Source organism: Mobula hypostoma, chromosome 18 (genome assembly GCF_963921235.1).
Source record: "Mobula hypostoma chromosome 18, sMobHyp1.1, whole genome shotgun sequence".
NCBI lineage: Eukaryota > Metazoa > Chordata > Chondrichthyes > Myliobatiformes > Myliobatidae > Mobula > Mobula hypostoma.
Window position 1 is genome coordinate 61541057 of NC_086114.1, and position 576716 is coordinate 62117772.

The 576716-nt window shown below is 43.2% G+C and overlaps 1 protein-coding gene and 1 long non-coding RNA gene across 3 annotated transcripts; both read right to left on the reverse strand.

Annotated features, from left to right (window-relative positions):
* Nucleotides 1-26649: 26649 nt before the first annotated feature.
* vps13c (vacuolar protein sorting 13 homolog C) lies at nucleotides 26650-414300 on the reverse strand. Of its 2 annotated transcripts, XM_063070973.1 has the most exons (83): nucleotides 414145-414300; nucleotides 404734-404777; nucleotides 388111-388153; nucleotides 382202-382297; nucleotides 381172-381273; nucleotides 350175-350284; nucleotides 349932-349991; nucleotides 346128-346187; nucleotides 343579-343659; nucleotides 336916-336973; nucleotides 331646-331773; nucleotides 326229-326335; nucleotides 325761-325932; nucleotides 323435-323497; nucleotides 322688-322817; nucleotides 316859-316953; nucleotides 315025-315167; nucleotides 309168-309360; nucleotides 301822-301936; nucleotides 301552-301688; nucleotides 300269-300398; nucleotides 298744-298861; nucleotides 297937-298072; nucleotides 294886-294964; nucleotides 292363-292532; nucleotides 286803-286956; nucleotides 281712-281791; nucleotides 280154-280213; nucleotides 271595-271760; nucleotides 268692-268799; nucleotides 266579-266682; nucleotides 265842-266009; nucleotides 263729-264033; nucleotides 258266-258413; nucleotides 257732-257843; nucleotides 255039-255184; nucleotides 253428-253584; nucleotides 244790-244869; nucleotides 243434-243493; nucleotides 238516-238672; nucleotides 236556-236669; nucleotides 235622-235725; nucleotides 230719-230886; nucleotides 226683-226987; nucleotides 221880-222027; nucleotides 220166-220313; nucleotides 217995-218128; nucleotides 216491-216660; nucleotides 214230-214462; nucleotides 212872-213104; nucleotides 205888-205980; nucleotides 197818-198183; nucleotides 183569-183658; nucleotides 181198-181353; nucleotides 178486-178750; nucleotides 169799-169959; nucleotides 167795-167916; nucleotides 155214-155511; nucleotides 154380-154763; nucleotides 143640-143744; nucleotides 133365-133529; nucleotides 132437-132565; nucleotides 129684-129817; nucleotides 119645-119771; nucleotides 113148-113383; nucleotides 106578-106722; nucleotides 105746-105880; nucleotides 97692-97773; nucleotides 97540-97609; nucleotides 96579-96690; nucleotides 93467-93580; nucleotides 89631-89770; nucleotides 79869-79950; nucleotides 76004-76117; nucleotides 75839-75914; nucleotides 75504-75667; nucleotides 71526-71571; nucleotides 62301-62424; nucleotides 59268-59382; nucleotides 39066-39157; nucleotides 36702-36822; nucleotides 35261-35350; nucleotides 26650-27032 (listed from the first exon to the last, which is right to left on the reverse strand). In XM_063070973.1, the coding sequence occupies exons 1-83, from the start codon at nucleotides 414242-414244 to the stop codon at nucleotides 26943-26945; spliced, it is 11175 nt and encodes a 3724-aa protein (XP_062927043.1). In that variant the 5' UTR covers nucleotides 414245-414300; the 3' UTR covers nucleotides 26650-26942. The 2 variants fall into 2 exon arrangements, with proteins under 2 accessions (XP_062927043.1, XP_062927045.1); XM_063070975.1 differs by lacking the exons at nucleotides 26650-27032; nucleotides 35261-35350; nucleotides 36702-36822; nucleotides 39066-39157 and adding an exon at nucleotides 51823-53189.
* On the reverse strand, nucleotides 362109-375519 carry LOC134358585 (uncharacterized). The gene is made up of 3 exons (XR_010020903.1): nucleotides 372934-375519; nucleotides 363799-363822; nucleotides 362109-362171 (listed from the first exon to the last, which is right to left on the reverse strand). It is a non-coding gene; the product is annotated as an uncharacterized LOC134358585 (long non-coding RNA).
* Nucleotides 414301-576716: the final 162416 nt, after the last annotated feature.

Below are 576716 nucleotides of genomic sequence, written 5' to 3' on the forward strand. Positions count from 1 at the left end.
CCAACGATCACGGAAGAAGAAGAGGATGTACCCACAATACTAACGCAAGTCGACAGCGATGACGGCCCATTCACCATTGAGGAACTGAAGGAGGCCAAATATGCACTCAAACAGGGCAGGAGCGCTGGACCAGATGGGATACCACCAGATGTTCTGAAGAACTGTGACCTGGACGACATGTTGCTGGACATATGTAATACGGCATTGATGAAAGGTGATAAACCAGAACAGTGGTCACTCTCAAACATTATCCCAGTCCCCAAGTCTGGATCCCTCACGAAGACAGATAACTACCACGGTATCAGCTTGACCTGCATCTTAGCAAAGTTATACAATCGGATGACCTTGAACAGGATTCGCACCGCCATTGACCCTAAGCTAAGATTCAATCAGAATGGTTTTCGGCAGACGCGCACAACAGTAAAGCAACTACTTGCTCTCTGTAGAATCATCGAGGAAGTCAAGGAGAACAACCTACCAGCCGAGCTTACTTACATCAATTTTTGCAAAGCTTTTGACTCCACTCACCGAGGTAAAATGCTGAAGATGCTGAAAGCTTACGGAGTGCCAGACCATCTACTGAGAGCAATAGAGTCCAGCTATAGCAAAACCATGGCGAAAGTTATATCACCAGACTGAGAAACAGCCAATCCCATTTACCCTATCTACACCAATCCCACTTACCCAATCTGCCCCGATCCCACCAAAGGCATCAAAGGTTATGGTGAGAAGGTGGGGGAGTGGGACAAAATGGGAGAATGGATCAGCTCATGATAAGATGGCAGAGCAGAAACGATGGGCCGAATGGCCGACTTCTGCTCCTTTGTCTTATAGTCTTATGGTCTTATGGATCCCATCTACACATTCTGCACCGGACCCACTTACCCAATCTACACCAATTCCATTTACCCACATAGGGTCTGTGTGTTCTGCACCCTCCCCTGCCCCGGTGCAGTTCCGCACCCGCCCTTGTCCCAGCAAAGCTCCGCACCCCCGCCCGGGCCCGGCGCAGTTCCGCACCCCCGCCCGATCCCGCTGCAGTTCCGCACCCCGCCACGTCCCAGCGCAGATGCGCACCCTGCCCCGTCCCGGTGCAGTTCTCCACCCTGCCCCGTCCCTGTGCAGTTCTACACCCCGCCCTGTCCCACTGTAGTTCCACACCCCGCCCTGTCCCGTTGTAGTTCCACACCCTGCCCTGTCCCGGTGTAGATCCACACCCTGCCCTGTCCTGGAGTAGTTCCACACCCTGCCCTGTCCCGGTGTAGTTCCACACCCCGCCCTGTCCCGGTGTAGTTCCACACCCTTCCCTGTCCCGGTGTAGTTCCACACCCTGCCCTGTCCCGGTGTAGTTCCACACCCTTCCCTGTCCCGGTGTAGTTCCACACCCCGCCCTGTCCCTGTGTAGTTCCACACCCCGCCCTGTCCCGGTGTAGATCCACACCCCGCCCTGTCCCGGTGTAGTTCCACATCCTGCCCTGTCCCGGTGTAGATCCACACCCCGCCCTGTCCCGGTGTAGATCCACACCCCGCCCTGTCCCGGTGTAGTTCCACACCCTGCCCTGTCCCGGTGTAGATCCGCACCCTGCCCTGTCCCGGTGTAGTTCCGCACCCTGCCCTGTCCCGGTGTAGATCCGCACCCTGCCCTGTCCCGGTGTAGATCCGCACCCTGCCCTGTCCCGGTGTAGATCCGCACCCTGCCCTGTCCCGGTGTAGTTCCGCACCCTGCCCTGTCCCGGTGTAGATCCGCACCCTGCCCTGTCCCGGTGTAGTTCCGCACCCTGCCCTGTCCCGGTGTAGTTCCGCACCCTGCCCTGTCCCGGTGTAGATCCACACCCTGCCCTGTCCCGGTGTAGTTCCACACCCTGCCCTGTCCCGGTGCTGATCTAATTATGTCATAAATGCTGCAACTGTGCTTATTCAACCACTTCCTCTGGCAACAAGTTGCAGATGTCACCCACTCTCTGTGTAAAAACTTTTACCCCTTATATCTCCTTGAAAGCTCCTTCCTCCCAGCTTGAACCTCTGCCCTCTTGTTTTTGATGTCATTGCTATGGACTTATCCAGGCCTCTCAGTTTTAAACACTTCTATCAGGCCACTGTCAGCCTCCGTTGCTTTGGGGAAAACAAGCCCAACCCGTCCACCGTCCTCCAATCCAGGTGACGTTCTCTGCACTCAAACACATCCTCAGAAGACAGGTTATATTTCCTGTGTTCATTCAGGCTACAGCTAACTTTACCTGTCCATGGTTTCTGCATGCTGAAGATTCAGGGACACAGGTCACATGCAATGCGTCCAGCTCAGTTAGCCTACTTCTTTGGCATGGAATGAGTTGGGTTGAGGGGCCTGTTTTCTGTGTCCTATGACTCTGTGAAACAAGGCAAGAACTCAGGAACTAGTTTATGGGCATAAGCTACAAGATACAGTGCTCTTGCCCAAGTGTTGTACAGAGCTGAAAATAATTTGGTTTAGATTTGCTGACTGGAGAGCAGACTCTGTGTTAACCATTGGTTGTATGAGACAGTTGAACTGTCAGGAGGGCAGGTAGTTTACAACCCCTATCAGGGTCACAGCTAAGTAGGTAATTGGCAGGGGTGCCTCAGCGCAGCCATGCTGAATCTGGGGAAATGCTGCCTTGCAATTCAATGCCCTTTCTGTCTCTGGTCAGATTTCATAACCAGAGGAGCAGCAGGTGCCTGCAGGGGATGACCAAGATCCAACACCCTGCCAACAGAGAATATTCAATCCTCCAGAACTTATAGCACAGAGTTTTCTTTGGGGAAAAATAGTGAAGTAAGTAGGACTGAGAATATTTTGAAGAATCAAAATGCAGATGACTAAAGCCGAGCAACACACACAATATGCTGGAGGAACTCAACAGGCCAGGCAACATCTGTGGAAAAAAGAATGGTCGATGTTTTGGGCCACAACCTTCAGCAGGACCCGACACATCAACTGTACTTTTTCCATTGTTGCTGCCTGACCTGCTGAGTTCCTCCAGCATCTCGTGTGTGTTGCTTGGATTTCCAGCATCTGCAGATTTTCTCATGTTTGTGACTAAAGCCTACTTAGCCAAGGAACTGGTCGATGAACACACACAAAATGCTGGATGAACTCAGCCAGTCAGGCAGCATCTGTGGAGAGAAATAAGCGGTCTACATCTCAGGCCAAGTATCTTCATCAGGACTGATGGGGATAGGACATTGGAATGGATATCCATTGTGAAAACAAGGCAGTCCTGGCCATGGAACTGAAAATGATTGCTGTGATGGAGAGCACATGAAGTGTCACAGATGTAGGTAGGAAGGGAGACAAAATGGAGTTGAGGCATGCAGACACAAGTTCAGGGGGGAGCAGGAGCAGGCAGAAACAATGGGTCTACCTGGACAATCAAGTTTGTGGATCTTGGGTAGGAGGTAGAAACAAACAGTGTGACGTATGGGAACCATGAGGTTGGTGGCAGTGGATGGGAGATCACCAGAGTTGATGAGGTTGGTGGTGGTGCAGGACACACTGGCCTGGTGGGATCTCACGCAAGGGAGAGGAGGAAAGTTGATGTATGGCCTCAGAAAAGTCAAGGTCAGCCCACCAGACTACAACAGCACCACTCTTGTCTGGGGGTTTCATGGTGCGGTGGAGATTGCTGCAGAGAGAGTGGAGGGCAGTGTGTTCAGAGAGGTGTGCTGAAATCAAGACATCTGATGTTTTGACGGCAGTTAGAGATGAAAAGGTCCAGACTGGGCAGAAGGCCAAAGTTGGTCGTCCAAGAAGAGGAGGTGAGTTGAAGATGGGAGAAGGGGTTATTGGTAGGGATTGGAGAATCCTTGACAAAGAAATAGTCTCAGAGACAGAGGTGACAGAAGAGCTCGCATCATGGCAGGCATAGAGCTCAGTGAGGTGTGGGTGTAAGGGTCAAAATAAGGCCCTTGCTAGGACAGAACATTCAGAGAAGGGTCGAGGTCTGGAGGGTTCAGGGAAGGGTCGACGTCTCGAGGGTTCAGAGAAGGGTCAAGGTCTGGAGGGTTCAGAGAAGGGTCGAGGTCTGGAGGGTTCAGGGAAGGGTCGAGGTCTGGAGGGTTCAGGGAAGGGTCGAGGTCTGGAGGGTTCAGGGAAGGGTCGAGGTCCGGAGGGTTCAGGGAAGGGTCGAGGGCTGGAGGGTTCAGGGAAGGCTCGAGGTCCGGAGGGTTCAGAGGAGGGTTGAGGTCTGGAGGGTTCAGCGGAGGGTCGAGGTCTGGAGGGTTCAGAGGGGGGTCCAGGTCTGGAGGGTTCAGGGAAGGGTCGAGGTCTGGAGAGTTCATGGAAGGATCAAGGTCTGGAGAGTTCAGAGGAGGGTCGATGTCTGGAGGGTTCAGAGAAGGGTCGAGGTCTGGAGGGTTCAGAGGAGGGTCGAGGTCTGGAAGGTTAAGGGAAGGGTCGAGGTCTGGAGGGTTCAGGGAAGGGTCGAGGTCTGGAGGGTTCAGAGGAGGGTCGAGGTCTGGAGGGTTCAGGGAAGGGTCGAGGTCTGGAGGGTTCAGGGAAGGGTCGAGGTCTGGAGGGTTCAGGGAAGGGTCGAGATCTGGATGGTTCAGGGAAGGGTCGAGGTCTGGAGGGTTCAGGGAAGGGTCGAGATCTGGATGGTTCAGGGAAGGGTCGAGGTCTGGAGGGTTCAGGGAAGGGTCGAGGTCTGGAGAGTTCTGAGAAGGGTCGAGGTCTGGAGGGTTCAGAACACGGATGAGATCTGGAGTTTTCAGAGAAGGGTCAAGGTCTGGAGGGTTCAGGGAAGCGTCAAGGTCTGGAGGGTTCAGGGAAACGTCAAGGTCTGGAGGGTTCAGAGAAGGGTCGAGGTCTGGAGGGTTCAGAGGAGGGTCGAGGTCTGGAAAGTTCAGGGAAGGGTCGAGGTCTGGAGGGTTCAGGGAAGGGTCGAGGTCCAGAGGGTTCAGGGAAGGGTCGAGGTCTGGTGGGTTCAGGGAAGGGTCGAGGTCTGGAGGGTTCAGGGAAGGGTCGAGGTCTGGAGGGTTCAGGGAAGGGTCGAGGTCCAGTGGGTTCAGAGAAGGCTCGAGGTCTGGTGGGTTCAGGGAAGGGTCGAGGTCTGGAGGGTTCAGGGAAGGGTCGAGGTCTGGAGGGTTCAGGGAAGGGTCGAGGTCTGGAGGGTTCAGAGGAGGGTCGAGGTCCAGAGGGTTCAGGGAAGGGTCGAGGTCCAGAGGGTTCAGGGAAGGGTCGAGGTCTGGATGGCTCAGGGAAGGGTTGAGGTCTGGAGAGTTCTGAGGAGGGTCGAGGTCTGGAGGGTTCAGAACGCGGTCGAGGTCTGGAGTTTTCAGAGAAGGGTCAATGTCTCGAGGGTTCAGGGAAGCGTCAAGGTCTGGAGGGTTCAGGGAAGGGTTGCAGTCTGGAGGGTTTAGAGAAGGGTCAAGGTCTGGAGGGTTCAGGGAAGGGTCGAGGTCCGGAGGGTTCAGGGAAGGGTCGAGGTCTGGAGGGTTCAGATAAGGGTCGAAGTCTGGAGGGTTCAGGGAAGGGTTGAGGTCTGGAGGGTTCAGGGAAGGGTCGAGGTCTGGAGGGTTCAGAGGAGGGTCGAGGTCTGGAGGGTTCAGAGGAGGGTCGAGGTCTGGAGGGTTCAGGGAAGGGTCGAGGTCTGGAGGGTCCAGGGAAGGGTCGAGGTCTGGAGGGTTCAGAGAGTGATCGAGGTCTGGAGAGTTCAGGGAAAGGTCGCAGTCTGGAAGGTTCAGGGAAGGGTCGAGGTCTGGAGGGTTCAGAGGAGGGTCGAAGTCTGGAAGGTTCAGAGAAGGGTCGAGGTCTGGAGGGTTCAGGGAAAGGTCGCAGTCTGGAGGGTTCAGGGAAGGGTCGAGGTCTGGAGGGTTCAGAGGAGGGTCGAAGTCTGGAGGGTTCAGGGAAGGGTCGAGGTCTGGAGGGTTCAGAGGAGGTTCGAGGTCTGGAGGGTTCTGGGAAGGGTCGAGGTCTCGAGCGTTCAGGGAAGGGTCGAGGTCTGGAGGGTTCAGAGAAGGGTCGCGGTCAGTTGGGTTCAGGGAAGGGTCGAGGTCTGGAGGGTTCAGGGAAGGGTCGCGGTCTGGAGGGTTCAGAGGAGGTTCGAGGTCTGGAGGGTTCAGGGAAGGGTCGAGGTCTGGAGGGTTCAGGGAAGGGTCGAGGTCTGGAGGGTTCAGAGAAGGGTCGCGGTCAGTTGGGTTCAGGGAAGGGTCGCGGTCTGGAGGGTTCAGGGAAGGGTCGAGATCTGGAGGGTTCAGGGAAGGGTCGAGATCTGGAGGGTTCAGGGAAGGGTCAAGGTCTGGAGGGTTCAGGGAAGGGTCGAGGTCTGTTGGGTTCAGGGAAGGGTCGAGGTCTGGAGGGTTCAGGGAGGAATCGAGGTCTGGAGGGTTCAGAGAGGGATCGAGGTCTGGAGGGTTCAGTGGAGGGAGAGTGTCGGGGAGTTCATGGAAAGTGGAGTGGAAGGAAGATGGGGACTCAGGAAAATGAAGGAGGTGGAAAGATGGGGACTCAGGAAGATGAAGGAGGGGGAAAGATTTGAAAGGGTGCCTGAGAGACTAAGAGTGTGTGGGAGTAGTGGTGGAAGAAGAGGAAAAGTAGGGTCCAGTGGCAGTTACAAAGGTCAAGGCCGAGGTTGGAGCTGGAGTTGGAAGTGGAAGGAGGAAAACCAGAGGCTGAAATGAGGATTCGGCAGCGGACAAAGAGTTGGAGAAGCCCGTGGCAGTCAGTGAAGCCTGAGGTCCAGAGATATGGCATAGGAGGACCGTAAGACATAGGAGCAGAATTAGGCCATTCAGCCCATCGAGTCTGTTCCACCATTCCATCATGCCTGATCCCGGATCCCACTCAACCCCATACACCTGCCTTCTCACCACATCCTTCCACCTTAAATATACACTCGGACTTGGCCTCCACCACAGTCACTGGCAGAGCATTCCACAGACTCACTACTCTCTGGCTAAAAAAATTCCTCCTTACCTCTGTTCTAAAAGGTCACCCCTCAATTTTGAGACTGTGCCCTCGAGTTCTGGATGCCCCCAGCATAAGAAACATCCTCTCCACATCCACCCTATCTAGTCCTTTCAACATTCGGTAGGTTTCAGTGAGGTGCCCCCGCATTTTCTAAAGTCCAGTGAGTACAGGCCCAAAGCTGCCAAACGCTCCTCATATGTTAACCCCTTCATTCCCAGAATCATCCTGGTGAACTTTATCTGGACTCTCTCCAATGACAACACATCCTTTCTGAGATAAAAAATCAGGTGTCTCCACATGGCAGTGAGGGTTATATGTTGTTAGTTTTCAGTGGTCTTTCCATGATACATGGGTCCTGAGTAGACTCCTTTGCTGCACTGGAAACTGCCCGACTGATGCAAGAATTTAACAAATGCATTCTTTGTTCCCTGCAGATGCTGCTTGAATCACTGATTTCCTCCAGCCATTTGTCGCTCCAGATCCCAGTCTTCTGTCTTCATATGATTTTATTATACTTGGCATAATAACAACTAAATCTGTTCATAAAGTTGATTTAACATACATTTTTGATATATGAGTTAAGAAATTGGCTGTTGAACTTACCAGTCAATAAGGCTGATTAGTTACCTCAGATTTTCTCTCCTCCCACAATACTTTGATTCCATTACCGTTAACATCCAAGCTAAACCAGAGAAGACAACGCACAAGAGCTTCAATATACATTCTTTTCTAAGGACTTCGAAGGAGATTTCTCCTTCAGAGGGAACTTGATGGGTTTAATGTCTTTCGGCTTCAAGTTTATTGCAACATATGGGGTTGAGGTGCCCCCGTGTGGTAGGCCGAGTTACTACAACTGATATTGGGAGCTCCGTCAAGCACCCTGGCTCTGGTTGGCGCTACAGCCAGGATTAACCGCAGGCTGCGAATTGCAATTTGTCTTTCCATTCCCACACTGACATGTCTGTCCATGGCCTCCTCTACCGCCATGATGAGGCCAAACCCAGACTGGACAAGTAAAACCTTTTATTCCGTCTGGGTGGTTTACAGCTTGATGGTATGAACATCGATTTATCTAACTTCCGATAATCACCACCTCTTGCCCTTTTTCCCTTTTTCCATTCCCCATTCTGGTTACTCTCTCACTCTTTCTCTTCTCTTCACCTGCCCTTCATGCCCCTCTGGTGCCCTTCCTCATCCCTTTCTCACGTCGTACTCTCTCTTCTCCTATTAGATTCCTTCTTCACCCATCACCCGGATCCTCCCCCCACACACCCACCTTGATCCTGACTGGGGTTCACCCATCATCTGTCAGCTTGTACTCCTTCCCCTCCCCTACCTTCTTATTCTGCCTCCTGCCCCTCCTGTTCCCGTCTGGATGAAAGGCCTCGGCCCAAAACGCTGACTGTCTATTTCCCTCCATAGATGCTGCCCGGCCTGCTGAGATCCTCCAGCATCTTGGGTGTACTGCTTTGGATCAAGCCGCTGTAAATGAGTCTCCTGGGCAGTGGGAATGGCAAGGGTGAACTGCTCTGTCTGGTAACGCAAACACGAGGAAATATGCAGATGCTGGAATTTCAAGCAACACACATCAAAGTTGCTGGTGAACGCAGCAGGCCAGGCAGCATCTCTAGGAAGAGGTACAGTTAATGTTTCGGGCCGAGACCCTTCGTCAGGACTAACTGAAGGAAGAGCTAGTAAGAGATTTGAAAATGGGAGGGGGAAGGGGAGGGGGAGATCTAAAATAATAGGAGAAGACAGGAGGGGGAGGGATGGAGCCAAGAGCTGGACAGGTGATTGGCAAAAGGGATATGAGAGGATCATGGGGGCCTAGGGAGAAAGAAAGGGGGAGGGGGGAAGCCCAGAGGATGGGCAATAACAGATGGGGTACGAGGGGGAGGTGGGCCATTAGCGGAAGTTAGAGAAGTCAATGTTCATGCCATCAGGTTGGAGGTTACCCAGACGGAATGTAAGGTGTTGTTCCTCCAACCTGAGTGTGGCTTCATCTTTACAGTAGAGGAGGCTGTGGATAGACATGTCAGAATGGGAATGTGATGTGGAATTAAAATGTGTGGCCACTGGGAGATCCTGCTTTCTCTGGCGGACAGAGCGTAGGTGTTCAGCAAAGCGGTCTCCCAGTCTGCGTCGGGTCTCACCAATATATAGAAGGCCGCATCGGGAGCACCAGACATAGTATATCACCCCAGTCGACTCACAGGTGAAGTGTCGCCTCACCTGGAAGGACTGTCTGGGGCCATGAATGGTGGTGAGGGAGGAAGTGTAAGGGCAAGTGTAGCACTTGTTCCGCTTACAAGGATAAGTGCCAGGAGGGATATCAGTAGGGAGGGATGCTCAGTTAGTCCTGACGAAGGGTCTCGGCCCGAAACGTCGACTGTACCTCTTCCTATAGATGCTGCCTGGCCTGCTGCGTTCACCAGCAACTTTGATGTGTGTTGCTCTGTATGGTGACAGATTGCCCAGCAAAACACCAACAAATTAAAGCATTTAACATACAAGTTACACAGAAACCTCTTCACATGGCCTTTGGCAAAGTTCTGCTCCACTTTCCATTCTTCACAAAGCTGTCAAATAGTTCAGTCTGTATGTTTCCCATTTCCACTGGATGGGAATGAAGACTGTAAACCATATTGACATCACATTCTTCCTGCAAAACCAACTATGATTTACCTGAGCCAACATTAAGAATGGAATTAACTCATTAAATATTTAGAGTTTTTGAATCATACAGCATGGAAGCAAGCCATTTGGCCCACAGTATCCACACTAACCAGTGAGCACCCTTCCTTATTAATCCCCTCTCCCAACGCTTGCAAATAGTTTTCTCTGCCAGGGTGATTCTGGACAGTTCCTAACTGCTCTCAGCAGTTCTGCTTCCAGCATCTGCAATGAGATCCAGGTCCTCATCTCCCTCTGGGTGAAGAAGATCCCCTTTAGAATATTTCTGAATCATGCCACCCTCTTACTCCTCCCCATAAATCTGTGCCCTCTAGTTTTATTTACCTCTGATGTGGGGAACGTTTCCTGCGGCCCATCCTATCTACACCCTTCGTAACTGTAAAACTCTGTCATGTCCCTCAAACTCCCACTCCAGACAAGACAAAGCTAATGGAATTATTTAAAGCCATAAAGAAATCCCAATCTCCAGTCACTCTTTGTGCTTATCCAGCTTGGGGTTGATATATTTTGGCAGCTTGGGTCCATAACGAGTGACCCACCTTTCTACACTCTGCTGCTTCACAGTCTTCCTAAGGAAATACACTCCCCTAACATTAACCTCCAAACTGACCCCAGGGCCCAAAAAGAACAAGCAGCTGGAAGAGCTCAGAGGGTCAGGCAGAGGGACTCTACATCAGGGCTGAGAGAGCAGAGGGGAGACAGCCAGTATAAGAGAGGTGGGCGGCAGGAAGTGGCAGGTGACAGGTGGATCCAGGTAAAGAGGGGAGCCAGGTGGGGAAAGAGTGCTGGAGATGGCGAAGGGCTGTGAGGTGATAAGTGCAGACAATGAGAGGCTACAGATGATGGAATCTGACAATGAACGAAAGCGAAGAGAGGAAGCAAGTAAGGGAAGAACAGTGGGGACAGGGGACCTGATGGGGGAACCAAGATGGTTGAGTATGCAGGTGATAGGGCAAGTGGAACCAGATGGGAGAGGGCAAAGAATTGAGCAATGGGGGAGGGGGTAGGTGAGTGGTGCAAAAGAAAGGAACAGAGGAGGAGGTAGGGATATGTGCGACTGCAACGTTTCAAAGACATTTGGACTGGTTGTTGTTCGTCCATCGTTGACGTCGATGAGGACCTCGACACCATAATGATGGTGTCAAGACTAGCGCGTGATTTGGATTTAAGTGAGGGAGAGTTGCGCAGCGTCAGCCTCACTCTCTCTTCCCAATTCCCATCTGGATCCAGTGGCAAGACAGAGTCTAGACGGCTGGAGATGGGACTAGGCGCAGTGTATGACCAGGACGTCTTCTGAGTCTTGTCGTGCTCTACACGTTCCACAACACTTGCAGAGACCGCCTTCTTGACCGTTGGACCTTCCATTGGTCTCGTCCGCTCAATCCGCCGGAGTCTGTCTTCACATGCTGGGATAGACAACTCCCTATCTCACCGAGGGTTTGAGACCCCTCGGCTACCCTCACCTGGTTTAGCTGGCTTGTCGAAGCCGTTGCCCGGGGTGTGGCCGCTGTCGCATGCAAACAGCTACGGGGAGCCACAGGTGAGAGCTGAGTGCCAGGTGGGGACCAAAGGTGGACTAACCGCCCTGAAAAGGACGTGACATGTTCCCCCACCAGAGGTGCTACCCTTCCCTGACACCCCATATACCCCTTTGGACTGGTACTTGGATAGGAAAGGTGTAGATGGATTCAGGCAACCAGTGCCCCACCCTCTCTCCAAAGCCCAATAACTTCTGCCATCTCCCTAATCCACAACTCTCTCTCTTCCAACAAATCTCTCAACTTTATATTAATCCCATTATATCAGCCTCTCCTCACTCACCTCTCTCTAGCAATGCCAACGTCACATCATACACTGGAAGCTCTCCTGGGCCACCCAGAGAGGCTTCAGTCCGAAGCTGATCCCTGCTCTTGCTCGGGTGGTTCTGATGGGAGCGGCAGCAACGCCTCCAACACCTGTGATGGCAGTGTGCACTGGCCGAGAGCGAGAGGCTGCAGAATTGGCATTCTTGACGGCTCTTTCCAACTCGCAGATCACCACCACCAGGATGGACAGGGCAGAAGATCCATGGGAACTCCAAGCGCAGGGTTCTCTCCACCTTGCTGGTGTTTCATCATTGTGGAGCCTAAAGCCCAGAACTCCCTGCCAAGTAGCACTGGGAGTAGGTTTCACAGGACTGCAGCCGTCTACCAGCACCTTCTCAAAGGGCAATAAACACTGAGCATGCCAGTGAGACCCCCCGAACATAAATCAGTAAATAAATCTGGGTGCTCTGTTCTTCCCAAATACTTCTCACAAGTCCAGTATCAACACGACACCAAACTAGTTCCACCTCCCCGGTCTCTCTCCAAAGCCTTGCAATCAGATCGCAAGCCAATCCCATTGCACCGCTTTGTCGCCGGTGAACTCTGCCTCTCCCAAATTCCCTGAAACATTTTCAACTACCACTCGCCCTCACCCCACATCAACCTTAAACTAGTCCGCTCTCTCTATCTATCCATCTTTAAAAAATTCAACAGCCCTTCTTTCTCGCGGTGGCCCTGCAGCAACCCAGAATTTATCTCCTTACCCTGATTTCACACCCACGCTGAAGCAGTACAGCAGGTACAGGCCGTTCAGCTCAACAAGTCTATGCCAACTGTGCACGTGCTCAGCTAGTCCCAGTGTCCTGCTGTCAGCCCCCAAGTCCCACTAAGCTCTGCTCCTCCATGTACCTATCGAGGAGTTTCGTAAATAATACCATAGCTGCCTCAACCACTTCCGCTAGCCGGCCAGTGGTAGAGTGCCGTCTGCACTGGACTTCCAGGTGAGCGGTCCTGGGTTCGAATCCGGCTGGCTCCTTGCACGCTGTCCGTCCGTGCTGGGTTGAGCGCCGAGCTAGCAACTCGGCCTCATAAAAAAACAGGCAAATGCTAAAGAACCAGCAAGGTTGCTGCCCGGAGAGCCATAAGGCGCGGAGTGGAACAGCAACAACCACTTGCTCTGGCAGCTCATTCCCCATACTCTCCACCCTCTGTATGAAAAAGGTGTCTCTCAGGCCCCTTTTAAATCTTTTTAATCTCACCTTCAATCTAAGCACCCGAGCTTTGAACTCCCCCACCCTGAGTTACCGTCCATCATATCTGTGCCCCTCATTACTTAGAACAAGGTCACCCTTCACTGTCCTGCGTTCCAAGGAATAAAGACCTTGCCTGACTAGCCTTCCCTATACCTCGGGCCCGCTTGTCCTGGCAACGTTCTTGTTAATCTTCTCTGCCCTCTTTCCAGTTTAACCATATCATTCCTTTTACCAGGTGACCAAAGCTGTACACAGTACTCCAGGGGTAGCCTCAGCAATGACTTACGCAAGTGGAACATAATGTGCTTAGTACCCTGACCGAAGGACAGCATGCTAAATGCTTTTGTCACCACCCTGTCCACCTGTGACGCTGATTTCAATCAGTTATGCCCTTGTACTTAACGGTCCCTGCGTTCCATTACACTCCCTAGTGTCTTACCATTAATAGTATGTCCTGCACTGGGATGACTTCCCAAAGTGCATCATCTCAACACTTAACGACAAGAAAAATAGAAACATAGAAACATAGAAAATAGGTGCAGGAGTAGGCCATTCGGCCCTTCGAGCCTGCACCGCCATTTATTATGATCATGGCTGATCATCCAACTCAGAACCCAGCCTTCCCTCCATACCCCCTGACCCCTGTAGCCACAAGGGCCATATCTAACTTCCTTTTAAACATAGCTAATGAACTGGCCTCAACAGTTTGCTGTGGCAGAGAATTCCACAGATTCACCACTCTCTGTGTGAAGAAGTTTTTCCTAACCTCGGTCCTAAAAGGCTTCCCCTCTATCCTCAAACTGTGACCCCTCGTTCTAGACCTCCCCAACATCGGGAACAATCTTCCCGCATCTAGCCTGTCCAATCCCTTTAGGATCTTATACGTTTCAATCAGATCCCCCCTCAATCTTCTAAATTCCAACGAGTACAAGCCCAGTTCATCCAGTCTTTCTTCATATGAAAGACCTGCCATCCCAGGAATCAATCTGGTGAACCTTCTTTGTACTCCCTCTATGGCAAAGATGTCTTTCCTCAGATTAGTGGACCAAAACTGCACACAATACTCCAGGTGTGGTCTCACCAAGGCCTTGTACAACTGCAGTAGTACCTCCCTGCTCCTGTACTCGAATCCTCTCGCTATAAATGCAGTTGCTACTCCTCTACCCACTTTTCTTTTTATCATACCTTTCATTCACATCTAATAAATCAATGCAGTCTCTGTGACCCCATCACTAAAATTAAATGGGACATAACAGGAATCATAGTAGCTGTTCAAACTGGCAGGCTCATCCCGGTTTCCTTGGGCTTGTGGCTGGATCAGAAGGGCCACCATCGATGGCTCTTGTTAGGTGGCATCAGCCCTGGCTGGCTCCAAGCCCGGGCCCAGTCAGTACACTCCCCATGACCCCTCCGGCCCACTGCCACCCCTGCTGTTGAACCATCAGGCCGGAATGCTGGGGTGGACAGGTATAGAGGAACACAGCTGGAGGAGTGGGGGGGGGGGGGTGGGGGGGAGTGGCTTGGAAGGAGCAGGGGGGTGCAGCCACTCTGAACCCAATTTCCTAACTAACCATAACCTGTAATCTACAATAACCTTTTTCACTATCAACAACATCTTCTAATTTCGAGTCAGCTGCAGACTTACTGATGAAGCCTTGCCCATTTGCATCCTATTTATTTATATATGTAGCAAATAACAAGAGTCCCAACACCAACTCCTGTGGCACACGTCTAGTTGCCGGCCTCCACTCCAACTGGCAGGTGTGTTTACAGACATTTTTAATCGCTCCCTCTCCCAGTGTAGAGTGCCCTCCTGCTTCAAACTGCCCACCATTGTCCCTGTACCAAAAGAGACCAAGGTAACATGCCTGGACGACTGGTGCCCTGTTGCACTCACCTCAATAATAAGCAAATGCTTTGGGAGGCTGGTCAAGGATTACATCTGCAGCTTGCTACCACCCACACTGGACCCCCTACAATTTGCCTACCAACACAACCAATCAACAGATGACGTAATAGCCACTGCTCTACATACCGTCCTTACACATCTGAGGAAGAAGGATGCTTATGTGAGAATGCTGTTCTTGGACTACAGTTCAGCATTCAATACCATAATTCCATCCAGACTCGACAAGAAGCTCAGAGACCTCGGCCTTGACCCTGCCTTGTGCAGCTGGATCCTGGACTTCCTGTCAGGTTGCCAGCAGGTTGTAAGAGTGGGCTCCCTCACCTCCAGCCCTCTGACTCTCAATACAGGAGCCCCTCAGGGCTGCGTACTGAGTCCCCTCCTTTACTCCCTGTATTGCCACAGCTCAAATGTGCTAATTAAATTTGCTGATGACACTACATTGATTGGCCGAATCTCAAACAATAACAAGGTGGCCTACAGGGAAGAAGTCATTTCTCTGACACAGTGGTGTCAAGAAAACAACTTCTCCCTCAATGTTGCAAAAACAAAGGAGCTAGTTGTGGATTATAGGAGGAATGGAGATGGGCTAACCACTATTGACATCAATGGATCTGGGGTTGAGAGGGTAAACAGCTTTATGTTCCTTGGCATCCACATCACCGAGGACCTCACGTGGTCTGTGCACACCAGCTGTGTGGTGAAAAAGGCACAACAGCGCATCTTTCACTTCAGATGGTTGAGTAAGTTTGGTAATGGGCCCTCAAATCATAAGGACTTTCTACAGGGGCACAAACGAGAGCATCCTGACTGGCTGCATCACTGCCTGGTATGGGAACTGTACCTCCCTTAATCGCAGGACTCTGCAGAGAGTGGTGCGGACAGCCCAGCACATCTGTAGATGTGAACTTCCCATGATTCAGGACATTTACAAGGACAGGTGTGTAAAAAGGACCTGTAGGATCATTGGGGACCCAACCCATCCCAACCACAGTCTATTCCAGCTGCTACCATCCGGGAAGCGGTACCACAGCAAAAAAGCCAGGACCAATAGGCTCTGGGGCAGCTTCTTCCACCAGGCCATCAGACTGATGAACTCACGCTGATTTGAGTGTACTCTATATTACATTGACTGTTCTATTTATTATAAATTACTATGATTGCACATTTAGATGGAGATGTAATGTAAAGAGTTTTACTCCTCATGTATGTGAAGGATATAAGAAATAAAGTCAATTCAATTCAATTCATTTCAATCACCACCCTCTGCTTCCACCACTGAGAAAACCTCCCTGGATTCCACAGGAGTCTACGTTCCAGACAAGCCTTCCCAAATGGGATCTTATTGAAGGCCTTGCTAAAGTCCAAATAGACAACTTTCGTTGCCCTGCCTTCATCTACACTTTTGGTTACCCATTCAAAAAACTCTAAATGAATCATCAAATGTGACTTCCCATGCATGAAGCCATGTTGGCTTCTCCCAATCACACTTTGCCTATGCAAATCCTGCTGCCCTACAAATAGGAGGCACAGCAGTGTAGCCTAACATTATTACAGCACCAGCGACCTGGAATCAATACTGCCGCAGTTTGTAAGAAGTTTATAACATTTTCCCTGTGACTGCGAGGGTAAGGGCCTGTTACTGAACTCTATCTCCAAACAAAATAAATAAACTGAATTCCCGCCAGTAACTTCCCAATCACTGATGTCAGGCTAACTTACCTGTAGTCAGTCTTATTTTCTTACATATAGAATGCTTTAGAATTTTCTTTAGAATTCTACTTGCCAAGAAGTTTTCATCAGCTCTCCTGGCCTTCCTAATTCCTTTCTTAATTTATTTTTTGGCTTCATTATAATCCTTAAAGTTTCAATTTGGATTTAGCTTCCTAAAGCTGACACATGTTTCTTTTTCCTTCTGGACTAAATTTACCACCTCTCTCAGTATCCAAGGTTCCCTTACATTGCCATTCTTGTCCTTCCTTCAGACTGGAACATGCCTGTCCTGTGCAGTTCGACTTTAAACACCCTCCACGTCAGATCCCAATGCTTTAGCCTCACCTCGTCGTTCTGTGTCAGTTCCAAATCAACCAGACCACACTGATCTCTCCCCTGAGTTGTACCCATCTCAAATGAATACTGCTGCCCTCCTCTCTGCCTCATTCCTTTGAAGATTAATGCACTCATGGAGAGTCAATTATACTTCATACTTTATACTTTATGGTCACCAAACAATTGATACTAGAACATAAATCGTCACAGCAATATTTGATTCTGCGCTTCCCACTCCCTCGATTACAAATTGATATTAAATATTAAAAATTTAAATTATAAATCAGAAATAGAAAATAGAAAAATGGAAAGTAAGATAGTGCAAAAAAACCGAGAGGCAGGTCTGGATATTTGGAGGGTACGGCCCAGATCCGGGTCAGGATCCGTTCAGCAGTCTTAACACACACACAGTTGGAAAGAAGCTGTTCCCAAATCTGGCCTTACAAGTCTTCATGCTCCTGAACCTTCTCCCGGAGGGAAGAGGGACGAAAAGTGTGTTGGCTGGGTGGGTCGTGTCCTTGATTATCCTGGCAGCACTGCTCTGACAGCGTGCGGTGTAAAGTGAGCCCAAGGATGGAAGATTGGTTTGTGTGACGTGCTGCGCTGTGTTCACGATCTTCTGCAGCTTCTTCTGGTCTTGGACAGGACAACTTCCATACCAGGTTGTGATGCACTCTAGAAGAATGCTTTCTATGGTGCATCTATAAAAATTAGTGAGGGTTTTAGGGGACAGGTTTAGCTTGCACTCAAGCTCTGTCCCAAAGTGTAGACAGGCAGGGAGGTGCAGACTGTTAAAGGGGCTTTCAGTGTTTTAGGTACAGTAAAGTACCCTATGCAAGGCTTATTGAGAAAGTAAGGAGGCATGGGATCCAAGGGGACATTGCTTTGTGGATCCAGAACTGGCTTGCCAACAGAAGGCAAAGAGTGGTTGCAGATGGGTCATATTCTGCATGGAGGTCGGTCACCAGTGGGGTGCCTCAGGGATCTGTTCTGGGACCCTTACTCTTTGTGATTTTTATAAATGACCTGGATGAGGAAGTGGAGGGATGGGTTAGTAAGTTTGCTGATGACACAAAGGTTGGGGGTGTTGTGGATAGTGTGGAGGGTTGTCAGAGGTTACAGCAGGACATTGATAGGATGCAAAACTGGGCTAAGAAGTGGCAGGTGGAGTTCAACACAGGTAAGTGTGAAGTGGTTCATTTTGGTAGGTCAAATATGATGGCAGAATATAGTATTGATGGTAAGACTCTTGGCAGTGTGGAGGATCAGAGGGATCTTGGGGTCTGAGTCCATAGGACTTCCAATCTGCACCTTGTAAGGCAGCTACGCAGGTTGACTCTGTGGTTAAGAAGGGGTACGGTGTATTGGCCTTCATCAATCATGGAATTAAATTGAGGAGCCGAGAGGTAATGTTGCAGCTGTATAGAACCCTAGTCAGACCCCACTTGGAGTACTGTGCTCAGTTCTGGTCGCCTCACTACGGGAAGGATGTGGAAGCCATAGAAAGGGTGCAGAGGAGATTTACAAGGATGTTGCCTGGATTGGGGAGCATGCCTTATGAGAATAGGTTGAGTGAACTCGGCCTTTTCTCCTTGGAGTGACGGAGGATGAGAGGTGACCTGATAGAGGTGTATAAGATGATGAGAGGCATTGATCGTGTATATAGTCAGAGGCTTTTTCCCAGGGCTGAAATGGTTGCACAAGAAGGACACAGGTTTAAGGTGCTGGGGGTAGGTACAGAGGAGATGTCAGGGGTAAGTTTTTTACCCAGAGAGTGGTGAGTGCGTGGAATGGGCTGCCGGTAATGGTGGTGAAGGTGGATATGATAGGGTCTTTTAAGAGACATTTAGATAGGTACATGGAGCTTAGTAAAATAGAGGGCTATAGGTAGGCCTAGTAATTTCTAAGGTAGGGACATGCTCGGTAGAACTTTGTGGGCCGAATGGCCTGCATTGTGCTGTAGGTTTTCTATGTTTCTTCTAAAACATTGATAACCTTATTATTCAGAAATTCTGTGCGTCACAGCTTCCAAGGAGATGTTGGACCATGTGGCAGAAGAGAGAGTTAAAAGAAGCAAGCTGGGGCAGCTGGGACATTCTGTGTGCCACAGTTCATGAGTAGAGGTTGGATTGCATAGCAGGAGAGAGAGTTAAAAGAAGTGGGGACAATTGGGATTTTCTGCGCACCACAGTTCGCGAATAGAAGCTGAATTGCATAGCGGGAGAGAAAGTTCAAAAGGAGTGAGCGGGGCAGCTGGGACATTCTGTGTGCCACAGTTCCTGTGGGGACATTGGATTGTGCATAATTAGGCACTTGGCAAGGACCAATGAAAAGGTTAGGTTTAAGCGGAGCGATCATTGTGGGAGCAGCCATAGTGTGAATAGGCCGGTGTTAAGAGTGGGGAGTTTTGGTTTCGACTCAGAGGTTTTGGCAAGGGTAGGTGGAGGCTCTAGGTAGATTATTTCTGTTAAGAATTTTTTTTCTTTCTTGTTGCACAGTTGGAGCAGTGGGGATACAAGGCAGGATACTGGAATTCTCCTCTTGCAGAGCGTGGGAAGGAAGGGAGACCTCCACCGTCCCCGACGACTGCATCTGCAAGAAGTACATCCAGCCGCAGCTTCTTCCGGACTGTTTAAAGGATTTGTAGCTGGAACGGGATGAATTCCGGATCATTCAGGAAGCTGGTGGTGTTGGGCACGTGGCCAAGTGGTTAAGGCATTCGTCTAGCGATCTGAAGGTCACTAGTTCGAGCCTCAGCTGTGGCAGCGTGTTTGTGTCCTTGAGCAAGGCACTTAACCACACTTTGCTCTAGTGTCTGTGCGAGGAGTGGTGCCCCACACAGACTCCAATCTGCGCCTTGTAAGGCATGAAAATGCCCGACGCAGGCCTCTCATGGTCCAAGTCGACGTTCTCTCCTTCCTCCCCCAGGAAGCTGAGGGGTTGATCGATAGGACATACAAGGAGGTAGTTACACCAAAGGTGCAGAATAGGGATAACTGGGTGACATCAGGAAGGGGAAAGGAATAGGTAATCAGTGCATAACATTCCTGTGGCTGCTCCTCTTCTCAACTGGTATACTACTGCTTTGGATACTGATGACCAAGCAAAGGGAAGCCACAGCGGTCAGGCCTCTGGCTCTGTTGCTCAGATGGGTAAAGGTGGAGAAAAGGCAGGATTTATTGGTTAGGGGAACAGGCAGGAAGTTCAGTGGATAAGAATGAATTTCCTGGATGGTATGTTGCTCCCCCCCCCCCCAGGTGCCAAGGACAAGAACATCATGGATCAAGTATATAGCATTCTTAAGTGGGAGAGCGAGCAGCCAGAGGTCGTGATCCATGTCGGTACCAATGACATGGGTAGGAAGGGAGACAAGGGTCTGCAAAGTGAGCTCAGGGAGTCAGGTGTTAAGTAAAAAGTTGTGATTTCAGGATTGCTACCCGTGCCACAAGCCAGTGGAGCCAGAAATAGGAAGATCATACAGTTTAACACGTAGCTAAGGAGGTGGATCAGGAGGGAGTGCTTCAGGTTTTTGGCTGTCGTACAGGGAAGGTGGGACCTGTACAGAAGGGACAGTTTGCACCTGAACTGGAGCGAGACTTGCCCTTGCGGGAAGGTTTGCTAGTGCTGCACAGGGTGGGGGTGGGTTAAACTAGAGTAGTAGGGGGAAGGAAACCAGAGTGCCAGAGCAGACAGGGGAGTGTTTGTGGCAAAAAAATGTTGTTAAGCCTACATACAAAGTCAGGTATCGAAAGGCTGAGCTTGGTGGGACTAATGTTCTGAGTTGTATGTATTTCAATGCAATGAGTTTTACAGGAAAGGCGGATGAGTTTAAGGCATGGATCAGCATGTAGAATTATGATATTGAAGCTATCAGTGAAACTTGGCTGCAGGAGGGAAAGGACTGGCAGCTCATTGTTCCAGGGATCTGTTATTTAGACATGATAGAGCAAGAGGAATTAAAGAGGGAGGCATGATATTACTAGTCAGGGAAAATGTCATGGTAGCACTCAGAGACAGGACAGACTGGAGAGCTCGTCTACTGAGGCTATATGGGTGGAACTGAGAAATAAGAAAGGGATGACCACGTTAATGGGATTACATTGTAGACCACACAACAGACTGCAAGAATTAGAGGAGCAAATTTGTAGGGAGATTGCAGACTGTTACAAAAAAATAAGGTTGTGAGAGTAGGTCATTTTAGTTTTCCACATATTGACTGGGACTCCCATACTGTGAAAAGGCTGAATGGAATGGAGTTTGTTAAATGTGTTCGGGACAGTTTCCCTAATCAATATACAGAGGCCCCAACTAGCAATACTAGATCTCCTATTAGGGAATGAGACGGGGTAGCTGACAGAAGTTTGTGCAGGGGAACACTTTGCATCTAGTGATCATAATGCCACTAGTTTCAAGATAATTACGGAGAAGGATAGGTCTGGTCCTTGGGTTGAGATTCCAAACTGGAGAAAGGCCAATTTTAATAGTATCAGAAAGGGTTTGGCAAGTGTGGCTGGGACAGGCTGTTTTCTGGCAAATGTGTACTTGGTTAAGTGTGAGGCCCTTCAGAAGTGAACGTTCCTGTCAGAATAAAAGGCAAGGGTAACAGGTCTAGGGAGCTTTGGTTTTCGAGAGATCTTGAGGGCCTGGTTAAGGAAAAGGAGGAGTTCCGCAGATATAGGCAGGAAGGAGCAAATGAGGAATATAAGAAATACAAGAGAACACTTAAAAAAGAAATCAGGAGGGCTAAAGGCCACACGAGGTTGCTCTAGCAGACAAGGTGAAGGACAATCCCAGGGGCTTCTACAGATATGTTAAGAGCAAAAGGATAACAAGGGATGAAATTGGTCTTCTGGAAGATCAGAGGTGTTATCTATGCTTGGAGCCAAAAGAGATGGAGGAGATTCCAAATATATTTACTTGAGAGACAGGTATAGAGTCTATAGAAGTGAGGCAAAGCAGCAGTGAGGCCATGGACCCTCTACAGATTACAGAGGAGGAGGTGTTTGCTGTCTTGAGGCAAATTAGGGTGAATAAATTCCCAGGGCCTAACAAGGTGTTCCCTCGGATCCTGTGGGAGCATAGTCCAAAATTTGCAGAAGCCCTAGAAGAGATATTTAAAATAGCCTTAGCAATTGGTGAGGTGCTGGACGATTGGAGGATAGCTAATGTTGTTCCATTGTTTGAGAAAGGCTCTAAGAATAAGCCAAGAAATTATTGAACAGTGAGCCTGACATCAGTAGTGGGAAAGTTATTGGAAGGGATTCTAAGGGACTGGATATTTAAGTATTTGCATAGACAGGGACTGATTAGGGATAGTCAACATGGCTTCATGTGTTTGGTTGTGCCTAACTAATATAGAGCTTTTCGAGAAAGTTACCAGGAACGTTGATGAAGGCAAGGCACTGAATGCTGTCTGTTTAGACTTTAGCAAAGCCTTTGACAAGGTTATTCACAGAGGTTCAGTTGCTTGTCATTCAAGATGGGGTAGAAAATTGGCTTAGACATTGGCTTCACAGGAGAAGCCAGAGAGTGGTAGTAAATGGCTGCTTCTCTAACTGGGATCCTGTGACTAGTGGTTCAAGTTCATTGCCATTCAACCATACCGATAGGTTCTGCCAAATGAAACGACGTTCCTCTGGACCAAGGTGCACAACACGGTATATACAACTCACATACGTAACACATAAAGTAATATTACCACAAATAAATTAACAAATAAAAAGGTGCAAATATGATACAAGTTAAAAAGGATATAGTATATCAGTACTGGTGCTTCATACGTACGAGACCTGGGTTGTGGCAGGGGGTTCAGTAGACTTGCGGCCTGGAGGGAAGAATCTGTATCCCTCCTGCCTGATGGTAGGGAGTCAAAGAGATTGTTGGACTATGGGAAGGGGACACTAATGATGCTAAAGGCCCTGCGTACACAGTGCTCCTGATAAATATCCCCAATGGGTGGAAAAGAGAGTCCTCACAATCCTTGCAGTCAGATACTTTGCAATGCCCATACAGATGGTCAGGACACTCTCGACGGTGCTCCTGGAAAAGCTGGCTAAAATGGGAAGCTTCACTCACTTCCATCTCCTTAGCAAGTGGAGACACTGCCCCGATGGAGAGGTATTTGGATAGACAGGGACTGATTACAGATGGTCAACATGGCTTTGTGCATGCTGGTGGTGTTGAGATCATCCGATATGTGCTCTCTCAGAAACCTGATGCTCCGAACTCTCTGCACGGAGCAGCCGTGTATTTGCAGTAAGGAGCGGTCAGCCTGAACCTTCCTCAAGTCCACAATCATCTCTTTGGTCTTGTCCACATTGAGACACAAGCTACTGTGCTCACACCGTTCTGCCAGCTGCTCTAACCCTGTGCGCCATCTCATTGTCATTGTTGATGAGGCCAACCACTGTTGTGTCATTAGCAAACGTGATGGTTTGGTTTGAACTGGATCAAGGAGTACAGTCGTGAGTTACAGGCTGAGCTTACAGCCCAGTGAGCACTGGTGCTCAGCATGATGGAGCTAGAAATGTTCATGCCAACACGGACCAACTTGACCCCTCATCCAGGATCCAGTTAGAGTTGTGCCGCGGGGTCCATTGTTTGTCATCTATATCAACGATCTGGATGATAATGTAGTAAACATGATCAGCAAATTTGCAGATGACACCAAGATTGGGCGTGTAGTGGACAGTGAGGAAGACTATTAAAGCTTGCAGTGGGATCCCAACCAACTGGAAAAATAGGCTGAAAAATGGCAGATGGAATTTAATGCAGACAAGTGTGAGATGTTGCACTTTCGGAGGACAAACCAGGGTAGGACTTGTTAGGGCACTGAGGAGTGTGGTAGAACAGAGGGATCTGGGAATACAGGCCTATGATTCCTTGAAAGTGGTGTCACAGGTAGATGGGGTCGTAAAGAAAGCTTCTGACACATTGGTCTTCATAAATCAATGTATTGAGTACAGGAATTAGGATGTTATGTTAAAGTTGTATAAGACATTGACGAAGCCCAATTTGGAGTATTGTGGCAGCTTTGGTCATTTACCTACAGGAAAAGTGTCAATATTATTGAAGGAGTACAGAGAAAATTTATAAGGATTTTGTCAGGACTTTGGGACCTGAGTTATAGGGAAAGGTTGAGAAAGTTATGACTTTACTCCCTGGAGCATAGAAGAATGAAGGGAGATTTGATAGAGGTATACAAAATTATGAGGGCTATAGGATAGGGTCAATGTAAGCACGATTCTTCCACTGATGCTGGGTGAGACTAGAACTAGGGTTAAGGGTGAAAGGTGAAATGTTGAAGAGAACAGAGGGGGTATTTCTTCACTCAGAGGGTGGTGAGAGTGTGGAATGAGCTGTCAACGGAAGTTGTGGATGCAGATTTGATTACACTATTAAAGAGAAATTTGGATAGGTACATGGATGGGAGAGGTGTAGAGGGCTGTGGTCTGGGTGCAGGTCGATGGGCCTAGGCAGTTTAATAGTTTGGAAAGGACTGGATGGGCCAAAGGGCTTGTTTCTGTATTCTATGGCTCTAAATCCCAATGGTTCAGCATCACCTAGTTATTTCCCACACTCCCTTTAAACTCACAGTCTATTCACACCTTGCTCCTATCTATCACCACCTCATACTTCTGTATGAGCTGAAGGTCATCGAGTTGCAAGCTCCAGTTCCTTTATATGTTCTGTCAGGAGCTGCAGCTCGGTGCACCTGAAGGTCTCCCAGACTTCCCACACCTCACACAGAGTACAAAACACTGCCCTTGGAGCCATTCTCACTAAACTACTATGCCCTAACGTAAGGAATGAACAAATAAGAACAGAGAGAGTAACTAACAAGATACTGTACGTCACGCAACCCTGATGAGCCAAAGCCACTCTAATCAGTAGCACACTCAAAAGAATAGCCACTCCACTTGCAGCTGTGTTTTTCTTGGCCCTTTGGCTGATTGGTCGCTCAACTCATCACAGATATTCATCACTCCTTTAAAACTCATCACATTCCTGTTTGAATCCACACTGTGATTACAACCACTGAAGACAATAAAGGACAAAAGAAAGCCAACGTGGGCTCTAGTGCTCCTGGCGCTCATTGTCCTGTTCATGGGTCCACAGTCACCATGGTTCCTACCAGGAGTTGAACTGGGGTCACAGTCGTTTTACTCTGAGTGAGATACACCCACTCAACTCCCTTCGTCCTCGAATGGGCCACCTAGAACTCCTCCCTCCAGCTCTCAGGCACCTCATTCACACACAGACTTCACTTTTGTTTTAAGTTCTTCTGAGTAATTAAAAGACTATTCCACTGTGTAACATCTTAAAAATGTGAAGTAACAGTGTTGGCAATACAAGATTATCAAAGTATCACACATAGCCCTCTATTTTTCTAAGCTCCATGTACCCATCCAGGAATCTCTTAAAAGACCCTATTGTATCCGTCTCCACCACTGTCGCTGGCAGCCCATTCCACACACTCACCACTCTCTGCATAAAAAACCTACCCCTGACATCTCCTCTGTACTTACTTCCAAGGACCTTAGAACTGTGCCCTCTCGGTGTTAGCCATTTCAGTCCTAGAAAAAAGCCTCTGACTATCCACATGATCAATGCCTCTCATTATCTTGTACACCTCTATCAGGTCACCTCTCATCCTCTGTTGCTCCAGAGAGAAAAGGCCGAGTTCACTCAACCTATTCTCATAAGGCATGCTCCCCAATCCAGGAAACATCCTTGTAAATCTCCTCTGCACCCTTTGTATGGTTTCCACATCCTTCCAGAACTGAGCACAGTACTCCAAGTGGGGTCTGACCAGGGATGATTAGACAAGTGGACTAAATCTCTAATTCAAGACGACTGATCTGAAGGGTCCCTAAATTTCATAGAACATAGAACAGACAACACAGGAACAGGCTCTTTAGTCACAATGTTGTGCCAAACTGATTAAATTAGTAACAAAATGGCCAACTAAACTTCTCTCTTCCACCTATACACCCATATCCTTCCATTTCCATCACATCCATGTGCCTATCTAAACATCTCTTAAGAGTCCCTAATATGTCTGCCCCTCAGGCAGTGCATTCCAGGCACCCTCCACTCTCAGTGTAAAAACCTTGCCTCTCACATCTCCTTTGAACTTATCCCCACTCTCCTTAAATGCATGCTTCTGGTATTAGACACTTCAACCCTGGGAAAAATAAACTCTCTGTCTACTCTCTCTATGCTTCTTACAATCTTATAAAGTTCTATCAGATCTCCCCTCAGCATCCGTCACTGCAGAGAAAACAACCAAATCAACCTCTCATTGTAGCACGTGCCCTCTAATCAAGGTAGCATCCTGGTAAACCTCTTCTGCACGCTCTCAAAACCTCGATATCCTTACTGTGATGGGGGTGACCAGAGTCCTGAACGCAATACTCTAGATGCGATCGAAAGCTGCAACATAACTTCCTGACTTTTGACCTCGGTGCCTCAACTAATAAAGGCAAGCATGCCATATGCCTTCTTAATCATTCTATCACCCTTAATCACCCCATGTAGCCACTTTCAGGGATCTCAAGACCCCCTGCTCATCAACACTGTTAAGGGTCTTACCTTTAACAGTGTACTGTCTCTTCACATTTGACCTACCAAGGTGCAAAAACTTCTCATTTGTCCTGGTTAAGCTCCACCTATTTCTCTGTCCAAATCTGCAACTCATCTATATCTCACTGTATTCTTTGCCAGTCTTCTACACTATCCACAACACCATATGATTGGCAAACTTACTAACCTACCCATCTACATTTATATCCAGATCATTTATACACATCAGAAGTGTGAACTTAAATGTAAATTTTAAATTATATATATTCCAAAGCCAACCCAAAATAGCAGTGGTCAAGCTATACAAGTTAAAGATATTATTTATTTTATTTGAATAATCAGAATGGTCGTTCATAATTCAATGTTCTGTAAACGTGACTAGTTGTAGTGTATTTGAGATCAGATAAAAAAGACAAAATTCAAATACTCAGTTTTATTTTATTTGCAATGTATTATATAAATTCAATTCGAGCAAATAGATCAATTTTGATAGTGCAAAAATGAGCATAAAATTATTGACTGAATTCCACAAAATACAGAGGCACAATGTACACTGATTTTGATACCAATCCATCTCTCTATGGATGGAAGAGAACACAGTATTAATACTTCTGAGAATTTGTATTTCATTAGAGTAAGAAAATAAAATTGCAGCGCAAATGAAAATGTAATAGAAAAGAAGTGGATATTAATCCCAGTGCAACACAGAGGCTGTGCAAAAAAAGTCAAGGTTTAGAAAACCTGAGCGATTTCTGTTTCACCAGACGTTGCTGTTGTCTTGCTAGTCGAGCTTCTTCAAGTGTATCAAATATCATCTGAAACAACACAAACACACTCATATTAAATTGTCCTTTTAAACTAGAGAAATTCAAGAATCAACACATAATTCATAGATGTATTGCAAAGTCAGAAGTTCAATTGTTAATCATTTTAAAATACAACAATAAGAATGCTCTAGACGCAAGCTGTTATTTGACAATGTTTAAGAAATTTGAAGTTTCGAATTGCACACAAATAAATTAAAAGCAACACACAAAATGCTGGAGGAATTCAGTGGGTCAGGCAGCATCTGTGGAGAGAAATTTCCAGCCAAGACCCTTCATCAGAACTGAAAGAAAGATGGAAGATAGCCCATGTAAAATGCTGGGGAGGAGTGGAGCAGGAGCTGGCAAGTGATTGGTGGATCCAGGTGAGGAGTGATAAGGTGTGGAATGAGAACAAGGTAAGAAGCTGTAAGGGTTGTAAGGGTGGAAGTGAAAAACAGTTGAAGAAGATAGAATCTGATAGAAGACGATGGTAGATCATGGAATAAAGGGAAAGTGATGGGGAGGGTTAATGGCTGGAGGAAGCTGTGGGCAATAGGCAGATGGAAAGGATAAGTAGAGGAAAGGTATCATGATGATGGGGATGGTGGGATAAAGGAAAAAAGGTAATGGACAGAGGAATTGGTTACTGGAAATTAGAGAAATCAATGTTGGAAACTGCCAAGGGGAATATGAGGTGCTGTTCCTCTAATCTGTGTCTGGCCTCAACTCAGCAGTGGACGAGGTTGTGGACCAACATGTTGGTGCGGGAATTGAAATGGCTGGCCACTGAAGATCCCAGCTGGCACAGCGAATGGAGCGAAGGTGTTCAGTGAAGCAGTCCTCCAGTCTGTGTTAGGTCTCACTGATGTAGAGGCTGCACTGGCAGCACTGAATGCAATGAATGACACTGATGGATTCGCTTGGGAAGGACAGCTTAGGGCCCTGAATGGTGGCAAGGGCCTCCTCCTCACCTTTATTCCACGGTCCCCACCTATCACCTCCCAGTGTGTTACATCAATCCCACTCTCTCCCCCTTCCACATTCATATCTACCCATCACCTGCCAGCTCTTGCTCCACCATTCTCTCCACCTTTTTACACCAGCTGTCTCCCCTCTTTCATTCCAGTCCTGATGGCCTGAAATGTTGACTATCCATTTCCCTCCATAGGTGTTGACTGACACACTGAGCTCCTCCAGCATTGTGTATGTTGCTCCAGATTTCTGTAGTCTCTTGTCTCTCCTCAAACAAATTTAATGTCCCTCTGTGAACATCTTGACTTCAGTATCTACATACTGCACTCCAGGTGACTTGCACAGTACAGGACAAACCAAAAAAGCTGCAGGGAAGTTCAGGGTATACTTCATTCTTGGTTGGTGCAACTGTAACGAAAACCAGTTTCCCTTGGGATCAATAAAGTATGACTATGACTATGACTACTATAGGTTAACCATGAACCTTACTTGGACAGATCACAACCCTGTTACTGGACCAGTTTCATGGAATATCCCACCAAACACTTTCTGGGTACACATATCCGGGTGCTAAAGGTCCATTAGACACCCTTCATGAGGAGTTCCAAACATCAAAACTGGCAGCATCACCTATAACCCCGAAACATTCCTTCCTAAATAACCACGATAGTTGTGATTTTTTGAAGATTACAATTTTTAAAAATTCTATTTGAGAATTGATCCAAGTCTGAGCACATCACTGTTGTTAACGTCATACTCTCTGAAATGAGTACAGATAAACGATCGAAAAGAAATCCACAGTGCAGTGCTGTAGATTGTAATGCTGCTGTTCAAAGGGACCAACTCCAAACCTGTACAGAGCTCGTGTCAGAAGGCACACAGCGTAGAACTTGCAGTAAATGATCGGGGTAAGCAAGGAGTATGAAAAGAAATTTCACTCATTCACTTTATCCAGCCAACTCCATTGTGCCTCAGACCCAGGAGACAGTTTCCCAATTAGAACCAACGAAGCCATTCAAATATTAAGAACATAACAGAGAAAAAGAACCATATTGCCCGTCAAGCCTCCCATTCCATTCAACAAGCTCAGAGGAAATGATGACCTTCGAACCAGACCAGACAAACATGGCACAGGAGGATGTTCTCAGTGGCTGGAGGCAAGTCCCCAACTGCCAATCACAACCTCAGCAAACAGAGATCAGGAGAAATTACTTCAACCTGTAGCATAGGAACCTGTGGAAGCCAAGCCATTTAACATAGTGAAACATTTTTCTACCAAAGGGATTCCAGAATAAGGTGATGGTGGGGTAGGTATGGGAGGTGGTTATCAGCCATGGCACTGCTGCCTGGTGGAGCAGGTCTGAAAGGACTGCTCTACTCTCATTTTCTGTTTTATCTCATCACCACTCTGTTGCCTAATCCCCACATCAACTCAGGCCTTTCATTTCTAGAAACCCTATTGGATTGGAATTGGTGACTAAGTCCCCTGAGGATGAAAATTCCTAACATTCACTGCTCTGCATCAAGGCATCACCCCTGGTTTCCATTTCAAAGGCCAACTCTTCATGTTGAGATTGTGGCCCATGATTCAAGATTTCAGTGAGAGAAACACCTTCCCTGTTGAGCCTCCTCAGTTTCAGTAAGTGCCATGTTATTTTAAACCGGAGAGAGTACAGGTCTGGCATTTTCAGTATCTCCTCATGTGACAGATGTACCATTTCTGGTGAACTTTTGCTACTCTCCCTTCATTACAAGTGTATCTTTTTCAGGTAAGGAGACCCATACAGTACACAATACTGCCAGAATGGTCTCACCAGAACCCCACACAACTGTAGTAAGACACCTCCTGTACTCAAGTGCAAGTATTTTCTTTTACACAGCATGGTGAGAGCCTGGAATGCACTGCCGGGGGGGTGGGGGGGGGTGGTAGAGGTAGATGGCATAAGAGACTCTTAGTTCAGCACATGATATGGACAGAAGTGGGGGGCGGGGGGCTATAGCCAATGTGCAGGGATGAAGGATTAGATTAACGGGAGTCTAAATGGTTTAATTAGTTTCAGAAAACATCAAGGGCTGAATGGCCTGGCCTGTCCTGTGCTGTACTACGTTCAGTGTTAACTCTGTACTCAAGTGAAGGCCAAAATACGATCTGCCCTTACAACTGCCTGCTCCACCTACATGTTAACTTTCAGTGACTTTGAAGCTCAACACTGCCCAAACTCTCACAAACACTATGCCTTCTGTCAAGTGCACAGTGGATAACCAGACTAATTCTCCACATTATACTCCACCCGCCACACTCTTTCTCCTTCTCTCAGCTTGTCTGTATCCCCTTGAAGCCCCTTTACCTCCTCCTCTGCACTCACAGCCCACCCAGTTTACTATCATCAGCAAACTTGGAAATTTAACTTTTCACTGATCAGCCAAATCACCGACAGAAATGTTAAACAGCTGTGGCCCAAGCACTGACACCAGGATTTCCCTGCTGGTCACTCTGACAATTGCTCCTACCCTTTCTCAACCTGGCTAAAGGATCAAGGATCAACTTTATTCCTCCATATGGGTACATTTATATGTAGGAATTTGCTGTGGTGTATTGTCAGGGCACGGCATGCAACAAAACCATTTAACAATGATAAAGAATAAAGAATTATATAAAAATACACCACGGGTTAGAACTGAGCTAGAAATACTGGCAGCAAGTCACCAGTGTACATTGTGAGCAGATGAGACTGAAGCACTGATCACTGTAGTGCCCTTCTGACCTCTGATCACAGCAGGACACTTTGGAAGAATCGTCAATTCCCGGTCTCCAATTCCTGCCTGTAAACTAGTTTACAATCCAGGTCGGTATATTTCCCCAATTCCACATTAGCCTCATGTGCGCCTTTAATAAAGGCCAAAGAGCCAGAAGTGAAATGCGGATGTTTTTAAGTAGCATGTTTGGGACTGGTATACGTTGCCGGAGTAGATAGGGAAGCTGATGCAATTCTATTGGTTCAGAAGGCAGCTGGATCACTCCTGGGGGGAAGGAATTTACAGGACCATGGGAGAGGGCAGGACGTGCGATTATTTGGAATGCTCTTACACAGATCTCACTGCAGCCTCCCGTTGTGTAACCACTCTGTGAAGAAGAACATTAATTGGATCTTGTGCAGTCCCACCAGCAGAGGGAGTGTGTCACTGTAACACAATAAACTTACAATGATCTTGAATGTGGCTGAAATCTGCATGGGGGAATCAGCAAGAAATCAGAGTGGGCCAGAACAGAACAAACAGAAACAGGCCCTTCAGCCCACCGTGTCCATGCTGATCCTTTTGCCCATCTACTTGAACCCAATTGCCTACATTACAATAGTATACTTAAATACCTTGCATGTTTAAGTGTCTGTCTAAATGTCTCTTAAATGTAGTAATTGTAAGCATGTGTGTCACCTTCTCTGACAGCACATTCTTGACATCAACCACTCTGTGTGTGAAAAGAAATTCATCCCTCAGGTTCCCTATAAATCTCCTACCACTCACCTTAAATCTCTGCCCTCTGTAGTTTTTGATAACCCTTATGCCCTTATGATGGGAAAAAGATTTTAACTATTCACCCTATCCATATCTCTCCTAGACACGTAATTCCATCAGATCACTCCCTCCCACCCCCCCCCCACCGAGTCTCCTTCACCCCAGGGAAAACAGTCTATCCAATCTCTCCATGGAGCTAATGTCCTCCAATCCAGGTAAATCTCCTCTTCATTCTCTCCAACATAACCACATCCTTCCTAAAGCGTAGTGACAGGAACTGAACAGAACATTCCAGTGAGAGCTCATAAGTATTTTATAAACATGCAAATTACTGCCCCAACTCCTATATTCTAAAATACACCCATTAAGACAAGTGTGCCATGTACTTTCTTCACTACCATGTCAACTGTGAAAAACCCAGTTCAAAGCAAATTCATTATCAAAGTACATATATATGTGCAGTACTGCGCAAAAGTCATAAGCACACATATATAGCTAAGGTGCCTAAGACATTTGCAAAGTACTGTTGCAATTTTCTGTATTGCACTGTACTGCTGCCGCAAAAAAATATTCATGGCATAGCTGAGTGATGGTAAATCTGAATCTGATAGATAGGGGTCTCTACCATGGACTGAGAGTGGGAAAAAAGCAGGGAGAAGGGAATCATAGTTGGGAAAAGTGGACGGGGAGAGCATGGGAGCAGCACAGAGTCATTCTGTTTTGGAAAAATAAACCAATTGCTTGGAATCAAATAACCTTGTCTGGTGTCTCAGGGCTGGTGCCACCCGTGTCACCTCCTACCCTCTGGCACTCCTTCTCTGCCACCTGTCCCACAGCGCTCTACCCTTGCCATTCCCAACATCCTTTGCTCCTGTCAGATTTACAAACAAGCTTCATGTTCACAAATACAGTATAGTGCAAAAGTCTTTTAAGGCATCCGTTAGTCTTACGAGACCATGGATCTGTGCCTGGAAAGTCTTCACTCTCCAGGACGCAGGCCTGGGCAAGGTTGTATGGAAGACCAGCAGTTGCCCATGCTGCAAGTCTCTCCTCTCCATGACACCGATGTTGTCCAAGGGAAGGGCATTAGGACCCATACAGCTTGGCATCGATGTTGTCGCAGAGCAATGTGTGATTAAGTGCCTCGCTCAAGGACACAACACGTTGCCTCGGCTGGGGCTCGAGCTCATGACCTTCAGGTCGCTAGCCCAATGCCTTAACCACTTGGCCACATGCCCACACAAAAAGTCTTAGGCACCCTAGATATACATATGTGTCTAAGACTTTGGCACTGTACTGTATCACCATATACAACTCTGAGGTTCTTCTCCTTGTGGGCATACACAGTAAATCCAAGAAATACAATAGAATCAATGAAAAACCGCACCCAACAGGATGGACAAAGAACCAATGTGCAAATACAATAAATATTGAGAACATGAGATGAAGAGACCCTGAAAGTGGGTCCATAGGTTCTGGAAACAGTTCAGTGATGGGGCGAGTGAAGTGAACTCCTCTGGTTTAAAAGCCTGATGGTTGAGGGGTCATAACTGTTCCTGATCTTGGTGGTGTGGGTCCTGGGACTCCTGTACTTTCTTCCTGATAGCAGCAGCGAGAAGCGAGTATGGCCTGGGTGGTGGGAGTTTTTCATGATGGATGCTACTTTCCTGCAATTGCGCTCCAGGTAGACGTGCTTTACCTGTGATGGAGTGGGCCGTATCCATTACTTTTAGTAGGTTTTCTGTTCAAGGCCATTGGTGTTTCCATACCAGGCTGTGATGCAACCAGTCAATATACTCTCCACCACACATCTATGAGAATTTGTCAAAGTTTTAGATGTCATGCCGAATCTTCACAAATCTCTAAGGAAGCAGAGGCACTGCAGAGCTTTCTTTGTAATTGCACATGTGCTGGGCCCAGGATATATCCTCTGAAATGATAACACTGAAGAATTTAAAGTTGCTAACCCTCTCCTCTTCTGATCCTCAAATGAGGACTGTCTCATCAACCATCCGTTTCCTTCTCCCGGAGTCTATAATCAGCTCTTTGGTCTTGCTGACATTGAGTAAGAGGTTGCTGTTATGACACTACTCAGCCTGATTTACAATCTCTCTCTTATATGCTGTTTAATCACCAACTTTGATTCGGCCTATGACAGTGGTGTTGTCAGCAAATTTAGATATGGCATTGAAGCTGTGCACTGTACACTTAGTCATAAGTACACTGCAAATAGAGCAGGAGTCTAAGTACACAGCCTTGTAGTGCACCTGTGCTGATGAAGATTGTGGAGATGTTGCCAATCCAAACTGACTGGGGTCTGCAAATGAGGGATTCGAGGATGCAGTTGCACAAGGAGGTATTGACGGTTAATGATTAGCTTTGAAGGGGATGATAGTATTGAATGCCAAGCTGTAGTTGACAAGAAGCATCCTGATGTATACATCTTTGTTCTCCAGACGTTCCAGGGTTCAGCGAAGAGCCAATCAAATAGCATCTACTGTGGACTGGTGCCAGTAGGCAAACTGAAGCTAATCCAAGTTGTCTGTCAGGCAGGAGTTGGTATGTTTCATCAACGAGCTCTCAAAGCACTTTGTCATTGAGCTCATCTGGGAGCGAAGCCTCGTTATCACCTATGTTGCCTGCTTTCACTTTGTAAGAGGTGACAGCATTGAAGCCCTGCCACAGCTGTCAAGCATCCTTCAGTGATTCGAGTTTGGCCCAGAATTGTCACTTCACACATGAGGTGGCTTTCTGGAGATCTCGTATCTTATTTGTTCATCATTATTGAATGGCAGTGATCTGGTCCTCAGCAGATTGTGGATCTCATTGTTCATCCAGAGCTTCTGTTCAGGGAAGACTCTAAATGATTTTGTGGGGACACACTCATTTACGACTGCTTTTATAAAGCACATAACAACTGCGGTGTATTCATTCATATCCTCTGATGAGTCCTTCAACACAGTCCAGCCCACCAACTCGAAGCAATCCCGTAGACACTCCTCTGTCTCCCTTGACCATCTCTATGTTGTCTTTATATCAGGAACCCTGCTCTTTAGCCTCTGCCTGTATGCAGAGAGGAAAAGGACAGTCAAGTAATCTGATTCCCAAATGCAGTCTAGGCATGGAATGGTAGCAGTGATCGAGTGTGTTGGGACTCCTGGTGCTGTCGCTTATATGCTGTTGATAATTGGGCAGGGATTTCTTCAAACAAGGCTGATTGAAGCCCTGAACTATGATATGAAATGTGTTGGGATAGGCTGTTTCTTGTTTGGTGATGGCAGCATTCAATACCTCGAGTGCCTGATTAATGTCGGCTTTTGGCAGTATTTAAACTGCAGTCAGAATCATGGAGGAGAACTCTCTTGGTAAATAGAATGGTCAGCACTTAATCATTATATGTTCCAGGTCAGGGGAACAATGGTAAAAGACCACCAAATCCAAGCACCACAGACCCTCATCCTTTCCTTTTTCTGAATCAGCAGTCTGATCTATCCAGTGTATCAAGAAGCCTTGAGATCTTACCAACGCATCTGGGGTGAGCCATGTCTCCGTGAAACACAGAACACAACAATTCCCCATTGTCCTCCAATACAGCAATTTTGCCCTTAGGTCCTCAATCTTACTTAAACTAGAAACTCATTTAAGATTGGAACATGGCTGGGTATACACAGTAACTAATAAAGATATCTTCCAAAAACAAATTGCACTAACATAACATGTCAAATCTCTGTTGAGATGAAAATATTTACCTGAGCCATATTCTCATCCTGGAGAGCCACTTTCTTCACAAAGCTTTCAGTCTCACTTTTTGCGCTTGTAAAACTGATTAATGTTTGATCCTGTAAAACCACCCAAATACATCATTGTCATTGTTAATGTTGGTTCCATTTTTGTACATTTCTCATGGAAATATTTCAGATCTGTATTTTAAATGGACTGACATGCCACAGCTGAGATAGTGGAAGAGCAGATAATGCACAGCAGGAAGATAGTCCCTGATAACCAGACCTCCAGTTCTGGGACCAGCAAATGGATTATGGGTACATAGAGCTCTAAACCTTGTCAGAGGAAGTAAAAGGGAACAGGTAAGATCCTCCTTCTTTCATAAAACAAACTCCAGATTTCTCATACTGACAAGGCCACATTTTGTCACTGACTGTCTACAATTCCTACTGAACAATGATTAATACTTCAATGTGCTTTATTTCACTGGCTGATTTTGGAAGTTGGTGACTCCATTTAAATAACATAAGTCAAGATTGTGCAATTAACTTGCTGATCAGACCATAAGATATAGGAACAGAATTAGGCTATTGGTCCCATTGAGTCTGCTCCACCATTCAATCATGGCTTTTGTTTTAATCTTCTTCTCCACTTCTTCCCATAACCCTTAACCCCTTCACCAATCAAGAATCTATCATAGAGTCACCACCCTCTGGTTGAAAAAATGTCTTGTCATTTCTGTTTTGAAAGGACATCCCTTTATTCTAAAGCTGTGCCCTTGGATCCTTGATGTTCCTATTGGTGATAATGTCCTCTCCATGTCTACTCTATCCAGGCCTTTCAGTATCCAGTAGGTACCAATGAGATCCCTTTTCATCCTTTTGAGCCCTGTCAAGCACAGACCCAGAGGCATCAAACACTCCTCATACATTAAGTGTTTAATTTCTGGGATCATTCTTGTGAACTTTCTCTGGAACCTCCCCAGGGTCAGCACATCACTTTCTAGATATGGGGCCTAAAGTTGCTCACAATATTCCAAATGTGGTCTGACCAATACCTTAGGAAGCCTCGACAGTACACCCTTGGTTTTATATTCTACATATACTCATCTTGTAACTTAGACAGACCACTGTTCTAATTCTCACACAGATGAACCATTCATAGCGGCATATATTTTTTGATTCTTTATGTATTCTTGCAGGAAAGATTAAAAAAAAAGTTCAAAGACTTCTCTATTTATGATGAAAGCTCTCAATTAAATTTTAAATCACAAGACTTGAAAAGTTCTGACCAGGAACACTGGAGGCCTATGTTTACTTTGAAAAGACAATGGCCCCTTGATTGTCACTTATTAAAATTCACTTAGCATCATAATTAACAATGTAATATCATGTAAAGGATGTTAATTCATGCTTCCATCAAACATCAAGTGATGCCACATAAAGATCCAGTATCCCACACACGTACCTTGATATACAAGCTCAGTACATTCCCTTCCAAAGTTGGTGGTTGAATAAACTCATCAAATACATAATTCCAATCACAACCAAGATGGCAGAGAATCTCATCGGATGCGCAGATCACTCTCCTAAAAGAACAAAGTATTTGAAAACAAGAGGAGAAGAGGTCACTGCATATGTGGAGTCAAGGACTCACACCAGTTGACAGTTGTTAAATATTTGGGGTTTCATTTATTCTAATAATTGTCACTTATAGTAGTTTTATAAAAATGAATTATTACCAATTTTCTAAAAGCTCAAGTGTATATTTAATCATAAAATTAAATTTAAACTTATTTTATCCAATATGAACTTAATAAATTAAGCTATATTTATTTTTTTAACTCAAGTTGCAGGCACTGTACAACAGTAAATACCCTCAACTTGACACTTTTTCCAGTCTCTGTGTTCTTAATGTTTAATTTCAGTAGTGTGTGCCTCACTGGTGCTGACAAATTTGTAAATAATGCTCTTACATTTTTCCTTCAAACAGGCTTAGTTATTCTTCACCAAACAGTTAATAATTTCTGGCTTTCTGACATAGATCTATAAAAAACCTTGGAGCTACGTTCAGAATGGTGCTCTAATGAGTGTAGAATCAGCTCTTCAGACAAGTGCTACCTTTTCTAACAAGCTATTAACTTAGTCCCATAACTTGAAATGCTCCTGCAGTTCCCTTCAGAAAGATATCACTAAACCAACTTCCATTCCCTTTAAGAAAGTACTTCTAATTCACAATTCATTACTTAACCCCTCTTTCTTCATAAGGCAAAATGGCATGAGCCATTTCCTTCCACACTTCGATCTTGACTGCAGACTGGTGTTGCTGTAACTACTGCTGAAATGGAATTCCCATTCTCAAAGCCTCCGGATCAGTTAAATCCCTGAGACAGTTGAAAATTAGCTTGAAGTTTTGAGGTGCAGCTGCTGCCAAACGTGCTTTTGACTTTGTATGATGAGTTCAAAGAACAAACACATTAAACACAAACTGCAAATCAGTAAGAAATGAGTCCATGTTGTCCAAGCTCTTCCAGCACCAGAACCAGGAAAACAGAGGGAAGGGCCAGGAACAAAATTGATAAGATTGAAGATGGACATTAAAGCAGGAAGGAATGAAACTAAGTTTCAAAAAGCTGTTATTAGCCACAAAGACATACAGCTCCCTTGTCCAACCCTATTCTAAAATCCGCTCTGCCACTACCAACAATGATCCATGAACAGCCTTCCTGACTATAAACACTAGAAATTCTGTGACTGTAATCAAACAAGGACAGGCTGTTGGTGAAGCTACAAGAAATTATATTCTGTAGCAGAAAATCCTGGGAATAGCAGAGATTGTTTCCTGTAGCTGTGAACATCACATGAAAGGATATTAAGTGAGCGAAAGGGAAATATACAAGGGGTGATTGATAAGTTCGTAGCCTAAGGTAGAAGGAGTCAATTTTAGAAAACCTAGTACATTTATTTTTCAACATAGTCCCCTCCTACATTTACACACTTAGTCCAGCGGTCGTGGTGCATATGGATCTTGGACCTCCACAGCAGGGGTGATTGATAGGTTCATGGCTTAAGGTAGAAAGAGATGAGTTATACAGCTCTCGTTACATGCACATGTAGGTCAACTCCTTGAGTGATTATGCAGAAAGTTTGAAGTTAATCACTCATCAGGGATGATTGATAAGTTCATAGCCTAAGGTAGAAGAGATGAGTTATTAACTTCCAACTTTCTGCATGATCACTCAAAGAGTTGACCTGTATGTGCATGTAACGAGAGCTGTATAACTCATCTCCTTCTACCTTAGGCCATGAACTTATCAGTCACCCATCTGTGGACACTTTCTGGAGGTCCAAGATCCGTATGCTCCACTACCGCTGGACTAAGTGTGTAAATGTAGGAGGGGACTATGTTGAAAAATAAATGTGCTAGGTTTTCTAAAATTGACTCCGTCTACCTTAGGCCGGAAACATATCAATCACCCCTCGTAATCGACCAGTTTCTGAAATTGTCCTTGAGACACTACACTTTGGCCCATCTTGAAAAAGCATATCAAAGCCCATCCCTTTCTCCAAAACTCAGCTAGCTCACACTGTGAACCAAAAAACACAAAGGTTAAGAATGGGAGGAAGTCATTCAGCCCTTTGAATTTTCTCTGACATTTAATGATCATGGCTAATCACTCTAATCTAATATCCTGGTCTATCCCGCCCCCCCCATATCCCTTGACCCCTTTGGTATTAAGAAATTTATCTGCATTCTTTATGATCACATTTAATGACTTGCTCCCTTGTCTTGTCATTCTGGCCCCTCGATCAAGATGATTATTTTCTGTACCTGTTTGTGATGAGCAGATTTGTTCTTTTCTTCCCATACAAAAGACAATGCGAACGATATCGCTCTCCATTAAGCTTTGCAATCTCCAACCTCTGCAAGAAAAGTCAGATTATTTTCTCCAGCAACACTTAATCAAAGGTGAGAATTTAAATATGGTGCATACAACTCACTGACATCATGTGCAGTCAGTAGCTTGTGTCAGAATGGGTAAGTCTTAGCTTCAGCCACACAACCACATGTAAGTTGAAAGTTAAGGTGAGGTATTTGATGTGTTGTAGTAAACCATCAGAGCCAAATAACTGAGACACAGACTCCATCCCTACCAGTTCCTGCTCTCACCAAAATTCTGTTTGATTAGGCATTGTGTACATTGGCAAGAGTTGAGGAAAATTGATTTTGCAATGCATCACATAATTCCCAATGACTGCATGCAAATTAACTACTTTTAAAATATTTCTTCCCTGTTAATCAAATCCGTCACACACAAGTCAAGTATTAAAATATGTTTATTTAAAAATAGCTATATTCAAAGCAGGTTTTGTACAAAAGATGCAAACTTAGAGGAAGGACCCATGCTGATGAAAACTGCCATAAAATTAGATTTGAAATAGAGGCACTGTTGTACCATGGGAAACGCAGCAACACACTCATACACAAACAGCAGTGTTCCACTACAATTGGAACCATCAAACATTAATTATAATTAGGCACATTTGCCAAGTGATCAAGATCAAAATGGGTATTGATATTAACAGACTGAATTGTTAGAGCAACAGTCAGTGGTCTGAAGGGAATTAATATTAGGTAATGGTTGAAGCCTTGAGCAATGATTTTCTGCAGGTCTTCATTGTGAGGACACATATTAACATACCAAAGGGAGATGTTATGGATGCAGTGGGAGGTGAGGATCTCAATACAATCACTGACACTAAAGAGGGAGTGATGAGCAAAAAGGTAGACAAGTTCTTTTGTCCTAATGAAACACATTCCAAGGTACTGAAAGTAATGGCGTAAGTTAGACGTGTTTGTGATAAGTTACCAAAATTCTCTGCATTCTGTGCAGGTCCCAGCAGAATGAAACACATACAATGACATGGCACTGTTTAAAGAAAAGTTGTAGGGAATAAGTGGGCAAATATAGCTAGTTAGCTTAACGTCTGTAGTTGAGAAAATACTTGAAGTTATCATCACAGTGAGACATCGGGATAGAAGTTCCATCAGGCAGACACAACACGGATTCATGAAGGACAGGTTCTGCTTGACAAGCTTAGTGGAGTTCTTTGAGAAGATAAGCAGAGTGAACAGAGAACAGGTGGATGCTGTACACTTGGACTTCCAGAAGGTATTCGATAAGGTGTTGAATAAAAAATACATCGAGTTAGAGGTAATGTGGTTAACCAGTGGAAGACAGATTATGATTAATGGCATTTCTCTTGTTTCAAGTAGTGAGCAGAGTGCCATTGGGCTGGGTCCTGGGCCAGCAATATTTATACATTAACTAAGATTAGGAAGAGAGGACAGAGTGTAATGCACCCAAGTTTGATGATGACACTAAACTGAGTGGAAAAGCAAATTTGTGCAGAGATGTTGAGAGTCTACAAGAAACATAGATAGGTTAACTAAGTGGGCAAGGGTCTGGCAGATGGAGTACTATGTGGGTAAATGACAGATCATCCACTTTGGAAGGAAAAATAGAAGATCAGATTACTTACTTAATGTCCATACAGTATTCAGCCCCCTTGAAAGTTTTCGTGTTTTATTGTTTTAGAAACAAGGAAAATAGGTGCAGGAGTAGGCCATTCGGCCCTTCGAGCCTGCACTGCCATTCAGTATGATCATGGCTGATCATCCAACTCAGAACCCTGCACCTGCCTTCTCTCCATACCCCCGATCCCTTTAGCCACAAGAGCCACATCTAACTCCCTCTTAAATATAGCCAATGAACTGGTTTCAACTGTTTCCTGTGGCAGAGAATTCCACAGATTCACCACTCTCTGTGTGAAGAAGTTTTTCCTCATCTCGGTCCTAAAAGGCTTCCCCTTTATCCTTAAACTGTGACCCCTCGTTCTGGACTTCCCCAACATCAGGAACAATCTTCCTGCATCTAGCCTGTCCAATCCCTTTACAATTTTATACATTTCAATAAGATCCCCCCTCAATCTTCTAAATTCCAGCGAGTATAAGCCTAGACGATCCAGTCTTTCATCATATGAAAGTCCTGCCATCCCAGGAATCAATCTGGTGAACCTCCTTCATACTCCCTCTATGGCAAGAATGTCTTTCCTCAGATTAGGGGACCAAAACTGCACACAATACTCCAGGTGTAGTCTCACCAAGGCCTTGTACAACTGCAGTAGTACCTCCCTGCTCCTGTACTCGAATCCTCTTGCTATGAATGCCAGCATACCATTCGCCTTTTTCACCGCCTGCTGTACCTGCATGCCCACTTTCAATGACTGGTGTGTAATGACACCCAGGTCTCGTTGCACCTCCCCTTTTCCTAATTGGCCACCATTCAGATAATAATCTGTTTTCCCTTTTTTGCCACCAAAGTGGATAACCTCACATTTATCCACATTAAATTGCATCTGCCATGAATTTGCCCACTCACCTAACTTATCCGAGTCACCCTGCATCCTCTTAGCATCCTCCTCACAGCTAACACTGCCGCCCAGCTTCATGTCATCCGCAAACTTGGAGATGCTGCATTGAATTCCCTCATCTAAGTCATTAATATATATTGTAAACAACTGGAGTCCCAGCACTGAGCCTTGCGGTACCCCACTAGTCACTGCTTGCCATTCTGAAAAGGTCCTATTTATTCCCACTCTTTGTTTCCTGTCTGCCAACCAATTCTCTATCTACATCAATACCATACCCCCAATACCGTGTGCTTTAAGTCTGCACACTAATCTCCTGTGTGGGACCTTTCAAAAACCTTTTGAAAATCCAAGTATACCACATCCACTGATTCTCCCCTATCCACACTACTAGTTACATCCTCAAAAAATTCTAAGAAATTCGTCAGACATGATTTTCCTTTCACAAATCCATGCTGACTTTGTCCGATGATTTCACCGCTTTCCAAATGTGCTGTTATCACATCTTTGATAACTGACTCTAGCATTTTCCCCACCACCGATGTTAGGCTAACCGGTCTATAATTCCCCGGTTTCTCTCTCCCTCCTTTTTTAAAAAGCACGGTTACATTAGCCACCCTCCAATCCTCAGGAACTAGTCCAGAATCTAAAGAGTTTTGAAAAATTATCACTAATGCATCCACTATTTCTTGGCCTGCTTCCTAAAGCACTCTGGGATGCAGACCATCTGGCCCTGGGGATTCATCTGCCTTTAATCCCTTCAATTTACCTAACACCACTTCCCTACTAACATGTATTTCGCTCAGTTCCTCCATCTCACTAGACCTTCTGTCCCCTACTATTTCTGGAAGATTATTATGTCCTCCTTAGTGAAGACAGAACCAAAGTAGTTATTCAATTGGTCTGCTATGTCCTTGTTCCCCATAATCAATTCATCTGTTTCTGTCTGTAAGGGACCTACATTTGTCTTAACCAATCTTTTTCTTTTCACATATCTATAAAAGCTTTTACAGTCAGTTTTTATGTTCCCTGCCAGTTTTCTCCCATAACCTTTCTTCCCTTTCCTAATTAAGCCCTTTGTCCTCCTCTGCTGGACTCTGAATTTCTCCCAGACCTCAGGTGTGCCACTTTTTCTGGCTAATTTGTATGTTTCTTCTTTGGAATTGATACTGTCCCTAATTTCCCTTGTCAGCCACGGGTGCACTACTTTCCCTGGTTTATTCTTTTGCCAAACTGGGATGAACAATAGTTGTAGTTTATCCATGCGATCTTTAAATGCTTGCCATTGCATATCCACCGTCAACCCTTTAAGTGTCATTTGCCAGTCTATCTTAGCTAATTCACGTCTCATACCTTCAAAGTTACCCTTAAGTTCTGAACCGTTGTTTCTGAATTAATTATGTCACTCTCCATCTTAATGAAGAATTCCACCATACTATGGTCACTCTTACCCAAGGGGCCTCTCATGACAAGATTGCTAATTAACCCTTTCTCATTGCTCAATACCCAGTCTACCTGCTCTCTAGTTGGTTCCTTGACATGTTGGTTCAGAAAACCGTCCCGCATACATTCCAAGAAATCCTCTTCCTCAGCACCCTTACCAATTTGGTTCACCCAATCGATACGTAGATTGAAGTCACCCATTATAACTGCTGTTCCTTTATGGCACGCATTTCTAATTTCCTGTTTAATGTCATCTCCAACCTCACTACTACTGTTAGGTGGCCTGTACACAACTCCCACCAGTGTTTTCTGCCCCTTAGTGTTATGCAGCTCTACCCATATCGATTCCACATCCTCCCGGCTAATGTCCTTCCTTTCTATTTCGTTAATCTCCTCTCTAACCAGCAATGTTACCCCTCCTGAATATTAAATATCCCTGAATGTTGAGCTCCCATCCTTGGTCACCCTGGAGTCATGTCTCTGTGATCCCAACTATATCATAATCATTAATAACTATCTGCACTTTCAATTCATCCACCTTGTTACGAATGCTCCTTGCATTGACACACAAAGCCTTCAGGCTTGCTTTTACAACACTCTTAGCCCTTATACAATTATGTTGAAAAGTGGTCCTTTTTGATTTTTGTCCTGGGTTTGCCTGCCTGCCACTTTTACTTTTCACCTTACTACTTTTTGCTTCTACCCTCATTTTACACCCCTCTGTCTCTGCACTTGTTCCCATCCCCTGCCACATTAGGCTTCGTCCACACTACTCTGGATAATTTTGAAAACACCGGTTTCGAGTAAAAATGACAGGCGTACACACTAAGCGTTTTTCAAAATATCTCTGTCCACATTACACGGATATTCGGGTGAATCTCCTCTACTGGGCACACGCAGGACACACAGAAAACAAGCGAAGAGGGAACGGTATACTTGGAGCGCGTTTGTCCAGTTACAGACTAGAAAAACTTAAAAGGAATTGCTCTTGGTTCTCGCGCAGGAGGACTTAAAACTTAAAAAAAACAAATACTGGAGTGTACAGAGGCAACCGACAGGGAGTTCACGGACAGTATGACCCGGCTGACGACGAACATTGAAAAACTGACCAACTTTGTTGCATTAATAAAGCACCTTGTTAAATGTATAAAACATGTCTGCATCAGTGTTATCTTGTATTTCCATACAATATTACATTAGGCTGTTACACATCTATTGTCAGAGAAGTACTTGCATAAATGGGTAAACCACCTTCATACAAGCAAGGACAGAAAACAGGGCAAAGTGAGTATACTTATTTATTCAGTAAGCTATTGGTCAAAGTATTTGGTGAGTACGTTTCTAACTCTTGCTTCAGTCTCGTTGCTGTCCGTTCTGAAATTGTTTGGTTCTGCAAAGCGCAGAATCAAATATCGCTGTGATGATTGTACACTCTAGTATCAATTGTTTGACGACAATAAAGTAGTAGTAGTAATAATAATAATAAGAAGAAGAAAACAATGAAATGCCGCGCTGTCTCCATCTGTTGCGGCACGTCATGACAGCGGTTTTAAAAAGCTCCGGTTACCCCGTACACACTGCAACGGATATTAGGTGTCTTCAGATTTATTCACTCTGGAGACCGTTTCTGAAAATCTCCGTTTTCGGGGGATGAAAACGCTGTTTTAGTGTGGACAGAGGGTCAAAACGAAGAGAAAAAGTTTTGTTTTCAAAATTATCCAGCGGTAGTGTGGACGTAGCCTTAGTTTAAATCCTCCTGAACAACAGTAGCAAATGCTCTGAATAACAATGTGTATTGAATAACAGTGGATTTAATTTGAGTTTTTTTGAACTGATCAACAGAAAGACTCTTTTGTGTCAAAGTGTAAACAGATCTCTACAACGTGATCTAAATTAAATACAAATATAAAACACAAAATAATTATTGTATAAGTATTCACCCCCTTCAAGTCAGTATTTAGTAGCTGCACCTTTGGCAGCAATTACAGCTTGAATCTGTGTGGATAGGTCTTTATCAGCTTTACACACCTGGACACTGCAATTTTTCCCCATTCTTCCTTACAAAAGGGTTCAAGCTCTGTCAGATTGCCTGGGGAACTTGAGTGAACAGCCCTTTTCAAATCCAGCCACAAATTCTCAATTGGATTGAGGCCTGGACTCTGACTTGGCCACTCCAGGACATTAACTTTGTTGTTTTTAAGCCATTCCTGTATAGCTTTGGCTTTATGCTTGGGGTCATTGTCTTCCAGGAAAACAAATCTACTCCCAAGTCGCAGTTTTCTTGTGGACTGCATCAGGCTTTCCTCCAGGATCTCCCTGTATTTTGCTGCAAATCATTTTACCCTCTTCACAAACCTTCCAGGGCCCACTGCAGTGAAGCATTCCCACAGCATGATGCAGCCACTACCATGATTCATGGTAGGGATGATGTGTGCTGTTTGGCTTAACCAAAGATATCGTTTAGTCTGATGGATAAAAAACTCAATTTTGGTTTCATCATACCATAGAATCTTCTTTCAGCTGATTTCACAATCTCTAAATAATATATATTTTTAAAACTGTACATAAGACTCCTGGATAACAAGGTTTTGTACAACTGTACTACCACATCTTGTGCATATGCCCAAGCCTTTTGCATTGAAGGCCAACACTTCAATTGTTTTCTTTACTGTCTGGGGCACTTGTATGTTTACTTTAAAGTGTGCTGCACAAGGACACCCAGAGCCTTTTGTTCCACATTTCTCAATCAGTCACCATTTAAATAATACACTGCTTCAGAAGCTATGCTCACCCTTATCCGCAGTGTACCCACTCTGCCATGTACCTGCCCACATACGTAGCTTGTGGAATCATGTTCAGATCTGTTTGCACCCCATCGTCTCATGTTGTTGGTAAAGACGTTGCAAAACTTCATACATTTAACGTATACGGTGATTAGTGGGGTCACAAGCACTGATCCCTGCAGTACTTCACTAGTCACCACTTGCCATCCCCACAAAGCCCCATTTATTACTGTTCCCAATTTCAAGTCGGTTAACCAATTTTCATTCTATGGCAATAAAGTACCCCCAATCCCACAGGCTCACATTCACCATTAATGTGGGACTTTATAAAAGGTTCCGTTAAGATGTCGGCGCATTGGATCGCAGCAGGTTCTACAGGGTCAACAAAAAGTGTTATTATCCTTTTTAAACGTATTTTTTATGATCGCCAGACCCGTTAGACATTAAGAACTTAAAAGTACTGTAGGTCTACCCCATCAGCGAGTTGCTTATTAGTAGAGAAAATGAGGGAGCTGTGCATCATGCTGCTGCCTGTGTCGAAGGCGGCATAAGGTCTAATGGCAATTTTGGTCGTCTTGGTCAATTTTGACCATCTTGGTTGCAAGATTTGGATATTGTTAATATGGTATGCCACAAGTTCAATTCACTGATTTATTGGCAAAGCGTAGGGGCCATTTTTTTTTTGCATGATTGTATTTTACTGATAACTTAATATGCTTGTTATATCGTATGTACGAGGACTAAGCCTCAAGCTGCGGTGACGCCTGTTTACAACAGGCAGGAGAGAGGGATCGGAGCCAGTGCACTCCCCCAAGGGCAGTGTGGTGCCGCGTCCAGATTGGAGTTGGTGCTGCTACCTAGCGTTCACTTGGCAAAAGACAAATTGTGTTGTAGTCAACTGCAGATTTTGGCAGCATTCATGGCTAAGGTCTGGACTATTTTTAAATTGTGTGGCTGAATCTCACAAATATCTTTATGTGAGTAAAATGGTTGAATGACAATTAAACTTGAATCAAATGGAACTGAATTGAAAACCCAAATGCGCCATGCCCACTGGTTCTCCATCATCTATTTCACCACATACATGCTCAAGTAACTCTAGGAAGTTTGTCCAACACAATTTCCCTTGCATGTTCCATCTCATGCCTCTTCATCAGGAGTCAGCCTCAGGATGCTCATCCAACAGCCCAACATTACACTGACATATGACAGTGCCAGGAAATTACAGAATTTAGTTTTTGACAGTAGACTTGCTGGTTCAAGAAGAACCAATACACTAAAATGTGAACAGAAGTAATGCATTTTAAAGATAAGATTGAAGGTTTTTATTTTGTTTTGGCAGTTGTATATATGAACAGAAAATGCACCTATGCTATCTAATTTCAAATTTATTTCCAAATATAAAGGAATCACTGATTGTTTTCAATGGCCAAGGTCTTAAATGAATATATAATATTATCAAAATTTACTGTGGAAAAGATCAAGGAAGCAGACAGTAATGTCCTAACATATAGGCATGAAAGTGGAGGAGTTGGCAGTGTTGAGGCACATAAAAGTGGATAAATCCCTTAAGTTTAACCAACTCTGGGATTCTTAACCTTACAATCTACCTCATTATGATTTTGCACTTTATTGTTTACCTGCACTGCACTTTTTTGGCAGCTTTTACATTTTATTCTGCATTGTTATTGTTTTTCCTTATTCTGGCTCAATGTATTGTGTAATGATTTGATCTGTACAAACAGTATGTAAGAGAAGGTTTTCACTCCATCTTGATACCAATAACTATATACTATGACATTATAGGAAGCAAGGTAAATCTGCTGGGATCCTGGCAGAGATCTTTACAACTTGTTTAGCCACAATTGAAGTAATGAAAGAGTGGCGGGACCTGAAAGTTGGCCCTTCATTTAAGACAGCGTACAAGAACAAAAGAAACTAATATCAGTGGTGGGAAAGTTACTGGGCAGAATCAGAGATAAGATCTTTCTGCATTTGGGAGGGCAAGTACTGATCAAGGATAATCCGCATAAGTTTGTGGGTGGGAAATAGTGTCTCACAAGTTTGAATGAACTTCTTTCAAGAAGTGATCAAGAGGATTGATGAGGGCAGGGCAGTAGTCATTGCAATGGACTTTACAATGTAAAGCCCTACATGGACTTTAGCAATGCTTTGGACAAGGTGCAGCATGCTAGGCTGGTCCAGAGCAAAATCATGACCTGGCCAACTGGATACAGAATTGGCTTGATGGAAGTAGTCAGAGGGCAGTAGAGGAGGGTCACTTTTCTGAATGGTGGTCTGTTACCAGTGGTGTGCTGCAGAGATCAGTGCTGGGTCTTCTGTTGTTTGTCATATATATTAATGACTTGGATGAGAATGTATGTGACACAAATAGTCATTTGAAGATGACACCAAAATTGATGGCTGTCTAAGTTTACAACAGAATCTAGATTAACTGCAAAAGTGGGCAAAAAAAAACAGGAATGGAATTTGTTGTGCATTTAATGTTTCAATAATATTTGAGTAATATTGTAAGTATGTTGTTGATTAAGCATTCTTTGTTTAAATAATTTATTACTGTTTTATATGTAAAAATAAGTGAATTGCATATATCATGACACTACCACATGATTGTGTGCACATCGCTTAAAGTAAACACAAAATTAAAACTCGAATTCCCTGCTCTGTGTATTTTTGCTTTTAATTAATTTTATGTTTTGGATTTACAAAACATAACAGAGTTTAAGTCAGACAACTATCAATTTATGCATTTTGGAAAGCTACACAAGGCAGAACATTCACAGTGGTCTTGGGGAATACTGCAGAACAGAAAGACTTTGGGGTAAAAGGGCCTGGAGACAAAGGTAAACAGGGTGGGGAAGAGAGTATATTGCATGCTTGCCTTCATTGGAAAGGGCATTTGGCACGATAGCTGGGATGTCATATTACAGCTGTAAAGTTTTCTGATAATTTTTAAGTTTTTCCAAGCTTTTTATAAAATACTCCTCAGGGTCATTTTAAAAAACCTCACATAGATTTCAAAGTAGTTATGGAAATAAGACAGTGATACACACAAAACGCACATTATGTGTTGCTTCGTATTTCCTGCAATTTTCTCATGTTTAAGATAGTGATATATCAGGAATAAAATGAGGGAAGGTCAATTTGATTAAAATAAGCAAGAGCTCGCAAAGGTAGACTGGGAGCACCTACTTGCAGGGAAGTCTACATCTGCAGTGTAAGCATTTAAAAGAAAAGTAATGACTATTCGGGTAAAAGTTTTCCTGTAAGGGTGAAAATCCTGGCTAACAAGTACAGGAAATCTTGGTTACTGAACATAAAAAAACATATAGCAGGCATAGAGGGGGAGGCTGGTCAGGAGTGTAAAGGTTATAGGGAGATGCTTGGAAAGGAAATTAGCAAGTCCGAGAGGGGTCATGAAATATCACTGGCAGGTAGGATTAAGGTAAATTCAAAGGTATTTTATAATTATAAAAAAGAAAAATGACTAACGAGACAAAAAGTAGAGTCTGTTAGGAACAATGCAAGCAAGAACTAGAAGGTATGGGTGAATACTATTCACAAGGGGCACAGACTTTATAGTTGGAGGATTCAGCAAAGGGGAAGGTGAAACTCAACTGAAAGTCTACATGAAGAGAGGAGGTATTCAATACCTTAGATAAATAAATCCCTTGGGCCCAATGAGGTTTATCCCAGACTTATGAGAGGTAAGAGAAGAGATTACTTGCACTCTGCTGAGATTTTTAAACCTTTGTTGAGCACAACTGAGGTATCAGTTTGACTGGAAGACTGTTCTCTACTTTCAAGGCAACAGGTAAAAGCCTTGTAATTATAGACCAGACATCAGTGGGAGTGGTACAGAAGTGTAGTAGTAAGCACGATGCTTTACAGTATCAGCGACGCGGGTTCATTTCCTCCTGCTGTCTATGAGGAGTTTGTACGCTCTCTTCATGACCTCTTGGGTCTCCTCTGGTTTCCCCCCACAGTCCAACAACGCACTGGTTTGTAGGTTAATTGGTTATTGTAAATTGCCCTGTGATTAGTCTAGCATTAAATTGGGACATTGCTGGGCTCAAAGGGCCTACACCACACTCTGTCTCAATAAATAAATCAGTGGTAAGGGTTTCTGGAAAAGATTTCCGAGGGAGAGGATTAATGATCATTTGGAAAGGCAGGGAATAATCAGAGACAGCATGACTTTTTCAAGGGCTGATTTTGTTTGACCAATCTGATTGACTTTGATAAAAAGGTAAAGAAGTATATTGAAGAGGGCAGCGCAGTAGATGTGTCTGCATGAACTTCAGTAAGACCTTCAACAAGCTCCACATGGGAGACTAGTTGAAAAGGTCAAGGCCCATGGGATCCAGGATAGGTTGGCAGATCCAATCCAAAAATTGGTTTAGTGACAGGAGACAGAGGGTGATGGTAGAGGGTTGTTTTTGTGATTGGATGGCTGTGACTGTTGGTGTATCACAGGTATCAGTGCTAGGACCCTTACTGTTTCTAATATACGTGAATGATTTGGATGTGGATGTGGGAGGAAGGATCAGTAAGTTTACAAATGACATGAAGACTGGTGGATTGTTGAAAGTGTGTATGGTGGTCTTAGGCTACAGGGCGATATTGATGTGTTGGTGAAGCACGATTAATGAGGTAGTGTATTCTGGGAGCACTAATAAAGCTGGTCGAAGAACACTGAGGCTGTCTACAAGAAGGGTCAGAGCCGTCTCTATTTCCTGCCGGACGATGCTGAGGATGTTCTACAAGGTCTGTGGTGCCCAGTGCTATCATGTTTGCTGTTGTGTGCTGGGGCAGCAGGCTGAGGGTAGCAGACACCAACAGAATCAACAATCTCATTCGTAAGGCCAGTGATGTTGTGGGGATGGAACTGGACTCTCTGACGGTGGTGTCTGAAAAGAGGATGCTGTCCAAGTTGCATGCCATCTTGGACAATGTCTCCCATCCACTACATAATGTTCTGGGTGGGCACAGGAGTACATTCAGCCAGAGACTCATTCCACCGAGATGCAACACAGAGCATCATAGGAAGTCATTCCTGCCTGTGGCCATCAAACTTTACAACTCCTCCCTTGGAGGGTCAGACACCCTGAGCCAACAGGCTGGTCCTGGACTTATTTCATAATTTACTGGCATAATTTACATATTACTATTTAACTATTTATGGTTTTATTATTATTTATTATTTATGGTGCAACTGTAACGAAAACCAATTTCCCCCGGGATCAATACAGTATGACTATGACTACGGCTAGGACATACATCACAAATGGTAAGGTCCTACAGAGTATTGAGGAACAGATGGACCTTGGTGTGCAAGTCCAAAGTTCCCTGTAGGTGTCAGTACAGAGATAATACAAAGCCGCATATGGGCTACAGGCCTTTACCAGTTGAAGCATTGAATACAAGATCAACAAGGTTATGCTCCCATTTCACAAGATCTTTGTCAAACCTCAGATGGAGTACTATGTACAGTTCAGTTCACCACATTACAGGAAAGATATGACACTGCTGGAGAGGGTGCAGAGAAGATTCATCAGGAAGTTGTCTGTGATGGAAATGAGGACTGACTGTTTTCTTTGGAAAGAAGGAGGTTAACAGCAAATATGATTGAGGTATATTTAATTATGAAGTGTATAAGGCATATTACAGGAAACTTTATCCCTTATTGAAGGTAGGTAAAATGAGAGGACACAGATTTAGTTTTGGGGTAAGAGAATTAGAGGAGATTTGAGGGAGACTCAGTGAGTGATGAGTACCTGAACTGCATTGGCTGAGAAGCAGAGTCACTGAAGTGTGTAAACAAACATTTGCATTGCCCCTGATAGAAGGCAATAGGCCAAGTACTGGAAGATGGGATTAATGTGGATGGGTGCCCACTGGTCAGCATGAGCCAAATGGTCTGTTTCTGCATTGTCTGACTTAATCATCTAAATGTCATTTTACAATATTTCAGATCATGTAAACATTGGTCTATTATTCAACTGTAGAGCAAGACCAACAAAATAAAGATATTTCTCAAAAAAATCAAACTATAACTGAATACAATAAAGCAAACTATAGAATCACAATTAAAATACAATCCATGTTTATTTTAAATATAGGTGATGATTATTATTCATACAATATATGTGGAAATTAATAACCAGAATAGAAAAAGAACCAGCCAGACAGGAGGGTCATAAGATTAACTATTAGTGTTTCAGAATATACAATGGATTCCAGTTAATTAGGACACTTCATGACCAGTACATTTTGGCCCCGTTAAGTTTCATGGAAAGAGATACAAGGGTATTAACATTTAAAAGAGTAACAAATTACATATTTAAATGAAATACAGAACAAATAAGAACATTACAATGCTACTGCAACATTATAAAACTGTGTATTGACTCTTAATAGTTATCCATGGAGGAATTCATTCAGTGTATGCTGTCATGTTCTTTTGATTGACTATAATTATCAAAATCAGCACAAACACCTAGTGCAGAAAATGGACTACCTTCATACAATGCTTTCAACGACTGCATCATCCAAATCTTAATCTTAAAGATGATTGTTGACACCTTTATATTCTTTGTAGATCCTACTTGTTGAAGTAGTGAAATTGTTTCATTTTCACTCCTGGCCATTTCTGGCATTTCCAAGCCTGAATGCTTGAAGCCACGGTGAGCAAATTAGTTCTGAGTTGTCTTCCTGTTTATTTCTTTCCAACTATCAGTGATGAAAATCACTGCTTTTTTAATGCAAACACATGCAACTAATGCTATTTAAAAACTGTTCACTCTAAGCACAGTGTAGTGTCTAACAGTCACACAAGTGCATGCAAGTGATGCTAGTTAGAAACTGGTCGACAATCATCTCATGTTCCAATTTAGCACCATAGTGTCCCAAATAAAACAAAGGGAATCCCAGCTATTTTCTCAATTAGTTTTGTTCTTTAAGAGTTGGCCTAAATAAGCGGCTGCCCCAATTAACTAAAATCCACTGTATTTCCTTCATGGAATTTCTTTCATGGACTTTACAATTGGAATGTTTACTGTTGAGATGACAGATTCGTTTGTTTTGTCAAGTTTATCCAAAATGCAGAGTGACTCAAAATGGAATATAACACTGTAATATATGATAGATTCAATAAATTTATATATTACAAATCTAAATGTATTTACATTTGGTGCCAATATGCAAAAATAAACAGATTACGAAAAGCAGAAAGGTAAAAAGTCTGAAAGACATTTGAAATCTCAATCCATATCGTGCTGCATGTGTAAAGAGAAAAGGGAAAGACATTAGAATTTTGCCATATTAAAAGGTAAAGGATCATACGTTTTTCATTCAGCAATTTTTGGCAGAAGTAAAATAAACAAGGATTCAAAGTGAAAAGAAAGCTATTTATGTTGGGGCAGAGAGAGAGATCGTTTAGAAGGGGAGGCACAAGAAGGCATTAACCATAACAAAGCAGCCTCCCATCTATTCCCATGATCATTGTAAGTCGCATTTAATTTCTAATACTAGCAATTACACTGTTAAGTATGTACAGTACTCTGTAAAGTCTTAGGGTGCCTAAGGCTTTTGCACAGTACTGCATTTGTCAACGTGGAGTGGAGATCAGGCTTGTAAATCTGGTAGGAGCAAAGGATATTGGGGATGGCGAGGGTGAAGCACCACAGGAGGGGCAAGGGACAGGTGGCGAAGGACTGCCAGTGGCAGGGCGTGGCATGGGTGCAGACATACCCAGCCCCAAGGCACCAGGCAAGGTCATTTGATTCCAAACAATTGGTTTACTGATCGTTGCAGAATGTGTCTTTGGTGCTTCCCACAACCTCTCCTCTCCTTTCCACTTTTCCCAACCATGATTCCCTTCTCCCTGCCCCTTCCAACTCTCAGTCCACAGCAGAGACCCACATCAGAATCAGGTTTATCATCACTCATATGATTTTTTTTTTTTGCAGCAGTACAGAGCAATACATAAAATTACTACAGTACTGTGCAAAAGTCTTAGGCACCCTAGCTATATTTTATATATGTATGTGTGTGCCTTTGAACAAAATAAAAATAAACTACAAATGTGAAAAATCTAATAAATATAAAATACAACAAACCCATCAGACTAAACCGTGACAGGGCTCGAAGTGTCAATCCTCTGTACTGTAACCTCACTTGTAACCTGCGTGTTCCTTTTTTGGCAGCTTTTATATCCTCTTAACAACTTACTTTTTTACCACCTTTGTTTAATCAACATAATTAGCAATGGTACCTTTATTGCCTTCATGAATATCATGAATAAATAGAGGTCCCAGCAACAATCCTTACAGTAAACCATTTGTTATATCTCATCAGCCAGAAAAAAAGACTCATTTATAACTCTGGTACCACAAATCTCTGGTAGTCACAAGGGATTACGATATGCAGGTACAGGTAGATTGGGAAAATCAGGTGGGTGCTTGTTGCCAAGAAAGAGACGGTAATAGGGGATAAGGAAATAAGGAAATGGCAGACGAACTAAATAAGTATTATCTTCACTGTGAAAGACACTAACAGAATGCCAGAAGATTGAGAGCATCAGGAGACAGAAGTGAATGCAATTGCTATTACTAGAGAGAAGGTGCTTGGGAAGCTGAAAGGTCTGGTTGATAAGTCACATGGACCAGATGGACTACACTTCAAGCTTCTGAAAGAGGTAGCTGAAGAAGTTGTGGAAACATTAATAAAAGTCTAGTTTCTGTCAAGGTTCTGGAGGACTAGAAAATTGCAAATTCACTCTTTCAAAAAGGAGGCAGAGGAAAGGAAATTATAGGCCAGTTAGCCTGACAATGGTTGGAAAAATATCGGAGTTGTAGGCACATGATAAAATAGACCAAAGTTAGCATGGCTTCTTTAAGGAAAAATCTGTGGAAATCTTTGAGAAAATAATAAGCAGGATAGACAAAGGAGAATTGGTAGATATTGTGTACTTGGATATTCAGAAGGCCTTTGACAAGGTTCCACACGAGGCTGCTTAACAAGATACAAGCCAAGGGTATTACAGGAAAAACTAGCATAGACAAAGGATTGGCTGATTGGCAGAAGTTGAAGAGTAGGAATAAAGGAAGCATTTTCTGGTCGACTGCTGGTGACTAGAGATTGGTTCTGCAGGGGTCGATATTGGGACTGCTCCTTTTTACATTATATGCCAATAATTTGGATAATGGAATTGATGGCTGAGATGAAGATCTTATCTAAGTAAAAATGTTTTTCATCATTGAAGTCTATCCATCAGTAGGTTCAGGGGGTATGATGTGGAACATTTATTTCTCATTTGAAATAGAGGAGGCCCTTAGCCCAATGAGTATTTGTTGGCTGTCAGGGAGATTGCATCAGTCACTTTCTCTGCATTTCTTATAAATATTCTCTCTCTCACAAGACAATCAAGACCACCCAATTCTCCTGCAACCCACCTGTTACAAGATCAACTTGAAGTTAATCTAATAGCGCTCTTTGAAGCGTTGAAGAAAACTGGAGCACTGGAGGAAAATAACAGTGAGAACCGATTGCTGGGCCACCCTAATGCTACATTTTCTTAAACAGGAATAAATTGCATTTTGAACTGTTTTATGAGAGAAGTGAGCTTATGATGGAATAAAGTGAGGAAAACAGAGTGGTGAAGGAATCGTTGGAAATGCTTGAGATGGCAGGCTACAAATTTGGGTGCTGAAGGCCTACATCACAGAATGGAGAATATTAAGTAGCAGAAGAAACTGCAGATGTACATATAGAGCAACAAACAGTCTGCTGAAGGAAGGTGTGTCAAGCATGCTGTGGGGGGTGTGGAGGTAGGAAGGATCTGTCTAAATGTAGGAAAATTCATTTCCTCCCACAGATGCTGCTTGACCCACTGAATTCCTTCAGTAGATCGTTCGTTGAATTTCAAGTGATGGCAGAGACACATTATGTTCTATTTTACAGAGAAAGGCATCACAAAACTGTGACTTAGAAGAAAGCAGAGTGGTGCCACTTTGTGGTCTGTGACCACAGTACCAGTCCCATTGGATTGAAGGAGAGAAAGCCCTTTTTTTTGGGAAGAAGACTGAGAAAAGGATTCTGAGAACAAATGCGCACTGGTTTCTCCACTCACTATGATCCTGCCAGACACAATGCATTCCTATCATATGTATTCAAAGACTCAAAGTACATTTATTATCAAAGAATACATAAATTATACAACCTTGAGATTTATTTTGCTTACAGGTAGCCACAAAGGAAGAAACACGAAAAAAATCCAAATTAAAGAAAAAAATAGAAAGTCCAACACCCAATGTGCAAAAGAAAGTGAAAAAATACAAACCATGCAAACAACTGAAGTGAGCAACAAGTGTATTGCAACAAGTGATATATTACAATAGCCAATGTCTAGAGAGAAAGATACAGAGGACAATAGATACTACTCAACAAAATACACTGCTATGGTACTGGGACTTCCCAGGTGTAGACTGTGTGGCATGGATTTTGAGTTAATGACCCTGTTTTTAAGATGGAATAGCTCATATTCCACATTCTGTGTGCCACTGCAGAACTGTCAAACATGGGGAGAGCACTCAGCAACAATTAGAGGGCAGCATTCGAGGATATAATACATGCCCAAAGTTAAATCCATTATAAAAGTGTTAGAAGCTAATCACAAACAAGAGAAAATCTGCAGATGCTGGAAATCCAAACACACACAAAATGCTGGAGGAACTTGGCATCTATGGAAAAGAGTACAGTTGACGTTTTGGGGCCAAATCCTTCATCAGGACTGGGGAAAAATATGAGGAGTCAGAGTAAGAAGATGGGGGAGAAGGGAGGAAGAAACACAAGGTGATAGGTGAAACTGGGGGGGAAGGGGGGACAAGGGGAAGGGAGGGGGGAAGGGAGACAGGGGAAAGTAAAGAGCTGGGAAGTTGAATGGTGAAAGAGATACACGGCTGGAGAAGGGGGAAACTGATTGGAGAGGGCAGAAGGCCATGGAAGAAAGAAAAGGAGGAGGGGCACCAGGAGGTGATGGGCAGGTAAGGAGATAAGGTGAGAGGGGGAAATGGGAATGGGGAATGGTGAGGGGGGGGGAGGCATTACTGGAAGTTTGAGAAATTGATGCTCATGCCATCGGGTTGGAGGCTACCCAGATGGAATATAAGGTATTGCTCCTCCAAACTGAGTGTGGCCTCATCGTGACAGTAGGGGAGGCCATGGACTGACATGTTGGAATGGAAATGGAAAGTAGAATTAAAATGGGTGGCCACTGGGAGATCCTGTTTTTTCTGGCAGACAGAGCGTAGGTGCTCAGTGAAGCAGTCTCCCAATCTACGCGGGGTCTCACTACACCAGGAGCACCGCACACCGTAGATGACCCCAACAGACTCACAGGTGAAGTGTCGCCTCATAGTAGTGAGTGAGAAGGTGAGTAGTGAGCAGGTGTAGTACTTGTTCTGCTTGCAAAGAAAATGCCAGGAGGGAGATCAATGGGGAGGGACAAACGGACAAGGGAGTTGCATAGGGAGCAGTCCCTGCGGAAAGCAGAAAGCAGGGAGAGGAGGGTGGAGGTAAAGATGTGCTTGGTGGTAGGATCCCACTTGAGAAGGTGTAAGTTACAGGGAGAATTATGTGCTGGACGCGGAAGCTCGTGGGGTGGTAGGTGAGGCCAAGAGGAACCCTGTCCCTGGTGGGCTGGCGGGAGAATGAAGTGAGGGCAAACGTGCGCGAAGTGGAAGAGATGCGGTTGAGGGCAGCATTGATGGTGGAGGAAGGGAATCCTCTTTCTTTGAAGGAGGAGAACATCTTCTTAGTTCTGGAATGAAAAGCCTCATTTTGAGTGCAGATGCAGGTGAATCGGAGGAATTGAGAGAAGGGGATGGCATTTTCACAAGTTACAAGGTGGGAAGAGGTATAGTCCAGGAAGCTGTGAAAGTCAGTGGGTTTATAATAGACATCAGTAGAAAAGCTGTCTCCAGAGATAGAGACAGAGAGATCGAGAAAGGGGAGTGAGGTGTCAGAAATAGACCAGGTACATTTGAAGGCAGGGTGGACTGTTGGCTTCTGATGGCCTGCTGATCTCCTCCACCATTTTGTGTGTGTTGCATAAATGTGTTAGATACTGGAGAAGGAATCACCTAGGAAGAGAAAGTTAGGTCCAAGAACATTTTTAGTAGGACAGATAGAAGAGGTTTCAACAGATGAGTGCTTGCTACATAGAGATAGAGAGCCACAGGCCACATGGATGAGCTGTCAGCAACAGGAAAGGAGCTCATGGGGGCAGTGCTGCTGGCTGGATCCTCCACTGTGGTGGCAGAACTGGTGGCTCTAAAGGGGGCTAATGTCATGGGAAGGGTTGACATTAAACTAAAATTAAAGTTGTCTTGCTGGATTAGTGCACAAATGAAATACAACAATTAATGGAAATTGCACAAGATAATTGGTAACTGACATCTTCCACTGTCCCAGCAAATCAGCTAACAATTTACAATTAATGGTGAAATCCCAACAACAGACTTTTGAGCAATATCTTGGGACATAATGAGAGTGGTCAGATTCATAGATATTACTAAAATGGGAGCACTTGTGATCAGCAAACAAAACATCAAAAAAAATGAGGGCAATTAAAGAAATAAAATTCTCTTCAAGCAGTACGTCAGAACTTCAGCAAATGAAGCTAATGACAGTTTTTAGGTTGTGGAAATATGCCCTCAACAGAGTCACAAATCTCTCCCCAAAAATGAGATACAGAACAAAAGTCAAGAAAATTGTATGGATGAAAAGGTAAATACATCAACACAAAATTTATTTTAGCAACCTGCATTTCCTGGTGCATGCACAGATGATATCGTTGTACTCTGGAAAATCACCACCAGTACAGGTGCCACACATGAGAAAAATGAGACATAAAATCTATGGTGATATTACACTCAGCCATGACCAAGCACACCCATTCCACAGCAGCAGTCAAAGCAGGGAAAATGCAGAAAAAGGCTATTCAACCTTTGATGGTATGAACAAACACAGTTCAGAGAAAGGGGCAGCGGGGATGGACCCAACTAAATGAGAGGACAACGGGAATGGAACCAGCTCAGAGAGGGCAGTGGAAACACACCCAGAGAGGGGAGCGGAAATACACCCAGAGTGCAGAGCTGGGAAGGACCAATCAGCAAGTTCAAAGCAGTCAATGCCATCATGTGTTTCACTTATGCCATTTTAAATGCCAGAATTTGATGGCAGAACAACTTGAGAGTTGAAGCTTCATGTTTCAGAAAACTCAGATTTTATATATCTATTATAATTCAGCAATTTAATTTTTCTGCTTTTCGATGATTAGCAGCTCAGCTTACCTCAAACAGGTGACAACCCTCAGATTCTCTTCGATTGTAGGGCCTGATAATCCCATCCTCACGAATATATCGAGGAGGGCGGAGTTTACTCACATCTTCAGTTGATTCCGCCACCCTGTATAAACAAGTGATGGTTAACTCTAATTCCTAGTCCCATGAACACTACCTCATCCATGAACACTACCTCACTTTTTGAACATATTATTTGTTTTTGCAGGATTTTTAATTTATTCAATATACATATACTGTAATTTCTTTCTTTCTTTCTTTCTTTTTATTTTATTTTTCTTCTATATTATGTATTCTATTGAACTGCTGCTGCTAAGTTAACAAATTTTACGACACATGGCGGTGATAATAAACTTGATTCTGTTTAACTCTATTTTATTTAAACTAACTTTAAATTGCTTTTTTAAAAAAGAGATAATTACACAAAATTACAACAATAATTACACAAAAGGGATACTTCAAAAGCAGAGCCACTGAAGACAGTAACTAAGAGACTAAGGCCAGCTGTCTTCACGTCTGCCATAAGGAATTAAAAAGAAGCCATTATTAAAGATACAGGGTACTTTGAAAAATTCAAATGGGAAATTGTCTTCGGCCTATTTATTTGAGCACTTTTCAGAAATAAATGTAGCAAAAAATGACTTGTGGATGTTCTATACATTGATAAGGTGTTAAAGTTCATGGAAGTTACATACGGGTGTGAGTTCAAGATTAACAAGCTAATAGGGAAGTATAGGCACAAATGTCTTTCTTCTGTAGTTGGCAAAATTAACCAGTGTGTAGCACAGCCACCTTTTATAACTTAGATGAACGTGTTGGATGAAGGAAACTAAGTTGTGAAGAGGACACATGGAGGATACTAAAGCAATATTGATAGGTTAAGCCAATGGGAAAAGATCCAGGAAATTAAATATAATGTAGGAAGACTTGAAACTACCCAATTTGGAAGAAAAATAAATTATTAGTTTATTTTTGAAATGGTGAGAGACTGCAGAGCTCTGAGATACAGACGGATCTCAGTGTTTCCTATTCATGGATCTCAATGTCAGCAAAACAAAAGAGCTCGTCATTGACTTCAGTGAAAGGGGGGAGTGCAGCCATTCCCATTTATATTAACGGTGCTGAGGTGGAGAAGATTGAGAGCTTCAAATTCCTAGGAGTGAACAGCACCATAGCCTGCCTCGGTTCATAAGACCATAAGAGACTGGAGCAGAATTAGGCCATTCAGCCCATCTAATCTGCTCCACAACCATGTTGAAGCCACAGTCATCAAGCTTACCACCATCTCTACTTCCAAAGAAATTTTACATGTCCTCCTTCAACCCTCAGATTTTTATTGATGCATCATAAGATTCTATCTGGAAACACAATGGCTTGGAATGGCAACTGCTCCATACATGACCACAAGCTCACCGCTTAGCACATCACGAAAACCACCCTCCACTAAGTGAACTCTGTCTATTCTTCTCACCCGCTCTGGAAGAGAGCTAGTATAAATCAAAGAAACCACCCACCCTGGACATCTCTCTTCTCCCCTCCCATTGGGCAGAGGATACAAAAACCTGGAAGCACATACCACCAGGTTGAAGGACAGCTACTATCCCACTGTTATAAGACTACTGAACTGTTTCACAGTATGATTAAACAAATTCTTGACTTCGCGACCTACTTTGTTTTGACCTTGCACTTTACTGTCTACTTGCATTGCACTTCCACTGTAACACGTCATTGTGCAGTTTGTTACTGTTTTACCTTGTGCTACCTCAGTGCACTGTTAAAATGAATTGATCTGTATGAATGGAATGCAAGACAAATTTTCACTATACCTCAGTATGTGTGACAATAATAAACCAAATTAGAGTAATTTACAAGTAATTAAAAAACTAACAAAACATGATTATTTATTGCTATGGGATTTGCATAAAAATAGGAACGGTATATTGAGTACTGTGAACAGTATAAAAGTGTCCTTATTTAATTATAACTTGAAAAGCATTAGATTTAATAATCTAATACCGGGAATGGCTGGAATAGAGGTCATACAAGGAAAGGTTGTACAAGCCAGGCTTGTATCCACTAAAGTCTGGAAGAAGGATTGAAACATAAAGTCCTGAGGGGTCTTGACAGGGTGGGTATGGAGAGGACATTAGTCACTGCTTAAAAATAAGGGGTCACCAGCTGAAGACACACGAGGAAACACATTCTCTTGGAAAATATGAGCTTTTGGAACACTAACTCAGTTGGCACTAGAAGCAGAGTCTTTTAAGGTAGAGGGGGCCTGATAGCCTGAAAGCCTGGACATAGGGCGTGAGTCCATGATGGACTTCATTACTTCTCTCCAACTGAGGCAAAGTTGAGGTCAATGATGATGAGAGCAGAGGATGTTCAGGTGTTTAGCGCCCTCTGCCTAAGTTTGACCAGTCTTCCTCTCCCTCTCGCTAGCTGCTGTTAGAGGAAAGATTCTTGGGATCCATGTTACCAGGATTAATCGATGAGGCTGTGGACTCGTTTTGAGAGATTTTGGGGTTCATATTGCATGTGTTCCTGGATTACGATTATTCTTCCGTTTGCTGTTTTTGAGCGGTTTGATGCGGACTGGGGCACTTTGGCGAAGAATGTCCCTGTGGCCTGCAGTGGGCTTGTGGCATGGCGCTGAACTGAACTAAACTAAACTGATTACTACTTGTGTCCTGGTTTGACGTTTGATATTCCATGTGTTGTTTGCTCATTTTTTGCTGTTTGTGCAATTTGTTCTTATTTTTAGGTGTTTGATGTTTTCTTTGAACAGGTTCCATTGTGCTTCTTTGTTTTGTAGCTGCCTATGGGAGGACGAATTTCAGAGTTGTATTCTGTACTTTGATAATAAATCTACTTTAGTCAGCAAGAGGCAGAAATGCTTTGTGGGCTGTTAAAGCTTACAATCAGATCAGTAATGCTTGAGGGAATGGTTTCAGGGGCCAAGTGGCCATCTCCTGTTCTAAATTCTATCATCTGAATGGACTCTGTTGGTGCAGCACATCTTACTTTTTGATTCCCTGGAAAGTGCTGCTTGCCATGTCAATGATTCCACCAGTTGGCCGTGCAACGACTCCAACTAGACCTTTGCCAACCCCTTTAAAGAAACCAGCTGCACCTTCTTTCTTGGCACCTGTTGAGGGAATTGTTGCAAACTGGTCAGCATTGCTCTTCCTCCCATCTGTTCTCACACAAATGTAAAACATAGTGGTTAATAAAAATTGGTTTAATGGCATAAAATGCAAAACTATTAATATGAACACTACAGATTAAGGCCCAGACTAATCCTGGACAGGAAACATAGTTCAGGAAAAGAGATTTGCATATTTTCTGTACTCAATGAATTTAAAGTGGTAATTCATTCAGCAGGTCAAGGAAAGATGTTTTATGCCCTCAAGGGTCGAACTCCGGTGGTCTGAAAGCAAAGTCCATAAGATAGATGGACAGGTTAAAGGCCAGGTCCTCCATGGAAGAAAAACTACCTGACAAATTGGTCTGTTTTGTTGACGTTATAACTAGCAATAATATTGGGGAGACAAATAAAATGGAAAACAAATTAAATAATATGAAAGAACACAGAATTGGAGCCAATATACTGGATGATTGCTTATCAGATGGCAAGCCTGTCAAGTCATCTTTTTCACTTGAAGGGCCATGATAATAGAGGGTCATAGAGTTACACAGCATAAAAAAGGTGTTTTCCCGAGGTAGTTTCATTTGCCTGTATTTGGCTTACATACCCACAAATCTTTTCCATCCAAAAGTCTTTTACACATACAGAGCCCATAAACAGTATTCACCCCTTGAAAGTTTTCATGTTTTGTTTTGCAACACTGAATCACAGAGGATTCAATTTAGCTTTTTTTGACACTGATCAACAGAAAAAGACTCGTTCATGTCAAAGTGAAAACAGATCTCTACAAAGTGATCCAAGTTAATTACAAATATAAAACACAAAGTAATTGATTGCATAAGTATTCGGCCCCTTTAAGTCAGTATTTAGTAAATGCACCTCTGGCAGCAATTACAGCCTTGAGTCTGTGTGGATATAGACACTGTAATTTTTCCTCATTCTTCTTTACAAAACTGCTTAAACTCTGTCAGACTGCATGGGGATAGTGAGTGAACAGCCCTTTTCAAGTCCAACCACAATCCTCAATTGGATTGAAGTCTGGACTCTGACTTGGCCACTTCTAGGACATTAACTTTGTTTTTAAGCCATTCCTGTGTAGTTTTGGCTGTATGCTTGGGGTCACTGTCTTCCTGGAAAATCTTCTCACAAGTCACAGTTCTCTTGCAGACTGCATCAGGTTTTCCTCCAGGATTTCCCTGTATTTTGCTGCATTCATTTTAGACTCTACCTTCACAAACCTTCTGGGGCCTGCTGCAGTGAGCATTCCCACAGCATGATGCAGCCACCAACATGCTTCATGGCAGGGATGGTGTTATTTTGAAGATGTACGATGTTTGGCTTATGCCAAATATAGTATTTAGTCTGATGGCCAAAGAGCTTAATTTTGGTTTCATCAGACCATAGAAACTTCTTCCAGCTGACTTCAGAATTTTGCACATGCCTTCTGACAAACTCTGGCGGAGATCTCATGTGAGCTTTTTTTCAACAGTGGTTTTCTCTTTGCCACTCTCCCATAAAGCTGACTGGTGATGCACCTGAGCAACAATTGTATGCACAGTCTCTCTCATCTCAACCATTGCATCTTGTAACTCCTCTAGAGTTGGTGGCTTCAGTCACTAATTCCCTTCTTGCACAATCATTCAGTTTTTGAGGATGGCCTGCTCTAGGCAGATTTACAGCTGTGCCATATTCTTTCCATTTCTTGATGATTGACCTAACTGTACTCCAAGGGATATTCAGTGACTTGGAAATTTTCTTGTATCCATCTCCTGACTTGTGCTTTTCAATAACCTTTTCGCAGAGCTGGCTTTTGCCTTCAGGACGAGGAAAGAGGGTAACCGTGCACTTGTATGCATTGGGGGATTGGTGGTGTAGAGAGTCAGCAGCTTTAAACTCCAAAGCATTAACATACCAGATGGCTTGTACTGGGGCTAACATATAGTTGAGTCACAAGGGAAGTGTGCCAATGTCTTTCCTTTCATACAAGGTGGAGGTTCAGCTTTTCGCTGAACACTCTAACAAACTTTCACATAAGCATTGGGAAAGTACCCTGATGGTTGCATCATGGACTGTACAGTGATTTGAATATAAGGTCCAGTGACACCCGAATTTAGAGGACAAATATCTTTATGGGCAGATTTGCTACAGCTCTTCAGGAGGGTTTAAACTAATTTGGGAAGGAAATGGAACTGCAGTGATAAAGGCAGAAGATGGGGCAGTTGGTATACAAGTAGATACAGCATGTAGTGAGACTGTGAGGAAGGATAGCCAGTTTTTTGGCTCAATTGCAGTCAGTGGGACTGTGTGTCTTTAAAATAAATAGTAAGGATTGGGTTCGACAGTTCTGAAAAGTGAGGATAAAGTAAAAGGGAAGGAGAGTGCAGGAGAAGTTATGAAATTCTCCAGATGAAATAAAAAGACAGTTTAGAAAGGGATAAGAATTTAACTTCTGGTGATGTGGAGGCAAAATTGAAAGGGTAATCAATATTGGAGATAGAAAAGGTATGTAAAAAGAACAATGTTTCGATAGTCATGGGGATTTCAATATGCAGGTAGATTGGGAAAATCAGGTTGGTGCTGGATCTCGAGAAAAGGAATTTGTAGAATGCCTGCAAGATGGCTTTTTAGAGCACCTTGTGCGAGGCCACTTGGGAAATGGTAATTCTGGATTGGGTGTTGTGTAATGAACCATATTTGATTAGGGAGTTTAAGATAAAGGAACCTCAGAAGGGTAGGGAAAGGAAGAGGATGGCAGCAGTGATAGGGGACTCTCTGGTTAGGGGGTCAGATAGGCGATTCTGTGGATGCATGAAAGAAACGCGGATGGTAGTTTGCCTCACAGCTGCCAGGGTCCAGGATGTCTCTGATCGTGTCCATGATATTTTGAAGTGGGAAGGAGAACAACCAGAGGTCGTGGTACATGTTGGTACCAACGAATTTGGTAGGAGAAGGGAGGAGGTTCTGAAAAAAGACTTACAGGGAGTTAGGAAAGAAGTTGAGAAGCAGGACCTCAAAGGTAGTAATCTCGGGATTACTGCCTGTGCCACGTATAGGAATATAGGAATAGAATGAGGTGGAGGATAAATGCGTAGCTGAGGAATTGAAGCAGGGGGCAGGGATTCAGATTTCTGGATCATTGGGACCTCGTCTGGGGAAGATGTGGCCTGTACAAAAAGGGTGGGTTGCACTTGAATCGGAGGGGGACCAATATCCTGGTGGGAAGGTTTGCTAAGACTGTTGGGGAGAGTTTAAACTAGAATTGCTGGGGGGTGGGAAACGAACTGAAGTGACGGAGGAAAGGGAGGTTGGCTCACAAATAGAGAAAGTTTGAAGACAGTGCGAAAGGGAGGACAGGCAGGTGATAGAGAAGGGATGTGCTTAGTCCGATGGTTTGAAATGTGTCTATTTTAATGCAAGGAGTATCATGAATAAAGTGAATGAGCTTACAGCGTGGATCAGTACTTGGAGCTATGAAGTTGTGGCCATTTGCAGAGACTTGGATAGTGTAGGGGCAAGAATAGCTACTTCAAGTGCCAGGCTTGAGATGTTTCAGAAAGGGAGGCAAAAGAGGTGGGGGCGTGGCACTGTTGATCAGAGATAGTGTCACGGCTGCAGAAAAAGAGGAAGTCATGGAGGGATAGTCTCCGGAGTCTCTGTGGGTGGAAGTTAGGAATAGGAAGGGGTCAATAACTCTACTGGGTGTTTTTTAATAGACCACCCAACAGTAACAGAGACATCGAGGAGCAGATAGGGAGACAGATTCTGGAAAGGAGTAATAATAACAGGGCTGTTGTGGTGGGAGATATAAATTTATCAAATATTGATTGGCATCTCCCTAGAGTGAAGGGTTTAGATGGGGTGGAGTTTATTAGGTGTGTTCAGGAAGGTTTCTTGACATAATGTGTAGATAAGCCTACAAGAGGAGAGGCTATACTTGATCTGGTATTGGGAAATGAACCTGGTCAGGTTTCAGGTCTCTCAGTGGGAGAGCATTTTGGAGATAGTGATCACAATTCTATCTCCTTTACCACAGCATTGGAGAGGGATAGGAACAGACAAGTTAGGAAAACACTTAATTGGAGTAAGGGGAACTATGAAGCTATCAGGCAGGAACTTGGAAGCGTTAATTGGAAACAGATATTCTCAGGGAAATGTACCAAAGAAATGTGGCAAATGTTTAGGGGATATTTGCATGGGGTTCTGAGTAGGTAGGTTCCAATGTGACATGTAAAGGATGGTAGGGTACAAGATCCGTGGTGCACAAAGGCTGTTGTAAATCTATTCAAGAAGAAAAGAAGAACTTACAAAAATTTCAAAAAACTAGATAATGATATGAATCTATAAGATTATAAGGCTAGCAGGAAGAAGCTTAAGAATGAAATTAGGAGAGCCAGAAGGGGCCATGAGAAGGCCTTGGTGGACAGGATTAAGAAAAACCCCAAGGCATTCTACAAGTATGTGAAGAGCAAGAGGATAAGACGTGAGAGAATAGGACCAATCAAGTGTGACAATGGAAAAGTGTGTATAGAACAGGAGGAAATAGCAAAGGTATTTAATAAATACTTTGCTTCAGTATTCACTACGGAAAAGGATCTTGGCGATTAGAGGGATGACTTGCAGTGGACTGAAAAGCTTGAGCATGTAGATATTAAGGAAAAGGATGTGCTAGAGCTTTTGGAAAGCATCAAGTTGGATAAGTCACCAGGACTGGACGGGATGTACCCCAGGCTACTGTGGGAAGTGAGGGAGGAGATTGCTGAGCCTCTGGCAATAATCTTTGCATCAGCAATGAGGAAGGGAGAGGTTCCAGAGGACTGGAGGGTTGCGGATGTTGTTCCATTATTCAAGAAAGGAAGTAGAGATAGCCCAGGAAACTATAGGCCAGCGAGTCTTACTTCAGTGGTTAGTAAGTTGTTGGAGAAGATCCTGAGAGGCAGGATTTATGAACATTTGGAAAGGCATAATATGATTAGTAGTCAGCGTGGCTTTGTCAAAGGCAGGTCATGCCTTACGAGCCTGATTGAATTTTTTGAGGATGTGACTAAGCACATTGATGAAGATAGAGCCGTAGATGTAGTGTATATGGATTTTAGCAAGGCATTTGATAAGGTTCCCCATGCAATGCTTATTGAGAAAGTAAGGAGGTATGGGATCCAAGGGGACATTGCTTTGTGGATCCAGAACTGGCTTGCCCACAGAAGGCAAAGAGTGGTTGTAGACAGGTCATATTCTGCATGAAGGCCGGTGACCAGTGGTGTGCCTCAGGGATCTGTACTGGGACTCCTACTCTTTGTGATGTTTATAAATGACCTGGATGAGGAAGTGCAGGGATGGGTTAGTAAATCTGCTGATGACACAAAGGTTGGGGGTGTTGTAGATAGTGTGGAGGCCTGTCAGAGGTTACAGCGGAACATTGATAGGATGCAAAACCTGGGCTGAGAAGTGGCAGATGGAGTTCAACCCAGATAAGTGTGAGGTGGTTCATTTTGGTAGGTCAAATATGATGGCAGAATATAGTATTAAAGGTAAGACTCTTGGCAGTGTGGAGGATCAGAGGGATCTTGGGGTCCGAGTCCATAGGACACTCAAAGCTACTATGCAGGTTGACTCTGTGGTTAAAAAGGTATACAGTGCATTGGCCGTTATCAATCATGGGATTGAGTTTAGAAGCCGGGAGGTAATGTTGCAGCTATATAGCACCCTGATCAGACCCCACTTGGAGTACTGTGCTCAATTCTGGTTGCCTCACTACAGGAAGGACATGGAAACCATAGAAAGAGTGCAGAGGAGGTTTACAAGGATGTTGCCTGGATTGGGGAGCATGCCTTATGAGAAAAGGTTGACTAAACTTGGCCTTTTCTCCTTGGAGCGACGGAGGGTGAGAGGTGACTTAATAGAGGTGTATAAGATAATGAGAGGCATTGATCATGTGGGTAGCCAGAGGCTGAAGCGGCTAGCACGAGAGGGCATAGTTTTAAGGTGCTTGGAAACAGGTTCAGAGGAGATATCAGGAGTAAGTTTTTTTACGCAGAGAGTAATGAGTGCGTGGAATCGGTTGCCGGTGGCAGCAGTGGAGTTCGAAATGATAGGTTCTTTTAAGAGACTCCTGGATGGCTGCATGGAGCTTAGAAAAATAAAGGGCTACGGGTAAAGCCTAGGTAGCTCTAAGGTAGAGACATGTTTGGCACAGCTTTGTGGGCTGAAGGGCCTGTATCATGCTGTATGTTTTCTAATTTTTATGAACCCTGAGGATGCAGTGTTCATAATACTGAGGCTGAGTACAGGGCTACGGGAGGAAACTTTGTCACATGGTATGAGCAGAATTATCTGCAGCTTAATGTGAAAAAGACTAAGGAGCTGGTGGTAGACCTGAGAAGAGCTAAGGTACTGGCGACCCGTTTCCATCCAGGGGGTCAGTGTGGACATGGTGGAGGATTACAAATACCTGGGGATACGAATTGACAATAAACTGGACTGGTCAAAGAACACTGAGGCTGTCTACAAGAAGGGTCAGGGCCGTCTCCATTTCCTGAGGAGACTGAGGTCCTTTAACATCTGCCGGACGATGCTGAGGATGTTCTACGAGCCTGTGGTGGCCAGTGCGATCATGTTTGCTGTTGTGTGCTGGGGCAGCAGGCTGAGGGTAGCAGACACCATCAGAATCACAAACTCATTCATAAGGCCAGTGATGTTGTGGGGATGGAACTGGACTCTCTCATGGTGGTGTCTGAAAAGAGGATGCTGTCCAAGTTGCATGCCATCTTGGTCAATGTCTCCCATCCACTACATAATGTACTCGTTGGGCACAGGAGTACATTCAGCCAGAGACTCATTCCACCGAGATGCAACACAGAGCGTCATAGGAAGTCATTCCTGCCTGTGGCCATCAAACTTTACAACTCCTCCCTTGGAGGGTCAGACACCCTGAGCCAATAGGCTGGTCCTGGACTTATTTCCTGGCATAATTTACATATTACTATTTAACTATTTATAGTTTTATTATTACTATTTAATTATTTATGGTGCAACTGTAATGAAAACCAATTTCCCCCGGGATCAATAAAGTATGACTAATATGATAGAATTCACACTGCATGTTGAGAGGGAGAAGCTAATATCAAACATATTAATTTACAGTGGAGTAAAGGGAATTACAGCAGCTAGCCAAGGTTGATTGTCAGAGGATACTCCCAGGGATGACGGCTGGAGTTTCTGGGAGCAATTCAGAGGGTAATTCATAGATACATCTGAAAGAAGTAGTATTGTAATGGGGGTATATGATAACAGTGGCTGACAAGGGAAGTCAAAGACAGCATAAAAGCAAAAGAGAGGGCGTATAATTTAGCAAAAAAAATAGTGGGAAAGTAGAGGATTGGGAAGCTTTTAACAACCAACAGAAGGCAATTAAAACAAAATAAGGAGAGAAAAAATGAAATATGAAGGTAAACTAGCCAATGATATAAAAGAGGATACCAAAAGCTTTTTTTCTGATAAATAAATAGTGAGAAAGGAAAGATTGGAAATCAGACCATTGGAAAACGTGGGACGAAGAAATGATGGACAAACACAGTAAGCATTTTGTGTATTCTTCACTGTGGAAGGCACTAACAGTATGCCAGAAATTTGAAAGTGTCAGGGGGCAGGAGTGAGTGATGGTGTCTATTGCTAAGGAGAACGTACTTGGGCAGCTAAAAGGTCTAAAGGTAGACAAGTCACCTGGACCAGGTGGACTACATTGCAGAGTTACGGGCCAGTTAGCCTGACTTCAGTGGGTGGGAAGATGTTGGAGTCCATTATTAAGAATAAGGCTTCAGGGTACATTATAAAATAGGCCAAAATCAGCATGATTTCCTAAAGGGGAAATCTTGCCTGACAAATCTTTTGGAATTCTTTGATGAAATAACAGGCAAAATCAACAAAGGGAAATCAGTGGATGCTGTTTACTTGCATTTTCAGAAGAAGTTTGACAAAATGTTATAATGCTTCTTTCAAGATAAGAGCCAATGATACTACAGGAAAGATACTCGCATGGATGGAAGATTGAGTGACTAACAGAAGGCAAATAGTGGGAATGAAGGGAGCCTTTTCCGGTTGGCTGCTGGTGACTACTTAAGTTCCTCGGTCATTGATACATAACGTGAAAAGAAGCTGTCCCAACTCAGGGGGTCAAGGTTGGGACCGCTTCTTTTCACGTTATATATCAGTGACTTGGATGGCAAAATCATTAACTTTGTGGCTAAGTTCGCAGATACAGAAATAGGTCAGACCACACTTAGAATATTGTGAGCAGTTTTGAACCCCTTATCTAAGAAAGGATGTGCTTGTATTGGACAGGGTCCAGAGGAGGTTCATGAGAATGATGTCAGGGATGAAAAAGTTAATGCATGAGGAGCTTTTGATGACTCTGAGCTGTACTTGCTTTGAGTTTAGAAGGGAGGGGGTGGGGGGGGGTTATCTCACTAAAACCTATCGAATATTGAATATTAAGTGGATGTGGAGAGGATGTTTCCTATAGTGAGGGTGTTTAGGACTAGAGGGCACAGCCTCATAATATAGTGCCGCCCCTTTAGAAGATAAGACGAATTTCTTTAGCCAAAGAGTGGTAAATCTGTGAAATTCACTGACACAGACAGCTCTGGGTGCGCAGTCACTGGATATATTTAAAGTGGAGGTTGATAATTTCTTGATTAGGACGGGTGTCAAAGGGAGAAGGCAGGAGAAAGAGGTTGAGAGGGATAATAAATCAGCCATGATAGATTGGCGAAGCATAATCCTGCTCCTATGTGGTATGGTCTTATATGATGGTATGTGCCAATGATGCTACTGCACCTATGCACACATGCACTTATATATATGGCAATAAACTCAAGTTGTGCAGCAGAATTGAGGAATTCATTAACACAAAGGATCAATTTATATCAATATCACAAACACAAGAAAATCTGCAGATGTTGGAAATCCAAAACAACACACAAAAACATGCAGGAGGAAAAATGCTTGAAACGAGCTAACAGTCAACATTACGGGCTGAGACCCTTCATCAGAATTTATATCAATAATACATTTCAATTATCTACCACAATTCACACCTGGACACGTACCTTCGACTGGCTTTGTGACTATTCCTGTAAATCCTCCCACTACTCCCTGAAAAAACAAACATTTAGAAATAATTTTTTTACATGATGCAATATTGCAAACAACATAATGAGCCATCATGGAAAGCGGCTCAAAATATATATATGATAAGTTTTATAGAGCAATGAAAAAAAATAAGTCTCAAAACAAGGGAAGATAATGAAAATTTTCTGATTGACAGAATTAATGTTGGGTTGGAAAGGCAAGGCCTAATCAGGGACAATCAACATTGCTTTGTCAAGGGAAGATCCTGTCAAGTTAAGTTGACTAAATTCTTTGAAGAAATAACAGTGTATTGATGAGGTAAGTAGATGTGATGTGACAGACTTTGATTAGGTCCTACATGGAAGACCGGTTTAAAAGCTTAGGGACTATGAAATCCAGGGAAAGTTAACAAACTGGATCCAAAATTAGCTTGGCATTAGAGAAAGATGTGATGGTAGAGGGCTGTTTTGTAATTGGGTGCCTGTAATTAGTAGTGTCCCATACGGACCAGTGCTGAGATCCAAGCTGTTCATATTTCCAAATGTGAATATGGGGAGGATGATCAATAAGTGTGCAGACAACACAAAGACTGACAAAACTGTTGATGGAGTAAAAGGCTTAGGCTGTCGAGACATACTGATGCATTACAGAAATGGCTGAACAACGCAGCTGGAGTGTAATCCAGACATTTTGAGAGTACAAATGAGGCTCAGATATACACCATGAGTGGTAGGGTCTTGGAGAGCTTTAAGGAACAGTAGGACCTTGAAGCAAAAGCCCAGAGATCATTGAAGGTAAAAATGCAGACAGACAACGTGGGTAGGAAGGCTTATAGGATACTGGCATGGGATTAATGGAATACAGAAGTAGGGAGGTTGTGCTTCAACTTCATAAAATCTTGATCGCATTTCATCTGCGAACTGTTCATTCTTCTGGTAATCAAACTACAGATGATGCAGAGGAGATTCAACAGGATATTGCCTGGGATGGAGCAGTTTGATCTGTTCTCCCTGGAGCAGAGGAGTTTAATAGGGGAATGACTAAGGTATATAAAATTGAGGGGTAGGGTAGGCTGCAGGATAATTATCTCTATATTTGATGCAGTTAAAATTGAGGACATATTTAGGGTAAGGAGGAAGAGACTTGGAGTGGATCTCAAGAGGACAATACCTGGAATGCACTGCCTGTGAGAGTGGTTTAAATTGGGACACAAACCCTATTTAAGGAATGTATAGATGCATGTTTCAGACATAGAAGGCCTTCCACTTGCTAGGATGAAGTGCAAGGAGATGGAAAGTCCCTTACTAGTCAACATGAATAACTAGGGCCGAGTGACCCATTTCTATGCTGAATGATTCTATGACTATGACCCCATGACAAAAAAAACTTTAATAACTTCGAAATGAAGATTGATTAGTACAGTTGTCCTGCTCAATGATCTGCATGAGCTGTTCTTTGGCCTGTAGAACAGTATCAGCTATACCACTGAAGGGAGTGGAAATGGGAAGCAAAAAAAAACCAAAGGTCTGAAATAGTTTTGAATATTTTGCCATGTACTCTAATTAAGTTCAGATACCAAAAATAAAAACCTGTCCTCTAAGAAGCTCCCTGCCAAAGTTTAAGGTGCAGGTTGCTGTTTTACTGATGTTACATAGGCTAACAGTCTAAAAGCGAAAACTCCTCCTTGACATGTTGCATACAAAACACATTTTGACCATTCTTTGTACTTCAAATGACATGAAGTCAGTGCTTTCCCACGAAGAAAAAAGGGTACTAAGGTGCCTTCCATTCCTGAAGAAGGAGGCAAGGTAACTTAAGGCAACACAAAGCTAGTAACTTCAGACCAAATTATACTGTCGGCACTGATTCAGTATCTTGGAACATATAACAGCAACAAAGAACAAAGAAATGCAGTCAACTAATAAAATAAGTCACCTCCCATAACAGCTAATTTCCACCCTAGTAAGATAGTGATGCAAAGTCTTCTGAAGAGCACCAGTGATTTCTCAGTTTCATTTGCATCTCTCCAAGAGCTGGAAGTCATAAGTAGTGTATCGGGGGGGGGGGGCGTGGAGTGGAGGGGAGCGCGGGATAGCTAGCTGCGGATAGGCCAGATTTTCTCAGCTACGCAGGCATGGTAAGTGTCGCTTCAGATGCCTAAACACAGCAGCAAGTAAAAGGAAGGTAGGGTCAAGCGGAGCAGCCATTGTCGAAATGTGTCAATGTTAGAGTGGGAAGGCTTTGGTTTAACAGGCTTTGGCAAGAACAGATGAGAAAATGCAAGATTTTTTTTTCCATTGACTGTAAAGTTCTGTATTTTTTTTTTGGTACAGAGTAGTCAGGATGGAATGCTCCTCCTGTCGCTATTTGGGAATTCAGGATATCTGGTGGTTTCCCTGATAAATACATCAGTGGGAAGTGCACCCAACTTCAACTCCTGACTGATCAAATCAAGGAACTGTAACTGGAGTTGGATGTACTCAGGGTCGTCTGGGAAGCTGAAGACATTACAGATGAGACTTTTGATTATACCCAGAACACATTAGAGAACTTTAAGAGACACTTAGATAAGCACATGAATATGAGGAAGATGGAGAGATATGGACATTGTTTAGGTAGGAGGAACACACACAAAATGCTGGTGGAATGCAGCAGGCCAGACAGCATCCATAGGAAGAAGCACAGTCGACGTTTCAGGTCGAGACCCTTCGTCAGGACTAACTGAAAGAAGAGATAGTAAGAGATTTGAAAGTGGAAGGGGGAGGAGGAGATCCAAAATGAAAGGAGAAGACACTGGGTTACAGCCACCCAGGGGAGATGACACCGTAGGCAGTGTGGGAAAGAGCAGAAGCACAGCAGGTGCACTGACGCCATGCCCCAGGACCAGGCCCTGGCCCTCATGCCACAGCATCGCCCGTAATAGCTACCCACCAACATGGCTAGAGGACACTATCAAACCAGGCGCTTTTATAGAGATACAGCGCAGAACAGGCCTTTCTGGACCAACAAGCCGTACCACCCAGCAACACACATTTTTAACCTTAGCCTAATTACAGGACAATTTCCAATGTCCAATCAACCTACTAACCGATACACCTTTGAAGAATGGGAGTAAACCGGAGCACCTGGAGGAAACCCACACACTCTCAGGAAGAACATGACATTAAAACTGAACTCCAAACTCTGATGCCTTGAGCTGTAATAGCATCTCATTAACTGCTACGCTAATACTATTTTATATGTGCTAAACAACAGGAATTCTACAGATGCTGGAAATTCAAGCAACACCCATAAAAGTTGCTGGTGAATGCAGCAGGCCAGGCAGCATCTCTAGGAAGAGGTGCAGTCGACGTTTCAGGCCGACTGCACCTCTTCCTAGAGATGCTGCCTGGCCTGCTGCGTTCATCAGCAACTTTTATTTATATGTGCTAATATTATTTTGTGACTATATGCACTATTGTGTGGTTGTATGTACTGTGTTTTGCACCTTGGTGCTGGAGGAACACTGTTTTGTTTAGCTGTATACATGTGTATGGCTGAATGACAATTTAACTTGAACTAGGTTAATAATGGGCACACCACCAATATCTGTGCAGTTTTGAGATATATCAAAAAAGAAATCAAAGTAATTAGTGTTGATATGATTAATATTGTTAATATACCGGGGCCTGATGGGGCAGTCACGGAGAGGAAGACACAATCTTCAAGTACAAATTTAAAATCTTACTTCAAGACAGCACTTGATGCTGTGTCAATTGTTGACTTTAAACTGGAGTTGACTTTGAAGCTATTAACCAGAGGGACTAGGGACATGGGTAGAAGATGGCGTAAGGATTCACGGTTTCATCCAATGACACAACTGGACCAAAGACCAGATCGTCTTTGCTGTTGTCCTCAACTTTTACAATTAGTGTTGCACAAAACTGTCCTCTTTGAAAAACAGGAATTCTACTTGCCCGTAAAAAGCCTTTTCCTCCTTTGGCCAAACTTTCCCCAAAGTCCTTGGGTTGACGGTTCATTTCTTCCCTACGTTTCTGCTGATACTCTTTATCCATTGTGATAGCAGCTAAACCTTTTCCAACTGAGCCTGTGATTCGCGATACCACACCAGCTGCACCGCCTGCAGAGAATGAAACAACATGTATTCTGCATCAGCGTTGTGGCAGAAGTTAGGTTCAAATCTAGTGTACAATAGAGTGATTATGAAACTATCTGAGAGACACAGATTTCAAATATCAGCTCGGAAATGCATCTGAGCTGAAGGCTTATTCAGTAGAATTCTGCCACTTACCCAATGTGTGCCCAAGCAAACTCCTCACTCCTATAACAAGGCCCTCAGCAAATTCTTCTGGTCCCTGAACTGCACCCTGCAACATTTACAATGTACATGAGCATTAAAACATAAACAAACTTCTCAAAATCATAGACATTTTCAATTCTTTTCTCACGGACTTACCTGGAAGGGTTCATAAAAAAATGCTTCTACACCTTCTGAAAGTCCTCTAATAAGGCCAAATGGGTTTCCAAGAACATCCAATCCCAGAACAAGCACATACATTTGTTTTAGAAACTGGGAGAAACCATGAGAAAGTTCTGTTAGTGATTTTTAACCAGTTTAGATCATGTACACTGTAATAGCAAGACTGTTCTGCACATTTTGGAAAGCAGCAAAAGTAGGTGAGTGTAAGTGGTAGCATCCAGGGAAAGTAAAACTAGATGAATATAAATAGGTGGATCATGGTCAGTAGATACTCAGTGAGCTGAACAGCCGGTTTCCATATCATAACATAATGCAGGTCAGACAGTAGTTGGTGGCCTTCTCAAAGACAGTAGTTCTGGTGAAAGTTCACCAGCCTAAAATGTTAACTTTCTCTATCCACAGATACTGCTTGTGGAGAGGCATTAATGCTGAGCGTTTCTGGCAGATACTGCACTAGTTAAATTGTTCACCAACACTGGTCAGAACATAAACATTCATTGGGGCTTCTGCATCAACCCGACAAGAGGCAGGACCTGTACATTCTATCATTCTATCTGAATACAGCACCTTTGGCTGCGTGAATGTTTTATGTTCATGAGGTTTGACAGGGATGATGAAATATCTCTGCCGTCATTTAGACAAAACTGATAAGGTTCAGCACAACTTTTTGCTTCTCTTTTTAGACTGACTGGTCTTGCTTCAATTCTGAAATTTATTCTCTTGCTCAGTTTAACTCTTACTATAATGCACATATTAAAGTTCTTACAATGGTGTTAGCAAGTTTGTGAACCCTTTAGAATGTTCTCTATTTCTGCATAAATGTGACCTAAAGTGTAATCAGATCTTCACACGTCCTAAAAACTAGATAAGAGAACCCAGTTAAATAACACAAAAGAACCAACGTACTTGTTCATGTATTTATTGAGAAAAATGATCCAATATTACATGTATTTGTTGGAAAATGTACGTGAACCTTTAGGATTATCAGTTCATTTAAAGGGGCAATTACAGTCAGGTGTTTCAGTCAATGGGATGACAATCAGGTGGGGGGGGGTTGTGTATGTGTAAGTGAAAGGCCCTGCCCTATTAGTGAGAATATAATATTCTTATTAAGGCCCTATTAAGAATATAAACCTGGATCTTCACTATCAAAGTCTGATCTTCACAACACAGGCTTTTGGAAATGTTCCATGCCTTGATCAAAGGAGATTTCTGAGGACCTCAGAAAAAAAGTTGTTGATGCTCACCAGGTTGGAAAAGGATACAAAACACTTTCGAAAGAGTTTGGGCTCCACCAATCCACAGTCAGGCAGTCAGTGTACAAATGGAGGAAATTCAACACCATTGCCACTCTCCCCAGGAGCAGTCGACCAACAAATCACCTCAACAGCAAGGTGTGTAATATTCCAGGAGCTCACAAAGAACCCCAGGGTAACATCTAAGGGGTCTCTCTTGCATTGGCTAATGCTCATGAGTCTACCATCAGGAAAACACCGAACAACAATGGTGTGCAGGGCAGGATTGCAAGGAGGAAGCCACTACTCTCCAAGAAGACCACTGCTGCCCATCTAAAGTTTGCTAAAGACCACGTGGATACGTCAGAAGGCTTTAGGAAGAATATTCGTGGATAGATGAGTCCAAAATAGAACTTCTTGGCTTAAATGAAAAGTGTCATTTTGGTGAAAAGTAAACTCTGCATTCCAGCATAAGAACGCCATCCCATCTGTGAAACATGGTGGTGGCAGTGTCATGGTTTGGGCCTGCTTTGCTGCCTCGGGACCAAGACAGCTTGCCATCATTGATGAAACTATGAATTTTGAATTGTACCAGCAAATTATACAGGAAAATGTGAAGGTATCCATCCATGAACTGAAGCTCAAGAAAAAGTACCCTAAATGCACAAGTCAGTCTACCACTGTATTTCTGTTATATTGACTGTCCTGTTGTACATACTATTTATTATAAATTACTATAGAGATGGAGATGTAACATAAAGATTTTTAATCCTCATGAATATAAGGATGTAAGTAATAAAGTCAATTCAATTCAATTCAGAGAATGTTTACAGCAGAAGAAACTTCACATTTGGGAATGGCTGAGTCACAGTCCTGACCTTAATCCTATAGGAATGTTGTAGAAAATCTGAAGAAAGCAGTTCATGCAAGGAAGCCCACCAACATCCCAGAGTTGAAGCAGTTTTGTAAAGAGAAATGGCCTAAAGTTCCTCCAAACCGATGTGCAGGACTGATCAACAGTTACTGGAAATGTTTGGTTGAAATAATTGCTTAGAAGTTACTGAAGACAAAGGTTCACATACTTTTCCCAACAAATACATGCAATATTGGATCATTTTTCTCAATAAATAAATGAACAAGTATAATGTTATGTTTGTGTTATTTATTTGAGTTCTCATCTAGTTTTAGGACACGTGAAGATCTGATCACATTTTAGGCTATATTTATATAGAAATAGAGAAAATTCTAAAGGGTCCACAAACTTTCTAGCACCACTGTATATCAGAAGAATCAGAATCAGGTTTATTATCACTGGTGTATGATGTGAAATTTGTTAACTTAGCAGCAGCAGTTCAATGCAATACATAATATAGAAGGAAAAAATAATAAATAAATAAGTAAACCAATTACAGCATATGTTAATGAATATATCAAAATGGTGCAAAAACATAAATAATATATATTTTAAAAGTCAGGTAGTGTTTACAGGTTCAAGGTCCATTTAGGAATTGGATGGCAGACGGGAAGAAGCTGTTCCTGAATCGCTGAATGTGTGCCTTCAGGCTTCTGTACCTCCTACCTGATGGTAACAATGAGAAAAGGGCATGCCCTGGGTGCTGGGGGTCCTTAATAATGGATGCTGCCTTTCTGAGACACCGCTCCTTGAAGATGTCCTGGATACCTTGTAGGCTAGTACCCAAGACAGAGCCGACTAAATTCACGATCCTCCGCAGCTTCTTTTGGTCCTGTGCAGTAGTCACCCCATACCAGACAAGGATGCAGCCTGTAAGAATGCTCTCCATGGTACATATATAGAAGTTTTTGAGTGTTTTTGTTGACACACCAAATCTTTTCAAATTCCTAATGAAGTGTAGTCACTGTCCTGCTTTCTTTCTAGCTGCATCAATATGTTGGGGCCAGGTTAGGTCCTCAGAGATGTTTAGTGTGCTTTATTAACCAATTGAATGTATTTTTAAATTGCGATGAATCATCATGTTAGAGTTGCAAGGAATGGAAACAGGCCTTTAGGTTATCAAACACCCATCTACACTCATCCTACTTTGTTCCTTGTGGAGCTTCATTAAACGTCCCCATGATTCTTCTGCCATCCACTTATGCAGGGGCTTAAAGTTTGGGAGTTCTGAAAATTAATCAGATCATACTTTCAAGTACATAGAGACAAACAACTTTCACAAAAATAGTTTTGATGGTGGAGGCAGGTAAATGTGGTGAACAATGCAAATTAAATGAAGTTAAGGAAACTGATTATGGTAATCAAAGTACAAAATGAGGATTTAGATCACATTTGTTGCTTGTTTCTATGGTCAAGTTGCTCAGCATTGCTTGCTAACTGCTTACAGCCCCAGTTAATTAAGACACGTTGCTACCTGCCATCATGTGGATGGAACAGGGGAGTCCATTGGTTAGTGTAAAGGTGGAAGACAAACAACAGCCACTTCCTGTCACAAATCTTTCTTGTACTAACGAAGAACAACGTACAAGGAAACCATCAGGAATGTCAGCATCCGTGGACATTTATACCGAGGCAAAGTGATCGTTCTGACAGCAGAAAACTGCTGGTGCAATTGGAAAGAGAAAGCACTTACTTGTTCACCATAATGTCTACCTGCAGCAAGCATCAACTCATTTCTTTTGTAGAACTGGCATTTAATTTCAAAGAATGCAAGCCTGTAATCCAAGACACTTGTTAAGTATTTCTTCAAAACTGACAGACGTAAATACTTGATCACACATATTTATAAAACAACTGGTTCTTTCAATCGACAGACACGCTATCTAACGCAAATGCTCTCCGTATTGTTTAACCCGAGTTACACCAACAGAATATCCAAGAAATTAAAACTTTAACAACTGATCCTGCTGAAGTGTAAGAAGAGCAAAAATTCCCAATCAGCCGGAAGACTTGAAGCCCAGCTACCTCATTCCCATCTGTATGCTAGTCCAAGGTCATCCTGAAGGCAGAGATAGCCCTCACCACCTTTCCTTTCTTCCTCCCAACACATGGCCCTCGGTTGGTCGAGGCCAACCATGGATGTTGCATCTTATCTATCTATGTTGTTGGTGCAGCACCGTCTGTGGCTGATGAAAACTTAAAGGTCACATCTAAAAGTTGTCTCAGCTCTGCTGGAGGTGCAGCATTCCTTTCTGTAGGCCTGCTTGTCTTCTGCTGCTTTCAAGAATTTTTTCTTGCCTGACTTAAGGTGTTGTTTCAGGGAGCTTCTCCATTTGGTGCAGTTGGCTGCAAGTTTCTCCTACAACTCTATGTTAACATCCAGCACTTTCATACAGACTTGCAGTGCAGTTGCGTGCGGACAGCGCTTCTCTTGCCTGAAGCCAGCTCACTAAAGAAGATGGCTTTTGGCATTGGGCCATCCTGCATGGGGCAGACATGGCCCAGTCAGCTCAGCCTACACTGCCTGAGCAGGGTGTAATACTAGGGAGGCCAACATAATAGAGAACCTCAGCATCGGGTACTCTACCTCTCCAAAAAATGCCCCAGATGTGATGAAGGCACCTTAAATAGAAAGTGTTGAGCCTTCTCTCCTGCTTAGCATATGTTGTCCAGGTCTCACTGCTGTAAAGATGCAGGAAGATTGTTCCCGATGTTGGGGAAGTCCAGAACGAGGATCACAGTTTGAGGATAAAGGCGAAGCCTTTTAGGACTGAGATTAGGAAAAACTTCTTCACACAGAGAGTGGTGAATCTGTGGAATTCTCTGCCACAAGAAACAGTTGAGGCCAGTTCATTGGCTATATTTAAGAGGGAGTTAGATATGGCCCTTGTGGCTAGGGGGATCAGAGGGTATGGAGGGAAGGCTGGTGCAGGGTTCTGAGTTGGATGATCAGCCATGATCATAATAAATGGCGGTGCAGGCTCGAAGGGCCGAATGGCCTACTCCTGCACCTATTTTCTATGTTTCTAAGTTTCTATGTATTGGCGAGCAAGCATTATACACTGCCATCTTTGCTTCCCAACATACCGTAAATTCCAGTGTATAATCTGAAAATTTGATCCTAAAATTAGGGGGTCGGCTTATACAGAGGGTGCCAACTTTGGAAAAACAAATACATGGAAGACAGGTCGTATTTATTGGCTGTTTTTGAGTCAAATACAAAAGAAAAGATCTACAAAACACATTCTGTTTCTCAATTTACTTGTACACACAGTTGTCGTCAAATGTTCAGAGCTTGAAACTTTCACCTTCTTCATTATCTGACTCTCCGAAAATCGTGTCCCATTCTTCGGCAGTCACCATATCATCGTAAGGATTGTCAATTTTTGCTTCGACATCATCATTTGCAGCTTTACTGGCTGCCAAATCTCCATCGTCTTCTTCCTAAAGCAAACGATCTTCAGTGCCATCCACAGCATTGCTGATGCTGCACTTCTTGAAGGCCTTCACAAAGCACTCGGCCTTCGTTTTCTCCCACGATTGCACTATCCACTCGCCAACTGTAGCTAGAGATGTGGCCCTCATATTTCTCACTGGAGTGAATGACTGATTTCCAGACATCATCCATTCGTTCCACTATCGACGCATTAATTCTTTGAATGGTTTGTTTAAACTCACATCTAGTGGCTGGAGCATGGACGTCAAATCGCCGGGGATGACTGCAATGTCCGTATTTTTAGCTTTCAATGCTGCTTTTGTCTCACCTGACAAGTGCGCTTTGAACATGTCCCAGACAAGTAGCGACTTTTCCTTCCTGAAACCTTCGGGATGTGGACGCCACACCTCTTTAACCCACTTCGTCCATCCAGCCGCATTCCTCAACGTAAACAACAACATCCCGTGGGAATTTTTCTTTCCTTGGGAATGTTTTCCTCTTAAAGATCACCATCGGTGGTAGTTTGGTCCCAACAGCCATATACTTTAACACGACAGTAAAATGTTGCTTCTCGTGTCCAGTTGTTTTAACAAGGACTGTTTTCTCCCCCCTCTGATTGACAGTGCGGTTGCCAGCAAAATCAAAAAACATTGGTGTCTCGTCCACGTTACCAATCAGTGAGAGCGGGTAAGAATGTGCTTTTCGATGCTTGATTACAAACGACTGGAAGGCCGTAATCTTATTCTCAAGGTCGTTCGGCAACTTCTGAGCAATCTTTGTTTTTTGTCTCAACACAAGATCACATCTATTCATAAATCGGGTGCACCAACTTCACGTAGCTTTGAAATTTTCGCTGACCTGACGGTGTTTTTTGTCCCATTTCAACACTTAACTCGAATCATTTCTCCGGTAACAATGTATCCAGACGATCGCTGGTGATTCACCCACTCTAAAACTTTTTCTTCCAGTTCTGGCCACTGGCATGTTTTCCCACAGTTTGCACATTTCTTTTTTGGCATTTCCCTCAGCATGTCCTCTGCCTTTCTCCACTCTCTCACTTGTTTCTCATTTACACTAAACTTCTTAGCAGCTGCAGAATTATTCGTTCCTTTAGCAAAATCAACAACGTTCAGCTTGAGCCAGCATCATATCGCATTCGTTTTAATCTTTTGTACATGGTGGTTGTAAACTCCATACTGAGTACACATACTGATCCCATCACCCCATGTTATGTTTTAACGAGATTACGATGGGTGCTAAATGGTTTCATGAGGGTTATATTTCAGAGGATTCTTTACCATTGGGAACCTAACCAAAAACTTCCCTCCCTGATCCAAAACCTCTACAAAAGGGGTTGGCTTATACAAAGGTAACATGAAAAAGTCACTTTGTTAAGGGGGCTCGGCATATACACCGGAATTTACAGTACCTTCTTCAATCACCAATAATAATTAGGAGCTGGCAGATTTCTTTTTAACAAATAAAAGTTTAAGGTGAAAGTGTCAGACCTGTGGGGCAACTTCTCCACGTAGATTTTGGTGTATACATGTATGGAACAAGTGACTGAGGCAGGTACAATAGTAACATTTAAGAGACATTCATACAGGTACATGTTAGAAGAAGAAGAAGAAGAATATCTTTATTGTCATTGTTGTGGAGCAATGAAACACAGTTTAGCAGCTCAACATTTTGCAGCATGACAAAGAATATATACATAAAATAAACTCTAAAACCTCAGGAGTGCAGTCCAAAATTAATAATATATGGATGGGGGGGTAGGACTATTGCACACCTGCCATTCCTGGAAGTGTGATGCATTTAGCTGCCATTGCCTTAGGAGGGGGGCAGGAGAAGGGAAGCGGGTGTTATACATCTCACTGCTTGTGGGTAGAAGCGGTTAAGGAGTCTCTTTGTTTTCATCCTTAATGCTCTGTATCTCTTCCCAGAAGGTAGAGGGGAAAACAGGTGATGTCCAGGATGAGTGGGATCCTTTGAAATACAAGTAGCCTTCTTTTGAAGTCTGCCAGTATAAATGTCTCTGAGGGAGGGTAATGTTGTGCCAATAACCCGCTCTGCTACCCTCACCACCCGCTGCAAGTCCTTCCTGTTCTGTTCCGTGCAGCTGGTAAACCACACTGCACAGCAATACGTCAGTAGGCTCTCTATAGTTGTCCGATAGAAGTTGATCAGCAGGTGATGAGGGAGGAGAGCATGCTTTAGCTTCCTTAGGAAGTAGAGCCTCTGTTGGGCCTTCCCCACCTGATAAGAGATATGGGCAGTCCAGGTGAGGTCAGCCGAGACGTGGACGCCGAGGAACTTGAAACTCTCTACTCTCTCCACCTCTTTCCCGTATATGTGCAGAGCAGAGTGCTCGACGCGCTTTGATTTCCTGAAGTCTACTATCAGCTCCTTGGTTTTTGTGATGTTCAAGTCCAGGTTATTATGACAACACCATTCTGTCAAATGCTGTACCTCCTCCCTATAGGCTGTCTCATCACAGTCTGATATGATACCCATTAGGGTGGTATCGTCAGCAAATTTGACAATGATGTTGGTGGAGTGAATGGTAGAGCAGTCATGGGTGAAAAGAAAATAGAGGATGGGGCTGAGAACACACCCCCGTGGTGTACCGGTGTTCAGGATGAAAGTAGATGATGTGTGTTCTCCCATCCTGACACTTTGGGGTCTGTTACTCAGAAAATCTAGTATCCGTGAGCACAGTGAGCTGCCAAGGCCCAGGTTGCTCAGTTTCTGCACCAGTTTGTAGGAAAGGGTTAGAGGGAAATGGGCCAAATACTGGTAAATGAGACTAACTTAGATGGATATCTTGGTTGGCATGAATGAGCTGGGCTGAAAGAATTGCTTCTTTGCTATATCACTATAGCTTTATATAATACTTGGAATTTTCCCCTCTAGCCATTGTACCAACAATACGCTATTTGACTATTTGGAAATTTTAATACTCTGGTACCTGGTTCACCCTCTGATCTTCACACCTTCTGTTCACCTGGACCTGGTTCCCGCACTCTCTTCTACTCACCCGAGTCTCCAGATCCCATTCTCCCCAGCCACTTGGTGGGCCCCAGATCCTACACTCGCTTTAGCTTACTGGGTTCTGTTCAGCCCTCCCTTGAAACTTACCTGGTTTTGAGAAAGGATCAGGTACTTTCCTGGCGTATAGGACAAATAAAATCTCCTCGGGCTACCTCAAGTACAGCTATCGATAATTACTGATGTTTCGTCATCTCTAATGAAGACGGTGAATTTGCCATCGAAACATCGGTTATAATTGTTAACTGTACCCGGCTTACTTGGTTTTGTTTCCTGCACTCTCTTGTGGCTTGAAAAAGTGAATTAAGTTTGTATAAGAATGTTATTAAAATAACATCTGATAGTCAAGAAAATCCAACACTAAAGTCTCAAATATTCCAGATCAATGGAGCTACACTGGCATTAAATTCCCCATCATTCCACACAAAACTGGTTACCTATTCTACACTGTCTTCCGAACACAACCCCAAAATCTTATCCATGTGGTTGGTTCCTTCAAATATGAACAGTCCACTTTAGTGATCCTGCCTCCTATTTTCATAAAATAAAACAAATAACTGCGTGCAGAAGAACTAAAAGTAAAACTTACTGTAAACACCTAACAGAAAGAGAAACAGTTAACACTTCAAACTGAAAGCCCCTTTGAACGAAATGGGAAGGACAGGGAAACAACTTAATTTCAAACTGCAGAGAGAATGGGAGAAGTATGGATAGACAGAACAGAGGAAATATATGACAGGGTGAGACTGGGTTCGCTATGGGGATAAATTGTAGAGATCATCCAGTTGATGAGTTTACAAGGAGATCTTGATCAGCTGGGGAAGTGAGCCAAGAAATGGCAAATGGCATTCAGTCAAGATAAATGCATCATGTTGCATTTGGGGAAGATAAATGAGGATAGGACCTTCACAGTGAACAGTAGTGCCCTGGGGAGGATTGGTAAACAGTGGGACCTAGGAGTGCAGGTACATTGTTCAAAAGTGGCATTACAAGTAAACAGGATGGAAAAGGAGGTGTTTAGCACTCTAGTCTTTATCAATTAGGTCAATAACTGCAGGTGTTGGGACATTATGTTGCAGTTCAACAAACATTGGTGAAGCCACGCTTGGACACTCCATTATTAGAAAGACAAAATTTAGGTGGAAAGATTGCAAAAAAGATTTACTGGAAGGTTGCAAGCAAAGTTGAAAAGGTGACGGTTACTTCTTCAGCAGTTTGAACTGTGCTAGCACGTGGAGGTCAGCCAGTGAGAACAGCGGGAAGAGTTTAAAAGGAAGACAGATTTACAGAGTGGGCATCAGAGGAGTGGGTGATGGAGTAGTACAAAAAAGGACAGGTTGCACTTGAATCAGAGGGGGACTAATATCCTGGTGGGAAGGTTTGCTAAGGCTGTTGGGGAGAGTTTAAACTAGAATTGCTGAGGGGTGGGAACCAAACTGAAGTGACAGAGGAAAGGGAGGTTGGTTCACAAATAGAGAAAGCTTGGAGACAGTGCGAAAGGGAGGATAGACAGGTGACAGAGAAGGGACGCACTCAGTCCGATGGTTTGAGATGTGTCTATTTTAATGCAAGGAGTATCATGAATAAAGCGGATGAGTTTAGAGCGTGGATCAGCACTTGGAGCTATGATGTTGAGGCCATTACAGAGATCTGAATGGTGCAGGGGCAGGAATGGCTACTTCAAGTGCCAGGCTTTAGATGTTTCAGGAAGGATAGGGAGGGAGGTAGTAGAGGTGGGGGCATGGCACTGTTGATCAGAGATAGTGTCACAGCTGCAGAAAAGGAGGAAGTCATCGAGGGGTTGTCTACGGAGTCTCTGTGGGTGGAAATTAGGAATAGGAAGGGGTCAATAACTCTACTGGGTGTTTTTTTATAGACCACCCAATAGTAACAGGAACACCGAGGAGCAGATAGGGAGACAGATTCTGGAAAGGAGTAATAATAACAGGGTTGTTGTGGTGGGAGATTTTAATTTCCCAAATATTGATTGGCATCTTCCTAGAGTGAGGGGTTTAGATGGGGTAAAATTTGGTAGGTGTGTTCAGGAAAGTTTCTTGACACAATATGTAGATAAGCCTGCAAGATTAGAGGTGTACTTGATCTGGTATTGGGAAATGAACCTGGTCAGGTGTCAGGTCTCTCAGTAGGAGAGCATTTTGGAGATAGTGATCACAATTCTATCTCATTTACTGTAGCATTGGAGACGGATAGGAACAGACAAGTTAGGGAAACATTTAATTGGAGTAAGGGGAACTATGAGGCTATCAGTTAGGAACTTGAAAGCATAAATTGGAAACAGATGTCCTCAGGGAAACGTATAGAATAAATGTGGCAAATGTTCAGGGGATATTAGCATGGGGCTCTCAGTAGGTACTTTCCAATGAGATATGGAAAGGACGGTAGGGTACAAGATCCGTGGGGTACAAAGGCTGTTGTAAATCTATTCAAGAAGAGCTTACGAAAGGTTCAAAAAACTGGGTAATGATAGGAATCTAGAAGATTATAAGGCTAGCAGGAAGAAGCTTAAGAATGAAATTAGCAGAGCCAGAAGGGGCCATGAGAAGGCCTTGGGGGACAGGATTAAGGAAAACCCCAAGGCACTCTACAAGTATGTGAAGTGCAAGAGGATAAGACATGAGAGAATAGGACCAATCAAGTGTGACAGTGGAAAAGTGTGTATGGAACCGGAGGAAACAACTGAGGTACTTAATGAATACTTTGCTTCAGTATTCACTACGGAAAAGGATCTTGGCGATTGTAGGGATGACTTGCAGTGGACTGACAAGCTTGAGAATGTAGATATTAAGGAAAAGGATGTGCTGGAGCTTTTGGAAAGCATCAAGTTGGATAAGTCAGCGGGACCGGATGGGATGTACCTCAGGCTACTGTGGGAAGCGAGGGAGGAGATTGCTGAGCCTCTGGCAATGATCTTTGCATCATCAAAGAGGACGGGAGAGAATCCGGAGGATTGGAGGGTTGCGGATGTTGTTCTCTTATTCAAAAAAGGGAGTAGGGATAGCCCAGGAAATTATAGGCCTGTGAGTCTTACTTCAGTGGTTGGTAAGTTGATGGAGAAGATCCTGAGAGGCAGGATTTATGAATATTTGGAGAGGCATAACGTGATTAGGAATAGTCAGCATGGCTTTGTCAAAGGTAGGTCGTGCCTTATGAGCCTGATGAATTTTTTGAGGAAGTGACTAAGCACATTGATGAAGGTCGAGCCGTAGATGTAGTGTATATGGATTTTAGCAAGGCATTTGATAAGGTACCCCATGCAAGGCTCATTAAGAAAGTAAGGAGGCATAGGATCCAAGGGGACATTGCTTTGTGGATCCAGAACTGACTTGCCCACAGAAGGCAAAGAGTGGTTGTAGATGGGTCATATTCTACATGGAGGCCGGTGACCAGTGGTGCGCCTCAGGGATCTGTTCCGGGACCTCTACTCTTCATGAGTTTTATAAATGACCTGGATGAGGAAGTGGAGGGAAGGGTTAGTAAATTTGCATACGGTACATTGGCCTTCATACATCGTGGGATTGAATTTAAGAGCCAAGAGGTATTGTTGCAGCTATATAGGACTCTGGTCAGACCCCACTTGGAGTACTGTGCTCAGTTCTGGTCGCCTCACTACAGGAAGGACGTGGAAACTATAGAAAGGATACAGAGGAGATTTACAAGGATGTTGCCTGGAATGGGAAGCATGCCTTATGAGAATAGGTTGAGTGAACTTGGCCTTTTCTCCTTGGAGCGACAGAGGATGAGAGGTAACCTGATAGAGGTGTATAAGATAATGAGAGGCATTGATCATGTGGATAGTCAGAGGCTTTTCCCCAGGGCTGAAATGGCTAGCACGAGAGGCCATAGTTTTAAGGTGCTTGGAAGTAGGTACAGAGGAGATATCAGGGGTAAGTTTTTTTTACGCAGAGAGTGGTGAGTGCATGGAATGGGCTGCCAACGGCCGTGGTGGATGCGGAAACTGTAGGGTCTTTTAAGAGACCCCTGGATGACTACATGGAGCTTAGAAAAATAGAGGGCTATGGGCAAAGCCTAGGTAGTTCTAAAGTAGGGACTTTGTGGGTCGAAGGACCTGTATTGTGCTGTAAGTTTCCTATGTTTCTATGTTGCCAGGCACTGAAGACCTGAGTTACAGAGAAAGAGAATTTCATTCCTTGGAACATCAGACTGAGGTGGTGACTTTATAGTGGTGTACAAAATCATGAGGGGCATAGATAGGATGAATGGAGGTAGTCTTTTGTACTGGGAAAGAGAATGAAAAAACTAGGTGGTGTAGGCTTAAGGTGATAGGGGAAAAAATTAAAAGGGATGACAGGCAACCTGTTTACATGGAGAGTGATGCGTATATGGAATGAGCTGCGTGAGGCAGGACAAGAACAATAGTTAAAAGATTCTATGACAGGTACGTGGAAAGGAAAGGTTTAGAGCAGGGGTTCCCCACCTTTTTTATACCATGGACCCCAAGTTGGGAACCTTTAGAGGAATACAAGATAAACAGGGGTAAATTGCACAGGTTTATAAGATCATCTAGGTTGGCATGGGGGATGTTGGTTCTATGTTGTATGACGATGAGACAGCAGCTCCACTAACTGCGCCACTGTGCTGCCCCATTTGTCCAAAGCCTACTTGCTTTGTGCTTTTCGTTCTGATGAAGGGTCTTTGACCTGAAACATTAACTTTGCTTCTATTTCCATTGATATGGCCTGACCTGTTGATATTCCAGATCTGCGCTTTTTTCACATTTTATTTAGTGTTACCAGCTTTTTTAGTATTTTCAATTCCCTTTCTCCATCCTCGATAAATTTTAGCTCATCATAAACTGAAATGAAATTAAATTTCATTTATATACATATTTCTGCAATTATACAGAAATATTAAAATAAACTCTCTTCATACAACAATCTCCCCACTTTTATATTACCCCAATTGTTTAAAGCAGCATGTTCCACTTACTTAAAGATAAGGTCATCAACATCTGTTAATGTAGCTCCAATACTTTTGAGCAAAATGTGGATAGACTGGAGTCGTGCTGCCTCTTGCTTTTCTTTAGTAGACTCCTCTCCCCCCGAGTCCAAAGACAAGCTTAGATGCAACTGTTTAGAAAAGAACAGAATGGCTAAATTCACCAACAACTTCTGCGGCGGAATCTTGGCTTGGATTATGCTTTTAACACAGTGCCTATAAAAAGTATTCACCGTCTTTGGAAGTATTCAATGTGTTATTGTTTTATAACATTGAACTGCAGTGGATTTAACTTGTCAACAGAAAAGACTCTTTCATGTCAAAGTGAAAACAAACTTCTACAAATTAGTCTAAATTTATTACAATTATTAAACACAAAATAATCAATTGCATAATTACTCACCCCTTCCAAGTCAGCATTTAGTAGGTGTACCTTTGGCAGCAATTACAGCCTTGAGTCTGTGTGGATAGGTCTCTATCAGCTTTGCACATTCTTTACAAAACTGCTCAAGCTCTGCCAGATTGCATGGGGATCATGAGTGAATAGCCTGTTTCAAGTCCAGTCACAAATTCTCAATTGGATTGAGATCTGGACTCTGTCTTGGCCACTCCAGGACATTAACTGTGTTGTTTTTAAGTCATTCCTGTGTAGCTTTAGCTTTATGCTTGGGGTCATTGTCTTGCTGGAAAATAAATCTTCTCCTAAATTGCAGTTCTCTTGCAGACTGCATCACATTTTCCTCCAGGATTTCCCTGTATTATTCTGCATTCATTTTACCCTTTACCTTCACAAGCCTTCCAGAGCCTGCTGCAGCGAAGCATCTCCGCGACATGATGCAGCCACCACGTTTCGCAGTACGGATGGTGTGGTTTTGATGATGTACGGTGTTTGGCTTACGCCAAATATAGCATTTAGTCTGGTGGCGAAAAAGCCCAATTTTGGTTTCATCAGACTATAGACCTTCTTCAAGCTGACTTTAGAGTCTTCCACGCCTTCTGGCAACCTCCAGCCGAGATTTTAAGTGAGTTTTTTTTTCAAACAGTGGCTTTCTTTTTGTCTCTCCCATCTCAGCAACTGAAGCTTGGAACTCCTCCGGAGTTGTCATAGGTCTCTTGGTGGCCTCTCTCACTAGTCCCCTTCTTGCATGGTCACTCAATAGCCTGCTCTAGGCAGATTTACAGCTGTGCCATATTCCATTTCTATTCCATTCCATTTTTTTCCATTTCTTGATGATTGACTTAACTGTATTTCAAAGGATATTCAGTGACTTGAAAATTTTCTTGTATCCATCTCCTGACTTGTGCTTTTCAATAAACTTCTTGCAGAATTGCTTGTTGTGTTATTTTATCTTCATGGTGTAGTTTTTGCCAGGATACTGACTCACCAGCAGAGGACCTTCCAGATACAGATGTATTTTTTATTACAATCAATTGAAACACCTTGACTGTACACGGTGATCTCCATTTAACTAATTATGTGACTTCTAAAACCAATTAGCTGCACCAGTGTGTCATATTAAAGGGGGTGAATACTTATACAATCATTTTGTGTTTTATACTTGTAATAAATTTTGTTTCACTTTGTAGAGATCTGTTTGCACTTTGACATGAAAGAGTCTTTTCTGTTGATCAGTGTCACAAAAAGCAAAATTAAATCCATTATTCAATGTTGTAAAACAATAAAACATGAAAACTTCCAAGGGGTTGGGGTGAATACTTTTTATATACACTATACCAGTTAACCTCACCTCCGCTTATGTGCTTTTATTTAATTGATAAGTATTTGTACAGACCACAACAATATCGATAATCATCTTGAATGTAAATGAAGATTTGGAGGATGCAACAGTTCCTGACTAGTGTAGTCGTGTGCACCTGTGTGGCCATTAGACACTACACACGCTAACCAGTTTTTAATCAGAATCAGGTTTCATATCACTGGCGTATGTGGTGTAATTTGTTATTTTGTGGCAGCAGTATATTGCAATATAGAATATTAAAAGCAATAAATTACATAAAGCAATATTTAAAAAATAAATTTAATAATTAGTGCAAAAAGAGAGGAAAAAATATTGAGGTAGTGTTCGTGGATTCATTGTCCATTCAGAAATCTGATGGTGGAGGGGGAGAAGCTGTTCCTGTTACTTTGAGTGTGTGTCTTCAGGCTCCCGTACCTCCTCCTTGAGGGCAGCAATGAGAAAAGGGCATGTCCTGGGCAATGGAGGTCCTTAATGATGGATGCCGCCTTTTATACATATCACCTTTTGAAGATGTCCTGGATCCTGAAGAGGCTAGCGCCCATGATGGAGGTGACTGAGTTCATAACTTTCTGCAGTTTTTCCGATCCTTTTCAGCGGCCCCGCCATACTAGCTGGTGATGCAACCAGTTAGAATGTTCTCCATGATATATCTGTATAAATGTGCAAGTGTCTTTGGTGACATACCAAGTCTCCTCAAACTCCTAACGAAATATAGCTGCTGTTCTACCTTCATTGCAATTACAGCAATATGTTGGGCCCAGGATAGATCCTCAGAGACGTTGAAACATGCTAGGTTTCACTTTGTAGGAAGTAATAAGCTGCAAACCCAGTTAAAGCTAATGTGCATCTGATTCCGCCTCTAACCTCAATGGGAATCATTTTTTTGCCCTTGAAATAGCCTTCCATAGGTCACACCTGTCCCCCTTGTATAGTTCTGGATCACCAGTCTTGAATGCCACATCTAGTCCTTAGCAGACTGAGAATCTCCTGGTTCGAGTATGTCAGGTATGTTCTTGAAGGCACAGACTCACTTACACAAGTCTTGATGAAGTTGGTGACAACTGTGGCGTATCTATTCAGACTTGAAGATGAATCCCTGAATATTGTCCAGCCTATTGACTCAAAAGTCCTGTAAGCACTGCTCTGCCTCCTTGACCATACCCTCTTGGTCCTTAGCCTCTGCCTATACACTGGGAGTATATGTACAGCCAGGTGATTGGACTTTATAAGAGTATGGATATCATGGCACAGTAAATGTTATGATGGAGTATAATGCTTGTCAAATGTGTTGGCTCCTCTGGTTCTACAGGCAATATGTTGGCAGTAGTTGTTCAGAGACTTCTTCAAGCTGGCCTGGTTAAAATCTCCCGCAATGAGAGGGAAGATATCAGGTTGCACAGTAAACAGTGTCAGTTGCATATACTTATGTTATATTATTCACTTGGGCTGACCGACACTGAATTAAAAAGCTGTGATTTTTTACACTACTTCATACAGGAAAGCAATGAAAACAACCCTCATCTGCATTGATATTGTTAATTTACAGTTGATCAAAAGAACAGCACAGTGTACACTGTATGAATTCCTCCATCGATAACTATTGGGAACTAATACACAGTTTTATAGTCCTGTAGTAACATTGGTAGTGTTCTAATTTGTTTTGTACTTCATTTAAATACATAATTTGTTACTCAGTTAACGGGAGTTTGCCTTTTTTAAACTATTTCCATGAAAATTTGGCTAATTAGGACAGCCACCTAATTGGGCCAAAATCTGAAGTTCCCAATGTGTCCTAATTAATCAGAATCCACTGTATATGCGCAAAGCTCTCAAGCTAGTGCAAACTTGGGAAAAGAACTCAATTTCAGCTGATGAATAAAACACTTACATTCAAGAGAGAAAACAAAAATAATGGCCAACATAAGTTAATATTAAACCCATATACAAGAAAAAGGAGCAAAAGTGAATGAGGTATCAAATCTAGCACAAAATTACTACCATAGTTATCGTTAACTTTTTTATAAATGTAACTTCTTCATTAAACTGAAAATGAGTTGATTATTCTACCTTTATTGGCGAGATGTGGAAATACTCAAAGAAACTCAGGCTTGAAGCATCAGTCATTGATGTTTCTATCAGTTCTGCCTTTATCGATTCCATATCTCGATCTATCAAATTGGTCTACAAAAGTAAACAAAATAACATTAACTGAATCATATCAATGCCAGCTGTGTCAACAAAACTATTGTGCAAATAAGCAATAAACAAATTAACCATAGTCATGTCTCATTTCTGTGATGCAAATCTTTTATCCAAGGGTAATTTTCATCTTTAGAGCTTTTCTTCCCTTTACTCCACTGTAATACAGATACGTCTGACTTTATCTTCTCCCTCTCAAACTGCAGGGTGAATTCTATCATATTATGATCATTGTCTCCCAAGGGTTCCGTTACCTTAAACTCCCATAACTGATCTGGTTCATTACACAACAGTCAATCCAGAATTGCCTTTCCCAATAGTGGGCTCAATACAAGCTGCTCTAAAAACCCATCTCATGGGCATTCTACAAATTCTATCTCTTGGGATCCAACACCAACCTGATTTTCCAAATCTACCTGCATATTGAAATCCTCCATGACTATATCTTCCCATTCTACGTCACCTTCCTCTTAGGATTTAATTTCACTTATTTTTACCTACAGAGCCACTCGATCCCCCCTACCTATCTGCCTGTCCTGACGATACAAAGTGCATCGATGGATGTTAAGCTCCCAACTGTGATCTTCTTACAGCCACAACTCAGTGAGGACAACAACATCACACCAGCTAATCTTTTAATGTTCTACAGGAACAACTACCTTATTCCATATATTGTGCACATTCAAACATAACACCTTCGATCCTCTATTCATCACACTTTTCAATTTTGCCACCACGTTAAACTTCAACATCCCACTATCTGCAATTCTACCCTACCAACTGCCCAAACTCAGCCCCATTACTCTGGTTTCTTTCCCCTTACCAATTTAGTTTAAACCCTCCCCAACAACTCTAACAAATCTGCCTGCAAAGATATTGGTCCCGCTCAAGTTCAGGTGTATCCCATCCCTTTTGTACAGGTCATATCTTTCCAGAAGAGATCCCAATGATCTAGAAAACTCGAATGCTATACCCTGCACCAGTGTTCCTCAGTCACTCATTTATCTATACCACCACCCTATTCCTGCCCTGATTAGCACGTGACATTGGGAGTAATTCAGAGATTACTACACTGGAGGTCCTGCTTTTTAGCCTCTTCCCCAACTCCCTGCACACGATCTCTTCCTCCTTTCTACCTATTGGTGCCAGCGTGCACCACAAACTCTGACTGTTCATGCTCCCTCTTGTGAATATGCTGCAGCCACTCTGAAACATCCTTGACCCTAGCACCTGGGAAGCAACACACCATCATAGCCACAGAATCTCCTGTCTGTCCCCTAACTTTTGAGTCTTCAATCACTATCACTCTACCTGACCTTACTTTTCCCTGCTAAGCCTCAGAGCTGGCCTGGCTGCTGGTGCAGTGGCCTGATAGGTCATTCCCCCCACCCCTGCTCCCCAGCAGTATCCAAATGGGCATACTCAGCGCTGAGGGAAATGACACAGAGGAACCCTGCACTAACTGCTTACTCTCCTTACTTCTCCCAGTAGTCCCTCACCCACTATCTGAGGCCTGCACTCTGCGTGTAACCACCTCAGTAAACGCCTCATCAATGAGGTTTTCGGCCTCCTAGATGGTCCTGAGTATATGCAGCACCAGTTCTTTGACCTTGTCAGTCAGGAGTTGAGATTGCATGCACTTCCTGCAGATGTAGTTATCACAGAGACTGTTAGGTCCCCTGCAATCCCACATTTTACAGCAGGAGCATGTTACTGTCTGAAGTACCATCCTGCCTGCACTTGTTATATCTTTGGCTCTAACGTCTTAAGCTTAAGTTCGTCAATCAACCAATTGAGTCCAAGTGACCTAGGATGTTTAGCATCTGCCTGTTCTTGCCTAAGCTGTTGAGCCAATGCCTGACCATTCTAACATTGGCCCCCATCAGCAATGGCCCTGATTTTATAGTTTTGTCCCACGAGGGATCTTCGCCATCTATAAGGGAAACTCTTTGCTGACTTGTCTAAATAAATCTAAACAGTGAAAATGTTTGAGTACTTGACTGAAAAGATTCATAGCCATTCAATTCCATCAACTAATGGTCAATTCTCTTTGTAAATAAAAGCCTAGATAAAAACTAAGTAGTGCATGTATTTAAGATAAAAATCCATCTTAGCCCTCTGAAGTTGATCACAAGTAAGTAAGGGCTTTAATATGGCACTAAAATGGTTGAATAATCTATCTTTGTTTAGGTGAAGCTCCAAAATATCGTCTCTTATTTTCATTGATAGCGTTTTCTAATCTCTCTTTCAAATTCATTGCTCATTCTCTTTACATTTACCAGGTTCACTTTTATGGTGTGCATTGCACTAATCTGAATTTCACTACCATTTAGTATTTAACTGTTTGATTTCCCATGGCATTGTCACAAAGAGTGAAGGCCTATTTAATCTGCAGTGAAATGAGTTTAAATGGGTTCTGATATGATTCTTTCATTACTTGATATGACATTCAAGGATCTTGGCCCAAACAATAAGGATGTAACGGTGCTTTCGCATCCAAATCAGGATGGTACACAATTCAGAGTAAGATGTGATTCCTATAAAACTGTACGCAGTAATTATTGCATCCACTGTGCACTCATAATGATGAACTAAACTTGTGTAGGTTCACATCAGAGCAGCAGCTGGTCAAAGAAGGCAATAAGACAAAACGTTCTCTCTTCCTAGCCAACCTAGGCCACCATTTAAAAGCTGAGAAAGATAACGGAAACCTATTAAATCCTAGTATATATCTACCTCATCTTTGTTAACATATATTTGCCAAAAACTGGTCAAGGCAATATATTTTATTTGCAAAATAGCCATTACACAAACAGATTCAGATGAAAGTTGGTGAGCTTCAGAAAGCTAAATAAGCCATGTCATAATTACCAGGAACAACTTTCATCTAACGAGGCTGCTCTAACAACTGCTCATGGCTAAGGAATTGTTGCAGTACCACCAATTAATAAGCACTTAACATACATTGTGCTGAGATTACCTTCTGTGTCCCTGCAAGAAGATCGGAGGTTGGAGTAAACAATGCAACAACAGCACTGAGAAAGCCCTGATCGATCTTCACAGCCATTTCCTGAATCAAAACCATGAAGTATCTGAAAGTTAAATAGAGGGAAAAAAACTTAGTTTAAAGTTTTGGGTCTCGACCCGAAACGTCGACTGTACTTCTTCCTATAGATGCTGCCTGGCCTGCTGCATTCCACCAACATTTTGTGTGTGTTAGTTTGAACAGCATGTTTTTTCCATAATATCTTTATTTCAGCAACAAAATAAGGGCATATCACAAAAGTACTTATTATTCTGATTGTATTAGCTTTAGTTTTAAGAGATCCCCATGTGGCACAAAGGAGTAATTGATGAAGTTTAACACTGTTCCTAATCTGCTGAACTTTTCCCTAACAGTTTGCCTTGTCCAATTTCAGAAAGATGCCAGAAAGAGGAACAGATTCATGGTTCAGGAATAACGATAATTAAAAAGTTGGAAAAAATAGCATTTGGTTTTCCTTTAATTATGTACAGGAAATTTCTAGTCATTCAATTGCTGATATTGGACAAGTTAAAACACAATGAAGAAGTTTAGAATTGTGATTGTGCAGTAAAGCTGGGTGTGATCAGGACAGGTGAAAAATAACTCTATTTGATGATGATATCAATGAGAAATAGTCTGTGATTAAGGATAGATCCTGCTGACAAGTATACAAAAATGGAATAGTGACAGGATGGAATGAAGATAGGTGGGCAGTGGTTAGCATGTAGCATAAATATCAAAAGAGAACTACTATACTTACAAAATTTGCAATAAACTTAATTGGACCCCATTTAAAGCGGAGTATAGATCCAAATCCCCAGAAAATATAACTGAGTATCCGCTAAATAATGTTTTAAAACTGCACATTAGCATCAATAAATTGAACAACTACAAATGAGAAAGATACTTTACTCACTTGAACTGTGTCACTTGACTGTGTTCATTAAATCTTGTGATGATACTTATGTCAATGAATGGCTTTGGTTCTGAAAAGAGCATAGATGAAACATGAACATTTGCAATGATATCTGCAGATAATACACTGTTTGGGGATATAAGTAAATTCACCTGAATCCAATGCAATTGACTTGGGCGGAAGTACAGGATAGAATGCAGTTGGAAATATTGCTCCAGTAAGCTGATTGTCAACCTGCAACAGAAAAACAGATGAAGTAGTCTGAAAGTATTAGAGCTATTTATTTGGTCATTTCAGAAAAAAGTATCATGGTGTTTGGGCCACTAATGCCCAATTGTCCTGAAAAAGGGACAATGTAAATCATCTCTATTTCTCTTTCGAATGTTACTGTCTGACCTGCTCATTGCTTCCATTGTTTTGAGTCGAGGTTTCAAACATCTATAGAAATCTTGATTTTTATTTTATGTCTAAGGTTTATTATTCATGGATATATAAATAATAATATCAACATTTCAATGTATTTCTTTTGAGGCCTCAAAGACCAAAAATGCAATGATAAACTAGAACTGAAGCACAAATATCTCCACTCTCAGAAGTACTTAAAAGATATTCAGATGAAAGCCTTTATTAACTGTAAACAACTTAAAACATTTCAGAACATAGAACAGTACAGCACAGTACAGTACAGGTAATTCAGGCCACAATGTTGTGCCAACCTTTTCACCTATTCCAAGATCAATCTAACCTTTACCTTCCACAAAGTTCTCCATTTTTCTTTCATTCAAGTGACTACCTAAGAGATTCTTAAATGTTTCTAACGTACCTACCTCTACCACCACCATGCACTCCAGCACTTACCACTCTCTGTGTAGAATACCTAACTCTAACATCCGCCCTATACTTTCCTCCAATCAGCTTCAAAGTATGCCCTCTCACATTAGCCATTTCCTCCTTGTAAAAATGTGTGAGCTGTCCACTCCATCTATGCCTCTTATCATCTTATACACCTCTACTAAGTTGTTCTTCACTCCAAAGAGGAAAAAGCCTAGCTTGCTCAATCTTTCCTCATAAGACATATTCTCCAATCCAGGAAGCATCTGGTAAATCTCCTCTGCACACTCTCTAAATTTTTCACATCGTTCCTACAATGAGTCAACCAGAAATGAACTTCAAAAGTGAATAAGTAATTTTAGAGTACCTATTGTTCTAATATAGGCAAATGCCATCTAACAGCGCCATATCAATGAATGCAGAATCTTGTTTAGTGATGCAGATTGTAGGGTAAATATTGGACAGGATACCCTATATTGTGACCTGAACCCACAACTTCTGTCTCAGTGAGGAAATTTGTCAAGAGTTGTGAATCTCCCTAATGGAGTCACTGGACAGTGAGCAAGCAGTAGACAGGAAACTGTATAGGTATACTACTGAATAGTTAAAAAGAGCTTTAATAGTCTTAGAAAACTGTAGATCCATTGGTCTTACATAAATCTTGTGTAAAATATCAAATCATATAATCAGTAACAAACTTGACAATATGAGTAAAATTTTAACCAACATGACTTTAAACAGGGGCCATTCCAGCATTGAAATATTATGCCTTGCCTTGCCCTGCACCCTTAACTCCTGGTGGAGTCATCGGGATGCCGTCACGACAAGCTTTGCACCAGTCTGTTCCATCTGTCACGGTTGTGTGCCAGAGCCTGGGTCACCGCAGATGTTTTCCTTGTCCATTCTTTAATTTTGTCCAACCATCTTTTCCTCTGTCTACCCCTCCTTTTCCACTCCACAGTTCCTCGTAGAATGGTCTTTGCAAGGCCACTGGATCTTGTTACGTGGCTGTACCATCTCAGTTTCCTTTTCTTCACCATTGTGAGAAAGTCTTCATGGGGGCCAATGTGGAGCCGAATGGTCTTGCAGAACTGCTCATTTGTGATGTAGTCCAAGTATGAGAAGCCCAAGATGTTGCGATAGCATCTCATTTCCAATGCCTCTATCTTCCTCTGTAGCTCTGCTGTGAGAGTCCATCTCTCACATGCGTACAAGAAGATGAAGAATACCAATGCACACAAGAGTCTGATCTTGTACTTCATGGTGATGTTGCTGTCCCTCCATATTGTCTTGAGTTTGGATAGTGCAGTCATTGTCTGTGTGGTTCTTGCCAGGACTTCTGGTCTTGATCCTTCACACTGATGATTGCCCCCAGGTATTTGAACTGCTGCACTGTCTCAAGTTTCTGACCATGGACTGAGATGTCTGTTGTGATGGCACCATTGGCATTTGCCATGAGCTTGGTTTTCTCGGCACTTATTTCCATTCCAAACTTTGTGGAGGCTCTGTCAAGATGGCTGACCAGGTTGGCCAGTTTGTCCTCTTTTCCTGCAAGTCCATCAATGTCGTCAGCAAATCTTAGGTTTGTGATGCTCTTCCCTCCGATGCTGACTGTGCCCACATGATCTTCAAAGGCAACACTCATGATTCGTTCCAGGAAGACGTTGAAGAGAGTTGGGGAGAGGAGGCAGCCCTGATGGGACTCCTACAGAGGTACGGAACCACTCCCCGATGGTGCCCTGAGCAAGTACTACACTGGTTGCCTTGGCGTAAAGCTGATGGATTGTATGAATGAGGTTCTGCCCCATGCTGAATTTCTTCATGGTGGCCCATAAGGCATCATGCCAGACTCTGTCAAACGCCTTCTTGAAGTTTATGAAGACATGGTTGAACTCTCTCTGGTGCTGAAGGTGTTTCTCACAGAGGGTGCAGAGATTGAAAATCTGCTAAGTGGTGCTTCTGCCCTTAAGGAAGCCTGCTTGTTCCTTGGCAATGATGTCTTCTGCCTGTTCTTCCCTCTGTTGTGTTTTTATCTTTCTTTAATTTACTTCTTGAGTCACACATATCCAGTATCTTGTTAGTGACCCATCATTTAGACTTGCGGCGGCTTTAAAATATTATACCACCACCTTAACCACCAATATACTTATTGTCAGACCTCCTTAAGTTTAAGGTGACAAACCAGTGATCAGTTTGACCGCAGAATATCAGATGGAAGAGCCAATCTAAACCCATAAGACCATAAGATATAGGAGCAGAATTAGGCCATTTGGCCTATTAAGTCTTCTCCACTATTTCATCATGGCTGATCCATTTTTTCTCTCAACCTCATTACCCTGCCTTCTCCTCGTAACTTTTCACGCCCTGACTAATCAAGAACCTATCAAGCTCCGGCTTAAATACATCCAATAACTGGGTCTCCACAGATTGAACATCCTCTGGTTCAAGGAATCCCTCATCCCCTTTCTAAATAGACATCCCTTGATTGTGAGACAGTGCCCTCTGGTCTAAGACTCCCCCACTACAGGAAAAGTCCTCTCCACATCTACTCTAGCAGGGTTTTTCAACATTTGATATGTTTCAATGAGATCCCCACTCATTCTTCGAAATTCCAGCAAGTACAGGCCCAGAGCCACCAAACACTCCTCACACGATAACACTTTCATTCTCGGAATCATTCTTGTAAACCTTGTCTGAACCCTCTATAGTGTCAGCACATCTTTTCCTAGATAAGGCGCACAGAACTGCTCGCAATACTCCAAGTGAGGCCTCCACCAGTGCCTTGTAAAGCCTCAGCATTACATCCTTGCTTTTATATTCTAGTTATCTCAAAATGAATGCTAAGGTTGCATTTCCCTTCCTAAACACCAACTCAAACTGCAAGTTAAACTTTAGGGAGTCCTGCATAAGGACTCCCAAATCCCTCTGCACCTTGGAATTTTGAAGTTTATGCCCATTTAGAAAATAGTCTATGCTTTTGTTCTATCAAAGTGAATGACCATACATTTCCTGACACTATATTCCATCTGCCACTTCTCTGCCCATTCTCCTAATCTAATTTCTTCTGCAGCCTCTTCTCCTTCCTCTCAACGCAACCTGTCCCTCCACAAACTGTCTTATTGTCCGCAAACATGCCCACAAAGACATTAAGTCACCCATAAAAGCATTATGTTATATGCTTTTATACTTATATAACATAAAAGCAATCCCAACACCACTACTCACTAGCAGCCAACTAGAAAAGGCTCCCTTTATCCACACTCTCTGCCTTCTGTCAATCAGCCGATGCTTTATCCATGCTAGAATCTTTCCTGTAATACTATACTTGGGCACGTGGCCAAGTGGTTAAGGCATTGGACTAACGACCTGAGGGTCGTAAGTTCGAGCCCCAGCCAAGGTACTTAATCACACATTGCTCTGCAACAACACTGGTGCCAAGTTGTATGGGTCCTAATGCCCTTCCCTTGGACAACATTGGTGTCGTGGAGACTGCAGCATAGGCAACTGCTGGTCTTCCATACAACCTTGCCCAGGCCTGCGCCCTGGACAGTGAAGACTTTCCAGGCGCAGATCCATGGTCTCGCAAGTCTAATGGATGCTTTAATATACTATAGGCTTGTAGCTTGTTAAGCAGCCTCATGTGTGGCACCTTGTGAAAGGAATTCCAAAAATCCAAGTGTGCAACATCTACCTTTGTCTATCCTGTTGTTATTTCCTCAAAGAATTTCAACAGATTTGTCAAGCAAGATTTTCCATTAAGGAAACCATGCTGACTTTGGCCTATTTTATTATGTGCTTCCAAGTACCCTGAGACCTCGTCCTTCACAATCGACTCCAAAAACTTCCCAATCACTGCAGTCAGACTAACTGGCCTATAACTTCCTTTCTTCTGCCTCCTCCTCCTTATTGTACCTTTGAACCATCCATGTACCTATCCAAATTTCTCATAAATGTTGAAATCAAGCTCGCATGGACCACTTCTGCTGGCATCTCATTCCACACCTTCACGACACTCTGAGTGAAGAAGTTTCCCCTCAAACTTCTCATTTTTCACCCTTAAGGCACGACCTCTGGTTGTAAACCCACCCAACCTCAGTGGAAAAATCCTGCTTATATTTACCCTACCTATACCCCTCATAATTTTGTATACCTCTATCAAATCTCCTCTCAATCTTCTACATTTTAAAGAATAAAGTCCTAGCCTATTCAATCTTACCTTATAACTCAGGTCCTCCAGACCTGGCAACATCCTTGTGAATTTTCTCTGCACTCTTTCAATCTTGTTTACATCTTTCCTGACTAAAACTGCACACAATACTCCAAATTAGGCTTCACCAACGTCCTATACAACTTCAACCTAACATCCCATCTTCTGTACTCAATACATTGATCTATGAAGACCAATGTGCCAAAAACTTTCTTTACGATCCTATCTACCCGTGACACCACTTTCAACTGATTATGTACCTGTATTCCCAGATCCCTTTGTTCTACACACTCCTTAGTGCCCTACCATTCACTGTGTAAGATCTACCCTGGTTGGTCCCACTGAAGTGCAACACCTCACACTTGTCTGCATTAATTTCCATCTGCCATTTTTCAGCCCATTTTTCCATGTGATGCAGATCCCTTTGCAAGCCATGATAGCCTTCCTCACTGTCCACTACACCCTGAATTTTGGTGTTATTCGCAAATTTGCTGATCCAGTTAACCACATTTTCATCCAGAAATAGATGACAAATAACAAAGGACCCAGCACTGATACCTGTGGCACACCACTAGTCAGGAGCCACCAGTCAGAGAGGCAACCCTCCTTGACCACTCTCAGGCTTCTCTGACAAAGCCAATGTCAAATCTAATCTACCACCTCATCTTGAGTGCCAAGTGACTGAACCTTCTTGACCAGCCTCCTATGCGGGGACCTTGTCAAATACCTTACTAAAATCCATGTAGACAAAATCCACTGCCTTGCCTTAATCCACTTTCCTCGTAACTTCCTCAAAAATTTCTAAAAAATTGGTTAGACATGACTTTTCACGCATTAAGCCATGCTAACTATTCTTAATCAGTCCATGTCGATCCAAATACTTACATATCCAGTCCCTTAGAGTCCTCCTGAGAGTTCCTTGACCTTAAGCTCCCTCGTTAAATCTGGTTCAATACACAACAACCAATCCAGAATAGCCTTTCCCCTAGTGGACTCCACCATAAGCTGCTCTCAAAAGCCAGCTCACAGGCATTCCGCAAATGGTCTCTCTCAGGATCAAGCACCAACCTGATTTTCCCAATCCACCTGCATATTGAAATTCTTTGTGACTATTTTAACACTGTCTTTTTGACATGCGTTTTTTAAAATCTCCTGGTATATTGGGCAGCACTGTAGCATAGAAGTTAGCACAATGCTTTACAATACCAGCAACCTGTGTTCAATTCCCTCCGCCGTCTAAAAGGAATTTGTACGTTCTCCCTCTGACCATGTGGGTTTCCTCTGGATACTCCAGTTTCCTCCCAAGTCCAGAGACGTACCAGTTGGCAGATTAATTGGTCATTATATATTGTCCCATAATTAGTCTGTGGTTAAATTGGAGGTTGCTGCGGCTCGAAAGGCTAGAAGGGCCTATTTTGCACTGTATCTCAATAAATAAATAAATAATATATTAATTAATTTGCAGCCCACATCCTGGCAACTGTTTGGAGGACTGTATTACAGTTCCTTGATGCTACCCACAAAGATTCTACATCCTCCAATCCTATGTTACCTCTTTCTAAGGATTTGATTTCTTTTTTTTTACCAACAGAGCCACCACACCCCTTCTACCAACCTGCTTGTCCTTTTGATACAATCTGTATCCTTGGATTCTAAGCTCCCAAATATGATTTTCTTACAACTCTATGATGCTCACATCACATCTGCCAATCTCTAATTATGCTACAAGATCACCTATCTTATTCTGTATACTGCGTGTGTTCAAATATAACACTTTCAGTCATGTATTCATCACTATTTTCAACTTTGCCCCCATGTTACGCTTGAGCTCCTCCCACTGACTGCAATTTTGCTCCATCATCTGCCTGTTCTTTCCTCACAGACTCACTACAGACTGCATCTAGTTGTATACAAACTGCCCCATCTTCAGCCTTATCACTACGGTTCCCATGTCCTTGACAACTGTTTAAATTCTCCCCAACAGCTCTAGCAAACCTACCTGCTTTTTTTTTTCACAGATCATAACTACCCAGAAGATAAAACTCAATGATCCAGAAATTTGAACCCCTGCCCTCTGCACCAGCTCCTCAGCCACGCATTCATCAGCCAAATCATCCTATCTTTACCTTCACTGGCACGCGGCACAGGCAGCAATCCAGAGATTACTATCCTGGAGCTCCTGTTTTTCAGCTTTCTACGCAATTCCCTAAATTTTCTCTTCAGGATCTCCTTCCTTTTCCTACCTATATCATTGGTGCCAATATGTACCAAGACTTCTGGCTGCTCACCCTCGCACTTTAGAATACCGTGCACCCGATCCAAGACATCCCAGACCCTAGCAACTGGGAGGCAAAATACCATTCGGGTGTCTCTTTCATGTCCACAGAGTCTCATGTCTACTCCTCTAATTGTGGAATCCCCTGTCAGTACTGCAGTCCTCTTCTCCCCCCTTCCCTTCTGAGCCACCGCACCAGACTCAGTGTCAGAAACTCGGTCACTGCTGCTCACTCTGGTAGGTCGTCCTCCTCAACAGAATCCAAAGTGGTATACTTATTATTGAGGGGAATGTCCACAGGGGTACTCTGCACTGGCTGCCCATTTCCTTTCCCTCTCCTGACAGTACCTGCCTTTTGCAACTTAGGAGTGACTCCTGTAGCTCCTATCAACTCCTAACATTTTCCTACGAGCTGAAGATCTTTGAGCTGCAGCTCTAGTTCCTTAACATGTTCTCTGAGGAATTGCATCTCGGTGCACCTGATGCAGATGTAGTTATCTGGGAGACTGGAGGTCTTTCAGAATTCTCACACCTCAAAGAACACAACACTGTCTCTGGATCCATTTTCATGCCACTAACTATGCACTAACAGATGAAGAATGAAGATGCTGCTTAACAGAATCTTACCTCACCCAAGCCTGCTGTGCCAAAGCTTCCCCACTCTAACACTGGTCCACTCACACAACAGCTGCTCTGCTTGTCCCTACCGTGGCTTTATTTGCCCTTGCTTAAGAATTGCGATTCGATTGGGCTGCCTGGAAAGTTAAAAACCTGCAAACGCTCATTTTTAAATCTCTCACCTTGACCTGTGTGTAGTCTTCTTTCTTAACTTCAAAACTAAGCCGACCTTAATAAAACAATACCATCAGAATGCAAGAGGATTGAAACTTTACCTGTAGCCAATATAATTGTGCACGTAAGCTCCTATGATGAGCTGACTGTTTATATTCAACATGAATTCCTGATATAAAGTCTCGCTTGATACTCATTTGCTGAGGCAATCGAGTTTCCATCCGGTGAAAATTAGCCTAAAATAAAAAAGCAGGGTAATCTTGCATCAAACAGAAATGGCACCACAGTAGCAAATCAACTGTGGGTACATTATCCTGTACCCAGATCACTGCATGGCTTTCACTCACTTAAAGTGTTTCACTGCTGTTAGACAAACATAAATGAGTACGCGTTCCTTCAAGAATGCTATCAAAAAGACAAGTAATTGAAAGGCAAAGTTACATTAAAGAATTATTCTGCATGACCACCAAGGACTGAAGATTTCTGTTCTATGTGTAATCTATAAATGCAGTTTTCAAATTGGCATTATCTTTTATGTCAGAATTCCCACAGGTTGAAAGCAGAGAAAAGGAGAAAAAGTTTTCCTATTAGCCAACGGAACTTAATTAGAAACAGGAAATGTGCTTGTGCTGATTCCTTTAGACAGGTTGATTTGTTTCCCAATATACTATATATATCTATTCTCTGTACATAGCACAAATATATGGTGGAAGTGCAAATGATGGATCAATAATTTTCGTAGTGGTAATTTTAGAGAAGTATACAGAAAACAATATTCCAAATGTTGTTGAATGTCACTCACGAAAGGGAAATCATCAAGTGACTTACTGACTTCTGGAGTTTGGAATGTTCCAATGAAAAAGTCAAGAACTATTGTTGTGAGACATATTCACCAGAACCCAGGCTCAGTTAGACAAGAGCTCTTTATGTTACCTCTAAGTTACTATCCAACTTTATCCAGTGCTCTTCAGTCCTTGTCGTCAGATGTTTTTGATAGGCCCGTTCCAAAAGATTGATGTGCTTTTGACTAAATGGCTTCCACCGCTGCTTGCGTTTCATTTCCCAGACAACACCAGAGCTGAAGATAGAATGAAGACTGATTAAAAATTAAATAATGCTTAAACATTTTACTGAGCTGTGTGGCGTCAAGGTAGCGTAGGGGTTAAGCGCAATGCTATTTCAGCTCACGGCATTGTGGAGTACAGAGTTCAATTCCAGCATCATATGTAAGGAATTGTATATTCTCCCCCTGACTGCATGGGTTTCCTCTGGGTGCTCTGGTTTACTCCCACTGTCCAAAGATGGACAAGTTAGTAGGTTAATCAGTCATTGTAAAATTCTCGTGTGTTTAGGCTAAGGTTAAATAAGTGGGCTGCTGGATGGAGCAGCTCTTTGGGCTGAAAGGACTTGTTCTGGCCTGTCTCTAAATAAAATAAATAAAGGGATAGAAAACCTTCAGAAATAATTCTTCCTCCACACCAACTTTACTTACCTATTTTTTAATGTTTCAATACTTCAAAAACAAAATATTAATTATAGAGACGGCTTCAGAGAATAACTTTGACATACCAATCTTCAACAAATGTATTCAGCTGAACTTTTCCACTTTTTGTTTCCAAAAATTTTACATTTGTATTTTGTGTTTTTTGACCATTTACTGCTATGATGAACGTTTCAAAAATACAGTTAACCTCAACATTTCTCAAAAGTTGTAGCAACCTTCCAAATTTAACTAAGAACTGTATATAGGGTAGTACTACTCAGCACTGTTCCAGGGAAACAGGTCCAATCAGGTACTGTCTGCACATTTCTTAACTGTGCGCATTTCCTATGCATGCTCCAGTTTCCTCTCTGAACCAAAAGGTTAATTGGCAACTGTAGATGCCCAAAGATTCAAAGGGGAAGAAGATGTGCATGAAAGTGTAAAACAGAGGCAAGAGAGGATACTGGACCACTCAAAAACAATGCTAGAGCGGTAGTAATGGGGGACAAGGAAATGACGGACAAACTGAGTAAGTATTTTGTATCAGTCTTCACTGTAGAAGACAGAAGTTATTGAGTGGAAGTTCTGGGAGTCAGAAATCATGAGGTGTCTGAGATTACCATGACTACAGAGAAGTTCTTGGGAAACGGAAAGGTCTGAAGATAGATAAGTCCCCTGGACTAGATGGTGTACACCCCAGGGTTCTGAAAGAGGTGGCTGAAGAGATCGTGAAGGCATTAGCAATTATCTTTCAAAAATCTCTAGATTCCAGAATGGTTCCAGAAGACGGGAAAATTGCAAATGTCACTTCAGTCTTCAAGAAGGGAAATAGGCAGAAGAAAGCAAACTATAGACCAGTTAGTTTGATCTCAGTGGTTGGCAAAATGTTGGAGTCAATTATTAAGGATGAGGTCTCAGGGAACTTGGAGGCACATGATAAAATAGGCCGTAGTTTCCTCAAGGAAAATCTTGCCTGACAAATCTGTTGAAATTCTTTGAAGAAATAACAAGCAGGACAGGTAGAAGAGAATCAGTTGATGTTGCATTCTTGGATTTTAAGAAGGCCTTTGACAAGGTGACACACGTGACAGTGCTTAACAAGCTACAATCCCATGGTATTACAGGAAAGATTCTTGCTTTGGTAAAGCAGTGACTGACTGGCAAGAGGCAAAGAGTGGGATTAAAGCGATCCTTTCTGGTTGGCTGCCAGTGACTAGTGGTGTTCCACATGGGTCTGTGTTGGGACTGATTCTTTTTATGTTATATGTCAATGATTTGGATGATGGAATTGATGGCTTAGTTGTAAAGTTTGCAGACGATATGAAGACAGGTGGAGGAGCAGGTAGTTTTGAGGAAATAGAGAGGCTATATAAGGACTTAGACAGATTAGGAGAATGGGCAAAGAAGAGGCAGATGGAATACAGTGTTCAGAATTGTATGGTCATGCACTTTGGTAGAAGAAATAGAAGAGTAGATTATTTTCTAAATGGAGAGAAAATACAAAAAACTGAAGCGCAAAGGGACTGGTGCAGGATTCCCTAAAGTTCAATTTGCAGGTTGAGTCTGTGGTGAGGAAGTCAAATGCAACGACGTTAGCATTGATTTCAAGTGGACTAAAATATAAAAGCAAGGATGTAATGTTGAGACTTTATAAAGCAATGTGAGGCCTCACTTAGATTATTGTGTGCAGTTTTGGGCCCATTATCTTAGAAAGTATGTTCTGAAACTGGAGCGGGTTCAAAGAAGGCTCACGAAAATGGTTCCAGGTTTGAACAGCTTGTCATATGAAGAGCATTTGATGGCTCTGGGCTTGTGTTCACTAGAATTCAAAAGAATGATGGGTGACCTTATTGAAACCTATTGAATAGCAAAAGGCCTTGATCGAGTGGATGTGGAGAGGATGTTTCCTGTGGAGGGACAGTCTAAGACCAGAGGACACAGCCTGAGAATAGAGGGGCCTCCTATTATAACAGAGATGAGGTGGAATTTCATTAGCCAGAGAGTGGTGAATCTGTGGAACTCTTTGCCACAGGCAGCTGTGGGGGCAAAGTCTATATGTATATTTACGGCAGAGATTGATAGATTCTTGATCAGTTAGAGTATGAAGGGATACCAGGGCATGGCAGGACATTGGGGCTGCCAGGGAAAATGAATCAGCCGTGATGAAATGGCTGAGCATAGTCAATGGGCGAAATGGACTAATTCTGCTCCTATATTTTATGGTCTTTCCTTATAACTCAGGATGTGCTGGCATTGTCGGGGGTTCAGAGGAGGTTCACAAGGATGATTCCAGGAATGAAAGGGTCATCATACAAGGAACATTTGATGGCTCTGGGTCTGTACTCACTGGAATTGAAACCTTTCGAATGTTAAAAGGCCAACACAGAGCAGATATGAAAAGGATGTTTCCAATGGTGGAGCAGTCTAGGGCAAGAGGGCCTTCCACTGGTTCAGCCTAATTCTGCACATATGTCTTATGGTCTCATGGACTCTAGTCCCAGCAACATTCTTATAAATTTTCTCTGCACTCTTTCAATTTTATTCATATCTTCCCTGCAGTTAGGTGACCAAAACTGCACACAATACTCCAAATTAGGCCTCACCTACGTCTTATACAACTTCAACATAGCATCCAAACTCCTGTACTCAATACCTTGATCTATGAAGACAAATGTGCCAAAAGCTTTCTTTACAACCCTATCTACCTGTGATGCCACTTTCAATGAATTCGGGGCCAGTATTCCTGGATTCCTTTGTTCTACCGCACTTCTCAGTGCCTTACTGTTCACTATGTAAGATCCATCCTGGTTGGACTTTACAACGTGCAACATCTCACACTTGCCAGCATTAAATTCCATCTGCCATTTTTCAGCCTATTTCTCCAGCTGGTTCAGATCTTGCTGCAAGCTCTGAAAGTCTTCCTCACTGCTCACTGCACCCCCAATCTTGGTGTCATCTACTAATTTGCTAACCTAGTTAACCACATTATCATCCAGATCATTGATATCTATGACAAACAATAGAAGACCCAGCACTGAATCCTGTGGCACTCTACTAGTGACAGGCCTCCACTCAGAGAGGCAACCATCTACTCTCACTCACTGGCTTCACCCGCAAAGACAACATCTAACCCAATTTACCACCTCAGCTTGAATGCCAAGCAACTGACCCTACTTCATCAACCTGCCATGTGGGACCTTGTCAAATACCTTGCTAAAGTCCATGTAGACAACATCCACTGCCTTGCTTTCAGCAACTTTCCTGGTTACTTCCCCAAAATCTCTCAAGCATTGGTTAGACACAATCTACCACACACAAAGCCATACTGACTATCCCTAATCAGCTTCTTTCCATCCAAATGCTTATATATCCAGTCACTTAGAATAACTTCCAGTAACTTTCTCACTACTGATGTAATGCTCACCAGCCTGTAATTTCCTGGTTTATTCTTGAAACCTTTCTTAAACGATGTAATACTAGCTATCTTCCAATCCTCTGGGACCCCATCTGTCACTAAAGATGATTTAAATATCTCTGCTGGGGCCCCTGCGATTTCTGCATTTGCCTCCCACAGGGTCCAAGGGAACACCTTGCAAGGCCCTGGGGATTTGTCCACCCTAATTTGCCTCAAGACAGCAAACACATCCTTATTTATAATCTGTATGTGGCCATGACCTTGCTGCTGTTTTGCCTCACTTCTATAGACACTGCCTGTTTTTTGAGTAAATACAAATGCAAAAAAAAACATTTAAGATCTTCCCCCATCTCTTTTGTCTTCACGCATAGATTACCATTCTGATCTTCCAGAGGACCAATTTTGTCCCTTGCAATCCTATTGCTCTTAACTCATCTGTAGAAGCCATTAGGATTCTACTTCACCACCTTAACCAGGGCCTCAATATCTCTCAAAAACCAAGGTTCCCTAAACCTGTTTTCTCTTACCTTTTATTCTGACAAGCTTTCTGCTCTCAAAATTTCACTTTTGAAGGCTTTCCATTTACCCAGTACACCATTGACAAGAAACAGCCTGCCCCAATCCACTTGCCAGATCCTTTCTGATACCATCAAAATTGGCCTTTCTCCAATTTAACATGTCAACCCGAGGACTAGAACTAACCTTTTTTCATAATTACCTTGAAACTATTGGCATTAAGATCACTAGTGATAGTAATTTATCATTACCATCATAAACTGATAGCAATCTATCAATTTATAATTAAAAATGTGTATATCAGGAGGACTGGGAAAATAGGTTTATAAATCAAAGACATGTAATCTTAACAGAGCAAAAATGCATACATTAAATAATCAAATTGCAATATTCAAACTGCAATAATATTTTGAACATAATATTATAAATCCTCAATACCACAAATTCACAATACAACATGCTCTAAATCTCAAGGGAGACATAAGGGATTGCAGGTGCTGGAATATGGAGCAACAAACAAACTGATGGAGGAACTCAGCTCAACCCACTAAGTTCGTCGAGCAGATTGTTTGTTCTACCTATATCTCACTGTCATAATAAGGTGATTAAATGAACTAGCCGTATCAAACACTGCACAGGTTTGTCACAAGGGAATTGATCTCCATATCTTTATTTTATTTTTGATCAAGTGGCTTTAGACAAAACGTCTAAAATACATTTCAAAAACTTGTGATGGTAAGTTTGTGATTCACTGTAAGTCAGAATTATGACTTCTGGTAATTGTTCACTTAAAAATAAAATTCCCATGTACCTGTATTTCATTTAAAAATATGTATCATTATGAAACAAAGTAAAAATCTCTTCTCTCTTTCAATAGTTCATGTTGAATCCGAAAAAAAATGTTTGCAGATGATTACAACAGCAAACAGCAAATCTGTGAGGATTATTCCATGTGTAGCATTGTAACAGAGCCCTCCATTATCATCAGGTCAGTACAAATTCTAAGAGGCTTTTGTCTGCAGAGTTCAGGGATGATGTTTCTTTGCTAAAACTGCAGAAGTGGAGAAAGTAACCCAGCATACAGTCCTGGTTAGATGAATCAAAATGCATTGGATAATTCTTCTGAGGTGGCAATGTTATTAACAAGGCCAGTAATGCTAACAAGTAAACAAGCAGAAAGATGGGGAGTCTCAGGAAAATTGTGAGATTGAGGAAATTTATTTGTAATTTTTATAATCAGAGTGAGAGCTGGATTTGTTACATTCCATTTTTTCTGTACTTTTAATGATGCAAACTATGATTTTTTTTGTTTAATTAATTTTAAATTCGAAATCAAAAGATGCTGTAGATGCTGGATATCTGAAATAAAACCTGAAAATGTTCGAAACTCAATAGGCCAGTCAGCATCTATGTAAAAGCAGAGGGAAGAGAATTGTTATCAGGGTCTTCATTACTACCAGACCTGAAACATTTAACGATTTTCTTTCTATAGATCTTGTCCAATAGCTAAGTCATGGAGTCATAGAAACCGGTATTTAGCCCCCCGTGTCTGCACCAATCATCAACCATGTATTTACACCAATCTTAACCAATTCCACTTTATTCTCCTCACATTTCCATCAACTTCCCGCAGATTCAACCATTCGCACACACCATAATGGCCAAGCAGCCTGACAACCTGTGTGTCCTTAAGGTTAAGAAGAAAATTGGAACTTCAGAGACAAATCATGCAGCCACAATGAGAACATGCAACCTCCACGCAAACAGCAGTAGAGGTCAGGATAGAACTGTATCTAAAGAAGAATGTTTCTAGAATTTTCTGGTTTTATTCCCATTAATTTAAAACTGCTTATTTTCATTATGCGTTAATTATTTTCAAGGTACAAAGCACCTTTTACTTAAAATGTTCAATTCAAATTATTGAATGAGCCAAATGTTTTCAAGCCCTAACAACTGAGAGACATTACTCACAAAACATCATAGTTGTTGACCTTAGACCATAAGACACAGGAGCAGAATTAGGATCTTCTATTAAATTCATTCAAACTATTTGCTTAAACCAGTTTTATTGAAGAAAAGCAAAGCTAACCTGGTAATTCCAATGTAAGCAATTTCTTGTTTACTTTCATTGTTAACAAGTGATAAGCCAAGGCTATGAAGAGAAACCGTAATTCCTTTTTCAAACTGTTTCAAGTCTTCAGCTTGCTGTGCTTTAGAAACAATGGCCACATCTTCAGTAAAAAGCAACACACGCTGTCGCCCATCAAGGAAGGAAATCCAGTAAATCTGATTATTGGTATTCCAAGGGAATTGTCCAAACTGATCCTGTAAAATGTAAACAACTCGATCAATAAGACAACTGGAATAAAGCTATTACTTAAAGATTTTGTATGTTTTACTGATCAAAAATAACTGCATTTTCTGGAATTCTAAAATTAAAGTTCTGATGATTTGACATGTTAACTCTTCCCACAGATGCTGCCTGACCTGCTGAGTATTTCCATTATCTACCTTTCTAGTACTGTATTGTCTCACGACTTCATTTAGAAACAGGAAATTTATTGGAAGTAGCTTTCTTCCTGTTTTGTATCAGACTGCATTTGACATATGACAGAGTAGTATAGCACAGGAACAGACCCTTTGGCCACAATGTTGTAATGTCGTGCCAAACTAATTAACCTAATTAAATCTAATTACACTAAACCCTTCTGCTCACACATAGTCTACATCACCCCCTATTCTCTGCATATTTATGAAAGAATTAAAGATTAGCTTTATTTGTCACATGATCATCAAAATCTACAGTGAAATCTGTCGTTTGCATCAACACAGTCTGAGGATTATGCCTACCAGTGTCGTCACACTTTCGACATCAAAATAGCATGCCCACAACTCACTAACCCTAACAGTACATCTTTGGAATTGTAGGAGAAAACTGAAGCACCTGGAGGAAACCCAAGCAATCACAGAGAGATCATATGAACAGTGAGGGAACTGAACCCTAATTGGTGATCGCTGATGCCATAAAGCTTTACACTAACCACTATGCTAATTTACCATCTAAGTGCCTCTTAACAACCACCATATTTGCCTTCAGCACCACCCCAGTCAGCACAGTCCAGGCGTCCATCACTCTGCGTAAAAAAAAACTTGCCCTGCTCAATTCCTTTGTACTTTCACACCCTCATCTTAACGTATGCTCTCTAGTATTATTTATTTTGACACTGGGAAAAAAGATATCAGCCCTCTGCTCTATGACTCTCAAAATTTTATAAACTTCTATCAGGCTTTCTCACAGCATTCATCACTCCATAGTAAACAAACCAAGTTATTAACAAGTATGCCACATGTCATCTTTACCATGCTTTACATTAGCTTTCAGAGAGCTACGGACCTGGATTCCACACATCTTAATCTTGTGAATGAGCCTCTCGCATGAGGGACCTTTTCAAATGCCTTACTGAAATACATATGGACAACATCCACTGCTCTGTCTACCTTTGTCACCTCTTTGAAAACTCAGTCGACAATAAGACAACCTACCCCATACAAATCCAAGCAGATTGTCCCTAATTAGGTCATGTTTTTCCATATGCTCATAAATCCGATCCCTAACCATCTTCTCCAACAGAACGCCTTCAGATACTCTTTAATTCAACTTACTAACTACATTTCATGGCTGCTCCTAATCCTCCCAATTCCCATTTAAGTTCTTTTCAGACTTCTTCATATCCTTTTTTGGGGCCCTGTTCAATTTCAACTTCCTAAACATTACATATACATCCTTTTACTTCTTGACTGAATTTATAACTTCTCGCATCATCTCTAATCTTGCCTTGCTTGCCCTTTCTTTTCATTAGAACATATTGGTTCTGTACTCTGTGCAGTTGGTCTTTAAACACCCACAATGTCAGATATAGATTTGCCCAGATACAGCTGTCCCCAAATAACACTCTCCAGCTCCTGCATAACTCTGTCATAATTTCCCCCCTCCTCTAATTTAACACTTTCCCTTGAGATCTAGACTTATCTTTATTAACAGAGCAAAGTAGATGAAAGGCTCAGAGACTTGTGAGATCCAATTAATGGTTTGGTGGTAAATCCCATCCCAAGTAACACATACAAAATGCTGGAGGAACTCAGCAGGTCAGGTAGCATCTATGGAAAGGATGTTTTGGGCCGAGACCCTTCATCAGGACTGTTGAGAGTTTCCTGGCCAGCTGCATCACCATCTGATACAGAAATTGCGAGGCATCTGACCACAAATCCCTACAAAGGATTGTAAGTACTGCTAAGAGGATCATCTAGTTCTGCCTTCCACCTATAAGGAGCACTGTGTATGCAGGGCCCTTAGTGCTGTCAAGGATCCCTCCCAACCGTCACACAATCTCTTTGACCACCCACCAATAAGCAATAGGTTGATGGTATCAGTAATAGCATTAGGACAAGGACTATTAAGATGTGAAGCAGCTTCTTCCCCCAGACGGTGAGAATACTGAACTTTATGCTGTCACCCATGTCTCATCACTTCTGAAGCATCAGTAGCGTTATACTGTTACTTTTTAACTTGTGTCGTGTCATAAATTTGTGTTATTCATTTAGTTAGTGAGATATAGCATGGAGTAGGCCCCTCCTGCCCTTCAGACCACGCTGCACAGCAATCCAACAATTCAGTGCTAGCCTAATCACAGGACAATTTACAATGACCAATTAACCTCCCAAAGGAAACCCACACGGTTATGGGGTGAACATACAAACTCCTTACAGACAGCAGTGGGAATTAAACCTGAGTCACCTATACTGTAAAGCGTAGTGCTAACCACCACACTACCGTGCTGCCCAATGACAATCCTCTGGTATATTTTTTATTATTAAGTGTGTGTGTGTGTGTGTGTGTGTGTGTGTGTGTGTTTTGCATCTTGGTCCAGAGGTACATTGTTCCATTTGGTCGTGTACTCATATACGGTTCAGTGACAATAAACTTGAAATTACTGAGATTATTTCTACCATGCTCTTTGAAAGGGAGCAGAACCCAGGCAGCTGATGATGAGTACTTGAGCTTCTCCCAAGGGGGTGATAGATTGCCTCTTGGACCACTCCAGTGCACCAACTAATGGCCTGCTGCAAGAACAGGGCTTGGTAGCTCATTACAGAAAGAAGTCACAAGTTATACTTGTTTGTGCAGACTGGCCAGGTATAGGCATCTGGTTTCCTTTCTGAAAAACTCTTGGTGCAATCTGCAAAACCACCTTCCATCATCACCCTCTACTTCCTACCACCAACCCAAATTCTGTATTCAGTTACAAAGTTCTCCCATGTGATCTAACTTACCCTACCTTACCAAAGGCCCATACAGACCATATCTCTCGCCCTGCCCTCGTCATCCTTCTTGTTTATTTCTTCATAAAACTCAATCAAATTCATGAGACACGATCTCCCATGCACAAAGCTATGTTGGCTTAATCAACCCCTGACTTTCCAAATGCTTGTACATCTTATCCCACAGAATCCCTTACAGTAACATACCAACCACAGATGTTAGCTTTACTGGTCAAAATTCCCAAGTTTTAAATATTTATTTGTTTAGAGATATGGCTGTAACATCCAGCAGCCCCTGACATCCTCTATTTAACCCTAACCTAATACCAAGACAAGTTATAATAATCTACTAAGATAACTAGTACATCTCTGGACTGTGGAAGGTAACTGGAGCATGCAGAGAAAACCCACACATTCCATGGGGAGGATGTACAAAGGATCCTTACAGAGAAAACCGGAATTGAACTACAATGCCCCAAGCTAAAGTCATGTCGCACCACTCCACTACTTATGGCATCCAGGGCATCTGTACTTATACGATGGTGCAACACCAGCCACCTTCCACTCTCAGCAGGGTTTCCTCCCACAGATGCTGGTCGACTCAACAGATTCTTTCAACAGATTGTTTGTCGCAAATACTTTGTACTTTTCTGTTAATGCACGTTGGGAACTGAACTACCATCAAACAGTTAATCTGCACTTTCTCTGTCATTATGATATTGGATTAATAATCCTGACAGATTTCATTAAAATTAGGAGACAAAAGAGACCACAGATGCTGTAATCAGCTGCAGGAGCTCAGTGGTTCATGCAGCAACTGCGAATCCTGACATACGGTTTCAAGTTCAAAATACATTTATTATCGAGGGATGTATACTTTATACAACCTTGAGATTCATCTCCTTACAAAACAAAGAAACACCAAAGGACTCATTAAAAAAGAGGGTCAAACATCTAATGTGCACAGAAAAAAACAATTACATAGAAAACCTATAGCACTATACAGGCTTTTCAGCCCACAATGCTGTGCTGAACACGTACTTACAATAGACAATAGGTGCAGGAGTAGGTCATTCAGCCCTTCGAGCCAGCACCACCATTCACTGTGATCATGGCTGATCATCCACAATCAGTACCCTGTTCCTGCCTTCTCCCCATCCCTTCACTCTGCTATCTTTAAGAGCTCTATCTAACTCTTTCTTGAAAGAATCCAGAGAATTGGCCTCCACTGCCTTCTGAGGCAGAGCATTCCACAGAACCACAACCCTCTGTGTGAAAAAGTTTTTCCTCAACTCCGTTCTAAATTGTCTACCCCTTATTCTTAAAACTGTGACCTCTAGTTCTGGACTCCCCCAACATCGGGAACATGTTTCCTGCCTCTAGCGTGTCCAATCTCTTAATAATCTTATATGTTTCAATCAGATCCCCACTCATCCTTCTTACGTGCGAAATTACCTAGTTTAATTAGACAAACAGTAAACGCAAGCAAATAGCATTCTGAACTGAAATCCACAAAGAGAATCTTTCCACAGACACTTAGTTCAGTGCAGAGCCGAGTAAACGTCACAGAGCAACCAGCTGAACCTGCCTGTCCCTTGCCTCAGGCCCCAACACTGATCTTTTCAGTTGGCCCGGCACCCAAATCATTGTCCAAACATCAGGCTCAGTCGGTTTGATACGCTCTGGGGTCTGCAGCCCGTACCCCATTGCCTCGATTCAGCCTGTATCCAACCTTTCCAATTTGGCCTGGTCCTTAAATCGTCATTTAAGTAAAGGAGGAGCTTAGGAGGGAACAATGGCACCTAATGGCGACTCCTTCGCTTGCATCTTCGGAAACAGCTCTATTGCCATCTTTAATATCTCTGTTTTTCCCTTTCAGGGTTCTTTTGAAGACCCTGACCTGGAGTTACACGCTGATTTTGGATCTTTGCGGGAATGGGACCTGCTCTCGGGGTTTCATGACTGTCCGTTATTCGGTATGTCAAGGATATGGCCTAAGAGATTAGCTCGCCTTCGGAGTTCCGGGATCTCGTGGCCCTGGAGACTGGTGGACCGAAGGTTGGTGTCTCTGCAGGAATCCAGTGTGTCACGGGAGACAGAAGATCGAAAGTAGCCAGCTGGCTCCTGGCTGCGTGCCCAGAGACCCGAGTTCTTTAGGAGCAGAGCTTGGAAAAAGCAACGCAACATACTTTTAACATCGTAAATCAGCAAGTTGTTTGTTATGTCTCCCCTCTCACTGTGAAACAATTCTTTCTCTCTTATTAGGGAGAGAGAGAGCCTGTGGTATGTCGAATACCGGTTGAACGAGCAGTCTTTGGGGTACTGCAAGTCTGTGTCTTTGCTGATGCTTTGCTGCATGTTTGAGTGCTCGGTGGTGGATGCCGATGCTTTTTTCCTGCTGGTTGGGGCGGGGGGGATCATTGTTTTGCTGATGCTTATGAGTGGGATGGGGGAGCTGGGAGGGGCTTTGGGGTTCTAACATTTAACTGTCATTCATTCTTTGGGGCACGCTTCTGTTTTTGTGGATGGTTGCGCAGAAAAAGTATTTCAGGATGTATATTGTATACACTTCTCTGACATTAAATGTACCTTTGAAACCTTTGAAATATCGGGTTCAATCACTTCCATATGCTTTGGGGCCTGTACCTCAATGCCTCGAGTTGGCCTATACTTTCCAATTCAGCCCAGCACTTAAATTATTCGAACCTCGGGTCTTCCTTGCTCTGACGAGTCCACTGCCCTTCAGGCTATTGTTTACAATGATTGTTAATTGCACTTTTTCTGCCAAACAAAGTATTTCGTTGTTTTCATTGTTTCATTTGCCACCAGCCAGAAGTCACTGAGATTCACCACCACCATCTTAAACCAGAATATCAATAGATGGGTGGCCACCAGTAGGGGCAGACAGGTAGTGCTTTTCCTGTGACTGATCCACTTTCAAACAAGCCCATCAGTTTGGATACTGCTGGATGGGAACAGTGTCCTCTCAAGAGAGCACGACGGCAGCAATCAGATCAACAGCACCATGACTGGCCCTGCTGTAAAGCTGGGCAGTTCATGAACTATGTAATAGCGATAAGGGGCATTTCTGTGGCCTGTCTGTCTACAATTCCTTTCCTCCTACAGATGCTGCTTAACCCACTGAGTTCTTCCAGCAGATTACTGCTGCAAAAAATACATCAATGTAGCCTTGAGGCCCAAATGGTCACAGAATAAACTGCAAAGACTTTCCTCAGGCATTCATTTTTATACATAATATCTACAGACCTTTAACAAGTCAAGTTCCCCCGTTTTCCATGCACAGCCCCAGTCAAGCTTCCTGATGCCTGTAGGATCGCTCCATGCAAACAATTGAGTTTTTCCTGGATCAAGTATCATCTCTTCCTGGACTTCACTGCAGTGGAGAAAAAAAAATTAATGGGTAATTTTAATAACAAAATAATTATAACGTAAGTTTATTCAGCAATCAAATAATACCTCCCCTTGAAGTACTTTGTTTTTAGAAACCACATTAGTCTGCATTACTTGGCAAATATTAAAGAATCACAAAGGACAAGTCTGTTATCCATGCCAAGAATCAAATACCATCTCTACTAATTCATGAACTTGGCCCATAGTTTCTATGCCTTGGCAATTCAAGTTCTCCTCTACATACTTGGATGTCTTGAGATTATCTGCTTCCAGCACCTTCTCACTACATTTAAAATCTACTTTTACAAAATGACAAACGATGATTCAAAATAGCATAGTCATATTCAAAAAACTGCACAATATATACCAAGGCAAGCTTTACATAAACAGTCAACTATTACAATTTTACAACATGTTAATATATAGGTGTAGTAATGTGGATTATTTCTCTCAGCAGGGCAATCCTGCATCTCTGAAAAACGCTACGTAAAGTAAACTCACGGTTATAGAAGTAAGTAACTGATGTGCATGAGAAAAGATGATGAAGAATGGGAAGAATGCCATGGAAGATTTTTTTGTAATACTAAATTATACTCTGTAAATTTTCTCCAAATTCTGAGAATTAAAAATATGGATCTCTCCATGTTTTTATCATTGTTCCAAAGCACTTTGTAGCCTTTTACTGTTTCACTGGCAAAAGGTTGTACAAAGTGTCTCAGACAAAGTACCACAAATATACTTTGATGGCCTTGACTGAAGAGTGATATGGGCTAGTACAGCAGGATAGTTTAATTCTTGTATCAGAATAAACAGAAGAAACTGAGAAACCAGAGCATGTGTAGGCCATCCAACCCTACACATTTCCTCCATTATTCATAACCATAATTTCTGATCTTTTATCTCAGTCCAATTTTCCTACGTTAACCCTGTGACGGAGGGCACTCAGAAAACGCACTCCTTAAACACACACATTTGCACAGGTGAACATTGCCTAGTCATTCTGCTGTCGCTGTGCTAAGTGTCTCCCTCTGTGTGTTGTCATAATGGGTCCTAAACCAAGCTGATGTGCTTGGGTTGGCTTTATGGTGCTTGTCCCACCACACCTGGCAGAATGTTCCATTTCTTTAGTAATGGGGATGTGTAGATGTTGTTTGTATACAGTATTTAAGGGAGATACTTCTGTTTGTTTTGTAAAATGATTGTAACTATATTGTGGGGTGCATCATACACTAATTCAAGACTGAGGGGAGTAGATTTAGGACAGAGATGAGGAGGAACTGCTTTTCCCAGAGAGTGGTGAATCTATGGAATTTATGCCCAATGAAGCAGTGGAGGCTAGCTCAGTAAATATACGTAAGATAAGATTGGATAGATTTTTGCATAGTAGGGGAATTAAGGGTTATGGGGAAAAGGTAGGTAGGTGGAGATGAGTCCATGGCCAGATCAGCTATGATCTTATTGAATGATGGAGCAGGCTCGAAGGGCCAGATGGCCTACTCCTGCTCCTATTTCTTACGTTCTTATGCATAGTCTTAAAATACCTTTGTGGGTAATTAAAGGTGGCATGTCCTGTGCCTCAGTAGGGGAAAGAGACTGGGACTACCAGGAGTTCACACTAGACAAAGTACGGAGCTGTTACAGTGTTTTCTGGTATGGTAGATATCATTTTGCAAACATTAGCAGTTTTCTTTTCACTATTTTCACTAGTTTTTGCAAGTTTGATTTTTGATGCACCTAATAAACACCCTTGCACTAAAGTGCTAAGAAACTCCAGCCATTTCTCCTTTGGTCATAACACATGCATCTAACAAACCCACATCTTCTATTCTATTTATATCTAAGATATCTAAATCAACCTCTTTTGAATATCATGAGCCTTTATAGCACTTTTGGGTAGAGTTCCATTCTTTTGGTGGAAAACTTTCTTCTCTTCCCTGTCCTGAAAGACCAACCCTTTATTTAAAGACTAATCCTTAGATGTAAACATCCCAGCCAAGGGAAACTTCACTCTAAGATGGTGCCGTGTTGCGAGCTTCCTACCAACTTCACAGTGTATTGCTAATTTCTGTAATTTCCTTGGCATTTCTTGTTCAAGAAGCTGAAAGTCACATCAGATATGATCGACTGACTCTTCTGAACATTGGGAAGTTGGCATTTACCCACAATGTGCCGCCTTTTCTACACTGAGAACCCCTGCTTACACGATCCATGGCAGGCTCATTTATTACACCACCACCACCACCTCAGAAGCAGTGCCGGAGGCGAGGGAGAGGGCCCTGTGTCCTGGTGAGGTTGAGGTGATAATTGGCCGCTGCTCCCTAGCATACTACTGGCTAACTGTCAGTACCTGGATAATAAGCTGTGTGAACTGAGAGCCAGAATCTCCTATCAACAGGAAACAAAGGACTGTAATGTTTTGTGATTCGTGGAGACCTGGTTGATGGAGGAGATACCAGATCATGCCATCGAGCCCTCTGGGTTCTCCCTGTTCCATGCGGACAGGTCTAAAAGCCACTCTGGGAAGAATAAAGGGGGTGGGATGTGCCTCATGATCAATAATACTTGGTGCGACCCCTAGAATGTGCATGCTCTCAAATCCCGGATCTGGAGTACCTTATGCTGCTGTGTAGACCTTTCTGGCTGCCTAGGGGGTTCACAGCTGTTATTATCACAGCTGTGTATATTCTGTTACAAGCTGATACTGATCTGGCTCTCAATGAACTGTACGAGACCATCAGCATCCTGGAAACTATACACCCACTGGCTGCTTTCATCGTCACCAGAGACTTTAATAAAGTATCGCTGTCTAAAGTCTCTCCGAAGTTTTGTCAACACATCCAGATGGGCACATGGGAAAATAGCATACTCAACCACTGCTACTCTCTGTTCCGCAATGCTTACAAAGCGCTCCTTCATCCGGCATTTGGGAAGTTGGATCATTCCTCTATCTTAGTTCTGTCGATGTACAGGCAGAAGCTGAAACAAGAGGCAGCCATAGTTAAAACTGTCCACTGTTGGTCCAACCAATCGGTCTCCATGCTACAGGACTGCTTTGATGACGTCAACTGGAATGTCTTTCGTGATCAGGATGTTTCCAAGTTCACGGATGGGGTCACGAGCTTCATTGGGAAGTGCAGAGAATGTTGTCCCACAAAAATTGGTCAAGGTCTATCCAAACCAGAAACCCTGGATCAACAGTTCCATGTGCGCTGCACTAACCACACAAGACAGAGCTTACATTGCCGGTAACCAACTGGAACTCAAGAAATATAGCTACAATCTAGGCAAAGTCATCAAGGCAGAGAAACAACAATACAGGGAGAAGATCCAGACACAACTCTCTACCAACACATGCAACTTATGGCAAGGCCTGCACACCATCGCAAACTTCAAACCTAAACACAGTGGTGCTGCCAACATCACTGCCTCTCTCCCAGATGAGCTAAATCTTTTTTAAGCTTGGTTCAATGTCACCTACACTGAGCCCCCGAGGAGAGCTGCTTAAGTGACCTGCACCCTGGTCATCTCTGAGGCTGAAGTATGCAGGTGTTTCCAATGGGTGGACAGTCGCGAGGCTACGGGACCAAACGGCCTCCCAGGGCAGGTACTCAGGATGTGCGCAGCACAACTGACAGGTGTGTTTACAGACATTTTTAATCTCTCCCTCTCCTGCTTCAAAACATCCACAATTGAGTGCCCTCTTGCTTCAAAACATCCACCATTGTTCCTGTACCTAAAAAGACCAAGGTAACATGTCTGAACAACTGGTGTCCTGTCGCACTCACCTCAATAATAAGCAAATGCTTTGAGAGGCTGGTCAAGGACTTCTACTGCAGCTTGCTACCACCATGTTGGGCTCCCTCCAATGCGCCTTCTGACACAACCGATCGACAGATGATGTAACAGCCACAGCTCTACAAACCGTCCTTATACATCTGGAGAAGAAGGATACTTATGTGAGAATGCTGTTCTTGGACTACAGATCAGCATTCAACACCATAATTCCTTCTAGGGCAGACAGGAAGCTCAGAGACCTTGGCCTTCACCATGCCTTGTGCAGCTGGATCCTGGACTTCCTGTCAGATCGTCAGCAGGTGGTAAGACTGGGCTCCCTCACCTCTGCACCTCAACACAGGAGCCCCTCAGGGCTGTGTCCTAAGCCCCCTCCTTTACTCTCTGTATACCCATGACTGTGTCACCACCCACATCTCCAATCTGCTAATAAAATTTGCTGGCAATACTATACTGATTGGCCTTATCTCAAATAATAATGAGGCAGCCTACAGAGAAGAAGTCATCACCCTGACACAGTGATGTCAAGAGAACAACCTCTCCCTCAATGTCACAAAAACAAAGGAGCTGTTTGTGGACTTCAGGAGGAATGAAGACAGGCTAACCCCTATTGACATCAATGGATCTGGGGTTCAGAGGGTGAACAACTTTAAGTTCCTCGGCATACACATCATTGAGGATCTCACGTGGTCTGTACCTACCAGCTGTGTGGTGAAAAAAACACAACAGTACCTCTTTCACTTCAGACGGTTGAAGAAGTTTGGCATGAGTCCCCAAATCCTGAGGACTTTCTACAGGGGCACAATTGAGAGCACCCTGACTGGCTGCATTACTGCCTGGTATGGGAACTGTAATTGCCTCAACCACAGGACTCTGCAGAGAGTGGTGCGGACAGCCCAGCACATCTGTAGATGTGAACTTCCCGCCATTCAGGACATTTACAGAGATAGGTGCTTAAAAAGGGCTTGAAGGATAATTGGGGACCCGAGTCACCCCAACCACAAACTGTTCCTGCTGCTACCATCTGAGAAATGGTACCGCAGCATTAAAGCCAGGACCAACAGGCTCCGGGACAGCTTCTTCCACCAGGCCATCGGACTGCTTAATTCACGCTGATACATTGCATTTTATGCTACACTGACTGTCCTGCTGTACATATTACTTATTACAAATTACAGGTGCACATTCCTTTATCCGAAATTCTGAAATCCAAAAAGCTCCAAAAACCGAAGTTGTTTTCGCCAACAGCTGACGTCACTCAGGTGTGACGTGGCAGCACTAGCAGAGGCCGCCAGACGTCAGTTGCGGCTCAGCGCTCGTACTGGTTACATGTGCATTTGTTGTTCGCTGATATTTTGTGTTCATTGTTGACTTTGTGTTTAATTTCACTGTGAAAATGTCAAAAAGAGCTGGAGATACCCCTACAGGTAACAATGAGATAAAGAGAAGGAAGCATCTATCATTATCAATAATGCAAAAAGTAGAATTATTACAGAAGCTTGATCGTGGTGTGTCTGTGCGGCGTCTTACTGAAGAAAATAGTGTCAGAACTACCACTGTATATGATTTAAATAAACAGAAAGACAAGTTACTGAAGTTTGATAGTGACAGTGACGTTCTACATTTATTCCAATAAGTCATTTACCATGTGTTTGATTCAGTTGGTTTGAAGCTGTATATTTTCATGTTTTATTGAATGTTTTTGTTGGAAATAAAATTTTTTCTTGTCATTATTCTCTAAACAATACAGTATAACAACTATTTACATAGCATTTACATTGTATTAAGTATTATAAGTAATCCAGAGATGATTTAAAGTATATGGGAGGATGTGTGTAGGTTTGGTGCGCCGCCGGGTCCTAAAGTCCAGCACACTGAGACAGGTTAAATAAGGGACTTGAGCATATGTGTTTTTTGGTATCGGGAGTGGGGGGGGGGGGGGGATCTGAAATCCAAAAAAATCTGAATTCCGAAATGCAACTGGCCCCAAGCATATCGGATAAGGGATTGTGGACCTATACTAAAAATTGTACATTACACATTTAGACAGAGACGTAATGGAAAGATTTTTACTCCTCATGTATGTGAAAGATGTAAGAAATAAATTCAATTCAATTCAGTTCATTAAATCTGTATGTACCCTGATAAGGCCACAAGAATTTTAAACTGTACATTTCAATGAGATCACCTTCTATCACGCTATATCTTCTCATCCATTTACTGGAAAAGTTCCCAGAGGAAAAACCAATCACCATCACAGCAACAGGTAGCAAGTATGAAAAACTGGACATCACCAGGGCCTGAAATGATCCATGCCTATTGGCTGAAGAAACTAACAGCATTACATACACGGCTGGCAGCTCAAATGAACCAGCTGCTTGAAACAGGCTCTCAACCCTAACTAGCTAACTCAAGGAAGGACAGTACTCATAACAAAGGATCCTCACAAGGGAGCAACACCATCAAACTACCGGTCTATAGCTTGCCTGTCAACAACATGGAAGGTCCTATCAGGCATCATAGCCACCAAGCTGAATGAACATGTGTGCAAATTCCAGGGCTCTGCTCAGAGGTGGATTGGTAAAAGAACCAGAGGCTGTTAAGCACCAACTACTGGTAGACAAAGCAGTCGTGCAAGTCTCCAAAACCAGGCAAACCAACCTAAGCACCGCGTGAATCAACTACCAGAAAGCATAATGACATGCCCTACACATGGATACTGGACTGCCCGTCTCTGTACAAGATCAACAAGGCAATAACGACCTTCATCAAGAACAATTGTCCATTGCAGGACAACGTTGGAAATTATCTCAAAGCCAATAGCACAAGTGACTATTAGATGTAGAATATACCAGGGTGATGCACTTTCCCCACCGCTGTTCTGCATAGGCTTGAATCTCCTCAGCCAGATCATCTCAAATAGTGGATATGGTTACAGGTTCAAGATTGGAGTGACCATCAGCCACCTGCTGTACCTGGATGATATCAAGCTGTATGCCAGAAATGAAAGAGACATTGATTCACTCACCCACCTGACAAGGGTGTACAGCAGAGACATCGGGATGTCATTTGGACTGGAAATACAGCCAGATGGTAGTGAAAAGAGGCAAACTCATCAAGACTGAGGGAGTCGAACTACCTAAAGACCACATGCCAGATGTACAGGACAGCTACAGATAGGCATGGAAGCCACAATGAGGACAAAAGGAAGACTGCAACACCCAAGTACCTCCAAAGAGTAAGACAGGTCCTAAAAAGCCAGCTGAATAGGAAAAACAAGATCAGAGCCATCAACACATTCACCCTACCAGTCATAAGATACCCAGCTACAATAGTGTGCTGGCCAAGGAACGAACTGGAAACTGCTGACATCAAGACCCGGAAACTACAAACAACACATGGAGGATTCATTCCAAAGTCTAATGTTAAGCGAATGTACACCCACCAGAATAAAGGAGGACGGGGACTTGGAAGTGTCAAGGCCACAGTCCTTGAAGTGGAAGTACAGGTTAATAGAGTGGGAGCAGAATTAAGAATTGAGATGTTATGTTGCAATTTTACGATTAATTTGTTGCAATTGGGAGTACTGAGTGCTGACCTGGTCACCACTGAAGGATATGATTGTACTAGAGAGTGCAGAAGAGATATTTCTTGGATCAGAGAGATTGGATAGGTCAGCATTGTATTCCCTGGAGTGAAATATATAAAGTTACGAGGCATAGATATGGGGTAGACAGTCAATATCTTGTCCCTTGGTAGAGGTATCAAAAATAAGAGGGCTTACTTTTAAGGTAAGAGGTAGGGGGTTTAAAAAGAACCTTAGAGGTGAGCTTTTCTTTATTTTCTGGAATTCATTACCAAAGGTGGGGGTGGAATCAGATACAATTACACTTAAACAGGCAAGTGCATAGAAGGATGTGGTCCTAATGCAGGCAAATAGAATTAGTGTAGAGATGGTCAAAAAGGTCAGCATGGATGTCGTGCTCCAAAAGAGTCTGTTTCTTGACATGTAACTGTGGCTCTATTACTTACAGAAGTTATTTTTCCACCGTAGCAATCAGGGCAATACTAGGCACGGACAGAAACATTGTACTAAGTTTTCCAATACAGGTGTCCCCTGCTTTTCGAACTTTCGCTTTATGAAACCTCACTGTTACGAAAGACCTACATTAGTACCCTGTTTTCGCTTTCAGGTGGTGTTTTTCACTGTTACAAAAAAAAAAGCAGCGTGCGACCCAAGCAGCCGCTTTCCCCTGGCTTCGGAACTGCATTCTCGCCGGCATTCCTTAAACACGTGCCTGTGAGCAGCCATTTGCAAGATGAGTTCTATGGTATCGGAAAAGCATATAAGAGCTCGAAAGGGTGTTACACTTAGCGTAAAACTAGACATAATTAAGCGTTTCGATCGTGGTGAACGAAGTAAGGACAAAGTGAGTTTGACTTGTGGAAGCTGACAAACATGATGTTGAAGAGGTTTTGGCATCCCATGACCAAGAACTGACAGATGAATAGCTGATGTTCCCTTTTGAAAGGGTACGTCGGTTTTGGGGATATTTGGAGGATGGTTTGAGTCCTTATTAAAGAACTGTGTGATAGAAAAATGCACGAGGCTCAGCAGTCAAGCAAGCCTTCCACATTAGCCACAGCAGACGACGAACCTCGACCTTCGACATCGAGGCGGGCAGAGATAGAAGAAGATGAGCTGCCTGCTCTAATGGAAACAGAGGATGACGAGATGACACCCCGGTGTCCCACCACCCCAATCCCCAGGCCATGGACAGATACCGATTCGCGAAGAATGCAACGGTAGCTGGGAGGCACACAGCACATCTTTAAGAAAAAAGCCGAAATCAACATATTAATTAATTTGCTGCCACCGACACGTAATTGTCGGCCCAGATCAGAGACGACGCAATCGGAAATCGGCACTGATCTGGGCCAACAATTACGTGCCGGGCAGCACCTAATTAATTAGCATGTTTGTTTCGGTTTTTTTCTTAAAGATGTGCTGGGTGCCTTCCGGCTACCTTGGATCCCTGCGTGCTTCGTGGCAATGTATCATTCAGCGGCCTGGAGGGTGGGGGCCACTGCACCACCCAAACTCCAACTCAGCCTAACACACCACCATCAGTGTGTTTGGCGCTGTCTTCCCAATTCCGGTAAGTGATACTCCACCGTACATACATTATTTCTACTTTATAAAGGTTGTGTATTTTTACGTGTTATTTGGTATGATTTGGCAGCTTCATAGCTTAAGGGTTACTGGAGAGCGCTTGTGCGGTGTTTTTCCCAACAGCGCTTGCATGAGATTTTCTGCCGACGGCGCTTGCGTGAGATTTTCGCTACAGAGAACAGTTCAGTAATGATTGTGGGGAAGTATTTCTACTTTATATAGGCTGTGTATTTATCATATCATTCCTGCTTTTACTATATGTTACTGTTATTTTAGGTTTTGTGTGTTATTTGGCATGATTTGGTAGGTTATTTTTTGTCTGCGAACGCTCACAGAATTTTCCCATATAAATAAATGGTAATTGCTTCTTCGCTTTACGACATTTCGGCTTACGAACCGTTTCATAGGAACGCTCTACCTTTGGATGGCGGAGGAAACCTGTAATTTCACTCAGTCTTTTCAATTACAAATTTAGTTTCACATGTTTTCTGGGTACACATTCAGAAAATCTAGACTCAATGGAAGAAGGGTGATAAAAAGTCCTGATGAAAGGTCTCAGCCCAAAACATCGACTGTTTATTCCTTTCCATGGATGCTGCCTGACTTGCTGCATTCCTCCAGCATTTTGTGTATTTTTCTCAATGGAAGAAGCTGTTTTAGGAACAGCTTCTTCCCCTCTGCCATCAGATTTCTGAACCTGAACCTGAACCTCCTATTCCTCTAATGCACTATTATTTATTTATTGTAACTTACAGTAATTTCTATATTTCTTGCACTGCCCTGCTGCCAGAAAACAATGAATTTCATGTCATACCTCAGTGACAATAAACCTGACTCTGATTCCGTAATGGCTGTAACTGATTATGTACCACATTGTCATTTGCTTATATTTACTGCAGTTTTGAAAAATTACGCGCAGATTTTACAGACCTTTGCTTGAAGCGGAACTTCAGTGCTGCAGTAGAATTAATGATGAGAGCAGGTGCAGCACCTTCATAGTAGTCTGTGAAAGTGATCACTGTGGCATGCTCTGCAACATTCACATCCACTATAACTCCACCATACTGCCAAAGCAAAAACTGTGTCAGATTATTTCATTCTAAAATAACTGCAAAACTTGTACAGATTTTGTATCCAAAATGAGTTGTATAGAAAAAAATACTCAAAGAAGCTTGGTAATATTTACAAGATGAAAGATGCATCATACACTGGAGAGAGATCGAGAATTTTGTCCTGCAACTAATGATATTTGCAATTTTTACTCTTTTCACTTGCTAATTAAAATCACAATTCTTATTCAGTTTAATTGGTCTATTAATCCTGCTGCTTAGAAGGTCACAAATTGTGTTCTCATTTCTGTGCATTACATTGCACGTTAATTGACAATGCAGGTTCATGTCTGTAAATGTTGACCAATCTAAGAAAATCATAAAAATATTTAGAGAATATGGTTACTCTTGGATTATATGATGGACATAATGAATAACATCAATCATGACATCAGTGTATAAAGAACACAACACATATAGCTGCAGGTAGGCATAAAGTGTCAAGAATTGCCTCTAAAATCTTGCTGCTTTTATTCCATTATTTTTTCAAGTTTTGTTCCTGCTCTTATTACAACTTCAGGGTAGCAAGATGGCACAACCAGTACAACTGCTGTCTAATAGCTCTTGTAACTCAAGTTCAATCCTGATCTCTGGTGCTGGATGCATGGGCTTTGCACCTTCTACCTGTGATTTTGCACCACTGGGTGCACCATCTTCCTCCTACATCCCACAGAATGTATGAGGTTTGTTGGCCTACTGGCTACCATAACTTGCTCCTGATGTTTAGACTGAGTGGAAGAAACTGGTAATCATATAAACTGCAGATGCTGGATATCTGAAATAAAAATAGTAAACCCTGAAATACTCAGCAGTGAGTGGCATCTCACTACAACCTGACCTGTGAGTATTTGCAGCATTTTGTTTTTAGGTAAAATCTGGGAATGAGGTGAGAATAACACTGGACAGTGTAAATGGATGAGCCCTTTTCTGTGTTACATGACTATGAGGTGTTACAGTTGCTATCAAACTCATGTTTTTCTCTCATCACACTGTGAGATGACAAAAAATTATTTATTCTCTCTCTCTCTCTCCCTTCTACAACCTCCTGTGATGGTTGCCAACTGCTAACCTTCTGACTAGTCTGTCATTCCCTTCCCACAGGGTCAGCGATTATGTACAGAAACTGATCTCTTTGCCTGCCCATCTATACTAATCCCATTTACTAGGACTTGGTCTTCTGAAATCTTGGCAATTCAACATAGAATGTTACAACTCTTTGCCCACGATGTTGTCCCAAGCTTTTAATCTACTCTCTCATGCTCATCTGATTACTGATTAAATGTAATGCTGCTATTACACCTTCAAGCAACGTTCTCCAACTTATCCTCTGTGAAAGAAACTTATTCTCAGATTTTCTCTAAATGTATTACCTTTCAATCTAACCTATGCCCTCTTTTAATTTTCTAATATTGATAGGAATTATTTAAGGTTGCCCAAGAGGGTTTATTGAAGCAGTAGGTAGAGTGTTCTATAGCGAGGGGTTGCACAAGACCTTATCTTATGGAATGAGAATGGGTAAAGGATTGAGATATCTGTGTAGGAACCCTTTGGAAACAGCAATCATTGCTCAGTAAGCTACAAGGCGCTCATGGAAAAAGATTAGGTTGGTGATAAAGCACTAATCTGGTGCAGGTGGATTTCAACAACTAATAGACTGGGACAGCTGCTAACGGAAAATAACATCTGATAAACGGGAGGCACTTAAAAGCAAAATGGTCAGAGCTGACAATCATCAAGTGCAAAGAAGGTAAGTTGAACTAATCCTAGTTAACAAAGGATATGAAAAATTTGATCAGATGAATCAAGAAAGCAGATATCAGGTATGGGAAGTTGAATCTTTGAGGTTTTCAGGGGTTATAAGCAAGAACCTCAGAAAGAAATTAAGAGGACAAGAAGAAGCCTTTGTCTCCACAAGGACAGCATGACAGTCTCTTTGACAAATGTCACGGCCAGATGCAGTGCAGATTTATAGGGAATGGTAGGGATGAAGCTTGTATCTATCTATCATGTGTTGCCTTGCTCACTACCTACTATAAGCATGTTCTAGCAGCTCTGTCCTTCACAGCTTACCTAATTCAGTCAGAGGTGTTGCCTCAGAGATGGACTCGGTGCTGGCTACTGAACCCATGCCCCTTACAAGTTGTGGTACTTTTCAAATGTTTTTCCAAAGTACAGTGACCATGCCTTGCTACTGCCAGATGGTTGGTCAGGTTTTGTTTCTTTTGTGCTCTAACGTAGCAGTCACAGTACACCTGAGTGGACTGTAAATCTTTTCACTTTGAGCTGGTAGCTTCTTATAATCTAGACTGTTAAAGATGGCAAATCTCCTCCTCTGAAGAAAACCAGTGCTGGATAACTTCATACAAAAATTCAGCATCAATGTACAGTATATATATTTTATTTTTAATTCCAGATTATTAACTGAGACCACAACCTCTGGACAATTCCCGGTCCAGTAACTTCAACCAATCAACCAGCACCATACCTGTTTTTTTTCACACCTGATTCTATATTACCAAGATCCAAGTGCTGTCATTAATGCGCATATAAACAACAGCGAATATACAGACCTACCACATAGTCAAGCTTCAGCAATGTGCCATTGTCTTGCTTGTTATAGAAGATTGATTTTGATGTCAGTTCAGACCCAACTACTCTGACACAAAGCTTGTTTGATGCGGTTTCAGGCCAGAAAGGAAGACACTGCAATAAAATTACAGAAATGTTAGTGGCCACTAAGCATAAGGAACTATTTAATAACACATCTGGGTTTTTAAATATCAACATGAAACAGGGGCCACGAGTTATTTGTGTCAAACATAACCCAAAACAATCTTCTCCATCATAAACAGCTAAAATAATAACAAAGAATTAAAACCACCTTCAACAACAGACATATGCAGTCATCTGGAAAGTGCCACATTTGAAGTTTTCTGATGTTACAGAATCTAGACTGTCAAAGCCCATGACAGTTTAGTTAAGGGAAGCACTGGAAGATGTTACTCCCATGTTCAATAAATAGAAGTACTGCAGGAACAGATCAATCTGTTCAACCTCAGCAATGGAAAACAGTTAACACTGCAGATATTGAAATGTGAAACAAAATCAGTAATGCTGGTAGAATAGTAAAGCAGCATGTGTGGAAGAGGACTCAGTAAACATTGCAGGGCAAAGATTCTTCATCAGAACTGAAAGTAGGCAGGATGGTCTCTATAATGGAGGAGCTACAAAGAGAGGCTGGGACTGCATTTTCTAAAGAAGACTGAATGAAGATCTGACAAATATAAAATAATGAGGGTTCTAAACAGAGATGGTAGTGGGGAGCTGTAGATGGATACCGGACTAGAAGGGAAGAGAATTTGTCTTAAATATGCTCTACCAGCACAGTAATCTGAATATCACTGGCAATGCAATATGCTAGGAATTTTATGCTGTTACAATAGATTTTATTGTTCAAATGGGTGGCACAAGCATATTGAAAAACTGAAATCCCGCACTCTACCTCTGTTGCTGAAATGTAAATCCATTTACCACCTTCCGACAAGGCACAAAACTGCTCTTCTCCAACCTCCAGCTCATACGAAGACTTATTGACCAACGTGTAGAATGGAGTTAAGGTGACAACCTTCGTCATGTTGAAACTGCTCATTTTAATGGCTACTCCAATCTGTAGTTCAGAAAAAAAATTTGATATTAACTGTCAAGTTTACACACTTTGATGTACAAAATGCCATGTAATTTTTTTTAAGTTGTTTCCAACGAAGGACCAGCAATATACTGAGCTTGAAAGTAAAGGAAAATTAACATTATACTTCTTAACAAGGGAAGATGAAAACTTTATTTCTGACTTTACCAAATCCCTTAACAGGCCCTCACAAGACAGGCTAGGCCACATCAGCTAGCCAAATGAATATAAAGGTGGCTTGGTGGAAGGAATCAGAGGGGAGTGAAGGGTTGTATTTTTTTTCCCCAAACCAGCGGCCGTGGCCAGTGCTGTGCCATTAGGATTGGTGCTAAGTCCCATGTTATTCGTCGGATAAATCAGTGACTTGGATGAGAAATATGGGGACTGGAGGTGAAGCTCAACACACTTGGGGTCATCTAAGATGCTGAAAGTATCATAGATAGGAGCTTTAGCAACGTGATTGTACCCAAGACACAAGGTACAGGTATAAAGTAATTTAGTACTTGTATTTAAGAAGGGTGGTAAAGGAAAACCTGGGAATAGTAACTCTATGGTAGGTTAAGTTACTGAAGAGGATTCTGAGGGATAAGATGTGCATACATCTGGAAAGACAAATATATATTGATTTGTATCTTATTTATTATTTATATACTCCTTGTTGTAGCTGTAAATGGATTATTCCTATGTCACTCTGTCAGACACGCCCACATGGGAGGATTTCACATATTGTACATTCAGTGTTGTCAATAAAGTGCAGTTGAATAGCCTGCCTGCCTGCTGATGCACTGAATTTGCAGCCTATGTTCTTGTTCGCATATATCTGTGGAAGGTGTCCAGGAACTTGTCGGCCTGAACTGTCTATGCTCGATGCTAACTGTACGCACCGAGGCTGAGCTGAGACCTAGCCAGAGTTGCTAGGCAACACCTTTGAGCTACACCCAAAAGTGGATACATTGTAGTAATCTGTGGGCCACTGGCCTCGGGGAGCGCACAGACACAGCAGAGAAGTCAAAGGAGTCAATCAAACTCTCAGGCTGCAATAATCTGTGCGCCACTGGCCTGGGGGAGTGCACAGACACAACAGAGATGTCAGTCAAACTTGCAGGCTGCAATAATCTGTGGGCCACTGGCTTGGGGAAGTGCACAGACACAGCAGAGAAGTCAGTCAAACTCACAGGTTGTAATAATCTGTGGGCCCAAACTGTAATAATCTGTTGGCCACTGGCCTGGGAAATGCACCGACACAGCAGAGAAGTCAGTCAAACTCTCTGGGAGAATAAAAAAGATTTTTGTAGTACAAATAAAATACTAAACAAAGAAAAAGGAAAATTATGCAAATATCTGCAGTATGTACATCTACTTACCTAATAAAGCCCTCCACCCTGAGATATTTGATTTCACTAAACCAGGGGGCTGTGAGAAATGGCTCAGACTCTTTAAGAGATTTAGCATTGCAAGCAATCTCACTCAGGCTTCAGAAGAGCATCAACTAAGCAAACTACAGCATAGGTTACAAAGCAGATGACATCAAGGATTAGGGCTGACAGATCCTCATAAAAAGGAGTACAAAACAGTGCAGGGCAAAGTTAAAGACTATTTCACAGGAAAGTGAAATGTGACATTCGAGAGGGCAAAGTTCCACTTCAGAAAACAGGAGCCAAATGAAAGTGTAAGTGAGTTCATCTCAGCATTGTATGTCCTGTCAGAACACTGTACATATGGAAATATGAGAGACGAGCTCATTAGAGACAGGATTTGTGTTGGGTTACTTGAAACAAAATTGTCACAGAGACTTCAGTTACAGGTAAATCTCACACTAGAGAAAGCTATTACTATGATCAGGCAGAGTGAGAATGTCACCCAGGCATAAAAACAATGTTGAGGTAAAGCTAGAAATTGTACAAAAAGAAGGCTACAAACAAGGTGCACTCTAAAAGACTACAGAAAGAGATGACAATAGAGTTCAGCTCAAACAAACAGACAAGCAAAACAAAGAGCAAGTAAAATGTCCATCTGCAGTAGATTCAGCAAGTCTCCATTCCACATTGAAGAGCTCTGTCCAGTAAAAGAAGTGAAATGCCTCTAAAGCAACAGAATTGCAGTAGAGTCAAGAACAGTATTTCAGGTCAAAGACATCCACGATACAGAAGAGTGTCCAGATTCTAGATTCAAATAGACAAGGCTAATGTACTATGGTTCAGTTGCAAAATGAGGCAGTGATGTTCAAAATGGACACTGGGGCATATGTTACAGCCATTCCCAAATGTCTGTTCACAAAACTGGCAAAGAAAACAGGCTAAACCCTACAAAGAATATGCTCATAGGCCTAGAGAAACACAAGTTCAGTGTGAAAGGAATACTTCCATCTGTAAAAATGAGAAACAGTTAAAAGATGATGTCCATGCTGTTCAAAATCTCTTTTTATAACTACTGTGTTGACATGCCATTGAGAAGCTGAACCTCACTGTAAGGATAGATTCGCTAAATAATGTTCAGAGGCAGCAGATGTACCCGGAGTTGCTCACAGGCCTGAGGGTACTGAAAAAAAGAGCATCTTATCCAACTGAGGCTAGGATTGACGCCCTACTCTCTGACCACAGCAAGGCACTTACCATTCCCATTGATGATAAAGTCAAAGTTGAACTTGAGAGAATGGAGATGCTTGACATCATAACTAGAATGAATGGATTTATTGACTGATGTCTGGGCATTGTTTCTGATCCCAAACCAGATGACACAGTGAGGATTTGCACTGATCTAACAAAACTGAATAAAGCAGTGAGATGGGAGAAGTTTATTCCGTCCTCTATTGAGCACACACGGGGTATGCTGGGTGGAGCAAAGTTCTTCTCCAAACTAGATGCAAACTCAGGGGCTGGCAGATCCGTTTAGCTCCTGAGTCACAGAAGCTCCCAATCTTTATCACACCATATGGATGCTATGCCTTCAAGAGACTCCCTTTTTGCGTTTCATCAACCCTTGAACTCTTTCAGATGGTGGGCAGGAGACTGAGCATAAGCCTGTCTGTTCTTCCTTCCCTTCTCTAACCTCACTTACTGGATTTAGTTTACTTTACTGTTGCCAAACAATTGATACTACAGCGTACAATCATCACAGCGATATTTGATTCTGCACTTCACACTCCCTGGATTACAAATCAATAGTAAATATTAAAAATTTAAATTATAAATCATAAATAGAAAAGGGAAAGTAAGGCAGTGCAAAAAAAAACCGAGAGGCAGGTCCGGATATTTGGAGGGTACGGCTCAGATCTGGGTCAGGATCCGTTCAGCAGTCTTATCACAGTTGGAAAGAAGCTGTTCCCAAATCTGGCCGTACGAGTCTTCAAGCTCCTGAGCTTTCTCCCCGAGGGAAGAGGGACAAAAAGTGTGTTGGCTGGGTGGGTCGTGTCCTTGATTATCTCGGCAGCACTGCTCCGACAGCATGCGGTGTAAAGTGAGTCCAAGGACAGAAGATTGGTTTGTGTGATGTGCTGCGCTGTGTTCACGATCTTCTGCAGCTTCTTCCAGTCTTGGATAGGACAACTTCCATACCAGGTTGTGATGCACCCTAGAAGAGTGCATCTATAAAAAATTAATAAGGGTTTTAGGGGACAGGCCAAATTTCTTTAGCTTTCTCAGGAAGTAAAGGCGCTGGTAGGCTTTCTTGGCAGTGGACTCTGCTTGGTCGGACCAAGTCAGATGATTTGTGATATTGACCCCAAGGAACTTAAAGCTTTTGACCTGTTCCACTTGCGCACCAATGATGTAGATTGGGTCGTGCCGTCTGCTACTCCTTCTGAAGTCAACAACCAATTCCTTTGTCTTGCTGACGTTGAGGGATAGGTTATTGTCTTCCCACCATGCCACCAGGTTCTTAATTTCCTCCCTGTACTCAAACTCATCATTACCCGAGATACAGCCTACAATTGTGGTGTCATCAGCAAACTTATATATTGAGTTCGATGGAAACTTGGCTACACAATCATGGGTGTACAGTGAGTACAGCAGGGGGCTGAGTACACAGCCTTGTGGGGCACCGGTGCTCAGAGTGATTATAGAAGAGAGCTTGTCCCCTATTTTTACAGCCTGGGTCCTGTCTGTGAGGAAGGTGAAGATCCAGCTGCAGATCTGAGTGCTAAGGCCCAGGTTCCAGAGTTTAAGAATCAGTTTATTTGGAATGATGGTATTAAAGGCAGAGCTGTAGTCAATGAAAAGGAGCCTTACGTATGCGTCCTTATTCTCCAGGTATTCTAAGGAGGAATGTAGGGCCAGAGAGATGGCATCTGCCGTTGACTTGTTGCTCCGGTAGGTGAATTGCAAAGCATCAAGGTTGACCGGTAGGCTGTGGTTGATGTGTGCCATAACCAATTGCTCAAAGCACTTTATAGCAATTGATGTCAGAGCCACAGGTCGATAGTCATTCAGGCATGCCGCCTTGCTCTTCTTCGGCACTGGGATTATCGTTGCCTTCTTAAAACACGAGGGGATCTTAGACTGAAGCAAGGAGCTGTTGAAGATGTCAGCAAACAGTCCAGCTAGCTCGCTTGGACAGGCCTGGAGAACCCGTCCCGGGACGCCATCTGGGCCCGTTGCCTTCCTTGGATTTATCTTCAGGAAGGCCTTTCTAACGTCCACCTCGGTGACAATTAATCTCGATGCCACCAGGTCCAGTTCATCCGGAGGGAGCGGGACGCTCCTCTTCTGTTCGAATCTTGCGTAGAATACGTTAAGTTCGTCAGGAAGAGAAGCGCCACAGTTATTGATATTCTCAGCCTTTTCTTTGCGCCCAGTTATCTCATTTAGACCCTGCCATAGTCTATTGGCATCCCTCTGGTTAGCCTGGGCTTCCAACTTGGCTCGATATTGCCTCTTGGCGCCCTAATGGCTTTCCGGAGTTCACGCCTGGATTCTGTGTAGCGACTGGTATCCCCGGACCTAAAAGTCACAGCTCTAGCCTTCAAAAGGGACTTGACCTCATAATTCATCCAAGGTTTCCGGTTAGGGAATACCCGGATCGTCTTGCGAGCCACACAGTCCTCTGTGCATTTCCAAATAAAGTCCGTGACAGCTGAGGCATACTCATCAAGGTTAGCTGCCGAGTCCTTGAATACTAACCAATCCACCGATTCAAAGCAGTCACGGAGGACCTCATCCATTTCCTCCGTCCAACGCGACACCACTTTTGACACCATGACCTCCTGCTTCAGTTTCTGTTTGTAAGCCGGGAGGAGGAGTACGGTCTGATGGTCCAATTTTCTGAAGTGAGGTCGTGGGATGGAACAGTAGGCATCCTTGACTGCTGCGTAGCAGTGGTCAAGTATATTTGGGCCTCTAGTGGGGCAGGAGAAATGTTGGTATAACTTTGGCAGTGCCTTTCTGAGGTTGGCCTGGTTAAAGTCCCCAGCTGTAATGAGCAAAGCCTCTGGATACCTCAAGTTCACTGATTTTGGCATACAGTATGTTCAGAGCACACTCCACGGCTGCCTGGGGGGGAATGTAGACCGCTGTCAGTATGACCGAGGTGAATTCCCGTGGCAGATAGTAGGGACGACCCTTCACCGACAGGTGTTCCAGGTCCGGGCTGCAGGAGCTTGTCAGTGCCACTGTGTCCAAGCACCACGTAGTGTTGATCAGTAGGCAGACACCACCTCCCCTCGTCTTGCCCGAAGACGCCATGCGGTCCATCTGATGGATCGAAAATCTCTCTGGTCGGATGGCACAGTCGGGGGTGACAGGGGAGAGCCAGATCTCGGTGAAACAGAATACACAGCAGTTCTGCATCTCCCTGCAGCAGGTGAGTCTCCCTTTAAGATCATCCACCTTGTTCTCTATGGCTTGCACATTAGCTAGTAGGATGGTGGGCATAGGGACCCTGAAGCCCCTCAGCTTCAATCTGACCAGCAGCCCAGCTCTTTTCCCACGCTTCCTCAGTAAATAGTGCATCTTTCCAGGTTTCCATCAGTGCAGTGTGTTGTTGTCATCTCTTTGAGGTTGGTGGACGCATCCCACGGGGATCGATCGGTGGGTCACATCGTCGGGCGCTCTGGGTCGGGCCGAGTGACGGGGGAGGCTCCGCTGCCACTTCCAGCTGCCGGGGGCCCGGGCTGTCGATTGGGTCGGGCCCCGAAGCCGAAACTTAATCCCAGAGGGCTGGGCTCCTGGCTGAAATAAGTCCGTGAGCTGAGTCACGGTTGCGGAGGCCTCCGCTCCAGCTGAGCCTCGGGCTCGATTTCTGAGGTCGGCGGCGGAGGCCCCACTTCCGGCAGCTGTGGATGGTCACCAATGGGGCTTTACAGTGGTCACTCCGGGGAAGCGTCTGGGGCACCTTGAGGTCTCCCATGTCACTTCTGCGTGGTCGTCTGCTCCGGAGAGGTGCTGGTCGGAATGGGCCGCATCTCCAAGTGCTCCAGCACGGTAGCAGGCCGTGGGTCTCCGGGAACGTGGTGGGCCTCGGACCAGGTCTCACTGGTCGGGTCCAGGTGCGGTCTTGAGTTTAAGAAGGAATTCTGGCGCAGTGATCTCCAGCTGGGTCAGTAGCTTCGCCAGGGTGTTGTTGATCTAGCTGGATGTAGCAGATTGGAGGTTTAGAAGGGTTTCTCGGGTATAGGATAGTGTAGAGGGCAGTTTCCTCCGGAGAGCAGGCGCAGAGTCGCCAGATACCGGCGCCATCTTGAAATATGTCTTTGGATTTAGACAAAGTGAGAAATTTTGAGACAAAACAGCAGGAGAAAACGAAAAGCATGCATGATCTCAAACGCAGAGCAAAATCTTTGTCGCTGCTCAGAAGTGGAGAAACTGTTTGGGTTTCAGACCAATCCATCAAAGGAACAACAGCATGCAACAAGGTGAAATCAGGTAGAACACACATGCGTTTCTGTGCCTTCAAAGTCCACAAAAAGTAAAGGAAGAACTAGAGTGGCCTGATCCTTATGGCAAGAGGTGTACCTGAGGTGGATGCACCTGTTCAAGGATCTCCATCCACTCCCAACACTTCCAGGAACCTATACTAGGTATGGTCATTTATCCTTTCCACTACAGAGATGTACTCCATAGACTAATAGCTTAGGGCAATTGACTAAAGAGGCAAAATAATCCTCTCACTTTTTCCAGAGTGTTCAGGTAATCTACCCTGACCTCCATTAGATTTCATTGCTTTTTTTAAAAGAAGTTCTAATGTTGAAAACATTTCACAAAATGAGACTGTTGTGAAAAAGATGAATTGGTAAAAAAGGATAACGAGGAGGGAGGAAGGAGGAGGGAGGGGAGAGGGGGAGAGGGGGAGAGGGGGAGAGGGGGAGAGGGGGAGAGGGGGAGAGGGGGAGAGGGGGAGAGGGGGAGAGGGGGAGGGGGGAGAGGGGGAGAGGGGGAGAGGGGGAGAGGGGGAGGGGGGAGAGGGGGAGAGGGGGAGAGGGGGAGGGGGGAGAGGGGGAGAGGGGAGAGGATTGAAAACAAAGAGAAAGACCTTTACAATGTTGGCAATTCTCTTTTATGTTTATGTAAGGTACAGAAGTTCCGTGCTCTGGGTAAAATGAACCGAATCGCTCAATTTCAGTGACTAATTTCAATGCACGAACACGAGGAAATCTGCAGATGCTGGAATTTCAAGCAACACACATAACGTTCTCGGCCTGAAACTTCGACTGTACCTCTTCCTAGAGATGATGCCTGGCCTGCTGTGTTCACCAGCAACTTTTATGTGTGTTGCATAATTTCAATGCAGTTCTTTAGAGAAATACATACCTGTTTTATTTTCTTTTTTCCCCCAAGTTGTGTAGTTAATGGATTAATCCAATGTCACTCAGTTAGCCACTCTCACATGGAAAGAGTTCACATATTGTACATGCAGTATTGTCAGTAAAGTGCAGTTAAATAGCCTGCCCTGCTGCTGTGCTGGTGTGCCCTCTGCGCTCTCTCTCAATATCGAACACAACACTCCTAGTCAGGCAACACACATCAAAGTTGCTAGTGAACGCAGCAGGCCAAGCAGCATCTATAGGAAGAGGCGCAGTCGACGTTTCAGGCCGAGACCCTTCGTCAGGACTAACTGAAGGAAGAGTGAGTAAGGGATTTGAAAGCTGGAGTCAGCATGGCTTTGTGTATGGGAGAATCAGATCTTAGAAACTTAACTAAAATTTTTGATGATGCGACCCAAGAGGTTGATGAGGGCAGGGCAGTACAGGTGGTTTATTTTGCCTTTGATAAGGTTCCATATAGTACGCTGTCCTGGAAGAATAGATCACATGGAATCCACAGAAAACTGGCTAATTTAGTACACTATTAGCTTGATATGAGGGTGGTGGTAGAAGGTTACTTCTTGGGCTGGAAGCCTGTGGCTAATGGTGTGCCTCAGGGAGTAGTGCTGGCCCTTTCTTATTTGTCAACCATATCAAAGGTTTGGACAAGAAAGTATAAGGGTACAAGGCATGCAGATGATAGTAAAGTAGGTCATATCGTAGACAATGAAGAAAGTTAGCAAAAATTACATTGGGGGATCTTGATTAGCTGAATAGGTGGGCTGAGGAATGACAAATGCGAGTTTAATTTGGAAAAATGAAAATAGCTGCATTTTGGGAAGTTAAACGCAAGTAGGACTTTCACAGAGGACAGCACGGACCTTAGACCTTGGGGTATAAGTACATCATTCACTGAAAGTAGAGTCACAGATAAACAGGGTGATGAAGAAGGCCTTTGGCATGCTGGCTGCTGTAGTTAGGGCCTCAAGTATAAAAGCTTGGAGGTCATGGTGTAATTGCACAGGACACTAGTAAGGCCATACTTGGAGTATTGTTTTGGTCATGCTGCTATAGGAAGGATGTTATTAAACTGGAAAAAGTGCAGGAAAGACTTAGAAGTATGTTAGCAGGATTTGAGGTACTGAGTTATTCGGAGAGTTCAAGTTCAAATTTAATTGTCATTCAACCATACATGAATACCCATGAATACAGCCTAACAAAACAGCATTTATAGCATATATAGAGCGCAAGTCCCCGACTGACAAGTGAGAGGTTGGAGAGGCTGAGATTTTATTTCTTGAAGCACACAAGACTAAGAGGTAACCTTGCAGAGGTGTATGAAAACATGAAGGGCACAGACAAAGTGAATGCACTCAGTCTTTTTCCCAAGGCTGTAAAGTCAAGAACTAGAAGGCACAGGTTTAAGGTGAGCGGGAAAGTATTTAATAGGAGCCTGAAGGGCAATATTTTCACCTGGAGAGTAGTCAGTATATGGAATAAGCTAACAGAGGAAGTGGTTGAAGTAGGTACAATATTAAATTTTAAAAGAAAACTAGACAGGTCACGGATAGGAAAGAGGAATAGGGGTCAAATACCGTCAAATGAGTCTAGCTCAGATGAAAACCTTGGTCATAATGGGACAAATAGCCTGTTTCCATGCTGAATCAACATAGCATGGCTAGTAGGCTTGCAGATGACACAAACATTGGTGTTATAGGAGACAGGTGGTATAGGAAGGTTGTCTAAGGTTATAACAAGATCTAGACCTAGATCAGCTGAAAAAGATGGGCAAAGTAATAGGAGATGGATCTCATCTCAGGCAAGTGTGAAGTGATGCATTTTAAGTTAAACCAGAGCAGAACGTACATAGTGAATGATGGCCCTGTGGAGTGTTGTTAAACAGAAGATTCTAAGAGTTACAATATCCTGATGAAGAGTCTTGGCCAAAAAATTGACTGTTTATTCATTTTCATAGATTCTGCCTGACCTACTGATTTTCACCAGCATTTTGTGTATGTTGCTTTGGATTTCCAGCATCTACAGAATCTCTTGTGTTGAAACAGGTACATCATATGGAAAGGCTTAGAGGGATATTGACCAAATTCAGGAAAATGCAACTGTGCACATTGGTAAACATGGATATTGGATCACAGGGCCTGTTTCCCTGCTGTATAACTCTATAAGGCAGTTACATAGGGTGAGCATTCTTTACAACACATTAATCAAACCAAAAGTGGAAAATTATATAACCATAATGATAGCATAGTATTGATAACAAAAAATAATTATAACTGCATACCTGTTCAATACTTTTAGGCTAAGAATGTTCAAACTGCAGTACAACTGTGATCACTCACCAAATATTCCTTGTTTGTTGCAGGACACTTGACACATCCATAACTTCCCACAGTGTCTAAGGAAAAACCATTAGACCAGCCGCTGGTAGATATGCAGAGTTGAATCTGTTAGTGAAAAGAAAAATATATTTCATTTATTTTGACCAGCAGCTAATCCAGACATTAGATGTTGAGAGGAGGAGATATCACTTGGGTCCGCTGCCCAACTAGAAAAGGGAGCAGCAGGTCACAGCAACATAATAGAGGTTTGACCAGCGAATTGTTGCGAGGAACATAAGATTGTTACAGTAGGTGATTTTAACTTTCTACATCTTGATTGGGAATCCCATACTGTAAAAGTACTAGATGGACAGAGTTTGTCAAACGTGTTCAGGGAAGTTTCCATCATCAATATGTAGAAGTCCAAATGAGAGAGTATACAATACTGGATCTGCTATTAGGGAATAAGACAGGGCAAGTGACAGAAGTTTGTGTAGGGGAAAACTTTGTATCCAATGACCACAATGCAATTAGCTTCAAAGTAAATATGCAAAGAGATGGGTCTAGTCTGCAAATTGAGATTCTAAATTGGAGAATGGCTAGTTTTGATGGTATCGGAAATAATCTGGCAAATGTGCACTGGGACAGCTGTTTTCTGGCAAAGGTATACTAGGAAAGTGGGAGGCCTTCAAAAATGAAATTTTGAGAGTACAAACTTATATGTGCCTGTCAGAATAAAAGGTAAAAAAAAGAACAAGTGTTGGGAAACTTTGTTTTCAAGAGATATTAAGGCCTTGGTTAAGAGAAAAAAAGAGGTACATAGCAGGTATAGGCAAGTAAGAACAAATGAGGTGCTTATGGAATACAAGAAGTGAAAGTAAACACAAGAAAGAAATTAGTAAGGCTAAAAGAAGGCATAAAATTGCTCTCACAGACAAGGTGAAGGAGAATCCCAAGGGATTCTTCACATATGTTAAGAGCAAAAGGATTGCCAAGGACAAATTGGTCCTCTGGAAGACCAGAATGGTAATCCGTGTGTGGAGCCAAAGCAGATGGGGGAGATCTTAAATGCATTCTTTGCATTGTATTCATTCAGGAGACAGATACAGAGTCTATAGAAGTGAGGCAAAGCAGCATCAACTTCATGGACCCTGTACAGATTACAGAGGAGGAGGTGATTGCTACCCTGAGGCAAATCAGGGTCGATAAATTCCCCAGGGCCTGACAAGGTGTACCCTTGGACCCTACGGGAGGCAAGTGCAGAAACTGCCAGGGCCCAAGCAGGGATATTTAAAATATCTTCAGCAACAGGATAGCTACCAGAAGACTGGAGGATAGCCAATGTTGATCCGCTGTTTAAAAAAGTTCTAAACAAGGAAAACAGGAAATTAAAGGCTGGTGAGTTTGGCATCAGTTGTTGAAAGTTACTGGAAGGTATTCTAAAGGACCACATATATAAGTACTTGGAAAGACATGGGCTGATTAAAGATAGTCAACATGGCTTTGGGTGCGGTAGGTCATGTCTAACCAATCTTATAAAGTTTGTCGAGGAAGTTACCAGGAAAGTGGATGAAAACAAGGCAGTGGATGTTGTCTACATGGACTTTAGTAAGATATTTGTCAAGGTTCCGCATGGGACACTGGTCAAGGTTCAGCTGCATTAAGGTTGAGGTAGTAAATTGGATTAGACATTGGCTTTGTGGGAGAAGTCAGAGAGTGGTCATAGAAGGTTGCCTCTCTAACTGGGGGCCTGTGACTAGTGGTGCGCCACAAGTAGCGGTACTGAGTTCTTTGTTGTTTGTCATCCATATCAATAACTTGGATGAAAATGTGGTTAACTAGATCAGCAAATTTGTGGATGACACGAAGTTTGGGGGTGTAGTGGACAGTGAGAAAGTCTATCATGGCTTGGAGAGGGATTTACGTAAGCTGGAAAAATGGGCCAAATGGTAGATGGAAGTTAATGCAGACAAGGTGAGGTTTTGCACTTCAGTAGGACCAAACAGGGTAAATCTTACACAGTGAACGGTAGGGCACGGGGGAGTGTGGCAGAACAAAGGGAACAAAAGGTACATAATTCGCTGAAAGTGGCATCACATATAGATAAGGTCGTAAAAATGCTTTTGGTACATTGGCACTCATAAATCAAAGTACTGAATACAGAAGATGGGATGAAAAAGGATTTAGTGTTTTCCTAGCATATATGTCAAATAAACTCTCCTGATGCTTCCAGCTGAGTATAGGTATTGACTATAACCGACATTTTGATGACAGATTCTGCCATCTTCTTCAGGGATAATGCCTGGGTATGTCTAGACCCGTGGTATTTATTACCACCCCCCGCCCATAGTGTGTCCCTCCTGATTGGTTAGTTCTCATCTAATCAAGTGTCCGCTCTCCCACCTTGTTTATAATTGAATTCCAGTTCTTACTTAGAGTGAGACCTTCGGTTTTGTTAAAATTCTTTTCTTCTAGTTTCATTTCAATGGCTTCCTTTATCAGGCAGTCCCAAAAGCCAATGGCACGGCACAGTAGTTTTGTGTTGCCAAAGTCAATCCTACAGTCATTGTGAATGCAGTGTTCTGTCCAGGTAACCCAAACAGATACACCTCCTGTGCTCCTTGATACTGGTTTCCACTGTGTGTCCCATCTGGCCATTATATGCTTCTCCCTGTTCATAGGGAAGGTCTTTATGGGATGTGGGCGTCACCAACTAAGCCAGCATTTATTGCCCATCCCTAGTTGCCCTTGAGAAGGTGTTCATGAGCAGCCTTCTTGACCTATTGCAGTTCCTGAATAAGTTAGGGCTGTATTTACAACGTAGAAGACTGAGAGGAGATTTGATATTTATATAGATAGGGCAAATGCAACCAGGCTTTTTTCACTGAGGCTGGGTGCGACTACAATCAGATGTCATCGGTTATGGGCAAAAGGTAAAAAGTTTAAAGGGAATATAAGGGAAAACTTCTTCACTCAGAGGGTCGTGAGAGTGTGGAATGAGCTGTCAGCACAAGTGGTCCACACGAGTTTGATTTCAATGTTTAAGAAAAATTTGGATAGGTACATGGATAGTAGGGATATGGAGGGCCATGGTCCCGGTGCTGGTTGTACGGAGCAGGCAGTTTAAATGGTTTTCGGCATGGACTTCCAGTCAAGATGGTGCCAGCAAACAACATTTCCTCAGATAACATCTCCCAGATAGCAAATCTGCCCAATCATTCCATTTTTTCTACTCCTTGTTTTTTTTTTGACTTGTGTTACAGAAACTGTTGAAGCCTGTGATATACAGTTTGAAACTCAAACGAAGGATCCAGTGCTGTGCTGTGCCTGGAGAGCTGCTTTGTGGAGATCAGAGACCCGGGGGCGGTGGGGGGGGGGGGGGTTACGAAAAGGTCCAAGAACACAAGCTGACTCATGGAAAAGATCAGATAAAACCAGAGACAAGGTGCGCGGTCATGAACAACTCCATCTCAAGGAAGATTGAACCATCAAGGTGAATGCGGAGGGGGTCAGGGATGGCTCCCAACAGAGACCAACAGCAGCCGGATCGGCAGTGTTCAACCCCAAGTTGGCAACACTCGGACCCTTTCTGCGGTCACTCTGCGGAAGTTGCAGAAATAGTGCTCTCCTCGTATGCAGACAAAAAGATGTTTCCCATATTCTGAGATTTGTGTGATTATTGGACTGTATCTTCCTTCAGGTTTTCGGTGTTTTCTTTCTTGTTGATGATGGCGGGTGGGCGATCTGCTACTTTTTGTGTTGGGGGGTTTAGGGGGTTCGGTGTTACGGTTGCTGTTCTTTTCTACGAGTGAGGGGGTCGGACTGTTGCGTATCAGGGGTTGGTGATGTTATTGTGGCTGGGTTTTTTTGCTGCAGGGGAGGGGGATTTTGAGGTCCACAAGTTTCTTCTCTTTTCCGTGCCGGTGGGGGTGGGGTAGTTGATGTCTTTTCATTCATCTATAACCATGGTAATTCTGCACTTAATGGTGATCTGGAGTAGACAAATATCAGAGTTGAATTGTACATGGATACTTTGACAATAAATGAACCCTTGAAACATTGACTAGATGGGCCAAAGGGCCTGATTCTGTGCTGTACTTCTCTATGACCCTATTAATAAATGACACACATTGTGATAGTATGGAAGGATAATAGAGCGCTTTAGTTAACACATGGACCTATAACAATGAAACCTCATCCAAATCCTCACCAACTTCGTAACCTCTATTTTCTATCACTGTAACCTGATGAGCAACACACTGGATAGTGGGGCAAAAGATTCTGACTGCTCATGATCTCTGATGCCTTTCATGAGGGGAATACATTTGATATTATTTACGGAATTTTATAGAGGTTAGCTTTATAATTACATGGACATTGAAATAAACGGTGAAATGCGGTCATTTGTGTCAATTCAAATTGGCAAGGATTGTGCCAGGCAGCCCACAAGTGTCACCACTCTTTCAGCATCCACACAGCATGCCCAAAACTTACCAACCCTAACCATATAGTACTGTGCAAAAGGCTGAGGCGCCCCAGATTTTTTATATAATTTCTGTTTTAAGATGTAGGGAATAGAAGAGGGGAGGGAATTTTTTTTTTAACCGGAAGGAGGTATTGGGCCACATTGGGAGCACCGGATACAATGGACAACCCCAGCAGAATTGCTAGTGTAGGACTACCTCACCTTGAAGAACTGTTTGGAGCCATAAATGGCAGTGAGGGAGGAGGTGAATGAGCAGTTGTAGCACTTTGGATCCTTGCAGGGGTAAGTGATGGGAGGGGCGAATTGATAAGGGAATCACAGAGGGAGTGATCTCTGTGAAAACTGGGAAGTAGTGGGGAGGGGTGGTAAAGACATGTTTGGTGATAGGATCCCCTTGGAGATGACGGAAGTTGCGGAGGAAGATGTGTTGGATGAAGATACTTATGGGGTGGTAGGTTAAGGACAAGAGGATCTCTATCACTGTTAAGGTGGCGGAAAGATGGAGTGAGCGCAGATGTCTGGGAAATGGAGGAGATATGGGTGAGGGCAACATCAATGATGGAGGAAGGGAAAGCCCATTCTTTGAAGGAGAAGGACATTTTAATTCCCATTCCGACATGATGCTCATGACCTCCTCATGTGCCACAATAAGGCTACCTTCAAGGTGGAGCAACACCATATAATCTGCCTGAGTAGCCTTCAACTTGATGGCACGAACATCGATTTCTCCTTTTAGTCCTGAAGAAGGTTCTCGGCTAAAACGTCAACTGTTCATTTCTACGAATGCTGCCTGAACTACTGAATTCCTCCAGCATTTCCTGTGTGTTGCTTTGGATTTCCAGCATCTGCAGAATTTTTTGTTTTTACAGACCACTTTTCAAATAAATACTTGATTACTTAGTAGGTAATAGTCCAATGAATGAATCATCATAAATAAAAACAGGTGCTAATGATCAATGACACAGTGAGCTATTGAACTAAAATGATTAACTGAAACAGGTATAGAAGGAATCAAAGTGGGTGAAGGACAACCTAACTAAAAGGTGAGGGTGTGGCAGATGTGACAACTTATCATCAACTCTTACACCATAGCAACAATGAGCACAGCAACAAGACACAAAGTAGTTATCCTGCATCAACAAAAATTTCGCGGCAGGCAGGATATGCTCTCCAAGCTCTTCTGAAGAAGCGCAAAGGAACGGGCAAGGTTGAGGACCAGAAATGCAGTGGTCGGTCATGGAGATTGAGTGCAGCAGATGAGAGACAGATCAAATTGTGTCTCTTCTAAATTGGAAGAAGTCCGCCCCACTTGAGAAGTCTTGGCAAAAGTGGACTTCACGGAAGAGTGCGCTGCCAAAAAGCCATTCCTCCAAATGGAAACAAGGCTAAGAGACTCACCTATGCACAAAAACACAAGGACTGGGGTGCTGAACAATGGCAGCAGGTGCTCTGGATTGACGAGACAAAATTTGAAATTTTTGGGTCAAACAGGAGGCAGTTTGTCCATAGAAAAGCTGGAGAGCACTACATGGATGAGTGTCTGCAGCCAACAGTGAAGCAAGGTGGAGGTTCCCTGAAGGTTTGGGGCTGCACTTCTGCAAATGCAGTTGGTGATCTGGTCAGAATTAATGGAATGCTCAATACTGAGAAGTGCAAGCAGCTTCTCATCCATCACACAATACCATCAGGAAGGCATCAGATGGGTCCCAACTTCAATCTGCAGCAGAACAGTGACCCCAAACACATGGCCAAGGTCATAAAGAACAATTATCAGTGGGAAAAAAAATAAGGGAGTTTTGCAACAGATGGCATGGTCTCCACAGAGCCCTGATCTCAACATTATCAAGGCTGTCTGGGATTACCTGGAGCGACAGAAGCAAATGAGACAACCAAAGTCTGAAGCAGAACTGTGGCAAGTTCTCCAAGATGCTTGGAACAACCTACCAGCCAATTTTCTTATAAAACTGCATGACAGTGTACCCAAGAGAAGTGATGCAGTTTTAAAGGCAAAAGATGGTCAAAACGAATATTGATTTGATGTAGTGTTTTACTGTTTACTGCTCTTTAAAGTATTTTTTTGATATTTCAAAACTTTTCATTTCATTATTTTTGAAAGCATCTTTACAGAATTTTTTTTACATGTGTCTGAGACTTTTAAACAGTCCTGTATGCCTTTGGCATTTGGGAGGAACCAGGAGCACTCAGAGGAAGCCCATGTGGTCATGTGGAAAATGTACGAATTTCCTACAGGCAGCAGCAACCTGTAAAGCATTATGCTAACTAGGTTACTATGCATTTTGACCACAAGAATTTTTTATTTTGTTTTTAGTTCACAAGGAAAATTGTGATACTTCTGTATCTTGTTTTAATTTATTTCTGGATTGGAGATGGTTAATTGGGTGTAGCTTGATTTGTAATAACATTTCATATTTATCATTTAGACATCACCCTGGGTTTCCTTCTAGTTCTCTCTTTACAGTCCCGCTTGGTGGCGCAATAATATCAGCACCGGACTCCAGAGCAAAGGTTCCCGAGTTCGAATCCAAGTCAGGTTGAGCATCGAGCTAGCAACTCGGCCTTGTAAAAACAAGAATAGCTTGCTACGAAAACACCATCATGACAGTGCCCCAATAATTCCACTGCTGAGTTAAGGGCTATTCTTCTTCTTCTTCTCTCTTTACAAGCCGCATTCTGTGTATCCTGGTCCTCAACATCTGCTTAGTCCTGACGAAGCGTCTCGGCCTGAAACGTCGACTGCGCCTCTTCCTATAGATGCTGCTTGGCCTGCTGCGTTCACCAGCAACTTTGATGTATGTTGCTCAACATCTGCTCTTGGTTCACTGCTACATGCCTTCCACTTAAACCAACAGATGATCAAAACTAAATATTTTGGCATCACATCAGGAGTACATGTATTAGTTGGGGTCAAAAGACCTTTAACATTCTGGTGACCACCGTGGTTTAAGGGCTTTAGTAAAGTTGGAGGACAAGTGGATCAGAATGTACTGGAGAGTTGTTAGTGGAGCAAAAGAGGATGAGAGGACATTTGACAGCAATAAACTGTGGTGACTTAATCAGAATAATTTACTGAATATTGTTGCCATTAATAGTTGGTTCAATCACAAGGAGTGATTGATTTTAAATGTTGGGGAAAATATCCAAGGGAATTATAAAGAAAAAAAATTTAATGGAATGCAAGTATCATTTGGAATTTCTTATGTGTTGGGGTGATTGGAACTGAAATGGACAAGACTTAAGAGAATATTATTGCAAGGCCTTGGGGTGGGGGGAAGATGAAACAGAAGAGACACACTATCCTCTTCCAGGAGCTGTGTGATTCTATTCCAATAAGTGTGAATATCCCCCACCAATCCTTCATGAGCTGGTAGAGTTTCCTAATGAAAAAGAACCCAAGGCAACACTAAATGCAGAAAAAGTGAAGAGAGAATGACAGAAGAAATGCACAGAACTTGGGAAGGAAGTCATAAAAACTACAAAAGTCAAAGAGGAATAGCTCATTCCACTTCACCTCCTGGGATGAAGAAGCCAACACACTGAATTGAAAAAAGGCTGCACAGTGTTATAATTTCAGCCAGCTCTATCATGGGCACTAGCCTCCTCCACCATCTTCAAAAAATGATGCCTCAAGAAGGCAACTTCCATCATTAAGGACCCCTAGCATTCAGGACATATCCTCTTCTCATTATTCCCATCAGAGAGAAGGTACAGGAGCCTGAAGACAGATACTCAAATGTTTTAGGAGCAGCTTCTTCCTCTTCGCCATCAGATTTCTATACGATCCATGAACCCATGAACATTACCTCATTTTTTTTCTCTCTTTTTGCACTACTTGTTTATTTGTTTTGTACTTTCTGTTAAAACTTAAGAGTGTTTTTAAAATGGTGACTGGTAGAATCTGGGGGGAGGTGATGAAAATGTGGAGAAGGAATAGATAAGTGTAGTCTCATGTAAATGCATGCTTGATGGTTAGTTGAAGGGCCTGTTTCTGTGCTCTCTCTCTCTCTCTCTCTCTGACTCCGACCGGCACAATGACACAGTTGGCAGCTTACGGACCCGAGTTCAATCCTGACCCTGGTAACAGTCAGTGTTGAGTTTGCAAATTCTCGCTATGACTGTGTGGGTTTCTTCCAGGTACACCAGCTTCCTCTCACATCCCTAAGATATCTGGGGGAGGAGGAAATGTGGGAAAGTTAATTGGCCACTGTAAACTGCCCCAGTATTAATTTTTATTTGGAGATACAGTGCAGAATAGGCCCAACGAGCTGCACCACCTAGCAACCTAGTCTCATTCCCAATTACAGAATTTGGTTCTTTAAGGCTGTTGTAGACCTGTTTGGGTGGGGGGGGGGGCGTAGAGAAGGTAGTGGAGACAAGCTCCCTCTACCTATTAAATGATCACAAAGGCACACGTCTCAAATAGCCTCTGAAAATCAAGTCCAGCTCTTGGACTTGACGTGTGGCTTAACTATTAAGCCTGGCAAAACCGTTTCTACTGACCAGAGAAGGGGCAAAGGCAGGTTGCTGGCGCCTTTAAAATCAGTTGCTTTGGGTAGATGGGGCTCATCAGCTATGGTTAACAGCTCATCAAGGAGCTCAAACCTCTGTTACCTTGTGCTATATGCACTCATGGAGAAGGCTTTATTAGTAAACCCCACGGAAAAGTCCGGAGCTGGAGACCTTAACACAGTCCTACGTTGAGTTCAGCACTGATTGGCATCTCCTGCAACAGTGTTGATGCCAAACTGCATTGGTCTCTGCCGTTTCTTTGGATTCATCAGCTGTGTGGAGAGGTGGAGCCTGCTGCAGGGTCAATCACATAGACAACTAGTACACAACCTCCATGGTCCACCCTGACCTATGTGAATCATAGAGCAATTTACAATAACCAATTAACCTACTAACCAGTATGTCTTTGTATGTAAGGGGTAGATCTGAGGGTGGCAGAACAAAATACATGGAGTATAAACCGTGATGAATGTCTATCTCTACTGCCTGTTACACCGCTGGTGATTCGGGTAGCAATGAAGGTCCTCCATCTCTGGCGGTCTTCAGGGCATCATTCAATGTGTCAGTAGCTTGGTTTTCACTACTGTCAATTGTGCAAGTTCTGGGTGGATACTCAGTAATACTGTCACATTCAGATGTAGAAGGATTCTTCATTGCCATTTCTCTAACAAATTTTGTTTTCCCAGTCAGGGTTCTTAGCCCTGAGCTGAACCACCAAACCTGGAGAACCAATGGACCACTCTTAGACTGGCCTCTACCTTTTGACCTGTTTGACATGGGTGATCCTACCAAGAGCCAAAGCATAAAACCCTGACTCCAGCCAAAATAGCTCTCCAGGTCATTGAAGCACACAAGCCTCCAAACCCCACGACAAGTTTGTGGTCCTCTTGGAGGTGCAATTAGTGTAGGGCTAGTGTAAACTGTACTTGATAATTGGCGTAGATGTACATTTTAGATACAATGACATATGGCTATCTCAGACTTACAAATAAACATGCAGAAGTGCATCACTTCTGGGATATGAACATTGATGCAAGATCAGCAATGCACAATTTCAAAAACTCCAATGAACCATTTCATTTGCCATGCTATTTCACAGGATATCACACTTGAACAGGGAGGATATTTGTCTACCCTCATACAGGTTTCGCATGCTTGGTGCTTTTAAACTTGAGTTCCATCATTTTGCATTTATAAAAAACTGATGAAAGGAGGTTTAAAATAAAGTTACAAGAGACTACAGATACTGAAATCTGGAGCAACAAACAAGATGCTGGAGGAACTCAACAGGTCGGGAAGTATTTGTGGAGGGAAATCAACAGTCGACGTTTCAAATTGATCCTTTCATCTGGATCATTCATCTCAGTCGAGAGAGAAGGTCTCACCTCAAAACGACACTCCATATCCTTCCACAGACACTGAGATCACCCAGCATCCTTTTGGTTCTTGCAAGAGATTTAAAACAGTGAAGGAAGATCTTCAATAAATTGAAAACAACAGGAAGTCTGTAGATGCTGGAAATTCAAGCAACACACATCAAAGTTGCTGGTGAACGCAGCAGGCCAGGCAGCATCTGTAGGAAGAGGTGCAGTCGACGTTTCAGGCCGAGACCCTTCGTCAGGTCAATAAAATGATACTGTTTGTTATCCTTTGTACCCTTATACCTTTCCCTTTTCAGAATTAAATATTTTAAATGGAATATTTCATTGTTTCCTTGAAATGATGTATCCTAAAGAAATAGTACATACCTTATTTTTGCTGAAAATATTTTTTCGTTTGAAAGAAAACAGGATGACATCAGAGAAGTCAGCAGGATGCTTCACATGTATATCCTCTGCCCGATACTGCAGAACTCTTGAGGTTTTATTAATGATCCAGTATGGGCTGTAAACAGACAAAACCAGAAGGCCACTAACTTTCCCAACATGTATAAGCAAATCAATGCTCATGCCAATTTCATCAGTGAAGCACACTGGGAAAAACTCAGGCAGCCCATCTTCAATTTTAACACGGCCAATCCAGTTCCTGCCTTGATATTTAACGAGCCCTAGTTCCAAGATCTCCCCTCTGATTCTGCAGCACAGTATATCTGCTGAGCATCCTTCAGCTAGTTCATAAGTTTCAGCAGTAGCCTGTAGTGAAAAAAAACATGGATAAGTGCAAGTTCAAATCTTTTCAGAGAAAAAATAACCTTAAAGGCAGTTGCTGCTACATTTTGGAAGAAAAATTCAAGAGAATTTCAAGAAGGTGCAAGAGCACCAGGACCAAAAGGTACCTTTTTTCAGAAGTGGCAGAAATAAATGAATTAAAATGTGGATTCCAAGAAATTATAAACAAGAGACAAGGAATACAAAAGCAAATTAGTTAATCTAACTCAGAAAATAGGATTTTCTAGGATCATCATTACTAGGCTGCTCTGCTATATAACAAGATCAGATCAGGGCTGATCAACCACTGCAATACCACATTCTCACCATCTTCCTGTACTCCCTGATATTCACCCATCTTAAACATTCAGACTAAAGCTATGCTAACAAGCCGACAAAAAGAAGAAAGTTTTTATTTTCATGAGATGTATTCACCTCTAACATATAAGTGAGACGATATGGCAGAAGATTCTTGATGGTAACTGTGGGGCGGAGATGAATGATGTAGGCTGGATCCCATTCCACTTCATCATGGCTATTAATGAAGTTCAGTTCATCAGGAATAGCAATGGTGTTTATTATGAGTGGTAAACAGCCTATGTCACTTGAAGGACATTGCAGTGTACATTGGATTTCTGAGCTCCTGTGAAGTTCTTCCTTCCATGTAATATATGTTGTTGATGCTTTGAATTTATTCTCCACTTCTCCCGATGGTTTTAAAAACAAGCGGTCTCTAAAACAAAACACATGACTTAATACTTCATACAATGTAGCAAAATTTATGTACCTTACACTGTCTCTAGCTTGAGAGGAAAAATAAAGTTCTGCTAAGTAAACAAGCTGCATATTCTTAGTATTCTCAGGGCTCCAGATATTAATGTTTCACGTTATAACACAATACCTAACATATAATGGACATTAATAACAGTAGTTTTTAAAAAAACATTTGGATTGAAGTTTCAGAGGAATATGGGAAAAGCATGGGCAAATGGGAACAGTTTACTCGGCACCATGGCCAACATGAATGAGTTAAACCAAAGAACCTGCTTCTCTGCTGAATTACTCTGTGATGCTGATCTATACATCCATCCCATTTCCAACCTGGAGATTCATTCTTCATCCCTGACTGCCTCCAGCTCCCTCAGTCCACCAATCATTGATGGCTCCTGCCTCAGCATTCCCCCTCTTCTCTTTATATTGTCCATTTTCCCTCTCCACAATTAATCCTGATGCAGGGCTTTGACCTGAAAAGTTGAGAATTCCTTCCTCCACTCCCGCATTTGCTCCTCAAACTGCTGAGTTCACTCAGCATATTGTTTGTTGCTAATTTAGAGCAACATGCACAAAATGCTGGAGGAACTTAAATCAGCTAACATCAATAGAGAGGAATAAACAGTCGATGGATCGGGCCAAGACCCTTCATAAGAGCTGGAAAGGAAGGGGGAATAAGCCAAAATAAAGTGGTAGGAGAAGGGGAAGGAGTACAAGCTGGAAGGTGATAGGTGTACCCAGGTGAGGGGCAAGGTAGGTGGCTGTGGGAGGGGGGGATGAAGTGAGAATTAGGGAGGAGATAGGTAGAAAAGGTAAAGAGCTTAAGGAGGAATCTGATAGGAGAAGAGCGTGGACCAAGGAAGAAAGGGCAGAGGGGCATTGGAGGGAGGTGAGGAGAAGAGAAGGAGTAAGAGGGGAGCCAGAATGGGAATTGCAAAAAGACAAAATGGGGAGGGGGGAGGAATTACTGGAAGTTAGAGCAACCAATGTTCATGCCATCAGGTTGGAGAATATCCAGATTGAACAGGTGTTCCTCCTCTAACCTGTGAATGGCCTCATTATGGCAACAGAGGTAGCCATGGACTAACACACCAGAATGGGAATGGAAAGTAGAATTAAAATAGGTAGCCACCAGAAAATCCCACCTGTTATGGCAGGCAGAGCAAAGGACCTCAATGAAATGGATTCCAAACTATGTTAAGTCTCACCTATGAAGAGGAAGCCACAAGGGGAGAATTGGATACAGCAGATGACCCTGACAGGCATGCAGGTGAAGTGTTGCCTTACCTGGAAGGACTATTTGATGCCATGAATGATAGTGAAGATGAGGTGAAGGAGCAGATGCAGGATTAAATACCAGGAGGGAGATCACTGAGGAGAGACAAATGGACAAGGGAATCAAGGGAGAGCAATCCCTACTGAAAGCAGAAAATGGGGGAGAGGAAAAGATGTGTTTAGTGGTAAAATCCAATTAGAGATGACACAATTACAAGAATGATGGCCAGGATGCAGAAGAGTGTGGGGTGGTAAGTAACGACAAGGGGAACTCTATCCCTGTTATGGAGATGGGACAATGGGGTGAGCACGGATGTCCAGGAAATAGAGGAGACAGGTATTAAAGATGGACCAAGTAAATTTGAGGACAGGGTGGAAGTTAGAGGTAAAGTTGATGAAACTGATGAGCTCAGCATGGGTTCAGGAATCAGTACTAATGCAGTTGTCAATGTAATGCAGAAAGAGTTGGGGAGGATAATCAGTAAAGGCTTTGAACATGGACTGTTCCACATAGCCGATGAGAAAGCAGACTTAGCTGGGGCCCATGTAAGTGCCCATGGCTACATCCTGGGTGTGGAGAAACTAAGAGGAGTCGTTGAAAGAGAAATTGTTGAGTATGAGGATCGGTTCTGCCAGAGAGGGAAAGGTGGTGGTGGAGGGGAATGGGAACAGGTCAGGTCTGTTGTCTAGAAAGAAGCAGAGAGCTTTACCGACTTCCTGATCGGTGATAGAAGTAAATAGGGTCTGGACATCCAGTCAAAATCAGGTGATCAGGGCCAGAGAGCTGCAATTTGTTGAAGAGATCAGGAACACGTGAAGTGTCACGCATATAGGTTGGAAGGGAGTAAACCAAGGGAAATAAAATAGAGTCTAGGTATGCAGATATGAGTTCAGTGGGGCAAGAGCAGGCAGAAACAATGGGCCCACTTGGTCAGTCAGGTTTGTGGATCTTGTGTTGGAGAAAGAAACGAGCAGTACATGGGAAAGGAACTATGAGGTTGGTGGCAGTGAATGAGAGATTGATGATGGTGACAATGGCCTGATGCTCCTGAGTGGGGTCCTTTTCAAGGGGTAAGAATAAGGAAGTGTCTTCTCCTTCTCCTATTAACCACTCTCCTCCCTTTTCAGATTCCTTCTTCTTCAGTGTTTTACCCTTTCCACCTGTCATCTCCCAGCTAACTTCATCCCTCCCCCTCCTAGCCGCCCACCTTCACCCTCACTTGGTTTCACTTAACATCTGCCAGCTTGTACTCTTTCCCTTCCCCCAACATTCTTATTCTGGCTTCTTTTCCTTTCCTTTCCAGTTCTGATGAAGGATATCAGCTCGAAATGTCGATCATTTATTCCTTTCCATAGATATTGCCTAACCTGCTGAGTTCCTCCAGTATTTTGAATGTGTTAGTCTGGATTTCCAGCATCCACAAAATCTCTTGTCTTCATTAGCGCTAATATATCCCATTTTAGTTTTTGCCTGTTAGTTTGTTTGTTACACAGCTATATTATTTGATCAGAAGAGAACACAGACATGCACACTTCAGGTGCATTGAATCTTAGATCAGGCAGCTGGAAGGCCAAAGACAACAGAAAACATCTGCCCTCCCCATCAATTTGTATTAAAGGTAGGAAACCAAGTACATTCTTAATTTCTCAAATACTAAATAAACATATACTATTGTGAAAACTTTCTGTCAATATAACCTGAAATACAATACTTATGATTAGTTTAGGATCAATTATGAATTAGAATAATAATATTTTTGTTGCACTGCTTTGGGGATCCATGATCAACTGATTACTGACAAGTTAGTCTTTCATAAAGCATTTGACAAGGATCTACATAGTAGGTTGATTAAGAAGATAAGGATGCACAGAATCACGGCAAATTAGTAAACAGATTTGGTAATTTGAAAAGAAATCTGAAACCAGTAATATTCAGTGGGATCAGCGCAGTTGTTTGTGATACACAGTGATTCTACAGATACATTCAGAGCAAAAGGATTGCAAGGCACAAAACTGTTTCTCTGGAAGATCAGAGTGGAAATCTGTGCATAGAGCCAAAAGAGATGGGGGAGTCATTAAATGGATTTTTTACATCTGTATTTACTCGAGTTATGGGCACAGACTCTATAGAAGTGAGGCGAAGCAGTACCGACACCCTTGACCCTGCATAGATTACAGAGGAGCTGGTGGTCACTGTCTTGAGGCAAATTAGGGTGGATAAATCCCCAGGGCCTGACAAGGTGTTCCTTGGTCCCTGTGGGAGGCAAGTGCAGAAATTGCAGGGACCCTAGCAGAGATATTTAAATCGTCTTTAGCGACAGTTAAGGTATCAGAGAACTGGAGGATAGCTGATGTTGTTCCGCTGTTTAAGAAAGGCTCTGAGAAAAAAAAAACAGGAAATTACAGGTAGGTGAGCATAACATCAGTAGTGGGAAAGTTATTGGAAGGTATTCTAAGGGACCAGACATATGAGTATTTGGATAAACAGGGACTGATTAGGATAGTCAGCATGGCTTTGTGCGTGTAGGTCACGTCTAACCACTCTTATAGTTTTTCAAGGAAGTTACCAGTAAAGTTGATAAAGGCAAGGCAGTGAATGCTGTCTACATGGACTTTAGTAAGTTATTTGACAAGGTTCTGGATGGGAGGTTGGTCAAGAAGGTTCAGTCACTTGTCATTCAGGTTGAGGTAGCAAATTGGATTAGACAATGGCTTTGTGGGAAAAGCCAGAGAGGGGTAGTAAATGGCTGTCTCTCTGACTGCAGACATGTGATTAGTGGAGTGCCACAGAGATCGGTTTTGGGTCCATTGTTAATTGACATCTATCTCAACGATCTGGATGGTAATGTGGTTAACTGGATCACCAGATTTGTGGATGACACCAAGAATAGGGATGTAATGGACAGTCAGAAAGACTATCAGAGCTGGCAGCAAGATCTGGACCACCTGGCAAAATAGAGTGGGAAAAAAAAAATCCCAGATAAAATTAAATGCAGGCAAGTGTGAGGTGTTGCACTTTGGGAGGACCAACAAGGGCAGGTCTTACACAGTGAACAGTAGACACTGAGGAGTACGGTGGAACAAAAGGAACTGGGAATACAAGTCCATGATTCATTGAAGGTGGCATCACAGGCAGAAAGAGTCGTAAAGAAAGCTTTTGGAACATTGGCCTTCACAGATCAAATGTGTACAGGAGATAGGATATTCTGTTGACGTTGTTTTAGACATCGGTGAGGCCTAATTTAGAGTACTATGTGCAGTTTTGCTCACCTACCTAAGGAAAGATGTAAATAAGGTTGAAAGAGTACAGATAAAATTTACAAAGATGCTGCTGGGACTGGAGGACCTGAGTCATAAGGAAAGATTGAATAGGTTAGGACTGTAATCCTTGGAATGTAGAAGATTCAGAGGAGATTTGATAGAGCTATACAAAATTATGAGGGGTATAGATAAGGTAAATGCAAGCAGGCTTTATCCATTGATGTTGGGTGGGACTACAACTATGACATGGTTTGAAGAGGTACATATGGATGGCAGGGGTATGGAGGGCTATGGTCCAGGTGCAGGTTGATGGATATAAGCAGTTTAAATAGTGCAGCACAGACTAGATGAATCGAAGGGCCTGTTTCTCTGCTTTAATTTTCTATAACTCTATATCCATATATACAGTGCCTATAAAAAGTATTCACCCCCCCCCTTCATCTTTTATTGTATTACAACATTGAATCACAGTGGATTTAATTTGGCTTTTTTAACACTGATCAACAGAAAAAGGCTCTTTCGTGTCAAAGTGAAAACAAATCTCTACAAAGTGATCTAAATTAATTACAATATTAAACACAAAATAATTGATTGCATTAGTATTCACTCCTTCAAGTCAGTATTTAGTAGCTACATCTTTGGCAGCAATTACAGGCTTGAGTCTGTGTGGATAGGTCTTTGCACATCCGGACACTGTAATTTTTCCCCCATTTCATTTTACAAAACTGCTCAAGATCTGTCAGATTGCATGGGGATCATGAGTGAACAATCCTTTTCAAGTCCAGCCACAAATTCTCAATCGGATTGAGGTCTAGACTCTGACTTGGCCAGACCAGGACATTAATTTTATTGTTTTTAAGCCATTCCTGTGTAGCTTTGGCTTTATGCTTGGTGTCATTGTCTCTGTGGAAAACAATTCTTCTCCCAAGTCACAGTTCTTTTGCAGACTGCATCAGGTTTTCCTCCAGGATTTCCCTATATTTTGCTGCATTCATTTTACCCTCTACCTTCACAAGCCTTGCAGGGCCTGCTGCAGTGAAGCATCATAACAGCATGATTCAGCCACCATCATGCTTCACGGTAGGGATAGTGTGTTTTTAATGAAGTGCAGTGTTTGGATTATGCCAAACATAGCATTTAGTCTGATGGCTAAAAAGCTCAATTTTGGTTTCATCAGACCATAGAACCTTCTTCCAGCTGACTTCAGAATCTCCCACACGCCTTCTGCCGAGCCAAATTTTAAGTGAATTTTTTTCAACAGTGGCTTTCTCTTTGCCACTCTCCCATAATGTTGCAACTGGTGTAGCACCCAGGCAACAGTTGTATGTGCAGTCTCTTCCACCTCAGTCATTGAAGCTTGTAACTCCTCCAGAGTTGCCCTAGGTCTCTTAGTGGCCTCCCTCACTAGTCCCCTTCTTGCACAGTCACTCAGTTTTTGAGGACAGCCTACTCCAGGCAGACTTACAGCTGTGCCATGCTCTTTCTATTTCTTGATGGTTGACTAATTTTCAGAATTCCAAACCTTTTATACTTCAACGTGGAACCAGACAAGATTGTCCCTTGAGCCCTTTGCTCTTTGATCTGGCCTTAGAACCCTTAGCCATTGCTTTTCGAGAATCTAATGATATTATTGGTATTTTAAGGAGAGGTACTATCCATAAAATTTCACTTTATGCTGATGAGCTATTGCTTTTTATTTCTAATGCTGAGACTTCATTATCTCCTGCGCTTTCTTTACTCTTGCTTTAGCCAGTTTTCAGGATATAAACTGAATTTACATCAGAGTGAATTTTTTCCTTTGAATAATTTGGTATCAATTAATACTAACCTTCCTTTTAAAATTGTAAGAAATCAATTTACCTATTTGGGTGTAACAATTACTAAGAATTATAAACACCTACATAAAGAAAATTTTCTTACCCTTCTGAATTACGTAAAAAGGGCACTATCAAAATGGTCGCCCCTTTCATTATCGTTGATTGGCCGAATTAACTCTATTAAAATGAATATTTTACCTAAATTTATATACCTTTTTCAGGCCTCACACATTCTTATTCCTAAATCCTTTTTTGACTCTCTTGATTTTATTATATCTTCTTATATATGGAAAAATAAACATTGTCGACTAAATAAAGTTAATCTTCAAAAAGCTAAAAAGAATAGAGGTTTAGCTTTACCAAATTTTAGGTTTTATTATTGGGCAGTCAATATACGAACTATTACGTTTTAACCGTGAGGACTGTCCGATATGGGTTCCTTTAGAAACTAACTCTGTTAATAAATTTTCTATCATTTCTCTTCTTGAATCCTCACTATCTTTATCCTTAAGTAAATTAACTGATAACTTGGTAGTTAAACATACTTTGAGGATCTGGGTACAATTTAGAAAATATTTTGGTTTAACTGGATTTTCTCTTTCAAGTCCCATTTTTTCTAATTATTTTTTTAAACCCTCTATGACTGATCCAGTTTTTAAAGATTGGGTATTAAATGCTTCCAGGATTTCTTTGTTCAAGGAAGTCTCCTTTCGTTTGAGCAACTGTCAGCTAAATATAGCTTACCAAAAACCCACTTTTTCCAATATCTACAAATTAGAGACTTACTGCGTTCTCAATTATATACGCTTCCTAATAGTCCCGATAAGGACTTATTAGATGTAATTTCTAATTTGAAACCCTTTCTGAGTGGTTCAATATCCAATACTTATGGTATGTTGTTGGGAATGAGAAATTCTCCTTTAGACAAAATTAAAAATCTCTGGGAACAAGATTTACAGACTTCAATTTCTGAGGAAACTTGGAATGAAATTTTTAAATTGGTTAACACTTCTTTGTTATGTGCCTGCCACTCCCTCCTACAATTTAAAGTGGCCCATAGGGCTCATATGACTGAGGATAAGCTATCTCGTTTTTATTCAGCTATATCTCCCTTTTGTGATAGATGTAACAATGGAGAAGCTTCATTAATTCACATGTTTTGGGCATGTCCGAGTCTTGAAAGATATTGGAAGGAAGTATTCCAAACTTTCTCGGTACTTTTTGAGGTAAATTTTAAGCCTGACCCTTTGACCGCCCTATTCAGTATTGTTGGAGGAAAAGATATTATTTTGGAGACATCTGATTTGCACATTTTGGCGTTTACTTCCGTTATAGCTTGGAGGGTGATCTTGTTTAAATGGAAGGATGTCGTTCCGCCTACTCACGCTCAATGGTTACGTGATGTTATGTCATGCTTCAATTTAGAGAAGATCCGTTGTTCAATTTCTGAATCTAACCAAGACTTTCAAACATTGTGGGGACCATTTTTGAACTATTTTCAAAACCTTTGACTTGCTGTTAAAGTACAGATGGTGGCTAATAGCATATTTCACTTTATGATAAGGAATTTTTTTTTCTTTTTTTTCTTTCTTTACCAAACAGCTTTGATCTTGGTAGTGGGTTTAGATTTTTTTTCTGTATAATAAAATTATTACATTTCAATATTACAATTTAATTTAATTTACATGAATATAGGGTAATGTGATTGCAAGTGTGATTCTAATATAATGTATTTGGTATTTTTTATCTTTTTGATTTATAATATCTTATACTCTGTATTCTTATATGTAGAAACTAATAAAAATATCGAAAGAGATGGTTGACTTAACTGTACTCCAAAAGATATTCAGTGACTTGAAAATTTTCTTGTATCTATTATCCTGACTTGTGCTTTTTGCGGAGTTGCTTGGAGTGTTTGTTTGTCTTCATGGTGTAGTTTTTGCCAGGATACTGACTCACCAGCAGTTGGATCTTCCAGATTCAGTTTTATTTTTACTGCAATCAATTGAAACACCTTGACTGCACAAGGTGATCTCCATTTAACTAATTATGTAACTTCTAAAAGTAATTGCTACACCAGGGAGATTTGGCATGTCAGATTAAAGGGGGATGAATATTTATGCAATCAATTATTTTGTGTTTTATATTTGTAAATAATTTAGATCACTTTGTAGAGATCTGTTTTCACTTTGACACAGAAGACTCTTTTTCTGTTGATCAGTGTCAAAAAAGCAAAATAAAATCCACTGTAGTTCAAAGTTGTAAAACAATAAAGTACTTCGGGGGGGGATTTTTACAGGCACTGTATGAGAGTCGGTTAGTAAGTTTGCAGATGTGCTCGATATTTGTAGAGTTGTGGACAGTGAAAGTGGTTGTCAAAGGATACGCCAGGATTCAAATTAAATAGTAGGGACTGGGTTCAACAGCTTGTAAAATAAGGGATAAAGTAAAAGGGAAGGAAAGGGCAAGAGAGATTATGGAAGTCTATAGAATAAAGTACAAGACAAAAGTTCCAAAAAAGATAACAATTTAACTTCAAGCAACATGCAGACAAAATTAAAAATGAATTAAGGACTGAAGGTGTTATATTTGAATGCAAGCAATATATGGAATAAGGTAGATGATCTTATAGCTCAGTTAGAAATTGGTAGGTACGACGTTGTGGGCACGTCGTGTTTGAAGGAAAGTCACAGCTGGAACTTAACATCCAAGGATACACACTGTATGAAAAGGACAGGCAGGTGTCCAGAGGGCTTTGTTGGTTAAAAATGAAATCAAATCCTTAGAAAGAAGTGACACAGGAACAGAAGATGTAGAACCTTCTGGGTAGCGTTGAGAAATTGCAAGGGTAAAAAGACCCTGATGGAAGTTATGTACAGTCTTATGAACAATAGCCAGGACGAGTTGTACAAATTATACTGAGAGATAGTAAAGGCATGTAAAAAGAGCAACGTTACGACGGTCATCAGGAATTTCAATACGCATGTACATTGAGAAAAATCAGGTTGGTGCTCAGCCCCAAGAGAAATAATCTGTAAGATGCCTATGAGATGGCATTTTAGAGTAGCTTGTGGTTAAGTTCACTAAAGAAAAGACAATTCTGGATTGTGTTGTGCAATTAATCTGATTTGATTAGGGAGCTTAAGGTAAAGAAACCCTTTGGAGGCAGTGATCACAATATGATACAATTCACCCAGTAATTTGAGAGGGAGAAGCTAAAATCAGTATTATAATGGAGTAAAGGGAATTACAGAGGCATAAGGAAGGAACTGGCCAAAGTTGACTGCAAGGGGACACTAGCAGATATGATGGCAGAACAGCAATGGCAAGATTTTCTGGAAGCAATTCAGAAGGTGTAGGATAGATACACCCCAAAGAAGCATTTCAAAGAGAGAGCACTCAGTATAACAAAAACCAGTGGGAAGCTTTTGGAAACCAATAGAAGGCAACAAAAAACAACAAGGAAAGAAATTATAAAATATGAAGATAAGTTAGCCAATAATATAAAAGACAATACTAAAAGTTTTATTCAGATATACAAGGAGTAGAAGAGTGGATATTAGACCACTGGAAAATGATGCAGGAGAGGTAATAATGAGGGCTAAAGAAATGGTGGACAAACTGAATAAGTATTTCGCATCAGCCTTCACTAAACCAGACACCAGTGGAATACCAGAAATTCGATTGTGTCGGGGGCAGAAATGAATGTAGTCGCTATTACTATGAAGGCGCTCGGGAAGCTCAAAGCCTTGAGTTGGATAGGTCACCTGAACAAGATGGACTTCTGCTAGGGTTCCAAAGAAAAAAAAAGGTCGTGGAAGAGATTGTAGAAGCATTAGTAGTGATCTTTCAAGAATCATTAAGTTCTGGAAAGGTTCTGGAGGACTGGAAGATCACAAAAATAATTCCACTCTTTAAGGGAGGGAGGTAGAAGAAAGGAAAGTATAGGCCAGTTAGTCTGACTTTAGTGCAAAATCAGACTCTATTATTAAGAATGACGTTTTGGGGTGCTTGGAGACACATGATAAAATAAGCCAAAGTCAGGAGAAATCTTGCCTGATAAATCTGTTGGACTTCTTTAAGAAATAACAAGCAGGATTCAAAAAGGGAAGTGAGTTGATGTTGTTTACTTGGATTTTCAGAAGGCCTTTGACAAGGTGCCACACTTGAGGCTGCTAAACAAAATAAGAGCCCATGGTATTACAGGAAAGATACAAGCATGGATAGAAGATTGGCTGATTGGCAGGAATTAAAGAGTGAGAATACAGTGGGTCTTTTCTAGTTGGTGCTGGTGAATAGTAGTGTTCCGCAGTAGCTGATGCTTTTGTTACTGATCTGAATGACAGAATTGATGTCTTTGTAGGCAAGCTTGCAGGTGATACAAAGATAGGTGGAGAGGCATGTAGTGTAGTGGAAGCAGAGGGCTGCAGAAAGACATGGACAGATTAGGAGAATGGCCAAAGAACTGGCAGGAGGAATAAGTGTAGGGAAGTGTACATTCATGCACTTAGGTGGAAGGAATAAAGGGATAGACTGTTTTCTAAATGGGGAGCAAATTCAGAAATCACATGTGCAAAGCGACTCCCTAAAGATCAACTTTCAGGTTGAGTCAGTGGCAAGGAAGGCAACTTCAATGTTAAGTGTTCATTTCTAGAGATCTAATATATAAAAGTAAGGATGTAATGCTGAGGTTTTATAAGGGATTGGGCAGATCACACTTGGGGTATCGTGAGCAATTTTGGTTCCCATATCTAAGAAAGGATGTGTTGGCATTGGAGAGTGTCTGGAGGATATTTATAAGAATGATTCTTAGAATCAAAGGGTTAACCTATGAAGAGAAGTTGATGATTCTGGCCTATACTTACTGGAGATCAGAAGGATGAGGTGAGATCTCACTGAAACCTACCGAATATTGAAAGACCAAGATAGAGTGGACGTGCAGAGAACATTTCCAATAGTGGCAGAGTCTAGAACCAGATGGCACAGCCTCAGAATAGAAGAACATCCATTTAGCACAGCTCTTAGAAGTGATGACATTTCTATTCAGCCAGAGAATGGTAAATCTATGGAATTCATTGGAAGACGGCTGTGGAGGCCAAGCCATTGGGTACATTTAAAGTGGAGATTGATGGGTTCTTGATTAGTGTGGATGTTAAAGGTTAAGGGGAGATGGCAGGAGAATGGGGTTGTGAGGCAAAAAAAATCAGCCATGCAGAGCAGACACAATGGGCTGAATGACCTAATTCTACTTCAATGCCTTATAGTCTTAAGGATATAGGTCAGTGACAGATAATGACCTGAGAAACAGCAAATGGCATTTAATCCAGGCAATGAAAGATGCACACTACATAGTTTATAAAATTATATGAGGCACAGACTGGGTTTACGGTCAGAATCTTTTTCCCAAGATAGAAACATTAAATTATAGAAGGCATAAGTTAAGGTGAGAGGTTTAAATAAGACATGCAGGGCAAGTTTTTTTCCATCTGACAAAGAGAAAGTTGCAAGCCTGAATGCACTGCCAAGGGTGCTGGTAGAAGCAGATACAATAGTGGTGTTTAGAGGTCTTTTAGATAGATGTGTCGGCAGAAGGCATCAAGTTCGCTACAGACATCGTGAGCTACCTGTGCTGCCTGATGTAAGAAGTAACAGATTCGGAAGACAGTCTCTTTCCTCTTTCCACTCACCCAACCAGAAGAATGAATTTGAAAATAATTTTCAAAGACTAACATTGAAGGTAATTTTGAGGCAAATGTAGAAAAATAAATAACTGATAAACCATACTGTGATGACAGTGACAGCCCTAATCAAAGGTCTTGCCTAATTCAGCTGGCTATTTCCCTATTCCACACATTGACAAACATGTGTAAATATATTTAATGACATTCCCACCTGTAAGAATCTAAAGGCACGTGGAACTCCTCTTCAGGATTGGCCATACCAATAGGCTCTAGTAACTGCCCATCTGGAACAAATTTGTAGACCACGAAGGAAATGGCAAAGTGGTTCTTGATCTGTGAGTGAAAAATTAGTGTTTCACCATTAATAACAGCCCTTTATGAATATAGCTTGTTTATTTAAAGTTTTATTGCATCAAAAACAAATTACAATAAATGTAATCTGTTTATCTCTTGAAGAGATCACAATTCATGTGAACATCCAAGATGTGCTTTAAGCAGTAAGTCTCTCTGTCTATCTCTGGAGACAACTTATCTACTAATATCTACTATAAACCCGCAGACTCTCACAGCTACCTAGACTATTCCTCTTCCCAGCCTGTTACCTGTAAAAATGCCATTCCCTTCTTTCAATTCCTCCATCTCCGCCTCATCTGCTCTCAGAATGAAGCTTTTCATTCCAGGGCGAAAGAGATGTCTTCCTTTTTTAAAGAAAGGGGCTTCCCTTCCTCCACCGTCAACTCTGCCCTCAAACCCATCTCTCCCATTTCACGCACATCTGCTCTCACCTCATCCTCCTGCCACCCGACTAGGAATAGGGTTCCCCTTGCCCTCACCTACCACCCCACCAGCCTCCAGATCCAACATATAATTCTCTGTAACTTCCGCCATCTCCAACAGGATCCCACCACCAAGTACATCTTTCCCTCCCCCTTTCTCTCTGCTTTCCGCAGGGATCGCTCCCTACGTAACTCCCTTGTCCATTCATCCCCCCATCCCTTTCCACCAATCTCCCTCCTGACACTTATCCTTGTAAGCAGAACAAGTGCTACACCTGCCCTTACACTTCCTCCCTCACCACCATTCAGGGCCCCAGACAGTCCTTCCAGGTGAGGCGAGACTTCACCTGTGAGTCTGCTGGTGTGACATACTGTGTCCTATGCTCCCGGTGTGGCCTTCTATATATTGGTGAGACCCGATGCAGACTGGGAGACTGTTTCACTGAACACTTACGCTCTGTCCGCCAGAGGAAGCAGGATCTCCCAGTGGCCACACATTTTAATTCCACATCCCATTCCCATTCCAATATGTCAATCCATGGCCTCCTCTACTGTCGAGATGAAGCCACACTCAGGTTGAAGAACAACACCTTATATTCCACCTGGGTAGCCTCCAACCTGATGGCATGAACATTGATTTCTCTTAATTTCTGTTAATGCCCCTCCTCCCCTTCTTACCCCATCCTTATTTATTTATTTATGTATTCATTCATTCTCTCTTTCCCTCTCACAATAACTCCTTGCCAGTTCTCCATCTTCCTCTGGTGCTCCCCTCCCCCTTTCTTTCTTCCAAGGCCTTCCGTCCCATGATACTCCCCCTTCTGCAGCCTTGTATCCCTTTTGCCAATCAAATTCCCAGCTTTTTGCTTCATCCCTCCCCCTCCTGTCTTCTCCTATCATTTCAGGTCTCCCCCTTCCCCTCCCACTTCCAAATCTTTTACTATCTCTTTTTTCCGTTAGTCTTGACGAAGGGTCTCAACCGAAACGTTGACTGTACTTCTTCCTATAGATGCTGCCTGGCCTGCTGCGTCCACCAGCATTTTGTGTGTGTTACAAGCAGTAAGTAATGCATTACCTTCTAACATAAAAATTAACATTACCCTCAAGGTTTCAAAAATATAATTCTGTCATGACACTTCTAATCAGCAATTTGAGCACAATTAATGGAGAAAAGTGTTTGATGGTTAGCACAGAAGTAATGGGCTGAAAGACCTATTTCTGTGCTGTATAATACTATGAATATGAGTGACCCTTTCCATTTCCATCTTCCTGAGATGCAACTGGTTCACCTTTCACAACAAATCCAGCTCACCAGGTCAGGAATCACAAACAGATTCTATGTCTTAGTGGGACTTTTCAGACGATCCAGAGTGACAGTACAATTGATCTGGTGACTCAAAATGAGCAACACTGAAGAAAGTGAAGTAAAGTTTTATTACCTGGAGTGGGGATCGGATGATAATTCTTTTATCACCTTCCACAACATCAATCTGAACTATAAGTGATACTGAGTATTCATTGTTGGGGCGAAGCACATTGTACAGACGTCGTCCTGGCTTTGCAATCGGGATATTTGCCACTTCTGTATAATTACATGGCACTGGGAAAATAAATGAAATTTTTAAATTTTTTATTAACTAAATGCAGCAGCAGTCTTAGTAAAACAGTTTAGTACAGAACTATCATGTGCTGATGAAAATATACAAAACAAGTACCTTATGTATAGTGTATAATAAACATTATTTTCTTAGGAAAATGGTTAGCTCAGGTAGAGTAGAGTCATATCAATTGGATTATCCAAATTAATTCAATCACTGACATTTGATAAGGTGCTACACTGAATCTTAATGCAGAAGATAAAAGGCCATAGGGATGGAAGTAACATATTGCCTGGTTAACAGTAAAAAGAGAAAAGGGATAAATGTGTCCTGTTCTAATTGGCAAGATGTAACCAAACAGTCCCAAGAATTGCTCATGGGGCTTCAACATTTTCAATCTATGTAAAAGATTTGGATGAAAGCACCAAAGATACTGTTGTTAAATCTGATCAGAAAAGTAGGGAAGTTGTAAAGTGGTCACAAAGGCGAAGAGACATATACATAGTATGTGACAAATGAAATCTGGCAAATAGAGCATTAAATAAACATGAAATTATCTATTTTAACAATTAAGTCTAACAGAACGTGATTGGAATCGGAATTAGTTATTCATTGTCACATGTCCTGAGAGACAGTGAGAAGTGGTGTGTCACCAAAAACACTCATAAATTTCTACAAATGTACCATGGAGAGCTTTCTAACTAGTTCAGGGAGGGGTAACAACTGTTCCTGAACCTGGTGGTATGAGTCCTGAGGCTCCTGTATCTTCTTCCTGATGGCAACAGAAAGAAGAGAATATGACCTGTGTGGTGGGGATCCCTGATGATGGATGCTGCTTTCCAGGGGCAATGCTCTGTGGTAGAAGTGCTCAATGGTGGGGAGGATTTTTACCCATGATGGACTGGGCTGTATCCACTACTTTTTGTAGGAATTTCCGCCAAAGGGCATCAGTGTTCCCATACCAGGCTGTGGTGCAGCCAGTGATACTCCAATTACGGCTCCAACCGAAGATTTGTACAAGTGCAACATGACATTCTGACTCATACTCAATTCCTCAGCTTATGAAGACAGGCGCAGAAAATGCCTCTTTCCTTGCCCTAGCCACCTGTGTTATCACTTTCAGCAAAGTATGGACTTGCACCACAAGATTTCTCTGTGCATTAGGTCACTGCCATTTATTCTACATGTGTTATGAGAATTTGACCTCCCAAAATGCATTACCTTACACTTATCTGAATTAAACTCCATCGAACACTATGCTGCGCAACGCTCCAGGTGATCTATGCCCCACTACATCTTTAGACAACTTTTTCTCAGCATTTATGACTCCACCCATTTTTGTGTCATTTGTAGACTTACTAATCAGAACACCTACATTCTCATTCCAGTCATTTATAGATTACAAAAAAAGGTTCTGTCATCAATCCCTGCAGTATACTATTTCTTACACACAATATTAGTTAGAAAAACACCCATTCTCTGCCTCTTAACACTGAACTAATTTTGGATCCAGATAGCCAACAAGCCCTAGATCCCATGTAGACCAGTCCAGGTAAATGGTGTTTGCAATGCTGCCTTCAGATTTCTTTGTTACCTCCTCAGAAAGCTCGAATCAAATTTGAGCTTCTTATTCGGGCTTCTGATTGTCACCCTTCCAGTCCTGGTGAACAGCCTTGGCCTGAAATGTCAACTATTTAATCCCCTCCATAGATTCTGCCTGACTTGCTGAGTTCTTCCAGAAATTTGTGTGTGCTGCTCAAGATTTCTAGCATTTGTGGAATCTCTTGTGTTTATAAAACAGATTTGTGAGGTATCACCTCTTCCTGCACGAGCTTGTTGGGCCTTGTTATAGCAGTATAGGAAGCCAAAGATTGAGTGGGAGTTGGTCAGTGGATTAAATTAGCAGGAAACTGGAAGTTCATGGTCACTACTGCAGAGTGAGCAAGGTGTGTTTGCCTTCTCCGATGTGTAGGAGATTACACTATGAACACAGAATGCACTAGAGATTGGAAAAAGTACAAGTAAATCACTGCTTTAGCTGGAAACACTGAGTTCATGGATGATGTGAAGGAAAGCAGTGAAAAGTCTGCAACTCCCATGATTACATAGGAGAGTGCCATTCAACAGGGAGTAGTAGGCAGGAGGGGATGGAGGAGCAAGCCAAACAGTTGTGAAGGGAGTGATTCCTTTGAACTACTGAAAAAGGGAAGGGATGGGAGTGCATCTTTAGTGATGGAATCATGCTGGAGCTGGAGGAAATCACAAAAGATGCTCTGTTGAATGTGGAGACCAGTGGGGTAGAAAGTGAGGACCAGGGGAACTATGTTCTTTCCCTGTCCAAGAGGTGATGGGGTGTAAGCAGAGATGTTAGTAATTAAGCAAATCAGTCAAGGGTTTTGTCCACTGTGGTTGAGAGTGGAAAGGCACCATTAGCGATGGAAACATTTTAGAGGCACCTGTACAGAATATGTCATCATCAAATCCAATAGAAATGGAATAAGTGAAAAAATGGAATGAGTGAGCCCTTACAGGAGGCTTCTTTTATGATTTTCAACTCCTGCTCTGACTTACTGAGTTCCTATTAACAAAAGAATTGTGGCAGAATCATAAACATACCCCAGCTTATTCAAAGCACCTTTTTATGAAAGGCTTATTGGTGCCTGGAGACTACAGCAAAAGTAATTGCACAATGACAACATGAAAAGTGGTTCAATGAGGAACTTGAGGCAAATTAACAATAGTATGAAATTCAAGGCACAACAATCGGATTTCAATACTATAGCAATTATACAGGGTTTTGGAGTGTCGCATGCAGTTTTGGACTTTGTAGCTACATACTTGCTGTAGAGATAGTACAGCGTGGATTCATGAGATGGATCCTTGGAATGGGGCAAGCACCATACGAGACGATATTAAATCAACTGGGTTTTTATTCACTGGAGCTTAGAAGAAGATCTAACTGAAACTTGCAAAGTTCTGACATTCTGGATAGGGGGTGAATATTTCCCCTGGCTGGGATGTCAACGTTAAAGCATTGTAATCTCGGGATACAATACAGGAAATACAGGGCAAGCAAAGAGAACTTAATTTCACTCAAAGCTCTCAATATCCATAGGTTTCAATGAGAACCCCTCTCATTCTACTAAACTACAGCAAGCACAGGCCCAGAGCCATTAAACACTCCTCATAAGTTAACCCTTTCATTCGCTGAATGATTTTCGTGAACCTCCTCTAGACCCTCTCCAATGCTAGCATATCTTTTCTTAGATGAGGCCCAAAACTGCTCACATTATTCCAAGTATGATCTGACCAATGCCTGATAAAGTCACAGCATTACATCCTTGCTCTTATATTCTAGCCCTCACAAAATGAATGCTCACATTACATTTGCCTTCTTTAACACCGACTCAACCTGCAAGTTAACCTTTAAGAAATCCTGCACAATGACTCCCAAGTCCCTTTGCACCTCCAATTTTTGAATTTTCTCTCCATTTAGAAGATAGCCTATGTCTTTATTCCTTCTATCAAAGTGTATGACTATACACTATATTCCATCTGCCACTTCTTTGCCAATTCTCCCAATCTATCTTGCAGACTCCCTGCTTCCTTAACACTATCTGCCCCTCCACCTACCTCTGTATCATCTGCAAACTTGGTCACAAAGCCATCAATTCTGTCATCCAAATCATTGAAATATAATGTGAAAAGAAGTGGTCCCAATACCAACCCCTGTAGAAACCACTTGTCACCGGCAGCCAACGATTATTGGCCTCTTATTCCCACTGTTTGCCTCCTGCTAGTCAGCCAGTCTTCTATCCACACTGGTATCTTTCCTGTAATGCCAGGGGCTTTTATCTTGTTTAAGCAGCATCATGTGCAGCACCTTGCCTTCTGAAAATCCAAAGAAATAAAATCCACCAATTCTCTTTTGTCAATTCTGTCTGTTATTTCTTTAAAATATTCCAAGAGATTTGTCAGGCAAGATTTCCCCTGAAGGAAACCACACTGGCTTTGGTCTACTTTATTATACACCTCCAAGTACCCTGAACCCCCACCCTTAATAAATTCATGTTTGCTGTCCCACTAGGCCTCTTGTTAAGTGATTTTATGCATCTGCTTGAGTCTTTTAATCTTGCTTTGCTTATCACCGGACCCACTCACATGCTAGGCCATACACTGGACCTGGTCTTATCATCCGGTTTTCCGATCTGCAATGTGGAAATAATTGATGCGTGTCTGTCGAATCATAGTGCTGTTATGTTTGATGCTTCTTTGCCTTTTTTCCCCACTAAATTTCATCTTCCTGTATGCTGCTCTCTTTACATTAACTCTTCGACTGCCAATAAGTTCTCTGAGGCTCTCATAGCTGCTCCTAATACCTGCACTATTGAGGCTTCTCCTCTCCATCTCAACACTGAAGAACTTACTTCCTTATTTAATACCACCTGGTCTTCTATTCCGAATACTGTTGGTCCCCTTAAATTCAAAAAGCCTAAGCCTGAAGGTCTGCCTTGGCTTAATGATACCACCAGAGCCCTGAGGAGGAAGTGCAGAATATCCGAACAAAAGTGGAAGCGTAATAAGCTTCAAATTGCCTTTGAAATTTTGTGATACAATCTTCACAAATATCAGGATGTAGTTAAGGATGCGAGAGCAAAATACTTTTCTGATCTAATTTCTAACAACTCTCATAATCCCAAGATCTTATTCAGTACCATAAATTCTGTCATTTGTCCCGCCCCCAGTATTAGTTTAGGTGTGCCCCCTGCTAAGTGCGAAGAATTTTTTAAATTCTTCATTAGCAAAGTTGAAAACATTAGAATGAACATTTCCCCCCGCTACCCGTGACCTAACTGTCTCACTGGTCTGTTCACCTAAACTGGATTGTTTCCAACCCATCACGCTACCCTCCCTTACAAAAATTGTTTCCACCATGAAACCTGCAACCTGCCCCTTTGACATTGTCCCCAGTGCCCTCTGAAGGATGTCTTTGACATAGCTGGTCCCAGCATCCTCCCTATTATCAACAGCTCCTTGGCCACTGGTACCATTCCAACCTGCTTTAAGCACGCCGTGGTCCAGCCCCTCTGGAAAAACCCAACTTAGACCCTACCTTACCTAGTAACTACAGACCTATTTCTAAACGTCCATTCCTGTCAAAGGTTCTCAAAAAGGTTACTCTTAGTCAATTGCTGCCCTTCTTACACCAAAACAACTTCTTGGAAAGATTTCAGTAAGGTTTTAAGGCTTATCACAACACAGAGGCTGCCTTGCTGAAAGTGTACAATGATCTCCTCCTTTACCGACTCAGGTGACTCTGCCATCCTAATTCCTCTTGACCTCAGTGCAGCATTCAATACTGTGGATCACACCATTTTAATAGACCGTTTCCAGTACGGGGTTGGTGTTGATAGCACTGCCTTGAACTGGTTCACATCCTATCTCAAAAATAGAAGCTTCTCCATCAACATAGGTAAATTTTCCTCTTCTCCAGCTAGTTTTTCCTGCAGGGTCCCACAAGTTTCCATCCCAGGTCCCATTCTTTTCTCTATATACATGCTTCCCTTCGGCCAAATCATTCAAAAACACGACATTTCCTTCCATTGTTATGCTGAACGACACACAGCTTTATCTCTCCTTGAAACCAATTGACCAGTCAAATCTAGTCAGCCTCGTGAACTGCCTTGAGGACATAAAGTGTTGGATGGCACAAAACTTCCTACAGCTGAATGAAGGCAAGTCTGAAGTTGTCCTATTCGGCCCTCCTGACTCCATCAAAGTGATTACCAACAGTCTTGGTAAACTGTCCACCCTTGTCAAACCCCACATCAAAAACCTTGGTGTGATATTTGATTCCGCCTTTAAGTTTGACAAGCAAGTTAATGCAGTAGTAAAAGCCAGTTTTTTCCAGCTTCGTACTATTGCCAAAATCAAGTTGTTTCTCCCTTTCAAAGATCTCGAGAAAGCCATCCACGCCCTTATATCCTCCCGCTTGGACTACTCCAACTCCCTGTATACTGGGATTAGTCAGTTGTCCCTGTGCCGCCTGCAACTGGTCCAGAGCACCACAGCCAGGCTCCTGACAGGTACCCGGAAGAGGGACCATATTACTTCTACCCTGGCCTCTCTCCACTGGCTACCAGTAGGGTATAGAATTGATTTTAAGGTTCTCCTGTTTGGTTTTAAAGCCCTAAATGGGCTGGCCCCCTCCTATATCCCTTTATTCTACTTCCAGGTCCCTCAGGTTGGCTGACTTGGGGCTCCTAGCTGTCCCACGATCTAAATTTAAGTTCAAGGTGACCGTGCCTTTCCTGTTGTAGCCCCTAGACTGTGGAACAGCATTCCCCTCCCTATCAGATCTGCCCCCTCCACTGACTCTTTTAAGTCCAGGTTCAAAACTTACCTTCATTCATTAGCGTTTGAATCTTCCTGATGTGGCTGATTTTTGGTTTGTGCTTAGGCTCATGTGTTGTTTATTTTATGCCCAGCTGTGTGCCTTGTTGTTTATATCTGTGTTTCTTGTATTTGTGATTTTAGCTACCTGTTATGGTTTGTACAGCACTTTGGTCAACATGGGTTGTTTTTAAATGTGCTTTATAAATAAATTTGACTTGACTTGACTCCAACATCTCCCAACTACTGAAGTCAGACTAACTGGAACACAATTTCCTTTCTTCTGTTTCCCTCCCTTCTTAAAGAGTGAAGTGGCATTTTCAATTTTTCAGTCCTCTAGAACAATTACAGAATCTAATATTTCATGAATGATCATTACTGATATCTCCACAATCTCTTCAGCTACTTCTTTCAGAACCCTGAGGTGTAGTCCATCTGGTCCAGATGACTTACCTACCTTCAGATCTTTCAGCTTCCCAAGTATCTTCTTCTTAATAGTCGCAACTACACTCACTTCTTCCCCAACACTCTCGAATTTCTGGCATACTAGTGAAGACTGACACAAAATACTTGAGATCATCGCCATTTTTTGTCCCCCATTACTAACTCTACAGCAGGGGTCCCCAACCTTTTCACACCGCGGACCGGTTTAATATTGACAATATTCTTGTGGACTGGCCGACCGGGGGGGGTTGTTCAAGTAGGGTTAAACTCACCTCAACAGGCCTTTTACAGTGTCTTTTACAACTTTCTCACTCCCAAATAAGGGACAAATGTAGCAGTCAAATCCTGACGAAGAGTCCAGGCCCCAGACGTCGACTGTACCTCTTCCTATAGATGCTGCCTGGCCTGCTGCATTCACCAGTACTTAGTGTGTGTGTGTTGACAAGACACTTGTGTTTACCCTGAGAAAGACTACCATGACCATGAAGCCTTGCACGGGCACATGTGTGCGCATGTGTGACATACGCATGTGACGTGCGCATGCGTGTACATGCCAATTTTTTTCCCACAAATCAGGTTTGGCTTAATCTTCCCGACTACACTCTACATACATTATTTCTACTTTATATAGGCTGTGTATTTATCATATTCTTCCTGCTTTTACTATATGTTAGAGTTATTTTAGGTTTTATATGTTATTTGGTATGATTTGGTAGGCTATTTTTCTTTTCTAATAACATGAGTACATTGAAGTAACAACACTTACAATGTCTCAAAAAAGATATCATCTTAAAGATTGAAAAAAAATTTTGTGATAACAAAAAAAACCTACTAAGCAGAAAAGTGAGAAAAAAAAGAACCCATTAGGTGTACAACCCCGGAGTCATGCGTCATACAAAAAGCTTCTAAAGGTAGGTTATCTTTTAGGTCTGGGGACTCTGAAAAATTTTTCCCATATAAATTAATGGTAATTGCTTCTTCGCTTTACTCCATTTTGGCACAAAAGGTTTCATAGGAACGCTCAACCTTAACGGGGGAAATATGGGGCAAATCAATTTAGCCCAACGTACGGGATGTCCCGGCTAATACGGGACAGTTGGCAACAGTGTTCAAGTTCAACAGTGCGTGACAGGGAATGAGAAAAGATGTGGCTGACTCATATCGCTTCCTCGCGGCCCGGTAGCACATGCTCTGCGCCTCGGAGGTTGGGGACCTCTGCTCTACAGTAGAAGGTTCAATAGTCTCAATTTTAAATTTGAAAATCATTGAACATTTGAAAGGAATTGTTCCAAAACAAAGGCATCCATCCTGATAATTATAAGCAGATTGACTTACGTGTTTTTCCCTCTCCATGCTACTTAAAATAAATCAACTTGTTCCTGTTCCATCATGAGAATTCAGTTATATAATGCACTAATGAGTCCAGATATGATCTTACTAAAGAAGGATGTAAGTGCTTTGGAAGTAGTCACATAAGTCTTGTTAGACCAACATCTAGGATGGGTGGAACATCAGGCAAGGAAAAATTAGAGAGGTATATAGGTTCTTGTTTAACCTTGGTGAAAGTTAACAGGCAGTGGACAGATATGAAAGTGAAGTACAAGACTCCTAAATGGTAGAGCAGGCCAAGTGACCTACTCCTTCCTGCTCCTAATTTGTTTACAAGAAGGTCTTCTCAATGTCCAACTTACCTACTCTTAAAGTACAGAGGTTACTTTCTTGCCTTTGTAACACAGAAAATTTTCCTTTATCTCTGTGATGTACAGATGAATAATCAAGTTCCAGTACATGACCTACATCCAGCTGATGAACCTTCTGATCCATGGAGGAACCAACAACACATAAATTTGTGGAGTGATACACATCCATAGCAATACCAAGGGCATTTCTTAAGGTATACGGAGCCTGGTCCTTCAGTAAATAATCAAATGTTGAAGCAGTCCCTGCTGAAAATGCCTGTGGAAAAGTTATACATTTCATTGAAACATTTGTCAAAATCAAACAGAAGTATTTGCATTTCTAGATCCCAAATCATGTTATGGTCAATGACATGCAATCACATTCTGAGAACAACAGTATTTCTGAGATAATGTCCTCAACACTACTAAAAATAAAAACAAAATCTGCAAGTGCTAGAGATCTAAAATTATAATAGAAAATGCTGGAAATATTCAGCAGATCAGGCTGCATCTCTGGGAAGAGAAACAGAACATTTCACATTGGGACATTTGTCAGAACCAGCAAATGGAATTCAATCCAGATAAGTGTGAAGTAGTTCATTTTGGTAGGTCAAATATGATGGCAGAATATAGTATTAATGGTAAGACTCCTGGCAGCGTGAAGGATCAGAGGGATCTTGGGGTCCGAGTCCACAGGACACTCAAAGTAGCTGCACAGGTTGACTCTGTGGTTAAGAAGGCATGCGGTGTATTGGCCTTCATCAATCGTGGAATTGAATTTAGGAGCCAAGCGGTAATGTTGCAGCTATACAGTATAGGACCCTGGTCAGACCCCACTTGGAGTACTGTGCTCAGTTCTGGTCACTTCACTACAGGAAGGATGTGGAAACTATAGAAAGGGTGCAGAGGAGATTTACAAGGATGTTGCCTGGATTGGGGAGCATGCCTTATGAAAACAGGTTGAGTGAACTCGGCCTTCTCTCCTTGGAGCTACGGAGGATGAGAGGTGACCTGATAGAGGTGTATAAGATGATGAGAGGCATTGATCGTGTGGTTAGTCAGAGGCTTCTTCCTAGGGCTGAAATGGTTGCCACAAGAGGACACAGGTTTAAGGTGCTGGGGAGTAGGTGCTGAGGAAATGTCAGGGGTAAGTTTTTGAGGCAGAGAGTGGTGAGTGCGTGGAATGGGCTGCCAGCAACGGTGGTGGAGGCGGATACAATAGGGTTTTTTAAGAGACTTTTGGATAGGTACATGGAGCTTAGAAAAATAGAGGGCAATCGGTAAGCCTAGTGATTTCTAAGGTAGGGACATTTTCGGCACAACTTTGTGGGCCGAAGGGGCTATAGGTTTTCTATGTTTCTATGACAAAAGTAACTCTTAAGCTGCAGGGAGAATGGGGAAGATGTTGTCTCCCATAGGCTAAAACTGGAGTGGTACTGGGGATAAACAATAATCAAGTTTATCTAGTCAATGAGTGAATGAACATAAGAAAAAGAATGTTTGGAATAACAAAATTCATAAAATGAGGACAAGCCCAGCAGGAGCTCATCATCACAGACAGATGACTGATACAGACTGAGGAAGTTAAGAATTCAATACTGAGTCCAGAAGACTGCAATGTGAACAACATGAAGTCCGCAACTTCAGATAATGATCCCTCAGTCTGTATCAAGCATCAACCTACGACATTAGCACAGCCAGTATCTTTTTGTTCCCTTTTTTTCTCTCTGCAGGTGGAGTCCTGGCTGTCTTGCCTAAACTGCCAGGCTTGGCATCCTGGTCTGCATTTCACAATTCCCACATTCTTTCATCTAAGCCCTTACTCTCCAACTGCTCCCTTCATTCAATGACCAGTAGCTTATCTCCACCGTGACCACGGTCAGAGATATCCTTCTTCCTCACCCTCCCTGCAGCTTTACAAACTTTAATATGCTTTTAAACTCTGACAAAAGTCTCTGACCTGAAATCCTAATTGTTTCTCTTCCCAATGAATTGGTCCGACCTGCTGAACATTCCAGCATTTTCTTTTTTACTGCCTTCAACACTATTATTTCCAAGTTTACAAACAAATGAAAATATTGATGGTTTGCATAAAAACAGACTCATAAAATCTGATTTCCATCTACTTAACAAGACAGCCAGCATATCTTGCTGCTGTGAACCTGAAAGCCGGAAATTGGAATAGGATGAGGGAAAGATGTTCTTGAAGCATTAGAAACAGAGTCCACTGTTGTATGCTTTATTCCATATGGCTAACAGAAAAATCATGTCATATTATTCCATTTCAAAATCTCTTCAAAATCCTTATGTCTACATAGAGAAAACGTGGTTACAGGACAACACCCCATGCACCATCAATCTGCAGGCCATGCCACTTAGGGACTTGGGTCTGTATTACTTTTTTGTGACTGTATGTTTTTCTTCCATCATAACTACATGTTCTATGTGCTACCTGTGACTGCTGGTACTGCGTTTTGCACCCTGGCCTCAGACAAATGCTGTTTTGTTTGTATTTATGTGTATGGTTGAGTAACAATTGAACTTGATTGCTGCACAAGAGGAAACTTTTTTTGCACTTTGCATAAAAATGATATAAAAGTTGATAAACATTTTTTTAAAAATACAGAATTGAGAACTTTCTCTGATGCTGAAACTTCAAGTGAAATAATGTTTCAACGTTAAAAGTTGCATAAAATTCCTTGGTTTTTAATTGTATTACTTCACCTTGGCTAAGATGTTCATAACATTCAGGCTGCATTTGGATACTGTGATATTCATTACGTCCTTGGAAGAAATAGTAACGGCAGTCTGTGGATCAGGAATTGAAAGGAAATCATCGCCCGGAATGAGAGTTTTGTCCGATCTTGCATTGGTTTTCATCTAACCAGAAAACAAAATCAGGCACAATTAACCTAACATGGCACAAGTTTTTTGGAAGTATACTTATCAAGAAAAAAATTAGGATAAGAATCAATGCCCACTACAGCCATTCATTACAAGCCTTCATCTGTTATCTCCCTCAATAATACCTCAATCTAAAAATAACTAGAAGTATCAAAGTTCCTGGCCATCAACTGCATAAAAGCTCAAACCAGAAGGCTCAGTCACTCACTCAATGCAAAATACATCTATAGCTTCTCTATTATCATTTCCCTGAGTTGCCTTAGACGCTCCTTTGTCTTCATTTTGGGGTATTTATTCTTATAAATTAATTGAAAACAGGTGATCTCTAATATTCTACATCAATAAATTGGGTGAGTTGGTAAGGTAATATATACAATATTGTACCTGAGGTAAGTTAGTCTAGAAATTACAAAGGGGAAGAGTATTTTTTCAGCCTCACAATTTTGGTTTTTAATTTTTAGTAAGTCGTTGACAGGTTTTCGAATTTTTCTTTTGAATTAACATAACGCACCATGTTTTGTAGATTAGCTCAAAAATGTCCTAGAAAATCAGATAGTAAAATATGAAAATAGTTGTGGGGTCTGAATACTTTTTCAAAGCACTGTATATCAAGAAACATCAGCATTAACTTCATTAAGATACTTAGGAAGTTAAACTTCACATGTGCTTCATATTTATGAGAACAACCTAATTCTACATTTCCGCACACCTTCTTCCAGAAGCTAGGCTCATAATAATAGCTTTTAAAATTTCTATTTCATGCATATAATTTGAGCTAAACAGGTCTTCTTCTTCTTCATGTGCCTTGCGCGTTACACGCTTGGGCGATCATGGCTTTCCACATCGAACGATCCCATGCAATGATATCTCGCACACTTAGATCTGTTAGTTCTTTCACAGTATCCATATATTTTCTTCTTTGCCTTCCTCTACCGTGTTTCCCAGGCATACGGCCTTGTAATGTAAGGCATTCTATTTCTCCCTTTCTGATGACGTGGCTCAGGAATTTAAGTTTCCTCTCATTTAATGTTCTCGCTAAAGATCTTTTTGTATGGGCATGTTGGCATACTGTCTCATTAGTTACCCTATATCTCTATGATATTTTCAGCATTCTTCTAAGAAACCACATTTCTGTTGCTTCTAAGTTTCTTATGAGTTCTGGTGTTATAGTCCATGTTTCGGAAGCATACAGCAAGATTGACCAGGTGTAACATTTTAGTAGCCTAAGCCTTGTTGTCATAGAAATGTGTCTGTTGGTAAAAATGGGTTTCATTTTTTGGAAGTTGGGTTTGGCAATGGCAATTCTTTTTATTTCCACTTTACTTCTAGCATCTTGTGATATAAAGCTACCAAGGTAATTAAAGCTGGTCTTTTGTTCAGTCTCTTGGTTACTGATGTACAATTGGCAGCTGGGAGTATCCTGTTTTGATATTACCATACATTTGTGTTTTTTTTTACAGTTGACGGTTAGACCAAAATCTGCACTTGTTTGTACTACTTTGCATAGGAGGATCTGTAGGTCTTCTGCAGCACTTGCTTAGGGTGGTATCATCTGTATATCTTCTATTGTTGATGTTAACACCTCCAATTTTTATCCCATCTAGGTCTTCTATTTCTCTGAGAATCATTTCACTATAGATATTAAACAATTCCGGTGAGGCAATGCATCCCTGTCTAACTCCTCTTTGAACTTTAGTCCAACTGCTTATATTAACATCAATTTTTACCGTCGTCGTTTGGTTCCAATATAAATTTTGAAGCAGTTGTTGGTCCCTTCCATCAATATTCAGTTTAGCAAGAATTTGAAATAATTTTTCATGTTCCACTTTGTCCAATGCTTTAGTGAAATCAATAAAATATAAAAAGACATCATTCTGATATTCAATTGCCCTTTCTGAAAGCATTCGTAGTATGAAAATTGCATTCCTACTTCCTCTATCCTCAATAAACCCATATCGTAGTTTAGAAGTTTCTGGCCTTAACTTGTTTTTAAATCAACTCTGAACAATTCTCAACAAAATTCGTTAGGTCCTGGCTAAATATCAGGAAATGCCAATAGCGATTAAACAGGTCTACCACTTAAAAATCACAAGCAAGGCTTGACAATGCAAGATGTATACTAAGTAGACCACCAGTTACTTCAAACAGCAAAATGTATTCCTATGGAATTGCACCAGTATAATCTCATTACCTTAAGTGTCAGACTCCACTTTTTCTCTCCTGGAATAACATGCTCCAGCAAGGGTTCCCACACTGCATTCTGTTCATTATAATAAAGGACCTAAAATAAAGTGGATGAATTTTATTTCAATTGATCACCAAATAACCATTTTGGTTTAACAAAACAATACTCTATAAACAAGACTGAAACAGCTTTAAACCAAACATTTGGTTATATTAATAGTCACGGAGTTATACAGCACAAAGCAAGCGCTTTGATCCAATTCATCCATGCTAACAAAGTTGTAGCTGGAATTAATGAATTTCTGCTGTCATCACCAATTAACTGGACTCTGAAAACTCACACTTGTTCCTCCATCATACTTTATTTATTTGCACACAAGGAGAACAGGATGGCCCAAAAAACCACACTGTTCTGAAGTTAGATCAGAAAAATGCCATTTTTCCTCCCACAGAATTTACTAGCAGTTATGGATATTGACAATTTGGTAAACTGGTTCAAATTCCTTTTTTGCATGATCAATCACCATTCAGAATACAGGTATTGAAAGTCTGAAAACACGCTAACTACCAATGACTTTGAAGTAGTTCTCCCATAGTCTGAGTATGTCTTTCATTCTTCAATTACATAACCTTTTCTTGTCTCAGTAGGCTGTGCTCTTCAAAGACCTTTCTTGCCTGGGCTGACCGTGCACTACCTGTAAACAATCTTTACCTGGACATTATCTTAACCGTTGCTTTGCTACAACTTCCACACTGCATTTGCCTTTTTTCCTTCAAAACCTTTCCCATCTATGTACCTGTCTAAATGTTTTTAAATGCATGTAATTATAACTGCTACCACTTCATCTAGCAGCTTGTCCAATTATCTGACACCCTCTGTGTTGCGTCTCAGATCTCTTTTATTTTTCGCCTCACCTTAAATCTATGCTGTCTAGTGTACATCAAGGCCCTGTGCTTATTACCCTGCTCTACTCACCTTACAGTGCCATGCAAAAGTTTGGGCACCCCAGTCAAAATTTCTGTTACTGTGAAAAGTTAAGTGAGTAAAAGATGACCTGATTTCCAAAAGGCATAAAGTTAAAGATGACACATTAATATTTTAAGATTACTTTTTTATTTCCATCTTTTACAGTTTCAAAATAACAAAAAAGGAAAAAGGCCTGAAGCAAAAGTTTGGGCACCCTGCATGGTCAGTACTTAGTAAAACCCCCTTTGGCAAGTATCACAGCTTATAAACACTTTCTGTAGCCAGTTAAGGGTCTTTCGATTCTTGTTTGAGGGATTTTTGCCCATTCTTCCTTGTAAAACACTTCTAGATCTGTGAGATTCTTGGGCCGTCTTGCATGCACTGCTCTTTTGAGGTCTATCTACAGATTTTTGATGATGTTTAGGCTGGGGGGCTGTGAAGGCCATGGCAAAACCTTCAGCTTGCATCTCTTGAGGTAGTCCATTGTGAATTTTGAGGTGTGTTTAGGATCATTATCCTGTTATAGAAGCCATCCTCTTGTCATCTTCAGCTTTTTACAGACGGTGTGATGTTTACTTCCAGAATTTACTGGTATTTAATTGAATTCATTCTTCCCTCTACCAGTGAAACGTTCACCGTGCCACTGGCTGCAACACAAACCCAAAGCATGATCGATCCACCCCCATGCTTAACAGTTGGAGAGGTGCTCTTTTCATGAAATTCTACACCCTTTTTTCTCCAAACATACCTTTGCTCATTGCAGCCAAAATGTTCTTTTTAACTTCATCAGTCCACAGGACTTGTTTCCAAAATGCATCAGGCTTGTTTAGATGTTCCTTTGCAAACTTCTGACGCTGAACTTTGTGGTGAGGATGCAGGAAAGGTTTTCTTCTGATGACTCTTCCATGAAGGTCATATTTGTGCAGGTGTCGCTGCACAGTAGAACAGTGCACCACCACTCCAGAGTCTGTTAAATCTTCCTGAAGGTCTTTTGCAGTCAAACGGGGGTTTTGATTTGCCTTTCTAGCAATCCTACGAGCAGTTCCCTTGGAAAGTTTTCTTGGTCTTCCAGACCTCAACTTGACCTCCACTGCTCCTGTTAACTGCCATTTCTTAATTACATTATGAACTGAGGAAACGGCTACCTGAAAATGCTTTGCTATCTTCTTATAGCCTTCTCCTGCTTTGTGGGCATCATTTATTTTTATTTTCAGAGTGCCAGGCAGCTGCTTAGAGGAGCCCATGGCTGCTGATTGTTGGGACAAGGTTTGAGGAGTCAGGATATTTATAAAGCTTTGAAATTTGTATCACCTGGCCTTTCCTAACAATGACTGTGAACAAGCCATAGCCCTAACAAGCTAATTAAGGTCTTAGACCTTGGTAAAAGTTATCTGAGAGTTCAAATCTCTTGGGGTGCACAAACTTTTGCATGGTGCTCCTTTCCTTTTTTCCACTCTAAAATTGTACAAAACACGGACTAGAAGGGCCGAGATGGCCTGTTTCCATGCTGTAATTGTTATATGTTAAAAATAATACACTAATCTTGCTTAAAATGTTGATACAACACTCATCTGCAGAATTCCTGTTGTTTACGTTTTTAAAATGTTGAAAAGAATGTTTCATCTTTAACTTTATGACTTTTGCAGATCAGTTCATCTTCTACTCACTTAACTATTCACAGTAACAGAAATTTTGACCGGGGTGCCCAAACTTTTACATGCCACTGTACACTTTTGACTGTGTGGCTAAGCAGAGTTCCAATACCGTATTTTTGCCACTGTCATAACCACTGTCATAACAACACCACTGTCATAAGGTGAATCAAAGGTGGTGATGAATCAACGTACAGGAGGGAGATCAAAAATCTGGCTAAGTTGTGTCACAACAACATCTTACTCCATGTGAACAAGACCAAGGAGCTGATTATTGATTATTGCCAGCAACTTTATTTTCCTCTGTTATTATTTCGGAGGATCTGTCCTGGGCCCAGCACATAAGTGCAATTATGAAGAAAGCTCAGCAGCACCTCTACTTCCTTAGGAACATCAGCATGACACCTAAAACTTTGACAAACTTCTACTGATGTGTAGTGGAGTAGAAATTGACTGGTAAAATCCTATAAAAGTTAATAGATATGGCCCAGTCCACCACAGGTAAAGCCCTCCAAATCATTGAGCACATCTACATGAAACACTTTGCAGAAAAGCAGCATCCATCATCAGAGACCCCCACCACACAAGACACACTCTCTTCTCGCTGCTGCCATCAGAAAGGTACAAGAGCTTCAGGACTCACACCACCAGATTCAGGAAGAGGTATTATCCCTCAGCCATCAAGCTCTGGAACCAAAGGGGATAACTTCACTGAACGTTACTTGCCCCATCATTGAAATGTTCCCACAACCAACGGACCCACTTTCAAGGATTCTTCATCTCATGCTCTCGATATTTATTGTTTATTTATTAGTATTTCTTCTTTTGTATTTGCACAGTTTGTCGTTTTCTGCACTCTGGTTCAATGCCCTAGTTGGGAAGTCTTTCATCGATTCTGTTATGGTTGTTATTCTATAGTTTTATTGAGTATGCCCGCAAGAAAATTATGAACCTCTTGATTGTATATGGTGACATATATGTATTTTGATAATTTGAACCTTGAACTTTAGACTCACCTAACCTAGGAAGAAGACAACTTATCTTAATTACACCCCTCAAAATTTTATAAACCTCTATAATGTCGCCCCTCAACCTCCTACATTCCAGAGTAAACAAGTCCCAGCGATTCCAGTCTCTCCTTATAGCTCAAGCCCTCCATTTCCAGGAACATCCTCATTAAGTGTTACTGCACACTTCCCAACTTAACAACATTTTCCTCGAACTGCATATAGCATACTTAGTCTAGTCTCACCAACGCCTTATAGAGCTGTACATTATGTCCCAACTCTTGTACTTGATGGAGACAGAAAAGGCTACAGATGCTGAAATCCGGAGCAACAAACAATTTGCTGGAGGAACTCAGTGGGTTGAGCAGCGCCCATGGGAGGAAAAGGAATGTCAGCAAACTGTTGATAGAGTTTTAACCTGAAACATCTGACATCCTACATGTCAACCCAAAAATTCAACAATTCCTTAACACCCTTAACCAGATGAGTTTTTCCAGCAACACACATCAAAGTTGCTGGTGAATGCAGCAGGCCAGGCAGCATCTCTAGGAAGCGGTACAGTCGACGTTTCAGGCCGAGATCCTTCGTCAGGACTAACTGAAGATAGAGCTAGTAAGAGATTTGAAAGTGGGAGGGGGAGGGGGAGATCCAAAATGATAGGAGAAGACAGGAGGGGGAGGGATGGAGCCAAGAGCTGGACAGGTGATTGGCAAAGGGGATATGAGAGGATCATGGGACAGGAGGTCCGGGGAGAAAGACAAGAGGGGAGGGGAACCCAGAGGATGGGCAAGGGGTATAGTCAGAGGGACAGAGGGAGAAAAAGGAGAGCGAGAGAAAGAATGTGTATAAAAATAAATAACAGATGGGGTACGAGGGGGAGGTGGGGCATTAGCGGAAGTTAGAGAAGTCGATGTTCATGCCATCAGGTTGGAGGCTACCCAGACGGAATATAAGGTGTTGTTCCTCCAACCTGAGTGTGGCTTCATCTTTACAGTAGAGGAGGTCGTGGATAGACATGTCAGAATGGGAATAGGATGTGGAATTAAAATGTGTGGCCACTGGGAGATCCTGCTTTCTCTGGCAGACAGAGCGTAGGTGTTCAGCAAAGCGGTCTCCCAGTCTATCCACGGCTCCACATCCCATTCCCATTTTGACATGTCTATCCATGGCCTCCTCTACTGTAAAGATGAAGTCACACTCAGGTTGGAGGAACAACACCTTATATTCCGTCTGGGTAGTCTCCAACCTGATGGCATGAACATCGACTTCTCTAACTTCCGCTAATGCCCCACCTCCCCCTCGTACCCCATCTGTTATTTATTTTTGTACACACATTCTTTCTCTCACTCTCCTTTTTCTCCCTCTGTCCCTCTGACTATACCCCTTGCCCATCCTCTGGGTTCCCCCCCGCTTGTCTTTCTCCCCAGACCTCCTGTCCCATGATCCTCTCATATCCCCTTTCCCAATCACCTGTCCAGCTCTTGGCTTCATCCCTCCCCCTCCTGTCTTCTCCTATCATTTTGGATCTCCCCCTCCCCCTCTCAAATCTCTTACTAACTCTTCCTTCAGTTAGTCCTGACGAAGGGTCTCGGCCTGAAACGTCGACTGTACCTCTTCCTAGAGATGCTGCCTGACCTGCTGCGTTCACCAGCAACTTTGCTGTGTGTTGCTTGAATTTCCAGCATCTGCAGAATTCCTGTTGTTTGAGTTTTTCCAGCATATTGTTTGTCACTTTCGTACTCAATACCTTGACTGATTTAGGCCAGCATAAGTAAAGGCATCCATTAGTCTTGCAAGACCATGGATCTGCGCCTGGAAGTCTTCACTCTCCAGAACACAGGCCTGGGCAAGGTTGTATGGAAGACCAGCAGTTGCCCATACTGCAAGTCTCCCCTCTCCACGACACCAATGTTGTCCAAGGGAAGGGCATTAGGACCCATACAGCTTGGCACCGGTGTCGTCGCAGAGCAATGTGTGATTAAGTGCCTTGCTCAAGGACACAACACGTTCCCTCGGCTGGGGCTCAAACTCACGACCTTCAAGAAGCTAGTCCAGTGCCTTAACCACTTGGTCACATGCCCACCCTCCTTAGAGATGATTATTAACCTGTACTCTTGAATCCCTCTGCTCTACCACACTTTCCATGGCCCGACCATTAGCTGTGCAAGTCCTGCATTAGATTAACTTAGCAAACTCTACAATATCACACATGGAAGTATCAGTTAAATTCTATTTGCCATACTCTGGCTTATTTCCCAAGTTGGTCTATACCCCCTCGTGAACTTAGATAACTCCCTTTACTGTCCACTATACAACCAATGTCCACAAATTTACTAACCACATTAACCATGTTGTCATCCAAATCATTAATATAGAAGACAAACAACAGTGACCTTTGTAGCACACCACAGGTTAGTAGCCTTTAATATGAAAAGTAGCCCTCCATGATCATCCTCTAATTCCTTCCACCAAGCCAATTTTGTAACCAATCAACTAGCTCACTCTGGATCTATGTGATGTAACCTATTGAAATAGCCTACCACAAGGGAACTTTGTAAAAAGCCTTTGCTGAAGTCCATGTAGACAAAAACTACTATCTTGCCCTCAGAAATCTTCTTCAAAAATTCAATCAAATATATGAAACATGATTTCCTACGTACAGAACTATATTGACAATCCCTACTCAGTATTCGCCTTTGCAGAAAGACACAAAAGGCCTCGCTTGCTTTGGCACTGAACTTCACAAGCTTCTGCAATTTCAAGCTCTACAGCAAGTCCCAACAGGCCCCACTCTCATTGTAAATCTGATGCTACAATCCACAAGCAATGGATTCCATAACTTCAGGTTCTGCAGAAAGTCTCAACAGACCCCACTCGCTTTTTTTTTGGTCAGATTTAAAAAGCCAGCAGGTCTGTCGGGACTTCCTGTGAAGCTTGAGATCATTTGGGTTATTAGGTACTTGGCAAGGGCCAATAAGAAGTGAGATTTAAGTGGAGCGGCCATTATTGGAGAGGGAGCTGAGGCTTTTGGCTCAAGAGGCTTCGGCAAGAAGAGGTGGAGGCGAAGTTGAGACTTCAGTCAAGATTCTTTTTCTGTCATTTATTGATGCCGAGGTAGAGTGGTGAGAATGGATCAGAGGTCAGTGATGTGCTCTTCATGCAAGATGTGGGAGATTGGAGAGACATCCAGTCTCCCTAATTTCTACATCTGTGAGAAGGGCATCACTTCAGACCACATTAGGGGCGTAGAGGTGAAGCTGGATGACCATTCATTTGGGAGAGTGAGGAAGTGACAGATAAGAGTTACAGGGAGGTAACTACATCCTGAGTTTCAGGAGGCAGGTAGCTGAATGCCTGACCAAAGAGGGAAAAGGAATAGGCAGATAGTGTAGAGTATCCCTGTAGCCATACCCCTCAGTAAAAAGTATACTGCTTTGGTGACGGTTGGGGTGGAAGGACAGGGGAGAAATGACCAACTGGGGGAGAGCCGGGAGAGGAGAGTGGTGGTGATAGGGGCCTCAGTAGTTAGAGAAGTAGACAAGAGATCCTGTGAACATGAAGGAGGCTGCCAGATGATATGTTGCCTCACAGATGCCAAGGTCAAGGTCAGGATCAAGCAGAACATACTAGTACTAATGATATAGGGAGGAAAAGCAGTGAGGTCCAGATGAGAAAATATGGTGAGCTTGGTAGGAAACTGAAAAGTAGGATCTCAAGGGCACAAATCTCCGGATTGCTGCCTATGTCATGTGCGAATAAGGGTAAGAATAGGATAATTTGGCAGATGAATGCAATGTCTGAAGTATTGGTGCAGGGATCAGGGTTTCAGATTTGTGGATCTTTGGGATCTCTTCTGGGGAAGGTACGACTACAAAAGGGATAGTTACACCAGAAGTCCAGGGGACCCAATACCCTTGCAGTCAGACTTAGGGGAGCTGTTGGGCTGGGTTTAAACCAGTTTCGCAGATGGATGGGAACTAGGGTGACAGGTCAGAGGATGGGGCATTTGGTGCATAGGTAGACACAGCATGTATAAGGTCTGTGAGGAAGAATAAGGCATAATTGCCGTCAGTTGAATGGGTTAAACTATGTCTATTTTAATGCAAAAAGTATCAGGAATAAAGGTGATGAACTTAGTGCATAGGTCTGCACTTGGAACTACTACATTGTGGCTATCACAGAAACTCAGACAAGTCACAAGAGCAGGAATGGCAGCTGAATGTTTCGGGGTTTAAATGTTTCAAAAGGGACAGAGTAAGATGTAAAAGGGGTGGGGGAGTGACATGTTAATCAGGAACAGTATCACAGCTGCAGAAAGGGAAGACATCATGGAGAGATTGTATACTGAGTCAATGTGGATGGAAGTCAGAAACAGGAAGGGAACAATCACTATCAGGATTATTCTATACACCCCACAATCGCAAGAGTTTAGAAAGGTGCAAAAGATTTGTTGACTTTTGATGAACTGTGATGCCACTGCCGTTTAGGGCAGCAGTGAAGGTCCTCCACCTCTGTCTGTCCTTGGCCACCTTCTCTAAGACACAGATGAGGTTCGGGGACCTCATTCTGCCTCTACATTACGGTGCCATGTTGTCTTTGGTCTCCCGCGTTTCCTCCATCCTTCAGTGCTGTCTTAATAATGGAATTGGCCTCTCTTCTCATCATGCGCCCAATCCATCTCCAACGTTTCCTTATGTCCTCTTTGTGACATTGAAGTAGGGTGTGGTTGGAGATTTTTCTTGGACAAAAATTACAGAGGATCTACCGGAGGCTCATGGTGTGGAATGATTAAAGCTTGCAAGGTCACTCTCTATCATGCACCATCATTCTGACCTGTACAAGACTGTGGACAGAACACAGCTGTAGTACAACCACACCTTGGTTTAAATGCAGTACTTTGTTGATCACCGTATGTTGTTCATTGATCTGAAGATGTCTGTAGCCTTGCTGAATCTGCACTGGATGTTGTCCTTGATCCGACCATCCTGCCGAATGATGCTGCCCAGGTAGGTAAGTCTGCCAGTGCTGGGTAAGTTGACGCCATATGCTTTGACAGGAGAAGGAGACTCTGCATTGAGTCATGGTCTCAGTATTCCTCTGGCTGACTCTGAGTCCAACCAGTCCAAAGGTGCACAGGCACTGAGTTTTCTCTAGCACGTGAGGGTATGTATATGATAGTAATGTGAGGTTATCCGCAAAGTCAAGGTCTTCCAAAATAGAGAATAGAGTCCATCTAATGCCTCTCTGCTTATCTTTCGTTGCTTGCCTCATAACCAGTCAATCACCAGGATAAATAATATCGCCAACATCACAAAGCCTTGCCTCACTCCTGTCTCTACTTCAAAGCTTAAATTGCAATCCCCAACTGTGCAGGTGAAGGTAGAAACTCTGAATAAACTGGACGGTTTTGGAATGGATCCTCTAAGATCTGAGAATTCACCAGAAGCTCTCCCTGTGGATGCTGTCAAAAGCCTTTTCAAAGCCCACAAAATTCACATACAGTTGTCTCTGCCACTCTGTGCACTGTTTTATGGTGTTACACAGCATGAAGATCTGGTCGACTGAGCCCCTGTTTCTCCTGAAGCCAGCTTGCTCTTTCCTCAAGCACAACACCCATTGGACAATGACTTAGTTAAGAACCTTGCTGAACACTTAAAGTGTGATGCTATGCCAGTCGTTGTAATCACTTAGCGCTCCGTTTTTTGGGGATCCTAACAATAACCCCCTCTGTCCAGTTCTTGGGTACTTGTACCCATTCCCAGAATATAGTGAACAGTGGTTGCAGGATGGCTGCTGCAACTTTCGGTTCAAGCTTTGAACAGTTCGGCATTCAAATTGTCATGTCCTGGAACTTTGCCGTTCTTTAATGATTTAATCAAGCAATAAGCTCATCTTTCTTGGGTGGATCCATGTTGATGTCAAGGTCCTCTGCTGCCTCTTGTATATCACATTGTTCAGTTGTCAAAAGCAGACTATTTCATCTCACACAGTCACTGGATCTGACCTGAAACTTTCCGCATACCAGTTTTGAAACACTGTATACATTTCCCTGATCATCTCGATTGGCTGCTGCTTTGGCCTCGTCTGCAAGATCTTCCATGTAAACTCTCTTATCCTTTCTTACAAGTCTCTTCAATTTCTTGTTAGCTTCAGTATATGCTAGTTGAAGTTTCTCCATAATTTGTGTTGACTTTGCTTCTAATACTTTCTTCTTGATTTACTGTCTTTCTTCTAAAGCTGTCCATGTGTTTCCTGCTGTATCCATTCTTTGTTCTTCATTCTAGCTCTGTATCCTAGACAAGCTCTGCTGCTCTCTTTGAAGACTGAGGTAATCCTTTTCCATATTGTGTCAATCCTGTCTACTGTCACATCCTCATCAAGGTCTTGCAAGGCCGGGAATTTATTCTTAAGCTGAACGGTGAAGGCAGATCTCACACTGGTGTCCTTGAGCTTTTCAACATCAAAACATATTTGTATGTGTTCTGTCCCAGTGCTTCTCAGCTTGAGTTTCATCACTGCTACAACAAGGTGGTGATTACTTTCTGTACCTGCTCCTTTCTTCACCTTTACATCCTGCAATTATCATCTCTATGTATCATTGATCATTAAATGGTCAATCTGGTTCTTGTCACATCCACTGGGTGAGCACCATGTCAGTTTGTGAATTTCAGTGTGGAAAGAGGGTCCCGCCTATGACCAGATTTTTGTAGCACAGAATTCCATCAGTCTTTCAACATTGTTATTCATTGTTCCACATCAATGCATGCCCATGACCCTAGTGAAGCGTGAGTGGTTATTTCCCACTTTGGTGTTTAGATCTTCCACGATGATGATTATGTCATGATACGGTGTAAACTCTACCTCCGACTATAGCTGTTCATAGAAACGTCCTTTTCTTTAATGTCACTATTGTTAGTTGGAGCATAGCACAGGATCACAGTCATGTTCACTTGCTTCCCTTTCAGCCTAACTCTCATCAGCTTACTGTCGACTGGTTTCTGCTGCAGCAAGCACTTCTCAATGTCCATCTTCAAAATGACAGCTACACCATCATGAAGCTGACCATCTTCCCTTTCTGAGTATAAAACTGTTTCACCAGTTACTGCCTTCAGTCCCTGTCCAACTGCTTTCATTGATGCTCAGTACATGCAGGTTATAACAACATATTTGTGTTATTTGTGCTAGCTTGTTGGTGTTGTACATGGTTTGTACAATTCCAAAATCCAATTTTGGTCTTGATCTTGGCAGTGTTCGGGGCTTACTTCATAGTGCCAGCAGCCTCCTCTCAGTTTTCACTACTGCAACTCTCAGGTGGAGACTCAGGAATACCATCACACACAGATATAGGATTCTTTACTGCTGTTTCCATAACAATTTTCTTGACTATTCAGGGTATAAGCCCTAAGCTGAACCCTGAACCTGGAGGACCAGTGGACCACCCTTAGTCTGGCTTCTACCCTTTGCCCTGTCTGGCATAAGTGACCCTACCAGAAGTAGAAGGACCCAACTCCAGCCAACATAGCTCTCCACGTCATTTAGGCACGCAAGCCTCCAAACCCTACAAGGTTGTGGTCGCCTTGGAAGACAAAAGGTTTAGATGGAGAATTTGTTGGATGTGCCCAGAAAGGACTCCTGACACAATATGTAGCCAGGCCAACTAGAAAAGAGACGGCTCTGGGTCTGGTGAATGAACCTGATCAGGTGACAGATCTCTCAATGGGTGAGCAGTTTGGAGACAGTGACTATAACTCCCTGATCTTTACCAAAGCCTTGGACAGAAATAGGAGGAGATGGCTCAGAAAACTATTTAATTAAGGGACGGAAAATTATGATGCTATTAGGTAGGAACTTGGGAACAGATGTAATCAGGAAAATGAACAATGTGGAAGCTACTTAGGGAGAATTTGCATGGTGTACTTTTTTAGATTTGTCCAAAGGAAGAGGAGAAAAGATGGTAGGGTGAAGGAATCATGGTTGACAAAAAATGTAGAACATCCAATCAAGAGGAAGAAAGAAGCTTAGGAAGAAAGTTTAGGAAGCAAGGATCAAATAGAGCTCTGGAGAGAAACAAGATAGCCAGGAAGGAGCTTAAGAATGGACAGGAGAGTTAGAAGGGGCATGAGAAGGCCTAGGTGAGTAGAATTAAGGAAAATATCAAGGCGTTCTCCATGTACGTAAAGTACACCAAGATGTCTAGAATGAGGGTAGGACCAAACAGGGATAGGTGAGGAAACGTGCTTGGAGTCAGTATTTACCAGTGAGGGGGATCTTGACGAATGCTACAGCAGTGTAAAACAGGTTGATAAGTTGACATCAAGAAAAAGGATGTGCTTGAACTTATTAAATCATTTAAGTCCCTGGGGCCAGGAAGAACATACACCACCTTACTATGGGAAGTGAGTGAAGAGATAGCTGCAGTCCCCTGATGATACAACTATTGTTGGTAGAATCTCAGATGGAGATGAGAGGGCGTACAGGAGCGAGGTATACCAGCTATTTGAGTGATGTCGCAGCAACAACTTGGCACTCAATGTGGGCAAGACAAAAGTGCTGATTGTGGACTTCAGGAAGGGTAGGACGAGGGAACACGAACCAATCCTCATAGAAGGATCAGACGTAGAGAGTGTGAGCAATTTCAAGTTCCTGGATGTCAAGATCTCTGAGGATCTCACATGGTCCTAAGATATAAATGCAGCTTTCACGAAGGCAAGACAGTGATTATATTTCATTAGGAGTTTGAAGAGATATGGCTTGTCAACTAAAACACTAGAAAACTTCTATAGATGTACTCTGGAGAGCATTCTGACAGACTGCATCACTGTCTAGTATGGAGGGGGCTACTGCACAGGACCAGAAGAAGCTACAGAAAGTTGTAAAATTAGTCTATTATTCTAAGGCTGCCCTCAGATCCTAGACTCTCAGACCAATGGAAACATTCTCTCAAGGTCCACTCTATCTAGGATTTTTGGCATTTGGTAGGTTTCAAACTCCATCAATTACAGATCCAGAGACATCAAATACTCTTTATATTTTAAGCCTCTCATTCCCAGGATTACTCTTGGGAGCCTCCTCTGGATCCTCTCCAGGGCCAGTATATCTTTCCTTAGATACAGGGCTAAAATTGCACACAATACACCAAATGTGGTCTGACCAATGTCTTACAAAGCCTCAGTAGTATATCCTCGTTTTTATATTCTAGTCCTCTCAAAATGAATGCTAATGTTGCATTTGCCTTCTTTACTACTGAATCAACCTGAAAGGAATTCTGAACTAGGATTCCCAAGTCCCTTTACACCTCCTTTATCTGAATTCTCTCCTTCATTCAGAAAATAATTTACACCTTTATTCTTCTTACCAAAGTGCACAAGACCATAAGATACAGGAGCAGAATTAGGCCATTTTGACCATCGAGTCTGCTCCGCCATTTCATCATGACTGATCCAATTTTCCTCTCAGCCCCAATCTCCTGCCTTCTCCCCAAATCCCTTCATGACTTGACCAATCAAAAATAACATCACACTTCAGCACACTATATTTCACCTGCTACTATGTTGCCATTTCTCCTAACCTGTTCGAGCCTTGTGTAGACTCCCTGCCTCTGCAACACTACATGTCCTTCGCCCTGTCCTGGTATTGTCTACAAACTTGGCCATAAGGCCATTAGTTCTTTCGTCCAGATCATGGGATGGATGGCTACAGCACACCACAGACAGGCTTGACAGAATAAGTCTTGATTCAGTAGCAAGGAAGTTCAAGAGGAGCACAGAACAAGTGCTGCTTTGTCCATGTCATAGAACATAGAAAATCTACAGTACTTTACAGGCTCTTTGACCCACAATGTTGTGCTGACCATGTAACCTACACCAGAAGCTTGCTAGAATTTCCCTACTGCATAGCCCTCTATTTTTCTAAGTTCTATGTACCCATCTAAGAGTCTCTTGAAAGACCCTATTGTATCTGCCTCTACCACCTTCGTTGGCAGTGCATTCCACGGACCTACCACTCTCTGTGTCCATGGCCTCCTGCTTCATCCAGGAAAATTGCAGTCCCAACACTGACCCTTGCACTAGTCACTGGCAACTATCCTACATAGGACCCCTCTATTCTTACTCTTTCCCTTCTGCCCGGCAGCAAATAAAGTATCCCTAACATTTTTCACCTATCACTTAATTGGAGGATTCATGAATAACTGCGATTGTATTAGTAAGATGTAAGATGTTATTTTGTCGTGCAACACCCTGCAGAAACATACAGCATTCGATGACAACGACTGAACTACAATCATAAATAGCCATTCAATAATAGGTATTAGTACCTTGTCAGGTGTGAATAAAGACTCGTCTGATGATGCAAAGTGCACAACAGCATTCCTTATGATCCTTCCTAAGATTTATACTTCAACTACTATCACAGAAATAAAGCATGCCGAGATCGGCCTCTTCATTCCTACTCTGTAAGGATTGCCACATTTGTCATTTCTGAGGTTGCAAAAGAAGCTACATAGAACTATGTTCACTTTATTTGAATTAAAATAAACATTGCAGTGCTAATCACTATATAAAGTATCTGGCAAAGAAGCATACTTTTCTAAAACTTATTGTGCATTCTAATCAGACAGGAAACAACTTACCTCAAGATTCATGTTTGAATCAATACTGATGAGAGACGTCCAATTTTCCACCCTTCCAGAAAATGTTGACTCAGTCAGAAGTAAAGGAATGGTGCAATGGCCCAGCCCACATTCAAGTGTTACTATTATTGATGAAACATCTATCTTGAAGGACTCCTCATTCTTTTGGCGATTTTCTTCTAAGTAAGTCTCTGTGACTTCTTGAGCATTGTCAACCCCCAGGAACCAATAATTGCAATTGACAACATCCTTCACAGCCCAGAGGTTAGTTACTGTGTTCACTGGTTGAAGCACTTCTACCTCTTGCCCTTTAGGTGCCATTACAGACATGATTGTCATAACAGTGTTCAGAATGATAGGAGATACCTTTAAATAAAAGAAAACTGTGGTAAAACATTAATTCACTGGTTTAATTTAAACACAAAGTATTACTTTCCAAGAGAAAAAGTATGATAACTTCATATGCAGATCAAAATTAGCAGAGTTTAAACAGCACCAATATCAGAGGAAACTCAGGATACTGACACTGAAAGAGTTCACATCTGTCATATTGTTAGATTGTATTGCATAATTGTTACTTTCCTTGTAGTTTAACTTTCTTATGATTGTATTTTTATATAATTACTTGTATACATGTAATTGTTCACTTTGTTGAGTGGTTGCAGTTGCCTTTGTATCTTTTGGTGGGTATCACATCGCTTGAATAAGGGCTGTTTTATTGGCTACTTTATGTAATGGAAGTTGAATCAAATATGTTATCAAGTAATCTGGTATAAGGGGATCAAACCATGCAGATTCGGTCTCCTTGTCTCCGTTTTTCTATCGCCATTGTTCTTCTCCCTGCACCTAGGGTCTTTGTGTTCTTTGCTAACTGTCCTTTCCTCGTTTTCTTTCGTTCTTGTAACGCTTAACAAACAATAATAAGCACCAAGCTTTATGCTTCATTCTTGGCTTCCGAAGAACCTCAGATCAAAAACATCAGGACTGAACGTTTTTGGTGTGGTTGGCAGGGATGGTTGCGAAAGGATTTTGGTGCACATTTAATAGGAGGCAAGACCTTACTCCTTATTTTACAAATCATACAAGAAATCGCCTAGTTCTTGCTTCAATATATTATCTAGTGGAAGTTTATGAGTGAGGGACAACTTTATTAGACATTGCTGTCCTGGAAAAGTCAGATCTGCACTAAAATTACCATCGTACTCAAACAAATTCTGACTACCCTCCAAATGTAATCTACTGCTTTTAAAAAAAAATTTAGATTGAAACTCAATGAGCAAAATCTGTTGTTTGCAAAGAAATAGATAAATCTGATTGCAATCCTGAGAAACCTCTATTTGTAATCCTAAAATATTCCAATTACAATCCAAAAATAATTACGAGTGTAATTACGTGATATTCTGATTGCAATCCAAAGAAAATTCCGATTGCAATCCTATAATATTTCTTCTGCGATCCAAAGATATTGTGATTGCAATCCTAAAATAATTTCAATTGCAATGCTAAAATAATTCTGATTGCAATCGTACAATGTTTTGATTGCATCCAATAATATTTCAACACAATCCAACAGTATTTTGATCACATTCCAAATGATAAAAACATGTACAAATTATGTGTTAAATGAGAATAAATTAAAACAATGGCAAAAGTTATGAAATCTACTATACTACAGAAAAATGGGAGCTAAATCTTCAATGGTTATGTGTGAATAGACAACTGAGGGTTTGAGATCTTACCTGAATAAAACTTTACAATTTGATGAGAGTAGTTGAAAAATCCAGAAGAAATATACCATCAGTGTTGAGTGTAATGAAATGTGGCTCTTACACAATACTGAAAAGACATGGGATCCAGAGAATGTGCTTGGGAAAGGAAAAACTGGCTGGATTTTAGCAGTCTTATCGCAGTTAAAGAAACGTGCAGAATCTGTTCAGTTTGATCTAATGAGTGAGGTAACAGAACAAGTGAAAAAACTAAGTGGAAAAGGAAAAGGAAAACCAAAATAAACTACAAAAACAATATGACAGAGACAATAGAAAGTGTAAAGAGCAAATCTCTGCATTAACTGGATGAGAGGAAAAACATGGTAAATGTGATCAAATTGGAGTGCATTGTACAAAGTAAACTGGAGCAGTATCAGACAACCCAGAAGGGACCTCAAATAGGTGGTCCTGCCAGTGACACTTCTCTTGGAAACAACCTCTACATTGAACAGTCCCCGGAGACAGTGCCACTATCCAAACTCTAAAAATGCACGACATGGACTCAAACCTCTAGTGACTCAAGTGAGGGTGACAGTGATGAAGTAATAAGATTGGCAGCCATGTCAGAACTTGTCCCAATGAACTCCAGGTGATGAAACACAGGAGTAAAAATGGAACCTATGAAAGGACAGATGGTTTTTCATCAACGACCTGAAAAGAAAGGATTGATAAATGGTCCAAAGAAATTCTACTTCTTATAGAAGAAAGTTTAAAAACATAGACCCGAGCTTCATGTATTAAGAACACCCCTATCATGGCACCCAAATATTCACTACTATGTTGTCTTCTCAGCAAACCAGACAGTTCATTCATCGAGTTGACAATAACAAGGAAAATGATAAACAAAAAATATAAGGAGGTTGGGATGCTCTTAAAAGGTGGCTGGACAATCAGTCCCTAATACAGACTGATTGGAGGAAAGTGGTCGATAGCAAGCAAAAGGTTTCTGAGGATGTTTCTGAACATGAGGAATACTACAGGATTCAGAAATTTCCAGGAATAATTGAGACAAAGGAATCTACATATGGTCCTTTGAAGTTAACTTTCATGGTTAGTTTGAAACTAGATATTCCCAAATGGTGAAACTGACAAATACAAATTGGAGTGAAGTTGGTGCTCCATACAGTGAGCTTGTGCAAGCCACTAAAAAAGTAGAAAAAGCTATCAAAATCCAAACAAGATAATTATAGGCGGGTCAGCTACCTGTTGATCACAGCCGCTGACCATGGGTCAACAGTCATCACTTGATAGGCAACAGCCACAGCTACTGCAGGTGTGCCAACAACCAACACTCATTAATCAACAGCAAAAAGCGGAACTGGAATTCACTGTGTGCAGCGCAGCAATCTCAGTCTGAACCACGCCTCCCAGGCAAATCATCTAAAATAAAGTGTCACTTTTGTAGTAAAAGAGGACATTGGACTAAATGTTGTTGGCATCGGAAACAAGGTGGACAGCAGAAAGAAGCTCAACAACAAGTAAATCTTCTGCTTCACAAAAGTCATATTGGGCATGGTCTATGATGACCATGACTGTGCAAGGAGTCATGAAAATGCAATTACAAAGTAACACTTCTACTGAACGCAGATCTAATTCAGTATACCAAAGGCTCCTCAATAACTGAGGAAAGAATTTGAATGGCAGGACAGGCCACTGTTTATGAAACTAAAGCATGGCTCCTGGTACCTCTGCACAACAGACAGAACTGAAGCCAGTAAGATAGCAGAAGGATGATCAGCTAATATCTACACTGATTCTTAATATATTTTGGGAGTTCTTATGGAAACTGATGGAGGCAAAGGGGATTTCTTACGGGTGTAGGAACCCCAATTAAGAATGGCCAACAAGTACAAGGACTCATGAATGTTGTACAATTGGCATTAGAAGTGGCTGTATTAAAATGTAAACACACCAAAATGACTACAATGAAAAGCTGTGGAAATATTTTCACGGATGAAATTACAAATAAGACAGCACAGGAAGGGGAAAAAGAAATAAAGGAAGTAAAAGAAGTTTAAAAAGTCAAAGAATTAAAATGACCAAGAACATATGTAATGAATCCGACCACTGAAATTAAAGAAACAAAGTTGAACTCTTTATCGCAAACAAACATACAAGATAACTGAAAGATTAAAGCTCAGTGCTTTAACCAAGAAAAGTGGTTCTGGATGGAAAATGGTGGGAGGTTAAACAGTGATGGAGCATGAAGATATGGCACTAGTCATCAATTAGTAGCTCCAACTACATTGCTTCCTTATCTGGCACAGCAGGTCACATTGGAGTGGACAAGGTTCAGATTCTTCCAATGATGGTGGAATCCAAAGTCCAGGGCATAAGCTTGACAGACGTTTGAAAGATGAATGGTATGCCTGAAAACAAATCCTGGAGCAGTGAAAAGACTACCACAATTAAGTGCTCCTGCCCTAACTGGCCCATTTTTATATCTTCAAGTTGATGACATTACCAAAGTGTCATGGATACTCAGACATAGTGGCAATACTGGACAAGTTTTCAAGATGGATGGAAGCTACTTCAGCAAGGAAAGCCTCTGCGCAGACAGCAAAAACTCTGATCATGAACTACATTCCTAAATGTGGACTGCCATTTCACATTGATACTGATCAAGGAACACATTTCTCTGGGAGTATTTGTCAGGAATTATGTTGACTGATGGATATTGAATGGTCTTTCCTTTGTCCACATCACCCAGATTCATCAGAAGAAGTCGAATGAATGAATGGAATCATCAAGCAATGACTAAGTATCATGAAGAAGGTGTACCATGGCCTACATCTCTTCCTATGGTTTTATGCAGCAGAATAGCAATCCTAAACAAGAAAACTAAGTTAAGTCTTGTGTGAAATTAAACCAAGCTGTCCAGTCTGCTTCTCAACATGTTTCTGCTGCTCCAAGTGACGCAACAAAAGGAGAACACACCCTGAATCCTGGTGAGTGGGTCCTGATTTAAAAAATGCACAAGACACTGCTGGGAGCTCAATAGGAGAGTCTTTATCAAGTGCTGCTAATTACAAACTAGGCGGTAAAAGTAGAAGGAAAAAGTAAGTGGATAGACTGCAAATGAACTAAGGTGATACCTAACATGGACAAGAAACACTGAGGTTAATGTGCCAGATGATACATAAGGTGTACTTACGGGTATCACATGAATTTGCATCTGCTATTAATAATGTATGCTAGTCATAGTCATACTTTATTGATGCCGGGGGAAATTGGTTTTCGTTACAGTTGCACCGTAAATAATAGTAATAGAACCATAAATAGTTAAATAGTAATATGTAATTATGCCAGTAAATTATGAAATAAGTCCAGGACCAGCCTACTGGCTCAGGGTGTCTGACCCTCCAAGGGAGGAGTTGTAAAGTTTGATGGCAAAGAAGAGTAAAAGAGGAAAAATTTGCTCCAGCATTAGAAAAGGTAATGGCATTGCTGGTGCCTTAGAGAAAGTACAATGAAAACACCTATTGTGTATAAGATGGTTCTTCAATATCATATGGCAATAAATCTTCTCAGTAGTTAAGGAGGGAATATGGACTGTAATTCCATACCTGACGAGTCTGAAGATATAACTGATTTGACAGATCATATTTGTAAAGAAACAGATCAAATATATCAATCGGATGGATAGGATTCCTTTGATTGGATTCAGCTGAGTCCGGAAATCTGGGGTTACTCCATATTACGAGTCGTAATACTTGTCTTGATATGCCTTATCATATATTACATGTTTTTTACTTGTATAAGTAAAAAATGCTACAAATACGCTCTGATATTTCCATAACTTAGGTGAATTTTTGATAATTTTATACTTAGTGTAGGTACCACAAATGTTTTTTTCTGCCTCAAAATTTTCAGATGTAATGATTCTAAATGCATAGTTTAGGATCAAAGAGCAGAATGTTGAATTGGACTATGTAATTGTATTTAACTTCCTTATGCTTGTTTGTATTTTTATATAATTAGTTATAGACTGTACATGAAATTGTTCAGTGTGTTTTTTAGCGGTCACAGATGCCTTTGTATCTTTTTGGCGGGTATCAAATTACTTGAATAGGGGCTATCCTGTTGGTTAATTCAAGCAACTGAATTTGAATTGAATGTGTTATAATCTGTTATGAGGACTAAACCATTCTGGTTGGGTCTCTTTCTCTCCATTCTTTACTCTCTTTTGTTCTTCATCCTACCACTAGGGTCTTAATGTTCTCTACTACCTGGATCAATAGTTCCGTGCGAGCAGCACTTACAGCGCGACATCAAGCTTACATCTCTGGAGATCAACTAGAGCTCAAGAAAAGCAGCTATGATCTGCACGAAGCTATCAAGGCTGGGAAACAACAATATAGGGAGAAGATTGAGTCAAGATTTGCTATGAATAGCATTCATGACCTGTGTCAAGGGCTGCATATCATCACAGACTTCAAAGCCGAACGTTGTGGTGCCGCCAACATCTCGGCCTCTATCCCAAATGAGCTCAAGCACTTTTATGCGAGGTTCGATGTCACTAACTCTGAGCCTCTGAGGAAAGCCACCGCTACAACCTGCAACCTGATCATCTCTGAGGCTGAGGTACGAGGATGTTTGCCACGAGTGGACAGTCGCAAGGCTGCAGGACCAGATGGCATCCCAGGGCGAGTACTTAGGATGTGCGCAGCACAACTGGCAGGTGTGTTTACAAACATTTTTAATCTCTTCCTCTTCTAGTGTAGAGTGCCCTCCTGCTTCAAATTATCCACCATTGTCCCTGTACCAAAAAAGACCAAGGTAACATGCCTGGATGACTGGTGTCCTGCCACACTCACCTCAATAATAAGCAAATGCTTTGAGAGGCTGGTCAAGGATTACATCTGCAGCTTGCTACCACCAGAACTGGACCCCCTACATTTGCTTACCAACACAACCAATCGACAGATGACGCAATAGTCACTGCTCTACATACCGTCCTTACACATCTGGAGATAAAGGATGCTTATGTGAGAATGCTGTTCTTGGACTACAGTTTAACATTCAACACCATAGTTCCATCCAGGCTCGACAAGAAGCTCAGAGACCTCAGCCTGGATCCTGCCTTGTGCAGCTGGATCCTAGACTTCCTGACAGATCACCAGCAGGTTGAAATAGTGGGCTCCCTCACCTCTAACCCTCTGACTCTCAATACAGGAGCCCCTCAGGGCTGTGTACTGAGTCTCCTCTTTTATTCCCTGTATACCCATGACTGTACTGCCACCCACAGCTCTAACCTAATTAAATTTGCTGACAACACTACATTGATTGGCCTTATCTCAAACAATAATGAGGTGGCCTACAGGGAAGAAGTCGTCTCTCTGACACAGTGGTGTCAAGAAAACAACCTCTCCCTCAGTGTCGCAAAAACAAAGGAGCTGGTTGTGGATTACAAGAGGAATGGAGATGGGTGAATTCCTATTGACATCAATGGATCTGGGGTTGAGAGGGTAAACAGCTTCAAGTTTCTTGGCAGAAACATTACTGAGGACCTCACATAGTCTGTACACACCAGCTGTGTGGTGAAAAAGGCACAACAGTGCCTCTTTCACCTCATACGGTTGAGGAAGTTTGGTATGGGCCCCCAGATCCCAAAAACTTTCTACAGAGGCACAATTGAGAGCATCCTGACTGGCTGCATCACTGCCTGGCATGGGAACTGTACCTCCCTAATCGCAGGACTCTGCAGAGAGTGATGCGGACAGCCCAGCACATCTGTAATTGTGAACTTCCCATGATTCAGGGCATTTGTAAAAAGGGCCCGTAGGATCAGTGGGGACCCAAGCTATCCTAACCACAATCTATTCCAGCTGCTACCATCTGGGAAGCAGTACCTCAGCATAAAAGCCTGGACTAACAGTCTCCGGGATAACTTCTTCCACGAGACCATCAAACTTTAGTGTACTCTATATTACATTGACTGTTCCATTTTTTTTAATAAATTACTATGATTGCACATTGCACATTTAGACGGAGATGTAACATAAAGATTTTTACTCATGTATGTGAAGGATGCAAGAAATAAAGTCAATTCAATTCAATCTTATTTTTCCTCCTCTTGTTTCCTTTCATTCTTGCAACGCTTAATGAGCTATTTAAGCAACAAGTTTTATACCTCATTTTTGACTTCAGAAGAAATCTCTGATATAAAGAATCAGGATCCAACAATATGAAGACTAAAATTCTGTGCACTTGCACATCCAAAACATTCATTAATTTATCTCAGAATTGTTCATGAATACAATAGAGTTAATGCAACATAAAAAACATGAGGACTTCAACTTACCTTCAAGTTTATCTCTTCTATTTTAAGACTGATATTTTGTGGCCCAGCAGTCTGCTCACAGAAGTCCAAAACAAAATAACAAGGCTGCAACACCTGGAAATAGACAATGCAATGGAGAAACAATGAAGGGAATTTCTGTAAGGGTAGTCTGAAGATGCAGAACTGAGAACAATACAGAAGCGTCAGTCCACGATATTGTGGCAATCTTTTAACCTCCTACAAAATCAATCTAACCCATCCCTCCCACATAGCCCTCCATTTTTTCTTTCATCCATGTGCCTCAGTCTCTTTAATGTCCCTAATGTATCTGCCTTTAATACAACCCTTGGTAGTGCATTCCATGCACTTACCACTCTGTGAAAAAAAAAACCTAACCTGATTTACCCCAAGTATGTGCTCTTGTATTAGCCATTGCCATCCTGGGAAAGAGGCACCATCTGCCCACTCTATCAATGCCTCATCTTGTACACCTCTATCAAGTCTCCTCTCACCCTTCTTTAGTCTAAAGAGAAAAGCCTGAGCTCATTCAATCTTTCCTCAAAAGACATGCTCTCTACTCCATGCTGTCTACTCCAGACAGCATCCTGGTAAATCTGCACTGCATCCTCTCTAAAGCTTCCATATCCTAGCTATAATGAACTGAACACAATACTGCATACATAATATCACCAGTTTTATAGATTAAAAGATTAAAGTCTGTCCCTAGCCTTGTGGCCCATCAGGCTGGTGCTTATGCCAGTTTCCATGGCGTGAAACGACTGAGAGTACCGGACTTTCCCCCACCCCCACCCCACCCCCGGACAGGACGCCAGGCTATCGCGAGGGTAACCCCCAGCATTTTGCCAGTACCCATTCTCAGCTGGGTAGACTGGAGTATTGTGTGGTTAAGTGCCTTGCTCAAGGATACACACACACTGCCTCGGCCAAGGCTCAAACCCATGACCTTCAGATTGCAAGTCCAACGTCCTAACCACTTGGCCATGTGCCACCAGTTTTATAAAGCTGAAACATTACTTTGCACCTGTTGAGCTCAATTCCCCCGATTAAAGCAAGCCCACACACCTTCTTAACCACCCGCGGAAACATCTGAAAACTAATGAACACTGTAGCAACTCTTCAATGAATGTCACTGTTGCTAATCTGTACATCAATTCACCTGCCACTACTCCATTAACATTACTGATAATAATCTCAGGATTTTAGTCTGGAAAATTTCAAGAAAAATTTCCTCAGTATTGCAACTGCACCATGTCAAATGCCAAATATGATCAATTTTTCTTCAAGTATCTCACATTTAGAAAACAAACTTAGTTATATTCTTGAACATAGTGGATATAAGGAAAAAAATTTGGAGACAGATTACGTTTTGAGGGTGAATCCAATACTTGATGTGAAGTTCAGCTTCATTTCATATATTTTTCAGTAATTTAGTCATAGAACAATGTGATACAGAAACAGGTCCTTCGGACCCCCTATTCTGTGCCATTAGTCTGTCTCATCTCATGGACCTGTACCACCTATTCTGTGCCATTAGTCTGTCTCATCTCACGGACCTGCACCCCTTAGTCTGTGCCATTAGTCTGTCTCATCTCATGGACCTGCACCCAAATCATAGCCCTCCATACCCCTCCCATCCATTTACCTATCCAAATCTCTCATAAATATTAAAATTGACACCACACCCACTACTTGCATTGGCAGCTCAGTCTGAACTCTAAGAACCAGAATCAAAATCAGGTTTAATGTCACCGGCACGTGTTATGAAAATTGCAGCAGTACAATGCAATACATGATACTATAGAAAATAAATAAACTATTATATTGAATAGTTAAATTTAAAAAAATACAAAAACAAGTAATTTTTAAAATGTAAGTTAGTGGTCATGGGTTTAGGAATTTAGGAATCGTATGGCAGAGGACATGAAGCTGTTTCTGAATCGCTGAATGTGTGACTTCAGGCTTTTGTACCTCCTTCCTGACTGTAACAATGAGAAGAGGATAGGCCCTGTGTGAAGTGGTCCTTAATAATGGCACCGCTCCCTGAAGACATCTTGAATACTATGAAGGCCAGTATCCAAGATGGAGCTGATGAGTTTGACAACTTTCTGTAGCTTCTTTCAATCCTGTGCAGCTCCCCCACCCCCCATCATACCAGACAGTGGTGCAGCCTGACAGAACGCTCTCCACAGTACATCTCTAGATGTTTTCGAGTATTTTAAGTGAGAAATCAAATCTCCTCAAAATCCAAATGAAGCATTGCTTTTTTTACGGCTGCATCGATATGCTGGGACCAGGTTAGATCCAGAGATCTTGACACCCAGGAACTTGAAATTGCTCACTCTCTCCACTTCTGATCCCTCTGTGAGGATTGGTTCATATTCTCTTGTCCTACTCTTTCTGAAGTCCACAATCAGCTCTTCGGTGTTACTGACATTGATGGGAAGGTTGTTGCTGTGACACCACACACCACCATCTGATTGAAGTAGTTCCCTCTCATGTTCCCCTTAAACATTTCACTTTTACCCTTAACTCATGTCCTCTTGTCGTAGTCTCACCCAACTTCAGTGGAAAAAGCTTGCTTGCATTGACCCTATATATTCCCCTCAATTTTGCATACAACTATCAAATCTCCTCTCAATCTCCTACGTTCTAGGGAATAAAGCCCTAATCTAGTCAACCTTTCCCTTTAACTCAGGTACTCTAGTCCCAGCAATATCCTTGTAAATTTTCTCTGCATTCTTTCAATCTTATTTATATCTTTCCTGTAGGTAGGTGACCAAAACTGTACACAATACTCCAAATTAGACCTCACTATCATCTTATGACATTTCAACATAACATCCCAATTCCTGTACTCAATACATCGATTTATGAAGGACAATGTGCCAAAGCCTTCTTTATCACCCTATCTACCTGTGATGACACGATCAAGGAATTATGGATCTGTATTCCCAGAACCCTCCATTCTACCGCACCCCTCAGTGCCCTACTGCTCACTGCGCAAGATCTACCCAGATTGGTCCTCCTAAAGTACAACACCCCATACAAGTTTGCATTAAATTCTATCTTCCACTTTTCTACCCATTTTACCCGCTATTCCAGATCCTGCTGCAAGCTTTGATAGTCTTCCTCGCTGTCCACCATACCCTCAATCCTGGTGTCATCTGCAAATTTGCTGATCCAGTTTTCCACATTACAATCCAGATCACTGATGTAGATGACAAACAACAACAGACCAGCACCGACCGCTGTGGCACACCACCAGTCACAGGTCTCCAGTTAAAGAGGCATCTACAACCACTCTCTAATTTCTTCCATGAAGCAAATGTCTAATCCAATGTACTACTCCATCTTGAATGCCAAGCGACTGAACTTTCTTGGCCAATTTCCCATGCAGAACCCCAAGGACCTTGCTAAGGTCCATGAAGACAACATCCACTGCCTTGCCTTCATCAATTTTCCAGGTAACTTCCTCATAAAACTCATGTAAGATTGTTTAGACCCGACTTATCAACCACATAGCCATGCTGACTCTAGCTAATCAGTCTCTGTCTCTCCAATACTTGATATATCCAGTCCTTTAGAATACCTTCCAATAACTCAATAACATTCACACTACTGATGTCAGGCTCACTGGCCTATAATTTCCAGGCTTAATCTTACAGCCTCTGTTAAACAATGGAACAACATTAGTTATCCTCAAATCCTCCAAAACCTAAGGGTATTTTAAATATCCCTGCAAGGGCCCCTGCAATTTATACACCAGCCTCCCACAGGGTCCGAAGTAACACCTTGTCAGGCCCTGGAGATTTATCCACCCTAATTTGCCTTGAAACAGCAAACACATCCTCTTCTCTTAATCTGTATAGGGTCCATGACCTCGCTGCTGAACTGCCTCACATCTATAAGACCCTGTGGTTGTCTCCCAAGTAAATACAAGTATAAAATATCCATTTAAGATCTCCCCCATCTCTTTGGGGTCCACACATCAATTACCATATTGATGTTCCAGAGGACCAATTTGTCCCTTGCTATCCTTTTGCTCTTAATATATTGGTAGAAGCCCATAGGATTCTCCTTCACCTTGTCAAAGGCAGCAACCTCATGTCTTCTTTTAGCCCTCCTGATTTCCTGCTTACATGTTCTCTTGCATTTCTATACTCAAGTACCTCATTTGTTCCTGTCTGACTATACCTACTTATGCTCCTCCTCCTTTTTGTTCACCAGGTCCTCAATATCTCTCAAAACCCAAGGTTCCATAAACTTATTATCCTTATCTTTTATTCTGATGTGAATATACAAACCACGTACTCACAAAATTTCACTTCTAAAGGCCTCCCACTTACTAAGTGCACATTTGCCAGAAAATAACCTGTCCAATCCACACTTGCCAGATCCTTCTTGATACCATCAAAATTCGCCTTTCTCCAGTTTGGAATCTCAGGACCAGATCTATCCTCTACCATAATTACCTTGAACCTAATGGCATTATGATCACTGGATGCAAACTGTTCCCTTACACAAACTTCTGTCATCTGCCCTGTCTCATTCCCTAACAGGTGTCCTATTGCACTCTCTCTAGTTGGGATTTTTATGTACTGATTAAGGAAACTTTCCTGAACACATTTGACAAACTCTATCCCATCCCGTCCTTTTACGGTATGGGAATCCCAGCCAATATGTGGGAAATTAAAAGGACCAACAATCACAATCTTACGTTTCTTGCAACAGTCTGCAATCGCTCTACAAATCTGCTCCTCTACATCCTGCAGACTGTTTGGTGGTCTATAATATTATCATGGTCATACCTTTATTATTCTTCATTTCTACCCATAAGGTCACACTAGGCAAGCCCTCCAGTCTGTCCTGATTGAGCACTGCCATTACATTTCCCTGTCTAGTAATGCCACCCCTCCCTCTTTAATCTCTCTCACTCTATCACGTCTAAAACAATGGAACCTTAGAACATTGAGTTGCCAGTTCTGCCCCTCTTACAACAAAGTCTTACTAAAGGCTACAGTGTCATAATTCAACATGCTGATCCATGCCCTAAGCTCATCGACCTTTCCTACAATACTCCTTGCATTGAAATATAAACAACTCAGAATATTAGTCCCACCATGCTCAAGGGGCCAAATGACTTACTCCTATTCCTTGTGTTCGTTGAAGACACTGAAAACTCACTGCATTAGAGAAGTGTGACGAATGCTGTCTCTGTAAAGTTCTCCAATGTTAACATCCACTCGCAGGCCAGTCTTTGGCTTGTTTCTCGAATTATGTTTAACCCTCTCCACAGAGGGAGTACAGTGTCCACTTGACACTGAGTTGGATGATCAGCCATGATCATACTGAATGGCGGTGCAGGCTCAAAGGGCCGAATGGCCTACTCCTGCACCTATTTTCTATGTTTCTATGCCTGACACTACATTCTGGAGTACTGTTACAGCAATAGATTACCAAGAAGTTGGGGAAAAATGTTTCCAAGGATGTTATCTAAACCTCCCTGAAAAAAAAATTAACGATCTCACTAACTTGTAGGAACACCTAACCTTGGACAATCAAAATGGAGGGGCAGCATTATGGAAGGTGAACTCTGGCTCTTTTAAAGAGCATTTGCAATCCCAAAAAAAAAACTAGAAGCACCACTTCTCATTCTACTCGTCCATTTACCTTCTGTGACAAGTAGCTGCTATCTAATCTTTCCCTGAATCTGTAGATCCCACAAAGAACCAAAATAAAAGCAAGACATCCTCAATCCTGAAGAAAGCATTCATCTTGTTTCTGAGATGGCAGGTTTGTCATGAAGAGAGAATACACTGAGATAATATCCTTACACTCTTGGAAAAAATGGGAAACAATCACTTTGAAATGTACAAAATTCTTAATGGGTTTGACAGGGCAGGTGCAGGCTTATCCTGGCCAAGATGTCTGGAACAGGGGTTACAAGCTAAAAATGAAGCGGCTAAGCCATTCAACACTAACACAAGGTGATATTTTTTCCATCCAAAGGACAATTAGATTTTGGAATTCTCTATCTCAATCTGCAAAGAAGGCTCAGTACTGAATGCTTTCAAGACAGAAGGGAATCTAGAGATATGGAATACAGAAAAATAGTATGAGGTAAAAAGATCAACCATCATTTTAATGAACAGTGGAGGAGACACAGGGGTTAAATGGTTTATTTCTGCTTCTACATATTTTTCAACTGTAAAGTATGCCATTCGCCATCTCAACCACTCCATGTGCATCTGGTAACCACTCTGGGTAAAGGAGTTTCTCCTGAAAGCGTTAATGGATTTGCTAGAGATATTCATAATTGTAGCCCCTTGTTTTGGGCTCTCCAACAAAACTTCTTTCTTTGCACTGTCAAATCCTGTACCAGTTCACCCAAATATATTACTAAAAGGATGTTGCTAAGTCTCTTTATGATATCCTAAATGGCTCTGACAAGCAGTCCTGTACATCTTTCCTGCAGAGCACAGACTCAAGTAACAAAGTTTGTTTCATGGTCACAAGAGGGCAGGTCTAAGGGACAGACAAATGCAGTAAATTCTTCTTGTAAGGTCTAACCTAACAAGTCACAAGCACAACCATCAATGGATGCTAAAGCTAATGTTGCAATCAGTATGCAAATACTCCATTCCATTATAACTACAGATCAGCAAGTGTCATAGATTGGCCCTTTGGCCACCAACACTAATTCTGTTTGCCCACATTCTACCTGTCATCCCTGATAGGCAAAAGCTTTTAAGCATCAACACCTCTTAACTTTATATAAATTCTTAAAGTCAGCCCTCAGCCTCTATCATTCCAGGAGAAACAACCTCGGACAATCCATTCTCACCCTATAACTAAAGCCCTCCAATCCAGCCAACATCTCTGAACCCTCTGCAGAACAAATACATGTTTCCTTCCATATTGTGACCAGAAATACACACAGCACTCCAAGCAAAATATGTCTTTTCCGAAAGAAGTTGTTCGTACCGTAGTTATGTTTGTTCCTCTCTTTTCCTGAAGAAATGGGCATGCCAGAACCTTTAAGTCACTGACCAATGCAATCATCCTTCGAGACTGCTTTTGACGGATGAATGAGAAGTCACACAGGAAAGAAGCAACAAGTGCAGGGGCATCAGCTTTTGATAGATTTGCCACAAACACAACTTCAGGATTCATCACCATTGCTTTCACATTGATTCTTTGTTCTGAAGTGTCCATAGCTGGAACAGAATAATAAATGTTAAGACTCATTGCAAACAATGAAAGAACCCAAATGGGTGCACAAGAACAATTTGCAATGTTTCCCTAGATCAATGATGTTCATTGTGTTGACTGCAATTTTCCTTTGTAAATTTAGCTCCATGTATCACACTTACTGAGTAAACAAAGAAAAATAAATCTTTTGTACAAAAGACTTGATACCTGACTTTCAAAGGAAATTTAAGCTTCAAATCATTTGCACACAATTCACTCTAGTTTATAACACTCCTGAGAGATTACAATGATAAGCAACTTGAAGTGATGAGATATTATACTATTTGATAAACAAGATTTTAGTCTGACGTTTCAACCCTTAAGTTTAATTTGGATATAATGTCAACAAAGAATATGCTTGAGTTAAATCCCCAAGTGGAGAGGAACTTATTTCCACTCTGCCCCAACATTATATCTCAACTGTTCCAAACTTACCTCTACCCAATTCCTTGGAGAAGATACTCTTTTTTTTTAGGTGTGGTGCAACTGGTTGAGCCACAGTCTTACAGTACCAAAGAGCCAAATTCAATTCTGACCTTTAGTTCTGTCTGTGTGGAGTTTGCATGTTCTCCTTGTGACCATATGTGTTTCCTCCAGATGCTCGAGTGCAAGTTGGTAAGTTAACTAATGCTGCACATTGCTGTCAGAGTCAATGACTGGTAAAGTCTGGAGGGGTTTAGTAACGGCATGGTGGGAACTAAAATATGGGATTAATTTAGGATTAGTGTGGACATCACAGGCCAAGCTATCTTCATTCTGTGCTACAAGTACAGATAACTCTAGGACTCAAAGAAACACATCATGCTGCTCATGGTTACTAATAATGATGCACATACATCTGGCTTCCTTCTCTGCCTCAAAAACAAAGGCTCCTTTATTAATTACTCAACACAACTTCTATAACAAAGTTGTGTAAGATTAATTCCCCAAAAGGATTGAATGCTAAGAAATAGGCTACCAATAATTTTTACTACTTTTCCCTTTAAACATACAATTCAGAAGGCCAGCTCTCCAATATGCTATGTTTTCAGAAATTTATTCTGATTGGGTAAAATTATTTGTACTTCATAAATGAAGAAAGTTATACTAACCACTGCTGGAAGGAGCCTTTCCACTCTGTTTTGGATATAGTTGGACAGATTTATCAGTTTTCTTATCAGGAACAGCCTTGATGAAGAAATCCGCTACATCCAACAGGAACTCCACACTGGCACAGACATACAGATGTTCCAGTACAGTGACGATCGAGATCTCATCCTTCTGCTGACTGTACTGCAACTCGATCATAACCTTTTCCTCAGAACCTTGCTTTTTTTCAATCATTCTGCAAGGAACATTCCAATAATTTGTAAACATTTCAAATCACAGTAAGACATTAATAGATGCCTCACACACATATAACAATATATTCAAGACCAAAGGCATTTATGATTGTAGGTGGGAATAACAATCAATGATTGCCAAATCATGGCTTAATGCAACTCGTAGACTAGAAACACGCCCTTCAGAAAGTCTAGCATATATTAAGTCAATGAACAGCATGCAAAGCAAGGACGCCTTCCTCCATGTTTCTCTGTGATTATGGAGGAAATCAGTTCATGAAAGAATCCTCAGGGAGGCTGGAGGAACTGGATACCTATGTGGAGGAGGAATTTGTTTGACTCAGACAGAGGCCGAAATTAATAAACGCTAAAATAGACCTCAACCCTTTGAATTAAACCCCCTTTAGGTTTCAAAGCTTGAACAATCCCTGAACCTCGCAGTCATGATCAAATTATGTGCAAGTACTGTCAATAATTTTGACTCAGTCTTGGATCTTAAGACATAGGAGCAGAATTAAGCCGTTTGGCCCATAGTGTCTCCTCCACATATGATCATAGCTGACCCATTTTCCCTTTCAACCCCATTCTCCTGCCTTCTCCTCGAAACCTTTCACACCATGACTAATCAAGATCCTATCAATCTCAATGTTAAATATACCCAATGACCTGGTCTCCACAGCCAGCTGTGGCATTGAATTCTAGAGATTCACCACCCTCTGACTATAAAAACAAAATCCTCCTCATCTCCATTCTAAATTGTCGCCCCTCTAATCTGAGGCTGTGCCCTCAGTCCTAGATTCTGCCGCCACAGAAAACATCCTCTTCACATTCACTCTATCTAGCCTTTCAACATTCGGTAGGTTTCAATAGAATCCCCTCTCATTCTTCTAAATTCCAGCAAGAATTCCACAGCCATCAAACGCTCCTCCTATCCTTTCGTTCCCGCAATCATTCTTGTGAACCTCCTCTGAACCTTCTCCAATGTCATCACATCCTTTCTTAGATAAGGAGCCCAAAACAGCTCACAATACTCTAAGTGAAGCCTTACCAGTGCCTTATGAAGCCTCAGCATTACATCCTTGCTTCTGTATACTAGTCCTCTCGAAATGAATGGTAACATTGCATTTGCCTTCCCACTTGCAACTTGAGTTGCACTGACTCAACTTGCAAGTTAACTTTTAAGGAATCCTGCACAAGGACTTCCAAGTCCTTTTGCACCTCTGATTTTTAAATTTTCTCCCTGTTTAAAAAATAGGTATTGTGTTTATTCCTTCTACCAAAGTGCATGACCACACACTTCCTGACACTGTATTTCATGTGCCAATTCTTTGCCCATTCCCCTGCTTCCTCAGCACTACCTGCCCCTGCACCTATCTTTGTATCATCCATAGAGCTAGTCACAAACCCATCAATTCCATCATTCAAATCATTGACACATCTTAAAAAGAAGCGGTCCCAATACTGACCCCCTGTGGAACACCACTAGTCACCAACAGCCAACCAGAGAGAGCTCCCTTTATTCCCACTCTTTGCCTCCTGCTAATCAGCCACTGCTTTATCCATGTTAGATTTTTTTTAAATAGCATGGCTTGTAGCTTGCTAAGCAGCCTCATGTGTGGCACCTTGTCAAAGGCCTTCTGAAAATCCAAGTACACAACATCCACAGATACTCATTTGTCTATCCTATTTGTTATTTCCTCAACCTTCTGGTCCAGTCTGAAAATAAGGCAGCAAGCTCAAAGTTTTGTGCACATGTGCGCTAAAAAATTGCTTATTTTATGTTGAACCATTTCAGCCATAAAGACATCCCCTTGCCTTTCATACTCAAGTATATTAACATTATTGCATCATGTAATTACACATAAACCACCATTTACAGAGCTAATGAGTTCAGGTTAGTCATTAATTAACCTCACTTCTCAGGTTAGAGGAACTCAGATAAGTGGAGCAAAGTACTGATATGGGCAAGTAGTCAGCAAATAACAAAGCTGGGCCATGATTAGAGAATAAACAAGAAAACTAATTCTGACCTCTGTGTAACCTTCTCAATCCCCGGTCTCAGATCATCCAGTGTACATGTTGTAAACTTTACAACAAACGTCAATGTCCCATCTGAGATCATCTTTCCTGAGGCAGTGGTGAGATGCAGCCTGAACTCACCCAGCTGTGAACTTTCCAGGCGTTTCACCAATCCAGTGGCCTATATCATGCAAGATATTCACAAACTCATTGAGAATTCAGCATACCCAGCTCTGTACAACAACGTTATAACAAAATATTGACATGTCAGTGACACTGCAAGTCTCAATCTGCACAAAGGTGCAAGCTGTACAAAAGTAATAGACATAATAAGAGATATTGAAATGCTGAATGTGTTACACAGACAAAGGACATAGAGAACATGTCACTGAAAATAAGAGGAAATGAAAAGTGTGCTGGAAAGGGATAGGAAAATTAAAGATTGAGGACGACAACGGCAGACGGGTGGGATAGGCAAAGGCAAGAATGATAGAAAGGTGCCAGGAGAACACCAGGACTCTGGAGGGGAGAGAGGCCTATCAAAACTATTACACAAGATGGTATGGGATAGATAATTAAAACACAGTCAAAAGTACATTTAGATGTAATTCCTGAAAAAAACTTCCGTTGAATTATTTAGAGGGAGAACCAAAGCTATGGCCGCAAAAATTACCGCTTCTTATGAAGTGTGATTAATCTCAGGGGCACCACAGTAGCACAGCAGTTAGCATAATGCTATTACAGCTCAGGGCATCAGAGTTCGGAGTTCAATTCTGGTGCTGTCTGTCAGGAGTTTATTTGTTTATTTGTGGAATGTGTGGGTTTCCTCCCACAGTCCAAAGACGTACCAGTTAGTAGTTTAATTGTAAACTGCCCTGTGATTGAACTGGGGTTAAATAGGTAGGTTGCGGGGCAGCATGGCTCACTGGGCTGGAAGGGCCTGTTACATGCTGCATCTCAATAAATAAATAAATATAAATGCTCTTAACAACATAAACTAAGTAGTACAGAGATCTGAGTGTTTCCTGATGTTACTAAAGAAACCTACAGAGCACTAGAGACAAAAATAACAACAACATTCAGGAGCTGAATAACTTAGTTCACAATGTTTGCAGTGGGTCCAAGAATCCTTGCAAAATATGATCATCTAAGTGGTCTTTTGATGTCTAAGTGTCATTATCTGGCTCAAGGCATGAAGGTAGTCAAAAAAAACATTCCATCCACAGTAAATGTTTCTGCTGCCAAGGCATCTTCAGTAAAAATGAAACAGTTGGATCAAGATAAGTACAATTGTATTGAGCAGGGATGAGCCGAATGCACAGATTAGCTGAATGCCAAGAATGACTAAGCTAGCTCAGAAAAATGTGGAAGCAATTAATGAGACACCCTTCCAATCTTCCTTATCTCATTTCAAAACACCATTACTAGCCCTGTAGAAATAAATTCTTGCTTGGACAATTTGGTAAATTTGGGAACTATAAAAAAAAGTTTCAACTCTCAAAAAAATAAGCATACCTGTTTGAGATCTTCTGTGTATAACACAATCGAAAGGGCTTCAAACTTGAAGTCAAACTTCAATGTCTCAAATGGATCGGGTTTAACCTCTAATTCTGCACGGCACACATCATCTGTATTCCCTTGTGGGCTGGCTGCACACAAAATACAAACTATGAAATGAAGCTATTATAACAATGCACAATGCACATGAGAGTTTTGTATCAGAAGTATCAAAACTAATCTAACTTTACATTTATTATGGCCAAAACATTCAGCTTCAGTTAATTATAGTACAATTATAGCATATGCTACTCTTGAAAGTGTTTTATAACAGCATAATACTCTATTCATACAACAACCTAAGACAATTGAACCAGAACCAGCTAGAAATTGGTCACGAATCACACCCAGGAAAAGGCAGCAAACATCTTTAGCCTAAAGAAGGGACAGGACCCATAATCCACCTTAACAAAGCCGGCTGCGGACTGTAGAGCTTGTATTAAAATTCAGGTTAAGTAATGCTTAAACTGACACAATAGTGTAAGTTAGTGCTGTTGCCAATGTTCCATCTTAACATTAGGTTCGTCCTGCCAACTTTGAATGTAGCCACCATGACTTTGTGGGTGTCTGGCGAGTGGTCCGGTTTCTCCTCACATACAAAGTGTGTGCCAGAAGGTTAACTGCCATTAGCATAGGTGAACAGTTAAGGGATCAAGAGAAGACAGGGAGATGATTCCAGAGAGATGACGGTGGTGCAGGCTGAGGGAATTGGGGGTTGAGCCAGGTAGCACAGCCGAGAGGGCCAGGTGTGCTTTACAAGATACTTTGTAATTAGATCTACTATACTGTCCAGTATTTCTCCACACTGAATAACTTGGTATTTCCAAGAGATACAAAGTCAGAGTTTTACGATCTGACCTACCAAGTCCATGCCAATCTCTTTGTCCATTTCCTAATCCTTTGTCCTAATCCCATTTGCCTGAATTAGATCCAGATTCGCTATGCCTTGCCTATTTATCTCTCTCTTAAATATAGTAATTGTATTTGATTCAACCACCGATAGTGCATTCCAGATATGACCCATTTTCTGTGCAAAAGTTACTCCTCCAATTCCCTTTAAAATGTGTCCTTCTCATCTTAAATCTTTGTATTCCTATTTGTAATACCCGTACTATTGAAAAAGCATTTTGACTACCCCTCTATACCACTCATATTTTGCTTATATTCTTATATTCTGCTATTGTTTCCTTTGCTCTAAGCAAAACAAGACCTAACCTCTTTCTTTAACTAAAGCCCTCCAAACCAGGCATCATCCTGATGAATCTCCTCTGCACTCTTCAGCAAACCATATCCTTCCTTTTCTGTGGTGAAAAAAATTTGAAGCAGATCAGATGTATCATCACTAACATATGACATTTGTTGTTTTGCAGCAGCAGGACAGTGCAAGACATAAAATCTATAATTACAGAAATAAACAAAATGCAAAAAATAATTAATAATTAGGTAGTGTTCATGGACTGTCGGAAATCTGATATCAGAGGGAACTGTTGAGTGTGGGTCTTCAGCTCCTGTACCTTCTTCCCCGACAGTCACTATAAGAAGAGGGCATGTCCTAGACAGTGAGGGTTCTTAGTGACGAATGCTGCCTCGAGGCACTGCCTCTTGAAGATGTCCCTGATGGCAGGAAGGTCGTGCCCATGGTGAAGCCAGCTGCATAACCCTCTGCAGCATCGTGTAATTCTGTGGAACTTGTTAGAACATATTTTATGCCATTTGTGGTCTTACAAGCACCTGCTGTTTCTTGTGTCTCCATTAGCCTAACCAGTGTTCTGTAAAGTAATAATGTAATGCTCCAAATTTTATATTCTATACCTATGAAGTCAAGCATGCTATATACATTCTTCACAACTTTATTCAAATGACCACTCATCAGCCTGTGTAGCCGTTTCAGGTACAACAAAATGAAGACAGAACCTACAGTGTACTCTCACGGTGAACAACCAATGTCAAGAATTCAGTTGCATGAGATGTGAATTTGAACAGATGCAATGCGATATACTCGGTACTATAGAGATCAACATGGATTGACTAAAAATTGAGAGAGCAACTTGTCAACCTGCTTTAGGTTAATCAAGACAGAAAAGCTATAAAATGATTATTAAATATATTAGATTCAAATGATTAAGTACCTTCAGAGAGAATGGTTGGAGAGACAATTTTTTTCTCTGGTATTTTGTTCAAGCTTTCCTTTGCAGCAGGGTGATCATCTGAAACCTCTCCAAGGTTTTCTAGCAGAATTTTCATCAAGAGCGTCAGATCATCCTGACTAACTGCAACCTGTGGTCAGGGCACATAAGAATCAACTTTTTAATCTTGTTTTACATCTTTTTTGGGGAGGATGCTTATCATCATTAACTTTCTATCAACTGAAAGCTTTTAATTATACTTGTTAATCAGTAACTGCAGTCGAAAGGGCAAATGAGGAGAAGTGGTGTTTTTCATTCCTAACATATTCTGCAAACTTCATTTACACCTCTATCATTTATTTACAATTAAATACAACTACTTTAGTATAGGAATTGATATCTATCTAATATAACTTATCCAAGTAAGGTTAGAATGAGAGAACTTTAGAAAACAGGCCTTCCTTGCTGCCTTTGCCTGTTAACCTTCTGTAACCTTTTTCAGTATTATCTTCAAGAAGACAGATGAAGAAAAACCTTTATGTTTACAGAGTCTGGAATGCATTATCTGCTGATTTGCTGGTGGCAAGTGCCATTGTGGCCTCGAAAAGGAAAGTGGATAATTATATGAAAAGTAAAAATGAGCAAGAATATGAAAACGGGCTAGGACGTGGAACTAGGGAGTTACTCTGATAGAAAGCTAGCATGGAATCGGTGAAATGACCTCCTTGTATGCCATATTCATTCTACACTTCTATTATCCTTTTTTTTGAGAAGATGAGAGATGAAAGCTGCTATAAAAGCTCACATCATAGCATCATTAGAGTATTGGCCCATCAGAGACTGGATAAGTAGGTTATCTCCCAATTGGCAAACTGTGACAAGTAAAGTACCAGGGCCTTACTGCTATTTACAAACTACGGAAATGAGGTTGAATGAAGGAGGGGACTGGCAACCCAATGTTCCACCATACAGAAATTTCAAATGTGATAGAGAGAAAGGTAAAAAAAGAGAGGCATCACAATATTGATCAGGGCAGTACGCTGGGAAGATTCCTTCTAAGGCTCTTCCAATGAAGCCATATAGCTAGACACAAAAATAAGAAAGCACTTTTTATCCACAGAACAGTTCACATTTATGTACAGTAAGTAATTAGAAGATAAAGAGAAAATTTCCCATGCACTAGCAGCAGTTACCAGACAGTTCCTGCATGACAAACGGTAGAACTGGGTGTACCTTTACTCACTGAAGTTCAAGACAGTGAAACAAAACATTCAGATAGTGCTTAACAGTGTTAATGGTCAAGGGTATTTTCAAGATCAATGTAAATTTTATCCTCCTGGAGAATCAAGGGTTCTGACATCAGGTGGTAAAGTAGAGCTGAATCCATAATGGAACACTATTGATTGGTGAAGTAGGCATAGAGGGCCTACTACTGCTCCTGTCTCTTCTGTTCTTCACATGCAAATCATTGGTGCTGATCTCAAGATTAGAATCAACCAACCTTCTCCACAAGGTAGTGTTACACAGCTCCATTTATGCTTCAGCATCATAATCAGGTAATGGTTCTCCTTTTGGTCTTCTTTATTTCTATTCTCAATATAAATTTGTTGGTATTCATATCCAGAATCACTGTAAGTGTGTGTGTGTGTGTGTGTGTGTGTGTGTTAAAAAAATGTACTGCACTTGTTTATTTGGAGACTTGGAAAAATATACTCACACTCATAGTTTTTAGATTTCCATTAATTTCTATGCCAGGGATTTGCTGATACCATGCTACAGCCAAGTTTCGTTTTATTTTCAGGAGCAAGTTTACAGGCTGCAAGATCTGAAGATCAGGCTGTTTCGAGTCTTTCTGGAGAATAGTTCTGTCATTCAGAAATAAAATAGAGAAATCAAGAAACTGCAACAGAATTGATAACAAAATTCACTCACCAACTGTGACAGAAAACGGAAAACCATTGCAGGAAATGAATAAAAACATGTAGATACAGCATATTGCATTAAAATCAAGAAATTTTATGTGCTTTTGAACATTTTTATATAAAAATTGTGCCTTGAATAATCTGTGCTTTTAACGCTGAATGCTTACACATGCTTTTAAAGCTGAATGCTTATACACCTGCAGCTATCTTTCTTCATAAAGGATAAATAATATTTACTTGCATCTGCATTCATAATCTCTTGTACCTCCAATATACCTGCATCGGTTTGAGAAAAAAACAATTGCTTATTTTAGGGCTGACAGGAAATGGAGGGAGTTAGTGCAAGGAAATGATGCCGAGGTAAAAGATCAGGCATGACTGAAGTGAATATGGGAGAAGGCTGTCAGAGCCAAGTTTCCATTGCTGCTTTTATCTCCTATGTTAATGCAACCCCAATGCTACGCAATGCAATTCAAGACTTAAAAACAGTCACAGCTTTCCCTTCAAATTACTGTGGCGTATGTGCCATATCTGACAGTTAAAACTTTATGAATTATGTAAAACCCCATCTTCATGCCAGACTCTGCTCCCATGTACACAAAAGCATTATTGAATGTTTTATTGAATGATTTAAATCTCATATCAAAATCTTTTCCACCGCTCACCCTTAACATCCTCAACGGAGAATGACAAGAAATATAGAGAGCAAGTTAAAGACAAGATACCAGGTTTTTTTTTAAATATAGGTAACTTTAAACAAATGGTGCATGATAGGGAAATTTCTTGGTGATTTCATGATCACCAGCCCAAAATCCATAAGATACACCCATAAGTATTCAGAAAGCACTATCTTTGCTGCGCAGTGTATTTGATAGGTGTCAATGAGATTCCGCCCCCCCCCCCCATTCTTCTAAACTACAATAAGTACTGGCCCAAGGCCATCAAACGCTCCTCACACATTAATCCTTTCATCTGGGATCATTCTCACAAACCTCCTCTGGACACTCTTGAATAACTACACATCCTTTCTTAGATATGGGGTCCAAAAGAGCTAACAATACTTTACATGTGGTCAGCATTACATCCTTGTTTTTATGTTCTTGTCCTCTTGAAATGAATGCTAGCTTTGCATTTCTGTTACTTATTATGAACTCAACCTGCAAATTAACCTGTAGGGAATTCTGCAGGTGGACTCCCAAATCCCTTTGCACCTCCCATTTTTGAATTTGCACCCTGTTTAGAAAATAGTCTATGTCTTTCTACCTTCTATTAAATTGCATGACCATATACTTCCCTGCACTACATTCTATTTGCCACTTCTTTGCCCATTCTCCTAATCTGTCCAATCCCTTCTCCATATGACCTGCTCCTTCACCTATCCGTAAACCATCCACAAACATGGCCACAAAGCCATCAATTCTGTCATGCAGATCATTAGCATGTAATGTGAAAAGTAACAAACCTAACACTGATCCCTGTGGAACAGCACTGGTCACCAGCAGGCAAAAAGAGAAAAAAAAACCTCCCTTATTCTCCCTCTTTGCCTTCTGCCAGTCAGCCAATTTTTCTCTTCATGCTAGTACAGTTAAAAAAAAGTTTATTAGTGCTGATTGTGGAAGGGGTACCATTGAAGGAAAACACTTGTCCTAATAGTATATAGATAAGCCTACAAGAGGAGAGGCTGTACTTGATTTGGTATTGGGAATTGAAACTGGTCAGGTGTCAGGTCTCTCAGTGGGAGAGCATTTTGGAGATAGTGATCATAATTCTATCACCTTTACAATAGCACTGGAGAGAGATAGGAACAGACAAGTTAGAAAAGCGTTTAATTGGAGTAAGGGGAATTATGAGGCTATCAGGCAGGAAATTGGAGGTTTAAATTGGAAATAGATGTTCTCAGGGAAAAGAACGGAAAAAATGTGGCAAACTTTCAGGGGTTATTTGTGTGGAGTTCTGCATAGGTAGGACAGGGAAATTATGTAGGGTACAGGAACCATGGTGTACAAACGCTGTAATAAATCTAGTCAAGAAGAAAAGTTTACAAAAGGTTCAGAGAGCTAGGTAATGTTAGAGATCTAGATCTAGAAGATTATAAGGCTAATAGGAAGGAGCTCAAGAAGGAAATTAGGTGAGCCAGAAGGGGCCGTGAGAAGGCCTTGGCGGACAGGATTAAGGAAAACCCCAAGGCATTATACAAGTATGTGAAGGGTAACAGGATAAGACGTGAAAGAATAGGACCTATCAAGTGTGACAGTGGGAAAGTGTGTATGGAACCGGAGGAAATAGCAGAGCTACTTAATGAATACTTTACTTCAGTATTCACTATGGAAAAGGATCTTGGTGATTGTAGTGATGACTTGCAGCAGTCTGAAAAGCTTGAGCATGTAGATATTAAGAAACAGGATGTGCTGGAGCTCTTGGAAAGCATCAAGTTGGATAAGTCGCCAAGACCGGATGAGATGTACCCCAGGCTACTGTGGGAGGTGAGGGAGGAGATTGCTGAGCCTCTGGCGATGACCTTTGCATCATCAATGGAGAAGGGAGAGGTTCCAGAGGATTGGAGGGTTGCGGATGTTGTTCCTTTATTCGAGAAAGGGAGTAGAGGTAGCCCAGGAAATTATAAACCAGTGAGTCTTACCTCAGTGGTTGGTAAGCTGATGGAGAAGATCCTGAGAGACAGGATTTATGAGCATTTGAAGAGGTATAATATGATTAGCAGTAGTCAGCATGGCTTTGTCAAGGGCAGGTCATCCCTTATGAGCCTGATTTAATTTTTTGAGGATGTGACTAAACACATTGATGAAGGAAGAGCAGTAGATGTAGTGTATATGGATTTCAGCATGGCATTTGATAAGGTACCCCATGCAAGGCTTATTGAGAAAGTAAGGAGGCATGGAATCCAAGGGGACATTGCTTTGTGGATCCAGAACTGGCTTGCCCACAGAAGGCAAAGAGTGGTTGTAGATGGGTCATATTCTGCAAGGAGGTTGGTCACCAGTGGAGTGCCTCAGAGATCTGTTCTGGGACCCTTACTCTTCGTGATTTTTATAAATGACCTGGATGAGGAAGTGGAGGGATAGGTTAGTAAGTTTGCTAATGACACAAAGGTTGGAGGTGTTGTAGATAGTGTGGAGGGCTGTCAGAGGTTACAGCGGGACATTGATAGGATGCAAAACTGAGCTGCAAAGCGGCAAATGAAGTTCAACCCAGATAAGTGTGAAGTGGTTCATTTTGGTAGGTCAAATATGATGGCAGAATATAGTATTAATGGTAAGACTCTTGGCAGTGTGGAGGATCAGAGGGATCTTGGGGTCCGAGTCCATAGGACACTCAAAGCAGCTGCGCAGGTTGACTCTGTGGTTAAGAAGGCGTACGATGTATTGGCCTTTATCAATTGTGGAACTGAATTTAGGAGCTGAGAGGTAATGTTGCAGCTATATAGGACCCCGGTCAGACCACACTTGGGAGTACTGTGCTCAGTTCTGGTCGCCTCACTACAGGAAGGTTGTGGAAGCCATGGAGAGGGCGCAGAGGAGATTTATCAGGATGTTGCCTGGATTGGGGAGCACGCCTTATGAGAATAGGTTGAGTGAACTCGGCCTTTACTCCTTGGAGCAACGGAGAATGAGAGGTGACGATAGAGGTGTATAAGATCATGAGAGGCATTGATCATGTCAATAGTCAGAGGCTTTTTCCCAGGGCTGAAATGGTTGCCACAAGAGGACACAAGAGGTGCTGGGGAGTAGGTACAGAGGAGATGTCAGGGTAGGTTTTTTACTCAGAGAGTGGTGAATGTGTGGAATGGACTGCCGGCAATAGTGGTGGAGGTGGATATGATAGGGTCTTTTAAGAGACTTTTAGATAGATACATGGAGCTTAGTAAAACAGAGGGCTATAGGCAAGCCTAGTAATTTCTAAGGTAGGGACATGTTCGGCACAACTCTGTGGGCCAAAGGGCCTGTATTGTGCTGTAGGTTTTCTATGTTTCTATGTAATAGTGTTGCACTTGTTCAATATTGTTGGAAAAGCAGACAAAGTTCGGTTTTTAATTTTTAAGTACATCACCAATGATTGAAACTCCTCACCTTCGTTGATTCTTACATGGATAGGATTACATATATAGATATACAGCACTGAAACAGGCCAATTTGACCCACAAAGTTCAACCACCATTAGATTAATTGTGTTCAGACATTTCTACCAAATAAGCCCAGGAAGTATGACAAGGAACAATGAAAAGTAATAAAGGGAAGGAGCAGGTTAGGAAGTTCGAATTCACAGGAACTTCACAAGAATGACAGAAGCCATGAATTAATGGGAAAGTAATTAATTCAGAAATCCTAGGGACCTGCACTCAATGAATCAGAAACAGCTTTTTCCACTCCATCATCATATTTGTATACAGTCCATGAAGCCATGAACACTACCTCATTATTTTTTGCACTATTCATTTTGTAATTTAGAGTAATTTTATGTCATTGTGCTGAACAGCTGCCATATTAAAAAAAATCACATAGGACAGTGATAATAAACCTGATTCTGATTTCCTTGCAAGTTAGATTACAACCACAATATCAACAATTCAAAACTTATTGTACCTTGAAAGCTTCAACTGTGTTAGCTCAACCTCCATGATGTCCACAACAGGAGGCAGAGTACACTCTTCTGCAGAAATCAAGGTGAATTTATTCCGTACTGTTATCAAACCCAAATCTGCCACCAAAGCATTGAGAGAAACTGAGGACTCAGGAATAATAATAACTGGGGCTTTCAAATTAATGTCCATTGCCAGTCGGAAACTCTTCTGAGCAAAATCCTTAACACTGGAGGCTGCTTTTTCTGCAGCTTGCACTGTAGCTGCACCTAATGCAACCTCTGCTGCTTGGAAGGTGTCAAAGAAGCTCTGTTAAACATAAAACATGTTTAAATTATACAAGAGCTACAGAAATACCTCACTGGTTTGTAAACAGTTAAAACTGTAAATAAGAGAAAAGCCTGTTTTTAACATGTACTCCCAAAATCTTGTGCAATCATACATTGAATAACCAAAATTCAGCACTTACTGCTGCTGAAAACCTCATTATCTTGGTCATGTCTACACCTACTTGGTTCTGAAAGGGTGACCCAGAAGCAAAACTTTCTACAGAAGAAACGAGGAAATTTGACAAACCAGTTGGAACACAGGTAAGAACTGATTGTGAGCCAACACGTAACATTAAGAGTTTTGCTGCACAGGACATGACCATTCTGCTGATCGGTATTGTGATATTAAGTTCAAATCAATATTTGCACCAAGCATTTTCTTCTGGTACATCTATTTGCCTTTTCCTTTTACTTGATCTCATACTGGATGTATCTGGGCTTTCAGTAGCTTCGTAGTTTCCAAAGTTACAGACAGTATGTACTATAATACCTTCACTTCACCTGTGAGTCTGCTGGTGTGATATACGTGTCTGGTGCTCCCAGTGTGGCCTTCTATATTTTGGTGCTTCCAGGTGAGGTGACACTTCACCTGTGAGTCTGCTGGTGTGATATAGTGTCCAGTGCTCCCAGTGTGTCCTTCTATATCTTGGTGCTTCCTTTTTTAAAGAAAGGGGGCTTCCCTTCCTCTACCATCAACTGCCTTCAAATGCATCTCTCCCATTTCACACACATCTGCTCTCACCCCATCCTCCCGCACCCCATTAAAGATAGGGTTCCTCTTGTCCTCACCTACCACCCCACCAGCCTCCGTGTCCAACATATAATTCTCTGTACCATCCGCCATCTCCAACGGGATCCCACCACCAAGCACATCTTTCCCTCCCCCCCCGCCCCCCGCTTTCCGCAGGGATCGCTCCCTACGCAACTCCCTTGTCCATTCATCCCCCTCAGCCCTCCCCACCAATCTCCCTCCTCGCACTTATCCTTGTAAGCGGAACAAGTGCTACACCTGCCCTTACACTTCTTCCCTCACCACCATTCAGAGCCCCAGACAGTCCTTCCAGATGAGGCGACACTTCACCTGCGAGTCTGCTGCTGTGATATACTGTGTCCTGTGCTCCCAGTGTGGCCTTCTATCTATTGGTGAGACCCAATGCAGATTGGGAGACCGTTTCACTGAACACCTACACTCTGTCCGCCAGAGGAAGCAGGATCTCCCAGTGGCCACACATTTTAATTCCACATCTCATTCCCATTCTGATATGTCAATCCATGGCCTCCTCTACTGTCGAGATGAAGCTACACTCAGGTTGGAGGAACACCACCTTATATTCCGTCTGGGTAGCCTCCAACCTTATGGCATGAACATTGATTTCTCTAATTTCCGTTAATGCCCCTCCTCCCCTTCTTACCCCATCCCTAATTTATTTTTTTCTCTCTCTTTCCCTCTCACAATAACTCCTTGCCTGCTCTCCATCTTCCTCTGGTGCTCCCCTCCCCCTTTCTTTCTTCCAAGGCCTTCCGTCCCATGATACTCCCCCTTCTCCAGCCTTGTATCCCTTTTGCCAATCAACTTCCCAGCTCTTGGCTTCATCCCTCCCCCTCCTGTCTTCTCTTATCATTTTGTGTCTCCCCCTCCCCGTCCCAAATCTCTTACTATCTCTTTTTTCAGTTAGTCCTGACGAAGGGTCTCAACCCAAAACATCGACTGTACTTCTTCCTATAGATGCTGCCTGGCCTGCTGCGTTCCACCAGCATTTTGTGTGTGTTACTGTAATACCTAGTTTTTTTTTATAAACATTAAAATGATTGCATTTTCGTTATTTTTTCTAAATTTTATGTACAACAGTAGTACACATTTACATAACAGTAAGTGTATGATCCTATATGTTACATGGGGATACAGGAGTAATGACATAATTAAGGCAGGTGGTGAAGAATACAACTAGTATGATTACCTTCATTGCATAAAGCACTGTGTATGGGAGTTGGGACCTCACATTACACTGTACATGGTGTTGGTGAGATCACATTTTAGTGTGTGCAATTCTGGTTACTATACAGGATTCAGATTTGTTTATCACATTACACTGAAAAATACAGTGAAATGTGGAGTTAGTGTTAACAACCAACACACCCAAGGTGGTACTAGGGGCAGCCTGCAAGTGGCACCACACATTCTCACACCAACAAAGCATGCCCACAATGTTCAGCAGAACAATACAAGCAGCAACAATAACAACAGAACCAAACAAGACGAAACGACAAAGCAAGCCCCTTTCCCATTCTTCCACCAACACATCCCCTCTCACACACAAAAACAGGCCTCCACTGTAAATAGACCACCTCCAGACCACCAGTCCGGAGAATCCAGAAGGAAGGATGTCCATAAGCTGGAAAGGGCATAGGAAAGATTCACCAAGACTGGAGAACCTGAGATACAAGGACAGACTTATAGTGCTATCCAAATCATGAGGGGCAGAGACTGGGGTGAATGATCAGTTTATTTTCCCAAGGGTAGGGGAGTGTAGACTACTAGAGGGCAGAGGTTTAAGGGAAAGGGGACACGAAGGGAAACATTTCACTCAGAGGGTGGTGGGCATATGGAACAAGCTGCCAGAGGAAGCTGTAGAGATGGTAATTAGTAAGAAATGCAAAATTCTTTGAAAGATACCAGCTTGAAGATGGTCCCAGATATAAGGGTTAAAGCAATTAGAAGTAGTGTGAACACAAGATCAGTATGTATGTGATTTCAAAATATGCCTGAACCAGAAGCCAATGGAGGCCAGTGAAATGGTGTAAACATGATGGAGGTTAAGATAAAGGGAGCAACATCTGAATATGTTCCTACTGGGATAAACAGAAGATGGAGCACAGGGGGAAGTCAAAAAGCATTAAAAATATCAAGATAGGACGCAACAGAATGAGAGTTTTAGTGACATATGTATTAAGATTGAGGTACAGATGGGTGATGTTTTGGAGGTGAACGGCTTGGGATGGAAAGGATATATGGACAGAACTGTTGGGTCTTTCTGAGCAGAAAGTTAATAACTTTCTGCACTTCCACTCAAACACAGAAATTCAAAACGTAGAGGTTGATCCTGGCTGCTCTCTGCTAGATTGACACTTGGTATCTGCACACTCATTCATTTCACTGGGGTATACAAGCAAGAAATCTGTTTTCCTTTGATTGTTTAATTATTCACAAGATACTCAGAAACACTTAGAAGGCAATGCTGAAGGATGCAGGTGTCCAAGGCTTCCAAAGAAGTTTTATTTCTGAAGATTTGGCAGCATATGCAGAAAGAGAGAGTGAGTCATTAAAAATTGGGCTAAGGTTCTTGATTAAATGGAAGAGAATTACTTCACACAGTTGTGGGAATTTGAAAAGAAATTTACTTGTACGTATCAACAAAGAAAAGGAATAATGCTGAAAATTTATTGCTCACTTCTCTAATTTACTGGGGAAATTCCATTGGTCCTAAGAATAGATACGCAAATCATTATCTGTACTATGGCAAAACAGACAAATGAAATTATGCAAAAAGCAGCTTTGAAGGCATGTTGTATATAAACCACAAATAACATTTACATTTTAAAGAAGAAATTATGTAATATAAATGAGTAGTATTATAAAACACATCTCTAAATTAGTACAGATGCGTTTCACACAAAATGTTTATATCTACCCTGTGCAAATATTGTACTTACCATCAATGACTTAAAGAATTTGTGCAGGTACACCAACTGGATGCAACCCAGTTGCAAAGTGACTTCCCCATCTACATTTGACATATCAAGATAGGCCTCTCCTTCTGTAGCTTTACTGCACAAAACTATCCTGAAGCTGAAGACTTCATCTCCAATGATGGACACAACCTAAAATAATGGTATAAGCTTATTCTTTATATCTGTGTGAATTCATATTGAACAATTTCATTAACTCAATTCATTTCTTATTAAACATTTAAAATCGGAGGGAAACAAGTAAACCAGGAATTATATGCAAAACAGTCCAAATTATAAACCTTGAGAAAATTATACAGACTTAACAAGATGAAAAGTCTGTCCTCTCCTTAGAGACATTCTTTCACAGTTAAAGAATTAAGACTACAATCTATTTCCCACAACCCCTGTACAGTTGGCAAGTTATGCATACTGAAAAGCAAAAAAGACTGCAGATATTGGAAACCTGAAATAAGATTTAAAAAAATAATGGAAATACCCTCAAAACTGGGGTCTGTCTGGCAACTGTGCAAGAAAGGCATGCTGTGCTGTGATTCAAATGCAGAGAGAATGACATTATCAGTCTTGCAATGCTCTCATCTAACAATGACAATGTGATTTGTTGAAAACCATGATTTTTATGGCATCAAATGGTTGGGTCCCTTTTTCTATCCTCCATGCACTGGAAAATCTCTCAAATCTTACCAGATTTACACTCAGTCATGGTTCAAACACGCATCCGTACACACGTATGATGAATGCACTTCTCCACTACACATATGTAACAAGAAAAATTACACAGAGCGATTCAAGATTATTCCTTAAAAGGCTCAAACGAACATATGGAATTACTATTGACCCTGATCAATAATAACTGGATGGCATTTGGCAACATTTAGTGACATCAAATTCTGTTACCATATTGATCACATTGTTGAACCAGGAGAAGGGTCACAGAATTATACAGCACAGAAATTGGCCTATGTTGCCCTTAAGGCATTTATCTGACTTTGTTCGGTCTACGCTCTAATTGATTTGTTTGTAACTATTTTCTAATTAAAGTTAAAGGTTGATAAATATGTTACAGTTTAGCAAAGGAAAATTCATTGTCTGTGGTATATCGCGGCATGTGATGACATCACCTACGGTTTCACCACGTCTTGTGTGTAACTTCCGGTTTGGGAAGGTGAAAAGGTGGGTGCCATGCGTGCAGCATGATCGTGAAGAGCTCTGAATCTACCCACAAAGAAACATTACAGAAGCAACGCCGTAAGTTCGTAAGAAAGTATTTGAAGTAAAAATATTAACGCGGTTTCTGTTAGCGCGCATGTCAGCTATTCAATTTCAAACTCGGGGTGGGCTCGGGCCCGGCAGCGGTTTGACGTGACCCCCTCGCCCGATACTCGGGGCGGCTGGAGACACTCGCTAAAAGAAGAGAGCGCGCGTGGTCTCCAGAATGAAACAGACGCTGCATATGTTTGTATTTTTTTTATCAACAGTTTTCGCCATGTGATGATAATGTGGAAGAGTGAACAGTAAATGGTTAACCTTACTACGACTGTCTTCATTGACTCCGGTTTAACTTGCTGTTTAGTCAGAGTTTCAACACACTGCACGAAAACACTACAGTGAAAAGGCGGAATCATTAGATGTTTCGACAAGTGGTACGATGGCTTCGCGATCAAGCACCAAGTCACCCAACATCTCATAATTACCTGGGCCTGATGTAGAAGATGCACGGTGATGGCATCTGGCAATGTTCAGTGAACTGTTTACACATTTAATAAACATGCATTGAAAATGTGGTTGAATGATGCCACAATGATAACTTCTCACTCAACGTCAGCAAAAACAAAGTACCAATTATTGGCAACAGGAGAAAGAAACCGGAGATCTATGAGCTAGCCCTCATTAAGGAATTGGGGGTGGAGTGAGTCTGTAACTTTAAATTTCTTAGTATTATCATATCAGAGGATCCAACCTGGGAGCAGCATGCAAGTACTATTACAAACAAGGCACAACAGTGCCTCTACTTTCTTAGAAGTTTTGGCAAATTTGTCATCTAAAACTTTATTTAAATAGATGCACAGTGGAGAGTGTCCTGACTGGTTACATCGCAGCCTAGGAAGGAAACACCCATGCCCAAGAACAGAAAAGCCTATATAAAAAAAGAGGTGTATACAGCCCAGTCCATCACAGGAAAAGCCCTCCCCAACACTAAGAACATCTACAAGGATGCTGCCACAAGAAAGCAGCATCCATCATCAAGGAACCCCACCATCCAGCAATGCTGTCTGCTTGCTGCTGCCATTAGAAAGGACGGATAATAGCCTTAGGTCCCAACACCACCAGGTTTCAAAAATGGTCATTACCCTTTAGCCGTCATGCTCCTGAACTAGCGTGGATAACTTCAATCACCTCCAGTCTAAACTGATTCCACAACCTACAGACTCACTTTCAAGGACTCTACAACTCACGTTCTCAGTATTTTTTTTTGTATTTGCGCAAGTTGTCTTCTTTTACACATTGGTTGCTTGTCAGAACCCTGGCAGGATGAACCCTGGGTGCCCTCCCAAGACTATGGTCAACACGCTCCTTGAAGACAGCGGCGCGGCTAATGTAGATGAACTGAACACACTGATGAGGGAGAGGGAGAAGTGGAGAGCCGTCATCGAGCCCGACGCCAGCCCCCTAGGCCTGAGTCGACGTAGTAGTAGTAGTGTTTGTTAGTCTTTGTGTGTAGCTTTTCACTGATTCTATTGTATTTCTTTGTTCTAATGTGAATGCCTGCAAGAAAATGAATCTCAGGGTAGTATACGTACATATATACGTACTTCAATAATAAATTTATTTTGAACTTTGAAATTTCAGAGGCCAAAAGATCCAAGAGCTCTCAAACAGTCTCAACCTAACATCCCAATTACTGTCAGCCTTGGACAGGTTGCAAACCACTCCATTCCCCATCAAAGCAGGAACTGTAATTCAAAGGCAATTAGAACAACTTACAGAAAATTGAATACTTCAAACAGAAATATATTTAAATTAGTTGAAACCTATCAAAACAGACCACGGAAAAAAAGATTTCTTCTTACCTCCTGACCACCTAGCCAGTAATCCCTACTGAAAGGAACGGGAACTGAACCTATGCCAGTTCCTCACATTAGACTCCAGACTCCAGGCCCCAGTGCGGCATATGCACCACAGGCCATAAAGTACAGGATTCAGAATTGCAGTATGGAAGCTGAAGAACACGAATGACGCAACAGTTTGGCTCATAACCTTCCAAGATAAATGGCTCACCTGACATTTTCACTCTCTCAGTGCTGCAGACGTTCCCACCTGCATCAAAAGGGCAACAATCCCACCAGTGTCCAAGAAGAGCCAGGTGAGCTGCCTCAATAACTATTGTCCAAAGGCACTCAGATCTATTGCATGATGAAGTGCTTTGAGAGTTGGCCATGGCTAGAATCAACTCCTACCCAAGCAAGGACCTAGACACACTGCAAATTGCCTATCGCCACAATAAGTCAACATGGTTGCAATCTCACTGGCCCTCGCTTAGCCTTGGATCTCTTGGGCAATAGCAGTTTATTAATAACAGCTCAGCATTCAACACTATCATCCACTCAGTTCTAAAAATCAACAAGCTCCAAACCCTGGGTCTCTGTTCCTACTTTTGTAACTGCATCCTTCACTTCCTCTCCAAGAGACAGATCGGAAGTAATATCTCCTCCTCACTGTTATCAACAATGGCGCATCTCAAAGATGCATACTTAACCCACTGCTCTACTTTCTCTACACCCACGTCTGGCTGGCTGGGCAGAGCTCAATACCATCAATAAATTTGCCAACAACACAACCTTTGATGGCAGAATTTCAGATGGTGACGAGGAGGCATACAGGAATGAGATAGATCAGTTGGTGGCATGGTATCTTGCACTCAACATCAGTAAAGCCAAGGAAGTGATTGTAGTCTTCAGGAAGGGGAAGTCAATGGAACACACACCATTCCTCATCAAGGGATCAGCAGTGGAAAGGGTGAACAGTATCAAGATCTTGGGTGTCAACATCTCTGAATATCTATCCTGAGTCCATCATTTTGATGCAATTACAAAGAAAGCACACCAGCGACGATATTTCATTAGGACCTTGAGCAGAATTGGTATGTCACCAAAGACACTTGCAAATTTCTACAGATGTATCATGGAGAGCATTCTAACTGGTTGCATCACCATCTGTTAAGAAGGGTCCACTACTCAAGATTGGAAAAGGTTGCAAAAAGTTGTAAACTCGGCCAGCTCCATCATGGGTACTAAATTCCCCAGTATCCAGGACACCTTCAAAAGGCGATGTCTTAAAAAAGGTGGCATCAATCATTAAGGACTGCCATCGCCCAGGTAATGTCCTCTTCTCATTGCTACCATCAAGGAGGAGGTACAGGAGTCTGAAGCCACATATTCAACATTTCAGGATCAACTTCTTTCTCTCTGCCATCAGATTTCTGAATGGACAATGAACCCATGAACACAACTTCAGTATTTTCCCCTGTTTTTGCACTACTTACTTAATTCTTTTTATATATGCTTTTTATTGTAATTTATAGCTTTTATTATGTATTGCATTGTACTGCTACTGCAAAACAACAAATTTCACAACATATGCCAGTGATACCAAACCTGAGTTTGATTTTGATTCATCGTGATGCTACTAATTGGTTAAAATTGGCCTGCATGAAAACTTTGGCTGGCAAGCAAAATAACTGAGCAACTTTCTACAAATAATCAAAGAAAAATATGTATTTAATCTGTATGCATTATTACCACTAATACAGTCCCCTTTAGCCAGCATTCTGGAACTACATCATTACATACTATTTAGAATGGCTCACCTCTTTATGAAGAGTCCTTGGGCCAACATCTGTTAAAATAACATCTTTCAGTCTGGCAAAAACTTCTGTCCGTTCTGGCTGCATGGTTACAGATGCATCCATACCTGCAACATTTTTTGAGAACAAATTGTGGCAATCATTTGTTTTGGGACAAACTATAGAATTATGTAATAGAAAGAAACCTTTTGACCATCAAATCTGACTCCACAACCAGCAATTAACTAACTCTGAGTTAACATGACAGCGCAGTGCAATTTGGTACTTGTGCTTTCTTGCAAATGTAAGTTTCTCTAGAATAGTCATCTACTCGCATTTGATACGTGCCACATCTGTGGCATAGCACCTTTCATCAATACAATAAGTTTTTATTCTACTTCAACCTTCTTGAAACTCTGATCCAAGCTGCAAACAGGGACAAACTGATTCTTCTCAGCAATTTCCAACACCAGCTATGAAAACATCATGAACCTCTAGAAAGGTACAATTAACAGAGTTGGGAAGAGGCAAATCTAATGCAATCAGTTCCTGAGAGAATACTTAGGACATAGTCTTCCCATTAACCTTATTAGTTAACTGACAATTTTCCCTGGAATTCCATTAAAACTCAAGGTTGAAAACAACCATAGGCCAAGATTTAGCAAAACAATTCTGCTCTACAGAGCAGAAAGAGTGCAGGAGATGAAGTAACTAACCAACAACCTTGACACACAAGGATTCTTCAGGTGTTCTCAGGACTTTCTATCTCCAAAAACCCCAGGTCTCCCCCTCTGAGTGACAAAAATGGAGGAACTTTTTAATGTGTGAGGCATCGAGCACTTACTTAAATACTTGCTTTAGAGATTTCTTCAACTGAAGCTTGAGGGGAGCATTAATGAAATCATTTTTGATATAGTGCTTGGTCTTAGGATCAAAAGCTTAACTTGGCTTTGTTTACCTTGTATTTTGATGTCAGCAATGCTGGACTTGTCGTCACGGACAAATATGTTCAATGCCCCCAGCTCAGCAGAAAATTTCAAGTCAAATATATCAAAATCTGCATCTACAGGTACTGAATAGAAAAATATTCTTTTGGTTAATAATCTGAAAAGACAGCGCTAAGAAAAACAAATATTGATATCCAAATTACAAATTTTGTTTACACTGCACATAACTGACAGTTGGTTAGCCACAACTACAGATTTGCTTTTAGCTCTAGTCACCAAGTTTAGCAAGTACAGCAGGTTCTTGAGTGTGTAAGAGGAGAACACTTCAAAGAATGGTTCCAAATAAGGCATTTTAGCCTCAAGGTTAAATTGGTGAAGCTGTTTTCTTAATGCAAATGATGATCACCTGGAACCTCATTGCCCACGAGGGTGATTAATGCAAAGACAATCAACGTGTACTAGGCTTCCAGGATGGAACAGGTTTAGGACTGACTAGGCTGCTCTGCAGAGAGCTGCCATGCAGTTGTTTGGCCGAATGGCTGCATCCTGTGCAGTGACAACTATAACATCGATAGCAAAGATAACAAGGTGTAAATTTGTTTGTTTCTAAATGTTTTACAAAATTGAGCTTGCAGTAACGTGATGACCACCAGACATACTGTAAACTGTGCAGAACATCAAACTATGAAAATGTCAAAGCTTGAGTTCACAGCCATGTTCAGCAAACATCATTGAATGTTGAATGGCTGGTAGTGAAAGGAACTCTACCAAGTACAGAAATAGAAGAGATATTTCTAATTCTCACAGCTCCGAAAAACACCAACAATCCCTTGCCTGTAAGTACTACAGCAATGGGCAAAAACAGACAGAATAAATTTTTTTAAAGACAATGCCTTGAATATACATTAAATGGAATTTCAGATAATTCAAGCTGTAATTATACAGTGCAGCTCTCATCCCAGTTTCAGCACATTCACATTTGTTTGGCATCTATTTGTTTGATGAGAGGGGGAATGGCCATACAAATTTTGCCTCAATTTATAACATAGGTCACCATTTGATGAAGTACATTTTCCTAATATTTTATTCTAAAAGTAATTGAAATAACACACCATAAAGTTAGGAACAAGAAGTAACTGAACGGGAACTGACTGCAAATGCAATTCTGCTTATGAATCACTGTACTGCCAAGTAAAACTGTTACTGTACATATCATAATCCCACAAAAGGGAAGACCACATACATCACAGCAAAAGGTTAGAACGATCGTTTTGCTGAACACATACACTCTGTCCGCCACAGAAAGCAGGATCTCCCAGTGGCCACACATTTTAATTCCACATTCCATTCTGATATGTCTATCCACGGTCTCCTCTACTGTAAAGATGAAGCCACACTCAGGTTGGAGGAACACCTTATATTCCGTCTGGGTAGCCTCCAACCTGATGGCATGAACATTGACTTCCCAAACTTTCGCTAATGCCCCACCTCCCCCTCGTACCCCATCTGTTATTTATTTATATACACACATTCTTTTTCTCTCTCTCCTTTTTCTCCCTCTGTCCCTCTCACTATACCCCTTGCCCGTCCTCTGGGTTTTTCCCCCTCTCCCCCTTTTCCTTCTCCCTGGGCCTCTTGTCCCATGATCCTCTCATATCTCTTTTGCCAATCAACAGTCCAGCTCTTGGCTCCATCCCTCCCCCTCCTGTCTTCTCCTATCATTTTGGATCTCCCTCTCCCCCTCACACTTTCAAATCTCTTACTAGCTCTTCCTTTAGTTAGTCCTGACGAAGGGTCTCAGCCCGAAACGTCGACTGTACCTCTTCCTAGAGATGCTGCCTGGCCTGCTGCGTTCACCAGCAACTTTGATGTGTGTTGCTTGAAACAATCCAAGGCCAATTTTCACAAATGCAAGAGGTAAACTGAAAATTCAGTACAAACAAAATTAGCTTTTCCTTATTAATAACCTACCTGTTTTTGTCAAAGTTTCCTTTGCGTGAGCTTCTGCGCTCATCTTTGCTTCATGACCTTCTGCAATATTTTTTGATGGGAACACACCTGCCATGAAGTTGACCGTTGAAAGCAAAGCTTGTGAGTGCAGGATCAGGTCAAGAGAAGAGAAAGCAATCTAATGTCAAAATTCAAAAAAAAATCATTTTTTAGTCAATCCCACTCAATGCACAACTTCATTATAGTGCAAATGAGAAATTAAGAGCAAACATTTGTGAACAGATGCTTTAAAAACAGAGTCAGGGTAACGTGGGAAAAGTAAATTGCTTCTGTTTGCATTAAAAATTCTTCACATTTAAACATGGGTTTAGAATTGACATGAAGCCTAGAAATGCTTGTTGAGCCTGGAAACATATAGAGTCAGAGCAATAGAACTAAAGGCTCCACATCTGAAGCAACAGTATGGCAACAGATGTTTAAAACTGCTGACCTGTTGTAGAATTCTAGCAATTTCTATTTTTATTCTGCACCTAAAAGTTTTCAACATTAAATACTTGTCTCAGTGACTCCGTCTCAGCTCCAGCAACTCAGGTTCAACTCTGACTTCCATGCAAACACGACACAGGTAGCACCAATTGCCCCTGGGCTATATGGTTACTCCCAGGTGCACCAGTTTCCTCCCACATTCCAAACATCTGCTGATTGTTAGGTTATTTGGCAACAATAAGTTGCCCTTAGTAGCATAAGTGGAAGGAATATCATGGAGAGATGATGAGAGAACATATTGCAGTGATTGGATTGGTGGAATTCCTCTGACAGCCAGCATACACTCAATGGACTGATTGTATTTCCTTACAGCACAAAGGAAGCCAAAGGTTTCAATTAGCTAGTTTGGTGGTGGGGGGGGGGTGGGGTGGAAAGAGAACCTGAGGGTAGAATGAGAAGGGAGAAAATCCAAGCAGGAAGCAGAAGGCAGAAGCTAAGGTGAAGGGGTATTTAGCAAATAAAAGGAAGGAAGTAACAACACAATCAGAGGGCATCAGGAAAGCACCAGCATATAGAGTCAAGAGAAATGAAAAATAATAAAATTAAGGATCCATATTTGAAGGCACGCAGCATTTTGTTACAAGATACAAAAGTTAATAACTTCAACAGAAATAAATGGTTCAAAATGATAGCTCTGGCTGACACATGGTTGAAAAGTTAATGATGGGGACGACTGAATATTGTGGAAGAAAGGAAAATGGATACGATCACTCCAGTGATGAGGAATGATACTGGCAACATGTTGAAGCAGTGTGTTGGGAAGAAGAAACAGGTTAGCATCCTTAATAGTAGTAGTACTTCGGCTGCCTAACAGCAGGACAGAATATGAATCAAGTAGCAACTGAAACTTTTAGAAAAGTACACCAATAATTATGGTCCATTATAATTACCATACAGATGAGACCATTCGATTTGGGATCTTTGAAGTACCAGTTCAAAAGTGTGTACTTAAATTGGTTTCTTAAAACCAGGGCACAGGGTTGTTCAGATCTGACATTATGCAGAGAGGTGGGACCAATTAATGATCTCAGTGTAGAGCTCAAGAAAAGGAAAATTTACGGATGCATCAAAAAGAAAGAAAAGAATCCTATGTTGCAAAACTTCGTGCTCCGCCAGAGGTTTGATAAACTTTTATAATCTTACAAACAATGACAAAAATATTGGGGAAAGATACAATAAACTAGTGAACAACAAAAATTTCAAATTTACACTATTTTAAGTTGTATGACTTTTTAATAAAAAGCATCTACAAAGAAGGCAGCCATCTGTAAAAGATGGTGACAGTATTCTCAGCTGCATCAGTTACATTTCCTGCATTTTGCTCTTGCCTATGACTTTGCACTCAGAACACAGATAGGGTTTTCCTTGTCTCCAGGTCCAATCCAATTGTGACCAACTCCAGACACAGCTCCTCCTAGACTTTCATAGCTCCAAATGGACCACTCCCTCAATCACTCTCTGGCTCATTCCTCCACTTACACTAGCCACTCCCAAACCACTCGATGGAGGTGCCGAAGTGGGCGTAGGTTGGTCATCACCGGAAGGGAAGACGCCAGGGTGGATTTCATGCTAGACTAAAGTGATAGAGTACTCAACCATCTCTCCTCATGTTTGCTAATGTACAGTGATTGGAGAGGAAGATAGAAGACCCAAGGGCAAGAATGCTGTATCAGAGGGAAATGCTTTTCTATTTCACTGAGACATGGCTCACCCCGAGCATGGAACTCCAGCCCAAGGAGTTCTCAATCCACCAACTGGACAGAACTGCTGCTAGAGGCAGTGGGGTATGTTTCATGATAAACTTATTGTAGTAGTCAGATGTAGTGGTCATCTTACTCTCGGTCTCCCAACCTGGAATATCTAATGATAAAGTGCCAACCATTCTACTTACCAAGAGAGTTCTCCACAGTGAACCTGACCGCAGTTTACATATTGCCAAAGGCAGATGCCCAACAAGCCCTCAACGTACTGAGTGCCATGATTAACAAACAAAAAACAGCCTACCCTGATGCCTTTCACATCCTTACCGGGGGACTTGTATGAGGCTAGTTTGAAGAAATCATATGAGGTTAGTTTGAAGAAATCACTGCTCATCAGCACATCACCTGCAGCACCAGAGGACCCCACACACTCAACGACTGCTACACCACCATTAAGAATGCCTACCATTACATTGCAAGACCATATTAAAGGAAATCTAATCATTTGGCTATCTTCTTTCTACCTGCATACAGGCAGACGCTGAAGAGAAAGGCACCAGAGGTAATAACAAAGAGGTGGTCATAGGAGGGAGAGGAGCACTTATGGGATTGCTTCAAGTCAATAGACTCGGCCATGTTAAAAGACTCATCGGAGGACCTGAATGAACTTTAATTATTTCTTTATTGGTCTGGCGACTTCACTACTATCGCTGCTTATCCAGCCCTTTTCTCAAACTTTAGGTCTAGTACTGTCCCTTGTCTTGGACTATCTATGTACTGGCTCATATAAAGCACTCCGAAACACAGTATAAAAGTTCTGCTTCTCCTTGCCTACATATTTCATGCTATGGCAATCCACATTAATGTTGAGATGTTGAAATCCATTATTACTTTCAGTCTATTTTCACAAATCTCCGTGATTTATCTACTCCTCAGTTTCCCACTGACTGTTCAGACACTTGTAGAATACCCTAAAGTGTTCACCCCTTTTTGTTTCCATGCTCCACACTTATGGCTTCATTTGAAAATCCTCCGAGCATGCCCCACAGCCGTTTGCAATACTGAACTCTTTAATTAATATTGCAGTAACTTTATGACTCAAATTTGCTGTTCTCTTAGAATTCTTCTAAATAATTCCACTGACACTTTTACATCCATCCTTGAACTGATAGAACTAAGTTATTGCATTTCAGAGATAATGTGCTTGCTTGGAGCTACAGACGTGGGGTAGGACTTGAACCCCCAATCTCCTTACACAAGGCAGCGTGGTTGCCAATCTTCCATTTACCAGCATCCATGTTATTTTAAACACAAGAGATTCTGCAGATGCTGGTGTGACAAAAGACCAAGTTATCAGAAGATTGATGCTAATGAGAGAGATAAGTGAGACAATGGAGCAGCATTCGGAAATGTTAATGAGAGACGAGAGAGATTAACGAAAAGAGACACAGTTCCGAGTATTGTCAGACCGGTTGCTTTGAACTTGAACTGTTTGAAGTTTGATGGACAGGCGATACCCCAGCAGGGGGATAAAAGGAACAGGTTCGCTAAGGCAAGACAGACACCACGAGATCACGAGATAACGAGACCCTGGAAGTGCAGTGTGCCCCCACAAGTTGGTGAGAGTTTTGGAGGTCTGGTCGCGGGACCGATCATAGACGCACAGGGTGAACAGGTACGATCAGCGGGAACCTGTTGTGTGTGTCCGCCCTTACCTGGGTGCCGGGTTCACCGCGGAAGGGCGATCATATCCGGAATGGAGGGGTCACAGTCGGTGACCTCAGTAGACAGTAAAAGGGCTCGCCCGAAAGCTAACTGCGAGGAACATCAAAGGTCTGTTCTGAATCAGGAAATTTGCATATTCGCTCTCTCTCTCTCTCCAATGGCACAACAGCGATTACTGCGAACTGTATTAAGCTGAACTGAACTCTGCGTCACTTGAGACTGATCATTTTACCCCTAGACTGCGATAGAGCTTGATTGATTCCTATTATCCTAGTTCTGTGTACGTTTGTTTTACCATTGCTAACCTGTTGCATTTATATCCTTACTATTAGAGTACTGTGTTACTTATTTCTTTAATAAAACTTTCTTAGTTCCAGTAATCCAGACTCCAACTAAGCAGTCCATTTCTGCTGGTTTGGCAACCCAGTTACGGGGTACGTAACACTGGAAATCCAGAGCAACAGACACAAAATGCTGAAAGAACTCAACAGGGCCGGCAGCATCTATGAAAATTAATATAAACAGTCAATGTTTTGGGCTAAAACCCTCATTAGGACATATTTAATTTGTTTATTGGCTCTTTATTAATAAATTATGCTATAGAATGAATATCTGGTGGAAGAAGCAGTGAAATGCAGGCAAACATGTCATAAAATCAGTATGTTGTAAGTTGAAGATAGGCTAAGAGGTAGAAAAAACAGAGGATGTCTACAATAGGAAGGAAATCAAAACCATGCAGGTAACATAATGTATGATCCCAGTGATTAGAGAGAGAACTGAAACACGTTGGAACTAAAAAATGCACAACTCCTTGTAGTTTGTTATAGAAGTTGCTAGGAATCTGAAAATAAAAACTGGAAAAATCCAGCAAATCTGCCAGCATCTGTGGAAACTTGGGCAGAGTCTTCAAGAGAGGAAAAGCAATAAACAGTTTCGCATTCAATCCATTTTGAATATCCTGTACTTACAATCATCTTTTGCTCAGTACCATCATAAGTAGTTTTGAAATGTGGTCCATTTCGATCTGCCTGCAATTAAAAATATCACTGATTACAAAGTTATAATGTTAAAATTAAAAAATATACACAGTTCTAGTAACCAGTCCTATTCATTTGTTTATTTGCTCACCACTCTTCAAACATTATAATTTACACTTTTCTTCATGTGTATCCTTTCCACAATTTACAACCTGGGAGAATTTATCTAAAAAAATGTCTATCGATACTGACATTTTTTTTGGGTAGACTACTTAGAGAGCCGTGAATTCAGCACTCGCCACTGTCAGTGGGTGCTAACAATTTTCCAACTTTCTTTCTAAATTTTGAAAGGATTATACTTCAGAAAGACTTTTTTTAAACTGTAGGTGCCAGAAATCTGTAATAAGGAGAAAATGGTGAAGGTGCTCAGCAAGTCAAACAGCTTCTAAAGAAAGAGAAACATGCTCTTAAATTTACCTCAGAATTAATGAACACATATAATGTGCACGGGGGGAGATGAATGGATGGAACAAAGAGGATGTCTGTAATGGGATGGACATCAAATCAGATCTGCCCAGATACACCTTAATTCTCCATCGCAATGTGACCTCTGCTTTTGACCTCAGCATTGTTTAATTTAATCTCAAAGAACAACTCCTCATTTTCAACTAGGAATCCTGCAACACTGGGGACAACAATTTCAGATAATCAGCCTTTCCTGTTTGTGTGGAACTGACGAGGTCTGGTGGGAGATTACAGCCCTATTTCGGAAGCCGTTTTATTCTGTCCAAGACGTGACCTGATTTGCTGAGGATTCCCACCATTCTCTTTTACTTCAGATTTCCAGCAAAGCTGGTTTCAACACCACTGCTTTTCATCTTCCTTTACTCTCTAATCCCTTCCTAGTTTTCCTCCAACATATCAATCTTTATTAACAAGCATCCTTCACCATATCTAAGATGGCATCAGCAGTAAATATTACCAAGGCAATTTTGGCCTCTATCCAATCACATACATTCCTTTCACTGCTCCCTTCTCTTAAAATTAAAACAGGTGTTGTTTTGCAATTTTCCAACTCTGATATAAAGCCAACGATCTTTTCACAGTTGATGTCCAGCCTGCTCAGTATCTCCAGCATTTTCTGCTTTCAAGCATTAGTCATAGTCATATTTTATTGATCCTGGGGGAAACTGGTTAAATTACATGAAGTAGTTAGGTTCAACTCAGTCATTGTTAAGAGTAAAACTTCATTGTCACCAATATTACCGGCTGCTATTAACCAAAATGCATTTTCTTACTGCAGTTAGCTACCATGTATAAAAAAAATTATCATGTATGAACCACTACCTTGATATATTGCACTTCTAGAAGATCCGCTCCAGGATTGTCTGAAGAACTGATCAAATTAAGTGGTTTGTTATTTGAATCTGCAACAAAATAAGCAGCAGGTATTACTCTGAGAACATCTGGCTAGATTTCATGTGCGGATGTAATTTCAAACAATGAGAATAAAGCTAGGCAATTGCATAAAAATCTAATAAAATTTATCAACATAAAATAGTTAAAAATATTAAAACGCTGATTCTTAAACAGTACAACTTTTTTTTTAACAAGTTCAACCAACATCACTGGAGCACTGAAATTTCTCCAAGGTTTCAAAAGGCAAGACTTAGAATAACAACAGACCTAATGTGAGCAAGTAGGACTAGTGTAAATGGGCCAAAAGGTCTGCACGGATAGAGTGCGTAACGCTACGATATATGGACCTTAGAGTCATAGAGTCTAAGAGTTCTACTTTTGTTCACTACCATCAGTTATTACATTAGCTAAAACATCATGTGGTACAATTTGCATGCAGCTCACGAGCATGGAGAGGCTGCATAGCCAAAATGGCCAAATCATATCAAACTGGTAAGAGACTGCAGTATCCTGCAGTCTCTGTCAGCACAAAGAGTAGGTGCAACCTGTCCCCAGTGTTACCCTACACGCACTCTGCCAGACAGGGTGCAGCCTCTTGCTGCACAGCTCAATGCTGTTCGACTGAGCCAGAGAAGTACAACACAGGCAGCTTTTCATATAAACTTGTCGGGTGATTCATTTCTGGGCAAACGCCAGTGGCCAGGTATTCATGCCAGGTTCCTGTGTGATGCCTTATAAAGTACATGAAGCTGAGCATGTTCCTGTGAACATCCGGGTCTCCAGCAATAAAAGAACAATAAAAAAATCAGCACTCTGAAGCATTGTGCTTGATGGGACAGCAGTGGTGTTTCCAGCATCTGTGTTCCACCACCAAAGCTTCCAGGGAAGAGAAATGTTGAAGGTAGAAAGAACTCAAATGAGGTGAAAGCACAAAGGATTAAATTTAACTTTAAAAGTCTTAACTTTGTGGAATACATATATCTAAATTTAACAAGAATTATTTATCTTCCAGAACGGCTAAATTCCAGGCCCTGGAAAAAAATCAGTGAATTGTTACTTTCACCCTGCCCTCAAGTTTACCTGGTCCATTTCCGACACCTCCCTCCCCTTTCTAGATCTTTCTGTCTCTGTCTCTGGAGACACTGATGTCTACTATAAGCCTACTGACTCTCACAGCTATCTGGACTATTCCTCTTCTCACCCTGTCTCTTGCAAATACGCCATCCCCTTCTCGCAATTCCTCCGTCTCCGCCGCATCTGCTCTCAGGATGAGGCTTTTCATTCTAGGACGAGGGAGATGTCTTCATTTTTTAAAGAAAGGGGCTTCCCTTCCTCCACTATCAACTCTGCTCTTAAACGCATCTCCCCCATTTCACGTACATCTGCTCTCACTCCATCCTCCCACCACCCCACTAGGAATAGGGTTCCCCTGGTCCTCACCTACCACCCCACCAGCCTCCGGGTCCAACATATTATTCTCCGTAACTTCCGCCACCTCCAACGGGATCCCACCACTAAGCACATCTTTCCCTCCCCCCGCCCTGCATTCCGCAGGGATCGCTCCCTACACAACTCCCTTGTCCATTCGTCCCCCCCATCCCTCCCCACTGATCTCCCTCCTGGCACTTATCCGTGTAAGCGGAACAAGTGCTACACATGCCCTTACACTTCCTCCCTTACCACCATTCAGGGCCCCAAACAGTCCTTCCAGGTGAGGCATCACTTCACCTGTGAGTCGACTGGGGTGATATACTGCGTCCGGTGCTCCCGATGTGGCCTTTTATATATTGGTGAGACCCGACGCAGACTGGGAGACCGCTTTGCTGAACATCTACGCTCTGTCCGCCAGAGAAAGCAGGATCTCCCAGTGGCCACACATTTTAATTCCACATCCCATTCCCATTCTGACATGTCTATCCACGGCCTCCTCTACTGTAAAGATGAAGCCACACTCAGGTTGGAGGAACAACACCTTATATTCCGTCTGGGTAGCCTCCAACCTGATGGCATGAACATTGACTTCTCTAACTTCCGCTAGGCCCCACCTCCCCCTCGTACCCCAGCTGTTACTCATTTTTATGCACACATTCTTTCTCTCACTCTCCTTTTTCTCCCTCTGTCCCTCTGAATATACCTCTTGCCCATCCTCTGGGTCACCCCCCCCCCCCCGCCTGTCTTTCTTCCCGGACCTCCTGTCCCATGATCCTCTCGTATCCCCTTTTGCCTATCACCTGTCCAGCTCTCGGCTCTATCCCTCCCCCTCCTGTCTTCTCCTATCATTTTGCATCTCCCCCTCCCCCTCCAGCTTTCAAATCCCTTACTCACTCTTCCTTCAGTTAGTCCTGACGAAGGGTCTCGGCCTGAAACGTCGACTGCGCCTCTTCCTATAGATGCTGCCTGGCCTGCTGCGTTCACCAGCAACTTTGATGTGTGTTGCTTGAATTTCCAGCATCTGCAGAATTCCTGTTGTTTGCGTTTAAATTCACTACTGCGAAGCCTCTTCCGGTGATGCCTACACCGAAGAAGTTTAGATCCTCTCTTCGACGGGAGTTCAGTGAAACCATCTCTCACTGCTCCCCATCTGTAATTTCTTCGGCTCTTCAACTTTTCGACCACACTTTGACTCAAACTCGCTATCACAGCCATGTATCCTTTCTTGGAACGTGCCTCCGTCGCCAACTTACTCCAGTTGGCTTTAGGATTCGTTTCCAAGCCTCTCAATTTGGACCTTCTGAGGATTCCAGGTACTCACATTTTATTGACTCTGCCTCTCGCCGCTTCTCCCGTCAAGCTCTGAAGGCGACGCTCTCCGCCATGAGGAGCTACTTGGTGTCCCTATCCCAGACCCTTCCACACCTTCGGGACACTTTCTTCGCCGTCTGTAATGGTCCTACCCGTTATTTCATCCTCCGTCGGATCCACGCCTGCAATCGCCGTTTTTTTAACTTTGTCATGTTAGGCAAAGATCGCAAGATCTTACATCTATGGACTCCAGAGCCTGCCGGCCCCGACGCTAGCAGGCATGAACTTTCAATTGCGGCCCCTGCCATTGATCTCGGCAGCTCCAACACCTCAGGACATATTCAAAACCCGGACTCCAGCAACGACCATGGACACATTCAAAGTGATTACGCAACCACCAACTGCAACTCCAGCCTTGAACACCAGGCCGGGTCTTTATGTGCTGCTGTTGTGACTCCCGTCTCCCCTTCCCCCACCACCACTCCGCAGCCCCGTCTTCCTCAGATCCCACCGTCAGCTCCTGGGCCCTCAGAGGCTCCATCTTCCTCTCACCCCAACCCTCCCCTCTCCACTGACACCCCCAGCCTCCCCCCTCCCCCCTCTAATCCCAGCTCTCATCCGTGCCGGGTCTTTACCATCCCCTCCGACCTTCAACTGTCGGAGGCAGAACGCTCTGTTCTCAGTAAGGGCCTCACGTTTGTCCCCCTTCGCCCACACCTCAGCAAGTTCCGTGTTCGCCACGATGCGGAACTTTTCTTCCGCCGTCTCCGTCTCCGAGCCTACTTCTTCGGCAAGGACTCTTCCACCCCCACCAATGACCCCTTCTCCCGTCTTCAACCCTCCTCTTCTTCATGGACACCCCGCTCTGGTCTTCTGCCTGCTCTGGATCTCTTTATTGCCAACTGCCGACGGGACATCAACCGTCTTGACTTCACCGCACCTTGTCCCCATTCCAACCTCACTCCTTCGGAACGCTCTGCTCTCCACTCCCTCCGCACTAATCCTAACATTATTATTAAACCCGCTGATAAAGGGGGTGCTGTTGTAGTCTGGCGTACTGACCTCTACCTTGCCGAGGCACAGCGACAACTCGCGGATACCTCCTCTTATTTACCCCTCGATCGTGACCCCACTAAGGAGCACCAGGCCATTGTCTCCCACACTATAAACGACTTTATCCGCTCAGGGGATCTCCCATCCACTGCTACCAACCTTATAGTTCCCACACCCCGCACTTCCCGTTTCTACCTCCTACCCAAGATCCACAAACCTGCCTGTCCTGACCGACCTATTGTCTCAGCTTGCTCCTGCCCCACCGAACTCGTTTCTGCATACCTCGACACTGTTTTATCACCCCTTGTTCAATCCCTTCCGACCTATGTTCGTGACACTTCTCACGCTCTTAAACTTTTCGATGATTTTAAGTTCCCTGGCCCCCACCGCTTTATTTTCACCATGGATGTCCAGTCCTTATATACTTCCATCCCCCATCAGGAAGGTCTCAAAGCTCTACGCTTCTTTTTGGATTCCAGACCTAATCAGTTCCCCTCTACCACCACTCTGCTCCGTCTAGCGGAATTAGTCCTTACTCTTAATAATTTCTCCTTTTGCTCCTCCCATTTCCTCCAAACTAAAGGTGTAGCTATGGGCACCCGTATGGGTCCTAGCTATGCCTGCCTTTTTGTTGGGTTTGTGGAACAATCTATGTTCCGTGCCTATTCTGGTATCTGTCCCCCACTTTTCCTTCGCTACATCAACGACTGCATTGGCGCTGCTTCCTGCACGCATGCAGAACTCGTTGACTTTATTAACTTTGCCTCCAACTTTCACCCTGCCCTCAAGTTTACCTGGTCCATTTCCGACACCTCCCTCCCCTTTCTAGATCTTTCTGTCTCTGTCTCTGGAGACACTGATGTCTACTATAAGCCTACTGACTCTCACAGCTATCTGGACTATTCCTCTTCTCACCCTGTCTCTTGCAAATACGCCATCCCCTTCTCGCAATTCCTCCGTCTTCGCCGCATCTGCTCTCAGGATGAGGCTTTTCATTCTAGGACGAGGGAGATGTCTTCATTTTTTAAAGAAAGGGGCTTCCCTTCCTCCACTATCAACTCTGCTCTTAAACGCATCTCCCCCATTTCATGTACATCTGCTCTCACTCCATCCTCCCACCACCCCACTAGGAATAGGGTTCCCCTGGTCCTCACCTACCACCCCACCAGCCTCCGGGTCCAACATATTATTCTCCGTAACTTCCGCCACCTCCAACGGGATCCTACCACTAAGCACATCTTTCCCTCCCCCCCACCTCTCTGCATTCCGCAGGGATCGCTCCCTACACAACTCCCTTGTCCATTCGTCCCCCCCATCCCTCCCCACTGATCTCCCTCCTGGCACTTATCCGTGTAAGCGGAACAAGTGCTACACATGCCCTTACACTTCCTCCCTTACCACCATTCAGGGCCCCAAACAGTCCTTCCAGGTGAGGCATCACTTCACCTGTGAGTCGACTGGGGTGATATACTGCGTCCGGTGCTCCCGATGTGGCCTTTTATATATTGGTGAGACCCGACGCAGACTGGGAGACCGCTTTGCTGAACATCTACGCTCTGTCCGCCAGAGAAAGCAGGATCTCCCAGTGGCCACACATTTTAATTCCACATCCCATTCCCATTCTGACATGTCTATCCACGGCCTCCTCTACTGTAAAGATGAAGCCACACTCAGGTTGGAGGAACAACACCTTATATTCCGTCTGGGTAGCCTCCAACCTGATGGCATGAACATTGACTTCTCTAACTTCCGCTAGGCCCCACCTCCCCCTCGTACCCCAGCTGTTACTCATTTTTATGCACACATTCTTTCTCTCACTCTCCTTTTTCTCCCTCTGTCCCTCCGAATATACCTCTTGCCCATCCTCTGGGTCACCCCCCCCCCCGCCTGTCTTTCTTCCTGGACCTCCTGTCCCATGATCCTCTCGTATCCCCTTTTGCCTATCACCTGTCCAGCTCTCGGCTCTATCCCTCCCCCTCCTGTCTTCTCCTATCATTTTGCATCTCCCCCTCCCCCTCCAGCTTTCAAATCCCTTACTCACTCTTCCTTCAGTTAGTCCTGACGAAGGGTCTCGGCCTGAAACGTCGACTGCGCCTCTTCCTATAGATGCTGCCTGGCCTGCTGCGTTCACCAGCAACTTTGATGTGTGTTGAGTGAATTGTTTCTTCTGACTCTCAGTATTATTTAGTTAATTTTGCTGTTACAATTTAAAAGTTTATTCTGAGCTGAAAAGTATTTAGAATGGATCATTTTCTGCATTCTGAATTAACCCAAACAAAGGGGAATCCTTTAAGTACCCAGAACAATAAGTCAATTCTTTTAAGATAAAGATTCAGATTAATTTATTTATCACTTGTACATTGAAGAATACAGTGAAATGCATCATTTGGGTTAACAAACACCACACCTAAGGATGTGCTGGGGGTAGTCTGAAAGAGTCAACACAAAATCCATTGTCAACGTTGCATGCCCACAATTTTCAGCCGAACAATACAACAGCAACTAAACAGAACAACAAGAGCTCTGTCCACCGATGCTTCGTCCCACCCAATCACACACAGACAAGTCTCCAACAGGCCACTTCCATGCCTACAATTTCCAAACCCTGGCCTGAACTTGGGCCTCCAATTTCTGGACACACTGACACTGAGGCCTCAACCACAAGCCTTGACTATTTAATGAACGCTCAACACTCAAAGATTATTTTCTACAGAAAGGCAGATTTTAGTTTGAATAAAAACAGATACTTTCATGCAAGCTAATCAGGGCATGAAGGAATTCATCAGCAGTAAACCCATGCAAGGATGACTCTGGTTCGTGTGGAGGAAAACACATCAATATTAATTTCAGCAATGCTGCAGGAGGGGATTTGATTCCTTCTATATAAGTAACAGCATAAGAAATAGGAGCACATGAATAGCCCACACAACCCTTTGACCCATTACAATAATAGCTGATCTTTTGCCTCAATGCCAATTCCTGCACTCTCCCCATATCCTTCTACATAACACTACTACTACGTCAACTCAGGCCTAGGCGGCCAGCGTCAGGCACAATGATGGACTCTCCACTTCTCCCTCTCCCTCATCAGTGTGTTCAGTTCATCTGCATCAGCCGCTGTCTTCTAACATAACGTAACAACTATGCTTGGAATGATTACAACACTGTCTCCACAGCCCTCCAGTGTTCTCTGAATCAAACTGCCTCCCCTTTTTCTGAAACCCCAGACTTCACACTCCCAGCTAAAAGAAACATCATCCCTGCATCCACTGCTGCTCATGGGGAGACGATTCCATTTTAAAAATGAAACATGCAACAAACAATTCAACAATAATGCTGCCAGAAAATCATGCTTTTTCCTCAAGAATTTTATGGAAGCACAAAGGCTCTTCAAAATATAGTTCAATACATGTTAAATATTTATAATGAGAAACACTGTGACACATTGTTCAATAATGATGTACTGTACGTTCAGCATACCTCTGAGGCAAAGCTTATAATGGAGTCAGTTTGTTTGCACAGTAAAAGAAATACATGAACAGACATCAGCAGACTGCAAGTTCAATTCAAAATGAGGATAATTGGTGTTAATGCACCTGAACTATAAGTAGATGTAAACAATAACTAGTGGCAATATTAGATGTTATCACATTCAATATAAGACCAATTTAATTACAAGACTAATAAAGTCCAATGTTGAAATTCACAGCCAAAAGTTAAAGGTTTAATAATCATGAGCATTTTAATGGATTCAGTAAAAAATTCTTACTGACTAAATAAAAGGATTAAGCTGAATATCATATGCATTTAAGAGGGAAATACTTATGGTTATTAAAGGCCAGGGGTATCTAAGTCTAGGGCTACGTGGATAACTTAAATGAATTGATTTACCGTTCTAGATACTTAAAGGATTCTCCTTGTTTTGAGTCAATTCAGAATGAATATCTAAGGTTACATGGATAATGCTGGAAACTGGTACATGATCAGACATAACATTGATGTGTTACACAGCATGCCCAAAGGGCCAGTTGACCTACACTTGTTTCTAATTCTCATTCTCCTTAATACCTAGAGTCTAGACTGACATTTACATCATTTATTACATTGTAATTTGTCCTTTACTATACCTATTGTCTTGTTTATTATTTATTGTACTGCGCTGCACTGTTTTGTGCACTTTATGTAGTCTAGTGTAGTTTTTGTGTTGTTTTATGTAGTCTAGTGTAGCCTTGTGTTGTCTCACTTAGTCTAGTGTAGTTTTGTGTTGTTTCATGTAGTACCATGGTCCTGGAAGAACATTATTTCGTTTTTACTGTGTACTGTACCAGCAGCTTATGGTCGAAATGACAATAAAAAGTGACTTGACTTGACTTGTATTCAGATTAAACCTAAAGGTTTACAAGAAATAGTAGAGAATGTGGAGAATTGATATTAACAGGAAAAAAGCATTGTATACGTTTTGATTATACAATGCAATAGGCACAGATGGTAAAACTAAGTAACAAGTGTGCAGGCTGGATAAGTATCAATATCAGAAGCACTGTTGAGACTGATACACATTTTGACAAAGTTCAGTGAATATCTGAAGCACAACGGGGTGCTCAGAAGAACTGAGTGGTGAGAGGGTGAGGTTAGCACATCAAAATGCCTGGACTGAAGAACTGAGTGGCGAGATGGTGAGGTTAGCACATCAAAATGACTGGACTAGGAGAAGGCCTTTTCACACACTCCATTTTACTTTTATTGTGATTCTCTCAGGCATTCATCCTACCTGTAAATTCACAGCAGTTCAAACCAATTTTCTTCAAGTACGCTGTTGCACTCAAATCATAGTTTCTCATTTTGGTTTCAGTTCCCAGTTGAGCCACATGAAACACGAGAAATGGATTTTGACGCTTGTTAATTTTTTTTGTTAATTCTACTTTGACCTGAAATCATAACAGAAACCAATTACTCATCTGCACAATAGCTGAACAGTGTTTTGTTTTTACTTTTATTATCATTCTATTGTGATGTAGCATAGAATTCATCTGTGGTATTAAATCAATGATTAATCGTAATTCAAAAATTAATCTTTTTAGATTTTGTCCAACATTCCCACCAGAGGATTGAACTGTGGCTCTCCCAATCAATGAAAATGTTACTGATAAGATGGAAGATGGCAGGAAAGCACAACTAAATGATAGAAATGAGAGATGATGGAAATGACTAAAATAATGAAGCATTAACGTATATGTGAATAACTTTGTAAAATTAATAGATGACTAATATTTCACTGGAAAGCACAGGATCCTGAAGTGAAACCACATGATGTTTCCTTTCGATTATTTTATGTGGTTGCAACAGAATTCCGTATTGTTGGAGGTACCATTTTGTCCCAAACCATGTTAATTGTCTTGAGTGCAGGTTAAGGTATAGGTATAATTTCAAAGAAACAACTTCCCTTACACCCTGTCAACGTCTATCAAATAGTTACACCGGGCAAGCATCTCAATGCTGCTTATGGTATTTTGCTGTGTGCTTGTAGTGTGCATTTGCCTTCAGAATGTCTCAAAGTGTTTTATACCGAACAAAATTAATTTTGAAGTGTTATATATCAATTTTGTAGGGAAAAAAAGCAACTAATTTAAATACAAAGTTCCAAAGCAGCAACGAGATAATCTGCATTATGGGTACTTGAGATTAAATTATGGCAAGGATGTCAACAAAACTCCTCTGCTCTTCACCTGCCACAATCGATCCAAGATGGTTTACAAGCCTCAGCTTAAGTCGCAGTGAAACAAGGCACCTCCATGTCCTGGCTATTAAATTGGGGAATTAGAAATAGTTTAACAGCTCTGAACTGGAGAATGCTGCACATATGGTCAAAGCCAACACCGCCAATAACTCAGATCAACATCCTCCACTCTCCCAGCCTGCAGTCACTTGCTCTGAATTCTGCTATAGTTTCACCTATTGGCAATGTCATCGAGGTATTTCTTGATATTTCTGTTCAACTTTGCTCACTGCCAGTCTACGCAAGATTGAACTAAGAGTTTGAAGCTTCTGACAACAAAGGGTACCATCATTCATTCTGCTCAACTTATTTCATAAAACAGCACTGCAAATTGTGTTGTTGGTCCTCTGCAATTTGGTTCATTAAAAGCTTTGCTTGCTTATTTTCTCTGAAAGCAAAAGGATCAAATGAACAGTGAATAATTAATTTAGTTTTTTTTATATGCTTTCTTTTACACAGCTTGCTCCAAAGAGAACTTCCCATTTCAAGAAACATCTAGCAGTATGCTCAGGTAGGAGTTGAAACTAATAGGCAACATTAGTAAAATCAATTCTGAGAGGCTTCTCTTAAAAGCTTTAACTTTCAAACTCAGAAGCCACAACTCACCTCTTTGATTTCAAAGTTCAGCTGAACTTTAATAACATCATTTGGCACGACTCCTTCCATTATTTCCATAAGTTGATCTGCTGTTGAATTACTACTTGCCACAATCTTGCCCAGTTTAGCTGCCTCAATGGGATCTTTACTTATTCCTGTTTAATCATCAATGTACAAACTATTATTAAAGTTAAATTCAACAACGATATTGAAGTCCAGTTTATTGATGCAGCAAAGATACAAGAATGTTTTATTTGTTGAAAAAAAAGGCAAACTGTGTTTTTGAAGTGTTTAATTTCTCTTTCTGGACGATCAAAACCACAAACTTCACTAATACAACCTTGCACACTTTAACCCCTGCTGGGGATTACTACTCACTTAAGTAAATGCATCTTTAAAAAAAAACTGAGAATTCCCTAAAAGCATAACATCTGAAAAAAGTGGCAATTATAACATCAATCCTCACAGACAGCCTTTCCACATCAATTAGTGTGGTGATTCATTTCTGGGCAAGCACTAGTGGACAGGGATTCATGCTGGACTCCCAGGACAGCAGTGAGGAAGGCAGAGATTTGAACCTGTATCCTGGCACAGCAGTATACAACCTGAGTCGATACCTTTTGTAAAGTACATCAGGCTTGGCATGTTCCTCTGAGTATCTGGGCCTCCAAAAGTAAAAAAAAAGGCAAAGCATTCCCTAAAAAGCAAAACTTCTGAAAAGGAAGGTGGCAATGAATCTCACAAGTTACAAGTAGATACATAGTGTTAAAAAGTTCAATTAAACATATTACACATTTACTTACATGATTGTGGACTCAAACAAACAAAATAGGCAATTAGAGACATAGAATCATAAAGTCATACAGCACGGAAAGAGGCCCGTTGGCCAAATTCATCCATGCCAACTCTGTTGCCCAGATTTAGTCCCAACTACCTTGGTGTCTTACCAACTTGATTTGAGTTTTTCATAAGAACGTAAGAAATAGGAGCAGGAGTAGGCCATCTGGCCTGTCGAGCCTGCTCTGCCATTCAATAAAATCAAGGCTGATCTGGCCATGGACTCATCTCCACCTACCTGCCTCTTCCTCATAACCCTTAATTCCCCTACTATGCAAAAGTCTATCCAACCTTGTCGTAAATATATTTACTGAGGTAGCCTCTACTGCTTCATTGGGCAGAGAATTCCAGATTCACCACTCTTTGGGAAAAGCAGTTCCTCCTCATCTCCATCTTAAATCTACACTCGCAAATCTTGAGGCTACGTCCCCTAGTTCTAGTCTCACCTACCAGTGGAAACAACTTTCCTGCCTCTATCTTATCTATCCCTTTCATAATTTTATATGCTTCTACAACATCTCCTCTTATTCTTCTGAATTCTAGTGAGTACATTCCCATGCGACTCAATCTCCCTTCATAATCTAACCCCTCATCTCTAAAATTAACCAGGTGAACCTCCTCTGCACTGCCTCCAAAGTCAGTATATCCTTCTTCAAGTAAGGAGACCAGAACTACACGTAGTACTCCAGGTGTGGCCCCACCAGTACCCTGTACAGTTGCAGCATAACATCCGTGCGGTTAAGCTCAATCCCTCTAGCAATGAAGGCCAACATTCACTTGCCTTCTTGGTACCTTGCTGAACCTGCAAACCTTGTTTCTAACAAGATGACGTTTGAGATTGATAAAGGTAGGGCAGTGGAGATATATATATCGATTGCAGATACGGGAAAAGAAACCCATATAAATGTGAGGTATTGCACCTTGGTAGGGCAAATGCAAGTAGAAGGAACACTGATAAGGGCAAGACCCTTAATAGCATTACTGAGCAGCGAGATCTTGAGATCCAAGTTCATAGCTCCTTGAAAGTGGCAACACAGGTCGATAGGGTGGTAAGAAGGCTTATGGAATGCTTGCTTTCATTAATTGAGGCATTGAGTTCAAAAGTCAGATGTTACGTTGCAACTTTATAAAACTCTGGTTAGGCAACATCTGGAGTATTGCATACAGTTCTGGTCACCCCACTATAGGAAGGATGCTGAGGCTTTGGAGAGGGTGCAGAAGAGGTTTACCAGGACGCTGCCTGGTTTAGAGGGCACGTGCTTTCACGAGAGGTTGGATAAACTTGGGTTGTTTTCTCTGGAGCGTCAAAGGCTGAGGGGAGATCTGATAGAGGTTTATAAGATTTATGAGGGGCACAGATAAGAGTAGACAGCGAGTATTTTTTACCCAGGGTAGAGATATCTAATAGCTCCTATTAGAGGGCATGCATTGACAGTAAGAGAGGGTAGGTTCAAAGAGGATGTGAGAGGTATATTTTTCACTCAGAGAGTTGTGAATGCCTGAAGTGCATTTCCTGGTATGGTAGTAGAGGCAAACGCGTTAGAGATTTTTAAGAGATAGGCACATGAATGTCAGGAAAATGGAGGGATATGTAGGTAGGAGAGATTCGTTTTTGGAGGGTTTTGATTTACTTTTTGGATGGTTCAGTGGAACATTGTGGGCTACAGGGAAATATACAGTGAAATGAGTCACTTGCATTAACAACTAACATACCTAAGAACTTACTGGGGGGGAAACCAAAGCATCACCAGACTTTCTGGAAACAATGCAGATGTTTTTTCATAGTTCACTAGCTTTTTATCCCAATTGTAAAACTCCAGGGTTTCACAAGTGAATTAGTACAAACAATATTATGCTAATATTACTTTTTATTTCATCCTTCAGTGCCTTGGGTGAACTTGGTTTTTGGCCTCCTTCACTGAGGTTCTGCTCAATGACTTTCATCAGAACAGTTAGGTCTTCCTCACCGAGGACAACCTGAAACAAAACAAGAAGTTAAAATTACAGGGCTTCAGAAGAAAACGTTTCAGAGATAGAATCATTAACAAGAACAAGCACACTTGCGATGTTTCGTAAGCAGATTTTTATCTTGCTCTCCCAGTTGAGCACTGCTTGCACAGCATATAGAAGGGAAAAATGTGATGGGGAAAACAGTACAAACACTGTCATACTTTCAAAGCAATAGACATCAGGTAAGATTAGTCATTTGTAAGAGGATATCCCGACAACATTTCCTATCCACGTTGCATACTTTGTCATATGTAATCCAATATACAATCAACGAAGACTGTCATTTGGCACTGACCTCATTCAAAGCACTGTTGTCTAAGCCCTAACTTACATGCAGACCTTTAGATGAAAACATAATGAAAATACCCATATAACTCGATGTTACTTACATGAACAGTTTTCAAGCCTCCTTTGATTTCTACACTTGGGATATTGTGATACCAGTCTGCTGCCAGATTCCTCTGTACTACAAGCTGAAGGTTGATGGGCTGCAATATTTCAACGTCAGCCTGAGATGGACTGGTCTGCAACATGGTCCTGATGGAAAAATGTCAATCAGAAACTCATGTGTGTAACACTGCCATTTTCAAACAGTCTGCTGCCTTTCACATCATTCCTGAGAAATTAGTTTGATGTTCAGAATGTATTACCAACCAACCAGCACATAGATGATATGGCTGGACAGTTGCAGCACCCATCAATCACTGAGTCAGCCACTGTCCAAACTGTCCATTAACCAGAAAACTGGCCCTCATCACACCAGACTGGTGTGAATAAGGAATTTCCTGACTTCTGCCAATACTAAGCTTGTTGCTAATAATCCAATCTCCAGCAAATCCCTTGGCAAATGTGGGTTGCTGATGGAGCGGGGAAGACCTCCAGTCAATAGGAAGGGTTTGGGTTGGGTAGGGGTAGAGGGGAGGATAACAGAAGTAGTCTCAGGATCAGTCTTGGGCTTGAATATTGGGGACAGGGTGGTCAATGCTAACACATTTACAATTGCTAGATTGCTACAGAATACCTTAGTCAGCATATCATTAGCAAACATTGAAGAACTTTCTGTTATAATTAGAATCAGGTTTATTATCACCAGCATGTGTCTTGAAATGTGTTAACTTAGAAGCAGAAATTCAATGCAATACATAATATAGAAGAATAAGTAAGTAAATAAATAAATAATGGTATACATATATTGAATACATTAAAAACCGTGCAAAAACAGAAATAATATATATTTTAAAAGTGAGGTAGTGTTCATGGGTTCAATGTCCATTTAGGAATCGGATGGCACAGGGGAAGAAGCTGTTCCTGAATCGCTGAGTGTGTGCCTACAGGCTTCTGTACCCCCTGCCTGATGGTAACAATGAGGAAAGGGCATACCCTGGGTGCTGGGGGTCCTTAATAATGGACGCTGCCTTTCTGAGACACCACTCCTTGAAAATGTCCTGGGTACTTGTTAGAGTAGAACCCAAGATGGAGCCAGCTAAATTTACGACCCTCTGCAGCTTCTTTCGGTCCTGTGAAGTAGTCCCCCCATCCCACCCCCAATACTAGACGGTGATGCAACCCATCAGAATACTCTCCATGATACATCTACAGAAGTTTTTGAGTGTTTTTGTTGACATATCAAATTTCTTCAAACTCCTAATGACATACAGTCACTGTCTTGCCTTCTCCACAGCTGCATCGATACACTGAGACCAGGTTAGGTCCTCAGAGATCTTGACACCCCAGTACTTGAAACTGCTCACTCCCTCCACTTCTGATCCTTCTATGAGGATTGGTATGTGTTCCTTTAACTTACCTGAAGTTCACAATCAGCTCTTTTGTTTTACAATGCTCCATGTACCCTCTAGTCTGATAATCTATTATGTCTTGGCTCAGAACACATATAGATGCATACTATTTGTTATTGATTATTTCTAAATTACATTTTTGCTGCACTGTAAGTTAATAAAACTAAAAAAAAATCATTACTTAATTTCATTTTCTTCACCTGCCTATCATGAGTATTTTCTCATTTCCATTGGCCATCTTCATTTTCTAATCTCTCCTTGGTAATTCCAATCTTAATTTTAAAGTTGAAAGTAAAGTTATCATCAAAGTACATACATGTTACCATATATAAACCCTGAGATTTGCTTTTTTGCAGGCAATCATAGTAAATTAAACATACATAATAGAATCAATGAAAGATTGCACCCAAGAGGCTAGACAAATATCAAACTGTGCAAATTCCAAAGAATAGAAAATAAATATTAATAAGTAACTAATCAATAAATATCAAGAACTTGAGATGAAGAATCCTCGAAAGTGAGTGGGAACAGTTTAGTTATAGGCTGGGTGAACTTGAATGAAGTTGAGTGAAGTTATTCCCACTGGTTCCATAGCTTGATGGTTGAGGGGTAACAACTGCTCCCAAACCTGGTGGTATGAGTCCTGAAGCTCCTTTACCTTCTTTCTGCTGGCAGCAGCGAGAAGAGAGGATGACCTGGGTGGTGGGGATCCCTGATGATGTATGCTGATTTCCTGCAATAATGCTCCATGTACAGTAGATGTGCTCAATGGTGGGGAGAGCTTCACCTGTGATGGACTGGACCATATCCACTACTTTTGGTAGGATCTTCCGTTCAAGAGCATTGACGTTTCCATACCTGGCTGTGATGCATCCAGTCAATATACTCTCCACCACACACCTATAGAAGTTAGTCCAAGTTTTAGATGACATGCCAAATCTTTGTAAACTTCTAAGTAGAGGCACTACTTGTACTTCGTAATTGCATTTACATGCTGGGCCCAAGAAAGATCCTCTGAAATGATAACACCGAGGAATTTAAAGTTGCTGACTCTCTCCACCTCTGATCCCCCAGTGAGGACCAGCTCATGGCACTCTGGTTTTCTCCTGCTGAAGTCAATAATCAGCTCCTTCGTCCTGCTGACAATGAGCAAAAGAGAGGTTGTTGTTATGACATCACTGAGTCAGATTTTCAATCTCCCTTCTACATGCTGGTACGTCACCACCTTTGATCAGGCCAATGACAGTGGTGTCATCAGCAAACTTAAATATGGCATTCGAGCTGTTCTTAACCACACAGTTACAAGTACAAAGCAAGTAGAGCAAGGGGCTAAGCACACAGCCTTGTGGTGCACCTGCGCTGATAGAGATTGTGGATATGTTGCTGTCATTCCAAACTGAATGGAGTCTGCAAGTGAGGAAATCGAGATCCAGTTGCACAGGAGCTACTGAAGCCAAAGTCCTAAAGTTTATTGTTAGTTTTGAAGGGATGATAGCATTGAACATCGAACTGCAGTTGAAAAAGAGCATCCTGATGTATGCATCTTTGCTGTCCAGATGTTCCAAGGTTGAGTGAAGAGCCAATGAGATGGCATCTGCTGCGGACCTGTTGTGCCAATAGTCAAATTAGAGTGGATCCCAGTTGCTTCTTGGGCAGGAGCTGATATAATTCATCACCATCCTCTCAGAGTATTTCATCACAGTTTGTGTAAGCACTACTGGACGACAGTCACTGAAGTAGGTTGCCACAATTTTCTTACGCAGCAGTATAATCAAAAGTTGCTTGAAACAGGTGGGTACTTTGCCAAAGCGGGAGATTGAAGATATCAATGAACACTCCAGCCAGTCAATCAGCACAGGTCTTCAGTGCTCGGCCAGGTACCCCATCTGGGCCGGATGGTTTCCATGGGTTCACCCCCTGAAGGATGCTCTCATGTCAGCCACGAAGACTGAAATCACAGGGTCACTGGGGGCTGCGGGAGTTCAAGAAGTGTTTCTTCATGTATTGACAGTCAAAGCAAACATAGAAGGCATTGAGCTCATCTGGAAGTGAAGCCTTGTTGTTACCTAGAGTATGTCACTTGGTTTCACTTTGTAAGAGGTAATAGCATTCAAGCCCTGCCACAAATATCAAGCATTCTTCAGTGATTAAAGATTAGTCCACAACTGCCATTTCGTCTGTGAGATGGCTTTCAGAGATCATACCTAGACCTCTTGTACCTTACTTGGTTGCCAGACTTGAATGCCACTGAGCTGATCCTTAGCAGACTGTGGATCTCATGGTTCATCCAGGGCTTCTGGTTGGGGAAGACTGCATGCTTGAGAGTCAAGTCCGTCAAGTCTTTAAGAAGATCATGAAATCGCTAGTTCATTAAGACGGTTCAAAAGTATGTTGCTTAAAGGAGAATTACATTCTGCAGAGTGCAGTGCGAGCAATTTAAAAGAGATACATTTAGAAGTTTTGTAAGCAGCCCGCAGTATGTTACTGTGGTTCACAGGCACCATCTTGATAACACATTTTACAAACATCATGGGAATCACAGGGAAAAATATGGGCAAAGTTTCCATGCTGTGGATAGAAAAGTATCAAACAATTCAGTTAGCTTGGTCATATTTTTAACAGCAACACAAAGTTAAATGGGATTTTAAGTTTTAATAGTTTCAAAGTGTCAGCAAATTATTCTGGTCACGACAGGCACTGCTTTTTCATTTTATTCTGCAGCATTTAATAATAGCTTAAGTAACATTACACATTACATGTATAATGGGAACTTAAAAAATAAAAGATATATTGGAGTCAAGTTCTATTTAAAAACAAGTTATGTGAGTTGGTTAGCTTTGTCAGCTGTTTGTGCTTATTTCATATTGTTTTACTCTACAATTCTTCAGATCCTAATCCATGAAAACAAATTTTTGTCTCATTTAAATTTGTTATACTTTAATAACCATATTCTATAATGAAGGGAGCTAGAGTGGCAGTGGGTGGGGGGGGGGAGTGAGGATTGAGGAATGCCTTTAAAAAAGGCACAATCAGCAAATGCAACGATTAGTCAAATGACCCTCCCTTCCCACTGCTGAGAGCAGTGCAACAAGTGGGTTGCAATTTCCAGCTCTGCTGCAGACCTATGTTGTTCAGTCTTGATAATGACAAGCAAGTAGTGAATTGATAAGTTTGTCATCGCACATTACAGCTACACTTGATCTCATTACAATCACACTTACAAATAGATCACTCTGGGAGCAATTCACCACTGCAAATTACATCCTCTTTTAACAAAAAAATTACCACAAAACTATGTGTACAAACACTAGCATTATAAAGAGGACTGAAAGAAGCTGCAGAGGGTCGTAAATTTAATCGGCTCCATCTTGGGTACTAGCCTATAAAGTACCCAGGATATCTTCAAGGAGCGGTGTCTCAGAAAGGCAGCGTCCATTATTAAAGACCCCCAATACCCAGGGCATGCCCTTTTCTCACTGTTACCATCAGGTACGAGGTACAGAAGCCTGGAGGCACACACTCAGCTATTCAGGAACAGATTGTTCCCCTCTGCCATCCGATTCCTAAATGGACATTGAACCCATGAATACTATCTCACTTTTTTAACATCCATTTTTTCTGGTTTTGCATGTTTTTAATCTATTCAATATACATATACTATAACTAATTTACTTATTATTATTTTTTTCTTCCATATTATGTATTGTATTGAACTGCTGCTGCTAAGTTAACAAATTTTATGACACATGCCGGTGTTAATAAACCAGATTCTGATTTATTACCATCCAGTCTTTAGAGTCAAACACATTTTTAGGTTATAATTCACCTGCAGCTAGAGTGGCAAAAGATTAAACTTCTACAACAATTCATTTGCATTTCATATATAAAGTCACGCCAAATACATACACGTGAAATACTGCACAAAATTCTATGAAAACACTAAGGAATAGCAAAATATTCCTACATAGACTGAAATTTATTTTAAGAAAATTTGATCTCAAATTATTTGAATCTGTGAAACATTTTAAGGAGCAAGATAAAAATGTTAAAACTAACCTTGAAAGTTTCAGCTGTGTTAGGTTGATATCCATGACATCCAAGACTGGTGGTACAGAGAATTCTTTGCCTGGGATCAGAGTGAATCTATTCTGAATAGTGATCAACCCCAAATCTGCAACCAAGGCATTCATAGAGATGGAGGATTCAGGAATGATGATAACTGGGGCTTTCAAATGAATGTCCATTGCCAGTCGAAAACTCTTCTGAGCAAAATCCTTCACAGTGGAGGCTGCTTTTTCTGCTGCCTGTGCTGTGGCTGCACTTAATGGTTGCTTTGCTGCTTGGAAGTTGTCAAAGTAGTTCTAAAGGGAAATACATCAAGAAATAGTGTGTCTGTATTACAATCACTTTTCAGTTCCAGATAAGCACATTAAAAGCATATTTTCCTCATAATAAATTTAAACTGAGTGAGTTTTGATATTTTCAACCCACTATTAAAGTTATGCACCTCTTCATAAATTGAATCTTTCTACTTCAATTTAGATTTGGCACAAAACCTGTTCAAATTACTTTATAAAACAGAGATGTCCAAAGCCTTAAGAGAAAGTCCTGATGAAGTCTCAGCTGGAAACATTGATTGCTCTTTCCCCTATATAGATGCTGCCTGACCTGCTGAGTTCCTCTAGCATTTTGTGTTTTACATGGGAGAATTCACTCCTACTCAAAATATGATCTTACATTCTTTCACATAAACTCAACAGGCAGAGGAATATTCTTTGCCATTGGATCCAAAATTATATCTTAGACAATGCAGCACTCTAAGTCAAGCAAATCTTGGTTACATGCTCAATGGGATCAACACACAACTATCCAATTTGATATGAATTAGTTACCATTAGGGGAATTTGGTGTGGTTGAAAGCAAGGTTGAGAACGGAGTGTGTGGCCTAATAGTGGAGTGCGAACCCATGATCAGTTCCATTACTGGCCAATCTCACTAAAATAGCCTCAGGCAAGACTGAAATCAACGAGGACGAGAGCAGAAAGTGAGTGAGTGCTCACTTTCTGTCAACCGTCTGTCCGTTGACCGGTCCTCCACTCCCTTACACTCACTGCTGTCAGAGGAAGGTGCAGGAGTCTTGGGGCTTGGGCAAGATTTAATTGACCTGGCTCTTGGATTGGACATGTTTTTAGAGGATTCTGCAGTTCATGTTAAGTGCTTCTGATTACTCCTTTTTAATTGTTATTTTACACGATTTTGATCAGGGCGCTTCAACGCGGACTGCCTCTACAGCCTGCAGTCAACAAACAACACAGCGCCAAATTGAAATGAACTCAACTAAACATTTCTAGAATGTTTCAAGGTCTCAGCAGTTTGGTGTTTGATAGTTTGAGTGTTATTAGCTCATTCTTTGCTGTTTGCACAATTTGCTCTTTTTTGTGCATTGGGTGTGTGATGTTTTCTTTCAACAAGGTTCCATGGCGTTACTTTGTTTCGTGGTTGCCTGCGGGAAGACAAATTTCAGGGTTGTATACTGCATGCATACCTTGATAATAATAAATGTACTTTGAATCCATAATAATCATCTTTTCACACTTTCTCCTACCAAATATTCAGCATGGTAGACAATATCAAATTATTTATCCATTTGAATGCATGGCTAATTGGCTGGATGGGAGGAAGCTGAGGGTGATGGTGGAAGGTTGTTTTTCAGACTGACCAGTGCGCAGGAGGGATCTGTGCAGGGCCCATTGTTGCTTGTCATTTATATAAATAATTTAAATGAGAATGTACAAGGCATGGCTAATAAGTTTGCAAATTAAAGTATTAAAAAGGCATTTTGGATATTCTGATTTTGTTGCTGAAATTTTAGGAACAGTAAATTATGCTGTGATGAAGCAAGAAATCATTTTCAATAACTACACTAATTTTACAACAATTAAAATTTAATTAAACATAGGGATTTTTTTTTTTGAGTTCTCCACCCCAGATGCCCATGAAGGCTCAGTTACTGAGTGTGAATAAATTATAAATTTCTAGATAGCAAAGCAATGGAGAGATGCAGGGATAGTGCAGGAAAATGCTGTTAAGGTGAAGGTCAGACATGGAGGAGCATACACAAGGGTCCAAATAACCTCCCTTTGCGCCTCTTTGAACAGACTGGACTTACCAGCAGTGTCATGAGGAATTTTTGCAGATATATAATCTGAATACAGCCAACTCTTAAAGTGATTTTTCCGTCCACTTTTGACATATCAGCATAGTTCTCATCATCAATAGCATTCGGATACAGGGTTACATTTAAACTGAACACTTCATTTCCAACAATGGAAACAGCCTAGAAATTAAAAGGAGCGATGGTTGATTTGAGATATTGTTATTTCAGATTAAGTACGAAATAACTAACTCATTTCTCCTGATATTGCAATTTGCCCCATCACAATACTTAAGGAAAAGAATTACAAAATGGGCCAGTTTACTCACACAACAACCAAAGAAATAGCTTCAATGGCATCAATACATATTCAAAAACCTTTATTTCTAGTTTATTTACCTGCCCAGTTACCCAACTTCAAATATAGACATTGTCTCTGCTTTAGTTATAAGCACTGATGACAAATTCCAGTCTCACACTGCCCAACACCTGAACCTTTCATTTGCCCTGAATTTAGCCTCAAATCCACACTCCTTCCTCCCAGACAATCAATTATGGAATCTGCAATTTGAGGGTCATCCATTCCGAAAGATTGTTATTGTAAAAAACAAGTAAAGCTTCTATTCCTTTGTGCCTCTATAGTGCAGTGCAAGTGTGCTTTATCAAATACAATTCCAGATATACATATGATATTCAGGTGATGTAAAATCCAATAACCAAAAGAAACACCATGAATAAATGTAAAAAATTACCTTTTTATGTAGTGTCTTTGAATCAACATCAGTAGCAATAATATCTCTAAGTCTGGCAAAGAATTCTGTCTGCTTTGACTTCACTGAAATGAATGCATCCAAACCTGTACAGTTGTGGAAAGCATTCAGTAATGAGGCAAAGAGTGAAGATGTACATAGTCTGTTTAAACATATTTCAAAGGCATATTGTTAATACAGCATCGAGCATCATGAAAATAACATGTTCAGACTGTCATTACATCACTGGTTTGTAACCTGGTCAAAGATAAGATAAAACTTTATTTACCCCAAAGAAAATTATTGTTGCAAGGTTGCTCAGCAGAAATATAGACTTTAAAATATAAAATGTAAGCATTGAGGTACAGAAGAAAATACAAAATGTGCATTAAAAGGTAACAGTTCAAAATACAGATGTGGAATGAAACTAGATTCTTGTATACTTGATGAGGAGTCATCATATAGCCACAGGGAGAAAGGATCTCCTGTGGTGTTCAGTGGTGCACCTCAGCAGAATCTGTCTGTTACTAAAGATGCTCCTCTGTTTGTCCAATATGTCATGGGGAGGCATGAGAGGGATCGTCCATAATGCTCCGTAGCTACTGCAGCATCCTCCTCTCAGACACAAGCATTAGGGAATCCAATTCCAATTCCACCCCAAGAACAGAACCAGCCTTCCTGACAGGCTTATCAATCTTCTTGGCATCAGCTGCTCTCACCCTGCTGCCCGAGCAGGCCACCACTCAGTTATAGAACATCTATAGATGTTAAATGACCGGAGCCTTCACAGGAAGTACAATCGGCTATCCCTTCTTGTACAGAGGCCCTGTATTTTCAGTCTAGTTTATCGTCCAGGTGAGTTCACGGGTATTAGTAGTCCTGGATGACTTACACATCCATTCCCTTGATGGAGATGGGAATGCAAAGTGTTTTCACCTTCCTGAAGTCCACCACCACTTCCTTTGTCTTAGTGATGTTGAGCTGCGGGTAATTCAGCTACACCACTCAACAAAGTTGTCCACCACTCTTCACCCCGGGTGATGCAGCCAAATCATCCAAAAGCTTCTGCAGGTGGCGGGACTCCAAGTTGTATCTGAAGTCCGAGGATACAGGTATATTTAAATATGGACAGTAAATCTCTACCAGCCCAAGCCCATGCCTCACTGTGCCATTCATTCTGTTCTATGAACTTCACCAGTAACATATGGCCTGTTGACTTTGTGCAGCCCATTCTTATTACCTACAGGTATATAGAAGTCTTATTTCACTCATTTCCTTTAACTAACCTCTTCATGCCATTACTTACAGATGTCTTAATTACTACAACAGTAGCCAATCCTCACTTTTAATTTTATTGTTCACAAGATCCAGAGCAGTGGGTTCAACACTACACAACTCATTATACTCACTTTCAATTTAATTCCCATAGCTTTTAGTGAGGGAGAACTACAAGTTAATCCAAATAAACTTTCTCACCAACCTCACATGATTTGACATTTGATACTTCTGATACTTTTGATTATAAATGCCAACTACCTTAGAACTGGTTGACAACTTATAAAACAGAAAAATTATAAATACAGTTGAGTTGTGGCAATTTTCCTTGTTTTAAAAATTCATCCTAGTCATCAGCACAGTATCAGTGACAGAGCAGTGTAGGTGAACATTGTTTCTGAAATTCATTGAATTCAGAGGAATGAATTTGGGCCAGAGCAGTGTAAATCCTATCATACAACCAGTGACGTGGAAGATTTTGTTCTAAATAATCTGCCATCTCGATAAGGGAGGCACAGTGGAGATCTGCTGCCTTGTAGCACCAGAGACCCAAGTTCAATCCTAACCTCAGGTATTGTATGAGCAAAGTCTGCATGCTCCTCATGACCACATGGAGTTCCTCTGGTGCTCCAGTTTCCTGCCACATCTTGGCTGATAAGTTAATTAGTCACCATAAATTGTACATGGCGTGTAGCTTAGTGTAATTAAATGTGTGGGAATTGATGAGAATGTGGATGAGTACAAATTGGTAGCTGATGGTCAGAATCAACTTGATGGGCTGAAGGGCCTACTTATGTGCTAATTTCATCTATGACTCTAATACAAAAGGGCCATATCTTACCTTGTACTCGAATATCTGCAATATTGCATTTCTCATCACACACAACAACATTAAATGCATCCATCTTGGCAAACATCTTGAAATCTACTTCCTTTGAGCTTTTCAAAACTGCCAAAAGAATTTAAAACATACAGATAATTTAAACAGCTGTATCCAAAATAATACAAGATGATAAAGTACTTTTGTCCTGAAAGAGGTGAACTGTTTAGACTCTTTATTTAAAAATTTTTAAAGATACAGGGAGAATACCCTCCTACTCAAAATATGACTTTAAGATCTTTCACACTAATCGCAACAGATTTGTCTATAATTTACATGCATTTTTTTTTACTTAATTCTAGAATCTGTTATATGCGGCGTGTAAAAAAAAAACACAGATAAAGACATCGTACAGCAAAAATCAGGATTCACTGAAGGATCAATACTTTTTGCCCCCTTAGAAATATGGAATACGAAAAGTACTCTAATGACTATTTCCATTGATATCAAGGTCGCTTCAGGAGGCAAAAGTAACACAATAGTTGTCTAACGGGGTACATTAGATTCCAACCTAAGCCAGACAGAAAGCATCTTGGAAAGCAACAGCACTCCTGGAGATTCTCTGCTAACAAACAATACCTTTTGAGAAACAAGAGATTCTGCAGATGCAAGAAATCTTGAGCAACACACACAAAATGCAGGAGGTACTCAGCAGGTCAGGCACCATCTATGGGAGGAAATGAACAGTCAAGCTGCTCAAGCACTTTGCTCAATACATTTTGAAAACTCTGAAAACAAAAAGGGGTGAAATAAACTACAAAACCCAGGGATTATCTCCCTGAGCTAACAGAACTGAATTTCATTTAGAATTTGGTTCACAGATAGGAAGCAGAGGTGATTAGAAGTTCTTTCTCAGAATCAGTGTATTGCAAGGGTTGGAGTCGAGCCAATTGTTATTTGTTCCTTCATAAACAAGTGGATACAAATTCAGAAGGCTTGATCAGTTAGTTTGCAGATAACACAAAATTAGGATACTGTTGATAATGAAGAAGGTTAATGTAGATTGCTCACTTAGAGAAGTAGGTTGAGCAGTGGCAAATGGATTTCAAGATTCAAAATTCTAGATAAATATGAATGGTACATTTTGGGAAGTTAAACCAGCGAAGGACTTATACTGTGAATGCTCAAACACTAGGGCATATAATGGAACAAGGGAGCCCAGGAGTACAAGTGCATTGTTTGCAGAAATCGACATCACAAGCACACCGGGTTATGAGAAAGGCACTTGGCACCTAGCATTCATCAGTCAGGGCACAGAGTACAGGAGCTGATAAATTATGTTACGTACAAGTCACACTTTTAGTACTGTGTACAGTTGTAGTTATCCTGTTATAGGAATGAAATGATTAAACTGGAATGAACGTGGAAAAGATTTACAAGTATCAGGGGGTCAGGGTGGACATGGTGGAGGATTACAAATACCTGGGGATACGAATTGACAATAAACTGGACTGGTCAAAGAACACTGAGGCTGTCTACAAGAAGGGTCAGAGCCGTCTCTATTTCCTGAGGAGACTGAGGTCCTTTAACATCTGCCGGACGATGCTGAGGATGTTCTACGAGTCTGTGGTGGCCAGTGCTATCATGTTTGCTGTTGTGTGCTGGGGCAGCAGGCTGAGGGTAGCAGACACCAACAGAATCAACAAACTCATTCGGAAGGCCAGTGATGTTGTGGGGATGGAACTGGACTCTCTGACGGTGGTGTCTGAAAAGAGGATGCTGTCCAAGTTGCATGCCATCTTGGACAATGTCTCCCATCCACTACATAATGTACTGGTTGGGCACAGGAGTACACTCAGCCAGAGACTCATTCCACCGAGATGCAACACAGAGCGTCATAGGAAGTCATTCCTGCCTGTGGCCATCAAACTTTACAACTCCTCCCTTGGAGGGTCAGACACCCTGAGCCAATAGGCTGGTCCTGGACTTATTTCTTGGCACAATTTACATATTACTATTTAACTATTTATGGTGTTATTACTATTTATTATTTATGGTGCAACTGTAATGAAAATCAATTTCCCCCGGGATCAATAAAGTATGACTATGACTATGTTGCCAGAAAGAGGGCATGGATATTACAGAAAGATTGTCCAGGCTAGATCTTTATTCTTTAGAGTACAAGGGAATGAGGGGTGATCTTATAAAGTTTAATAAAATCATGAAGAGCATAGATAATGTACATGGTAGCAATCTCTTTCCCAGGGTAAGGGAGTCCAAACCTTCAGCACATCGTTTTATGGTGAGAAGGGAATGATTTAAAAGGGACTTAAGGGGCAAATATTTCATGCAAAGAGTGGTAGGTATATTGAGCAACCTGACAGTGGAAGTAGTTAAAGCAGATTCAATAGTATCATTTTAGAAGTACCTGAATAGGTGCACAGAGTGGCAGAGTTTAGTGAGATACGGGTCAAACACAGGAAATTGGGATTAGATGGATGGACAACATGGTGGGATTGGACTGGCTGGGCCAAAGGGCATGTGTCTATGTGCTATTGTTCAATGACTATGAATATTTATACAAAATTAGTACAACTCTTAATAATATGTATATAGGCTTGTAAATTTGCTTTCTTGGCTCAGCTTCCCATACTTCGAGCACTGGCATCTGAACCAACTGAAGGGTAAACAAAACAAAAAGAAATGAACACAAACGTAAACACGTGAAAGACTGCAGATGATGGAAATTCAAAGCAATACACTCCAAATGCTGGGGGAACTTAGCAGGTCAGGCGGCTTCTATGGAAATGAATAGACAGTTGACGTTTTATCTGTCCCTCACAAAAAATGCTAATGTTGATCCTGATCAGGAATGATAAATAGCAGTTACTAATAAAATATCAGGCACTGAAAATATCCTTTACCTGTTTTGGCAGCATCTCCACAATCCTGCCCCTGATTCTGCATCTTTGTTTCATGGTCCTTATCAGTAGAAGTCATGTCCTTTGATGGGATAACAGCTGTCAGGAAATTGATGGTTGAAAGCAAGGCTTTTGCATGCAACAGAAAATTAAGTGAAGAAACTGTGACCTGGAAATTAAAACAAAAAAGATCTATTTTATTTTCACAATAATTATAGCAGATAATTATTGCTGCCCCCGTTGTCAAATTCCTTTTTGTAATTCTTGTAGTTCATCAAATATCTTCTTGACACTCATTCAAACAAAACTAAAAACATCACAGTGGAGAACAACCGCTGGTCTCACTTCTCATGCATTATTCTACAAATGACTACAGTTTTTTTTAAGTGGCATCAACTGTGAAATAGTGTTTCAGCAGTTTACGCAGCAGAAATTCATTCTTCTCCAACACTCTAAGATGCAGAATAAAAATACGCTACTACAAAATTTATTCAATAAAAGGTAAATAACTATACAAAACGTGCTGCTTCAACTCGTTCTCTTGAAGCATGAACAGATGACACAGCTTCACATAACAGAAAATCACGATTACGCATCGTTTTGCATAAACTTGACCCCCTCTGCAATGGGGGATTGCCTGCAATTTCTTAAGCCGGACAGTCTGCCGTTCCTACATTACCTTCTTCCCCATCAATCAATAAAAACCTTGGAAGACCCTTCTCAAATAAAGCTGCCCACATATATGACGACATCGTTGCCTCACTACTTTGCTCAAACTTTCTGTACTTCACCACCAACAAATTTCCCATGGGAGTGGAACTAATCTTCAAAACTAAAGAACTCCCTGCCAACTACACTCCAGAAGCAAGGTCACTCAAACTTTAGAATTTGAGCTACAATATAGAGATAGACACAGAATACCTGGACTTCTGTACCTTCCTCTGCATCTGCGTCCTTGACTTCCACATTGGGAGACCACAGTTGATGTAGATCAGTAATTACTCATTGACAACCAACAAAGGCGCACCTCAAGAATCCATGCTTAGCTCACTACTCAACTCGCTCTGTTTGGCTAGGCACTGAATAAATGGCATCTATAAATTCACCAATGACACCAATATTGTTGGCAGAATCTCGTACAGGAATGAGGTAGATCAGCTGGTTGAGTGCTGACATAACAATAACCTTGCACTCAATGTCAGGAAGGCCAAGCAAATTATTCTAGACTTCAGGAAGGGGAAGTCAGGGGAACACACACCAGACCTCATTAAGGGGTCAGTGATGGAAAGAGTGAACAACATTTATTTTCTGGGTGTCAGCATCTCAGGGGATCTATCCTAGGCCGATCACAAAGAAGGCACACCAATGGTTATACTTCATTAGGAGTCTGAGAAGATTTGGTATGTCACCAAACAGTCTAGCAAATTTCTACAAAAATATGTATGACAGCATTCTTATTGGCTGCATAACCACCTGGTATGGAGGCTCCAATATGTAGGATCAAAAGCAGCTGCAGAGGGTTGCAGAATCAGCCAACTCCATCACAGGCACAACCCTCCCCACTATCAAGGACATCTTTAAAAGGCTGCCCCTCGAGAAGGCGGCATCCATTACTATAAGGGCATGCCCTCTTCTCGTTACTACCATTGGGGATAAGGTACAGAAGTATAAAGATCCATACTCAAAATTTTAGGAACAGCTCTATTCCTCTGCCAACAAATTTCTGAGTGGTTCATGAACCTGTGAAGAGTACCTTGCTAATTCTTTTTCACATAATTTATTTTGTGCAACTTACAGTAATCATTTATTGCACTATACTGCTGTAAGAAAACCACTAATTTTACGATATAATTCAGTGATAATAAACGTGATTCAGATTTGTGTGTGCACCGAGATTGAGCTCCAAGCATTGACTTGTTCACCAAAACAGATAAGAGGGTGGGTCTTACACTTAACATCCACAAGATCAAGATCCTCCAAAAACCTGTTCCAGCTGCACTATACTGCCCTTCCACAGTAAGGATTCATGATAAGCTCCTGGAAAACATGCACCATTTCTGATAACTCAGAGGCCACAGCTCAACAAAGTGTTACGTACCCCGTAACTGGGTTGCCAAACCAGCAGAAATGGATCACTCAGTTGGAGTCTGGATTACTAGAACTAAGAAAGTTTTATTAAAGAAACAAGCAACACAGTAATCGAAAGGATAATAAATGCAACAGTTCAGCAATGATAAACATACATGTGCACAGAATTAAGATAACAGCATCAATCAAGCTCTATCGTTGTCCAGGGATAAATGACCAATTTCAAAGTGACACAAAGTTCAGTCCAATTTAGTTCAGTTTGCAGTAATCGTTGCCATGGCGATGGACAACGTGGGGGGAGAGAGAGAGAGAGAGAACGGGAATGACTGATCATTCAGACACGGCTTCACTCACAGACCGGCGATATGGCTCACAAGCAGCTTTTGGGCAGGTCCTTGGTGATGTCACCTGAGGTCACCGACTGTGACCCCTCCTCCAGATGCGGTCGATCCTCTGCAGTGAACCCAGCACCCAAGCAAGGGCGGACACACACCGGGTTCCCGCTGATCGTACCTTTCCACCCTGTGCGTTGTCCGGTACTTCCCACCGACTCGTGAGAGGCGCACCGCTTCCAGGGTCTCATTACCTCGGGTGTCGTGTGTCCTGCCTTAGCGAACCTGTCCCTTTTTATCCCCCTGCTGGGGTATCGCCTGTCCATCACTTCAAACAGTTCAGGGTTCAAAGGGGGAGCCGCTCCAGACAGCTCTCTCTCTCCCGTCCCTTCATTACACATCTCCAGATCGTCTGTCCATCACTTCAAACAGTTCAGGGTTCAAAGGGGGAGCTGCTCCAGACAGCTCTCTCTCCCCCGTCCCTTCATTACACATCTCCAGACTCTGCTCCATTGTTCCTTATCTCTCCTTCCCCTGAGGACAGGTGGCAGACCACTTGCTGATGTCACTGATGCTAACCCAGGCTAGCAAACATCTTAATTTTATGTGTATTCTCGTCACAAAAGATAAACATCAATAACGAAGTTCACCACCACATTCAAAGCCCCAGTAGACCTTCAGGCTGACTTCAGAGAAGAGCATTATAACATAAAGATCTTGGACCTGTCACAAAACTCAGTGGAAGTAGCAGTGACTTTAGCCCTGTTTAGCAGTTCTCAGAGCTGAACAATCTACAAGGTACTGGAAAATATCACCAAAGCTGAATCTGCAAAATCTTCCAAATATACCACAAGGATAAATGAACCAACATCAGCTCCCTCACTCGGGTAAACATCCCCAAAACCAAGGCCCAACATACTATAACAGTCAGATGTATGCTCATCCATGCCTGGCATGATGCTGTTAGAATTCATGGGGTCTTCAATACAGAGTGAGGAGTTTGAAGATTATGCACTAGCACGTTGTATTCCCCTCTGGTAAATCAGTCCTAATAGAGGAGTTGGATAAAACCAGGGGATCCTTATAATGGAATCAAATCCTGAGAAAGAGGGGACAAGGGGTCACAAGGTGTAGAATCCTTGTAGGTAGAGCTAAGAAACTGCAAGAGTAAAAAGACCCTAAGAGCAGCTTGTTGTTGAGCCCACCGGGGGATCAGCTATTCTGGACTCTCTACTCAATGAACCATAATTGATTAGAGAGCTTGAGGTAAAGAAACCCTTAGAGGCCAGGAATCATTAGATGACAGAATTCACCCTGCAATTTCAGAGAAAGAAGCTAAAATTAGATGTATCAGTAGAGTAAAGGGAATTACAGAGGCATGAGAGAGAAGCTGGCCAAAGCTGTTTGCAAGGGGACATTAGAAGGGATGACGCCAGAGCAGCAATGGCTGGAATTTCTGGGAGGCGCAGGATAGATACATCTCAAAGGATCAAAGGTACAATGACGCAATTGTGGCTGACAATGGGCATCAAAGTCAGCATAAAAGCCAAAGAGAGGGCATTAAATAGTACAAAAATTAGTGGGAAGTTACAGGATTAGGAAGCTTTTAAAAACCAACAGAAGGCAACAAAAAAAAGTCATAAAGAGGGAAAAGATGGAATATGAAGATAAGCTTGCCAATAATATTAAAAAGGTTACCAATAGTTTCTTCAGGTATATAAAAAGTAAAAGAGAGGGAAGAGTAGATATTGGGCTGCTGGAAAATGACACTGGAGAGGTGATAACAGGGAACACGGAGATGGCAGCTGAACTGAATAATTATTTTATATCAGTCTTCACTGTGGAAGACATTAGCAGTATGCCAGAAGTTCAAGTGGTCGGGGACAGAATTGAGTGAAGCTGCCATTACTAAGGAGATTTTGCTTTGGAAACTGAATGGTCTGAAGGTAGACAAATCACTTAGACTAGATGGTCTACACCCCGGGGTTCTGAAAGAGATGGCTAAAGAGATTCTGGAGGCATTCATAATGATCTTTCAAGAATCACTGGATTCTGGAATGGTCCCAGAAGACTGGAAAATTGCAACTGTCACTCCACTCTTCAAGAAGAGAGAGAGGTAGAAGAAAGGAAATTATGGGCTTGTTAGTCTGATCTCTGTTGTTGGGAGGATGTTGGAGTTGATTCTTAAGGATGTGGTTTTAGGGTACTTGAAGGCATGTGATAAAATAGGCCCGAGTCAGGGAAAACCTTGCTTGACAAATCTGTTGGAACTCTTTTAAGGAATAACAAGCAGAATAGTCAAGGTTGAATCGGTAGATGCCGTGTACTTGGATATTCAGAAGGCCTTTGACAAGGTACCACACGAGGCTGCTTAACAAGTTACGAGCCCATTGTATGCAGGAAAGATACCAGCATAGATAGAGTATTGGCTGATTGGCAGAAGGCAGAAAGGGAATAAAGGAAGATGTGGAGAGGATGTTTCATTTGGTGGGTGAGTCTAGGACCAGAGGGCACAGCCTCACAATAGAAGGCCACCCATTTAAAACAGAGGCAAGGAGGGATTTCTTTAGACAGAAGGTGGTGAACCTGTGGAATTTGATGCCACAAGTGCCTGTGGAGGCCAAATCGTTGGGCAGAGGTTGACAGATTCTTGATTAGTCAGGGCATAAAAAGTTTTGGGGAGTAGGCAGGAGACTGGGACTGAGAAGACGGAATGGGCCAAATGGCCTAATTCTGCTCCTTTATCTTACCGACTTATGGAATATGGTACAATACCACTACACATTATTCCTTAAAAACTACTGCACGATTAGTTTATGAAACAACTTTTTCAACTCTGGCAATATCATGGAAATGGATCATGGAAATTGGCTGTCCCTTTGCCTTAATGTTTGAGGTTTAACAAAAGAATGAAGAAGGACAACTTTCTACTGGATGTACAAACACACCCTGTGAGTATGATTAAAAGATAGTATTTAAACAATGCAAGTAGCATAACAAACGCTTTCCTTCAAAGACCAATGTGTGTCTGCACCAATTTATCTGAGTAAAATTTATTCTTTTAATCATAATAAATGCATTACGAAAATAGCATTAAAAGGGAGCTCCAATATTCACCTGGTGCTAATTAATGCTGAGCAAACTAGTTTCTGCAGCCTACATCACAAGATTTTACATGAACAACTAGTTTTACAACATCTTATACAATCTGAGTGACCCAATTAATTTGAAATAGGTGATGATGTGTAAGGAAGAGGAAATAAAATGCTGGACACCAGACCAAAGTTTGATCTCCAAGTTTATACTAGGGACTTTCAAAGTGAGCTCCTGCTCCAAATATACTATACATATAAACTAATTAAATTTGTCCTTTCACATAGTACTGTGCAGCACACAATTATAAAAGATTATCTGAAATTGATCAAATTAATACCAAAATCAGAATTAGCTTTAGTGGCAGTGGTTGAAATACCACCAGTATGTGTCCTGTCCCACAGAGGCTCAAACACTCTTGACCATTGCTACACAACCATCAAAAACACCTACCGTGCCACCCCCCCCCCACCACCTCCCCAACCCCACCCACACTTCAGTACATCAGATGACTGAGGTGTGCTCCTTCTCCCTGCATACAAGATGAAGCCTGGGGATCCAGTCCGGAAAGTCATTCAGTGCTGGTGTGAGGAAATAGATGAGATTCTACATGACTTACTAAGTCAGCAGACTGGTCCATGTTCAAAGGCCTACAACTCAATCTAGATGAGAATGTCACCACTGTCGCAGACTTTATCAGCAATTGTGTTGAGGACTAAGTATGAAAGAGGACAATCAAATGTTCCCAAACTGGAAAACTATATCACAGAAACAGGTCCTTCAGCCTATCTAGGCTATGCCAAACCATTTGAACAGACTAGACACATTCACCTGCACCCGGACCATAGCCCTCCATACCCCTCACATTCATGTACCCATCTAAACTTCTCTTAAACATTGAAATTAAAATCACATCCACCACTTGCATTGACAGCTCATTCCACACCCACACCACCCTGAGTGAAGCTTCCCCTCATGTTCCCCTTAAACATTTCACCTTTCACCTTTAAGTCATGACCTCTAGCCATAGACACACCCAATCTCAGTGGGAAAGGTCTGCTTGCATTTACCCTATCAATATCCCTTATAATTTCATATACCTCTATCAAATCTCCCCTCAATCTTTTACGTTCTAGGGAATAAAATTCTAACATGTTCAATTAATGTTGCTGAGGTCAACAGGGTTGAGAACTTCAAGTTTCTAGGAGTAAACACTAGCAGCCTGTACTGGTCCTGCACTTTTACTTCCTCTGGAGACTAAATAACTTTGGCATGTCCCCTTTGAATCTCACCAATTTTTACTGATGCACTATAGAGAGCATCCTATTCCAAAGTATGGTTTGGCAACTGGTCTGCCCATGACCACAAGAAACTGCAGAGAGTTGTGGATACAGATCAGCTCTTACAGAAACCAACTTTCTCTCCATGGACACTAACTACTGCCTCCAAAAATCAAAGATTCCACCCACAAAAGACATATTCTCTTCTCCCCTGCTTCATTACGAAAGCCTGAAAGCACGTGTCATCAGGCTCAAGGACAGTTTCTATCCTTCTGTATACAAGAATACTGAATGTTCCTTTAGTATATTAAGGTAGACTCTTGACCTCACAGTCTACCTTGTTGTGACTTTACACCTTACTGTGCACCTGCAACGCATTTTCTCTGTACTGTAAACCCTTATTCTGCATTTTGTTGTTTTACCTTGTAGAACCTCAATGCACCATTGCAATGAACTGATCTATATGAACAACATACAAGAGAATTTTTTCACTATAGCTCAGTACATATGACAATAACGAGCCAATTTTCTAATTTGGTTGACTTTAGAACATTGGGCACAAAACTCGATCAACAAAAACTGGTAAACTGGATCAGGAAATTTCTGGATGACACCAAGATTGGGGGTGGAGTGGACAGTGAGGAAGGTTATCATGGCTTGCAGAGGGATCTGCATCAGCTGGAAAAATGGGGTGAAAAATGGCAGATGAAATTTAGTGAAAACAAGTGCAAGGCATTGTACTTCAGTAGGACCAACCAGGGTAGGTCTTACATAGTGAAAGGTAGAGCACGGAGGAGAGTGGTAGAACAAAAACATCTGGGAATACAGATCCCCAGTTCATTGAAATTAGGTAGATAGTGTCATAAAGAAAGCTTTTGGCAAAATGGCCTTCATAAATCAAAGCAGTGAGTACAGGAGATGGATGTTATGTTGAAGTTGTATAAGATATTGGTGAAGCCTAATTTGGAGTATTGTGGACAGTTTTGATCACCTACCTACAGGAAAGATGTGAATACGATTGAAGAAGTACAGAGAAAATTTATAAGGATGTTGCTGGGTCTGGATGACCTGAGTTATAAGGAAAGATTGAATAGGTTAGGACTTTAATCCTTAGAACATAGAAGATTGAGAGGAGATATGATAAAGGTATGCAAATTATGAGGGGTATAGATAAGGTAAATGCAACAAGACTCTTTCCACTGAGGTTGGGTGGGACTACAACCCAGAGATCATGGGTTAAGGGTGAAAGGTGAAAAGTTTAAGTGGAACATGAAGGGAAGCTTCCTCACTCAAAGGTTGGTGAGAGTATGGAATGAGGTGCCGGCACAAGTGGTGCATACAATCTCGATTTCAATATTTAAGTCAGGTTTGGATAGGTACATGGATGGTAAAGGTATGCAGGGATATGGTCCCAGTACAGTTTAATGGAAGTAGGCAGTTTAAATGGTTTGGCACAGACCAGATGGGCCAAAGGCCTGTTTCTGCACTGTACTTCTCTATGACTCTCTGACAAAAAGGTGTACCGTACAAATGGAAGCATTTTAAGGAAATGCAAATTTATTGCAATATTTTTTATCTTAATGTCATACTATTCTTCAATAGCTTCATTGCATCTAAATTTTATTTCGCTATAAATTAAACATTGATTTACATAATCTACTCCTTCCTACATAAAACTGCATTTCTAAGCATTTCTACTAACTTGACATTCTTCATTTGGCTTCTCAAATACTTTCTAGGTGTTTAGTATAAAGGTAATAAAGACTTACTTTAAGCATCTGTTCAGTAGCGTCAGGATTCATTTTAAAATGTGGACTACGTTTATCAACCTGCAACAATAAACGTTTGTTAAATTTAGCTTTAATTCATGATAGATACAAGTTATCAACAAATACTGTTTGATGCTTATTCACCACATGTGGGTCTCACTGGCAAGACAAGCATTTATTACTTAACCACTATCACAAAGTTCTGTTATTTGAAAAAATTTACCATTTCAGGGTACGTCCACACTATGCCGGATAATTTTGAAAACAAAGCTTTTTCTCTTCGTTTTGCCCTCCCGTCCACACTGAGCAGGTGTTTTCAGCCCCCGAAAACGGAGATTTTCAGAACCACTCTCCAGAGTGAATAAATCTGAAAACGCTTAATATCCGGCGTAGTGTGTATGGGGTAAACGGACAGATTTAAAAACGCTGTCATGATAACACCACAACAACAATGCTTTTCTCTGCTTTTGCTTGGTACTGCGCAAGCTGTTATAACGTGCAGTCGGTGTGAACATTGTGAGAGTTTAAGTTGTAAAGTGAGCTTTTTTGACTATTTAAAAACACTGTCATGACGTGCCGGAACAGATGTTCGTTGTTTTCTTGAACGCCACCACCTAACAATTTCAAAACAGACGGACGAGATCAGGGTTAGAAATGTACTCACCAGATACTTTGACCCATAGCTTACTGAATAAATAAGTATACTCACTCAGCCCTGTTTTCTGTCCTTGCTTGTATGAAGGTGGTTTACCTATTTATGCAAGTACTTCTCTGACAATAGATGTGTAACAGCCTAATGTAACGTTGTATGGAAATACAAGATAACGCTGATGCAGACATTTTATACATTTAACAAGGTGCTTTATTAATGCAACAGAGTTAGTCAGTTTTTCAATGTTCGTCGTCAGCCGGGTCATACTGTCTGTGAACTCCCTGTCAGTTGCCTCCATACGCTCCAGTATTTGTTTTTTTTAAGTTTTAAGTCCTCCTGCGCGAGAGCCAAGAGCAATTCCTTTAAAGTTTTTCTACTCTGTAACTAGACAAACGCGCACTAAGTATACCGTTTCCTCTTCACTTGTTTTCTGTGTGTCCTGCCCATGCCCAGTAGGAGGAGATTCGCCCAAATATCCGCCTAATGTGGACGGAGATATTTTGAAAAACGCTTAGTGTGGACGCCTGTCGTTTTTACTCGAAACCGGCGTTTTCAAAATTATCCGGCGTAGTGTGGATGTAGCCTCACTTGAAGTCTGGAGTTGCATCTGGACTGGTTAATTAAGAATGGAATTTGATACTGATTAAGTATGAACTGAAGTATGAAGTACAAGCATTTTGGCAGAAGTGATAAGGTAGGACACACACAATAGATTTCTGCAGAGTATTGAGAAGAAAGTGAGTTTGGTTTCAGAGTTTGAGAAGAGCCTACTGGATAATTACCAAAGTTAAGAGCTAGTATCCCTATATCACACATTTCGGCCACAGCTGGAAGACCACATACAGTTCTGCTGTCCACACTATTTTATCTTAAGAAAGATACTTCGATGGAAGATTAACATCTAACCTGAATGTATTCCACTTTCAGAAGATCAGAACCTGCTGTATCTTCACAGCTGATCAAATGAAGCTTCCGATTTTGGTCATCTGAGGAACACAAAGACATGACATGTAATTTTAATGGGTTTTCATTTAATAGATCAGTTTAAAATATTAAAGTCAGGAAAACCAGTGGAGAATTCTAAAACCAATTTATTTCTCTGAACAATTGAGATCTGCCTGCAAAACATATTCTTTCCAGCATCTACAAGTTAAGCGTGACACATGGATTTAGGGAGTTCCACTTTTGTTGACAATCATGCACAATGGAATCAACATGGAAATTACTGATGGCAATCTTTCTCTTAATGAATTCACAGCATTTGACCACCCATATTATACAATAAACAAAACAGATTTATCCACCATGATCAAAGTGACATGATAAATTTAGATGATACTTTTAAAAAGAGTGGAAGGGAAACCAATTGTGGCATTGAAAGGTATGAAGTCATTGATATGGCAACCTGGGACGATCAAATTAACACGATGAATATGCGAGCTCTGTGACTGGCTAAATAGAGAAGTGCATTGAGGATGTTAGTGTTGTTAATCATATCTGTGTGAAGGATAATCAGAAGCAATGACTGACAACAGAGGTCTGGGCAAGACTGAGAGAGCGGGATGCTGCCTTCAGATGGGGAATAAGACAGCTCTCAGGTCCGCAAGAGCTGCACTTTCCCACGCCATCAGGAGGGCAAAACTGAATCATTCATAGAGAATATACAGCCATTTCTATAATAACAGAGACATGAGGTGCATGCGGCAGGACAATCATTCCCTAACGGACCATAAATCCACCCTGCACGTCAATGACAGTGCCATTTCTCTTCCTAAGCTGAATGTTTCTTGCACTTGGTTTGATGCACAGAAAAATGTGCTGGTGAGGAAGGACCCCCACCCCCTTACTCTCCACCCCACCTACCCAAGGAGCAGGCACTCTGTCTGGCCACAGCTGATTGAGCCAGAGTCAACACACGTAAAGCTGTAGGGCCTGATAACAAACTTGATCGTATTGTAAGTGACTGTGCAGCCAAATTGACTGAGTTTCTAACAGATATCTTCAACATCTCTCTAGAACAGTCCACTGTCCCCTCAGGCTTCAAGATGACCATAATCATCCCAGTGCCCAGAGTGGGGGGGGGGTAGTGTGGGGCAACAGTAAACTGCCTCAGCGATTACTGTCCAGTGGCACTGACCTCAACAATAATAAAATGCATTGACCAGCTGGTTATGGATCACATTAAATCCCATCTTCCTGATACAATGGACCCTTTCCAATTTGCTTATCACTGTAATCAGTCCACCGATGATGTGTTAGCCTCAGCATTCCAATTCTTCCTATCACACCTGGAAAATGATGCCAGGATGCTGTGTATCTGCTGCAGCTAGACTTTTAATACAATCATTCCTCAGAAGCTGGTGGGTAAACTGTCCTTGTTGGGTCTTAGCACCTGTCTCTGTAACTGGATCCTGGACTTCTTCGAGTCAGTCTGAGTTGGCAAAAGCATCTCTAGCTCCATCATGCTGAGCACCGGCACTGCCCGGGGCAGTGTGCTCAGCCCACTGCTGATGCATGACTGCATTGATAGATACAGTCCAAACCAAATCATAAAATTCACTGACGACACAACAGTAGTTGGCCTCATCAACAATGATGGCAAGATGGCGTAAAGAGAGGAGGTAATATAGCTGGTAGAGTGGTGTGAGCATAACAACTTGAGTCTCAATGTGGACGAGACCAAAAAAGATGATTGCGGACTTTTGAAAGGTGCAGACTCACCACTTCTCATTGCACATAATGGCTCCTTTGCAAAGAGAGATAGAAGCACCAAAGCACCAATGATCCAGGAGCCAAAAGCTTATCCCTCTGCACAATGCCTTCAACCATGCATCCATCTGACCTCCCTTTTTATTCCTCAACTCACTAGCTTGTGGCACCAAAAACCTCAAAACTTATAACATCGAGAGATTATAGGTTTTGAGCACCTGCTACTTAAAATGCTGAGCTCCCTAAACTTATGCTGTAGGACCTCATCCCTGCTCCCATCAATGTTACTCATAACAACACATGGCACAACCACCTTCCCTCTTGCATCCTTGGCCCGAGCACTAGGGAGGCAACATGCAATTCAGGAGTCTCATCTGTGGTCATATAAATACTTAGCTGCCCCCACCTCCCTCACAACAGAATGCATGAAACCAGTCACTTACCCAGTGTTGGTCCCTCCCTTATGTACAACAAAGCCATCAAAGGTGTCACAAAAAAGAGTTGTTACTGCTGTCTTCCCTCCCCCCACAAGTTTACAACAGACTCCTACAGACCTGCCTGCCCTTAGTGCCTTTGATAGTGGTCAAGTACATTCTGTACCTGCAATGTGACCAACTCACCAAATCATAAAGACCTTCAGATATAAGAGCAGAATTAGGCCATTAGAATCATAGAGTTATAAAACACTATGGCCTAGAATCAGGCTCTTCAGCCCATCTGGTCCATGCTGAATTAGCTATTGTCATCAACCTGCGATAGAATCATAGAACACTACAGCACAGAAACAGCCCATCAAGCCTGCTATGTCATTCAATCATGCTTTCAACCCCATTCCACTGTTTTCGCCCTACAGGATTGTTAAACTCTTTACCAATCAAGAAGAACCCTGTGTTATGTATACCCAATGACTTGGCCTTTACGGCCTTCTGTGGCAATGAATTACACAGATCCACCACCATCTGACTGAAGAAATTCCACCTCATCTCAGTTCTAAGATGATGATGTAAGGTGGATAAGATGATGAGAGGCATTGATCACGTGGATAGTTGGAGGCTTTTTCCCAGGGCTGAAATGGCTAACACGAGACGGCACAGTTTTAAGGTGCTTGGAAGTAGGTACAGTGGAGATGTCAGGGGTAAGTTGTTTTTTCTTTTTTTACGCAGAAAGCGATGAATGCGTGGAATGGGCTGCTGGCAATGGTGGTGGAGGCAGATATGATAGGGTCTTTTGAAAGACTCCTAGATAGGTACATGAAGCTTAGAAAAATAGAGGGCTATGGGTAACTAGGGTTGCCAACTTTCTCACTCCCAAATAAGGGACAAAAGTAGCAGTCAAATACGGGACACCTGTGTTTACCCCGAAAAAGACTACCATGACCATGAAGCCTTGCACGAGCACCTATGTGCGCATGCGTGTACGTGCCGATTTTTTTCTACAAATCTGTTTTGGCTTGATCTTCCCGATTCTGCTTTTACTATATGTTAGTGTTATTTTAGGTTTTATGTGTTATTTGGTATGATTTGGTAGGTTATTTTTTGGGTCTGGGAACGCTCAAAAATTCTTTCCATATAAATTAATGGTAACTGCTTCTTCACTTTATGCCATGTCAGCTTACGAACATTTTCATAGGAACGCTCCACCTTAGCGGGGGTAATACGGGACAAGGGCCATCCCGTATGGGACAAACCAATTTAGCCCAATATACGGGATGTCCTGGCTAATTCAGGACAGTTGGCAACCCTATGGGTAACCCTTGGTAATTTCTAAAGTACATGTTCGACACTGCATTGTGGGCCAAAGGGCCTGTATTGTGCTGCAGGTTTTCTGTGTTTCTAAAGAAACAAAGCTTTATTTTGAGGCTGTACTCTTAGATCTAGACTCTCCAAAACTAATGGAAACATAGTCTCCACGTCCACTCTATCTAGCCCTTTCAATATTCAGTAAGCTTCAAAATATTCACTCATCCTTCTGAATTCCATCAAATACAGACTCAGAACCACCAAATGACCCTCATACATTAAGCCAGTCATTTCCGGGATCATTCTTGAAAACCTGCACTGAACTTCTCCAGAGCCAGCATATCTTTCTGTAGATACAGGGCCAAAAATTGCTCACAATATTCCAAATGCAGTCTGACCAATGTCCCCTAAAGACTCAGCTTTATATCATTGCTTTATAGTGTTCTCGAAATGAATGCTAACATTGCATTTGAGTTCCTTACTACCAATTCAACCTGCAAATTAACCTTACAGGAATTCTGCACTAAGTTTCCCAAGCCCCCTTACGAGTTTTCACCCACTTTTCTTCTAATTGAGAATATAGTCTATACCTTTATTCTTCCCTCTAAAGTGCATAACCCCACACTTCTCTCTGTCTAATATTTCTTTGCCCATGTTGCTAAGCCGTCCAAGGAATGCAGATTCTCTGCCTCCATGACACCACATGTTCTTCCACCTATCTTGGTATCATTTGCAAACTTGGCCACAATCCCATCAGTTCCTGTTCATTAATGTATAAAGTGAAAAGCTATAGGCCTGTGAAACTTGACTTGTCACTGGCAGCCATCTTGAAAAGGATCCTTTTATCCCCACTCTGTCAGTCAGTGTAGGCATGCCAGTACCCCTAGTCATCTATACCAAGAGCTCTTATCTTCAGCAGACTCATGTGTGGCACCTTGCCACTGACTCCTTCGTCTAATTTTTACAGATTTGTCAAGCAAAAACTGCCCTTAATGAAACTGTACTATCTATGTATTAATGTATCTGCAAAAACATACTAGATCCAAAATTTTCTATATCCTGGATACTCCATAGCAATCCAGCTGCAACTCCAATACTCCATGCTCAGACAACATCACTGGAAATACTGGATGTGCCCCTGATCCCCCACATGCCACAAGAGCAAGATATGGTACACAGGGTTCCATATCCATTATGCCAATCACTAGTACGAAGGAAAAAAGAAAAAAAGAGAAAGAAAAAATCCAAGGAAAACATGACTCAGGTCTACAAAAAAGCAGGCTGTGAAATGTATAAATTCTTCTTTATTCCTCAAAATGTTGTCCACTGGCAATGCTGCTCTGATGCATCACTCAAAAGTCATATAAAGCAGCAACATGACAGTCAGATTTTCCTTCCCCTTGATCTCCCACATAAAGCCAGACCTCAATCTTCATTTGGAACCAATTCTCAGCAATCAATTAAGACAAAGACAAAAAGCAGTGTGAATAATTAATACCATGTATTATGACTTGACCATTTGCAAATATCTAAAGAGACAAATACTTACAAGGAACTTCACAATAATCAAAATTGATTTTTTTCAGATATGATGTGGATGTTACATCAAATGTTCTAACATTCACTTCAGTACCCAACTGAGACACACTGAAAACAAGCAAGGGATTCTTCAGGCTGTCTTGCCCTGCAAGTTCGACAACCACCTGCAAGCATATGTTAAAGGATTGCTTGTTAGTAATTATCTAAAGACAAATTACTCATATTGTACATTAGATGCAGTCTTCAAATCTACCTGATAGCTCAAAGAACCTTTCTAGCAACAGATGGAAATTGCAAAGTAATTTAAAATCAAAGAGTTGCAAATACTGGAAATCTGTATTAAAAACAGAATGCACTGTAGGTACTGAGCAGGCCAGGTAATGAATGTCTTATGAAAGAAAGAGAGCTAACACTTCAGGACAATAATCTTTCTTCAGAACTTGAAAAGAGAGAATATAACTGTGCTTTCCTGCAAGGTGTGTCTTGCAATTCTGTAACTGTACAGGGTCACCGACCAACTAGAAGGCACTGAAAGCATGAGGGTCATCTGAACCACCCTGGTCTTCACCCTGCACAGACAGGCTTCATTCCCTTCTACATCACATCTAACGGGAAGGCCACAATCTGTGTGGATTGGTGATAATATCTCCTCCTTACTGAAAAAACACTGGCACACTTCAGGGGCGTGCGCTTCGCCCACGGCTCTACTCCCTCTATACAAAATGACCGTATAGCTAGGTATAGAGCAAATACCATCTATAAATTTGCTGATGATGGTAGAATCTCAGATGGAGATGAGAGGGTGTACAGGAGTGGGACATACCAGCTAGTTGAGAGGTGTTTGGAGATGGGAGGGTGTACAGGAGTGAGACATACCAGCTAGTTGAGAGGTGTTTGGAGATGAGAGGGTGTACAGGAGTGAGACATACCAGCTAGTTGAGAGGTGTTTGGAGATGAGAGGGTGTACAGGAGTGAGACATACCAGCTAGTTGAGAGGTGTTTGGAGATGAGAGGGTGTACAGGAGTGAGACATACCAGCTAGTTGAGAGGTGTTTGGAGATGAGAGGGTGTACAGGAGTGAGACATACCAGCTAGTTGAGAGGTGTTTGGAGATGAGAGGGTGTACAGGAGTGAGACATACCAGCTAGTTGAGAGGTGTTTGGAGATGAGAGGGTGTACAGGAGTGAGACATACCAGCTAGTGGAGAGGTGTTGCAGCAACAACCTCGCACTCAATGTCAGTAAGACTGACTAAAAAGCTGATTGTGGCGTTCAGGAAACCAATCCTCATAGAGGGATCAGAAGTAGAGAAAGTGAGCAATTTCAAGATCCTGGGTGTCAAGACCTCTGAGGATCTAATCCTGTCTTAAAATATTGATTTAGCTATAAAGAAGACAAGACAGCGGCTATATTTCATTAGGAGTGTCACCTAAAACACTCGAAAACTTCTATGCATCTATACTGTGGAGAGCATTCTGACAGGCTGCATCACTGTCTGGTAGGGGGAGGCTACTGCACAAGAAAGAACCTAAAGCAAGTTGTAAAATTAGTCAGCTCCATCTTGGGTACTAGCCTCCATAATATCCAAGACACCTTCAGGGAGCGGTGCCTCCGAAAGGTGGCAATTGTTATTATGGACCCCCTTTACCCAGGACATGTCCTTTTCTCATTGTTACCATCAGGAAGGAAGTACAAAAGCCTGAAGGCGCACACACAGCAATTAAGGAACAGCCTCTTCCCCTCTGCCATCCGATTCCTAAATGGACATTGAACCCATGAACATTATCTCACTTTTTTTATTATTTCTGTTTTGCACAATTTTTAATCTAACTATTCAATATATATACTTACTGTAACAGATTTACCTTTTTTTTTCTTTCTATGTTGTTGTTATCATGCATTGCATTGAACTGCTGCTGCAAACTTGACAAATTTCACAACACATACCGGTGATAATAAACCTGATTCTGTTTTCTCATTTTTTCAAGTTCTGACAAAACATCGTTGACGTGAAAGATTTCTTGAAAATCTTGAATATCATTGACCATATCAAATATCATTGACTTGAAAGTGTTTCCCTTCACAGCTACCGCCTGACCTGCTAAGTCTTTTCCTCATTTACAATTTTAATTTGTGAAGTTAACATGTAAAAAAAACTATACAGCGGGTGGTGTTCATAGAAGGCCATGAAAGAAACGACACTGTGAGGGACATAATATTTGGAAGATTAACTTGGAGTTCCCATGTAATTCATTCATCACACTTGAAATTCAAGTCTAACTGATAATCATGAATGCAACACTAATTACTCATTTACTGCATGAGTGGAGATGGGTGGAATTGTGAACGTAGGTTGTCAAAGGATACAGAACAGTTACTGATATTTATTTATTTTATTCATGCAGAGAGAGTGCAGAGAAGGCACTTCTGGCCCTTCGAGCCATGCCACCCAGCAACCCCAACAACCCCGATTTAACCCTAACTTAATCAAAGGACAATTTACAATGACCAATTAACCTACCAGGTACATCTTTTGACTGCAGAAGGAAACCTGAGAACCCAGGGAAAACCAATGCATTCCAAGGAGAGAATATAGAGCGATTGTTTACAGAGGATGCTGGATTTGAACTCCAATGCACCCAGCTACAATAGTGTTACACTAACTGCTATGCTACCTTGGCACCCGTGGATATGGGCAGAGAACTGGCAGATGGAGATACATCCAAGCAAATATGAGGTGTGCACTCTGGGAGGTCAAATGTAATGGGAAAGAAAACGGCAGGACCCTCAACAGAGTAATGAAGAGAAGGCCATTCGAGTCCAAGTCCATCGTTCCTTGACAGTGGTCAAGCAAACAGATAGCTGGGTAGGGACACTGAGTAAAAGAGGAAGGAAGACATGTTGCAGCTAAGTAAAACTTCTGTGAAGCTGCACTGAGTATTGTGTGCAATATCCCCATTACATGAAGGATGTGGAAAAGGGTGCAGAAAATGCTTACCAAGATGTTGCCCGGCTTAGAAAATATGAGCTATAAGGAGAGTTGGACAAACTTGGATTGATTTCTCAGAAGCAGCAGAGGCTGAGGGGAGACTTAACAGAAGTTATAAAATTATGAGAGGCATAGATAAGAGTTGAAAGGATTCAAGAATCTTTCTTTCGGGACAGAAATGTCAGATACTAGAGAGAACATGTATGTAGGTTTGAAGCTGTGCAGAGCATGTTTATTTTAACAAATTCTGGTGGGTCCCTGGAATGCAGTGCCAGGAATAGTGATAGAAACAGAAATGATAGTGGCACTTAATGGGGCTGTTAGATAGACAATGATAACCATAAGACATAGGAGCATTCGGCCCATCGAGTCTGCTCCGTCATTTGATCATGGGTGATTTATTTTTCCTCTCAATCCCATTCCCCTGCTTCTCCCTGTGAATTTTGACACCCTGACTAATCAAGAACTTCTAAACCTCTGCTCTAAATATACTCAAAGACTTGGCCTTCAGAGTTATCAATCACAATGAATTCCAGATCCGCCAACCTCTGCTAAAGAGATTCCTCCTCATCACATGAATATGCAGGGACGGGGGGGGGGGTGAAATCATCACATGTGCTGAACCTATGCTTTCAGCTGTCCACCTTGACAGGCTTTTGACAAAAGACCATTACAATTTGCCAAATTACATACTTAATGCATGGTCAACTTTATTACAATATCTACAATCTTTATTTCCGACCTATAAGCTGGAAACAAGAAAGAAGATTAATATAGAGAAATCAAGAAGCTACAAATATGGTGAAATGGGTTCAGTGTAAATGGGCACAAAGATTGGCATGATAGGACAGATAAGTCCCCGGGGCCTGACAGAATATTCCCCTGGCTGCTCCACGAGGCGAGAGAAGAGATTGCTGAGCCTCTGGCTAGGATCTTTATGTCCTCGTTGTCCACGGGAATGGTACCGAGGATTGGAGGGAGGCGAATGTTGTTCCCTTGTTCAAAAAAGGTAGTAGGGATAGTCCGGGTAATTATAGACCAGTGAGCCTTACGTCTGTGGTGGGAAAGTTGTTGGAAAAGATTCTTAGAGATAGGATCTATAGGCATTTAGAGAATCATGGTCTGATCAGGGACTGTCGGCATGGCTTTGTGAAGGGCAGATCGTGTCTAACAAGCCTGATAGAGTTCTTTAAGGAGGTGACCAGGCATATAGATGAGGGTAGTGCAGTGGATGTGATCTATATGGATTTTAGCAAGACATTTGACAAGGTTCCACACGGTAGGCTTATTCAGAAAGTTAGAAGGCATGGGATCCAGGGAAGTTTGGCCAGGTGGATTCAGAATTGGTTTGCCTGCAGACAGCAGAGGGTGGTGGTGGAGGGAGTACATTCAGATTGGAGAATTGTGACGAGTGGTGTCTCACAAGGATCTGTTCTGGGACCTCTACTTCTTGTGATTTTTATTAACGACCTGGATGTGGGGGTAGAAGGGTGGGTTGGCAAGTTTGCAGACGACACAAAGGTTGGTGGTGTTGTAGATAGTGTAGAGGATTGTCAAAGATTGCAGAGAGACATTGATAGGATGCAGAAGTGGGCTGAGAAGTGGCAGATGGAGTTCAACCTGGAGAAGTGTGAGGTTGTACACTTTGGAAGGACAAACTCCAAGGCAGAGTACAAAGTAAATGGCAGGATACTTGGTAGTGTGGAGGAGCAGAGGGATCTCGGGGTACATGTCCACAGATCCCTGAAAGTTGCCTCACAGGTGGATAGGGTAGTTAAGAAAGCTTATGGGGTGTTAGCTTTCATAAGTCGAGGGATAGAGTTTAAGAGTCGCGATGTAATGATGCAGCTCTATAAAACTCTGGTTAGGCCACACTTGGAGTACTGGGTCCAGTTCTGGTCACCTCACTATAGAAAGGATGTGGAAGCATTGGAAAGGGTACAGAGGAGATTTACCAGGATGCTGCCTGGTTTAGGAAGTATGGATTATAATCAGAGATTAAGGGAGCTAGGGCTTTACTCTTTGGAGAGAAGGAGGATGAGAGGAGACATGATAGAGGTGTACAAGATAATAAGAGGAATAGATAGAGTGGATAGCCAGCGCCTCTTCCCCAGGGCACCACTGCTCAATACAAGAGGACATGGCTTTAAGGTAAGGAGTGGGAAGTTCAAGGGGGATATTAGAGGAAGGTTTTTTACTCAGAGAGTGGTGGGTGCTTGGAATGCACTGCCTGAGTCAGTGGTGGAGGCAGATACACTAGTGAAGTTTAAGAGACTACTAGACAGATATATGGAGGAATCTAAGGTGGGGGCTTATATGGGAGGCAGGGTTTGAGGGTCGGCACAACATTGTGGGCCGAAGGGCCTGTACTGTGCTGTACTATTCTATGTTCTATGTTCTATGAATATGGCAGTCCAAAGTACCCTTTGGTGGACAACTCTATAACAAAACAATCCATACTTCTGAAATAGAACACATTCCCCAAGATCAATCCATCAATTTAGCATAAAAATCCAATTTTAAAACAAAGAGAGTTATAGAGAACGCAAGTCAATAAAAAACATTCAGAAAATGACTTATACCTCCTTAACTTCAAACTTCAGCTGGAGATCTGTGAGCTCCTCATTTGGAGTTTCATGATCTTCTTTCTGATTTTCTGAAAGCACTGCATCACCAGCTGCCACAGCAACGTCCTTTGGCAGGTCAACTTCTTCCACTGCATCACAGAACTCTTCTCCAGATTCAAGTGAACCTAAGAATTACGAAGATAATAAGTAAAAGCCAACAGAATACTACAAATGCAACAAAGAGACTTGAATGACACCATACAAAATACATCAGTAATGCTACTTCCGGGACTTGACAGAAATGCATATTATTGAATGCTCCAAATGTGGAATCAGTAAAGTAGCTGCCGGACCTATTGCTTCACTCCAACCAATACGAATGTGCTCTTACTTCAAAATCCAGCACGGCAAGGAATTTAACAATTAGTATTTATTTCTTCTATTCACTTGTCATACAACCATTGTGCAAGACAGTTAAGAAATATTACAATCACTTTCTCTGCAGAGATACTTAGTACATAAAAAAAAAGTTCTGGTTTATTTTGGGCTAAACTGTGTTGACTGATAGCACTGGTTCCAAGGGAAACTTCTGCTATGAACTATTCATGCCTCAGATTGTCCCCTCTGCTGCTGAACTCACTGTTGAACTGAGCGAATAGCAGTGGCTTACTGATCAGACGATAAGGGGATCTGACAGAGTGGATATCGAGATATTTTCACTTATGGCAGAGTCATGCGCAAGCAGGCATAGCTGCAAAACGTTATTTAAAACCTTGCGGCATAGATACTTCTTTACTGAGAGGGTAAAGAAACTATGGAATTTTCGGCAATCAGGGGTGGGGGAGGCTATATCATTACATACTGTACTCACTGAAACTGTTCACAAAACTCCAAATGTGGTCTCATCAACAACTTCTACCAATGCGACAGAATGTCCCAACTCCTATAATTAGTGCCCTGATTAATGAAGGTCAGCATTCTAATTGTCTTTTTCACCATTCTGTGAAACAGTTTTCAATTAACTAAGTCCCTCTGTTCCACCACACTCTCCAGTGTCCTACCAGTCATAGTACACATCCTAGTCAGATTTAACTTTCCAAAATGCATCACTTCATACTTTCTGTATTGAGGTCCATTTGCCATTCCTTAGCTACTACCATAAATGATCAAGATCCCCTTGTATTTTTGTGTCACGCGCAAACTTACTGATCAAGCCTTGTGCATTCGTGTCCAAATCATTTACATAAATAATGTATAACAAGGATCCCAACATCAGCCCCAGCAGCACAACATTAGTCACTAGTCTCCATTCCAAAAAACAACTTTCAACCACCACTCTCTGTTTCCTAACTCCAAGACAATTTTGAATCCACCTAACTAGTTCTTCCTGATTCTCTGGAACCTTATCTTCCAGTCCAGCCAACCATGCGGGACAATGTAGAAGACCTTGCTAAAGTTCAAGTAGATTATTTGGTGGCATGAACATCAATTTCTCGAACTTCCAGTAATGCCACTTTCCCCCTTCACCATTCCCCATTCCCTTTTCCCTCTCTCACCTTATCTCCTTACTTGCCTCCCTCTGGTGCTCCTCCCCCTTTTCTTTCTTCCATGGCCTTCTGTCCTCTCCTATCAGATTCCCCTTTTTCCAGCCCTGTACCTCTTTCACCAATCAACTTCCCATCTCTTTACTTCACCCCTCCCCCCCTCCAGCTTTTACCTATGACCTTGTGTTACTTCCTCTCCTCCACACACCTTCTAACTCCAACCCCTCTTCTTTTTTTCTCCCGTCCTGATGAAGGGTCTCAGCCCAAAACTTCAACTGTACTCTTTTCCATAGATGCAGCCTGGCCTGCTGAGTTCCTCCAGCATTTTGTGTGTGTTGCCTCAATCATGTTCATTTTCATTCTTTCAAACTCCAGCAAATAAAGGCTTAGTTTGCCCAACGTTTCCTTATAAGGCAACCACCCAATCTAGGTATTAAGACTAGAAAGTTTTCACTGAACCACTTCCTTCCTTAAATAATGAGACCAATATTGTACAAGTTGTCACTGTCTCTGTTTGGCTTTGGAATGGTTAAGACTTATTTCCCCAATGTAGCATTTGTATGCTTCTAAAGAAACTTTGATTCTGTCATATTGGTGCAAGAGCAAATTCAGTGATCCTCCCGGTTTTCCCAACTATTGATACAAAATACTGAAAAAGGTTAGCTAATTTTACTGCACTTCTGTCTTAAAATTTGTTTAGTAAATTTTGTTTTTTGTGGGAGAAAGCAAAATTTACTAAAACAAATTTAAAGCATTAAAAAATGGACATAATTTCATACCACCGATTACTTCACCAGAACTGGAAAAAAGCTTAGTACCAACATACACTAACAATATTGTAATCAATCTGCGTCATTTAGAGAAAATAGTACTTAAGCTAAAATCTAGTTTTCAAGGGCACTTACTGCATTACTTTACAAAACAATGATCAAACAGATCTGTTACGCAGCTTTAATACGACCATCGTATTTCAAAATAGATGCTAGACACTTACTTGAATCTTCCAATGATGCTGATGAACCAATTGCTACTAGACCGGGGTCAAACACTCCTATTGGTCTGACATGTACCATCTACCAAACATAAAAAAGATATACTTAGTTAAAAGCAGTTCTGATTGATGCACAACTGTATTTTTAAACACCTGCACTAATAACTGACCAAATGCAACAATAGTTCCAAAATTCAGTTCATCACAATTCCTGTTAGACCAGATGACCTGGCTCAATGATGCAGAGTGACAAGATCACCAGTACTCATATTCACTACAACACATATTTTTTAAAAATACTGACTTTTTTTAAAATATAAAGTATCTCATTAATCAGCTGTTAACATGCATTCAAATAGCAATAAACTATAGAGGCTGAAAATCTGAATTACAAACACAGGAAGAGTTGAAGGTAGAAGGTTAGGCAGCACCTGTGGATATAAATTAATATTGAGGTAAAATAAACTATTCGAAGAAAAGATTGCTTGATATAGCTCTGAAAAGATAGACAAGAGGAAAACAAGACAATGAACATAACACACATTCCACATTTAAATTGTCAAACGAGAACCAAATTGGCCCACAGTTCCTTTATCATAACCTGCATTTTCAACTTATCATGAGTACATGGGCAGGATAGTTGACCAAAGACCCCGTGCTACATCATGATCAATATGTGGGGCATAAACAAAGGTAACAAGCACAGAATGTGGCAAATTCAGTGTTACTTAGTCTTGACTTAAAAATCAGTAATAATGTCAGGAGGTAAATCTTAAAAGTTAATGGTTGACAGTAAACTGGTTTAATTGCTCACAAAAGGGCAACAATCAAGAAGAGCAGGGTGAGCTGTCACAATGACTATTGCCCAATTGCACTCATATCTACTATGACGATGTACTTTGAGAGGTTGGTCACAGACCGATCAACTCCTGCCTAAGCAAGGACCTGGACCCACTGCAATTTTCATATGGCCACAATCAGTCTACTGTGGATACAATTTCACTAGCTTGCCACTTGGCCCTGGATGGACAATAGTAAAACCTCTGTCAGACTGCTGTTTATTGATTATAGCTCAGTGTTCAACACAATCATGCTCTCAGTACTCCAATACCTGGGCCTCTGTACCTCCCTCTACAACTGGATCAGAAATATCATCTTCTCCTCTCTGACAACCAACACTGGCACTGCTCAAGGATGCGTGCTTAACCCACTGCTTTACTCTCTACACCCATGAATGCGTGGCTAGGCACAGCTCAAACACCATCTATAAATCTGCCAAGACACAACCATCTCTGGCAGAATTTCAGATGGTGATGAGAGAGTGTAAGACAGGTCACCTGGTTAAATGGTGTCACAACCACAAGCTTGCACCCAGTGTCAGTAAGACCAAGGAATTGATCGCGAACTTCATGAAAGGAAAGTCAAGGGAACACACACCAGTCCTCATCGAGAGATCAGAAATGGAAAGGGTGAAAAGTTTCAAGTTCCTGGGTGTCAGCATCTGTGAAGATCTATGTGGGGCCTAACATATTCATGCAGTTACACAGAAGACACAATAGTGATTATATTTCATTAGGGATTTGAGGAGACATGATATGTTAACCAAAGACTCTAGCAAATTTCTACAGTTGTACCGTGGAGAGTATCCTAACTGGTTGCATCAATGTCTGGTACAGAGGGGCCACAGCACAGGATTGGGAAAAACTGCAGAAAGTTGTAAACTCAGCCAGCTCCATCACGAACATGAGCCTCCCCAGCATCGAGGACATCTTCAAAAGGCGATGCCTCAAAAAGACTCCATCCATTATGAAGGACCCCCGTCACCCTCCTCTCATTGCTACCATCAAGTAGGAGGTACATGAGCCGGAAGACACTCAACATTTTAGGAACATACTTGCCATCAGATTTCTGAATGGACAGTGAACCCATGTACACTACTTCACTTTTTTTCATATGTGTTTTACCACTACTTATATAATTTTTTAATACAATATTGTACAAAAGTCTTAGGCACATACATATAGCTAGGGTGCCTAAGACCTTTGCACAGAACTGTATTTGTCAACATGGAGCACAGAGCGTGCTTGTAATTCTGGAGGGAGCAAAGGATGCTGGGATGGAGCTCTGCATGAGGGATGTGGGACTGTGGCAGAGAAGGAGTGCCAGGGGTGGGGGTTAGCATGGGTCATCTGATTCTAAACAATTGATATTGATCTTTACAGAATGTCTCTCTAATGCTTCCCATTCCCTTCCCTCCCTCTTCCCCTTTTTCCAACCATGATGACACTCTCTGCCCGCTTCCCACTTTCAGTCTACAACAGAGACCCATAACAGAACTAGGTTTATCACTACTCACGTGTCATGAGATTTGTTTTTTTCCAGCAACAGTACAGTGCAATACATAAAACTATTGCAGTACAGTGCAAAAGTCTGGCAACTTAGCTATCTATACATATCTCTCTCTCTCTATAGATATATCTATCACACACACAGACACACAGATGACCTTTGTTCTGTATACATACAGTATATACTCTTACTGTAGTTTGCAGTTTTTTCCTGGTTTTTTCACTGACTGCTGCTACAAATTTCACAACATAAGCCAGTGATATTAAACCTGATTCTGACTCACTTTGAAATTTTGTCCTGTGTATCACAGTTACACTGGTTTGCCCAAAGCCACTGAATGCACTATTAACAGTGACAATGACCTGAACAATGACTGCTTGCCCAACCACAAAACCATATACAATGAGTAGCATACAAATAGTAGCTCTGTTTCTCTTCCCACAGATGTCGCCCGACATGGTGAGTATTTGCAGCGTTTTCAGTTTTCATCATACATGGGAAACATCTGTCACTGGCAACTACTAAGAATCCGCAATGAACAAAACTGCAATCAACACTCTAAAGACAAAGGCATCCTGCTGCTTACTGAAGAATTTAATTAGAAGAGATGTGCCATTTGAAATGTAAGTGGTCTGCCAACACAACACAGCAGTCAGAGGCAAGTACTGATGCAGTACATAGGGAAGTACCAAACGTTACACTGACCTTTGACCTGACAGGTGAGCTGGAGGATGACAAACTTGGAGGAAGGGGAATACTATCAGCAAGTTCATAAACATTTCTCAACTTTTCATCAGTTACTTTGACGTGCAGCAAAGGGAGTTCACCCGATATTTTAAACCTAAAACAAAAAAAAACATTTCAGTGCAACAATCCAGGATGTTCAAAGTCACTGCTATCTCCTATTATATATTCCCAAATAATTTGGTTACTTGAATTCAAATTTCTCAGCTACCAGTGGAATTTGAAGTCAGCTTCAGAACAACCATCCACACTTCTGCCCTCAAGCAACACCTCCTGCACTCCCACAGTACTATACCAGAGTCTCACTGATATTTTCATGCCCCAAATTGGGACTTGAACCCACAACCCTTTGACACAGGTGCTACCAACTAAGCCACGTTAAGCCCAATACTTATGATAGAGGTGTTGCATCATGAAATTCAAGAGCCACTAGGGGTTATTTTATTATGATTTTAGCAGCTAAGTATCACAGATGCTATTTCATTGTAAGTGCATGAATGAGTGCTTTTATTAAAATATTTCCATGCTCCAAATACAATGTTATTGCAAATTTTAAGTAAGACTAAAGATGCAAATCTAGATATGCCTCATTAGATCTGTGCAATCACCATTCAGGAGCACTGGCATTTAGGTCCCAATGGTGCTACTGCTAAAAATATGTCAAGAGTTACCGAAAAATCATTATGTAAACATACATTGGATTGTTAATATCTTTAATTTCATATCCTAACCAAAATAAAATTACATTGCGCTGTATAATGAACATACTTGGGTATCCTACTATCCTTCTCCACGATAGCTCTCGAAAGCTGCATCTTGACATCCAAAGGTTGCAAAATATGCTGAGAGGAGGAGTACTGTTTGCGAGCAGACTTCCAATCTTGACCTGAACAAGTTGAAGTAAAATCGTATAAATACCAATACCTAAAATAGTAATTTAGATAATGAGCGTAGCACAAGATTTACCACATCACTTTATAATGCTAGAAATCACTGATCAGAGTTCAATTTCCATCACAGTTGAAAAGGAGCTTTTATGTTCTCCCTGTGACCACGTGGTTTCCTCCCACATTCACAACACGTATAGTTAGGTAAGTAAGTTGTGGGCATACTTCTTTACCACCAGAAGTGTGGTGACACTTGCAGGCTGCCCAGCGCAATCTTTGCTGACTTGACGCAAATGATGTAGCTCAATGTATTTTTCAATGTGTCGATGTACATGTGATAATCATCCTTTTTTTTTACCCCAATTGCCTTTTTTAAAATCATAACACTGACAATTAGGTATAATGCACTCTAATTTCATTATAAAGAAATCTTGATTATGTAATTCTTCTACATTAAAACATTCCAGAAGTACTTCATTGATTGTAAAGAACTTTGGAACTTAAAGGTTGTTAAAAAGTGCTTTGTACATAGAAGTCTTTTTTTCCAGAATCAGAATCAGGTTTAATATCACCAGCATATGTCATGAAAATTATTGTCTTTGCAACAGCAGTACAACGCAATACATAATAATAGAAAAGTAGTACAATATGATCCTTCTACATCTAATTATTTTTCTTTTCAACAAAAAATTTCTCAATTTCTGAGTAATTCAACTCCAAGAGATGGACAACAAGAAGTGGAATGTAACTTTTTGATGCTCACTGATACTGCATTCTGCATTGACATCTCTCAATCTCTGCATCTCAACATGCTAACACTTCTTGTCTACCAGTTTCAGGAAAGTTACTACCTCTGAAGAAACCACCCTGCATAATTCAATGTACGACATTTAAATATAGCATCTTTTACAGCCTCAGGAAATCCCATAAATACTTACCGGTCAATAAAATATTTCATAGAAGTGTAGTGATATTGGAAACAAAAGCTGATCTATGGCAGTTAAATCCCCAATATCACTGACCTAACAATCATTAAGTATATTAGTTGAGCAATACAGGAGAGAACTCACAAGCTCTTTTTCCAACTAATGTTTTGGACTTAATATATTTACTTAAAAGGGACTCGACATCGTATCTGAAGCACTCCAAAATCTGCAGTTCTCTCCTAGTGCCACAGGCTAGACAGACTCCCAAGCTGGATGTAGTACATAAATCTCCAGTGAGGGATTTCATAACATGAATTTGTGACAAAGTAGTGAATGCTACCACTACATCATAGCTGGTGAGATCATCCAACAGCATTCACTGATCTGATAAAACTACTCTGCAGTGTCAAGAACTCCAGTTGGAGACTGAAAAAGAAAGGAAGTGCCCAGCTCATTCAAAATTTTAAAAAACAGCCATACCTGGTTTACTGAACAAAAGTTGAACACTTCTAAGCTCCACAAAAAACTTTTCATAGGCTCGTCCCAAGATTTCCTCCAAGGATAAAGAGAGATATGCTGTTTTCTCATCATTTTGGTCAGCACTGTTAAACTGAGAAGAGAGAAAAATGTATATGATGTATTAAACAAAATTTTGGTTCAAGCTTTCAATGCAGACCACAAAATAGCTGACTGGAATTTCTGGCTAACAGCTCAGAAATAAAGGGTCAAACTCAAACTGAAGCAATTTGAACAACCTTTGATAAGATTTAGGAAATGGATAAATAAATAAATAAATATCAGAAAATAGAAACAGCCACTATTTGCAAAGAGTGAACACTTCAAGTCAATAAACTTCATTCAAACTCCAGGAGATTAGACATGCAGAAGATCTTAATGGAAAGACAGCAAATGTACCAAATGCTCTTCACATTCCCTTTTCAGAAAAAAAGTATTTTTTTTAAATTTAGGTAATTTAGCAAATCAATTGTTCACAATGAGAACTTGTCTATATTGCAGGCACCAATCACAGAATTGATGATTACTCTATTGAACAGCCCAGCCTCCTAGCATAATCCCGGTTACTCATTTGTCAATTTTAACTTCCTTCCCCACTGTACTTTGGGCAATGCTATACTGAACTAATTAAGTTAATGACACCTAATTAAACCAATCCTTTCAGCCCGCACATGGCCCTCTGTTCTCTGTGCTTCTATATGCCTATCTAAGAAACACCTCCATCACTGCTTCCACCACTCTCTGTAAAAAAAAACTTACCAGTCACATCTCCCTTAATCTCAGCCTTCTTCACGTCAAATGGATGTCTTCAAGTATATGACATTTCTAACATGGGGAAACTATTCTTATTTGCTACCCTATTCATATTTCTTTTAGCCTGCCTTCCTTCAGTCTCCAACACGCGAGAGAAAACAACCCAAGTTTATCCAACTTTTCCTATAGCAATTTTACCAATTTATAGCCTGTAATCCCTGTAATCCAGGCAGCAAACTAGTAAACATCTTCTACCCTTTCCAAAGTTTCAACATCCTTCGTTGAAAGTGGCAACCAGAACTCACACAATACTCCAAGTGCTGCCTAACTGAAGTTTTATAAAGTTGCGACATGACTTTCTTATTAAGCATATCATGCATCTTCTTTATCACTCTCTACTTGCATGGCCACCTTCAGGACAAATAGTTCAATGTAGCTGAACTACCAAATCAGCACATCCAACAACGATTAACAATTCTCTACAAAGAACGTACCTGTAAATTTCCAAAGTCCACAATCAATAGGCTGGAACTTAAACTGTAGAACCCCGTCTGGGGAACCACAAGATAGGATGGTTTCAAATTGATCTGGATATCAAAGGTTTTGTGAGTTTCAATAATGTACGACAGACCTAGGAAAATATGTTTTTTAGCAAACAGCAATTATTAAAACAGAAAACAAGGACATTTCTTCCAAAACAAGTCAGAAGCACATTTGTGTGTGATTTAATTTTGTTTGTATTTTAATACATTTTAAAAATTTACCTGTTGCAGTCTTTTCTTTGAATTCTTCCAGTTTCAGCAAAGTAGCTGAAGTCAGCTGTTCAAGATCAACTCCTCTGCTGGTCTGGAAAAACTCCACCAAACTGTTTATCGTTTGCTGCAGAAGAAGAAAGTTGAATTGTAATAATTTGAACAGTTTAGAAAAACAATTTCAAAGTGAACTTAAGGGATCAACATTAGGTAAAAGTAAATGTTTAAGGTGAAAGATTTAAACGGTATCTGAGGGCAAATCTTCCCCACAGAATGTGGTGAATATATGAAACTAACTGTCGGAGGTGATAGAGGCAAGTACAGATTATAATATATTATATTAGATAGATTATCTTTATTTGTCACATGTACATCAATCACAATCCTTAAAAGCTATCTGGATAGGTACATGAATAGTAGAAGTTTAGGGGCATATCAGCCAAACACAGGCAAATACAATCTGTGTAAACAGATGTCTTCCTAAACCAGTCCCATTTGCCTGTCTTTGACCTATATCCCTTATAATTGCACCTAACTCTACCACTTCCACGTCAACTTGAATCAGGTATCCATATTCTCTGTGTGAAAAACCAGTTAGATTTTTCCCCAGTCAACTTAAGCTATGCCTCTAGTTTTACATACCCCTACCCGTGGAAAAAGACTGTGACAATCCATCTTTTCTATGGCCCTCATGATTTCATTAGTCTCTATCAGGTCACCTTCACTCCAGGGAAAACAATCCCGGATTATCAAGTCTCTCCAAAGTATATACAATCCTCTGGCTAAAACTCTCAGCATCAAAGTTAATTTTGATTTATTTTTCATGTTTAAAACTGCACCCATCACCTGAATTAACAAAATAATTATCAGGGTCACTTTGCCTTATCATTTAATATTTTATTTAACTTTGTGAAGTTTTCTCCTACTCCCTGCTCAAGGAACAATAGTTCAGTGTCAACTTAACACTTCTTTCAAGTCAACTTTTAAAATTGGGATTATTCCTGTTCTTCTTCATAATCTCTCCAAACAAATCCAGATTATTTCTTTCAATGTGTGATGATTAAAGCAATTACTTTTTCTGAGTATGATTGAGAAAAAAAATCTAGCATGTTGTGTATCATTTGATACAGACCTTAGCTTATCACATTTCTGCACAATCATATATCTAAAACAACACAATGACACACTAAGCAGAAATAATGAATTCATAGAATGAAATATCAATAGAATTAAATCTGCACTTCTGAATAAACTTGTGGGGAGGATGGATAAAACCAGAAATACAATTAAACAGCAAAGGTCCAAAGTGAAAAGGCATGAACAGACATGTTGAGTTGTCACAGAATTATAGAAAAGTACAGCACAGAAACAGGTCCTTCAGCCTATCTAGTCCATGCCAAACCATTTAATCAGCAAAGTCCTATCAACCTACACCAGGACCATAGCTCTCCATACCTCTACCATCCACGTACCTATCCAAACTTCACTTTAACATTGAAATCTAGCTGGCATGCACCACTTCCACAGGCAGCTTGTTGCACACTCTCACAATCCTCTGAGAGAAGGAGTTTCCCCTCATTTTCCCCTTAAACTTTTCACCTTTCACTCTGAACTTCTAGTTGTAGTTCCAACTAACCTCGGTGGAGAAACTTAGCTCCCATGTGTCCTATCATACCCCTCATAATCATACTTCCATCAAATCTTCCTTCAATCTTCCATGTTCCAAGAAATAAAGTCCTAACCTATTCAATCTTTCCTTATAACTCAGGTCCTCCAGTCCCAGTAACATCCTCATAAATTTTCTCGATACTCCTTAAACCTTTACATCTTTCCTGTAGGTACCTGACCAAAATTGCACACAATACTCCAAATTGGGCCTCACCAACATCTCACACAATTTTAACGTAACATCCCATCTCCTGCTCTCAATACTTTGATTGATGAGGCAAATATGTCAAAAGTTTTCTTCCTGACCTTATCTACCTGTGCTGCCACTTTCAATGAATTATGGATCTGTATTCCCAGATCCCTTTGTTCTACTATGCTCCCCGCTGCCCTATAATGCCTACCCTGGTCAGTCTTACTTGTCTGCATTAAATTCAATCTGCCACTTTTCGGCCCAATTTTCCAGCTGGTCCAGATCCTGCTGCAAGCCAAGGTGGCCTTCCTCACTGTACACTACACCTCCAATCTTGGTGTGAACTGCAAATTTGCTGATCCAGTTCACCATACTGTCACCCAGATCATTGAAATAGATGACAAACAACAAAGGACCCAGCACCGATCCCAGGTAACTTCCTCAAAAATCTTTATAAGATTGGTTAGATATGACCTACCATGCACAAAGCTATGCTGACTATCCCTAAACAATCCCTGTCAATCCAAATACTCACATATCCAGTCTCTTAGAAAACCTTCCAATAACTTCCCCACTACTGATGTCAGGATCACTGGCCTGTAATTTCCTGGTTTATTTTTAGAGCCTTTCTTCAATAGTAGAAAACATGAGCTATCCTCCAATCCTCCGGTACCATAGGGTCCAAGGGATCACCTTATCAGGCCCTTGGGATTTATCCCCCCTAATTTGCCTCAAGACAGCAAAACCATCCTCCTCTGTAATCTGTATTGGGCCCACGACCTCGGTGCTGCTTTGCCTCACTTCTAGACTGTGTTCCTCTCCTATGTAAATACAAAAAAATCTATTTAAGATCTCCCCCATCTCTTTTGGCTCCATGCATAGATTACCATTCTGATCTTCCAGAGGACAAATTTTGTCCCTTGCAATCCTTTTGCTCTTTACATATCTATAAAATCCCTTTGAATTCTCCTCCATTTTTTCTGCTAGAGGAACCTCACGCCTTCTTTTTAGCCCTCCTGATTTCTTTCTGAAGTGTTCTCTTACATTTCTTATTCTCCATTAGTACCTCATTTGGTTCTACCTGCCTCTACCTGCAATACACCTCCTTTCTGTTCTTAACCGGGCCTCAAATATCACTTGAAAACCAGGTTTCCCTAAACCTGTTATCTTAACCTTTCATTCTAACAGGCACATACAAGCTTTGTACTCTTGTAAAATTGCAATTTTGAAGGTCCCCCATTTGTACACCTTTGCTATTAAACCTCCTGCCCCCAATCCACACTTTCCTGGTCATTTCTGATACCATCAAAATTGGCCTTTCTCCAATTTAGAATCTGAACCTGCAGACCAGCCCTATCGTTTTGCATATTTACTTTGAAACTAAGGGCATTGTGGTCACTAGATGCCTGCGTGGTCCCTGTGTGGCAACCCTCCTCCTTTAATCCCTCCCGTTCTGTCACATCTAAAACAACAGAACAAAACAACAATGCAGTCTGTCTTAACTGTTCAGGTCGCACCATCCCTGGAAGGGAGCTCAGTGATCCAAAAATCTGAAGGCCTCACTCCTGCACCATCCCATTGGCTTCATGTTCAACTGTGCTATCTTCCTATTTCTGGCCTTCATAGTACATGGTGCAGGTAGGAATCCTGAGATCACGATCCTGGAGGTCCTGTCTTGTAACTTATGACTCCATGAATTTACTTTGAAGGCCCCATCACCTTTTTCAGAAAAGAGAGATTTGTGATAAAGCGAATGCAATGTTTATATCTCAGAATTGGGGCATGCATTAAAGAAGAGACCCAGGTGAGGTTAGTGTCTGCAGTAACTGAATTAGTTAAAGGGCATGTATTGTTTTAATTGAACTGTAACATCACAGGAGGAAATCATTATGCCTATGAGCTTACATCACCCTTAGAATTCAAGCATATCTAATTTCCTGAGCATTTTAGGTCAGTGAATACAAGAAGAGATTTGGCAGGTTAGAGATACAAAGAGCTGTTGACTTGCGGATTTTGAGCATGTGTTTTGAAAAAGCAAGTAGGACCAGTTGGAATATTCTCCGCTTGCAGGATGTAGGAAGACAGGGAGACCCCAGAGTCCCTGACAACTAGACCTGCAAGTACATCCAGCTGCAGCTTCTTACAGATCGCATTAGGGAACTAGAGCTGGAGCTGGTTGAACTCCAGATCATTTGAGAGGCGGAAGGGGTGATTAACAGGCTATACAGGGAGGTCACAAGTCCTGGAGTGCAGGATACATTTAACTAGATGACCATCATGAGAGGGAAAGGGGATATGCAGCCATTGCAGGGTACTCTGTGGGCACTCCCCTCAAAAACAAGATTATTGTTTTGGATACAGTTATGTGGGTGAGGGGATGACCTAGCAGAGTAAAGTCACAGTGGTCAAGTCTCTGAGGCTCAGAATGGAGGAGAGAGAAGAGATGAACAGTTGTGATAGGAGATTCATTGGTTAGTAGATCAGACAGGAGGTGCTGTGGACAAAATGAGATTCCCAGATGGTATATCACCTCCAAAGTGCCAGGATCAGGGACATTTTGGATCCAGTCCATAGCATTCTTAAGGGGGAGGGTGAGCAGCCAGAGGTTGTGGTCCACAGCGGTATCAATAGCATAGACAAAAAAGGTGATGGGGCCTTCAAAGTAAATTCATGGAGTCATAAGTTACAAGACAGGACCTCCAGGATCATGATCTCAGGATTCCTACCTGCACCATGTACTATGAAGGCCAGAAATAGGAAGATAGCACAGTTGAACATGAAGCCAATGGGATGGTGCAGGAGTGAGGCCTTCAGATTTTTGGATCACTGAGCTCCCTTCCAGGGATGGTGCGACCTGAACAGTTAAGACAGACTGCATTGCACCTGGGCTGGAGAGAATCTAATATCTTTGCAGGAAGTTTTACTACTGCTGCTCTCGGGGATTTAAACTGGAGTTGCAGGGAATGGGGAACAGAGTGCCAGGACAGATGATGAAGAATTTCTGGGAAAAGATGTTGTCAAGCCTACATTCAGAGGCAGGAATTGAAATGTTTAGGATAGTGTGAATAATGTTTTGAGTTCCCTCCTCTATTTCACTGTAATGAGTATTTTAGGTAATACGGATGAGTTTAAGGCATGGATCAGCATGTGGAATAATGATACTGTAGGCATTAATGAGACTTGGTTGCAGAAGGAGAAGGAATGGTAGATCAGTGCTCCAGGGTTCCTTGTTTTAGAGATGATACAGCAGGAGGGATTAAAGGGGGACGGATGGGATTACCAGTCAGGAAAAATGCCATGTGCTTAGACAGGACAGACTAAAGGGGTCATCTACTGAGGATACATGGTGGAAATAAGGAATAAAAAGGGATGATCATGTTAAAGGGATTATATCATAGACCACACAATAGACAGTGGGATTGAAAGGAACAAATGTGTAAATAGATAGCAGACAGTTGCAATAAAAATAAGGTTATGATAGTGGATGATTTTAACTTTCCATATATTGACTGGTACTCCCATACTGTGAAAGGGCTAAATGGGATGGGATATAGTTTGTCAAATATGATAAGGTATCGAGGTCCCAACAAGAGTCCAATACTGGATCTCCTATTAGGAATGAAACAGGGCAGGTGACAGAGTGTGTGAAGGGAAACTACTGGAATTATGACTAATAGATCAGAATTCCAGTAGTTTCAAGTTAATTATAGAGAAGTCCTTGGTTTGAGATTTTAAATTGGAGAAGGGACAATTTTGATGGCATCAGAAAGGATCTGGAACATGGATTGGGATAGGTTGCATTCTGGCAAAGACATGATTGGTAAATCGGAGGCCTTCAAAAATGAAATTTTGAGAGTACAGAACTTGTATGTTTCTGTCAGAATAAAAAGGCAAGACAAAGCTAACGGGTTTAGGGAACCTTAGTTTTCAAGGCCCTAGTTAAGAAGAAAATGAAGTGCACAGCAGGAATAGGCAGCAAGGAACACATCAGATACCTGGAATGCAAGGGACACAGAGCAAGAGACAAAATTGGTCTTGTTGAAGATCAGTACAGTCATGTATGCATGGAGCCAAAAGAGATGGGGAGAGATCTTGCATCCATATGGATTCTTTTGCATCCATATTTACTTGGGAGACGGATACAGAGTCTACAGAACTCTGACAAAATAGTAGTGGACCATTTACAGAATACAGAGGAGGAGGTGCTTGCTATCTTGCAGAAAATTAGGGTGAATAAATCCCCAGGGCCTGTCAAGGTGTCGCCTTGGACCTTTTGGGAGCCAGACATCAGTAGTAGGTAAATTACTGGAAAGTATTCTTAAGGACTGGGTATATAACTATTTAGAAGGACAAGTCCTGAATAGAGATAGTCAGCATGGCTTTGTGTTAGTTATGTCTAACCAAAAGTTTTTCTTGGAGGTTACCAAGAAAGCTGTTGAAAGAAAGGCAGTGGTTGTCTCTTTCACTGGAGCTCTATGACTACTGGTTTGCCACAGGGATCGGTGCTGGAACCATTGTTATTTGATCTGGATGACAGTGTGGTAAAATAGATCAGCAAATTTGTGGTCGGCATCAAGATTGTGGGTGCAGTGTACTATGAGGAAGCGTAACAAAGCTTGCAGCGGGATCTGGACCAGCTGGAAAAATGGGTGGAAAAATGGCAGATGAAATTTAATGCAGACACGTGTAAGGTGTTGCACTTTGGGAGGACCAACCAACTAGAGTCTTACACAGTGAGCAACAGGGCACTGAGAAGTGAGGTAGGACAGAATTGGGAAGACAGATCCATCATTCCTTGAAAGTAGCATCAGAGGTAGAAAGGGTCATTAAGAGAGTTTTTGACACACTGGCCTTTACAAATCAAGGCACTGAGTACATGAGTTGGGATATTTTGTTGACATTGTACAAGGTGTTGGTGAGACTTAATTTGGATTATTTTGTGCAATTCAGGTCACTTACCCAGTGGCAAGATATCAATAAGATTGAAAAAATACAGAGAAATTCACAATTTCTGCCGGGATTTGAGAATCTGAGCTTTTGTGAAAGGTTGAATCGGTTAAGACTTTATTCCCTGGAGCATTAGAGAATAAGGGGGAGATTTGATAGAGGTATACAAATTGAGGAGTATAGATAATAGGTTTTCTTCTTACTGAGATTGGGTGAGACTAGGACTAGAGGTTATAAGTTCAGAGTGAAAGATGAAATGTTTATGAAGAACATGAGCAGGGATTTCTTCACACAGAGGGTGGAACAAGTTGCCAGTGGAAGTGATGGATACAGGATCAATTTCAGCATTTAAGAGAAATTTAGTTAAGTACATGGATGGGAGGGGAATGGAGGGCTATGGTTCAGGTGTAGGTCGACAGGACTAGGCAGAAAAATAGTTTGGCACATACTAGATGGGTTGAAGGGCCTTTTTGTGCTGTCATGTTCTATGATTCTATAACAGTACTTTGCAGGAAAAATATTACCAATCATCTGCAAAAAAATCTAGACTTACAGCATCATAAATAAGCTCCACAGGTTGAGACTGAACATTTAAACGCTGATCTGCCTTGCTTCCCTCTGGATTAATTTCAAAACAGACATTGAGCAAAGAGGAGTCTGTGCCTCCAAGAGAAGCCAAGAGAGAGGGAACTGTATCCTGTTGTTTCAAACCTGTAACATACCAGTGCTGCAGTCTGGTCTCCACTCTGCAAAACAAAAAGGGCAATGAAACCGCTTTTTTTTTAAGCTTGTAACGTCACATCCTACACAAAGTTTTACGCACAAGTTATAAGTACACAATAATCAAGGATAAAAATAAATTATTAATTAGAACTATTCGAGGGAGGGAAAGAGAACAGGCTTAACTGACAATGGCCAACAAGAAATTATGACAGTTTCGACTAATTAACAATTCCTAGTTTTTCTACTCTACCAGCAAAAGGTGAGGTACCAGAGGACTGGAAGATAGCTAAAGTTGTTCCACTGCTTAAGAAAGGCTCTAAGAATAAACCAGGAAATTACAGGCCAGTGAGCATGACATCAATACTGGGAAAGCTATTGGAAGGCATTCTAAGAGACTGGATACATGAGTATTTCGATAGACAGAGACTGATTAGTGATAGTCATCAGCATGGCTTTGTGTGTGGGAGGTCGTGTCTAACCAATCTTAAGAGTTTTTCGAGGAAAGTTGAAGGAGGTAAGGCAGTGGATGTTTCCTACATGAACTTCAGCAAGGAATTTAACAAGGTCCCGCATGGGAGGTTGGGCAAGAATATTCATTCACTTAGCATTCAAGATGAGGTAGTAAACTGGATTAGACATTGGGTTTAAGGGAGAAGCCAGACAGTGGTAATAGGTGGTTGCCTCTTTGATTCGTGGCCTGTGACTAGTGGAGTGCCACAGGGATTTGGTGCTGGGTCCTTTGTTGTTTGTCATCTACATCAACGTTCTGGATGATAATGTGGTTAACTGGATCAGCAAATTTGCAGATGACACCAAGATTGAGTATAGTGGACAGCGAGGAAGACTATCAAAGCTTGCAGCGGAATCTGGATGAGCTGGAAAAATGGGCTGAAAAATGGCAGATGAAATTTAATGCAGGCAAGTGTGAGGTATTGCACTTTGGGACGACCAACCAGGCCAGGTCTTGCACAGAGTGGTAAGGCACTGAGGAATGCGGTAGAACAAAGGGATCTGGGAATACAGGTCTATAATTCACTGAAAATGGCATCACAGCTAGAGAGGGTCATTAAGTTTTTAGCTCATTGGCCTTGTTAGATCAAAGTATTGAGTACAGGAGTTGGGATGTTATGTTTAAGTTGTATAAGACCTTGGTGAGGCCTAATTTGGAGTATTGTGTGCAGTTTTGGTCATCGACCTACAGGAAAGATGCAACTAAGATTGAAAGAGTACAGAGAAAATTTACAAAGATGCTGCTGGGACATGAAGACCTGAGTTATAAAGAAAGATTGAATAGGTTAGAACCTAATTCCCTAGAATGCAGAAGACTGAGGGAAGATTTTATAGAGGTATTAAAATTTATGAGGGGTATAGATAGGATAAAGGCAAACTGGTTTTTTCCACCTGATGTTGGGTGAGACTACAACTAGAGGTCATGGGCGAAAGGTAAAAGGTAAAATGTTTAAGGAGAACTTGAGGGCAAACTTTTTCACTCAGAGGGTGGTGAGAGTGTGAAACAAACTGCCAGCGCATGTGGTGGATCTAAGTTTGATTTCAAAGTTTGAGAAGTTTGGATCGGTACATAGATGGGAGGGGTATGGAGGTCTATGGTCTGGGTGCAGGTTGATGGAAGTAGGCAGTTTAAATGTTATGGCATGGACTGGATGGGGCCTGTTTCTGTGCTATGGTTTTCTATAATTCTATGACTCTAAATGGCCAGCCAACAACTGACGACCCTTAAGATTCTAAAATACTACAAAAATTCTAGCTCTTCAGCATGTTAATTGTTAGTCAATATTGTTTGTAAATACCATCCAAATACAACCAATTGTTAAAAATTTAACAAGCTTCTCAACAACAACTGACATTTATGTAGTCAAGGAGTCTTCATGGCAGAAAGCACAGACAAACATTCCCTCTAATTTTTTTTTTACAGTTCTGCAGACCAACCATTGCTCTGAGCAGAAACTTTTTACATGACCTGAAAACTGCATGGCATTTAATTTTTTTTTTACCTAATATGCATACTATGAATATTTAAAATGACAATTGAAACCAAATACTGTTTATTTTATTTATTAATTGAAGGATATAATGAAATACAGTATAACAAAGAAAACCTTTCACGTTTCACAAACTTTTTCTAGCTGCGTCCAATTCCAACTGTGTGGCCACAGAAGCTACGTGCCCGGGAGCATTTCAGCTACTGCACGGCCATGCACCTATGCAGCTCAGAGAGAACCAAGTTTTGGACCATCGGTTACCCATCAATACTAATCCAGCACCCAATCCTTATAAATAACAGTTTTGAGGAAAGCATTGTTGTGATGACAGCAGTCTCTGTCAGTATACATTCATGTACTAACAGATAGCTTTGAAGGAGATTTTCACCAACACCATTCCCTGTTACAGAAATATTAATAGGCTCCTCCTATTCAATTTGCTTTGAGGATTTTGCAATGACCTCAACAGCTTACAGAAGGATGGGCTTCTTAGGAATACATCAAATTGATGCTGTATTGCCCCTGAAGCTCTTGGCCAACTTAAAATGGGTATTGGACTGGAATCACCAACATCCTAGTCATACTGGCAGAAATACAAAAAGAATTCATCAGGAACAGTTGTTTTTGGGTAAATTCACATCCCACATGTGGAGGGTACAGGACATGTATGTTCCAGGCAGAAGGACAGACAACGATGACAAGGTAGGAAGACCTTGGATGACCAGGAAGGTGATGAATTTCATCAAGAAGAAAAGTATGTAAAGATTAGGAAGCTAAAATCAAACAGAGCCTTTGAGGATTAAAATAAGCCAGAAAAGAATATAAATCGGTATTTACTGAAGAGAAGGACCTGGGGGGTAGGAAGTTCGGTGCCAAGAGTATCAATAAGCTAGAGCATTTCGAATTAAAGGAGGAGGTAGTGTGGGGTCTTTTTAAGAGTATTAAGGTAGATAAGTCCCCAGTACCTGATGGGCTATACCCCAGGCTACTGGGAGATGCAACTGAAGAGATTGTTGGGGCCTTGATCAATATCACTGTGGCCTCTCTAGCCACAGAAAAGGTCCCCGAAGACCAGCTAGTAGCTAATGTTGTTCCAATTTTCAAGATGGGAACCAGGGATAAACCTGGAAACTATAGACCAGTGAATCTCATGTCAGTTGTAGGATAGTTACTGGAGAGAATTCTTAGGGATAGGACATGAGCATTTGGAAAACCATGGCCTAATTAGGGACAGAAAGCATGTCTTTGTGTGGGACAAGTCATGTCTTTCTAATTTGATTTGAGTTATTTTTATGAGGTGATGAGAGTGAATGATGAAGGTAGAGCTGTAAATGTTGTCTACTTGGATTTTAGTAAGGCTAAAGGACGAGGTCAGTCGTGGGAGGCTCATCCAGAAGATTAAGTTGCATGGGATCAATGGTGAATTGACCATTTGGATGCAGAATTGGCTTGCCCATAGAAGATACAGGGTGGTGGTAGAAGGGACTTATTCTAGCTGGAGGTCTGCCATTAGCAGTGTTTTGCGGATATTTGTAGTGGGGTCTCTGCTGTTTGTAATGTGTATAAGTGACCTGCATAAAAATGCAGATGGCTGGGGTAGTAAGTTTGCAGATGATATGAAGAATGGTGGTGTTGTGGATAGCATAGAAGACTGGCAAAGAATACAGTGGGATATAGATCAGTTGAAGAAATGGCAGAAGGGAGTTCAACCCAGTGAAATGGGAAGTGCTGCACCTTGGTAGGTCAAATGTAAAGAGACAGTACATCATTCAGGGCAAGACCCTTAACAGTGTTTAGGAGCAGGGGGAGCTTGGGGTCCAAGTTCATAGCTGTGTGAAAGTGGCTACACAGGTTGATAGCAACACACATAAAAGTTGCCTAGGCAGCGTCTATAGGAAGAGGTACATTCGACATTTTGGACCGAGACCCTTCGTCAGGACTAACTGAAAAAAGAGCTACTAAGAGATTTGAAAGTGGGAGGAGAAAGGGAAGATCCGAAATGATAGGAGAAGACAGGAGGGGGAGGGATAGAGCCAAGAGCTGGACGGTTGATTGGCAAAAGGGATATGAGAAATGGGGGACGGGGGAAGGTTAACAGGATGGTTAAGAAGGCATATGGCATGCTTGCCTTTATTATTCAAGGCATTGAGCTCAACAGTCAGGAAGTTACGCTGCAGATTTATAAAGCTCTAGTTAGGCCACATCTGGAGTATTGCATACAGTACTGGTTGCCCCATTATAGGAAGGATGTCGAGGCTTTGGAGAAGGTGCAGAAGAGGTTTACCAGGAGCTGCCAGGATTAGAGGGCATGTGCTAAAATGAGAGCTTGGACATTCTTGGATCTATTCTCCAAAGCAGCAGAGGCTGAGGGGAAATCTGGAGGAGGTTTATGAGAGACACACACAGCATAGATGGACTGTATATTTTTCCTGGGGTTGAAATGTCTAAAACCAGAGGGCATCCATTTAAGGTGAGAGGGATAATTTCCAAGGAAGTGTGAGGGACAAGTGTTTATTTAAAATCAGAGACAGTGGCAGATGCCTGGAATGCACTGCCTGGGATGGAGGCAGATACATTAGACTTTTGAGCGATGTTTAGATAGGCATATGAATTTGAGCAAAAGTGAAGGATATGGACATTGTATAGGCAGAGAGGATTAGTTTAGTTGTCCATTAGATTTCTAATTTATTTGGTTCAACACAACATTGTGGGCCAAGGGGCCTATTTCTGTGCTGTACTGTTCTATTTAACTCTGGAAAGTCTGTCAGATTTATGGTTATGGACCTAGTTTATAACTGTGCTTGCTCTGTGGAACAGCAAAACCAACACGACTGTTTCAAGGGAGAGAGGAACCATGAAGCTGTATTGCCATTCATTGACATTTATTTAGCATTCAGCTACCTCAGAGACATTTTCCAGCACTACCACTAAATACCCTTAATTACCCATATTCTCTTATGGCATAGAAGGCCACTTCAGCCCATCATAGAGCAAAAAAGTTTAGAGATAAAGAAATGTTTCATTTTCTCAATCCTAAGTGGTTTATTCCCTTTTCTCAAGCTGTGCTCTAGGCCCTGATTCCTCAGTCAAAGCAAGGAATCTCCCTGCATCTAATCCTTGAATAATTGTCGAAGATTTGATAAGACTTTCACTCATTCTAAATGCTAGAGAATCATTATTAATTTTCTCAGTGTTTCCTCATGCAGCAAATCTACTCAGCCTGGGCAGTACTCTACAGCAAGTACATTACTTCTAGGGTAAAAAGGCAGAAGTATTCCACGTGCAACCTCATCAAAGCCCTACACATTGTAAGTAGACTTCTTTACTCTGGTAATCAAACCCTCTCACTATAACACTGACATATCATTTCCCAAACTAACTATACTGGCTGCATTCCTTTCCATTCGCTGTACTTAGCCATATCCCTCTGAAGCTTTGTTGCATACCCCTCTGTTGTCATAATCAAATTGCAGTTGAGTAACATACTCCCAATGGGAATATTGATATTTCATTAAAATTGCTAGAATGTCTCTTAACGTTCAATTGATGAAGCAGAAGTCATCACATCAGGACATAAGGATCCAGCTCTTCAATGAAATTGGAAATAATCTACTTTAACCAAACACATCTACACTCAGCATTCTGTGTACTCCACCTAAAACAAGAAAGACAAAAGAAAACTCTTACTTGAGACCTTTGGCTCCAGGACGTTGAAATATACTCGCACTCAGATCAATAACTTGCACGTTAATTATTTCAGGTACATTTGGTTCCTCTCGGATGGTGATGGAGGTAGTGACCAACTTGAAGCTTATTACATGTGCAACATACTGCAAGATATTTACCACAAGAAGTGAGCACACTTAAAATTCTAACTCAAAATTTTCCTTTCTTGGAGCAAAGCAAAAGTAATTCTCAACAAAGACAACAGAATTCATACTGATTTAAGTACATAAGCAAATTTTAGAAAAAGGCTCTCTGCACACCAAAATTGTTTCACTTAAAAGTAAAACATCCTCCCTCCTTCACCCCACTGCCCCATTTAAAATAAGATTGTCTTTTTATTTATTTTACACCTGTTGCAATCAATAGCTTGTTTTTATAGGTTTGTAATTCTCAATAAGGAATTACTAACATCGGTGGTGCCTCAGACAGTGAGGTGGTTCAAAAATTCCAGGGAGATCTTGATCAGCTGGGTAAATGAGCCAAGGAATGGCAAAAAGTGTATTGAAGAGCTAAACAAGAACTAAACAAGGGTAGGACTTTCACTGTGAATGGGGAGTATTGTGGAACAGAAGGACCGAGAAGTACACATACATACTTCCCTGAAAGTGGTATCACAGGTAGACAGAGGAAAAGGCATTTGGTACTCTGGCCTTCATCTTTCACAGCACTGAGTACAGGAGCTGAGATGTTTTCTTGTATTAATGCAAGCCTTTCGTAAGACCACTTGAAGTATTGTTTTCATCAACTTGTTATAGGTAGGGTGTTACTGAACTCTAAAAGTGTACAGAAGATTTACTAAAATACTTCCAGGATTTGAGGGACTGTGTTATAAGGAAAATCTGTGGATTCTAGGACTCTTCGTTGGAGCAGAGGAAACTGAGGGATGATCTTACAAAGGTGTATAAAATTATAAGGGGCATCGATAGGGTGAATTCACACAATATTTTTACCAGGGAAAAGGAATCAAAAAATAGAGGGCATAGGTTTAAAGTGAGAGGGTAAAGATTTAAAAGGAACCTTTTCACATAGGGGATGCTGTGTATATGGAACCAGATGTATGTCAGAGAAAGTAGTTGAGGCAGACATAATAATAAGATTTGGAAGACATTTGTACAGGCATGTTTCGAAGGGTATTGACATTTGTACAGGCATGTTTAGAATGGTATTAACCAAACACTAGCAAATAGGACAAGTTTAAATGGGAATATTGGTCAGCATGGACCAGCTGGGGCAAAGGGCCCAATTCCTTGCTTTATGAATCTAAAATAGTTAATCAAGCCATCTGCAACACATTTCATAAAGAGCACAAAGTGGATTTCAGCGCTCACAGAAAGTACAAAATAAATCCTTGAACATTACTTGCAAAAAATAATAGCCAACAATTTCAGAATCCTTTCAGCTTTAGGGTAAGTTCACTTGGGTAAACACAACACACCTCCAAACTCCCTCGACGCATGCAAGCATGCTATACGCCTTCTTATCCACCCTATCTATATGTGTTACCACTTTCAGCAAGCTATGGTCTTGCAATCCAAGATCCCTCGGTACATCAATGCTCCTGAGGGTACAGCCATTTTATGAATCCTTCATACTTGATCTCCCAAATGCAATACCCCACACTTGTCTGGATTTAACTCCAACTGCCATTTCTCCACCCACATTTCCAACTGATCTATATCCTGCTGAATCCTTTGACAATTTCCTTCATTATTTTCAACTTCACCAATGTTTGTAGCATTTGCAAATGTAATAATCATAAAAAGTCTAGCCAACTATTAGAAATCAAAAGACACACCTCTTTGGGCAAGATCAAGTTGTGGGAACTCTCGCTATATCCGATGGCAGTATACAGCTTGGTCTTTTCTTCAGTTGTCATGAGGTCATTAATACCTAGTCAATAAGCATATGTTAGCAAATTCTGAGCTATACCCAGCAGGTTTAACAAAAAGTAAAAATCCTAGAATTAAAAACCTGCTTACTACCAGACAGTCAAAAATTTTATTTAGCCCATGAGTGTACAGAACATAAACATTAATCAATGAGTTAATATTTGAAGTAAACAGCAGATTGCAGTTGAACAGCTTCTTCAATACAATATCCAAGGTGCACCATCTGACACCACTTGGAACACAGAAGAACACATGGTGTGGAGGTAAATTTTGAAATTCCTTTGAGGACAGCAAGTTGAATAGGTGAGGGATTGAGGAAATTCCAGAACTATCCACAAGGAAATAGAGAAACACAAAACCAGATCTACTATCATCAGATCACTATCCAACAATTGACTGTGCTTGCATATATTTTCTCTAGTTTGCCACAAATCACACCAGTATCTTCCTTAGTACATCAAATGTCCTCAGTAATAGAGGAATAGAATCAATAATAGAGGAGGCCATTACAGCACGCTGGAAAGAAGTGTGTTCTTTGTAGGGCAGTAGTACTGGCAATCTTATGTGGACCTCTGCCCAGTCACAAGATCCTCCATTCCCTCACCACACCTCACACAAGTCTCCCATCTTGCAAGCAGTGCCAAGAAACCAGGGCAAATCCAGCCATTCTTCAGGTACAGAAAATTTAATTATAGGACTTGGTTTATTTTTTGGGAACAAAGTATTAGCATACTGGACTTCACTAGGACTTCTTTTCATTGGAGCAAGCGAGAATGAGGTCCAATCTTATAGGCTCAATGCTCAAAGGTGAGAGGACAGGAAATTAATAAACATGATGTGCAGCTTATTCACCCAGAGAGAGGTTTGTCAGTTTCGAAAATAAGTTGCAGGGAAGTGGTTGAGTACATTGACAACATTTAGAAAGGTATTTGGACAGATATTTGGAGGTTTAATGAAGGTTTAAAGGGAAACCGATCACATGTGGCAACTGTGAATCTTGGTCAGCATGGGCCAACGGGTCAATTTCCATAACATATGACGATATTTAAATGTAGGGCACTAAGGAATATTGATGAATAGAGAGAAAAAGGGGTCTAAATCCACAGTACCCTGAAAGTGGCAACACAGATCGATAGGGTGGTAAAGACAACATGAAATGCTTGTCTTCTGATAACAGGACACCCAATTGAATGTCAGATTGCAACTTTACTAAAAACTGGTTGGGCTGGGCTTGTGGTATTGTGTTCAGTTCTGGTTGCCTATAGGAAGGATATGATTACAATAAAGAGTGCACAGGAGATTTACCAGAATGTTTCCTGGATTAGAGATCTGTGGTTTTACAGCAATACAGTATGAATATAGGTCTTTAGGTCCAACCAGTCCATATTGACCACAGTGTCCAAATTTCCTCATGTCCCTCTAGGCTCTGACACTCCATATACTTATCCAAGTGTTACTTAAATACATTATGGAAAGAAAATGGACAGGGTTTGATTTCCTTGGAGCCTGAGGAGTGAGAAGCATAGAAAATTATGATAGGCACAGAGAGGGTGGATTCTCCCATGTGCATCAAAAACAACAAGGCGTAAGTTTAAGTTGACAGGTATGATGTTTTAAAGAGACTAACAGGAGTAGATTCTTTTTTAAATATGGTAGGTACAACAGTCATCTATTGCTTTTCAAACAGTCATAGAGCACTACAGAACAGAAACAGGCCCTCTGGTCCATCTAGTCCACACCAAACCATTTTGCCTAGTCCTATCGACTTGCACCTAGATCAGGGGTCCCCAACCATTTTTGCACCGCGGACCGGTTTAATATTGACAATATTCTTGCAGACCAGCCGACCAGTGGGGGGGGGGGGGTTAATCACGACCGGAATATAGGTGATAAGTCAACTAAGTCACTTATAAGTGGCTAAAACACTCAATTTCGTTTCTAAAAGAGTTTATCTAACGAATTTAACATTAAACACATAGCGCATATTTTCCCTGTATGAACATATAAAACCATTGCAACACACCAATATCGCTGAATCAGTGGGAGCCCTGGGCTTGTTTCCTGCAACAAGATGGTCCCATCGAGGGGTGATGGGAGACAGCAATACTCGAAGGAGGTTCCTTGTGTCCAGTCTATTCGCAACTGCTGCTAACAGCTAGTTTCACACTCGCAACATCCTCTGAATTAAAAATTTCACCTTCATTTCCCCTTAAATATTTCACCTTTCATTCTTATCCAATGACCTCTACATTGATCTTAGAGTTGATTAAAAGGTCAGCACAATATTCTGAGCCGAAAGCCCTGTACTGTGCTGTAATGTTCTGTTCTATGAAAGCATATGATAGCAACAGAGAGTGCAGAAGAGATTCATCAGGATATTGCCTGAAATGTAGTTATACGGGAAAATTGAACAGCCTGGGTTTGTTTACCATGGAATTTAGGAGACAGGTGAATAACCTTATCGAGGTTTATACAATTATGAAGGCGATAGATAGGATGCATGGACACTGTTGCTTTTTTTCCCCAGGGCAGAGGTCTCTGGTGAGAAGGGAGAAATTTAAAGGAGGTCCGTCGAATAGTTTTTTTTGGCACAACTGGTGGTGATTATGTAGAATGAGCTGTCAGAGGAGGTGGTGAAAGCAGATACAATTACAACATTTAAATGGCATCTGACAGGTATCTGGATAGGAAAGGAGAAGAGCGACAGAGGCTTGATGCACACAAATGTATTTAGCACTGGTGGACATCAAAACTAGCATGAATGAGGTGGACAAAAAGGATTTATTTCTTGTGTTGTATAATACTATAAAGAGATTGCTAGATATTAAAGGAATCTAAGGTTTAGTATGGGACAGCAGTGCTTCTCTACCATATGCGCTTACACCCCTCCAGCATCTACTAAATTTCCGTCACAATTCCTGCAACAGTAACCTTGTCAATTGGAGTCATACAGCCCAGAGAAGAGCCCTTCAGCACACCCCATCCATGCCATATCAAGCACCCATTTATTCTAGCTCATGCTCCATACCCTCCCATTCCTTGGCAGTTCAGTTACCCAGCTCAAAAGTTTTTAGATATGGTGAGAGTACCTGCCTCTACCACTTTACATTCCAGATTCTAATCGTCCTCTATCTGAAGATACTTTTCCTCAAATCTCCTCATCTTAAACCATGTCCACTGAGTCTAGGCATATCCATTATGGGGAGATGTTTTACTGTCTCCCGTTTTGGAGACTCATTTCACCCAGAGTTGCAACTACTTGGAATACACAGCCCAAGAGTGGTGGAAACAGAATTGCTATCAGCACTGAAGAATCTAGATGCATAGTTGAAAGACTTGGACATAGAAGGCTATGGGTCAAGGGCTGGTAGATGGGATTAATACAGATGGGCGCCCATTGGTCAGCATGGATACAGTGGATCAAATTGCCTTTTCCTATACAGATGTTGCTATGACCCTTATCTAAACTCAGTTAAGATTTTGTATAGCTCCATCAGGTGCACTCCAGTCACCACTGCTCCAGGGAAAACAAAATCTCAGTCCTTCAAATCCTCTATTTCAAGCAACGACCTAGCGAATCTCCTTTGCACCTTTATGTCCCTTTAGAATAGAGATGAAAAGGATATCTTTAGCCAGAGGGTGGTGAATCTGTGGAATCTATTGCCACAGACGGCTGTGGAGGCCAAGTCATTAAAACGGAGGTTGACAAGTTATTGATGATTAAGACCATCCAGGGTTTATAGGAAGAAGGCAGGAGAGTGGGGTTGAGAGGGGTGATAAATCAGTTATGATGGAATGGTGCAGCAGACTCTATGAGCCAAATGGCCTAATTCTGCTCCAATGTCTTTTGGAGCTTTTCTTTCACAAAATTTTTAAAGAACTCTTCTTTCCACGACTCCTTGTTCCACCAATTACCACCATACTAATGCATGCCAACTTTGGAGATTAAAGCCTTAGTTAGCTATTACAACCATTCCAAATTGAAATCATTCCGCACGTCGACTCCCAACAGTCTTTTTCCACTCTGTATTTTATCCCTGTCATCTTATAATTAGATATTCATTAAACTACCCTTTTATTGCTTTGAATGAAATTTACATTTACTTGCATTAAGGGGAAATTATGTCCCCAATTAACCCACCAATCCATTTTTAATATGGTGTAACATACAAACCCACAAAGGAGGCATTTTAATACCCAGTTGAACCCAAGTCCCTCCAGCACACTTACCACAGCCTTTAACATTTCCCTTCACAACACACAGTAAACACGTCTTCAGATGAAGCAGCAATTGATTTGTACTTATTTCTATTCATGTCCTACATTCAGTAATTTATGATGTCATCTCCCCTGCATCAGTTGAACTAAACACAAGACTGCCTTACTGGTTCCCTCTGTTCAGTCTACAAGGGTGACACAGAGTTTGCAGTTGATTACCACCTTAATCCCATTTCTAATCTGTCCTTTTACCTTCACTTCTTGTACTGTTCCAAAGCCCAGTTTAACGTTAAAGAATATAACCCCTCATACCCACTAGACAATTTTATAACCCTCAAACTCAACAATGACTACAACATTTTCAGATACAGCTATGTCACAACTGGACAATTCTGATAAAAGATCATCAACATGTTATACCATGTGGTAGTAATGGTTAAAACTAGTGTACAATGAGATACTTGACTATTCTGGAGCAGCTGGACTTAAGACAATTGATGCAAGTCGAGAATAACCTTGAATGATAAACAGCGCCAGGAATTAAAATAAACAGGATATTAAGCCCCTGGGACCAGGAGGGAGAATGCATCTGGGAGTAAATTGCGAGTCCTGATAACAGGGAATAAAGAGGACTGTTAGACTCACACTGAGAGACAAATGACATATCTTTTCAACAATTGATCATATACTGACTGTGGGATGCTAAACAAAGTTATGCGAAAGCTGTTTGTCGTGCTTTATAAATATGAGCACTGTATAAGCAAAACATCAGAGCTCTGGTAGCGGTGGAGACTGCTGCAGACTCTTCATGATATCTCATTAATAAACTCTTAAAACGAAACTCGAAATCACTCTGGTGTTCTTAGTTAGTATTTCTACGACATGTCAGTTCAGTTTTTCTTCTCTACAGATAATGCCTCATCAGGAAGTTCATTCCTCTCAGTGATAAAATCTCTGAGACAAAAGATAAAAAAGCTTCAAAGCATGTACCTCCAATCTCATCTGTCATAATTACTGAATGGTTCCCTAATACAATGATCTTGTGCCTTAGCATTCAACTGCACTGCACTTTCTCGGTAGCTGTTGCAATTTATTCTGCATTCTGTACTGTTTTATTCTGTGCTATTTCAATATACTTTGTACAATGTTTTGATCCGTATGAAGAGATTGCAACACAAGCTTTTTCACTTTATCTTGGGACATGTGACAATTAATAAACCAATTTCAATTCCATTTCCCAACACCTGAAATCTCTCAGTTCCAGTACTGTACCCATCCTCTCTTTACCTTTCCTTCAACTGTCATTATCAAGCCTTCACCAGCCGCTGAGCTGTATCATTCAAAAACTCCAGTTGTCCATTCTTTCACAGGCATCTTATTTGCTCTCCAAACCAAAAGGTTTCATTATCTAACTTATCCTCATTCCAATTATGGTAAACAATTCAAACTGTTAACTATAGCTCCACAGTTGCTCCTCCTCCTGTTGATTATTAAAAAATGATTAATGTTTTACTAACTTTCTGGGACAGATTTATCTTCATCTTCACTCTTCTTGGATTCTTTTCTTCCCCAAAGACTACTGAACCAGCCTCCGCTCTGCTTCTCTTTCCCTTTCTTGCCCAGCATCTTATGGCCTGATCGGATCACCTGAGAATAAAACAGCATTAATAGTTCATGTTCAACTGGTACCTTGCTTAGCACACAGGATGATTTCCAGGAATTAGACTGCCAGAGGAATCTCTGCTAGAATTAATTATTATAGATATGTTACTGACAATATTGCTGGGCTTGGAAGCTGGCAACTCCATCCTTCCTGTTGCCCATACTGGGGAGGGAAGCTAAGTAGCCAAAGACAGCAGATCCTACCTCATCCAACAAACAATAAGTCTATCTGGGCCGTCTGTCAACAGATAGAGGAGGTTCTACCACTCTCTAACAATGGCCCATTCTCACTGTACACCAAGGGTGCAGCTTTGAGTCCAACATTGCAGCAATGAGCAACCATACTGCTCACCCCAATCCATCCAGTATCACACTTTACAGGCAGCTCTCCACACAAGGGGTGATTCAGAATGGAGTACACCACTGGAAGGCAGGGATTGCACCAGGTTCTAGCACAGCGGCTAATAAAGCATTGGACTACCTGTGCAACATTTGACCTCAAAAGACCAAAAATGCTATAACAACTTAGTACAATACAGGATAGTGCTATGATGGATACCAATGTATAGAATACTTCCATAAAGACCTAGGTTCAGAATTACCTCTACATGCGCCTGTTGTCTGGCTAATGTTATGTTGAAAATGTCCAGAGTATTCTCCAGGTCCTGTAACGAATTCAACAAAATGATGAATACCGAAAATTGAAAGCAGTTCCACTTTTAAGTTATTCTTCTCCTCCATCCTGCACTTTTTCAACCCCTTTACAGCAGTTGGGGGCTCAAATAAATTCCGAGTCTTTGTCTTTAAGTTTTAGTTGCCTTTATTTATCTTGCATAAAAGTACTAGACAATAAATGAAAGAAACATGAGATGTGCAATATTTGTGGCTGTGATTGAATATTGTACACTGAACATAGCCACAAAATAAGGAAGTGTCCTTAATAACCTGAACAACATTTACCCCAAAAAGTATCATTTTTAAAGCAGCAGTAAAGCCTAGGACCTCTGCAGTGACTCCTAAGATATGGAAGAGTAACCATCATATCTTTCAAAAAATTGGAGCACTTTTTGTTCAATGCCCATTGACATCTATTTTAGCAAGGCCCCTTGATGTCAGGCTTGGTCAAATGCCACCTTTTTATCAAAGGCAGACACTCTCATTCACTCTGGAATTCAGCATTTTGGTCCACATGTGAACCAAGGCTGTGGCAAAGGTTAGGTGAAATCCAAATAGGATACTGTGAACAGACTACTGATGAATAAATGCCGTCATGTTCTTGATTCATTATTATTATTTCACATTTCCAGTACTGCTGTTTTGTATTTCAGACTCCCAATTTTGTTTTCCTTCTCATATGTTTATCCTCACTCATCCTCTACTTACACCACTTTCAGAGAGATTTGATGCAATTCATCCAGAGTGTTGAAAGTCTGGAACTGTTCACCTGATTTGGCTATGAAAGATCGGTCACTGAGAGCGCTCAAGACAGAAGGATAGGGTAGTGAAGAGAACAAAGTCAAACCGCACAGAAACCAGAGCTTCAACCCAACTGGTCCAAGATTACCAAGGATAGGTTCCCATCTAAGCTAGCTCTATTTGTCCACATTTAGTCCATATCCCTCTAAATCTTTCCTATGCATGTACCTGTCCAAGTACCTTTTAAATGTTGTTAATATACCTGCCTCAACTACTTCCTCTGCCAGCTCAAAGTATACACTGATCATCCTCCAAGTAAAACAGTTGCCCCCTCACCTTAAACCTATGACCTCTGGATCCTGATTTCCCTCCCTGGGAAAAAGGCTCCGCGCTTGACCCTATCTACATCACTCATAATTTTATACACCTCTTTAAGATTTTCATACTCCTACACTTCAATGGAAAAAGATCCCAATTGCTCAACCTCTCTCCATAAGAAAACATGTGGCATGCATGCCTTCACATACCAAAGCTTAATGCAGGAGCTGGGACATCATTTTGAAGTTGCACAAAACATTGACTAAACCACAGTTTGGAGTATTGTGAACAGTTCTGGTTGCCACACTACAGGAAGGATGTGGTAGCAAAAGTGATTGCAGAAGGGATTCAGCAGGATATTGCCTGGAATGGAGGGCTGTAGTTGTACGAGAATGGAAAAGCAAGGCTTATTTTCATTGGAAATTAGGACACTGATGAGGTGTCTACTAGAAGTTTATAAAATTAGGAGGATCATAGATAGGATAGGCAGTCTGACTTTTTCCTAGAGCAAGGGAACCTAAAATTAAAGAGCACTAATCTAAATTGAGAGGGGAGAAAGTTAAAGAAGATTGAAGGGGTAAGTTTTTCTAAACAGAAAGTAGTGATTATCTAGAAAGCAGATGTTTAAATGTTTAAAAGAATACGAAACAAACAGATATATGCGGGCCTAGTGGTGACAAATGGGACTAATGTAGACATCGCAGTCATCATGGATGAGGTGGCCAAAGGGCCCCTTTCTTTGCTGTGTGATTTGATGATTCTTTAATTAAGAATTCTTCACTTCTCTCCCTGAGCCAGGTCCACCTCTTTGAATCCCACTCAGTTGCTTCTGACATCCACTCCTCCTCCTCCTCTACAACTTTAGTTGTAGTTTTTATTCAGGCATAGTTTCCTTTTCCCAGTTCCGAAGGAAGGTCATTGACCTGAAACATTAGCTCATTTTATGTCTCCACAGATGTTGCCCGTCATGCTGAGTATTTCCAACATTTTCTTTTTTTATATAATTATTTCTGCCCCATTGGTACTCATCTCTTCTTAAACATGTGACAATACTGTGCAGTTCAGAAGAAACCAACCATTAGAATACATTACCAACTCACCAATACATAATTTATGATTTTCATGTTTCAGTTATAAATCACAATTAATTATTTAATTGAAATTTTATTACCTCAAACTGCACTTTAAAATTACCTGAAGTTGCTTCAATAATTCTTCAGAAGGTTTAGTCTGCGTCAGTTTGCTTTTATAAGCCATTTTGTAAGATTTCAAATTTTGCCTATGGTGCTTGATGTGGTCCCAGGACCATAAATGATATTTTCTCCGGAGATGTACTTCCAAAATACCTGTGACTGCATATTTCCACCTAAGGTAGAGAAGGTTCTTTACTTCAAGGTAAGTTAAGGTTCACCATAGTAAAAATAAAATGCCTGAATAAAAAGTCATTGACAGACAGATGTTACAACACTAAGGGAATATTGAGGAACAGAGTGTAAATCGGTGTACAAGCCGCAGTCCAGGTCCATACATAAAATTACTACAGTACTGTGCAAATGTCTTAGGCAACCTAGCAATATATATGCCTAAGGCTTTTGTACAGTAGTATATGTCAAAAGGCAAAGTCAGAGGGACAAACCAAGAAGCTTCAGAGAAACAACTTACCATTTACTGGCATTTGTATGAAGTGGTACATTTGGCTTGTATTTTCTATACGGGACATTTCTGACCATATAGTTCACAGATTCCAACAGATCAATAATGCTCAGGTACTGGAAATAAATACAGTTGTCAGTTCACATTTAATCACATCAAAATTTTACATGTACTGCTGAACTACAGGACAAGGTTTAATTTCCATATTTTAAGCATGACCACCACAAATCAATATTCAAATTGAATTGCAACAATCTTTTCCAGTTTAGATGCCTAAAAGATGTTGACTACAGTCTTAATAATAAATACATTCCCAATAAAAATGTGGGCTATTTAGCTCAGCATACTGAGTTATGTGTTAATGTGCCATTTCAGCCTCCTTCCCCTATTCCATCGCCCTCTATGTGAGGAATAACTGAATTATAAGCTTATTCACCATCAACGCTCCGAATAATAATTAAACCATTTAAAACACAACATTCAAAGAAAAGTCTTACTATAGGGTATGGGTGAAATGAAGGAAGTTACAGACCCAGGATCTTACAACCAGTGGCTTGTGCTGATTGCTTGTTCACAAAGCAGTGGATATACTACCGCGCCAATTGCACTATTTCAGCATATGTTTTGAAGATTAGCCTGCTTACATCAATTTTACTTTATTTTAAGCTCTCATTGAAAGTAATTCACTGCATCTGTTAGTATATATCAGGCTATGTCCACACCAGACCGGATAATTTTGAAAACGCCGGTTTCGCATGAAAACGATAGGCATCCACGCCATGCATTTTTAAAAATATCTCCGCCCACACTAGAACGGATATTTGGGCGAATCTCCTCCTACTACTGGGCATGCACAGGACACGCAGAAAACAAGCGAAGAGGAAACGGTATACTTAGTGCGCGTTTGTCCAGTTACAGACCAGAAAAACTTAAAAGGAATTGCTGTTGGCTTTCACGCAGGAGGACTTAAAACTAAAAAATCAAATACTGGAGCGTATGGAGGCAACTGACAGGGAGTTCACGGACAGTATGACCCAGCTGATGACGAACATTGAAAAACTGACTAACTCTGTTGCATTAATAAAGCACCTTGTTAAATGTATAAAACATGTCTGCATCAGTGTTATCTTGTATTTCCATACAATGTTACATTAGGCTGTTACACATCTATTGTCAGAGAAGTACCTGCATAAATGGGTAAACCACCTTCATACACACACACAAAAACAGGGCAAAGTGAGTATACTTATTTATTCAGTAAGCTATGGGTCGAAGTATTTGGTGAGTACATTTCTAACCCTTCTGGCTTCAGTCTCGTTGCCATCTGTTCTGAAATTGTTAGGTTGTGTGGGGGTTTGCATTAAAGAAAACAATGAAATGCCGCACTGCCGCCATCTGTTCCGGCACGTCATGACAGCGTTTTTAAAAATATCCGTTTACCCCGTCCACACTGCTCTGCACAATCAGCGTTTTCAAATTTACACACTCTGGAGGGTGTTTTAGAAAATCTCCGTTTTCAGGGGAGGAAACCGCCGTTTCAGTGTGGACGGAAGGTCAAGATGATTTATCCGGTTTAGTGTGGACATAGCCTAACATCTCAAGCTGGTCATAGGGCCTAATGTGCGATGTTTGACTTCACAAATACTTTACAGCTAATCAGACCTTTACAAATCGTTAATTGCCAATTCTGCACCAAAAGGGGCTCATCAATGGGTTCTGAGCAGCCAAAGGAAAGTGAGAATACTTGGAAAGTGAGGATGCTTGAAAAGTGGGATGCATGATAGTGTAGTGGTTAGCACAACGCTTTACAGTACAGGCAACCCGATTTTAATTCCCACCGTTGCCTGTAAGGAGTTTATACATTCTCCACATGACCATGTGGGTTTCCTCCTACAAACTAAAGTTAGGCTAATTGTTCATTGTAAATTGTGCTGTGATTAGGCTAGGATTAAATCGGAGGTCGCTGGGCAGCGTGGCTCGAAAGGCTGGAGAGCCTATTCTGCTCTTTACCTCAATCAATCAATAAATAGAGAAACTGAGCACAATGCTCCCTCTGAAGCTAGCAATTGATGTCAGAAGTCAATGGTGTGTTCAATAGAACTGAAAATTTAAAACATATTTAAATGTTGTTCTATATGAAAAAAATCAATTATCAGAACTTTATTAACATGGAGTCCAGTGGAGTGGCCTCAGCCTGAAATGTTGAGTGTGTATTCATTTTCCATAGATGCTGCCTGACCTGCTGAGATTCTCTGGTATTTTGTGTATGCTGCTTTGGATTTCCAGCAGCTGCAGAATTTTTTATGTTTTTCAATAACATGGAATCAGGCTGAAGGGCAATCTAATTCAGATATTTAAAGTCTTGAATGATATGCAAGGTGTGATTAGGACAATGATGTTGGATAAAACCCATGGACACACAACCAAATTACAAAAATGGGAAATGAGATTAGTGCAGAAGCTATGCACTTTTGAAACAGCTGTACAGATGAGGCACTGAAGACTGACTCTAAAATCTTAAAAATAGGATTGAATAAATGCTACTTCATGCAATGAAAATTGAGAGATACTATTTGTCAGATTTAACTTCTGGGATTTGACTGAACACTCAAAACTGAGAATTATGAACTGTTTGAAGGCATACACTAAAAAAAAGAGGTCACCCACCTACCTACCATGTTCTTGCCTGACTTAAACTCTCCTTTGCCATAACTTCAATTTGTCAACTTTAACAATTGTTATCCAGCTCTGCCTTCAATATTTCTAAATATCTGGACTCCTGCACCTTCAGACAATTCCAGAGACCCATTACCCAATTGAGAGAGGTAAAATTTCTACATCCCTCCGTTTTAAATGGCAAGACCCTTATTTTATATGTTTCCCTGTTTGTGACTTTCTCAATAATGAAATTTCAACATCTGCCTTGCAAAGCTCTCTTAGAATCCTATATGTTTAAATAAAGTAACCCATCTTTTTTTCTAAATTCTAAGGAATACAGACCCAAATTGCACAGATTCTCTTGATAGCACAGACATCTCATTCCAGGAATTAGCCTAATGAATCTTCTTTGATACGCCTCCAATACCATAATGTGAGGTGACGGAATGAAAAATGTACAAGTATTTCCGGTATGTCCTCTCTAACAACTTGGAGCTCGGTAACCAAACCTTCCTATTTATTAACCCCAACCCTTTTGTAATAAGAGCTCTTTGACTTTTCAACTTCTTGTTGACAACTCTTTGACAACTTGTGATTCATGCACTGAAGGACTCAAATCTCACTGAACTTCAGTCATTTGTAGTCTCTCCATTTAGATAACAGTAATCCATCTTTTGATACAATCCTAATGGGAGCAAATGTGTTGTAAGTGCACCTTATTATTTATTAATTTATTTGTAGCAATATTACTTTACAGCGGCTTGAAAAACTATTCAGCCCCAACTATTTTCACATTTTACTATCTCATTCTCTAAATTTAAAATATACTGCAGTAAGATTTTAAGCTAATCTACAAAACATTGTACATCACGTCAAATCAAAAGAAAAATTCCAAAACCTATCAACAATTTACTAAAAATTAAAAACTAAAATTGCGAAGCTGAAAAAGAATTCATCCCCTCTAATTACCACACCAACATTCCTCAGGTGCAATACTGTATATTACCTTATCAACTCACCCAATTTGTTGATGTAGGAAATTGAAGAATAAATACCCCCTATCTTTATAAGATCCAACAGTATTGTAGATGTTCAACAGACTAAACCAAAATGAAGACAGACGAGCATTCAAGTCAGGGAAATTATAGCAGAGAAGCACGAATCTGGGGAAGGGTAAAAGACCATCTCAAAGGCACTGAATACACCTTGGAGCTTAGTGCAGTTCTTCATGAAAAAGTGGAGGCTGCCCCTCTAAGCTTAGTCACCAGAGAAGAATGGGACCGGTAAGAGAGGTTGCTGCAACATCAACAGTCACTTTGAGTAAGCTGCTACAGGAGATGAAGTTCACGGCTCCACCATCTCTAAGGCCTTGCACAAAAAAAAGGGTATTTATGGAAGAGTGCCAAGGAAGAAGCCCTGCCTAATAAAAACACATCCTTGCCTGCAAAGACTTTGCAAAGTGGTACTTAGAAGATATTGTAAAGATGTGAAAGAAGGTCTTGTGGTGAGATGAGACTAAAGTGAAACTTTTTGGCCTCAACACTAAGCAGTACGTGTGGCATAAATCTAATACCATGCATCAGCCAGGTAACACCATCCCCAAGTATGGTGGAATATGGTGGAGACAGCATCATACTATGGGGATTATGGGGATGCTTTTCAGCAGCAGCCACTGGATAAACTGGTCAGGATTGATGAGAAAGTGAATGCTGCTAAATACAGAGAGATCCTGGATAAAAACCTGCTAGCCTCTGCCAGAAAGCTTAAACTGGGGATGAAGTTTGACTTTTAGCAGGACATCGACACAAAGCACACTGCCAGAGCAACCATGGAGTGGCTTCAAATGGAGAAAATCAATGTCCTTGAGTGGCCCAGTCTGGCAAGACCTTAAGATTGCTGTCCATCTCCCCACCCTAACTAACCTGACAAAGCTTAAGCAATTTTGCAAGGAGGAATGGGCAAATCTTGCTCCATCACATTGTGCAAAGCTAACAGAGAATACTGGCTGTTATAGCTACGATAGATGGTTTACCAAAGTATTGAGCAAAGGGTGATGAACACATTTGAAATACCGACTTTTCAGTTTTCAAATTTTTAGTTTTTCACGCTTTACAATTTTCCCTGTTTTTGAGTCGACTGTGGGGGAAAAATGGAGCATATGATTCACAAGTAAAAGTTATCGGTTAAATTGATCAAAATCCTTGGTTGTAACAAAGGGTTGGGGGCTAAATACCTTTACAAGTTTCTGTTTGTGCTGTGTGTGAGTTATATGCATTGTGTTGGACACCTTGCTCCGGAGGAATATTGTTTCATTTGGTGGTACAGTATATATGTCTGTGGTTAAACGACAATAAAATTGAACTTGAATGTACAAACATGTAGATGTACAAAAAGGTCATGGATGTGGTTGGCCAAAGGCCTATTTCTGTGCCGCATGGCTCTATGCTTCCCAAGGGTTTTAGCAGCTACGGGCAAAAGAAGAATAAAAAAAGATGCAACATCTGTGGATCTTTTCCTCATCCAGCATAATCAGACAAATGATCCAAATTTACAGCTTCAATAACTTCAGTAGCAATTGTTACATTAATGTACACAGTTCCTTAGCATGCTTCATTTTGCACAAATTGATTTGTTAATTACCTGGAGAATTCAGCACCAAGCGTAAATTTATTTTTCTAGGAATTTAACCATAAAGTAGTAAATTTTAAATAAAAATCAGAAGTTTCTAATAATCAAAATACAGAAAATGATATTGAATGCAATCTCACCTGAGGCCTGGTCATTTCTATGTCAATGCTCTGAACTTCCATATCCAAATTTATTTTGGGTGAATTCAATTCAGTTTCAGCAGAAGGATTGATGCAAAGTTTGGCAGATGCTGATATTGGTCTAAAAACTGAATGGTGAATTCATTTAAAAATTCAGCATTACTGAAAGCAGAGCACCAGAGCAACATTCACACATTTCATGAAAATTGCCAGTTCATTCGATGGTAAGGAGGACAGACTTTGAGATGGGATGTTATTGGTCAGTTAGTGAGATGGAACAGTGGGAGGTGGAATTTAATCATTAAGTATGAGGTGATTTACTTAAGCAGACTAATAAGGATAGGACGCATGTCATGAATGGTTGGGCCCTGGCAAATATAGAGGATCAATGAATCAATGGGCTGGTTAAAACAACAAAGGAAATACTTGCCTTCATTAACCAGAGCTCAGAATGTTACAGGAGGGAGGTTATGGTACACTTTATAAAACAGTGATTGGGCCACAGCTAGAGTATTGTGTGTAGTTTTGGTCACTCCCTCCATTCTGGATGGGAACCAGATTACCAGGTTAGAAAGTAAAGAGATTGAGAGGAAGGTAGATATCATTACCTGTACATTTGTATGGAAGGATAGGCAGGAACACGTTAACAGACATGATGGGACACAGGTGGAAGTGTACTTATTTTAATGCTAGTTATGTAAGGAGTAAGGGCAATCAACTTGGAGCATAGATTAGTACATGGAACTATGATTGTGAGAGGGACAGGTCTGGATGCTTAACATTCCAGGGTTTTGATGTTTTAGAAAAGATAGAGAATAAGGTAAAAAAGAGGGAAGCGCCCACTGAGACAGAAGGCCAATGTGAGAGTGAGGAGTTCAGGCATTGGCTCACAGAGACTTCGGCGAGAAAAGACTAAGGCTGTAGCTAGATCTTTTTCATTTAAAATTTTCATTTTTTTTTATTGCACAGTTAAAGCAGTGGGGATGCCAGCCAGGATTGTGGAATGCTCCTCTTATGGGATGTGCGAAAGCAGGGAGATCTCCAGCATCCCTGACTACACCTGCAAGAAGTTCATCTAGCTGCAGTTTCTTTCAGATCACGTTAAAGAATTGGGAGTTGGAACTGGATGAACTCCAGATCATTCGGGAGGCTGAGGGAGGGGTTGATCGACATGACATTCAGGGTAGTTACACCCAAAGCACAGGACACATGCAACTGGGTGACCATTGGGAGGTGCAAAGGGGATAGGCAGCCAGTGCAGAGTACCCCTCAACAACAACACTATGGATACTGAGTCTGTGTCTATGGCTCAGAAGGGAAGGGAAGGAGAAGGGGCAAGCTGCAGTGATATGGGATTTATTGGAGGGGGCAAGTCTTGAAGGATTGCAACCTGAAACTCCATCTATGTGGGCCGAAGGGCCTGTATCATCCTGTTGGTTTTCTCTGTTTCTATGACTGTCACCTCCTTATTGCAAAAGGTTTTGTTGGCCAGAAAGAACTACAATCCACAAATCAGTGAACAGGAATGATGCAGGGGCAATGGAAATGTTCTTACCATGTGCTTAAAGTAATGGAAGCTGACATCTTGTGAAGCTGTTTTGTAACCTCCATTTTGTGAAATGTCTATGAACTGGTTTCACTCAGGAATAGCTATATCAGAGTGAACACAATGATGCTTCTGATAATCTGCTAAACTACTGATTATTTCCAAATAAGAAGTTACTTGTGACGTGTTCTTTGGTAAAATAAGAACAAAGAGTTTTATGAGCATGGGAGTCTGTTGGTCTGTTCTGATTCAAAGCAAATAGAAATTATTTACAAGTTATCTGCGAGGAGGGCAATAAAATGATGCTGGCTTGGACCAGAGCCAATGACAGTTGACATGTTAGCCAGATAGGCCAGAGCCAACAATATATGAACTAACTAGGAAAGAGTATAAAAACAAGGGACACTTCAAATGCAAAGCAGCGACAACTCTGTGAAGACAAACCATTACAGATTGGATTACCCCCACTTCAGGATCAGGAAGAATCCTGGCCAACATAAACTTCTTTTCCCAGGTATTACATTTTCTCTTCATTAATTATTCATGGAGAGTTAGGGAAACCAAGTGAGTGTGCACACAGGCATTTAGCTGTGTAAATTCACGTGTTTGTTAGCTGTGCCCATGAAGGTTCTTGTCAGCAAACTCTGTATCTAAATGATCATTATTGTTGCGGGTTAACCCTTGTTAACTGTTTAAATGAGGAGGAATTTGTTAGGTGTGTCTAGGAAGGATTACTGATGCAATATGTAGACAGGCTGACTCGATATGGTACTGGCAATGAACCAAGTCAGGTGTCAGATCTCTGGGAGGGCGAGCATTTCAGAGACAGTGACAACTCCCTGAGCTTTACCATAACCTTGGAGCAGATGGTATAAGAAAGTATTTGAAGGGTAGTGGCACAAAATGTCAGCTCTTTATTCCTCTTCATAGATGCTGTCTTACCTGCTGAGTTCCTCCAGTATTGTATATGCTGCTCTGGATAAATATTTAATTGCGGGAGGGGGAATTCTGATGCTATTAGGCAGGACTTGGAAGCATAAATTGGGAAAGGCTGTTTTCAGGGAAATGCACACAGATATGTAGAGGTTGCTTAAGGAGCACTTGCATAGTGCTCTCGATAGCTTTATCTCATTGAGGCATTGAAAGGATGGTAGAATGAAGAAATGTGGAAGAGTTTACTTAAGGTTTAGAAAGCAAAGATCAGACAGAGTTCTAGAGAGTTACAAGGTAGCCAGGAAAGAACCGAAGAATAAACTTAGGAGAGCTCGGAGGGGGCATGAGAAGGCCTTGGCAAGCAGGGTTAAGAAAAACCCCAAGGTGTTCTGTACATACTGTATGTAGAGAACAGGGGAATGACTAGAGTGAAGATAGGACCAATCAGGGTTAAATAAGGATATGTGCCTGAAGTCAGAAGAGATATGGGAGGTCCTTAACGAATACTTTGCTTCAGTATTCACTTTTGTGAAGAGAGTGTAAAACAGGCTGATATGCTAGAAAATGTCAATGTTTAAGACAGTGGTCCCCAACCTCCGGGTCGCGGACCGATACATTGCCGTGAAGCATACAGAGGTGCAGCGGTGGCCGGAACGCACCCAGCACACCTTTAAGAAAAAAGCCGGAATAAACAAGCTAATACGCCCAGCAGGTAAATGTTGGCCCAGATCAGAGGCGATTGCCGATTGTGTCGCCTCTGATCTGGGCAGACATTTACATGCCGGGCAGCACCTAACTAATTAGCTTGTTTATTTTGGCTTTTTTCTTAAAGGTGTGCTGGGTGCGTTCCAGCCACTGCTGCACCGCTGCTTTCTTCTCGGCGATGTATTGGTCTGCGGCCCAGAGGCTGGGGGTCCACTGGTTTAAGAAAGAGGATGTGCTGGAACTTATGAAAAGCATTATGATACAGAAGTCAGCAGGCTCAAACAGGATCCACTCCAGGTTTCTACAGAACTCGAGAGAAGGGATTGCTATATCTTTGGCAATGATCTTTGCAATCTCACTGGCCACTGGTGATTGGAGAGTGGCAAACGTCATTCCCTTGTTCAAGAAAAGGAGTAGGGATAACCCTGGGAATTATAAACCAGTGAGTCTTACTTCACTGGTGGGAAAATTATTGGAGAAGATTCTTACAGGCAGGATTTACAAGCATTTGCAGAAGCGTGGTCTGATTAGGGATAGTCAGCATAGTTTTGTGAGGGGCAGGTCATGCCTCACAAGTCTAATTGAGTTCTTTGTGGATATGACAAAGCACATTGATGAAGGTAGACTATGGATGTGGTGTAAATGAATTTTGTAAGGTGTTTGTTACGGTTCCCCATGGTATACTCATTAAGTCAGGAGGCATGGCATCCAGAGAAACGGCTATGTGGATACAAAATTGGCCTGCCCATAGGAGGAGGATAGCTGTAGATAAAGTGCATTCTACCTGGACGTCAGTGACCACAGCTGTTCTGCAAGGATCTGTTCAGAACCCCTGTTCCTTGTGATATTTACAAATAACATTGACGACAGCAGAAGGGTGATTTGCAGATAAATTTGCAGAGGATATGAAAGTTGCAGGAGTTTATGGATAGTGTAAAAGGTTGTCATAGGCCACACCTGTACAGGATGCAGAGCTGAGCTGAGAAGTGGCAGGTGGAGTTCAAACTGGAAAAGTGAAAAGTGAGAAGTAATTCACTTTGGAAGGTCAAATTTCAAGGCAGAATGCAGGGTTATGGCAGGAGCCAAGAGATAACGTTGCAACCACACTTGGGAGATTATGTTCAATTCTGATCATCTCATTATAGGAAGGATGTGGAAGCTTAAGAGAGGGTACAGAGGAGACTGACCAGGATGCTGCCTAGATTAGAGAGAAAAGGCTTTTCCCTTTGGCGAAAAGGCTAGAGGTGACTTGATAGAAGTGTACAAAATAATAAGAGGCATAAATCGTGGATAGCCAAAGACTCTTTTTCCCCAGGTGGAAATGGTTAAAACAGGGTGCATATTTTAAGGTGGTTGATGAGCAGATTTTTACGCAGAGAGTGGTGAGTACATGGAACGCTCTGTCAGAGCTGGTGGTAGAGACAGATATGTTAGGGGCATTTAAGAAACTCTTAGATAGACACATGGATATTTTTTAAATGGAGGGCTGTGAAGGAGGGAAGGAGGGAAGGGTTGAATGCATCTTAGAATAGGTTAAAAGCCCAGTACAACATCGTGGGTTGAAAGGCCTGTATTGTACTGTACTGTTCTATGTCTTTTGTTCTAGAAGAATCACAGAATCTCCTGTCTGTTCCCCTGACTACGGAATCCCCTATGACTACCACATTCCTCTTCTCCCACCTTCCCTCCTGCACAACAACACCAACAACTTAAAAGACTGTTAAGTTGGTACTGATTAAATTGCCTCATTTTTCTCCTAAATAGAATTAGCTTCTGGCACTTGATTCCAAATAACACTTCTACTTTCCGCAAAGAAACATCAGCAGTTCAGAAAATAGTTCACCATCGCCCTCTCATAGAACGTAGAGATGGGCAACAAATAGGCCCATTTGATCCATTCTGGGACTCATATATTCACAGAACAATTTTAAAGACTGAAATGTTCTCCACATGTGTAAACAACATTGTAAATAACAGGAGGTCCAGCCTCAAAGAAAACCGTTTTTAAAAAAAAAATCACTCTTGGCATCTTTAATTACAAAGACATAACAAAATGATTTGGCATAACTGTTTCAATCATACTTACTATAGTGATAGTTTTTTGGTTCATAAGAACTTGAAGCTATTCCCTCTTTCAGATGCACCTGTCAAAATCAAGAGTACAAATACTAATAGAACACAAGGATGCACTACTTATGATCAATATATTTTCCTAAAAATATTCAAATAATTAAAATCAAATTGTGATACACTCTGGTAAATGCCAACTATTTTTGATACTGAACATAGACCCCCTTCTGCCAAGTTCACATGGTAACCAGTCTGTCACCCCATCCTGTATCCCAATTCATCTTCCTGTGCTGAAAATGATGCTCACAGACTGGCTCATCGAGACAGCCAGTAAATACCTTGAACATCATATTGCTATTGCAGCCAGCGAATTTAGCAATCTGAGCCTACCGCCCTAACTGAAATATTACGAGCAGAACATGGGCGCCTCAGAGAATGAGTAGATACAGTCTAATTGGAAGGTCAACCAGAAGTCTCTATCTTTATCAGATTGCTTTTGTCATCCAAATGAATTACACTGGCATACTATCGATGTTTTTTGTGACTCTAATAACCCCTATGCTTATTCTATGAAAAGGCAATGCATTATAATAATTGATGTGTATGATCCACCTTGGAAGCAATGGACTAAGCCAGAGTGCAACCTGAAACAAGATTAAAACAAGTTTTCCAACTTGACTTCCTCTGAACATGAGCTATTCCACCTTATAGAGTCACACAGCATTGAAACAGGCCCTCAGCCAAGCGGTCCATGCTGACCAAGATGTCCATGTCAGCCAGTCCCCTATCCCACATGGCCCACATCCCTTTCCTATCCATGTCCCTGTCCAAGTATATTTTAAATGTTGTTAATGTATCTGCCTCAATCTCTTCCTATACCAGCTCATTCCATATCTGGACCACCCTCTAGGTGAAAAGATTTACCTCCGAAGTTCCTATTAAATTAAGTGCCTTTTAATAAAAAAGGATCTAGAGCTTTCCTGGTGTATATGATGAATAAACTCTTCTCAGGCTTCCAGCCAATTATAACCGACATTCTGATAACAAACTCCCCGATGAAGATGGCGGAGTTTGTCATCGAAACATCAGTTATTATCAATACCTGTACCTGGCTGGAAGCCCGAGAAGAATTTATTCCTATCACTAGTTTACCAAGGAGCACCAGAGCACCAGGTCAGAAAGTGGAGGATTGAGAGGATGGCAGATGTCAGTGCTAGTAAAAACAGGCAGGAGCAAAGTAATAGATATGGTAAGATGGATAATTTGAAGTGTTTATATTTTAGTACTAAGAGCATTATGGTAAAAGTGAACCTAGATCATAGAACATAGATCAGTACATGGAAATATGATTTTGTGGCCATTACAGACACTTGGTTAAGAGAAGGGCAAAAATGGGTTCTTAATGTCCCATGGTTTCGAACTCAAAACTAGGAAGGGTGCAATCATTTTGATGAGATTGGACTACAGAACTTCCCAATAGCCTCCAGGGTACTGAGGAACAGACATGCAGACAGCTTAAGGAAAGGTGTAAAAACGATAGGACTGTTATCATGGAGGATTTCAACTTCACAAGTATAAATTGGACCTTATTAGTGTAAGAGGTTTAGAAGGGGCAGAATTTGTAGATGGGTGAGTTAGTAATTTTGCAGATGATATGCAGATTGGTGGTATAGATAGTGTAGATGACTGGCAATGAATACAGCAGAACTTACTGTACATCAGTTGCAGACATGGGCAGAGAAATGAGAGATGAAGTTTAACCTGACCAAATAGGAAGGTTTACACCTTCATAGGTTAAATGTAAAGACACAGTACACCATTAAGGGCAAGACCCTTAACAGTGTTGATGAGCAAAGGCATCTTGAGGACCAAGTTCACAGCTTCCTGAAAGTGCCTACACAGGTTGATGGGGTGATTAAGAACGTATATGGAATACAGACATCCCACCCTGCAAAAACTCATTTCAGGGAGGTAGCACCACTATTTCAGGGAGGTAGCACTCCCCCCACAGTCAACCTCCAAGGGTGTATGTAATACTTTGTTTACTGATTTTGTCTAATCTGTAAACCAAGTTGGGTATATGCAGAAAATGTGCCGTTAAAATATGTACTTATATTATATTATATTATCATGGAGTCATTTTTTTTATTCAATTACAACTTTAAGCAAGTCTACAGGGAGTTTGGCCTCATCACATAGGACATCAATAGCGTAGCTCCTTAGCAGCAAGTTAGCTAGTTTAAATAACGTTAGCTATGCTAATGAACGAATGACACCTGTTAAACTCACCTCAATATGTCTTTTACAGTTTAACCCACCATGGGCAATAGAAAAGTCACTGTTGCAAACAGTGCAGCGAGCAACACTGTCATTATTTTTGAGGTCAACTATAAAGCCCACCCACAGAGAAAATTGATAGGTCTACTTAGCACGAAGAGAGACCAATCAGGATGCTCCCTCTCGCTCTTCCTCTTCCTCTCAAAAAAATCAATTTCCAGGATATTGTGTATAATTTGCAGGTGTCAAGGAGCCACTATCAATATGCGGGAGACTCCCGGGACTTCCGGGACAGGTGGGATGCCTGGGAATGCTTGCTTTCATTAGTTGAGGCCTTCAGTTCAACAATCGGCAAGTTATGTTGCAGATTCTATTTAGGCCACATCTGGAGTACTGCATACAGTTCTGGTCGCCCCATTCTAGGAAGGATGTCGAGGCTCTACAGAGGGTGCAGAAGAGGTTTACCAAGATATAGCCTGGATTAGAGGACATGCTATAATGAGGTTAGGCAAACTTGGGTTGATTTCTCTGGTGGAAGCTGAGGGAGATCAGATAGACATTTATAAGATTATGAGAGGCAAAGAAAGAGTAGACAGGCAATCTCTTTTTCCCCAGGGTCAAAATGTCTAATATCAGAGGGCAGGCATTTAAGATGAGAGGAGGTACTTTCAAAGTAGATGTGAGCAGCAAGTTTTTCCACCCCCCCCCCCCACACACACAGAGTGGTGGATGCCTGGAATGCACTGCCTGGGGCAATTGAAGAGGCAAAAATGTTAGAGATTTTTAAGAGATGCTTAGCCCACTGCTCTACTCTCTGTATGCACATGGATGTGTGGCTAGGCATAGCTCATCTACAAATTTGCTGATGATACAACCATTGTTGGTAGAATCTCAGGTGGTGACGAGAGGGCGTACAAGAGTGAGATATGCCAACTAGTGGAGTGGTGCCGCAGCAACAATCTGGCACTCAACTTCAGTAAGACGAAAGAGCTGATTGTGGACCTCAGGAAGGGTAAGACAAAGGAACACATACCAATCCTCATAGAGGAATCAGAAGTGGAGAGAGTGAGCAGCTTTAAGTTCCTGGGTGTCAAGATCTCTGAGGATCTAACCTGGTCCCAACATATTGATGTAGTCATAAAGAAGGCAAGACAGCGACTATATTTTATTAGGAGTTTGAAGCGATTTGGCATGTCAACAAATACACTCATAAACTTCTATAGTTGTACCGTGGAGAGCATTCTGATAGGCTGCATCACTGTCTGGTATGAAGGGGCTACTGCACAGAACCGAAAGAAGCTGCAGAAGGTTGTAAGTCCAGTCAGCTCAACCTTGGGCACCAGCCTACAAATTACCCAAGACATCTTTAGGGAGGTATGTCTGAGGAAGGCAGCGTCCATTATTAAAGACCTCCGGCACCCAGGGCATGCCCTTTTCTCACTGTTACCATCAGGTAAGAGCTACATAAGCCTGAAGGCACACACTCAGCAATTCAGGAACAGCTTCTTCCCCTCTGCCATATGACTCCTAAAAGGACTTTGATGCTATGGACACTACCTCACTTTTTTAATATACATTATTTCTGTTTTTGCACATTTTTCAATAATCTATTCAATATATATAATTGATTTACTTGTTTATTATGGTTTATTTTATTTATTATTATTATTTATTTTTTCACTCTGCTAGATTGTGTATTGCATCGAACTGCTGCAAAGTTAACAAATTTCACGTCACATGCTGGTGATAATAAACCTGATTTTGATTCTGATATAGGCACATGAATGTGAGGAAAATTGAAGGATATGGACACTGTACAGGCTAAAGCTTAGTTTAGATGGCCACGAGATTATTAATTTATTTGGTTCGGCACAACATTGTGGGCTGAAGGGCCTGTTCCTGTGCTGTACTGTCCTGTGTTCTATGTTCTAATTTCTCCAATCTCAGCTTAAATCTATGCTCTCTAGTTGTTGATTCTTCAACGCTGGGAAAATGCATTTGCCTTACTTGTGCCATTTTTAATTTGGACACCTCTAGAAGAACACACCTTATACTCTCATTATCCAATGAATAGAGTCCCAGCCTGCTCAACTTCTCCCGATAAATCAGTTCCTCAAGTACTGGCAACATGCTCTTCTGAATTCATAGTGATTTCAAAATGGAAAAAAAAAACTCAGACCTTTAGAGAGGTGCAATAGGCAGGGAAAGAGCATGGAACACCAACTCTAGAGTGAGGTGGGTTTGTTATAACCAACACCCTGTTTAGTCAGAGAGAAAAAAACAAGACTTTATGGCAAAGGCGGCACTGGAACACATTGAATTAAAGTACCATTCAATGAGGGGCCACAAGCATGTACACATCATCCATATCAACAGCAGCCGATAATCATTTCATTGTACACCATTTAAACCCCCAAACAGTGACAGCAGAAGAACCAATTGCTGCAGTTCAAGAGGGTTTGAACTCCACAAAGCTTCAAAGTTAATTTGACCCCTCTCAACAGGAGCTATGGGGTGTCCACCAGTTTTAGCAGTTGAAGAGATTAAGAAATACAAATATTAAATCAGATGTGTATATTGTTTTTGGACTGAAAATGCCCTCACAAGGCATTAGGAAGTACATCTTCAGGCTTGTGAAGGCAAAAGTCTAACCAAACAAAACTTGTGACCTAAAGAACAAATGCTGGATTGATAACACACAGGAAATCAGCAAGCAACTGCCACCAATCATGTGAATCCTTCAATGCTGTCCACATATAGCGCAAACATCCAGATAGAGTGAGAACTTCAAAGAATCCCTTAACCCAAACTCTGATCTTTGAGGTAATTGTCCTCAATTTCATCCAGAACATACACACACACTGCTATAAATTGACCTACCACACCATCAGTTAGTGCCTCCTTCCCAAATGAAAAATAATCTCAAAACCAGATGAAATTCCTACTCAAGAAATAACATAAGGTACATCTGCCATAAATGACCAAATCTGGGAAATAATCTGCCAAATTCACAACAATCTTCCAGAAATATGACTGCCTTAATTAGAGAAGTCTTCCTGCTGTCCGTCACATGGGAAGTCGTCACAAGGATCTCCACAAATGCTTTCTTTCTGTGACTGAATTGTTTCTTTCAGAGTCGTAATGCAGATTCCATCAGATTCTAACAGACACAATGAATGCTATTCTCACCACACAATAAATCCAAGAAATATGTAGTGATCAAAACCAACTAATGTGCAGAGACTCTCAAACTTCCAAAAACTTTCAATTTATGGAGAATAAATTATCAAATTGATTATTATTTGTATTTTCGTTCTTTATCAGCTACATAAAATGATTCAGCTCTCCAGTTAAAGGGCCACCAAATGAAATGAAGCAGATAAACATAAAGAAATCTCAGTTGGATGACTGGGAGGATTGTTGTATGTGGGCAAAGACAAGATAAAATGATAGAGAAGCATAATAAAAATGGAGAATATATCTAGGACACAACTAAAAAAATAACACCAACCACTTAAAAAAGAGAGAGGGAGAAAGATAGAGAATTCACCCAATAAAAGAGTGTCTTTTTGCCAAGCATTGGTGTCGTCAAATCTGTAATATGGAAGCCTAATTTTGATCATTGTAAACAGCAAGATGTCCAGGCACTCAACGGGTGCAGGAAAATACAGCTAAATTGAGACGACAAGCAGTCTCCAGATTATGCCAGGGTTCTGTTCCTAAACCTCATCCACAAGCTGATTTCTCTGCAAATCAGAAACATCAATTTTCTCTAGCAGCCCACATGGTACCACGACATAAACTTACATACTTACTTATTTATTTTACAATAAGGAGAAGAGTAGGCCCTTCTGGCCTTTCAAGTTACGCCACCCCAGCAACCCCAATTAACTCTAAACTAACAATAGGACAATTTACAATGACTAATTACTCTACCCAGTACATCTTTGGACTGCAGGAGAAAACCAGAGCACCCAGGGAAAACCCACGACTTCATCGGCGATTTCCCCGGGTGCTTCATTTCAGAGACTTCTTACAGAACGGTGCCAGAATTGAACTCCAAATTCCAGAATGCCCTGAGCTGTAATAGCATTGCGTTAACCGCAATGCTATAGTGGTACCCCATTTTTTTTTCATTTCATTGAGTAATCACTCTAATGATGCCCACAATTTAAAAAATGGAACATATATTGCATACATTCAGTTATTAATAAATACCATGAAAAAATGTATTATTTTTAATACAAGCTTGAAAATTATTTTTAAAATGTATGGGAGAATTTCTGTCAAGTTGGATTTCTGTAAGTTCTCTATAATATGGAGAGCCACAGTACCATCACCATTATTTCCCACTTTCCCCAACTTTATAGTTAGATCCTGTGTAAAATTATACAGAACATACCAAAATTTGTTCTCTTGCATCTTGGTAAAATAATGTACTGTTCACATTCCAGTAGGCACAAAGACAATCTAAGCGGACAAGCTGAAGAAGAGAAAAAAAATTTCACAAAGGGAAAAAATATTTCATAAAAGAAACAAACTTCAAATTTACAATTTTAAGTATTCAACGTTGAAACACAAAAAACTTCTCAGATGACGCAGTAATCTATATTCTGACAAAAGAGCTTTGACTTTTGTTAACTTTTTTTACTCTTTAGATGGATGGTTCCTGATCTACTAAATGTTTTCAGTGTTTGTATTTTTAATTCAGACCTCCAATGAGTTTTTTTTTTACTTTTTGTTATTTTTTTCATGAAGATATTTAGAATTACACAAGTTCCTCACACTTTTTTCCAGAGCATGTCTTCAAATGTTTCATTTGCTCTTCAAGGAAAGGAAAATTCATTTGTACAGCACTTTTCAAACACAAGGCAGTTCAAAGTGCTTTACATAGAACAAGATTTAAAAATCAAACATCAAATTTCAAACAATATAAAGGGAATAAAATCACACATAAAATTAAGAAATAAAAGTTACAGTGCAGGAGATTCGAATTAAGAGCTACAGCAAAAAGTTTTAAGCCTCGATTTAAAAGAACTTAAAAGTTGGGGTACACTTCAGATCATCTGGAAGGTTATTCTAGATACATGGAGCAGAGTAACTAAAAGCTGCTTCACCATGTTTAGTTTATTAAACCGTGGAGATGGTGAGCAGACCCACTCCAGATGACCTGAGAGCTCGAGAGATGTATTTTGGCCTAAGACCACTCAGTGCTTTGTAAACCAGTAATAAACATTTTAAAGTCAATCCTCTGACGAATAGGAAGCCAGTGTAATGATCTGAGAACTCAAGTGATGTTTTCTGCTCTCTTGGTCTTAGTGAGGACTCCAGCAGCAGCATTCTGAATGAGCTGCAGCTGTCTGAGGGTTTCCTGTGAAAACGCCATTACAGTAGTCAAGTCTACTAAAAATATATGCCTGGACGAGTCTGTATAGATCTTGCTGAGGTACAAGCCCTTCAACTCTCGCTACATTTTTAAGATGGTAGTAAGCTGACTTTGTTATTGTCTTAATGCGGTAGTTAAAATTTACATGGAGTCCATCACAACACCAAGGTTTCTGACTTAATTGTGAACCGTAATGACAAGGATTCTAAGTGAGGCATGACCTTTAATCATTCTTTGTTAGCACCAAAAGCAATGATTTCAGTTTTCTCTTTGTTTAACTGGAGGAAAGTTTTGCACATCTAATCAGTGACTTGCTTAATACAGTTTTTTAGTGATTGTATGGGACCATAATCACTTGATGACACTGCTATAGAAATCTGAGTGTTATCTGCACAATTATGGCAAACTAATCTGTTACTTACCATGATTTGAGCGAGAGGGAGCATGTAAATGTTAAACAGAAGAGGCTCGAGTATGGACCACTGAGGCATACTGCGTATCATTCTTGTTCGGTGAGATATGCAACTACCAATCAATACAAAATTGTCCCTGTCCTATAAGTACTATTTAAATCACTTTAGGACTATATCAGAAAGTCCCACCCAGTTTTCAAGTCTGTCCAGTAATATACAATGATCAACTGTGTCAAAAGCAACGCTAAGATCCAGTCGAACCAAAACTGAAATTTTACGATCATCGTGGTTTAAGCGGATGTCATTTAAAACCTTGACCAGAACAGTCTCAGTGAACGGTGTGGTCAAAATCAAACATCCACACAGTTGCTCAGTGCCAAAAAGCTGTTAAGTTGCTGATAAACAACCTTTTCAATTATTTTATTAAAACATGGTAAATTTGATATGGGCCTGTAGTTATTAATTACTGAAAGATCCAGGCTGTTCATTTTTAAAAGAGGCTTAATAACTGCAGTTTCAGGGCTTTTGGGAAGCAGCCTGATAGAAGAGAAGTGTTGACTATTTGCAGAATATCTGGCGTTGCAACGAAAAACATCTAGAGTGATGAACTGAGACAATACTTGTCAGTAATTCATCCAGCAGTGGAAACAATCTTGCAACATTGCTCTCACACAATCTTTGACAATTTTGAACTTGGTATCGAAATGCAGAGAGTGATAGGTGCGTGGAATGCACTGCCAGCGAAGGTGACAGAGGCGGATATAATAGGGTCTTTTAAGAGACTCTGAGATAGGTACATGGAGCTAAGTAAAATAGAGGGCTATGCGATAGGGAAATTCTAGGGAGCTTCTAGAGTGGCTTACATGGTCAGCACAACATTGTGGGCCAAAGGGCCTGTAATGTGCTGTAGATTTTCTATGTTCTATCTCTTCCAGAGAAAACAAACCAATTATATCCTATTAATACAAAATATTCACTTTATGCAATTTTTGGTACAGTAGTCATCTCCATATTCAAACAGTATCACTCTGTTATTATGATGTCTTCACTTTCAAAACATGTTTTATAACATTATATGTCTCAAGTATACATCTATTGGAGTCCCACAATTAGCTTGCACGGTACATCAGGCTTACGACTTATGACAAATACCTTGTAGATGATTTTTGTAGCGTCGCTTAGTATACATGGTGCCCAGTTTTCATCAGCTGTCTAGAAATATAAGCAGTTGATAAATGAGAATGTATTATTTTACCAAAATTTATATCTTTGTTAATAGTTTTTTGTTTGATTTTAGCATTCTGATTGACAGTACTTTGTATACAAATCTATATCATGCATTAGGCAACATGCTGTGTTCAGAATTCCACTCTGGTTACACTACAAGTAATACTTGGCTTAAAATAATGTTAGGTATCTATTTTTAAGGAGAGAAGATTAATTTTGTGATTGTTTCATATAACCCATGTTTCAGATTTTCAGTGTTTTATAAAGATAGCTTATTCTGTTACTGATGGACACCAAAATGCATTCTATCTATCATTATATATTTCTAGCTAAAATCAAAGCAACTAAATATTGGAAAATTGATGAGGAAACTAGGTATTTTCAGTTCTATTTTGTCGACCATAAATGGTTGACCATTGTAGAATCAACTGAAATCTTCTTGTAGTGTTACAAAATTGGTAATTTGTAGTAAAATAACTACAAATTACCAATTTGGAGAGAGAGCAGCACACCACACGTGCGCAGCCTTCCGGTGAAAAATGATATCGTATCTGTTAAATAGAGGCCGTGGACAATTCTGATTTGATGGAGAGGGACGTGAAAGCACAGAGGAACATCTGGAGAAATTTCTGAAACACTCGTTACTGCGTGGTCGGGAATCTTTCAGAGGGTAGGCCTCAAAATCCCAGGCTTTGCCTGCTGTTGGCGACCAAGGTTGAGGTCTGGTTGGCGTGGCAGGGAGAGTTCTTCCTTCTCCCGTCTGCGTGAGCTGTGGAACATTTGAGAGACTTTGAACTTTTACTGTGCTCATGGACTTCTTCATCAAGTTACGGTATTGTTGCACTGTTGTAACTATATGTTATAATTATGTAGTTTTGTCAGTTGTTTCAGTCTTGGTCTGTCCTGTGTTTTGTGATATCACACCGGAGGAAATATTGTATCATTTCTTAATGCATACATTACTAAATGACAATAAAAGAGGACTGCGTGTCTTCATAATCTAAAATATCCAACATAAAGGCAATTTAATTATTTTGATCCTGAACACAGATGAGAAAGAAAGTAAAATATTATTGGACAAAATTAATTAATTCATCTAAATAGCGCACTTTCATTTTTGTTCAGACATTAAATGTCACTCCACTCTTCAAGAGGGAGAAAGCAAAAGAAAGGAAATTATAGGCTAGTTAGCCTAACCTCAGTGGTAGGGAAGATTCTGGAGTTAATTGTTAATGAGGCAATTTCAGGGCACTTGGAGGCACATGATAAAATAGGTCAAAGTTAGCATGGTTTCCTTAACTATAAGCTATTCTGTGTTGTGTGTGTTTGGGTACTACTGTGTTTTACACCCTGGTTCGGAGAAAGCAATAGCACAGGCAGATAGGATCATAAAGAAATCTTTTGGCACATTGGCCTTTGTAGATCAAAGTATTGAGGACAGGAGATGGGACATTACGTTGAAGGTGTAAGACATTGGTGAGGCCTAATTTGGAGTATTGTGTGCAGTTTTGGTCACCTACTACTGGAAAGATGTAAACAAAGTTAAAGAATACAGAGAAAATTTACAAGGATATTGCTGGGTCTGGAGGACCTGAGCTATACAGAAAAATTGAATAGGTTAGGACTTTATTCCCTGAAATGTAGAAGATTGAAAGGAAATTTGATAGAGGTAAACAAAATTATGAGGGGTATAGATAGGGTAAATGTAAGCAGGCTTTTTCAACTGAGATTGGGTGGAACTGCAACTAAAGGTCATGGGTTAAGGGTCAAAGGTGAAAAGTTTAAGGGGAACATGAGGGGAAACTTCATTCAGAGGGTGGTGAGAGTGTGGGATGAGCTGCCAGCACAAATGGTGCATGCAAGCTTGATTTCAACACTTAAGTTTGGATAGATACATGGATAGTAGGGTTATGGAGAGCTATGGTCCCAGTGCAGATCGATGGAAGTAGACATTTTAAATGGTTTAGCACAGACTAGATAGGCCGAAGGGCCTGCTTCTAAACTGTACTTTTCAATGACTCTAAATAACAAGCAGGATTAACAAAGGAGAATCAATGGATATTGTAAACTTAAGATTTTTAGAAGGTCTTTGACAAGGTGCCACAGGAGTTTTCTTAGCAAGATAAGAGCCCATGATATTACAGGACAGATACTAGCATGGATACAGCATTGGCGGATTGGCAGGAGGCAAAGAGTGGGAATAAAAGGAGCTAGCCTCTCCTAATTTGGCTGCCGGTGACTAATGGTCTTCTACTCAGGGCGGTACTGGGACCCTTTCTTTTTATGTTGTATATCAACGATTTTGGGTGATGGAAGTGATAGCTTTGTGGCCAAGTTTACAGAGGATGCAAAGATCAGTGCAGGAGCAAGTAGTGTTGAGGAAAGAGGGAGGCTGCAGAAGAACTTATACAGATTAGGAGAATGGGCAAAGAAGTGGAAGATGGAATACAATGACAGGAAATGCATGGTAAAAGGAATAAAAGTGTAGACTGTTTTCTAAGTGGGGAGGAAATTTAAAAATCAGAGTTGCAAAGGGACTTGAGAGTCCTCATGTAGTATTCCCTGAAGGTTAACTTGCAGGTTGAGTTGGTGGTGAGGAAAGCAAATCCAATGTTAGCATTTCAAGAGGACTTGAATATAAAAGCAATGACGTAATGCTGAGGTTCTATAAGACACTGGTGAAGCCTCACTTGGAGCACTGTGAGTAGTTCTGAGCCCATTATCTAAGAAAGGATGTGCTAACATTGAAGAGAGCTCAGAGGAAGTTCACAAGAATGATTCTGGGAATGAAAGGGTTATCATATGAGGAGGTTTTGATAGCTCCGAGCCTGTACCTGCTGGAATTTAGAAGAATGAGGGGGATCTCACTGAAACCTATCGAATGTTGGAAGGGCTAAATAGAGTATATGCGGAGAGCATGATTCCTATAGTGGGGAGCTTAGAACCAGAAGGCACTGCCACAGAATAGAGGAACATCCATTTAGAACAGAAACGAGGAGGTGAGGGTCTCGGCCTGAAACGACAACCATTTACTCTTTTCCGTAGGTGCTGTCTGGCCTGCTGAGGTCCTCAAACTGTTTGTGTGTTCTGCTTTTACACAACATGTCCATGAACACTCTGTTGGTCAGGGTTGAAAATGGATGTTGCATCCCAGCTGTCAACACGATATGCAAGCGAGACAGTATTATATGAGGAGCAAGTTGTTGCCCATGCAGTTGGCTTCCCCTATCCACACAGCTGAGAAATCCAAAGGAACAGCAGAGACCACTACAGCTTTGCACCAGCGGCTTCACAGGAGTTGAACTCAACAATGACCTGCCTTCTCCAGATTTTTTCTCCATAATTACTCTCAAAGCCTTCCCCCATGAGTGGGTATAGACCCAAGGCATCAGAGGCTTGAGATCAGTTTTCCTTCTCCAAGATGAGCTGCCAACCACAGCTGACGAGTCCCATCTGCCCGAAGTAACTGGTTTTAAGGCACCAGTAACCTGCCTCTGCCCCTTCTCCTGTCAGTATAAACAGTTCCACTGGGCTTAGTAGCTAAACCATACATGAAGTCCAGGATATGGACTTGGTTGTCAGAGGCTACTTAAGAAGCACACCTTTGGGAGCATTTAATAGGTTTTGGGAACTTATCCCCACTACCTCCCCTGGCTATGACAGCCTTAAGAAAGCTTCATGAACCATGCTAAGCTGTAAAAATAGAGAGCTTTAACTATTTGGAATTACCTGTAAACTAAGCTCCCGTAAGGTAATACCAACGGACATGGGCCTTGAAGAATCTGTAATCTGCAAAATAAAGAACTGTTACAACAAAATTCAAGAACTTTTCCTTTTCAATAACTGTCTGGGCCTTTCAGTGAAACAGTCCATCAGCCCACAATAACTATTCTCAGTGCTTGAAAGCACAAACTGATAAAATTCTTATATACATACACATAAACTTTTATGCAAATGTGCGAATCTACTTACAGCATCTTCATATCTTATATGAATGCTTGTTATTTCGATTTGCAGATTTTTAATAATCTGTGTTGCCAGCTTTTCTCCAAAACTATCCTTTTTCTCTTCTTTTGCTTTACCTTAAAAGAATAAAATAAAAAGTGTAATTTTCAGAGTAAATTATTAAACAGACGGAGAATCCCGAGAGAGCACACTGGATATTTTCGTTTGAACAGATTAGCTGACAAATCACAAGGTGTTCTGTAGTACCATTCCACCACATTGAGAGCAGACATTTCTTAAAGAGCAACTGTTCTTCTAGCTCAAATTCTAACCCCAATGCTGAAACTTGCAAACTCTCATTCTTCCACAGTCTAAGTGCAAGCTATGAGGATAAAAAGTGACAATACACTCTCACACCTTGCAGCTCTGAGCACTCATTACCTGCCCCGTTGTTGAGTGGCGCTGCCTCATCCTTCAATGGCCCATGCAGCAGCATCTCAGCAGAGCAATGTTAACAAGCAGCCAACCAATGTTGTTAATACTCCTGCTGTTTTAATCAACAAGCTTCTCAGTAACCTGTTTAAAGTCTGAAGATTTTCTGCTTGGTAAGAAAAAACCTTTTTCCTTAACACTTGATGTTAGTATTGTTGTAATTGATTTAAACTCACTACCACCACAAAACACGGGAGTCATTTAATAACTCTGGTTAGACATCATATTGAAAGTAATGCACTTTGGCAATAGATTTATCAATATTTTAATATGTCCCTACAATATTTATAACAAGAAAGTGTTTTTTTCTGTTGAACGTTATCCAAACACAACACATTAATAACATAACATTACCAATGTGAAATACTTGCTAATAATAAGATACATAGTGTAAAAGTATGCCGCATCTTTTAATCACAACTGCTACACCATCTACCATACTGGCCTGTAATTTATTATCATTTACCACAAATATTAGATAGATTCAGTACAATGAAAAGTATTTTTTGTCCATGATCAGCAGCAGGCTTGTCAGTTTTTTTAAAGAAATAAACATAATAATAAAACAAGTTATATGCAAAAGTAACTGCTTAATACAACTGCGGTCTTATACTAGTTACTAAACTGAATGCATCTGTATGAACATGAACTCAGTCAAACCCATGCCAATTAAAAATTCAAATGTACATGATTCCAGCCCTGCTATATAAGATTATAGGTCTGACAAAAGCTCAAAATTTAAAAATCCTAATATAGAGTAGCAGATGAATGTTTAAAACTATTAGATTAATAAAGATGCTTAAAAGGCCACTTAAAATGCAGTTTTTGATGTACTGTAGACCAGGGGTCCCCAACCTTTTTTGCACTGTGGACCGGTTTAATATTTACAATATTCTTGCAGACCAGCCGACCCGGGGGCGGGGTAGGGTTGCCAACGGACAAGAGTAGCAGTCAAAAAATACGTTGTTTACCTTGAGAAAGACTACAATGACCACGAAGCCTTGCGCAGGCCCCAGTGCGCATGCGTGACCTGAGCATCCGTGTACCTGCCGATATTATTCTCTACAAATGGTTTTTGGCGATTCTGTTTGGGGGGGTTGGGGGGATGTTAATCACGACCGGAATATTGGTAATAAGGGGCTAATACACTTAATTTCGTTTCTAAAAGGGTTTATCTAACGAATTTAATATTAAACACACAGCGCATATTTTCCTCGCATGAATATAGTGATAAGTCAATCATCAGGGGAGGACGGGGAGCTTGAAGTAAGTATTGAACGAACTTCCAGTAGAAGTGGTAGAGGCAGGTTCGATATTAGTTAAAGAAAAATTGGATAGGTATATGGACAGGAAAGGAATGGAGGGTTATGGGCTGAGTGCAGGTTGGTGGGACTAGGTGAGAGTAGCTTTCGGCACGGACTAGAAGGGCCGTGATCGCCTATTTCCGTGCTGTAATTGTTATATGGTTATATAAGTCACTTATCAGTCAATAGCATCATAACTTTTCAAGTAATGTTTGGATATTAAACACACGGCTCTTATTTTCCCTGTATGAACATATAAAATCATTTCAACACACCAATATCGCTGAATCAGTGGGAGCCCTGGGCTTGTTTCCCTGCAACAAGACGGTCCTATCGAGGGGTGATGGCAGACAGCGATTCTCGAAGGGGGTTCCTTATGTCCAGTCTATTCCACAATTTAGGTTTCATTGCATTCATTGCAGAGATATGTTGGAAATGGAAGCAACGTTTTCAGAGATTTCGTGGCTATCTCAGGATATTTGGCCTTGACTTTGATCCAGAATCCAGGCAGAAATGTTATGTCAAACATACTTTTCAGCCCGTCGTCATTTGCAAGCTCGAGGAGTTGATCTTCTTCCCGCACTGACATGGATGACACGTTGTTAATGACCTCGCGTGTGTTCAAGCTCAACTGTGGGCATGACAGGGAATGAGGAAAGGTGCAGCTGACTCATATCGCCAAATCATATCGTTTCCTCGCGGCCCGGTAACGTATGCTCTGCGGCCCGGTGGTTGGGGACTGCTGCTGTAGACCATGGTGTCTCTTTGGGGGCTTTGCTGTTGTTTGCATGGTGGGTGGTGGGAATGCTGATGTTTTATGCTGGAATAAGTAGGGGGAGGGGGAAGATTGATGCTGTTTACTGCTGCTTGTGTATGGGAGGGGGCAGAGGGTTTGGGGTTATTACGTTATAATCTGTCATTCATTCTTTGAGGTTTTCTGTTTAGAGGATGCCTGTGAAGAGTGAGAATTTCAGATTGTATATTCTCTGATACTAAATGGAACTATTGAAAACCATTGGAATCAAAATTTGAAGTGCAAAGTATACAATCTTTAGCAACCATAAAGTGATTTATGAAGAAATTTATAGTACTATCAGGAAAATCTATAAGAATTACAGAATTATACGGTAGAGAAATGGGCATTTTCAGCACACTTCATCCCTGCCAATCTTTATGCTTGTCTATGCTAGTCCCATTTGGCTGTATTTGGTCTGCATTCCTCTGTATCTTTCCAATCTGCTGTTATTTTAATAATGCTCCAATATACCTTTATCTCATGTTTTTTTTAAAATATGTTACATAGTAACAGTTGAGAATCTGGCAAGCCTAAAGAGAGCACGGCTACGGGAAATGGGACAAGTGGACAGCAAGTGTGGGAATTGGGGCTTTGGTTAGTGGAATGTTCAAACATCATCAGGTGCAGGGGGTTCCAACCTATGGTCCACAGACCCCTTACTTAATGGCATTTGTCCATGGCATAAAAAAGGTTGGGAACCCCTGACCTGCTGAGCTGGATGCCAAACCAGTGAGATTTCTGAATAGTCAGATGGCAAATTACTGGAATTTTTTGTACAAAGGGGTATTTTGGCAAAGGGTCAGCAAGTTTGGTAGTAATTGTACAACGTACAACAACAAATCAGGCAAGTGGATTTGAATTTAAATCTACATTTACAGTCACAACATTTGGGTGCACAGAGCAGATAAATGAATTTCATTTAATGGACACAATGCCCAAGGTTAAAAACTAAATATACTTGAATACATAATGTTTGAGAAATACAGCATACTTTTATGGATAGCTTATAGCAGTTCTAATGATAAAAGAATGTCCAAAGAACACTGGTGAGGAAACAGTTTGGGCCAAAAGAGTCAGTATGGGTGAGATTGAGATTAAAAAATGGACAAAATAAAAGTGATAACCTGTTTTAAAGCCCCCTGCACAGAACTGCGAGATGGCCAGTATAACGAGAAAAAGGTGAGTGGTGAGAAAGGATTCCGAGGTTATGGTGGTCTAAGGAGGAGTGTTACATAACAGGCAGGTTGTGTCAGGTAAGGAAAGGGAGACTGTGGCTTGACAGCAGCGGATGAATGACAGAGAAAGAGGAAAGAGAAATACAGATGGAGCAAAGTAGGGGGAGGGGAGGTGGAGGTTGGAGACAAGGGCTACCAGTGCTGGCTAGATTATGTTAAGTAAAGGAGGTGAGAATGGGAATATTAGAGCAGAGGTGAACAATATTTGTAAGATGGGGAGGGGGTAACCTGTGAGTGAACTGTGTGTGTGTAGTGGGTGGATAGAACCAGGAGGGAGCAGTGACCAAGATAGATGAAGGGAGTGTAACAGGAATGAAAATGGGAGGACCAGAACAGATTCAGAAGGGGGAGGGGGGAGGGAAGTGATGGGGTCGACTGGGAAAGAGAAGGCAACCTAGGCAGAATATAAGGTGTTGCTCCTCCCGATTGTGTTGGGCTTCATCCTAGCAGTAGAGAAAACTGAAGATGGACAGGGAGTTTAAATGGTATGCAACTGGGAGCTTGGAATGGCTATTGCAAACTAAGTGTAGACATTCTGCGAAACAGTCACCCAGTCTGTGCTTAGTCTCACTGAAGTAGAGGAGGCCACATCAGGAGCCCTGAGTGCTGTACATGAAGTTGAAATCAGTGCTGCAGTGCAGGTGAGAAAAACTGACTTTAGTACTGAACAGTGTTTATCAAGAAACCAAAAGAACTGCAGCAAAATAACACAATAATCATGAGGGCCTTTGACATTCACCAAACTGGCAAAAATGATTTGGAGGATAAGTATGATCTATGGATTTAAACTAATTTGGCAGGGAGATGGCAACTGGAGCACCAGGTCAGAAACTGGAGGGATTGAGATGAAGGTAGATGTCATGGCCAGCAGTCTGTAAGGAAGAACAGGTAAAAACAATGTAATAGACTCAAACATTGGGAACGGTTGAAGAGTGTTCATTTTAATGCTCAGAGTACTGGAGATCAGGGTGATGAAATTCTATGGATGAGTACATGAAACTTTGTTGAAAAGAGAAAGGACTGGATGCTTAATGTTCCACGGTTTCAACGTTTTATAAAAAGATAGAGAGAGTGCTGGCTAGATTATGATAAATGATCTATAAAAAGATAGATAGATAAAAGGGAAAAGTGAGAGGGTGTGGGACAACATCACAACTGCATTCAGAGGAGACATAATGAAGTGTTATCCACTAAATCTACATGGTAGAAATCAAAAGTAAGAAAGATTAAATCACTCTGATGGAATTATACTGCAGACCACCAACCTCCACTAGCCACCAGGATAATGAGGAACAGTTTCCACAATTCCTTAAGTTTGAAAATAGCTCTAGATAAGTAAGGATCCTGTTGTAGAGTATTAAATTGGAGCAGGCAAAGTATTAGGCAGGAACTAGGGAGAGTGCACATCTGATATATGGAGGGTGATTAAAGACCAACAGTACATACTACAGGATAGGTATGTTCCAGTAAAGAGAAAGGTCAAGGATGGCAAGGTAAGGAAACCTTGGATATTGAGATGTGGCAAATTTAGTCAACTAAAGAGTTCAAGTTTGCCATACGTCTGCATATACTGTATATACAACCAAACAAAACAATGTTTCTCTGGACATACATATATATGTATCATGCACACCACATAAAATATTACCACAAGTAAGTTAATGTAATATAATTCAAAATGTAGTGCATAACACAGGTAAGCAGTAAATAGTAAACAGCAAACAGTAAATAGCTCGCTGTCCTCGGTGGTGGCAGGGTATTCATTAGTCTCACAGCCTGGGGCAAGAAACTGTTACCCAGTCTGGCAGTCCGAGTCCTGATGCTCCTGCAACTCCTGGATCAAATTGTGGGACGGATGGCAGAAGTCCTCAACAATAATGCTTCAAGCCCTTTCTACACAACAGTCCTGGTAAATGTTTCAAATAGGGGGAGAGTGACTCTGGTGATCCTCTCAGCTGTTTTTACTATCTACTGTAGGATCTTGTGGTCAGATGCCTTGCAGCTTCCATACTACACCATAATGCAGCCAGACTGGACACTTTCCCATAATGATCCTGTAGAAAGTTGTTAGAATGGGGGTGGAGAGCCTTGCATGCCTCAATCTCCGAAGAAAGTGTTGACATCGTTGTGCCTTCTTGACTAATAAGGAGTTGTGGGTCCAGGTTAAATCATCCCTGGCAAGTAGGGTTAAAGAGAATCCCGAGGCATTCTACACATACAAGAGCAAGAGGATAACTAGAGAGAGTAGAATCATTCAAGGATAAAGCAGGAAACACACGCTTGGAGGCAGAGGATGTGGCGAGGTCCTAAACGAGTACTTTGCATCATGGAAGATTTGGAGGATTGTGAGATCAGTGTGGAGCTTGCTAATGTGCTGGAGCATTTTAAGATAAAGAACGAGGTAATGTTGAGTCTCTTAAAGAGCATCAAGGTCGATAAGTCCCCTGTGCCAGATGGGATATACTCCGGGTTACTGAGAAAGTCAAATGGGAGGGGGTGGGGGCAGATCATGCAGAAAGTTAAGCTGCATCGGATCCGTGGTGTCTTAGGCTACGTCCACACTATGTCGGATAATTTTGAAAACGCCGGTTTCGAGTAAAAACGACAGGCGTCCACGCTAAGCGTTTTTCAAAATATCTCCGTCCACATTAGGCGGATATTTGGGTGAATCTCCTCCTACTGGGCATGCGCAGGACACGGAGAAAACAAGCGAAGAGGAATCGGTATACTTAGTGCGCGTTTGTCTAGTTACAGAGTAGAAAAATTTAAAAGGAATTGCTCTTGGCTCTCCCGCAGGAGGACTTAAAACTTAAAAAAAACAAATACTGGAGCGTATGGAGGCAACCGACAGCGAGTTCACGGACAGTATGACCCAGCTGACGACGAACATTGAAAAACTGACTAACTCTGTTACATTAATAAAGAACCTTGTTAAATGTATAAAACGCCTGCATCACCGTTATCTTGTATTTGCATACAATGTTACATTAGGCTGTTACACATCTATTGTCAGAGAAGTACTTGCATAAATAGGTGAACCACCTTCATACAAGCAAGGACAGAAAACAGGGCTGAGTGAGTATACTTATTTATTCAGTAAGCTATGGGTCAAAGTATTTGGTGAGTACATTTCTAACCCTTCTGGCTTCAGTCTAGTCCTTCTGTTCTGAAATTGTTAGGTAGTGGCGTTCAAGAAAACAACGAACATCTGTTCCGGTACGTCATGACAGCGTTTTTAAATAGTCAAAAAAGCTCACTTTACAATTTAACTCTCACGTCGTTCACACCGACTGCTGTTATAACAGCTTGCGCAGTACCAAGCAGAAGCAGAAAAAAGCGTTGTTGTTGTGGTGTTGTCATGACAACGTTTTTAAATCTCTCCATTTACCCCGTACACACTACACCGGATATTTAGCGTTTTCAGAGTTATTTACTCTGGAGAGTGTTTTTGAAAATCTCCGTTTTCAGGGGCTGAAAACGCCGGCTCAGTGTGGACGGGAGGGCAAAACGAAGAGAAAAAGCTTCGTTTTCAAAATTTTCCAGCGTAGTGTGGACGTACCCTTAGCTGTTTGGATTCAGAATTCGATTTCCCATGGAAGATGGGGTAGTGGTCAATGGGACTTCTTCAAGCTGGAGGTCATGACTTGGACCTCTGTGTTTGTGACATATATAAATGGACTGAATGAAAATGTGAGTGGATAGGTTAGTAAATTTGCTGACAATATAAAGATTGGTGATGCTATGGTTAGTACTGAAGATTGCTGAAGGATACAGTGGCATACACCTGTACTGATCGATATAGCAAATGGAATGTTGCGCCTTTGGGAAATCAAATATGAAGCAATAGTACACTGTTAGTGGCAAGACCCATTAACAGCAGTGATGTTCAGAATGACTTAGGGTATAAGTCCACAGCTCCCTGGAAACGGCTACACAGGTTGATAGTGTGATAGAGAAGCAATATGGAATGCTCGTCTTTATTAGTCAAGGCAATGAGTTCAAGAGTTGGGAAGTTAAGTTGCAGCTTTATAGAACTCAGGATTCAATGGCATGTGCTATAAGGAGAGGCTGGATTAAAGTGGGTTATTTTCTCCGAAGCGATGGAGGTCAAGTGGAAACCAGATGGAAATTGATAAGATTATTAGAGGCACAGATAGACAGATGTTATCTTTTTCCAGGGTCAAAGTGTCTAATACTACTGGACTTTCATTTAAGATGAAAGGGGATAAATTCAAAGATATGTGGAGCAAGTTTTTTTTTTAATTTACAGAGTGAACGGTGTATGCCTGGAATGCACGGCCGGGGTGGCAGTGGAAGCAAATATGATAAGGGCAATTAAAAAGCTCTTTAATAGGCACGTGAATGTGTACAGAACGAAGGGATATGGACATTGTGTAGACAGAGGGTTTAGTTTAGCTGTACATTTAATTACTAGGTTAATTAATTCCACACAATATTGTGGGCTGAAGGAACTGATCCTATGCTGTACTATTCTATGTTCTATACAGAAGGAAGTTTCTTGGACCAGAAGAAAATGTAGCAGGAATAGGCCACCAGGTTCCCTAAACCTACTCCACCATTCAATATGATCAAGGCTGATCATTGCTGACCTCAACTCCTCTTCCAGGATCAGATGGACCAGACCCCAAATTCCTGAAAGAGGTAGTTGAAGAGATTATAAAGGCATTAGTGGTGATCTTTCAAGAATCATTACATTCTGGAATGGTTCTGAAGGACTTGCAAACTGCAAATGTCACTCCACTCTTTAAGAAGGCAGGGAGGCAAAATACAGAAATTAGAGGCCAGGTAACCTGACTTCAGTGGTTAGCGAGCTGTTAAGAGTCCATTATTAGGGAAGAGGCTTCAGGATACTTGGAGGCACATGATAAAATAGGTCAAGGTCAGCATGGTTTCCTTAAGGGGAGATCTTGCCTGACAAATCTGTTGGCAATTTTTGAGGAAATAACAGGCAAGATAGACAAAGGATGTTTACCTGGATTTTCAGAAAGCCTTTGACAACGTGCCACACATCAGGCCGCAAAACAACATAAGAGCCTATGGTATTACAGTAAAGATTCTAGCATGGACTGGAGATTGACTGACTGACAGGAGACAAAGAGAGGGAATACAGGAGGCCTTTTCTGGCTGACTGCCAGTAACGAGTGGTTCCACGGGGGTCGGTTTTGGGTCCACTCTTTTCATGTTATATGTCAATTTTCCAGATGATAGAAGTGATCTCTTCATGTTCAGGTTTGCAGATGATACAAAGATAGGTGAAGGGGCAGGTAGTGTTGAATAAACAGGGAGTCTGCAGGAGGACGTGGACAAATTAGGAGAATGGGCAAAGAAATGGCAGATGCAACACAGTGTAGGGAAGTGTACGGGTATGCACTTTAGCAGAAGGAATAAAGGTATTTATTTACTAGGTGGGGAGAAAATTCAAAAATCAGAGGAGCAAGGGGACTTGCAAGTCTGAGTGCAGGATTCCCTGAACATTAACTTACAGGTTAAGTTGGTAATAAGGAAAGCAAGTGCAATGTTAGCATTCATTTCAAGCAGACTAGAATATAAAAGCTAGGATGTAATGCTGAGACTTCACAAGGCTGCATTTGGATTATTATGAGCAGCTTTGGAGCCCTTATCTAAGAAAGGATGTGCTGACATTGGGGAGGAAACTCAAGAGAATGATACCAGAAATGAGGGGGGATCTCATTGAAACCTATCGAATATTTGAGGGCCAAGATAACAGCCGATGTTGAGAGATGTTTCCAAAGTGGAGAGTCTAGGACTAGAGGGCACGGCTTCAGAATACAAGGACGTCCTTTAGAACAGAGTTCAGGAGGAATTTCTTTTGCTAGAGGGTGGTAAACTGGTGAAATTCATTGCCACAGACGGCTGGGCATATTTAAAATAGAAGTTGATAGACTCTTGATTAGCAAGGACATCAAAGGTTACGGGGAAAATTCAAGAAATTAGGGTTGAGAAGAATTATAAATCAGCCATGATTGAATGGCAGAGTAGATTTGAAGGGCCAAATGGCCTAATTCTATTCCTATATCATGGTTTTCTGTGCCAATTTCTCATGGCCCTCAATTCCTTGGTATTTATCTATCTTCAACTTAAACATGTCTATTGTTCATTAATCTTTGAAAGAAGACATTTCTATGTATCTCGGTTTTAAAATAATAGTCCCGTATCCTCTAACTAAGGAGCAATATATTATGGAACAGACAATTTGAAGTTTATTATATGATTCTTTACTTTGAAGTTGCCAAAGAGAAAAAACAATTATATCACACTGCCTAAAAGAGTCATGCTCAAGTCAGATACTACAGTCTGCAAGTTGAATTGAATAAAATACAGTAGCGGTCACAGGAAAACTGGATAAATGGGAAAAAAATTCAAATAAAACTCCTTTACTCAGTAAACAACAATAAATGCTTGAATGGACATGTCACAGTGTTTGAAAATTTCTCAATCCACTGGGGATTGCAAACAAGCTATGGGATACTGCATTGCTCAATTTGAATTTCATCACAAGCAGAAACAACAGAGAATATGCTCTTGTGGACTAATCAGTCTTTGAATCAACACTGAGGAATCAGAAATTTACATTATCATCAGCAAGCATCAAAGGTTACGGGGAGAAGGCAGAAGATTGGTGTTGAGAGGGATAATAAATCAGGTACGATCGAATATTGAGCATACATGCAAATAAATTAATGGAATTTCTTGATGAATATCAAAAATAAACCTCTCAAATCCGAAAAATTCTGAAATCTTTCCTCAATTAGGTCAAAAGAGTGAATATTCTAGGATATCCATATAACATGCCCTCTTCTCATTGCTACCAAAAAGGAAGTGGTATAGGAGCCTGAAGACCAACACTCAACATTTTAGGAACAACTTCTTCTCCTCTGCAATCAGATTACTGAATGGACAATGAACCCATGTACAGTGCCTCTTTTTACACTGCTAATTGAATGATATATATTTTTCTTACTGTAATTTATAGTTTTTTTAAAAACTGCATTGCAATGTACTGCTGCCACAAAACAACAAATTTCATGACATATGCCAGTGATATTAAACTTGATTCTGATATGAAAATATGCATTGCCTCTGCATTCCAATAACTGTCCATGTGCCAAAACTTCAATGTTTCAGATTATTTGTCAATTCCACACTGATCCTGATAATGTTATTGAATACAAATGGAGATTGTTTTGTGTCATTTATTTCATGTCATATACATCACTTACTCCAAGGAGAATTAATTTTCTAAGTATTGTGTTTACTCTTCTGCAATCCATGTTTCAAGTAAATAACCTGCAACAACTATACCATTCCCATCTTTCAACAGAGTGACACTTTAACACAAAACTCACTGGAGAAGGATATATCACTTTCTTTACTTCAGTCACCAAAGCCTGAAATCTGTCCCTAACAAATTCACTGAAGTCATATGAGCCTCTTCCTCAATTGTTCCCTGGTTTACAATCCACTAAATTCTTTCCAAATTCATTCTCAACAATTATGTGATCATCTAGTTTCCTTTTTTATTTAAAAAAAAAGATGCATCATGTTCTCAAGACAACAAATTATTTTTCCCAGTTCTCCCTAAGACCTATCAGGTTTACGCTAAGCTTCAGAGCAATCTTATTTCCCCACTTATTTCCATGTAACCTATTCTTCTCTCATGTGCCCCACCATTCCCCAGTTCCAAGTTTATTTTACCAATGTCTAACATCCTCCAAACCAATGTATCTTTGGGCTGCAAGAGGAAATCAGGGAATCCAGGGGAGACCCATGCGATCACACAGAGAATGTGCACACTCCACACAGACAGCACCAGAAATTAGTTTTGAACTCAGGTCCCTGGATCTGCAAATCAGCAGTACTACATGTTGAGCCATTGTAATTACTTAACATGCAGCCACTCTCTCATATACCTGCATCAAATGCATTAAAGGCAAAGGATAATTTTACAAGACTTGACTCGAAATAAGTCAACTAAATTATATTTTCTGCACCCACCATTATTTTTTTAAATAATGCAGGATACTAGCAATTCTTACTAAGAGCAAACTTAATTAAGAATAATTTTGAAGGTATAACATTAAAACTTCTCACATACCTTTGGAACGTCCTTTTGCTGATTTCTTAAAATACTTTTTGGATTTTTTATGTTTGCGTCCTTGCAAGCAAGCAAAATGAACAGGAAAGAGGATATAGAGATGTTAGTAAGGACAGTGACCTGACTACCGTGACTCAAGAGTGTTAGAAATACTAGCTAGCAGAATTTTATGTATGAAGAAAAAGCAAAAAAGTGCCAAGGAAAACAGTGGATCAAGTATTAATTATTTAACATACCGAATATCAATAAACTCTTGAGGTAAGCTAATGCAATTTTGCATTCAAAATAAACTAAGATATTTACAAAAGTCCTGTTCACTTTAACGCAAAACTGCATTTCCTCGACAACAGCTTCAGTTTCTCCAGTATGCTTCTTGACAAATCTTTTCCTACAATTTGGCTCATACTCATATGTAAGTTTGCTTAATTTAATAACTCACTGTCTACAATATCCTTTCGTTTTTCTTTTTCAATCTTTTTATTAGTTTCACAAAATATAAATATGACATAGTATTGACATACAAAGTTATTGGGAATACATTGCTATAATTAACCTGAGTAGTTATAGAACTAAAAATTTGACTGACAAAACTCCCAATCATAAAGGATATCAATGAATAATACAGAACAAAGAGAAATAACGAGACAAGAATCATGAAAAAGGGGAAAAAAAATAACCCTCCCCCCAAAAAAAACTAATCTAAACAGAATTAATCAACTAAACTAAAAAAATAAGACCTGGGTTGTTTTAACATCATAAAAAATGGGAGAAATGAAAAACCTTAGTGTCGGTGACTCCGTTCCTATCAACCAATATTACAGAGAAGTAAAATAAGTTTGGAAATAGTCAAATTACATCATATGAAAATGCTAAATAAATGGCCCCCAGGTCTTTTCGAATTTAATGGAAGGGTCATAAACCACACTTCTAATTTTTTCCCAATTTAAACACAACAGAGTTTGTGAAATATAGTAGGAGGGTTAATCTCTTTCCAATTCAGCAAAATGGATCTTCTAGCCATTAAAGTAAGAAATGCAATCATCCGACGAGCTGAAGAGGTTAAATGATTTAATTCTATCATTGGGAGCCCAAAAATAGCAGTAATTGGGTGAGGTTGTAAGTCTATATTCAAAACCATTGACATAATATCAAAAATGTCTTCCCAATAGTTTTTCAACAAAGGACATGACCAAAACATGTGAGTTAAAGAAACTATCTCCGAGTGACATCTATCACATATAGGATTTATATAAGAGTAATAACGAGATAGTTTATCTTTGGACATGTGAGCCCTGTGCACTACTTTAAACTGTATCAACACATGTTTAGCACCTATAGAGGATGAATTAACTAATTGAAGAATTTTTTCCCATTTTTCAATCGGTATAATAATCTTAAGTTCTCTTTCCCAATCAGTTTTAATTTTATTAGATACATCAGGACATAAATTCATAATTATATTATAAATAATTGCTACAACACCTTTCTGAGAAAGGTTTAAATCTAAAATATTTTCCAAAATATCCATTGGACATGAGTGTGAAAAATGAGGAGAGAACAGTAATTAAAAAGTTTCTAATCTGTAGATATGTGAAAAAAGTGAGATCTGGGTAAATTATATTTATTAGATCATTGATCAAAGGACATAAAACAACTATCCAAAAATAAACATGAAATCGTACTATACCTTTGATTTTCCCATCAGAGTAAGCTTGATCCATAGTGGAAGGTTGAAAAAAGAAATTAGATATAATAGGACTTGCTAAAATAAAATGATTCAACCCAAAAAATTTTCAAAATTGAAACCATATACGTAAAGTATGCTTAACTATTGGATTACTCATTTGTTTATACAAGTTAGAAAAAGTGAAAGGAAGTGAAGTCCCTAAAACCGAACCCAAAGAAAACCCTTGTAATGAATTACATTCAAGATTTACCCAATGTGGACTTGAAATTGCATCCAAGTCTCGTAACCAAAATTTTAAGTATCGAATATTAATTGCCCAATAATAAAATCTAAAATTCGGGAGGGCTAACCCCCCCCCCCACCTTTTTTAGATTTTTGTGAATACCTTTTACCTAGCCTAGGATTTTTGTTCTGCCATAGATATGAAGAAGTTTTTGAGTCAACGTTATCAAAAAAAGATTTTGGGATAAGAATTGGAACCGATTGAAATACATAATAGAAATTTAGGCAAAATAATCATCTTAATAGCATTAATCCGACCGATCAAAAGACAAAGATATTGGTGACCATTTAGTAAACAAAAGTTGAATCTGATCAATTAGAGGTAAAAAATTAGCTTTTATAAATCTTTATACTTTTTCATAATTGTAATCTCTAAATATATAAAAGAGTCAGTAACCAATTTAAATGGTAAATATCTATAAATAGGAACCTGCTTATTTAAGGGAAATAATTCACTCTTATTAAGGTTTAATTTGTAACCAGAAAAATTACTAAATTAAGTCAACAAAACTAGAATAACAGGAATTGACTTCTCCGGATTAGAGATATGCAGTAACAAATCATCTGCATATAGTGATAATTTATGTATTTCATTTCCACAGATAATACCAAAAATATTGGGTGAGTCACAGATAACAATTACTAAAGGTTCAAGAATAATATTAAACAGTAAAGGACTAAGGGGGCATCCTTGCCTAGTTACCACGAGATAGACGAGAAAAGGGAGATCTTTGATTATTAGTACAAACCGAAGCTACAGGCGTATGATATAACAATTTAATCCAAGATATAAATGTCGAACTAAAATTAAATTTCTCGAACACACTAAATAAATAAGGCCATTCAACTCTGTCAAAGGTTTTCTCAGCATCTAATGAGATAATACATTCTGGAGTGTTAAATGAGGGGGTATAAACAATATTCATTAGCCTCCTAATATTAAAAGATGAATAACAGTTTTTAATAAATCCTGTTTGGTCCATAGATATAATTTGTGGTAATACCTTCTCTAACCTAGTTGCTAAAATTTTTGAAAAAATTTTTGAATCTACATTCAAAAGAGATATCGGTCTATATGATGCACAATCAGTAGGATCTTTATTCTTTTTAAGAGTTAAGGAAATAGAGGCATCATAAAACGATTATGGTAATTTACCTAAACTGATTGCTTCTTTAAATATTCTAGACAACCAAGGAGAGAGATTAGAGGAAAAGGATTTTAAAAATTCCACTGTATAACCATCCGAACCAGGTGCTTTACCAGAATTCATTGATGAGATTGCAGCTGTTATTCCTTCCACTGTAATAGGAGTTTCTAATGATAAGCAGCCCTCGGGTGATAATTTCGGAAAATTCAATTTACTTAAAAAAATCATGCATGATATTAAAATCATGAGGAAAATCAGAATGATATAAAGAAGTATAAAATTCTTGAAAGGTTTTATTTATCTCGTCATGATCAACTGTCAAAGTATCATCGTGTTTACGAATCTTAGTAACTTGATGTTTAACTGAGGCAAATTTCAATTGATTAGCTAATAATTTACCCGATTTATCACTATGAATATAAAAATCACTTCTAGTTCTCATTAATTGATTTTCAATCGAGGACATTAATAGTAAGCTATGTTCCATTTGAAGTTCAACTCTCTGTTTATACAGCTCCTTACTAGGAGCAATGGCGTATTTTTTATCAATTTCTTTCATTTTATTAACCAACGAGAGTACTTCATTCTTAGTACCTTTTTTCAAACCAACCGAATAAGAAATAATCTGACCACGGATATAAGTTTTAATAGCATCCCGTATTGTTCCATTGGAAACTTCTTCCGTAGTATTAGTTGAAAAAAAGAAATCAATCTGTCCCCTCATAAACTTAACAAAATCCAAGTCTTGAAGCAAATTAGGGTTAAATCACCATTGTCTATTAGTAGAAGTATCCATTAACTTAACAGAAAGTTTCATTGGGGCATGACTGAAATGGCGATAATGTCATAATTACAATCAATTACAGATGGGATTAATTGAGAGTCGATTAAAAAAAAGTCAATTCCAGAATAAGAATGATAAACATGTGAAAAGAATGAGAATTTTTTGTCCTTTGGGTGTAGAAATCTCCTAATTTCTGAAATCCCAGATTCAATCATGAAAGAGTTAATATGCGCAGCCGACTTATTCAGTACAGCCGGACTACCTATGGATCTGTCCAACATGGGATTTAAACATAAATTAAAGTCACCGCCCATTATCAGCATATACTCATTTAAGTTAGGAAAGGAAGTGAATATGTGTTTAAAAAATTCAGGATAATCCACATTCGGAGCATAAACATTAACCTTTTTATTAAATAGTAACCCAGTAATTAACAAGAATCTACCATTAGGATCTGAGATAATGTCCTGATGAATAAATGTAATTGAGGGATCTACAAAAATTGAAACACCTTTGACTTTGGCTTGGGAGTTCGACTGGTATTGTTCTTCTTTCCAAAACTTAAAGAAGCACTGATTACCCTCTTTCCTAACATGAGTTTCTTGTGCAAAAATAATATGGGCATTCAATCTTTGGAATACTTTGAAAATCTTTTTCCGTTTTATTGGATGGTTTAAACCATTTGTATTCCAACAGACAAAATTAATGTGTAAGCCATAATTTAACATTAACCCTTTGGTGTGTAAAGGGTTAACCAATGTAAACTCATGAGATCGGAAGAGGAATACAAGATCAAAGAGGAACCGGAAATCCCGACACTGCAGACATCTTTGTAGTACAAATCAGCCCAATAGAAAAAATTAATAAGAAAAAAAGAAACTCCCCCACCCTCCTTCCCTAAGAACCCCGAACTAAGCCAAGAAAGGCTGAAGAAAGAACTAACACTAAATCTAACCCCATTTCTACAGGAGGCAACTCCAAAGGTATGTTATAAAGATGATCCCCCGATATAGAAAAATTAATACTATACAATAATCTACATAGTGTAATTTCTAAAATACCTAAAAAAGAAAAAAGTTAGTACCAATATATATGATTAGTTAATTGTAAATAAAAGTAAATAAAATATCACTTCCAAAAAAAAGGGGGATTATGGGAAGAAGAACCATAAGAACATGGCCTGCAAATTAGTTAAGTAAGGGAGATCATAGGTTAAAAAAAAGATAATGGGAATGGAGCGAAGCCAAGAACGACCTCACTCCATGAGCACTCCCTGCATATCCAATCATGTTAAACACCCATAAGGTTATAAACTTCAAATGCAAAACACAAACAGAAAAAATCTATGAAGTGCATTGTTTTGTATTAACATGGTTGAATGAGTAAAACATGAAAGGTAAATCCTAATTTTTCCTATAATTTTACTCTAAAATATACTCAGTTAAGGTAATGTTCAGTCTCTTCACTGAGGATTAATCGAACTCAATCATTCTCATGGAGACACAGACTGCAGATGCTGGAATCTAGATTAACAAACAACCCACGGAAGAACTCAGCAGATCAATTCAGTTGTGATACAGAATATTAAACTAAAATACCGACAATTTTTTTCTTTCCATAGATGCTGCTTGAGCTGCTGAGTTCTTCCAGAAGATCGTTCATTGCTTTGAGTATTCTCTTTTCAATTTCACAAAGCAGTCCTGCTTATTCTATCTGAGAACTTACTTCTGATATCCCAATTATGCAACCGCACTTATAAAATGTAATTTAGTCAAGCCTATAACCCTAACTATCTTTTGAATACAATTCATGGACTCATTTCTGGACTGGTGAGGCATATAGAGATTAAAATTCACCAATCTACTTTACATGATAATGGCCAACTGAAGTTTGAAACTCTTAAAATATAAACCACTTCAGTTCATTAATAAAGTTCAAATTGTTTTTTGCTTGCACCGTACAACAATGCAGAGCGGCATTCACATCATCAAAGAACATACAGCATATTTTTTGAGAATGAAGGTCAAAAGGTCCTACAAATATGGTAAAATTTGCAAACAAGTAAAGGGATCATAAATTCAATAAACAAAGAATGATGAACAAGAACAAGTAAAATTTACTGCACAAATCTAATTGTCAGAGTTTATGACAAGTTTTCTTAAGTTGGAACATAGGAGGTTTGAAAGCAGAGCATTAGAGAAACCTAATGGAAGTTAATTGTATTTTAATGGGTTGTAAAAACCAGAGACATGCACAGAGCCAGGTGGCAATGAAGGCCAAAGCAGCAAAGTAGCAAGCCTTAATGTCTGTTGTGCTATCATTAGATGTCCTAGTTTGTCAAACAATAGCTGGATTTGTTTTAAAATAATTCAGAATCTACAGCAGTTTCATTTCATCAAGCTTTTCATTACTTCCTCATTTTTAGAAACTATGACAATTACAATGCGGCAGGATCAGACAGAAGGGGCGACAACATGCCTCCATTTTTCAATTGATCTATACACACACCATACCATTTTCACCAGTTGCCATTATCTACTTGAGCAAGTGTAGCCACAACACATTCCTTCAGCTGAAAGTTCCTTTGATAAACTCAAATCCAAGCACAAACCAGGATCATTGCTTTTAATGTTGGCCTTTATTGGGCATCTACAATATACAAAACTCCCTTCAATTTCGCCTTGAGCAGCTCACTTACATTCCAACATTCAGGCACAAACTTGTCCCTTCAATGTCTTTTATTATGCCAAGAAACTTTTCACTTCTTTCCTTTCCCTTCCCTCTCATTTCATACATTCCTTGAAATTTGAAAGAATAAAAGTCAATCCGAAAGAAGTGTTTAAAATAATGCGAGATATAGATAAGGTGAATGATATCTGCCTTTTTCCCCCAGAGTAGAGATCCAATAGTTTCATAAGAAGCACTTGGATAAGTACATAGAGAGGCAGAGCTTAGAAGGATATGGGCCAAATTCAAGAAATTGGCATTAGCTGGGTGATCACCATCATTGGCATGGACTACAAGGAAAATGTATCCCTTTGGTACTATTCCCCGTGAAACCACTCATCAGAATTTACCATTGAGATTTTCTTACCCAAGTATATGCTTGGGTGAACACACCTGAACAGGAAAAATGTCATAGCTGAACTTTCCTAGAAGGCTTGTCTCATGAGGTAGCGTGTGCAGAGTTCAGGAATATGAAAGATGAAATCATTATCATGGTGTAACTCCTCCATTGCAATAGACTATGTGGCAGGGGTACCCAACCTTTTTTGCACCGCGGACTGGTCGACCGGGGGTGGGGAGGGGGGTGTTCAAGTCGGGTTAAGCTCACCTCAACATGTCTTTTACAGTTAGGGTTGCCAACTTTCTCACTCCCAAATAAGGGATAAAAGTAGCAGTCAAATATGGGACACTTGGGTTTACCCCGAGAAAGACTACCATGACCATGAAGCCTTGCACGGGCACCTGTGTGCGCATGCGTGACGTGCGCATATGTGACGTGCGCCCGCGCGTACGTACCAATTTTTTTCCCCACAAATCGGTTTTGGCTTAATCTTCCTGACTACACTGTACATATATTATTTCTACTTTATATAGGCTGTGTATTTATCATATCATTCCTGCTTTTACTATATGTTAGTGTTATTTTAGGTTTTATGTGTTGTTTGGTATGATTTAGTAGGTTATTTTTTGGGTCTGGGAACGCTAAAAAAATTTTCCCATATAAATTAATGGTAATTGCTTCTTCGCTTTACGCCATTTCAGCATGAAAGGTTTCATAGGAACGCTCTACCTTAGCGGGGGAAATACGGGACAAGGGTGGTCCCGTATGGGACAAACCAAATTAGCCCAATATACGGGATGTCCCGGAAAATACGGGACAGTTGGCAACCCTATGTTCAAGTTCAACAGTGCGTGACAGGGAATGAGGAAAGGTGCAGCAGACTCATATTGTTTCCTCATCGTCCGGTAGCACATGCTTTGCGGCCCAGTGGTTGGGGACCGCTGGTCTATGGGAGACAAGAAAAGATATTTAGGTAGATTACGGAAAGATTAAAAAAGCAATGGAGTAGTTGTAGTGTGTTGACATTAATTTTCCCCAATAATGACTGGGATTTCCTTGGTGCCAAATGAGCAGAATTGGTTAAATGTATCTCAGAAGGTTTGTTGACAGTGTGTAGATAGACCAACCAGGGAAGGGCAATTGGGAAATGAGGATGGCCATGTATTTGGAATTTCAATGGGATCAGTGATAATAATTCCATGTTTTCAGATAGTTATGGCAAGGGCAAGACTGATCCTTAGGAGATACTTGCTAATTACTACAATATTAGGCAGGAGTTGAGGAAAGTAGGTTGGGCAAAGCTATTGATTGCGTAGGTCCAAATCTGACACGTGGGAGTTATTTAAAGGCAAACTGATCAGAAATAGGAATAATGGTGCATAGTTCCCTGAAGGTGGAATCTCATGTGGATAGGGTGGTGAGGACAGCTTTTGGTATGCTGGCCTTTATTAATCAGAGCATTGAGTATAGGAGTTGGGATGTAATGTTGAAATTGTATAAGGCATTGGCGAGGCCAAATTTGGAGTATTGTGTACAGTTCTGGTCACCGAATTATAGGAAAGATGTCAATAAAATTGAGAGAGTACAGAGGAGATTTACTAAAACGTTGCCTGGGTTTCATCTCCTAAGTTACAGAGAAAGGTTGAACAAGTTAGGTCTTTATTCTTTGGAGCGTAGAAGGATGATGGGGGACTTGATAGAGGTATTTAAAAGTATGAGGGGGCTAGATAGGGTTGACGTGGATAGGCTTTTTCCATTGAGAGTGGGGGAGATTCAAACAAGAGGACATGAGTTGAGAGTTAAAGGGCAAAAGTTCAGGGATAACATGAGGGGGAACTTCTTTACCCAGAGAGTGGTAGCTGTGTGGAACGAGCTTCCAGCAGAAGTGGTTGAGGCAGGTTCGATGTTGTCGTTTAAAGTTAAATTGGATAGCTATATGGACAGGAAAGGAATGGAGGGTTATGGGCTGAGTGCAGGTCGGTGGGACTAGGTGAGAGTAAGAGTTCGGCACGGATTAGAAGGGCCAAGGTGGCCTGTTTCCATGCTGTAATTGTTATATGGTTATATGTTATATGGTTAAATAATGACCAAAATGTTCTCATTGGGAGGAAAGGTAGATTTTGGAACCTTGGGTAATGAGATGTTGCAAATTTAGTCAAAAAGAAAAGGAAGCATATACAAGGAATAGAAATCTAAGATTGAATAGGGACATTGAGGAAGATAAAGGAAGCAGGAAAATACTTAAATGGAAAATCAAGAGAGTTAATGGGAGCTATCAAGTGTTCTTGGTGAGTAGGACTAAGGAGAACACAGCGAGACACAAGAGACTGCAGATAGTGGAATCTGGAGCAGCAAATTATAGATACTGGACTCTGAAACAAAAAATAATTAAGAAGAATCCCTCATCATTTTATTCATAATTTAAAAACAAGGAAGTAGGATCAAGAAAATTAGGAAGAAACCAAATGAGTACATAAGCTCATCAAGAGAAGGGCATACTGGATAGTGGGATCAGGGAGGACCTGACAAAGATGGATGATTGAGGGTAGGGAGTGGATGTTGCTCACATGAACTTTCATGAAGTATTCAGCAAGGTAGTCTGATCCAGAAGATTAAGGCAAATGGGATCCATTGAGACTTGGATTTAAAACTGGCTTGGAAACAGAAAACAGAGGGTAGTGGTGAAGGGGTGTTTTTTGACTAGAGGTCTGTAACCATGGTGTTCCAACAGGGATGAGTATAGGGACCATTGTTGTTTTGATAGACAACCTATGAATCCTTTGAATAACACCCAGAAATTCTATTGTGACCTCAACAGAACTTTGTTCCTGCCTCGTGTTTAAATGCAACATCATGTTCAAAATTCCCTATGTCCACAGAATTTTACATCTATATTCTCTGTTGCAACATCTTTCTTTGTTTCACTCTTAAGTGCCCATTTTGCTTCATTACATTCATTATTCCTTTTCCACACACACCCTGCATTTCCCTTCAGTCAAATACATTGACTTTCAGACTTGCTTCACCACCAACCTGTCCAAATGCCTTGAATCATCTTCAATTTACCTGTAATGCACCAGACACTTTCTTCTACGCCTAGAAATCTCAGTAATCCTTGCTGAGAGCCAGTTACTCATCAAACCATACACCATCCACACATCAAATTTCCTTTCAATACAGCACTATACGCCTTCCTGTGAACACTTGAGCAGATAGTTAACTCTTTAAGCCTGTACCACCATTCAATGAGATCACAGTCCAGCGTCGACACTCCATCCAGCTACCTTGATGCATGTTAATATCTTAATAACCTTGGTTTGCAAAAACATCTCAGATTCAGAGGTACTAATTGGGCTAACACTTAATATTTACTATGAATTTCCTCCACCCTTTACAGGAAGCACTGTATCCCAACCTCTCTCCTGGGTCTGAGTTTAAACATTACATTTCTTTGTATCCGATTTTAAATCAAATAAACTTTACACACTCAGAATTCCTTTTAAGGTGCCAAAAATGTGAATTAAAATGACCTTTAACTATCTCTACTCCAGCTTTCGTAAGTCCAGTTCATGCAACCTTTCCTCAAAGTTCAACTCACTGTAACACAGCAGACCCTGCACACCTGCGGAAAGCAGCACAGTAATCTAGAAGTAGCTTAATCGGTATTTTACACAATTACCTAAACTAGCTTGCCTTCAATTTCATATCCCCTTAACATGAGTTAAAACAAGAATAAATTTTATATTATTTGTTGATCATGATAATTACATTTTAAGAATTATACGCACATGGACTCAGAAATTTTTATCTTTTTTTGACTATATTAGAACAAAGTCAAGAATTAAAGAACCTACCAGGTTTGATATCCTTATAAACGTAGCTTTCCAGGGAAAACAAGAATTCTCCTGAAGAAGCACCTTCATCCAAGGATGCAGCAATAACAATGAACAATACGCGTGAAGACATTTAAAGCAGATTTTCAAGTTTGAACAGTTGAATATTGTGACACTTTGAAGCACCATGCAGTATCAATATTTAAAAACTCAATTAGCAGAATAGACATTTTCCACTATGATTTAATTAACTTCCTGCAGGTATTGAATTAACTGTACTTGAGCTGAGGAGGGTAATACAGTTGGCTTCAAAACATATCCAATATTGTTCATTAGCTCCTATTACCAACCAATCACCTGACCAACAGGTTCACAGATAACCATGAACTCTCAACATCTGTAATTAAGAGGAGGACCAAAACAAATAACAGAAATATGTGGTGGCATTGTGCTTAACTATTCAGTGTGCCTCTTATACAAGAAACAGTAACCCTCTGTTCATGATGAATAAAACAAAGATTTAAAACAGAATCAAATAGTGCTTTACATATTACAGCAAATTTCCTAAAAATAAAGTAAATCATGGTTAGTAAATCATGCTGAACAGCTAAGGTATTAAATTATGAAGTATAGCAATTCCATGTTATTGTACCCTTGGTGACCACCTTATTAGGTACACCTGTACACCAACTCATTAATGCAAATATATAATCAACCAATCATGTGGCAGCATAAGAGGTTCGGTTATTCAGATCAAATAGCAGCATGGGGAAGAAAAGTGACTAGTGACTTTGAGCGTGAAAAGGCGACAGACCCCAATGGTGTACCTGATAGGACTCTGAAAATCTGTACCAACCAACTGGCAGGTGTATTCAAATATATTTTCAATCTCTCACTGCTACAGTCAGAAGTTCCCACATGCCTCAAAAGGGCAACAATCATACCTTTGCCCAAGAAGAGCAGGGTGAGCTGCCTTAACGACTATCGTCCAGTAGCACTCATGTCTACAATGATGAAAAGCTTTGATAGGTTGGCTATGGCTAGAATCAACTCCTGCCGAACCAACAACCTGGACCCACTGCAAATTGCCTATCACCACAATAGGTCTACAGAGGATATGATCTCATGAGCTCTTCACATGGCCTTAGATCACCTGGACAATATGAATACTTACATCAGGTTGCTATTCATCAATTACAGCACAGCGTTTAATACAAACATTCCTAGAGTTTTGATCAAAAAGCCCCAAAACCTGGACCTCTGTACCTCTCTCTGCAACTGGTTCCTCAACTTCCTCACTGGAAGACCATATTGGGTTCAGATTGGAAATAACAGCTCTACCTCTTACCTCAAGGCTGTTTGCTTAGTCCACTGCTCTACTCTCTCTATACCCACGACTGTGTGGCTCAGCACAGCTCAAATACCTTCTGTAAATTTGCTGACAACACAACTATTGCTGGCAGAATTTCGAATGGTGGCGAGATGTACAGGAGAGAGATAGATCAGCTAGTTGAGTGGTATCACAGCAACAACCTAGCACTCAACGTCAGTAAAACCAAGAAGTGATTGTGGACTTCAGGAAGGGTAAGATGAGGGCACACATACCAGTCCTCATCAAGAGATCAGTAGTGGAAAGAGTGAACAATTTCAAGTTCCTGGGTATCAATATCCCTGAGGATCTATCCTGGGCCCAAATATCGATGCAATTGCAAAGAAGGCATGACAGAGGCTATATTTCATTAGAGTTTGAGGAGATTCGTTATGTCACCAAAGACACTTGCAAGTTTCTGCAGATGTACCATGGACAGCATTCTAACTGGCTGCATCACCGTCTGGTATGGAGGTGGGGCACAGCACAGGATTGAAATAAGCTGCAGAAAGTTGTGAACTCACTCAGCTCTATCATGGGCACTAGCCTCCCCAGCACCCAGGACATCTTCAAGAACCGATGCCTCAAAAAGGCTATATCACTAAGGACCCCAATCACCCAGGACATGTCCTCTTCTCATTGCTGCCATCAGAAAGGAGGTACAGGAGCTTGAAGGCACATACTTAACAATTCAGGGGTAGATTTTCCCCCCACTCTCAGATTTCTGAATGCATATTGAACCCATGAACACTATCTCACTACTTTTTGCACTGTTTACTTAACATGTTAATATATATTTAGTGTAATTTACAGATTTTTTTATTATGTATTGTAATGTACTGTTGCCATATAACAATAAATTTCATAACGTATGCCAGTAATATTAAATCTAATTCTAATTCTCAAATGATTGGTGATGCCAAACAGGGTGGCAAGAGTCTATCAGAAACTGCTGATCTTCTGCGATTTCACTTCAGAACACTCTCTCGAGTTAACAGAGAATAGTGCAAGAAACAAAACAACACAACAACAGTGAGCGACAGCTACATGGTCAAAAATGCCTTGTTAATAAGAGGTCAGAGGAGAAAGGCCAGACAAAATCAAACTTACAGGATAGCGATAGTAGCTCAAATAAGTACGTGTTACAACAGTCGGATGCAGGAGCATCTCTGAATGCACAACACATCAAACTTTGAAGTGGATAAGCAACAGCAGCAGAAGAGCTTACTGGGTTCCACTCCAATACCTAATAAAGTGGCCACTGACTTTATATCAATTCATGCTGTTACTAACCCCACCGAAATAGCACACCAGAGAGGACTCAAAAGTCAGTGACTGCTTTAAAACAGACAGTAGTGGCTAGCACATGGTAGCGTAGTGGCTAGCACAAACTTTACAGTACCGGCATCACAGGTTCAATTCCTGACACTGCCTGTAAGGAGCTGGTATATTCACCCCATGTTTGTGTGGGTTTCCTCTGGGTGCTCCAGTTTCCCCCCACAGTCCAAAGACTTACGGGCTAGTAAGTAAATTGGGCGTTGTAAATTGTCTCGTGATTAGGCTAGGACAAAACTAAGGGATTACTGGGCAGCATAGTTCAAAAGGCTGGAAGTGCCTATTCGGCACTGTATCTTCATAGGTAGATTAAGTAATTATTTACTTTGACAGGAAATACTAGCCTAATGCTAACATTTCTGAATTCAAATTAATTGCATACTCTGAAATTTTAACTTACTGTTTATATTAGTGGTTTATCCAATAATTTGAATGTAAATATTGATTACACAAAATAACATTGAACAATTAGGACTGGACTTAGAAGTTACAAAAGCCATTAAATCTCACCTTCAGAACCAACACAATGAAACTGCTCCAACATAAACATCTTGGAGGAATGTATACATGTTTGTTACATTAAATAAATTAGTCAGCAATTATTGAATTATAAAATTAACATTTGCAACTATGTAAATCAGTAAGTCCTGAGCATTTATTTTACTTTCACCATCGCAGACAGCATTCCAGCATCCAGACCAACGTTGGGTCATGATTCACTTTGCTCAGAGTACTATGGGTAAAGGAGATTTAACTTTAAGGATGGATCAGTACATGGAACAAACATCAAAGTTGCTGGTGAACGCAGCAGACCAGGCAGCATCTATAGGAAGAGGCGCAGTCGACATTTCAGGCCGAGACCCTTCGTCAGGACTGACGAAGGGTCTCGGCCTGAAACGTCGACTGCGCCTCTTCCTATAGATGCTGCCTGGCCTGCTGCGTTCACCAGCAACTTTGATGTGTGTTGCTTGAATTTCCAGCATCTGCAGAATTCCTGTTGTTTGCGTTTAAAATCAGTACATGGAAATATGATGCTGTGGCCATGACAGAAACTTGGCTGAGAAAGGGACTGGAATGGGTGCTTAATGTCCCAGGGTGTTGATGTTGTAGAAAAGATAGAGAGAGGTAATGGGAATTGAATTGAATTGACTTTATTTCTTATATCTTTTATATATATGAGGAGTAAAAATCTTTGTTACGTCTCCATTTAAATGTGCAATGTGCAATCATAGTAACTTATAACAAATAGAACAGTCAATGTAATATAAAGTACACTCAAATCAGCGTGAGTTCATCAGTCTGATGGCCTGGTGGAAGAAGCTGTCCCGGAGCCTGTTAGTCCTGGCTTTTTTGCTGCGGTACCGCTTCCTGGACTGTAGCGGCTGGAATAGATTGTGGTTGGGATGGCTTGGGTCCCCAATGATCCTTCGAGCCCTTTTTACACACCTGTCCTTATAAATGTCCTGAATCATGGGAAGTTCACAACTACAGATGTGCTGGGCTGTCCGCAACACTCTCTGCAGAGTCCCGTGATTAAGGGAGGTACAGTTCCCATACCAGGCAGTGATACAGTCAGTCAGGATGCTCTCAATTGTGCCCCTGTAGAAAGTTCTTAGGATTTGGGGGCCCATACCTCAGCCTCAGAGATGACCAGGTTGCAGGTTGTAGCGGTAGCTTTCCTCGGAGGCTCAGAGTCAGCAACATCGAACCCAGCATAAAAACAATTGAGCTCATCTGGGAGAGAGGCAGTGATGTTGATGGCACCACGTTTGGCTTTGAAGTCAGTGATGGTACGCAGCCCTCGCCACAAGTCACGTGCTATTCATTGTGAATCTTGACTCAATCTTCTCTCTATATTGTTGTTTCGCTGCCTTGATAGCTGTGCGTAGATCATAGCTGGTTTTCTTGAGCCCTAGTTGAATGCCAGCAATGTAAGCTCTATGTCACGCAGTAGGTGCTGCTCGCACAGAACTAACGATCCAGGGTTTCTGGTTCGGGAAGACCCTGACTGACTTCTGGAGGACAACATCATCGATGCACTTCCGGATGAAGCACGTGACTCCATCAGCGAACTTGGAGACATCCTCATCATGGAAGATATTCCAGTTGACGTTATCAAAGCAGTCCTGCCACTTGGAGGCCAACTGGTTAGACCAAAAGAGGACGGATTTAACTACGGCCGCCTCTTGTTTCAGCTTCTGCCTGTACTTCGGCAAAAGCAGGATCGAAGAGTGATTTGATTTTTCAAAAGCTGGTCGAAGGAAAGCTTTGTAAGCGTTGCAGTGGTCAAGTGTGTTATCTCCATAAGTGCTCACCTAGATGTGCTGACAAAACTTCGGCGAGACTTTAGTCAGCGACGCTCAATTAAAGTCACCGGCAATAATGAAGGCAGCCTCTGGGTGTGCAGTCTCCAGCGTATTGATGGTCTCATACAATTCCTTGAGAGCCAGATTCAGCCTGCGGCGAAATGTACACTGCTTTGATGATAACAGCTGTGAACTCCCTAGGCAGCCAGTAGGGTCTGCACAGCAGCACCAGGTTTGGGGAACAAAAGGACATTCTGGGGATCACACCAAGCATTGTTAACCATGAAGCATACCCCTCCTCCTTTACTCTTCCCAGTGAGGTTTTTCGATCTGTCTGCCCGGAACAGGGAGAACCCAGAGGGCTCAATGGCATGAACCGGTATCTCCTCCGTCAGCCAGGTCTCCACGAAGCACAAAACGTTGCATTCCTTTGTTTCCTGCTGACAGGAGGTTCTGGCTCTCAGTTCACAAAGCTTGTTATCCAGGGACTGAACAGTAGCCAAGAGACTGCTAGGGAGCAGCAGTCAATTTGCACGCCATCTCAACCTCACCAGGACACCGGCGCTTCTCCCGAGGTAGTGGTGGTCTAAGAGATGAGTCTCCCACGGATCATGCAAGCAGGGGATCCCAGTGTAGAAAAGGCGGCACATGGTGGGTAAATGCCATCTTTCCAGTGATCAGAAGGGTCAGTCTAATGTGATTGATATGACTATCAGCTACTTGAACAGAAAATACTAAGAAAATAGGAGGGTGGGGAGAAAGAGTTGCTCTACTAATCAGGGATAATATCACAGCTGCCCTCCGATGGGACATAATGGATTAAGATGCATGGGATCTATGGTAAATTGACCATTGATTCAGAACTGGTTACTGTTCAGGGGTCTGTACGTAACTCCAATCAGGGCCTTTTTACCCTTGCAGTTTCTTAACTCTACCCACGAGGATCCTGCATCTTCTGATCCTATGTCACCTCTATCTGAGGATATGTTTTCATTTTTTACCAACAGAGACTTGACAAGGTTCCTTATGGAAGGCTCACCCAGAACATTATGATGCATGGGATCCCTGGTGAATTAGCCATTTGGATTCAGAACTGGATTGCCCTTAGAAAACGTGGGTGGTGTCAAAGTGCCTTATTCCAGCTGGGAATAAATGGCGTTATTAATGGCGTTCTGCAGTGATCTGTACTGGGACCTCTGCTGTTTGTGCCATATATAGATGACCTGGATGTAAATGTAAATGGGTGGGTTAGTAAGTTGCAGATGATATGAAGATTGGCGGTGTTGTGGATAGCATAAAACTAGCAAAGAATATAATGGGTTATGAATTCAAAGGTTCAAGATTCAAAGTAAAATTATCAAAGAATGGATCAATCACACAAGCTTGAGATTTGTCTGCTTATAGGGGAACCACAAAGCAAGAACCCAATAAAAAAAATAAAGACCAACCCCCAATGCACAGAGAAAGAGGAGAAAAAAAACAAAAATCATGCAAACAATAGAAGTGAGCAACAACAACAGCATTCCGAACCAAATTGAGTCCTTAAATCCAAATCCCTGGATCAGCCCGGAGTAGACCAAAAGCCTCGGTATTCAGTTCATCATATTTGTGTGGCAAATCGTTCCAAAATTTTGCAGCACAAAGCACAGCAACTGGGGCAGTCTCACAGCCTCAGCATTGCAGAGAGAGGAGCCCCCAGACTATCTGACCTGGTATTTAAATGGTCCAAATGGCAGATCATACCTCACATTAGGACCATGGGCTCCGCTGCAGCGAATAGCTCCGGACCTCGAATATACCGCCCAGCTTTAGGCCTTGATTTCACTGCCAAAGAAGCCTTTCTCAACCTCTCCAGATCAGCTTGGTGCTTAGAGCGATCCAACCTCGCCCAACTCTTGACACTCTGCTTTTCCCGTCTATCTGGGCTGGTGTTTAAATTGTCCAAGCAGCAGATCGTGCCACACATTAGGACCCAGGCTCCGCCAGGGCAAATCACTCCAGGCCTAGAACATGCCACCCTGCGGTTCGCTTTGGGCCTAGATTTTGCTACCGAAGAAGCCATTCTTGACCTCTCCAAATCAGCTCAACACTTAGAGCGATCCACCCTCACACCCAGGTTAGTTGGACAGGCATCAGAACTCCTATGCCTCGGCTTCTCCTCTCTGCTGAATGATTGACTCCAACCAGTATGGCTCCAATTCCAAGTGCATCAATTTTACAGCACACCAGCATGGAACATCTCTCAAATTCCCTTCACCTTCGTACTCCTCTTCATTATTTGTGGTGATAATTTACCACAATTTACTTCAAAAAAAAGTGTTATTAGTAATGTGTTTGTTTTTTTTTGCTTTCAAATTAGCAGTAAGCTGTCGCATGCCTTCGGTAACATCATTTTAAACCGGAAGCTGCAGACATGGGCTGAGACAGGATTTCAAGGTTTTGGCAAGAAGTTTGCCAGAATGTTGCCTAGATTAGAGGGCTTGTATTATAATGAAAAGATGGACAAACTTGAGTTGTTTTCTCTGGAGCAGTGGAAGCTGAAGGGAGATCTGACAGAGGTTTGAAAGATTATGAGAGGCATCGTTAGAGTAGACAGACAGTATCTTTTTCCCCAGGGTAGAATTGTCTAATACCAGAGGGCATACTTTTAAGGCGAGGAGTAATTTCAAAGGAAATGAGAAGGGCAAGTTTTTTTTTTTAAACACAGAGAGTAGCGGGTGCCTGGAACGCGCTGCCTGGGGTGGTGGTCGAGGCAGAAACATTTCGGACTTTTAAGAGACATTTAAAATATAATGTGAGGAAAAAATAAGGAGATGGACATTCTGTAGGCAGAATAGATTAGATTAGTTAGCCATTTGATTACTAATTTCATTGGTTTGCACAACATTGTGGGACAAAGGTGCCTGTTCCTGTGCTGTACTTATCCATGTCCAAGGTAAATATAAATATGGAATTTCAAATCGATCTGTCAATTGAACATACTGTTGCAAAGTACTCATCACAATTCCCTTAGTTATACCATGGTGAAATATTTTCTTTTCCAAATTACATCCAGTCTAAGAACACAACAGTATCAATTTGGGTTATTTATTGGTTTTGCATTGTACGTTTAACCAAACACTAACCCAATATACAGACCATAAGAACAATTTTCTTTAGATTGAGACCCAAAAGCTTGAATTCAAAAGTGAAAATTACATTTATGTATAGTTAGAAAAACAGAAAACTAGAAGATTTTGCCAAACACACCTTTTCTTGCTGCTTTTTCCAAGGCTTCTTCAATTCGCAAAAGTTCTTTTTGCTTATTTTCCTGCAATTGTTTCTCTTCCTTTTCTGCATCATATTGAATACCTTGAAGAACAGTAACAAAATTAAATTTCTAAGCATATATTTGCTTCTGTTAAAACTTTTATCTTGGCCTGAGAATGTAAAACCAAGTAACACAGCAGTCTGCACAAATACAAATGCATCAACCCTTAGCCTTGTCTGGAAAACAACAGCAAATACTGAAAATGTTCTGGGCAGACGTTGTGTACAGATGCAAGAGGCTTCAAAGGGTTATAGACAGCCAGCTCCATCATGGGCACAAGAATACTGACCTTTGGGACAAAATACAATCCATGCAAACAAAACACAAAAAGTATTTTCTCAAAAAAATGTGACCACCAGTAAGTTATAAGAGCGGCAAAATAATGTGATACTAAATTTTGCATGCAAGTCACAAGGCAAAGTGTCCAAGCCAAACCTCTGGTTCAGTAAAGGAGACATTCCAAACAGTATCTCTGCTATCTGTATCAAAGAACGTCAATGTCTCAGACACCTCTGCCCAGTGACTGATAAACCTCTCCCCAAATCACATTAAAAAATCAAAAAATCAAAATCAAAAAATAAGCAACAGTTGCTGGAAAATAGAAATAAAAAACATAAAAGGATAGAAATGCTCAGCAGATTCCAATAAAGGCCATCAGACCTGAAACATTAACTGCTTCCCTTTCCATATATGCTGTCTAAGCTGCTAAATATTGCCAACCTGTTCTGGTTTTACCCTGAATCAGCGTGGACATGATCTTTGACCTGTGCCAACTGCTAGAAAACTGCATGATCTGCACCAACCACAATGCAATATACACCCTTAATCGAGCTCACCAAATATTTTGACTCCATCATTCACATGGGACAGTGGAGCACTTTCTTCAGATCTCAATTATATTAGTTCATATTGTAAAAGGGTTAACAATATTTCAATTCGAGAAATAAAAGAACATTCAATATGACTTACTTCCCTCTGGAACAATCAGAAGATGCAAACCATCCAGTGTAGCTACCACTGCCTCACTGTACAGATTCTTCCAAGGGATTTTCAAAGTAAGTTTGTCTAAAAGTGAAAAATGCAACAGTTACCCAGAAACAAAGCACAAGATATACATAACACTTGATCTGATTATACATAAATTAAGCCTTCAAGTGATTATGGCAATTCAACATTTCAAAAAATTTACAAGTTAAGCTTGACTTTTAGCTTCCTCATACAAGTCCTGTGGATATCCTGATTAAATTGCAACACAAGTCAGTCCAGGAGACTGCATGTTGGTGCAGCTAACCGAAGGCAGCTCCTGCCATCAAGACAGAGGGATAAGATGGAGTATTGAACCCTGACTCTATTCTTGCAGTGGTTTGTGGTAAGGAGGCATTCAAACCAGCCCAACACTGGAGTAGGAGCTCAAGTATTTGCCCAACAAAGCTAGGGGGTGGGCTAGTGATGAAGGATCCAAACTCTGAGGCAATGCACAAGATAGCATGTTGTTCATTAACAACAAAGCAAGGTTTTTATTTTTCAAAAACTCCATCAACGCTTGCAATTAGCACATTAAAAAATTAACATGACAATTTGCAACCAAAAGTTGTTGCACATATTGGAATAACACCATTGGTAGAAAAAGAGATGAAAACAGGGGAAAAGGCAGAAAGTTAAAAAGCAGGACTTCAAGATCAGAAGGCCTAAGAGCATTCAGACTATTCTGCCCTTTGAGTCTGCTCCATCACAGTTGATTTATTTTTCCTCTCAACCCCATTCTCCTGCCTTCTCCCCATAACATCTGACATCCTTACTAATCAAGAATCTAATAACCTACATTTTAAATATATCCAGTGATTTGGCCTCCACCTTGTCTGTGGCATTAATTCCAGATTCACCACCATCAAGCAAAAGAAATTCCTCCTCAAAGGTTATATGTCTGAAAATCTCCCTGCGTTACACTGTAACGAGGGTGGCAATAGAAAGATATGATAGATGAATATGCCGCTATGCAACTGGTGCAAGAGCATTTCATGTTCTTAAACTACTGGGGCAGTGGTGACCAAGACAATACAGGTGGGCTGAATCTGAACTGGAGGAGAGACCATATCCCGGTGGGAAGGCTTGCTCAAGCTACACAGGAGGGTTTTAAACTACTCTAGTAGCGGATGAGACCAAAGTAGTCGTGTGGCAGATGAGAAAGTTGAGACAAATATTGAAGCTGAAGCAAGCAAATCCAGTAGGCAGGACAGACAGAAGCAAGACAGGAAGTGAGGAAAACCTCATGGACTAAGCTGCATTTATTTTACTGCAAGAATCTTGACAAGTAAGACAGATGAACTTAGGCAAAGGACAAATACATGGGACTGGGATAATTTAACTATTACAGAAACGTGGTGGACCACAAGAGATAGGAGCAGAATGAGGCCATTCGGCCAATCAAGCCTGCTCTATTTCATTATGGCTGATCCACTTTCCCTCTCAACCCCATTCTCCTGCCTTTTCCCCATAAATTTCCAAGCCCTGACTAATCAAGAACCTAACAGCCTCCACCTTAAATACACCCAATGACCTGGCCTCCATAGCCACCTGTCATAACAAATTCTAACAGATTCAACGCCTGCTGGCCAAAGAAATTCCTCATCTCCATTCTATATGGACGTCCCTCTATTCTGAAGCTGTGCCCTCCGGTCCTAGACTCCCCCAGTGAAAGGAAACATTCCTCACCACATCCATTCTTCCTTTCAACATTCAAAAGGTTTCAATGAGATTCTTCGAAATCCAGTGAGTCCAGGCCCAGAGCTATCAGATGCTCCTCATATGTCAATGCTTTCATTCCTAGGATTGTTCTTGTGAACCTCGTCTGAACCCTCTTCAATGCCAGCACATCCTTTCTAAGACAAGGGGCCCAAAACTGCTCAAAACACTCTGAGTCCTCATCGGTGCCTGAAAAAGCCTCAGCATTAGAGGCAGATGCAATAGGGTCTTTTAAGTGACTCTTAGATAGGTACACGGAGCTTAGAAAAATAGAGGGTTATGCGGTGGGGAAATTCTAGGCGGTTTCTAGAGCAAGTTACATGGTTGGCACAACATTGTGGGCCGAAGGGCCTGTAATGTGCTGTAGATTTCTATGTTCTATTACATCCTTGCTTATGCATACTAGTTCTCTCGAAATTAATGCTAACATTGCATTTGGCTTGTGGTGCAGACAGCTCAGCGCATCTGTGGACGTGAACTTTCCACTATTCAGAACATTTACAATGACAGGTGCATAAAAAGGGCCTGAAGAATCATTGAGGACCCACAAACTGTTCCAGCTGCTACCATCCAGGAAATGGTAACATAGCATTGAAGCCAGGACCAACAGGCTCTGGGACAGTTTCTTCCACCAGGCCATCAGGCAGATTACATCATGCTGACGCAATTGTATTTTTAACCTATACTGACTGTTCTGTTGTACATCTTACTGTACATACTATTATAAATTGCTATAATTTGCACATTGCACATTTTTACTCCTCGTATGTGAAGGATGTAAGAAAGAAAGTCAATTCAATTCAAGAATTCCAATAGATTTGTCAGACAAGACCTTCCCTTGAGGTAACCATGCTGACTACGGCCTATTTTATCATCTGCCTCCAAGCAGACCGAAACCTCATCCTTAATAATTGACTCCAAAATCCTCCCAATCACTGAGGTCAGGCTAACTAGACTGTAATTTTCTTTCTTTTGCCCCCCTCTCCTTTTGAAGAGTGGGGTGACATTTGCAATTTTCCAGTCCTCTGGAAGCATGCCAGAATCTTGTGATTCTTGAAAAATCATTACCAATGCTTCCACTATCTCCCTAGCCACCTCTTTCAGAACCCTGGGTTATAGTCCATCTGGTCCTGGTCACTTATCCACCTTCAGACGTTTCAGCTTCCCCAGCACCTTCTCCCTAATAATAGCAATTGCACTCACTTCTGCATCGTGACACTTTCAAACTTCCAGCGTACTGTTAAGTGTCTTCCACAGTGAAGATGGATGCAAAATACTCGTTAGTTCGTCCGCTTCCTTGTAATTTCCATTACTACCTCTCCAACATCATTTTCCAGTGGTCCAATATCTACTCTCACCTTGCTTATATTCATTATATAACTGAAATATCTTTGGTATCCTCTTTGATATAATTGACTAGCTTCCCTTCATATTTCATCTTTTCCCCTCTTATGGCTTTTTTAGGTGCCTTCTGTTGGCTTCTAAAAGCTTCCCCCTAACTTCCCACTAATCTTTGCTCTATTATATGCCCTCTTTTCTGCTTTTATGCTCGTTTTGCCTCCTCATCAGCCACCGTTATGTCATTCTCCCTTTAGAATATTCCTGCTTCTTTGGAATGTATCGATCCTGCACCTTCCAAATTCTCCCATAAACTCCAACCATTGCTGTTCTGCCATCATCCCTGCTAGTGTCCCCTTTCAATCAACTTTGGCCAGCTCCTCTGTTATGCCTCTACAATTCCATTTATTCCACTGTAATACAGATACATCTGACATCTAGTTGAGGGATGAGCATGACTGGCAGCTCAATGTTGCAGGGTACATATGCAATAGGCATGATAGAGTTAGAGGTAAGAAAGGAGGGGAGACTGCACTATTAATTAAGGAAGACATCATGCACTACTTATAGACGATATTCCTGGGGAAAGGTTCAGTGAAGCTATTTGGGTAGAGTTTAGGAATAAGGGGGTAATCAGTTCAATGGGATTATACTATAGGCTTTCCAAAAGTCAATGAGAATTAGAAGAACAAATATGTAGGGATACCCTGTCTGCCCAAGAGGCCAATTTCAGGGAGCTATACACCTCTGATCCCTGATCTCTAGGCTCTGCAATACTCCACTGGATCCTGCTACTTACTGTGGGGGTCTTGCCCTAGTTTGACTTCCCCAGGTGCAATATTTTGCATTTGTCCAAGTTGAATGCCATATGCCATTTCTCAATTCACTTACATCACTAACCAAGATTTATTTAACCAGTTACACGTAAAGAAAGGAAAAACAGTCGTGGTTGATGAGGTCACAAACAAGAGAAAATCTGCAGTTGCTGGAAATCTGAGCAACACCCACAAAATGCTAAAGGAACTCAGCAGGCCAGGCAGCATCAATGGAAAAAAGTACAGTCGACGTTTCCGGCCAAACTGTTCAGTCCTGCCAAAGAGTAGCAGAGAGAACAGAAAATCAAATGATCAAGAACATCAACATGGAATTAAGAAAAGAGATATATTAGAAGTACTATAATGTTGCACCACCATTGGAATATATTTTCAGAGGAACAGGCTTAAAAAGTCTCCTTTAAAAAATTGGAATATTGCCGCACCCGTCACCACTCAAAGTAAAGGACCATTTTGGAACTTTCCGAGCAGCTCTAGTATCTCTGGGAACACCTGAAAACTAAGTTCAAAGAGAGATAACACACCAGCATCTCATAAACTATCCACCCACCCATACCACCAAAATCTCCTGCCCCAAAAGGAGGTGGAGTTTGTGGATCCCACACTGGCTTCATCAGAAATCTCAGAAACCACATGATGTAGGGTTTCAACCTGAAACATTGACAACATTTTCTTCCCTACAGGTGTTGCTTGACATGCTGAGTTGCTCTAGCAGATTTTTGTTGCTCAGAACTCATAAGTAGAGTGGAAACAAGTTATCTTCTTTACTGAAAGACTGCTTAAGAAGATAATGAGGGAAGGGATGGTGGAGCAGCTGGTAGAGCAGTTGCTTACAATACCAGAGACCCAAGTTTAATCCTGACATCCGTCAGTGTAGAGTTTGCACGTTCTCCATGGTTTCACTCAGGTGCTCCAATTTCCACCCATCTCCCAAAGACATACAGATTGGTAGGTTAATTGGCTGGTGTACACTGCCCCGAGCAAGTGCTGCTTTAATCTGGGAAAGGTTTTGGAGATCTGGGCAGAATATAATGGATAACGGTACTAGTTCAGGATTAGATGTAAATGGTGGTTAACGATCATCATTGAATCAGTGGGCTGAAGAATCTCTATTACGCTGTATCTATTTCTATTGCAGACAGGTGTTGGAATAATAGAGTTGTAACAGAAGGTGATTCAACTTCTTTAATATTGATTGAGACAGCTGTATTGTGAAGTGATTAGAAAGGGCAGAATTCATTCAGTGTATCCAGAGGTAACACTTACTTGAACCCAAGATCCTTCTGCACTTCATTTCTCCACCAGTACCTTCAACTGATCTACATTCTGTTGCATTCTTTGACAGCCCTCTACACCAGAAATCCCCAATCTTTTTTATGCCATAGACCCCTACCATTAACCAAGAGGTCTGTGGAACCTAGGTTGGGAACCACTGTTAACAACTTTACCAATCTTTGTGTCATTTGCAAATTTATAACACATCCATTTATATTTTCATCTGAGTTATTTTAATGCATCACAAAGTACAGAGGTCCCAGCACCAATACTTTCAGAACACCACTGATTGCAGACCTCCAGCTAGAATAACACCCTTCCACCCCTGCTCTTTGTCTTCTGTGGGCATGCCTGTTCTGAATCCAAGCTACAGGGTCACTGTTGATCTCATGTATCTGTATCTCCTTTTCTCTAATATCATGCAATGTTACATCAAAAGCACAAGATGCAATGCCATTCTAGTCCAATAAAACAATTTGAAATTAATTTCATTGACAATATAGAGAATTATATTTTGTATTAACATTAGATCAAATATCTACCAGAACAGCAAATACTGGGATTAACCACTTACCTTTTGAACTCCAACTTTATTACACAAGATACTGGTCATGCTATCAATATTCCTAACTCAAAAAGTCATGGTTGGAAGAAAGCAAAATTGTACAACTGAACTGCACCATTACATACCTATTTGTCCAACCTTGATTTTGAAAGGTACATCAAAATCATTCTGTTTGGGAAGAAAAAATGAGGGAATAAAACATTAGTTCTGGTGAATACACAATACTTTGACAAATTCACACATCAACAGAAATATTAATACATGAAACTGCCTTAACAGAGACCAAAAGAATATTTCAGGAAGTACATAACCCTCACCCTCCCAGCCAAGTGTCATTACACCAACTCACAATCTTAATTAATCTTAATCTTAATCATAAACTCTCTCACTGAGTCACTGAACCAGAACCAACCAGATCCTTGTCTTTCTGACCCATGGACTGCAATTTTTAAGAATAGGCAATAATACCATGATTATCCTCAACAATGGCGCTGAACAAGGCTGTGCCCTCAACACCCTACATACACACAACCGGGAGGCCATATTCTGTTATAATTCCATTTACAAGTTTACAGATGACATATCTTGGGTCAAATCCCAAATAATGATGAGTCAGAGTACAGAAAGAAGACAAGAGAGATGAGTGATATGGAAAGAAGACAAGAGAGATGAGTGATATGGCGTCATAACAGCTAGCCTTCCCTCAGTGCCAACAAAACAAAACAGCTGGTCAATAACTTCAATGTCAATGAAGCTAGAGTGGAGCTGGTTGAGAGCTTCAAGTTCCAAGGTGTAAATATAACCCACAAGTTGGTCCAGCCACATTGTTACCATGGCCAAGGAAGTACACTAATATTTCTACTTCCTCTGGAGGCTAAGGAAATTTCAGCATGTCCCTGTTGACCCTCATCAATTTTTATAAATGCACATTAGAAAACATCCTATCCAAAAGCATCAGTGCTTGGTATGGCAGCTGCTCTACCCAAGACTGTAAGAACTACAGCAAGTTACAGACACAGTTCAGCACATCGCAGAAACCAGCCTCCTTCCATGAAGAGTTCCCAATGCCTTAGGAAAAATGCTTCCTCTCTCATTCCACAAAAGATATAAAAGCCTAAATTCATGTACCACCAAGCTCAAGGACAACTATTGTGCTATTATAAGACTATTGAATGGTTCTCCAGTACATTAAGATGGACACCTGTACTCACAATCCACCTTGTTATGACTTTGCGCCTTATTGCCGGCCTCCATTGCACTTTGTAACTGTAACACTACCTTCTACTTTGTACAATTGCTTTTCCCTTGTACAACCTCAATGTACTATTATGACTCAGAGGCAGAGCCAGAATCAAAATGGTGCTAAATTGCAACTTCTTCTCATTTATCCATGAAAACAGCTGATTTTCTACCTTTGATATCTCTCCTTTTCCCTTTCAGGGTGGATGGGGTTCTATTGAAGACCCTGACCTGGAGTTAGACTCAGACTTCAGTTCTTTGCGGTGGTGGGGCCCACTCTCGGGGGTTCATGACCAGCCAATTTTCAATACTGCTTTTCACAGCCTAGAAGACGAGCGTGTCTTTGGGGTTCCAAGGTTTTGTGGTCCTGTAGATGAACTGATTCTAAGATGGTACTGCTGACTGAAGTGCCGCAGGAGAGAACAGAACAACAGAAGCAATGGATCAGCTGTTGCTGTCCTCTCTCTCTCTCTTGTTTGGTAGGTGAGCGTTGAGTTGCCTATTTTTGAGTCTCAGAACTCAGAAAAAAAAGCAGCATGACAGACTTTTAGAATTGTAAATCAGCAAGTTGCTTTGTTATGTCTCCCATCTCACTGGGAAAGGGGTCACCTTTTTTCTCCCCTTTAGGGGGAGTGAGAACCTGTGACATGTCAAATTGTCAGGTGAGCAATTAGTCTGTGTTGTACTGCTGATCATGGCCTATAAAGGGGCTTTGCTATTGCATGCTTTGTGGGTGGAGGTTGCTGACACTTTTTTGCTGAAGTGGGTGGGGGTGAGGGAGAGGCATTGCTTTGTTGCTGCTTGTGCGTGCAAAGGGGAGTGGGAGGGTTTTGAAGTTCTAACATTTTTACTGTCATTCATTCTTTGGGGCACTCTTCAGTTTTCGTGGATGTCTGTGAAGAAAAAGAATTGTATACATTTCTCTGATATTAAATGAAACTACTGCACTTTCGATGAAACGATCTGTATTGCTGGCATATAAAACAGAAGTTTTTCACTATATCTCAGTACATGTGACTATATTAAACCAATTATCAGTTCCCTCTTGAAAGCCACAATAGAACCAGCCTCTACCATATCTGCAGGATATGCATTCCAGATTCCAATGAATATGTTCAAAAACTTATTCTCAGTGACTATTAATTCTCTTCCCCTTCGTTTTATACCCATGACCTCCAGCCCTTTAACCCTCCACCAAAGGCAGCGTCGCTCTATTCTCTCTATCCAGACTGTTCATTAATTTATTTACTTCCATATATTCATCACGTTTATATTAGGAATCTGCATGGTTAATCATAACCCTACACTTTCAGGGTCTTTGCTCCTTTATCTACCTCACTGGCTCTTCACCAATTAAGCCCTGGAATTCATTCCTGAAATCATGCCATCTTTCTCAGAACTCTTCTTTGACCAATTTGTCAATCTTCAAATAAATTATTTCCAATAAGACCATAAGATACGGGAGTAGAATTAGGCTATTCAGTCCTTGAGTCTGCTCTGCCATTCCATCATGGCTGATTTATAGTTATAGAGTCACAGAAAAAATACAGCACAGAAACAGGCCCTTCAGCCCCTCTACTCCATGCCAAACCATTTAAACTGCCTCCTCCCATTAACCAGCACTGGGACCATAGCCCTCCATACTCCTACCATCCATGTAGCTATCCAAACTTCCCTTAAATGTTGAAATCGAGCTTACATGCATCACTTGTGCTTGCAGCTCGTTCCATGCTCTCACAACCCTGAGTAAAGAAGTTTCTCCTTATACTCCACTTAAACTTTTCACCTTTCACCCTTAACCATGACCTCAAGTTGTAGTCCCAACCAAATTCAATGGAAAAAGTCTGCTTGCATTTACCCTATCTATACCCCTCATAATTTTGTATACCTCGATCAAATCTCCCCTCAATCTTCTATGTTCCAAGGATTAATGTCCTAACCTACTCAATCTTTCCTTATAACTCAGGTCCTCCAGACCCAGCAACATCCTTGTAAATTTTCTTGTATTCTTTCAACCTTATTTACATCTTTCCTGTAGGTAAGTGACTAAAACTGCGCACAATACTCCAAGTTAGGCCCCACCAATGTCTTATACAACTTCAACATAATATCCCATCTCCTGCACTCAACACACTGATTTATGAAGTCCAATGTGCCAAAAGCTTTCTTTACGACCTTATCTACCTGTGCTGCTACTTTCTATGAATTTCCAGATCCTTTTAATCTACCACAGTCCTCGCTGCCCTACCTTTCACTGTACAAGACCTACTCTGGTCAGTTCTACTGAAGTGTAATGCCTCGCAATTGTCTGCATTAAATTCCATCTGCCACTTTTCATCTCGTTTTTCCAGCTGATGCAGATCCCTCTGCAAGCCATGACAGCCTTCCTCAGTGTCCACTACACCCCCGATCTTGGTGTCATCTGCAAATTTGCTGGTCCAGTTGACCACATTATTATCCAGATCACTGAAATGGACAACAAACAACAAAGGACCCAGCACCAATCCCTGCAGCACTCCATTAGTCACAGGCCTCCAGTTAGACAGGCAGCCATCTGCTACCACTCTTTGGCTTCTCCCACAAAGTCAATCTCTAATCTAATTTACTACATCACCTTAAGTGCCAAACAAATGAACCTTCCTGACCAACCTCCCATGCGGGACCTTGTCAAATGTCTTGCTAAAGTCCATGTAAGTAACATCCACTGCCTTGCCTTCATCAATTTTCCTGGTAACTTCCTGGTAACTCTATAGGATTGGTTAGGCAATCTACTACACACAAAGCCATGCTGACTATCCCTAATCAGTCCATGTCTAACCAAATACTCATATCTAGTCCCTTATAATACCCTCCAATAACTTTCCCACAACTGATGTCAGGCTCACAGGTCTAATATCTTGGCTTACTTTTAAAGAAATTCCTCTTCATCTCTGTTCCAAATGTTCCTCTATTTTGAGGCTGTGCCCTCTGGTCCTAGACTCATCCACTATAGTAAACATCCTCCCTACATCCACTCTATCCAAATATTTCAATATTCAATAGTTTTCATTCTTCTAAACTCCAGTGAGTACAGGTGGAGAGCCATCAAATGCTCCTCGTATGTTAACCCTTTCATTCCCAGAATTATTCTTGAAAAACTCCTCCGGACCTTTTCCAATGCCAGCACATCTTTTCTTAAATAAGGGGTCCAAGGCTGCTCACAACACTGCAAGTAAGGTCTCGTCAGTGCCTTATTAAAGCTTCAGGATAATATCCTTGACTTTACACTCTAGTCTCCTGAAATGAATGCTAACATTGCATTTGCCTTCCTTACCACTGACTAATCTTTAAAGAATCCTGCAGAAGGACTCCCAAGTTCTTTGCACCTCTGATTGTTGAATTTTCTCCCAGTTTAGAAAATAGTGTATGCCTTTATTCCTTCTACGGAAGTGTATGGCTATACACTTCCCTACATTATATTCTGACTATATGACATGACAAATCAGTGAAATTACATTGATTTCATGTTAAATCCTTGCACATCACTGTCAGCAGATGAGGCCAGAAAGACAACAATTCAGAACAAAATTACGGATCTTGCTGTCTAAATCTGTATCTCTCCATAAGTGGCAGCACAAGTTGATAGGGTAAAGACGCAAGACATGCTTGCCTTTATTAGATGATGCATTGACTTGAAAAGTCGGGAAGTTATGCTGCAGATTTATAAAAACTCTGGTTCAGCTGCATCTGGAATATTGATTTCTTGTTACCCCATTATTGGAACAATTTGGAGGTTTTGGAGAAGATGCTCCCCGAAGTACAGGACACGTACAGTCAGGAGAGGCTGGACAAACTTAGGTTGTTTTCTCTGGAGCAGCAGAGGCTGATGGGACACCTGAGAGAAGTTAGTAAGTTTACAAGAGGCATAAATAGAGTAGACAAATCATATCTTTGTCCCCGGGTTGAAATGCCTAATACTAGCCTAGCATGTACTTAAGGTGAAAGAGGGCAAGTTTTTTGTTAAACAGAGAGTAATGGTTACCTAAAATGCACTGCTGGAGTGGTGGTGGAAGCAAATTGATAGAGGCATTTCAGAGGCTCTTCAAATGGTTTAAGAATATGCAGAAAATGGTGGATATGGACCTTGTGTAGGCAGAAGTGACTCGTTTAGTTAGGCGTTTAAATATTAGTTTAATTAGTTTGGCAACCTTGTGGGCCAAAGGCTCTATTTCTGTTCTATGTTCTACATTATAATAAGTGTTGATGAGATATGAAAAGAGTGAGGTGTACACAGACAGGAGCTAAACATATGAATGAATCACAAGGCACCTCAAGGACATGTGCATGGGGTACTGCTCTACTCTCTCTACACTCACAACTGTGTGGCAAAGCACAGCTCAAACACCATCTATAAATTCACCCATGACACCACTACTCTTGGCAAAGTTTCAGATGGCAATGAGGAGGCACACAGGAGTGAAATAGAGTGGCTGGTTGACTGGTGTTGTAACAACAACCTTGCACTCAGCTTCAGAAAGACTAAGGAACTGCCTGTGGACTTCAGGAAGGGAAAGTTAGGGGAACACACACTAGTCCTCATTGAGGGTCAGCAACTTCAGATTTGTGAGCATCAACATCTTTGTGGATCTATCTTGGGCCTAACACATTGATGTAATCCATAAGAACATAATCTGTAAGAGCAGCATTAGGCCATTCAGGCCATAGAGTCTGCTCCAGCATTCTATTGTGGCTGATTTATTTTTCCTCTCAACCACATTCTCCTGCCTCCTCCCTCTAACTTTTGACATGCATACTCATCAAGAACCTATCAACCTCTGCTTTAACATACCCAATGACTTGACCTCCACAGCTGTCTACGGCAATGAATTCCAGATTCACCACACTCTGGCTAAAGAAATTCCTCCTCATTTCTGTCCAAAAGGGACATCCACCTATTCTGAGGCTGTGCCCTCTGGTCCTAGTTTCTCCTACTATTGGAAACATCTTTTCTATTCTGATCTTCCACTATTCGATAGGTTTCAATGAGATCACCTCTCATTCTGCTAAACCCCAGCAAGTACAAACCCAGAACCATCAAACATTCCTCAAACATTAACCCTTTTATTCCACTGATCATTCTCATAAAGCCCCCCTGGATCCTCTCCAATGCCAGCACATCCGTTCTTCGATATGGAATCCAAACCTTTCATAATGCTCCAAATATAGTCTGACCAATACCTTTGAAGCCTCAGCATTGCATTCTTGCTTTTATTTATTTATTTTTATTACAGAACAGTGCATAACAGGCCCTTCTGGCTCTACGAGCCATGATGCCTAGTAACCCACCTATTTAACCTTAGTGTAATTACAGGATAATTTACAATGGCTAATTAACCACAAAACCAATGTGTCTTTAGACGGTGGGAGGAAACTGGAGCATCTGGAAGAAACGCACATGCTCACTGGATGAACGTACAAACTTCTTACAGAAGACGTCAGAATTGAACTCTGACGCCTCAAGATCTAATGCTAACCACTACACCACTGTCGCACTCATTTTCTAGTCCCCTCAAAATGAATCCTAACATTGCATTTGTCTTCCTTACTACCGATTCAACCTGCAAGTTAAACTTTAGGCAATTCTGCACTAGGATTCACAAATCTCTTTGCACTTCCAATTTCTGAATTCCCTCCTTGTTTAGAAAATAGTCTATGGCTTTATTTCTTCTACCAAAATGCATGACCTAGATTTCCTACACTGTATTCTATCTGCCACTTCTTTACCTATTCTCAACTGCCCAAGTCCTTCTCAGACGCCTTAATTCCTCAGCATTACATGCCCTTCCACCTAACTTTGTATCATCCACAATCTTAGCCACAAAGTGCTCAATTCAAACACCTAGATTATCAACATATAATGTGAAAAGTAGCGGATCCAACACCGATCCCTACACAACATGTGTCACTACTAGGCAACCAGAAAAGGCCCCTTTATTCCCATTCTTTGGCTCCTCTCAGTTAGCCAATCTTCTGTCCATGCCAGCATCTTTCCTTGTTTAGGAGCCTTTAACAGTCTGTGGCGTCTTGACTAAGGCCTTCTGAAAATCTAAGTAAGCAACATCCACTGACTCTCCTTTGTCTTCACAGAACTGAAGACCAGCGGATTGGGAGTTGCCGTCAAGATAAGGATTAGGGTTAGTGGGAAGGCAAATATTATCAGCTTCTTATCATCTATTATTATATCTCACCCCTGAGCACATCATCTCCTCCCTACCCATTTATACTTTCCGCAGGGACCACTCTGTCCATGACTCGCTGGTCCACTCATCCCTCCCCACATATCCTGAACCGTGGAACTTTCCCCTGCAAACACAAGAGGTGTAACACTTGCTATTACACCTCTTCCCTCACTGCCATCCAGGGACCTAAAAGGCCTTTCCAGGTGAGGAGAAGAATCACATGCACCTTCTCCAATCTTGCCTGCATCATCTGGTGCTCCTGATGTAGCCTCCTCTACATCAGTTGATGAAGCACAAACAAGAGCACCACAATGGTCATCCTGAACTGCCAACAGCTTGCTATTCAATTCCTCTTCCAATTCCCAGACAGACCTACCCATCCTCAGCCTTTTCCACTGCTAGGGTGAGGCCCAATGAAAACCAGGGAACATTTTATATTCCACCTGGATAGTCTAAAACCCAATGGTACTCACGCAGAATTTTCCATTTTTATTTAACCCTCACTTCTGGTATGTTTTCTTCTGCTTTCACACCACACCACCCCCACTTCCTGATCTACCTCTGGTCCTCCTAACTTTGTTTCCTTTCCTGTACCACCCATCCAGCACACCACTTCACCCTATCATCTAATTTCCTTTCTCTCCCCCTCTCCCAGTTCCAATAATTCACTACCTACTACGCATAGAGTGCTCCTGTTGTCCCTAAAGGGCCTTACTTTCAACAGGAGCATTGTATGCGTAATACAGTGCAGAAGCATACTCTCGAGCCTAATCCACCCATGCCAGTCCAAGTGTCTCCCTAAGCTGGTTCTATTTTCTTGGGTGGACTGCAGGAAGCTTCTCCCAAACTAGAGAAGATAACATCAAAGAACATAGATTTAAGGTAAGGGGCAAGAGATTTACAGGGGGTCTTTCCTTCCCCAGTGCGTGGTGATTGCCTAAAGTGAACAGTTGGAGAAAGTGTTGGAAGAAGAGCAGCTGACAACATTCAAGGGGTATCTATACAAGCATTTGAATTGTCCAGACTAGAAGGCCATGGGTCAAGTGCAGGAAGATGGGACTGATACACTGTCCACTGGCTGGCATGGATGTGGTAGACTAAATGGCCTGCTTTCCTGCCATCCTGCCATAGTACTCTAAAGCAAAAGTTGTTACAATTGTTCAGCAAGTCATTCAGCATCTACGAAAAGGGAAATAAAATCAGCCCATCAAATTCATAAAAAATCCATCAATCCAACTGCTCTTTTGACCTGCTGAGTATCTCCAATATTTTCTTATCACACAGGAAGGAGTAAAAACCTGAGTTGTTCTGTGAGATAAATCTAAATCCTCCAAATCCTACTTGCAATTTTTCAGATGACACCCATCAACATCAAAAATAATAATCTAGTATTTATACACTCCACCACATAAAGTCCTGAGCCAGACAGAATACAACTGGTATCAACAGTGTTAACACTAAATACTTTTGGCTGCAAATGAATGTTCCTCATGACCGGAATCTAACTCTGTCAAGCATAAGTTTATCATATTAATTTTCAATTCTCTCAAATACGAGGCATATTTTCTGAACACCTATTAATTTATATGATACTTAATTTTGGTAAATTATGTAAAACCCATAAGAAAAGCAGATTATTTTTAAAGATGTAAATAAACAGGAAGGCTTTAGAGAGATGACATGAAGGTTGGTTGAGTTGTGGAGGGTTGTTGTAGGTTGCAATGGGACATAGAAAGGATGCAGAGCTAAGCTGATAAGTGGCAGATGGAGTTCAACACAGAAAAGTGTAAAGTGATTCACTCTGGAAGGGCGAATTTGAAGATAGAATACACGGTAAATGGCAGGATTCTTGGCAGTGTAGAGAAACAGAGGGATCTCAGGTCCACATCTATAGATCCTCAAAGCTACCACCCAAGTTGATAAAGTTGTTCAGAAGGCATATGGTTTGTTGGCCTTCATTAGTAGTGGGATTGAGTTCAAGAGCCACGAGGTTACATTGCAGCTCTGTAAAACCCTGATTAAACCATATAGGTGTCCCCCACTTTTCAAACATTCGCTTTACGACACCTCGCTGTTACAAAAGACCTACATTAGTTACCTGTTTTCGCTAACAGAAGGTGTTTTCACTGTTACGAAAAAAGGCAGCACACGCCCCGAGCAGCCAAGCTCCTCCCCCGGAACTGCATTTTAGCCGGCATTGCTTAAACACGTGGCTGTGAGCATCTGTGCTTTATGTTGATTTATTTTGAGCATCCATTTGCAAGATGAGTTCTAAAGTATCGGAAAAGCCTAAAAGAGCTCATAAGGGTGTTACACTTAGCGTAAAACTAGACATAATTAAGCGTTTCGATCGTGGTGAACAAAGTAAGGACAAAGCAAGTTTGGCTTGTGGAAGTTAACGAAGATGATGTTGAAGAGGTTTTGGCATCCCATGACCAAGAACTGATAGATGAAGAGCTGATGCAATTGGAAGAGGTAAGGATAAAAATCGAAAATGACTGCTGTAGCAAATGGACCGAAAGTGAAGTCGTCCAGGAACTGAATGTGAAGCAAATGCATGAGATTTTTGCTGCAATGATTACAGAAAAGTACAACTTTAATTTTGAAAAAGTATGTAGGTTTAGGGCGTATTTGCAGGATGGTTTGAGTGCTTACAAAGAACTGTATGATAGCAAAATATGCGAGGCTAAGCAGTCAAGCATACTGTCGTTTTTCAAGCCTTCCACATCAGCCACAGCAGACGATGAACCTCGACCTTCGACATTGAAGCAGGCAGACAAAGAAGATGATCTGCCTGCCCTGATGGAAACGGATGACGATGAGATGACACCTCAGTATCCCACCACCCCAGTGGTCCCAACCTCAGGGCCGCGGACCGATACATTGTCGCAAAGCATACAATGGTGCAGTGGTAGCCGGGACGCACCCAGCACATCTTTAAGAAAAAAAGTCGAAATAAACAAGCTAATTAATTAGGTGCCGCCTGTCACATAAATGTCGGCCCAGATCAGAGGCCATTGTCGACTGCGTCGCTTCTGATCTGGGCCGATATTTACACGCCGGGTGGCACCTAATTAATTAGTTTGTTTATTTTGGCTTTTTTCTTAAAGATGTGTTGGGTGTGTCCCGGCCACCGGTGCACCCCTGCATGTTTTGCGGATCGGTATCGGTCCGGGGCCTGGAGGTTGGGGACCACTGCACCACCCCAACCTCCAACGACTCAGCCTAACACACCATCATCTGTGTGCTCGGCGCTGTCTTCCCAATTCCGGTAAGTGATACTACACTGTACATACATTATTTCTACTTTATATAGGCTGTGTATTTTTATGTGTTATTTGGTATGATTTGGCAGCTTCATAGCTTAAAGGTTACTGGACAGAGCGCTTGTACCATGTTTCTGCCGAGAGCGCTTGCGCGAGATTTTCGCTACAGTGGACAGTGTGGCAATCATTGTGGAAAAGTATTTCTACTTTATATAGGCTGTGTATTTATCATATCATTCCTGCTCTTACTATATGTTACTGTTATTTTAGGTTTTATGTATTATTTGGCATGATTTGGTAGGTTATTTTTAGGGTCTGCGAACACACAAATTTTTCCCATATAAATAAATGGTAATTGCTTCTTCACTTTACGACATTCCGGCTTACGAACCATTTCATAGGAATGCTCTACCTTCGGATGGCGGGGGAAACCTACTTGGAATATTGTGTTCAGTCCTGGTCACCTTGTTATAGGACAGATGTACAGTAGAGATTTACCAGGAAGTTGCCTGGAGTGGAGGGCATATCTTATAAAGAGAGACTGAGTGAGCTCGGCCTTTTCTCTTTGGAGTGAATGAGGATGAGAGGTCACTTGACAGAGGTAGACAAGATGGTAAGAGCCAAAGAAATTTTCCCAGGGCAGACAGATATGTCTAAAACAAGGGGCATAATTTTATGGTGATTGAAGAAAAGTATAGGGAGGATGTCAGAGGTTAAGTTCTTCACACAGAGACTGTTAAATGCATGGAAAGCCCAGCCGGGGGTGGTGGTAGAGGCAGATACATTAGATGCAATTAAGAAATTCTGAGATAGGCATATGAATGATAGAAAAAAAAATGGAGAACCATGTAGGACGTTTAAATTGATCTCAGAGTAAGTTAAAATGTCAGCACCACATCGTGGGCCAGAGGCCTTGTGCTATGTGGTGTTCTACAGTATGTTCTATGATATTGTCCATAACAGGAAAATGGGAAAAGCTTGGTGGGCACCATGATCAACACAGACAAGTTGGGCCGAAGGGAATGTTTCCGAGCTGCTACTCTATGATTCTAGTTTTCCAGTTGGTATTAAGAGACCATGACTGTATCAACATCCCCTATTATTTATCCAACAAGTTATTTAGAGAAAAGCAATCTGCATATTTTTTCAAAGTCACAAAAAGAGGGATACAGCACAGAAATAAACTCTTCGGCCAACTCATCCAAGCTGACCGTGATAATCAGCAACACAAACCCCATTTGCCAAATTAGGCCTGAATCTTCTATGCATTTCCTATTCAAGAATGCCTTTTAAATATTGTAATTATATCTGCTTCATCATTGCTTCAGGTGGCTTGATCCAGATAACCACAATTTCATGTAAAAAAAAAACTTGCTTCTTATAGCTCCTTTACATTTCTTCCTACTAACTGTTAGAGTGAGTTTTCTTGGGTAGATGATTTGTTTACACTTAAATGACTTTGGCTACCAGAATTCTATTGACTATTTGACAAAGTACTGTGGATTGAGTCCACAACAATGCGCTTCCTAAAAAGATGTGAATACCAGATGCTTCTGGCGCCGTAGTTTGACCAGATGCTGTACTTTCGAAGACAGTATTATCTATACATTATAAATATTAATTGTCTTCTATGTTAGCACGTAAAATGCCAAATAAATGTATTGTGGATTTAACTGCATTCCTAAAAGCTGTGGATACCAACCCAGACATGTTGGCATCGGAAGGAAAGGATGGTGTGATCTTCTGTAATGTAGCTTCAATAGGAAGCATTGTCTATGCGTTGTCTATAACTTTTTCAGTAGCAATTGCCTTTGTGTTTAGCATATAAATATCAAGCCCACATTGAGCTAGCAGACCTTTCTACGGAAAGCGTCTCTGTCCATAGATGCCTGCTGTACCTTGTTGTGTCAAATAAAGAAGCTGCTTTGTATCTACCAGTGACTCTGCCTCCCCGGTGATTTCATCCACGCTACAACACTAACCCTAAACCTGTGTCATCTGGTTCCAGATTCCCTGCTCTGGGGAAAAATATTCTAACTATATGTCCTTCATAATTTTGTGAACCTCAAAGTTCAAAGTAAATTAATACAATCTCAAGTACATATACAATCACCATCTACAACACTTAGGTCCATTTTCTTCTGTGCAATCCACAGTAAATACAAGATACAGAATAGAATCAATGAAAGACCGCACTCAACAGGACAAACAACCAACGTGCAAGTGATAACAAACTGCAAATAAAAAAGTAAAATAAAAATAACAAATAAATAAATCAGCAATAAGATAAAGAGTCCCTGACAGTAAGTCCATAGGTTGCGGGAACAGTTCAGTGATGGGGGAGGTGGAGTTGAGTGAAATTATCCCCTCTGGTTCAGGACTCTCATGGTTGAGGGGTATTAACTGTTACTGAACCTGGTGGTGTTGATTGTGAGGCTCACGTACCTCCTTCCTGATAGAAAGCAAGCATGGACTGGATAACGGAGGCACTTGATGGATGCTGCTTTCCTGCGACAGCGGTTCATGTAGATATGCTCAATGGTGGGGAGAGGGATTTCTTTACCCTTTCTAAATTGACCCCTCAGCCTCCTAAACTCCAGCGAGAATAATCCCTGACTATCTAATCTCTCCTCATAATACAGCCCTCTATTCGGGGTTAATCTCTTCTGCACTTTTTAATGTCACATCTTTCCTATGATTTTTGATATATAGCAAGATAAAAGAAAAACCCAATTTGACATCGATTGACTATCCTGCAGCTATGATCATTACAATCAAATATGTATACTAACAGAAATTATTATTGCATATCACACAGTGTAATGTACTGAAATTCACATTGCCTTAACCATGTATGAAATGACAACACATCAAATGCAAGTTGCTAATTACCATTGTTACTGTCTATAGCTGCAAACTTCAAACTATGCCCTGCTCTCTACTGCAGCGGTCCCCAAACACCGGGCCGCGGACCGGTACCGGGCCACGAGGAAACGATATGATTTGGCGATATGAGTCAGCTGCACCGTTCCTCATTCCCTGTCACGCCCACTGTTGAGCTCGAACGCACGCGAGGTCATTACGCATGCGTCATCCATGTCAGCACGGGAAGGAGATCAACTTCTCGAGCTTGCAAATGACGGCAGGCTGAAAAGTATGTTTGACATAACATCTCTGCCGGCATTCCGGATCAAAGTCAAGGCTAAATATCCTGAGATAGCCACGAAAGCACTGAAAACGTTGCTTCCATTTCCAATATATCTCTGCAATGAATGGAACGAAAACTAAATTGCGGAATAGACTGGATATAAGGAACCCCCTTCGAGTATCGCTGTCTCCCATCACCCCTCGATAAGACTGTCTTGTTGCAGGAAAACAAGTATTCAGCCCAGGGCTCCCACTGATTCAGTGATATTGGTGCGTTGCAATGATTTTATATGTTCATACAAGAAAAATTTGCGCTGTGTGTTTAATATCCAAACGTTACTTAAAATGTTATGATGCTACTGACTTATAAGTGACTTATATAACCATATAAGAATTACAGCATGGAAACAGGCCATCTCTGCCCTTCTAGTCCATGCCAAACGCTACTCTCACCTCGTCCCACCAACCTGCACTCAGCCCATAACCCTCAATTCCGTTCCTGTCCATATAGCTGTCCAGTTTAACTTTAAATGATAATATCGAACCTGCCTCTACCACTTCTACTGGAAATTCGTTCAACACTTACTTCAAGCTCCCCTGATAATTGTCTTATCGCTATATTCATGCGAGGAAAATATGCGGTGTGTTTAATATTAAATTCGTTAGATAAACCCTTTTAGAAACGAAATTGAGTGTATTAGCCACTTATCACCTATATTCCAGTCGTGATTAACACCCCCGCACGAACAGAATCGCCAAAGACGATTTGCAGAAGAAAAATCGGCACGTGCACGCATGCGCAAGTCACACATGCGCACTGGTGCCCGCGCAAGGCTTCATAGTCATTGTAGCCTTTCTCGGGGTAAACACAACATATTTGACTGCTACTCTTATCCGTTTGCAACCATTCCACCCCCCCGCCCCCCCGCTGCCGTTGGCTGTCCGCAAGAATATTGTCAATATGAAACCGGTCCACAGTGCAAAAAATGTTGGGGACCCCTGCTCTACTGCACATGAAAAGACAGCCAAATTTTATAAATTTACTTTTCTACCCAAACTTTTATTTTCTTTGAATATATGGGAATCACCATTATGTTTTGCATAGATCACACAGGAATAATTCAACTGACCAAAGGAAAATAAATCATCAAACCCCTCAACAACATAGTTACCTTGTATACTGCACAGGCAGTTATCAAAGTAATTGAGGATAAAACATATCAAACCAAAAACACGTGTATACACACATACACAAACACTAGACTTTCACTATTTTACTAAGCAAGGAACAACACTAGTAGGGTTAAACTGTACTCCGATCTTGGCAATTTACTTGTAAGCGTTTCGTTACCATGCAAGGAGGCGACATCACTGCACTGTTAATTGTGGTGTGTCCTCTGAATGCTTGGCCTTATATACTTATAAATCATGAATTTTATTTGCATCTTGAGTAAGCACAGTTACAACTGACTTCATATGATAACTTCCATTTATAGACCATCTTGAATAAATAAAGAGGCCCCAAAGCAATTTAAAAGAGTAATATCACCTGAAATCCACCCCAAGCCGCACGAGAAATTGGGATTGAGCATCAACAATTTAATCAAAGACCCAGAGCTCAGGAAGTACTTTAAAATAATTAAAAACTTAGAGGTCATTAAGTATTAAGCAGAACACTGAATGTCAACTAAAGCCCGGCTATAAAATTCAAAGATGAGCAAGGTCCTTGTGAATGGGAGAGATTTGCAAACAATGAAGAGGATTTTAAAATCATGGCATTGCTTAACCCAGAGCCAACAGAAATGTGAATACAGATAATATGATTTAATCAGAGATAGGACAAAGAGAACAGAACTTGGATGCCCTCAGGCTTATCGAGAGAAAAACAAGAGAGGCCTGCCAGGAATGCATTGCTGTGGTTAAGTATGCACATAACAAAAGTATCACACATAAAATGCTGGAGGAACTCAGCAAACCAGACAACATCTATGAAAGAAAGTAAACTCGACGTTTTGGGCCAAGACCCTTCATCAGGACTGCATTGCTTGGATTTCCAGCATCTGTGGATTTTCTCATGTTTGTTTTATGACAAAAGTATGTGCTACAGAGCAGATGAGCTGTGACAGAGGCAGTCAAGCGATGTTTAGTACCGAAAAACAAGATGTTAGTAATGGCAAGACACACTGCCTAAAGCTGAGCTTGGGGTCAAATCTGGCCAACCATCTAAAGGAGAAATGTAATCAATTTCTGGGGAACAAAGAGTACAACAACAGCTTTGATCTTTCTGATATTCACTGTCACAGATACATATGCATTAATTCATGATGCAAGAAATATATACATCAATATTGATTTTAGACATTCATAGATCATAGAATAGTACAGCACAGTACAGGCCCTTCAGCCCACAATGTTGTGCTGATCTTTTAACTTACTCCAAGTACAATCTAAACTTTTGTTTCCAACGTAGCCCTTCATTTTTCTTTCATCCATGCATCTACCCAAAAGTCTCTGAAATGTCCCTATGATACCTGCCTCTACAACTACACCTGGTAGTGTGTTCCACACACTTGCATATAAAAAACCTACCTCTGACGTCTCCCTCCGAAATTTTTCTCCAATCACCTTAAAATGATGTCCTCTTGAATTAGCCATTGCCACCCTGGGAAAAAGGTGCTAGCCGATCAGTCAATCAATACCTCTCATTCAGTAGCCCTTCTGAACAATTAAGAACACCAGGCAATGTGCACAGTCACTGACCTTCCACTCAATACCATAAACCTGAAGCAAACAAGAACTGGGAATGCTCTGGAAAAGAAAGCATTCCTCAAACAAAAACAGTTAAGTCAAAGTCTGTACCACCTAATTAAATACTTACCAGTGCATTTTCTTTGACTTGCAGCTTCTCAAGTACCACATTTCCTGAAACAAAATAACAGTCATTAGCAAGGTATCATGGACTGTGCAATTACATAATAAACATCTAGCAATTCTTTCCCCTAACTGCAAATTAATTTTATTTCAAAGAAACATACAAATACAAGTTCAGGAGCAACAGATTAATAAAATGGCTTTTACTATTTTGGATATGCAGCAAAAGTAAATCACAGCAAATGTACGGTCGAATGAATGAAGTCGAATGAAGACAACTGCAAGCAATTCAAAATTAAATATGGAGAGAATGAAGAACATAAGACCCTGGAGGCACAGTGTCAGGATAAGAAGACCTGCATTTAGTGCTGAAGGAAAGGGAAATTTTGCTACTCGGAGGAGTCTATGTTTTGTACTTCCCAACTGCCTACTGATCATCAAAGTCTGGATCAACAGACCTTTGCACACACTAAAGGAACAAAGTAAGTGGATGTGAGGTGAATGTTCACTATGACTTTATTAATTTCAGTAAAGGTTTAAGCAGTCGATAACATTTGAGTTATCTGTTTCTAACTTGAAATCCTATAAATAGTGCACCATTATGCAAGGGGCCCATGAACCCCAGGTTGGGAACCTCCACTCTAGAATATACAGAGAATGGTATTGGCCCCATGGGATAAAAAATGGTTGTGAACCCCTACTGTATAGACTGTTCTGCTTGAAGACCCCAGGAGATCAGCAGTTTCTAAGATACCCAAACCACCCTGTCTGGCACCAGCAATCATTCTACAAAGTCACATTTTTCCTCATTCTATTGTTTGATCTGAACAACACCTGAACCTCTTGACCATGTCTGCATGTTTTTATGTACTGAGCTGCTGTCACAATATTGACTAATTAGATATTTACATTAACAAGCAGGCGTACCTAATAAAGTGGTCACTTGAAGTAGAATTGAGCTTGTTCTTTTGAAGTTTATTGAAGTGTGAGCTTGTTTTACACGTGAAACAGGCAACGAGTTATAACATACAATGGAACCCCTGCATAAAAATTATTATATCTAGAATTGTCAATGTTCTTTTGAGTACAAAATGAATTTTTAGCCAACCTTTCTTGAAAAAAAGATAGTTAAGCTTAGCTTATATTTCTTGAAATTAATCTCTTTCTTACCCTTTCATAAATTTTAAAAACTCATAAGGTAAACACAATAAATTTCTCAATTCTGTGTCGAAATTGAGAAAAGCACACACGGATTTCACCAGCTAAAATGAGACAATTTCTATTCTTGCTCTTAAATAAGAAAAAATTTGCTCACACATTTAAGAAGTTGAAAACTGCAGCAAAATAACCATTGCTTTCCTATGAATGGCAGGATATTCTCCTTTCACAGAAATCCAGAACTTGTTCATGGGCAGGTCAGCAAATCTCATCCTGAGTGCATGATCAGAGTGCAGCTAACAAACTTCCTCTTCTCTCAAAGTCAAGTTCTCAGGCTAAGCAGAAGATTCAGAGAAAGAGTCCCTCACCCAGTCACACACTTGTGTTGAAAGGGAGGAAAAATATTGTTCAATTTTGTTTTGCAGTTCTTCCAAATAGTTTTCAATAAGACTTGAGACTTTCCAATATCCTTCCTCACTCTTGTCACTTGAAGTCAAAACATTTTCCAGGGCCTTGCAGAGACTTGTTCAACTGGTTCATATGATGAGAAATGTCTGTTAAGTAGGCTAGTTTCTGCAGACAATCTTCATCTTCAAATCACTCACCAAAACCTGGCCTACCATTTTCTCAAAAGTACATTTGCAATTCACCTTTCAGCTCAAACATCCTGTTGAGAACTCTTCCTCTTATGAACCACTGGATTTCTGTATGCAGCAGGAGATTGGTGTGCTCTTTGTCCAGGTTTTCAGTTTTTTTAAACATTCTCCAGTTAACTGGTCTTAAAGCTACTAAATAACTTGCATCCTGAGTCTTTTTACTGACTCTGACTTTATTTTCAAAAGCTTTAACCTATTTGTTTTGAGCTTCCAATGGTCATTTAACATACTCAGCACTTCTACGTGTCATATGGCTGTGATCTGTAGTTATGAATCTTTTCAATTTTGCTGGAGCCATTGCTACATTTGTAAGTTGTTTGCCACAGATGAGGCACCAAGGAATTGGACAACTTGGATCACCACTCCATGTAAAACCCACTGATAAGTAGCTTTCATTATAAAGACGGGCTTTTTGTGTCCGTTGTTGCATTAGTACAGTGAAATGACTCTGAAGATTGTAACTCTTCATTGTTAACCTTATTAGAATTGTCCGTAGGCCTAGACCTAGAATCCTCCTCTTCCATCTCATGCCTACTCTTCAAAAATCGCCAAACTAGACCGTCTTTAGAATGAAAATTTCCATCCAATTTTCTACTACACTGGTAGTTTGTTCACTCCCGTAAGTCAGTCAGCGGCACGCAAGGGGAAGTTGGGGACAGTAACTGGGGAGGAGAGGCTGATGTCACAGCCCAAGTTGAGCCAGTCCATTCAATGCTCGAAATACACACTTTACACTCCTCAACATCCTACCATCCTCCCCTCCGTGCAAGACAGCGCTTATCAATTATCAACAGCCTCCCCTATCTTATGTCAAAAACTGAGAATGGACCAAATAAACACGGACCAACTGTGCACTGCCATACTGGCCTAAGAGACCTCTAACTGGATTGCTAACAGGGTTGCTCAGTCACTGCCTATCACCGCAAGCGCGTTGCGTGAAGTTCTAAACAAAAAATGTTTTTTTTTAAATCACAATCTCTCGCGGAACCCCAGGTGAGAAACCCTGGTCTATTCTATCTGTGCCTCTCATAATCTTATAAACCACTATCAGATTTCCCCTCAGCTTCCGCCATTCCAGACAAAACAACACAAGGTTGTCCAAACTCTCATGACAGCACATGCCCTCTAAACCAGGCAATAACCTGGTAAATCTCTTCTGCACCCTCTCCACAGCCTCAACATCCTTCCTCTAATAAAGTGACTAGAACTGCAGGCCTAACTAGAGTTTTATATAGCTGCAACATAACTTCCTGACTTCTGAACTCATTGCTTCAACTAATAAAAGCAAACATGCCTCAGTGCACTACTGTTCACTGTGTAAGGCTAACCCATTTGGTCCTACCAAAGTATAGCACCTCGCACTTGTGGGGTGCTATAAATAGCCAATTTCATCTGCTATTTTTCAGCCCATTTTTCCACATCCCGATGCAGGCTTTGATAGTCTTTCTCGCTGTCCACCACACCCTCTATCTTAGCGTCATCAAATTTGCTGATCCAGTTAACCTCATTATAACCCAGATCAATGATATAGATGACAATCAACAACAGACCTAGTACCAATCCCTGCAGCACACCACTAGTCACAGGCCTCCAGTCAGAGAGGCAGCCATCTGCTACCACTCTCTGGCTTCTCCCAAATCCAATTTACCTCATCATGCACACCACACGACTCAACCTTCCTGACCAACCTCCCATGCAGGACCTTGTCAAATGCCTTGTTGAGGTTCATGAAGACAACATCCACTACTGATGTCAGGCCCACCACCAGCTTATAATTTCCTGCAACATATATCAAAGTTGCTGGTGAACGCAGCAGGTCAGGCAGCATCTCTAGGAAGAGGTGCAGTCGACGTTTCATGCCGAGACCCTTCGTCAGGACTAACTGAAGGAAGAGTTAGTAAGAGAATTGAAAGTGGGAGGGGAAGGGGGAGATCCAAAATGATAGGAGAAGACAGGAGGGGGAGGGATGGAGCCAAGAGCTGGACTGGTGATTGGCAAAGGGGATATGAGAGGATCATGGGACAGGAGGTCTGGGGAGAAAGACAAGGGAGGGGGCGGAAACAGAGTATGGGCAAGGGGTATAGTCAGAGGGACAGAGGGAGAAAAAGGGAGAGTGAGAGAAAGAATGTGTGTATAAAAATAAATAACGGATGGGGTACGAGGGGGAGGTGGGGCATTAGCGGAAGTTAGAGAAGTCAATGTTCATGCCATCAGGTTGGAGGCTACCCAGATGGAATATAAGGTGTTGTTCCTCCAACCTGAGTGTGGCTTCATCTTTACAGTAGAGGAGGCCGTGGATAGACATGTCAGAATGGTAATGGGATGTGGAATTAAAATGTGTGGCCACTGGGAGATCCTGCTTTCTCTGGTAGACACAGCGTAGGTGTTCAGCAAAGCAGTCTCCCAGTCTGCGTCGGGTCTCGCCAATATATAGAAGGCCACATCGGGAGCACTGGACGCAGTATATCACCCCAGCCGACTCACAGGTGAAGTGTCGCCTCACCTGGAAGGACTGTCTGGGGCCCTGAATGGTGGTGAGGGAGGAAGTGTAAGGGCATGTGTAGCACTTGTTCCGCTTACAAGGATAAGTGCCAGGAGGGAGATCAGTGGGGAGGGATGGGGGGGACGAATGTACTAGGGAGTCACGTAGGGAGCAATCCCTGCGGAAAGCAGAGGGGGGGGAAGGGAAAGATGTGCTTAGTGGTGGGATCCCATTGGAGGTGGCGGAAGTTACGGAGAATAATATGTTGGACCCGGAGGCTGGTGGGGTGGTAGGTGAGGACCAGGGGAACCCTATTCCTAGTGGGGTGGCGGGAGGATGGAGTGAGAGCAGATGTGCGTGAAATGGGGGAGATGCGTTTGAGAGCAGAGTTGATAGTGGAGGAAGGGAAGCCCCTTTCTTTAAAAAAGGAGGACATCTCCCTCGTCCTGGAATGAAAAGCCTCATCCTGAGAGCAGATGCAGCGGAATCGGAGGAATTGCGAGAAGGGGATGACATTTTTGCGAGACAGGGTGAGAAGAGGAATAGTCCAGATAGCTGTGAGAGTCAGTAGGCTTATAGTAGACATCAGTGGATAAGCTGTCTCCAGAGACAGAGACAGAAAGATCTGGAAAGGGGAGGGAGAACAACACCTTATATTCCGTCTGGGTAGCCTCCAACCTGATGGCATGAACATCGACTTCTCTAACTTCCGCTAATGCCTCACCTCCCCCTTGTACCCCATCCGTTATTTATTTTTATACACACATTCTTTCTCTCACTCTCCTTTTTCTCCCTCTGTCCCTCTGAATATACCCCTTGTCCATCCTCTGGTTCCCCCCGCCCCCCCCGTCTTTCTCCCCGGACCTCCTGTCCCATGATCCTCTCATATCCCTTTTGCCAATCACCTGTCCAGCTCTCGGCTCTATCCCTCCCCCTCCTGTCTTCTCCTATCATTTTGCATCTCCCCCTCCCCCTCCAGCTTTCAAATCCCTTACTCACTCTTCCTTCAGTTAGTCCTGACAAAGGGTCTCGGCCTGAAACGTCGACTGTACCTCTTCCTAGAGATGCTGCCTGGCCTGCTGCGTTCACCAGCTACTTTGATGTGTGTTGCCTGAACTTCCAGCATCTGCAAAATTCCTGTTGTTCATAATTTCCTGGTTTACTTTCAGAGCCTTTCTTAAACAGCAGAACAAGTTAGTAATGGGAGACCAAAAAAAAGGCAAACAAACAACAAGTATTTTGGTTAGGCTTCCCTGTGGAAGACATGAGCAGTATGCCAGAAATTCAAAAGTGTCAGGGAGTAGTAATGAGTGAAGTTACTATTACTAAGGAGAAGGTGCCTGGGATGCTGAAAGTTTTGAACCAGATGGACTACACCCCAGGGTTCTGAAAGAGGTAGGTGAAGAGATTGTGGAGGCATTAGTAATGATCTTTCAAGAATCGCTAGATTCTGGAATGGTTCAGGACTGGAAGCAAAGAAAGGAAATTATACGCAAGTTAGCCTGACTTGGTTGGGAAGATATTGGAGCCCATTATTCAAGATGAGGTGACTTGGTGGCCCATATAAAATACACCAAAGTCAGTATGGTTTTTCTAAGGGGAAGCCTTGCCTGACAAATCTGTTGGAATTTTTTGAGGTTATAACAGAATAGACAAAAGAGAGTCAGTGGATGTTGTATGTTTGGATTTTCAGACAAAGCACATGAAGCTGCTTAACAAAGTAAGAGCCCATGGTATTAGAGGAATGATACTAGCAGGGATTGAAGACTGGCTGACTGGCAAGAGGCAAAGAGTGGGAATAAAGGGGGCCTTTTCAGGTTGACCAGAGGCATTCCACAGGGGTCGGTGTTGGGACCACTCCATTTCATATTATACGTCAATGATTTGGATGATGGAATTGATGGCTTTGTGGTCAAGTTTGGAGACAATATGAGCAATATGAACAGGCAGGTAGTGTTGAGGTTACAGGGAGTCTGCAAAAGAACTTATGGGAGAATGAGCAACGAAGTGGCAGATGGAATACAGCATAAGAAATTCTATGATCATGCTCTTTGAAATGAAATGAAATACCTTTACTGTCATTGCATAGTACAATTTGTCATGCACCAATACAGCGAAATAAGTTTGCAACTCTCATACTCAATGCTATAAAACAATAAATAAAATAAATAAACAATAAATAAAATCAAGTAACCAGCCAGTACAGGCAATGTCCAGTAGTACAAAAGCACAACTCAGATGCATGACAGCCATAAAACCAGTATTAAAAGTAGCAATATAACAATTTATGGATGATGCTTGATACGTTGGTTCAGAGCAATTATAGCTCTGGGGAAAGAGCTATTTTTCAGTCTAAAAGTGCGGGCATACAAAATCTTACAACGTCTGCCAGATGGAAGAAGTTCAAACAGATGATTGCATGGGTGTGTACTGGCAGAAGGAATAAAGGTGTAAACTGTAACAGCTTAACTGCCATCCCAATGAAAGATGTGGAGGTGAGGGAGAGAGTGCAAAAGACTGGATTAGAGATTGAACAAACTTTGGTCGTTTTCTATGGAGCAACAGAGGATGAGGAGATAGGGTTTATAAGATTATGAAAGGAATGGATAGACAGTCTGTATTGCTTTCCCCAGAGTTGAAATGTCAAACACTAGAGAGCATGCAATTGAAGTGACAGTGATAAGGTCAGAGGGGATGTGCGAGGCAGGATTTTTTTTTAAAAACAGAAAATGGAGGTAGCCCTTACTCTACTCGCTTTATATGTATCAATGATTGTGCGGCTAAATACAGCTCCAACGCTTGCTAATTATCCTATCGTTGTCGGCCGAAGCCAAGATGCTGACAAATCAGCATATAAGAGGGTGAAAATGTGGTTGAATGGTATGACAACAACCTCTCACTCAACGTCAGCAAAATCAATAGCTGATCATCAACTACAGGAGGAGAAAGCCGAAGGTCCATGAATTAGTCCTCATTAAAGAATCAGAGATGGAGTGAGTCAGTAACTTTAAATTCCTTGCTGTTCTATCAGATAATCACAAAGTAGGCACAACAATACCTCTACTTTCTTAGAAGTCTGCGTAGATTCAGCATGTCACCTAAAACTCTGGTAGATTTCTACTGATACACAGTGAAGTATATAGAAACATAGAAAATAGGTGCAGGAGTAGGCCATTCAGCCCTTCGAGCTTGCACCGTCATTCAGTATGATCATAGCTGATCATCCAACTCAGAACCCTGTACCTGCCTTCTCTCCATACTCCCTGATCCCTTTAGCCACAAGGGCCATATCTAACCCCCTCTTAAATATAGCCAATGAACTGGCCTCAACTGTTTCCTGTGGCAGAGAATTCCACAGATTCACCACTCTCTGTGTGAAGAAGTTTTTCCTCATCTCAGTCCTAAAAGGCTTCCCCTTTATCCTCAAACTGTGACCCCTCGTTCTGGACTTCCCCAACATCAGGAACAATCTTCCTGCATCTAGCCTGTCCAATCCCTTTAGAATTTTATACATTTCAATAAGATCCCCCCTCAATCTTCTAAATTCCAGAGGGTATAAGCCTAGCCAATCCAGTCTTTCATCATATGAAATTCCTGCCATCCCCGGAATCAATCTGGTGAACCTTCTTTGTACTCCCTCTATGGCAAGAATGTCTTTCCTCAGATTAGGGGACCAAAACTGCACACAATACTCCAGGTGTGGTCTCTGGTTCTTAATTGGTTACGTCATGACCTGGTATGGAAATACCAATGCCCAAGAATGGAAAAGTCCATAAAGGCAAAGTCCTCCCTAATACTGAGCACATTTACATAGATCGCTGGCACAAAAAAAGCAGCATCCATCATCAAGGATCCCACCTTCCAGGCCACGCACTCTTCTTGCTACAAGCAACAGACAGATGGTACAGGCGCCTTAGGTCCCACATCACCAAGTTCAGGAAAAGTGTGATCATTAAGGTCCTGAGCCAACCTGGATAACTTCACTCACATTAACTCTGAACTGACTGCACAAGGACCCTACAACTCATGTTCTCGTTTGTTTATTTATTGATTGATTGCATAATGTCTTCTTTTGCACCTTGGTTGTTTGTCAATGTATGTTTGTTTAGTTTTCAACATTCTGTTGAGTTTTTTTATTTTCCTGTGAATGCCCACAAGAAAACAAACCTCAAAACAGCATACGGCAACATAGAGGTACTTCACTAATAAATTTACTTTGAACTTTGGATGTCTGGAGTACCTTACTAAAGCTGGTAGTGGTGTTGGATAAAAGTACGCTTCAAGAGGCTCTTGGATGGGCACATGAATGGAGGAATATGGACATTGTTGGAAAGAAGGGATTAATTAAGCATTTATAATTAGTTTGGCACAATATCATGGGCTGAAGATCCTGTTCCTATGCTGCACTGTTCTCTCTATATTTACTCTGAATTTACAGCACTTTTGTTAACATGAGAAGCATTTGATGGCTCTGGGCCTGCACTAGATAGAGCTCAGAAGAATGGGGGGGGATGGGGGGAATCTCACTGAAACCTATCCAATATTGAAAGGTCTGGATAAAGTGGATGTGGAGAGGATGTTTCCTACCGTGGGAGAGTCCAGGACGAGAGGGCACAGACTCAGAATCGAGAACGTCTGTTTCAAACATGAGGAGGAATTTCTTTAGCCAGAGTGTGGTGAATTTGTGGAATTCATTGCTACAGGCGCTGTGGAGGCCAAGTCACCAGGTTAAGACGGAAGTTGATAGGTTCTTAATTAATCAGGGAGTCGAAGGTAATGGGGAGAATGAGGTTGAGAGGGATAATAAATAAGTCATAATGAAAGGTGGAGCAAACTTGACGGGTCGAAAGGCCCAATTCTGTTCCCATTTCTGATAGTCTTATGATCTGCCAACCTCACAATCACCTCTAGTCACCCCCACCACCTTTACAAACCCTTGCAGCCACACACCCCCAGCTTTAGCCCCGGACCCTCACACTACCCTCTCTCCCCAGCAACCTGTCCCCTCCGCCACACACACACGCACAGTCTCCCAGACTGAGCCCTGGGACGGGGTGGCAAGGCCTGCTGAGGGAATCCTGGGCCGTCGCCACCCAGGATGTGGTGTGGGAGGGGTCCTTACCTCCCCAGATTCCGAGCTTCAGCTGGGACTTGTCCAGATTCTCCACATAATCCCCCAAGAAGCGGTTCAGTAAATCGGCCACTAGTGACTCAAACACCATCGCTGCTGCCGCCGTAGCGTGACGCAGCAGTGTCCGCGCGCCCCGAGATGATCAACACACCGCGTCCACGCGCTCGCGCGCCCGGCCCGGGGCCGCCCGCCCTCGTTGTCCGCGCGCCTGGCACGGAGTCGCTCGCCCTCAAGTCCGCGAGCCCGACAGAGTCGCTCGCCCTTGTGTCCGCGAGCCCGACACTGCCGCTCGCCCTCGCTGTCCGCGAGCCCGACACTGCCGCTCGCCCTCGTTGTCCGCGTGCCCGGCACCGCCGGCCTCACACACGCTCCCGGTCTGTCACATCACTTGCCAACCAACCTGACGAGGTATGCACACTCCCTGCTCACAAGAGAGAGCGCACGGTTTCTGCACAGGTAACTGTTCACAACAGTGTGCACACTCTGCCTGGCCCAGTGTGCACACTGGAGACACAAGAGAGTGCAGATGCTGGAATCTGAAGACAGACATAAACTGCTGGAATAATTCTGCATTAGGCAGTGTCTATGGAGGGAAAGGAATGGTTGATGTTTATGTTGACAACCTTCAGGATGCAAAGGGAGGCACATTGTGTAAATCCCCTGCTCACAGCACTGAAAATCTGTTCACACTACCTGGGATTGACATGGTGTGCACAACCCTGGCTACACAACACCATTTAACTTGCATTTTGAGAGGGGTGTTGCAGTCCCAGGAATTGCCCATATCACAATTTCATGCAATACAAACTTACATTGAGAAATACAGGTGGAAAAAACAATTGTGTTGCTTGTTTTTTTTTCACACAAATCTCTATAAGACTAAATCTTTGGAGAGTGATGTGTGAATTCTGTAAGGATGGATTTCCATAGCCCAAACAAACAGAAGGTAAGGCTCACATGATGTAGCACCAACATTATGATGGCAACCTGTCTGCTGGTATTTCTTGGTGGAACGCTGTGCACATTAATTGTTCATACTCCTGGCTACTCGTTCAATGCTCCTGTCTTGCTCACTTTTCCCAGGAGGAGCAACATTAATAATACAGACTCTACTCACACATCTTAATGCTGACACCAAAATGTATATAGTTTGTTCTCGTTTTCTCTCTCACTCTTACACACACACACACAGGCACAATTTGGAGCTGGCATGATGTGAACTCTCCAGTGTGCACAGCTGCTATTCACTCAGAAAGTACACAGACCCTGCTTACAGGTCCACAGGTAGGAGCAGAATGCACAGAGCCTGCCTACTCTTCCCAAGGAAGTTATGGAGTCATACATCTTGGAAACTGGTCCACGTCAAATAAAATAGCCATTCAAGCAAGTCCCATATCCCCTAGACCACTCCTATCCATGTACCTGTCCTTTAAAGTCATTAACCACTTTCCCTGGCGGCTCTTCCTACTTACAGACCACACTGAGTGAAAAAGTTGCCTCTCAGAGTCCTAGTAAATCTTTCCATCTCACCTTGAACGTCTGCCCTCTAGTCCTTGATTCCCCATCCCAGGAAAAAGACCAAGTGCAATCACATTATCTAAGCCCCTCATGATTCTACACAGCTCTATAAGGTCACCTTTCAGTCTCCTATGCTCCAAGAAATAAAGTCCTGTTATGTCCAACCTCTCCCAATAATTCAGTACTTCAAATCCTGGCAACATCCTTGTAAATATTTGCTGCCCTCATTTCAGTTTATAACATCTTTCCGATGGGGCAGTGACTAAAAGTGAATGCAATATTCCAAACGCAGCCTCACCAGTGTCTTGTACAACCACAACATAACCACATAACCTTCTAATTTGGGTACTGAATCCTCTGACTTATTCAGCCTTGTGTACCAAAAGCCTTCTTTGCCACCCTGTCCACCTGTGACTCCACTTTCAAAAAATAATGTACTTGACCTCTAAGGTCCCTCTGTTTTACAACTCTGCCCAGAGCCCAACTATTCACTGTGAAATACATACTTTGATCTGACTTTCCAAAATGCAATACTGGATGAAACTTTACTTGCCATTCCTCAGTCCACTTACTAAGCTGGTCAAGATCGGCTGTAATTCTTGATAACCTTTTCACTATCTTCGATAGTACCAACGTATTTTACTGTCATCAGCAAACTTACAAACTCTGCTTGTACATTCTTATCCAAATTATTGATATAGATGACAAACAATAATAGTCACAGCACCAGCCCACAAGGCACAGCACTTGTCTTGGGGCTCCAGTCTGAGAAACAAATTTCCACTATCACCCTCTGCTTTGCACCATCAAGCCAACTATATATACACATCACCAGTTGACCCTGGATTCTGTGCAATCTTATCATCAAGAGTAACTTTCCATGCAGAACTTATCAAAGGCCTTGCTGAAGTCCAAGTACTGTAGACCACATCTACTACCCTGAGAGGTGGAAGCTGCTTCACTGACAGCATTTAAGAAGTGTCTAGATTTGCTCTTAGATCGCACAGGTATTGAAGGCTCTGGAACAAGTGCTGGAAGATGGGATGAAGGTAGTTAGGTTGGTATGGTCAAGGCCTATTTCCATGATGTCTGACTCTATGGTGAAGCGAAGATCATGGTTGAAGGAACAGTTGAAGTTTAATCAAGGTACTGTCAAGAAGAAACTCCAGTTAGAAATATATGCTTTGTAATGTCAGCTACAATTGGAAAATGTCGTGGTCACATCATGACCCGCTTAACAAGTATATTCTAGAGATTGGTAAATGTGAAAGGGTGCATTTAGGGTGTCTAACAAGGGTAGGATATACTCAATGAATGGTGGGGCCTGAGGGAGTATTAAGGAACAAAGTCCAAGTCCAACAGTTCCTAAAGTTTCAGCACAGGTAGATAAGGTGTTAATGAAGATGTACAGAATACCAGTGTTCATTAGCCAAAATATAGAATCTATGAGCAGGGAAGTTATTAAACTTTGTCAAGACCTCATCTAGAATATCATGTGCAATTTTGGTCTTTACAGTATGGGAATTACATGACTGCTCCGGGGAGTGTGCAGAGAAGCTTCACTGCAATCCCACAGCTATCTTGATTCTATCGCTTCCCACCCTGTCTCCTGTAAAAGTGCTATTCCCTTTTCTCAGTTCCTTCATCTCCACCACATCTGTTCCCAGGGTGAGGCTTTCCTTTCCAGGACATCAGAGATGTCCTCCTTCTTCAAAGAACAGGGACATCCCTCCACTATTGATGCTGCCCTCACCCGCACCTCCTCCATTTCCTGTACATCCACGCTTACCCTATCCTCGTGCCACCTTAGTAGTGATAGTTCCTCTTGTCCTCACCTGCCACCCATGAGCCTCAGCATCCAACACATCACTCTCTGCAACTTCCATCATCTTCAACGGGCTTCACTCTCCGTTTATGGCAAGAATCACTCCCTCCGTGATTCCCTTGTCAATTTGTCCCTCTCCACTAATCTCCCTCTTGGCACATATCCCTCCAAGCTACAGAAGTACTACAACTCCCATTCACCTCATCCTTCACCTCCATTCAGGGACCCAAACATCCCTACAGGTGAGGCAACACTTCACCTATGAACCTGTTGGGGTTGTCACTGTATCTGGTGCTCCCAATGGAGCCTCCTCTATATTGGTGAGGCTCAATGTAGATAGGACAACTGCTTTGTTGACCACCTTCACTCCATATGCATAAAACAGAATTTCCTGGTGGCCAACAATTTTAACTCCTATCCCTCTTCCCATTCTGACATGTCAGTCAATGGCCTCCTCTTGTGCCATGATGAGGAAGAACTCCTCATATTCCATCTAGGTAGCTTCCACCTTGATGCCATGAACATCGATTTCTCCTTCTGGTAGTCTTTTTCCAACTCGCCTTCCCTCCTCTTCTATTCCCCACTCTGGCCACTTACCTCTTCTCCTCACTTGCCTATCATCTCTCTCTGGTGCCCCTCCTCCTTCCCTTTCCCCCGTGGTCCACTCTCCCCTCCTATCAGATTCCTTATTCTTCAGTCCTTTGCCTTTTCCACCTATCACCTCCCAGCTTCTTATTTCATTCCCCCCCCCCACCCACCCACCTGGCTTCACCTTTCACCTTCTAGCTTGTCCTCTTTCCTCTTCTCCCACCCATCGTTGTGATCAGTTCTGATGAAGAGACTCAGCCCAAAACCTCGACTGTTCATTCATTTCCATAGCTGCTGCCTGACCTGCTGAGTTCCTCCAGCATTCTGTGTGTGTTTCATTGGGATGTTGTCTGGGATAGGGTAATGAGGGAAGACTAGACAGAGGGGTTTTGCTGTCACTGGAGCGGAGAAGACCGAGGGGGAAACTGATAAGTTGTGAGAAATTATGAAAGGCAGATGAGGGGTAAGCTTTTCCCGATCTCAGAGGTATCTGGATGGCATTGAATTGAATTGACTTTATTACTTACATCCTTCATATACATTAGGAGTAAAAATCTTTATGTTACATCTCCGTCTAAATGTGCAATGTGCAATTTATAGTAATTTATAATAAATAGTATTAACAACAGGACAGCCAATATAACATAGAAATACAGTTGTGTCAGCATGAATTAAGCCGTCTGATGGCCTGGTGGAAGCAGCTGTCCCGGAGCCTATTGGTCCCGGTTTTCATGTTGCGGTACTGTTTCCTGGATGGTAATAGATGGAATAGATTGTGGTTAGGGTGACTCGGGTCTCCAGTGATCCTTTGGAGCCTTTTTACACACCTCTCTTTGTAAATGTCATGAATAGCAGGAAGTTCACCTCTACAGATGCACTGAGTTGACCGCACTACTCTCTGCAGAGTCCTGCGTTTGAGGGAGGTACAGTTCCCATACCAGGCAGTGATGCAGCCAGTCAGGATGCTCTCAATCGTGTGCCTGTAGAAAGTCCTTGGGATTTGTTCATGCCAAACTTCTTCAACCGTCTGAGGTGAAAGAGGTGCTGTTGTGCTTTTTTCAGCACACAGCCAGTGTGTACAGACCACGTAAGGTCCTCAGTGATGTTTATGCCGAGGAATTTAAAGCTGTTCACCCTCTCAACCTCAGATCCATTGATGTCTATAGGGGTTAGCCTGTCTCCATTCCTCCTGTAGTCCACAACCAACTCCTTTGTTTTTGCGATGTGAGGGAGAGGTTGTTTTCTTGACATCACTGTATCAGGGTGATGACTTCCTCTCTGTAGGCTGCCTCGTTATTATTTGAGATTAGGCCAAAGATTTCGAGTAAGGAATAAAAGGTTTAAAGGGTATCTGAGGAAGAATTTTTTCATCCAGAAGATTACTGCAGCTTAGAATGCACTATGTGAGAGGGAAGTAGAAACTTACTTTAAGTATCTGGATGATCACTTGGATCACCAAGGCAGAGAAGGGTGTGCACCAAGGGCTGGCAAGTGGAATTAGGGAACATGAGTACTTGAAGGGCAACAAGGACGAGGTGTGTCTAAGGATCTGTTTCATGCTACTTAACACTGAGTCTCTATGACTTGAACCTGTAAAATGGTGCAGTCCTGAGGATGTCTTTCTGATCAGCTCCTTGGCTGGATTCCCCTTTTTGCCTCCAATGCCAAAAGAAAAAGACTGTGATAATCTGCAGTGTGGGTTTGGTACAGCACTCAAGCTCTGTTAACTCTTGTGATTATGAAACAGGAAGTAGATGACAGTGCTACTGTCAGGGAGGGCCAGTTATATCACAGCAGTATGATTAACACAGAACAGTACAGCACAGGAACAGACTCTTCAATCCATGTTACCTGCATCGACCATAATGCCAATTTAAACTGATCCCATCTGCCTACACGTCATCTATATTTCTCCATTTCCTGTATATTCACATGCCTATCGAAATAACTCCTAAATGTCAGTATCATATCAGCTTCTTCCACCAGCCTTTGTGCAAAACTTCTTGCCTCATAAATCTTCACTCCCTCTATCCTTCATTCAGATATTTTTCACCATGAACAGCTGGATGGAGTTGACGTTTCACAGCATGGTCTGTGGGATACTTGGAACCTTATGCCATGACGGCCAATAAAAAAAAGAATTAAGGATGATAAAGGAAAACAAAGAAGGAAATACAGTGAATTAGAGACATGTTGGGCGCAGCAAGTGTCATAAGGGGGCATTGGGAGTGGACCCAAATGCAAGACACAGGCACTGAAGTACTAGGAACAGGACAAGGTTTATCAAGAAAGCAAGGGGAGTCAGGAAGAAACGACATTGGACATGGACACAGGCCCCGGACGAGACAAGGACACCGGGCCTGGGCTAGGACTAAGACTAAGAAAGCGGGACCAGGACAAGGAACTTGGAACTAGGAGCCTGTGCTAGGACTCCGAGCCAGAGACTGGACAGGGACCCGGAACCTGGATCTTGACTCGGATTCAGACCCCGGATTTAGGCAAGGACAAGACGTGGCTACAGGACTGGATGTGGAACTCCTGCACAGGACGAGAACACAAAGCCTTGACCTGGACTGGATGAGGTTCTTGGACATGGCTTGGACCGGATGAGGTTCTTGGACGTGGCTTGGACCGGACGAGGTTCTTGGACGTGGCTTGGACTGGACGAGGTTCTTGGACATGGTTTGGACCGGACGAGGTTCTTGGACGTGGCTTGGACCGGACGAGGTTCTTGGACATGACTTGGACCGGACGAGGTTCTTGGACGTGGCTTGGACTGGACGAGGTTCTAGGATGTGGCTTGGACTGGACGAGGTTCTTGGACGTGGCTTGGACTGGACGAGGTTCTTGGACGTGGCTTGGACTAAACCAGTGGTCCCCAACCACCGGGCCGCAAAACATTTGCTAAACACAAAATAATCTGCAGATGCTGGGGTCAAAGCAACACTCACAACACGCTGGAGGAACTCAGCAGGTCAGGCAGCATCCATGGAAAAGATCGGTCGACGTTTTGGGCCGGAACCCTTCGTCAGGACTGTGGAGGGAAGGGGCAGAGGCCCTATAAAGAAGGTGGGGGGAGGGTGGGAAGGAGAAGGCTGGTAGGTTCCAGGTGAAAAACCAGTAAGGGGAAAGATAAAGGGGTGGGGGAGGGGAGGCAGGGAGGTGATAGGCAGGAAAGGTGAAGAAGGAATAGGGGAAAACACAATGGGTAGTAGAAGGAGGCAGAACCAAGAGGGAGGTGGTAGGCAGCTGGGGGAGGGGGCAGAGTGACATAGGGATAGGGGAAGGGAGGGGGCGGGAATTACCGGAAGTTGGAGAATTCTATGTTCATACCAAGGGGCTGGAGACTACCTAGACGGTATATGAGGTGTTGCTCCTCCAACCTGAGTTTAGCCTCATCATGGCAGTAGAGGAGGCCATGTATGGACATATCTGAATGGGAGTGGGAGGCAGAGTTGAAGTGGGTGGCTACTGGGAGATCCTGTCTGTTGTGGCGGACGGAGTGGAGGTGCTCGACGAAGCGATCCCCCAATCTGCGTCGGGTTTCACCGATGTAGAGGAGGCCGCACCGGGAGCACCGGATGCAATAGATGACCCCAACAGACTCACAGGTGAAGTGTTGCCTCACTTGGAGGTACTGTTTGGGGCCCTGAATGGTGGCAAGAGAGGAGGTGTAGGGACAGGCGTAGCACTTGCGCTTACAGGGATAAGTGCCAGGTGGGAGATCCGTGGGGAGGGACGTGTGGACCAGGGAGTCGTGGAGGGACCGATCCCCGCGGAAGGCGGTGAGCAAGCGGAACAGAAGCAAGTGCTGAGAGCCACCACTTCCACAAATGCTGCTGCTCTGAGAGCGTCGTACTTAGCGGCTGGCCGTATTGCTAAGGCTAAGGAGCCTTTCACTGTTGGTGAAGAATTGATTCTGCCTGCTGCCAAGGACATGTGCCGTGAACTGTTGGGAGAAGCTGCAGCTAACAAGATGGCACAGGTTTCTCTTTCAGCTACCACAGTTTCAAGGAGAATCGATGACATAGTGGAGGACATGGAAGCACAGCTGTTGGAACGGCTTAGCGAGTCTGGTTTCACTACCCGAGTCAAAGAGGTTGCTCCTCAATGCCAGTCTACACACTGTGTCACACACTGGAAAATGCTGGCCAGCCGAAAAATGTCAGCTGATCTTCACTGCGTATTGAGTGACGTTGTTGAAGTTATCAATCACATCAAAGCAAAAGCCCTTAACTCGCGTCTGTTTCAGCAGCTTTGCGAGGAAATGGATGCAGAGCACAAACGCCTTCTCTTACACACTGAAGTCAGGTGGCTATCAAGGGGGAGAGCCCTGGCCAGGGTTTTTGAGTTAAGAGAGCAGCTACAGAGATTTCTTTCAGGACAAAAAGTCACCACTGGCAGCACACTCCAGTGACGAGGAGTGGATAGCAAAACTCGCTTATCTGTGTGACATTATCAACCCGCTCAATGAACTCAATTTGTCACTTCAGGGGAGAATGACAACTGTCTTCATGTTGGCAGATAAAATGTCTGCTTTCAAAGCCAAACTGGAACTGTGGGGACGGCGAGTGGACAGGGGCATATTTGACATGTTCCCAACATTAGTTGGGAATTTGGGAGAGACTGAGGCTCACACCTGGTGCGCGAACACCTATCTTCGCTGACAACAGAATTCGAGTGTTACTTCCCAATCGCAAATGACCCAAGACGTGCAAAGGAATGGGTCCGTGACCCATTTGTGAATGTCCCCGGTGAATCATCCATGTCAGCGCAGGAAGAAGATCAACTCCTCAAGCTTGCAAATGACGGTGGGCTGAAAAGTATGTTTGACATATTATCTCTGCCGGCATTCTGGATCAAAGTCAAGGGTGAATATCCTGAGATAGCCACGAAAGCACTGAAAACGTTGCTTCCATTTCCAACATCATATCTCTGTGAAGCGGAGTTTTCTGCAATGAATGCAACGAAAACTAAATTGCGGAATAGACTGGACATAAGGAAACCTCTTATGACTTATAATTGACTTATCACTATATTCATGCGAGGAAAATATGCCCTGTGTGTTTAATATTAAATTTGTTAGATAAACCCCTTTAGAAACAAAACTGAGTGTATCAGCCACTGATAAGTGACTTATAGATGACTTATCACCTATATTCCGGTCGTGATTAACCCGCCACCCGTCGGCCGGTCCACGTTGCAAAAAATGGTTGGGGACCCCTGGACTAGACGAAGTTCTTGGACGTGGCTTGGACTAGATGAGAGCACAAAGCCTTGTCTTGGACAGGACAAGGTTCTAGGACGTGGCTTGGACTAGACGAGGTTCTGGGACGTGGCTTGGACAGGATGAGGTTCTGGGACGTGGCTTGGACTAGACGAGGCTCTGGGACATGGCTTGGACTAGATGAGAACACAAAGCCCTGTCTTGGACAGGACGAGGTTCTAAGACGTGACTTGGACTAGACGAGGTTCTAGGATGTGATTTGGACTAGACGAGGTTCTAAGACGTGACTTGGACTAGGCGAGGTTCTAGGATGTGATTTGGACTAGACGAGGTTCTAGGACATGGCTTGGACTAGACGAGGTTCTTGGACGTGGCTTGGACCGGTCGAGGTTCTTGGACGTGGCTTGGACCGGTCGAGGTTCTTGGACGTGGCTTGGACTAGACGAGGTTCTTGGACATGGCTTGGACTAAACGAGGTTCTTGGACGTGGCTTGGTCTAGATGAGGATCTTGGACGTGGCTTGGACTAGACGTGTTCCTTGGACGTGGCTTGGACTAGACAAGGTTCTAGGACGTGGCTTGGACTAGACGAGGTTCTTGGACGTGGCTTGGACTAGACGAGGTTCTTGGACATGGCTTGGACTAAACGAGGTTCTTGGACGTGGCTTGGTCTAGATGAGGATCTTGGACGTGGCTTGGACTAGACGTGTTCCTTGGACGTGGCTTGGACTAGACGAGGTTCTTGGACATAGCTTGGACTAGACAAAGGACTTCTGGGCTGAACGAGGGAACTCCTGGACTGAATGAGAGAACTCCTGCACAGGATGAGGACTCTCCAGCACCGGGCTGGGTGAGGTAATCCTGGGCAGGACATGGAACTCCCGGGCAGGACGTGGCTCTTGGACTAGGCTAGGCTCGGCTCTTGGACTCAGCTTGGTTAGGCCTTTGTGTACGGAGCCGGGACCCTTTCTAGGATGCAGGGCCGGGATGACTGCCGAGGAAATTGTCAGGGATTCAGATGGGGAGGGGAAGGGAACAGTCCAGTCCAGGAATCCTTGGTTTTCAGAGGTATTTATGTGCCAGCCCAAAACGAAAATCAGGTGCCTCAATTAAGGCACCCAATGGAACAAGGGAAAACAGAAAAACCCGGAATAAGGATTGATGAACCGGATTGGGAACCGGAATGCAGATTTCACAGACCAGACCATGACAGAAAGAGAAGTTTCATAGAATCCTACTTCACAAAAATTAGCCCTTCTCATCCATTCCAACTGTAATGCCTATCTAGGCTAATCCCATTTGCCAGCTTTTGACTCCTGTCCCTCAATGCCATTTCTATACAAGTATCAATCCAAATATCTTTAAAAAATTATAAATTGTACCTACCTCTCCCATCTCTTCTGGCAGCTTGTTCCCAATAACCTGTGCCCTTGAAGTGAAAAACCTTCCTCTCAGATCTTCATTAAATTTCTCCCCTCTGACCTCTAAACCATGCTCTCCAGCTCTGGACTTTCCTACCCCGGGAAAAAACTCTGATTCTCTCTCCTATCTATAACTCTCATAATATTATACACCTCTCCACAGTCATGCATCAGCCTCCATACATTCCAATGAGGGTAAACCCATCCTATCCAATCCCTTCTTAAAACTTTTTCCCTCCCTTTCAGACAATGTTCGGCTGAATCTCATCTACATTCTTTCCAGCACTGTCATATCCTTCCTGTGATGTGGTGACCAGAGCCATACACAGTTTTCCAAGTGTGGTCTAACCATTCATGCATGAGAGTGCTGGAGCGTGGCAACTCGTTGCAAGCTGCTCTCCCCAGATCTATTCATTACTGCTATTATAATAGTTCTACTCCTTCAAATCTAAATTCTATGTCTCTAAGGTAGCGTTCTTTTACATTCTGTTTCAATTTTATCTTGTGCTATCTCAATGCACTGTTGAAATGAATTGATCTGGTTGAACAGTCTGCAAGCCCAGTTTTTCCACTGTACCTCAGTACGCGTGACAATAATAAACCTATTTATGTCACAACCACAGATTCGGCAGCGCATCAGATTTGGCAATTGCGCTCATGAATATGCACGCGTCGGCTAATTACTATTTCATTGTGATAGTATTTAAGTCCATTCATTCCATCGCAGTTTTTGTCGAGACTTGGACACAGACACGGCAACTTTTCCCTGTCTGCATTCCGTCTTGCCTGAGAAATTGGACTGTTGAGTCAATTGAATCTAATGGCTAGCGGTATTTGTCAGATTCTTAGTTGTTCTTTCCAGCCGCAGTGTAGGCTTCGTTTCCCATTTCAGAGTTTTAGTTAACAGCCCTGACTGGCCTAGCGTTTATTGTTTTCTTTCCCTTGAACACTCTTCACATTAAGTTTTGTGATCGAGCAACCTGCTTCAGTGTCTCTCATTCCGCACTTGGGCCATATTCGAACCGGGTGACAGCAAGTCTCAACCACGCAAAGATGGACCCAGCGGACAGAGAGCAACTGACCTTGGCCATGAGATTCATTGGTCAGTGATTCGTCGAGACAACCATGTTCCGTTGGAATTCCTATGTATGAACTCTTGTTTCTGTTTCCAGCGTGACACAAGGATCTTGCCAACTAATAGACCCGGCAAAGTTTTGACATTTTGACATTGGTGGCTTGAGGAGACAGTGCCTTTATTCTGAGTGCATATCCTGACTCTACATTCCGAGAGTACCGAGTCTACATTCCGATCTTCTCTAGTCTACATTGAGTTTCTCCAGTATCCATTCCAAGCTTTTCAAGTCACAAGCTCCCAGGTTCCCAGTTTTGTGGTCCTGTGACTCAGGTCAGCGTAACAAATGAGCACTTCAAGCAAGCTTATCAATTGATTCAACAAATCATCATTCAAGTCAATAATATAAATTCTGGAAGAACCCAATTCCAAAAGCTGATTCCTGGCTGGAGTGTTTAAAGACGCAAGTAAAGTAACCCTATCAAGAGTATTTTTAAACCCTTGATGAAAGATAATGGTTCAAACTGGGAAAATTGAACTTTCATGTAGCAAATTAAACAGATCTACAGAGAACCAACTAGCTTAGTGATGAGAGAAACCTGTCTTGATCTGTAAAATTGAGAGTATATCCTAATTGTCTCTGGAAAAATTGTGAAAGATAAAACGCTGTGAACAAGATTTGAAAAGGTTCCTTCTCTAGGTTTAAATTTTCATGGTTTTGTAGTGATGTGCTACACACAGAGCTAGAAATAACGACATGCAGTCTGTAAGTTGCACTCGAGACTAGTTTATTCAAATTTCGCGGCACTGGCTTTTACACAGTTCCGTTCCCGCCCTCTCCGGATGGAAATTATGTCAGAAGTGCATTACAAAAGTCTCTTCCTGCGTGCGGGCTTTCTCCCCTTGCTGGTGAAGAAGGCTCAGCGGCATTTTGGGGTTGGCCTCTCTGCCGACGCGCACCATTTTGTCAGCCAGTTCGCCTGTGTAGAAAGTGGGTCGCCACATAACCCCCCCCCCCAGAACCGGTGATGCACCCCTCAATGTCCACAGTCTGGATCAGTCTCTGTTTGGGAGGTCTGCCTCTGCACCGCAGTGCCTGAACCTCGACCGGCTGTGCCAAGTCCACATGGGCCGGTTTGAGTCGGTCCACCGTGAAAACCTCCTCTTTCCCCCCAATGTCCAGAACGTACGTGGACCCGTTGTTACTGATCACCTTGAACGGCCCCTCCTACGGCCGCTGTAGTGGTGCCCGGTGTGCGCCCCTTCGTACAAATACAAACTTACAGTTCTGCAGGTCTTTGTGTTGGGCCGGGTGAAGTGGCGGATTGCATCTGCCTTGGTGGGCAGAGGTGTTGTCCCGTCTTTGGTAATCCTGTGGCCCAGGAATTCGATGGTGTCGTGTCCGAACTGGCATTTGGCCGGGTTGATCGTGAGGCTGAAATCACTCAGGCGGGAGTAGAGCTGGCGGAGGTGGGACAGATGCTCCTGACGACTACTGCTGGCTATGAGGATGTTGTCCAAATAGATGAATGCAAAGGCCAGGTTGCGTCCCACTGCATCCATTAGTCGCTGGAACGTCTGTGCGGCATTCATCATGCCGAACAGTATTCGGAGGAATTCGAACACGCCGAACAGGGTGAAGAGTGCTGTTTTGGGGATGTCTTCAGGGTGTACTGGGATTTGATGGTACCCCCGGACGAGGTCTACTTTGGAAAAGATGCTTGCCCCATGCAGGTTTGCTACAAAGTCCTGTATGTGCGGCACGGGGTAGCGGTCTGGAGTTGTAGCCTCGTTCAGTCTGCGGTAGTCACCGCATGATCTCCAGTCCCCGGCTGCGTTGGGCAGCATGTTCAGGGGGGAGGCCCATGGGCTGTCGGACCGCCGTACGATCCCCAATTCCTCCATCCTCTTCAACTCTTCCTTCGCCAGGCGGAGCTTGTCCAGGGGGAGCCTTAGTGCGCGGGCATGGAGGGGTGGTCCCTGGGTCAGAATGTGGTGCTGTACTCCGCGTCTGGGCATGGCTGCCGTGAACTGCGGTGCCAGAACCGATGGAAAGTCCACCAGGATTCTGGTGAATTCGTTGTCAGACAGTGTGATGGAGTCCAGGCGTGGGGCCGGCAACTTGGCTTCACCCAGGGAGAATGTCTGGAAAGTCTTGGCATGGATCAGTCTTTTCCCTTGCAAGTCGACCAGCAGGCTGTGGGCTCGCAAGAAGTCCGCCCCCAGGAGTGGTTGGGCCACGCTAGCCAGTGTGAAGTCCCAAATGAACCGGCTGGCGCTGAACTACAGCTGCACTGTGCGGGTGCCGTAGGTCCGAATCGTGCTGCCGTTTGTGGCCCTCAGGGTGGGTCCCATCACCCTGTTGCGGGTGTCATACCCCCTTGGGGGTAAGACGCTGATCTCCGCTCCAGTGTCGACCAAGAAGCAGCGTCCGGACTGTTTGTCCCACACATACAAGAGGCTGTCCTGGTGGCCAGCCGCTGTAGCCATTAGCGGCTGCTGGCCCTGGCGTTTTTCCGGGAACTTGCAGGGCAGGCGACAACGGCGGGCTTCTGTGCCCCACCGCTGGTGGTAGAAACACTACTGTTCATTGGCCTCCTCACTCCTGCCTCTGGGTTGTGTGCGCTCCGTTGCCGGGCCTGGTCTGGCCTGTTGTTGGGCGCGTGGCTTGGTAATCTGTCTGACGGATGCCCTGCTCTCCCTCTTGGCTTTCCACAGCACATCTGCCTGGGCCGCCACCTTCCGGGGGTCACTGAAATCTGCGTCGGCCAGCAGCAGGTGCATGTCCTTGGGCAGTTGCTCTAGGAACGCCTGCTCAAACATGAGGCAGGGCTTGTGTCCTTCAGCCAGGGCCAGCATCTCGTTCATTAATGCTGACGGCGGCCTGTCTTCCAAACCGTCCAGGTGCAGCAAGCGGGCACCTCGCTCACGCCGTGAGAGGCCAAAGGTCCCTATGAGCAGCGCTTTGAATGCTGCTTATTTGCCTTCTTCCTGGGGTGACTGTATGAAATCCACTTCAACTCTGCTTCACATTCCCATTCAGATATGTCCATACGTGGCCTCCTCTACTGCCATGATGAGACTAAACTCAGGTTGCAGGAGCAACACCTCATATACCGTCTAGGTAGTCTCCAGCCCCTTGGTATGAACATAGAATTCTCCAACTTCCGGTAATTCCTTCCCCCTCCCTTCCCCTATCCCTATGTCACTCTGCCCCCTCCCCTAGCTGCCTATCACCTCCCTCATGGTTCCGCTTCCTTCTACTACCCATTGTGTTTTCCCCCTATTCCTTCTTCACCTTTCCTGCCTATCACCTCCCTGCTTCCCCTCCCCCACCCCTTTATCTTTCCCCTTACTGGTTTTTCACCTGGAACCTACCAGCCTTCTCCTTCCCACCCTCCCCCACCTTCTTTATAGGGCCTCTGCCCCTTCCCTCCACAGTCCTGACGAAGGGTTCCGGCCCGAAACGTCGACCGATCTTTTCCACGGATGCTGCCCGACCTGCTGAGTTCCTCCAGCGTGTTGTGAGTGTTGCTTTGACCCCAGCATCTGCAGATTATTTTGTGTTTAGAAAATGTTTTGCGGCCCGGTGGTTGGGGACCACTGGTCTAGTCCAAGCCACGTCCAAGAACCTCATCCGGTCCAAGCCACGTCCTAGAACCTCGTCCGGCCCGAAACATTAACTGATCTTTTCCACGGATGCTGCCCAACCTGCTGAGTTCCTCCAGCGTGTTGTGAGTGTTGCTTTGACCCCAGCATCTGCAGAGTATTTTCTGTGTATGAAATCCTCAACCTGGGCGGCTGTCTCCTGGTCAAGGGAGCTCACCACATAATAGTAACGCATAGAATCAGAAGATATCTGCCGAATCTGGAACTGGGCTTCTGCTTGGTCAAACCACACGCGTGGTCACAGCGTCCAGAAAGTTGGCAGTTTTAGCAAAACTGCATGAACCAATGAAGAGTCGATCATCTTTGGTCCAAATCCCGTTTGGACCGTAGGGGTCACCAATGTGGCGATGTGCTACACACAGAGCTAGAAATAACGACACGCAGTCTGTAAGTTGCACTCGAGACTAGTTATTCAAACTTCGCGGCACTGGCTTTTACGCAGTTCCGTTCCCACCCTCTCCGGGCAGAAATGACATCAGAGGTGCATTACAAAAGTTTCAAAGTTTCCCAAGGACTTTTCTCTATGTTCCCAGGGTTTTCTTTTCCTGATTGTTTCCAAGGCTTAATGTGTTTAGGGTTTTTCAATGTCCTCCCCATCTCGGACTCCCAAGCCTCCCTCTCAGCCCCGCCCGAGCTTTCTTGATCTGTCTGTTGGGGTTGCCCAGCCCCTCAGGATTCCCCGGTCTCTCTGTCTGTTGGGGTTCCCAAGTCTCTCTCTCTCTCTCTCTCAAGGTCCCCAAGTCTCTCGAGTTTTCAGGTTTTCCAGGGCCATCAGGTGCCAGCTATAGGGAGGCGGGTTGCTGTAGTGACTTCAGGCCTGTGCAGGGCATCCGAGCTTTTGGACTCTGGGGTTTTTTAGAGCATCTGAATTGGTTAATTGTTACTTAACAGTTATTATTGGTTTTCGAGTTTCCTATTTTTCTTGAGCGACTTGCTCTCTGTAATGCGGTTTCCTGGTGATAATTTGATAAATTCAGAGTCTGTGTCAGTTTTATTCTTGAAGCAGATGCTGGATTAGCTCCAATCGGAGAGTCCTCATTTTGAGAATGATTTGTCTCACGGTGTCACTTGGTCCAGCTACTTCTGTCTAAGCTCTTGTTTCTGTCTCTACATGGAAGTCTTGGGCTCCGATATTGGCAGTGCACACCGTGGCAATTATCTACCAGCAGAACTGAAGGACATCTTGGTCAAGTCCTTCACTCAGGACTTCCAGCGGACACAGGTCTGTGGCGCCTCAAGAGCTGAGCATAGAGAGAGGGCCCTGTCAGAACCACAGATTCAGCGGCACATCAGATTCGGCAATTACTCTCGTGAATATGCAAGTTTTGGCTAATTATTTCATTGTGATAGTATTTAACTCCATTCATTCCGTCGCAGTTTTGTCGAGACTTGGACACGATCACAGCAACACTTTGCTGCCTGCATTCCGCCTTGCCTGAGAAATCAGAAACTGACTCTGAAGACTAGCGGTATTCATTTAATTCTTAGTTGTTCTTTTCAGCCGCAGTGTAGGCTTTGTTTTCCATTTGAGACTTTTTAGTTAACGGTCCTGTTTGACCTAGTGTTTATTGTTTTCTTTCCCTTTAACAACCTTCGCATTAAAGTCTGCGATCTATTGACATGCTTCGGTGTCTCTCATTCCACACTTGGGCCATATCCGAACCTGGTGACAATTTATCAATTACCAGTGTTGTGTACAGCGGTGATGTCTCAAAATTTATACTCGGTGCCTAAGCCCATGAGGGCAACCTTACCAAACCCTACTTTGCTATTCTATCCACTTGTGCCACCTCTTTTGGGGGAAGGAACTCAATCAGCTTCCTTTGCTCCAAAGAAAAGTGCTATCCATTCTCTCCTTCTAATGCTCCATCACTCACAGCATCCTGGTGAATTTACTCTGCATCCTCTGCAGTCCTACCTATCCTATTACCTAGAAACCAGAGTTGTGCACAGGATTCTATCTGCAAACCATCCAGTCTTTTATAAATTTATGATGCTCACCCATTATCTTGGTCACTTTCCATTTTACCAACTCCTGTATGAATGGAGTAATTCCAGGTCAAAGCTAGGTGAGCAGTTTGGATTAATATTGAGAGATTATCCAGCACAAGATTCTATACTTAACAACAGGCAGTAGTTGATGAGCAGCTCACAGAACTTGATTTCCAGTGACCCTTCGATACCCAAGTCATTGCTTTCAGTCTGGTTTTCTCTCTCCTGCCTCCCCATGTGATCCCTAAACCTATGATTTTTTCTCCATTTGACTGTCAGACAATCAATGCCCATACATGGTCTTTAACAAAACGATGTCCCAACATGGTCTTTCAAATATCTTTTTAGCTTGGACACTGGATCATTCACACAACTCCTTCCAATTCTTCTTGCAGGCCTCTCATCTTATGAGCAACCTCTCACGCTGAGAGTGGCTAAGCAACACCTCATATTCCATCTAGGTAGCCTCCAACTTCATGGCATGAACATCGACTTTTCCTTCCAATAATTTTTTTCCTCTCTCCTCCCTCTTTTTCTGTTCCCAAATCTACCCTCTTAATTCTTCTCACCTGCCTATCACCTCCCCCTGGAGACCCTCCTTCTTCCCTCTCCTCTCCTACCTTTTTCTCCATCTCTTCACCTTTCCCACCCACTTGGCTTTATCTATCCTCTTCTAGCTAGTCCTCCTTCCTCTCACCCCAGGGTGGAGGACTAACACTTTATATTCAGTCTGTGTAGCTTCCAACCTAATGGCATGAACATGATTTCTCCTTCCGGTCAAAAAACATTCACTAACCTCCCCTCTTCCTCTATTCCCCATTCTGGCCTTTTACCTCTTCTCACTGGCCTGTTACTTCCCCCTGGTACCCCTCATCCTTCCCTTTCTCCTATTATCCAATCTTCTCTCTCTTCTCAGATTCCTTCCCCAGCCTTTTACCTTTCCCACACACCCGGCTTCTCTTAACCTCCTTCCAGCTAGTCCTCCTTCCCCTCCCCCACCTTTTTATTCTGCCGTCTTCCCCTGTCCTTTTCTGTACTGAAGAAAGGTCTCGGCCTGAAACATTGACTGTTTACTCCAATTACATAGATGCCCCCTGGCCTACTGAGTTCCTCCTGCCAACCACAGCTGGCGAGTCCCATCTGTCCAAAATGACTGGTTTTAAGGCACTAATAACCTGCCTCTGCCCCTTCTCCTGTCAGTATAAACAGTTCCACTGGGCTTAGTAGCTAAGCCACATGTGAAGGCCAGGAGCTGGACTTGGTTGTCAGAGGTTATTTGAGGCGCACGCTATTGGGAGCACTTAATAGGTAGTGGGAGCTTATCCCCATTACCAGCTCCCTGCTATAACAACCTTAAGGAAACTTAAAGAATAACAGCAATTATTATAATACCACTAGTTATACCATAATGTAGAATAGTTCCCCACCACCCTCCCTTCACTCCGAATGTCTGAAGTCCACCTTCCAGAGTGTAATAGTTGTGACACTGATCCCCTACTCATTAATCTCTTTGGAGATTCTTGGATGTGATTTGCCAAGTTAGCTATATTTTCTAATTCATCAGGTAAGTACAGTAACACAAGTGCCCCCTTTGTCTGATAGAATAAAATCCAAGCCATTCTGCTCTGTATTTCTACTATTTGAACAGCCACCAGTTCTGCTGGCAGCTTGGTAGATGCTTGTTGGGTTTGATCAAAGGCTCATGCGATTTCTTTCACCATTTCCTGTAATGCCAATGCCATATTAATCAGTTCCCAGGACAGTCTAACCGTTCCATATTCAGGAACAACAATCATCCAGAATCTCTTGGCCTCTGTTCTGGACCCCTGGTGCCACTAGACTGGAGGGTGGTGAGGTAGTGATGCCAAGCGTGACACATGGGGCACTACGTAGGCAAGATAACAGCAGCCCCTCTGAGTCTACGGATCTCTCCACTTCCCCTCACACTCAGGGGACATGCCCGGCAGCCAGGATAAGCCTAGTAACCACATACCCAACAAGTGCCATTCAGCCGACGGGGAGGCTTGAAGATTTGCTTGTTCCATACATGTACCTTTACTGCTCCCCAGATAGGGGCCCTTGCCTTTTCAGTTGCAGTGACATGTTACCTGATCGATGCCCTTGGTTCCAGAAACAAGCATTGGGATTCCTCTCTCAATCATTAAGAAGCCATCAGTTACAGTAATAATCACCAGGATGCTGTCAATCTCCACGTTTTTGAATTAAGACTGCTATCATGTGTTTCTTGTTGACATACAGGGTGAATTGTCCAGCTGTGTCAGGGTTTCTTAATGTAAGTACAGTACACAATGTCACCTTTAATGTTTAAAACACTCTCAGTTGTTCTTCGTTGTCACGTGGTTATCCGAGCACTTGTCCTTCAGCAGATTGTCGAGCGGTTCAGTAAGTCGATTGATCTGCCACTAGCAGTTAATCTACATTAATTAGCAAAAGTTTCATCTGACATAGCTGTCAATCTTTTTGTTCCATCACTGTCATTCTCACTTGAGCCACTAGGGGACACTGTAGAGTCCACTTCATGTCCATCCTGTAATTCCTCGGAGTTCAGATGGTGTCGCTGTTCCTGGAGTCCTGTAATTCTCTTGAGTTCGGATGGAGGCATTATACAGGAAGATTGTTTGATGTGATCATGTGAGCTGTAATTTCTTGGGCAGAGTTTCAGAAGTAGGTATTTTCCCAGGGCAGAGCACCAGCAGTCACATCCTTAGCAGCGTCACTAGCAAGACCGCCCACGAAGTCACAGCAGCACTGCTCCATTTTGTTTCTTGTTCACTTTGAACATGTACAATGCATATCGATTGAACTATAGTGTTCTTTCGCTTGTTTGGTTAATGCAAAGATTTGCTCTTTTGACTTTTCACTGTCTCTTTCATGCTAATTTTGTAGTTTGCCATTTCTTTCTATCAGTAAAATAGCTTACTCACTTCCAATTACTCAAACATTTTACTAAGCTTGTTTTTAATCCTCCGCCTGTCGACTGAGGATGGTAGCTACAATGGAAATGTGGGTCCATCTGTAAGGCCTTATAAATTTCCTTTTTTTACCTACCCAGTAAAATGAGACTGTCGTCACTAGACAATCATACTAAGGTTTGTGATCCAAGGGATCCTGAACCACAGAATGATTTCCTTCAATAAACATCTAGCTACTGTAACTGCATCATTCTTCCTACAAGGAACTGCTTCAATCCATCGTGAAAAAATATCAATAATGACCAATGCATATTTATATCCTTCACACAAAGTTAATTATGATGGGATCCTGAATTATCCCTTATGATCTGTGTTTTTAAAAAGAGAGAGAGAGCTGTACAGCACAAACACCATGTTATTAAGAGAGAGAGAGGCCAAGACTGCTCACAGTTTGTTTGGAATTCCTACAAGGACACTGCCAGCTTCTGCGTTCCTACAGAGAGAGAAGGGAGGAGCTACTTGATGGACAGCTGGTGTTCAGCATGGTGAGATAAATATAAGGTCAGCTGGTTGTTAGCCACACATGATCCTGGACACTGGATGAGCTTTGTTGTGCCCGCAGAAAGGTGGGTTTTTAGAGGAGCGATCAGGAGAATCGATCAGTGGCTCTTGCAGTGTGGAAAAGGGGTGTCGAACCCTCACCTGGGTTGATAACTCCACCACAGAAAACGGTCCCCTTGTTGTGGTCACATTTGGTGACTTCTAAAGGATTTCGGGGGACAATGGGAAGAATCGACGGCATTGGCTTACTCGAACAAACACAACACCTCTCTCTCTCCATCACTACTCAACTCAATACTACGAACTGAACTGAACTTTAGCCATCACTGTAAGACTGTATCCATTTACCCCTAGGTTTGAAGAAGCTTAGTTTTTATATTTCCACACTTATATAATCTTTGCTAACCTGTTTGTATATTACTGTATTGCATAGTTACTAATAAATAGCATTAGTTAATAGCAATACCAGACTCCAAGGTGTTCTCCACTTCTGCTGGTTCTTTAACCCGTCACAGGGTACGTGACAAAATTGGGGCCTGCATCCGGGATTTGAACAAATTGTGTGGGGGGGGGGCTTGTTTAGGTTGATTGGGGAAAATCCCTTTTTGATTTGGTTGTGTGGAAAAACAGCAGACATGGATGTTCAGGATTTTCTGGCACGGCCAAACCCTGTGGATTTGAAGAGAGCTAAAAAGGATGAGTTGCGGAAAATTGTTGAGGAACTGGAACTTAAGATGGTAAAGAAGGGCATGACTAAGGGAGAAATTCAAAGAAAAATAGTTGAATATTATATTTCGACAAAGCAATTTACTGAGGATGTGTTGGACATGTTCACGGAAGGTTAGCCTGCTGAGACTGAGTTTCAGCTCCAGTTGGCAAATTAAAAATGGAGCATGAATTGCAATTAAAACGATTCAAGGCTGAGGGAGCAGAAAAGCCGAGACAGATTGAGAGGGAGATGTGCCAGCTGGGATGTCCAGTGTTGGACACTGCTGATTTTTACAGCTCGAAAGAGCTTGTGTTGACCAATGAATTTAAAAGTTGTGTTCCCAATGATGTAAGAGCATACCTAGATGAGGAGGATGCCGCCACCCTGCGGGGGTCTGCTAAGACAGCAGACGAGATTGTTTTAACCCACGAGGTTGACTTTACTCCAGGTGAGAGTTTGCTAGAGAGTAGCTGGGAGGATCAGGGTAACCTAGAATTTGAAACTGGGACAAGTGATGAAAGCCCAGAAGAGGCAGCTGTCCCAATTACCTGTGTTCAGGTTGTTGAAGTACCTGTGGATTCACAGGGTACTGAACCTTGTGTTGAAGCTCAGTTAAGGTCTGAGGTGTCTGACTCAGTTGAAAAGGAATGCAGTCCTTTTGTGTCAGATGGTCTTGGTTCAGTGAATAAGGGGTTAACCTTGGCACTAATGGAAATTGAGGATTCTCAGTCACTTGTATTAGGCAGTGTTCTAAACGTTAGTGACGAGATGAAAATTGGTGAGGTCAGTGTTACTGAAGATATTGAGAAAGGTGTTGTTTCTGGACTTTTGAATAAAGTACTTGTGAAGGTTGGATTGGTTTTGTGACCTTTGACCCTGCTTTCAGGACAATGGCCTGCTAAAGAAGTATGTGCCACTCTGTTGAATTTTGTTTTAACATTTGGATGTAAACACCTTCAAGGTTATTAAGTTGCTTTTCACGATTGTGATGTGGAGAAAAAGGATTGTTTTGGTTTTGAGAGGCCACCTAAAGGGATTACTATAGAGACAGATTGAGATAAAGGTTGTAGAAATGGAATAAATGGATTGTTTGGGATCTTTCATAACATACACATGGTTTTCGTAAGTCTGGTGATAGTGCTGAGTTTAGTAAACACTGGGGGAAGCTTGATACTTATCCAAGGTACTGTTTATCCAGCAGTTCAGCTAACGAGCAAGCTTGCTGCTGCTAATGATCCACACAGAGAGACTGATGTTTACCCTGCCTGCATAGTAATCTGAAGCATGTCTAAAAAGTCTTCTGATGCAGATAGTTTGGGGCAGGGGGATTCTGAGGCCCATGATAGCAAAACCAGGTGTTCTAGTCATGATGATTTGTCACAGACTTCTCTACCTTCCATATTACAACAGGATTTGGGTAGTAAGGAGGATGAGAAAGGTTTGTTCTTGTCCAGGGATGAATTTATAGTGTGACGGGATCGTGAATTATCCCTATGAACTGTGCTTTTAAAAAGAGGAAGAGAGAGAGAGATGTCCAACACAGACACCTTGTTATTAAGAGAGAGGTGAAGACTGCTTGGAGATGGTGTTATGGTTTCTCTGCAGCATGTTTACACTTCTGCAAGGATACAGGCAGCTTCTAAGTTCTTACAGAGAGAGAAGGGAGGAGCTACTTGATGGACAGCTGGTGTTCAGCACAACAGTATTTAAACCAGTGTAAGTTGCTTGTTTTAGGGAAGGACACGCAGACGCACAAGGATGTGGTGAAGTTACCACTATCCTGTCCAGGTGCCCACGAGTGTGGGACTGTGGATCGATTACGAGGTATCGATCTGTGATTGTTAGTGTGTGAAAGAGCGACCTTGTGGAGTCTACTAGTGTGTCTAACCCTGGCCACATAAAACGGTCCCCTTATTGTGGTCATATTTGGTGACTTCTAAAGGATTTCGGGGGACAACGGGAAGAATCGATGGCATCGGCTTACTCGAACAACCACAGCACCTCTCTCTCTCCATCACTACTCAACTAAATACTATGAACTGAACTGAACTTTACCCATCATCGTAAGACTGTATCCATTTACCCCTAGGCTTGAAGCTTGGTTTTTATATTTCCACACATGTACATATAAAATCTTTACTTACCTGTTTGACTTATCTGCATTTATATTACTGTATTGCGTAGTTACTAATAAATACCATTAGTTAACAGCAATACCAGACTCCCAGGTGTTTTCCATTTTTGCTGGTTCTTTAACCTGTCACGGGGTATGTGACAAAATTCTACAAAATCAATTTGCAAATGCACAGACAATCCATCAGAGAGTGGTCTATAAGATCCTTCCACCTTTACTAGTTTCCGTGGAGTTTGTAAAATACATATCATACATTGTTCACAAACTTGATTTACAGTTTGCAATAAACCAGGGCATGCCATGTTTGATTTATACAATCTATCAATCCCCTCTTCATCCTCTAGGGAAAGATTTCCAGCTGAGCCATAATGAGCCGTACTGTGGAGGTAACAGTGCCACTTACTGAGATGTAGACCATAAGACAAAGGAGCAGAAGTCGGTCATTCGGCCCATCGAGTCTGCTCCGCCATTTTATCATGAGCTGATCCATTCTCCCATTTAGTCCCACTCCCCCGCCTTCTCACCATAACCTTTGATGCCCTGGCTACTCAGATACCTATCAATCTCTGCCTTAAATACACCCAATGACTTGGCCTCCACTGCTGCCCGTGGCAACAAATTCCATAGATTCACCACCCTCTGACTAAAAAAATGTCTTCACATTTCTGTTCTGAATGGGCTCCCTTCAATCCTTAAGTCATGCCCTCTTGTACTAGACTCCCCCATCATGGGAAACAACTTTGCCACATCCACTCTGTCCATGCCTTTCAACATTCAAAATGTTTCTATGAGGTCTCCCCTCATTCTTCTGAACTCCAAGGAATATAGTCCAAGAGTGGACAAAAGTTCCTCATATGTTAACCCTCTCATTCCCGGAATCATTCTAGTGAATCTTCTCTGTACCCTCTCCAACGTCAGCACATCCTTTCTTAAATAAGGAGACCAAAACTGCCCGCAGTACTCCAAGTGAGGTCTCACCAGCACCTTATAGAGCCTCAACATCACATCCCTGCTCCTATACTCTATTCCTCTAGAAATGAATGCCAACATTGCATTCGCCTTCTTCACTACCAACTCAACCTGGAGGTTAACCTTAAGGGTATCCTGTACGAGGACTCCCAAGTCCCATTGCATCTCAGAACTTTGAATTCTTTCCCCATTTAAATAATAGTCTGCCCATTTATTTCTTCTGCCAAAGTGCATAACCATACACTTTCCAACATTGTATTTCATTTGCCACTTCTTTGCCCATTCTTCCAAGTCTCTCTGCAGACTCTCCATTTCCTCAGCACTACCGACCCCTCCACCTATCTTCGTATCGTCAGCAAACTTAGCCACCAAAGCCATCTATTCCATAATCCAAATCGTTGATGTACAATGTAAAAAGAAGCGGCCCCAACACGGACCCCTGTGGAACACCACTGGTAACCAGCAGCCAACCAGAATAGGATCCCTTTATTCCCACTCTCTGTTTCCTGCCAATCAGCCAACACTCTATCCACGTATGTAACTTTCCCGTAATTCCATGTGTTCTTATCTTGTTAAGTAGCCTCATGTGTGGCATCTTGTCAAAGGCCTTCTGAAAATCCAAATATATAACATCCACTGCATCTCCCTTGTCTAGCCTACTGGTAATTTCCTCAAAAAATTGTAATAGGTTTGTCAGGCAGGATTTTCCTTTAAGGAATCCATGCTGAGTTCTGCCTATCTTGTCATATATCTCCAGGTACTCTGTAACTTCATCCTTGACAATCGACTCCAACAACTTCCCAACCACCGATGTCAAGCTAACAGGTCTATAATTTCCTTTTTGCTTCCTTGCCGCCTTCTTAAACAGCGGAGTGACATTTGCAATCTTCCAGTCCTCCAGAACCATGCCAGAATCTATCGACTTTTGAAAAATCATCACTAATGCCTCCGCAATCTCCACAGCTACTTCCTTCAGAACACGCGGGTGCATCCCATCTGGTCCGGGAGATTTATCGACCTTTAGCCTATTCAGCTTCCTGAGTACTTTCTCTGTCGTAATTGTGACTGTGCGCACTTCTCTTCCCTGCCACCCTTGAGTGTCCGGTATTCTGCTGTCTTCCTCAGTGAAGACTGATGCAAAATACTGGTTCAGTTCCTCTGCCATCTCCTCATCTCCCATTACAATTTCTCCAGCATCATTTTCTATTGGTCCTATATCTACTCTCACCTGTCTTTTACTCTTTATATACAGGTTTCCCCTGCCATCCGAAAGTAGAGCGTACCTATGAAATGGTCCGTAAGCCGAAATGTCATAAAGCGAAGAAGCAATTACCATTTATTTATATGGGAAAATTTTGTGAGTGTTCGCAGACCCAAAAATAACCTACCAAATCATGCCAAATAACACATAAAACCTAAAATAACAGTAACACATAGTAAAAGCAGGAATGATATGACAAATACACAGCTTATATAAAGTAGAAATACTTCTCTACAATGATTGCCTGCACAGATCTCCGTAGCAAAAATCTCACGCAAGCACTCTCGGCAGAAAATCTCACGCAAGTGCTGTTGGCAAAAACACGGCGCAAGCGCTCTCCAGTAACCTTTAAGCTATGAAGCTGCCAAATCATACCAAGTAACACGTAAAAATACACAGCCGATATAAAGTATGTACAGTGTAGTATCACTTACTGGAATTGGGAAGACAGCGCAGAGCACACTGATGATGGTGTGTTCGACTGAGTCGTCGCAGGTTGGCTGGTGCAGTGGCTCCCACCCTCCAGGCCGCCGACTGATACATTGCCGTGAGGCACGCAGTGGTACAGCGGTAGCCGGGAGGCACACAACACATCTTTAAGAAAAAAGCCGAAATAAACATGCTAATTAATTAGGTGCTGCCCGGCACGTAATTGTCGGCCCAGATTAGTGCCGATTGCCGATTGCATCACCTTCGATCTGGGCCGACATTTATGTGTCAGTGGCACCTAATTAATTAGCATGTTTATTTCGGCTTTTTTCTTAAAGATGTGCTGTGTGCCTCCCGGCTACCGTCGCATTCTGTGTGAATCGGTATCTGTCCGTGGCCTGGGGGTTGGGGTGGAGGGACACTGGGGAGTCATCTCGTCATCTGTTTCTATTAGAGCAGGCAGCTCTTCTTCTCCTATGACTGCCCACCTCGATGTCGAAGGTCGAGGTTCGTCATTTGCTGTGGCTGATGTGGAAGGCTTGCTTGACTGCTGAGCCTCGCTCATTTTTCTATCACATAGTTCCTATGTAAGGACTCAAACCAACTTGCAAATATCCCCTAAACCTATGTACCCTTTCAAAATTAAAGTCGTACTTTATCATTGCAGCGAAAATCTCACGTAATTGCTTCACTTTCGCTACTGCATTCGGTTTTGATTGTTATCCTTTCCTCTTCCAATTGCATCAGCTCTTCATCTATCAGTTCTTGGTCATGGGATGCCAAAACCTCTTCAACATCATCTTCGTTAACTTCCACAAGCCAAACTCACTTAGTCCTTACTTCGTTCACCATGATCGAAACGCTTAATTATGTCTAGTTTTACGCTAAGTGTAACACCATTATGAGCTCTTTTAGGCTTTTCCGACACCATAGAACTCATCTTGCAAATGGCTGCTCACAGGCACGTGTTTAAGCAATGCCGTTCCGAATCCGAGGGAGAGCGGCTGCTCGGGGCGCGCACTGCCTTTTATCGCGCACTGCTTTTTTTTCGTAACAGTGAAAACACCTTCTGAAAGCAAAAACAGGGTACTAATGTAGATCTTTCGTAACAGTGAGGTTTCGTAAAGCGGAAGTTCGAAAAGCCGGGGACACCTGTACTTGAAAAAGCTTTTGGTATCCTCTTTGATATTATTTGCTAGCTTCCCTCTTAATGACCTTCTTAGTTTCCTTTTGTAAGGTTTTAAAAACTTCCCAATCCTCTGTCTTCCCACTAATTTTTGCTTCCCTGTATGCCCCCTCCTTTGCTTTAACTTTGGCTTTGACTTCTCTTGTCAACCACGGTTGCATCCTTTTTCCATTCGAAAATTTCTTCTTTTTTGGAATATACCTGTCTTGCACCTTCCTCACTTCTCGCATAAACTCCAGCCACTGCTGCTCTGCCGTCTTTCCCACCAGTGTCCCTTTCCAGTCAACTTTGGCCAGTTCCTCTCTCATGCCACTATAATTTCCTTTACTCCACTGAAATACCAACACATCAGATTTCGGCTTCTCTTCTTCAAATTTCACAGTGAACTCAATCATGTTATGATCACTGTCTCCTAAGGGTTCCTTCACCTCAATCTCTCTAATCACCTCTGGTTCATTACACAATACCCAATCCAGTTCAGCTGATCCCCTAGTGGGCTCAACAACAAGCTGTTCTAAAAAGCCATCTCACAGACATTCTACAAATTCTCTCTCTTGAGATTGTTACGTACCCCGTAACTGGGTTGCCAAACGAGCAGAAATGGATCACTCAGTTGGAGTCTGGAGTACTAGAACTAAGAAAGTTTTATTAAAGAAAACAAGCAACACAGTAATTGAAAGGATAATAAATGCAACAGTTCAGCGATGATAAACACACATGTGCACAGAATTAAGATAACAGCATCAATCAAGCTCTATCATTGTCTAGGGGTAAACGACCAAATTTCAAAGTGACTCAAAGTTCAGTCCAGTTTAGTAGTTCAGTTCGCAGTAATCGTTGCCATGGCGATGGACAACGTGGGGGGGAGAGAGAGAGAGAACAGGAACAACTGATCATTCAGAACGGCTTCACTCACGGACCGGCGATATGGCTCATAAGCAGCTTTTGGGCAGGTCCTTGGTGATGTCACCTGAGGTCACCGACTGTGACCCCTCCTCCAGATGCGGTCGATCCTCTGCAGTGAACCCGGCACCCAGGCAAGGGCGGACACACACCGGGTTCCCGCTGATCGTACCTTTCCACCCTGGCCGTTGTCTGGTACTTTCCACCGACTCGTGAGAGGCGTACCGCTTCCAGGGTCTCGTTACCTCGGGTGTCATGTGTGTCCTGCCTTAGCGAACCGGTCCCTTTTTATCCCCCTGCTGGGGTATCGCCTGTCCATCACTTCAAACAGTTCAGGGTTCAAAGGGGGGAGCCGCTCCAGACAGCTCTCCCTCCCACATCCCTTCATTACACATCTCCAGACGCTGCTCCATTGTTCCTTATCTCTCCTTCCCCTGAGGGCAGGTGGCAGACCACTTGCTGATGTCACTGATGCTAACCCAGGCCAGCAAACATCTTAATTTTATGTGTATTCTCGTCACAAGATCCAGTGCGGACCTGATTTTCCCAATCCACTCGCATGTTAAAATCCCCCACAATTATCATAACACTGCCCTTCTGACAAGCCTTTTCTATTTCCTGTTGTAATTTGTAGTCCACATCACTGCAGCTGTTTGGAGGCCTATAAATAACTGCCATCAGGGTCCTTTTACCCCTGCGATTTCTTAGCTCAACCCATAAAGATTCTGCATCTTCCGATCCTATATCACCTCTTTCTAATGATTTAATATCATTTCTTACCAATAAAGCCACTCCCCCTCTGCCTATCTTCCTATCCTTCCGGTACACCGTGTATCCTTGGACGTTCAGCTCCCAGAGACATGTATCCTTTAGCCATGTCTCAGTGATGGCCACAATATCATATTTGCCAATCTGTAGCTGTACGACAAGATCATCCACCTTATTCCTTATGCTACGTGCATTTAAATATAACACCTTAAGACCAGTATTTGGTACTTTTTGCTTTGATTTCACCGCAACTTTATTGCACTGCAACTCATCCCAATGGCTACAAATTTGCCCCATTACCTGCCTGTCTTTCCTGACATCTTTACTGCTCACTATCTTAGATTTATTTCTGTTTTCCCCTTCCTCCGCTCTGTCATTCCGGTTCCCATCCCCCTGCCAAATTAATTTAAACCCTCCCTAACAGCTCTATGGTCCCCTTTGGGTTCAGGTGTAACCTGCCCTTTTTGAACAGGTCATATTTCCCCTAGAAGAGATCCCAATTATCCAAGAATCTGAAGCCCTGCCCCCTGCACCAGTTTCTCAGCCACGCATTCATCTGCCTGATCCTACTATTCTTGCCCTCACTAGCACGTGGCACAGGTAGCAATCCTGAGATTACTACCCTGGAGGTCCTGCTTCTCAGCTTCCTTCCTAACTCCTGGAAATCTCTCTTCAGGACCTCCTCCTTTGTCCTATCTATGTCATTGGTACTAACATGTACCAAGACAACTGGCTGCTCACCCTCCCACTTCAGAATATTCAGGACCCGATCCGAGACATCCCGTACCCTGGCACTTGGGAGGCAACACACCATGCGGGTATCTCTTTCAGGCTCACAGAATCTCCTGTCTGCTCCCCTGACTATGGAATCCCCTATGACTACCACATTTCTCTTCACCCTTCTTCCCTCCTGCACAACAGCGCCAGGCTCAGTGCCAGAGACCCGGTCACTGTGGACGTCCCCTGTCAGGTCATCCCCCTCAACAGCATCCAGAACAAGATATTTGTTGCTGAGGGGGACAGCCACAGGTGTGCTCTCCACTATCCGGGCATTTCCCTTCCCTCTCTTGACAGTGACCCAGTTTTCTGACTCCTGTAGCCTAGGGATGACTACCTCCCTGTAGCTCCTGTCTATCACCTCTTCACTTTCCCTGATAAGCAGTAGGTCATCAAGCTGCAGCTCCAGATCCCTAACACGGTCTCTGCGGAGCTGCATCTCGGTGCACCTGGTGCAGATGTGGCCATCAGGGAGGCTGGAGGTCTCCCAGGATTCCCACATCTGACACCCTGAACAAAGCACTAACCCTGCAGGCATGCTATCTGATTCTACAGGAATGAAACAGGAAAAATAAGTTTACTCACCCACTTACCTCGCCAAACAGATGAACTTTTTAAACCGTTAGCTCGTTCCGTTAGCTGTGAGAGCCCTGTTGTTCCTGTCTGTCTGGGCCAATTCGCAAAAGCGGGGGGGAGGGGGGAGAAAAAAAGAGTTGGTGCTTCGCTCTCGCCTCTTCCCATTTACCGCCGAAGCCCGTTGAAGCCAAAGCCCTACACTCTGCTACCGCTCACTCCACTGCCCGCTGTATAGGGTGGTCTCCTTTTTAAATTCTCTGCACTGTCCTGTTGACGTCACGCGCCTGTGCAGTCTCGTCCTTCTTGTAGATCCAAACTCAGTTTCTAGATTCTTGAGAAATCTCCGGATGCTTTCAAGGCACATGGAAAAATGTTCCAAATTCCTTTATAAGTGGATAGTGAGTAACTGCCACTTCTACAAAATATGTTGACTCTTACTGAAGTAGTGTAATGCACAATGGCTCTCTGGTATACACATGTTATGTCCCTCAGGAGTATAGGAAATAGCATTTTACACAATAAATCTCTTCCACATAAGTTAACAGGCAGATCTGGAGTAAGTAGAAAGGTATGGTATAAATCCTGGTCTCCAGTAGTAACCTCCACTGGGTCTGATTTCAGGACAGAATGCAAATCAGGCTGAAGATCGTTTGCCTGCTCTTTCAGTAGTTTTGAATGTTTTTCCATTTTCTGTACTTTCTTCTGTGTATATTCTTCCACAGACTCACCTCTACCTTGCTGTGTCTCCATAATCTTAGACTGATTAGCTTTTTGTTTTCAGCATGTAATGCATCGTACATAATTTTATAAAAATCTTCATTTTATAAAAATATGAATTTGTTTTTTTTTGGCAGGTCCTGCCCTGGTACTGTCACAGTGTTTTTGACTGCACTGAAATTTAACCTCATAAAATTCAAACTAGGGGGCAAACCATGTCCTCATTAAGGTTTCCAGATCCATAAAAATAGGTTTGTGACACAAATCAATAGTTTTAAGTTTCTGAATAGGTTTATCCAAACCTTTCTCCAATTCAGGCTGTTCTTCAACTGTGGCCCATAATTCTCCTGCCGTCCAAGGTCGATATACACGCTATCCATGATTCTTCCACTGATCCCTTCCCGTAATTATTAAATATCATCTCCATCCTCCGTCATCTCCATCCACCATCGTCTCCATCCTCCGTCATCTCCATCCTCCATCGTCTCCATCCTCCGTCATCTCCATCCTCCATCATCTCCATCCTCCGTCGTCTCCATCCTCCGTCATCTCCATCCTCCATCGTCTCCATCCTCCGTCGTCTCCATCCTCCGTCGTCTCCATCCTCCATCATCTCCATCCTCCGTCGTCTCCATCCTCCGTCATCTCCATCCTCCATCATCTCCATCCTCCGTCGTCTCCATCCTCCGTCATCTCCATCCTCCATCGTCTCCATCCTCCGTCATCTCCATCCTCCGTCGTCTCCATCCTCCGTCATCTCCATCCTCCATCGTCTCCATCCTCCGTCATCTCCATCCTCCGTCGTCTCCATCCTCCATCGTCTCCATCCTCCATCGTCCCCATCCTCCATCGTCTCCATCCTCCATCATCTCCATCCTCCATCGTCTCCATCCTCCATCATCTCCATCCTCCAATGTCTCCATCCTCCATCGTCTCCATCCTCCAACGTCTCCATCCTCCAACGTCTCCATCTTCCATCGTCTCCATCCTCCATCGTCTCCGTCCTCCGTCATCTCCGTCCTCCGTCGTCTCCGTCCTCCGTCGTCTCCATCCTCCATCGTCTCCATCCTCCGTCGTCTCCATCCTCCGTCGTCTCCATCCTCCATCCTTCATCTCCATCCTCCGTCGTCTCCATCCTCCGTCGTCTCCATCCTCCATCATCTCCATCCTCCATCATCTCCATCCTCCATCGTCTCCATCCTCCGTCGTTTCCATCCTCCGTCATCTCCATCCTCCGTCGTCTGCATCCTCCATCGTCTCCATCCTCCATTGTCTGCATCCTCCATTGTCTCCATGCTCCGTCATCTCCATCCTCCATCGTCTCCATCCTCCATCATCTCCATCCTGCATCATCTCCATTGTCTCCATCCTCCATTGTCTCCATCCTCCATCATCTCCATCCTCCATCGTCTCCATCCTCCATCGTCTCCATCCTCCATCATCTCCATCCTCCGTCATCTCCATCCTCCATCGTTTGCATTCTCCATCATCTCCATCCTCCATCGTCTCCATCCTCCATCATCTCCATCCTCCGTCATCTCCATCCTCCATCATCTCCATCCTCTGTCATCTCCATCCTCCATCGTCTCCATCCTCCATTGTCTCCATCCTCCGTCATCTCCATCCTCCATCATCTCCATTCTCCATCGTCTCCATCCTCAATCGTCTCCATCCTCCGTCATCTCCATCTTACATCATCTCCATCCTCCATCATCTCCATTCTCCATCGTCTCCATCCTCCATCGTCTCCATCCTCCATGGTCTCCATCCTCCATCATCTCCATCCTCCGTCATCTCCATCCTCCATCGTCTCCATCCTCCGTCATCTCCATCCTCCATCATCTCCATCCTCCATCATCTCCATCCTCCATCGTCTCCATCCTCCATCGTCTCCATCCTCCGTCATCTCTATCTTCCATCGTCTCCATCTTCCATCGTCTCCATCCCCCATCATCTCCATCCTCCGTCATCTCCATCCTCCATTGTCTCCATCCTCCATCGTCTCCATCCCCCATCATCTCCATCCTCCGTCATCTCCATCCTCCATCGTCTCCATCCTCCATCGTCTCCATCCTCCGTCATCTCCATCCTCCATCATCTCCATCCTCCACCATCTCCATTCTCCATCATCTCCATCCTCCATCGTCTCCATCCTCCGTCATCTCCATCTTCCATCATCTCCATCCTCCATCGTCTCCATCCCCCATCATCTCCATCCTCCGTCATCTCCATCCTCCATCGTCTCCATCCTCCATCGTCTCCATCCTCCGTCATCTCCATCCTCCATCATCTCCATCCTCCATAATCTCCATTCTCCATCGTCTCCATCCTCCATCGTCTCCATCCTCCGTCATCTCTATCTTCCATCATCTCCATCCTCCATCGTCTCCATCCCCCATCATCTCCATCCTCCGTCATCTTCATCCTCCATCGTCTCCATCCTCCATCGTCTCCATCCTCCGTCATCTCCATCCTCCGTCATCTCCATCCTCCATCATCTCCATCCCCCATCATCTCCATCCTCCGTCATCTCCATCCTCCATCGTCTCCATCCTCCATCGTCTCCATCCTCCGTCATCTCCATCCTCCATCATCTCCATCCTCCATAATCTCCATTCTCCATCGTCTCCATCCTCCATCGTCTCCATCCTCCGTCATCTCTATCTTCCATCATCTCCATCCTCCATCGTCTCCATCCCCCATCATCTCCATCCTCCGTCATCTTCATCCTCCATCGTCTCCATCCTCCATCGTCTCCATCCTCCGTCATCTCCATCCTCCGTCATCTCCATCCTCCATCATCTCCATCCTCCATCATCTCCATCCTCCATCGTCTCCATCCTCTGTCATCTCTATCTTCCATCATCTCCATCCTCCATCGTCTCCATCCCCCAATATCTCCATCCTCCGTCATCTCCATCCTCCGTCATTTCCATCCTCCATCGTCTCCATCCCCCATCATCTCCATCCTCCGTCATCTCCATCCTCCATCGTCTCGCTGCTGAGTCTTGAGTCAGAGAACTTGGAATAAAAGCAATGCAGCAGACTGTAACATAATAATCAGCGAGTTGTTTTGTTTTGTTGGTCTCCTCTCTCACTGTGGAAAAGGGGCAACACCTCTCTGTCCCTTGTTAGGGAGAGAGAGAACCTGTGGCATGTTGAATTATCGGGTGAACAATTAGATATTTTTGGACTGCAGATCATGGTCTCTCTTTGGCAGCATTGGTATTGCTTGCTTGCTGGATGGTGGGTGCTGATGCTTCCTGCTGAAATAAGTGGGGGAGGGGGTGGGAGGAGGGTTTATGCTTGTGTGTGGGAGGTGAGAGAGGGGACTTTGGTGTTCTAATGTTTTACTGTCATTCATTCGTTGGGGCTCTCTTTTGTTTTCATGGTTGTCTGCAAAAAGTGAGAATTTCAGGTTGCCTTCTGATGTGAAATGGAACCATGAAACCATGCCATGTTGTTACTATAAATAAAGTACATTTCCACATGGGGAAGGTTAGCCTGGGGCTGGGGACACGTGAAGGTGGTGAAACCTGGTGAGAGGGATCCTAGTGAGGAGAGATACAGGCAATGGGGGGGATCCTCGTGACGGGGGGGAGTAGGGAGAATAGATCCTGGAAAGGAGGGAGAGCCTGTTGAGGTGGGTGGGGAAGGGGGTTGAGAATGGTGAGGGGGAGGAATGTATTGAGGAGGGGTAACCTGGCTAGAGGAGGATCCTGATGAGGTGGAACCTCTGAATGAGAGGCTTCCTCTCTCTGTATTCATTTCCCAGGACATGGACATCGGCAACAAAGCCGCCATTTGTATCCCCATCTCTAATTTCCCTTGAGCCGAGCAGTTTGCTGGGCTCTCTCAGACAAGGTTTCTGAATGCCAAGGGGGGCTTCCTACACAATCCACTGGTTCATTAGTCATCATTACTAATGGATTTGAAAATGATTGCCTGAATCTAAATCCACAGTCACAGTTGTGGGATATGAACTTGGATATCTGGAGTTCTGATACAGTAAGTTCCCTACTATATCATCTCTACTGCTGGTGGCACAAAGGACCACAGACCACGCGGTGAGGAGGGAAGGAACGAGGACAAGAGGTGACCAAGCATCTTCTGACAACATGCTACATCAGCCCAAGTATGGCGGTTATGGTCACATGGTGATTAACTCATCAATCACACCAGTGCCCAAGAAGATCGGGGTCAGCTGTCTTTATATCACACACAAAAGCAAATGGTTCTGGAGATCAAACATCACAGCCCCAAGATGTTACAGTAGGACTTCCTCAGGGCAGTGGCCTGGGTCCAGCAATCCTCATGCATGGCATTCCCTGCTGAAACTAGAGATTGAGGGGCAAGGAAACCAGAGCAGCAGGGCTGACTGTGGGGAAAGAGGTTGTTAATCCCACAGACAGAGACTGGAATCCAAAGGTTGAGCATGGTGGCAATAATGTTCTGAGCTGCGTACATTTCAATGTAAGGAGTGTAGTAGGAAAGGCAGATGAGCTCAGGGCATGAATCAACACATGGAATTATGATGTTGCAGCCATTAGTGAGACTTGGTTGTAGGAGGGGCAGGACTGGCAGCTCAGTATTCTGGGGTTCTGCTGTTTTAGACATGATAGTGGGGGAGGTAGTAAAGGGGGAGGGGTATTATTACTAGTCAGGGTAGTGTTCAGACAGGACAGGCTGAAGGGCTCGTCTACTCAGGCTATATGGGTGGAACTGAGGAATAAGAAGGGGATGACCACTTCATGGAATTATGTTATAGACTTCCCAATGGTCAGCATGCTTTGAAAGAGAAAATGTGAGAAGGAAAACTCTGATCTCAAAGCTATTGCTGTCTTGCAGATATATCAACGCATGGGGAATGCTTTGGGAGTAAACCCCGAGGAAAACTCCAGAGCTGGAGTCCCGAAGGCAGTTCAATGCTGACTGGCATCTCCTGCGATGCCGCTGGTGCCAAAGTATATCGGTCTCTGGCGTTCCTTTGGATTCATCGACTGAGGGGGAGCCTGCTGCATGGGCAACAGCTTGCCCTCCATATCGTACTGTCCAGGCTTGTGTATCAACTGAATGTAGATAGCTAGGATGCAACATCTGTGGTTAACTCTGACCAATGGAGGGTCCCTCTCCCCCTCTCCCCTTCTCCCTCCCCCTCCCCCCCTCTCCCCCTCTCCCCCCTTCCCCTCTCCCCCTCTTCTCCTCTCCTCCTCTCCCTCTCCCCTCTCCCCCTTCCCCTCTCCCTCTCCCCCCTTCCCCTCTCCCTCTCCCCTCTCCCATTCCATCTCCCCCTCCCTCCCCCTCTCCCCCCCTCTCTCCTTCCCCCCTTGTAGCACAGTTAGAAATTTACAGGTATGTGGGCATCACTGAGTCATGGCCAAAAGAATATCAGAGTTAGGCGCTTAATATGCAAAATATATATTGTATTGAAACATCAGGCAGGTTGGTAGACGGGGTGGGGTAGCTCTGTTGATAAAAAAATGAAATAAAATCTTTAGAAAGAGGTGACATAGAATTGGAAGTTGTAGAATCCTTGTGGGTAGTGTTGAGAAACTGCAAGGGTAAAAAGACCCTGCTGGGAGTCATAGTTAGGCCTCCAAACAGTTATCAGGATGTGGGCTACAAATTACAAAGGGAGATAGAAAAGGCTTCAAGAAAGGGTAATATTTTGATAGCCATGGGTGACTCCATATGCAGATTGATTGGGAAAATGAGTGTGTGCTGGATCCTAAGAGATGGAATTTGTAGAAAGCACACATGATGGCTTTTTAGAGCAGTTCGTGGTTGAGCCCACTAGGAAAAAGGCAATGCTGGATTTAGAGTTGTGTAATCAATTAGATTTGATTAGGGTGCTTAAGGTAAAGGAATCCTTAAGAGTAAGTTATCATAATATGGTGGAATTCACCCTGCAGTTTGAAAAGGAGATGCTAAAATCAGTAATACAGTGGAGTAAGTATAATACAGTACAGAGGCATGATAGAGAATTTGACCAGAAAAGGACACTAGCAGGAATGATGGCAGGACAGCAATGGCTAGAGTTTTGGGGATCAATTGGGATGGCGCTGAATTCATCATCCCAAGAAGAAGTATTTGTAAAGGAAGGACAAGCAGCTGTGGCTGACAAGGGAAGTCAAAGACAGCATAAAAGCAAAAGGGAGGGAATAAGATAGCAAAAGTTAGTGTTTAACTGGTGTATTGGGAAGCTTTTAAAAACCAACAAAATGCAACTAAGAAAGGACTAAGAAGAGAAAATATGATAATATGAAGCTAAGCTATCCAATAATAAAAAAGAAGATACCAAAAGCTTTTTCCAGATTTACTGTATAAAGAGTAAAAGAGAGGAGATAGTGGATATCAGACCACTGGGAAAGGATGCTGGTGGTATTAATAGAGGGCAAAGAAATGGCGTATGAACTTAAGTATTTTGTGTCAGTCTTCACTGTGGAAGACACAAGCAGTATGCCAGAAATTTGAGGGCGTCTGGGGGCAGAAGTGAGTGTAGTTGCTATTACTAAGGAGAAGGTGCTTGGGAAGCTGAAAGTCTGAAGGCAGAGGAGTCAGCCAGACCAGATGGACTGAACCCTGGGGTTCTGAAAGAGGTAGGTAATGAGATTGAGGAGGCATTGGTAATGTTCGTTCAAGAATCGCTAAATTCTGGAATGGTTCCGGAGGACTTGAACACGCAAATGTTACTCCACTATTCAAGAAGGGCAGGAGGCAAAGACAGGAAACTAAAGGCCAGTTAGCCTGACTTCAGTACAGAGGTTAGAATCTTATTATTAAGAATAATGTTTTGGTGTACTTGGAAGCACATGATAAAGTAAGCCAAAGTCAGGAGAAATCTTGCCTGACAAATCTATTGGATTTCTTTAAGAATAGTAAAAGAAGAGTCAGTGGATGTTGTTTACTTAGATTTTCAGAAGGCCTTTGACAAGGTGCGACATGTGAGGCTAGTAGTCAAGATAAGAGCCCATGGTATGGAAAGTTCAAAGTTCAGAGTAAATTTATTATCAAAGTACATATATGTCACCATATACAACATTGAGATTAATTTTTTTTGCTGGTATACTCAATAAATCCGAAGTTGTTATTGTTGTTTTGTATGGCATTCACACTTCTAATTGAGAGGGGAAGAGACAGATCTGTCCGTTCGGGAGCCGGGGTTGGATGGATCTTCATCTGGCATCCGTCCACAGCCATTCCAACATGGTGGCCCTGAGTTGAAGCACTCAAGCCTCCCCACGATGCCAACGTGTTGATCCAGGTCGTAGTGGGATAAATCCAATAACCATAATAGAAACAATGAAAGACTGCACCAACAGGGCAGACAAACAGTGTGCAAAAGACAACAAATTGCAAACATAAAAAGAAAGAATAAATAATAATAATAATATTATGTTGAAATTCCTTCAACATCTGATGAAACATTAGTGTACTATAATCACCCTATCTATTAACAACCAAAAAAAGAACAGACACTGTTATCAAAATAAATCAAGGTACTTTCCCAAGCCCACTATGGTTTTTTCTGGCTTTCTAATTTACTGAATCGTACAAAAATTGGTAACAAATCAGAAACAATGAAACAAATGATACCTTGACACACCTTCTATACGTGGATGATTTGAAATTATACACTCCTTCATCAGTAAAGCTGAAGCAATTAATTCAAATAGTAGAACTATTTCCAAAGGATATAAACGTGAACTTTGGTCTAGGTAAGTGCAGAACATTAACCATAAAGATCTAGTAGAATACAAAACAGAGCAGCAGGATACAATACAACCGATGGATAAATATGAAACAAGTATCTGGCTTATCAACAAGGAAAGAAAATAGATCGTAGTGTGATAAAAGGGAAACTTTCAACAGAATTTACTTCGAAGCGTAAGAAAATTTGCCGAACAGAGCTCAATTGTAAAATTATAACAAAGGCAATAAACACTTTTGTTATGCCCATATTAATATATTCTTTTGGCATAATTTCTTGGTCTGAAATGGATCTAGAAGATTTACAAAGAAAGATAAGAATTGAAATGACAAATTTAAGATAACACTATGTGCACTGCAATGTTTTTAGATAAACACTACCTGGGACAGAAGGAGGAAGAGGAGTAACAGACATAAAGAATTTGCACAACAGTCAGATAAAACTTCTAACAATATATTTTCATCAGTGAAAGCAGGATTCAGCAATCCGCGTGAGCATATGCAAATCTGATAGGAAGTACACATCACTAAACTTAAATGAGCGTACAGCCAGAACACTGAAGACATTATCATTATTGAAGAAAAAGTTAACCAGTGGAAGAGCATGACCCTCCATGGGAGACAGTCCCATTATCTGAGTAGATGAGATGTCATCAAGGAAGCAACAAACACCTGGCCCAAAGTTGGAGATCTTTTCCCAGAAACACAAGGGTTCCTTGAGGCAATACAGGACCAGATGGTTCACACAAAATTTTCAAAAACACATAATGAAAGACCAACAAAGTCAAGACAATAAATGCAAAAATGCCATGGAAAACCAGAAACAATCTAACACAGTACAGGATCCTGCAGCAGTTTAACTCAATCTGATTACTTACACAGGCACAATCAAGTGGCAAACATCATTCACCAAAATCTTGATTGAAAATCAACTCATAAAAGAAACTGTGCCTGACTATAAATACACGCCTGATCCACTTTTAGAGTCAGAGTCGCACAAATTATATTATGACTGATCGGTTATTACAGATAGGACAATCTATAATAATCATCCGGATATAATAGTACAGAGAAAACCAGCAAGGATGACTTATTTCATAGATATGGCTATTCCAAACACACATAGCATACAGAAATCAGTAAGTGAAAAATACAGACATATGCTGAATTAGAAAAGAAAATTGAAAGTCTATGGAATTCGATCATTGTCCCAACAATCATATCTGCAACTGGTATAATTCCAAAGGCACTACACAATAGTCTTAAACAATTAGGCTTACACAGCAATATTTAAGAAAGTCTTCAGGAAACCACAATATTAAACACCACTAGATTAGTCTGGAAGTTCCTAGCAATTGAGAAATTAGTGTGCTTGGCTATGCCCGTACCTCAGGTTTTGAGCTGAGGAAAAATAAAACTATAATAATAATAAATAAATAAATAAACAATTCCAGGAAAGATATTCGACTGGCAGGAGGGAAATAGTGGGAATAACAGAAGCGTTTTCCAGTTTGCTGCTGTTGACTAAAGGTGTTCCACATACATAAGTCAGTGATGGTTTTGCAACTTTTCATAATTATATGTCAATGTTTTGGATGACGAATTTGATGGCTTTGTGGCCAAGTTTGTGGGCGATACGAAGATAGGTGGGGTGGGCAGGTAGTGTTGCTGAAGCAGGGAGTCTGTAGAAGGTCTTAGACAGATTAGAAGAATGTGCAAAGAAGTGGCAGATGGAATACAGCGTAGGAAAGTTCATGGTTGTGCATTTTTGTAGAAAGAATAATGGTGTAGACTATTTTGTTAACTGGGAGCAAACTCAAAAATCAGAGGTGCAGTGCAAAGGGACTTAGGATTCCTTGTGCAGGATTCCCTTAAAGTTAACTTGCAGTTTGAATTGGTGGTAAGGAAGGCAAATGCAATGCTGGCATTTATTATGAGAGGACTAGAATAATCAAAGATAATCAAGGACACGACCCACCCAGCCAACACACTTTTCGTCCCTCTTCCCTAGGGGAGAAGGCTCAGGAGCTTGAAGTCTTGTACGGCCAGATTTGGGAACAGCTTCTTTCCAACTGTGATAAGACTGCTGAACGGATCCTGACCCGGATCGGGGCCGTACCCTCCAAATATCCGGACCTGCCTCTCGGTTTTTTTTGCACTACCTTACTTGCCCTTTTCTATTTTCTATTTATGATTTATAATTTAAATTTTTAATATTTACTAATCGATTTGTAATCCAGGGAGCACGAAGCGCAGAATCAAATATTGCTGTGATGATTGTACGCTCTAGTATCAATTGTTTGGCGACAATAAAGTAAAGAATATAAAAGCAAGGATATAATGCTGAGGCTTTATAAGGCATTGGTCCGTCCGCTCTTGGAGTATTGTGAGCAGATTTGGGTCATTCATCTAAGAAAGGATGTGCTGGTATTGAACAGGGTCCAGAGGAGGCTCATTAGACTGATCCAGGGAATGAAGAATTTAACGTATGAAGAGCATTTGATGGCGTACTCGCTGGAGTTTAGAAGAATGAGGGTTGGGTGGGGGGATCTTATTGAAACCTATTAAATATTGAAGGGATGTGGAAAGGATGTATCCTATGGTGGAGGAGTTTAAGACCAGAGAGCACAGCCTCAGAATACAAGAACATCCTCTAAGTTCAAGTTCACGTTTGTTGTACTCTATTGGGTGGTAGGGCCCACAACAATACTTTGGGCTATTCATCTGCAACAGTCCCAGTAAATGTCACAAATAGGCAGGACGGAGACCCAGATGATCCTTTCAGTGGTTTTTACTGTCCTCTGTAGAGTCTTGTGGTCTGATGCCTTGTGTCTTCCGTACCACTCACTGAATCAGCCAGACAGGACATCCTCAATAGTGCTCCTGTAGAAAGTTGTTAGACTGGGGACGGGGAGCCTTGCATTCCTGAATCTCCTCAGAAAGTGCAGATGCTGTTGTGCCTTCCTGAGTAGTGAGGAGGTGTTGAGGGTCCAGGCTGTAAAACAGCGATGAGGGAATTTATTCGGCCATAAGGTGGTGAATCTGTGGAATTCATTGCCACAGATGGCTGTGGAGGCCAAGTCATTGGGTATAATTAATGCAGTGTTTGATATGTTCTTGATAAGAGTTACAAATCTTGCAAAGAGAAGGTGGGGAATGGGGTTGATAGGGATAATAAATCAGCCAAGATGGAATGACTGAGCAGAATCAATGGGCTAAATAGCTTAATTCATCTTCTATATCCTATTTCCTTATGATTCCCATTTCAGTCTTCTCCACTCTCAGGAAAAGAAATCAAGTCTCTCCAGTCTCTGCTCAAAGCAGAGATGGTCCATCCTGGCAAATCCCAGTTGCACCTTCTCCACAACAATCTACAGTGTGTCTCTAAGGTGTTGTGACCAGCCCTGCACATTATATTCCCCCTTACTGGTTTTTCACCTGAAACTGACCAGCCTTCTCCTTCCCACCCTCCCCCCACCTTCTTTATAGGGCCTCTACCCCTTCCCTCTACAGTCCTGACGAAGGGTTCCGGCCCGAAACGTCGACCGATCTTTTCCACGGATGCTGCCCGACCTGCTGAGTTCCTCCAGCGTGTTGTGAGTGTTGCTTATATTCTGGCTGTGGCTTAACCATATTTCATTCAAATGTCCCAGAGCTTGGGTTGAAATTTGCAGGGTTCTGGCAGAGATATGTGTATCACCTTTAGCCATAGGAGAGGTATTCGAAGATTGAAGGCTGGCTAAAGTCTTGCTTTTAGTTAAAAACGGTTGCAAGAACAAGCCAGCGAGTTACAGAGCAGAGAGCCTAACACCCGCAATGGGACAGATACTGGAGAGGATTCTAAAGGGCAGAGTCTATTTGTATCTGGAAAGGCAAGGACAGATTCAGGATAGTCACCATGACTTTGCGTACCTCGTTAATTTGACTGAGTTTTTTGAAGAGGTGACCAAGAGGATTGACAAAGAAAGGGCAGTGGATAATATCTAAAATGGACTTTAGCAAAGGTCATTGACAAGTATGATAGGTTAGTCTGGAAGATCATATCACATGGGATCCAGAGTGAGCTATCCAAATGGATACAAAATTGCGTCAATGTTGTTATTCAGAGGTTAGTAGTGGAGGGTTATTTATCAGATTGGAAGCCAGTGACCAGTGGTAAGTTGTAGATTCTCTGTTGATTGTCATACATATTATGATTTGGAAGACAATGTTGTCATAATGGTTAGTAAGTTTGCGGGTGATTCAGCAGTGGCTGGATGGGAGACTGTCACAAAGGTGGGGAGCAAGGGTGGACCCAAATACAAGGCATCTTGTGAGGTTAACTTAATTAAGTTTATTGCTTGATACAAGGAGAGCAAATCAGAAGCAGGCATACCGTACTGGAGAAGGACTCAGGCCTTGGACTAGGCTGGGAATAAGGGTCTGGGCTAGGACTCAGAATCACGGACCGCCAGGGCCAGGACTTGGTACATGGAGCCTCCGGAGCCAGGAACTCTTCTTATTCATGGGACAGACACAGACACAGGACATAAAACACTGAGCTGGGAATCCTCCTTAGACACAGGACAGAGTCGGGACTCTTCTTGACACGGGGTCAGGACCCTTCCAGGATACAGGACTGGGACCCTTTTTAGATGCATGACATAGATACAGAGACCACACAACAATGGACAGAACTATAACTGGGCTCAAGAACGCTCCAAGCCGCAGCGAGCTCATGACTCACCACAGCGGGTTAACTTTGACTGACCCGTACTGACAAGGGAAGGTGGCTTGCTGGCACTTGATCCAGGAGGACACTAGGCTAGCTCCAGCCAGATGACATTGGCTTGCAGTACCTTCAGTAACTTTGTTAACGCTCTCTCCCCAAACGGCTGAAAGCCGGAGACTATAAACTGCCGGTTCAGCCGAGAGTAAATTGCCTCCAATCACCAAGCCCGAAGGACACGGAAAAACAGGGAACCAAAGGGAAATAGGGAGTCAATGGTCTGGATCGTAACATAAACAAAGTAAATTTAAAGGGACCCCAATCCGGACCATGACAGAGACGCCAGAGAGAGGTGGTGGATAACTGTCAGATTGGAGGCCGGTGACTAGCGGTGTGCCTCAAGGATCTGTACTGGGTCCAATGTTGTTTGTCATATATATTAATGATCTGGATGATGGGGTGGTAAATTGGATGAGTAAGTATGCTGATGATACTAAGATAGGTGGAGTTGTGGATAATGAAGTAGGTTTTCAAAGCTTGCAGAGAGATTTAGGCCAGTTAGAAGAGTGGGCTGAAAGATGGCAGATGGAGTTTAATGCTGATAAATGTGAGGTGCTACATTTTGGTAGGACTAATCAAAATAGGACATACATGGTAAATGGTAGGGCATTGAAGAATGCAGTAGAACAGAGGGATCGAGGAATAATGGTGCATAGTTCCCTGTGGATAGGGTGGTGAACAAAGCTTTTGGTATGCTGGCCTTTATTAATCAGAGCATTGAGTATAGGAGTTGGGATGTAATGTTGAAATTGTACAAGGCATTGGTGAGGCCAAATTTGGAGTATTGTGTACTGTTTTGGTCACCGAATTATAGGAAAGATGTCAACAAAATAGAGAGAGTACAGAGAAGGTTTACTAGAATGTTACCTGGGTTTCAGCACGTAAGTTACAGGGAAAGGTTGAACAAGTTGGGTCTTTATTCTTTGGAGCGTAGAAGGTTGAGGGGGGACTTGATAGAGGTGTTTAAAATTATGAGGGGGATAGATAGAGTTGACGTGGATAGGCTTTTTCCATTGAGAGTGGGGGAGATTCAAACAAGAGGACATGAGTTGAGAATTAAAGGGCAAAAGTTTAGGGGTAACATGAGGGGGAACTTCTTTACTCAGAGAGTGGTAGCTGTGTGGAACGAGCTTCCAGCAGAAGTGGTTGAGGCAGGTTCGATGTTGTTGTTGAAAGTTAAATTGGATAGATATATGGACAGGAAAGGAATGGAGGGTTATGGGCTGAGTGCAGGTCGGTGGGACTAGGTGAAAGTAAGAGTTCGGCACGGACTAGAAGGGCCAAGATGGCCTGTTTCCGTGCTGTAATTGCTATATGGTTATAACACCAAAATTGGTAGAAACACTTCTAGTTTAAGATGGCATTGGTGAACTTCAGCAACTTCTGGCTGATGGCTAACAAAACAAGGAAAGCAACTAAATACTTTGTCAACCACACTTTTTCTGGGAAACAATTGTAACACACTGTCAGGTTTCACTGCTAATGTAATGGTTTCTCCGTAGCAGCAATGTTTGGGTTATGACAAGAGATAACAGGCTTTGGAATGTGGACAATCCAATGAGAGGGAAGTTGTTCTTTCTTGTGGGTCTGGGAGCAAGAATTTCACAGTATTTTGCAAGGGCGAGATGAGGAGAGAGGACATGAATGGCGAGAGTTGGTAGATCACTGAACGGAGTGGACCGGAGTGAGGGTCCGAGTGTCGGCTACACTCGGAGGACGTCGATGGGGAACCAGTGGACTGAACCGTGAGCTCCAACATTGCTCATTGGACTGTTTCATGAGAACGGGCCCTTTTCTTTTTTCTGTTTCTTTACTAACGATATAGTCAAATTAAGAGTTATAAAGCTCAATTGTTTAATCGCATACTGTGTACGTTTGTTATTTTGTGGTACTGATTTATAACGGGATACATCGTGCAGCATCCACCCAAATGAGATTTCTTAAGTTTGGCCAGGCCAAGGGCTGTCTTCCCCTAGATTAAGCCACTAGCCAAAACAAGAGTTACGATTGTGGGGGCTTGTCCGGGATTGATTCCGTTGGATGCTGTGTGATTACCCTGAGCAATGAACCAGTGGGGTAGATATTCGTACTCCAGATGAATTGTTAATTCACCTGTTAAGTACTGTTAAAGTTGCGATTGCAGGGCAGGGGTTTGATAAAATGGCGGGCGCAGCTCTCGTTTTAATGCAGACTAGCAGGGACGTAGCGGTAGCTGGGGGGTGGGCGGAGATTTCAAACACAAGGTTCTATTGTTTCTGAGGAGTGAGGGGAAGGAGTGGTCGGATTTGGAATGTCCAATTAGTCCACGTCCCCTGGTGAAGAGTGAGAATTCTGAGTTAGTATCCGTCCTTACCTCTCTGGCGAATGAGTGGAAAAATACCTAGGTTCAGAGTCCCTGCAGTGGTAAGCTCTGCCTATTCTCTGGAATTACGCCCACCTCTAAAGGGGACGAGGAGTATGAGGCTTGGGCGGAGCGGACCTCTCAGTTGTTAGATGAGTGGCAGTGCTCTGATGATGTACAGCGACAGGGATTGGTTGAAGGTTTGAGTGGGCGGGCCGCTAATGTTGTGAGCGCCGTCAGGTTGCGATATCCCGTAGCGACAACTGTCAATTACATGCAAGCACTGGACAATGCTTCCGGCCCGACAGGAAGCCCAGTGGAGCTCATGCTGGGGTTTCAGAACATACATCAGGAGAAGGGGGAGAAGCTTTCTGCTTATATTTTTCAGCTAGAGAGGAAGCTAAATTGCCTGCAGCGCAGAGGGGTCACTGAGGCGGCTGAGGTGGATCAGTTAAGAATGGATCAGATAACCAAGGACGCCCAGTCCCAGGACCTGATTGCTTGGGGTCTCTGACAGTATCGTAAGACGTGCCCCCTCCATCTTTTGTTGTGCTGATCAGAGAGGTACGGGAAGAGGAGAACGCAGCGGAGGCGTGGGAGGACTCCGTCAGCAGGGTACAGTCCTCGGTAGTAGCCCCCTGTGGTGAAGTGACCACAGATAGCCTACCCTGGGGAGCGGTAGAGGAGATTGTGGCAGAGTTGAGAAAGGAGATATGTCGGCTGTTACTGGTGGGTGTGACCCTCCCCCCATATAATGGAGCTGATGGGTGGGGGGCAGATCCCCCAAGGAGGCAAACAATGCAGAGGGCTGCTGGCAGCAGGCGTCACGCCAGAGGGAGAGTGAGCCCCCGGGTACCTCGGCAGGGAGAGTCATTGGGAAAACTCAATGAGGGAAGGGCCTGGTGTCTCTGGGGAAACACATTCCCAGCGATGTACCAAGGAACCCCCGACAGCAAAAGGCCCAATTCCTGAAGGTTTAGTGGGTCCATGCTCCAGTGTGTCGCTACGGATAGAGGGTATTTATGCTAAGGCCATACTTGACACCGGGTCGCAGGTCACGTTGTTGTTCTGTTCGTTTTACAATCGGTACCTGAAGCATTTACCATTGACACCATTCAGGGCACTGGAGATCTGGGGGCTTAGTACAAGTGATTATCTGTGCGACGGTGATTTGTCAGTGAAGTTGGAGCTCTCGGAGGCTGATGTGGGAGTGTCTGAGGTCCTTGACACATAGTGCTGGTTTGTCCGGACCGCGTTGAGAAGGGCGGTGTTTCAATTCTGGTGGGGACCAACACCCCTCTTGTGAGGAAGCTCATGGGGGGCTGCAAGGAGAAGGCTGGTGAGAGCTTTCTGGGAACGTTGTCTGTGCACCCGGTGTTTCGAGCTGCTTTTGAGGAAGTAGGTGGCTGCACCGGCCAGGATAACAAATTTAGACGAGGGACTGTGTGGTTCACCCAGTCGAAGCCAATGGTGGTACAGCCCGGGGAAGTAGTGAGAGTGATGGGGACCCCCAAACTCCCCGGAGGGCCTGAGGGCGTGGCCCTCTTAGTGGACGCTCCGGAAGACCACGAGGGGGAGTTGGTATTTCCTGCTGGGGTACTGGTGAGGACCGGATTGCAGAAGCCCTCAGTTGCACAGGCGAGCAGGTTGGCAGTAATTGTCAGGAACACTATCAGGGGATGCCCCTGGCGCATCTGTTCCCGGTGATGGTATTGTCTAGTGTCCCTGTGAGACAAGTTGGGGAGAAACTATTGGAAAAGGGGGGAAAGTTGACCGCTGAGTCATTCAACTTCAGGGTATCCCCGGTTCCGCCAGGTTGGAAGAGGAAGTTGGTAGAGAAGATGTTGAAGTTGGAAGGTGTCTTTTCCACTGACGAGTTTGATGTGGGTTCTTCCAAGAGCACGTGTCACACTATCTGGGTGACTGAGGACAACCCGTTTAGAGAGAGATCACAGAGACTGGCTCCTGCAGAGGTGAAGGATGTTTGGCAACATTTGTGTAAGTTGAAGGAAGCTGGGATCATCACTGAGTCCTGAAGCCCCTATTCATTCCCAATAGTAGTGGCCCGAAAGAAGAATGGGAAGGTACAGATGTGTGTGGACTATAGGACTCTGAACAGGCACATCGTCCCTGACCAGTATACGGTCCTGAGGATTGAAGACGCGTTGGCCTGCCTGAGTGGTGCGAAGTGGTTCAGTGTGCTGGACTTGAGGGGTGGATATTGCCAGATCCCCATAAGTGAAGCTGACAAAGAGAAGACAGCATTTATATGTCTCCTGGGACTTTTTTCCAGTTCAAAAGGATGTCCCTAGTCATATCGGGAGCTCCTGCAAACTTCCAGCGGGTTATGGAGAAGACAGTGGGGTCATGAACTTGCTTGAGGTATTGGTGTATCTGGCTGACCTCATAGTGTTTGGATCCAACGTAGAAGAACATGAAGCAGGGCCGTTGAAGGTGCTGGGCCACCTGAAAGCTGAAGGGTTAAAACTTTCCCTGGACAAGTGCCAGTTCTGCCAAATGTCTGTTAGCTATGTTGGGCACATAGTCTCACAGTTGGAGTAGCTACTGGTCCGGCTAAGAGAGAGGCTGTTACCACTTGGCCAAGACCCCAGACTGTGAGTGCTCTGCACTTGTTCCTTAGCTTCCGTGGTTACTGTCAGAGGTTCATGAAAGGCTACGCGAAAGTGAGTCACCCTCTAAATCAGTTTGTGTGTGGTTATCCTCCCTTGGGGAAGAAAGGGAGGGGGAGAAAAGACCAGGAGGGTAGAGAGTATCTTAGCCCGTTGGAGCCCTTTGGACCGAGGTGGGATGCAAAATGTGAAGAGGCCTTTCAGTCACTGAAAGAGCTGCTGACCCAGGCGCCAGAGCTGGCTTTTGCGGACCCCCAATTGCCATATGTACTGCACGCAGATGCCAGCCGAGAGGGTTTAGGGGGTGTCCTGTATCAGGATCAGGGCATCGGGTTGAGACCCATTGCATTTGTCGGCTGGAGTCTGTCGCCCTCTGAGAAAAACTATCCCATGCACAAGATGATTTCTGGTGTTGAAATGGGCGGTGGTGGATAAGCTGAGTGACTACATCTATGGGGCCAAGTTTGAGGTGAGGACGGACAACAACCCCCCCACTTATATCCTGACCTCAGTGAAACTGGATACCACAGGCCATTGGTAGTTGGCGGCGTTGCCTGCCTATGATTTCAGCCTGAAGTACCGGCCGGAAAGCCAGAACGTTGAGCTGATGCTTTGTCCCAATGGGCGCATGAAGGACTGGACAGGGATGAGGTGTGGGGGAGCGTTCCTGCCCCTGGGGTGAAGGCCCTGTGTCAGTTTGTCATCACCGTGAAGGCAGAGGGAAAGGAGGGGCAGGATTGAGCGGTGGATCAATTGGGAGCTTCTGATGACACCATTCCCCAAGTTTACCATAATCTGACTGCTCCGAAGACAAATCAGCTGCCAGAAATGAGTTCTGGGGAAGTAGCAGCTGCTCAGTGAGATGACCCAGGCATCGGTACCATTGAGTCAGCAGACAAAAAAGGAGACATAGCTCAGGCAGAGAAGACCAAACATGTATCGGTGCCTCCATACTGAGAGAATGGCCTCGGCTGGAGTTGAAGAACCAGATCTTATACTGGGTCAGGTCACCCCCAGACCGACCCCAGCACTGCAGGCTGGTTCTGCTGGAGAAGTATTGGAAGATTGTGTTGGTTACTTCATGATGATTCTGGACATTTGGGGCTTGAAAAGACCTATGGTGCTCAGAGACTGGTTTTACTGGCCCTGAATGAAGCCGGTGGTCGAAGAATACTGCGAGTTGAGTATTCGATGCACACGGCGGAAGATGCTGCCCACACAGGCAGCTCCCTCGTCCCACTTGTAGAGTGCAGGGCCCCTGGACCTGGTGTGTATGGATTTCCTGTCCATAGAACCCGATGCCAGCAACACGGCGAATGTCTTAGTCATCACGGACCACTGCATGAGTATTGCACAGGCTTTTCCTGCAGCTGTACCCAAAATGAAGCTACCGGGTACTCGCCATATTATCTGATGATTGAATGCGAGGTGAGGTTGCCCATTGACCTCTGGTTTAGGACTGACGAGGGCGACTTACTACCGAAGACTTATCTGAAGTATGTATCTGACATGAGCAGAGAGCTGAAAAGGGCTTATGGATTAGCTGGGGTCGCGGCTGCCAAGCAGAATCAAGGAAATAAGGAGTATGATCAAAAGGTGAGGTTCTCCCAACTCCTGCCGGAAGACCGGGTCCTCAGAAGGAACTTGGGGCTTCTTGGGAAACATAAGTTGGAAGATGGCTGGGTGGCTAAGCCCTTTGTGGTGGAGAGTCAGATGCCAAACCAGTTTTCTGGGTGAAACCAGAGGATGGGAATGGGCCTGTCCAGATTCCCCATTGGAACCATCTGCTGCCCCAGGACAAGAGGTGCAGGTAGACCCAGAGCTCGAATTGGAGCCTACACCTAGTAAGAGGACTCTGTGGAAATGCGGGGTGGGGGGGGGAACTACTGGGCCCACAGCAGGCAAGGTTAGGCCGGCCCCCACCCTGAGAGGGATACTGATTCGGAGGATGAGGAGCTGGATGTGTAGTACATGCTGCCTTTTGCTAATTCCCCAGTGATCGAGGAAGAGACTTCCAGCCCTTCTCCTGCTGAGTCAGGTGAAGTGTGGGGGGGTGGGGGGGGTGCTATCTGTAGATAGCCTGGGTTTCAGTGGGACCCTGCAAGGGATGAAGTGGGGCTTGGCCACAGGACCAAGGGGTCCGAGTTGCAGGTGGGCACGAATGATCGGTCGGGGGAGGCTTTGCCAGGTGGAGTAGAGGTATCCCCAGTAGTGTCTGAACCTGAAGAGTTAGGTGAGGGGGTACAACAGTCTCAGAGAATTAGGAGAGCACAGATAGGCTGGCCTACATAACACCAGGGGAACAGAGTGTGACCCCTACCGTGTTGGGGAGCTATGTCACTGCCTTGTGCACCAGGATTGGACTTTGTGTTTTGCAGGAAGGATTGGCGAATTACCTCAATGTCACGAGGACATGACTAAATTTGGTGGGGGGAAGAGTGCAACGCGCTGTAAGGTTTCACTGCTAATGTAATGGTTTCTCTGTAGCAGCAATGTTTGGGTTATGACGAGAGATAACAGGGCTTTGGAATGTGGGCTATCTGATGAGAGGGATGTTGTTCTTTCTTGTGGGTCTGGTAGCAGGGATTTTGCAGTCTTTTTGCCGGAGAGAGATGAGGAGAGAAGACGTGAATGGAGAGAGTTGGTAGACCGCTGGACGGAGAGGACCGGAGTGAGGGTCCGAGGGTTGGCTACACTCGGAGGAGGTCGATGGGGAACCAGTGGACTGAACCGTGAGCTCCAACGTTGCTCATTGGACTGTTTCATGAGAACGGGCCTTTTCTTTTTTTTGTTTCTTTACTAACTATATAGTCAAATTCAGAACTATAAATCTCAATCATTTAATCGCATATTGTGTACTGTTTGTTATTTTGGGGTACTGATTTGTAACAGGGGACACATCGTGCAGCATCCACCCAAACGAGATTTCCCAAGTTTGGCTGGGCTGAGGGCTGTCTTCCCCTAGATTAAGCCACTAGCCGAACCGAGGGTTACACGATCATCACAAGTAATAGTCTGCGATGTTGCTTTGGACTTGAAGGCAATTTGATGTGGCAGAACCGAGGCAAGGTGAGCCTCGGGCCTGTCTCCGAGAGGAAGGAAGACCCGAGGTTCGTGCCGAAGGGCAAATCGAGGTGCCAAAGTTCAGGCACCAGTGCCAGGGGCGGCGCTGAGGTGGTGCTAGCTGGGGCTATAGCTCCAGCAGAAATTGCAATAGCGCCACCAAGAAATTAACTGCAGCTGCTTTGCTTTCTCTGGGTAGTTTTGAATACAGCTTCTTTCTCCAGTTGATCTAGTGAAACAACGCCCCCAATTACCATAGCACCCACACAGCAATAAAGTTATAAACTCTGTCAGATCCACTCTACACTTCTGCTTATTCGTTCGTTGTCAATGTCTTGCTGTTGCTGTCCTCAGATCAGTTAAACTGATCTAAGATCACTTAAGGTGGTGACGTCACTCACTCTGACTCACGTGAGAGATTGATAGTATACATCCAGGCGCAGATCCGTGGTCTCACGAGACTAACGGATGCCCCATGTGCACGTTGTGCTTTTACAAGCTAGAATGGGCCTGGCACATGCATTATTTTGGCTGGCGTGAAAAATGGATCAATTTTCAGTCAGAAAACGACCTCATCCAGAGGAATCAGTGGTGTCTCAGCCTGAGCCTGTCTTAATTGAAAGTGACATGCAGAAAGAAGTAAGTGGTGATGAGGACGACAGCAGTTCATCGAAGGAGTGTGAGGGCGAAGTAGAGGAACAAGAAATGGAGTGGGATTCGGAAGAGAACGTGGATGAAGCCGCTCTTGTGCGAGTAGGAATACTGTTAGCGATGTTAGCCAGCAGCCTGAGGAAGGACCCCGTCGGCCAACATTGAAAAAGTACCCTTCGCAACAGTTTGGCAATCAGCAAAGGAGTTTTATTCGTGGCTGGTTTGACTGGCTGGAATATTCAATCACAAAAGATGCTGCATTCTGCTTCGCATGCAGGCATTTTCTGTGTGGAGGACATGGGTTCCATTCTGAGTCTACCTTCACTGTCACCGGTTACCACAACTGGCGGAAAGCTACAGCAGCTTTCAAAACCCACCATGTAAGTGCAGCTCATAAGTTTGCGATGGAGGCACGGGCCGAATTCAGATTGAGAAAACAAGACAGTTCAAGATTGGGAAATATGCTTGATAAAGGACATGCAAAGATTGTCCAAGAAAATCGTGAGTATATGAGAGCAGTGGTTGAGTCTCTGCGCTATACTGCGTGCCAAGGCATTGCCCAGCGAGGACACCGGGAGAATGATGGATCTGGCAATAGGGGAAACTTTGTTGAGTTGCTCAGTGTAATTGGGAAGTTTGATAAGACTGTAGCTAAAAAAATAGAGGACAATCCTGGAAATGCAAAATACACCGATTACAATATCCAAAATGAAATTATGTGTATTATGGCAGATATGGTCAGACGTCAAATAAGTGCAGAAATCAAGGAGGCTGGATATTTTGCCATCATGGTGGATGGAAGTAAAGACTTGAGTAAAAAGGAGCAGATATCAGTGGTGGTGCAGTGTTTGAAAAAACGAAACAGTGCTTGAAGAATTCTTGCACTTCACTCCAGCAGAAGGGTTGGACGCAGAGTCGCTTCTTAAAAGCATTGAACAGACACTCGCCCAGTGTGTTATTGATAAGAACGCATGTATAAGTCAGTGTTATGACGGCAGTGATGTCCGGGTGAAATAATGGGGTACAAGAGAGGTTCAGGAAAGAGGCCCAGCAGACATTATATATACACTGCCATGCTCACAGACTTAACCTTGTTTTAGTGGATGTTGTGAACAATGTACCACAAGCGGGTGAGTTTTTTGAAACTGTGCAGCTGCTTTACAACTTCTTTTCAAACTCTGTTGCCCACGATCTTTTCATGAAGAAACAGAGAGAACTGGAATCAACTGCACAACCCGTGGAGTTGAAATTGTCAGATACACGCTGGGCATGGCAATGTACAGCTTTGTGGGCTATAAGGAAATCACTCCCTGCCATTCTAGCTACACTACAGGATATTATGCGTCAACCAAATGCACGGAGGAGGATGGAGGCCAGAGCTGTAAATGGACTGATTGACGAGCAGTTTGCTTTACTTCTCACTCTGTTTGAGGATTCATTCCGAGTCACCAAGCTCATGTCAGACCAGCTACAATCTCCCAGTTTGGAGCTTTCATCTGCTGTAGACTTGGCTCAGTCTGTTATCGATGCACTCTCAGCAAAACGGGGAGAGGAATCATGGAGTGAAATTCAGGCAAGAGCTAGGGACCTGTACATCAAGGCCGGTATACAGAGCAGACCACATGAAAGGAGACAGGCCCAGCCATCCCACCGCCTACATGATTTTGTTGTTGAGGCCCAAATTGAAAGCACACCTGTCACATCCTCTGATGACCTTTGCAAGCACTGTTTCTATCCGGTAATGGACAGACTTCTGACTGAAATGAAAAGATGGTTCTCAGTTGAGACTGGGGGTGTTCTGACTGGAGTCTCAGCATTGAGTCCCAAACACAAGTTCCTCCTAGACAAGAATTGTCTTTGGCCAATGGCCCAATACTATGGAGTGACTGAAGTGAACCTGACTGCAGAGCTACATCAGGTTCGGCGTCTGCTGGAAACAAAACAAAAGCACTGACAGTAAATGACACAGTGGAATTTCTAGCTCTAACGAGACCCTACCGTGATGCATTATATAGATTTATACAAACTAATCTGCATATCACTGACTCTGCCTGTTACATCTGCCTCATGGGAACGGAGGTTCTCTTGCCTCAGACACGTCAAAAACTACCTAAGAAATAGCAGCGGCGATGCTGGGAACAGCAACTTGGCCCTGTTGGCCATAACCAAAGCACTTGACATCCAGAAAATCATTGATGCTTTTGCCACCAATCACAACAACAGACGGATTGTGCTTCTCTGAAAACATCAATGGTGAGTGCAGTTGATTTTTTAAAAATTTAGGCCAAGACTAATGCTGATTATTGTTATTATATTGTGGTGGATACCCCATAGTCCTTATGTTTCCTGCAAATCCTAAAATATTACATTTACTGCTATTAAGCCTACTGGTTTTGCTTAGACTTCCAAGCGGTGATTCTGTTGATTTTCGTTTAAATTCATTAGCCGAATTAATTGAGGTATTGTATGGTCAGTGGACGATTTGTCCAACTCCTGGTAAAGCCTTGCATCTGTTGTTTGCCTTATTTGACTTTAATAACGGTGTATCTTTTGGCATTGCTGTCTATATAATGCGAATAGCAGTGGGTTCGTGTTGTGCTTATCAATTGAAAAGCGCGCATTTGACGCTGATTGCGGGATTGGTGCGTGATTCACGTTGTCTGCTGTTGCTCGGATGCTCTGTTTGTTTTTTTTTGTTTATGCTTCATGTAGCCCAGGTTGTCTCCGATGCCGTTGACACTGTAACAGTTCACTTCTATATTAGATCTATCAATTGCTGTTGTTTGTGAATCAACAGAGTCATTTATAGTAGGCACATAATGCTTGAAGCTGACTTTTTAACGCCTCGCGTCTGGCTTTGCGAATACCTATTACCATACAGTGCATCCCTCAGCACCATTACTGAATCATTTTGCCCCTCCGTAGCACCAGCAAGAAAACATCTCTGGTGCTGCCACTGACTAGAGCATACTGATTCGACTGAACTCGAAGCTTGCATGGAGATTTAAGCGCAAGGCCAGATTGGAAAGGCAGTTACAAGCCGGATTGAAGCGGTGGGGTCCAGACCCCAGAGCGTACCAATCTGACTGAACTAGATGATTGGATGGAGATTGAAGATCGGGGCCGAATCGGAAAGTCAGTTTCAGGTCAAATCAGGGCAGCAGGGTCCAGGCGTATCGAAGTGACTGAGCCTGATGTTTAGACGTGGATTTAGGGACCAGGCCAGAGTGAAAAGGTCAGGGTGTCGGGACCCGAGGTGAGGGACGGGCTGGTTCAGATTGTTGCTCCACAAAGTTTACTTGGCTCTGCGCTGAATGCTGGGACTCTCTTGCAGACTTCAGTTCAGAATGCTGTCTGCTTGCGGGCTTTATTTTCCCTGCACATTGGAAGTTCGACAGTCTTCGCTTTCTGTATGGGTTCTTTTTTATGGGCATGATGTGATTTTTTAGGTGTTCGACAATCTTTTTTTTTATATAGGGGTTCTATGGGTTTCTGTGTTTCACAGCTGCCCTTTAGGAGATGAGTCTCAAGGTTGTATAATGTATACACACTTTGCTAATAAACTTTGAATAATGAACCATGTAGAGGATGATGTAAAATAGACACTTTATTAAGTACACCGACTACCTAATAAGCAGCTACTGAGTGTATGCTTGTGATCTTCCACTGCTGTAGCCCACCCACTCCATGGTTCAATGTGTTGTGCATTCAGAGATGCTCTTCTGCACACCACTGTTGTTATGCCTGGTTATTTCAGTCACTGTTACCTCTCTGTCAGCTTGAACCAGTCTGGCCAGTCTCCTCTGACCCCCTCATTAACGAGGCGTTGTCACTCACCTGATGATTTTTGCTTGTCAGCCTGTTCTCTGTAAACTCTGGAGACCCTTGTGGTGAACATCCCGGCAGAACAGCAGTTTCTGAGATACGCCGAGATACTGCATCAGGGCCTGGTATGGGAGCACCAATGTCATTGAGTGGAAAATCCTACAAAAGATGGTGGATTTGGCCCAGTACTTCACGGTAAAGCCCTCCCAACCACTGAGCACATCTATATGAAACGTTGCTGTAGAAAAGCAGCATCCATCATCAAAGATCCTCACCACCCAGGCCGTGCCCTTTTCTCAGGTAGAAGGTAGAAGTACCTCAGGACTCACACCACCAGGTTAAAGAACATTTACGTATTTAATAACTCCAAAATCGTCCAAGAGCAAATAAAATGAAATGAGGTGTTTTATATTTAACAAAACCCGTAACACCTTTTATTGAACTCCAAAACCTACACGACAAGAGCGCACTAAAAACCTTTTGCGGAATAACATCATCAAGTCAGACCAGTCTCTACAGCAAAACCCCAACTTAATGTTGGTGGTTGTGAATTATGTACATTTCTCCCAATTATGATGCCCTACAACTTCTCCTCAACCATCAGACTCTTGAGCAAAGGGGGATAACTACACTCATGCTACTTCTGCTGTTCCCACAACAGATGGTCTCATTTTAAGACCTCTTTATCTTGTTATTTCATGCCCATTATTTATTGATATTTAGTTATATTTGCACAGTTACTGACCTATAGATTTGCTCAGTACGCCCACCTAAAAAGATTCTCAGGGTTGTATGTGATGACATGTCTGTACTCTGATAATAAATTTTTTCTTTCAACTTTGAAGCTTGATACTCAACCCTGCCCTGTCTGTACCAATAATTACTCCACGGTCAAGGTGACTTTGGTCACATTTCTTCCCCATTCTGCTGTTTGATCTGAACAACAACTCATGTCTGCGTGCTTTTATGCACTGAGTTGCATGATCGGTTAATTAGATATTTGCATTAACGAGGAGGTGTACAGGTTTACTGAAACCAAAAGCGATGGATGAAGCAGGGGATTTCACAGTCTGCTGAGGGCTGGATCTGTGGATTTCATGCCTGGTGATCCAGAACTATACAAGAGGACCAGGTACAGCAAACGGAAGGCTATTTGAAATGAAATGAAATGAAATATCTTTACTGTCATTGCATAGTACAATTTGTCATGCACCAATACAGCAAAAATGAGTTTGCAACTCTTGTACTCAATGCTATAAAACAATAAATAAAATAAATAAACAATAAATAAAATCAAGTAACCAGCCAGTACAGGCAATGTCCCGTAGTACAAAAGCACAACTCAGATGCATGGCAGCCATAAAACCGGTATTAAAGTAGCAATATAACAATTTATGGATGATGCTTGATCGATCGGTTCAGAGCAATTATAGCTCTGGGGAAAGAGCTATTTTTCAGTCTAGAAATACGGGCATAGAAAGTCTTGTAACGTCTGCCAGATGGAAGAAGTTCAAACAGATGATTGCATGGGTGTGTATTGTTCTTACAGATGCTTGTAGCTTTCCTTAGGCAGCGAGAGCTGTAGGTGTCCTCCAGGGCTGGGAGCTGTGTCCCGATGATCTTCTGTGCGCTAGAGACGACCTGCTGAAGTGCTTTCCCATCAGCTGCTGTACAACTGAGATACCACACAGAGATGCAGTATGTTAAGATGCTCTCTATGGTGCAGCGGTAAAAGGTCACCAGCATCTGTTCAGGTAGACCAGCTTTCTTCAGCGTCCTGAGGAAAAACAAGCGTTGCTGTGCTTTCTTAACTATTGTAGTGGTGTTAGTGGACCACGTAAGGTCTACTGAGATGTATATTCCCAGAAACCTGAAACTAGACACTCTCTCCACTATGTCCCCGTTAATGTAGACTGGAGCGTACTCGTCATCCCGTGGCTTTCCAAAGTTGATAATTAGCTCCTTAGTCTTTGCTGTATTAAGAGACAGGTTGTTCTCTGAGCACCAACTCACTAAGTTCTGTACCTCTGCTCCATACGCTGTTTCGCCTCTTTAAGAGCAAAAATACAATTCCATATGAAGTTAGAGACAGAATTGGATTCTCATCAGCTCTGCTGGGGTTTGGAGGTAATTATTTCCTACGGGGGAAAACCTCACATCACGAATGTCTGTGACCCTTCACTCGCAGATGTGCTCAATGCTTCTTACACATGCATTGAAATGGAAAGTAAAACTGCAGCTTTGAGAATCCCTGCAGCATCTGGTGACCCTGTGATCACTGTCTCAGGGGCTGAAGTCCGAACTTCTATCAAGAGGGTGAATCCTCGCAATGCATCAGGTTCGATGGTGTACTTGGTAAGGCACTGAAGACTTGTGCCAACCAGCTGGTGGGAGTGTTCAAGGACATCTTCAGTTTCTCACTGCTACAGTTCGTGGTTCCTACCTGCTTCAGAAAGAGTGGCAATCATAACAGTTTTCTAAAAGTGCAAGGTGAGCTGCCTCCAGTTACTATAAAACCATGCAATAGAGGAGAAGAATTAGGCCAGTTGGCCCTGGAGTCTGCCCTGTCATTTCATCATGGCTGATCCAATTTTCCTCTCAGCCCCAATCTCCTGCCTTCTCCCCGAATCCCTTCATGTCCTGACTAATCAAGAATCTATCACCCTGTGCCTTAAATATACACAACGACTTGCCCTCCACAGCCACCTGTGGCAACAAATTCCACAGATTCACCACTGTCTGGCTCAAGAAATACCTCCTCATCTCCATTCTAAAACGGCATCCCTCTATTCTGAGACTCTGTCCTCCGATCTTAGACTCCCCCACCACAGGAAACACCCTCCCCACATCCGCTCTAGCAAAGCCTTTCAACATTAGATCGGTTTCGATGAGTTCACCCCGACAGGGTGAGCAGTTTCAAATTCCTGGGCGTCAACATCTCTGAAGATCTATCCTGGGTCCAACATACTGATGCCATTACAAAGAAGGCACGACAGCAGCATCAGGATAGAGGCCATCATTAGGCATTTGAGGAGACAGTATGTCACCAAAGGCTCTCACAGATTTCTACAGATGTACGGTGCAGAGCAATCTAACTGGTTGCATCACCGCCTGTTATGGAGGGACCTCTGTACAGGGTCAGAACAGGCTGCAGAAAGTTCAGTTTCAGCCAGCTTCATCATGGACACTATCCTCCCCAGCCACGAGGGCATCTTCAATCAGCAATACCTCAAAAAGGCAGCATCTGTCATTCAGGACCCCCATCATCCAGAACATGCCCTCTTCCCATTGCTTCCATCAAGGAGGAGATGCAGGAGCCGGAATTTTATTTATTTATTTAATTCCTTGTTTAGTGATACAGCGTTTAGGGAACAGGCCCTTCCCACCCAGCAAGCCACCTATTTATCCCCGGCCTGGTCACAGGACAATTTACAATACGAACATGAGGGGCCGGCTGGTGGTGCAACGACATTGGCGCCGGACCCGGGAGCGGAGGTCCCTGGGTTCGAAACCTGTCGGGTCCACTCCCGAGTACGCTTTCCATCCGTGCCGGGTTGAGTGTCGAGATCGCAACTCGACCTCGTAACATAAAAAGGGAAAAATACTGCAAAATGTCCTGTGTGAGGAGTGGCAGGCCACACAGTCTCCCTCTCGCTCCGCGCCTTGTGAAAAGACAACATCACGGATGCACGCACGGACACGCAGACGCACATGCCAGAAAAAAAAGCAAACAAACAATACGAACATGAGAAATTCTGCAGTTGCTGGAAATCCAAGCAACACACTCAAAATACTGGAGGAACTCAGCAGATCAGGCAGCATCTATGGAAAAGAGTATACAGTTGATGTTTCAAGCTAACACCCTTCATTAGGACATAATGAGTCAGTCAACACACATCAAAGTTGCTGGTGAACGCAGCAGGCCAGGCAGCATCTCTAGGAAGAGGTACAGTCGACGTTTCAGGCCAAGACCCTTCATCAGGACTAACTGAAGGAAGAGCTAGCAAGAGATTCTTAAAATTCTGAGATTCTGAAAATCTCTTACTAGCTCTTCCTTCAGTTAGTCCTGACGAAGGGTCTCGGCCGGAAACGTTGACTGCACCTCTTCCTAGAGATGCTGCCTGGCCTGCTGCGTTCACCAGCAACTTTGATGTGTGTTGCTTGAATTTCCAGCATCTGCAGAATTCCTCGTGTTTGCGATAATCAGGAGCCAGTGTCTATCAATAGACCCATGTTGAAATGAGACATCTTGGGATGTGGGAGGTACAGGTTCAGACGACCCTGGTTTTATGGAGCGGGATGGGGGGGGGGGGTGGGGTGGATGAAGTTCATCGGCTCTGACACGGAACAGCAATGCCCGTCCCTGCTGGGTGAAGGCTGAGGACAGTCACCAGCTGCTGGTTGCAGCCCAGTAGACAGGACGAAGGCAGGTGGGATACAGCCCATCCCCTGCTGCGCAGCGCCACCCTGTGTCTGTCCTCAGAATTACTGCCTGAGAGAGCGGTAGAAACGTGCACTGACACAAAGGTTCCCAATGTCTGAAACGACGCTGCTGAGGATCAGGCTCAACTCTAATGCGGGAACTGTCAAGTATTAAGATGCTGACAAAGCGGTGGATGCAACAAGTGTGTGCAAAATGGAGCCAGGAGGGATTGAAGGAGCAAGGGATGAAACTGAAGGTTACTGACGGTATTTTAGGACAGGTGAAGACGCAGAGGAGGTTAAACATGAACAATAGGATCATTGTCTGAAATCACCGAAGGAAAGTGAGGTGGAAATGAAACTCTAGAAGAGGCTGGAATCAATGAAAGTGGTGTGGTCCAGAAGGACGTGGGGCGTTGGAAGGTGGGTGGGAGGTGGGGTTTGATCCTCAATTTGAACTTTGTTTGGCCACTTTTGAAGGAAAGAGACAGACACTTCTTCACCACTCCTTCTCTTCCTACCATTCCAAAGGAGCCTTTCCCTCGTGCCTCTATCCACCTTTCCATCCCCATTTGGGCTGGAGAATGAAAGCAAAAGATTTGGAAAGGATGAGTTAACCATGACAAGGTTAGGGCGAGGGTTAGAAAGGCAGAGCAGAGGTGAGGGACAAACGTCCTGTTCCTGCTCCTGTCTCTTGTATTATCCAAAGCTCAGCATCACTTGGTGTGTGCCATTCTCTCAGCTCCACAATGAAATGATTCCCAGAACTGTACAGTGCCACTCAGGCCCTTCAGCCCATCATATCCATACTGGCCCTCAATCCCCAGGCGAGTGCCTGAGAAGAAGATGGAGAAAGAGTGTCCAAGACAGAAGTAGCAGTGGAGTTTATGACAAATAAACCAGTGTTTGCTGCAGTCGGCGTCTTCATTAAACAGTGCAACAAGCACGCTGGTATGTTTGCGAGATCATTCCTGGAAGCACGGGTCGCATTGAATGTAAACGGCGGGTGTCAAGTGGTGAGAGTGGGTGGAGATTACAGAGAGTTGTACCAAATGTAAACAAGCAGCCAGCCATGCTGCTGGCCCCCACTGGACTGTTCATCGAGTAAAACCTTCCCACGTCATAACCTTCAAAAACTCCAGGTGTTGGAATCTGAAATGTGCACAAAGTCACAGAGGCATAGAATCAGGCTCTTCGGTCCATCTAGTCCATGCTGAACTTATTTTGCCCGGTCCCATTGACCCACACCTGAACCATACCCCTCCCATCCATGTACTTATCCGAATTTCTACTTGAATGCTGAAATTGAACCCACACCCACAATTTCCTCTGGCAGCTTGTTTCATACTCACATAACTCTCTGAGTGACGAAGGTCATCTTTAGATTCCCTTAAGTATTTCACCTTTCACCCTTAACCTTTGACCTACAGTTCCAGTTTCACCCAACCTCAAGAGGAAAAATCCAGTTTGCATTAACTCCCTCATACCCCTCATAATTTTGTATACCTCTTTCAAATCTGCCCTCGTACTCCTACATTCCAGGGTGTAAGTCCTAATGTATTCAACCTTTCCCTATAACTCAGGTCATCAAGTCCCAGACACATTCTTGTGAATGTTTTTCTGTATTCTTTCAATCTGACCTCCCAAGTCCTGTACTCAGTACCTTGATTTATGAAGGCCAGTGTGCCAAAAGCTCCCTTTGATGCTACTTTCCAGACGTTATGGATCTGTATTCCCACATGCCACTATTCTACCACACTTCTCGGAGACCTACCCTGAATAAGTCCTACCTTGATTTGTCCTCCTAAAATGCATTGTCACATTGTCTGCTTGCATTAAAATCAATGTCATTTTCAGCCCATTTTTCCAGATGGTCCAGATCTCCTACAAGCCTTGATAGCCTTCCTTGTTGTCCACTAACCCTTAACTTGTTGTTATCTACAAATTTGCTGATCCAGTTTACCACATTATCATACTGATCTTTGATGTAGCTTACAACAATGGACCCAGTGCCCATCCCTACAACACTCCACGAGTCACAAGACTCCAGTTAGAAAAACAACCATCTACCACCTCTTTCTGTCTTCTCCCGTGAATCCAATTTGCTATCTCATCCTGAATGCCAAGCGACAGAACCTTCTTGACCAGTGTCCCATGTGGGACTTGTCAAATGCCTTGCTAAAGTTAACGCAGAGCACATCCACTGCTTTTCCTTCATCAACGTTCCTGGTACACTCTTCAAAAAAGATACTATCTATCTTGCACAGACCATATTCACTATTGCTAATCAGGCCCTGTCTATCCAAGTACTTATATATCCAGCCTGTGAGACTATAAGGCACATGAGCAGAATTAGGCCATTTGGCCCATGAAGTCTGCTCTGCCATTCCATAATGGCTGATTTATTGTCCCTTTCAACCCCATTCTTCTCCTCATAACCTTTGATGCCCTAACTAATCAAGAATCTATCAACCTTTCCTTTAAAGATACCCAATGACTTGGTTTCCACAGCCGTCTGTGGCAATGAATTCCACACAATCACCACCCTCTGGCTAATGAACTTCTACCTTATCTCTGTTTTAAATGGACATTCCTTTATTCTGAGGCTGTGCCCTCTGTTCCCAGATTCACCCACTATTGGAAGCATCCTCCCCATATCCACTCTACCGAGGCCTTTCAATATTCGATAGGATTCAATGAGATCCTGCTTCATTTTTCTAAGCTCCAGCGAGTACTGGCCCAGAGCCATCAAACGATCCTCACATGTTAACCCCTTCATTCCAAGAATCATTCTCTTGAACCTCCTCTGGACCCTTCCCAATACCAGCACATAAGGGGCCCAAAACTGCTCACAATACTCCAACAGCAGCCTTATAAAACTTCAATGTGAAGATCTCGAAATGAATGCTAGCATTAAATTTGCCTTCTTTACCAATGGCTCAACCTGCAAGTTAACCTTTGAGACTCCTGCACAAGGACTCCCAAGTCCCTTTGCACCTCTATTTAAAAAAAAAATCTATCCCTGTTTGGAAAATCGTCTATGACTTTATTCCTTCTACATATTAGATGACCAAACACTTCCCTACACTGTGTTCCATTTGCCATTTCTTTGCCCTTTCTCCCAATCTGTCCAAGTCCTTCTGCAGATTCCCTGCTTCCTCAACACTACCTACCCCTCCACCAACCTTCATATCCTCTGCAAACTTGGCCATAAAGCCATCAATTCTGTATGCAAATCACTGACATATAACTGACCCCTGCAGAACACCAAGAAAAGTACCCCCTTATTCCCATTATTTGTCTCCTGGCAGTCAATCCATCTGCTACTCATACCCACATCTTTCCTGTAATACAATGGAATCCTCTCTTGTTTAGCAGCCTCATCTGCAGCACCTTGTCAAAGACCCTCTGAAAATCTAAGTAAGCAATATCCACTGGCTTTGCCTTGTCTATCTTGCTTGTTATTTCCTCAAAGAAAAGCCTTTTTATCATATGCCTCCAAGAACCCCGAAACCTCATCCTTAATAATGGACTCCAACATCTTCCCAATCACTGATGTTAGGCTAACAGGCCTATAATTTCCTTTCATCTGCCTCCCTCTTTCCTTAAAGAGTGGAGTAACATTTGCAAATTTCCAATATTCCAGAACTATTCCAGTGATTCAGACTAGTGATTCTTGAAAGATCATTACTAATGTTTCGACACCCTCCTCAACTACCTTTTTCCAAACCCTGAGGTGTATTTCATCTGATCCCGGTGACTTATCTAAATTCAGACCTTTCAGCTTCCCAAGCACCTTGTCCTTAGTAATAGTAATAGTAACTACAGTCTCTTCTGCCCCCTGACACTCTCAAATTTCTGGCACACTGCTAGTGTCTTCCATAGTGAAGACAGATGCAAAATACTTATTAAGTTTGTTCGCCGGTTCTTTATTCCGCATTACTACCTCTCCAGCATCATTTTCCAGCAGTCTGATATCTACTCTGACCTCTCTTTACATACCTGAATTTTTTTTGTTATTCCCATTTGTATTTTTGGCTGGCTTACATCTTATATACATATCTTATACACTCATATTTCATCTTTTCCCTTCTTTAGTTCATTTTTAAAAGCTTCCCAATCCCCTAATTTCTCACTAATTGTTGTTATATTACATGCTCTCTCTTTCCATTTTATGCCATCTTTGACTTCCCTTGCCAGCCACAGTGGAGTCATCTTCCCTTTAGAATACTTCTTCTTGGGATGCACATACTTGCGCCTTCCGAATAATTTGCGCATCACTGACGTCAGACTCACCAGCCTATAATTTTCCAGCTTATTCTTCGAGGCTTTCTTGAACAATGGAACAACGTTAGCTGTCCTCCTGTCCTCCTGTCCTCTCACCCATAGCTGAGGATGTTTGAAATGCCTCAGCCAGGGCCCCTGCAATTTCTGAACTTGCCTCCCACAAAGTCCAAGGGGAAACATGTCAGGCCCTGTTCTTCTCCCCTACTTAAACAACACCTGATTTGCTCTATTCAAGTTAATAAATAAATCATCACAAAAAAGACTTTTTTCATAACTTTACAAGTACAAATGATGACCAGAACTGTATGTTTGCCCTATGTGTGGCTTTCCGTCCCAAGCACTCCCCTTAAAGTTGGAAATACTTTCCAGCATGATTGTAGCTGAACACCATTGGAGCAAAATCAGAACGAGAACCATCCGTTTTGCGGTTCCCAGTCCCTGTGATAGATGCCGAAAAACACACCTCAGCTGCATGAAGAGCATTAACCTCTGGCTCCATTCGATGAGCTATGAGTACTTGTGTAGTCAAAGTGCAGGCTGAGATTCAGCGAAACCACAAGGGAGTAGATTTTTCCTTCATGGAGTTTTGACAACCCCTTGATCTGCTCAGCCCTGTTGAAGTTGTGACTCCTCAAACATGAGGTCAGAGCTCCTTCCGGGTGCCTCAGTTCATGAGTAGCTGCTGAAAGTGCTCCCCTTGAACTCATTGTAAACACCTTCAACCCTCCCATCCCTCACCTTCAGCATCATCCCCCACAGCCCCTTCAATTCTCCCTGACAACAACCATCACCACCCGATCTCTGTAACCAATCCCTTCCCACCCAAACATCTGTATAACCCCCACTGATCTGTGTAACCCCCGACCCCCCATCTGATGTGTATAACCTCCCCTCTCCCACTGATCTTTGTAACCCCCCTGACCCCACCCAATGTCTATAACCTCCCCCCACTGATCTGTGTAACCCCCAGACCCCCACCCAATGTCTATAACCTCCCACTCTCCCACAGATCTGTGTAACCCCTGACCCCCACCCAATGTCTATAACCTTCTCCCACTGATCTGTGTAACCCCTGACCCCCACCCAATGTCTATAACCTCCCCCCCACTGATCTGTGTAACCCCTGACCCCCACCCAATGTCTATAACCTCCCCCCACTGATCTGTGTAACCCCTGACCCCCACCCAATGTCTATAACCTCCCCCCCACTGATCTGTGTAACCCCCAGACCCCCTCCCAATGTCTATAACCTCCCCCTCTCCCACTGATCTGTGTAACCCCTGACCCCCCCATCTGATGTGTATAACCTCCCCCTCTCCCACTGATCTTTGTAACCCCCCCTGACCCCACCCAATGTCTGTAACCTCCCCCCACTGATCTGTGTAACCCCCAGACCCCCACCCAATGTCTATAACCTCCCCTTCTCCCACAGATCTGTGTAACCCCTGACCCCCACCCAATGTCTATAACCTTCTCCCACTGATCTGTGTAACCCCCAGACCCCCACCCAATGTCTATAACCAACCCCCACTGATCTGTGTAACCCCCAGACCCCCACCCAATGTCTATAACCTCCCCTCTCCCACTGATCTGTGTAACCCCTGAACCCCACCCAATGTCTATAACCTCCCCCCACTGATCTGTGTAACCCCCAGACCCCCACCCAATGTCTATAACCTCCCCTCTCCCACTGATCTGTGTAACCCCAACACCCCATCTGATGTGTATAACCTCCCCTCTCCCACTGATCTTTGCAACCCCCCTGACCCCACCCAATGTCTGTAACCTCCCCCCACTGATCTGGGTAACCCCCAGACCCCCACCCAATGTCTATAACCTCCCCCTCTCCCACAGATCTGTGTAACCCCTGAACCCCACCCAATGTCTATAACCTCCCCCCCACTGATCTGTGTAACCCCCGACCCCCACATCTGATGTGTATAACCTCCCCCTCTCCCACTGATCTTTGTAACCCCCCTGACCCCACCCAATGTCTATAACCTCCCCCCCACTGATCTGTGTAACACCCAGACCCCCACCCAATGTCTATAACATCCCCCCCACAGATCTGTGTAACCCCCAGACCCCCACCCAATGTCTATAACCTCCCCCTCTCCCACTGATCTGTGTAACCCACAGACCCCCACCCAATGTCTATAACCTCCCCCTCTCCCACTGATCTGTGTAACCCACTGAACCCCACCCAATGTCTATAACCTCCCCCTCTCCCACTGATCTGTGTAAGCCCTGACCCCACCCAATGTCTGTAACCTCCCCCCACTGATCTGTGTAACCCCCAGACCCCCACCCAATGTCTATAACCTCCCCCTCTCCCACAGATCTGTGTACCCCCTGACCCCCACCCAATGTCTATAACCTCCCCCCCACTGATCTGTGTAACCCCTGACCCCCCATCTGATGTGTATATCCTCCCCCTCTCCCACTGATCTTTGTAACCCCCCTGAACCCACCCAATGTCTATAACCTCCCCCCCACTGATCTTTGTAACCCCCTGACCCCACCCAATGTCTATAACCTCCCCCCACTGATCTGTGTAACCCCCAGACCCCCACCCAATGTCTATAACCTCCCACTCTCCCACAGATCTGTGTAACCCCTGACCCCCACCCAATGTCTATAACCTTCTCCCACTGATCTGTGTAACCCCTGACCCCCACCCAATGTCTATAACCTCCCCCCCACTGATCTGTGTAACCCCTGACCCCCACCCAATGTCTATAACCTCCCCCCACTGATCTGTGTAACCCCTGACCCCCACCCAATGTCTATAACCTCCCCCCCACTGATCTGTGTAACCCCCAGACACCCACCCAATGTCTATAACCTCCCCCTCTCCCACAGATCTGTGTAACCCCTGATCCCCACGCAATGTCTATAACCTTCTCCCACTGATCTGTGTAACCCCCAGACCCCCACCCATTGTCTATAACCAACCCCCACTGATCTGTGTAATCCCTAGACCCCCACCCAATGTCTATAACCTCCCCTCTCCCACTGATCTGTGTAACCCCAACCCCCCATCTGATGTGTATAACCTCCCCTCTCCCACTGATCTTTGCAACCCCCCTGACCCCACCCAATGTCTATAACCTCCCCCCACTGATCTGGGTAACCCCCAGACCCCCACCCAATGTCTATAACCTCCCCCTCTCCCACAGATCTGTGTAACCCCTGACCCCCACCTAATGTCTATAACCTCCCCCCCCACTGATCTGTGTAACCCCCGACCCCCACATCTGATGTGTATAACCTCCCCCACTCCCACTGATCTTTGTAACCCCCCTGACCCCACCCAATGTCTATAACCTCCCACTCTCCCACTGATCTGTGTAACCCACAGACCCCCACCCAATGTCTATAACCTCCCCCTCTCCCACTGATCTTTGTAACCCCCTGACCCCACCCAATGTCTATAACCTCCCCCCACTGATCTGTGTAACCCCCAGACCCCCACCCAATGTCTATAACCTCCCCCTCTCCCACTGATCTGTGTAACCCCTGACCCCCACCCAATGTCTATAACCTCCCCCCCACTGATCTGTGTAACCCCGACCCCCATCTGAACCCCCAGACCCCCACTGATCCCAATGTCTATAACCTCCCCCTCTCCCACTTTGCTGTGTAGATCTGTGTAACCCCCCCCCACCCAATGTCTATAACCTCCCCCTCTCCCACTGATCTTGTAACCCCGACCCCACCCAATGTCTATAACCTCCCCCCACGATCTGTGTAACCCCCAGACCCCCCCCAATGTCTATAACCTCCCCCTCTCCCACGATCTGTGTAACCCCTGACCCCCACCCAATGTCTATAACCTCCCCCCCACTGATCTGTGTAACCCCTGACCCCCCATCTGATGTGTATAACCTCCCCCTCTCCCACTGATCTTTGTAACCCCCCTGACCCCACCCAATGTCTATAACCTCCCCCCCACTGATCTGTGTAACCCCCAGACCCCCACCCAATGTCTATAACCTCCCCCCCACAGATCTGTGTAACCCCCAGACCCCCACCCAATGTCTATAACCTCCCCCTCTCCCACAGATCTGTGTAACCCCTGACCCCCACCCAATGTCTATAACCTCCCCCCCACTGATCTGTGTAACCCCTGACCCCCCATCTGATGTGTATAACCTCCCCCTCTCCCACTGATCTTTGTAACCCCCCTGACCCCACCCAATGTCTATAACCTCCCCCCCCACTGATCTGTGTAACCCCCAGACCCCCTCCCAATGTCTATAACCTCCCCCTCTCCCACAGATCTGTGTAACCCCTGACCCCCACCCAATGTCTATAACCTCCCCCCCACTGATCTGTGTAACCCCCAACCCCCCATCTGATGTGTATAACCTCCCCCTCTCCCACTGATCTTTGTAACCCCCCCTGACCCCACCCAATGTCTGTAACCTCCCCCCACTGATCTGTGTAACCCCCAGACCCCCACCCAATGTCTATAACCTCCCCTTCTCCCACAGATCTGTGTAACCCCTGACCCCCACCCAATGTCTATAACCTTCTCCCACTGATCTGTGTAACCCCCAGACCCCCACCCAATGTCTATAACCAACCCCCACTGATCTGTGTAACCCCCAGACCCCCACCCAATGTCTATAACCTCCCCTCTCCCACTGATCTGTGTAACCCCTGAACCCCACCCAATGTCTATAACCTCCCCCCACTGATCTGTGTAACCCCCAGACCCCCACCCAATGTCTATAACCTCCCCTCTCCCACTGATCTGTGTAACCCCAACACCCCATCTGATGTGTATAACCTCCCCTCTCCCACTGATCTTTGCAACCCCCCTGACCCCACCCAATGTCTGTAACCTCCCCCCACTGATCTGTGTAACCCCCAGACCCCCACCCAATGTCTATAACCTCCCCCTCTCCCACAGATCTGTGTAACCCCTGAACCCCACCCAATGTCTATAACCTCCCCCCCACTGATCTGTGTAAACCCCGACCCCCACATCTGATGTGTATAACCTCCCCCTCTCCCACTGATCTTTGTAACCCCCCTGACCCCACCCAATGTCTATAACCTCCCCCCCACTGATCTGTGTAACCCCCAGACCCCCACCCAATGTCTATAACCTCCCCCCCACAGATCTGTGTAACCCCCAGACCCCCACCCAATGTCTATAACCTCCCCCTCTCCCACTGATCTGTGTAACCCCTGACCCCCACCCAATGTCTATAACCTCCCCCCACTGATCTGTGTAACCCCTGACCCCCCATCTGATGTGTATAACCTCCCCCTCTCCCACTGATCTTTGTAACCCCCCTGACCCCACCCAATGTCTATAACCTCCCCCCCCCACTGATCTGTGTAACCCCCAGACCCCCACCCAATGTCTATAACCTCCCCCCCACAGATCTGTGTAACCCCCAGACCCCCACCCAATGTCTATAACCTCCCCCCCCACTGATCTGTGTAACCCCTGATCCCACCCAATGTCTATAATCTCCCCCTACTGATCTGTGTAACCCCTGACCCCACCCAATGTCCATAACATCCCCCCCACTGATCTGTGTAACCCCCTGACCTCCACCCAATGTCTATAACCTCCCCCCCACTGATCTGTGTAACCCCCTGACCCCTACCCAATGTCTATAACCTCCCCCCCACTGATCTGTGTAACCCCCTTACCTCCACCCAATGTCTATAACCTCCCCCCACTGATCTGTGTAACCCCCTGACCCCTATCCAATGTCTATAAACTTCCCCCGACTGATCTTTCTTTCTTTTTTAATCTTCTTATTAATTTTCAAATTCATAAACATAGCAACAGTACTAGTACAAAGAGATTGGGATTACATGATTGGTAATTGACATATGCAAGTAAAAACTACAGATAATACAGGTATATTAGACCTCTCAAACTCTTAATATAATTAAACATGATAAAAAGAAAAATGAAAAAATATCAAGAAAAAAAACCCAAAATGAAAAAAAACTAAACTAAACTGAACCAAAACCTGAACTAAACAAAACTAAGAAAGCTGGGCTATTATATTACATCGAATACGATCATCAATGTCGTTAACTCCGCTCCTCTGTCCATATATTTTAGGTTAATAAAAAGGATTCAGAAAAGGGCAAGCTACATCATATGAAAGTGTTGAATAATTGGCCTCCAAGTCTCTTCAAATTTAACCGAAGGATCAAAAGTGACACTTCTGATTTTTTCTAAATTTAAACATGATATAGTTTGGGAAAACCACTGAAATGTAGCAGGAGGATTGATCTCTTTCCAATTCAATAAAATGGATCTTCTAGCCATTAATGTAATAAATGCAGTCATCCGATGAGCTGAAGAGTATAAATAACTATGTTCCATCATTGGTAAACCAAAAATTGCAGTAATAGGATGAGTTTGTAAATCAATATGCAAAACTATTGAAATAATAACAAAAATGTCTTTCCAAATTTTTTCAAAAGAGGGCAGGACCAGAACTTATGAGTCAAAAAAGCTACCTCTGAGTGACATCGGTCACAAACAGGACTTATCTGAGAGTAAAAATGAGCTAGTTTATCTTTAGACATGTTGGCCCTATGCACCACCTTAAATTGTATCAACATATGTTTGGCACATATAGAGGAAAAGTTGAAATTGAAAAATGTTCTCCCATTTCTCTATAGATAAGTGAAGTTGAAGTTCCCTTTCCCATTCTTTCTTAATTTTATCAGATATACATGGCTGTATTTTCATAATCATATCATAAATAGTTGCTGTTAAACCCTTCTGATAAGGATTTAAACATAAATTTTGTTCCATGATATCAGTTGGATACGAAGCCGGAAAGGTAGGTAGTATAGTATTTAAAAAGTTTCGAATTTGTAAATATCTAAAAAAAAGGGATCTGGGCAAATTATATTTATTAGATAACTGTTCAAAAGACATGAAACAGTTATTCAAGAATAAATCATGAAAACATGTTATACTCTTCATTTTCCATATCAGAAAAGCTTGATCCATGACAGAGGGTTGGAAAAAAATTAGATATACTAGGTCTAGATAAAATAAATTTGTACAAACCAAAAAATGTATGAAATTGAAACCATATTCGTAATGTGTATTTAATTATTGAATTAACCATTTGTTTATTCAATTTAGAGAGAACAAAGGGAAGCAAAGTCCCTAAAATAGAAATCAATGAGACCCCTTGTACAGAATTACATTCAAGGTTTACCCATTGTGGACTTGGAATTATATCCAAATCTTGTGTCCAAAATATTAAACGTCAAATATTAATTGTCCAGTAATAAAATCTTAAATTTGGCAATGCCAAACCACTGTCTTTTTTGAACTTCTGTAAGTATTTTTCACTTAGTCTAGGATTTTTATTCTGCCATATATATGAGGAAATTTTAGAGTCAACAGTATCAAAAAAGGATTTAGGAATAAAAATTGGTACTGCTTGAAATAGATATAAAAATTTAGGTAGAATAATCATCTTAATAGCATTGATCCAGACAATGGGGACCATTTGGTAAACAATTGTTTAACCTAATTAATTAACGGTAAAAAATTGAGCTTAAATAAGTCCTTATGCTTCTCAGTAATTTTAACGTCCAAATAAGTAAAATAATCAGTAATCAATCTGAATGGTGAACATCTATAAATTGGAACCTGCATATTTAATGGGAAGAGTTCACTCTTACTAAGATTCAATTTGTAGCCAGAAAAGTTACTGAACTGAGCAAGCAGGGATATTACTGCCGGATTGGATTTCTCAGGGTTAGAGAAATATAGTAATAAATCATCTGCATATAGTGATAACTTGTGTATCTCATTCCCACGGGTAATGCCAAGTATATTGGGTGAGACACGGATAGCAATAGCTAAGGGTTCCAAGGCAATATCGAATAATAATGGGCTAAGAGGACAGCCCTGCCTAGTGCCACGAATCAACTGAAAAAAGGGAGATCTTTGATTATTGGTAAATACCGAAGTCGAAGGGGTAAGGTATATCAATTTAATCCAAGATACAAATATCGGACTAAAATTGAATTTCTCAAGCCTATTAAATAAATATGTCCATTCGACTCTGTCAATGACCCATGCTGGAGATCTAGATGAAGTATAAACAATATTCATTAGTCTCCTAATATTAGAGAAAGAATAATGATTTTTAATAAATCCAGTCTGGTTGACAGAAATAATTTGAGGCAATACATTCTCCAGTCTAGTTGCCAGTATTTTAGAAAAGATTTTGGAATCCATATTCAGCAAGGATATAGGCCTATATGATGCACATTCAGTAGGATCCTTATTGTTTTTAAGAATTAGGGAAATAGGGGCTCGATAAAAAGATTGTGGTAATTTACCTATAAATAATGCATCCTTAAAGGTTCTACATAAACAAGGAGAAAGGATTTTAAAAATTCTACTGTATAGCCGTCCGGACCAGGTGATTTATCTGAATTAATCGAAGAAATAGCAATCCCCCCACTGATCTCTGTAACCCCGTGAACCCCAACCGATGTCTATAACCTCCCCCCCACTGATCTGTGTAACCCCTGATCCCCACCCAATGTCTATAACCTCCCCCCCACTGATCTGTGTAACCCCTGATCCCCACCCAATGTCTATAACCTCCCCCCACTGTTCTGTGTAACCCCCTGACCCCCACCCAGTCCATAACCACTCCGCCACTGATCTGTGTAACCCCCTGACCCCCACCCGATCTCTATAACCTCCCCCCCACTGATCTGTGTAACCCGCTGACCCCCACCTGATCTCTATAACCAACCCCCCAACTGATCTGTGTAACCCCCTGATCCCCACCCAATGTCCATAACCTCCCCCCCACTGATCTGTGTAACCCCCTGACCCCCACCCGATCTCTATAACCTCCCCCACACTGATCTGTGTAACCCCTGACCCCCACCCGATCTCTATAACCAACCCCCCACTGATCTGTGTAACCCCCTGACCCCCACCCAATCTCTATAACCAAACCCCCACTGGTCTGTGTAATCCCCTGACCCCCACCCGATCTCTATAACCTCCCCCCCACTGATCTGTGTAACCCCCTGACCCCCACCCAATGTCTATAACCTCCCCCCCACTGATCTGTGTAAACCCCTGACCCCCACCCAATTTCTATAACCTCCCCCGCACTGATATGTGTAACCCCCTGACCCCCCGACCTGTATAATCCACTCCACCAGGTCTGTATAAACCCATACCCCCCAATCTGTACAAACATGTCCACCCCTGATCTATATAAACCCTTCCCCCCCGATCTGTATAAACCACTGCCTCCGATCTGTACAGACCAGTCCCGCCCTCATCTGTATAAACCCACTCCCCCCCAATCTGTATAAACCTGCTCACTCCCAATCTGTATAAACCCGCTCCCCCAATCTATATAAACGTCCTCCGCCCAATCTGTATAAACCCACTCCCCCCAATCTGTATAATCCTGCTCTCCCAATCTGTATAAACCCACTCTCCCCCAATCTGTATAAACCTGCTCCCCCCCCAACCTGTATACAACGGTCCCCTCCTGATCTGTATAAACCTGTCCCCCCCGATCTGTATAAACCCATCCCCCCCAATCTTTATAAACACGTCCCCCTCCTGATCTGTATAAACCCATCCCCCTCCAAATCTGTATACACCCATCCCCAACGATCTGTACAAACCTGTCCCCCACCATCTGTATAATCCCGTCCTCCTCCTGATCTGTATAAACCCATTCCCCCCGATCTGTATAAACCCATCCCTCTCCTGATCTGTATAAACCCGTCCCCCTCCTGATCTGTATGAATCTGTCTCCCTCGATCTGTATAAACCCATCCCCCCGATCTGTATAAACCCGTCCCCCCCAATCTGTATAAACCCGCCACCCTCCTAATCTGTATAAACCCATCCCCCCTGATCTGTATAAACCCGTCCCCCCCTCGATCTGTATAAACCCGTCGCTCCTGATCTGTATAAACCCGGTCCCCCTCCTGATCTGTATAAACACGTCCCCCTCCTGATCTGTATAAACCCGCCCCCTCCTGATCTGTATAAACCCATCCCCCCTGATCTGTATAAACCCATCCCCCTCCTGATCTGTATGAATCTGTCTCCCTCGATCTGTATAAACCCATCCCCCCGATCTGTATAAACCCGTCCCCCCCAATCTGTATAAACCCGCCACCCTCCTAATCTGTATAAACCCATCCCCCCTGATCTGTATAAACCCGTCCCCCCCTCGATCTGTATAAACCCGTCACTCCTGATCTGTATAAACCCGGTCCCCCTCCTGATCTGTATAAACACGTCCCCCTCCTGATCTGTATAAACCCGCCCCCTCCTGATCTGTATAAACCCATCCCCCCTGATCTGTATAAACCCATCCCCCCTGATCTGTATAAATCCGTCCCCCCTGATCTGTATAAACCTGTCACCCGTGATCTGTATAATCTCCCCCCGATCTGTATAAACCCGTCCCCCTCCTGATCTCTATAAACACGTCCCCCTCCTGATCTGTATAAACCTGTCACCCGTGATCTGTATAATCTCCCCCCGATCTGCATAAACCCATCCCCCCGATCTGAAAAATCTCCCCCGATCTGTATAAAACTATCCCCCCGATCTGTATAAACCCATCCCCCCCGATCTGTATAAACCCGTCCCCCTCCTGATCTGTATAAACCCGCCCCCTCCTGATCTGTATAAACCCATCCGCCCCGATCTGTATAATCTCCCCCTGATCTGTATAAACCCATCCCCCCCGATCTGTATAATCCCGTCCCCCTCCTGATCTGTATAGACCCATCCGTCCCCTCTTGATCTGTACGGGTCCATTACCCCCGATCTGTATAATCCCGTCCCCCTCTAATCCGTATAAACCCGTCCCCCCAATCTGTACAAACCCGTCCCCCTGATCTGTATAAAACCATTCCCCCCCGATCTGTATAAACCCATCCCCCCGATCAGTATAAAACCGTCCCCCCGATCTGTATAAACCCATCCCCCTCCTGATCTGTATAACCCAATCCCCCCTGATCTGTATAAACCCGTCCCCCTCCTGATCTGTATAAACCCGTCCCCCCCGATCTGTATAAATCCGTCCCCCTCCTGATCTGTATAAACCCGTCCCCCTCCTGATCTGTATGAATCCGTCTCCCTCGATCTGTATAAACCCGTCCCCCCCTCGATCTGTATAAACCCGTCACCCCCGATCTGTATAAACCCGGTCCCCCTCCTGATCTCTATAAACACGTCCCCTTCCTGATCTGTATAAACCTGTCACCCCTGATCTGTATAAACCCGTCCCCCCCAATCTGTATAAACACGTCCCCCTCCTGATCTGTATAAACCCGTCCCCCTCCTGATCTGTATGAATCTGTCTCCCTCGATCTGTATAAACCCATCCCCCCGATCTGTATAAACCCGTCCCCCCCAATCTGTATAAACCCGCCACCCTCCTAATCTGTATAAACCCATCCCCCCTGATCTGTATAAACCCGTCCCCCCCTCGATCTGTATAAACCCGTCGCTCCTGATCTGTATAAACCCGGTCCCCCTCCTGATCTGTATAAACACGTCCCCCTCCTGATCTGTATAAACCCGCCCCCTCCTGATCTGTATAAACCCATCCCCCCTGATCTGTATAAACCCATCCCCCCTGATCTGTATAAATCCGTCCCCCCTGATCTGTATAAACCTGTCACCCGTGATCTGTATAATCTCCCCCCGATCTGTATAAACCCGTCCCCCTCCTGATCTCTATAAACACGTCCCCCTCCTGATCTGTATAAACCTGTCACCCGTGATCTGTATAATCTCCCCCCGATCTGCATAAACCCATCCCCCCGATCTGTATAAAACTATCCCCCCGATCTGTATAAACCCATCCCCCCCGATCTGTATAAACCCGTCCCCCTCCTGATCTGTATAAACCCGCCCCCTCCTGATCTGTATAAACCCATCCGCCCCGATCTGTATAATCTCCCCCTGATCTGTATAAACCCATCCCCCCCGATCTGTATAATCCCGTCCCCCTCCTGATCTGTATAGACCCATCCGTCCCCTCTTGATCTGTACGGGTCCATTACCCCCGATCTGTATAATCCCGTCCCCCTCTAATCCGTATAAACCCGTCCCCCCAATCTGTACAAACCCGTCCCCCTGATCTGTATAAACCCATCCCCCCGATCAGTATAAAACCGTCCCCCCGATCTGTATAAACCCATCCCCCTCCTGATCTGTATAACCCCATCCCCCCTGATCTGTATAAACCCGTCCCCCTCCTGATCTGTATAAACCCGTCCCCGCCGATCTGTATAAATCCGTCCCCCTCCTGATCTGTATAAACCCGTCCCCCTCCTGATCTGTATGAATCCGTCTCCCTCGATCTGTATAAACCCGTCCCCCCCTCGATCTGTATAAACCCGTCACCCCCGATCTGTATAAACCCGGTCCCCCTCCTGATCTCTATAAACACGTCCCCTTCCTGATCTGTATAAACCTGTCACTCGTGATCTGTATAAACCCATCCCCCCCGATCTGTATACTCTCCCCCTGATCTGTATAAACCCATCCCCCCCAATCTGTATAATCTCCCCCGATCTGTATAAACCCATCCCGCCCGATCTGTATAAACCCGGTCCCCCTCCTGATCTCTATAAACACGTCCCCTTCCTGATCTGTATAAACCTGTCACTCGTGATCTGTATAAACCCATCCCCCCCGATCTGTATACTCTCCCCCTGATCTGTATAAACCCATCCCCCCCAATCTGTATAATCTCCCCCGATCTGTATAAACCCATCCCGCCCGATCTGTATAAACCCGTCCCCCTCCTGATCTGTATAAACCTGCCCCCTCCTGATCTGTAAAAACACATCCCCCTCCTGATCTGTATAAACCCATCCGCCCCGATCTGTATAATCTCCCCCTGATCTGTATAAACCCATGCCCCCCGATCTGTATAATCCCGTCTCCCTCCTGATCTGTATACACCCATCCGTCCCCTCTTAATCTGTACGGGTCCATTACCCCCGATCTGTATAATCCCGTCCCCCTCTAATCCGTATAAACCCGTCCCCCCAATCTGTACAAACCCGTTCCCCCCCGATCTGTATAAAACCATTCCCCCCCGATCTGTATAAACCCGTCCCCCCGATCAGTATAAACCCGTCCCCCCGATCTGTATAAACCCATCCCCCTCCTGATCTGTATAAACCCGTCCCCCCCGATCTGTATAAACCCGTCCCCCTCCTGATCTGTATAAACCCGTCCCCCTCCTGATCTGTATGAATCCGTCTCCCTCGATCTGTATAAACCCGTCACCCCTGATCTGTATAAACCCGGTCCCCCTCCTGATCTGTATAAACACGTCCCCCTACTGATCTGTATAAACCCGCCCCCTCCTGATCTGTATAAACCTGCGCCCTGATCTGTATAAACCCACCCCCCCGATCTGTATAAACCCGTCGCCCCTGATCTGTATAAACCCGGTCCCCCTCCTGATCTGTATAAACCCATCCCCCTCCTGATCGGTATTAACACGTCCCCCCCAATCTGTATAAACCCATCCCCCCCGATTTGTATAAACCCGTCCCTCCTCCTGATCTGTATAACGGTTCCCCTCCTGATCTGTATAAACCCGACCCCCCTGATCTGTATAAACCCGTCCGCCCCGATCTGTATGAACCCGTCCCACTGATCTGTACAAACCCGACCCTCCTCTTGATCTGTATAAACCCATCCCCTCCGATCTGTATAAACCCATACCAACTGATCTGTATAAACCCATTCCCCCCGATCTGTATACACCCGCCCCCGTCGATCTGTATAAACCCATCCCCCCCCGATCTGTATAAACCCGTCCCGCCCAATCTGTATAAACCAGTCCCCCCCGATTTGTATAAACCCGTCCCTCCTCCTGATCTGTATAACGGTTCCCCTCCTGATCTGTATAAACCCGACCCCCCTGATCTGTATAAACCCGTCCGCCCCGATCTGTATGAACCCGTCCCACTGATCTGTACAAACCCGACCCTCCTCTTGATCTGTATAAACCCATCCCCTCCGATCTGTATAAACCCATACCAACTGATCTGTATAAACCCATTCCCCCCGATCTGTATACACCCGCCCCCGTCGATCTGTATAAACCCATCCCCCCCCGATCTGTATAAACCCGTCCCGCCCAATCTGTATAAACCAGTCCCCCCCGATATGTATAAACCTGTCCCCCGCCTGACCTGTATAAACCCATTCCCCCCGAACGGTATAATCTCCCCCACCGATCTGTATAAACCCATCCCCCACGATCAGTATAAACCCATCCCCCTGCTGATCTGTATAAACCCGTCCCCCTCGATCTGTATAAACCCATCCCCCCGACGATCCGTATAATCTCCCCCCGATCTGTATAAAACCGTCCCCCTCCCGATCTGTATAAACCCATTCCCCCAGTCTGTATAAACCCATCCTCCTCCTGATCTGTATAAACCCGTCACCCCCTGATCTGTATAAACCCATCCCCCTGCTGATCTGTATAAACCCGTCCCCCTCGATCTGTATAAACCCATCCCCACTGATCTGTATAAACCTGTCACCCATGATCTGTATAATCTCCCCCCGATCGGCATAAACCCGTCCCCCCGATGTGAAAAATCTCCCCCCGATCTGTATAAAACCATTCCCCCACCGATCTGTATAAACCCGCCCCCCCGATCTGTATAAACCCGTTCTCCCCCACTCTGTATAAACCCACCCCCCGATCTGTATAAACCCATCCCCCCGATCTGTATAAACCCGTCCCTCCTCCTGATCTGTATAAACCCGTCCCCCCCGATCAGTATCAACCCGTCCCCCTGATCTGTACAAACCCGTCCCTCCTCTTGATCTGTATAAACCTGTCCCCTCCAATCTGTATAAACCCACCCCCACTGATATGTATAAACCCGTTCCCCCCGATCTGTATACACCCGCACCCCTCGATCTGTATAAACCCGTCCCGCCCGATCGGTATAAACCAGTCCCCCCCCGATATGTATAAACCCGTCCCTCCTCCTGATCTGTATACCCGTCCCCCTCCTGATCTGTAAAAACCTGCCCCCTCCTGATCTGTAAAAACACGTCCCCCTCCTGATCTGTATAAACCCATCCCCCGATCTGTATAAACCTGTCCCACTCTAATCCGTATAAACCCGTCACCCCCAATCTGTATAATCCCTTCCCCTTGATCTGTATAAACCCGTACCCCACGATCTGTATAAACCCATCCCTCCTCTTGATCTGTATAAACCCGTACCCCACGATCTGTATAAACCCATCCCTCCTCTTGATCTGTATAAACCCGTCCCCCTTCTGATCTGTATAAACCCGTCGCCCCGATCTGTACGAGTCTATTACCCCCAATCTGCATAAACCCGCCCCCGTCTAATCCGTACAAACCCGTCCCCCCCGATCTGTATAAACCCGTCCCCCTGATCTGTACAAACCCGTCACCCCCGATCTGTATAAACCCGTCCTTCCTCTTGATCTGTATAAACCCGTTCCCCCCGATCTGTATAAACCGCCCCCCGATCTGTATAAACCCATCCCCCCTGATCTGTATAAACCCGTCCCCCCGCCTCGATCTGTATAAACCCGTCTCCGCCGATCTGTATAAACCCGTCGCCCCTGATCTGTATAAACCTGGTCCCCCTCCTGATCTGTATAAACCCACCCCCCCGATCGGTATAATCTCCCCCCGATCTGTATAAACCCATCCCCCTCCCGATCTGTATAAACCCATCCCTCCCGATCTGTATAAACCCGTCCCCCTCCTGATCTGTATAAACCCGCCCCCTCCTGATCTGTAAAAACACGTCCCCCTCCTGATCTGTATAAACCCGCCCCCCCGATCTGTATAAACCGTCCCCCTCCTGATCTGTATAAACCCGCCCCCCCAATCTGTATAAGCCCGACCCCTCCTGATCTGTATAAACCCGTCCCCCCATCTGTATAAACCCGTTCCCCCAGTCTGTATAAACCCATCCCCCTCCTGATCTGTATAAACCCATCACCCCCTGATCTGTATAAACCCATCCCCCTGCTGATCTGTATAAACCCGTCCCCCTCGATCTGTATAAACCCATCCCCCCCGATCTGTATAAACCTGTCACCCATGATCTGTATAATCTCCCCCCGATCTGCATAAACCCGTCCCCCCGATCTGTAGAAAACCATTCCCCCTCCTGATATATATAAACCCGCACCCCCGATCTGTATAAACCCGTTCCCCCCCAATCTGTATAAACCCACCCCCTGATCTGTATATACCCACCCCCCCGATCTGTATAAACCCGTCACTCCTCCTGATCTGTATAAACCCGTCCCCCCCGATCAGTATCAACCCGTCCCCCTGATCTGTACAAACCCGTCCCTCCTCTTGATATGTATAAACCCGTCCCCCCAAATCTGTATAAACCTGTTCCCCCCAATCAGTATAAACCCGTCCCCCTGATCTGTACAAACCCGTCCCCCCTGATCTTTATAAAACCTAGCCCCCCCGATCTGTATAAACGAGTCCCCCCCCGATATGTATAAACCGTCCCCCTCCTGATCTGTATAAACCCACCCCCTCCTGAGCTGTATAACCCCGCCCCCCGATCTGTATAAGCCCGACCCCTCCTGATCTGTATAAACCCGCCCCCCTCCGATCGTATACACCCATCCCCCCCCGATCGGTATAATCTCACCCCCGATCTGCATAAACCCATCCCCCTCCTGATCTGTATAAAACCATCCCCCTCCCGATCTGTATAAACCCCTTCCCCCAGTCTGTATAAACCCATCCCCCTCCTGATCTGTATAAACCCGTCACCCCCTGATCTGTATAAACCCATCCCCCTCCTGATCTGTATAAAGCCGTCCCCGCCGATCTGTATAAACCCATCCCCCTTGATCTGCATAAACCCGTCCCCCCGATCTGTATAAACCCGTCCCCCTCCTGATCTGTATAAACCTGCCCCCTCCTGATCTGTAAAAACACGTCCCCCTCCTGATCTGTATACACCCATCCGTCCCCCTTGATCTGTATGATTCCATTACCCCTGATCTGCATAAACCCGCCCCCCTCTAATCCGTACAAACTCGTCCCCCCAAACTGTACAAACCCGTCCCCCCCGATCTGTATAAACCCGTCCCCCCGATCTGTACAAACCCGTCCCCCCCGATCTGTATAAATCCGTCCCCCCGATCGGTATAAATCCGTCCTTCCTCTTGATCTGCATAAACCCAATCCCCCTGATCTGTAGAAACCCGTTCGCCCCGATCTGTATAAACCACCCCCCCGGATCTGTATAAACCCATCCCCCCTGATCTGTATAAACCCGTCCCCCCCCCCCGGATCTGTATAAACCCGTCTCCACCGATCTGTATAAACCCGTCGCCCCTGATCTGTATAAACCCGGTCCCCCTCCTGATCTGTATAAACCCACCCCCTCCTGATCTGTATAAACCTGCCCCCTGATCTGTATAAACCCATCCCCCCGATCTGTATAAATCCGTCCCCCTCCCGATCTGTATAAACCTGTCACCCGTGATCTGTATAATCTCCCCCCGATCTGTATAAACCTGTCCCCCTCCTGATCTGTATAAACCTGTCACCCATGATCTGTATAATCTCCCCCCGATCTGCATAAACCCGTCCCCCCGATCTGTATAATCTCCCCCTGATCTGTATAAACCCATCCCCCCCAATCTGTATAAACCCATCCCCCCAATCTGTATAATCCCGTCCCCCTCCTGATCTGTATACACCCATCCGTCCCCTCTTGATCTGTACGAGTCCATTACCCCCGATCTGTATAATCCCGTCCCTCTCTAATCCGTATAAACCCGTCCCACCATTCTGTACAAACCCGTCCCCGCCAATCTGTATAAACCTGTTCCCCCCAATCAGTATAAACCCGTCCCCCTGATCTGTACAAACCCGTCCCCCCGATCTTTATAAAACCTATCCCCCCCTGATCTGTATAAACCCGTCTCCACCGATCTGTATAAACCCGTCGCCCCTGATCTGTATAAACCCGGTCCCCCTCCTGATCTGTATAAACACATCCCCCTCCTGATCTGTATAAACACACCCCCTCCTCATCTGTATAAACCTGCCCCCTGATCTGTATAAACCCATCCCCCCTGATCTGTATAAATCCGTCCCCCCTGATCTGTATAAACCTATCACCCGTGATCTGTATAATCTCCCCCCGATCTGTATAAACCCGTCCCCCTCCTAATCTCTATAAACACGTCCCCCTCCTGATCTGTATAAACCTGTCACCCATGATCTGTATAATCTCCCCCCGATCTGCATAAACCCGTCCCCCCGATCTGTATAAAACCATCCCCGTCCTGATCTGTATAAACCCATCCCCCCATATCTGTATAAACCCACCCCCCCGATCTGCATAATCTCCCCCTGATCTGTATAAACCCATCCCCCCGCGATCTGTATAATCTCCCCCAATCTGTATAAACCCATCCCCCCGATCTGTATAATCCCGTCCCCCTCCCGATCTGTATAAACCTGTCACCCGTGATCTGTATAATCTCCCCCCGATCTGTATAAACCTGTCCCCCTCCTGATCTGTATAAACCTGTCACCCATGATCTGTATAATCTCCCCCCGATCTGCATAAACCCGTCCCCCCGATCTGTATAATCTCCCCCTGATCTGTATAAACCCATCCCCCCCGATTTGTATAAACCCATCCCCCCAATCTGTATAATCCCGTCCCCCTCCTGATCTGTATACACCCATCCGTCCCCTCTTGATCTGTACGAGTCCATTACCCCCGATCTGTATAATCCCGTCCCTCTCTAATCCGTATAAACCCGTCCCACCAATCTGTACAAACCCGTCCCCGCCAATCTGTATAAACCTGTTCCCCCCAATCAGTATAAACCCGTCCCCCTGATCTGTACAAACCCGTCCCCCCTGATCTTTATAAAACCTATCCCCCCCTGATCTGTATAAACCCGTCTCCACCGATCTGTATAAACCCGTCGCCCCTGATCTGTATAAAGCCGGTCCCCCTCCTGATCTGTATAAACACATCCCCCTCCTGATCTGTATAAACACACCCCCTCCTCATCTGTATAAACCTGCCCCCTGATCTGTATAAACCCATCCCCCCTGCTCTGTATAAATCCGTCCCCCCTGATCTGTATAAACCTATCACCCGTGATCTGTATAATCTCCCCCCGATCTGTATAAACCCGTCCCCCTCCTAATCTCTATAAACACGTCCCCCTCCTGATCTGTATAAACCTGTCACCCATGATCTGTATAATCTCCCCCCGATCTGCATAAACCCGTCCCCCCGATCTGTATAAACCCACCCCCCCGATCTGCATAATCTCCCCCTGATCTGTATAAACCCATCCCCCCGCGATCTGTATAATCTCCCCCAATCTGTATAAACCCATCCCCCCGATCTGTATAATCCCGTCCCCCTCCTGATCTGTATACACCCATCCGTCCCCTCTTGATCTGTACGAGTCCATTACCCCCGATCTGTATAATCCCGTCCCCCTCTACTCCGTATAAACCCGTCCCCCCAATCTGTACAAACCTGTCCCCCCCAATCTGTATAAACCTGTTCCCCCCAATCAGTATAAACCCGTCCCCCTGATCTGTACAAACCTGTCCCCCCTGATCTTTATAAAACCTAGCCCCCCCTGATCTGTATAAACCCGTCCCCCCCGATCTGTATAAACCCATCCCCCTCCTGATCGGTATTAACACGTCCCCCCCAATCTGTACAAACCCATCCCCCCCGATTTGTATAAACCCGTCCCTCCTCCTGATCTGTATAACGGTTCCCCTCCTGATCTGTATAAACCCGACCCCCCTGATCTGTATAAACCCGACCCTCCTCTTGATCTGTATAAACCCGTCCCCTCCGATCTGTATAAACCCATACCAACTGATCTGTATAAACCCATTCCCCCCGATCTGTATACACCCGCCCCCGTCGATCTGTATAAACCCATCCCCCCCCGATCTGTATAAACCCGTCCCGCCCAATCTGTATAAACCAGTCCCCCCCGATATGTATAAACCTGTCCCCCGCCTGACCTGTATAAACCCATTCCCCCCGAACGGTATAATCTCCCCCACCGATCTGTATAAACCGATCCCCCACGATCAGTATAAACCCATCCCCCTGCTGATCTGTATAAACCCGTCCCCCTCGATCTGTATAAACCCATCCCCCCGACGATCCGTATAATCTCCCCCCGATCTGTATAAAACCGTCCCCCTCCCGATCTGTATAAACCCATTCCCCCAGTCTGTATAAACCCATCCTCCTCCTGATCTGTATAAACCCGTCACCCCCTGATCTGTATAAACCCATCCCCCTGCTGATCTGTATAAACCCGTCCCCCTCGATCTGTATAAACCCATCCCCCCTGATCTGTATAAACCTGTCACCCATGATCTGTATAATCTCCCCCCGATCGGCATAAACCCGTCCCCCCGATGTGAAAAATCTCCCCCCGATCTGTATAAAACCATTCCCCCCCGATCTGTATAAACCCGCCCCCCGATCTGTATAAACCCGTTCTCCCCCACTCTGTATAAACCCACCCCCCGATCTGTATAAACCCATCCCCCCGATCTGTATAAACCCGTCCCTCCTCCTGATCTGTATAAACCCGTCCCCCCCGATCAGTATCAACCCGTCCCCCTGATCTGTACAAACCCGTCCCTCCTCTTGATCTGTATAAACCTGTCCCCTCCAATCTGTATAAACCCATCCCCACTGATATGTATAAACCCGTTCCCCCCGATCTGTATACACCCGCACCCCTCGATCTGTATAAACCCGTCCCGCCCGATCGGTATAAACCAGTCCCCCCCCGATATGTATAAACCCGTCCCTCCTCCTGATCTGTATACCTGTCCCCCTCCTGATCTGTAAAAACCTGCCCCCTCCTGATCTGTAAAAACACGTCCCCCTCCTGATCTGTATAAACCCATCCCCCGATCTGTATAAACCTGTCCCACTCTAATCCGTATAAACCCGTCACTCCCAATCTGTATAATCCCATCCCCCTTGATCTGTATAAACCCGTACCCCACGATCTGTATAAACCCATCCCTCCTCTTGATCTGTATAAACCCGTCCCCCCCGATCTGTATAAACCCGTCCCCCTCCTGATCTGTATAAACCCGTTGCCCCGATCTGTACGAGTCTATTACCCCCAATCTGCATAAACCCGCCCCCGTCTAATCCGTACAAACACGTCCCCCCCTGATCTGTATAAACCCGTCCCCCTGATCTGTACAAACCCGTCCCCCCGATCTGTATAAACCCGTCCTTCCTCTTGATCTGTATAAACCCGTTCCCCCCAATCTGTATAAACCGCCCCCCGATCTGTATAAACCCATCCCCCCTGATCTGTATAAACCCGTCCCCCCGCCTCGATCTGTATAAACCCGTCTCCGCCGATCTGTATAAACCCGTCGCCACTGATCTGTATAAACCTGGTCCCCCTCCTGATCTGTATAAACCCACCCCCCCGATCGGTATAATCTCCCCCCGATCTGTATAAACCCATCCCCCTCCCGATCTGTATAAACCCGTCACCCCCTGATCTGTATAAACCCACCCCCCTCCTGATCTGTATAAACCCGTCCCCCCTGATCTGTATAAACCCATCCCCCCTGATCTGTATAAACCTGTCCCCCTCCTGATCTGTATAAACCTGCCCCTCCTGATCTGTAAAAACACGTCCCCCTCCTAATCTGTATAAACCCATTCGCCCCGATCTGTATAATCTTCCCTGATCTGTATAAACCCATCCCCCGATCTGTATAAACCTGTCCCCCTCTAATCCGTATAAACCCATCCCCCCCGATCTGTATAATCCCGTCTCCCTTGATCTGTATAAACCCGTACCCCACGATCTGTATAAACCCATCCCTCCTCTTGATCTGTATAAACCCGTCCCCCTCCTGATCTGTATAAACCCGTCCCCCCCGATCTGTATAAACCCGTCCCCCCGATCTGTATAAACCCGTCCCCCCGATCTGTACGAGTCCATTACCCCCGATCTGCATGAACCCGCCCCCCTCTAATCCGTACAAACCCGTCCCCCCCTGATCTGTATAAACCCGTCCCCCTGATCTGTACAAACCCATCCGCCCCGATCTGTATAAATCCGTCCCCCCGATCTGTATAAACCCGACCTTCCTCTTGATCTGTATAAACCCAATCCCCCTGATCTGTATAAACCCGTTCCCCCCGATCTGTATAAACCGCCCCCGATCTGTATAAACCCACCCCCCCTGATCAGTATAAACCCGTCCCCCCGCCTCGATCTGTATAAACCTGTCTCCGCCGATCTGTATAAACCCGTCGCCCCTGATCTGTATAAACCTGGTCCCCCTCCTGATCTGTATAAACCCATCCCCCTCCTGATCTGTATAAAGCCGTCCCCGCCGATCTGTATAAACCCATCCCCCTTGATCTGCATAAACCCGTCCCCCCCGATCTGTATAAACCCGTCCCCCTCCTGATCTGTATAAACCTGCCCCCTCCTGATCTGTAAAAACACGTCCCCCTCCTGATCTGTATACACCCATCCGTCCCCCTTGATCTGTATGAGTCCATTACCCCTGATCTGCATAAACCCGCCCCCCTCTAATCCGTACAAACTCGTCCCCCCAAACTGTACAAACCCGTCCCCCCCGATCTGTATAAACCCGTCCCCCCGATCTGTACAAACCCGTCCCCCCCGATCTGTATAAATCCGTCCCCCCGATCTGTATAAACCCGTCCTTCCTCTTGATCTGTATAAACCCACCCCCCCTGATCTGTATAAACCCGTCCCCCCCCCGGATCTGTATAAACCCGTCTCCACCGATCTGTATAAACCCGTCGCCCCTGATCTGAATAAACCCAGTCCCCCTCCTGATCTGTATAAACCCACCCCCTCCTGATCTGTATAAACCTGCCCCCTGATCTGTATAAATCCGTCCCCCCGATCTGTATAAACCTGTCACCCGTGATCTGTATAATCTCCCCCAGATCTGTATAAACCTGTCCCCCTCCTGATCTGTATAAACCTGTCACCCATGATCTGTATAATCTCCCCCCGATCTGCATAAACCCGTCCCCCCGATCTGTATAATCTCCCCCTGATCTGTATAAACCCATCCCCCCCGATCTGTATAAACCCATCCCCCCAATCTGTATAATCCCGTCCCCCTCCTGATCTGTATACACCCATCCGTCCCCTCTTGATCTGTACGAGTCCATTACCCCCGATCTGTATAATCCCGTCCCTCTCTAATCCGTATAAACCCGTCCCCCCAATCTGTACAAACCCGTCCCCGCCAATCTGTATAAACCTGTTCCCCCCAATCAGTATAAACCCGTCCCCCTGATCTGTACAAACCCGTCCCCCCTGATCTTTATAAAACCTATCCCCCCCTGATCTGTATAAACCCGTCTCCACCGATCTGTATAAACCCGTCGCCCCTGATCTGTATAAAGCCGGTCCCCCTCCTGATCTGTATAAACACATCCCCCTCCTGATCTGTATAAACACACCCCCTCCTCATCTGTATAAACCTGCCCCCTGATCTGTATAAACCCATCCCCCCTGATCTGTATAAATCCGTCCCCCCTGATCTGTATAAACCTGTCACCCGTGATCTGTATAATCTCCCCCCGATCTGTATAAACCCGTCCCCCTCCTAATCTCTATAAACACGTCCCCCTCCTGATCTGTATAAACCTGTCACCCATGATCTGTATAATCTCCCCCCGATCTGCATAAACCCGTCCCCCCGATCTGTATAAAACCATCCCCGTCCTGATCTGTATAAACCCATCCCCCCCGATCTGTATAAACCCACCCCCCCGATCTGCATAATCTCCCCCTGATCTGTATAAACCCATCCCCCCGCGATCTGTATAATCTCCCCCAATCTGTATAAACCCATCCCCCGATCTGTATAATCCCGTCCCCCTCCTGATCTGTATACACCCATCCGTCCCCTCTTGATCTGTACGAGTCCATTACCCCCGATCTGTATAATCCCGTCCCCCTCTACTCCGTATAAACCCGTCCCCCCAATCTGTACAAACCTGTCCCCCCCAATCTGTATAAACCTGTTCCCCCCAATCAGTATAAACCCGTCCCCCTGATCTGTACAAACCCGTCTCCCCTGATCTTTATAAAACCTAGCCCCCCCTGATCTGTATAAACCCGTCCCCCACGATCTGTATAAACCCATCCCCCTCCTGATCGGTATTAACACGTCCCCCCCAATCTGTATAAACCCATCCCCCCCGATTTGTATAAACCTGTCCCTCCTCCTGATCTGTATAACGGTTCCCCTCCTGATCTGTATAAACCCGACCCCCCTGATCTGTATAAACTCGTCCGCCCCGATCTGTATGAACCCGTCCCACTGATCTGTACAAACCCGACCCTCCTCTTGATCTGTATAAACCCGTCCCCTCCGATCTGTATAAACCCATACCAACTGATCTGTATAAACCCATTCCCCCCGATCTGTATACACCCGCCCCCGTCGATCTGTATAAACCCATCCCCCCCCGATCTGTATAAACCCGTCCCGCCCAATCTGTATAAACCAGTCCCCCCCGATATGTATAAACCTGTCCCCCGCCCTACCTGTATAAACCCATTCCCCCCGAACGGTATAATCTCCCCCACCGATCTGTATAAACCCATCCCCCACGATCAGTATCAACCCGTCCCGCTCCTGATCTGTATAAAACCGTCCCCCTCCCGATCTGTATAAACCCGTTCCCCCAGTCTGTATAAACCCATCCCCCTCCTGATCTGTATAAACCCGTCACCCCATGATCTGTATAAACCCATCCCCCTGCTGATCTGTATAAACCCATCCCCCTGATCTGCAAAAACCTGTCACCCATGATCTGTATAATCACCCCCGATCTGCATAAACACATCCCCCCGATCTGAAAAATCTCCCCCCGATCTGTATAAAACCATTCCCCCTCCTGATCTGTATAAACCCGCCCCCCGATCTGTATAAACTCGTTCCCCCCAATCTGTATAAACCAACCCCCCCGATCTGTATAAACCCATCCCCCCCGATCTGTATAAACCCGTCCCTCCTCCTGATCTGTATAAACCCGTCCCCCCCGATCAGTATCAACCCGTCCCCCTAATCTGTACAAACCCGTCCCTCCTCTTGATCTGTATAAACCCGTCCCCTCCAATCTGTATAAACCCATCCCCCGTGATATGTATAACCCGTTCCCCCCGATCTGTATACACCCGCCCCCCTCGATCTGTATAAACCCGTCCCGCCCGATCTGTATAAACCAGTCCCCCCCGATCTGTATAAACCAGTCCCCCCCGATATGTATAAACCCGTCCCTCCTCCTGATCTGTATACCCATCCCCCTCCTGATCTGTAAAAACCTGCCCCCTCCTGATCTGTAAAAACACGTCCCCCTCCTGATCTGTATAAACCCACCCCTCCTGATCTGTATAACCCCGCCCCCCGATCTGTATAAGCCCGACCCCTCCTGATCTGTATAAACCCGCCCCCCGATCTGTATAAACCGTCCCCCTCCTGATCTGTATAAACCCACCCCTCCTGATCTGTATAACCCGCCCCTCCGATCTGTATAAGCCCGACCCCTCCTGATCTGTATAAACCCGTCCCCCCCCGCACTGTATAAACCCATACCACCCCGATCGGTATAATCACCCCCCCCGATCTGTATCAACCCGTCCCCCTCCTGATCTGTATAAAACCGTCCTCCTCCCGATCTGTATAAACCCGTTCCCCCAGTCTGTATAAACCCATCCCCCTCCTGATCTGTATAAACCCGTCACCCCGTGATCTGTATAAACACATCCCCCTGCTGATCTGTATAAACCCATTCACCCTGATCTGCAAAAACCTGTCACCCATGATCTGTATAATCTCCCCCCGATCTGCATAAACCCGTCCCCCCGATCTGTATAAAACCATTCCCCCTCCTGATCTGTATAAACCCGCCCCGCCGAACTGTATAAACTCGTTCCCCCCAATCTGTATAAACTAACCCCCCCGATCTATATAAACCCATCCCCCCCAATCTGTATAAACCCGTCCCTTCTCCTGATCTGTATAAACCCGTCCCCCCCCGATCAGTATCAACCCGTCCCCCTAATCTGTACAAACTCGTCCCTCCTCTTGATCTGTATAAACCCGTCCCCTCCAATCTGTATAAACCCATCACCCCTGATCTGTATAAACCTGTCACCCATGATCTGTATAATCTCCCCCCGATCGGCATAAACCCGTCCCTCCGATGTGAAAAATCTCCCCCCGATCTGTATAAAACCATTCCCCCCCCGATCTGTATAAACCCGCCCCCCCGATCTGTATAAACCCGTTCCCCCCACTCTGTATAAAACCACCCCCCGATCTGTATAAACCCATCCCCCCCGATCTGTATAAACCCGTCCCTCCTCCTGATCTGTATAAACCCGTCCCCCCCGATCAGTATCAACCCGTCCCCCTGATCTGTACAAACCCGTCCCTCCTCTTGATCTGTATAAACCCATCCCCCTCGATCTGTATAAACCCGTCCCTCCTCCTGATCTGTATAAACCCGTCCCCCCCGATCAGTATCAACCCGTCCCCCTGATCTGTACAAACCCGTCCCCCTCGATCTGTATAAACCCACCCCCCCCGATCGGTATAATCTCCCCCCGATCTGTATAAACCCATCCCCCACCTGATCTGTATAAACCCATCACCCCCTGATCTGTATAAACCCATCCCCCTCCTGATCTGTATAAACCCGTCCCCCCTGATCTGTATAAACCCATCACCCCTGATCTGTATAAACCTGTCCCCCTCCTGATCTGTATAAACCTGCCCCCTCCTGATCTGTAAAAACACGTCCCCCTCCTAATCTGTATAAACCCATTCGCCCCGATCTGTATAATCTTCCCTGATCTGTATAAACCCATCCCCCGATCTGTATAAACCTGTCCCCCTCTAATCCGTATAAACCCGTCCCCCCCGATCTGTATAATCCCGTCCCCCTTGATCTGTATAAACCCGTACCCCACGATCTGTATAAAAACATCCCTCCTCTTGATTTGTATAAACCCGTCCCCCTCCTGATCTGTATAAACCCGTCCCCCCCGATCTGTATAAACCCGTCCCCCTCCTGATCTGTATAAACCCGTCCCCCCAATCTGTACGAGTCCATTACCCCCGATCTGCATAAACCCGCCCCCCTCTAATCCGTACAAACCCGTCCCCCCCGATCTGTATAAACCCGTCCCCCTGATCTGTACAAACCCGTCCTCCCCGATCTGTATAAACCCGTCCTTCCTCTTGATCTGTATAAACCCAATCCCCCTGATCTGTATAAACCCGTTCCCCCCGATCTGTATAAACCGCTCCCCTGATCTGTATAAACCCATCCCCCCTGATCTGTATAAACCCGTCCCCCCGCCTCGATCTGTATAAACCCGTCTCCACCGATCTGTATAAACCCGTAGCCCCTGATCTGTATAAACCCGGTCCTCCTCCTGATCTGTATAAACCCGTCCCCTTCCTGATCTGTATAAACCCGTCCCCCCCGATCTGTATAAACCCATCCCCCTGCTGATCTGTATAAACCCGTTCCCCTCGATCTGTATAAGCCCATCCCCCCCCCGATCGGTATAATCTCCCCCCGATCTGTATAAACCCATCCCCCTCCTGATCTGTATAAAACCGTCCCCCTCCCGATCTGTATAAACCTGTTCCCCCAGTCTGTATAAACCCATCCCCCTCCTGATCTGTATAAACCCGTCACCCCCTGATCTGTATAAACCCATCCCCCTGCTGATCTGTATAAACCCGTCCCCCTCGATCTGTATAAACCTGTCACCCATGATCTGTATAATCTCCCCCCGATCTGCATAAACCCGTCCCCCCGATCTGAAAAATCTCCCCCCGATCTGTATAAAACCATTCCCCCCCCGATCTGTATAAACCCGCCCCCCCGATCTGCATAAACCCGCCCCCCTCTAATCCGTACAAACCCGTCCCCCCCGATCTGTATAAACCCGTCCCCCTGATCTGTACAAACCCGTCCCCCCCGATCTGTATAAATCCGTCCCCCCGATCTGTATAAACCCGTCTTTCCTCTTGATCTGTATAAACCCAATCCCCCTGATCTGTATAAACCCGTTCCCCCCGATATGTATAAACCGCCCCCCTGATCTGTATAAACCCATCCCCCCGATCTGTATAAACCCGTCCCCCCGCCTCGATCTGTATAAACCCGTCTTCACCGATCTGTATAAACCCGTCGCCCCTGATCTGTATGAACCCGGTTCCCCTCCAGATCTGTATAAACCCGTCCCCCTCCTGATCTGTATAAACCCGTCCCCCCCGATCTGTATAAACCCATCCCCCTGCTGATCTGTATAAACCCGTCCCCGCCGATCAGTATAAACCCATCCCCCTGCTGATCTGTATAAACCCGTCCCCCTCGATCTGTATAAACCCATCCCCCCGACGATCCGTATAATCTCCCCCCGATCTGTATAAAACCGTCCCCCTCCCGATCTGTATAAACCCATTCCCCCAGTCTGTATAAACCCATCCTCCTCCTGATCTGTATAAACCCGTCACCCCCTGATCTGTATAAACCCATCCCCCTGCTGATCTGTATAAACCCGTCCCCCTCGATCTGTATAAACCCATCCCCCCTGATCTGTATAAACCTGTCACCCATGATCTGTATAATCTCCCCCCGATCGGCATAAACCCATCCCCCCGATGTGAAAAATCTCCCCCCGATCTGTATAAAACCATTCCCCCCTCCGATCTGTATAAAACCATTCCCCCCTCCGATCTGTATAAACCCGCCCCCCCGATCTGTATAAACCCGTTCCCACCCACTCTGTATAAACCCACCCCCCGATCTGTATAAACCCATCCCCCCCGATCTGTATAAACCCGTCCCTCCTCCTGATCTGTATAAACCCGTCCCCCCCGATCAGTATCAACCCATCCCCCTGATCTGTACAAACCCGTCCCTCCTCTTGATCTGTATAAACCTGTCCCCTCCAATCTGTATAAACCCATCCCCACTGATATGTATAAACCCGTTCCCCCCGATCTGTATACACCCGCACCCCTCGATCTGTATAAACCCGTCCCGCCCGATCGGTATAAACCAGTCCCCCCCGATATGTATAAACCCGACCCTCCTCCTGATCTGTATACCCGTCCCCCTCCTGATCTGTAAAAACCTGCCCCCTCCTGATCTGTAAAAACACGTCCCCCTCCTGATCTGTATAAACCCATCCCCCGATCTGTATAAACCTGTCCCTCCTCTTGATCTGTATAAACCCGTCCCCCCCGATCTGTATAAACCCGTCCCCCTCCTGATCTGTATAAACCCGTCGCCCCGATCTGTACGAGTCTATTACCCCCAATCTGCATAAACCCGCCCCCGTCTAATCCGTACAAACCTGTCCCCCCGATCTGTATAAACCCGTCCCCCTGATCTGTACAAACCCGTCCCCCCCGATCTGTATAAACCCGTGCTTCCTCTTGATCTGTATAAACCCAATCCCCCTGATCTGTATAAACCCATCCCCCATGACCTGTATAAATCCGTCCCCCTGCCTCGATCTGTATAAACCCGTCTCCGCCGATCTGTATAAACCCGTCGCCCCTGATCTGTATAAACCTGGTCCCCCTCCTGATCTGTATAAACCCACCCCCCCGATCGGTATAATCTCCCCCCGATCTGTATAAACCCATCCCCCTCCTGATCTGTATAAACCCGTCACCCCCTGATCTGTATAAACCCATCCCCCTCCTGATCTGTATAAACCCGTCCCCCCTGATCTGTATAAACCCATCCCCCCTGATCTGTATAAACCTGTCCCCCTCCTGATCTGTATAAACCTGCCCCTCCTGATCTGTAAAAACACGTCCCCCTCCTGATCTGTATAAACCCGTCCCCCCTGATCTGTATAAACCCATCCCCCCTGATCTGTATAAACCTGTCCCCCTCCTGATCTGTATAAACCCGTCCCCCCTGATCTGTATAAACCCATCCCCCCTGATCTGTATAAACCTGTCCCCCTCCTGATCTGTATAAACCTGCCCCTCCTGATCTGTAAAAACACGTCCCCCTCCTGATCTGTATAAACCCGTCCCCCCTGATCTGTATAAACCCATCCCCCCTGATCTGTATAAACCTGTCCCCCTCCTGATCTGTATAAACCCGTCCCCCCTGATCTGTATAAACCCATCCCCCCTGATCTGTATAAACCTGTCCCCCTCCTGATCTGTATAAACCTGCCCCTCCTGATCTGTAAAAACACGTCCCCCTCCTAATCTGTATAAACCCATTCGCCCCGATCTGTATAATCTTCCCTGATCTGTATAAACCCATCCCCCGATCTGCATAAACCCGCCCCCCTCTAATCCGTACAAACCCGTCCCCCCCTGATCTGTATAAACCCGTCCCCCTGATCTGTACAAACCCATCCCCCCCGATCTGTATAAATCCGTCCCCCCGATCTGTATAAACCCGACCTTCCTCTTGATCTGTATAAACCCAATCCCCCTGATCTGTATAAACCCGTTCCCCCCGATCTGTATAAACCGCCCCCCGATCTGTATAAACCCATCCCCCCTGATCTGTATAAACCTGTCTCCGCCGATCTGTATAAACCCGTCCCCCTCCTGATCTGTATAAACCTGTCCCCACCGATCTATATAAACCCATCCCCCTGCTGATCTGTATAAACCCATCCCCCTCGATCTGTATAAACCCACCCCCCCCCGATCGGTATAATCTCCCCCCGATCTGTATAAACCCATCCCCCTCCTGATCTGTATAAACCCGTCACCCCCTGATCTGTATAAACCCATCCCCCTCCTGATCTGTATAAACCCGTCCCCCCTGATCTGTATAAACCCATCACCCCTGATCTGTATAAACCTGTCCCCCTCCTGATCTGTAAAAACACGTACCCCTCCTAATCTGTATAAACCCATTCACCCCGATCTGTATAATCTTCCCTGATCTGTATAAACCCATCCCCCGATCTGTATAAACCTGTCCCCCTCTAATCCGTATAAACCCGTCCCCCCGATCTGTATAATCCCGTCCCCCTTGATCTGTATAAACCCGTACCCCACGATCTGTATAAACCCATCCTCCTCTTGATCTGTATAAACCCGTCCCCCTCCTGATCTGTATAAACCCGTCCCCCCCGATCTGTATAAACCCATCCCCCTCCTGATCTGTATAAACCCGTCCCCCCTGATCTGTATAAACCCATCACCCCTGATCTGTATAAACCTGTCCCCCTCCTGATCTGTAAAAACACGTCCCCCTCCTAATCTGTATAAACCCATTCGCCCCGATCTGTATAATCTTCCCTGATCTGTATAAACCCATCCCCCGATCTGTATAAACCTGTCCCCCTCTAATCCGTATAAACCTGTCCCCCCCGATCTGTATAATCCCGTCCCCCTTGATCTGTATAAACCCGTACCCCACGATCTGTATAAACCCATCTCTCCTCTTGATCTGTATAAACCCGTCCCCCTCCTGATCTGTATAAACCCGTCCCCCCCGATCTGTATAAACCCGTCCCCCTCCTGATCTGTATAAACCCGTCCCCCCGATCTGTACGAGTCCATTACCCCCGATCTGCATAAACCCGCCCCCCTCTAATCCGTACAAACCCGTCCCCCCCCGATCTGTATAAACCCGTCCCCCTGATCTGTACAAACCCATCCCCCCGATCTGTATAAATCCGTCCCCCCGATCTGTATAAACCCGTCCTTCCTCTTGATCTGTATAAACCCAATCTCCCTGATCTGTATAAACCCGTTCCCCCCGATCTGTATAAACCGCTCCCCTGATCTGTATAAACCTATCCCCCCTGATCTGTATAAACCCGTCCCCCCGCCTCGATCTGTATAAACCCGTCTCCACCGATCTGTATAAACCCGTAGCCCCTGATCTGTAAAAACCCGGTCCCCCTCCTGATCTGTATAAACCCGTCCCCCTCCTGATCTGTATAAACCCGTCCTCCCCGATCTGTATAAACCCATCCCCCTGCTGATCTGTATAAACCCGTACCCCTCGATCTGTATAAACCCATCCCCCACCCGATCGGTATAATCTCCCCCCGATCTGTATAAACTCATCCCCCTCCTGATCTGTATAAAACCGTCCCCCTCCCGATCTGTATAAACCCGTTCCCCCAGTCTGTATAAACCCATCCCCCTCCTGATCTGTATAAACCCATCACCCCCTGATCTGTATAAACCCATCCCCCTGCTGATCTGTATAAACCCGTCCCCCTCGATCTGTATAAACCTGTCCCCCCGATCTGAAAAATCTCCCCCCGATCTGTATAAACCCGTTCCCCCTCAATCTGTATAAACCTGTACCCCACAATCTGTATAAACCCATCCCTCCTCTTGATCTGTATAAACCCGTCCCCCTCCTGATCTGTATAAACCCGTCCCCCCGATCTGTATAAACCCGTCCCCCTCCTGATCTGTATAAGCCCGTCGCCCCGATCTGTACGAGTCCATTACCCCCGATCTGCATAAACCCGCCCCCTCTAATCCGTACAAACCCGTCCCCCCCGATCTGTATAAACCCATCCCCCGATCTGTACAAACCCGTCCCCCCCGATCTGTATAAATCCGTCCCCCCGATCTGTATAAACCCGTCTTTCCTCTTGATCTGTATAAACCCAACCCCCCTGATCTGTATAAACCCGTTCCCCCCGATATGTATAAACCGCCCCCCTGATCTGTATAAACTCATCCCCCCTGATCTGTATAAACCCGTCCCCCCGCCTCGATCTGTATAAACCCGTCTTCACCGATCTGTATAAACCCGTCGCCCCTGATCTGTATAAACCCGGTTCCCCTCCAGATCTGTATAAATCCGTCCCCCTCCTGATCTGTATAAACCCGTCCCCCCCGATCTGTATAAACCCATCCCCCTGCTGATCTGTATAAACCCGTCCTCCTCGATCTGTATAAACCCATCCCCCCCCGATCGGTATAATCTCCCCCCCGATCTGTATAAACCCATCCCCCTCCTGATCTGTATAAAACCGTACCCCTCCCGATCTGTATAAACCCGTTCCCCCAGTCTGTATAAACCCATCCCCCTCCTGATCTGTATAAACCCGTCACCCCCTGATCTGTATAAACCCATCCCCCTGCTGATCTGTATAAACCCGTCCCCCTCGATCTGTATAAACCTGTCACCTATGATCTGTATAATCTCCCCCCGATCTGAAAAATCTTCCCCCGATCTGTATAAACCCATCCCCCCCGATCTGTATAAACCCGTCCCTCCTCCTGAACTGTATAAACCCGTCCCCCCCGATCAGTATCAACCCGTCCCCCTGATCTGTACAAACCCGTCCCTCCTCTTGATCTGTATAAACCCATCCCCCTCGATCTGTATAAACCCACCCCCCCGATCGGTATAATCTCCCACCGATCTGTATAAACCCAGCCCCCTCCTGATCTGTATAAACCCGTCACCCCCTGATCTGTATAAACCCATCCCCCTGCTGATCTGTATAAACCCGTCCCCCTCGATCTGTATAAACCTGTCACCTATGATCTGTATAATCTCCCCCCGATCTGAAAAATCTTCCCCCGATCTGTATAAAACCATTCCCCCCCCGATCTGTATAAACCCGCCCCCCCGATCTGTATAAACCCGTTCCCCCTCAATCTGTATAAACCCACCCACCCGATCTGTATAAACCCATCCCCCCCGATCTGTATAAACCCGTCCCTCCTCCTGAACTGTATAAACCCGTCCCCCCCGATCAGTATCAACCCGTCCCCCTGATCGGTACAAACCCGTCCCTCCTCTTGATCTGTATAAACCCGTCCCCTCCAATCTGTATAAACCTATCCCCACTGATATGTATAAACCCGTTCCCCCCCGATCTGTATACACTCGCCCCCCTCGATCTGTATAAACCCGTCCCGCCCGATCTGTATATACCAGTCCCCCCCGATATGTATAAACCCGTCCCTCCTCCTGATCTGTATACCCGTCCCCCTCCTGATCTGTAAAAACCTGCCCCCTCCTGATCTGTAAAAACACGTCCCCCTCCTGATCTGTATAAACCCATCCACCCCGATCTGTATAATCTCTCCCTGATCTGTATAAACCCATCCCCCGATCTGTATAAACCTGTCCCCCTCTAATCCGTATAAACCCGTCACCCCCAATCTGTATAATCCCATCCCCCTTGATCTGTATAATCCCGTACCCCACGATCTGTATAAACCCATCCCTCCTCTTGATCTGTATAAACCCGTCCCCCTCCTGATCTGTATAAACCCGTCCCCCGGATCTGTATAAACCCGTCCCCATCCTGATCTGTATAAGCCCGTCGCCCTGATCTGTACGAGTCCATTACCCTCGATCTGCATAAACCCGCCCCCCTCTAATCCGTACAAACCCATCCCCCCTGATCTGTATAAACCCGTCACCCCCTGATCTGTATAAACCCATCCCCCTCCTGATCTGTATAAACCCGTCCCCCCTGATCTGTATAGACCCATCCCCCCTGATCTGTATAAACCTGTCCCCCTCCTGATCTGTAAAAACATGTCCCCCTCCTAATCTGTATAAACCCATTCGCCCCGATCTGTATAATCTTCCCTGATCTGTATAAACCCATCCCCCGATCTGTATAAACCTGTCCCCCTCTAATCCGTATAATCCCGTCCCCCTTGAACTGTATAAACCCATACCCCACGATCTGTATAAACACATCCCTCCTCTTGATCTGTATAAACCCGTCCCCCTCCTGATCTGTATAAACCCGTCCCCCCCGATCTGTATAAAACCGTCCCCCCGATCTGTACGAGTCCATTACCCCCGATCTGCATAAACCCGCCCCCTCTAATCCGTACAAACCCGCCCCCCCTGATCTGTATAAACCCGTCCCCCTGATCTGTACAAACCCGTCTCCCCGATCTGTATAAACCCGTCCTTCCTCTTGATCTGTATAAACCCAATCCCCCTGATCTGTATAAACCCGTTCCCCCCGATCTGTATAAACCCGCCCCCTGCCTCGATCTGTATAAACCCGTCTCCACCGATCTGTATAAACCCATCGCCCCTGATCTGTATAAACCCGTCCCCCCCGATCTGTATAAACCCATCCCCCTGCTGATCTGTATAAACCCGTCCCCCTCAATCTGTATAAACCCATCCCCCCCCGGAACGGTATAATTTCCCCCGATCTGTATAAACCCATCCCCCTCCTGATCTGTATAAAAACCGTCCCCCTCCCGATCTGTATAAACCCGTTCCCCCAGTCTGTATAAACCCATCCCCCTCCTGATCTGTATAAACCCGTCACCCCATGATCTGTATAAACCCATCCCCCTGCTGATCTGTATAAACCCATCCCCCTCCTGATCTGTATAAAACCGTCCCCCTCCCGATCTGTACAAACCCGTTCCCCCAGTCTGTATAAACCCATCCCCCTCCTGATCTGTATAAACCCGTCACCCCCTGATCTGTATAAACCCATCCCCCTGCTGATCTGTATAAACCCGTCCCCTTCGATCTGTATAAACCTGTCACCCATGATCTGTATAATCTCCCCGCGATCTGCATAAACCCGTCCCCCCGATCTGAAAAATCTCCCCCCGATCAGTATAAAACCATTCCCCCCCTGATCTGTATAAACCCGCCCCCCCGATCTGTATAAACCCGTTCCCCCTCAATCTGTATAAACCCACCCCCCCGATCTGTATAAACCCATCCCCCCCGATCTGTATAAACCCGTCCCTCCTCCTGAACTGTATAAACCCGTCCCCCCCGATCAGTATCAACCCGTCCCCCTGATCGGTACAAACCCGTCCCTCCTCTTGATCTGTATAAACCCGTCCCCTCCAATCTGTATAAACCCATCCCCACTGATATGTATAAACCCGTTCCCCCCGATCTGTATACACCCGCCCCCCTCGATCTGTATAAACCTGTCCCGCCCGATCTGTATAAACCAGTCCCCCCCGATATGTATAAACCCGTCCCTCCTCCTGATCTGTATACCCGTCCCCCTCCTGCTCTGTAAAAACCTGCCCCCTCCTGATCTGTAAAAACACGTCCCCCTCCTGATCTGTATAAACCCATCCGCCCCGATCTGTATAATCTCTCCCTGATCTGTATAAACCCATCCCCCGATCTGTATAAACCTGTCCCCCTCTAATCCGTATAAATCCGTCACCCCCAATCTGTATAATCCCATCCCCCTTGATCTGTATAAACCCGTACCCCACAATCTGTATAAACCCATCTCTCCTCCTGATCTGTATAAACCCGTCCCCCTCCTGATCTGTATAAACCCGCCCCCCCGATCTGTATAAACCCGCCCCCTACTGATCTGTATAAACGCGTCGCCCCGATCTGTACGAGTCCATTACCCCCGATCTGCATAAACCCGCCCCCTCTAATCCGTACAAACCCGTCCCCCCAGATCTGTATAAACCCGTCCCCCTGATCTGTACAAACCCGTCCCCCCCGATCTGTATAAACCCGTCCCTCCTCCTGAACTGTATAAACCCGTCCCCCCCGATCAGTATCAACCCGTCCCCCTGATCGGTACAAACCGGTCCCTCCTCTTGATCTGTATAAACCCGTCCCCTCCAATCTGTATAAACCCATCCCCACTGATATGTATAAACCCGTTCCCCCCGATCTGTATACACCCGCACCCCTCGATCTGTATAAACCCGTCCCACCCGATCTGTATATACCAGTCCCCCCCGATATGTATAAACCCGTCCCTCCTCCTGATCTGTATACACCCGCCCCCCTCGATCTGTATAAACCCGTCCCGCCCGATCTGTATAAACCAGTCCCCCCCGATATGTATAAACCCGTCCCTCCTCCTCATCTGTATACCCGCCCCCCTCCTGCTCTGTAAAAACCTGCCCCCTCCTGATCTGTAAAAACACGTCCCCCTCCTGATCTGTATAAACCCATCCGCCCCGATCTGTATAATCTCTCCCTGATCTGTATAAACCCATCCCCCGATCTGTATAAACCTGTCCCCCTCTAATCCGTATAAACCCGTCACCCCCAATCTGTATAATCCCATCCCCCTTGATCTGTATAAACCCGTACCCCACAATCTGTATAAACCCATCTCTCCTCCTGATCTGTATAAACCCGTCCCCCTCCTGATCTGTATAAACCCGTCCCCCCGATCTGTATAAACCCGTCCCCCTCCTGATCTGTATAAACCCGTCGCCCCGATCTGTACGAGTCTATTACCCCCGATCTGCATAAACCCGCCCCCCTCTAATCCGTACAAACCCGTCCCCCCAGATCTGTATAAACCCGTCCCCCTGATCTGTACAAACCCGTCCCCCCCGATCTGTATAAACCCGTCTTTCCTCTTGATCTGTATAAACCCAATCCCCCTGATCTGTATAAACCCGTTCCCCCCGATATGTATAAACCGCCCCCCTGATCTGTATAAACCCATCCCCCCTGATCTGTATAAACCCGTCCCCCCGCCTCGATCTGTATAAACCCGTCTTCACCGATCTGTATAAACCCAGTTCCCCTCCAGATCTGTATAAACCCGTCCCCCTCCTGATCTGTATAAACCCGTCCCCCCCGATCTGTATAAACCCATCCCCCTGCTGATCTGTATAAACCCGTCCCCCTCGATCTGTATAAACCCATCCACCCCCGATCGGTATAATCTCCCCCCCGATCTGTATAAACCCATCCCCCTCCTGATCTGTATAAAACCGTCCAACTCCCAATCTATATAAACCCGTTCCCTCAGTCTGTAAAACCCATCCCCCTCCTGATCTGTATAAACCCGTCCCCCTCGATCTGTATAAACCTGTCACCTATGATCTGTATAATCTCCCCCCGATCTGCATAAACGCGTCCCCCGATCTGAAAAATCTCCCCCCGATCTGTATAAAACCATTCCCCCCCGATCTGTATAAACCCGTCCCCCCGATCTGTATAAACCCGTTCCCCCTCAATCTGTATAAACCCACCCACCCGATCTGTATAAACCCATCCCCCCCGATCTGTATAAACCCGTCCCTCCTCCTGAACTGTATAAACCCGTCTCCCCCGATCAGTATCAACCCGTCCCCCTGATCTGTACAAACGTGTCCCTCCTCTTGATCTGTATAAACCCATCCCCTCCAATCTATATAAACCCATCCCCACTGATATGTATAAACCCGTTCCCCCCGATCTGTATACACCCGCCCCCCTCGATCTGTATAAACCCGTCCCGCCCAATCTGTATATACCAGTCCCCCCCGATATGTATAAACCCGTCCCTCCTCCTGATCTGTATACCCGTCCCCCTCCTGATCTGTAAAAACCTGCCCCCTCCTGATCTGTATAAACCCATCCGCCCCGATCTGTATAATCTCTCCCTGATCTGTATAAACCCATCCCCCAATCTGTATAAACCTGTCCCCCTCTAATCCGTATAAACCCGTCACCCCCAATCTGTATAATCCCATCCCCCTTGATCTGTATAAACCCGTACCCCACGATCTGTATAAACCCATCCCTCCTCTTGATCTGTATAAACCCGTCCCCCTCCTGATCTGTATAAACCCGTACCCCCGATCTGTATAAACCCGTCCCCCTCCTGATCTGTATAAGCCCGTCGCCCTGATCTGTACGAGTCCATTACCCCCGATCTGCATAAACCCACCCCCCTCTAATCCGTACAAACCCATCCCCCCCTGATCTGTATAAACCCGTCACCCCCTGATCTGTATAAACCCATCCCCCTCCTGATCTGTATAAACCCGTCCCCCCTGATCTGTATAGACCCATCCCCCCGATCTGTATAAACCTGTCCCCCTCCTGATCTGTATAAACCTGCCCCCTCCTGATCTGTAAAAACACGTCCCCCTCCTAATCTGTATAAACCCATTCGCCCCGATCTGTATAATCTTCCCTGATCTGTATAAACCCATCCCCCGATCTGTATAAACCTGTCCCCCTCTAATCCATATAAACCCGTCCCCCCCGATCTGTATAATCCCGTCCCCCTTGAACTGTATAAACCCGTACCCCACGATCTGTATAAACCTATCCCTCCTCTTGATCTGTATAAACCCGTCCCCCTCCTGATCTGTATAAACCCGTCCCCCCCGATCTGTATAAACCCGTCCCCCTCCTGATCTGTATAAACCCGTCCCCCCGATCCGTACGAGTCCATTACCCCCGATCTGCATAAACCCGCCCCCCTCTAATCCGTACAAACCCGTCCCCCCCTGATCTGTATCAACCCGTCCCCCTGATCTGTACAAACCCGTCCTCCCCGATCTGTATAAACCCGTCCTTCCTCTTGATCTGTATAAACCCAATCCCCCTGATCTGTATAAACCCGTTCCCCCCGATCTGTATAAACCGCCCCCCGATCTGTATAAACCCATCCCCCCTGATCTGTATAAACCCGCCCCCTGCCTCGATCTGTATAAACCCGTCTCCACCGATCTGTATAAACCAGTCGCCCCTGATCTGTATAAACCCGGTCCCCTTCCTGATCTGTATAAACCCATCCCCCTCCTGATCTGTATAAACCCGTCCCCCCCGATCTGTATAAACCCATCCCCCTGCTGATCTGTATAAACCCGTCCCCCTCAATCTGTATAAACCCATCCTCCCCCCCGATCGGTATAATTTCCCCCGATCTGTATAAACCCATCCCCCTCCTGATCTGTATAAAACCGTCCCCCTCCCGATCTGTATAAACCCGTTCCCCCAGTCTGTATAAACCCATCCCCCTCCTGATCTGTATAAACCCGTCACCCCCTGATCTGTATAAACCCATCCCCCTGCTGATCTGTATAAACCCGTCCCCCTCGATCTGTATAAACCTGTCACCCATGATCTGTGTAATCTCCCCCCGATCTGCATAAGCCCGTCCCCCCGATCTGAAAAATCTCCCCCGCGATCTGTATAAAACCATTCCCCCCCCGATCTGTATAAACCCGCCCCCCCCGATCTGTATAAACCCGTTCCCCCCCACTCTGTATAAACCCACCCCCCCGATGTGTATAAACCCATCCCCCCCGATCTGTATAAACCCGCCCCCCCGATCTGTATAAACCCGTTCCCCCCCACTCTGTATAAACACCCCCCCCGATCTGTATAAACCCATCCCCCCCGATCTGTATAAACCCGTCCCCCCCGATCAGTATCAACCTGTCCCCTGATCTGTACAAACCCGTCCCTCCTCTTGATCTGTATAAACCTGTCCCCTCCAATCTGTATAAACCCATCCCCACTGATATGTATAAACCCGTTCCCCCCGATCTGTATACACCCACACCCCTCGATCTGTATAAACCCATCCCGCCCGATCTGTATAAACCAGTCCCCCCCGATATGTATAAACCTGTCCCTCCTCCTGATCTGTATACCCGTCCCCCTCCTGATCTGTAAAAACCTGCCCCCTCCTGATCTGTAAAAACACGTCCCCCTCCTGATCTGTATAAACCCATCCGCCCCGATCTGTATAATCTCTCCCTGATCTGTATAAACCCATCCCCCGATCTGTATAAACCTGTCCCCCTCTAATCCGTATAAACCCCTCACCCCCGATCTGTATAATCCCATCCCCCTTGATCTGTATAAACCTGTACCCCACGATCTGTATAAACCCATCCCTCCTCTTGATCTGTATAAACCCGTCCCCCCCGATCTGTCTAAACCCGTCCCCCTCCTGATCTGAATAAACCCGTCCCCCCGATCTGTACGAGTCCATTACCCCCGATCTGCATAAACCCGCCCCCCTCTAATCCGTACAAACCCGTCCCCCCCGATCTGTATAAACCCGTCCCCCTGATCTGTACAAACCCGTCCCCCCCGATCTGTATAAACCCGTCCTTCCTCTTGTTCTGTATAAACCCAATCCCCCTGATCTGTATAAACCCGTTACCCCCAATCTGTATAAACTGCCCCCCCGATCTGTATAAACCCATCCCCCCGCCTCGATCTGTATAAACCCGTCTCCACCGATCTGTAGAAACCCGTCGCCCCTGATCTGTATAAACCCGGTCCCCCTCCTGATCTGTATAAACCCATCCTCCTGCTGATCTGTATAAACCCGTCCCCCTCGATCTGTATAAACCCATCCCCCTCCGATCGGTATATTCTCCCCCCGATCTGTATAAACCCATTCCGCTCCTGATCTGTATAAAACCGTCCCCCTCCCGATCTGTATAAACCCGTTCCCTCAGTCTGTATAAACTCATCCCCCTGCTGATCTGTATAAACCCGTCACCCCCTGATCTGTATAAACCCGTTACCCCCAATCTGTATAAACCGCCCCCCCGATCTGTATAAACCCATCCCCCCGGTCTGTATAAACCCGTCGCCCCTGATCTGTATAAACCCGGTCCCCCTCCTGATCTGTATAAACCCATCCCCCTGCTGATCTGTATAAACCCGTCCCCCCCTGATCTGTATAAACCCATCCCCCTGCTGATCTGTATAAACTCGTCCCCCTCGATCTGTATAAACCTGTCACCCATGATCTGTATAATCTCCCCCCGATCTGCATAAACCCGTCCCCCCGATCTGAAAAATCTCCCCCCGATCTGTATAAAACCATTCCCCCCCAGATCTGTATAAACCCATTCTCCCCCAATCTGTATAAACCCACTCCCCGATCTGTATAAACCCATCCCCCCGATCTGTATAAACCCGTCCCTCCTCCTGATCTGTATAAACCCGTCCCCCCCGATCAGTATCAACCCGTCCCCCTGATCTGTACAAACCCGTCCCTCCTCTTGATCTGTATAAACCCGTCCCCTCCAATCTGTATAAACCCATCCCCACTGATATGTACAAACCCGTTCCCCCCGATCTGTATACACCCGCCCCCCTCGATCTGTATAAACCCGTCCCGCCCGATCTGTATAAACCAGTCCCCCCCGATATGTATAAACCCGTCCCTCCTCCTGATCTGTATACCCGTCCCCCTCCTGATCTGTAAAAACCCTCCCCCTCCTGATCTGTATAAACCCGCCCCCCCGATCTGTATAAACCGTCCCCCTCCTGATCTGTATAAACCCACCCCTCCTGATCTGTATAACCCCGCCCCCCATCCTGTATAAGCCCAACCCCTCCTGATCTGTATAAACCCGCCCCCCCGATCTGTATAAACCCATCGCCCCCCCGGATCGGTATAATCTCCCCCCCCCGATCTGTATAAACACATCCCCCTCCTGATCTGTATAAAACCGTCCCCCTCCCGATCTGTATAAACCCGTTCCCCCAGTCTGTATAAACCCATCCCCCTCCTGATCTGTATAAACCCATCACCCCCTGATCTGTATAAACCCATCCCCCTCCTGATCTGTATAAACCCATCCCCACCGACCTGTATAATCTCCCCCTGATCTGTATAAACCCATCCGCCCGATCTATATAAACCTGTCCCCCTCTAATCCGTATAAACCCGTCCCCCCAATCTGTACAAACCCGTCCCCCCCGATCTGTATAATCCCGTCCCCGCTGATCTGTATAAACCCGTACCCCACGATCTGTATAAACCCATCCCTCCTCTTGATCTGTATAAACCCGTCCCCCTCCTGATCTGTATAAACCCGTCCCCCCCGATCTGTATAAACCCGTCCCCCTCCTGATCTGTATACACCCATCCGTCCCCCTTGATCTGTACGAGTCCATTACCCCCGATCTGCATAAACCCGCCCCCCTCTAATCCATATAAACTCGTCCCCCCAAACTGTACAAACCCGTCCCCCCCCGATCTGTATAAATCCGTCCCCCCGATCTGTATAAACCCGTCCTTCCTCTTGATCTGTATAAACCCAATCCCCCTGATCTGTATAAACCCGTTCCCCCCGATCTGTATAAACCGCCCCCCCGATCTGTATAAACCCATCCCCCCTGATCTGTGTAAACCCGTACCCCCCCGGATCTGTATAAACCCGTCTCCACCGATCTGTATAAACCCGTCGCCCCTGATCTGTATAATCCCGTCCCCCTCCTGATCTGTATACACCCATCCGTCCCCTCTTGATCTGTACGAGTCCATTACCCCCGATCTGTATAATCCCGTCCCCCTCTAATCCGTATAAACCCATCCCCCCAATCTGTACAAACCCATCCCTCCCAATCTGTATAAACCTGTTCCCCCCAATCAGTATAAACCCGTCCCCCTGATCTGTACAAACCCATCCCCCCTGATCTTTATAAAACCTATCCCCCCCAACCTCTATAAACCCGTCCCCCCCGATATGTATAAACCCGTCCCTCCTCCTGATCTGTATAACCGTCCCCCTCCTGATCTGTATAAACCCATTCCCCCTGATCTGTATAAACCCATTCCCCCCGATCTGTATACACCCGCCCCCGTCGATCTCTATAAACCCATCCCCCCCGATCTGTATAAACCCGTCCTGCCCAATCTGTATAAACCAGTCCCCCCCGATATGTATAAATCCGTCCCCCGCCCGACCTGTATAAACCCATTCCCCCCGATCGGTATAATCTCCCCCACCGATCTGTATAAACCCATCCCCCCCCGATCAGTATCAACCCGTCACCCCCTGATCTGTATAAACCCATCCCCCTGCTGCTCCGTATAAACCCCTCCCCCTCGATCTGTATAAACCCATCCCCCCTGATCTGTATAAACCTGTCACCCATGATCTGTGTAATCTCCCCCCGATCTGCATAAACCCGTCCCCCCGATCTGAAAAATCTCCCCCCATCTGTATAAAACCATCCCCCTCCTGATCTGTATAAACCCGCCCCCGATCTGTATAAACCCGTTCCCCCCCAATCTGTATAAACCCATCCCCTCTGATCTGTATAAACCCGTCCCTCCCGATCTGTATAAAACCGTCCCTCCTCTTAATCTGTATAAACCCGTCCCCTCGGATCTGTATAAACCCATCCCCCCTGATATGTATAAACCCGCCCCCCTCGATCTGTATAGTCCCGTCCCGCCCGATCTGTATAAACCAGTCCCCCCCCGATATGTATAAACCCGTCCCTCCTCCTGATCTGTATACCCGTCCCCCTCCTGATCTGTAAAAACCCTCCCCCTCCTGATCTGTATAAACCCGCCCCCCCGATCTGTATAAACCGTCCCCCTCCTGATCTGTATAAACCCACCCCCTCCTGATCTGTATAAACCCGTTCCCCCAGTCTGTATAAACCCATCCCCCTCCTGATCTGTATAAACCCGTCACCCCCTGATCTGTATAAACCCATCCCCCTCCTGATCTGAATAAACCTGTCCCCCCCGATCTGTATAAACCCATCCCCCCTGATCTGTATAAACCCGTCCCTCTCCTGATCTGTATAAACCCGCCCCCTCCTGATCTGTAAAACACGTCCCCCTCCTGATCTGTATAAACCCATCCACCCCGATCTGTATAATCTCCCCCTGATCTGTATAAACCCATCCCTCCACCGATCTGTATAATCTCCCCCTGATCTGTATAAACCCATCCCCCCGATCTGTATAAACCTGTCCCCCTCTAATCCGTATAAACCCGTCCCCCCAATCTGTACAAACCCGTTCCCCCCGATCTGTATAATCCCGTCCCCCCGATCTGTATAAACCCATACCCCACGATCTGTATAAACCCATCCCTCCTCTTGATCTGTATAAACCCGTCCCCCCGATCTGTATAAACCCGTCCCCCCGATCTGTACAAACCCGCCCCCCCGATCTGTATAAACCCGTCCCCCCGATCTGTACAAACCCGTCCCCCCCCGATCTGTATAAATCCGTCCCCCCCGATCTGTATAAACCCGTCCCCCTCGATCTGTATAAACCCGTCCCCCTCCTGATCTGTATACACCCATCCGTCCCCCTTGATCTGTACGAGTCCATTACCCCCGATCTGCATAAACCCGCCCCCCTCTAATCCGTATAATCTCGTCTCCCCAAACTGTACAAACCCGTCCCCCCCTGATCTGTATAAACCCGTCCCCCGATCTGTACAAACCCGTCCCCCCGATCTGTATAAATCCGTCCCCCCCGATCTGTATAAACCCGTCCCCCTCGATCTGTATAAACCCGTCCCCCCGATCTGTATAAACCCGTCCTTCCTCTTGATCTGTATAAACGCAATCCCCCTGATCTGTATAAACCCATTCCCCCCGATCTGTATAAACCCGTCCCCCCGATCTGTATAAACCCATCCCCCCTGATCTGTATAAACCCGTCCCCCCCCCTCGATCTGTATAAACCTGTCTCCACCGATCTGTATAAACCCATCGCCCCTGATCTGTATAAACCCGGTCCCCCTCCTGATCTGTATAAACACGTCCCCCTCCTGGTCTGTATAAACCCACCCCCTCATGATCTGTATAAACCTGCCCCCTGATCTGTATAAACCCATCCCCCCTGATCTGTATAAATCCGACCCCCCTGATCTGTATAAACCTGTCACCCATGATCTGTAAAATCTCTCCCCGATCTGTATAAACCCGTCCCCCTCCTGATCTCTATAAACACGTCCCCCTCCTGATCTGTATAAACCTGTCACCCGTGATCTGTATAATCTCCCCCCGATCTGTATAAACCCGTCCCCCTCCTAATCTCTATAAACACGTCCCCCTCCTGATCTGTATAAACCTGTCACCCATGATGTGTATAATCTCCCCCCGATCTGCATAAACCCATCCCCCCGATCTGAAAAATCTCCCCCCGATCTGTATAAAACCATCCCCCTCCTGATCTGTATAAACCCGTCCCCCCGATCTGTAAAAACCCATCCCCCCCGATCTGTATAATCTCCCCCTGATCTGTATAAACCCATCCCCCCCGATCTGTACAATCTCCTCCGATCTGTATAAACCCGTTCCCCCCGATCTGTATAAACCCATCCCCCTGCTGATCTGTATAAAACCGTCCCCCTCCCGATCTGTATAAACCCGCTCCCCCAGTCTGTATAAACCCATCCCCCTCCCGATCTGTATAAACCCGCTCCCCCAGTCTGTATAAACTCATCCCCCTCCTGATCTGTATAAACCAGTCCCCCCCCCCCGATATGTATAAACCCGTCGCCCGCCCGATCTGTATAAACCTACTCCCCCCCGATCGGTATAATCTCCCTCCTAATCTGTATAAACCCGTCCCCCCCAATGTGAATAAACCCATCCCCCATTCTGTATAAACCCGTCCCCCCGATCTGTATAATCTCCCCCCGATCTGTATAAACCCATCCCCCCGATCTGTATAATCCCGTCCCCCTCCTGATCTGTATACACCCATCCGTCCCCTCTTGATCTGTACGAGTCCATTACCCCCGATCTGTATAAACCCGCCCCCCTCTAATCCGTATAAACCCGTCCCCCCCAATCTGTACAAACCCGTCCCCCCCAATCTGTATAAACCTGTTCCCCTCCTGATCTGTATAAACCCGTCCCCACCGATCTGTATAAACCCGTTCCCCTCCTGATCTGTATAAACCCGTCCCCCCCGATCTGTATAATCTCCCCCTGATCTGTATAAACCCATTCCCCTCCTGATCTGTATGAACCTATCACCCCCGATCTGTATAAACCTGTCCCCCCGATCTGTACAAACCCGTCCCCCCCGATTAGTATAAACCCGTCCCCTCGATCTGTATAATCCCATCCCCCTCATGATCTGTATAATCCCATCCCCCCCCGATCTGTATAAACCCGTCCCCTCGATCTGTATAAACCCGTTCCCCCCTGATCTGTATAAACCCATTTCCTGATTTATAATCACCCTTCAATCTGTATTATCTCCTTCCCCCTAATCTGTATAATTCCCCTCCCCTCCAATGATTTGTAGAGCCTCCTTCCCCAAATCTGTATAATTCCCTCTCACTCTTCCCAATGTGTACAATCCCTGCCCCAATCTTTAAACACTCTCTTCCCCTTCCCTGATCTGTGTCACTCCCTCCACCCCTCCTGATCTCTATAACTCCTCTCCCTCTCTCAGATCTGTGTAACCCCCTGTCCTCTCCCTCCCTCGGATCTGTACAACCTCCTACGTCCTCTCCCCCTCCCCACACCTGTACAACCTCCTGCTGTAGATTTATAAAACTCTGGTTAGCCGCATCTGAATTTTTGCATTTCTTCCCGGTTGCCCTGTTTTTGAGAGGATGTCGCGGCTTTGGAGAGGGCGCTGAAGAGGTGTTCCAGCACACTGCCTGTATTCGAGGCATGTGGCATGTGCTGTAAAGAGAGGTTGGACTAGCTTGTTTTTCACCTCTCTCTGCAGCAGAGGCTGAGGGGAGACCTGGTAGAAGTTTGCAAGATTATGAGAAGCAGAAATAGAATCGATAGGAGATATCTCTCTCCTCGGGTGGAATGTCTAATATTCGAGGGCCTGTATTTAAGGTGAGAGGGGTAGTTTCATGTTTATTTTATACAGAGTGTGGTGGGTGCCTGGATGTGCTCCAGGAATGATAATGGAGCCAAATACGACAGAGGAGTTTAAGTTCTTGGATATGAACGTGCAGAGAATGGAGGGATACCGACATACAGTCAGAAGGCATTAGTTTAGTACTTACTGATTATTTAGTTTGACCTGCAGATTTGAATATTTTCTCAGTTCAATCATCTCCTTTCAAACCAGAAGGGTGTCTGGTTAGTCTCATACTGCACTGCTGGAGGTGAGTTCAGCTGAGTGAGATTTTACCTCTTCCTGATGTAAAGTTTATTGGACACAGCTCTTCCTTTCAAACACAGTCACAGCTCAAGCTGATACCCGAGAGAAAGTTATAGAACATAGAACAAACCCTTGTTGTTGATGGAAGGGTTTGTTCTATGTTCTATAACTTTCTCTCGGGTATCAGCTTGAGCTGTGACTGTATTTGAAAGGAAGAGCTGTGTCCAATAAACTTTACATCAGGAAGAGGTAAAATCTCACTCAGCTGAACTCACCTCCAGCAGTGCAGTATGAGACTAACCAGACACCCTTCTGGTTTGAAAGGAGATGATTGAACTGAGAAAATATTCAAATCTGCAGGTGGGTGAAAATGAAGTAGTTGTTTACTGAGAAAATGTGTATCTTGATAGTTCCCAATTCCAAGGAACGATCTGGAGTATTGTGCACAGTTATGGTCACCCATCTGTAGGAAGGATATCATTAAGAGAGAAATGGTGCAGGAAAGATTCAAATTACTGGAATTTGAGTTATAAGGAGGCGTTGGTTTGGCTAGTAAATCTTTCCCTGGAATGTTGAAAGATGACAGTTGGTCAGTATGATTGAAACACAGAGCCCTTAGATTCCCACTCTTGACTAACCTGCTGGAGAATGTACAGTCTCTTAAAAATAAAGTTGAAGACCTCAGAACAAGATTGCAGTACCAGAGGGACATCTGGGACTGCTGTGTACCTAGCTTCATGGAAACATGGCCCATCCCCTGCCATTTCAGATGCAGAAATGCAGCCCAAGACTTCATCATCCACTGAAAAAGTCTGGACAACTACATATTTTAAAAGTACAGGAGGTGTAGTATGCTAATGTGGTGCTCAAAGATGGCAGTTCTTTCTCAATCCAGTTTACCTGACTTGGAATATCTAGCGGTCAAATGTCGTCCAATTTATCTGCCAAGGAAGTTTTCTGCCATCATCCTGGTAGCAGTGTACATTCCACCTTTGGCTAATATCAGGCAGGCATTGGAGGAACAGCACACCATGATATCCTCCCTATCATTCTGCAGGATTTCAACTAAGCCAGCTTGAAGAAGTCTCTGAACAGTTACCACCAACATATCACCTGCGGAACCAGAGGAGTCAGCACACTTGACCATTTTTATATGACCATCAAGAATGCTTACCATGCCATCTCATACCCGCAGTTTGAAAAGTCTGATCATCTGGCTGTACTTCTACTTCCAGCATACAGGCAGAGGCTAAAGACCACAGCACCAGTGGTGAGGACCACGGAGGAATGGTCAAAGGAGCTGGAGGAGCATTTACAGGACTGCCTCGAGTCAGTGGACTGGACAATATTCAGGAATTCATCTTTGAATCAAAATGAATGTGTCACAGTTGTCACCAACTTCATCAAGATTTATGTGGATGAATGTGTGCCTTCGAGAACATACTGGACATACCAAAACCAAAAGCTGTGGATAAGCCAGGAGATCCATAGTCTGCTGAGGGCTAGGCTAGATTTGTGACATTCAAGACTGGTGATCCAGAACGATCCAAGAGCTCCAGGTACAACCTACAAAAGACTATTTTAAGAGTGAAAAAACAATCCCGATAGCAGCTAGAGATGGAATTGGATGTATGTCAGTTCTGGCAGGGTTGGTAGGCCATTACTTCCTAAACACAAAATAATCTGCAGATGCTGTTGTCAAAGGAACACTCACAATGTGCTGGAGGAACTCAGCAGGTCAGTCAGCATCAGTTGAAAAGATTAGTCGACGTTTCAGGCCGAAACCCTTTGCCAGGACTGAAGGAAGAACTTTGGGGAGGGTTTGAAGAATGCTGGTAGTTGAAAAAAACAGTAATTTTAAAGACGAAGGGGTGGGGGAGGGGAAGCAGGAGAACAATGCGCAGTAGTAGAAGGAGGCGGAACTATGAGGGAGGTGATGTGAAATAGGGATAGAGGAAGCGGGGAGGGAATTACCGGAAGTTGGAGAATTCTATGTTTATACCAAGGGGCTGGAGACTACCTAGACGGTATATGAGGTGTTGCTCCTCCAACCTGAGTTTAGCCTCATCATGGCAGTAGAGGAGGCCACGTATGGACATGTCTGAATGGGAGTGGGAAGCAGAGTTGAAGTGGGTGGCTACCGGGAGATCCTGTCTTTTCAACTGATGCTGACTGACCTGCTGAGTTCCTCCAGCGCATTGTGAGTGGCCATTACTTCCTACAAGGCAAAACCCGACTTGCTGAACGCTATGATGCTTCACTTCCATGTGAACTCTTTGAAACAACATCCATGAATCCCTGCAGCATCGGTGACTCTGTGATCTATGTCTCGGAGGCCAACGTCAGAAGAGCTTTCAAGAGGGCAAGTACTCGCAAGGCATCAGGCTCCGATGGTATGCTTGGTAGGGCAATGAAAACCTGTGCCAACCAACCGGCAGGAGTGTTCAAGGACATCTTCAATCTCCCTCTGCTACAGTCAGAGGGTTCTTCCTGCTTCAAAGAGGACAATCACACCAGTGCCCAAGAAGAGCAGAGTGAGGTGCCTGAGTGCCAATTGCCCGGTTGCACTCACATCTACTGTGATGAAGTGGTTTGGGTGATTGATCATGGCCAAAATTAGCTCCTGCCTAAGTAAGGACCTGGACCCGCAGCAATTTGCCTATTTCCACAAGAAGTCTACTGTGCATGCAATCTTATTGACTCTTCGCTTGGCCTTGGATCACCTAGACAATAGTAATACCTACATCAGGCTGCTGTTTATTGACTACAGCTCAGCATTTAACACCATCACACCCTCAGTTCCAATTAACGAGCTACAAAACCTAGAACTCTGTACCTCTCTCTGCAAGGGGATCCTTGACTTTCTCACCGGGAGACCACAGTCAGTGCATTGCCCACTGCTCTACTCACTCTACACCCATGACTGTGCGGCTGGGCACAGATAAATGCCATCTATAAATTTGCTGATGATACAATTATCGCTGGCAGAATTTCAGATGGTGTCAAGGAGGCGTACAGGAGCGAGATAGATCAGCTGGTTGAGTGCTGTTGCAACAACAATCTTGCACTCAGTGTCAGTAAGACCAAGGAATTGATAGTGGACTTCAGGAAGGAAAAGTCGAGGGAACACACAGTTTAGGGATGAGCAGTGGAAAAGGTGAGCATTTTCAAGTGCCTGGGTGTCAACATCTCTGAAGATCTATCCTGGGCCCAACATATTGATGCAATTACAAAGAAGACATGACAGCAGCTATGTTTGATTCGGACTTTTAGGAAAGTTGGTATATCACCAAAGACTCTCGCAGATGTACCGTGGAGAGCATTCTAACTGGAGTGCATCACTGTCTGGTTGGAGGGTTACTGCACAGGATCGGAAAAAGCTGCAGAAAGTTGTAAACACAGTCAGCTCCATCATGAGCACCGGCCTCCCCAGCATCCAGCACACCTTCAAAAGACGATGCTTCAAAATGGCAGCATCCATCGTAAAGGACCCCATCAGGAGATGCCCCGTTCTCATCTCTACTTTGGAGAAGGAGGTACAGGAGCCTGAAGACACACACTAAATATTTCAGGCAACACACATAAAAGTTGCTGGTGAACGCAGCAGGGCAGGCAGCATCTCTAGGAAGAGGTACAGTCGACGTTTCAGGCCGAGACCCTTCATCAGGAACAGCTTCATCATGTCCATGTTCAATGTCCATTCAGAAATTGGATGGCAGAGAGGAAGAAGCTGTTCCTGAATTGTTGAGTATGTGCCTTCAGGCTTCTGTATCTCCTCCCTGGGATCCGTACTGGATGGGTGGATTAGTAAACTCACAGATCATACAAAGATTGCGGGTGTTATGGATAATGTAGAAGATTGCCAAAGGATACAGCAAGATGTAGATATACGCAGATATAGGCAGAGAAACAGCAGAATGAAAATAATGAGACAAATGTGAGATACTGCAGTTTGGGAAATTGAACGTAAAAGGACAGTATATTGTTCATGGCAAGGTGCTTCACAGTGTTCATTTACTGAGGGATCTTGAGCTCCCTAAAAGTGCCTCCTGAGGATTATAGGGTGGGATAGAAGGCATATGAATCAGAATCAGAATATCAGGTTTAATATCACTGACATATGTCATGAAATATGTTGTTTTGCAGCTGCAGTACATTGCAATGCATAATTTTTAAAAAGTAAATTAAGTACTGTATTTACACACACACAAAATGCTGGAGGAACTCAGCAGGCCAGGCAGCATCTGTAGAGAAGAGTACAATCTGCACCATTGCATCACCTGAATATTGTATCATTTCTTAATGCATGCATTACTAAATGACAATAAAAGAGGACTGCGTGTCCTCATAATCTCATCTAATCGACATTTCGGGCCGAGACCCTTCATCAGGACGGTTTATTTTTCCTCAAAGAATGAAGTCCTGCATAATGCATTTTCATGGATGCTACCTGGCCTGCTGCGTTCCTCCAGTATTTGGTGTGTGTGCTGCTTGGATTGCCAGCATCTGCAGATTTTCTCTGGTTTATATGCTGTATGTATATACACAAATATGTATCATTAAATAAGGAGTGCGAAAAGAGAGAACAAAAACAAAAAATCTGATGGTAGTGGGAAAGAAGCTCTTCCCGGAATGTTGAGTGTGTGTCTTCAGGCTCGTGAACCTCCTCCTCCTTCAGGGTAGTAATGAGACGAGGGCATGGCCTGGGTGATGGGGGTCCTTAATGACGGAGCCAGCTTTCTGAGCATCAGCTTCTGAGAATGCCCTCATTGTTGGGGGGACTAGAACCCATGAAGGAGCAGGCTGAGGCTGAGCTTTCTCCAGCTTTTTCCAATCCTGTGCAGTGGCCCCTGAAGTACCTTCAATAATTCCAAAAGACTGAAGTTGGGTAAAATACTGAAAGGCTTTTATTCGCTGTACAATACGGCTTCCATGGTGAGTGTCGGCCCCCGGACTGAGGGGGAGGGGCAAGGCGAAATCACCTTTATTCAGGGGTCTGTGGGAGGAGCCACAGGGGCAGTCAGCAGAGGGACGTGTCCAGACAGGTAACCCAGTTACAAGATATATATGGTTTACCACAGCCCCTCCATATCAGCGGTAATACAATCAGATAAATTGTCCTCCACCGTATATCTATAGAAATTTGTGCCACAGTCGTGCTCTCACTGTAATTGCATCAGTATGTGGGACCCAGGGAGAGGGTCAGAGATGCTGAGACTCGGGCATTTGAAAGCTCTCACTCCTTCCAGTGATAAACAGCAGCCTGATGTACAGTGCCTTGTAACAGTATTTGGCCCCCAACCCTTTGTTCACATAAATGGTTATTACAAACAAGGATTTTGATCAATTTAACTGAGAAATTTTATTTGTGAATCACATGCTCCTTTTTTCACAGCCCCCCCCCAAATAAAACAGGGAAAATTGCAAAGCATGAAAAACTAAAATCCTACTTCAATATGATTTAAATTTAGAAAGTGAGACAGCAAAATATAAAAATAGTTGTGGGGCTGAGTACTTTTTAAAGCACCGTAGGTATTGTTATTGATGTGGGTATGGCATGCTTACCTTTGATAGTCAAATAGAAACATAGAAGCATAGAAAAGTGGTGCAGGAGTAGGCCATTCAGCTGTTCGAGCCTGCACTGCCATTCAGTATGATCATGGCTGATCATCTAACTCAGAACCCTGTACTGGCCTTCTCACCATATCCTCTGATCCCTTTAGCCACAAGGGCCATATCTAACTCCCTCTTAAATATAGCCAATGAATTGGCCTCAACTGTTTCCTGTGGCAGAGAATTCCACAGATTCACCACTCTCTGTGTGAAGAAGTTTTTCCTAATCTCGGTCCTAAAAGGCTCCCCCTTTATCCTCAAACTGTGACCCCTCGTTCTGGACTTCCCCAACATCGGGAACAATCTTCCTGCATCTAGCCTGTCCAATCCCTTTAGAATTTTATACATTTCAATAAGATCCCCCCTCAATCTTCTAAATTCCAGCGAGTATAAGCCTAGTCGATAAAGTCTTTCATCATATGAAAGTCCTGCCATCCCAGGAATCAATCTGGTGAACCTTCTTTGTACTCCCTCTATGGCAAGAATGTCTTTCCTCAGAAGAGGGGACCAAAACTGCACACAATACTCCAGGTGTGGTCTCACCAAAGCTTTGTACAAATGCAGTAGTACCTCCCTGCTCCTGTACTCGAATCCTCTTGCTATGAATGCCAGCATACCATTCGCCTTTTTCACCGCCTGCTGTACCTGCATGCCCAATAATCAGGAAGTTATGTTGCAGCTTTATAAAACTCTAGTTAGGCCACATATAGCTATTGCATTCATTTCAGGTCACCCCATTATAGGAAGGATATGGAGGCTTTACAGAGGATGCAGAAGAGGTTTTCTAGGATGCTGTCTGGATTAGAGGGGATGTGAGGGCATTAGGAGAGTTTGGTTAAACTAAGGTTGTTTTCTCTGGAGTGGTAGAGACTAACCAGAGACCTGCTCTATCATCAAAGACCACCATCACCTGAGCCGTGTTAATTTTTACAGTTACCATCAGGGACGAGGTAGCCCCACACCACCAGCTTCAAGGCAGCTTCCTTCCTTCACCATTCGGTTCTTGGAATCATCTGGCAAAACCTTAACCACTACAGCTTCGCATTACTATGACCACTTTGATCACTTAGTGTTCTTTCTTGTAAAAACTGCATATAATTTATGTTTATTCATGTTTTTCTTATTAATACTACTTATAGGATGCTACATACCCGAGACGATACTGCAAGCAAGTTTTTGATTGCCTGTTTGCATACGTATGACAATATTAGAATCAGTACAGTAAAAAACCAAAAATTAGTATATGTTCCAAAATAATAGATAGTCCACGAGAGTAAACTCAACTTTTGACATGTTAAGATGAGAGAGGAATTGAAAAAGCAGACAGCTGGTACCTTTCTCCCCCGAAGGAATGTGAAACACCAGAGGACATGCATTTAAGGTGAAAAGGAGTGCGGGACAAGTTTTTTTTACACAAAGAGTGATCACGGAGAAAGGAATGCTGCACCAGATCTTGGTGCCTGGAATTCCTTGCCGAGGGGTGGTGGTGGAGGCAAATACATTCGTGTTGTAGTAAGAGGCTCACAGATGGACACACAAATATGCTGAGAGTGGAGAGGTATGGACATTGTGTAGGCAGAAGGGATTAGTTCAGTTAGGCATTTAGTTACTACTTTAATTTTTTCAGGGCAACATTGTGGGCTGAGGGACCTGTTATCGTGCTGTACTGTCCTATGTTCTATGACCTGTTGCCATACTGTACTGTTCTATGTTCTATGACCTGTTACAGTGTGAACTTTCCCTGGGATTGCATCTAGCTGCTGGGCCCACGGCAGGTAATTAGGGAATGTATACAATATTGATGAACAGACAGAGAGGTTCTATGTACTGTACCTCTTCCCCAATCGTAGCTGCAAGAAGTTGGCATGACCCGGATGGGTGGGGGAGAGGGGATGTCCAATGATGGATGTTGCCGTTTTCAGGCAGTGTCTTTTGTTGATACTGCCAGTGATGCGGAGGGACGTGCTTGTGATATATTTGGCTGAGTCCACTACTCTCTGCAGCTCCTTATGTTTCTTCATCTTTGAATTCCTGCACCAGATCTTAATGCAACCAGTCAGGATACTTCCAACAGTACATCTGATGAAATTTGTTAAAGTGTTCAGTGACATGATGATCTATTTCTACCTTCTATGAACGTGAAGAGACTGGTGAACCTTCCCTAGGATTGCATCTACCCACTGGGCCCATGGCAGGTAATTAAGAAATTTATACAATATTGATGAACAGACAGAAGGTAAATGATCACAGTCTTTTTTACAGCATACAGAAGTTTCAAACCAGAGTACATTGGTTTAAGGTGAGATGCAAAAGTTTTAAAGGGGACCTTAGGAGCATATGTTTTATACAGAAGGCAGAGGGTTTATGGAACGGACTGCCACAGGAAATGGTAGAGGAAGGCACAACTAGACATTTCGATAGATATATAGATCCTAAAGGTTTGGACCCAATGCAGGAAAATGGGACAAGCTCAGGAAGTCATCTCGGCCAACATGGACAAGTTGGGCTGAAGGGCCTGTTTCTCTGCTGTATAAGCCTCGGACTCTATCTGTGAACATTACATGAAGGAAGACCACCAAACCAAGTGTTGGAATTGTTGTAGGAGGTAGGTCATGCCCCAAACACTGTTGCAGTTAGGCACAGGCAATGACTGAGGTGACCAATACCCCATCAGCAAGTAGCAATTGATGAAAGGGCAAAAGGAGATCCAGCAGACCATGAATTCTGGAGGTAGAGGAAGCATCTATGGTCTGGGTGAAAACTCCTGGTCAAAGAAATGCAGATCCAGATGTGGCAGAAGAAGAGTTCAGCATCAAGTGGGGTTCAGCCTTGGTTTGGATGGCGATGGAGGGGATAAAGCTGAGGCCTTTGCTAAGGACTGATCAATTGAGAGGAAGGAATAGTGGAAGTGAAATGGAAACCTTGTAAAAATGTCAGCATACCACAGGGAATCTGCTGCCTCATCAACTCTTCATAGTAATTCAGAGTAATATTCCTGAAGCAGATCTGTGCTGACTGTCCCTGATAGATCTGTTACTTTCAAAAGGAAGGTTATTTATACCGTACCTCAGAATAGATTCAAATCATCTGCACTTGACCAAAGTGAAACACACTGGTCACCCCTTCCTCATGCTGGAAGATAGGTGTACACCCATTGGATTTAGTGGAGCAGAAATTGTGGTATGAGGCAAGAGACACCCATGGGCCGTGTATCCCCGGCCTTGTCAGTGCTTCCTCATTGCAGTTCACGTTAGTGAAGGATTTTGGAAAGTGATCGGTTGGCCCTTGAAGTCACTCGATACAGTTGTACTATAACCAGCCTAATCCCCAAAAATGCCATGCCTGTGAGCTGGACAGTTAGCTGAGGAGGATGCTTTGTCAATACTAATCCCATTCACCAGCACCTGACCATTCGAGTGTGGATGCAGGTCTTTCTCACTGCGTCCATTTACCTTGCCAGCAGTATCCAGATGTTAACCATCTTCTGATCCTTTGTAACTCTCTTGAAACCTATGGCTATTGGTCTTATACAAGCCCTGTGGCAAACTTTCTTCACATTTACCTTTTCTGTGTTGTCTATGATACCTAATGATATCTACTGTGTCCAATGATCAGGCTCTCAAAACTTGGACTCACTGGAGCTGCTGGTCTCAGCATTAGATAATCTGTTGGTGCATCTCAAATGCAGCGTCTCCCACAGTGTCTGAACATTCATTACTTTCCTTAATAGAGTTACCCACTTGACCCTGAGGTCATTTTGAATGCACAGTAGCTCTGTAAATGTCTGTCAATAATACGAACCTCTTGAGCAAACCCAGGATATTTCCCAGCGGTTAGTAAAACAAGACTGGAACAATCTAATGGGAACGTACTATCCAACACCTTGGATAAAAGCAGGTTGTAGGGACAGCAAACAACAGGAATTCTGCAGATGCTGGAAATTCAAGCAACATACATCAAAGTTGCTGGTGAACGCAGCAGGCCAAGCAGCATCTGTAGGAAGAGGTGCAGTCGACGTTTCAGGCCGAGACCCTTCGTCACGATGTATGTTGTAGGGACAGCGGTGTCCACAGGTTCAGCAACCACTGTCCCAGTGACTTTGTGCACCCAATACAGTTCAGTCCCCAGTGACTGACCTCTCCTGGGCTGCAGACACCTACTGAGGAAGAAAGGATTTGCATTTATTGTGCATCTTCCACTTCTCTTTCATTTTCTCCCCCCGTTCATTTGCGTGTGCGTCTGTGTGTGCGTGCGTGTGCGATATTGGCGGGACGATGTCTTTTTCATGCCTTTACAAGGTGCAGAGCGAGAGAGAGAGAGAGAGAGACTGTGTGGCCTGCCACTCCTCACACAGACATCTTGCAGTATTTTTCCCTTTATTTTATGAGGTCGAGTTGTGATCTCGACACTCAACCTGGCACGGATGGAGAGCGTACTCGGGAGCGGCTTCTAATGGGTTCACACCCAGGAACCTCCATTCCAGAGTCCGGCACTGATGTCATTGCACCACCAGCCGGCTCCTTTCACTTCCCTTTCAAATGACAAAAGAACATAAGGAATAGGGTAGGAGTCGGCCATCTGGCCCATCGAGCTGCTCCGTCATTCAGCGATCTGACCATGGCATGGAAGAGAATGGAGGAACTTGGATCAGTAAATTTGCAGATGAAAAGAAAATTGGTGGAGTGTTAGGTACTAAAGAAAGTTGTCTGAGCTTTTAGTACAGTGTGGATCAGTAGGAAAGATGGGTGGAGCAGTGGCAGACAGAATTTCATCCAGAAAGTGTGAGGTAATGTACTTGCAGAAGTCAGATTCTGGTAGGGCATATAGAGTAAATGGCAGGGACCTTAGGAGAGGTGCATAGGTTACTGACACATGTGGAGAAGCTTTATCTTCATAGACGGTACCATTGACCATTGAGTATTCGGCTTACTTACTGACTGCCCGTAATGCTGCTGGTGTTTAGAGCAGCAATGAAGGTCCTTCATCTCTGGTGGTGTTCACATCTTCCTTCATCATGTCAGTAGCTTCCTCTTGGTTCTTCGTACTGTCAGTCATGCAAGTCCTGGGTGGAGACTCTGGAATACCATTGCACTCATTGCTTTGCTGTTTCTGTAATAATTTTGTTTCATCAGTCAGGGTTGTTAGCCCTGAGCTGAACCCCTTAACCTGGAGGCCTGGACTCTTAGTGTGACCTTTACCCTTTGACCTGTTTGGCATAGGTGACCCTACCAAGAGCCAAAGCATAAAGCCCTGACTCCAGCCAGCATCGCTGTCTGGGTCATTGAGGCACACAAGTCTCCTAACCACGACAAGGTAGTGGTCCTCTTGGTGGATTGAGTACAAGAGTGGGAATATTATGTTGCATTTATACAAAACATCAGACCCCACTTACAGTTTTGGGCACCACACCAGTGGGAGGATGTGGCAGCCATAGAGAGGGTGCTGAAAAGATTTACCAGGATGTTGACTGTAATAGAGGGCTGCAGTTATCAGGAAATATTGGGCAGGCTGGGTTTATTCTCTCTGAAACGTAGGAGGCTGATGAGTGACCTTATGGAGGTTTAATAAAATAATGAGGGCCATGAACAGGATCAATAGTTAAAACATTGTTCCCAGGACAAGGGAGTCCAGAACTAAAGGGCACAGGTTCAAGATGAGAGGAATGAAAGTTAAAGGATATCTGACAAGTAAGGTTTTCACCCATCACTCTCTGTGTAAAAGTCATCATCTTTGAACTTATCTACCCTTCACACCTTCAATACATGCTGTTGTATACAAGACATTTTGACCCTGGGAAAAAAATAATGACTGTCTACTCTATCTACATCTCTGAATTTTATAAAATTCTATTATGTCTCCCCTTCGCCTCTGCCATTCCAGAGAAAATAACCCAAGTTTATCCAACTTCTCTCTATAGCACCTGCCCTCTAATCCAGTCAGCATCCTGGTAGATGTCTTCTGCATCTTCTCCAAAGCCTCTACATTCTTCCTATAATGGGGTGACCAGAAATGGATGTAATACCCCAGATGTGGCCGAATCAGTTTCAGAAAGCTGAAACGTAACTTGCCGACTCCTGAACAACACATCTTGGATAATAAAGGCAAGCATTCCATATGCTTTCTTTACCTCCCTGTCAAGTGCAGCCACACAGGGAGCTGTGGATCTGGACTGGATTTTAACACTAACTGTCTGTGCAACTCCTGCACTATTGGTTGCCCAGTGTGTACTGTACTAACGTGACTCAGTAAAAATGTTTCATTACACTATTGTCCATGCACACGTAATAGAAAATAGGGCAGGCAAATCTTTCTTTTCTTTATTAATCTTTTCATTGATTTTAAAAAAGCATAAATACAGTCAAGAGGAGAATTAGTTCAAATATGTATATCAGTAACAATATAAACCAAGATGAAGGCAAATGTTGTCAAAATCATACATATTGTTAAACTAGTATAAAATATATAATAATAAAATAAATGAAAATAACAACTCTCCTCTTACCAGTTTATGAAGAAAAAGGAAAAAACATTGGGTTTTGAATGAAAAGAAAGGAAAAAAACCACTACACTATAATAAAACAAAACAAAAGGGACTGGGCAGTCCATTTTGAGGATACGACCAAAAAAGAAAGATTCTCTGATCAAATCTAAAACTTCGAAAAAAAATTGAAAGAGTAATAAATCAAATTAAATGAAAATATTGGATAAAAGGTCGCCATATTTGTTCAAATTTAAAGGATGTATCAGATGTCCAACTTCTTATTTTCTGTAAACTTAAACAGGACATAATGGGGGAGAGCCAATAAAAGACCGTAGGTGGATTAGAGTCCTTCCACTTCAATAAAATGGCTCTCCTAGGGCCAGTAAGGTCGAAAAGGCTATCATACGTTGAGCGGAAACAGGAATATGTCCTGCTTCTGATGAGATAATTCCAAAAATTGCCGTAAGCAAGTGAGGTTGTATATCCAGATCCAAAACTCTTGATAGTGTTTTAAAAGCATCTCTCCAAAAGTTATCTAGCTTTATGCAAGACCAATACATATGAGTTAAAGTATACCGCATTGGATACTGTTGGGGGGGATGACTTACCTGGTACTAGCTGCAGTAGCCGGATCTCTGGCACTGAGTCTGGCTCTGCAGTGCAGAAGGGAGGGGGGAAAAGAGGAGAGCGGTAGTGATAGGGGACTTGAAAGTTAGAGGTGCAGATAGGAGGTTCTGTGGTCGTGACAGAGAATCCAGGATGGTTTGTTGCCTCCCAGGTGCCAGGGTCAAGGATGTCTCTGATCGATTGCATGACATTCTGAAGTGGGAGGGTGATCAGCCAGATGTCGTGGTGCACATCGGTACCAATGACATAGCAAGGAAGAGTGAGGAGGTCCTGGAGAGTGAGTATAGAGAGCTTGGTAGGAAGTTGAAAAGCAGGACCTCGAGGGTGGTAATCTCAGGATTGCTACCTGTGTTAGGTGCCAGTGAGGGTAGGAATAGGATGCTCCGGAGGATGAACAAGTGGCTGAGGAACTGGTGTAGGGAGCAGGGTTTCAGATTTCAGGATCATTAGGACCTCTTCTGGGGCAGGTGGGACCTGTACGAGAGAGACGGGTTACACTTGAACTACAAGGGGACCAATATCCTTTCAGGGAGGTTTGTTAATGCTGTTGGGGAGGCTTTAAACTAGATTTGCAGGGGGATGGGAACCACAGTACCAGAGCTGACAGTGGGGCTGGGGTGAAAATAAATGATGTTAAAAGTTCAAGCAAAGCCGCTGATAGAAAGGTTGTGAGTGGTGGTAAAAATCTTCTGAGGTGTATATATTTCAATGCTAGGAGTATTGCGGGGAAGGCGGGTGAGTTGAGGGTGTGGATTGACACGTGGAATTATGACGTTGTAGCAATTAGTGAAACTTGGCTACAGGACGGGCAGGACTGGCAGCTTAATATTCCAGGGTTCCGATGTTTCAGATGTGATCGAGGCAGAGGAATGAAAGGTGGGGAAGTTGCATTGCTTGTTAGGGAAAATATTACAGCAGTGCTCAGGCAGGACAGATTAGAGGGCTTGTCTACTGAGTCCCTGTGGGTAGAGCTGAGAAACAGGAAAGGTATGGCCACATTAGTGGGATTGTATTACAGACCACCCAATAGTCAAAGAGAATTGGAAGAGCAAATCTGCAGAGAGATAGCAGGCAACTGCAGGAAACATAAGGTTGTGGTGGTAGGGGATTTTAATTTTCCATATATTGATTGGGTCTCCCATACTGTTAGGGGTCTAGATGGTTTAGAGTTTGTAAAATGTGTTCAGGAAAGTTTTCTAAATCAATATATAGAGGGACCAACTAGAGGGGATGCAATATTGGATCTCCTGTTAGGAAACGAGTTAGGACAAGTGACAGAAGTCTGTGTAGGGGAGCACTTTGGTTCCAGTGATCATAACACCATTAGTTTCAACTTGATCATGGACAAGGATAGATCTGGTCCTAGGGTTGAGGTTCTTAACTGGAAGAAGGCCAAATTTGAAGAAATGAGAAAGGATCTAAAAAGCGTAGATTGGGACAGGTTGTTCTCTGGCATGAATGTGATCGGTAGGTGGGAAGCCTTCAAAGCAGAAATTTTGAGAGTGCAGAATTTGTATGTTCCTGTCAGGATTAAAGGCAAGGTGAATAGGAATAAGGAACCTTGGTTCTCAAGGGATATTGCAACTCTGATAAAGAAGAAGAGGGAGTTGTATGACGTGTATAGGAAGCAGGGAGTAAATAAGGTGCTTGAGGAGTATAAGAAGTGCAAGAAAATACTTAAGAAAGAAATCAGGAGGGCTAAAAGAAGACATGAGGTTGCCTTGGCAGTCAAAGTGAAGGATATTCCAAAGAGCTTTTACAGGTATATTAAGAGCAAAAGGATTGTAAGGGATAAAATTGGTCCTCTTGAAGATCAGAGTGGTCGGCTATGTGCGGAACCAAAGGAAATGGGGGAGATCTTAAATAGGTTTTTTGCGTCTGTGTTTACTAAGGAAACTGGCATGAAGTCTATGGCATTAAGGGAAACAAGTAGTGAGATCATGGAAACTGTACAGATGAAAAGGAGGAGGTCCTTGCCATCTTGAGGAAAATTAAAGTGGATAAATCCCCGGGACCTGACAGGGTGTTCCCTCGGACCTTGAAGGAGACTAGTGTTGAAGTTGCAGGGGCCCTGGCTGAAATATTTAAAATGTCGCTGTCTACAGGTGAGGTGCCGGAGGATTGGAGAGTGGCTCATGTTGTTCCGTTGTTTAAAAAAGGATCGAAAAGTAATCCGGGAAATTATAGGCCAGTAAGTTTAACGTCGGTAATAGGTAAGTTATTCGAGGGAGTACTAAGAGACAGAATCTACAAGAATTTGGATAGACAGGGGCTTATTAGGGAGAGTCAACATGGCTTTGTGCGTGGTAGGTCATGTTTGACCAATCTATTGGAGTTTTTCGAGGAGGTTACCAGGAAAGTGGATAAAGGGAAGGCAGTGGATATTGTCTACATGGACTTCAGTAAGGCCTTCGACAAGGTCTCGCATGGGAGGTTAGTTAGGAAAATTCAGTTGCTAGGTATACATGGAGAGGTGGTAAATTGGATTAGACATTGGCTCAATGGAAGAAGCCAGAAAGTGGTGGTAGAGAATTGCTTCTCTGAGTGGAGGCCTGTGACTAGTGGTGTGCCACAGGGATCAGTGCTGGGTCCATTGTTATTTGTCATCTATATCAATGATCTGGATGATAATGTGGTAAATTGGATCAGCAAGTTTGCTGTAGATACAAAGATTGGAGGTGTAGTACACAGTGAGGAAGGTTTTCCGAGCCTGCAGAGGGACTTCGACCAGCTGGAAAAATGGGCTGAAAAATGGCAGATGGAGTTTAATACAGACAAGTGTGAGGTATTGCACGTTGGAAGGACAAACCAAGGTAGAACATACAGGGTTAATGGTAAGGCACTGAGGAGTGCAGTGGAACAGAGGGATCTGGGAATACAGATACAAAATTCCCTAAAAGTGGCGTCACAGGTAGATAGGGTCGTAAAGAGAGCTTTTGGTACATTGGCCTTTATTAATCAAAGTATTGAGTATAAGAGCTGGAATGTTATGATGAGGTTGTATAAGGCATTGGTGAGGCCGAATCTGGAGTATTGTGTTCAGTTTTGGTCACCAAATTACAGGAAGGATATAAATAAGGTTGAAAGAGCGCAGAGAAGGTTTACAAGGATGTTGCTGGGACTTGAGAAACTCAGTTACAGAGAAAGGTTGAATAGGTTGGGACTTCATTCCATGGAGCGTAGATGAATGAGGGGAGATTTGATAGAGGTATGTAAAATTATGATGGGTATAGATAGAGTGAATGCAAGCAGGCTTTTTCCACTGAGGCAAGGGGAGAAAAAAAACCAGAGGACATGGGTTAGGGGTGAGGGGGGAAAAGTTTAAAGGGAACATTAGGGGGGGCTTCTTCACACAGAGAGTGGTGGGAGTATGGAATGAGCTGCCAGACGAGGTGGTAAATGCGGGTTCTTTTTTAACATTTAAGAATAAATTGGACAGATACATGGATGGGAGGTGTATGGAGGGATATGGTCCGTGTGCAGGTCAGTGGGACTAGGCAGAAAATGGTTCGGCACAGCCAAGAAGGGCCAAAAGGCCTGTTTCTGTGCTGTAGTTTCTATGGTTTCTATGGCCAACTCAGTATTACATCTGTCACAAATAGGATGAATATTGGGGAAAATATGCGCTAGTTTATCCTTTGACATATGGGTCCAATACACTACCTTGAACTGTATCAAGGAATGACGGGCACAAATAGATGAGTTGTTAACCAAATGAAAAAATTTACTCCATTGATTATCTGAAAATGACTCTTGAAATTCCAACTCCCAAGTGCGTTTAATTTTATTGTTAGATATCATTCATAAACTCAATAACCGTTTATAGATTATAGTTATCAACCATTTTTGAAATGGTTTAAACTGAAAGAGAACATCTATCATATTAGGTGGATAAGCAGAAGGGCAATTTGGTACAAACCACGTAAAAAATCCGCTAACTGAGAAAAAGACATTAAACAGTCCCCTAAAAACAAATCTGAAAAAGTTATTATGCCCTTGGTTTTCCAAATTAAGAAGGCCTTATCCAAAGTTGATGGTTTAAAAAAATAATTGAGATAAATATTACTAGAAAGAATAAAATTATTAAACTCAAAAAATCTATGAAACTGGAACCAAATTCTTAATGTATGTTTAATAACGGGATTAAATTCTTGTCTGCTAACCTTAGAAAACAAAATGGGAAGAGGAGCTCCCAGTAAAGAGGACAAAGAGAACCCCTTCACCGAGTTTTCCTCCAAATCCAACCATGAAGGACATTCATGTATATCTGAATAGTGAATCCAAAAAGTAACATATCGAATATTAATTGCCCAGAAGTACATTCTAAAATTAGGCAAAGCCATAACACCATCCTTTTTTAATTTCTGCAATAAGGGTTTACTCAATCTAGGATTTTTATTGTTCCAAATATAAGATGAAATTATGGAATCTATTCTGTCAAAGAACTTTTTAGGAACAAAAGAGGGAACTGCCTGAAATATATATAAAAATTTTGGTAAAACTATCATTTCAATAGCATTAATTCGACCTGTTAATGATAATGTCATAGGCGACCATTTAGAAAGCATTTGTTTGATGTAGCCAATTAATGGAAACAATTATATGTACATAGATCCTTAAAATTTTTAGTAATTTTAATACCAAGATAGGTAAAGTAATTTTTAGCAATAGTAAAAGGTACTTGATGATTTGGATCTGAGTAATTATTAATAGGAAATAACTCACTTTTATGTAAATTTAATCTATAGCCAGAAAAACTACTAAATTCAGAAAGTATAGATAACATAGAAGGAATAGATTTCCTAGGATCTGAGATATAAACTAACAGGGCATCTGCATATAACGAAACCTTGTGTATTTTGTCCCCCCTCTTAATACCCTGAACAGTGTTAGAATCTCTAAGAGCAATAACAAGGGGTTCTAAGGCCAGGTTAAATAATAGAGGGCTAAGAGGACATCCCTGTCAAGTACCCCTATGTAATATAAAATAGGGAGATTTTTGATTATTAGTTATAACAGCAGCCATGGGAGCATGATAGGTCAGTTTAATCTGGGAAATAAATCCCGGGCCAAGATTAAATCCTTCCAAAACCTCAAATAAGTAAGACCACTCCACTTTATCAAAGGCTTTCCCTGCATCAAGAGAAACGACACATTCACATTCTTTAGATGGTGAAGAGTGAATAACATTTAATAATCTTTGAATATTAAAATGTGAATATCTATTTTTAATAAATCCAGTTTGGTCATTGGAAATAACTGTAGGTAAATATTCTCAAGTCTATTAGGCAGGCAAAGCTGTCACGCTGATTGTGTCTCTTACTTCACTTGGAATTACCTTTTCGCTTTCACGATGGCCTTCTGTAGGTCATGCCCAGACTTTAGTTTATTTTATTTAGAATGCCCAGACTTTAGTTTATTCTATTTAGAATGCCCAGACTTTAGTTTATTTTATTTAGAATGCCCAGACTTTAGTTTATTCTATTTAGAGATACCGCACAGAACAGGCCCTGCCAGCCCAACGAGCCACTCTGCACAGCAACCCACCTCTTTAACATTAGCCTAATCACGGGACAATTTACAATGGCTAATTAACCTACCAACTGGTACGTCCTTAGACTGTGGGAGGAATCCAGAGCACCCAGAGGAAACCAGAGCATGTAGAGGAAGCCCACGAGGTCCACAATGAGAATGTACAAAACTCCTTACAGACAGCACTGGGATTGAGCTCTGAGCTCCGGAATGCCCAGAATAGTGTTGTGCTAACCACTACTCTTGAAGGGTTTCCTGTAGGAGTCTCAATCATCGATCTTGAACGCCCTCATGACACTGAGAACGTCCTGGTTTATCCAAAGTTTCTGGTATGAGAAGACTCAGTATGATCTTGAAGGCAAACACTAATCCAAACATGAAGCCATGGCATATTCATTCTGATATGAGGACGACTCCCTCAGTATGATAAAATCCACCAATTCTAGGCAGTACTGCAAATACTCCTCCGCCTCCCGCAACCTTTGTGGTCTCCCCTCTTGATGCAGCCTTCATTCTCGGCCCAAGTACTGGGAGTAGGAATACAGTGATCAGACTTGACAAATTGCCAAGATTAGTGTGTGGTATAAGAAAAGCTCAAGCTATTGTGTACCTTCTATATCTCAGGTCTTCAGACTAAAACAATAACTCTGTTTCTGTCTCCAAAGATACTGCTTGACCTACAACTCACTCAAAATGCTGGAGGAGCTCAGCAAGTCATGGAATATCTATGGATGGGTATAAACAGTCAATGTTTCGGACCTACACCAGCCTGGCTTGCTGAGTTCCTCCAGCATGTTGAGTGTGTGTTGCTCAACTTTTCCGGCCTCTCTTGTGTTACTGCCTGAGCTGCTGAGTGCCTTCCAACATTTTCAGTTTTTATGACAATATGATCTGTTTTGTGTTCCCCAATAGAAACTGTTAGTACTCTGTTAGTAATGCCTTGCATTGGGATGAAAGCCACAATACTGAACCAGAAAAGTCAGCTCAACCTTCGTAAATACATCACACTTTAAACACCACAAATCAGAGCTGAACCCTTGAAGTGGAACAAGTTTGCATTTAGCGGTGCTTAAAGGAGTGGGGTGGCACAAAGGAGTATACAGAAGTTGTTTAATGTCCGATTTACCCACAAGGAGTGGTTAAATACATTTATCTGTTTGTTGATCTAAGGACAAATACAGACAAGGGCAGTGTCCTATTTCTTGCAAGACCAGAAGAAACCTCCATTCAATGTTCCTTTTGCTTATGGTCCATCCCACAGCCAACCCAGAACTGGAGATGAAATGAGTTTGCATTTGCAAATTGACACAGGAAAGAACGAAAGAAGGGCTTTTTTCCAGTCAAGATTAACCAAAGGCCTGACAGGCAGTGAAATATAGCAAAGGATTCACTGTTGTGATGCGGAGGTTTGTGTAGAAATCCCGTCAGTGGAAGATTCTGACACAGCAAGCTGGCAACTGGGAGGAATGAGCGATGTTCCCAGGCTGTCACAATTTACCAGGCCACAGCAGAATAATATTTATAGCAGAGACCATGCTTTTAAGGGAGATGAAACCCATGCCAAAAGGAATTAAAATAGCACTGACCATGAAGCAGGAAAGTGATAACAACTCCCAAGTGGGCATAATGATTTATTCACTGACTATGAATTAAACTTGAACTTAGGACCTCACATCTCTGTGGCTAACTTCAGGAAAAAGGTTGGAACTGTGTAATTGGAAGAGAAAGCCACTCCACTCTGACTGAACAAAGGAAAGTAAGATAAGATCCCAATCAGCTTAATCCGCCCAGACTGGGTCTTGGGAACAGAGTCAAACTTCAAGTTCAGGAAAGTGGCAGACAGCAGAGTCAGACAGATCACAGAAGATTCTATGGAGTACAGGGAATCAAAGCAGATCATGGAGATGGTACTGGGGAGAGATGCCCGGACAGGGGAAAGGATGAAGATGTTCTCAATTTATTGATTTGAATAACAGACAAGAGGATTGTAAAGAGCCAACAGTATTCATGAATGACCAATATAATTAGAGTTACAGTGCCACAGGAGGCCACTCAGGGAGCCTGGACATCCAGGCATTGCCTCAGAACATCAGAGTCAGGAGCTGGGGGAAGCAGTGAATCTCGAGACTGCTCACAATGACATAAAACATGGACCGGTGTGTGCAGTATAGGCCCTTCAGCACACAACATTGTGCATGCTCCACTTCTACGCTCGTTTTGAGGCAGAAAATGACGTGGCAGCGAGGAAGACCACCCCTCCGCCAAACGACCAGGTGCTGTGTCTTACCGTGGCCGATGTGAGGAGAACCCTGTGCAGGGTCAACCCACGGAAGGCTGCTGGACCAGACAATATTCCTGGCAGAGTGCTTAGAGGATGTGCAGACCAGCTAGCAGAGATTCTCACTGACATCTTCAACATCTCCCTGAGCAGCGCCGTCGTTCCTATGTGCTTCAAGGCCGCCACCATCGTCCCCGTGCCGAAGAAGTGTTCAGTGTCCTGCCTCAACGACTACCGTCCCGTTGCTCTCACATCCATCATCATGAAGTGTTTCGAGAGGCTCGTCATAAGGCACATCAAGACCCTGCTGCCCCCCTCACTGGACCCCCTGCAGTTCGTGTACCATCCCAACCATTCAACAGACAATGCCATTGCCATCACCCTCCACCTGGCCCTAACCCACCTGGACAAAAAAGACACGTATGTTCGAATGCTGTTCATAGACTTCAGTTCAGCATTCAACACAATCATTCCTCAGAAACTGACTGGAAAGCTGAGCCTACTGCCCCTGAACACCTCCCTCTGCAACTGGATCCTAGACTTCCTGACTGGGAGACCTCAGTCAGTCTGGATGGAGAGCAGCATCTCCAACACCATCACACTGAGCACGGGGCCCCCCAGGGCTGTGTGCTCAGTCCACTGCTGTTCACTCTGCTGACCCACGACTGTGCTGCAACACACAGCTCGAACCACATCATCAAGTTCACCGATGACACGACCGTGGTGGGTCTCATCAGCAAGAACAACAAGTCAGCATACAGAGAGGAGGTGCAGCGTCTAACGGACTGGTGCAGAGCCAACAACCTGTCTCTGAATGTGAACAAAACAAAAGAGATGGTTGTTGACTTCAGGAGGACACAGAGCGACCACTCTCCGCTGAACATCGATGACTCCTCCGTAGAGATCGCTAAGAGCACCAAATTTCTTGGTGTTCACCTGGCAGATAATCTCACCTGGTCCCTCAACACCAGCTCCATAGCAAAGAAAGCCCAGCAGCTTCTCTACTTTCTGCAAAGGCTGAGAAAAGTCCATCTCCCACCCCCCATCCTCACCACATTCTACAGAGGTTGTATTGAGAGCATCCTGAGCAGCTGCATCACTGCCTGGTTCGGAAATTGCACCATCTCAGGATCGCAAGACCCTGCAGCAGATAGTGAGGTCAGCTGAGAAGATCATCGGGGTCTCTCTTCCCGCCATTAGAGACATTTACACCATACGCTGCGTCCGTAAAGCAAACAGCATTATGAAGGATCCCACGCACCCCTCATACAAACTCTTCTCCCTCCTGCCATCTGGAAAAAGGCACCAAAGTATTCAGGCTCTCACGACCAGACTATGTAACAGTTTCTTCCCCCAAGCCATCAGACTCCTCAATACCCAGAGCCTGGATTGACGCCAACCTATTGCCCTCTACTGTGCCTATTGTCTTGTTTATTATTTATTGTAATGCCTGCACTGTTTTGTGCACTTTATGCAGTCCTGGGTAGGTCTGTAGGCTAGTGTAGTTTTTGTGATGTTTTATGTAGTTCAGTGTAGTTTTTGTATTGTTCATGTAGCACCATGGTCCTGAAAAACATTCTCGTTTTTACTGTGTACTGTACCAGCAGTTATGGTCGAAATGACAATAAAAAGTGACTTGACTTGACTTGATACATCTAACCCTCTCCTCCTACAGAGCCCATAACCTTTCATTTTTCTTACATTTATGTGCCCATCTAACCCATGTTTTATAGGTCCCTATTGTGGCAACCTCTACCATCACTCCGACAGTGCATTTCAGGCACGTGTAAAATACCTGACCCTGACATCTCCCCTAAACTTTCATCCACTTACATTAAATAGATGTCTTCTGGTATTGGCCATTGCTGCCCTGGGAAAAGGTGCTAGTTGTCCATTCTATTGATGGCTTGCACAATCTTATACACCTCTATCAAGTCATCTCTTATTCCCCTTTGCTCCAAAGAGATATGTGTTAGCTTGATCAACGTTTCTTCACAAGGCATGATCTCGAATCCAGGCAGCATCCTGGTGAACCTCCTCTGCACCCTCCCTAAAGCTTCCACATCCTTTCTATAATGAGGTGACCAGAACTGAACATAGTTTTCCAAGTGTGGTCCAACCAGAGTTTCACAGATCTGCAACATTACCTCACGCCTCTTGAACTCAATTCCCTAACTAATGAAGGCCAATATACCATGCACCCTGGTAATAACCCTGTCAACATGTTGGGAAAATTTGAGTGATCTGTGGACTTTGACCCCAATATTCCTCTATTCCTCCACACTGCTAAGATTCAGGCCATCAAGCTTGTACTCCCCCTTCAAGTTCAATCTTCCAAAGTGAATCACTTCACACTTTTCCAGATTGACCACTGCTGATCCGAACTTGGCCTCACCACCACATCCCATTCTCCTTATCCATAGCTCCCTTGTAATTTGACCCTCTGTCATTCTCTACCTTCCAGCCCAAGCCTCTCTTAAGTAGGGTGTATGAATTAAGGAGAAAAGAAATCTCTATTCCCCTCTGTCTGCTATGGCTGACTCCTTCATTTGAAACTATTCTTTGAATTTCTAGGGAACTCCACTAATGAAACAGTCTATCACTCATTCCATGCAGAATTAATAAGGTCCCTGCACATTCTTCTTCACTGAGCTCCACCTGTTAAACCTTCCTTCCTGCATCAACCCCTTCTTCCCAGTAATCAGAACCTTCTTTACACTGCCTCTCATGGGACATCCTAACCCTATGACACTTTCTCTGACAGTAGACATCTTACTCTTTTCCCTCAGGAACAAGTAAATGAAAAGTTGCTCCATTTCTATTGGCTGAAGGTGGTGGAAGATAGGTTGAGCAAAAAAGGGCATTCCTCTTTGGAGCAAAGGAGGACGAGAGGTGCTTTGAACCTCCCTGAACAAGGACTTGTGGTGCAGGGCTTCCCACGGGCTGGTGTGGATGCTACATTTTTTCTCAGTGAAACGTCTTTGTAGCAGAAAGGAGGAAGCATGAGAGACTGCAGATGCTCGAATCTGAATGCTAGAAAAGTGCTGTTGTCATGATGTGCACTGACAATGTCAGAACGCAAGTGTGGAGGAAGGACAAACTCCAATGTAGAGACGGTGGCCGGAGTTTATTCATAAAAATTCAAACAGAACATTGGTGGCTCAGCTGAGCGACACCGTGAGATGTAACATTCTCAAAACTAGGACCCTGCGATTAGTGCTAACCAGGCATCCCCTTGAATAATCCAAGTAAAATGGAATCCCCAAGATGATCAAAACAAACTTCACAAAGCACCAGGAGACTGCATTCCAAAGAGTAAATCACATGAGGAAAAACACAAAGAACTCCAAACAATTAACAATTTGCGTTAAACAACTATTAACCCATTCAGATACTCTAAAAATGTCGGAGCCTGACACTGTCCAGCTCCCAAACCGGCCTGAAGAGCTCATTACAGCAGGGACTTCAGCGGGGCCCAAGCACCAGGTATATCTTCTCCTCCCCTTCCTTCTTGCTTTCTATAGGGATTGCTCTTTCCATGTCTCACTCGTCCAATTGCCCCTCTCCACCATTTCCCCTTCAGGTACTTATCCATCTGCTACAGCTGCCCTACATCTCCTCCTTCACCACCATTCAGAGCCCTAAGCAGTACTTCCAGGTGAGACAGTCCTTCCCTTGAGAATCCATCAGAAAATTTATTCCATCCAGTGCTCCCGCTGCAGCCTCCTCTACTTAGGTGAGACTCAACACAGATTGGGGACCACTTCATCGAGCACCTTCACTCCATCCACCAGAGTAAAAGCAAAACCATCCTTGGCAGTCCAGGGCCAGCAGCAACATTCACAGAGGGTATACCTTATGAATTAAGGTTGAGCGAGCTAGGGCTTTTCTCTTTGGAGCAAAAGAGGATAAGAGGTGACTTGATAGAGGTGTACATGATGTTAAGAGGCATAGATAGAGTGAATACCAGAAACATTTTCCCAGGACGGAAATGGCTAATACAAATGGACATAATTTGAATGTGATTGGAGCAAAGTGTAAGGGGGGTGTCAGAGGTAAGTTCTTTACACAGAGAGTAGTGGGTGCATGGAATGCCCTGCCAGGGGCATTTAAGAAATTCTTAGATAGGCACATGGATGATATAAAGATGGAGGGTCATGTCAGAGGGAAGGGTTAGATTGATCTTAGAGTAGGTTAAAAGGGTGGCACAACATTATGGGCCGAAGGGCCTACACTGTGTTGTAGTGTTCTATGTTCTTTGTTCTGTAACAGCCAGGGACTTTGGGTGGCCAGCATTTCATTTCCACGTCCCACTCCCACACCTACATGGCTGTCCACAGCCTCCTTCACTGCTGAGTTGAGGCTAGACACAGATCAGAGGAATTGCATCTCTTATTCCCTCTGGGTAGTCTCCAACCTGATGGCATGAACATTGAATTCTCAAACTTTTGTTAACTGCTCCCCCTCTGTCCCTTTTCCCCATTTTACATTTTTTTTTCTCTCTCTCTCCTCCTGACCCAACTGGCCCCCATCACTTCATGTCTTTCTTCCACTCTTCCATTCCACCTGTCCATCACTCCCTCTCTTTATTCCATCGTGCATCTGTCACAAGGGGGCGCTGGGAGGTGGACCCAAATGCAAGACACAGACACTGAAGTACAAGGAACAGGACTTGACTAGAGTAGGGTCGTGACAGGATACAGACAAGGAGCAGGGACAAGAACGCAGACTTGGGCTAGGACATGGACAAGATAGGGAACCTGGACAAGGAACTATGCACTAGGAGCCTGGGCTTGGGCTCCGAGCCAGAGACTGGACAAGGACCCAGAATCTGGGTCTTGCCTCAGGCTCGGGCCCCAGAACCAGGCAAGGACATGATATGACTACAGGACAGGACATGGCTAGGGTCTAGAGTCTTGAGGCTGCGGGCTGGGGCCTTGGCTCTTGAGGCTGCGGGCTGGGGCCTTCGGTCTTGAGGCTACGGGCTGGGGCCTTCGGTCTTGTGCTGCAGGTTGGGAGCTGGGGTCTTGGAATGCAGAGGCTGATAACTCGGAGGCTGGAGCTTGGAGACAGACTGGGAACTGTACATCGTCATAGAGCCGGGATTTATCCTTCGAAAAGCCGGGACTCATCTTTAACACGACACTAATATGAGACGGGACAGTACATAGACATAGAGCCTGGACTTATCCTTAGACAAGCCAGGACTCAACTTCTTCTCCACACCAAGGTGGGACAGGACCATCCGTTGGGTAATGGCAGAACGGCCTGACTTACCCCACGGAGGTGAGGACAAGATGAAACAAACACCGAAGAACGACAGACAGTTCCATCCCTGCATCGGGGTTGCTCCAAGTTGCAGTTCAGCCAGCAACCTCAGCTGGCTACAGAAACAGCCGGATCCCTACCTCGCTTGGAGTGGCTGGCAGCCACTCAGCTGGCCCAGGAAACAGCCGAATCCATACCGCAAAGACAGCTCTGACTACTGACAACAAGGCTTCATGAGGGGATGGTTCCCCAACGCGGCCTAAAGATGGCAAATGGCCGCTCTAGCCTTCCACCAGCAGGTTGCTTCCGGGGGATCTTGACAAGACAAAACAGCAGCCCACATTCGTCCCCAAGGCTACTTGTATTCCAAGCCCCAAGATGGGAATCAGGTGCCTATGATTAACTCAACCGAAACAAGGGACAGCTGGAAAACCCGGAGTCGAGTCCACGGACCGGACCGTGAACTGGAATGCGAACTTCACGGACCGGACCATGACAACATCTTCCTCTCCAATCAGATTCCATCCTCTTCAACCTTTTGTCATTTCCACACATCACCTCCCAGCTCCCCTCTCTCACCTGCCTATCTCCACCTCACCTGAATCACCCATCACCCCCCCCCCCCAGCTCGAGCTCCATTCTTCCCCCCACCTCTTTGGCTCTCTCCCCTTCTTCTTTCCAGTCCTGGTGAAGCTTCCTAACATAAAGCGCCAACTGTCCATTTCCCTCCACAACTGTGGCCTAACCCGCCGAGGTCCTTGAATACTTTGTGTGTAATAGCATTTTTTTGTCTTTTGACATGAGCTTCAATAGTGTATCTACCATCTGCACAATGTACCACCGTTTCTCACCCAGGCCCCTCTAACAACACCCCTCATACCTGTCAGCTCTACCACCAAGGAAGATAACAGCTTCCTGGACACACCACCCCTTCATACTCTGGACTATTTCGACTTGGAGATGTGGTAACTCTGTCTTCACCAACTTTGGTCCTAAACCCAGGAGCTCACTGCCAAAACAACACTGGGGAACATCTTTGGCCTAGTCTGCAGAAAAATAAAGCAGCAATTCACCACCTCCTCTTCAGGGACTAGAAGTGATGACCAAATAGTGTTTGTCTTCCCAGCAACACACGTGTCCAGAAAAAAATAAAACTGACACGTCCGTTGTTTTAAAAGACCAAAGTTGAAATAATCAGACACTGGGATACTGGAATGGTGGGAAACCCGTAAAAACTAGAATTGTACCCTCTGGAAACAGAAAGGACAAGTTGAATTATGAGGGAGTTTGAGAGGGTAAATGATGATTGACCAAGTTTTTACTGGTTGGTGAATCATTAATGAAGACAGACAGGATTATATGGTCGATGAAGAGGGAGTACTGAATGTTCCAATGTTAGAATATGGAATGCATTCAAAGTGCTAACAAAGCCAAATCAAAATGCTTGGCTGGAAACAGATATTCCAAAGGGAGGATGGAAAGAGCAGAGGAGTTAAAGGATGCTGCTGTGGCAGTGAGCCGACACTAATGGAGGAAAGATGGGTTAATAGTCTCCTCAGTGCTAAACCATGAAGAGGCAGACAGGATCAGAATCAGGTTTAATATCACTGCCATATGTCGTCAAATTTGTTTTGCAGAAGCAATACAGTGCAATAAACTATTTAAAAAACTATAAATTACAATTGGAAATATATAAAAATAGAAATTAAATAAGTAGTGCTAAAGGAGAGCAAAAATAGTGAGCTAGTGCTCATGGCTTGATTCATTGTCTGTTCAGAACTCTGTCGGCAGAGGGGAAGAAGCTGTTCCTAAAACATTGAGTGTGTGTGTCCAGGCTCCTGGACCTCTCCTTTGATGCTAGTGATAAGAAGAGAGAATGTCCTGAGTGATGGCATCTATAAAGATGGATGCTGCCTTTTTGAGGCATCAACTTTTGAAGTGTCCTCCTATATAGTGACCCCTCCATTCCACAGGGTGATGCAACCGGTTGGAATGCCCTCCATGGTCCGTCTGTGGAAAGTTGCTGAAGTCTTTGGTGACATACTGAACCTCCTTAAACTGATGTCATGACTTCTTTGTAATTGCATCAATATGTTGGGCCCAGGATAGATCTTCAGAGATGTTGACTCCCAGGAACTTGAAACTACTCACCCTTTCCACTGCTGATCCCTCAATAAGGACTTGTATGCGTTCCCTTGACGTCCCCTTTCTGAAGTCTACGGTCAACCCGTTGGTCTGATGTTGAATGTGAGGTTGTTGTTCCGACCCCAATCAACCAGCTGATTTATCTCACTCCTGTATGCCTCCTTTTCACCAGCCGAGATTCTGCCAGCAACATCAGCAAATATATAGACGGTGTTTGAGATGTGCCTAGCCACACGGTCATGTGTGTAGGGAGAGTTGATCAGTGCGCAGGAAGACACCACGGGTCCATTCCGAAAGTTAAGACAGAGAAACACAAGAGAGTGCAGATGCTGGAATCTGGAGGAACAAGCAAACTGCTGGAGGAACTTGGTGGTTCAGACAGCATCTATGGAGGGAAACAGAGCTCAATGTTTTGGGTCATGATCCTTTATCTAGAATGGAATTCTAGGACTACATCCCTGTTTGTTTTAATATCAGGAATGCCAGTGTCACTTCGATCTATCAGCTGAGACCAAGGATAAAGCCTATTGTTTTGTTCGTTCTGCCCAATTTACCCAGACAGATCGATCTATCCTTCCCTGGATATCTTCAGTGGGCACTGGATTCAACCAGACGTGATTTGAAACAGTATATAGATACATTACTTCCTTTTCTCCCTTCACCCTCAGATGTTCTAGTACAAGTGTTAATCTCTCTTCACTGTTCAAATTCCTTGGCTCGGTGCTGCCAGACGTCCTGGTTTGGGTCAGTCTTTCCCTGCCCCTACTTTAAACTTCAGGAACATTCATGGATTGGTGTTTTTAATACATTGTGTAAGAATTGGCTAATCATCTGCAACATCTACAACCCCTCACTCAGTGGTTATCCTCACTTTCCGCTTCATGTTCATTGCCCTTCTATAGTCTATAATTAAAATCATTCGGCCCCATTGGAATCTGCTCCACCGTCCCATCATGGCTGATCTATTATCCCTCTCAACCCCCATTCTCCTGCCTGCTCCCGAAAACCTTTGAAGCACTTACTAATTGAGAAACTATCAACTTCTGCTTTAAGTATTCTCAATGACTTGGCCTCCATACCCATCTGTGGCAATGGATTCCAGATTGCTCTAGTTAAAGAAATTTCTTCTCATCTCTGTTCTAATTGGACGTATCTCTACTCTGAGGCTGTGCCCTCTGGTCTTAGACTCCCCAACTATAGGAAAAATCCTATTCCACTTCCATTTTATCTAGGCCTTTCAATAATCATTAGCTTTTAATGAGATCCTACATCATGCTTCTAAACCAGGGGTTCCCAACTTGTTTTTATGCCATGGCCCAATACGATTAAGCAAGGGGGTCCATGCACCCCAGGATGGGAACACTGTTTACTCCAGTGAGCACAGGCCCAGAGCGATTAAACACTCCTCGTACATTAACCCTTTCATTCCTGGAACCATTCTCATGAACCTCCTCTTCAATGCCAGCATATAAGGGGTCCAGAACTGCTCACAGTACTCCAAGTGTGGTCTGACCAGTGCCTTATAAAGCCTCAGCATTACATCCTTGCTCTTATATTCTAGTCATCTGGAAATGAATGCTAACATTGCATTTGCCTTCTTTACGCAACCTGCAAGTTAACCTTCATGCACAAGGACCCCCAAGTCCACTTGTATCTCTGAATTTTGAATTTTCTCCCCATTTAGAAAATAGTCTATGCCTTAATTCCTTCTATGAAAGTGCATGAAAGTGTACACTTCCCTACAGTATATTCCATCTACCATACACCCTGCTTCCTCAACACTACCTGCCCCTCCACCTATCTTCGTACCGTCTGCAAACTTGGCCACAAAGGCATCAATTCTGTCATCCAAGTCATTGACATACAATGTGAAAAGAAGCAATCCCAATACCGATTCCTGTGAACAACACTAGTCACCAGCAGGTACTGAAAGGTCCCCCTTATTCCCACTCTTCCTCCTGCCAGTCAGCCGGTCTTCTATCCATGCTAGAATGAACTACAGTAATAAATATTTCATGTCCTGCTGGTCAACGGAAAGCTCACAGTATTATTGTCCGGATTTCCCTGGCGTTCTCCCCTGCCTGACACCAGGTCTATCCCCCTTTGTTCTTCAATACACTGAGTTTAGAAACAGTCTAATTTAGCTTTAACAACTCATTGCACTGCTCCACATGACACAAAGGCAGTGTTGCCCTGGTTGCCTGCTTCTCCTCTGTGCTCCAGTCCCAGTCCAAGGTTGTTGGCTTAGCATCTTCCTGGTGGTTTCAAGGCTTTCCACGGAGACGTGCATTGAACAATGCATTGCAGAGATGACATAGCTCTCAGCAACTACCAATTGACCTGAATCATCCTGACTTTTCCGTCCACGGCTCCTGATGTGGCTCTTCTACGTCGGTGGGACTTAGCACAGACCAGTGTCCACTTTGCCGAGATCCTTCACTCTATCCTCATGGTCGTCTGGAACTCTTGGTTGCCAGCCTTTTTAATTCCTCTCCCCATTCCCACATTGACCTGCCTGTTCTCAAACTTTTTCCACTGCCAGGATGAAGCCAGCTGCAAATTAAAAGAACAGCACCTCATATTCTGCCTGGGTGATCTACAACCCAGTGGCAAGAATATCCAATTCTCCAATTTCAGCTAACTTGTTTGTCCTCTGTTCCTTTTCTCTCTCCTACTGATCCACCCAGTCCCTTCTACACCCAGCAAAGCCCCACACCACCCTGTTTGTCTCCCCTCCTCCATCCACTCCATCTGCCCATCACCCACACACTCCTCCCTCTGTCTCCTCCAATCTGCCCTCCCCACCGGCCTCACTTGATTCCACACTCCACCCTCCTCTCCTATCTAATCCCATCATCTACAGCCCTTTGTCACCTCCACCTCATTCCTCCCGGCCTCTGTCACTATTGCCACTCTTCCTTCTTCCATCTACCTATCATCCCTCCTCAACTGGATCCTCCTGTTACCTGCCAGCTCTGGCCCCACCGTTTCCTCCGTATCATTTTACCAACTATCTCCTCTCTTTCTTTCGGTCCTCATGCAGGGTCTCGACCCAAAACGTCACCAGTCCATATCCCTCTGCTGATACTGAGTTCCTCCAGCAGTTTGCTGCTGAATATCTTATTTATTGGTGGTGAGAGGGAACTTGTGTTGTCTGGTGACGCAGCAAAATCACTGATCCCGTCACATGTTCGAATGAGGTAAAAGACAAAGATAACAAGGTTCAGGATCTTTGAACGATGGAAAATGTAAATTTAATGTAAAGATAAAGGAAGACACGTAAAGTTTAGGAAGCTGAAGTCAGACTGGGCCCTACAGGAATATAAATAAAACTGGATTGAACTTAAACAGGGAATCAAGGTTGACAGAAGAGGCCTTGAAATGTCCTTGGTGAGGAAGAGTGAGGAAAATTCCAAGAAGATAGGTAGGGAGAGGGAAATACCAATCAAGGACTTGTGCTTGGAGCTAGAGGATGTGGGTGAGATATTGTGTACTTCGCTTGGTGTTCAGTGAGGAGAGGGATATCAAGCACAATGGGATCAGAGTGGGATGTCCAGGGCAACAAGGATGAATTGTTAGGTCTCCTGAAGAACATTAAGATGGATAAGTCCCAGGGTGTTGTGGGATCTATCCCGGATAATTGAGAGAGACAAGAGAGAAGTTTGCTGATGTTTTGGCAGAGATCTGTATATCCTCTCTAGCTCCCAGAGAAGTGGAGAGTAGCCAATGTTGTTTCTCTATTTAAGAAAGGCAGCAGGAATAATACAACAAATTAAAGCTGCTGAGCCTTACACCAGCGCCAGTGGAGAGGATTTACTTGCATTTGGAAAAGCAAAAGAAGCAGCTTGGCTTTGAGCAAAATTGATTGAGTTTCTTAAGGAGGGATTGAAGATGACTCACGAGGGTAGGGTAATGAATGTCTTTTACATGTAGTTTAATGAAGCAAGGTCCCTCCTGCTAGGCTGATCCGCAAGATTAAGACACATGGGATCCACTGTGCTGTGGATTCAGATTTGGCTTGGCCATGGAATACGGAGGATAATGATGAAAGAATTTCTCTCTGACTAGAGATCTGTGACCAGTGGTGTTCCACAGGAACCAGTGCTGTGACCTCAATTGTTTGTGGTGCATAAAACGTAAGTTGGTTGAATTGTACCATTGCATTTGACATAAAAGTATGGCGAGCGAGGGAGGTTGTCAGATGACACAGCAGGATATAGATATAGAACTATGGGTGGTGAAATGGCAGATAGAGTTTAGTCCGGACAAATGTGAGGTGTTCTACTTTGGAATGTCAAATATGAAATGAAAGAAAACTGCAAATGCCAAGATCCCCTGGCGCATTGATGAACAGAGAGATGTTGAGGTGTAAGTCTATAGCTTCCTGAAAGCAGCAACACTAATCAGTAGGGTGGTAATTAAGGGCAGTAGCAAACTTGCCTCATCAGACAGGATGTTGGATATAAAGGCCGGGAAGTCGTGTTGCAGCTGTATAAAACTCTGGTCAGGCCACATCCGGAGTGTTGTGTGTAGCCCTGGTTAGTGCATTACAGAAAGAATGCAGAGGCTTCGGAGAGGGTGCAGAAGAGACTCGCTAGGATGTTGCCTGGATTAGAGAGAATTGGCTGTAAAGAGAGGTTGAATAAACTCTGGAGTGACGGAGGCTGAGGTGAAACTGATCAGGAGTTTATAAAATAATAAGAGGCTGATCGAGTAGACAGTCAGTGTCCTTTTCCTAAGTCAGAAATGTTGAATACTTGAGGACACAGGTTTATGGTGAGAGGGGGAATTTTTTTTTACACAGAGTGTGGTAGTTACGTACATCAAACACGCTGCCAGGAATGGTGGTGAAGGTAGGTATGGCACTGATATTTAGGGAGCATTTAGACTGGCACATGGACATGCAGGGAACTGAAAAATGTACACCTTTTGCAGGAGGATGGGATTAGTTTAATTTGCTATCATGGTCAGCACAGATATTGTGGACCAAATGGCCTGTTTCTGCACTGTACTGAGCTATGTTCAAACATTGACATGTTTCAGAAGCTTCAATAACTTGTTTCCATTGTGACTACAGGTCGAGTACCCCCTATCCAAAAACCTCCAAAGTCCAAAATTCGAGCACTGGCATGACATCACAAATGGAAAATTCCACAAGATGCTGGGAAGGTCCCCAGGTCTCCGCGCACCACAGACAGCTCTGAGAAGTGACCTCACATATGCATTGAACAGAAGTTAATGAAAAACAGAAAAACACGGCATAAAGTGAAAAATTAAGATCTTGATAGTGTATTGAATGAGTGGATTCGTCAGTGAACATATGCTGCTTAATGGTATGTTGATCATGAAACAAGCAAAGATCTATCACCCCGAACTGAAAATCGGAATTGTGAATACTCAGCAGGCTGGTTGCAGAAATTTAAGAAAAAGCAGGGGATTAAATTTTTAGATACTAGTGGTGATAAAGCATCTGCTGATCACAATGTAGCTGTAAGGAAAAAGTTAAATGTGATCCCTTCTTGGTACATGTTAAAATACAATGGAAGTCTGTAAGACAAACTGTGTTAGCTCGCAGTGAGGTTGTTTTGAGAAAGTACAAGAGAACCAGTCCACAGCCACGTTTTGATGAAGTTAAGGGAGTACAAGTCTGCAGTCATAACCCTGGAAGATGGTGAAAAACATGAAGGCAAGGTCATTGTGCAGGTGCAGGTACCAAATGCATGGGAAGTCCAGTGTAAGGGGTTTTGAAGGGTATAAAAGGGGCACTTTTTTGGTGCAAGAGAGAGAGTTTTGCCGTTGGATAGGTCACAGCTGGTGACGAGTGCTGAAATAGGGAAGAAATACATCTAGAGAGCAAGAGTATATCAATTTGTAGTTAGAGGTAGACTTTGAAAGAGAGAGAGGGAGAGGAGAAGCATTCCGCAGATCAGCTCATTTAGAGAATGATAAGTATTCTCAAAAACTTTTATAGTTGTACTGTGGAGAGCATTCTGACAGGCTGCATCACTGTCTGGTATGGGGGGGGGGGGGGGCTACTGCACAGGACCGAAAGAAGCTGCAGAAGTTTGTAAATCTAGTCGGCTCCATCTTGGGTACTAGCCTACAAAACTACCCAGGACATCTTCAGGGAGCGGTGTCCCAGAAAGGCAGGGTCCATTATTAAGAACTTCAAGCACCCAGGGCATGCCCTTTTCTCACTTCTCACTGTTACCATCAGGTAGGAGGTACAGAAGCCTGAAGGCACACACTCAGTGATTCAGGAACAGCTTCTTCCCCTCTGCCATCCGATTCCTAAATGGACATTGAACCCGTGAACGCTACCTCACTTCTTCTAATATACAGTATTTCTGTTCTTGCACATTTAAAAAAATCTATTCAATATACATAATTGATTTCCTTGTTTATTTGTTATTATGTTTTATTTATTTTTTTCTCTCTCTGCTGGATTATGTATTGCATTGAACTGCTGCTGCTAAGTTAACAAATTTTACGTCACATGCCTGCGATAATAAACCTGATTCTGATTCTGTTTATTTTGATTTCTGTACTGCTACTACTTACTACTGTAGAGATCTGTTTTTCCTTTTCCACTGCATTTGTGCGAGTTCGAATGAAGTGTTTTCTTGTGGCCTTGAACACGTGTGTTGCTTCCTTTTGTTTCTGAATGCACATGCGAATACCCTGAGCTGAACCAGGAAAGAGCACATAATAAGGTAACTTTTGTTCACTGCAACGGAGAAATTCATTAATGAGTTCGCCAAGATTGTTGCTGATGAAAATCTAACACCAGAACAAGTTTACAATGCTAATTGTTTTTATGCCTTACATAAAACCTAAAAATAGTAAAATACAAATACAGTGTACTGCAACCTTTTAATCAAAATACAGTATTGTTGGTGGAGACTCAAAGTCTGCCGTTGTTTGTTGTTGTTCAGCAGCTGATTCAGGGATTCTCCTGATGCTGGCGAGCTGCTTTTGTTACCCTGCACACATTATACTTTCATCATATTGATGGTATGTAATAATTTTTACTGTTAAGTACATATGTGTGACGGACAAGTGTAAGACAAAGGCTGCTCACCAATAGCACAGAAATTCAGAGTCGGAAATGATGGCGATCTCAAGCTACTTCGTTATACCTTCCAAAATCTGTAAAAAATCTTCTGGCCCCAAGCATTTTGGATAAGGGCTACTCAGCCTGCATTGTATTTAGCGGTTTGATATGGTAATATCGATAATTAGTCGGGTCCTATGAACTAAATTCACTCCAACTCCGAAAGCTTCAACTGGGCTCAGACTGTTTCTCGCAGATTACCACAGCTAACCCACCCCACTTTCCTAATCCTTTGAGACGTTTCTCTGCCATCATCTGTTCAGCTCTTCGACACGTACAGCTTGTTTATTTTTTCTAATGTAACATACAACATCGACACCCATTTTAATAGTCTTTCTGTGGTAATGATGGAATTTATAGGCCTGTCATCAACTTCTCCTATGGTGTTAGTTGAACCTTGGTTGTGTAAACTCTGGTTATCACTGAGTAGTAGGCAACCGTCGATCCCAGGGGATCATGGGTTTACGCCACTGGTGGACTGCGCTGTCTCCAGGGTGGGAGGATTTGAAGAATCGGCTGTTGCTCATGCAGCGGGTTCTCCCTCTCCACATCACTAATGTAGTCCAGGGGAAGGGCAATTGCCGATACAGCCTGGCACCAGTGTCGTCGCAGAGGTTGCCAGAGTGAAGTTGTAAACAACATCAAACTGCCTTAGGGACCCTGGCTCCGGATTTCTTCCTCGGGGTTTACTCCCGCAGCCTTTCCCATGGGTGGGTAGGGCCGCAAGGCAGCGGAGGTTTAAAATCAGAGTTTTCTTTCTCCTAGTCGGGCTGCTGTACCCCACCTGCCCAAAGCAACTGGTTTTGAGGTGGTAGTGATCCACCTTTGTCCCTTCTCCTGTCAGTAAAAACAGTTCCGCTGGACCTAGTAGCTAAGCCACACCTGAAGGTTAGGAGTTGGACTTGGTTGTCAGAGGCTGTTAGAGACGCACACCATTTGGAGCACTTTATCGGTATGGGAGCTTATCCCCAGTACCACCCCTGGCTATGACAACCTTAGGAACCTTATCACTGAGCCACTGGAATTCCAGAGGGGCCAGTTTCTCTGAAGGATCTGCCTTTGACAAAATAAGCCGATGTTTCTCTCTGGAACCTCTCACATCCTCACGGTCAGTGCAATACAAATGGACGTCCAGCAACTGTCACAGTGACAGAAACACAACAGCTCAGTGTGTACAACAAGATCCCACAAGTGAAATGTGATGATGATATCACATCTGTTCTGGTAATTATTCCTGTATGAGTATCAGTCAGGGAACAGTCAACACTGTACTGCGAGATGGGCTTTTTCACATTGATCCCTGGAGGATAAGCGGTGCCTTGGTTTAACATCTGACGGTGTAGATCCTCCTGGGTGATGCACTAGAGCGCCAGTTGAATGGAAGAAACGGCCTCCGTCAGTGGGAAGAATGTTTTCAACACGGCCGACACGTCGCAGTGGGACAAAGGCTGAGAGGCTAGAGGAAGTGACGGCACTTTCTTCAAAGGGTTTTAGTTCAATTGCTTCGAAGAGACAACTGACCACGTTTCAGAATTCAGCTGCATTCCCTCGTACACCTGAAGGAGGTGCTGTGACTTGCTTTTATTTCCAAGTCTACCGGTCGATAAAGAGCCGGACTGAGAGTCAAGAGCGTAGGGGAGACTGGAGATTGTGCGAGGTTTCCATGCCCGCCCCAGCAGCGTTACTGCAGCCTCACTGAAGCTGAACGAAAAAGCTTTAAAAATTGCAAATTTGCAGCTTTCTTTTCAAATCCTTTTGATCTCAACACAACAGATCTCATTCACTGGTGAGCTTGCATGATCACATTAACTACAAGTACACTGGGCCTCTGTTGTTTCTGAGCCTTAGATCAACTTCCACTAATTAAAACTCAAAATCATGAACTGCCATCTTACATGTTGTAAGACAAGAGATTGGCCTTGTACCTCTGTTACCCATATCCTTCCATCTGTTGTGTTCCATCCTTGTTATAAATGACTTGATCGTAGATTCTTTGGATCCTAGCTTTTTATGTATCATATTACTTCTGTAAGGATGAACAGACCCTTCTGTTATTCATTATCCTGCCCTACTAATAAACCTGCCCATTCAATAGTCATCTCCCTTTACTTACATGGGCATCTCCCATCTTTGCCCATGACTCACTTGTGATGTTTATTCCGGAGCTGTAGCCAACTCCATTCATTCACATCCACATTCATACCATCTTTGCCATTCTCTGACCAGTCCCCATCACCTGACCAACCCATGAACCAATCACCCTCCTCCCTCATCTGTTCAGCAGCTGCATGGTAAGTTTTACTCAAAGTTTTGGCATAACTATTACTTTTAAGTCGGTATCTTCAACTCTGGCCCCTGAACAACTTAAATCTCTTCTCTCCGTTGGCCCGAAACATTGCCTCCCATTCTCACCTCTGAGACATATTGGCCCTCAGCGTCATTATACCTGATACTCTCCCTCTGCCCGGCCAGTCAGTGGGTTGTTACAAGCATAATGGCCACATCCTAGTTCGATAAGAAAATGCAGTCTCTGTCCACCCATCTGGAAACAGGGTTGCAGATTTGCCTCTGGATGAGGGATTGAATAGATTAGGAACTAGTCTTGTCTTATTTCAGATTTCAGAAGTTCAAAGTACTTTTATTATCAAAGTATGTATAAATTATACAACCTTGAGACTGGTCTGCTTACAGGCAGCCACAAAGCAAGAAACCTGAAAGAGCTCAATTTTTAAAAAGTGACCATCACTGAATGCGCAGAGAAAGATTTAAAAAAACACAAATCATGCAAAGAATAAAAGCAAGTAACAGCATTCCGAACCAAATTGAGTCCAGAGATCCGATCCCGGAGTAGGCCCACAGCCTCGATCTCAGTTAATCATATAGCCGGCAAATCGCCACAAAGCTTGCAGGCGTAAAGTGCGTAGCCATGGGGAGAGGAGTGAACATCACGGGAATCGGCCCAACCCCTGCCTCTGCTGCCAACACCTGCCCTCCCAGTCTATCTAGGCCGAGCGTTTAAATCGTCCAAACGCTGGATTGCACAAACCCCGCCGTACTGATATGCTCTGGACCTAGACCTCGCCGCCCAGCCCGAAGCCATTCTCAACCTTTCCAAATCAGCTTGGTGCTTTGAGCAATCCAACCTCATTCTTGGTTTAGGTGAAACTCCTCTGCATCAACTCCACTCCGAATTGCTCGCTACGACTCCTTTCCCAACTCTAAAACCAACTCGAACACAGTACACTCCGACTTTGCAACACACCAGCACAGATCAGCCCTCGAGTCAGTTTCGTCTTTGTTTGTGGTGATAGTTTACCACAATTTACCCCAGAAAAGGCATTAATAACCCTTTTAGACATACCTCTTGCCTTCTGAACTACCAGGACCATATCACCAATGATGGTAGTACCATCTTAAACTGGAAGTCATGGGCATTGTTTTTTTTGTAAAGAATAAAGTATTTGAGATAGGTTTATTAAGTGTAATGAACAAAAGCTGCAGGTAAATTAACAGGAAAATCCTACAATAATCTGTCTATTCCAGATGTGGAAATGGAAAAAAGGTAGGAAGGAGGTTGGCACAGGGACTTGAAAGGTAAGGCATATATAGACCTATAACCAGTCTTTCTTGCTGAAATGAAAGCATAACACAGTGGATTCAAAAAATCTACTGTAAAACTGAAAGTTAATATTCCAACACAATCCATCATGTCATTCAATAAAATCAGAAAATGCTGGAAATAGTCAGCAGGCAGAGAAGGAGAAACAGAATTTCAGATCAATGGCCCTTCACTAAAACCCATGCTATCTCATCGCTGACTACATTAGAGTATGACCACAATCAAACTAATTTCAGATCCATTTAGCATTTTTTCCCATACTATCTGCTCATGGGATACCTATTTTAGAAAAGGACCTCCCTTAGTTTGGAATCATATCTTGGGAATGATATCCATCAGTCTGGAATGTCTGACGTGGAATATTCCCCAATCACAGCGGTCACACTCTTAGGGCAGCAAATGTTTGTGATGTCGGGCTTTTGATTTAAAATGTTAGCCGTATTTCTCTCCCCACAGGTGCTGCCTGACCTGCTGAGCGTTCGCAGTGTTTGCTGTTGCTACGTCAGATTTCCAGCATCTGATTTTTTTTGGAATGAGCTGCATTTGTCTGATCTGTGGGAATGAGGACCCCCGATCTGGATACAACTCTCAGAGAATGTCATCATCCGGAGTGTAATGGATTTCCATGGAGTGATCTCCTCAGTCTGTGATTCTGGTGCCAAGGACTGAGCTCCCAGACTAGGATTACATTTATCTGGGAATAATTGGCATCTGGGAGACTGGTTCTGGGAAACTAATTTTAGTCTCAGCTGGCCATACTTTCTGTCCAAGGGTCTGCTGTGGCTTTGGAACTTGTAACTGCCTGGAAATACCTGCTTTCCCAAGCCCACAGGTAGGTCAAAGTGCTTTGCACTCACAATATAATTTGACTTTTGGGAGCAGAGATTCCATTTACAATGTTTTTCAGTGGCATTTACAATTCTATATGCACAAGTGTGATATCCTGTTTCCTTGAACTGAGATTAGTCACAAATGTAAAGTGAGATTAGGAATCACTTTGTCATGTGTCACATTTATAAACAGCAAGCAATTCATCTTCTTACAGTCAGAAACAGCTGTGCTGCTCCCTGGAATCATGTAACAATATCGCCCCTGTTGCAGCCCCAGCAGTTATGCGGGGCAGTAATTAACAGTGAATCTGTAAGCAGTGACTGGGGGTTGTGCCAACGGCAGAGAAAAGTCACCATAAATGGATTTCACTCAGAGGCCGGTAACGGCTGCAGCTTTGCTGGTTGTGACTAGGAAAGTGATTTGCCAGTTAACAAGCAAAGATCCACTAAATGAAATGAGATACAATACATTCTAGGTTTCAACTCTCCTCCATGCTATAGTTTAGTGAGTTCACAGGAGTCTGATCAGCTCTGACACCGATAATAGCCAAACAGTAAATACCCCAATTCCTCTTCTCCTTGAATTGGAGATTTCCATTTATCAAACTTCCAATGTTTCAGATTCTGCTTCAAGCATGCAGGGTGATGCATGTTGTATACTTGGAAAGTCAAATATACAGTAAATGGTAAATGGGGGACGAAGGAACGTTGATGAAAAGAGAGACATTGGGGTTCAAACATATCGTTCCCTGAAAGTGGCAACACAGGTTGATGGGCTGGTGAAGGAGTCATATGACACACTTACCTTTATGGGTCAGGGCAAAGAGTGTAAAAGTTGGGCTATTATGTTGCAACTTCACAGAATACTGATTAGCCTGAACTTGTGCAGTTCCGATTGTCACACTATAGGAAGGATGTATCGGACTATTGGAGGGAGTGCAGAGGAGATTGACCAGGATGTTGCCTAGATTGGAGGACTTTGGCTATGATGAGAAATTAGATAGGCTGGGCTTGTTTTCCCTGGAGTGAAGGGGCTGAGGTTTATTAAATTATAAGAGGCGTGGATAGGGTAGAATCTCTTTTTCCATAGGTTAGACCCGATCCATCCAAATGATTGGACAAGTCTGAAGGAACAAGGTATAGAAAGGTATGGGCCAACTACGGGAAACTGGGATGAGTATTAGACACAACATTTTAGATTGGGTTTAGTGCAGGTTTTACATTGGTCGTGGACGGAGAACATCTGCTGCCCCACAAGAAGAGTTATGTTCAAGTTTGGCCCTATTAGTTTGTAGTGAAAGCCCCTCCTTGTTCCACCCAATCTCGACACATTTGAGAGGAGCAGGGAAGCAGTGACTGAGATCGGGGAAAGCTAACTATCTCACAGTTCACACACTCACTGAAAATTCAGATCTCCAATTCTACTGAGGCACTTTGGAAAATTAGCTTCAATAAATGTTTTGTCTTGTGGGACAACAGTTAATCCAGTCACCAAGAATGCTGCCTGAATATCATAAAATTCGTACCCTTTAGGAGCCGAGAACTAGATTTAAGCTGAGATGGCTAGGTTTTTCTAACCAAATGGTGATGGATGTCTGGAACCAGCTGCCAGACATGGTATTAGATATAATTATATTGTTAAAGGGTAGGTATTTGGATAGGAAAGATGTAGTGGGATACAGGTTTAAATCAAGCAAATGGGATTAATGTAGATAGGCCTCATGGCCAAGGTGGGTAGGAGGAGCCTGTTTCTGTTCTGTGTAATTCTCCGATCCGATGACGGTATTTTTCATGGAGGCTAACCTTCTTTCTAAACTCTAGTTGCATGTTGTAGGTCTCACCCTTAATGAATTAATATGTGTAGGACAGGAACAGCAATAAATCCTGGTCCAGCCTAAGACAACCACAGTGAAGACACATCAGAAAACCAAGGGTGATTCCATTTCCTATTGGGAGGCAGTGTCCTTTCTTTTAATAACCTTTAAACAAAAATATTTCAGTTTGCAAAATTTCAAGAATAATTTTGTCCAGAAACTTATAAAAACTGTGAAAATAGATGAAGGAAAAAAGTTGCAAGCTGGCTGTTACCGGGACGTTGCCTGGGATGGACAAGTCAGACATGGTTTCCTCGAGCAAAATGCATTGGTAATCATTTTCCAATGTTCTATAGATTCAGGATCAGTTCCTGTGGATTGGAGGGTGTAAAATGTTGTCCCACTTTTCATGAAAGGAGGGAGAGAGAAAACAGGGAATTATAGACCGGTTAGCCTGACGTCAGTGGTGGGAAAGATGCTGGAGTTAATTATAAAAGATGAAATTACGACACATCTGGATAGCAGTAACAAGATTGGTCCGAGTCAGCATGGATTTACGAAGGGGAAATCGTGCTTGACTAATCTTCTGGAATTTTTTGAGGATGTAACTATGAAAATGGACAAGGGAGAGCCTTTCAGAAAGCCTTTGATAAAGTCCCACATAGGAGATTAGTGGGCAAAATTAGGGCACATGGTATTGGGGGCAGAGTACTGACACGGATTGAAAATTGGCTGGCTGACAGGAAACAAAGAGTAGCGATTAACGGGTCCATTTTGGAATGGCAGGCAGAGACCAGTGGGGTACCGCAGGGTTCAGTGCTGGGACCGCAGCTGTTTACGATACACATTAATGATTTAGATGAGGGAATTGAAAGTAACATTAGCAAATTTGCCAATGACACAAAGCTGGGTGACAGTGTGAAATGTGAGGAGGATGTTATGAGAATGCAGGGTGACTTGGACAGGCTGGGTGAGTGGGCGGATGCATGGCAGATGCAGTTTAATGTGGATAAATGTGAGGTTATCCACTTTGGTGGTAAGAACAGGAAGGCAGATTGTTATCTAAATGGAGTCAAGTTAGGAAAAGGGGAAGTACAATGAGATCTAGGTGTTCTTGTACATCAGTCGCTGAAAGCAAGCATGCAAGTACAGCAGGCAGTGAAGAAAGCTAATGGCATGCTGGCCTTCATAACAGGGGGAATTGAGTATAAGAGCAAAGAGGTCCTTCTGCAGCTGTACAGGGCCCTGATGAGACCACACCTGGAGCATTGTGTGCAGTTTTGGTCTCCAAATTTGAGGAAGGACATTCTTGCTATTGAGGGAGTGCAGCGTAGGTTCACAAGGTTAATTCCTGGGATGGCGGGACTGTCATATGTTGAAAGATTGGAGCGTCTGGGCTTGTATACTCTGGAATTTAGAAGGATGAGAGGGGATCTGATTGAAACATATAAGATTATTAAGGGATTAGACACGCTGCAGGCAGGAAGCATGTTCCCGCTGATGGGTGAGTCCAGAACCTGAGGTCACAGTTTAAGAATAAGGGGTAGGCCATTTAGGACAGAGTTGAGGAAAAACTTTTTCACCCAGAGAGTGGTGGATATGTGGAATGCTCTGCCCCAGAAGGCAGTGGAGGCCAAGTCTCTGGATGCTTTCAAGAAAGAGATGGATAGAACTCTTAACGATAGCGGAATCAAAGGTTATGGAGATAAGGCAAGAACTGGATACTGATTGTGGATGATACTTTATACTTTATTGTCACCAAACAATTAATACTAGAGCGTACAAACATCACAGCAATATTTGATTCTGCTCTTCGTGCTCCCTGGAGTACAAATGGATAGTAAACATTAAAAATTTAAATTATAAATCATAAATAGAAAATAGAAAATGTAAAGTAAGGTAGTGCAACAAAACCAAGAGGCAGGTCCGGATATTTGGAGGGTATGGCCCAGATCCGGGTCAGGATCTGTTCAGCAGTCTTATCACGGTTAGAAAGAAGCTGTTCCCAAATCTGGCCGTACGAGTCTTCAAGCTCCTGAGCCTTCTCCCGGAGGGAAGAGGGACAAAAAGTGTGTTGTGTCCTTGATTATCCTGGCAGCACTGCTCCGACAGCGTGCGGTGTAAAGTGAGTCTAAAGATGGATGATTGGTTTGTGTGATGTGCTGGGCTGTGTTCATGATCTTCTGCGGCTCCTTCCAGTCTTGGACAGGACAACTTCCATACCAGGTTGTGATGCACCCTAGAAGAATGCTTTCTACGGTGCATCTATAAAAATTAGTGAGGGTTTTAGGGGACAGGCCAAATTTCCTTAGCTTCCTCAGGAAGTAAAGGCGCTGGTGGGCCTTCTTGGCAGTGGACTCTGCTTGGTTGGACCAAGTCAGGTCATTTGTGATATTGACCCTGAGTAACTTAGCCATGATCACAGTGAATGGCGGTGCTGGCTCGAAGGGCCGAATGGCCTACTCCTGCACCTATTGTCTATTGTCTATTATCTATAATACAAGAGACTGAGGGGAGATCTCTTAGAGAATACGAAGTTACGAGATAAGTGTGTCATAGAAAACTTTCCTAAATGGCAGAAATGTCTAAGATCAGAAGATATTATATCAGGAGATTTTAATTTTCTACACATGGGAAGCCCATTCTGTTAAAGGGCTGGATGGTTTGGAGTTTGTAAAATACGTGCAGGATAGTTTTTTGAAGCAATACATAGAGGTACCAACTAGAGAAGGGGCAGTGTTGGATCTCCTGTTAGGGAATGAGATAGGTCAGGTGACGGAGGTATGTGTTGGGGAGCACTTCGGGTCCAGTGATCACAATACCATTAGTTTCAATATAATTATGGAGAAGGATAGGACTGGACCTGGGGTTGAGATTTTTGATTGGAGAAAGGCTAACTTTGAGGAGATGCGAAAGGATTTAGAAGGAGTGGATTGAGACAATTTGTTTTATGGGAAGGATGTAATAGAGAAATGGAAGTCATTTAAAGGTGAAATTCTGAGGGTACAGGATTTTCATGTTGAAGGAAAGGTTAAAAGTTTGAGAGAGCCATGGTTTTCAAGGGATATAGGAAACTTGGTTCAGAAAAAGAGAGGGATCTATAATAAATATAGGCAGCTTGGAGTTAATGAGGTGCTCGAGGAATATAAAGAATGTAAAAAGAATCTTAAGAAAGAAATTAGAACAGCTAAAAGAAGATATGAGGCTGCTTTGGCAAGTAAGGTGAAAATAAATCCAAAGGCTTTCTACAGTTATATTGATAGCAAAAGGATAGAGAGGGATAAAATTGGTCCCTTAGAGAATCAAAGTGGATGGCTATGTGCGGAGCCAAAAGAGATCGAGGAGATTTTGAACAATTTCTTTTCTTCGGTATTCACTAAGGAGAAGGATATTGAATTGTGTAAGGTAAAGGAAACAAGAAGGGTAGTTATGGAAAGTATGATGATTAAAGAAAAGGAGGTACTGGAGCTTCTAATGAATATAAAAGTGGATAAGTCTCTGGGTCCGGACAAGATATTCCCCCAGGATCTTGAGGGAAGTTAGTGTGGAAATAGCAGGGGCTCTGACAGAAATATTTCAAATGTCATTAAAAACGGGAATGCTGCAGAGGATTGGTGTATTGCTCATGTGGTTCCATTGTTTAAAAAGGGTTCTAAGAGTAAAACTAGCAATTATCGGCCTGTGAGTTTGACGTCAGTGGTGGGTAAATTGATGGAAAGTATTCTTAGAGATGGTATAATATAATTATCTGGATAGACAGGGTCTGATTAGGAACAGTCAACATGAATTTGTGCGTGGAAGGTCATGTTTGACAAATCTTATTGAATTTTTTGATGAGGTTACTAGGAAAGTTGACAAGGGTAAAGCGGTGGATGTTGTCTATATGGACTTCAGTAAGGCCTCTGACAAGGTTCCACATGGAAGGTTAGTTGGAAGGTTCAATCATTAGGCATTAATATTGAAGTAGTAAAATGGATTCAGCAGTGGCTGGATGGGAGACGCCAGAGAGTAGTGGTGGATAACTGTTTGTCAGATTGGAGGATGGTGTCTAGCGGTGTCCCTCAGGGATCTGTACTGGGTCCAATGTTGTTTGTCATATATATTAATGATCTGGATGATGGGGTGGTAAATTGGATTAGTAATTATGCAGATGATACTAAGATAGGTGGCGTTGTGGACAATGAAGTAGGTTTTCAAAGCTTGCAGAGAGATTTAGGCCAGTTAGAAGAGTGGGCTGAAAGATGGCAGATGGAGTTTAAGGCTGATAAATGTGAGGTGCTACATTTTGGTAGGACTAATCAAAATAGGACATACATGGTAAATGGTAGGGCATTGAAGAATGCAGTAGAACAGAGGGATCTAGGAATAATGGTGCATAATTCCCTGAAGGTGGAATCTCATGTGGATAGGGTGGTGAAGAAAGCTTTTGGTATGCTGGCCTTTATTAATCAGAGCATTGAGTATAGGAGTTGGGATGTAATGTTGAAATTATATACAGCATTGGTGAGGCCAAATTTGGAGTATTGTGTACAGTTCTGGTCACCGAATTATAGGAAAGATGTCAATAAAATTGAGAGAGTACAGAGGAGATTTACTAAAATGTTGCCTGGGTTTCATCTCCTTAGTTACAGAGAAAGGTAGAACAAGTTAGGTCTTTATTCTTTGGAGTGTAGAAGGTTGAGGGGGAACTTGATAGAGGTATTTAAAATTATGAGGGGGATAGATAGAGTTGACGTGGATAGGCTTTTTCCATTGAGAGTGGGGGAGATTCAAACAAGAGGACATGAGTTGAGAGTTAAAGGGCAAAAGTTTAGGGGTAACATGAGGGGGAACTTCTTTACTCAGAGAGTGGTGGCTGTGTGGAACGAGCTTCCAGCAGAAGTGGTTGAGGCAGGTTCGATGTTGCCGTTTAAAGTTAAATTAGATAGATATATGGACAGGAAAGGAATGGAGGGTTATGGGCTGAGTGCAGGTTGGTGGGACTAGGTGAGAGTAAGAGTTCAGCACGGACTAGAAGGGCCGAGATCGCCTGTTTCCGTGCTGTGATTGTTATATGGTTATATGGTTATATTAATGTGAGTGTTCACATATTTAGAGGAACACACACAAAATGCAGGAGGAACTCAGCAGGTAAGGAAGCATCTGGCCGGCTGGTGGTGCAGTAGCATCAGTGCCGGACTCCGGGGCGAAGGTTCCTGAGTTCGAATCCAAGTCGGGCCACCCCCAAGCAGGCTTTCCATCCGTGCCGGGATGAGCGTTCAGCTAGCCACTCAGCCTTGTAAAAAGCAAGGGTCGAGCCAGGAACATTCATATCGTGACTCAGTTAATCCGAAAGGTGACCAATCCTGACACTACGTGCCAGACAAGAATGGCTGACTGTCTGGTGCGACACGCTAGGAAGGAAGGAAGCATAAATGGAAAAGAACAAGAAGTCAACATTTCAAGCCCAGACCCTTCTTCAGGACTAGAAAGGAAAGGGGAAGACGCCAGAATAGAAAGACGGGGGGGGGGGGGGAGATAGCTAGAAGATGATAGGTGAAGCCAGGTGAGTGAGAAAGGTAAAGAGCTGGAGATGAAGGAATTTGAATGGAGAAAATATTTACTGGAAGGAGAAATTGATATTCATGCCATTAGGTTGGAGGCTACCCATCTGGAATATAAGGTGTTGCTCCTCCACCCTGAGGGTGGCCTCATCATGGCACAAGAGGAAGCCATGGACCAACATGTCAGAACAGGAATGGGAATTAAAATGTTCGGCCACCAGCAAGTTCCGCTTGTGGTGTATAGAGCAGAGCTGCTCGACGAGGCCGCCTCCATTTTGTGAAGAGACTCACCAATGTAGAGGAGGCTGCATTGGGAGCACCAGATACAACAGACGACCTGAGAAGATCCACAGGTGAAGTGTTGCCTCACCTGGAAGGACTGTTTGGGGCTCTGAATGGAGGTAAGGGAGGAGCTGCATGGCCAAGTGTCCCACTTTGGCTGCTTGCAGGGATTAGTGCTGGGAGGGAGATTAGTAGGAAGGATGAATGGACAGGGAATCACAGAGAGAGTGATCCCTACAGAAAGTGGGGGGGGTGTAGGTTAAGGTACGTTTGGTGGTAGGATCCCATTGGAGGTGGTGGAAGTTGTGGAGCAGGATGTGTTGGGTGCAGAGGCTCATGGGGTGGTAGGTAAGGACAAGAGAATCTCTATCACTGTTAAGGCAGCAGGAAGATGAGGTGAGCATGGATGTCCAGGAAATGGAGGAGACGCAGGTGCGGGCAGCATCAATGAGGGAGCAAGGGGAACCCTGTCGTTTGAAGAAGGTGGACATCTCTGATCTCCTGAAAAGGAAAGCCTCATGCTGGGAACAGATGTGGTGAAGACAAAGGAACTGAGAAAATGGAATAGCATTTTTACAGGAGACATGGTGGGAAGAGGTATGGTCAGGATGGCCATGGGAATTGGTAGGTTTATAAAAGATGTCATGAGGTATCTTTTATAAACCTACTGATATTTAGAGGAGATTTGAGGAAGAATTCTTCCAGCCAAAGGGTGTTTGATATTTGGAAAACACTGTCAGATTCTATCAACATTTTGAGATTTATTAGGATGTACAACTGAAGGACCTTGGAATAGAAAGCACTGGGAAAAAGGATGAGTACAGATAGTAACTTGATGACTAATACAGTCACCATGGAAGGAGAGACCTCTGCCCTCTTTGTATGTCTCCAGCACTCGACATGTTCAGTGGAAGTTTAGCTGGTTCATTGGTGATTTAAGCAACAGCAGCAGCAAAACTCAGGAGACATCACTGTCACATCAAAAGCCTGGGCACATTGAGAAATGGTCATTTTTATAAAAATCAGCTTTCTTTTGAAACAATGCCAGGGAAGGATCAATGGGAAAAAACAAAAGGACACCATTAATCTCAGCAAGAGCCCTCAATTATTTAGAATCTGCAGGGATGGAACAGATGAAGTATTGACTGAACACACAGTCTTTTGGAATGTGGTGTAGTTGCAGAAGGAATGTAAATACAACACGTTTACATTTGAAACATAACAATTTTTCAAATATGGTGACTAGAATTAGAGGCAGACCAGCGAACCTCAGGAGTGTAAGTACTAAAACACCTATAAGACCATAAGCTGACCCGGATCTGGGCCATACCCTCCAAATATCCGGACCTGCCTCTCGTTTTTTTTTGCACTACCTTACTTTCCATTTTTCTATTTTCTATTTATGATTTATAATTTAAATTTTTAATATTTACTATCGATTTGTAATCCAGGGAGCGGGAAATGCAAAATCAAATATCGCTGTGATGATTGTATGTTCTAGTATCAATTGTTTGGCGACAATAAAGTATAAAGTATAAAAGTATAAGATATAAGAGCAGAATTCGGCCATTTGGCCCCTTGAGTCCACTCTGCCATTCAATCATGACTGATTTTTTTTCAACCACATTCTTCTGTCTTCTCCCTGTAACCTTTATCTCATTTACTAATCAAGAACCTATCAGCCTCTGCTCTTACATGCAATCAATGACTTGGCCTTCGCTCTGGCAACAAATTCCACAGTTTCACCACCTTCTGGCTGAAGAAAATCTTCTTCACAGTTTTAAAGGGATGTCCCTTTATTTTGAAGCTGGGCCCTCATTTCGCAGGCTCTCCTACTCATGGAAACATTATCTACACATCTACTCTGTCCAAGCCTTTCTGTCCTGATGAATGGACTCACCCCAAAAAATCAACCGTTTACTCTTTTCTATAGATGCTGCCTTGCCTGCTGAGTTCCTCCAGCATTTTGTGTGTGGAAGTTTGATTTTCAGCATCTGCAGACTTTCTCTTGTTTGCCTTTCTGTATCTGGTAGGTTTTATGAGATTTTCCCCTCATCCTTCAGAATTGCATTGATTACAGGCCCAGAGACATCAAATACTCCTCATAGTCTCATATAGTCGACAATCACAACTCTTGATTGCTGGGATCATTCTTGTGAATCACCTCTGGACCTTCTCCTATGTCAGCACTGCATTGAATCAGAAGAAAAAGCCTTGGTGTATCTTTGCAGGGGAAAAGAAGATCTTAGAAAGGGTTAGATTGAGGACACAGCTTGATGACCTCCACCTCCTGTGCTGCCATGTTGACTAGAACTTTTCACATCTGCGTGGGAGCACCAGGCCTTGCTGCCAAGCTCTGGAGTTCTTGCTGCCTTTTTCAGGACTCTGGAGGCAACGCACAATAGCTTTCTTTGTCCTTGCTCTTCTTCTATGGCTGATTTAGGGACAGAAGCCTGGCATTGGATGACTGTTGCTTCAGCCCTTACTGGTAACTCTCTGTATGGATGTGGAACCCATTGAGGATAGCACCGACAAAGAGAAGGAAAACTGCACCAATGAACCAGAAGGAGGGAGGCTCCATCACCTTGGCTCTTCTCTGTTGTGACAATAATGGGTGCTGACCCATGTTGTGTGTCTGTCACCTCCTTCCAACACAGGCAGATGAACTCGGGCAGTGTCCCAGCTGTGACAAATCTCTTTATTTAATGACTTCAGGTGGGTTTCCATCCTCCCAGAGGAATTACCATGCGTGAGGCCATTGATGCCC

Coding starts and splice junctions, on each gene's coding strand:
- vps13c (XM_063070973.1), bottom strand. CDS start 414,244: ATGGTGTTTGAGTCACTAGTGGCCGATTTACTGAACCGCTTCTTGGGG. Junction 216,661..217,994: donor ACACAGAAGATCTCAAACAG/GTATGCTTATTT, acceptor TGCATGATATAG/GCCACTGGATTGGTGAAACG. Junction 35,351..36,701: donor TACTGAGCTTGTATATCAAG/GTACGTGTGTGG, acceptor GTGGTTTTACAG/GATCAAACATTAATCAGTTT.